This window comes from Narcine bancroftii, chromosome 3, assembly GCF_036971445.1.
Source record: "Narcine bancroftii isolate sNarBan1 chromosome 3, sNarBan1.hap1, whole genome shotgun sequence".
NCBI classification, from domain to species: Eukaryota; Metazoa; Chordata; class Chondrichthyes; order Torpediniformes; family Narcinidae; genus Narcine; species Narcine bancroftii.
In genome coordinates, this window is record NC_091471.1 from 136,182,869 (window position 1) to 136,713,477 (window position 530,609).

A 530,609-nucleotide genomic window follows, 5' to 3' on the forward strand; every position below is an offset into this window, starting at 1 on the left:
TGAGACCAAAAGGGGGACTGTTGGAATCTAGGGGTTAAAACAGTATGAAATAAATGATTAATTAATAAGTGTATATTTACTGCATGGTTCAGGGAAAAAGGAATGTGATTAAGTGGCAATCACAGCATGGAGCAAAGTTGGCTGAGCAAAATTGTCTCTCCAAAATACAGGGAGAGGAAATGCATAAAACGATTTAGGAGGAATGCTCAAACTAAAGGAGGTGGTGAGTAGCACAGGAGACACAGGCCAGATCAGAACAAAGAATGGCCTGCAAGAAACAAAGGGAATGGAAAACCAGTCTAGGAGGAAGATTAAGGCAGGAGGAGGTGTTAAAGAGAACAGCAGAAATTGGCCGGACAAGAACAGAATGGTGATTAGAAATATCTGGGGATGAACTAATTTCTGATCAACACAACAGGATAGTCTGGCCTGGAGGATTAAGATGGGAGTGCTACACCCCAGATATCTGCAAAACAGGTGATGACTTGTGATAACCCTTATGCAAAAAGATCTAGCAAAGGAAGACAACTTTTGTTCTGTATGATAAGGAAATCTAGCAAAGGAAGCCAACTTTTGTTCTGTATGATAAGGTTGACCTATATAAACTGAACCAACTGGACAATAGGGGTCAGTCTTGGGGAGTAGCTCACTGTGCAGGTGACCTATGAACTAATGAGTGAACCAGAGCTCTGTTAAGTTTTATTCTTGTGCTGTGTAATAAATTGACTGTGGAACCGAATACCTTCTCCTATCACTTCATTCAAAGAACACGCTGGACTCAGACTACACATAGACTAAATTAAGAGTAAGGTAAAGCCAGAGTCCGACAGTCACTCATTAGTTCATAGGTCACCTGCACAGTGAGCTACTCCCCAACACTGACCCCTATTGTCCAGTTGGTTCAGTTTATATAGGTCAGCATTATCATACAGAACAAAAGTTGGCTTCCTTTGCTAGATTTCATTATCATACAGAACAAAAGTTGTCTTTCTTTGCTAGATCTTTTTGCATAAGGGTTATCACAAGTCATCTCCTGTTTTGCAGATATCTGGGGTGTAGCACTCCCATCTTAATCCTCCAGGCCAGACTATCCCGTTGTGTTGATCAGAAATTAATTCATCCCCAGATATTTCTAATCACCATTCTGTTCTTGTCCGGCCAATTTCTGCTGTTCTCTTTAACACCTCCTCCTGCCTTAATCTTCCTCCTAGACTGGTTTTCCATTCCCTTTGTTTCTTGCAGGCCATTCTTTGTTCTGATCTGGCCTGTGTCTCCTGTGCTACTCACCACCTCCTTTAGTTTGAGCATTCCTCCTAAATCGTTTTATGCATTTCCTCTCCCTGTATTTTGGAGAGACAATTTTGTTCAGCCAACTTTGCTCCATGCTGTGATTGCTACTTAACCACATTCCTTTTTCCCTGAACCATGCAGTAAATATACACTTATTAATTAATCATTTATTTCATACTGTTTTAACCCCTAGATTCCAACAGTCCCCCTTTTGGTCTCATGAAAATGAGACCAACCACCTGTTACCTTATTAGACCGAGACCTCAGGAGTTATTGCAAGGGCCGGCATCTCTGACCTCTTGTTAAACTTAACCTCACGAACTTGGCCATTATGAACACACTTCAGTTCAGTGGGGGCCCCAACACAGTGTTCAGGAACATCAGTCCAAACCGCAAAGTACTGTTTAGGTTCGTTATGGGCCTCCCAGGCTGACCACAAACACTTTGTACAGTTGTTTCCTTCTCCAGATGCTTCAAGGGCTAGGAACAACATCACCCATAGTCCCCACATAGTATTCATCTCAGCTCCCTTCATTGTTTTGATGCCAATAAATTGATTATGCCGTCAACCACTGATACACAGTCACCGTAGTCCAATAGTCTCTTTAAAAAGGGACGTTAAGTGTTCTTAGTCCGTGGTTGCTTCACAGGTTCTCAGTCACCTCCATTCGAATCTGTTCCAGTGTCCGTGTCGGTGGGACCGTTGCTGCACACTGACTCCAATGATACCACGTCTCGCCTTTTCCTTGTAGTCGAACCGCGTGGGACGTCCTCTCCACCACTCTGTAGGGTCCTGTCCACCTGGGCTCCGACCACTTTCTTTTGATGACCTTTAGCAGAACCCACTCCGCGACTAAAGGTATCGGTGTTTCCCCTTCTCTGTTGGGACTTGTGACCTGTTGTGAAAAATCTGACACCAGAGCCGTTAGTTTTTCATAATAAAGCTTGCATCCCATTGCGCTTACCTCATTCTTCGTAGTCTGCATTCCAGCTCCCGGTCCTGGAAACTGGTGCCCTGTTTATAGTTCATATGGAGTAAATCCTGTCACAGAACTTACCAAACTCCTTATTGACATTAATGCCAGGGGCAACGCATCCACCCAATTTAGTTTGGTCCGTGCCTGTACTTTCCCGATCTTACCTTTTATTGTTTGGTTCATCCTCTCCACTTTCCCTTGGGATTGCGGATGGTACACCGTTCCAAAGGCATGTTTCAATCCCAACATTGCTTCTACCTCCTGTAGATCATTATTCTTAAAATGACTTCTATTATCAGACCTGATTTTTCTAGGAAATACGTGTCTCGGAATATACTGGTTGATCAGGAATTTACATACTGTCCTTGCATCTTCTCTTTTGGCAGGGATTGCCTCCGGCCACCCTGTGAACACATCTACTGCTACTAAGAGGTATCGATAGCCACTTACCCTCTCAATCATGTCCGTATAATCAAGTACGATTTCCTGCCCTGGTAACTTAGGTAGCAGGAACTGACCTTCATGTGGCTTTACAATCGCCTTTACATTGAAAGCTATACATACATCACACTCTCTAATATGGTTCTCCACCATCGCCGGCAGGAAGGGGTGCCACCAATGTAACAAGTACCTTATCATCTGCTTCTTTCCACAGTGTGTTAGCCCATGCGCCTCCTCGAGGAGTCCAGATGGTAAGACTGGCCTCCCGTCTATCGATCTCCATAGTCCTTGATCCTTGGTTGCCCCCCTTTCCTCCCATACCATCCTTCCCTGAGGTGATGCCTTTGCTTGTTCCTGTACTATTACTTCTACCCTACACGGTGGTAATAAGTCATGTGCTGTTCTGTCTGCCTGTATCACAATAAACTGAGGGCCGTATCCTGCTGCCCTTTTAGCGGCCATGTCCGCTTCCTGATTTCCCCGAGCCACCATCGTATCTGTTCTATCATGTCCTTTACATTTAAGAACTGCTAATGCCCTTGGTTTCAGGAGGGTCTCAGCCAGTTTCCTAACATCCTTCTCGCGTTTAATTGGAGTCATTGCTGCTGTTAAAAACCCACTTCTAATCCATTGACTAAGTTCAACCTGTATTGTCCCTACCACATATGCCGAGTCTGTATATATATATTGACCTCCATCCCTTCTGCCCATTCTAATGCTGCTATCATTCCCTGTAGTTCTGCGAGTTGTGCTGACTCCTTTCCTCTCACTGTCCCTGTAATGATTTCTTCAAATCCTTCTGTGGTTTTTCGTACCACCGCATAGGCAGCTTTCAATCCATCTGTGGGGTGTCTGTAACAGCACCCATCTGTAAACAAGGTTTCATCTGGTTCTCTTAAGGGTGTAGCCTGTAAGTCAGGTCTTATTTTAATATCCTTCACTACCCTCTTCTCACAACAGTGTGGTTCTCCCTCTCCCATATTGTCTGCCATGTTAATGCCTTCATGGGTAAATGTAACATTTGGAGCATTCAGGATCTTTTCTAGTCTCGTCTGCCTTAGTGAAGTCATTGTAAATGCTGTCGAGCTCACAAATGCTACAATGCTATGTGTTGTTAATACCGTCAGGCCATGTTCCATTACTATGTGTGCCACCTTTTGTAAAATCTTTGCTACTCCCGCTGCATGTCTCGTACATGGTGGGTGTCTGTCTTCCGTTGGGTCTAGTGTGATACTCACATACATGAGCACACATCTTCCACCCCCTTTTTTCTGAAAAAGAACACCATCAATTGTGTGTGCTTTTTCAGAAACATCCAAAAAGAAATGCAGTTTATAATTTGGAATCGCCAAATCTGTAGCTGTAGTAAGAGCTTGCTTCAATAGAATAAAACTCATCTCAGCCTATGCAGTCCAATCAAGTGTAGCTCCCAGATTCCTCATCCCCTGCTCATTCACCAAAGTTCGCAGTGGATGTGTCAACTCACCATACGATGGGATAAACTGCCTACTATAACCTGACAAACCCAAAAACGAAAGCATCTCTTTAACTGTCTTTGGTTTAGGATGATGTAGTATCGCTGCTCGATGTGCAGGGGAAATCCCTGTGCCTTTCGCTGAGACCATTCTCCCTAAAAAGGTGACCACCTGTCTGCAGCATTGCAGCTTTAAGCGAGAGACTTTAAAGCCTGCCCTGAACAGCTGCACTAGCAGGAGACAGGTGGCCTCCAAACAGGAAGTATGATCAGGTGCTGCTAATAGGATGTCATCTACATACTGGATCAGAACTACCCCACCTGGCAGTGCTAGCCCCCCCCAGCTGTTCTTTCAACACCTGATTGAAAATCCCTGGAGATAAGATAAAGCCCTGCGGAAGCCTAGTATTCCACAACTTTCTACCTCTATACGTGAACGAAAACACATCTCTTAATGGTGCCAGCGGCAAGCAAAACAAAGCATTCACTAAATCTATGCAAGAGAACCACTTGTGGTTAGGGGTTAAAGCAGTCATGGCAGTATATGGGTTTGGTACTGGAACTGTGGGTGTTCGCACAATACCATTGATGCGCCTTAAGTCATGGGCCATCCGATATTTGTCCGTGTCTTGTTTAGGAACAGGTAAGATGGGTGTATTCCAACTAGAACGCGAATTTTCCAACACCCCTGAATACATAAGGCCATCAATGGTCTTTGCCAAACCTTCCTCAGCTTCAGGTTTGTGGGGATACTGCATCTGCCAAATAGGGGTGTAATCTGACAGTTCGAAGGTTATGGGATCAACCTGCTGACAAAAACTCACATCTGCTGATCCCACTGACCACAGGTTCTCAGGGAGAGAATCTAGCATAGGGGCCGAGTTGGGGTGATCCATCTTCTCTCTACAATGAAAGCGTTCAATCTGTCTATGCTCAAGGAGGACTTGATCATATGTCAGAGACAAAATTTTGTATGCCTGACCAGATGAGGAGAACTGCACTGTCGGTATTTGGGTGTCAGAAGAGTCACTAAGGGACATCAAGTTCCAACACATCGGTCCCAAATCTTTTGCCTGGTGAGTAGTGCCAATTGCAAGGGTGACATGAGGAATGGCCTCACCTGCCATCTCATACCATTCCAGCTGTTCAGATGTCAATGCTACCGTAGCGGCCACTCCCTCCTTTCCTACCACTATGTAGTCCGAATTAATTTCCCATTGCCTGCCCTCTACCTCTTCATAAAAGGCATGCTGATACATTTCATCCCCATCCCTATCGTAAAAGAGGGTCATATGGGGAGGGTCCGAGGGAGGGGTATACGGGTGTAACGTCTGGATCCATGGCTTCCATTGATTATAAAGTTTTAGCAGCCCTCCCTTCTGTGGGTCCTCTGTTTGCAGCAACCCCCAGTAAATGTCAGCCCATTGTCCCTCAGACGCGGATCCTCCAGCTGCCGCCAACAACATCTGAGAACCGGAATGAAGTGTAGTTAATGAACAGTTCATAGAATATCCATTTGGAAAGGTGACCTCTATTCCACTGGGTCCACAAAGGATCGATGCTCCGCACTTGTCCAACAGGTCTCTGCCCAAGAGATTGGTAGGGCACCTGGCTGACAAAATGTATTGATGTGTAAAAGTCTGTCCCGCCACAGAAGTGACTAGTGGTGTAGAAAACGGCAGATTTTCTGGTATACCCGAGAACCCTATCAGCTGGACGCTAGAGGATGATGTTTTATCTTGAAACTCAGCGCCAGTAAGTGTTGAAATTCTGGCTCCCATATCCACTAAAAAGGATACTTCCATGTCCATTACTTTAATCTGCAGGAAAGGGTCTGCCAACCTAACCTGCTTTTGGGTGCTCGGGCCCCGTCACTGTGGGTAACATTGCTCCTCCTCCGTCAGCAATGGGAATTGTCTCGTTGGTGCTAGAGTCGCATGGGGTGCCTGATGTACCGGGGGTGGCACTGACGATCTCTGGGGCTGGACCCAAGGCTCATATTGTGGTGGTCCATATCCCCTTCCCCCAGTGTCCTGAAGACCCCATGGTAGGGGGCACTCTCTCTTCCAGTGTCCTGGTTGACCACATCCAAAACATACGGCTGGCTGCACTCGTGGAACACCCCGACCTCTCCCTCTTACTCGGAATCCCCACATTGGACCTCCCGTTCTGGCCACATAGGTGGGACCCGGTGCCCAATATGGTGCCGGGTGCCAACTCATATTATTCCCTTGTGGTGGCTGCGGTGGCTGCTGAATCATCTGGTTCGCACCCTTTGAGGAAATCTTTTTTGCCTCGTTTGCCTTATTCCTAGCCTCTTCCAATTGAAGCTTAAGGAGTTGCACTTGTGCCGACTCCGTAATTTGTTTGTCCTCCTTTTGCTTAGCCCTGTAACGTTTCATGTGATGGGTCAAATGTTTTTCCCATTGCTCACTCGAGCAGCCAGGAATATCAGGGTTATTATCTAATGCCTCCCTAACTACAGCTGGCAGTCCACTCGTTACTGCAGCCCTAAAGAGTGTAGTCTGCAAGGGATCTGTGGCTGGGTATACTCCTGCTTTATCAGTCCAACTCTCCCTACACTGACTCAAAAAAGTCGAGATCTCCTCATCCTCCTTTATGGAAAAGGTCAGGGACTGCATGATCCCGGGGGGAACGGGAAACTTATCCCGCATTGCCCCTCCTATTGCCGTAGCATGTTTGGCAAATGGCTCGGCATCGGGGCACCTAGTGATTCCTGCGACCATTTCCACCTGCTGTATCTCCCATAGCCCAAGCTGTTTCCCTAATAATGCTCTCCAATCCCCTATGGCTATCTTATGTCCCATCGTATATTGGCAGAACTTTCCCATCCACGCTCCACCTCCCTCAGTCGGAGGTGGCATTTTGTCCAAAATACAATTCATGTCAGTGAATGAGAAGGGTGAATCCCTTTCCCCAATTTGAGGATCCTTATAAATTAACGGCCTTTCTGGAAGCCGTACTTCCTCCCTGTCTCGCAACGCGTATCCCAAAGGGGAGCGAGGGTTTTCCTGACCCTGTCTTCTGTGTGTGACCATTCTTCCCCTGATCGTGACTGGCTGTTCCTCATCCTCACTCTCCACACTCACACTAGCTATCTCATTTTCCTCGTCCTGCCCTCTTTCCCGCTCCCATCTGACACTCACTAGGTCACTTCCCCTCCTATTCTCCTCTTCTTGTCCCTGTTCTCTCTCATCTGTTTTTCCCAGGCACCTACTAGTTTCCCTAACTGCACATATATCGTTCTGTATTTCGTGCACCCACTCTTTTGTTTCCTCCACTCTCTCCTGCGCAACTCTCTTCAGTCTCTCCTTCGCCTCATGTAGTTCTGGACCTGTTAACTCAGTGACATTCACTATTCCCTCACTTATCTGCATCGCTGGCATTTGGGGAATAGGATAAGGTGGTGGCAATGTCTCCGGTAACTCTGGATCTAACGGGGCTGACGGCTTCACCTCCCCCGTATTCTCCTTAGTGTTATGGGATCCCTTTTTAATATCATGTTGAAGGTTCGCTTCCACAGCCATGCAAGCCAATGTCATAATGTGTAAATCTGCCCTTCTCTGTTCCTTCACTTCTCTCTGTTGTTTAAACCTTCTTCTATTCCATATAGATCCTTGTCCTTTTGCCTCATGTTCCTGTACCTCCTTGGCTGCTTCCCTCTCTGCTTCTCCTAAGTACAGTACCAGCCGGATCTTTTCAAACCCTAGCGGTACCTTCCCCTGACTCTACAGCTCTTTCCATATCTGTTCATACCGTTTCATAGCTTGTACCTCCTCTCACCGGTAATCCTCCCAGTAATTGATTCCTTGTTTTCTCCCACTGTCGGTTTACAGATGGGGGAACCCCCCTGTCTCCCCCGAGCTCTTGCCCTACATCCCTATTTACTCCTTCCATCTTCGTTCTGATCTTTAACCCTTTAGACTTCGTGATTCACTGGGTCTCTCCCCTGGTAGGATTTTGACACCCTGCAATTTACTTCGTCCCTTCCCGCGTTATTATGAACACCAGCAGCACACTACACACGATCCTTAAACAAATACTTATTATAAACTATTATGATACACTAGAAGATTCCTAAACAGATACTTATCCACTATAGAAGCAAATAACTATAACACAATACACCTTATACAGATACTGATTATACACTACTATGGTACACGATCCGTAATCAAATACTTATTACACACTATGAAAACAAATAACCATCACAATGCACCTTATACAGATACTTATACACTACTATGGCACACGATCCTTAATCAAATACTTATTACACACTATAGAAGCAAATAACCATCACCATACATCTTATTCTAATTGGCCAAGTGTCTAAAGCTATCTCTCGAGATCGCTACGAGGGGACTCCAACCCCGTTCTACTAGGAGGACTCCAACCCCCTTTTACTACAGGGGACTCCAACCCTGTTCTACTAGGAGGACTCCAACCCCCTTCTACTACAGGGGACTCCAACCCTGTTCTACTAGGAGGACTCCAACCCCCTTCTATTACAGGGGACTCCAACCCCGTTCTACTAGGGGGACTCCAACCCCGTTCTACTAGGAGGACTCCAACCCCCTTTTGTTTTATTCTTTGGCTTTAACGAGGGCTTTTGCAGAGTAGTGACAACACACAATTTATCTTTGCTAATAGCAGAACTTCGTTAAAACAGGCGTCTGCTTACCTCCCTTTGTAGGATGGTCACTTGTTGTTATCACCACACCACAATCGACCGGTGTTTCGTATCTTTTTCTTCCGTCACTTCTCCATCTTCATCACGTCGGGGTCACCAAATTGTCGGACTCTGGCTTTACCTTACTCTTAATTTAGTCTATGTGTAGTCTGAGTCCAGCGCGTTCTTTGAATGAAGTGATAGGAGAAGGTATTCGGTTCAACAGTCAATTTATTACACAGCACAAGAATAAAACTTAACAGAGCTCTGGGTCACTCATTAGTTCATAGGTCACCTGCACAGTGAGCTACTCCCCAAGACTGACCCCTATTGTCCAGTTGGCTCAGTTTATATAGGTCAGCCTTATCATACAGAACAAAAGTTGGCTTCCTTTGCTAGATTTCATTATCATACAGAACAAAAGTTGTCTTTCTTTGCTAGATCTTTTTGCATAAGCGTTATTACAAGTCATCTCCTGTTTTGCAGATATCTGGGGTGTAGCACTCCCATCTTAATCCTCCAGGCCAGACTATCCCGTTGTGTTGATCAGAAATTAATTCATCCCCAGATATTTCTAATCACCATTCTGTTCTTGTCCGGCCAATTTCTGCTGTTCTCTTTAACACCTCCTCCTGCCTTAATCTTCCTCCTAGACTTGTTTTCCATTCCCTTTGTTTCTTACAGGCCATTCTTTGTTCTGATCTGGCCTGTGTCTCCTGTGCTACTCACCACCTCCTTTAGTTTGAGCATTCCTCCTAAATCGTTTTATGCATTTCCTCTCCCTGTATTTTGGAGAGACAATTTTGTTCAGCCAACTTTGCTCCATGCTGTGATTGCTACTTAATCACATTCCCTTTTCCCTGAACCATGCAGTAAATATACACTTATTAATTAATCATTTATTTCATACTGTTTTAACCCCTAGATTCCACGAGGGTTTGAAAAAATCCGGCTGGTACTGTACTTAGGAGAAGCAGAGAGGGAAGCAGCCAAGGAGGTACAGGAACATGAGGCAAAAGGACAAGGATCTATATGGAATAGAAGAAGGTTTAAACAACAGAGAGAAGTGAAGGAACAGAGAAGGGCAGATTTACACATTATGACATTGGCTTGCATGGCTGTGGAAGCGAACCTTCAACATGATATTAAAAAGGGATCCGATACCACTAAGGAGAATACGGGGGAGGTGAAGCCGTCAGCCCCGTTAGATCCAGAGTTACCGGAGACATTGCCACCACCTTATCCTATTCCCCAAATGCCAGCGATGCAGATAAGTGAGGGAATAGTGAATGTCACTGAGTTAACAGGTCCAGAACTACATGAGGCGAAGGAGAGACTGAAGAGAGTTATGCAGGAAAGGGTGGAGGAAATGAAGGAGTTAACGAAGGAAATACAGAATGATGTATGTAAAGTAAGGGAAACTAGTATGCGACTGGAAAAACAAATGAGAGAGAGCAAGAACAGACACTTGAGAATGCCTTCTCGGTAGGAATGTCAGAGGATCACACCACCCCCACTCCTCACAATAGACAAAAGGAGTCAGAGGATGAGGAGATCTTGACCTTTTTGAGTCAGTGTAAGGAGAGTTGGACGGATAAAGCAGGAGTACACCCAGCCACAGATCCCTTGCAGACTACACTCTTTAGGGCTGCAGTATCAAGTGGACTGCCAGCTGTAGTTAGGGAAGCATTAGAGAAAAACCCTGATATTCCTGGCTGCTCGAGTGAGCAATGGGAAAAACATTTGACCCATCACATGAAACGTTACAGGGCTAAGCAAAAGGAGGACAAACAAACTACGGAGTCGGCACAAGTGCAACTCCTTAAGCTTCAATTGGAAGAGGCTAGGAAAAAGGCAAACGAGGCAAAAAAGATTTCCTCAAAGGGTGCGAACCAGATGATTCAGCAGCCAACGCAGCCACCACAAGGGAATAATATGAGTTGGCACCCGGCCCCATATTGGGCACCGGGTCCCACCTATGTGGCCAGAATGGGAGGTCCAATGGGGGGATTCCGAGTAAGAGGGAGAGGTCGGGGTGCTCCACGAATGCAACCAGCCGTATGTTTTGTAAGCGGTCAGCCAGGACACTGGAAGAGAGACTGCCCCCTGGCTTGGGATCCTCGGGACACTGGGGGAAGGGGATATGGACCACCACAAAATGAGCATTGGGTCCAGCCCCAGAGATCGTCAGTGCCACCCCCGGTACATCAGGCACCCCATGCGGCTTTAGCTCCAAAGAGACAATTCCCTTTGCTGACAGAGGAGGAGCAATATTGCCCACAGTGACCGAGCCCGAGCACCCACGAGCAGGCTAGGTTGGCAGACCCTTTCCTGCAGATTAAAGTAATGGGCATGGAAGTATCCTTTTTAGTGGATACGAGAGCCAGATTTTCAACTCTCACTGGCGCTGAGTTTCAAGATAAAACATCATCCTCTAGCGTCCAGCTGATAGGGTTCACGGGTACACCAGAAAATCTGCCGTTTTCTACACCACTAGTCTCTTCTGTGGCGGGACAGACTTTTGCACATCAATACATTTTGTCAGCCAGGTGCCCTACCAATCTCTTGGGCAGAGACCTGTTGGTCAAGTGCGAAGCATCGATCCTTTGTGGAACCAGCGGAATAGAGGTCACCTTTCCAAATCGATATTCTATGAACTGTTCATTAACTACACTTCATTCCGGTTCTCAGATGTTGTTGGCGGCAGCTGGAGGATCCGCGTCTGAGGGACAATGGGCTGACATTTACTGGGGGCTGTTGGAACCAGAGGACCCACAGAAGGGAGGGCTGCTAAAGCTTTATAATCAATGGAAGCTGTGGATCCAGACGTTACACCCGTATACCCCTCCCTCGGACCCTCCCCATATGTCCCTCTTTTACGATAGGGATGGGGATGAAATGTATCAGCATGCCTTTTATGAAGAGGTAGAGGGCAGGCAATGGGAAATTAATTCGGACTACATAGTGGTAGGAAAGGAGGGAGTGGCCGCTACGGTGGCACTGACATCTGAACAGCTGGAATGGTATGAGATGGCAGGTGAGGCCATTCCTCATGTCACCCTTGCAATTGGCACTACTCACCAGGCAAAAGATTTGGGACCGATGTGTCGGAACTTGATGTCCCTTAGTGACTGGTCTGACACCCAAATACCGACAGTGCAGTTCTCCTCATCTGGTCAGGCATACAGAATTTTGTCTTCGACATATGATCAAGTCCTCCTGAACATAGACAGATTGAACGCTTTCATTGTAGAGAGAAGATGGATCACCCCGACTCGGTCCCTATGCTAGATTCTCTCCCTGAGAACCTGTGGTCAGTGGGATCAGCAGATGTGGGTTGTTGTCAGCAGGTTGATCCCATAACCTTCGAACTGTCAGATTACACCCCTATTTGGCAGATGCAGTATCCCCACAAACCTGAAGCTGAGGAAGGTTTGGCAGATACCATTGATGGCCTTATGTATTCAGGGGTGTTGGAACATTCGTGTTCTAGTTGGAATACACCCATCTTACCTGTTCCTAAACAAGACACGGGCAAATATCGGATGGCCCATGACTTAAGGCGCATCAATGGTATTGTGCGAACACCCACAGTTCCAGTACCAAACCCATATACTGCCATGACTGCTTTAACCCCTAACCACAAGTGGTTCTCTTGCATAGATTTAGCGAATGCTTTCTTTTGCTTGTCGCTGGCAAAACCATTAAGAGATGGGTTTTCGTTCACGTATAGAGGTAGAAAGTTGCGGTATACTAGGCTTCCGCAGGGCTTTATCTTATCTCCAGGGATTTTCAGTCAGGTGTTGAAAGAACAGCTGGGGGGGCTAGCACTGCCAGGTGGGGTAGTTCTGATCCAGTATGTAGATGACATCCTATTAGCAGCACCTGATCATACTTCCTGTTTGGAGGCCACCTGTCTCCTGCTAGTGCAGCTGTTCATGGCAGGCTTTAAAGTCTCTCGCTCAAAGCTGTAATGCTGCAGACAGGTGGTGTCCTTTTTAGGTAGAATGGTCTCAGCGAAAGGTGCAGGGATTTCCCCTGCACATTGAACAGCGATACTACATCATCCAAAACCAAAGACAGTTAAGGAAATGCTTTCGTTTTTGGGTTTGTCAGGTTATAGTAGTCAGTTTATCCCATCGTATGGTGAGTTGACACATCCACTGCGACTGAGCAGGGGATGAGGAATCTGGGAGCTACACTTGATTGGACTGCACAGGCTGAGATGAGTTTTATTCTATTGAAGCAAGCTCTTACAACAGCTACAGATTTGGCGATTCCAAATTATAAACTGCATTTCTTTTTGGATGTTTCTGAAAAAGCACACACAATTGATGGTGTTCTTTTTCAGAAAAAAGGGGGTGGAAGATGTGTGCTCATGTATGTGAGTATCACACTAGACCCGACGGAAGGCAGACACCCACCATGTACGAGACATGCAGCGGGAGTAGCAAAGATTTTACAAAAGGTGGCACACATAGTAATGGGACATGGCCTGACGGTATAACAACACACAGTATTGTAGCATTTGTGAGCTCGACACCATTTACAATGACTTTGCTAAGGCAGACGAGACTAGAAAAGATCCTGAATGCTCCAAATGTTACGTTTACCCATGAAGGCATTAACATGGCAGACAATATGGGAGAGGGAGAACCACACTGTTGTGAGAAGAGGGTAGTGAAGGATATTAAAATAAGACCTGACTTACAGGCTACACCCTTAAGAGAACCAGATGAAACCTTGTTTACAGATGGGTGTTGTTACAGACACCCCACAGATGGATTGAAAGCTGCCTATGCAGTGGTACGAAAAACTACAGGAGGATTTGAAGATATCATTACAGGGACAGTGAGAGGAAAGGAGTCAGCACAACTCGCAGAACTACAGGGAATGATAGCAGCATTAGAATGGGCAGAAGGGAAGGAGGTCAATATATATACAGACTCAGCATATGTGGTAGGGACAATACAGGTTGAGCTTAGTCAATGGATTAGAAGTGGGTTTTTAACAGCAGCAATGACCCCAATTAAACACGAGAAGGACGTTAAGAAACTGGCTGGGGCCCTCCTGAAACCAAGGGCATTAGCAGTTCTTAAATGTAAAGGACATGATAGCACAGATACGATGGTAGCTCGGGGAAATCAGGAAGTGGACATGGCCGCTAAAAGGGCAGCAGGATACGGCCCTCAGTTTATTATGATACAGGCAGACAGAACAGCACATGACTTATTACCACCGTGTAGGGTAGAAGTAATAGTACAGGAACAAGCAAAGGCATCACCTCAGGAAATGATGGTATGGGAGGACAGGGGGACAACCGAGGATCAAGGACTATGGAGATCGATAGACGGGAGGCCAGTTTTACCATCTGGATTCATGAAACCCCTCCTCGAGGAGGCGCATGGGCTAACACACTGTGGAAAGAAGCAGATGATAAGGTACTTGTTACATTGGTTGCACCCCTTCCTGCCGGCGATGGTGGAGAACCATATTAGAGAGTGTGATGTATGTATAGCTTTCAATGTAAAGGCGACTGTAAAGCCACATGAAGGTCAGTTCCTGCTACCTAAGTTACCAGGGCAGGAAATCGTACTTGATTATACGGACATGATTGAGAGGGTAAGTGGCTATCGATACCTCTTAGTAGCAGTAGATGATTTAAACAGGGTGGCCGGAGGCAATCCCTGCCAAAAGAGAAGATGCAAGGGCAGTATGTAAATTCCTGATCAACCAGTATATTCCGAGACACGGATTTCCTAGAAAAATTATGTCCGATAATGGAAGTCATTTTAAGAATAACGATCTACAGGAGGTAGAAGCAATGTTGGGATTGAAACATGCCTTTGGAACGGTGTACCATCCACAATCCCAAGGGAAAGTGGAGAGGATGAACCAAACAATAAAAGGTAAGATCAGGAAAGTACAGGCACGGAACAAAGTAAATTGGGTGGATGCGTTGCCCCTGGCGTTAATGTCAATAAGGAGTTCGGTAAGTTCCGTGACAGGATTTACTCCATATGAACTACAAACGGGGCACCAGTTTCCGGGACCGGGAGCCGGAATTCAGACTTCGAAGAATGAGGTAAGTTCAATGGGATGCAAGCTTTATTATTATAAACTAACGGCTCTGGTGTCAGATTTTTCACAACAGGTCACAAGTCCCAACAGAAAAGAGGAAACACCGATACCATCAGTCGCGGAGTGGGTTCTGCTAAAGGTCATCAAGAGAAAGTGGTCGGAGCCCAGGTGGACAGGACCCTACAGAGTGGTGGAGAGGACGTCCCACGCGGTTCGACTACAGGGAAAAGGCGAGACGTGGTATCATTGGAGTCAGTGAGCAGCAACTGACCCACCGACACGGACACTGGAACAGATTCGAACGGAGATGACTGGGACTCTGTGAAGAAACCACGGACTAAGAACACTTAACACGTCCCTTTTTAAAGAGACTATTGGACTACGGTGACTGTATTTCAGTATTCAAAGTGATATTTCTATATTGAAGTCAACAGAATTTAGGGGGCTGTGATGGACACTATGTGGGGACTATGGGTGATGTTGTTCCTAGCCCTTGAAGCATCTGGAGAAGGAAACAACTGTACAAAGGGTTTGAGGTCAGCCTGGGAGGCCCATAACAAAACAACAGGATAGTCTGGCCTGGAGGATTAAGATGGGAACGCTACACCCCAGATATCTGCAAAACAGGAGATGACTTGTGATAACCCTTATGCAAAAAGATCTAGCAAAGGATGACAACTTTTGTTCTGTATGATAATGAAATCTAGCAAAGGAAGCCAACTTTTGTTCTGTATGATAAGGTTGATCTATATAAACTGAGCCAACTGGACAATAGGGGTCAGTCTTGAGGAGTAGCTCACTGTGCAGGTGACCTATGAACTACCGATTGACCCAGAGCTCTGTTAAGTTTTATTCTTGTGCTGTGTAATAAACTGACTGTTGAACCGAATACCTTCTCCTATCACTTCATTCAAAGAACACGCTGGACTCAGACCACACATAGACTAAATTAAGAGTAAGGTAAAGCCAGAGTCTGACATTTCAAAATTAAAATATTCTGGAATATTTTGGTGTATCCTAAAATTAATATATCGAATAATGACATCACTTTTTATTAACATGATTAAGAGATAAGAGAACAGTTAATAAACCATTTTTTTTTGTCCTAGTGCACACATTCATCTTGCATTAATTATTTCTTATAGTTTAGAGAGAAGTTCTCATGCCCACCCTGAAGGTGGGGGGCTGTTAAGAGGTGGCACCTTTGTGCTACTCTGTGGAAAGTTTCCACAATTACTGGATATCAAGAAGTCTCAGAAATGGTTTCTGGTGCTCCCTCAGGAATTCTCACTCCATGCTTGCCAGAAATCTGGGAATAATGGCTCCAAACAGACAAGCCTCGCATTCACAAAATCTCCACCCTGGAAAAATGAGTGGATGTGGTTACCACAGGATATGATTAAAATCTAATTGAGGACAATGCTCTGCTTCAAAACAAAATGTGTGAACTGCTGTAATGACAAATACTGGTTGTGAAGAAGCCATATATTCAGCATGGTCTGTGTGGGGCATATGGAACACCTCAATAAAGAAACTGGCTACAGCTTTATGAATGGACCACCAACCAAAAATATTCAGAATCAAATCTGTAACCATTTGTCCCTTGGCTGTTTGAAAGCAGCTTTGCAAGAAATTGCAAATTGGATTGTAATGGAAGTTCAGTACACTGAAGTTTGGCATGATGTACAAATGGTGAATAAAATGTTTTTTAAGGTCATTTTTTTCAAGAATACTTCCAAATGAATAGAATATCACCAACAAGACCAATATTTGGGAATAGAATTTTAAAAAATGAACATTTATTTCTTAAACCATATGAGTAATTTTCTTTAGTTACATTTGTTTGAATTTGTTGAAACTTGTCAATTTATTGATGAAAGTGCATTAAGTATTGTGTTTCTATCAGCAAGGTGAGGTGCAAAGCAGGCATTTGGGAATATCCAATTTTGCATTTAATATCTTTCAGGTTCTAATTTTTTTTTACATCATTAAGAAAATGAATGACTGCACCATGCAGACACCAAGATCTCCATTTTGTGGCATGAGCTCTCTATCAGTTTCAATCAAGTTTCCATTAATAATCTTGCAGAAAATCGCAATGCTGCATTTTATCCACATAGGGCCTCCATGTACATTTGACATTTTTGACTAATCTCCGATAGAGTCAAAGACATACAACAAGCTGGCCCTTCTTCCAACTTGTCCATGAACATAAATGACTAAAAGAATTTTCTGGATGAAATTTCTTCTGCTGCCCCCAGCTTGAATCAAATGGAAAGCAGTGGAAAGATTAAGCACCCAGGTACAAATGAATTCCTATGTGTGACAGATTATGTTATATTTTATATTGTATATAAATATTTTTTTGAAGATAGATTAGGTCACACACAGATACAAACACTTCAAATCAGATCTCATTTAAAATACTGGAGCTCTGCTCAAGCCAGACAGTCCAGGCTCTGAGTCCCTTTGCAAAAACTTTGAAGAATGCCTATAAGGACTTCACAAGTAGGTGTTAATTGGATCTGCTGTTGAATAATGGATTATTGTTTTGGAAAGCAACAGATGAACAAACATAGAAGATTGGGTCTGGTGCCGCAGACTGAGTGCGGTTTGTTGTTCTAAGAGGGTCATGTAGTTTTCTGTGAGAGAGAGAGAGAGAGAGAGAGAGAGAGAGAGAGAGAATTCAGTTCTATAGTTCAGCAGCAGCATCTGGGACTGGAACAAGACAAGCTGGCAAGCTTGTGCAAAACCCACATTTTGAACACAGGTTGTGAGTTCTTAGTTCAGCCTGGTCAAAGCCCTTGTGGTCCATACAAGAGGAGATGAGGGAAACAGAAAAGGAAGTCAATGGTTACCTGAAAGAAAGAGGTTATCATCTGGGAAACCCTGAAGTGGCTGATCGGAAGGAATCAGCTTGTGTCCAATTAGCAACAAATCTCTCTCTGAATACCAACAAGAACCATTTATCTTTCAAGCACCAGAGCCTGGATAAATTCATAAATGTTAAATTTTGTGCACAGTATAAGAATTTCCTGCAACCAGTGAACTTGGAGGAGTGGAGAAGTGAAATTAGACTGTGAATTAAAGAACTTTACTAAACGTACACACACATTACATACATGTGCGCTTAGAATTAGAAGGGGGTGAAGTTTGGTTAAGTTAATTGTGATAAGTTAGAGTTTGATTCTGTTTTTATGTTTAAAGAAAATTAAAAGCAACTTTTGTTTAAGCAACCATTTGTCTTGGTGAATTTTTGTTGCTGCTGGGTTTTAGGGTCCTCTGGGCAAAAAACAATGGCAAAAATAAATATTCTCCGAAGCAACAAACAAACAAGCCCTTGGTGAAGATGGGAGCAAACAAACAAGCCCTTGGTGAAGATGGGAGCAAACATTCAGCCAACAAAACACCCAGATCATTTATTTGAATAAAGTTTGAATCAAGTTGTGTTTGAATAAAATGGCATCACCCAGGATGAAGAGCCGGCCGACGCCAATCTATACTGGGGTGACTCTCCCAAAGTGATTCCCTGGTAAGGATCTTTATCAGTATATTATTAAAAATCTCTTGGTGCCTGCCACATTGACCACCACCAGTGGGCTGATATCGCCTCAAACCGTGCATCTTGGATCCTCACAGTTCGGCGGGCAGCAACCTCCTTTCAAGAAGACCGCAGAGCCCACCTCACTGACAAAAGACAAAGGAGGAAAAACCCAACACCCAACCCCAACCAACCAATTTTCCCTTGCAACCGCTGCAACTGTGTCTGCCTGTCCCGCATCGGACTTGTCAGCCACAAACGAGCCTGCAGCTGACGTGGACATTACCCCTCCATAAATCTTCATCCCCGAAGCCAAGCCAAAGAAAAAGAAGAAAAGAAAAGAAAAGATTAAGAATATTAGTTAGACTTTATCTGTAAACTTTTGTGGAGATGAGAATTAATTATGACAATGGCACAGTTACCGTAGTTGTTACTGCAAATTTACATTTTGTAAGTTACGAGAATTATCTGATTAAAGTGAATTTTACATAATTAAGGACTACAATACGTGCCCACACCTCGTCCCTCACCATATTCCAGGGTCCCAAACAGGTCTTTCAAGTGAAGCAACATTTCATTTGTGTATCCGCAGGACTGATTAACAGCATCCGGTGCTCCCTTTGTGGTCTTCTCTACACCAAAGAGACTAGACTTTTAACTTAACTTAACCCCCTCCTAATTCTAAGTGCACGAGTATATAATGTGTGTGTGTAAGTTCATAAAAGTTCTTTGATTCACAGTCCAATCTAACTTCTCACTCCTCCAAGTTCACTAGTATTGAGCAATTCTCATACGGTGCACAAAATTTAACATTTATGAATTTCAAATTGAGCAGTGTTGGAAAATGTTTGGAAAAAGCTATTGAGTGAATCCACAAAACCTTGTGACGAAACACAAAAAAAACACGTCAGTGTGCAAATAGAACAAATAATTAGGAAGCTAATTAAATTTTGACAGAGTACAAAAATAGGCAGGGATGTGGTGAAACTACAATATGTAACATTGATCTCTATAATAAGGATTTACTTGCTTTGGATGCAGTGCAGATAAATGTAACCAGGCTGATTACAGGGGTAGAGGAGTTGCTATATAAAGAAAGGTTAGGTCAATACTCAGTCAAATGGAGAAATATTTTCAGTGATTCAGCTTGGAGGGAGAATGGAGAGCTATCCCACTCCTTACCCAACTCCATCCCACCTCCTGCTACTTCACAATAGCTAATGAAATTTGCAACTATGTAAATGTAGGGCATTAAGTAAAACAGGAAAATCTGCAGTCTCCGTGGTTGAAGTTAAAACACAAAAAGCTGGCGAAACTTAGCAGGTCAAACAGTGTCCTTTATATAGCAAACATAAAAATATATAACCAACATTTCAGGCTTGAGTCCTTCATCAATGAATGGAAAAATGTTGGCAGGTGTCTGAACAAAGGCTAGGGCAGGAGATGATAGATGGAGAAGGGAGGGAGGAGACGATAGTGAAAAAGGGAGTAGGGATGACTAGGTGAAGGGAGGGGTAAGTAAGGGAGGAGAACTGGAAAGAGGAAGGAAGGGGGAAAGGGGAAGAAAGGGGGAAAGGGGAAGAAAGGGGGAAAGGGGAAGGAAGGGGGAAAGGGGAAGTGGAGAGCCAGTTAGCAGAATGTTAATACCATCTGGCTGGAGAGTGCCCAGATTAATTTATAATCATATTTTCATATTCTAATTTTGATTTTGGAAATGCACCTAACTGAGACACTCAGCCCTGGAGGCTGAAAGAAGTCTCGTTTGCATTTTTTCTAAATCTGTGGATGAAAAACCTCCTGCATTTTGTCTGTTTTATACCTATTTTGGCTCTTCAACTTCCTTGTGACAGATTGTTACATTTTATATTGTATATAGATATGTTTTAAAGGAGATAAATTGTGGCAGGTTTTTTTTTAGTATAGGTCACATACAAATACTTCAAAGCAGACCTCAGTTAAAATTCCAGAGCTCTGCTCAAGCCGGGCAGTCCAGGATCCGATCCTTCGTACAAACTTTGAAGGATGCCTACAAGGACTTCACAAATAGGTGTTAATTGGACATATTGTGGAGTAATGGATTATTGTTTTGGAAAGCAACAGATGAACGAACTCAGAAGATTAGGTCTGGAGCCGCAGTTTGTCTAAGTTCAGTTGGCTGTTTTAAGATGGTCATGTGGTTTTCTCTGAGTGAGAGAGAGAGGGAAATCAGTTCTACAGTTCAGCAGGAGCAGCAGCTGGGACTGGAACAGGACAAGCTGGCAAGCTTGTGGAAAAAAAACATTTTGAAGACAGGTTGTGAGTTCTTAGTTCAGCCTGGTCAAAGCCTTTGTGGACCATAGAAGAGGAGTGAACTGGCTGCCTAATGTTTCACTTGAAATAAGGGAAACAAAAAGAAACTCTGTGGTGACCTGAAAGAAAGGGGTTATCATCTGGAAAACCCTGATGGGGAAAGTTTCTTCAGCAAGACACTGAAGTGGCTAATCAGAAGGTGGGTGTCCAATAAGCAACAAATCTCTCTCTGAAGACTAGAATCTTTCAGGTACCATTTACCTTTAAAGCACCACAGCATGGTGAAATTCATAAATGTTAAATTCTGTGCACAGTATAAGAATTGCCTGATACCTCTGAACTTGGAGGAGTGAGAAGTGAGATTACGCATTACATACACATGCACTTAGAATTAGAAGGGGGTTAAGTTAAATTAATAGTAATAAGTTAGAATTTAATCCTGTTTTCATGTTTAAAGATAATTAAAAGCAACTTTTGTTTCAGTAACCATTTGTCTTGATGAATTTCTATTGCTGCTGGGTTTTGAGGTCTTCTGGGCCCATAACACTGTGTCAGAGTCAATTGTTTTCCCTCCCACAAGAACACTGGAGAGTACCAGACCCATAAAGACAGACTCACCATTCAATATGATTACGACTGACCTATACTAGTCTCCACTCCTCTTCTATGCCAGTTCTCCATAACCCTCAATTCCTTCATCTTTCAAACATGTATCCATCTTCACCTTATATATATCTAATGATCTGGCCTTCACTGCCCTGGGAATGGAGAACTCCAAAGTTTCACTGTCCTTGACTAATTATTCCATACCTCAGTCTTAAATTATCAGCTCCCTTTTCTGTAGTTACATCTCATTGTTTGTGATTCCCATGAGCGAGAACATTTTGATACATGCCTTATCAAGTTTTCTTGTTTCATTATTCTTCAAGGAATACAGATGCAAGCTATTTCATCTTTTTTTGATAGCCTGGTGAATCTCCCTAGAACTGTTTCCAATACTACCAAATCCTTTCTGAGATATGAGATCCAAACCTGTCCTCAGTTTTATTATCAGAGATATATAACTTATGTTAATAAAACCTTTCTCTGCTGGTATCTCATCTTCAGAGTGATGGTCTACTGGAGGTGGGTGAAATTACTGATTGCCAGTCTTTCCTTTGATACAATTGACTACAGTCAATGCATTTCAAATGCATTGTGCAAGTGAAAAACTGGAACAAAAGACCAAATATCTGCTCATGTCTGAATGTGAGACCATTCCTCTTCAAGAAATGGATCATCTGATTCCATTTAATTGTACTACCTGTGATATTTCTTTGAAATAATAAAGAAACTTGGGTTCTTTTATATTAAAAATATTTTATTAATAATTCATAACCTCATGGTACAGCCATTTTTTGAATCTAACCCAAGGTGCAGCATTCATCTCCAACTCCTTCTGGTGGTCAGGAGTATCACTAGCACTCTATCATTACATCCCCTTTCCTCAAGATGTTCAATCTAGCAACATTACACACTAATACAGTATTAATTTCAATTTGAAGATAAACACCAACATAATATCAGCAGCACAAACTTTTTAAGTGTGCAGTTCTTTTTCTTATAAAGATTCAGCCTGCCGGATGCTTTCATAAGACCTGTGGATCTTCTCAACTCAGGTGCATGTGTCAGGTCTGCTGATCCCCTACTGTCTAGCACTGGGGGTGTTTCCTCTGTTGTTGTGTAGGCTGGATCTTCTGCACTTGTCTGTTCTTACAGTATCACTTGTGTTTTCAGCAGGCTCTTTTGATTCCTACTCACTATTTGTCCATCCTCTGTTCTGACAGTGTAGGATCTTGGATTTACTTCCTCCAGAACAGTGGCCTTCTTGTCCCACATGTTGGAATCTCTGAGTCTCACTTGTCATGTTGTCAGGGGACCTAAACTTCTTCTGACTTGTCATAATTTACCTTTTGTCTCCTTTGCAGACACTTTTGTTTTCATTGACATCTCTGTTCTTGTTTGGGTCAGCAGAGTAGGGAAGTGTGGTGCATAGTCTACATCTCGTAATGAGCTCAGCAGGTGACCTGCCATGTTCAAGAGGTGAAGCTCAGTAACTCAACAGAGCTAGATATGGATCTGAGCCACTGTTTTGGGCTTTCTTGAGCAGCTGTTTAACTATGTTAACTGCTTTCTTTGCTTTACCGTTTGACTGTGGATGCAGAAGTCTTGAAATCACATTGAAAATCATACTCTTCTGCAAAGTTCTTGAATTCTCTATTACTCTATAGTCATTGTGGTCAATTTGAGGAATTTGTTGTCTTCCATAGATCAATTTTATATATTTGATCACACAAGCTGCAGACATGTTAGGAAGCAGCACCATCTCAGAATAGTTCAACAGATAGTCAAAAACCAGCAAGTAATTATTTTCAGCCATGTGGAACAGATCAGTGTCATCTTTCTGCCATGGTTCCACTGGTAAGTCAGTTATGATCATGAGTCCCTTTGTCTGCTTTCAGACAGGTCTCACAGCTCAAAACCATCCTGTCAATGTCAGCATTTATCCCTGGCCAATAAACAGCAGTTCTGGCCCTCCTCTTGTATATTTCCATTCCAAGGTGTCCCTCATGCATCTCATATCACAGTGATTGAGAAATTATAATTCTGTTTTGTCAGAGCAGAAGCCCATTGATAACACTCAGCTCAACTCTGATGTTATAGTATGGCTGACATTAACCTCTAGGCCATCCTTCATTCAGATTCTTGATAACCTTCTGTAGAACTGTGTCCTTTTCAGCTGTGACCTGCTTGGATTTCATATCAGATATGGGAAGCGATTCAATGATCAGGTTCACGTGGAGATTCACATCTGTCTCTATGAAACTCTCAGTGTGTGCTTCACTCTGTGTTGTTGCCCTGGACAACTCATCAGCCAACACAATAAGATTCCCTGGTGTGTACACCAATTCAAAATCATAATGTTGCAGCTTCATCGTCAGTCTTTGGATTCACGGTGACATTTCACTGAGATTTTTCTTGATTATTACTATTAATGGCTTGTGGTCTGTCTCTGCCACATAACAGTGGAATTTCTTGAGTGCATAGACCAGGCCTAGACACTTTTTTTCTATCTGCGCATATTTTATTAACAGCTCACGACCTTGTATCTAACCTGAGGTATAACATTCATCTCCAACTCCCTCTAGTGTTCAGGAGTATCATTAGCACTCTAACACCACACTACCCTATTCTTTTTTTGATTCATTATTGATTTGGAAATTATCCCAAATGCTGGCCAGTAAAATAATTGTGAAATGTAAAATAACATGGGTGGACTTCATAAGCATGCCTAGAAAATAGACCTTTTACATTGAAGCCTGAAAGAGGATTTGTTATATTGAGAAACCGGAAGCAGAAGAGTACAATAAATTACACAGAACTGGCTTTCTCTATGGTGCTCTGTTGCCAGGAAATTAGAGGTAATCTGGAATGTTAGAGACTAGCATTTGACTTCTCCCCATTGTAAGATTTAAACAGAACTCATTGATGCAGTTTGTACTTCAAGGTCAGCTAAATGAATGTGAGATTTCCTGTTTATTTTCTGATCCACCTCTTTCCAAGTTTTTGTGATGACCTCATTCACTTGGAAGTGGCTGTTCCTGAATATGCAATCTTCAATGGCAGTGGTGCTTCCTGACGTTGACTCGTGCAACCAGCAAGCCAAATGGGGAGTGTCCATCTTTTCCCCCTCTCCTGAGACACATTGTTGTATCTGACAGCTTTAGTAAAGACTGCCAGAGTTTGACGGTAATGGAGAAAATGGAAAAGATATGTGATTAAAAATAACCCTGATAACTGAGAAACCATTTCTATTTCATTAGGAAGCCAGCTAGCTTGCCACAAGGAATGCCATCCGACAGTGCAATTGAATTTTTGACCTCATTAAAGATTTATTAAACTCTGCCCACACAGCTGCAAAAAAGATATGCTACATAAGTGAAGGGCCTAGAAATTCAATTGCCTTCAGCATGTTTTATTTTATATGGTTCAAAGGTTCAGTTTCCTTTCATTGTCACATATAATACATAAAAAATGTAATATACATGATATACTTCAACTTTTGTCTGCCGTAAGGCAAACACAAGCTGCCATGAGTATTGCCTGGCATGACTAGCAATAAGAGATAGAGAAGCAAAAGAGAGTCCCTTCAGAGACACTGAGTGCCCATGGATTCGCCTTCTGTGATCCACGAGTTCTGCAGCTGCACAAACTACAGTTCAAACCATCAGCAATCCGAGCTCCAGATCCAAACCTCCAATATGATCAGGAAGTCTTTAGCTCCCTTCAGCCCTTCTTGTCCTCAGCATCCTCTTGAATCCCACTTCCAATATCTGGTTCCCATGAGCCAGTCTTATCAGACTGTGTGGGTCCTTCATTCACAAGTTGCCAGCAGCTTGCTGCCTGTGTGAGTCATTTAAAATGCAAGTGCTGTTGTCACCTTTGTGTGTACGTTGCCGCCAATGTCAACCTGAACTGGACATGTTGATGGCTGGGGGCTGCTGGGCATGAAGTAGTGATGCCAAATGCCTTGTAATATCTACTTGATTTGAGCCCTTCCAAATTTGGAGCATTCATACACTGAAGAAACCATAGTGGCCTGAAAGGGAAGGTGAAGTTCTGCTCAAGGGCACTTTTATCTGAGTGTTCTTCCCCGATGGTGATATGGGAGTCAACCACATTTTATGCATGACCCTGTCCCACTCCACTGCCACACTGTTCCAAGGCTTGGGTATTAATTTGGATCTCTATCCTAGCACTTCTGATCTGGCTATCCCGGTCCAGGCCAGTTATTAAAATAGAAGCTGCATTTGAAAATCACAGCTCAAATGCTAAAGCCATAGCAGAGGATTACATGGATATGCTTATTGATTGCCTACTGGAATTACAATACTCACAGAAATTTCCCAACCTCCCTCCTCCCTCCCCCAGATAGTTATACATACAAAGAAATTGTTCCGCAGCTACTGTTATCTGGAGGATTATCCAACATTGGACATTAAACTGCTCTGAACAAAGGAATTTCCATGCACTTGTTCCTGGAAGGTCATCTGACCAGGCAGATCGAAAGTCATTTCCCCATGTGAATCAACCCACAGGTGAAGGTACCTTACTATTGGCTCTTTTGAATACATTATCTTATTTAGGTATACCTGAGCCAGCCCCTCCATCCAGCTGCAGAATAAAGCTCACCACTGGAGTAGCTTTATCTTTTTCTCCTGGGAATGAACACTAGATTCTCTCCAGGTTGTGAGCCATAGAAAACGTTGGAGAGGTGTTGTGCAGCTAAAGGGTGGGGTGGGGGGGTGGGGGGCTATTGTGGTGCATACCTGAGAAGGACTATTATGCCTTACTTATTATGATCAGTGTAATACCTGCTAGTGAACGAGGGGTGGCAGATGCTGTTTGTTTCATCCTCACGTTTAGCTGTGGGAACCACGATTAGTACTGATCTGTCAGAAGTTGCAAATATCGATTGTTTAGCTGTGTCCAATGTGCATGAATTGTGTGTAGTTTCCTTGTCTGTGTGTGTGATCCCTGTTGCGATTTCCCAGCCCCCTCCCCCCTCTCACCCACTCTGCATATAAATAAGGATCCTTGTTTGTGATTAAACTGTGTTCAGACTTGTCAATCCTTAGACCCTTTAAACTTGTTCTCCTCATCACAGCTACCCTTCGTTGTATTAGACAGTTCAATGAGCTCTACATTTTCTCGGCCAGTTTCTCTGCATGGATACTGGAGGGGTGTGTGGGTGGTAAATAAGGGGAAGAGATAGGGAAGGGGAAAGGAATTAGGTAACAGGTGGCAGGGTGAAGGATTGCAAAGGTGTGTGAGAGGGAACTGATGTGGAAGAGGAGAACAGGGAAAAGGAGACAAGTGGAAGAGGGCACCCTGATTCTGTTTCAAGTTGTCCTCCACAGTTCCGATTAGGCCAGCATCTCTCCCTCCCCAATTCCACCAATTCCCTTCCCTTTGCAGCTGCATCCATCATTATGTTCCCCTCCCCCCACCAGGCTTCATTTGTCCCTGTTCACCCTCTGACCTCTCCCCTCTACGTCCTCTCCTTTCCCAGTCCTAAAGCAGGAAGTCACTCCTGGATGCTTCCAGACTTGCTGAGTTCTTCTAACAGTTTGGTTTTTTTTCTCTTGATTCTAGCACCTGCATTCTCTTGTGTCTCAACCACAATGTGCATTTATGTATTTGCTTCAGCAAGGTAGAACTTGCCAAGGTTTTGCAGAAAAACGTCATAGGACAAAAAAAAAATCAGAGCCATATAAAACAGCAAGGAGATTTGCCAATTGTTCAAGGTAAATTGTAAGAAAAACCCCAGAGATCAGAAGTGGACAAACAGATGTTCTGATGTGGATAGACTATTTCCGTTAAGAGGAGGAAAGATTAAAACAAGAGGACATGGGTTAAGAATTAAGGGGCAGAGGTTTAGAGGTAACATGAGGGGGAACTTCTTTACTCAGAGAGTGGTAGCCGTGTGAAATGATCTTCCGGGAGAAATAGTGGCGGCGGAGTCAATTGTATTATTTAAGAAAAGGTTGGACAGGTATATGGATGAGAAGAAGATGGAGGGTTATAGGCATTGTGCAGGGAGGTGGGACTAGAAAGGGGTGTTTGGTTTGGTGCGGACTAGAAGGGCCTAATGGCCTGTTTCCGTGCTGTAATTGTTATGTTATGTTATGTTTTTAGGTTACAGAGATCGTGAGTGATGAGGAATGAGAGCAAGGGTCTGTGCACCTGGCTTCATTGGTGGGACAGAATGGAGGGGGCCAGGACCTTGAAGTTCCTTGGGAGGCACATACTGCAGGACACCTGGAACCTACACAATGGGGCGATCATGAAATAGGCACTCCCATGCCTCTACTTTGCAAGGTTTCGGGACATTCAGCATGTGATTGAATACTCTACCAAACTTTGACAAAGTTACTTTGGATACTGACTGGTTGTATCACAGTCAGATTGGTAATATGAGTGCACAGAAACACAGAAAGCTGCAGAAAGTAATAAACCAAGCCAAGTCCATCATAGGCTCACACCTCCCATCCATTTCAAAGCATCTATGTGAAACACAGCCTCAAGAAGGCAGCCAACATAAAAAAAGGATCCCTCACCCTGATTACAATTGCTTCTCACTGCTGCCTTCAGGCAGATGGTAGAGAAGCATCTCTAGATTTACAAAACCATTTTTCCAATAGCTATCGGGATCTTGAATCTCCCCAAACTAGACCAATAAAAGATTTGTCTGCACTATTGAAACATCAATTTTTGCACTTACTGCAACTGTGAATATTTATTCTTAGATGAAAAGATTGTTCGGAGAAGGGTAGTGTGCAAATTAATGAATTAAAATTAACTGCTGCTTTAAAAAATGTCAACCATTTACTGTTCAGACATATCTCTAATTTATCTAAATTCAACAACAAAATGTGAATCTTTTCTACTTCCACTTCATTGGTTTTAAAGCAATCATCAATATTGAAGTAATTGTGAGATAGTAGTCTGAAATTTGATCCTGCCTAAGAACAGACACTCGGGGGATAGGGCATATGCTGTACTTGCCAGTTCATGAGAATGAAGGGACAATGGGATATTTATGCTGGCAGCTCTTAATGAATTAGACTTGCATCCTTGGTGGTGGCAATGTTAATTGGCAGCATGCCAACTTGGAAGAATGCTGAATTGGGTGAATTTGATAGCCAGAATCTTGAAATGAGAACATGCTTTATGATGTCAAGCAACAAAGAAAATTTCGGAAGAATGCAAACTGTAAGATTACGATTTTATTGCTCTATTCTCTGAAGGAACAACAACACTGGAGAAAGTTCTCCAAGAATCACCACCATCAGAGAGAGAAGGTTGGAAGAGATCGATGTCAGGAATTTTGCTCCAGGCATGTTTGCAATTGAATGTGTGGCTGGGTATAAGAATAAAATCTTACTTGAACAGTTTGAATCCTACCTGATATTTTATTCATATGTGACCTGACCATTCTTTAAAATCAACAATCTCAAATACGATATTTATCTATTTGAAAATAAAATGCCAAATATTGATCAAGACACAGAGTAATATTTATACTGACCTGTATAAAGGCAGTGGAGGAATTACTACCACCCAGTCCCTTAGGCTGAGCTCCCCTGACCTTGCTCCCCTGCCCCAAATTAAGTAACGTTAAATACCATATTCATTAGTATGCTGGGAGCCCAAGACCCCACTTGTGCCAGGAGTCCGATGTCCCCTTTCCTGCCAGGAGCCCAACGCCCCCACTCCTGCCGGCCCCCCTCCCTTCTGGGCCCCTAAGATTAAGCCTACTCAGCCTTATGGGTAATCTGCCTCTGTATAAAAGAAATTGGCATGGTTCAAACTGATCCACCCAATGCATCTTGAATTCTGATATTTTGTTAGAATATACACTCTTGAATATACCAGTCTTGTATAATTCATTCTGTCAAGGTTGAATCAGCTAAGTAGATTCTAGTTTCAATATTAGAAGAAATTTTGTAGCATCATCAGCCACGGCAGGAATCTTCTTTCTGATCTGTGATATTCATCACTAGGAATTGCTGCCTTTCAGTTATAGTCATTGAGATCCAGTCTGGAAACAAGCCCTTCATCCCATCAAGTCTGCCCTGAATTTATGTTTAAGATAATCATAGCCTTCCTACTGTATTCTCCTCATATTCCCATCAATTTCTCCCAGATTCTACCATTCAGGTTTCATTTACCAACTAACCTATCAATCTGCACATCTTTGACATGTGGGAGGAATCTGGAGCACCAGCACCTATAAGTACACTTCTGTGCCATTCTTGGTAAACAGCACACTTCCCTTCATTCTACTATAACCATTGTACCACACTGTCCTTCTCTGCCTCACATCTTTTGCTCTCACTTTGGTTGCAACATCTCCACACCTAAGATTTATTCCACTGTGATAATGTGAGGAACAATGGAGAATTGGAATTAACAGGATTTTCCTGTGGTGATAAGTAGTGACCAGTGGGGACCCATATTATATGCAGTTGAATGAGGGAATGTATTTAAATCATAGAATGGTTGTCACATAGAAGAAGGACATTCAGTCCATCATATTTGATCAGTGCCAGATCTCTGCAGGAACTCGTTCCATCTGTAATTTCACGTCTTTCTAAATTTGCCTGTGGTACAAAACTATTTAAGATTATGAGTTGTGATGAGGACATAAAATAGCTTCAAGGTCATTGAGATCTGTTGAGTGAGCAGGCAATGAATGGCAGTGTAACATGGATAAATGTGAAGTTACCCCATGATAGGAAGAGGAGAAAAGCAGAGTATACATGAATGATGAGAAAATGGGAAATGTTGATGTGCAAAACCAGTCACTGAAACCAAACTTGCAGATACTATAAGCATTTGTTATGTTGGCCTTCACTGCAAGAGATAATGCCCTTTGACAATTGTAGGGCCTTGGTAAAAACAGACTTAGGGTTTTGTGTGCTGATTTGGTTCAATAAAGGATAGACATACCAAAGATTGAGTGGACTGGGGGTTCAGCAGACTGATTTATGGAATGACAGGTATTGTATGAAAATTGACTGCATTGATTAGGTAGGAGAAATTTCTTCATTCCAAGGCTGGCAAATCTGTGCAGTTCTCAGCAACAGAATCTATTGTTGTCCAGGTTGCTGAGTATATTGAAGAAGAAGGTTAACACAATGTGGGATACAAAAGCCAACAAGGAAGAGATCAAGAACATGACATTGAGATAAGAGTCAAATATCAGAATGCTGAAGGAAGTGCTGCATTGTTTAATTCTGCTCCTCTTTTCTATGATGCCACATTTTAATATGCTCTTAGAGAAACAGACAGGCAGCCTGTCCCGCATCGGACTTGTCAGTCACCAACGAGCCTGCAGCAGACATGGACATACCCCTCCATAAATCTTCGTCCGCGAAGCCAAGCCAAAGAAGAAGAGAAGAAGAGAAACAAAATTATGCAACAAACAAAATCTCCATGTCTAGGTTGACCAAGAATTGCCTGTACATGTTAATACCATTTACCAGCAATTGGCTCTTCATAACTATGGCTTGGCAATTCAAAGGTTCATCCAGACACTTAATTGTTGTTAAAGAACCCCCCACCCCTCCAGCCCCCACCCCCAACCCCCATTATCAATTAGGTTGTAGATTCCAACCACCTTCTGGATGAAAGCAGTTCTGTCTTAGATTCCTTCCTACTTAGCCCAAAGTTATACCTTCTTATTTTGGGCATCCCCATAATGTGGAAATGTTTATCACTACTCACCCTATCAATGCCCCTGTATATCTCGTTCTCTATCAGCCTTCTCCTCTCCAACAAAAAAACAAGAAGGCCTATCAAGTCTCTCCTCAGAACTGAAATATCCACTCCAGGCAACATCCTGGGAAATCTCCTCTTCGTCCTCTCTAGAGCAATCATAGCCTTCCCAAAGGATGGTAACCAGAGCTGCACACAATACCTCAGCTCTCACCTAACCAAAGTTTTACAGTAGGAAACCCAGTTTCCTGCTTAATGAAGGCAAGCATTTTATGGCTTTCTCATCAACTCGTCTACCCTATGCTGCCATATTTTAGGAGTGATAAAGGATGAGAGATGACTTAATAGGGGTATATAAGATTATCATGCACTCACCACTCTCTGAGAGAAACAACGTATCTCTGGAAACCATGGACAGCCAGCACATTTTTCCTGAGGCAACAATAGTAAATACCAGAGGGCATCTGTTTAACGTGAGTGGAGGAAAGTTTAGAGATGTCAGAGATATGTTTTTCACTCAGACAGTGGTGGATGCCAGGAATGCATTGTCATGGGTGGTGATGGAAGATGGTACAATAGGGGCATTCAAAAGACTTAGTTAGGGACATCGATGTAAGAAAAATTGAGGGTCGAATATGTGTGTGAGGTTGGGGAAAATTAGACTGTTGTGGAGTACGTTTACATAGGTTAGTGCAACATCATAGGCTGAAGGGCCTCTATTGTCCTGTAATATTCTATGTTCTATGATCTATGGACTTTACACTCTTTGTTTATTACTCAATACTCCCAAGGGCTCACCATTCCTGGTATATGTCCTACACTTATTAGACCTACCAAAATACATCACCTCAAACCTGTTGATTTATTGCTCTGCCAGCCTAGCAATTGATCAACATCATTCAGTTGCCAAAATGAAAGAAGGTAGAAAGCAAGTGATGATTAAAGATCAAAACAGAGAAGAAGCTTTGGAGGTGACACTAAGAACGAGCCCATTCATCAGGAACACGTGGAATCTAAGCTCAAGTGGCAGAAGAAGCATACCTAATCTCAAATATCCACCTGCTATCCAGTCAGGCACCTCTCCCCACCTGTGGAAGAGACCATAGTTACCATTTCACCTCATTAGCAACCTCAGAACCCACAAAATTGGAATAGAAGCAATATTGAATGACTGCCTAAGAAATTGAAGATGATTTTTTTTACAGTTTCATCCTCATTTTCCTTTTAATCAAGGAGACAGGAAAGAGTCTGGAATATTAAATCTGGAATCATTACCCACTAGTGGGTAATGACTGCATTTTTCCTCTCTACAGGGCATTCATGAAGTCTATATGATGGAACATATTCATGTTGTAAGGTGGAAGATATAGAAAGTACAGTGAAAAGTGGATTGAGAGTAATTATCAGACACGAGTACATCCTCATCCTCACTGATTGTGGAATCACAAGTGGCTACCAACTCAGAGATTGCTAAATCCGTTACTATCTACATCTGTGCCTGCGAGCATGGTGATGCCTTCCCTACTAAACCAAGCTCTCAGCACCACCTATTCCAAGATCTAGCAGAATTCTGCCACATTTGGATTTTTTTCTGTAAGAGGGAAATATTGTAGTGAATAGTTACAATGTGTTGATGTACAATGGGTTAGCACTTGTTGATAGCATAATGCGTAAAAGGTACTAGACATGTACATGACTATTGAAAGGAACAGAATGAGAGTATAAGGGGACTTGTTGGTAGATCTAATTGCTTGCTGCTTGCACTGAACTTGAGTATTCCTGTGAGTACTCCTATCAATTTTCTTGTTGCACCAGACTTGGTCCTTGCACTCTCATCATGGACATTCACCTTGTTTCATCTTGTATTCATATGTGTGAGTTCTTAGACAACACATGGATGAAGGAAAAGGTTATTTACTTTAAAGTTGTTGTGAACAGCACCATGAGGCATGCCATGAGGCTGCAAGCCTCCCTTACAGATCTTGCATACTACCATCTCCTGCTCTGTGTCAGCCCCTGCTGGCAGCCAAGTATAATCAAACAAGAGCTATAATCCTTAAGCCACTGTTAGTTACATTGCAACCATGATCTCTATCATTTTACACACACACACACACACACACACACACACACACACACACACACACACACACACACACACACACACACACACACACACACACAAACCCCACCATTACCTTCCAATTTTGCTTCATTTTGGGCTTTAGTGTGTTCTTGGCCCCCTAGTGTTCATCTCATTCATCAGGATCTCAGTGTCAATGTCAACAGAAAGATGCCTGTAGTGTTGCTGTTGTGACAAGCTGCACAATGAGAGTGAACAGTGGCTGGCGCCGCCCCTAGCAGTAGTTCAGACATCTTGCCAATTCAATAATTGCATAGCTCGCATGAAATAGCTGACACTTAATGTGCATTAATGAGTGACACATTGTGATTAGTACCTTGCGTGCACAGAAGTTCTTTAAAAGCTGAATTATGCACTAATGGTATCACCCTCCACACTGCAAATTTTCACATAAAATATAACGTTGAGCTCTATATAACAATAACCACTGAACAATGAACTGGAAAAGAAATAATACATATCACCTAAAAATTGTGTTTCAGCCTACAGTCAGGCTGTCATCTTATAGTGTAAATATTTAATGGTTTGATAACCATTTAAATTATGATAAACGCAGGCATTCCCAACAGAAGATTTAATATACAAGTCTAACAAGTAGGCCCATCTGTTAGGCAGTTTGCCAAAGGCTTTCTTCCCCATTTTATCAGGTTGTGAATACACTAGTTCCATGAAGAAGTTTGCTTTTCTCCACAGAGGGCTTTGTTCAGTTCAGAACAAAAAACATTGATTTGGTATTTCCCACATTTTTTATTTCACTGCCATAAAGTTTAATTGCTTAATTGTCTGGCTGTGTATATCCAGCTGTGTGGATGTATGTGGATCACCATTAAAATAACCAGTACAGAAAGGGCTTTAAAAGACTTCGTGAAGCAGGAGGAGTTGGCTCTAAACATGAATTGAAAGACTTGAGGTGCCATACACCCCTCCCCTCCCCATGCCTGCTACAAAAGAGCCAGGTGTTTCCCTGTCAACCTGCATCACTTTTCACAGTGAAATGGTGCTCATGTAAAATTCCATTTGTGGATGTTGACTGACAGAAAAAAATGTCATAGTGTTGAACACAAAGCCATGTAAATTGATATTAATGGTGCTTTAAATTAAATTTTGGGTTGATTTATGTAAGAGTGGAAGAGTGTATTACAAGCAACAGTAAATTGAAAGTCCATTTTATTTATTGATTTCTATCTCCATTGAAAGTAATGCAAATAGAGCACACTTTTCATTCCCATCATCAAGAACTTATTCATGCCTGAGAACATTGCCTCATCCTCTATATCCAGCACTCTCAGTTCCAAAGGTCTCTAAGTAACTGTTATTAATTATCAGAATCAAATGTAATTATATATTTTGTGTTGATATATATATATATATATATATATGAGAGAGAGAGAGAGAGAGAGAGAGAGAGAGAGAGACGCACGTGCGCACAGCATATCATTAAAATAATTTCACAAAAAGACTGATGCATCAGTATTAAGTTCAAAGTTCAAATTTATTGTCAGCATACATACATGACATTTCATAAAATCATAAAATTCCAGGCAGAATTGGTAGTGCAAAGAATGTATTCAGGAAAAGATATTTATTAAAAAGTAAGAAATGTAAACAAACTGACTCTGCAATACAGAAAAATTATTCAGTAATAAATAATGTGCAAAGTAAGAATCCTTAATGAGTTCCTGATTGAGTTTGTTGTTGAGGAGTCTGATTGGTGGAGGGGGAGCAGCTGCTCTTGAACCTGATGGTACTAGTCTTGTGGCTCCTATACATCTTTCCTGATGGGAGCCGTGAGAACAGAGCATCAAATTTGGTTTTGTAGCAGGTTATGTCTAGGCCCTGCCACAGTTGGCATTCTTGGTTGTTTCCACTCAAGGATCCGTACCACCCAGGTCATAATCTTGATGAGCCACTGAGCTCCTCTCATGTAGTATCCTCTCCCATTTTTCTCCTTCTCAGTGGGAGGGAGGGGTATTCTTCCTATCAAGGCAATCATTGGTGCTGCCATCTTGGGCACAGACCTCCATGGGTCTTTCAAGTTGGGAAAATAATACAACTGGGTCTAGTCTACAAGCAGTTTAAACCTATATGTCCCAAGTAGGAGAGCTAGGCAGTCAGACCTCATGGAGGAGCACTAGAAGAAGTGTCTCCATCCCCCAACTCCTGCTGTTCACCACCCCCCCCCCCCCCCCACCCACCTATCACTGCTGCCTCTCTGCTCCAATGACCTGGAAGCAATGTTTACATCTGGTATGAAACAAGGTAGACAAGTTTAAAGTGTGGTTAGAAAAAGGCAGGAGAGCATTGTGGGCATAACAAAGATATGGCAGAAGGAGGATCACACCTGGGAGCTAAACATCCAAGGATACATATCCTATCGAAGAGGCAGATTGGCAAAGGAATTGGGAAGGCTCTGTTGGTAAAATAAAATGAAATCAAATCCTTAGTAAGAAGGAACAGAGGATCAGAGGATGTAGAATACTTGTTGGTAGAGTTCAGAAATAACAAGGATAAAAAAGACCCTGATGGGAGTTACATACTCCAAAAATCAATGAGGATGTAAGGTACCAATTATAAGAGGAATTAGAGAAGGCATCTAAAAAGCAATGTTGCAGTCGTTTGGAAAATAGGGTTAGCTCTGGATCCCAAGAGGAAGAATTTGTGGAATGCCTGTGAGATAGCTTTTTAGTGCAGCTTATGCTCATGCAGGAGGGACAAAGCAATTCTGCATAGGATGCTATGAACTAAACCAGATTTGATTATAGAACTTACAGTTAAAGAGCCATAGGAGGACATGATCACAAGATGATAGAATTCATTCTGCAGTCTGAGAGAGAGGTTATCATCGGATATGTTGGTATTCTAGCTGAGTAAACGTAACTATGGAGGCATGAGAAAGGAGCTGGCCAAAGTTCACAAGATAAAGGAAAAGAAGTAGGCTATTCAGCCCATCCAGTCTGCTCTGCAACTCCACCCTGAGCTAAACAGTTCTCACATCTAGTTCCAAATTCTGGCCATTTCCCCATATCCCTTGATACCCTGACTAATTAAATACACTAATTAATTAGATACCTATCAATCTCCCTCTTAAACTCCCCCAATGATTGGGCCTCCACAGCTGTATGTAGCAATGAATTTCACAAATCCATGATCTTCTGGCTAAAGAAATTTCTCCTCAAATCTGTTTTAAATGGGTACCCTCTAATTCAAAGACTGTGCCCTCTTGTCCTGGATTCATCCATCAAGGGAAACATCTTATTCACGTCTATTCTGTCCACTCCTTTCAGCATTTGAAATATTTCTATGGGATCCCTTCTCATTCCTCTATTCTCCAATGAATACAGTCCATGAGCCAATAAAATGTTCCTCATATGTTAGCCATTGCATTCCAGGAATCATCCTGTTAAATCTTCTCTGTACCCACTCCAACATAATTACATCCCTTCTAAGATAAGGGGCCCAAAACTGCACACAGTACCCCAAATGAGGTCTCATCAGTGCCCCTTAGAGCCTCCTCAATATTTATTAACTTTTATACACTATTCCACTTGATATAAATGCCAACATAGCATTCGCTTTCTTTACTACTGTTGGAACCAAGGGGTTAAGTAATCATAGAAAATATGCCTATGTACTATTCATTATGTATTCATTAATCCAGTACTATGTCTTTCTTGTCTTCTTTGGCTTGGCTTCGCGGACGAAGATTTATGAAGGGGTAATGTCCACGTCAGCTGCAGGCTTGTTTGTGGCTGACAAGTCCGATGCGGGACAGGCAGACACGGTTGCAGCGGTTGCAGGGGAAAATTGGTTGGTTGGGGTTGGGTGTTGGGTTTTTCCTCCTTTGTCTTTTGTCAGTGAGGTGGGCTCTGCGGTCTTCTTCAAAGGAGGTTGCTGCCCACTGAACTGTAAGGTGCCAAGATACACGGTTTAAGGCGATATCAGCCCACTGGCGGTGGTCAATGTGGCAGGCACCAAGAGATTTCTTTAGTCAGTCCTTGTACCTCTTCTTTGATGCACCTCTGTCACGGTGGCCAGTGGAGAGCTCGCCATATAACACGATCTTGGGAAGGCGATGGTTCTCCATTCTGGAGACGTGACCTACCCAGCGCAGTTGGATCTTCAGCAATGTGGATTCGATGCTGTCGGTCTCTGCCATCTCGAGTACTTTGATGTTGGTGATGAAGTCGTTCCAATGAATGTTGAGGATGGAGTGGAGACAACGCTGGTGGAAGCATTCTAGGAGCCGTAGGTGATGCCGTTAGAGGACCCGTGATTCGGAGCTTTATCTACATACACAAAAGTTCATGGTCATGCAACATCCATAGGAAGTAAAAGGCAATGTTTTGTCCCTGGTAGTCATGATGGGGAGCTGGCTGATGGAGGACCTCAGTTTTCTTCAGGCTGACTTCTAGGCCAAACATTTTGGCAGTTTATGCAAAACAGGACGTCAAGCGCTGAAGAGCTGGCTCTGAATGGGCAACTAAAGCGGTATCGTCTGCAAAGAGTAGTTCACAGACAAGTTGCTCTTGTGTCTTGGTGTGAGCTTGAAGGCACCTCAGATTGAAGAGACTGCCATCCGTGCGGTACCGGATGTAAACAGCGTCTTCATTGTTGAGGTCTTTCATGGCTTGTTTCAGCATCATGCTGAAGAAGATTGAAAAGAGGGTTGGTGCGAGAACGCAGCCTTGCTTCACGCCATTGTTAATGGAGAAGGGTTCAGAGAGCTCATTGCTGTATCTGACCCGACCTTGTTGGTTTTCGTGCAGTTGGATAACCATGTTGAGGAACTTTGGGGGGCATCCTAGGCACTCTAGTATTTGCCAAAGCCCTTTCCTGCTCACGGTGTCGAAGGCTTTGGTGAGGTCAACAAAGGTGATGTAACAATTTACTATTTACTTCAATTATACTGTTTAAGGGAAATAGGAATGCAATTAAGTAACAGCCACAGTATATAGCAAAGTTGGCTGAGTATAGTACGTGCAGAATTTGATGTCTCCAAACACAAAAGAGAGAAAATGTATGAACCAATCTAGGAGGAATGCTCAGTCATGAGGAGGTGTTGAGTAGAACAGAAGACTATGGCCAGACGAGAACAAAGAGTACCATGACTGAGAATGTCAGAGACAAAGAAAATGTATAAACCAATTCAGTAGGAAGGTTAAGGCATAAGGAGGTGTTGAGTAGAACAGAAGGCTATGGCCAGATGAGTACAAAGAAATAATTAGAAATATATGGGATATGGATTGATTTCTGATCAAGACAACAGGATGTTCTGGCCTTGAGGATTAAGATGGGAGGTCTACACCCTAGATAACTGCAGAGCTGGAAATTGCTTGAGATAAATCTTATGCAAGGAATCTAGCAAAGAAAGCCAACTTTTGTTCAGTGTAATAATGTTAATCTATATAAACAGAAGAGACTGGACAGTAGGAGTCAGTCTTGGGGAATAGCTCGCTGAGCAGGTGACCTATGAACTAACGACTGAACCTGAGCTCTGTTAAGTTTTATTCTTGTGCTGTGTAATAAACTGATTGTTGAACCGAATACCTTCTATCACTTCATTCAACGAGCACACTGGACTCAGACGACACATAGACTAAATTGAGGGTAGGGTAAAGCCAGAGTCCGACACTACCGATCCAACCTGGTGGTTAACCTTTAGGTTATCATGCACGAGGACCCCCAAGTCCCTTTGCACTTCCACATTTTGAATTTTCTCCCCATCCAAATAATAATATGACTGATTATTTCCTCTTCAGTTCAACCGCATATTTCTCAACATTGTATCTCATCCAGCTGCGCTGGATGGGTCACGTCTCCAGAATGGAGGACCATCGCCTACCCAAGATCGTATTATATGGCGAGCTCTCCACTGGCCACCGTGACAGAGGTGCACCAAAGAAAAGGTACAAGGACTGCCTAAAGAAATCTCTTGGTGCCTGCCACATTGACCACCGCCAGTGGGCTGATAACGCCTCAAACCGTGCATCTTGGCGCCTCACAGTTTGGCGGGCAGCAGCCTCCTTTGAAGAAGACCGCAGAGCCCACCTCACTGACAAAAGGCAAAGGAGGAAAAACCCAACACCCAACCCCAACCAACCAATTTTCCCTTGCAACCGCTGCAATCGTGTCTGCCTGTCCCGCATCGGACTGGTCAGCCACAAACGAGCCTGCAGCTGACGTGGACTTTTTTACCCCCTCCATAAATCTTCGTCCGCGAAGCCAAGCCAAAGAAGAAAAGAAAAATCTCATCTGTCATTTCTTTCCCCTCTCCTAGCTGTCCAAGTCTCTCTGGAACCTTTCAGTTTCTTCAACACTTATCTTTGTGGCATCTGCAAACTTAGCCATGAAACCATTCAATTCATAATCTAAGTCATCAATATACATTGTAAAAAGAAGCGGCCACAACACTGACCCCTGTGGAACATCACTAGTAACCAGCAACCAACCAGAACAGGATCCCTTTATTTCCACCTTTTGCTTTTTGCCTATCAGCCAATGTTCCATCCAATCTAATATTTTTCCTGTAATTCCATGGGTTCTCATCTTATTAAGCAGCCTCTTATGCAGCACCTTATTGAAAACCTTTTGAAAATTGAGATATTCAATATCCACAGCCTTTCCCTTGTCCATCCTACCTGAGATTTGCTCAAAAAACTCCAATAGATTGGTCAGGCAGGATCCTCCCTTCATGAACCCCTGCTGGTTTGGACCTATCATGTCATGCACCTTGAGGTATTTCATAACCTCATCCTTGAGGATCGACTCCAATAACTTTCCAACTATTGATGTCAGACTAATAGGCCTATAATTTTCTTTTTCCTTCCTCCCTCCATTCTTAAATAATATTTTCAACCTTCCAATCCTCCGGATCCATGCTAGAATCCATTGATTTCTGGAAAATAATTTCCAATGCCTCCACAATCTCCAAAGCCACCTCCTTCAGAGCCCATAGATGCACTACATTCGGTCCTGGAGACTTATCTATCTTTAGACCATTCATCTTACTAAACACTACCTGTCTAGTAATCCTGACTGTACTTAATTCTATTCTCTGAGACCTCTGACTATCAGGTCTATTTCTATTGCCTTCCTCAGTGAAGAGTAATGTAAAATATGCATTTAGTTCCTCTGCCATCTCTTTGTTACCTGTAATAATTTCTCCAGCATCATTTTCAATCGATCCTATGTCTATCCATATCTCTCTCTTTTATTCTTTATATATTTAAAAAAGCTCTTCATTTCCTTTAGTATGTTATTTGCCAACTTCCTTTCATAATTCATCTTTTATTTCCCAATGATTTTCTTTGTCTCTTTCTGTAAGTTTTTAAAAGTTTCACAGTCCCCTGTTTTTACACTAATTTTGCTTTCTTGTATGCCCTCCCTTTTGCTTTCATTTTATCCTTAACCTCTCTCATTAGCCACATTTGTGCCATTTTTCCATTCATAATTTTCTTTTTTTCTTGGATTATATCTATCCTGCACTTTCTTTATTTCTTGTTGGAATATCATCCAATTCTGCTCTGCCATCCCACCATCTACCTTACTTTTCTAGTCAACTTGGGCCAGTTCCTCTCTCATACCTCTGTAATTTACTTTGTTCGACACACCTGATATCAGCTTTTCCTTTTCAAATTTGATCAGAAAGGGACCCCAGCAAGGAACATGTTAGAGCAGCAATGGCAGGAGCTTCTGGGAATCATTCAAAAGATTCAAAAACAGTTATGATTTGAAAGATGGAACAAACTCAATAGGCTGAAAGGGCTAAATCTACTCCTAAATCTTATGATCCTGTGGTCTGATATCTGTGAGGGTTTGTATGTTCTCCCTATGACAGTTTAGGTTTCCTCTTGGTGTTCTGGTTTCTCCCACATCCAAAGGATGTGCTTGTTAGTATCTACTGATCTTATGTAAATTACACCTTTTGTTTCTGGGTGGTTGGAGAATACAATGGGACCTGGTGGTCAAGCCTAAGAGAATAGATTGCATGAATTAATCAAATGCTCTGGAAGCTAGCAAAGACTTGATTGCTAAATGGCCTCTTTCTATGAAGTAAGGAAAGAAGAAAGCACAAGTATCTCATGATTCAGCAGAAGCAAAGAAGCATGTTCTCCATGGAAGGAGAAATGGAACACATAAAGAAATCATTATAGAACTTGATCAGAGATATGCCAGGAATGAACTCAATTGTAGTCACAAAGGAGACTGCAGATGCTAGAATCTGCAGCAGAAAACAATCTGCTGGAGGAACTCACCTGGTCGATCAGAATTGTAGTGATGAAGTGATCCTCTTGACCACTAGAGGGAGTCAGAGATTAGTTTGTTGCAGCTCAGGTTTTCAAGATGGATGCCTCCATATGGTCATGAGTTGAGTTCTGTAGCTAATAAAGTATAGCTGTTTTAAAAGAAACCAATTTAATTATAACAACAAAATGAACATCTAATCAGTCAATTGCAGCAAAGAAATAGAAAGTGTGAAGATTTCTGATGCTTTAAATTGGACTGGAAATGTTGACCACAAGTGGAGGCTGTTCAAACAAAGATTCATGATGTATCTGCAAGCAATTGGATTCAACAGCAACCTGACAGAAGGAAGATTGCACTGCTACTTACCATAGCAGGACCTCAAGCACTAGAGGTATTCAACACATTTGTTTTCACCAAGGCAGAAGATCAGGGCAAGTTTGACAAAGTTATTGAGAGGTTTGATGAACACTGTTCCAAATAAAAAATGAAACATTAGAGAGATACATGTTCTGCTTGCGTAGGCAGCTGCAGGGAGAAAGCTTTGATACTTTTTTTTTAACAGACTTGAAATTAAAAGTAAGAACATGAAATTTTGGAGTGTTGCAAGATTCAATGATTCATGATCAAATTGTGTTTTGGATTATTGATAAGAAAAGAGAGAGAGGTTGGTACAAGAAACAGAGCTTACCTAAGCTGGAGCTGTGAAGATATGCCACGTCAGTGATTTAGATCTGCAGCATGTGAAAAAGTTCGATGAGACTGCAAAAGCTTGTGAAAATGAAGGCAGAGTCAGAGCAACAGTGCTGGTCCACACACATTAAAAAAAAAAGGAGACATTGGTATAAAAGTTTCTTAAAGAGAACTATTGACTGTAGTGTTACCATAGTTATTATGGTTTAATATGTCATATTATCTGCCCAGACTAAAGACTTGCTCATTATTCAAGCAGATGTGAAGGAAGCATAAGCATGATAAATTTTGTTTTGAAATTTTTGTCTCTAAGTTTATTTATCTATATTTTTTGTGTATCTCCTTAATTACCATTATGCACCTCTTTAAAGCTTGAATATCTCTATATATATTTTGTATTATACAGTAAATACTTTATTATTCATCATTATGAAAGTCTTAATGCAAAGCTATGCAATATGTTTATCTGTTTTATCAACAAATGAAAGCTACATAAAATAACAGCCACAGAGTTTGATTTGTTGGATTAAAGAAATCGAAATTCAGAATATCATAGCTCACGCCTTGGAAGAAGACACCTTGAAATTAGGATATATTAGAATATCATCTATAATAGTAAATAACAAAAAGGAAAGACATTCATTTGTAAACGATGTGGCACTCAACATGAGCCAAAACAATCCCCTGCCTAAGTAAAAGTCTATAATAAGTGCAAAGGGCCGAATCATTATGCAAAGCAATGTTTTTCTAAAGGGAAAGTGTGCATATTGTACACACTATAAAAGAAACTGCCCTCAGTGATACACTCTTCAATGGCATGGTAGTGCAAGAACATTATAAACCAACAGACACTGAACAGCCAAGCGTGAACAGAATTGAGCAGGATAAATGGACTGTGCCTTTGCATACAAATGGAGTAAATATTCTTTCAAATGGACACAGAGGCAAAGTTCAATTTGATCTGTGAGCATGACATCAGGGCAATGAAGATAAATCCATATATCAAAGTGTTAGAAATTAAAGTACCTTTAAAGAAATTGCTCGAGACAAAAATTGAGAACAAAGAACATTTATTACTACAACAATGCAAAGTTGGGTGCTTCCCCTTACCCTGGGAATACACACATATACTGGGGCTCACCCAACTTTTATACAGTCAATTTCAGTATCAGAGTGCCCTCCCCCTTACATTCTTCTGCCCCCTGGATGGGTTTGGCATAGGTAATCCTTCCTGCCTACGTGCAGTTTCAGTACACTTGGAGGACCAGGGGGTATCCTGTGGGTGTCCCATCATGTCATTGTCCTTATTCACACCTTCCTGATTCTCGGGGCTACAATGCAGAGTTGACTCATTCTATCTAGGGTTGGCTAATTTCATATGTATAAATCTGTGTATGGTTAGCTAATTAGATATGTAGGACTTGGTACTTCTGTCCAGGGCTAGGAGACCTTTATCTGATCCAGACTACCTCAACTTCCTACATTCTATTGTACCTTACCATTCCTTTTCTTAGTCTTATGGTGGCTCTTGTCACACAGAAGATTCTTATGTTAATCGTGCTGACTCTGCTTTCCTGCATCCTAATCCCCAAGCTCATCCTGTTTGTACTGGTTACAGCCATTAACTGATGAATTTTAGTTTCTTCCATGTTCATAATTTTAGATCAATTTTCCCATCTCTCACAAAAGCAAATCCTGTACAGCTCAAAGCCTACAATGGACAGAGCATCAAAACAAAAGTAGCATGTAAACTCAAGGTGAAGTTAAAGATAAAGATCACCACCTTAGGTTCATAGTTCACAGATGGACATAAATCACTACTTGGTGACAAAGCATGTGAAAACAAGCTTGGTCAAGAGGGTGTATCTCATTAACAGCACTAATGCACAGAACATTGTAGAGGAAATACTGGATCAATTTCCAAATATCTTCAAAAGGTTTGGAGTTCGATCATTCACCAAAAAGATGCAATTAAAGGAGGACGCACAGCCAATAGTGCATGCCTGAATGAAGATTCCAGCGCCACTAAAAGAAAAGCTCATGCAGGCACTAGGGGTTATAACGAAAGTGGAGGAGCCCACAGAATGGCTGAATTCAGTGGTGTGTGTCAAGAAGAACAGTGACCTAGATATGTGTATGAACTCAAAAGATTTGAATGCCAATATAAAGAGGGAACGTTATCAGATTCCAACCAGGATGAAATTACAAGTGAGATGGGCAGTGCAAAGTTTTTCACTAAATTGGATGCATCCCAGGGCTTCTTGAAAATAAAACTACATGAGGATAGCACAGAATACTGCACATTTAATACACTGTTTAGCCGATACTTCTGTCTGAGGATGCCTTTTGGAATTTACTGAGCTCCAGATATGTTCCACAAGTCAATGGAACATATCATAGAAGGCATAAATGGGGTACACGTTTACATGGATGACATGGTCCTATGGGGATCTACACAAGAACAACACTACAAGAGGCTCATCAGAGTGATACAATACATTCAGAAGTATGGATTAAAGCTAAACAGAGAAAAATATCAGTTAGGTGTGAATGAAATTACCTTTCTTGGAGATAAACTGTCAGAGGCAGGTGTGGAGCCAGACAAGACCAAGGTGAAGGTAATTTTAGAGATGCCCAGATTGACAAAAAAAAAAGGCATATTGAAAGTGCTGAGAATTATCAATTTCATTGGTAAATTCATACCAAACCTGTCTTCCAAAACAATGTACCTGCTGGAGATGTACAGGACAAACGTGAATTGAAGTGGACAGTCAACCACAAGGAAGAATGGGGGCAACTGAAGACTATTCTAACTACAGAACTAGTACTTACGACATTTTTTGGCTCATCCAGAAAGATGAAAATATCTACAGATGCTTCAAAAAATGGAATAGGTGCTGTAGTATTTCAGACTGTGGGAGAAGATTGGTGGCCAGTGGCATACGCATCAAGGATGATGACCACATGCGAATGTCGATATGCACAGATCGAGAAAAAGTGTCTAGGTCTGGTCTATGGACTCAAGAAATTCCACAGTTATGTGTATGGTCTATGAATATTCATGGCAGAGATAGACCACAAGCCATTAATAGCTTTAATTAAGGAAAATCTCAATGAAATGTTGACTAGAATCCAAAGACTGATGATGAAGCTACAACATTATGACTTTGAATTGATGTACACACCAGGAGATCTTATTGTGTTTGCTGATACATTATCCAGGGTAACGACACAGAATGAAGCACACAATGAGAATTCCACAGAGACAGATGTGAATCTCCATGTGAAACGGATCACTGAATCTCTTCCCGTATCTGACATGAAATTCAAGCAGATCGCAGCTGAAACAGAAAAGGACAGAGTTCTACAAGGTCATCAAGAATCTGAATGAAGGATGGTCTAGAGGTGAATGATAGCCACACTACATCAGAGTTGAGTGGAGCGTTGTCAATAGCCTTCTACTCAGACAGAGCAGAATTGTCATTCCTCAATCACTGCGACAAAGGACGTTGAAAAGAGTGCATGAGGGGCACCTTGGAATGGAAAAATGCAAGAGGAGCACCAGAACTGCTGTTTATTGGCCAGGGATAAATGCCAACATTGACAGGATGGTTTCCAGCTGTGAGACTTGTTTGAAACATCATGCAAAGCAGACAAAGGAACTCATGATAATAACTGACTTGTCAGCAGAACCATGGCAGATAGCTGGGACTGTTCTGTTCCACATAGATGGAAAGAATTACTTGCTGGTTATTAATTATCTATTGAACTATCTGGAGATTGTGCTGCTTCCTAATATGTCTGCTGCTTGTGTGATCGGTCTTTGCAAGACATGGAATTTCTTAAATTGTCCACAGTGACAATGGACCATGCAATAGTTGTGGAGAATTCCAGAGCTTTGCAGAAGAGTATGATTTTTGACATGTGACTACATCCACAGACAAAGGGTAAAGCAGAGAAAGGAGTGCACATAGTTAAACAGTTGCTCAAGAAAGCACTAGACAGTGGCTCAGATCTGTATCTAGCACTATGGAATTACAGAGCTTCACCACTTAAACATGGCATGTCACCTGCTGAGCTTCTGATGGGATGTAGACTAAGCACAACACCACAGCATGAATGTCTCCACCTTGATAAAAGGGTTCCAACCCAAAACAATGACCAATCTTTTCTACCCTCTTTGTTTTCTGCCCTCATTGTTTGCTCAAGATCCCAGAATTTGCAGTTTTTGTTTTCCTGTGAGATGTGTAAATGTATTTGATAAATTGAAATAAAATTAGCTTCAAAACAAATAGCAAAACAAGACAAGGTGTTAACACTCTTCCCTTGAATCAAAAGATTATAGATTCATCTATTAATAATTAAAAATAATCATGAAGAATTACAGCCATATGATGCAATGTAGGACAAAAAGGAACCAACAGTAAAACTCAAAACCCATCAAAAATTAATCATCTCCAAAAAGAGAGCAGCACTGAAAATATGAAAAAGGATGTAGAACATAAAGAATTCTAATCAGCTCTCCAACGTTTAATGCAGAGTAACTTCGGAATCAATCAATCAATCAAACAAAATGATTTAGGGGGAAAGATGAATTATAATGAGGATTCCATGTTCACTTTCATCTTATAGCAATTCAGGGGCATGATTTAAATATTTATATGCATAGGACTACTTCCTTGTTGATTCTGCAGGCTAACTCATACGGGTTTCTATAAAATCTGGTACAAAGAGATGTCTAGTTCTGATTTGATTATATTGATGTGTTGAGTCAATGTCACGTTAATTATTTTTATCAGACTTTTTTCACATATCTAGATTTGAAAGGAGGAGTGAAAGTATAATTTAATTGCACAGATTCCTCCTGTCATGGAGTTTCAGGTGACATTAATTGATCATCTAACAATAGATGAAAGGAAATCAATGGGTACAAAATCAGTAAAAAACCATACAGTTCATTTTGAGCAGTTTCAATATTAGTTCAAAACTGCAGTGTTAAGATTTCTAAACACTTTAAAACGCATTACTTGTGTATTCATGGCTTGGTATCTTTGATTAAGCTGTGATACTCAAGGACTTGTTCGTTAAATTCACCATTTCCAACTGTGGAATAATCAATGTGCTGTATTTGTCCAGGGGTACAGTAGCACAGTGTTCAAAACACTACATGAGCGTCCATTGATCAAGGCTATTGAACCAAAAGCCGGAGTTTGAAACACATGATGACAGCTGAGAAAATTTAAATTAAGCAATTAAACAAATGTTGCTTAAAAGTCAAGCAGCTTTAATGGAAATTATGAAAATAACAAATCATCATAAAATTCCCTCTGGTTCTTTAATATCTTTCAGGAAAATAAATCTAACTTTATCATATTTGTGGCATAGAGTCAATTTGGATATAAAGAAATCTTAATTAGAAGTGGAGAATTAGGATTCGTCTTGTCAGTGGACATTCCGTGAACAAATAATTTTTAAAATACAGAGATGTTGTGCTAAATTATCCTCTACACCATGTTACTCTTTATTCCTGGTATTTATTGAGTAATTAACAACAGAGAAAATCTGTGTACATTAGTACCCTGATGATTAACCACATTCTCTGTGGGATAGAGGTGACTCCAAAACAATGTAATGAGGTGTAAGATTGCAATTAAATTTAACCTAGGAAGCAAATTTGTTAATTAACAGGGGTGGAATGAAATATTACATTATTATTTGATTAATTGTGGTCTTATCAATGGGTTTTGTAGAAAGAGACCTAATGCTAGTTGATTGAGATTCATTCTTCTTGTTTCAAGATAATCCTGCAAAGCAATGCTGTAATGGAAAAGAAAGTCTTAGAATTCAAACAAAGAATGGATCTAAGTCCTTGAGACCACACCATCAAATATCCATTTTAACATCAATGCAATATGAATTTAATTTTATACTCACCACTCACCAACAGTACAGTGGAGAAACAACCATGCTGACCATGATGCCAATTTAAACTGCCCATCAGCCTACATGTGGACTACATCTTTCATCCCTGCTCATTCATGTCTGTCTAAATGCATCTGAAATTAACCTGTTTTCACCACTTCTCCTTGCAGCTTGTCCCAGGAACCTGCCACTCTGTGTAAAAAAAAATACTTGGCCATCTCCTTTAAACTTTCCCCCTACACCATAAAGCTATGCCTTCTAATATTTAACATTTCCATCCTAGAAGAAAGATTTTGAGTCTCCATCCTCTATGCCTCTCATATATTTCGATCATGCTGACCCCTCAGCCTTTGACCTACAGAAAAAAAAAACAATCCAAGTTTGTCCAGCCTCTTCTTCTACTTTCTAATTCAGGCAACATCTTGGTGAATGGAGACACAAGAGACTGGAGATGCTGGTCCCTGGAACAAAAAGCAAACAGCTGGAGGAACTCAGTGGGTCCGGCAGCACCTGTTGAGGGAAATAGAAGGAAGCTGACAATTTTGGGTCTGGTCCAGATGAAATGTTGACTCTGCTTCTCTCGACAGGTGCTGCCAGACCCACTGTGTTCCTCTTGCCATTTATTTAATGTTCCACACCCTAGGGAACCTCTTTTGCTTCTTTGCGAAAGCTTCCGCATCCTTTCTGTAAAGTGGTGACCAGCAGTGCATACAATACTCTCAATGTGGCCCAAAGTTCTATTCAGCTGCAACACTATGGAAAATTCACATTGGCAAATTATCTGAATAACCTGCTATGGTGATACAGCCACTACAATGGCCGCACTCCTACTGGCCTACTGCAGGGGGCAACCACTGCACCTGCAGGTAGGCAACTTGGGAGGCTGGCCCCACCTGCCCGCTGTCAATCACCGGCCTATATAAAAATTAGAGACGGCTCCTTTGGGAGCCAGGAGTATACTGAGACCTGGTGTGTACATGTTTAAGCTAATTAAAGTCTGTTGTACAGTCTGTGGCCTTTGTATCAGAATTATTCACACAACAGCACTGACACCTGCACATTTTTAAGATGTGGGAGGAAAGCAGATCACTAAGGGAAATCCCATAAAGTTAAAGGGAGATGTTGCAAACTCCACACAGAAACCACTGGAATTAGGTCACTGGAGCTGTGAGGCAGTGTGATGATTCTGACAAGTTTGAACAAGCTGTTGAATAGTTATTAATGCTTTACACACAATGCGTGAGAAACTCAGAAGATCAAACAATGGTGAGTTTCTCCAGCATTGTATTTTTACTTTTTAATGTTTTACACTAATAAGCTGCTCAGTTATAGCTAGTTCAACTCCAAAATCTAAACATTGTTCCATGCCTCAACATATCCCTTAAGAAAGAACTGAAAGGCAAACTTTGTCTTTCGATCACTTGCTCCAACATTGCCCATGAGTCATAAGGTGCTCTGCCCAACTGTGAGGATAAAGAGAATTGCACAGCTCCTTGAAAAGATCTGTCAAATTTATCTTTGAGCATATTTTTATCATGTCTCTGAAATCCTACTCTTGGAGTGAAACATGAAAGTCTGCAGATGCTGTGATTGTAGTGAAAACACACAGAAATGCTGGAAGGTCTCAGCTGGTCTTGCAGCATCCGCAAGGAGATAAAGATATATTACCGAAGTTTTGGACCTGATCCCTTCTTCAAGGAGTAATCAAATGAACAGGAAGGTGTAAGAATAAAGAGAGTGAAGGATTAGCTGGAGGAGGAGCCTAGGCCAACAAAAGGTGTTATTTGGAGATGATAAGAGGAGAGGTGAGAATTGATTTTTGCTCTGTGAAGAAAGGAGACAGAGAAAAAAGGGAAAAGAGGGAGAGAGACAGAGCTGGGGGAAAGGTGACAGGGGGTTTAACAGAACCAGAGAAGTTTATGTTAATGCCATCCATTTGTCATTAATCTTGTCCTACTCTTGTCTTCAGATTTCAGATTTATTGTCAAGAGTACAAACATGAAATCACAAACAGCCCTGAGATTCTTTTTCTTGTGGGCGAGGCAGAATTACCCCTAATTGGTAGTGCAAAAAAAAGGTACACAGCATAAACATGTAAACAAATAAAAACTGTAAACAGATAACAAATGTAAACAAACTGACTATGCAACACAGAGAAAACAAAGAAAATCAATCAATAAAATGGACAAGTAAGAGTCCTTAAATGAGTCCCTGATTGAGTTTGTTGTTGAGGAGTCTGATGGTGGAGGGATAGCAACTGTTCCTGAACCTGGAGGTGCGAGTCTTGTGGCACCGAGACCTCTTTTCTGGTGGCAGCAGCGAAAATAGAGTGTGTGATGGGTGATGTGGGTCTTTGCTGATTGGTGCTGCTCTGCGACAGCAGCGCTCCCTGTAGATATACTCAATAGTGGGGAGATTTGCCTGTATGTCCTGGGCTGTGTCCACTACCTTAAAGAGGGCATAACACTCACGGGTATTGGTGTTCCCATACCAGACCATGATGCAGCCGGTCGGTCAGTGCACTTTCTGTAGAAATTTGCCATCGTTTCTGGTGTCATACCAAACCTTTACAAACTCCTGAGGAAGTAAAGGCGCTGATCTGCTTTCTTCATGATGCTATTTGTGTGTTGAATCTGGGAAAGATCCTTCGAGATAGTGACTCCCAAGAACCTATATTTTCTCACCCACCCCACCTCTGATCCCCCAATGATCACTGGATTGTAAACCTCTGGCTTTCCTTTCCTGACATCAATAATCAGCTCCTTAGTTTTGGTGACATTGAGTGTAAGGTTGTTAAGATTTTTTGCAGAAATTATGAAATGCCATTGTGAAGCAAAAAGGGCAGCAAAACTATGTCAATGCTGAATCATGCTGGCTTGAGATAGCATAGATTTAAAATTAATTGATAGGAGGATTAAAATGGAGATGAAGAAGACTTATTTTACCCACATGGGTGTAAGTATTAGAAACTCTCCAGTTGAAAAGTGGTGGAGGCAAAAACTCTCATCACATTTAAAAGCATTTGATTGTGTATATGTCGTTGTAGGACAATGGTTCAAGTACTGAAGAGTAGAATGAGGCTCAGTTGCTAGTTTTCAACCAGCACCAACCAAATGACGTTGTCCCACGTTGTACACAAAAGTACTGCAGAAACTAAGCAGGTCACGCAGAGTGCATGGGAAGCAAAGATGTCTAACCAACATTTTTGGCCTGAGCCCTTCCTCAAGACTGATGAAGTATCCCGATGAAGGGCTCACGCCCGAAACATTGATTAATAACTTTACTTCCTATGGACACTGCTTAACTTGTTGAGTTTCTCCAGCACTTTTGTTTATTAAACTACAATCATGGCATCTGCAGACTTTCTTGTTTAACTTGTTCCATATTGTAATCTTTTTTATGATTGTCTTGAGTTCCAACAACTATCCTTCAGTTTTTTTCATCTGTTATAATATGGTTTGTCGTGCTGTGTCAGTTATCAGTTGTATTGAAGAGAGGTTTAAATGCAATTTCATTTTTTTAACAATTAAATTTTCAGATGGAAATTTAATTTTTCGTTTTCTGCTAAACCAACCAGTCATGATTCTTTATTTCTCATACTATTGCCCTGATCAAGAAAACAGAAAGACAAATTTATTGAGATGGTGTGCATAAAAATGTTCCATTCTTCAACCAGTCCAGTTTAAAATGTCAGCCTTCTTTGTACTGTATTTCAATAAGTAACAGAAGCCTCTCTTTCTCCAAATTATTATACTGAGCCTTAACGTTTGAATCCATTGTTGCTTATTTTCTGATTTCCATGTGAGATTCCCCAAATTATTATACTGAGCCTTAACGTTTGAATCCATTGTTGCTTATTTTCTGATTTCCATGTGAGATTCCTTGGGATATTTTCTAAGTCAAAGGTGTTAAAAGCACACAAATTGCTGCTTTTGTCCCAGTGGAGTAACTATTTAAACCATATGAGCAAAGACAAGTTACTGAATGAATCTTTCCTCTTTAGCTGTTTACATACATCTATTCCTTTCAGAAGCAGCTAATTCCAATAAGTTATCCTTACCCTTCTCCACAGTGTTCAAAGTAATTATCAGGAAAACGAAGCAAGAAACAAATAAGGGGTTTGGGGGGGAGGAGGATAGCACTTAGAAGCAAAGAACATCTGCTGTTTTAATCCAATGCCTTTCATGCACTCAGGCTGTGGTAATTGGTGTCTGCGGGGGAGTGTGTTGGGCATGCCCAGAAGCTCATAACATCAGGCAGAATCAGGTATTTATTCCACCCTTCAGTAAATACATGCATATGGATAGCGACTCAGTAATTGACACCCCTGCGTCCTGCATTCTTCTTCCTATGAAAGTCGGTTTTTAAATGGTAATTTCTCCTTTCTGACTCAACCACAAATGAAAGCCTGGAATTTAGTGTAACAGTCGGTCCAGTGTGTTTATAAACAAGTGATGGATTGAAAAGATTTAAGAGCGAATAATTGCTTTGGCATCCTTTGGCTTTTTTGCAAAAGAAACTTTCTTGAGTTCGGCCATTATCTAATAATAGGACAAATAACCTAAATCCTGAAGCTATTTAACACCCATCAGGCCAATAGATGCCCTCAACGCTACATGATCTTTCTGAAACTTGGCCTTCTTTGAAAACAAGATGCTTGGATGAAAATTATTATTGAAGATGTAATAATACTACAGGCTTTTGGAACTGGATATCTTGAATGCTAACAGTGGCTACAGCATATGGAGGATTATTAAAATATCAAAACTGAAAATGATGAGTTGTAAGATTTTCGATTTATCTGATTTATAGAATGGAAGTGGGGCATGTTGAAAAAATGCTTTGTCAGCATTCATTTCCCAGAGACAGAAATTCAATGGGCATATTGTTTGAGACAATATGAGATTTTGTTTAAGTGAAAATGGGATAAATCATTGAACAAAAATGCAAGCATATGGGGCAACAAGGACAGTAGAATTATTTTAAGAAAACAGTAGGATAACTTGGTAGAGAAATGATGAGGGAAGTATACTTCAATTAACTTACGATAAACGGGTATTTATATTAGAGAATCACCTCAATTTCAAGTCTTGCAGCTGCTTTTACATTGTTTGTGTGGATCTAACCATGCTGTGGGAATACAACTACAGCTAAATGCTCCATTTTCTATTAGAGACAAGGAGCATTCAAGTATGTTTTTCTCCAGGCCGCCCAGCAATTGCCATTGTCCTGGACTCTGAAAAAGCACAATTATTTTCTGCTTGACTTCCCTACATTGGGCATTGCAGTGAAACTCGATTTGCATAGTATCCAGATCCCTTTTTTTTCAACCAGTTTTACCAAGAGAATGCCTGCTCTATGGGGAACTGTTTCATATTTCAGATATTATCTCAAAACACAGCTGGCAAAATAAAAGCAAACAATTTTATTTCTGGAGCTGAACTTAGCCACATTAATATTGTACATATTTTAACGCAGCAGTGAAGAAATGTAACTGTGGTAACATAATTCCTTTTTATATTTGAACCTAGGCAGTGAGCATTAATACATGGCTGAATCAAGAGAGCCCCACACGCCTGCTCACTTTACTGTCAAAACGCACACGCTGTTCAGAGAGACTCGATGGCTGATGGTCAGTGAGAAGGATCATTTCTCTTTAGCTGAAGGCATTGTAACCAGCTGGATCATCCTGCTTTTTTTTGCTAATAATTTACTTTATTCATAAAACTTGCAAAGATGTTACCGTCCACAATAAGAGACATATTTGTACAGTATATGACACACTCAGGTCCGCTCATTCTGCTGCTAAGTTTTACTTCACATTAAAGTCTGGAGGGCAGTTTGCTCAGGATTCCAGCATCTGCTATCTTTTCCTCTGTATATCCCAGTTTGTTTCCTTCATATGATCTTTAGTGCAAATTGGTATGGCAGAGTGGGGGGGGTGGGGGGTCATTTCATGGTTTCTAGTACATTATAGAGGAGGGGAAAGAGACCATAAAAGTACAGTGGTGAAAAGGTCTTAACCTTTGGCCTTTCCCCATAAAGCCTTCTCTACATCAAGATTCAGTGTGTACCTCTGCACACAGTCCAACCCTGAAGGATGTTTTTCTCAAGGTTATCCTTTCTTGTTGCTGTTTGCTGAGGATTGATGTTGGTCGTTATCAAATTGTTGCAGGAGCAATCAAGAGCCAAAATCAATACAGTTTGGAAATGATTAAACATGAAGAGACATGCAGGAAGAGAATTAATGAGGACTAATAGATTGAAGATTGGGCAGGCCATGCATCAGTAGCACAGAGCACTGCAAATCTAATTTCCAGGAAATACTTCTCTCAATTTGCGGCAGCATTAAATCTTAAAATTATTTACTACAAGTGTAAAGGAACTTGTGAAACTTGGATTTCATGAAATGTGTGCTCACATTTGGACCACAAATGCCAAAATGTCCCACTAACCTGGTGATAATTGCAGCCTGGCAATCAATATGGCTCATGGCTCTAAACGTTCAATAGGAGAACTGGATTAATCATGACAAACAAAAGAAAGGGATTTATGGAAGTTTCCCTTCCAGCAAAAAAAAGTTAAAGAAAGAAAAAAAACCAAAATAAATATTTTTTTAAAATATTGGAATTTTGACATTTTAACATCAGATATCTATGATTGCTCTGCGGACTGCCTCGGAAAACTGGATGACTAAATTCTGATTTATGGCATGAAAATGGACAGAAAAATGATAGAGAAGGAAAGAAAATTGATGTTGTGAAACCCAGCACATTAATCCTCAACAGAAGATGTTCCAATGGGTGCAAAGATTTGCCATTCTACCCCATCAAATTTCCATACTTCTATATTTTCTGAAGACATATAGGGCCATTTGATCCATCAAGTATATGCCAGGTCAGAGAATTACCATTTTCACAAGATCACAATATTACAAGGTATCCATCCTTCTACTCAGCCCCACTCCCCTTCTTTCTCCCCAAAACCCTTGGTGCCCTGTCTAATCAAATTCCTGTCAATCTCTCCCTTGAATACACCCAACTACCTCACTTCCACAGCTGTTTGCAGCAACGTTCCACAGACTCATGACCCTCTGAATAAAAAGATGTTTCCACATCTCAGTTTTAAATGGACACCCTTTTATCCTAAAGTTATGCCCTCTTGTCCTAGACTCCCCTACCATGGGAAACATCCTTGCCACATCTTCTCTGTCCATGCTTTTCAGCATTATAAATGCTTAAGTGAGGTCCCCCTCATCCTTCTGTACTTCAATGAGTACAGTTGAAGAGCCGACAAATGTTCCTCTTTCATTCTTGGAATCATTCCAGTAAATCTTCTCGATGCCAGCACATCTTTTCTCAAATAAAGTATGGATTTTGTCACCAATTTTCCCTGAGGCTTTTTTCTCCCCACATTCTCTACAATTCAACCACCCATCTTACACTAGGGTGAAATAACTAATCAATCTGCCCAATTTTTAGAACATGGGAGGAAACTAGAGAACTCAGGAGGAAACTAGAGAAATCAGGAGGAAACTCGTACTTCCAAGGAGAACATACAAACTCTACACAGACTGGGCTGGTGTTATGAAGCAGCAATTCCACCATGTACCTGTTTCATGCAGTTGGAGACAAAGCCTAGAATGATAGCTTATTGACATCTGATCCAGTTATGCACGTCCGATGCCCTTGGAATAAAGGAGCAATTTTCTTGTTAGAATTTCTGTTTAGCTACTATCCCTACATTCAAGACCTGGTGAATACTTCAATACTTGCCAATGTGCACAAATCAACATCCATTCACATTATCATATTACTTCTCTCTCTGAATCACTCTCCCCTTGCTCTTGGAAAATGCAGGCATTCATTCATGATGAATGTTCATGAGGTAAGTCTGACGGGTGAGATGCTTGAAATATTCCAGAATACTATGTGACACAATGTCGCCGACTATTTCAATGCACGGAAATAATAGGCAGAAAGTTCCTTGGTATTGAACGTGGGTGAGGAAATCTTCTATTGATGGCTCATCCATAATCCTCTCTCAGCTGCAGAATCAGTACTCCTCTGTGTGGAGTACTGTTTGGAAAAGTCATGGGAGATGGCAGGGCACCGAGTTCTGCATAAATGCCCTTCAATGCCTATTATAATGCGACATTTATGACCAAACTGGTTGTGACTGGTTCTGAAAGAAATTATTCAAGCAATAAACTATTTAACCTTGTGTCCTTCAATCTACCTGTGATGTTTGCATTACTACTAAGAATGATCACCACACAGCTCTGCAAGAAATGAAGCTTTACCTTCTTAAAGAGGACACTCTACCATATTGTGCAACACCACAATCATTCTAAATGGGATGAATTGAGGACACATTCAAAACTGGGATTCCATAGATTTTCTGATGTTCTGTTGAAAGGTTATTGACCGATTCTTCTCCTTCCATAGACGCTGAGGGTATTTGCAGTATTTATAGTTATTTTTGTTCCAGAGGATTTGATGTGATCTGTTGATACCTATTCAGATCATGTAGCTTCTTCCTCTGTGACATACATTGTGGGTACTGAAACCTCAACAAATCAAAGCCACCTTGTCAATCAAATTGGGCCTGTATTGTAATGATGTTATCTCATTGAGCTTGTTAGAGTAGATACAGGGATGATGTGCCTCAGGAGAGCAACAAGAAAGTTCTTCTTTCAGGGAATAAGGAGTCATTAGAATTTTCTGCCCAAGTCAGTTATATTCAAGGCAGAAATTGATAGCCTTTTAGATATTCAGGGAATCAAGGTTAATGCAAGGAAATTCAGGGTTAAATCAGGCAGCACGGTTAGCCTAGAGGTTAGCACAATGCTGTTATGGCGCTAGTGACCTGGGATCCAATTTGGCACTGTCAGTAAGGAGTTTGTATGTTCTCCTAGTGTCTTTGTGGATTTGTTCCGGATGCTCTGGTTTCCTCCCATCCTTCAAAAGCATCTAGGGAATGGAGGTTAATTGGTATATTTGGGGGGCATGGGCTATGGGCCGGAATGGCCTGTTAATGTATTGTATGTTTAAATTCAAATTTAAAATGGGAACCAAGGTAAAAGATCAGATGTGATCTTCTTGAACGTTGGATCAAATGCGAGGATCCAAATGGCCTACTGCTTCACGTGCACCACAATATTCTTTATCCTAGCACTTGTACTAATATCCTATCAGAACAAAGTTCTTGCACCAAAACATTTCTCAAAGAAAACTGAGAAAAATAATTACATATTCAAAATAGAAGACTCTGGCCTTTGAATGACCATGATATTTATTCAATCCTGCCTTTATTTCGCTCCGAATTTTCAAAACTTTATGAGAGCCATGCAGGAGATATTAATATTTAACAATTTTCAACATTTTATGTGCAGGACCAGATACAAATACTGTAGCTCTAAAATTATCTCAGGGTATGTTATGGGGACACACTGATTTGTTGACTATTCTGTGGAAAGGAGAAGCAACGGAAATATAAAAGTCAGATTGTGTAACATTTGGGCTGAGGAAGAAAGCTGTGGTGTTATAACCTTAAGAGTGGTGAATGGATGTCTGCAGTACTCACAGTAGGGAGCTGAACCAATACAGACTGAAAAGGTTTTAAAGTTAAACCCTAAATCCAATTCAAAGTGATCATTCAACAAACAGATTATTGCACTGACTCAGGGACTCCATTGTCTGTTCCTGTCAAATCGGCTCCACGTGAATGAACTAACTTGCCCTGGCAAGAGGAGGTGTAATGTTTCTGGATGAGTAAGGGAAAAGCAGATGTAGATATTAATGTATATTTAATGTATATTATTAATTTATAAGCGTCACAACCTCAGTTCAAATGTTTGAACTATGTAACAGCAAAGTAACAAAACAGACAAAAACTTAAAGCTTGGAGCTTGAGCTAAATTAATTTACTGCAGAACTTATTTAGTTTGAAGATGTTATAAGTAGCACGGTTGACATAGCAGTTAGTGCAACGCATTTACAGTGCGAGCGATCGGACCGGACCTGGGTTCGAATCTGGTGCTGTGTGTAAGGAGTTTGTATTTTCTCCCCGTGATGTCATGGGTTTTCTCCAAGGGCTCCAGTTTCCTCCCACCCTTCAAAAATGTTGGCTAATGGGGTATAAATTGGGCAGCACGGATTCATCAGGTCAAATTGGCCGGTTACAGTGCTGTATGTCTAAATTATGCTCATACTTCCCTAAACCAATAAAACCTAAAAGTCCTTATGCAAATATGTTAAGCTATTTTAATAGTAGCAAGATTCCAATTGATGTGAGCAAATTACATGCAAAGATTCTGAACATGATCTCAACATTTGCTCCAGCTCCCACATATCAATGTTGAAGCACAAAAAATGTTAAATTTAACACAAAGCAGTGAGAAATGGCATGCGTTCCATAGTTTGCAGCAAGGTTCCAGTTCAGTCACTGAGGACAATCATGGCTTCAATTGACCTGCCTGGTCGTTTGTTTCAGGCTCTTCCCCACCCCAGTATGTCATTGAACGCTTCTTTATGGTGGACTGTCAGCCGCATCTCGCAGAGCTCGAAAGCCAGGTTTTATCTGCATTTTGAGCGCTGTGTGAAAGAATCACAAGGCGGACTGGGGGGGGCGGGGGGGTGGGTCTAGACTTACCTGTCTCCGATCCACCTAGGTAGGTAGTCTCAGTGGTGGAGCGCATTTGATTCATGGAGGTGGGGGTTTTTTTTTCCGGTTCTGTGTGAACATGTAAGCTAGCTTCCTGAGACAGGTCACGTCTACGGGAATATTGCTGCTTCTGATTTCTTTCACAGTTAATTACCATCCTGCCATTTCTTCACGATATCAGTCTTATGAAGGAAATCCCATAATTCTCTCTGTAGATGGTCATTAGTCTGACGTTAACTCTTCTTTCTATTCTTTGTTCTGACGTGACTGAAAACATAATCTGGGTCTGGAGCAACAAGCAACAAGATGGGTGCAGAACTGTAAACTTGCCAGGCTTTGGAGGGACATGCACACACATCCTTAACACGATGGAGTAAATGTGTTCCCAAGCTGATAATCTCACCAACTAATTTGTGGGAGAGGGAAGCTGCATGTCTCTTATCCACCCTTTCTTAATCCCCTGAAGCCAGTCATTGTCATCTGCGAAGAAATATTCTCAACAATTAGTTCAGCTTGTAAAATCTGCTTTGTTCACTCAAGTCGAAAATGAAAAGGGAGCTTCAGACTGGATTGAAACCACTGTTGTAGGCTTGTTAAACCCTTCAGCTGACTATCATGTAGCATTTAGTTTGTGCAGCTCCTCGGCTTGATTACCTTGCGTGCTGTACCAGGCAGGTAAATCTTAACAGCTTTGTGCTGCTCAGAGATAAGAAGGTGGACATTATGCCTGATCAACTTGGACCAGAAGAAGGCCTTCAACAGAATATCGCACACATGTGATGGGCATGCTCTCCAAAATGAGCTTTGGGAAGGGAATCAGAAATTGGACTAAATTGCAGTGTAGTTCTGTAGTGCAGTTCAAATAAATGGGTGGGAAGCGGATAGCTTGCTGATCAAGTCGGAAGTTATGCAGTATCACGTGCTCTTTCCTGTCATTTGTAGGGTGCATATCAACCCTTTGCTCAATCCACCGGAAAATGCAAGAGCATAAAAAGGGACATTTTCAAGCAGAGGAGGAACCAAGGTCAAACTTTTCCTGCACATCGACATCATCACCGTGTTCACTCAAATTCGCCATTGGTCTGCAGGCTGACCAACAACTGCGGCCAGTTAAAGTTATTCAGAAGAACAAGGCAATGCTTTTTGGAAACTGACCCAACTGGTCTGCCATACCCTTCACAGTCAGATCTACCTGAAGAAGTGGATGGATGGGTTAGTAAGTTTGCAGATGATGCGAAGGTTGAAGGAGTTGTGGATGGATCTGAAGCTTGTCAAAGGTTACAAGAGGTTATAGACAGAATGCAGAGTTGGGCAGAAAAGTATCAGATGGATTTCATTCTAGATTAATGTGAAGTGCTGTATTTTGGAAGGACAACCAGAAGGCTAAGTATAAGGTTAACGGTCGGTTACTTAGGAGTGTGGATGAACAGAGGGACCTTGGGGTGCAAATCCATACATCCCTTAAGTTGATACATGCAAACACAGGTTGATAGGATAATTAAGAGGGCCTATGGGACGCTTGGATTCATTAATAGGGGGATTGAATTCAGGAGTAGAGAAGTCATGTTATGACTCTACAAATCTTCAGTAAGGCCATACTTAGAGAGTGTTCAGTTCTGGTCACCTCATTATAGGAAAGTTGTGGAATCTATGGAGAGGATGCAGAGGAGATTTACCAGGATGTTTCCTGGATTGGGAAACAAGTCTTTTGAGGCAAGGTTAGTGGAGCTGGGACTTTTCTCTTTGGTGCATAGAAGAATGAAAGGAGACAATAGAAGTCTGCAGGATTATGAGAGGCATAAATATGGTAGACAACCAGCACCTGTTTCCTTGGGCAGGATCAGCGAACACCAGAGGGCATATGTACAAAGTTAAGGGAGGGAAGTTTAGGGGAGACATCAGGGGTAAATTCTTTTACACAGAGAGTTGTGGGTGCCTGGAATGCCTTGCTGGGGATGGTGGTGGAAGCTGAAACATTGGGGGCATTTAAGAGACTCAGAGACATGGATGAAAGAAAAATAGGGGTAGGAAGGGTTTAGTACTTTTTTTTAGGAAGGGATATATGGCTTGGCACAACATCGAGGGCCAAAAGGATGTTACTGTGCTGTGTTGTTCAATGTTCTATGAAGATACTGGGAATCTGGTCTGGAGGGCTGAGGCATGTAATAAAAATTGATCAAAGCAGATGGTGACAGTCCACCAGAAATTGGGCCTGTAGAGTGGTGCTCCCCTCAATAACAATGAAAAACTTAGTCATCAAGTGTGAGGTGCTCTTGATACTATTGTACTCTACCCTGACAGTCACCCAAGTCGTCTTCCAGTTTATACTGGGATCCATAATGGAAGAATGATGGAATGGGCCTGGCAGGCAGCCATGTACAAGTCACTTGACAAGGGAAAAGGTGTACCCAATGTGGCCCTCATCCTGATGACCATCTTTGGGTATGGCTGAATCAGGCTGTGTGCGAAACCAAGAAATGAGGGCACCAAGTGCTCCTGTTGGAGTTCTACCAGTCTGAGATGTTGCAAAGGATAAGCCATGCAATGTCCCTGTCTCTTGGACATTACCACATTACTTAACCTTCATGGAAAAGTTCTTCATTTGACTACAAGTCCTTCAGGCAATGGTCAGCACAGAACACCCTGCAACAGTGAGGAAGGACTATGGATACTGTGAATGATTCCCTGATCAAACTGTCCAGATCATCTGGCAGAATGTCTCAACACCAGAACTCATTAATAAGCATGAGGATTTTGGCCTGGCTGGTGGTGAGAGGAGTCTCCCAATCAGATCTGTCCTGTATGACCAGAATATTATCCCTAACGCACATCACCCTTGAGACAACAGATCAGGAGGAGTCAGTCACCTACCTCTTTGCAGAGAGTGGATTTGCTATGAGTGTATGGAGAAGGGTTCTTGTCACAATTCATACCCAGCAGCAGAAGATTTATGGACTGTTCCTGCGGATGCACATAGGGAAAGACACCCATTGTTGCTGGAAGATAAAATTGAGGAATCCGATGAAGGTTGGTGCAGCTGAAGCAAAGGTCCTGGGGTGGGGGGGAGTGGGGAGGGGGTGGGGGAAAGGACCACAGCTTAGGGTCCTTCCGATAATGGGTCTTAGACTAGTAGGGAAGTGCCTTAAACAACTGAAAGGGGAGTAATCTCAAAAGGGGCCATAATTGGGGCATTGGTGCAATGTTGTATAATTATAATGGTTAATACTATAATATATAGCAATGAGGTACTGCATAGGCTGGGAAACACAATGCACAAAAGTGAAAGAGGAACTTACAAGGTGGAACAATAGTTTGTATTCCATCTTGGTAACCTCCAACCAAGTAGCATCAATGCAGTCTTCTCCCATTTCTGATAATCTCACTGTCCCTCCCCTTCCTCAATTTCTCTCATCCTTCTGACACTTCCTTCAGCTCCCCACTACCTTCCCTTCCTTTCTCCTATTAGAAAGCATTTACCTCAGCCATCTGCCGCCTCCCTCATCACCTCAGATTCTTTCTCTTCCCCCCCCACCCCACCACCTCTCTTCATTTACTACTTCCTGGTTGGTACTCAAGTCAACTTTATTTATCGTTCATACCATGCTCCCTTCCCCTTCCCAACCACCCGACTCCACCTTCTATTCAGGCATCTGCCTGATTTTCAGCACACATGAAGAAGGCTTGAAACCTATTACTTTCCATGGATGCTTCATGATCTAGTGGGTTCCTCGAGAATTTTTGTGCATCGTAATACACAGTATATAGAAATATGACAATGTCATGAGGCATGGGATCCATGGATCCTTGGCTGTATGGATTAAAAATTGGCCTACATGTAGAGAGCAGAGAATAGCAGTGGAAGGAAAGTATTCCACCTGAAGGTCAGTGACTAGCAGAGTTCCACTGGGCTCTCTTGTGGGACCCCTGCTCTTTTTGATTTCCATAAGTGACCTAGATGAAGAAGCAGAATGTTGGGTCAGTAGGTTTTCGGATGATATGAAAGTTGGAGGAGTTGTGGATAATGTTGAAGGTTGTCATCGATTAAAAAAGGATATAGACAGGATGCGGAGTTGGGCAGAAAAGTAGGAGATGGAGTTCAAATCGGATAAGTGTGAGATGATGCATTTCAGAAGGTCAATCCAGTAGGCTGAATACAGGATTCTTTCATTCTTTGGCTTGGCTTCGTGGACGAAGATTTATGGAGGGGTAATGGGTAATGTCCACGTCAGCTGCAGGCTCATTTGTGGCTGACAAGTCCAATGCGGGACAGGCAGACACGGTTGCAGCGGTTGCAAGAGAAAATTGGTTGGTTGGGGTTGGGTGTTGGGTTTTTCCTCCTTTGTCTTTTGTCAGTGAGGTGGGCTCTGCAGTCTGGTCTGAGGAGTTCATGTGCGATGAGGGCAGACCGACGTTCAGGTCGGTGGCTGTCAGCCTTGTCTAGCATGGTTCTGATGTTCCAGCATGCTAGCTTGAGTTTGTGAGCATCTTTTGAGGGGGAGGACGTGGAGGGGGAGGACGTGGAGGGGGAGGACATGGACATGTCCTCGAGCCTGCGCAAAGGAGCTTTTAGGTGGAGTGCAGTGTGCGCAGTACTGGCCCCACCCTTAATGATCAGATTTTTAACAGTGTGATTGAACAGAGGGACCTTGTGGTCCAAATCCATACATATCTCAAGGTTGCTGCGAAGGTTGATAGGAAAGTTATGAAGGCCTATGGGATGTTGGGCTTCATTAATGGGGGATTAAGCTCAAGAGTTCAGAGGTCATGTTTGAACTCTACACATCTCTGGTGAGACCACACTTTGAGTATTGTGTTCACTTCTGGTCATCCTGTTATTGGAAGTATGTGGAAGCTATGGAGAGGGTGCACAGGAGATTTACCAGGATTTGCCTGGATTGGGAAACAAGTCTTATGAGGCAAGGTTAGCAGAGCTGGGACTTTTTACTTTGGAGCACAGAATGATGAGAGGAGACTTAATAGAGATCTACAAGATTTTGAGGCATAAATAAGGCACCTTTTTTCCAGGGCAAGAAAAGCAAACATCAGGGGACATCTGAAGGGAGGAACGTTTGGGGGTAAGGTTTTTTTTACACAAAGAGTTGTGGGTTCCTGAAATGCCCTGCCAGGGATGGTGGTGGAGGCTGAAACATTAGAGGCTTTAAGAAACTCTTAGACAGGCACATGGAAGAAAATTAGGGGGTTTTGGGGTAGAGAGTGTTTAGTATTTTTTTTAAAACAGCAAAATGAAGTCATTTCTGTATTCAAACATTTCAACTTAAAGTGCAGGAAAGTACTTCAGTTTAAAATGAGTTAGGTCAGCAGAAGGTGAGAAAAATTAATAGCAGATCACCTGAAGTACAGGATCATGGATGAAAATGAATTCTGATCAAAAGGAGAATTAAAAGCAAAGTACAAGCACTGTAAAAAGAGCCTGAAAATAATGTACATTTTACTGCATACTGTGCTATATCCCAAATTAGTGCCAGGATATCAATAACCTTTCAGTACTTTTGAATAAAATAGTTGACTTGAACCAGATTACCTTCAGTAAAAAAATGGTGTATACATACAGGCTGGGAAAGGCATATTACAACCCTTCCCCACATCCTCCATCCCCTTCCCCCACTCCAGTGACCTTCACAGGGCAAGAGAATCAGCAGGAATTGATTTAGTGTGAAGACTAACAAGTTATGCTTCAGTTTCATTGTCATTTCCTGCTATCTGGGGATGCTGAGATACAACTTGGAAACGACACAGGAAGCCAAACAAGCCTGTGCACAGACTATATAAAAAGCAGTCTGACATTCATGAAATATTTATTTGATCAATGTGCAATGTGGGATGGGGGTTGGAGGGATCATCTGAATCTCATTACCCAACTCCCTGACAATTATCATCGTGCACCATAGGGACATTCTCACTCGATTGAAGCCATGCAATGAGTGCGTGTATGCATTTCCTATTCCATAAGCAATCACAACCAACAAATAAGAAAATACATTCATTTGAATCTTCCTGAGAGCCCTATTATATGGAATGTTCATTGCACTTGTTTATTGAAATGAACAATGCAATAATTCTGTACACGGTTCTGTAAAAAGATATTGGGATTATGTTGGTATCCCAGGGGAAATTTTGAGTCTGAGTTGCTTTTGGGGGAATCATTGGGAAATAATGTGTAGTTTGCATTCAGATTTGTGATAATGCACTGCCGACAGCTGAGATTCCTAGCTTGAAATGCAAACATCAATTTAATCCTTCTGTTTCTTATTTGGTATTGGAGGTCTTTAAATCTGATCACAGATCAGCCAGCTGGGGACAACAGTCAATTATAAATTATTCCCCAGGCTGGGGAGAAGGTGGGGGGGGGGGGGGGGGGGGGAATTGGACAGGTCGGTCACACATCCTTGATGGAGCTGGTCAGATTTTTCATCCAATTAATAGACAGCAAAGCAATTATAAAATATTACAGGAGTTCAGTCATGCTTCCACCAAGATGTTGGAGCTTTAGTTTCCAATATCTGACAGGTACAAAGAAATCAGAGGGTTTTGTCAGCGGGTATTATTCTGACTGGATGTTTGTGACCACAAAGGTGAGCTCTGGGACCACTCTTGTTTGCAATATGGATATAAATTAATACATAAACTGTCTGATGAGCAAGTTAGATGAGGGAAGAAAGTTATTCCGCCCGCCCCCCCCAACGATTGTAATATCAAATACTAAAGAGCATAGCTCTAAGGTGAGAAGGGAAGTGTTTAAAGGAGGTTCACAAGGCAAGTTTTTTTCCAGAGTCATGGGTGCCTACAACCTGCTGCTAGGAGAGGTGGCAGAGACAAATGCAAAAGCAACCATTGTTGTCATTCAGATAGGGACATGGACATACTGGAGAGATATAGACCATGCAGGCCATACTCTGTAACAGAACTTTCTCTGACTTGGTCTGCTGCATTTCTAAACATCTATTACATTATGAAAATACAGAAGCGATTAAAATCATCTGAAAAGACATTTCCTTGATTCCTGGGAATTCTTATCCTATGAGTATTCAAAGTGGAAAAGGAGCATTTGTATTGGAACTGAGAACAACCATCTGTGGTAGAGTCTGAAGGTCCCATCAGTCACCTCAGAAATCACAGAATTTGAGAATGTAGATCAATCTTGAATCCAGGGGACTGCTCAGAAGATATGAGGGTAGATAGGAAAATATGTGGCAATTTATTTGGTGAAAGTGCTGTTCACATAAAATAAAGTCAAAAGATGTTTCAAATTAAATATTGCTGCATTTCGAGCATAAACACTATTTTGAGTATTCGTGCCAATTTTGATCTGCACTGTACAACGTCAGTACTCCGAAATGTCTGGTTTGCATTATTAGAGTTTGACCTCGAATTATTCAAACATTGGAATTTTTTTTGAAAAGACAGAATTGCCAAAATTCTTTTGAGCTTCTATGACTACCAGAAGAGTCCATGAGAGAAATACAATGAGACAATTCAGGACGTCTAAAAGCTAGAATCTTCAAATTGAAAATTACCAATTGAATACTAAAGAAAGATCTTCACTCATTCACATATTGGCAAAAGCCCTGGGACATTTCACACTCAGTCCCAAACTTCTGTCCAAACTGCCAACGCCCCAAGGGTTGATGCAAACTACATCAAATCTTCAGGAGCTGGAGCCTCAGTGCTTTAACTGATAATAAATAACATGAACAGATTTAACTGAGCTGAAATGAATAAGTCCACAGACAAACAGTTTTTGTTCAAAGTAGTTTGTGATAAAAAGTTGCATACTTCATGAAAAGAGCTAATGTAATTAATTATATATCTGAGACAAGTGACAGTATTAAACGGAAAACACCAGGGAATACTGAACGAACTATGGAAAGCAGCAAAATAATGCAAAGAGCATAATGAAAGCATTAAAGAAGAAATCCTGGCAACCCATATCAAGGCTCCAACAAGAAATATTTGTGCATTGGCAAAAGATGGCACATGCTGGTCATGAGGTTCATGGATTGAGGGTTTAACCTGTCAAATCAATAATTGTCATGTTACAATAGGAATTATGGCATTGCTAATCAATGTGTAAAAGGGCAAGAGATTTTTAAAAAGACAACTGACTAGGTGGACAAAGGAATAGCACAATGGGGCAAAGAGTGGAAAAGTGATACAGCATTTAGTACTGTTGCTGTTCAGCTCCAATTACCCAGCTTCAGTCCTGATCATGGGTACTGTCCACATTGAGTTTTCATATTCTATCCATGTCAATACAAGTTTGCCTCTGGTGTTCTTGTTGTTACCAAAAGATATGGAGGTTGTGGGTATCAACCCTAAGCGGTCAGGAGAAAGGAATATTGGGGAGGGGGAGCTAAAAAACAATGTGAAACCAAAAAGTATGGGGCAAATAAATGGGGAGTGAAATTGATACCTGTAGTGATATGATTATGTGTACTGACTGGCCTGCCCTCCAGGTGTCTTCCTGCCTTGGCTCCTCCCTTAGTCCTGCCCATGTGACCCTGGGTCATAAAGGTTGAGTCCCCTCTCCTTCCCGTTCATTTCCTAGCCTTGGACCCAGGCCAGCAGTCTCTAGTACAATAAAGCCTATTGTTCCCCTTAGTCTTTGTCTATGTCATTATTGGGGCTACTGATAGCACCCAACAATTTATTGTACTAGATTTTGGAGGTCTCCGGTAATGGAGAAATTCCTGTGCCCAGAACGGCTGGAAGTTGACCCCCAAGTACCAGGTGTTTTGGTGCTCTTCGAGCACTGGATAAACTGATTCAACAACTTCCTCGATGCTGCTGCTGAGGTGGTCGACTCTGATGAAAAGAAGTTAAAGATCCTTCAGGCACGAGTCAGACAGAGGGCCTTCCTGGCCATCCAAAGCAGCGCGACCTACAACGAGGCAATGGCTGAGCTGCGGGCACTGTATAAGCCGAAAGTGAACGTGGTCTACTCCCGTTACCTGCTGCCGTCCAAAAAACAACAGCCTGGTGAGTCCACTGAAGAGTTTGTCCGGTCCCTGCTCTCCCTGGGGAAAGACTGTTTGGGGGAACCCACGGCCACTATTTCACAAACCCAGTGCATGGAAGTACTGAGTGAGACACCTGCGTGTTGGGTCTGAGGTCGGATTACATCCGGCAACAACTCCTCGAGGAGGACCCCTCCCATTCAAAAAGGCTAGTGACTTGATCAGGACTTTAGACTCGGTCCAGCGCCACGCGGTGTCGATCACGGGCAGAAGTGGGCCATCTCTGTATGTTCCTCCATGAGGGCCTTCAGCCTTGGACTCAGCGTCGGGTGTTACCGACCCGACCGCAGCTGCAATTACGCCGACGGCATCATCGAGATGCAACTTCTGCGGGCAGTCCAGGCATGCGAGATGACTCTGCCCTGCAAAGGGAGCTATGTGCCCAGGCTGCGGAAAGAATGGCCATTACCAGAAGGCCTGTAGGTCCTGACCGCAGTCCGGGAGCAGAGCGGCGTGCGTTCCAGAGGAGCTTTCAGCGCTGACCGCGTGCACGGTAAGGGGAGCACCATCTTGTTGGCTACCGCTCCCAACCTCAGCACCTTGGACTACCGCTCCGATGACGTCACTTCTGACCACCACGACTCCACTTCCGCCTTCTTCCTCAGCAAGTACCTCGTGGTCAACATGGAGGTTGCCATCTTGCGAGGGTCTCCCCACTGACGACGACGATGAAGGAATGCCTATCCTGGCACTGAACCAAGCCAGCCCTCACCCAATCTCAAATTCCATGATGCGGATCGAGGTGAATGGGCATAAAATGAACTATCTTTTCGATAGCGACAGCATGGAAAGTTTTGTGCACCCTGACATGGTCCAGAGACTCTCCCTCCCGATCTGACCCATGACCGGGACAGTATCAATGGCTGCAAAGGACCAATAGACCAGTATCCGGGGGTATTGTGTAATGTCGCTGACAGGGGCGGGGGGGGGGGGGGGGGGAAATGTTATAACAATTTTGTATTGTTAATTATGCCTCACCACTGAGCGCCTATCCTCCTGAGCCTGGACTTTCAGAGTCAGTTCAGGAGGATGACAATGGCGTTCAGGGGCCCCCAACCACCGCTGACCGTCTATAACCTCTGGTCCCCAGCACCGTCAGTGGTCCCAGCACTCAATCTCCGGCACCGTCCTGCAGCCTCACCACGCTATGAGTGCCCCCCCCCATCACTGTTCGTGAACCTCACCCCGGATTGCAAACCCATCACCTTCAAGAGTAGGCGCTATAGTTCAGAGGACATGCAGTTCATCCGGGCTGAGGTTCAGCGACTCCTGGCGGAGGGGATCATAGCCCCTAGCACCGGTCCCTGCAGAGCACAGGTCCTCGTGGACAGAGGTGCAGGCAAGCCCTGGATGGTAATTGATTATAGTCAGACCATCAACCGCTTCACCCAATTGGACACATACCCACTACCCCGGATAGCCATCAATAAGGTCGCTAAGTACAGAGATTTTTCAACCATTGATCTAAAGTTGGCTTATCATCAGCTCTCTCTCCATCTGGCCAATCGAATCTATACAGGATTCGAGGCGGACGGAAAACTTTTCCACTTCCTGCGGGTACCCTTTGGTATTACTAATGGTGTTTCTGCCTTTCAGAGAGTGATGGATCGGATGGTGGAGGAGCACAAGCTGATGGTAACGTTCCCCTACCTCGACAATGTCAGCATCTGTGGCCATGAACAGCAGGACCACGACGCAAATCTTGCAAAGTTCTTGCACACGGCCAAGACCCTCAACTTGATGTACAACAAGGACAAGTGCGTGTTCAACACCGAGCACCTGGCCCTTCTTGGATGCGTCGTGGCACATGGTGTCATTGCCCCAGACCCTGACCACATGTGACCCCTCATGGAGCTCCCTGTCCCAAACACCCTGAAGGCACTTAAGGGGTGCCTGGGGCTGTTTACCTATTACGCACAATGGGTGCCTGACTACACCAATATGGCCCACCCCCTAATTCGATCAACCACCTTCCCATTATCGGCGGAGGCCCAGGCTGCTTTAAACCAAATTTGAGGAGACATCGCTAAGGCCACGATGCGTGCCATGGATGAATCCGTCCCCTTCCAGGTGGAAAGCAATGCCTCTGACTTTGCACTGGCCACCACATTAAACCAGACAGGCAGGCTGATAGCGTTTTTTCCCCCACACCTTTCATGGTCCCAAACTCCGGCACGCCTTCATCGAGAAGGAGGCACAAGCGATTGTTGAGGCAGTGCGCCACTGGCGGCACTACCTAGCCGGTAAGAGATTTACTCTGTTGACTCACCAGAGGGTAGTGGCCTTCATGTTCATGGCCAAACAATGGGGTAAGATCAAGAATGACAAGATTCTGAGGTGGAGGATTGAATTATCCACCTACAACTATGAAATGTTGTACTGGCTGGGTAAGCTCAATGACTCCCTGGACGTCCTATCCCGAGGTACGTGCATCAGTGCGCATCTCGATCATCTCCAGATACTGCACGATAATCTGTGCCATCCCAGAGTCACGAGGTTGTATAATTTTGTCAAGACATGAAACCTACCATACTCCGTAGAGGATGTCCGGTTCACAACCAGACGCTGCCAAATCTACGCTGAGTGTAAGCCCCAGTTCGACCAGCCAGAAAAGGCACACCTCATTAAGACCACCCGTCCTTTCAAACGACTCAGCATCAATTTCAAGGGCCCCCTCCCAACCACAAATAGGAACACCTACTTTCTGACGGTGGTGGAGGAATTTTCCAGGTTCCCCTTTGCAATACCCTGGCTGGATATGACTTCAGCTACAGTCATCAAGGCCCTGAGCAGCATCTTCACGCTGTTTGGGTACCCCGACTATATTCATAGTGACCAGGGGACCTCGTTCATAAGTGAGGAGCTGTGACATTACTTTTTGGCCAGAGGCATAGCCACCAGCAGGACCACCAGCTATAACCCCAGAGGTTTGGTGGGAAGGGAGAATGGCACCGTCTGAAAGGAGGTGCTCCTGGTCCTTAGGTCCAAAAAATTTGCCAGTGTCCCGCTGGCAGAATGTCTTGCCCAAAGCTCTCCACGCTATCCGGTCGTTACTGTGCACCGCTACTAACACCATCTCGCATGAATGCCTCTTTGGTTTCCCTAGGAGGTCGGCGATTAGTTCCTCCATGGCTGACAACCCCAGGGCCAGTTCTCCTTCAGAAGCATGTCAGAGGCCATAAGACAGATCCACTGGTTGAAAAGTGCACCTCATATATGCAAACTCTCAATACGCATTTGTGATGTATCCGGACGGCCAACAGGACACTGTGCCCATACGAGACCTGGCAAGGGCCGGAGACCCTGCGACTGCCTTGCCAGCTGCTGATCTCGTTGCTGACCCGATAGTTCTGCATCAGACCATGACCCTGGAGTCCGAGCTTCCTGCCTTGCCACCAGATGTCCAGGCATCTACCCCCCATGTAGCTGCGGAGGACCCCACAGCACTGCAGGCATCCACCGCCAGCACCCCAACCCTGACAGTTCCTGCAGCGGACGCTTCCCCGTCGGCCCACTCTCTGGAGGAGCACTGTACAGACACGCTGGTTCCCCGGCAATCTGGCAGACAGAGGAGGCCACCTGTGCAGCTCAACCTTTAGCTGGTGGGGGCGTCTGTTTCTCCTGCCCCCTTTTGTAATAAGTCTTAATATGGCTGCTGTTGTTCTTATGGAAATGGTTCTTTCTTTAGCTTGGCTTCGCGGACGAAGATTTATGGAGGGGGTAAAAGTCCACGTCAGCTGCAGGCTCGTTTGTGGCTGACAAGTCCGATGCAGGACAGGCAGACATGGTTGCAGCGGCTGCAGGGGAAAATTGGTTGGTTGGGGTTGGGTGTTGGGTTTTTCCTCCTTTGCCTTTTGTCAGTGAGGTGGGCTCTGCGGTCTTCTTCAAAGGAGGTTGCTGCCCGCCAAACTGTGAGGCGCCAAGATGCACGGTTTGAGGCGTTATCAGCCCACTGGCGGTGGTTAATGTGGCAGGCACCAAGAGATTTCTTTAGGCAGTCCTTGTACCTTTTCTTTGGTGCACCTCTGTCACGGTGGCGAGTGGAGAGCTCGCCATATAACACGATCTTGGGAAGGCGATGGTCCTCCATTCTGGAGACGTGACCCACCCAGCGCAGCTGGATCTTCAGCAGCGTGGACTCGATGCTGTCGACCTCTGCCATCTCGAGTACTTCGTTGTTAGGGATGAAAGCGCTCCAATGGATGTTGAGGATGGAATGGAGACAATGCTGGTGGAAGCGTTCTAGGAGCCGTAGGTGATGCCGGTAGAGGACCCATGATTCGGAGCCGAACATTGACTCTTTTGTGTAGTCTTCCAAAGGCGCTATTTGCCTTGGCGAGTCTGTTGTCTATCTCATTGTCGATCCTTGCATCTGATGAAATGGTGCAGCCGAGATAGGTAAACTGGTTGACCGTTTTGAGTTTTGTGAGCCCGATGGAGATGTGGGGGGGCTGGTAGTCATGGTGGGGAGCTGGCTGATGGAGGACCTCAGTTTTCTTCAGGCTGACTTCCAGGCCAAACATTTTGGCAGTTTACGCAAAGCAGGACGTCAAGCGCTGAAGAGCTGGCTCTGAATGGGCAACTAAAGCGGCATCGTCTGCAAAGAGTAGTTCACGGACAAGTTTCTCTTGTGTCTTGGTGTGAGCTTGCAGGTGCCTCAGATTAAAGAGACTGCCATCCGTGCGGTACCAGATGTAAACAGCGTCTTCATTGTTGGGGTCTTTCATGGCTTGGTTCAGCATCATGCTGAAGAAGATTGAAAAGAGGGTTGCTGCGAGAACACAGCCTTGCTTCACGCCATTGTTAATGGAGAAGGGTTCAGAGAGCTCATTGCTGTATCTGACCCGAACTTGTTGGTTTTCGTGCAGTTGGATAATCATGTTGAGGAACTTTGGGGGACATCCGATGCGCTCTAGTATTTGCCAAAGCCCTTTCCTGCTCACGGTGTTGAAGGCTTTGGTTTGGTGAGGTTTCTACGAGGCTCTAAAGGCTGTGTACGGCCCCTCACCCCAAGTCCAAAGCCCGCTGCGCAGCTCAGACGGCAAAGTCCTCCTCAGCGACAAGATCTCCATCCTCAACCGATGGTCAGAATACTTCCAATCTCTTTTCAGTGCCAACCTCTCAGTCCAAGATTCCGCCCTGCTCCAGTTCCCTCAACAGCCCCTAAGGCTAGAGCTGGATGAGGTCCTCACCCTGGATGAGACATATAAGGCAATCGAACAACTGAAAAGTGGCAAAGCAGCAGGTATGGATGGAATCCCCCCAGAGGTCTGGAAGGCTGGCGGCAAAACTCTGCATGCCAAACTGCATGAGTTTTTCAAGCTTTGTTGGGACCAAGGAAAGCTGCCTCAGGATCTTCGTGATCCCACCATCATCACCCTATACAAAAACAAAGGCGAGAAATCAGACTGCTCAAACTACAGGGGAATCACGCTGCTCTCCATTGCAGGCAAAATCTTCGCTAGGATTCTACTAAATAGAATAATACCTAGTGTCGCCGAGAATATTCTCCCAGAATCACAGTGCGGCTTTCGTGCAAACAGAGGAACTACTGACATGGTCTTTGCCCTCAGACAGCTCCAAGAAAAGTGCAGAGAACAAAACAAAGGACTCTACATCACCTTTGTTGACCTCACCAAAGCCTTCGACATGGATATGGTTATTACTGTTATTAACCCCGGTTTTGCTGTCTGTTCTCCGGTGGGTTCCATTTTTTAAAAGAGGGGGTGAATGTCGTGATATGATTATGTGTACTGGCTGGCCCACTCTCCGGGTGTCTTCCTGCCTTGGCTCTTCCCTTTCTCCTGCCTATGTGACCCCGGACCATAAAGGTCGAATCCCATCTCCTTCCCGCTCAGTTCCTAGCCTTGGACTCAGGCCAGCAATCCCTAGTACAATAAAGCCTATCGTTCCCCTCAGTCTTTGTGTCATTATTGGGGCTACTGATAGCGGCCAACAATGTACATGCTTTGAAAGCCAGCATAGATTTAATCAGCTCATTAGCTAGCTTACAAGTGACAAGGAAGTGCACAAAATACAAACGGATTAATCACGAAAAGTATATACTTTTTATACTGAGTACATACTAAGTAAATGCTCTGTCACTTTCTTCAGGATAAAAGTATCACACATTGGAAGAGATTTTTAATGGTGAGGGAAAGGAAGTTAAAATAGATGTGTGTGGCTTATTTTTTTACACACCCAGGAAGTGGTTGGTGCCTGGAAAATGCAGCCATGACAAAAGATGGAAACATACTATAATATGATTTAAGGGCTTAGAGATTTCAGATTTATTGTCAGAGTTCATACATAACATCGCATACCACCCTTGATTCTTTCGATGGACACATGAATTTGAAGGAGATCGAGGGTTATCTTTCAAGTGGAAGCAGTAGAGTTTTAGTTTGATGTAGGTATTGTGTTCAGCACAGACATATGGGCCAAAGGGCCTGTTCCAGATTGTGCTGTTCTATGTCCTGTATACTATTCAGTTTATATTTGTAAAGACAAAAGGAATGTTTAATTATAACAGGAGCACTGGTTATCACAGTTTACATACCCCACTTTGGTGAATGAAGGAGAAGCAATGATGTCCCATCCTGACGGTGCCATGATTACAGCTGGCGACTTCAACCACACCAACCTGAAAGCAGTTTTACCACGGATGAAACAGCATGTCAATTTCACAACCAGAGGAGAGAACACCCTGGATCAGGTATATACACCAATGTCCCTTATGTATAAAAGGCTGCCCCTCACCTCAACTTGGATTCTCGGATCATATATCTGTCTTGCTAACCACGCTGGTAAAACATACGAAGGAAGTTTGCAGGGATCAGGTGGGTGAGTGGTTGGGGGAGGGGGGTGCCACAACAGCATTACAGGACTGTTTTTGGAGCACAGACTGCAGATGTTTCAGGGAAGCGGACACCTACAGTGGGCTGGTTAATATCGAGGAGTACAAGTGCATTGAGGATATCACTGAGATCAAATACTTCCCAACCAGGGCTAACGAGAAACCATGGTCTGTGCACTTCTCAGAACTCATGATGCAGCCTTCAGAACAAGAAACAAGATGGCACTAAAATCAGCCAGGGCTAAACTCGCCCATGCAATCTGGAAGGCAAAGCATGGGTACGTACTGAAGATCAATAGACAACAGTGACGTGAGGTGCATGTGGAAAGTGATCAAAATTATATCAGGCCACAAGACAACCCTGTGAATCAAAGACAACAATGTCACCCTTCCAGACAGACTGGACTTCTTTTATGCATGGTTTGACAAGAAAAACAGGCTGATGCCGAAGAAAGCACCATGTCCCCCTGATGAATGGGTGCCCTGCATAGCAATGGCCAAAGTAAAGAGAACCCTATCTAAGGTGAACCCACACAAGGCAGCAGGACTAGACAACATCCTTGGTTGGGTACTGAAGGACAGTGCTGACCAAATGATGGAGGACCTTGCAGACATCTTCAACTTGTCACTGCACCAGTCCATTGTCCCTCTGGGTTTCAAGATACCCACCATCATCCCTCGTACCAACGAACATGAGAGTAACAGGCCTCAATGACTACTACCCTGTGAATTTGACCTCCACCATTATTAAATGCTTTGAGTGTCTGGTGATGGAATGCATCAAAGTGCAGTTTGTAAAGATCTAAATCAGGTATTAAATAAAATCACAAGAAGCAACATACCAAAAAATCCAGAGATCTTTCTTCTAAGTAATATAAGAAGTAAAGAATGAGGCCTCAAACTGGATGAAGTGCAAAAAATATTTATTATGATAGCCTTAGCTGTAGCAAAAAAATGTATAATGTGAACTTGGAAATCAGAAGAGAACCTAAGAGTACAGCAATGGTACATAGGAATGAATAAATGTATTCCATTGGAAAAAATAACATTATTTAAGAAATAAAGTCACATTAGTTGAACAAATTTGGGAACCGTACATGGAACACAACCAGAGAGGGCTTGCCTCGGACCTCCACCCCCTAAAATGATAGAATAAGAAGAAGATGAAATGAACTGACCCAGTGTGTAAAAGTAGATGACACAATTTTCTTGTTTATTTTCATTGTGTGATGACATTGTTTAATGGGTTTATTGTATTGTATATGTTGAATGTTTAATGGGTTTGGAGGGGGGTGGAAAGGAGGGAGGGAAGGGAGGGGGGAAAGGGGAGAAAATTACACTGTGTATATTCAAGAGGGAAATGTTTGTGTGTATTTTGTTTAATATGGATCATAGTGTGAAAATGTTTTTTTAAAAATTAAAAAAATGTGCAGCTCTTAGAGATACTGGACCCATTTTAATTCACCTAGAAATAGAACCATTCCATTGATGATGCTACACCCTTCTCCCTCCACTTTGTCCTGACACATTTGGAGAATGACTCCTTATACACCTGGCTGTTGTTCATCAATTTCAGTTCAGTGTTTAATACAATCATTCCCCAAAGGCTGGTGGAGAAGCTGTTCTTGCTGCAACACCCCTCTCTATAACTGCATCCTGGACTAACTAACGGGAAGACCACAGTCTGTCCGGATTGGGGCTCTATGCTCGGCCCACTCCTATTTACATTACTGATTCACGGCTACATCGCCAGATCCAGATCCAACAGAGTCATCAAGTTTGCAGATGACACAACAGTAATTGGCCTCATCAGCAACAACAATGAGTCCCACGACAGAGAAGAGGTGGAAAATTGTGTGAAATGGTGTGAGAATAACAACCCAGGCCTCAAAGTGGACAAGACAAAGGAGAAGTTTGTGGATGTCAGGAGGATCAGGGTCCACCACGCTCCACAACACATTAGTAGCTCATTAGAGAAGAGAGTGGAATGCACCACATTCCTCTGAGTCCACTTAACAAATGACCTATTCTGGACAAATAACATCAAGAAGGCACCACAGCAAGGCAAGGCAACCAGTCACCATCCTGTCAACGGTTGCTGGAGAGCATTGGATTGGAGGTCAATCGCAGGACCATAAGAGGAGGAAAAAGGATCAATTCAAGTCAAGTCACCTTTATATATCATTTATACCATGCTCACACAGTAATGACAAGATAGCGTTTCTCCAGTACCACGGAGCATATTTACATAAATAGAAGTTAAAATAGAAGTTAAACACATAAAATATTAAATATTAAGACCAAGGTACTCTATGCACAAATGTTTTGGGAATTCAGGAGTCTGGTGGCCTGGGGGATAAAACTGCTGCCCAATCTAGATGTATGGTCCCAGTGCTACATTGCCTCCTAATAGATGGCAGAAGGGAGAACAGTTTACATGAGGGGTGTGTGGAGTATTTCACAATGCTTATTGCCTTTTACCTGCATTGAATGTTGTAGATGTCCTTCATAGTAGTAAGAGAGCACCAATGATCTTTTCCACTGACTTCAGGGTCTTGCGGTCTGAGGTGGTACAGCGTCCAAACCAGGCAGTGATGCAGTTGCACAGGATGCTCTTGATACATCCTCTGTAGAATGTAGTGGGGATGGAAGGTGGGAGATGAACTTTCCTCAGCCTTCGCAGGAAATAGAGGGGCTACTGTGGGATTCTTGCCAAGTGCACTCCAAGGAACTTGATACACTTGATGACCTCAGCAGAGGAGCCATCAATGGTCAGCGGAGTGAGGTGCCCCTGGGCCCTCCTGAAGTCGACAACCATCTCTTTTGTTTTTTTTAACATTTAGATACAGGTTGTTGGCTCTGCACCAGTCCATTAGTGACTGCACCTCATCTCTGTGACTCATCATTCTTACTGATAAGACCCACCATGGTCATGTCATCAGCAAACTTGATGATGTGGTTCGAGCTGTATATAGCTGCATAGTTGTGGATCAGCAGAGTGAACAACAGTGGGCTAAGTGCACCGCCATGGGGCTCCCATGCTCATTGTGATGGTCTTGGTGGTACTATTTCTGATTTGGACTGGCCAAGGTCTCCCCGACAGGAAGTCGAGACTCCAATTGCCAAGGGAGGAGTTTAAACCCAGCAGATTCAACTTCTGTATCATGTACTATGGTGTGATTGTGTGGAATGTCGACCCGAAGAAAATAAACAGCATTTGAACATATGAGTCCTTGTTTTTCAGGTGAGTGGTGGTGATAGCATCATCTATGGAGTGGTTGGGTCTGTATGTGAACTGCAGGGGGTCTAGTGACAGGGGCAGTAGGAGCTTGTTGTGCCTCATGATGAGCATCTCAAAACACTACATGACGATGGGCATAAATGAAGCAGGACACAGATGAGTTCTTCAGCACGGGAACAATGGTGATGGCTTTGAAGCATATTGGAACCATGAGCTTCTCAGGGAGATGTTAAAAATGTCAGTGAGAACATCTGCTAGTTGAACCACATATCCCCTTAGCACTCTTATGGGTTGTTATCTGGTCCAGCAGCTTTCTGCTGGTTGACCTTGCCTTACTCACTCCTCTCATCGAACACTTACTAATGTAGCTGGTCACTGATGCCATTTATTCCTCCAGATTGATACAGTCATCACTGGTTGCTGCTTCCTTGAAGATGTTCTAATCAATGCACTAAAAACAGTCTTGGAGTGCATGAATGGCCCCCAGTGGCCAGGTCTTAACCTGCTTCCGAACTGGTTTGGAGCATCTGACGAACAGTCTGCATGCTGGGATCAGTACTACAGAGATGTGGTCTGAGTATCTGAGATGAGAGTGGGACTCTGCCCTATATGTTCCGGAAATATTCATATACACAAGGTCCAAAGTGTTCATCCCTCTCGTAACAAAGTCCACAGACTGATGGAATTTAAGTAGCCCTGCCTTGGGCCTGGCATAGAGCACCATTCATAGTCATTACCAAGGAACAAAGAGAATTATCTGCTGCATGTGGGGGGCTTTTAAAGTGCAGTAAGCTGGGGAGTCTGGCCTAACTAGTCAGCAAGTGATTCAAAGGGGGTAATGGTCAGGCAGAATCCAACCTTGATTGGCAGGTGATGTGACTTCTAATTAGGTTCTAGATAGAGAGGTCACATGACCCTCCACAATCTACATTATGTTGTGCTACTCCTCTTTCCTTTTTTCTCTTGTCCTCCCCTTCCCCCCCCCCCCCCCCCACCCACACACACATTCTTACATTATTATTCTTATTCACCTACTCCTTTGCCACATTCCCAAGAAGGACTCAGGGACAAAACATTGCCTTTTACTTCCTATGGATGTTGCATGACCATGAACTTTTGTGTATGTAGATAAAGCTCCGAATCACGGATACTCTACCGGCATCACCTACGGCTCCTAGAACGCTTCCACCAGCGTTGTCTCCGCTCCATCCTCAACATTCATTGGAGCGACTTCATCACCAACATCGAAGTACTCAAGATGGCAGAAGCCGACAGCATCGAATCCACGATGCTGAAGATCCAACTGCACTGGGTAGGTCACGTCTCCAGAATGGAGGAACATCGCCTTCCCAAGATCATGTTATATGGCGAGCTCTCCACTGGCCACCGAGACAGAGGTGCACCATAGAAGAGGTACAAGGACTGCCTAAAGAAATCTCTTGGTGCCTGCCACATTGACCACCGCCAGTGGGCTGATATCGCCTCAAACCATACATCTTGGCGCCTCACAGTTCGGCGGGCAGCAACCTCCTTTGAAGGAGACCGCAGAGCCCACCTCACTGACAAAAGACAAAGGAGGAAAAACCCAACACCCAACCCCAACTAACCAATTTTCCCTTGCAACCGCTGCAACCGTGTCTGCCTGTCCCACATCAGACTTGTCAGCCACAAACGAGCCTGCAGCTGACGTGGACATTACCCCTCCATAAATCTTCGACCGCGAAGCCAAGCCAAAGAAAGAAAAGATATTATAGTTTATTGCTGGGGGAATTGGAATCGAAAGTAGGGTTAAATTGGCATGCATGAAACCATATTGTGAGTACAGGGTATATCTGTCTCCTGATTTAAGGAAGGAAGTAAATGTATTGGAAGCAGTTCAGTGAGGATTTACTAGAATAATACCTGGAATAGTCAGGTTGAACAGACTGAGCTCGTACCTGCTGGAGCTTCAAAGTGTGGGAGGTGATTCAGTTGAAACAGTTTGATCCTGAGGTATATTGATGGGATGGAAGTAGAGGTGTTTCCTTTGTGAGAGAATCTAGAACTAGTGGTTACTGTTTAAAACTAAAAGGTTCCAAATTTAAAACATGAAGCAAAATGCTTTCTCACAAATGTTGTGAGTCTTTGGAACTCTCTTCCTCAAAGGATTGTGGATGCAGACTATTTGAGTTTGTTAAAGATGGGGTGGGTAAGTCAAAGGTGAAAGACTCTTGATATGTGAGAATTTAGTGTTGAGGTTATTATTCAATTGGGTAAATGCTTGAGAAGCCAAGTGACCAACACCCATTTCTAATTTCACAAAGATTTTCAATTACATTTTTGCTATACTCCAGAGTGTGAAAATTGTCAGTGAATTCATGAAGGAAATTGTCACACTTGCAAGTTTCCACTCATCTATTGTCCAGATATTTTGAACTAAATTATAGCATTATTTATTCTAAGTCAGAAATCTTAAGCACTTATCCCTTTTATTTTTTTTCTATTCAACGGATTAGAAGTCAGATGTCTCCTCTGAACAGGTAGGCTATCTGTTCAGTCAGATTGCCATGTTAAGTAAAAAGTTGCTGTAGTTCTGAGGCACCAAATATATGGAATTAATAGATCATATTTACAGGTGTGAATCAAAAGCAAGGGAACTATGATAGAAATTCTATCACAGTGAAAGACAAGGAGAGATGCTTAACAGTCATTTGGAATATAGAAAAGAGTGGAGAAAGCAGAGTTAACCCCTTTGGAACATATATATAAAAGATCAGCCTGGTACACAATTTAGTACTTTGGCAGTCATCTGGGAATAGTTGTGGAACTGCTGTGAGTCTCTCCACTAATTTAATCCCATTAAATTTATGGGTTAATTGAGAGGAGATCAAGCTGGTTGTCGTGCGGGCTTACAGTCCTCATTATTTAATTTTGAATTAAAGCAATTTCCTTTGTTAACTCCAGTGGAAGGAAGACTTCATCCTTTTAAGAATATTATTGAATGTTTTGTAGACATTGACCCAATTATAAAGATTGATTTTAATAATCTGCACTATTAATATTTCTGAATGAATATTTGTGCAAGAGGCTTTGCAATAATTGTATTGCTTAGTTAATTACCAGCAAAAGAAAATATACAGATGAGCCTAAAGTGCTGAGAGAAGGATCCCATATTCATGTCAATCCTCAGATTTTGTTGTTTCAGCCTTGGTTAGCTAAGGCCAAAGATCTGCTTTCAAGTTCCAGAGTAGATCTTGGTGCTGGTTCATTATTTTTTTTTTTTTTTTTAAATTTTTTTATTTTTCACACCATAAATCACAATAGCCATGATATACACTTTTTCTTTTCCACACATTTACAGTGACTTTTTCTCCCTCCCCCCTCCCTCCTCCCAAGCCACCCCCCCATCCCCCCCCCCTCTCATCCATTTTAGGTATACAATCTAGGTTGCATTAATTCAGTTAGACAATGTTGTCATTCAACAAAAATACACCAGAAATTCTACTGAGTCCATTCTTTTCTTCTCTTCTCCTTCCATCAACTTAGGTAATGTTTGTTCCCGGTAGGTTTTCGCTATTGTATTTAGGTTCATTATTTTTTTAATAGAGTTGTTAACTTCTCAGTGATTTTACCTGGAAAGTTTTACATCGTTAACATCTTGTTCAGAAGCAGGCTAAAATCGCCATGAGGATCCTATGCTCACCAAAATCAGAGATGGAGCAGAAATTGAGTTATTCCATTTTCTTCCCATTTATTATTCCAGTTACAATTCACCTAATGATCCCTTTATAATCATCTGTAAAATGACAACATTAACCATTGAGAAAAGCTTCAACAGCACGATTTCAATCACTAATGGTAAATATGCAATAGACTGAAGGGAAAATCAGTCATGTTTCTTGTTCATGTTATCAGCTCAATGACCCTTGCTGAAAATCCACATTAGTCAAACAATGAGAGTGAGCCTATAACAATGAGAAAATTGATGGTGACAAAACAAACTCTTTCTACATTTTGCTGGAGGAAATCAGCTGGTCTCGCAGCATCCATAGGAGGTAAAGCTATATTATCAACATTTCAGGCCTGAGCCCTTCTATGGACATTACGAGACTGGTTAAGTTCCTTCAGCATTTCTGTGTTTTGACAACAATCATGTCTGCAGACTTTCATGTTTCACTCCTCTTCCTTCATTTTAGTCTGAATTGGCAGAGATGCTCAATAGTGGCTGAGCCATTAATCTCCCAACCAACATCAATTGGTACCAGTAAAGTCTCCCATTGCACTGGGAGCAAGGGATCTCCGAGCAACTGTGACAGTCAGGATCCAGGTGCTTCCAGACTGCTGAGTGGCAGTTCACATTTAGCCTCCGTTCAGGAAGAAATGGAGTCTCTGGTTCCATCAGAGACCTAGGGAAATGGAGAGGATGGCGGTCAGAGAGTGGATGGTGAAGATGAAGGAAAAGCAGTTTTTCAAAGCTTACTACAATAAATTGCATATAGGAATTTGAAAAGTAATTCCATTCATATCTTGAATAATAAATATCAAAGAAGAAGAAAACCGAGCAATTCTTTCAGCTGCTTAATTCAGCAAATATTCTATAATCCCATGTATACCATGACTGAATCTGCAGAAGTAGAGTCCCTACAGAGCATTGCCACACAATGAATCCTTCCAAAAATATATCACCTAGTGATATATTTTATCCAATAAAGCCTTTCATCAATGTTTAGGGGATAAGATGTTTTTTATGTTCAATGTCACTGCTTTGTTTGAAAGTAGAGGATCACTGAGCGATTTGATGACAAATGGAGTGCAAAAACCTTGAACGGAGATTGATATTTAGCATCACTTCATATAGATGTGATGTCAAATATCACAGCAACTCTGTGTCTTGAACTAGAATGGAAATAAGTCTTCATAGACCTGTGACTGAATGAGCATTCATATTGTTTGACCGTTTTAACCAGCTCGCTCTGATCCATTGGTATTTTGTAGGTAATTTTTCTCCATTTATGATCGATTCTGTGTCTGCCCTGCTCCTTCAAGTGCCAGAATAAACCAAAGGTTATATTTCTTCCAGCTAGCGACCTGGTTCTCACTTTGCAACATCAACCCCAATAACCTTATTCCTCTCTTGATTTCCTTTATCTCCTGCCCACATTACTCCTTGTTATCACTCTCCCTACTCTCCAGTAAAGAAAACATTGCTCTTTGTATCCGCGACAGGGAAAACACTGACAAATGTGTGGAGTAAATACAACACATTTCATTCTGCTTGATATAATGGATTTTCTAACAGGGTACATTTTATCATCTCACCTGTTATCTGTCGTTAAATGCACAGAAGTGTGGCCAAATTATCTCTCTATCTAACTTTCTCTCTACTTGTGCAACTGTGAAATAGTAAAGCTATCCATTATCAGATTGAAGCAGTAGACCAGGGGAAAACCTAATTTTCCAGCTGCCTATCTTTTCCCTTTGGTGGGGGACAATGTTCAGATACATACTCGGCCCCTTTGGTGATGTACAATAATCAGATACATGGTCGAGCCCTTTGGTGAAGTACAATGATCAGATACATACAAAGGCCCTTTGCAGCCTATTTCTTTTTTGCAAGAAATTTAGGAATTTAATTTTCAATTTAGAGCTACCATAAAAGTAATCCTCTCCTTGCCTCAAGAAATCATTGTATTATAAAACGTACCAGGACTTCTCTTTCTTTTTAAAACATGTTTAAGGTATGAATGGTGTCTAATTTTGTTACCTTTTAAATTAATATGTTTGACTTTGTTGTACAATTCCCATCACTCACCTCCACTCATAGTTGCATGTGTATTCCCTGCTCTATTTTCTTTATGCCCACGATTCCTCATCTTCCAACTTGGCACCCTCCAACCAGATGGCATTCATATTGACTTCTCTGGCTTTTGTTAAACCACTGCTCCACCCCACCCCACTTCCTCCCCCATCACCTTCCCCTGCTCCATCTCTCTCCCATTTCCCTGTCTCCTTTTGCACAAACTTATCAATTCTCACCTCTCCCCTTATCATATCCAATTAACACCTTGTGTTGGTCTGGATCCCACCCTGAGCCAGCATTTCCTGTATTCTGAGATTTCCTTCTTCATGCTCATTCTGCTTATTCTTTGACGAAGACTCAGGCCCAAAATGTTGGCAAAATATCTTTGTCTCCTATGGACTCTGAAAGGCTGGCTGAGTTCCTTCAGCATTTTGGTATGTTTTTATTTTCTTTAAAGTTGGCAAACAAGCTTTGGGCCTTTAACAGTGGGATTATTAGTGTCAGATAGGGGCAATATCAATGTTAATCTGAGTTTATTGTCCTACATGTAAAGTTATTCAAAATCTTTATTTGTTATGACCAAACAGGTACACAAGATTCACTAACTACTAAAGTAAAAATTATTATAAAATATCAAAACAGAAGAGATAATAAATACCAAAGAATAGATTGATAATAAGTATTCATAGTTGGATATTTATTGACCTAAAATGTTAACTCCTATATGCATTGAGACATACACACTGCAAAATTTGCTACAGACAGATAGCTTTATGCCATCAGGAATTGCCATGTGACATCATATGAGCCATCATTCAAATGTAAATGGTAGATTTGTCTGTTGGGCCCTTTGACAACAAACAAATAACAATACAGTGAAACCTCATTAGAAACCAATTCATTAATCCGTGGAATCGCTTATAGCGTGGGTGTCTGTGGACCCCAAACATTGATTTTAAGATGCCAGGCTAACAGTTACAAACACAAAAATGGTCTCTTATGGCTCATTTATAAGATGTGTATGTTAATATGTGGAGTTTAAAGCGTCACATCACCCTCATCAGTGTCTATGCTCCAACCCTCCAGGCGGAACCAGCAGAAAAGAACAAGTTCTACACCGACCTGCGCAACCTCATCCAACGTACCCCTACAGCCGACAAGGTTGTCATCCTGGGCGACTTCAACGCTCGTGTCGGCAAAGACTCAGAAACCTGGCCAGGAATCCTGGGCAAGCATGGCGTCGGCAAGTGCAACGACAATGGGCGCCTCCTGTTGGAGCTCTGCGCAGAACAGCGGCTTGTCATTACAAACACCCTTTTTCAGCAGAGGGACAGCCTTAAGACCACCTGGATGCATCCCCGATCCAAACACTGGCACCTCCTGGACTACATCCTGGTGCGAGAAAGTGACAAACAAGATGTGCTCCACACCAGGGTCATGCCTAGCGCGGAATGCCACACTGACCACCGGCTGGTTCGCTGCAAGTTCAACCTTCACTTCAAGCCAAAGCCCAGGAACAATAAAGCCCCCAGAAAGAGGTTCAATGTTGGAAAACTGCAGTCAGACGAAGCGAGAGGAAACTTCCAGGCAAACCTCAAAGCAAAGCTCGACGTTGCAACCCGCCTCACGGACCCGTCCCCTGAAACCCTCTGGGATCAGTTGAAGACTACCATACTGCAATCCACTGAAGAGGTACTGGGCTTCTCCTCCAGGAAAAACAAGGACTGGTTTGACGAAAACAGCCAGGAAATCCAGGAGCTGCTGGCAAAGAAGCGAGCTGCCCACCAGGCTCACCTTACAAAGGCGTCCTGTCCAGAGAAGAAACAAGCCTTCCGTCGCGCATGCAGCCATCTTCAGCGCAAACTCCGGGAGATCCAAAATGAGTGGTGGACTAGCCTCGCCAAACGAACACAGCTCAGCGAACACTTCCAATCTCTTTTCAGTACCAACCGCTCAGTCCAAGATTCCGCCCTGCTCCAGCTCCCTCAACAGCCCCTAAGGCTTGAGCTGGATGAGGTTCCCACCCTGGATGAGACATATAAGGCAATCGAACAACTGAAAAGTGGCAAAGCAGCAGGTATGGATGGAATCCCCCCAGAAGTCTGGAAGGCTGGCGGCAAAACTCTGCATGCCAAACTGCATGAGTTTTTCAAGCTTTGTTGGGACCAAGGTAAACTGCCTCAGGATCTTCGTGATGCCACCATCATCACCCTGTACAAAAACAAAGGCGAGAAATCAGACTGCTCAAACTACAGGGGAATCACGTTGCTCTCCATTGCAGGCAAAATCTTCGCTAGGATTCTACTAAATAGAATAATACCTAGTGTCGCTGAGAATATTCTCCCAGAATCACAGTGCGGCTTTCGCGCAAACAGAGGAACCACTGACATGGTCTTTGCCCTCAGACAGCTCCAAGAAAAGTGCAGAGAACAAAACAAAGGACTCTACATCACCTTTGTTGACCTCACCAAAGCCTTCGACACCGTGAGCAGGAAAGGGCTTTGGCAAATACTAGAGCGCATCGGATGTCCCCCAAAGTTCCTCAACATGATTATCCAACTGCACGAAAACCAACAAGGTCGGGTCAGATACAGCAATGAGCTCTCTGAACCCTTCTCCATTAACAATGGCGTGAAGCAAGGCTGTGTTCTCGCACCAACCCTCTTTTCAATCTTCTTCAGCATGATGCTGAACCAAGCCATGAAAGACCCCAACAATGAAGACGCTGTTTACATCCGGTACCGCACGGATGGCAGTCTCTTCAATCTGAGGCGCCTGCAAGCTCACACCAAGACACAAGAGAAACTTGTCCATGAACTACTCTTTGCAGATGATGCCGCTTTAGTTGCCCATTCAGAGCCAGCTCTTCAGCGCTTGACGTCCTGCTTTGCGGAAACTGCCAAAATGTTTGGCCTGGAAGTCAGCCTGAAGAAAACTGAGGTCCTCCATCAGCCAGCTCCCCACCATGACTACCAGCCCCCCCACATCTCCATCGGGCACACAAAACTCAAAACGGTCAACCAGTTTACCTATCTCGGCTGCACCATTTCATCAGATGCAAGGATCGACAATGAGATAGACAACAGACTCGCCAAGGCAAATAGCGCCTTTGGAAGACTACACAAAAGAGTCTGGAAAAACAACCAACTGAAAAACCTCACAAAGATAAGCGTATACAGAGCCGTTGTCATACCCACACTCCTGTTCGGTTCCGAATCATGGGTCCTCTACCGGCACCACCTACGGCTCCTAGAACGCTTCCACCAGCGTTGTCTCCGCTCCATCCTCAACATCCATTGGAGCGCTCACACCCCTAACGTCGAGGTACTCGAGATGGCAGAGGTCGACAGCATCGAGTCCACGCTGCTGAAGATCCAGCTGCGCTGGATGGGTCACGTCTCCAGAATGGAGGACCATCGCCTTCCCAAGATCGTATTATATGGCGAGCTCTCCACTGGCCACCGTGACAGAGGTGCACCAAAGAAAAGGTACAAGGACTGCCTAAAGAAATCTCTTGGTGCCTGCCACATTGACCACCGCCAGTGGGCTGATAACGCCTCAAACCGTGCATCTTGGCGCCTCACAGTTTGGCGGGCAGCAGCCTCCTTTGAAGAAGACCGCAGAGCCCACCTCTCTGACAAAAGGCAAAGGAGGAAAAACCCAACACCCAACCCCAACCAACCAATTTTCCCTTGCAACCGCTGCAATCGTGTCTGCCTGTCCCGCATCGGACTGGTCAGCCACAAACGAGCCTGCAGCTGACGTGGACTTCTTACCCCCTCCATAAATCTTCGTCCGCGAAGCCAAGCCAAAGAAAGAAAGGTCTTAAAGGTTTTATTATAGGGTTTGAGTCACAGTATTCTGTTTTCCTGCTTCCTGAATCATAACATATATGCATCTGTTCCACGACTCGGCTGTAACATGATATGAAATCTTGGACCCCAACTATTGCATTCTAATGAGGTTTTCCTGTATTTACTGCAGTAGGATGTGGAATAACTGTCTGAGGATGATCATAAACTGTGGTTTAATGCTGCAGATTTAAAGAAAAGCATTTACACATTGACAGATCTCAAAGGTTTATATATTCCTAAAGCCATCACATATCTCAACCCCTTCAGACAATGTTCAGTAATATTTTCAAATAACTAATGTTGTAAAATTATTTTCCAATGTCAAAAAGCATACATGAATGAGAGTATGACAGTATATATATACATACTGTTGTATAAGCCTTTAAATTTATATCTTTGAATTCTGCCAAATGACAGATGACTTAAAGATTGGAGGCACCGTGGACAGCAAAGAACATTTTCAAAGCTTTCAGAGGGATCTGGACCAAATGGAAAAATAGGCTGAAAAATGGCAGATGGAATTTAATGCAGACAAGAGTGAGGCGGTGCATTTTGGAGGTTCAAACAAAGAAAGGACATACATGGTAAATGGTAGAACACTGAGGAGTGCAGTAGAACAGAGTGATCTGGGAATACAGATATATAATTTCCTGAAAGTGGGATCATAGATGGATAGGGTTGTAAAGAGAGCTTTTGGGATATTGGTCTTCTTAAATCAAAGTATTGAGTATAGAGTTGGGATGTTATGATAAAGTTGTACAAGACATTGGCGAGGCCTATTTTAGAATATTGTGTGCAGTTTTGGTCACCTAACTATAAAAAAGATATCAATAAGATAGAAAGAGTACAGAGAAGATTTGCTAGAATGTTGTCTGGACTTATTGAACTGAGTTACAGGGAAAGGTTTAACATGTTAGGACTTTATTCCTTGGAGAATAGGAGAATGAGGGGAGATTTGATAGAGGTATTTAACATTATGAGGGGGTACACAGAGTAAGTGTAGATAGGCTTTTTTTCCACTGAGGGTAAATGAGATAAAAAAACAGAGGATGTGGGTTAAGAGAGAAAGGGGAAAAGTTTAGGGGAAACATGAGGAGGTATTCTTCACACAGAAAGTGGTGGGAGTGTGGAACAAGCTGCCAGCTGAAGTGGTGAATGCGGCTCAATTTTAACATTTAAGAAGAATTTGGACAGGTACATGGATAGGAGAGATATGGAGGGCTATGAACTGGCTGCAGGTCAGTGGGACTAGGCAAAAGAAAAAATGGTTCAACACAGGCTAGAGTGGCTGAAGGAGCCTGTTTCTGTGCTGTAATGTTCTATGGTTCTATGGTTCTAAAACAAACCTGCTTATTAGATGAAAACTTTGGCAGCCAGAGTAAAGATTAATTCTGTCATGTAGATATTTTCTATAATTATATTGCACATTTGAGATCGAGTACCAACTGGGTTAATGAAAACTGTAGTATCCAATAAATCAGTATCCACACTGATATAATAATCTCATGACTGTGCAATCATTCTAAGTCATTAACCTCATTGTTTTATGTCAATGATCTGTTGCATAATTAGTACCCATGAAATAGCTACTATAACCATATATGGTAAAATGTAAGCTCTGTACAGCTATGACTGAAACACCTTGGAATGTGACTTGACCACCACTTGGTCCATGTGCTACTTGAATAAACCACTTGAGTTTAAGATCTCACTTTATCAAGTCATGTGTGCCTTTGCTCTGTTCTTTTGACTGTCTATGTTAACTACTGGAACTTCAAATTATAATCATAGTTTTGCCAGTACACAAAATAAATACCTGGCACAAAGTTTCCTTTTTCTTGTACTAGCCCATGACCATTACATGAATTGCAGCCAAATCTGCTCCTACTAAATAATCATTATAGTAATTTATATTATTTGTTTGTCAGCTCAGCATCAGATCTAGTATTTTTGTTATCTGATAGATCCCATTAAAAAATTGGTACAAAGTCCCTTTTTCCACTGAATTTCTGGCAATAATGTGCAACAGGTATTTTGAGTGATTTTTTTAAGTTGAAGATTAACTCTATTTCAGAGTTGCGTGATTGAGAATGAACAATTATTCTTTTAAAACATTCAGCTACAATTTTAACTTTCCACAATCTGCTGTCTACATTTGGCATCTTTGCATATACTTTTCAATCTTTATATCAAGAATCCTCCTTACATATTTCTGCCATAGTTCTACTTTCTTGGCTTAATTTGTATAGATTGTTTTCAAGTTTACTTATGAATGTACCATACATGCCAGTGTATAGGATGACCATGTATATGACAACACCCAGAATTTCCACCTAAAATGTAGGTTTTGGGCGATACTCTTTGTAAAGATGACCCCAAAATCTGGCACTTACAGCTGACCAGTAGATACTGTTCAAAGCAAATCACAATAATTTACTAACAAATTATTATGTAAATGTTTTAATTTTTTTTGCTTAAAATTAAATGGCCTGTTACAGGGGCTGACAATTAAAATAAGACCTGACAGAAAGATGGCAGTGATATTGAGACTTTGCAAGGGTCGGATTTAAGACATGGCGTATAGGGTGACTTGGATTTGACGGTGAAACTTACATTTTGGGTGCCCTATATGATGGCATATATGGTCATTACTGTACACAAATTTTATCTGGGTTGTGTTCCTGCTGCTAAACATTTCCAGTCACATGTATTAGACTAGGATAGCCATTCAATGCTGTTCCTTCAGCAAAATCAAATCTACAGAGAGACACAGAATCAAATCCTGCAAAACTAGTCGGGAACTTCATAAGTGCAAATGTAATCCTTCTGAGTGAATTATATAAAAACTTCTTTTGCATTTGAAAAGAATGACAAAACATTGGCTGTTTGGAAGTGATTCACAAATAATTATAGCAAATATTGGGAGAAGAACCAGAATTTATTGTCACGAACGTGTTGTTTTGCAGCAGCATCTCTGTGCAAACATTACGAGAAATTACATTTCAAAATGATGTACTGGTAGGTTGATTGGTAGGTTGATTGGCCATATGGGTGTATATTGGTGACATGGGCTCATGGGCTGGAAGGGCATGCCATCATTCTGTATCTCTTAATTAAAATGAACATTTCTCACTCTTTACATGAGCTGAGTTGTGGATATGTGCAATAATTGTGTATGGTTCATGATAATTAAGTTATTTTCATACACAGAAGTAAAAAGAATGTATGCCCTGAAATTCTTACTTGCTACAGCCAAAAAGGTAATCAAGACATATGAACTGCCCCAACTTACATTAAATTACCAAAGTATGGAAAGAGATAATAAATATAAAGGATAGATCAATAAATATTGGAGTTCCAGTTAGCTATGACATCATTTAAGTTTCACCATTTACTATGAAGAAGCCATTTTTTTGGGCACTATCGGTAGCGATGGAGGCAGAAGACTGAGGTGAACGATAGGCTTTATTGAGCTAGAGACTGCTGGCCTGGGTCCAGGCTAGGAAAATGAGCCAGAAGGAGAAGTTTTGACCATTATGGTCTGGGGGTCACATGGGCAGGACTAAGGGAGGAGCTAAGGCACAAGGGTGTCATATCACCACACCATTAATCTAACATACATCAGCATTAAAAAAGACTTACATGAGGAAAATTGCATACTTAGCATTGTAAATCTGAATTAGAATAATGATAATGTGCTTATTGTCATATACGTTGTACAATGTAACTATGCAATAAAATCCTTAATTGCACTGTTGAACAAGTATTTTGTAAACAAAAAGACAAACACAATTAAAATCAATTACAATCAACAATGCTTACAATTATATGAGTATATTTCCCTTATGTTTTCGGTGTTCATTGCTTCATTCAGCAGTTTTTCTGAAGTACATGGTTTGAAAATTCTCCAAAAATGATATAACTTTCCTTCATTCCATGAGGATTTGTTGCTTACAAAAGGAGAAACAATAAACACCTTAGGAAGGCATCTGTAGCAACTATTTCTCTTCATAATCACTTGGAGCATATTAGAATGTTGTCTATGACTCATTCAAGCACATCTGTACTAAAGTTAAGATGATTTTTCCAGAGTTTATTACACATTGTTAACATTATTATAAGTTGGTATACATTGCTACAAGACATTAAACATTGTTAGATGGTGCTACAACTTTATTAAATGGTCAATAAAATTGTCAAATCATTCTAAATCCTTACTATTTCATAGAACAAAGCAAACTAAACTATATACAAGCTGAAAGGCTTTGACTGAAAAACTTTACTAGGAGACACTCAAAAGAATATGTAAAAACTATCTTGAAAGTTGCATAAAGCATTTGCTTGCAACTTGCAATTCATTTTAACCCTTACAATACCGGCCCCTAAATATTATGTCTAAAAGATAATAATTACCATTACAAAGAAAAAAAATTAAACATACTACATAGTAGCATATTGGTTAAATTTCAAAAGAAAGTGAAAATCAATTTTCAAAGCTTTCTGCTGCTTGTAAAAGACAGATTTTGGTAATTGATCTGTTCAGAAAGCTAGTTATGTCTTGATTCAAACTTGACATGCAAGTCCTCTTTTGTCCTAGATGGTATCAACAATCTTACAATCTTACCCATCATCTAGGAATCTGAATCCCCAGCTGCGAAATTGCACTTGGTTTTAAATAATTTCTGTCATTTCAGCATCAGTGCAAGATATTCTTTCACCCATCATTTCCAGAGCAAATCCAATATAAGTTGTACATGCTTCCACCTGCAGCATGCTTATATGTCTTCATTCTGAAACTGCCCCAGTGGCAAGAAGGTTTAGACTTAAGAATATGTATTCCATTTTTCATCTTTAAAAATTCAGCTGCAAATCTCTTTCTTTGGCAAAAACAGATTATCTCCATTTCACCATTAATCAATTCTTTAACTATGAGACCTTTTTCTTGAGGCTCAAGATCACCTGCTTCTTTTTGTGCTAGATCTCAGTGATTAAGTTTATCCAATTGAAAGTGAGCAAGATCATCGCTTGTTCATTTGTTCTGTCTGCTACAATTCAGAAACCATCTTTTAAATCTAAACATCCATGCTATTGACTTTCAAACAATTAACTGAATCTATTGGTTCAGACATTATTTGAACAGCATTTGCAGTCTTACTCCTTATTTCATGGACTTCTGGTAAAATTTATTTTAATTTATCAGGATTTGAGGGTACTCCTTTTGACGTTGTAGAAGACATACGGCCCAGAAACCCACATTTCTTTCTTTAAAAAAGACTTGACTTTCAAAACTCGGGAAGCCAGATTGGCAGGATTGTTAAATGTGAGAAGATATCTCCACTGTATTGGATGTGAGACTTTATCAATTTCTGTGATTCTGTTAGCGACGGAAGTTGGAAACCTTATAGTTTTATTTTCAATTTATTTGAGCACAGAGGTGCTATCAGTCCAAATATGGAGTCTGATAGTTTCATCTGCAACTGTCTTTTCAACATTGTTTTAATTCTTTTCAGCCGTTAACTCCATTCGTGGGATAGTGACTGGTTTCAATCAACCCACTCTGACCTTTCCCATTGCAAATCCACAATGTACCTGATCCTTGTCATCATGCAGTAATAGGTAACTAACAGTTCTGTAACCATCTTCACATCCATCAGCAAAATGATGCAATTTGTGGGTTTGAAGCACCTGTCAATCTTGAAGTCTTCCAGGTTACGAAGATCCGGAATCCAACACATCCATTCCTATATAATGGATTCTGGTATCTTATCATCCCAACTAATCTTCTTCTGACACAAATCTTGCAGGATCTTCTTGGCAGTCAGGATAACTGGTACCATTATTCCTAGAGGATCATACATGAAACTGACTGTTGACAGAATCCCCCTTCATGTGAGAGGTTTGTCTTTCAAAGTGATTTTGAACTTAAAAACAACACACTGAACACACCATTGTACATTTAACACCCTCTCAACAGTAAGATTGTCATGGTCTAAGTCCAGATTCTTCATTTATTTTGCCCTCTCTCCTTCAGGTATGGCAGCTAATACCTGGCGACTATTTCTTGTCCTTTGTGGCAGATCATTCTTTACTCATGATAAAGAGATATTTCTTTAACTGTAGCTGCAGAAGTGAGACAGTCATCCACATAGAAGTTATTCCTGATGGTCCTTATAGATTGGGGACTAAATTGCTCCATATTGTCCTCAGCACACTTCTTAAGGGCAAAATTTGCACAAATTGGTGATGAAGTCACTCCAAATAAATACATTGTTATTCTGTAGTTTACCCTGTTATGACCGTAGTCTCCATCAGGGCACCAAAGGAATTGTAACAAGTCATGGACTTCATTCAGTACTTTCACCTGATGGAACATTGCTTCACTGTCTGCAGTAATGACGGCAGGTTCTTAATGGAATCTAGTTAAGACTCTCATTAATGTACTGTTTGGTGATATGTAATTACACCACTAGGTCACCAGGGGTCATTCCGGTGACCTTGTATAAAAGCAGACCAGAGCTACAGTCTCACCTTCCAGGTTCGTCTTGCAGAGAGACAAGATCTCTTAGTGTACATATTAGTTTATTTATTTTTTTTTTTAATTTTTTATTTTTCACACCATAAATCACAATAGCCATGATATACACTTTTTCTTTTCCACACATTTACAGTGAATTTTTCTCCCCCCACCTCCCTCCTCCCAAGCCACCCCCCCACCCCCCCCTCTCATCCATCTCTCATCCATTTTAGGTATACAATCTAGGTTGCATTAATTCAGTCAGACAATGTTGTCATTCAACAAAAATACACCAGAAATTCTACTGAGTCCATTCTTTTCTTTTCTTCTCCTTCCATCAACTTAGGTAATGTTTGTTCCCGGTAGGTTTTCGCTATTGTATTTAATGTAAGGCTCCCATACTTGTTCGAATATTTCAATATTATTTCTTAAACTATATGTTATTTTTTCTAATGGAATACATTTATTCATTTCTATATACCATTGTTGTATTTTCAAATTATCTTCCAATTTCCAGGTTGACATAATACATTTTTTTGCTACGGCTAGGGCTATCTTGACAAATCTTTTTTGTGCATCTTCCAAGTCAATTCCAAATTCTTTATTTTTTATGTTACTTAGGAGAAAGATCTCTGGATTCTTTGGTATATTGTTTTCTGTTATTTTATTTAATATCTGATTGAGATCATCCCAAAATTTTTCTACTCTCTCACATGTCCAGATTGCATGAATTGTTGTTCCCCTTTCTTTTTTACATCGAAAACATCTATCAGATACTGTTGGGTCCCATTTATTTAACTTTTGCGGTGTAATGTATAGTCTGTGTAACCAATTATATTGTATCATACGCAGCCTCGTATTTATTGTATTTCTCATCGTTCCAGAACATAATTTCTCCCATGTTTCCTTTTTTATCTTTATATTTAAATCTTGTTCCCATTTTTGTTTAGTTTTACCATTTGTTTCCTCATTCTCCTTTTCTTGCAGTTTGATATACATATTTGTTATAAATCTTTTGATTAACATTGTATCTGTAATCACATATTCAAGGTTACTTCCCTCTGGTAAACTCAAATTGCTTCCTAATTTATCTTTTAAGTAGGATCTCAGTTGGTAATATGCCAGTGCTGTATCTCCAGTTATATTGTACTTATCTCTCATTTGTTCAAAGGATAAGAATCTACTTCCTGAAAAACAATTTTCTATTCTTTTAATCCCTTTTTTTTCCCATTTTCTAAAGGAAAGGTTGTCTATTGTAAAAGGGAGTAGCTTATTTTGCGTCAATATTAGTTTTGGTATTTGATAATTTATTTTATTTCTTTCTACATGAATCTTCTTCCATATATTGAGGAGATGGTGTAATACTGGAGAAGTTCTATGTTGTACCAATTTTTCGTCCCATTTATATAATATGTGTTCAGGTATCTTTTCCCCTATTTTATCTAATTCTAGTCTCGTCCAGTCTGGTTTTTCCCTTGTTTGATAAAAATCTGATAGGTACCTTAATTGTGCGGCTCTATAATAATTTTTGAAGTTTGGCAATTGTAAGCCTCCTTGTTTATACCATTCTGTTAATTTATCTAGTGCTATCCTCGGTTTCCCCCCTCTCCATAAAAATCTCCTTATTATTTTCTTTAACTCTTTGAAGAATTTTTCTGTCAGTTGTATTGGCAATGCCTGAAATAAGTATAGTATCCTTGGAAAAATGTTCATTTTAATACAGTTTATCCTTCCTATCAGTGTTAGTGGTAGCTCTTTCCAATGCTCTAAATCGTCCTGTAATTTTTTCATTAGTGGATTGTAATTGAGTTTATATAATTGGCCTAGATTTTTGTTTATTTGCACACCTAGGTATCTTATTGCCTGCGTTTGCCATCTGAATGGGGATTCCTCCTTAAATTTTGAGAAATCCGCATTATTCATAGGCATTGCTTCACTTTTATTTACGTTTATCTTGTATCCCGACACTTCTCCATATTCCTTCAATTTCTTATATAGTTCTTTTATTGATAGTTCTGGTTCTGTTAAGTACACTATCACATCATCCGCAAATAGACTGATTTTATATTCCCTGTCTTTTATTTTTATTCCTTTTATATTATTATCTATTCTTATCGATTCTGCTAGTGGTTCTATAGCTAGCGCAAACAATAATGGTGATAGTGGGCATCCCTGCCGCGTTGACCTGCTTAAGTTAAATTGCTTTGATACATGTCCATTTACTGTCACTTTTGCTAACGGTCCCTCATATAATGCTTTAATCCAATTAATATACTTCTCCGGTAAACTGAATTTTTGCAATACTTTGAACAAGTAATTCCATTCTACTCTGTCGAAGGCCTTCTCTGCGTCTAAAGCAACTGCTACTGCCGGTGTTTTATTTCCTTCTACTGCATGAATTAAGTTAATAAATTTACAAATATTGTCTGTTGTGCGTCTTTTTTTGATAAATCCAGTTTGGTCTAAATTTACCATTTTCGGTACCTGTTCTGCTAATCTGTTTGCTAATAGTTTAGCTATTATCTTATAATCTGTGTTTAGCAGAGATATTGGTCTATATGACGCTGGTGAGAGTGGATCTTTCCCTTGTTTTAGTATCACTGTGATTATTGCTGTTTTACATGAATCTGGTAAGTTTTGTGTCTCATCGATCTGGTTGATTACATCCAGGAGGGGCGGTATTATTAGATCTTTAAATGTTTTGTAGAATTCTATTGGGAGTCCATCCTCTCCTGGTGTCTTATTATTTGGTAAATTTTTTATTATCTCTTGTATTTCTACTGTTCCAAATGGTTCTGTTAATTTATTTTGTTCCTCTATTTGTAGTTTTGGTAGTTCAATTTTAGTCAAAAATTCATCTATTTTCCCTTCTTTCCCTTCGTTTTCAGTTCGGTATAATTGTTCATAGAATTCTCTGAAGTTTTCCTTAATTTCTTTTGGATTATATGTAATTTGTTTGTCTTTTTTCCTTGTTGCCAATACCATTTTCTTAGTTTGCTCTGTCTTAAGCTGCCATGCTAAGATTTTGTGTGTTTTTTCACCTAGTTCATAATATTTCTGTTTTGTCTTCATTATATTCTTCTCCACCTTATATGTTTGTAATGTTTCATATTTTATTTTTTTATCTGCCAATTCTATTCTTTTAGTTGTATCTTCCTTCATTGCTAATTCTTTTTCTATATTTACTATTTCCCTTTCCAACTGCTCTGTTTCCTGATTATAGTCCTTCTTCATCTTGGTTGCATAACTTATTATTTGTCCTCTAATGAATGCTTTCATTGCGTCCCATAGTATAAACTTATCTTCCACTGATTCCGTATTTACTTCAAAGTACATTTTTAATTGTTTTTCAATAAATTCTCTAAAATCCTGTCTTTTAAGTAGCATGGGGTTTAATCTCCATCTATACATTCTTGGAGGGATGTCCTCTAGCTCTATTGCCAATAACAGGGGTGAGTGGTCCGATAATAGTCTAGCTTTATATTCCGTTTTCCTAACTCTCCCTTGAATGTGGGCTGATAACAGGAATAGGTCTATCCTTGAGTATGTTTTATGTCTAGTCGAGTAGTATGAGTATTCCTTTTCTTTTGGGTTTTGTTTCTTCCATATGTCCACAAGTTTCATTTCTTGCATTGATTTAATTATAAATTTGGTTACTTTGTTCTTCCTGTTAATTTTTTTCCCCGTTTTATCCATATTTGGATCCAGATTCAGATTGAAATCCCCTCCTATTAGTATGTTCCCTTGTGTATTAGCTACCTTCAAAAAGATATCTTGCATAAACTTTTGATCTTCTTCGTTAGGTGAATATATATTAAGTAGATTCCAAAGCTCCGAATATATCTGACATTTTATCATAACATATCTCCCTGCTGGATCTATTATTTCCTCTTCTATTTTAAATGGCACATTTTTGCTAATTAATATAGCCACTCCTCTTGCTTTTGAATTATACGATGCTGCTGTTACATGTCCTACCCAATCTCTCTTTAATTTCTTGTGCTCCAATTCAGTTAAGTGTGTTTCTTGGACAAATGCTATATCTATTTTTTCCTTTTTCAGTAAATTTAGTAGTTTCTTCCTTTTAATTTGGTTATGTATTCCATTAATATTTAGAGTCATATACTTCAGCGTAGCCATTTTATATTTTGTTTATCTTCTCTTTCCGTTTTTCCATCATTACCTTTCCTCCTTTTCCATTTCTGTTTTCTTATTTTCAACTCTTTACCAGACAACATTCCTACAACATCCAACATTTTCCTTATTCTCCTATTTCTATCTTCTTTATCCCCAATCTCCCCTTCCCCTCCTGAGTTGTCCTTTATCCCTTGTCGGACAACCACATCTCCCTTCTCCATTTGGATTTGCGAATCCACTCGCAAGCGTCAACTGATTTTGCAGTGACCGCTCTTTTCCCCCACCCAGCCCCCCCAGAAAAGATTTCACTTTTTATATGTCACAAAGGTCACTCTTTTAATTCCCTCCTTATTCTCTCTATTCCCTTACCTTCCCTTATTAATTCTTATCTATACTATCTATGTTTTCCTCTAATTACAGATACTTTCACGTATGCCCATTGTCTCTATTCACTCTTATACCTCTTTACCCGCATACATATCAATTGTGGTCATTTTTACCCTCATTACCCGTCTTCATCCCTCAGTCTATTTTTGTCTTTACCCACATACATATCAATCGTGATCATTTTTGCTCTCATTACCCGTCTTCATCCCTCAGTCTATTTTTGTAATTGTTCTGCAAATTTTCGTGCTTCTTCTGGATCCGAGAACAGTCTGTTTTGTTGTCCTGGAATAAATATTTTCAATACCGCAGGATGCTTCAGTGTAAATTTATATCCTTTCTTCCATAAAATCGCTTTTGCTGTATTGAACTCTTTTCTCTTCTTTAGGAGTTCAAAGCTTATATCTGGATAAATGAAGATTTTTTGCCCTTTATACTCCAGTGGTTTGTTGCCCTCTCTTACTTTTTCCATTGTCTTCTCCAGTACCTTTTCTCTTGTAGTATATCTTAGGAATTTTACTACAATAGATCTTGGTTTTTGTTGTGGTTGTGGTTTAGGGGCCAATGCTCTATGTGCCCTTTCTATTTCCATTTCTTGCTGTAGTTCTGGACATCCTAGGGCCTTAGGGATCCATTCTTTTATAAACTCCCTCATATTCTTGCCTTCTTCATCTTCCTTAAGGCCCACTATCTTTATGTTATTTCTTCTGTTATAATTTTCCATTATATCTATTTTTTGGGCTAGTAATTCTTGTGTCTCTTTAGTTTTTTTATTAGATTCCTCCAATTTCTTTTTTAAGTCTTCTACCTCCATTTCTGCTGCTATTGCCCGTTCTTCCATCTTGTCCATTTTTTTCCCCATTTCTGTTAAGGTCATATCCATTTTATTTATTTTCTTTTCTGTGTTGTTTATTCTTTTTCTTAAATCATTGAATTCCTGTGTTTGCCATTCTTTAAATGACTCCATGTATCCTCTAACAAGAGCAAGTATATCCTTTACCTTGCCTTTCCCTTTATCTATTTCACTGTATTCTTCCTCTTCTTCTTTCTCTGGGTTGGCCATCTGTTGTTTCTTTGATGCCCTTTCCTCCTCTTCTTTCTTGTTTCCATTGTCTTCTGTGGTCTCTTCTTGCTGCAGGTGTTCTGCAGCTGTCGTTGCCGGCTGTGGAGATCGACTCCCCAGCTGGTCCCCCCTCCCGTCGGTGTGTTTTTTTTCATGCGCGGTTGCGCACTTTCACTCGGCTCTGTGAGCCATTGTAGTTCTTTTTCTACCGACCTGAGGTAGTGGGGTCCTCTCTCCACAGCGGGCCTCTTCGGACAGGTAAGGCCTTCACCTTTTTCCTCCGTTGTCTTCTCTTCCTCTCTTCTTCCCGTTGATTTTGATTTTTCTCCTTTTGTCTCCATCTTCTTTCCACCTTTATACCCACTTTTCTTTAACTTGTATTTCTGTGCCTTTGTGTTTTTCTTTGTTTTTCCCGACTTTTCTGGAGAGGGCTGGAGTTCACCGTCCGGCCACTACTCCATCACGTGACTCCCCCCTTCATATTAGTTTATTAAAGCTGTCTTATACTTGCATTGCTGGTGTGGTTATTGTCAGTACATACTGGTCAAATTAGGACCCTGTAAGAATTGAGAATTTAATGAAAGCCCCCTGAAAGTTTGCTCCACAATCAAACATCATGCAAAGATTTTTCTTCCGAGGATGCAAAATCCCATGGTGCAGTAAGTACCATTTATTTGCCAACACTACATTCTAAGATATTATCTGGGACTTTCTCTGCATAACCGTTAAATATCATATAAATATCATATCAGAAATGCAGTAGGTGTAATCTGAATGAAAGAAATAATTTTTCTTGAATCTTCTCTTTAAATTCAATATGTGTTGCTCAACAGCATTTCTATCAGGTGCACATATTTTCCTTTTCTTTAAAGGTAATCCAATGCAATAATGATCTAACCAGCTTGGCAGATTTTGTCACCAATTTCTAGAACTGCTGGTCTTCCTTTGAAGGTTCTTGGTCATCCCTGGGGCACTCAGGAAAGTCAGTCTTAAACTGTTGCTCCCACAGCTTATCAAGCTTAACAATCAATATCTTGTTGACACTTATAGCTGTCTGGTTTGTACCTCATTTCTTCCTCCTAATGGTCCATTAATCGTCCAACCAAGCATAGTTTTGACAGTGTAAGGTCCATCTCCCACACTCCTTATCATATCTAGTGATTCCAGAACCTTTGGATCATCTGAGTTGATTTTATGTAAACAAACATTTTTCAAATGCATCCAGGGTTCAATGTCGTTTTGATGTGGGATGTTTTGTGACAGAGTATTTAGAGGTGGTTTGGGAGGAATTGTTAGAGTAGCTTGCACACACATATTTTAGAACACAGAATATTTGCAGGACTTTTGCAGAATGCTTTTTGCAGGAGGCAACAAGGTATCGACAGCAGCTTGCCTGGGAGAGCATGTGTTCTTTGCAGGCAGAGGAGAACAGTTTTGATCTCAGAGAGGGAGGGTGTGAACCAGAGAGAGAGGAGACAAAAATCAGTTCCAGAAGGACAAGCTGGACTAGCAACAAGGGAAGATACAACAAAAAGAAGAGAATTGGCAGACAGGAAAATTAAATACGAAACACTACAAACATATAAGGTGGAGAAGAACAAAATGAAAATAAAGCAGAAGTATTACGAGCCAGGAGAAAAAACACACAAAATACTGGCTTGGCAGCTTAAAACAGAACAAGCTAAAGAACGGTATTGGCATCAAGGAAAAAGGACAAACAAATTACATATAACCCAACAGAGATCAATGAACACTTTAAGGAATTCTACGAGCAATTATACAGAACTGAGAATGAAGGGAAAGAAGACAAAATGGATGAGTTTCTAGCTAAAATTGAACTACTGAAATTGCAAGAAGAGGAGCAAAACAAATTGATAAAACCATTTGAAATAGAGGAAATACAAGATATATTAAAAAAGCTACTGAACAATAAAACACCTGGGGAGGATGGACTCCCAATAGAATTCTCTAAAACATTTAAAGAGTTACTAATTCCTCCTCTCCTGGAAGTAATGACCAGATTGAAGAAACACAAAACATGCCAGATTCATGTAAAACAGCAATAATTACAGTAATACCAAAGACGGGGAAAGATCCACTAACACCAGCATCATATAGACCAATATCTTTACTTAACTCAGATTATAAGATAATATCAAAACTATTACCAAACAGATTGGCCGACTGTGTACCAAAATAGTAAAACTAAATCAAACTGGATTTATTAAGAAAAGATGAACAACGGACAATGTCTGTAAGTTCATTAACTTAATCCATGCAGTACAAGGAAATAAGACGCCACAGTGGCACAGTGGCTGTTGCTTTAGACGCAGAGAAAGCCTTTGACAGGGTAGAATGGAATTATTTATTCAAAGTATTACAGAGGTTCAACCTACCAGAGAAATATATTAATTAGATTAAAGCATTGTATAAGGGTCCAATGGCAAAGGTGACAGTTAATTGATATATATGTAAAACCAATTTAAATTAAGCAGATCAACAAGGCAGGGATGTCCACTATCTCCTTCACTATTCACGTTAGCAATAGAACCATTGGCAGAACTGATAAGAATAGAAAAAAAATAAAAGGGATAAAAATAAAAGAGAAGGAATATAAAATCAGTCTATTTGCAGATGACATCATAGTATACTTAACAGAACCAGAATTAGCCTTAGCTGTAGCAAAAAAATGTATAATGTCAACTTGGAAATCAGAAGAGAACCTGAGAGTACAGCAATGGTATATGGAAATGAATAAATGCATTCCATTGGAAAAAATAACATATAATTTAAAAAATAAAGTCACATTATTTGATCAAATTTGGGAACCGTACATGGAACATGACAGAGAGGACCTACCGTGGACCTCCACCCCCTAAAATGATAGATTGAGAAGTCGACGAAATGAACTGACCCAGTGTGTAAAAGTAAATGGCACAATTTTCTTCTTTATTTTCATTGTGCGAAGACATTGTTTAATGGATTAACTGTATTGTATATGTTCAACATTTAATGGGTTTGGAGGGGGGTGGGAAGGAGGGAGGGAAGGGAGGGGGAAAAAAGGGGAGAAAATGACACTGTGTATATTCAAGAGGGAAATGTTTCTGTGTATTTTAGTTAATTTGGTTCACAGTATGAAAAAAAATTTAAAAAAGGGGAAGCTGGCAAACTTTGGAAGGCTGCCTGGTCAAAGGAGAAGACTGGCAGTGTGAAAGGTCACCTGAAAGAAAGAAGATCATCTGGAGTACACTGAAGGGGGCAAGTTTCGTTAGCAAGACTGATTGAGCATCCCTCCAAGAATGTATAAATGGAGATTAAACTCCATGTTACTCAAAAGGCAGGATTTTAGAGAATTCATTGAAAGACAAATTAAAATGTATTTTGAAATAAATACGGAATCAGTGAAAGATAAGTTTATACTATGGGATGCAATGAAAGCATTCATTAGAGGGCAAATAATAAGTTATGTAACCAAGATGAAGAAGGACTATAATCAGGAAACAGAGCAGTTGGAAAGGGAAATAGTAAATATAGAAAAAGAATTAGCAATGAAGGAAGATACAACTAAAAGAATAGAATTGGCAGATAAAAAAATAAAATATGAAACACTACAAATATATAAGGTGGAGAAGAATATAATGAAGACAAAACAGAAATATTATGAACTAGGGGAAAAAACGCACAAAATTCTAGCATGGCAGCTTAAGACAGAACAAGCTAAGAAAATGGTATTGGCATCAAGGAAAAAAGACATATAATCCAAAGGAGATCAAGGAAAACTTTAGAGAATTCTATGAACAATTATACCAAACTGAAAACGAAGGGAAAGACGGGAAAATAGATGAATTTCTAACTAAAATTGAACTACCAAAATTACAAATAGAGGAACAAAATAAATTAACAGAACCATTTGAAATAGTAGAAATACAAGAGATAATAAAAAAATTACCAAATAATAAAACACCAGGAGAGGATGGATTCCCAATAGAATTCTATAAAACATTTAAAGATTTATTAATTCCTCCCCTCCTGGAAGTAATCAACCAGATTGATAAAACACAAAGCTTACCAGATTCATGTAAAACAGCAATAATTACAGTAATACTAAAGCAAGGGAAAGATCCACTCGCACCAGCGTCATATAGACCAATATCATTACTTAACACAGATTATAAGATAATAGCTAAACTATTAGCAAACAGATTAGCAGAGTATGTACCGAAAATGGTAAATCTAGACCAAACTGGATTTATTAAAAAAACAGACAATATTTGTAAATTTATTAACTTAATTCATGAAGTAGAAGGGAGTAAAGCGCCAACAGTAGCAGTTGCTTTAGACACAGAGAAGGCCTTTGACAGAGTAGAATGGAATTATTTATTCAAAGTATTGCAAAAATTCAGTTTACCAGAGAAGTATATTAATTGGATTAAAGCATTATATAAGGGGCCATTGGCGAAAGTGACAGTAAATGGATATATATCAAAGCAATTTAACTTAAGCAGGTCAACACGGCAGGGATGCCCACTATCACCCTTATTGTTCGTGTTAGCTGTAGAACCACTAGCAGAATTGATAAGAACAGAAAATAATATAAAAGGGATAAAAATAAAAGACAAGGAATATAAAATCAGTTTATTTGCGGATGATGTGATAGTGTACTTAACAGAACCAGAACTATCAATAAAAGAATTATATAAGAAATTGAAGGAATATGGAGAAGTGTCGGGTTACAAGATTAACGTAAATAAAAGTGAAGCAATGCCAATGAATAATGCGGATTTCTCAAAATTTAAGAAGGAATCACCATTCAGATGGCAAATGCAAGCAATAAGGTACCTAGGTATACAAATAAATAAAAATCTCAGCCAACTATATAAACTCAATTATTATCCACAAATGAAAAAATTACAGGACGATTTAGAGCATTGGAAAGATTTACCACTACCACTAATAGGAAGGATAAACTGTATTAAAATGAACATTTTCCCAAGGATATTATACCTATTTCAGGCATTGCCAATACACTTGACAGAGCAATTCTTCAAGGAGTTAAAGAAAATAATAAGGAAATTTTTATGGAAATGGGGGAAACCGAGGATAGCACTAGATAAATTAACAGAATGGTATAAACAAGGAGGCTTATAACTGCCAAACTTTAAAAATTATTATAGAGCCGCACAATTAAGATACCTATCAGATTTTTATCAAACAAGGGAAAAGCCAGATTGGACTAGATTAGAATTAGATAAAATAGGGGAAAAGATACCTGAACACATTATATAAATGGGATGAAAAATTGGTACAACATAGAAGTTCTCCAGTATTACATCATCTACTCAATATTTGGAAAAAGATTCATGTAGAAAGGAATAAAACAAATTATCAATTACCAAAACTAATATTGACGCAAAATAAGTTACTCCTTTTTACAATAGATAACCTTTCCTTTAGAGAATGGGAGAAAAAAGGGATCAAAACAATAGAAAATTGTTTTTCAGGAAATAGATTATAATCCTTTGAACAAATGAAAGATAAATACAATATTACTCAAATACAGTGCTGGCATACTGCCAACTGAGATCCTACTTGAAGGACAAATTAGGAAGCAGTCTGAGTTTACCAGAGGGAAGTAACTTTGAATATGTGATTACAGATACAATGATAATCAAAAGATTTATAACAAATATGTATATTAAACTGCAAGAAAAGGAGAATGAGGAAACAAATGGTAAAACTAAACAAAAATGGGAACAAGATTTAAATATAAAGATAAAAAAGGAAACATGGGAGAAGTTATGTTCTGGAACAATGAGAAATACAATAAATACGAGGTTACGTATGAATACACAGGCTATACATTACACCTCAAAAGTTAAATAAATGGGACCCAACAGTATCTGATAGTTGTTTTCGATGTAAAAAAGAAATGGGAACAACAATTCATGCAATCTGGACATGTGAGAAAGTAGAAAAATTTTGGGAAGATCTAAACCAAATATTAAATAAAATTACAGAAAACAATATACCAAAGAATCCAGAGATCTTCCTCCCAAGTAACATAAAAAACAAAGAATTTGGAATTGATTTGGATGGTGCACAAAAAAGATTTGTTAAGATAGCTCTAGCTGTAGCAAAAAAATGTATTATGTCAACCTGGAAATTGGAAGATAATTTGAAAATACAACAATGGTATATAGAAATGAATAAATGTATTCCATTAGAAAAAATAATTGATCCAAATCCAATTTCCAACTTTGTATTGTCTTAAATTCTATATTTCATTGATTAAAAATTATAGCAATTATTTTCTTTTATAATCACTTGGAGGATATTAGAATGTTGTTTTTGTCTATGTCCCATTCAAATAAATCCCTACTAAAATTGAGCTGAGTTTTCAAGGCTTTATTAAACATTGTTAATATTATTATCAGTTGCTATACATTGTTACAAGCCATTAAATGTTGTTAGATAGTGCTAAAACTTTGTTTAATGGTCAATAAAATTATCCTTATTCCTTATCATTTTGTAGAACAAAGGAAACTAAGCTAAATGTGCAATCTCTAACAAGCCATAAGACCTTGATTTGAAGATGTTACTAGGAGATACTCAAAAAATATGTAAACAACATCTTGAAAGCTACATGGATAATTTGCTTGCAACTTGCAATTCATTTTAACCCTTACAATATGATTTAGGCAAACATCAAGCATCTTTTTGTGGTTCCTGTGCTAATACGATGTCAGTTCAGAGGTAAGGTAACAACATTACAATGTATTAAAGGTTACGGAGAGAAGGCGGGGATGGGGTCCTGAACTTTAAGATCAGCCATGATCTCGTTGAATGGCGGAGCAGGCTTGAAGGGTCGAATGACCTACTCCTGCTCCTATCTTCTATGTTTCTATGATTTTCGAGTCACACATAAGCCAAAGGACAGCAAATTTCCTTTCTTGAAAGTTAGCACAACTGGAAAAGTAGAGAAGATGTTAAACCAAGCAGTGATGGCAAATGATTAAATTAGCAAAGATGAGACTGAGATAAGACTGGAGAGAAAGGTATTAAAGCAGGAAATTATAAACGCACTGTGACACAAAAGCATTGAGAGTATAAATCCAAGAGTAAATCCATGAGTAAGTAGATAATGAAAGGAGGAAACTAAAGGGTCTGCATTCCAAACAAAACAAGTGAATGAAGAGCAAAATTGAAATATGATATAAAGACAATCAGTGAGACAGGGCTACAGGACAACAGACATGGATTGGAATATTTACAGATACATGACATTTGGGAAGAATGCAAAATGAGGAAATGTTGGAGACCAACTTTGTAAATTAAATATGGTTTAGAAGGAGATCACCAATCTGCAGGTTGTCAGGATGTAGAAACAATTTGATAGGGATGAGAAATAATAAAAGGAAGAGTTCATTTGCTGGTACGAGGTAGTGACTTATTAACAGTTATCAGGTGGTAGAATGGAATACAAAGGAAGAAATTACTGGGACTTTTCAGAAATGGACTGCAATAGTCACCTAAATTAAGATTTAATGGAGTGCTCTTGGGATAGTTTTTTGGAATAGTATATTTTGGAATCAACCAGTGAACAGGTTATATTCAACCAGGTACAATGCAATAAGATGTACCTCAAAGTGAGAATAATCATGGCACAATTTATTTTTACGTTTATTTTGAAGGAGAGAATGTATTTGCAACTTAAATGGAATGCGAGGACATGAAAGCAAAGGGTTTACTGTCTGTAGCTCATTTTACAGTTAAAGATAATATCGGACAAAGAAAAATAATATAATTGTGCATTGATGGGGATCAGTTTAGAAGGTTGGATGGAATATTGTAAAAAGCAGAAAATTATTGAAAGATTCAAGATTATTTTATTGACATTTAATAAAACAGAAATGTGATATTACACCAAATTCCTTGTAGTCTACCATGAGGCAGACAAAGATTTGCTAATAGCAAAATTTACCCAGCAGCCCTTAGAGCCAGAGAAGGAGGACAAAAGATCACTGAATGTTAATGGCTTTGCCTCTAGCAGTCCTGCAGCTTCCACAGTCACAGTCTTCAATCCAAACCATAAGCAATCCGAGCTCCAGATGTACACCGAAGCTTCCGGTGATCTCTCACATCCTGGTTCCAAGACCTAGTACCCCTTCTGCTAATCTCAAGCCAATCTCCAGCAAACAGCAACCTAGTGTAAGTCCTTTGAATGCAGTTGCCTCAAGTCATTAACAGCCCACTTCTTGTGTATTCTTAAGCCTCAGAACATCTCACTCCTCTTGCCACCAAGGTCACCGTCCCCTGGGTCATCTCCTCTGCTTTTTTGTCTCAAACTGGGAGTAGTCTCCCTGTTTTCTGGTGCCCTGCAACAGTCTGCTTCTGCTTTTGAAACAGCAACCCCTCAAGCTGATGCCAATCATAGGCGCTGCCATCTTGGGCCAGATCCTGCAGTCACGAGATTTTAAAATAAACCACTGTTGGCTCCTTTAACAGGCTGTTTAAAGCCTGTATAAATCTGACAGGCAGTTGGACCCCAGAGGGGGAGTGATGAGACTTGGTTCCCTGCTCTCTGGGTGTCTGCACCAGTGGCAGCTCTGCCGTTACATCTGCTCCAGCATCACCACCATTTCTTCATTACTAAAAAAGGTAAAATTATAGATAAAAAATCCTGGCAAGAAGTGTAAAAACAAATAGCAAAACATTCTATGGTTATTAGGAAAGAATAAAGTAGCTCAAAGTTAGCATTGTTCATAGAGGAAGAAATGTGGGAAAATAAGATAAGTTAAACAAGTATATTGCATTAGTCTGTTCAATAGACGATTCATGTAAATCAAGAATTGGAAAGGAGGGAGAAAGTCAGGAAATTACATTTTAGAGGTATCAGTCTCTGGGTTTGCCAAATCTTCATGGTCAGTGGTGATGTTCACTTGAGGGAGGCGTCTATAAACAAGTTGTGCTGAGGGTATCATCCTAGGGACTTAAAAATTATTACTAATTAGAAACTAATTATTATTAGGATAATTATTAAGTTGGCAGACTTTATTTTCCACCCCCCCCCCCCCCCACCCATCAAGTTAGTAGGAGATGGTAGGGAAAAAAATAGTGGAATATATATTAAATATAAGTCCACATATCCCAGCACACTTGAATGCTAAGTTCAAGTGTGTTCACCCTGACTGATCTCTCCCTGATTCCAGCCCAATGCCAGTTCAGGTCCAAGCTCTCAACCGATCACAAACTCCCTTTCTCACCCTGTGTGACATTGCTTAAATGACAGCCACAAACTTCATAAGGACAGGAATCTGTACATGTTTAACTGCGCAAGGCCTATTTTTTTTTACATGATGCTTAGACTTCATGCGCAATAGCTAGATGGCCTTGTAAAATTGAAGCAGAAGCCCTTGTAGGGTATGACTAACATTTATTTTCTGGCAGGATTTGACTGCCAATCTATTGACTCTAATTAGAACGAGGTGGCATATCACCCGACAGTGGAATTTCTGCATCTGTCAGAGGAATTGGGCTGGTCAGACAATGGCCAGTGAGTAGGGTAAGCAACTTGGGGTCTGATTTGTGCAAATGTCTTCACTCCTTTCATAAAGTAGAACTGAGGCCCCTTAATTGTGGCTGCAAATCATTTTGTTGAATACACCCTGAGGTAACAAGTGTACGGAGGAAACAATAGAAAATTGCTACTCTTTTTTTCAAAAGTGGCTTACAAATCTCTTGAGAGATATAAGTAAAGATTTGCCCTGGGTCAGAACAAAGCAGATATTCAGACTTCACCAAAATCCTTAGTTAATTTATTAGTGATGAACTCATATTTTAGATTCTTGAGTATTGATGTGAAACTGTTCTTGAAAAGTTTATTTTTATCTATGGCATTTAGAATCTAATGATTCCACTTTGCACTTCATTATATTGTAAATCATCACAAACAAATTCTGCAGCATTATTGACTTTACCTTGTACTTTGTTGCATTCTCCTTTTGTGTTAGCTACGAACAAAAAAAAATCATCATAACCTTTTCCCCCTGTAGAGCTCGTCGAAAGAACCAGACTTGTTGATCCAAACCAAGGCTTTTATTAGCAAAAGACAGGAGCTCTTCACAGGTGGCCGACCAGTCCGGAATGATCCGACCTGGCTAGGGACACAACCCTTTAAGGCCCAGACAGTAGGCGTGGCTAAGCTCTCAGCCAATCGCTGTAAGCACAGTCATTACACTCTAGATACTGTAACTATCTACATTGGTGATAGGTCTGTACTATCACACCCCCAAAGACTTGTAATTCTGCCGGCCTCAGAGAACGGCCTATATTTTAGAGACACTGGGCCCAGACAAGACAGCTTATGAACAGACAAGATGGATTTTCTGAACTGCCACTGGTACAGAAAGAATCAAGAAAATATGGCTTTGGACAATAATCAGAATCAGATTCAGAATTTATTTTCATGAACAAGTCATGAAATTTGATGTTTTGTGGCAGCATCGAAGTGTAAACATTCATATTATAACCATCTTACAACATTACCATAAAAAATAATAATAGCAGTGTCTTTGGTTCATTGATTATTCAGGAATCTGATGGCAGTGGGGAAGAAGCTGTCCTTGTGCCACTGAGAGCTCATCTTTAGGCTCCTGTATCATTTTCCCGATGGTAGCAGAGTGAAGAGAGCATGGCCTGGGTGGTGGGAGTCTTTGAGGATAGAGGCTGCTTTTTTTAAGACAGTACCTCATGTAGATGCCCTCGATGGAGTGGAGTCTGGTGCCTGTGATGTCACAGGTTGAGTTAACAACCCTCTGGAGCTTTTCCTTGTTCTGAGATTTGGTGCCTCTATACCAGACATTGATGCAACCGGCCAGAATACTCTCCCTGATAAATCTGTAGAAGTTTTTGAGAGTCTTCGGTAACATACTGAATCTCAAGCACCTCAGAAAGTACAGCCACTGATGGGCCTTCTTCATGATTGCATCAATGTGGAGGCTCTAGGACAGATCCTTGGAAATGTTGACACCCAGGAATTTGAAGTTCTTGACACTCTGCACTACTCAGCCCTCGATGAGAACTGGGTCATGTTCCCCTGACTTCCTCCTGAAGTCCACAATCATCTCCTTGGTTTTGCCAATGTTGGGTGCAAAGTTGCTGGTGTGACACCAGTCAAAGAGCTGCTCTATCTGCCTCCTCTACACTTCGTCATTATTACAATTATCAAATGAATAACAACTAAAAAGCTTCTCAAGCAAGTTGTAACATTTGGCTGGCACAAAAAAATCCAAAATATGGGTTCACCCTCTGATATTTCCTTTCCAGTCTCCTGTAGTGTTCTGTAATGCATACCACCAAGATTGGTAATTTTTTGCATTTTTCATCCAATTAAAAGAAAAATTTCCTTCCAACTATTTCCTTTACATCCCCAATTACAATGGCAGCCACATTCACCTTTCATGGAAAGTGAAGCAACATGCTTCCTTAACTCTCTAAATGCTTACAGGTTTTCATTTCCTTTAAATGATTCAGTGTAGTGCACAGTAAATCCTATGATGTCTGGCACCTATGGGGATTGGTAGATGATGGATAAGTGAATTTTTTGGATGCTTGAGATTGAATCTTGTGTGATTGACAAACTAACGGAGAGGCATTCAAGTTTAAAATCTGCATTTTTTTCAGCAGTTTCTTAGCAGGTTGCTTTAGGCTGCCAGTTGCTTGAATTCGGGTTAACAGGATTTTACTTTCTTGAATTGCTGACAAAGGGTCTTAGTGCCTCTTCGTCTTCTGCACCTTCATTTTGCTACATTTTAAGCTTTTTATATATTTTTTAAATTTTCTAATCAATTCATCCTTGTTTTATTTATATGCATTTTAAAACTGATTTTTGTACTCAAATTTATTATCTTGTGGCGGCATGCCACTAGGCAGGCGAACCAACCCCACTTGTTATCCACGCAGCGGGGCAGCCAGCCAAAATGGTGCCATCGGGGGTTTCCCCTTCTCAGCACCGGGCTCAGAAGCCCGTGCTGGGGGATTACGTGACGCCTGAGTGACGTCAGCGCTCCCCAGCACTGTTTTCAGCCAGGTCTGGTTTGGGAGTGTAAGTCCAGCCCGGCAGCCAGCAATAAACCAGTTTTCTGCTCACTGAGCTCAATCCGTCTGGTTGTGTGTTCTTTCAGTAGCAATGTAGCTGCTGCTACAATCTATTTGTTTTGTTTGAATATACTTCATGAGTAATGATTGGAAGTAATCTTGTCTCCAAGTTGCATGGTTAAAACTGTAGGTATCTTGTGATATCTGTTTCTGAAGTGATTCATAGCATCATTTAAGAGGGTGAACCCTCACAAGGCATCAAGCCCCGATGGCGTACCTGGAAAGGTACTGAAAATTGGTGACAACCAACTAGCCGGAGTGTTCATGGTTGTTTTCAACCTCTCATTGCTGCAGTTGGAGGTTCCAACCTTCTTCAAAAAGTCACCAATCATCCTGGTGGCCAGGAAGAGCAAAGTGAGCTGCTCCAGTAGCACACCAGTATCATCCAGTAGCACTCACATGTACTCTGGTGAAATGCTTTGAATGGTTGGTCATGGCCAGAATTCACATGTACCTAAATAAAAGACTGGGCCCCTCTGCAATTTGCCGACTGGTACAATTGCTCCACAGCAGACACAATATCTCTGGCTCCTCACTCAGCTCTGTTACACCTAGACAACAACAACTCATACCTATGGCTGCTCTTGATAAATACAGCTCAGCCTTCAACACCATTACACTTTCAGTACTAGTCCACAAACTTCAAACCCTAGTCCTCTGCACCTCCCTCTGCAACTGGATCCTTGATTTCCTCATCAGAAGACCACATTCAGAACAAATTGGAAACAACATCTCCTCTTCACTGACCACCAACACAGACACTCCTCAGGGATGCGTTATTAGCCCACTCACTCTACACCCATGACTGTGTGGCTAAGCACAATTCAACAGCTATCTACAAATTTGCCATTGACTCCATGGTTGTCAGCAGAATCACAGATGGCAATGAGGAAGCGTACAGGAGGGAGATAATTAACTCATTGAGTGGTGTCACTACAACAACCTTGCACTCAACGTCAGCAAAACCATGAAGATGATTGTGGACTTCAGGAGGAATTCAGAAGAACATGAACCAGTCCTCATTGAGGGGTCAGCAGTGGAAAGGTTCAATAACTTCAAATTCCTGGGTGCCAACATTTCTTAGGATCTGTCCTGGAGCTAACGTGCTGATGCAATCATGAAGAAGGCTCGCAAACAATTATGCTTTGTAAGGAATTTGAGTATGTCATCGAAGGCTCTCAGGAACAATTACAGGTGTACCACGGAGAGCATTCTGGCTGATTACATCACTGTCTGGAATGGAAGTGCCAACATTTAAGGCAAAAAAAAAACACCAGAGGGTTGTTAAATCTGCCTGCAACATCACAGTCATGTTTTCACTCCATCGAGGACATCTACAAGGGGCAGTGTCTTAAGAAAGCAAACTTTATCCTTAAGGACACCTACTACCCAGGCCATGCTCTCTTCACTCTGCTACCATCAGGAAAAAGGTGCAGGAGCCAGAAAATGAGCACTCAGTGGCACAAGGACAGCTTCTTCCCTGCTGCCATCAGATTCCTGAATGAACAATGAACCATAGATAGGCATTACCTTACTTCGTCTTTTCCTTTTTCTTGCACTGTTTTTATTTATTTTGTAAGGATGTTTGCACTGTGATGCTGGCGGAAAACAATGAATTTCAGTACATATTCCTGACAATACATTCTGATTCTGACTATCAGAAAAGTGCAGGCACAGGGTAAGTCAAACAGCAGAAGTTGCAGACATCTGTGACGACTGCTTTGTAAAACCCAGGGCTGCAGATATACTGCATCTTGCAGAGGAGCCTCATGAGGATATGGAGCTTCTCTAGACCATACAGAGAGAGACTTCAGTGATAATCTCTTTGATGCTTCCTCCCTCTGTGTTCCCCTCTACACCAGAGGCAAATTTGATGCCTGTGATCCTGATTCAAGCATTCACATAAAACAAAGGGAGTACACATGTCCATGATGCAAAATGCAAGTGAAGGTCAATAATGTCCTCAGTGATGATGAGGATTAGATTTTACAAGGGAAAAGCAGTCTCAACAATTTAGGATTTGCTGGTTTTGAGTATGAGTGGCCCTTTAAGTATTTAAATACCATCACTGCTTTGTCAGCTATTTGACCTGCTCTTTTCCTAACCAATTAATCTAGGTTACATTCCTTTTCATCACTAATCTCCAGTCTAGTATCATTACCTTTGATGCCCTTTTACTTTGTTGCTTTAAATTTGAACTCAATTAGCTGTGGTCACTATTTCTGAAGTGGTCTTCCACAATTTGGATATTTTTTGTTCTATTTCATTTCCTGAAGCCAGTCAAGCTCTGCATTCTTCATTCTTTCATTTCCTTAATGATGAAAGGAATACTCTACTTGCCTTCTAGGACCCTCCCCAATTCAATCAAATACATTTATCCTGTTCTTCCTAAGAAGGGGTCAAATTCCCTACTAAAACTTTTATAAACTTTTAATGTTTTTGTTGACCTTATTCTCAAATGTTTTTCTCTTTGTTCAGCAGCTTTCCCACAATTTCCTGATTGTTTCTCAATTTACCCAGGCAATAACTGATCATGAAAATTACCCTTCAGTGGTTGCAATGGCATCCTTAATAAATTAATGCTCTCTTTTCCCTTTATTTCCTTTTCTAATTTGGTTAAAATTTTGTAAAAGGGAATAATTATTCTTAATCTCACCAGAGAATTGTTGTCAAAGCTTCAACATTGCATCCTGAGCCTGGGATTCATTTCTTGATGTCTTATAAGACATGCATGCATATTGCAATCACTATGAATTATGTATTCTCTTGTATATTTCTTTCAGTATCTTACTTAGCTTTATCTTTGCCTTGACTGCTTCTATTTTCCCCTTCTCTACCTTTCCTAGACATGCTCCTTCTTGCACGAGAGAGCTGAATATACCATGATACATCAGTCATAAAAACTGGGAAAAGTCAGAGATAAAATGTTTTAATCTGCATGTTAACGCAAAATACAACTCTGTCCTTTTCTACACAGCAGCAATCCAACCAGATGAGCATTTCCCTAAAATATGCTGAGATGAATGCTGGACAGCAACAAGTGGGAAGGCTCGATGGGCCATTTTTGGCCTACTCCTGTTCCTACTTCCTATGTTCCTATGTTCCCACAGTAAAGAAACAATCAGGATCATCTCTGGCATTCTGGTGGGCCTCACATCAGGCATCAGAACAGGAAGTGGAAATGTCATTGATTGCAGAAAAGAAAGGGATGCTGTGATCAGCAAGAGAAATGTGAAGGATACTTGGAAGGGTGATGGGGCAGCACTCCTGCTCTTTCTCACCTCATCCCTCCACTTCATTACCAGATTTTTCCAATCCCCCTGAATCCCACGTAGCCACAATAAATCAGCCTCCCAATTACATCACTATAGCCAAACTTGGATATGCATACAGTACCCACCTCTCTTCAGGTGGACAATCAAATGCCACCATCCTGTTTTCTTCCCTGAAAAAAATCAAGCTGAGATCTTGGTTACCAAGTTAAATATTAAGTGGTTGAAAAGTGGATACATTACTTAAAAAACAAAGAATTTAAGTTAAAAAACCACATCAATGCAATGGGAAAAATAATCATTTTTAACAGTGCCATTGCACAAAAAAAACCCACAGAACTGACCTGAAACGATCAGTTCATGGGAGTGAACAAAAAATGAAAAAATCACAAATTAAAAATATTTGACAGAATATTAACAGTTCAGAAGTAAATAAGCTTGTTTCAAACAAGAGAGAAATCTGCATGGAATATGAACATGCCAAGTAAAGGTGTGGCAGGACTATGAATTGAAAAGGTATTGCTGATTGATTCAGCTTGCTGAAGCACGCTATTAAGAATGGCAAAATTAAATCAGTGGCTGTTTTGCAACTGGACAATAGAGTAATTTAGTGAAGTTGCTCTCAAGTACATCTTTCAGCCCTCAGGAACTAAATAGTGAATGTTGATGTTAAACAGGAAAGTCTGCATTCACTGTGATTGTTGTGCAACAGAAAAGTGCTGGAGAAACTAAGCAGGGTATGCAGCATTTTTAGAGATATTGAGGTTGGTGTGAAAGTTAGCAGCAAAGTGAATAAAGTTACAAACTCATTATGGTTGCATGAGGCAGCACCAATGGAACCATAGAATGCTACAGCACAGAAAACAAGCCATTTGGGCCTTCTAGTCTGTGCTGACAATTATTTCACTAGTCCCACTGACCTGCTCCCACTCTATAACCCTTCAGAGCTCACCCATCCTTGTACCTATCCAATCTATTTTTAAAACTCAAGATCGAGCCCACCTTCACCACATCAGATGGCAGCACATTCCACATTCCCACCATTCTGAGTGAAGAACTTTGCCCTAATGTTCCCCCTAAACCTTTCCCCTTTCAGCTTAAAGCTATGATCCCTCATATTTATCTCCCCCAATCTAAGAGGAAAAAGCCTATCTTCTTCCACTCTTGTCTATACCGGTCATAATCTTGTTAACCTCCATCAAATCTCCCCTCAAAAATTTTCCTTTGTTCCAAAGAATAAAGTCTTAACCTGTTCAATCTTTCCCTGTAACTCAACACCTGAAAACCCAGAAACATCCTAGTAAATCTTCTCTGCACTCTCTCAATCTTATTGATATCCTTCCACTAGTTAGGCAACCAGAGCTGCACACAATATTTCAAATATGGCTTCACCAATGTCTTAAACAACTTCAACATAACATCCCAACCCCTATATTCAATACTTTGATTTATAAAGGCTAAGATGCCAAAAGCTTTCTTTACAACCCTGTCCACTTGCGATCCCACCTTCAAGGAACAATGTATCTACTGTCTTGAGTAAACTTGTACCTCTCACTTTGTTCATTTTAGATTGGTCACAGTGTTCAAACTACCGAAATAAAATAGACACACACACCGAGAGCAGTTCAGTTTATACAAGTCTTTATTACTAAATCTAAAGCTGAATTCACACTACAATATGCAAGCCCTTCCCAATTATACTTATCAATCCCTGGACTGGTCCCAACTGCCAAAGCGAGGCGACGACTGCACACTTGTAGTAGGTTGTCTGGGCGCCGGTAGCAGCTTCTCCACCTCCCCGGACCGGGATGTCGGTTTAGAATCTTGAAGTTTTTCTTCTTGCTGAGAGATGTTGCCACCTCTTGGAGAGTCTCAAACTTCAGCAGTGGGACCATGGCTTATATTACCCAAAAGTTATTTACTTCAGATCTTATCTCTTTGAACAAATGATTTAATTATCTTCAAGGTCTCCTGACAGTCTGCGACCAACAAAAGACATGGTTGGAAGTTGAATAATGTCTACTGATTCATATGCATCCCTGGGCCCCATAGTGTAAATTTAGATAATGTCTTCCTATTCAACTGCATCCTGGGGAATTTAGGTGTGTCTACTAAATATGCATCCTGGGCTTCATAGTGGAATTGAGATTATTTGTCTTCTGATGCAACTGCATCCCTCTTGCATCAGCTAGTCGAAATCCTCCATTACATCTGCATTCCCAGATCTCTTTGCTCCTCCGCACTCCTCAGTTCCCTACCATTTACTGTGTATGAGCTACCTTGGTTTGTCCTTCCAAAATGCATCATCTCACACTTGTCTGCATTAAACTCCATCTGCCATCTTTGGCCCACTCTCCCAGTTGATCCAGATTCCTCTACAAGCTTTGAAAAATTTCCTTACTGTCACAACACCTCCTATCTTTGTGTCATCTGCAAATCAACAGATCCAATTCACCACATTATCATCTAGATTAAACAACAATGGTCCCAACACAAATCCCTGAGGCACACCACGAGTTGCAGGCCTCCAGTCTGAGAAGCAACCATCAACTAACTCTCTCTGTTTTCTTCCACACAGCCAATTTCAAATCAAGTTTACAACATTGATTCCTAGTGTTTTAACCTTTTGAACTAACTTCCCATGTGGGACCTTGTCAAAGGCTTTACTAGAGTCCATTTAGACAAAATCCACAGCCTTTCCTTCATCTATCTTCTTGGTAACCTCCTCGAAGAACTCTACAAGATTCATTAAACACGACCTACCATGCGTAAAGCCATACTGACATTCATTAGTCAGCCCATGGCTTTCTCAAAACTCATTCCAATAATTTACCTACTACTGGCATCAGGCTCACTTGCCCATAATTACCTGGTTTATTTTTTGGAGCTTTCAGTGACCGGGACTGGGGTTCGAAACACATGCTGTTTGTAAGGAGTTTGTACGTTCTCCCTGCTTCTGCGGAGGTTTCCTCTGGGTACTCTAGTTTCCTCCCATTGTTCAAAATATACCAGGAGTGTAGTTCATTTGGGTGTTATTTGCCGGCATGGGCTCATAGGTCGAAAGGGCATGTTATCATGCTGTATGTCTAAACAAAAGGCAGACAAGGCTGGGACCCATGTGGGTATCTATTGAAGAAAGTGGGATGGATCAAAGGAGAAATGATTAAGGGTGAGAACAAGTTTATTTGAAGTCAGGGTGAAAGTTAACAGCAAAGTGGATATTATTTGAGTTTGGAGTGTCAGCTCCTTTGCTTCCTATAAATGCTGTGTAAACTGCTGAGTTTCTCAGCATTTTTGTGTATTTCAGTGATAATTGAAGGCAATTTTCTCCAGAAGCATCAGAGATATGAAAATGCTATCTGTGAGGAGAGCCATAAAGTTGTAGATTACACCAGGGAAACAAACTCTTAGGGCCAAATTGTCCATGCTGACCAAATTGTTCACTTTGTCCCATTTGCCTTCATTTGGCCCCGATCAGTCTAAACCAGTGGTTCTCAACCTTCTTCTTCCCGCTCACATACCACCTTAAACAATCCCTTACTAATCACAGAACACCAGTGGCATAGGGATTACTTAAAGTGGCATGTAAGTGGAAAGAGAAAGGTTGAGAACCACTGGTCTAAACCTTCCCTATCCATGTACATGGCTGAACGTCTTTTAAATATCACTATTTTACTCACCTCTACCACTTCCCCTGATAGATTGTTCAACATATCTACTTCCTTCCACTTCCTCTGACAGATCATTCAACATATGTACTTTCTTCCACTTCCCCTGACAAATCGTTCAATATATCTACTTCCTTCCACTTCCTCTGACAGATCATTCAACATATGTACTTTCTTCCACTTCCCCTGACAAATCGTTCAATATATCTACTTCCTTCCACTTCCTCTGACAGATCATTCAACATATCTACTTTATTCCACTTCCCCTGACAAATCGTTCAATATATCTACTTCCTTCCACTTCCTCTGACAGATCGTTCAGCATATCTACTTCCTTCCACTTCCTCTGACAGATCGTTCAGCATATCTACTTCCTTCCACTTCCCCTGACAGATTGCTCCATGTACCTATTGCCCTCCGTATGAAAAAAGATGCCCCTTAGGTCCCTTTTAAATCTTTCCCCTCTCACCTCAATCTATGCCATCTAGGTTTAGACTCCCCTACTTTGGGAAAATGATTGTGACTATTTGCCTTATCTATGCCCTTCTTGATTTCATAGACCTCTATGACCTCCTATATTTCAGGGAAAAGTGCCAGCCTATCCAACCCCTTGCTATAATTAAAACCCGCCAGACCTGGTAACATTCTCATGAATCTTTTCTGCACCCGTTTCAGCCTTATGACATCTAACTGGGTGATCAAGACTGTGCCTAATAGTCTCACTAATGTCTTGTGCAGTTGTTATATGGTGTCCCAAATCCTGCACTCAATGCTCTAACCAATGAGGTCAAGAAACCTAAATGCCTTTGTCACCACCCTGAATGCCACTCAATTTTTATGTTATATTGTTGAATAAACACAATGAAAAAAAACTGTGGATGGAGCTCAGAATCAATTAAAAACCATGTTAAAGATTGAAAAGTATGAAAGAGAAGCTGCACACCAATCAATTTAATCATAGATTTGGAAAGTGGCAATGGAAATTTCCTTGAACATGGTTGGAGGAACTGATAAGAAAACACACACTGGAAGATGTTATTTTCAGCAGATGCCTCAGCACGTTTAAAGGGAGGGATGGACTGAAAACATAAAATATTTTGAATGAATTTTTAATGTAGTCAGTGGGAGAGAAATATGGAAGAAACCAATTAAACTTCAGACTCAGAATCAGGATTTATTGTCATGAACAAGTCACAACATTTGGTGTCTTGCGGTGGACCATAGTGTAAATGTTCATATTATAACCATCTTATGACATTACTATAAAATAAAATAAAATAATATTAACAGTAATGGTGCACGAGAAATAAGGCAGTGTCTTTGGTTCATTGATTATTCAGGAATCTGATGGCAGCAGGGAAGAAGCTGTCCTTGTGCCGTTGAGTGGTCGTCTTCAGGCTCCTGTACCTTTTTCCTGATGGTAGCAGAGTGAAGAGGGCATGGCTGGGTGGTGGGGGTCTTTGAGGATAGAGACTGCTTTTTTAAGAGATGCAAAGATTACTGTAAATTACATTTTATTAAAATAAATATTAGTGCAAAAGAAGAGAAAAACTGAGTAGTGTCCATGATTCGTTGTCCATTCAGAAATATGATGGTGGAGGGGAAAAAGCTGATTTTGTACCATTGGATGCTCACCTTCAGACTCCTAGAACCGACCACATGGACCCAGAGGGGATGCAACAGATTAAACTTAGACGCTGGGCCCCGAGGTCTCCGATCCCTACCATTTTCCTGGCTAATGTACAATCTTTAGAAAATAAACTGGATGAACTCAGAGCCAGATTACAGCAACAGAGAAGCATCGGGGATTGCTGTGTGATGTGCTTCACTAAGACATGGCTGAACGAGCACTACATCCTGAGGCCTTTACCTTCCACTGCATGGGCAAGATACTGGCATCAGGTAAAGGCAGAGGTAGTGGCGTTTGTTTCATCATCAATTCATCGTGGCAAACAAATGTGGTGGTTATGTCCCTGTCCTAATCCCCTGACCTGGAACATCTGGCGATCACGTGTCGACTATTCTATCTGCTGAGGGAGTTCTCCACCATCATTCTAGTCACTGTGTACATTCTGCCCCAGGCTAACATCAGGCTGGCACGAGAGGAGCTATGGGACAGGACATCCTGATGTCTTCCTGATCATTGTAAGGGACTTCAACCAGACCAACCTGAAGAAGTGTATGACAAGCTATTGTCAACATATTACCTGCACAACCAGAGGAGCCAACATACTGGACCATTGATACACCATCATCAAGAATGCCTATCAAGCACGCCCTTTAGCAAATCTGATCAGCTGATTATACATCTATTTCCGGCATACAAGGAGAGACTGAGGACTACAGCGTCAGCGATGAAGACAGTGAAAGTACGTTTGAGGGAGGTGGAGGAGTGCCTGCAGGATTGCTTTGAATTGGTGAAGTGGATCATATTGAAGAACTCATCAAATGACTATGCCTCGGCTGTCACTGACTTCATCAGGACTTGTCTGGATGAATACGTGCCCAGACGCACATACCATGAATACCCCAACCAAAAGAAGTGGATGAATCAAAAGATTCACAACATGTTGAGGGTGAGGTCGATGGTGATAAAGACCGGTTGTCCAGATCTCTATAGGAAGTCCAGGTATGACCGACAGAAGGCTACCTTAGCAGCAAAGAGACAATTCTGAGGGAAACTAGAAACAGTCAGATACTTCCCAGCTGTGGCAGGGCGTGCAGGCCATTGCATCCTAGAAGGCGAAACATAACATCATAAATGACTGTCATGCTTCACTACCCAATGTGCTAAACACCTTTTATGCTCACTTCGGAAAAGAATGTTCAATGGTACCAATGAGAATCCCTGTAGAAGCTGGCAACCCTGTGATATATGATCGTGAGGCTAATGTCAGAACATCCTTCAAGAGGACAAACCTTCACAAAGTGTCAGGCCCTGATGACATACCTGGAAGGGTGCTGAAAATTTGTTCCAACCAGCGAACTGGAGTGTTCACTGACCTCTTCAATCTCTTATTATTGCAGTCAGAGGTTCCAATCTATTTCAAAAGGGCGTCAATCATACCAGTGCCAAAGAAGAGTCGAATGAGTTTTGTCAATGACTATCACTCAGTAGCATGCACATCTATTGTAATGAAATGCTTTGAAAGGTTAGTCATAGCTAGAATTAACTCATAGAGAGCTGGACCCACTGCAATTTGCCTACCACCACAATCGCTCCACAGTCGATACAATCTCCCTGGCTCTCTACTCAGCTCTGGATCATCTAGACAAAAGCAACATGTACATCAGGCTGATTTTCATAGGTTATAGCTCAGCTTTCAACACTATCATCCTTCAGTACTGGTCAGCAAGCTCTAAAACTGGGCCTCTGCACCACCCTCTGCAACTGGATCCTTGAATTCCTCATTGGAAGATCACAGTCAGTGTGAATCAGCAACAACATCTCCTCTTCATTGCCAATCAACACAGGCTCACCTCAAGGATGTGTGCTTAGCCCACTCCCCTACTCTTTCTATACCAGCGGTTCTCAACCTTTTCTTTCAATTCACCTACCACCTTAAGTAATCCCTTACTAACAGCAGAGCACCTATGGCAGGGGTGGCCAAACTTGCTTAATGCAAGAGTCACATGCGATAAACTTCAGATGTTTGAGAGCCACAAGACATGAAAAAAATATTAAATGCACATCTTTATTTTGTTGCAAAAATTTTATTTAAATATTAAGAAATACAGTGTAGCGGGAGCCCCACGCACACAACAGAATCACGCACAGCCACAACAGTTAAGCAAGCGCATTACCAGAGCACCTAGCCTCCAACGACGTCCCACTCCTCTAGCTGCAGGTCAGGCACCAGCACTTAGAAAAAGCGCACGAATAAGAGCCTGCGCTTTTTATGGCACTCGCATTACTGCATCCCAGGAGGCTCAGCATGAAACAAGCAGAGGGAACTATAAAAGCTGTGGTTTAAGCACAATAAAGGTTCTGATTCCTGACTCTTCTGTCTCCAGTGTCATTTATTGCTACTTGCGTAAGGTAGTGTCATCAGATAGGCCACTACAACAGTAACATTCCCATTATCTGGCATTCAATCAATTGGAAACTCAAATAACCGGCAAAACAAAGAGGAAATTTATATATATATATCTGTCTGTCTATTTATCTATCTATTTATTGATTTATTTATCTATCTATCTATCTATTTATTTATTTGTTTGTTTTTAAAATAAATAAAATATTAAAAGTTTTAAATAATGTTCTCTGAAGCAACACACAACCCCTTGGGAGCTGATCTTAAGCTAGAGGAGCTGTTTGAATAAAGTTTGAATTAATTTCTGTTTGAATAAAATGGCGGCAACCAGGATGAAGAGCCAGTCGATGCCGCTCGCCACTGGGGCAACTCTCCCAAAGTGTCTCCCTATCCCTACCTATTAAGAGTCTTTAACTTTATTAGTATAATATTAATATTAGTGAGGCTTTATTTGTAAACTTGGGGGAGGAGGGTGTTCATTATGATGGTGGCATGATGAGTGCAGCAGTTAGCACAATGCTATTACACTGCCCGTGACCAGGGTTTGAATTTGAAAGAAGGTGCAATGAAAGCCTGATCCGGAAACTGGCATGGAGGTGAGTTGGGTGTACCGAGGGCATGACTGGGACACTAGAATGAAGAGCTGGTCGACGCTGCTTGCCTCTGGGGCAACTTTCCCAATGTCTCCCTATTCCTGCCTAGTAAGAGTCTATATTGGTTTTTAAAACGATGTATATTATAAGGCTGAAACTTGGATGGGGGTGGGGTTATTTATGACTGTGGTTAGTAAGGGAATACTTAAGGTGATATACAAGTGGAATGGAAAAAGTTGAGAACAACTGGGCTGAAGATTGATGCAATGCTTATATTTTGGAACAATAGAGATAGAAATTACAAGGGATATTCAAAGACCTGAAAAACTGGATTTTGAGAAAGCTTTTAAAAGGAGGAAGAACCTGGAAGATAACAATATTCAAAGTAAGCAACTTTACTGGAAACGATCACAGTATGGAAGAGCTAATTGGATTGTTTAAGAAACAAGAATTAATTACTATTTTCTTCACATGGTGCATTGGCACTTGTTGCAATTCTAAATTTATGTTAATTTGTGCACACTTTGAACATAGAAACATAGAAACATAGAAGATAGGAGAGGAGTAGGTCATTCGACCCTTCGAGCCTGCTCCGCCATTCAACAAGATCACGGCTGATCTTAAAGTTCAGTACCCCGTCCCCGCCTTCTCTCCGTAACCTTTAATACCCTTATACTGAAGAAATATATCTAATTCCCTCTTAAATATATTTAATGAACCTGCCTCCACTGCCCTCTGTGGCAATGAATTCCACAGATTCACCACCCTCTGGGTCAAGAAATTCCTCCTCATCTCGGTCCTAAATGGCTTGCCTATTATCCTCAAACCATGGCCCCGGGTTCTGGATTTTCCCATCATTGGAAACATCCCATCTGCATCCATTCTGTCCAGTCCTGCCAGAATTTTATAGGTCTCTATGAGATCCCCTCTCAATCTTCTAAACTCCAGCGAGTACAATCCCAATTTGCGCAATCTTTCCTCATAAGTCATTCCTGCCATTCCAGGAATCAGCCTGGTGAATCGCCTCTACACTCCCTCCATTGCAGGAACATCCTTCCTTAGATCAGGTGACCAAAACTGCACACAATACTCCAGGTGGGGTCTCACCAAGGCCCTGTACAGCTGCAGTAGGTATCCTTGTTCCTATACTCAAACCCTCTTGATATGAAGGCCAACATACCATTTGCCTTTTTAACCGCCTGCTGTACCTGCATGCTCACCTTCAGAGACTGGTGTACAAGTACCCCTAGGTCTCTCTGCACTTCCCCATCTCTTAATCTATTGCCATTCAAATAGTAATCTGTCCTCCAGTTTGTATTACCAAAGTGGATAACCTCACATTGATCCACATTGTAGTGCATTTGCCATGGATCTGCCCAGTCCCTCAATTTATCCAAATCACACTGGAGCTTCCTGACCCCCTCTTCCGTGCACACAACCCCTCCTAGCTTAGTGTCATCTGCAAATTTGGAGATATTACATCCAATCCCCTCATCCAGATCATTAATGTAAATTGTGAACAGCTGGGGTCCCAGTACAGATCCCTGTGGCACCCCACTGGTCACCGCCTGCCACTCAGTAAATGAGCCATTTATCCCAACTCTCTGTCTTCTACCTGCCAGCCAGTTCTCAATCCACATCAATACTTTGCCCCCAATCCCATGAGCCTTGATTTTGGAAGCCAGTCGTTTATGCGGGACTTTATCGAAGGCCTTTTGGAAGTCCAGGTACACCACATCCACTGGGTCTCCCCCATCTATTTTACCTGTCACCATCTCAAAGAATTCCAATAGATTTGTCAAGCACGTCAACATCGTCACTTCAAGCATACTAAATGAATTCACTTCATTAAATTTAGTAAAATGGCCAATTGCCATTTCAGTTTCACATCTTTCTGCCTTTAAGATGGTTTTAAGTTAATTCTGGATTGTATCCACAGCATTGCAAGACTCCATTTTACAATTTACTAATATTGAAATGAATGCTTGCCCTTACAGTGATCTTTAATGTTGACATGCATTTTTCATGACATTTGTTATGTAGTTAAAAGTCACTGATTCATTTGAATATCATTCAGGCCCAAGATTGCATCTTCAGTTCCCGCATGGCCTTTGGCTCTAACTATAGGCCATTTCATGTCAGGTCTTCACCTTGAGAACGGCTACAGGAGCTGGTGGAAAACTAAGAACTTAGCAGGCCTAAAAGGCTGCTCCAGTGTCCATATCCAGAGGTGCCTCATAGCGCCTTCTGGAGCCGATGGAGGCGGGGTGACTGGTGCTGTAGTGCCACCCATCATAAGTACATGGCAGAGCAATGGCCGTCTTCCCTACCCATAATCCCCCAGGCAGCTGAAACCACTCTGTGGTCCCCAGAATAGTTCCAGCTGTGTGGGGGATTATGGGTAGGAAAGATGGCCATTGCTCTGCCTTGTTTTGAGCAGCAGAGATGGCCCCGTCAGCTGCCCCCGATGGCTCCCACTGGCTCCTGCTGCACTGCCGGCCCCTGCTGCCCCGCTGACAGCTCCTGCTGCCCTGATGGTCCCCAGTGCCCTGCCGGTCCTAGGTGTCCCAACGGACACCCGTTACCCTGATTGCACCTGCTGTCCCACTGGCCCCCGCTGACAGCTCCAACTTCCCTGCCAGCTACCACTGCCCCACCGGTCCCCACTGCCCAAGGGCTTCTGTTGCCCCGATGGTCCCCACTGCCGTGCTGTTCCCTGCTACCTCGATTGCCCCCGCTGGCCGACCGGCCCATGCTGACAACTCCTGCTACCCTATTGGCCCCCACAGAGAGCTTCCGCTGCTCCGTTGGCTCCCACTGCCCCACCAGTTCCCGCTGCCCCAAGGGCTTCTGCTACTCTGACAGTCCCCGCTGCCCCGAAGGCTCTTGCTGCCTCGCCACCCCTGTCTTGGAGGGAGAGGGGTGAGTGGGGAGATGGCTCACAGGCTCGGCATCATTAGGCCGCCCCTAACCAGCCTCTTGCAGCATCTGTGCATTCAGGTCGAGCTGCAGAGCGTAGTGCTCCACCGATTATCCTTCCTTGAGAAGGGTTGGAATTAGCGCCTTGGAGCTGGCCGTGGCGCATTCAGGAAGATACATCTTTAGCTGTAAGGGTGAAGAATCTCCACCTTTACAAACAAGTGTTTGGTCTACCTGAAAGTGCCTGATGTCTGACTCCTGATTCTCTTCCACCAGTGCTCCTTCTTCCACTGATGCCTGCATTCACCCAACTCCAGTTCAATCTTCTCAAACGATGCTATGATACCTGAGCAGATTTGTTTCAACCCCATTTAGGAGTCAGTGTTAATGTTTATTGTCCTTCCCTAGTTATTTCTGAGAGGATTTACTCCTTGATTCTCATTGACGTCAATGTTAGCAGGGCTTCTTTGTGAATTTGACCAAATTCCACCTTGATGCCAAGACATGTCCCTTACATTCACCTCAATAAAGGAGTTTGAGGCACTCATGCTTAAGACATTATGTTTTTCCCTACTTTCTGGATGCTTAAGTAAATCTTTCCATCCCAAATTAAGCACTAGCTGTACATTAAATCAGGAAATAGGCTGTGTGATGCAATTATAAGCTAAGCATTTAGCAGAGCTGGCGGCTACTTCGCTAAGTATATTTTTTTGGAATCACAAGGAACTATAAGTGGCAAAAGAGCCTGTCAGTGCATGCTGGAATGTTAGAAAATGATTGTGACCTTAATAGTAAAAGTTTATCACAAGTAATGTGCAGTTACTTAATGATGAATTCCTCATGGGATCCATTTTCTTAAATGAGCAGGGTGTCATCCACAACACCAGCAATAAGAGATGCACAATCTGTCTCAGCCCATTTCTAAGGTGTTAAATGTAAACAGCAAAGTCTGAAATCTGCTGCTCGCCAAGCAGAGTGAACTGTGAATAATCAGTGGGCTGCTGAATCCTGAAAATGGGGTAACATTTGTAACTGGCTTGTATATTTGTATTGAGAACAGCAGCAAGGACTAGCTCTCTACAAAAGGCATGAGATATGCTTTCCCAGTACCATAACTTTAAAATAGCCTTCAAAACAGTCCCATTCCTGAAAACCCAGAAAATATCTTTATGCGCTACAGAAATGTTCAGCAAATGTGTATTATGACGTTTAATTAAAATGAACGGCGTGCAAGCTCTTGCAGCAAGTGAATTCCTTTTTTTTTTGTCTGTTGAGTTGACAAATTATTTTAGAGAGAATAATATTTGAATTCCCTGCTGGAGTGCGGTGCTCCTTCACTTCCATAGACACAGCTAACACCACAGATGGATTCACATCAACATCAGATGACAGTGACCCAATGCACTTGTTGTCTTTAATCTGGCTCGACATTCTACTAAGCAATAACCAAAGAGATGAGAGCAGGGGTCAATGAAAATGGTTCTGAGCCAAATTTTAGTGAAAGGTTACAGTCATTGTGTTATACAGCAATGAGTCCACAGCGGCTATTAAGTAACCATTTACAATAATCCTCGTTTAGTCTCCTCACATTCCCATCAACTCTTCCCAATTTCTACCACTCCCCTACATCCAAGGAATAATTTACAGTGGACAATTAACCTTCTGACTCACATGTCTTTGGGTTGAGGGTGTAAACTGAAGCACCCTGGGGAGACCCACATCATCTCAGGCAGAAGTTGGAAATTCCACACGGACAGCAATGGAGATCAGAAGCGAAGCTGGGTCACTGGAGATGTGAGGCAGCATCGCAACTAACTGAGTTAGTTTCAGCCTAGTTAAAAACCTGAGACTTTTTTGTGTATTGTCGGACTCTGGCTTTACCTTACTCTTAATTTAGTCTATGTGTGGTCTGAGTCCAGCGTGTTCTTTGATTGAAGGGATAGGAGAAGGTATTCGGTTCAACAGTCAATTTATTACATAGCACAAGAATAAAACTTAACAAAGCTCTGGGTCAGTCATTAGTTCATAGGTCACCTGCACAGTGAGCTATTCCCCAAGACTGACCCCTATTGACCAGTCTGCTCAGTTTATATAGATCCAAATTACCATACAGAACAAAAGTTGGCTTCCTTTGCTAGATTTTTTACATAAAGTATGTCACCAGCAATTTCCTATTCTACAGTTTATCTCGGGTGTAGACCTATCTTAAATCCTCAAGATCAGACCATCCTATTATTTTGAACAGAAATCAATTCCTACCCCAGATATTTCCAATCATCGTTCTGTTCCTGTCTGGCCAATTTCTTCTGTTCTCCTTAACACCTCCTCATGCCTTAATCTTCTTCCTAGACTGGCTTTCCATTCCCTTTGTTTCTTACAGGATACTCTTTGTTCTGGTCTGACCTGTGTCTCCTGTGCTACTCACCACCTCCTTCAGTTTGAGCTTCCTCCTAAATCGTTTCATCCATTTCCTCTCCCTGTATTTTGGGAGTAGACAATTCTACCCCTACTGGACTCAGCCAACTTTGCTCCCGCTGTCATTGCCACTTAATCACATTCCCTGAACCATGCAGTAAATATAAAATTATTAAATAATCATTTCTTTCATAATGTTTTAACCCCTAGATTCCAACAGTATGAGCCAAATTTAATAATCACAGTGCCTCAAAGTCAATTGCATGGAGCTTGGAGCTTATTTCTGATTATAATGAATTGTTGATTGCTATAAATTAAATATTGGAAAAGCTAAACACTTCCATTCTTGGGATTCAACTGCTGATTATGAGCTACATTTGTGAAATAATGTGTTCAGCCTCAACACTTTTGGTGTTGAATGTGCTCCTTGACTGATGAGCTCAAGGCCAGCGGTGGGGGAATTCAGACTCTCAGAGATAGCACTGAAATTCTGGTGAAGCGTTACAATGGAGGAGGCCTCTCCTCTAGTTGCTGGGGAAAGGAGGCCACTGAAGTAACTTCTTCTTTGGCTTGGCTTCGCGGTGAAGATTTATGGAGGGGTAAAGACCACGTCAGCTGCAGGCTCGTTTGTGGCTGACAAGTCCGATGCGGGACAGGCTAATGCAGGAGGAAATTGCCAAGACACCCAGGGGCAAGAGCCTTGTCCTCACTGGTCATGGGTCAGACTGCAGAAATATCTTAATGTGACACAGATGGGCTTGGTAAAATTCTCTCTCCAAAAACAACGTCTGCTTCATATCCTTAGACACCAGCAGTGAATTTCTGGTCAATTTCATCTTTTTTTTTCCTGTTCTGATGAAAATTCATTGATTACATTTACTTCCCTTTCCACACTTACTGCCTGAACTGTTGTGTGCTTTCTATATTCTCTATAGTAATTTGCACCCTATCTTCATTTCTGCAAGTGAACTCTACATCTCTCTCATCTATCTTAAAACACTGGTAAGGATATCTGATTACCCTTGGCCTGGGCAGTTACAGCAAGTTCTCTGATAGCCAATGGCCTGTAACCTGCTGGATGTTGTTAATTTGACTTGTTCTTGAAATGTACATTGTGGGAGTTCAAGAAAGTATTTATTTTTAAAATACTTTTTATTGAGTTTAATAAGTCCTACATACAAAATCTTCTAATATAACAAACAACAAGTAGTGTCATATACACATCACAAATTAAACATATAACATAAATCAAAAAACCTATCCATAATTGTCTATCTATTTATTTATTTAAGCCATCAAATTCTATCAATATGGTTTATTAACAGTTTATCCCTCTCTAATAATATATCGCAATATAGTTCTGGATAGAAAATAGATAAGACTAAATTAGACAATCTCTTTGTATAAACAAAAGGGTACATTTTATCCTAATTAATGATAGGATTCATAACTGCCATATTTAACTTATTGATGTAAAACAAAGAAAAGAACAAAGAAAAAAAGAAAAGAAAACAAGAATCCTGTCAAATCTGACCCCTCCTTCTAAACAAAGTTAACTTTCAAGATTGTAAAGATATGGATCAAATAGCGACCTTCAGACACAGATAGAGAGTCTCTGTCCAGAGCATCCAGACTTCTTAAATCTTACAATTACGATAGTAACCTGGAAAGTATTAATCTCACAATGTGGTGTTGGGCTATTCTGGTGAAGGTTCTTCAAGTTGAAATGTTAACCTACATTCCTTCTCCCATAGATGTTGTCTGACCTGCAGAAATGGACACATGAATATGCAGGAAATGGAGGGGGATGGATTATGTTCAGGCAGAAGAGTTATAATTTAATTTGGCATCATATTTGACATGGCCTGAGGAGTCTGCTCCTTTTTCGTGTTCTCTGTTCTATGAGGTTTTGCAGCACTTTCTGATTTTATTTTAGATTTTGAAAATTTGTAGACTTTTGTTATTAAGCGATAAATGTTGGCCTCATCCGTGACAGCCCCACCTAAGAATTAATTAAAAATACTCGACTGATGATTATGGAGTCATGGGAGTGCTCTCCTTGCCGACTTAGCATGACATGCTCCCAACATCTTTGATGAAACAAAAGCCCCTCAGATTTTACAGCTCTGAAGTCCAGAGAGGTGAATACCATCAGTGAACATTCTTTTATATGCCATCCAATTAGCAAAGATGTTGCCTCTTTCTCCATGTTCATGCAGCAATAGCAAAGTGTTTACAAAGAAAACCACAGTGAGCAGGTCAAAAATTCCAAGAAGAAACTTGCTGCCATTCCACATCATTTCAAATAAATCACCTAGCTGAAATCCAGAGTAATTGACATTTTTCTTGATATTGTCAACATGTTTTTGAATCACAAGGTTCACAACATAATTTCTGGCAGAAAGATTTCCCTTATTATATGTATCCATGAATATTTGTAAATTATTAATACCAAGCTCCAGGGAAAACAGACATGAATGGTGAGATGAAGATTCTCTCATAATCCAAGAGAATCAGTATTATACAGGTAAATCAGTATTGTATAGGTAAATCAGGTTAAAAATATTAGTTTATGTTTAGAACAGATATTAGCTCTATTATAAACATCCCAAAATCCTTTAAAAAGTATATTTTCCAATAATAAATCTTGTGGTTTTGCTTTTTTGAAAATCTTTTGAAGCCATTCTAGAATCTATAAACACTCAGTAAAGCACAACCTTATCTCAAGCACTTTGTCCTTGGAAACGGAATAGTGGTCAAAATAAGAGAGACTTCTGTTTACATGCTATATTACGGAAGCATTAAGTATTGATAAAACACAAAGCTTTTGACATTGCCTAGGTCCCAAGAAGTGTAATTAGAGGATAATTAGAGTGACCAATTTGATTCTTGCAAAACAGACAGTTCAATGGCAACATGCAGAAGTCACATCTGTGCCAGGGCCTGCTAATAGCCCTCATTCTACACAAGGTAGCCCCAGGGACCTGGCTAGTGTTGGTGATTATGTACTGCATGGCTGAAAATATCACTGAAGGATCAGAATGAATTAATATGTCCTGGTGTGTTGAGCTGTGCCATAGAGAGAACTTATAAATCCATTTAATTGTCGATCACCTAAAATAGCTTCTATACATTAATAATGTTTTGTGTGTGTCCATGTATGTGTGTGTATATCTGTGTATGAGTCTGTGTGTGTGTGAGTCTGTGAGTGTGTGTCCATGTGTGAGAGTGTGTGTGTGTGTGTGTGTGTGTGTGTGTGTGTGTGTGTGTGTGTGTGTGTGTGTGTGTGTGTGTGTGTGTGAAGGAGAGAGATTTCACTCTGTAGTCAACAAGAAAACAACAGATGGTAAGCAATAATGTACACGGCTGCAGTGTCAGATGGTGTATCTCTAGAAAGAGACAGTCCATCTGTATTAATGAGAATTTAACAGGCTTAATGCTTCAAGTGTGGCTCCATTATTGGAGAAAACCATGATTCACATCTTAACCAAGGAACAGGTAATTCTTCACTATTGTTGTGGAGGAGTTGCGATTAATTGTTTTGCAAATAAATTTCACAAATTTAGCAAATATTGAAACAGAAATATTCAAGAAATAAATTTAAAAGCCAAGAACAAATTAGAATGATTTGCTTCATATAATCAGAATCAGAATTTATTGTCCTGAACATGTTACCAAATTTGTTGTTTTGTGCAGAATCACAGTGTTAACATTTATATAAAACACATTTCAAAATAAATAAAATAGTGCACTATAAAAAAGAAAAAGACAAAGTGAGGTAGTAGTTGTGGTTCATTGATTTTTCAGGAATCTGATGGTAGAGGGGAAGAAGTTTTCCTTGTGCCACTGAGTACTTGTCTTCAGACTCCTGTACCTTTCTTTATCCAGTGTTACGAACCACGCTAACAAGCAGCAACAGAAAATGAACCAGACAGTGTTTAATTTTAAAAGACTAATTTTATTTCTTACTCTTAAACTAGTGTGTGTGTGTGTATGTGTGTGTGTGTGTGTGTGTGTGTGTGTGTGTGTGTGTGTGTGTGTGTGTGTGTGTGTGTGTGTGTGTGTGTGTGTGTGTGTGTGTGTGTGTGTGGGTTATACCCAAGCTATGACAGTCCAAAATCTAGAAAGTTTCTTCCAAGTTCACTATATCAAATTCAGTGTTGAAGTGTAGACCTTTGAAATTTGATGCACAGAATTAATAATGAACTGATGGGAAGACTGGAGTTGTGGCTCACAAATTCTCCTTGCGTTGCCTTTGAAGAAATATCCATCCACACGAGCTGTGGTCATAACACTCCTGGTCTTTTTGTAGGCAAGACTCCAACTGGGCGGCCTCCAAGTAGCTTCCAAGACCATGGCACCGATCTCTCCATATGACCTTCGCTGTTAGTCACAATCGAGATGAAACACTTTGCTGCCCAAAAAACCCTCCTGCCACAGGTCAAACGACCCAAAAGATCCAGTAATTTACAGAGCATGCTGTGTTCTGAATTCCACAAAATGGCTGGTCACAAGAGCTGCTTCAAAAAGCTGTTTTCCCTTCAGCCGTCAGAATAGTTCCCCCTCGAAAAATCAACAATGTCTTTGCAAATGTATCAAATCTGGAACAGACTGTGACAAACCTTCCCTCATTTCTTCCAATGTATCAAATTGATGCCAGAAAGTGGTGGTGGATGATTGCCTATTTTTCTGGAGGCCTATGATTCATGGTGTGCCTCAACTATCAGTGCTGGGTCCACTGAGATTTCTTATATATATCACTCTTTCTTTTCTTTGGCTTGGCTTCGCGGACGAAGATTTATGGAGGGGGTAAAAAGTCCACGTCAGCTGCAGGCTCGTTTGTGGCTGACCAGTCCGATGCGGGACAGGCAGACACGATTGCAGCGGTTGCAAGGGAAAATTGGTTGGTTGGGGTTGGGTGTTGGGTTTTTCCTCCTTTGCCTTTTGTCAGTGAGGTGGGCTCTGCGGTCTTCTTCAAAGGAGGCTGCTGCCCGCCAAACTGTGAGGCGCCAAGATGCACGGTTTGAGGCGTTATCAGCCCACTGGCGGTGGTCAATGTGGCAAGCACCAAGAGATTTCTTTAGGCAGTCCTTGTACCTTTTCTTTGGTGCACCTCTGTCACGGTGGCCAGTGGAGAGCACGCCATATAATACGATCTTGGGAAGGCGATGGTCCTCCATTCTGGAGACGTGACCCATCCAGCGCAGCTGGATCTTCAGCAGCGTGGACTCGATGCTGTCGACCTCTGCCATCTCGAGTACCTCGACGTTAGGGGTGTGAGCGCTCCAATGGATGTTGAGGATGGAGCGGAGACAACGCTGGTTGAAGCGTTCTAGGAGCCGTAGGTGGTGCCGGTAGAGGACCCATGATTCGGAGCCGAACAGGAGTGTGGGTATGACAACGGCTCTGTATACGCTTATCTTTGTGAGGTTTTTCAGTTGGTTGTTTTTCCAGACTCTTTTGTGTAGTCTTCCAAAGGCGCTATTTGCCTTGGCGAGTCTGTTGTCTATCTCATTGTCGATCCTTGCATCTGATGAAATGGTGCAGCCGAGATAGGTAAACTGGTTGACCGTTTTGAGTTTTGTGTGCCCGATGGAGATGTGGGGGGGCTGGTAGTCAAGGTGGGGAGCTGGCTGATGGAGGACCTCAGTTTTCTTCAGGCTGACTTCCAGGCCAAACATTTTGGCAGTTTCTGCAAAACAGGATGTCAAGCGCTGAAGAGCTGGCTCTGAATGGGCAACTAAAGCGGCATCGTCTGCAAAGAGTAGTTCACGGACAAGTTTCTCTTGTGTCTTGGTGTGAGCTTGCAGGCGCCTCAGATTGAAGAGACTGCCATCCGTGCGGTACCGGATGTAAACAGCGTCTGGATGATAATGTGCTAGATTAGATAAGAAAGTTTGCAGATGGCACAAGATTAGAGATGTAGTGGCCAGTGAGGAAGGCTTTAAAAGCTTGCAGAGGGATCTGGACCAGTTGGAAAAATGGGCTGGAAAACGGCAGATGAAATTTAATGCTGATAAATGTGAGATGCTACACTTTGGAAGGATAAAACAAGGAAGGATGTACATTGTAAATGGTAGGCCACCAAGGAGTATTGTAGAACACAGGTAACTGGGAATACAGATACACAATTCCCTGAAAGAGGTGTCACAGAGAGTTTTTGGCATATTGGCCTTCATAAATCAAAGCAGTGAGCATAGGAGTTGGAATGTTATGGTAAAATTGTTTAAGACATTGGTGAGACCAAATTTGGAGAAATCAATAAGGTTGAAACAGTGCAGAGGAAGATTTGTAAGGATGTTGCCAAGACTTGAAGAAATGAGTTACAAGGAAATATCGTGTTTGACCAATCTTGAATTTTTGAAGAGGTGACGAGGAATGTTGATGAGGGTAGAGCAGTGGATGTTGTCTATATGCGCTTCAGTAAGGCCTTCGATAAGGTTCTACATGGGAAGTTAGTTAGGAAGGCTAAGTCCTTGGGTTTTAATTTGGAGATAGTCAAATGGATTCAACAGTGGAAGGAAGGTACCAGAGAGTAGTAGTAGATAATAGTTTGTCAGGATGGAGGCCAGTGACATGCGGTGTACCTCAGGATTCAGTATTGGGATCGTTGCTGTTTGTCATATATATTAATGATCTGGAGGATGGGGCGGTAAATTGGATTAGTAAATATGCAGATGATACTAAAATAGGTGGAATTGTGGATGATGAAGAGGGTTTTCAAAGATTGCAGATGGATTTAAACTGCTTAGAGGAGTGGGCAGAAAGAAGGCAGATGGAGTTTAATGCTGATAAGTGTGAGGTGCTTCATTTTGGAAAGAATGATCAAAGCAAGACATATGTGGTAAATGGGAGGGCATTGGAGAATGCAGTGGAGCAGAAAGATCTAGGAATAATGGTGGATTGTTCTCTGAAGGTAGGAGCACATGTGGAAAGGGTGGTGAAGAAGGCCTTTAGTATGCTTGCCTATATAAATCAGTGCATAGAAAATAGGAGTTGGGAAGTAATGATGAAACTGAACAAGGCATTGGTGAGGCCAAATTTAGAGTACTGTGTGCAGTTCTGGTCACCGATTTATAGGAAGAATATTAACAAGGTAGAGAAAGTGCAGAGGAGATTTACAAAAATGTTGCCTGGGTTTCATCATCAGGAATACAAGGAAAGATTGAGTGAATTAGGTCTTTATTCCTTGGAACATAGAAGGCTGAGAGGGGATTTAATAGAGGTGTTTAAGATAATGAGAGGGATAGATAGAGTTGATGTGGAAAGCCTTTTCCCATTGAGAGTAGGAGAGATGGATACAAGAGGTCATGGGCTTAGAGATGATGGGCAAAGGTTTAGGAGTAACATCTTTACTCAGAGAGTGGCTACTGTGTGGAATGGGCTTCCAGGAAAGGTGGTGGAGGCAGGGTCAATTTTGTCATTTAAGAAAGAGTTGGATGAGTATATGGATGGGAGGGGGATGGAGGGATATGGGCATGGTGCTGGTAGGTGGGATTAGAGGAGGGTACTTGGATCAGTGCGGACGAGAAGGGACAAATTGGCCTTTTTCCATGCTGTAATTGTTATATGGTTTATATGGTTTATTCCTTGGTGTGCAAAAGAATGAGAGGAGATTTAATAAAGATATACAAAATTATTATGGGTAGAGATAGCATAATTCAAGCAGAGTTTTTCTGTTGAGGTTAGGTGAGGTAAAACTGGAGGACATGGCTTAAGGGTGAATGGGGAAAAGTTTAGAGGGAACATTAGGGGGAACTTCATGCAGAGAGTGGTGGGAGTGTGGAGTTGGCTACCAGCTGAACTGGTAAATGCAAGCTCAATTTTGACATTTAATACAAATTTGGACAGCTACATGGATGGGGAAGGTTTGGAGGGATATGGTTCGGGTACAATTTAGCGGGATTAGGCAGATAAATAATTCGACACAGACTAGAAAGGCCGAACAGGCCTGTTTGCGTGTTCTTTGTTCTATTTTCCTTGAGTTTGACAGGTATGTGACAAAATTTAATTTCCATACTGGAGGAAGATAAAAAAAAAAGTAGCAAACTTCAGAATGACAATGAACTTTATATAGAAATATAGAAATGCAAGAAAGAATAGAACAGAGTTTTCCAGCGTCAATTACGAAGGGACTGCTGTCATGGAGCATTGAACAGCGCAGGACAAGTACAGTCCCTTCATCCATAATGCCTCTGCTGACGATAATGCCAATTTAAATTGCATATCTCCTTGCACATGGTCTATATTACTCCATTTCCTGCCTGGTCATGTGCCTATCAAATGCTGCCTAGGCTGCTTTCACCCCTTGTCCTTGCAGTGATTTCCAGGCACCTGCCACTCTTTGTGTAAAAAATTGTCTCGTATATCTTCTTCAAGTTATTTCCCTCTCACCTTAAAAATGATGCCTTCTTGTACTTGACATTTCCATCCTGGGAAAAAGACTTGGACAGTCCAGCATCTAGGTCTCTCACAGTTTGGCATGTTACTATTAGGTGGTCCCTCAGCATCTGACATCCCAGAGAAAACAATTTTTATAGCTAATACTCTCTAACTGAGGCAACATCCTGGTGAATCTTCTGCACCCTCTTCAAAACCTCCACATTCTTCCAGTAATCAGAACTATATGCAATACTCCAACTGACCTAACAAAAGTTTCACACGGTAGCCACATAACTTCCCGACTTTTATTATCATTACCTTGGTGGTGTAGGTAACAATGCCTACCCCTGTGACCACAGGAAGTGCTAAATTTGCTCCAATACCTGCTCCATCACAATCATTCGGGGCCACAAACAGTTCTTCCAAGAGAAGTAACATGTCAATTGTCAATCTGCAAGGGTTATCTCCTACATCCAGCATTCCCATTGTGGTCTCCTCTACTTCAGAGAGGCTGCACATGGACTGGGAGATCACTTCATTGAGAATCTTCACTCTGTCCACTGTAATTCTGAGCCACTGTAATTCTGAGCGTCTCCACAGTGCCAACCAATTTCAATTTCCTGCCCCAATCCCATGCTGAAAAGTCTATCCATGGTCTTATGCACTGCCCAACTGAGACCACCCACACACTGGAGGAACAACATCTCAGCACCCTCCAACCAGATGGCGTTAATCTCCAATTTCTGTTAGCCTCCCCATCTCTTTCTTTTCCTATCCTCATGTCTCCTTTCCTTCATCTTCCCACCTCTCTCTCTCTCTCCCCTTCTCTCTCCCTTTATCTCTCAGCCACCTTTCCTCCAGCTCTGCATTCATAGAGCTAACTCCTTTCCTGATCAAATCTCATTATTTCTCTCCTGCTCTCCTATCCATGTCCACCTATGGCCTCTTGGCATTTGGCCTAAACTCCTTTCCCTGCCCCTTCTTCCCTCTTCCCTCTATCTTTTTATTCAGATGTCTGCCTGAATTTTGCTTATACCTGAAACATTGGTGCTATATCTTTGCCTTCTCTGGACACTGTGGGACCTGCTGAGTTCCTCCAAAGCATTTGTGTATTAACTAACATCACAGCATCCGCAAACTTTCACCGCAAGTATGCCATCTGACTTCATTACCACACTTTCTAGATCTATTGCCACTTTTTAGGGAGCTATGGTCATGCACCCCACAATCCCTCTATAGACCAATGTTCTTAATGGTCCTTCCAATAACCATATACTTTACCTTTACATTTAACCTCCCAAAGTGAACACAGCTCTAAGTTTAACACCAGCTCCAATTCGAGATGTTCACTGTTTACAGACCCACAGACAGTATAAAACCCCACCAACATCCTTTTTGGCCAAACTAATTTTGAACCCTATCTATCTTGTTGCATTGGATCCCATGTGGATTAATCTTCTGGCTCTCAAACTAGGATGGACCTTGCCAAAAACTTTACAAAAAATATTTACTCTAACATCAGTTTTACTTTTTTGCATTATCTCCATATTCCTTAATTACCAAAATACCTCTAAAAATTATCAATCTATCTAGAATATATTTCAAGTATTTCCAGAATCGAGTTGTGTCAAGAAACATCTAAGTCAAAGAAAATCTCACCTTGATCCTGAATGGCTGATCCCTTATTTTTGAGATGCAAAGCTAGACACTCCAGCCTGTGTCTATTTAACTAGTCACCACTGTAAGAATTTTGTATGTTTCATATAATCATCTGTCATTCTTCTAATCTTCAGAGAACATGCTTAATCTCTCTGCATAAAAGAAAGCTGCTTTCCCTTGAATGAATCCAGGATTCAACACATACTGACCACTAAAACTAATCAAATCTCTATTATTTAAGAAAGGGGAGAAAGAAACCAAGCATTGTGAGATCTTCTAGAATTTGTATAGAAATAATTTGAGCACATAGAAACAATTTGATTCTTCAGAGAGAGCCAGTTGGGATTTGTAAAAGATAGACCATATCTAGCAAACCTTTTTGTATTTATTCAGGACCTTTAATTTTTCAAAAAAAATCCAAGATGCATGAATGATTACTAACAATAAATACACTTTTCACTCATTACCATGGAATTGAGGGAATGATGTGCATGAAGCTGGGAAGTTGTAAAGAAATCCATCAATGACCTCTCTAAATAAGTACCTTTGTCAATGAAAGCTTTATTTTTTTTTAAATTAACAATTTCACATGTATTCCTGGATATTTCAATGAGAGATTGACAAACAAAGCACTCTGCAAAATGCTCAACTCCTTGAGATTAATGTAATTATCCAATTTAATAGTTAAAAAACTCAATCTCTCTTTGTTAAGAGATCTCAACTGCAATTTTAATTAAATCAGAATTAATACATGATGGTGATTGTAGGGAAGTGGGTCTTTTTAAAATAACACTCACTATGAATATCTTGGGACTAGTTATATTGTTTGAAAGATAAAATGATAGATCTAGGAGGGTTTCTCAGCCACGGAAGCATTCAGAGCAGTGATAGGAATGTTGCAGAATAGTACAAGAGATTTGAGTTAGCTCATTAGAATTATTCAGAGGCCATTGAACCTAGGACAGAAGAAGAAGTCCAAATAGCAGCATTTCTTCTTGTGATGGAATAGGTGACATTCTATTTGGATAGACTGGAACAAAGATGGAGATAACAAAAAAAGAAGAATTACTTCAAGGAATTAAAAAGAAAATACAATGGAACTCAAAACTCATAAGTTCAGATCCAAAATTTATTCATTTCTATAATGTGGAAAAAGAACACAAAGATGTGTAATTTGAGTTCTGACAGATCCTGAAGTTGTGAAGACTTGTGTGAAGAAGGAGACATGTTCATTGGAGATATAAGACTTCATTTCTAAAGTAGATCGACCTTGCCCAGCTCCCAAGAAAAATTTGCCGAGAAATTAGATCATCTAGCTTCTTTTTCTCAAGTGAAAATTGCATATAAAAAGAATTGAATGTGTCAGAATGTACTACTAATCATTTCCAGATGAAACCTCATGCACTGGAAAATTGACCTGGAAATGTCAGTGCATAATTTATTTGAATATGTATGACAGTTTTCCAATATCACCATTTTAAAATACTTTTTAAGGCCTGACCTCCTCCCAACTGAAACCCAGAATTATAATCTGAGATTTTCCAATCGTAATGCTAACATCAATACCATTTTACTTAGTTACTTTATGTCACAGACTGAGATCATTTGGTCCATTGGCCCATGCTTGCGTCCAGCAGAGCCATTTCATCAGTTCAAATGACCTTCCTTATAATTTTGCTTTCCATCCCCATTCAAATCTATCTCTTTGTGGCCCGTTATGCAGTTACAATGAGATCCAAACCAAGCTTGAGAAGCAACACCCAATCTCTGCAGCCTTCAGTCTCAATATCGACTTCCCAACTTTCAGTAATTCACTCTTCCTTTCTGACAGTGGCAGAACCATCCATTTTTGCCAGTCATTCATTTGTGCTTTTACCTGAGATTTTCTCTCTCTATTGGTCTATCCTGACCTGTTAGGTCTGCCCCACACCATTGTATTTTCTGTTTTTTTTTCATTACCCTCTTCCCTTTACTCCTGCAACACTTAACCATTCTTACTTCAAATCCCATCAAATACCCTTTATTTTTTATTGCCATTTACCTTCACTGAAGGGTAATTCTTTAACAGTTATTGGTCTGAAGAGGGATTGTGGGGTGCAAGACCATAGCTCCCTAAAAAGTGGCAATAGATCTAGAAAGTGTGGTAATGAAGTCAGATGGAATACTTGCAGTGAAAAAAGAAAGTTTGCGGATTCTGTGATGTTAGTTAATACACAAATGCTTTGGAGGAACTCAGCATGTCCCGCAGTGTCCAGAGAAGGCAAAGATATAGCATCAATGTTTCAGGTATAAGCAAAATTCAGGCAGACATCTGAATAAAAAGATAGAGGGAAGAGGGAAGAAGGGGCAGGGAGAGGAGTTTAGGCCAAATGCCAAGAAGCCATAGATGGACATGGATAGGAGAGCAGGAGAGAAATGATGAGATTTGATCAGGAAAGGAGGTAGCTCTATGAATGCAGAGCTGGAGGAAAGGTGGCAGAGAGATAGAGGGAACTATTTAACAGACCAGTAGCATCACTGGGATACGGGAAGAAACCGGAGTAGCCAATCGAAACCTACTCAGTCAATCAGAGAATGTGCAAACTACACATGAACTGCCCCAGAGCTCACAATCCCTCTGGTAATTAAGATATTGCAGGTATTCCAAACTAAAAAAAAATGTCTACACTTACAGGAAAAAAAATCCTCCAAAACTGCAAGAAGAAACCCAGAGGCAGGAAAATGAGTATCTGAAATGATATTTTTTAAATATTTCCTGCATTACAAAACTTCAAAACTAATTAGTAATGCAGCAGACTCTTTGTTATATCACACTTTCAGGAAATTCCAAGCATTTTTTTTCATAGTTACTTGACTACTTTTAGGTTAGTTCTTGAGGCATGTTCCCAGTTGCATTAAAGGATCATGTGCAAAGGAATTTTTCTTCTCATCTTTCATTGCTGGTGAGCTTGTAAATTTCTCATTTTAAAACTAAAATAGGAGGTTCAAATTTATGCTAATGCTAATGGGAATCTTGTAATGTAGTTGCAGTCCTTACCCACCAGTTTTGAATCAAACATCCTTTTGGAATATTTGGATTTGTGCCTCCAAGATAATTACAGTCAAACACATTATCAATTTATGAAAGTGCTCATATGTGGTTTATTAATATGGATTTCTGTCCAATGTGTTTTTTAAAACATTTTTAATAAAGCTTATTTCCATGTACAGTAAAATCCCTGTTATCTGGAATTCATGCAACTGGGACCCTCAAGCAACTGCCAAAAAATCATGGAAAATAAAGAGGTAAAAAATACAAAATGTTAAAAATTGCTGTCCCCTAGCGGTGAGTTCGCCAATCCATGTATCAAGCAATCTCAAGCAACCTGCAAACTCACTTATCTGGCATCCACCAATCCCCATTGGTGCCCGACACTGGGGGTTTTAAGAATACCGTTCTTAAAAATGATAACAGAGTACTCAACTTTGTCATTGTGTTGGATACATCTAATGGCATAAGTCAGTGTTTTACCAATGATCCAATTGATTATTAATGAGCTGGATTGTGCAGTCCCTCATGGTTACTTTCCTCTCTCTTAGCGTGAAGTTCTCAACATTGAACCCTCTGATTGTCACTCCAGAATATCCCTGGATTCAGTCTGGAGGCAAGGATAGAGTGGGAGGCCAAATGCATGGTGCAGTTTGTGGCTTAGAGGTGAGGGGATGCTGACACATCCACTGGAGCTATCCAGTAATTCGACATGTGATCGACACATTGCCTCGCCCCACAGACAAGCTAGCTAAAACCTCAAATGTTGTTATAAATTTTTCAAAATCATTTTCTCTTCTTCACAGAGAGAATTTGAAAATGACCAGCTGCCAAATTACATGGATGTTTATTTTAATCAAGGCTGTTTGATGGCAATTTTTTGATCCATTAAAACGTGTAGATTATTTATGTTTGTCTGCAAATGGGACAACTATATATAAACATTCCAATCACTACAATGTGTAGGAACCAATCATCTTAAAACAACCTAGTGCTGGAGACATGTTCTGTAAATAACTCTGCCTCCAGCCAGTACAGAACATTTCTAAACTGGAATCCACGTGACAATGTGGAAAATTTTCCCATATTTATCCTGCCCATAAAAAGCAAGACAATGACAGAGTTCATCAACAAAGGATGTTAAATGTCATCAACAGTGCATTTAAGCACCACTTAATTCATCAATACCTGATCACTGACACTGAGTTTTTCCCACTTAAGAGCCCTTAGCTCATTAAACCTTTATTTGAAATATAGAAAGAAGAGTTGTATTCTAGAGAAGAGGTGAATGTGACTGGTCTTCACAGGAAGACAAAATTTCAGCAGGAGTGGTTTGTTCTTGCAGCATGGCTGAGTGGTGCACTCAAGAATCTTCGACTACCCTCCCCCATAACACCTTGAGGCAGAGTGGGGATATTCACCTGTGATTGTGTCATTGGCATTTCCTGTCTCTGCCAAACCTGAGTTTTGGATTTGTAATGGTATAGATTGTATATGCTAATTGGCTCGGGCTGGCCCGTCCCCTGATGACACTCTTACCTGGACTCCTCCCCTGGGACCCAGGACATAAAGGCCAGGCCACCTTTCCCTTCCCTGCACTTCCCTAGTTTAGATCCAGGCCAGCTCAAGTCTTTTGTGCAATAAAGCCTATCATTCCCCTCAAGTCTTTGAGCCCAACAGGACTACAAAAATGGCAGATAACATTAGCCACTTTCACACTGGCACCTGAACCCAATAATTAACTGCTAATTTACCGGTTCACCTGCTAGTGTGAATGCTTGTGTACCAGTGGGGGAGGGAGGTCCATATCACCCCAGAAATGAACAGCCTAGTGAGGTGATATCATTGCTGATCTGTTTTGAATCAGTATACTAGGTCACCCAATGTGAAGAGGACACCCAGTATGCCGGGTCCGATTAGTGACGTGTTGATGACATTGTTGCTTGCATATGTTCGCGTGATGAAGAGTCCAGATGCAGGCAGGAGGTAGAAGTCATCTCTAGTGATCTCTTGTGAGAAATTTTCATGAGTAAAATAGTTAAAATGGTCTCAACTTGGGGAGATCAGGTGGTGCAGGAGCTCCTCTCACGAGAGGCTGAAGAGGCAAACTTGCATCATGTATCGGGACAATTAAAGATGGCCTGTTATATGAGAGGATCACCTCCAGGCTCAGGGACATGGGATTTGCCTGGAACAAGCCCCAGGTTATCAGCAAACTGAAGAGTCTTCAGAGGAAGTTTCTTCAGGTTATTGATCACAATGGTAGGAGTGGGAGGGACCCACCTCTCCTACCAGATCTGGGGTACCAGCCAGTCAGAAAACCCTTTGTCCCTGATATCAAACATTCAGCCCAGTGAGAGGACTCCCGTAAACCCACCGGTGCCTTTCAATAAAAGATTGGAGACCAATCACCTCAGTACCTCATTTGCCCCCAATACCTTATCAGCCCCCTGTAACTCATCTGTTCCCAGTACCTCAACTAGCCCCAGCACCTCAACTGCTGTTGCAACACAGCCAGGTAAGAAGTTTTCATATCTGTCCAAATTTTCTAATATGTTTTGTGAGTGCCTTCACTTTAAATGCCATCTTTCTAATCTCCGATGTGTTCCATTGCTCTTCAGGAGCCAAGGGGAGGAAGAAGAGGAGGAAGCCCACCCGGATGCAGGAGGTCACCACTGAGTTCCAGGGATTTATCTGAGAGATTGACCACAAACACCTTAAACGTGACCACCTGCATCAGGAGAGGCAGGAGGAGAGGATGGTGTGAAACCACCATGAGGCAGATATGGAAGACTGACTGACAGGAGTGCCAGAAAAAAGCAGCAAATTTTGCTCGGATGATAGGGATCATCCATCAGGAGATCCAGGCCCAGACAGGCCTTACGAGGGACCTCATTTCTGCACGGTGCTCCAGTCTTTGCCCTCCTCCCTGCACCATCAGCCCTCCTCCTTGCAGCTTCCTCCCTGCAGCCTCCTTCCAGCCTCTTTGGAATTCCTTTATTTTATCATAATTGTACATAGTTTTTCATAACATTAAGATTAACAAATGTTTTAAATCTTTATTTGTTACTGCAAATTTATTTTCCAACCGCATTTACATATTTATAATGAACTACTTTGTTAAATGTGCAATAAACTTTTACTTTCAATTTCATTTAAAAGACTAAGCTTGATCCATTCACAAAATGGACATAATAGTCTCGCATTTAGCCTGATGACCCCATGCTATTGCACCCTGATAAGGAACTCTATCTGGCGGAGGGAGATCCGCTACCTCAGTCATCCACTGTTCCAAGAAATGCTCCTTGTTAATCTCACAGGACACAACAGGCAATAACAACATCAGACACAAAAGCAGTATTAATATCAAGTCATTTAGCCAGGCAACCCCAGCGGCCTTTGAGATGTCCAGAAGCATTCTCCACAACTATTCGTGCGGAGCTCAGTTCATAGTTGAATTTTCACTTCTGTTCATCAAGTGCATGATGGTGTGTGAACCCCTTCACCAGCCAATTCTGAGTAGGTATGCGGGATCCCTGATCAAATATGCAGGGATTTCCACTTCATTAACAATCTTGGATACCTGTGGGCAGAGCAATATAGAAGTGTAGATCATTCATACAACCTCTGACAGCACAACCAGCCAGTGCATCCATTTCATCCTATGGCCGTTGAACCATGCAAGGGTTGCACCTGACCCCAGTCATCCCATCCTTTTGGCTATATACATATACACATATATAAACTACTTCAGGCCTTTTCACATGCTTGAGTCCTTTATGTGTACATGTTGCAAGCATCACTATAGAGCAGGGCATATTGACTTACTTCACGTGTGAAGTGATACCCACCTGTGTTCTCAGCCTTTGTCAAGCATCATGGGTGCAACCAATCCAACCCACATACACACCTGTGAAGCTGGAACTGCAAAAGGTCAATGAATCGTTTCATGAGGGTCTCTCTCAATGCAACAGTAACTTGGCGCACCACTGTGTACACATTGGAGACACCCACACCAAAGATACAACTGATGGATCGATACTCACAAGGGGTGGCATACCACCACAAAGTGATGGCAAATCTGAACCGAAACGCCACAGGCTTTCGGCACCTCAGTCCTGTGCCTCAGTTCTGGCTCAAGGAGCTCGATTATAAATTCAAAAGTCCTATGAGACATTCTAAAATGATTCTGCCACTGTTCATCATCAAAATATTCGAGGACATTAGACCAGAACATGGCCCCCTGTGGTCTCTCCCTCTCTCTCCTTCACATTCTTCTACTTTTATATTGCCATTCAAAATGCCTCAGATCAACCAGACGTTTTCATCTACACCTTCTCAGCTCAGTTTGAGTTTTCTTCTCAAACACCTCCCTGCTTCTTCTCAATTTCTCCATGAAATTTTCCCCCTGAGAGTACGTAAATGGTCTTGATCAGGTTCCAACAGTGTTTGGGTCATCTTGTAGATAACGATGTTGATAAGGCCTGCCTGCATGGTGAGAGAGGCACACATACTCAAGACAATCATACAAACCACATTGAAGGGGGAGACCTCACTTTCTGCCAGTAGTAATATGTCACTCAGGATTTCACCACTGGAGGATAGCCACCTCTTTGTTCTGAGATGCCGGGTAGGCAGTGTGAAATGGTGCACAGAACCATTTTTCCTTTGTCCAGTATGAACAGCGCTAACGGTTTTTCTAAAGGTTCATTCACCAGAACCCCCACCCCTCCCTATTTAGCAGTTTTCCAATGTGAAAGAGGTTATAGACAATACACATGTACCAGACAGTGGCACCAAATCAGAGTTTAAGAATTTCCTATTGACAGTATTTTCAAAATCATATTCCTCATCATCCAATTTTGAAGAAGTTGTCACTGGACAACTGACATGATTGCTCTAGCTACAAGACACAGTGAGAATATGGTACTCTCAACAAAGGCTTTCCCCATCAACAAAACAATCAGATGTACTCCACAGATGACTGGAAGAGTACGTGTGCAGTAACACCTCAAGTTCATTGGCATCGAGCTCAAGACACTTATAGATGGTGTAGTCCTTCCACCATGGGCCGAGTAAAGATATAGAGTGCACTCTCTATTTTGTGCAAAGTTATTGTGTACCAAACCATTTATGATTTAAACTTCATGACTTATCCTCCTTAAGCCAAAGACATCTTCATATTCATTTCTTATTTGAGTAATAAAATGGCTCCATCTCATCTTCCTGAGAAGTGACAATGCTAGATTATGCGTGACTGACTGTAAATTCAATATTACATCGAATGCGGCCAATCAGACTTTCACGCCAGTATCTTTTATTGAAGGGAATAAAATAGCTCAGAATAGATTTCACTGTTGTGTTTTGCCATAACAATTTTTGCCGGTGTGAAATATGGCATTGAACAATTCCTGCTCATTGTGGATCACTCTGGAAATTCAACAGTGCATCTCCTGGCACAGATCATTCTTCCAAACTTGCATTCAACTTCAGGTGATTTCCACATTCAGGGGAGCAAAGAGATTCTTCTTTCCAATAGTAACAAACCGTATAAATCAGGAGGTTGATGTTGAGGTTAGGCTTTTGAAACATGTAGATCATGGGTGGGCAATCGTTTTTTAAAAACTCACATTCTAATTGAAGTAATCCCTATGCCATAAGTGCTCTGTGATTAGTAAGGGATTGCTTAAGGTGGTATATGAGTGGGGAGGGAAGGTTGAGAACACAGCTTTAGACCCAATTGTTACTGAAATATTTTGCTTGAGAAAAATTGTAATTTGCCCATTTCCTTTGGAGTTCTGAAACCGTGCACATCACAAGTCAATGAAGTACGATTAAAACAGTGGTTTTCAAACTTTTTCTTTTCATTCACTGCAAAATCCAATTAATCTAATTGATTCTTTTAGATCTCACTACTGACCTTCAGCTGATCTGTTGTATACTCACAGCTTCTATTAGCTACCATATAACCATATAACCACTTACAGCACAGAACAGGCCAGTTCGGCCCTACTAGTCCATGCCGTAGCAAATCCCCACCCTCCTAGTCCCACTGACCAGCACCCGATCCATACCCCTCTAGTCCCCTCCTATCCATGTAGCGATCCGGTCTTTCCTTAAATGTAACCAATGATCCCGCCTCGACCACGTCTGCCGGAAGCTCATTCCACATCCCTACCACCCTCTGCGTAAAAAAATTTCCCCTCATGTTCCCCTTATAATTTTCCCCCATCAATCTTAAACCATGTCCTCTAGTTTGAATCTCCCCCTTTCTTAATTGAAAAAGCCTATCCACATTTACTCTGTCCCTTTTAAAATCTTAAACACCTCTATCAAGTCCCCTCTCAATCTTCTACGCTCCAGAGAAAAAAGCCCCAGTCTGCACAATCTTTCCCTGTAACTCAGACCCTGAAATCCTGTCAACATTCTCGTGAACCTTCTCTGCACTCTCTCTATTTTGTTTATATCTTTCCTATAATTTGGTGACCAAAACTGTACACAGTACTCCAAATTTGGCCTCACCAATGCCTTGTACAATGTCATCATAACCTCCCTACTCTTGAATTCAATACTCCGATTTATCAAGGCCAACATTCCAAATGCCTTCTTCACGACACCATCTTCCTGAGAATCAGCCTTGAGGGTATTATTTACCATAACTCCTAAATCCCTTTGTTGCTCTGCACTCCTCAATTGTCTACCATTCAATGTATATGACCTATTTAAATTTGCCTTTCCAAAATGCAGCACCTCACATTTATCTGTATTAAATTCCATCAGCCATTTCTCAGCCCACACATCCAGACTTCCTAAATCACCTTTTAATCTACGGTAATCTACCTCAATGTCCACAACACCACCAATCTTTGTGTCATCTGCAAACTTGCTTATCCAATTTTCTACCCCTACATCCAGATCGTTAATATATATAACAAATAATATACATTATAGATAATCCCTGAAACTGTGTGATTTAATGTTTCTTATCAAATCCCATCATGATATGAAATTTTAACTGTCATCTTAAAGCAATGACTGTCAACAGGTGAACTCGTGATTGCTGCCAAGCAATGTTCAGTGCGAGGCTCATAAAAGCAAAAGCATTTAAGCTGAAATGATGGCCCCAAATTAAATGGCAAATACAATTTTTGTGCACTGGAGAAACTATGAATATAGTTTGAAGGTCCTGTAGTTAACATACACTGTCAAAAATACAAAGACAAGACACCCATGACTTGATAGAGTGAGATCTAAAACTCAAGGGCTTTATTCAAGAAGCACATGGACCAAGCAATCGTCAAATCACATTCCAAAGTGGTTCATTCATAGCTGTACAGAACTTACATTTTACATTTTACCATATATAGTTACAGTGAACATTCTTTGGGTACTAATTATGCGTTTGCTACTTTATGTTGGATCGGTAGCTTCTTGTCAGATTTTTCAAGCATGCCTTTCAGCTAAACCATTTCTGGCTGGGTGGTATGGTGGACAAACATGTGCTTCATACCATTATCCTTGAGGAATGATGCAAATTCCTCAGATGTAAACTGTGGGTCATTATCACTTACTACTTGTAAGGGGAATTAAAAAAGGCAAATAGGGATCACAGCGCAGTGATGGTGGCATTTGATGTAGTGCTACTCATTGAAAATGCTTCCAGCCACTTTGAATTGATGTCTACTACAAGTAGAAATTGCTGAGCTTTGACTTTGGCAAGGTCAATGTGAATTCTCTGCCATGGATCTGAGACCCAAGGCCAGAGTGCCAATGAAGCTTGTTTAGGTGTGTTATGAGCTTCAACGCACGTAGAACAAGTGCGCACTATGCCTTCAATATCTTAGTCGAATCCAGGCCACCAAATGATCATGTGTGAGCCTTCATTCAGCTTGTGCCAGGATGATATTCAAAGTATGTGCTGGCATTGCACATATGGGATTACAACTCGTTTACCCCATAGAGTGCACCCATCTTCCAAGGAGAGCTCGTGTCGACGTGCGAAATATGGTTACAACGATACATCCTCGCTATGATCTGCCCATCCGACAGGATACACCTTTGTAAGCACCCAATCTTTTCTCGTTCAATCTGCAATTTGCTGCGCAGTTACTGGTACCTGATCTACCGTAGTTTGGTGTGCATACACCTCATCTGGATGAGGAGTAGCAGTAGTTAGGGGTAACCTACTTTAATAGATCTGCATTTGCGTTGTGAGACGAAGGTCAATATTCAATCTGATATCGATTGCCAGAGAGAAGCAAAGTCCATATTTGCATGCGAGTAGCGGCCAGGATGGGGGGGATTCCCCGATGTTTGTAAGAGGCTGAGTCTGCAATGAGAGTGAAATTTCTACCATAAAGATAGAGGTGAAACCTCCGCATGCTGAACACAAATGCCAAGCCTTCCTTGGCTAAATGCGCGTAGTCTTTTATAGCAGCACTCAGCATTGCCGACGCATATGTCATTGGTTTTTCTGAGCCATCATTCAGTTTGTGACTTAGGACAGCCCCTAGTCCATCGGGACTTGCATCCACACTCAAAACTAGTGGTTTCAATGGATTGTAATAGACTAGAGCATGATTTTTGCATACTCAAAGGCTTCTTCACATTTTGTGCACCATTTGCATTCTGTGGAGTGTTGCAGCAGTGCATAGAGCAGGAGTAGTTTTGAGCTCCGAATTGGAATGAATTTCCCATAGTAATTCATCTTCCCAAAGAAATATTTCAGTTCAGAGACATTCTCTGATCTTCGCGGTTTTTCGATCGCCTCTACTTTGTGCTGTAATGGCTTAATGCTGTCAGCAGTGAGAATGCATCAAAGGTAACTGATAGTCAGGTTCAGAAATTGGCACTTCTCATGATTGAGCCACACACTGTGTTTGTCCAGCCAGGTAAACACCTCTGCTAGCATCTTCATGTGCTGGTCGTAGGTATCACTCACGATCAAAATGTCATCAATGTATCAAAATACATGCTCCATGCCTGACAAAATCTTGTCCTTAGTTGCTTGGAACAAGACTAGCGTGATTTTCACTCCTAAGCACAAGCATTTGGATGTTGGCTAGCTTTTGTGTGTATTGAGCACGAGGAGTTCATCCGACTCCTCATCGAGAAAGAGCTGGTTAAACGCACCAGCTTGGTCAATGACTGAATACACTTTTGGCATAGTACCATCTTGTGCAAGTTTTGCGAACAAATCTTGAACATTGGGCAGCTTGTAGCCATTATCCTCGATGACCTCATTCATGCGCTTGTAGTTGCCGCACACGTGAATATTCCCTTGGGACATGGGAATGTGAACTGTGGCAAGGCCCACTCACTATGTGCAACAGGGGTTAGTCTGTCATCATTTACAAGCTGCTCATATTCTTTATTTACAGTTTCCACCAGGGCACAGGGCACGGGTCGCACTCTCTGAAATGCCGGTTTTGCATCTGGCTTATGTTTAATTGAAGCAGTAAACCCTTTTATGCCCAATCCTTCATTTCTGAACCATTTGTCATGCCTTCTTAAAACTGAATCTAACTGACTGGGCAGAAGATTTGGCAACTCATTTATGGGGTGATTTAGGGGTTGGCTTGGATTGAGATTTGGTCTCCTTACCCCGATTCCTAACCACCAAAATGTTATCCCAATTCAATCTGATTTTGGTAAGCCAGTCTCTCCCAAAGAGAGCTGGATGATTACCTTTCACAATCAACAATTCTAGTATGAATGTTTCACAATTTTCATACTGTACTGGGACACTTATCTTACCAAGGAGTGGCACTATCTCCCCACAGTAGCTCCTAAAGATGCTATTTGTTTTCACTAATGGAAACTCTAAGAATTTTGCATAGAACACAAAGTCAGACGGGGTTGACCGGGAAGCTCCTGTATCTACCTCCATCTCAGTACTTGTATTATTTACATTAACCTTATAAGGTAAAAATGTATGGTAGCACTTACCCTCAAGCTGAAACAAATCAAATGCCTTATCCATTTTGTACATTCTCAGTCTTAGAATATTAAAGAAATGGGAGGAGTTTTTAGATTGCGTAGAGAAGCATCGACTGGCATGTATCTCCAAATTCTTCATAACCGATCAAAGGAGAATCTCGCAGGCCTAGATGCATAGGAAGGATATCATTACAAATTTAATCCTATTATTTGGGCGTATGGGTATCAAATTTGCACGAACATCAAATACTTATTTCTCAAATTGTATGTATTTTTTTCCAAAGGAATACAATTTTGAATCTTTGCATGCCACCTTAACATACCCAAAGATGTATCAGATTTCCAAGTAATTGCAATACATTTCCTCGCTACAGTGATGCTGAGTTTTTTGACATGAAACTGGAGGTCCATTCTTTCTTCCAAAGGGTAGAAGAGAAAAAAAGCTGGAAGGTGATGAGAGAGGGGGTAGCTCTCTGAATGGAGAGGGATAGGGCTGTGATAGAAAAAAGAAGACAGAGATATAGGAAAAAAGAGACAGGAGAGTGCCTAATGGAAACTGGAGGTTGATGTTAATGCCATCTGGTTGGAGACCATACGTCCAAAAGTCTATAAGGTTTTGTTGCAGAAGCAGTCATTCGACCCATCAAGTGTGCTTCACCATTCCATCATGAGCTGATCCATTCTCTCACTCAACCCCATATGCCTGTCTCCTCCCCATAACCTTCATACCCTGACTATTTAGATACAAAGTAATCTCTGCCTTAAATACACTGAATCACGGTTGACACCAAGGGGGGGGGGGCATTTGCAGGCAAAACCACACCTTGCGAGGTGCTGTGGCCCCATATGCTCGCAACCATCTCTCACTTTCAGACCTGACCCCGTCAGCATCACTAAGCATGTATCAAGCATCATCACTGCTGCGTCAGACAAACGGAAGAGTTTATGTCCACTCAGTAGGTAGGCCACCACCATCAACCCCCCGCACTGACCGAATCTTATGACTGTCTGACCGTGCCCCATTTTTCTGAACTCCAACAAGAGCAGTCAAAGAGCTGTAAAAGATTCCTCATATGCTAATCCTTTCATTCCAGGAATCATTCTTGTGACTCATCTCTGAACTTCTCCAATTCCAGCATAACATTTTTTTCAATAAGGAGTTCAAATCTGTACCCCACACTATGTGAGGCCTCACCAATGCCTTTTAAAACCTCAACATCACATCCCTGCTCCTATATCCTATTCCTCTAGATATGAATACCAACACTACGATTGCCTTCTTCACCACCGACACAACCTGGAGGTTAACCTTTAAGGTATCCTGCATGAGGATTCTCAAGTCCCTTTGCATCTCCAAATTTTGACATTTTTCTCCATCCAAATAATAGTCTGCCCTTTTATTCCTTCTACCAAAGTGCAGAACCATGCACTTTCCAACATTGTATTTCATTTGCCACTTCTGTACTCATATTTCTAATCTGTTGAAGTCTCTTTGCTGCTTCTCCATTTCATCATTACTACCTGCCTCTCCATCTTTCTTCCTATTATCTGCAAACTTAGCCACAAGACCATTTATTTCACTATCCAAATCATTAACATACAAGGTCAAAAGAAGTGGCCCCAAAACCAATCCCTGTGGAACACCACTGGTAACCAACCAGTAGCCAACTAGAATAGGATCCTTTTATTCCTGCTCTTTGTTTCCTGCCAATCAGCTAATGCTCTACCCATGCTAGTATCTTTCCTATAATTCCATGGACTCTCATCTTGTGAAGCAGCCTCATGTACAGCACCTCATCAAAGGCCTTTTCAAAATCCAAATATAACATCCACCACATCTCCTTTTGACCAGTTTGCTTGTGGTTTCCTCAACAAATTGCAGTAGGTTTGTCAGGCAAGATTTTCCCTTCCAGAATCCATGCTGATTTTGGCTTATCTTGTCTTGCACCTCCAGGTACTCCATAACCTCATCTTAGACAATTGAAACAACAACTTCCCAACCTCTGATGGCAGGCTAAGAGGTTTATAATTTCCTTTCTGCTGCTTTCCTCCTTTTTTTTTAATAGTGGTGGTGACCTTTGCAATTTTCTAGTCCTCCAGAAGCATGTCAGAATCAGTTGATTCTTGAAAGATCATTACTACTGCCTCCACTATCTCTATAGCTATTTCTTTCAGAACCCAAAGGTGCATTCTTGCTGATCCAGGGGACTTATCTACCTGTAGACCATTCAACTACCTAAGCACCTTCTCTTGAGTGATCATGACTGCATTCACCTCTCTTGTCTGATACTCTTGTCAATCAGATATACTGCTAATGTCTTCCACAGTGAAGAGTGATGCAAATTACTCATTCAGTTTCTCTGCTGTCACCTTGGCTCCCATTATAATCTCTCCAGCATTATTTTCTATCAGTCTTATATCTTCTCTCACCTCTTTTTTTTATTCTTAATATACTTTACCAAGCTTTTAGTATCATTTCTGATATTATTTCCTTGTATCATTTCAAATTTCATCTTTTCCTTTCTAATGTCCTTCTTAGTTGCCTTCTGTAGTCTTCTAAAAGCTTCCCAATCCTGCCCCTCTCCACTAATTTTTGGTTCCTTGTTTGCCCTTTCTTTTGCTTTTACTTCATCTTTGACTCCTCTTGTCAGCTACAGGTGTGTCATCTTTCTATTCAAATATTTCTTCTTTTTTGGAATATACCTGTCCTCTTCATCCTTATTTCTTGCAGAAACTCCAGCCATTACTGGTCTGCCATGCTCTTTGCTTGTGTGCCTTTCCAATGAACTTTGGCCAATTCCCTTCTCATGCCTCTGTGGACCCCTTTCTTCCATTGGTAAAATGACACCTCTAGATTTTAGTTTGACCCTCTCAAACTGGAAGGTGAATTCTATCATATCATGATCATTGAGGGTTCCCTTACCTTAATCTTCCTTTTCAACACTGCTTCCTTACAAAATACCTAATCCATAATTGCCATTTCTCTGGTCAGCTCAGCCACAGGCTGTTCCTAGAAACCATCCTGCCACATTTGATAATTTCCTTCTGGTGGGATCCAGTGCCAATTTGGTTTTCCCAATCAATCTGCATATTGAAATCCCCCCAGACAATTGTACCATTGCTCTTTTTGCATTCCCTCTCTATCTCCCTCGGTAGTTTGCAGGCCGCATCCTGGCTATTGTATAGAAGCCTCTATACACTTCCATTAGTGTCTTTTTATCTTTACAGTTCTTAATTTTATCCAAAAGGATTCTATATCTTCTCTCTCCAAAGATTTAATTCAATTTTTAACCAGCAGAACCACCGCACCCCCTCTGCCTACCTTCCTGTCCTTCCAATACACTGTGTATCCATGGATATTTAATTCCCAGCTGTGGCCTTCTTTCAGCCACAACTAAGTGATGGCCATAATATCACACCTGCCAACTTCCAGCTGTGCTACTAGATCATCCACCTTATTTCTTATTCTGCAGGCATTGAAATGCAAGACCTTCAATGTTGTATGTATCACCCTTTTCAATTTTGTTTCCAAAATACACCGTTAGATCCTTACTCTTACGCTTGCAATTTTGCCCTGTTGCCTGCCTATCCTTGCTCAAAATCTCTCTATGTGGTATCTTTATTGAATTTTTCCTGTCTTTTCATTCCACTCTCCTTCTGTTTCCCATTCCCTTCCAAACTAGTTTAAACCCTCTCCAACAGCCATAGCAAATTTGCCCACCAGGATATTAGTCTCCCTCCTGTTCAGATGCAACCCATCCTTTTTGTGCAGGTCTTACCTTCCCCAGAAGAGATTCCAGTGATCCATAAATCTGAACCCCTGCCCCCGCACCACTCATTCATTCCTATTCCTGCCCTCGCTGGCAAGTGGCACAGGTAACAATCCAGAGATTACCACCCTTGAAGTCCTGCTCCTTAACTTCCTTCCTAACTCCCGATATTCCCTCTTCAGGACCTCATCCTTTTTCCTATCGATAGCATTGGTACCAACGTAGACCATGGCATCTGGCTACTCACCCTCCTACTTAAAAATGCTATGGACTCAATCTGAGACTTTCCTGAACTTGACACCTGGAGGCAACATACCTTCCAGGAGCCTTGATTTTTTTTCACAGAATCTCCTGTCTGTTCTCCTAACTACCAAGTCTCCGATCACTATTGTTCTCTGCTTCTCCCCACTTCCCTTCTGAGATGATGGGCAAGAATCAATGCCAGAGACATGGCCACCGTGACATCCCTAATCGCCCCCCCCCCCACCCCAACAATATCCAAAATAGTAAACTTATTGCTGAGGGGAATGGTCACAGGGGTGCTCTGTGCTGACTGCCTATTCCCCTTGCCTCTCCTAGCAGTCACCCAGTTACCTATCCCTTGTCTCTTGGATGTGACTGTCTCCTTATAGTTTCTGTTTATCAAGCCCTCTGCCTCGCAAATGATGTGGAGCTCATCCAGCTCCAGTTCCAGTTCCCTAACACGGTCTGTAAGGACCTGCTGCTGGATGCACCTCTTGCAGGTGTAGTCATCAGTGACACTCGTGCTGTCCCAGATTTCCCACATCCTGCAACTGAAGTATATCAAAGCACTAGCTGCCATCTCCACTACCTACTCTGAGCTACTATTGTACCTGACCTTTCTTGTACTTGTGACATGTCCTCAGCATCTGCTCATTGAATCTTTTCGAGCCAAAGCCTCTAACTCTCCAGTCCTCCACTGGCAGCTCCAGCAATTGCTACTCCACTTATGCCTGCTTTACTTTTATTTGTTCCTGCTAATGAATCATTATTTGATTGATCCCTTAAACTGCAAAGACCTGTGAGCGCTCCTTTTTAAACGATTCTCCCTCACCGATGCATATTTCTCTCTCCTTGTGATTTGATTGGTCCACTAAAGCTAAAAGAACTAATGTCCTTAAAGAGTGCTCAGATGGAAGTCACATGATGGAGTAGTGGCTTGTCATGTGGAAACAGCCCTCTCCAGAGAAAAGAAAAAAAAGTGTGAAAAAGCAGAGCTCAATAAACATAAAATACAGGAAGAGAAAAATAAAGTTACAGAGAAGAGACAGAAGATGGCCCCCAAAAGAGAAAAAGTAAGAATAACAGAGAAAAGGGAAGAAGGAAAATCACTGGAGAAGAAAGAAGGCCTTACCTGCACGTTGGAGCAGAGAGCCACTGTGGAGAGGAGAGGCCGATCTCTAGTGTTGGTGAGTCCCCAGAGGAGCAGTGTCCTCCCGACCGGCAGACTCCAAAAATCGCTCTCAGAGCCAAGAAGAGGTGCACAACTGTGCATGCGTGAAGAGTTGTGCATGTGCAGTGCGCAAGTAAATGAAAAGGTTAAAGCCAACAGGAGGGGGACTCAGCTGAGAAACGCCCAGTATCGGGGGGTTCGGCTAGGGGAAGTAAAGAAGAAAGAAGAAAAGAAGAGTGGTGAGAAAGAGAATGAAGGGCTGGAAGAGGGTGAGTGGCAACAGGGCAACCAACAGGGGGATGACTTGTGGCAGGAGACCCAGCAGCGGGTCAGCCTGCAGCAGGGGGCCCAGCAGCAGGTCGACCTGCAGCGGGAGGTCCAAAAACAGGTTGACTTGCAGCAGGAGACCCAACTGCAGGAGACACAGCAGCTGGAAGCCTAGCAAGGATACAGAAGCAGCTCACCAGAGAAGGATGAAGATACAAAGATACAAAGAGAAGAAGATGACACAGACATAGATACAGACACAGAAGAAGAGGAAGAAGAAGACCAAGAATTTCAAAGGAAAGAAGAAGGTAAAATAGAAGTACAAAGTTTAGATAAAGCCTTTTTCAAAGAACAAATTAGGTCATTAAAATAATGGCTATCATTAGAATTTAGTTAAAGCAAATGAAAAATTAAAAGAGCTGAAGACAGAATACAAAGCTTAGAGTTGGTCATGACTGAAATAGGGAAAAGAGTAGAAAATGTGGAGGAATGAGAAGCTGCTGTAGAAATGGAGATAAAAGATTTAAGAGGGAACTTGGAAGAGAGCAGAAAAAAAATTAAAGAGACACAAGATTTATTGTCACAAAAAATTGACGTATTGGAAAACTAGAGTAGGCAAAACAATATAAAGTAGTGAGCCTGAAAGAAGGCAAAGAAGGGTCAAATATGAAGGAATTTATAAAAGGATGGACCCCAAAGGTACTGGGAACAACAGATTCACATGAAGAAATAGAAATCGAAAGGGCGCATAGAGTGCTAGTACCGAAACCGCCACCACATCAAAAACCGAGATCCATATTGGTAAAATTTCTAAGATATACAACAAGAGAAAACATACTGGAGCAGGCAAGAAAGAAGGTTAGAGAACACAATAAGCCATTGGAATATAAGGGACTAAAAATATTTTTTTACCCGGACATAAGCTTTGAACTTTTAAAGAAGAGGAAGGAATACAACAAGGCGAAAACAATCTTATGGAAGAAAGGGTATAACTTTATATTAAGACATCCAGCGGTACTCAAAGTATTCATTCCTGGGAAACAGAATAGACTGTTCTCGGACCCAAAGAAAGCCCAAGAATTTGTTGAACATTTACAGGACAGGAGAAGAGAGGAGGAGGAGTGACAAGAAGGATGACCGGCAAGAAAATATACAAAAATATGTAATAAATATAAAGTAAAGATAATGTCAACATAAAGATTTAAAGATGAATAAGAGAAGGGGAAGAAGGAAAAAAAAGAGAGAGGGCTTTGTTATAAGTATAGGAAAATAATGTTCTTTGGGGGGTGCTGGGGGTGGGATAATAAGGGTCACTGCAAAATCGGTTGACGCTTGTGATTAAGTTTGCAAACCAAATGGAAAGGAGAGTTGTGGTTGCCGTCAAGGGACAGGAAGCAATCCAAGGAGGGGAGGTTCATTTGGGGTTAAAGGGTTATTGTGTGTGGGGATTGTTGGGGTATTTCATGTCTTAAATGCGTTGTCATATATTGAGATTAAAAAGGAAAATAAAAAACAGTAATGGAAAAAAGGGATGGAGGTGGTGAAGAGGCAGAAAAGAAGTGAAAATAAAGATATAAGAGGCCACAATGGACTAAATGACTATAAACATTAATGGAATATATAACCAAGTTTAAGCATATCCCATTGGGAAAAACAAAATCACATAAAATTTAAAAGACAAAGTTATAATGATTGGGGAAACCTGGGAACCATGTATGGAACATAACAGAAAGAGCAGGCCTAGGACCACCACCTAAAATGATAAGAAGATAAACACGATCAAATTTAATGTGAATAAGTAGATGATGCGTCTTTTTTGTTTGTATTCCTTTTGTATAAAGATATTGTTTTATTGTATTTTATATGTCCAATATTTACTGTTTTTGGAGGGGGGTGGGAAGGGGAAAGGGAGGGATGGAGGGAAAAAAAGAAAAGGTCACTGTGAATATTTAAAGAGATGCATTTGTAAATATATTGGTTGATATGGTTCATAGTGCGATAAATAAAGAACTACAAAAAAGAGTGCTCAGACGGAATATAAGGTGTTATTCCTCCAGGTTGCAGGTAGCCTCAATTTGGCAGTGCATGAAGCCACAGACTTCACTGTGATGTGATACATGTTGCATTATCTAGCATGCAGAGAAAATGAGCCAATGCGAGAGGAAGAGAAACAAAGAGACCTCGAGCCTTAGGGAAAGAACTTGAAGACTAGCAGGAGTTAGAGCAACAGAAAGAAGATTAAAGCCACCAGGGGATTCCTTCACCCAACATCAACAGTTTCATCTCTCCTCTGCATAGCAGAGACAGGCACACGGGCTATAAAGAATTCCTCCACAGGGAGATACTAAAGACTCTTGAAGAGCCTGCAGCCTCCTTTCAAGTGCAAACTAAGTGACCTGCTTCATTTTCCAGTTGTTACCACCAACAATTGCATACACTAATAATACTGGACAACAAAAAAATTGTTTCCTGAACACTTTTGGGTGTTCTTTATGGATTTTGGGCTGCTGATCATGAAAACCACCTTAAAAATTTCCTATAACATACCATTTGTTTTAGATTTTTGTGACTTCCTGTCATATTTTTAACATGCTTCCAGCATACAAAACCATGAAGTGCAATATGTTATTGAAAATTCATTTTCTGTATTCACCCTTGGACTTCCCTGCTGCAGTCAGTGATGAACATGGTGAAAAATTTCACCAGGACATTACAACCATGGAAAAGCAGTGTCAGGACAAGTGGAATCCATCAATGCTGGCTAACTATTGTTGAACACTGACACAAGAGACATCAGATGCTGAGTACAAATGAAAATCAGTGGCATGAATTTTTTAGGCCAGTTGAACTAATGCATCATTATGCGATTAAACATGCTAGGTGCAATAAAGTTAATTTACTGTTTATCCAACTTCCTATGTGATACTGAAAATCTGAAATTAACTTTGTATTAAGATTGAAGTTGTCTATTATAATTCCTATTTTTTTTAGGAAGCAAAACTTTTGAAAAAATATTGTTGTCCATTGTAATTAGTATGAGAGTCCAAAATATACACAAACTAAGCTCATGTCCACGTTCACTTGCATTGGTAACAAGATCTCAGCAAATAATTGCATGGTCGAATTGTTAAATAACTTGTTACATCTCTCTATTTTCTACTTAAAGGATGGCAATTCCAAAAGAGAATAAATTTTGCTCACAGGAATTCCATTCTGCAGGTGCAAACAGCAATTGAAAGTTATTGATTTATTGTTGAACATCAACAAATATTGATCATTGCAGCAAATGCAGCTGACAGTAATGTCCTGAATAGGTTAATTGGATTCCCTGCAATGCACAGAAATTAGTAGATTTTTCAATATTAGAAGGAATCGGGGGATATGAGATTAGTCATTATCTAAATGAATACAGGTTCCAAGGGCTGAATGGCCAACATGTTTTATTATCTAAGACCTTTATTTCTGTGAAGCTACAGAAATCAAGGTCTATATTTAGTTTACACACAGTCAAAAGTCAATCCAAAATACTTCAACAATATTTTGTTGATGTAGCAATGACTGAATATGTTGAAAGGGATACACAAATGAAAGAAACCCTGTCTTGAAACTAGATCATTCTGAATTTAGGAGTGTTAATCCAGCACAGTATGGTTAACATGTAAAATTACCTCCCTAATCATAACACCTTATGTATCTGAACACAAGTGATATTATTTGCTCATTTAGGTCATCAAGCTGTTCTCTGGTGCCATACCATTGATGCCTGAAGGATTCATGTTGTTCCCAAGCAGTAGAGGTGAAATCTTCAGCTGAAACTGCTTTGAAAGCATTATACTCTCTGCTTATGCTTTCAAACCAGCTACTCTCTCCACCAGTGCGTGCTCTGTGAAGAGACGAGTGAAGTGTGGTTGGTTCCAAGAGTGAATCTCCAGCTAGAACATGGGCATATACTCCTTTGTATAGGGAGATTTGATGATTAAATAACATTTCATTGTGGATTCACATTTGACTTACCATGAAAGCATCCCATTTGTGCCCAGCAGCTGATTTCATTGATCCATCAAGCCAACAGATTTCTATGCCATATGCCAAATCACCACCTGCTATTTTCTAGTATATCTCACCTGTGGTTTGGAGTTATGTTGCATGAATATTGTATCTTGTGAAATATCTTTTACATTTATGGTGAGATATTGCAAAAGAGCCCACCATTGCTTATCATTCATGATAAATATTTGCATAATGTATTTATTCCAATTAAATATTTTCATGGATAAATCCTATTTATGATGATTGATATTCTGATCTCATCAATTTATTGAAACAATATGAAAGATTAAATATTTCTAACTACATTATTTTATCAGTTAAAATTATTAAATAAAACAAAGTGAAATTCCTCTAAAAATGCCTGATGGCACCATTTGATCTGTAGCATTGTTTGACAGTGCTGTTTTCCCCCTGGGCTGCCTTTGTCCTTGCTTTGCTCACCTCTGAAGAACTCTAGACAGGAAATATTAATTGATAATGTATGTTGATTACAAGTGTGCAAAACACCATCAACTCCTATAATATGTAGACAATATTGATTTTGATAATATCTTCTGAAATATCTATAACCAATCAATTATATTTTAGCTGAGACTTGGAACTGCATTCATCACATTTTCAGTTTTTTCAATATTGCTAGATTTTTGTAGCATGAGTTTTGCTATAAATTGTTTAAAATGCTAGCCCCACAATTTTCAGTATTTCCCTTCTAAACGAAGGCAAGACAACAAAGTAAAAATGTATCATTAAACGCATGGAAGAAAAAAAAGGGTCAAAAATAGTGGTGGCCAAACCATGTGGTTCTTGGATATTTAATATGGGCCTTGCGGAAATATGTTGGCTGAGGCAGGAATCATATAAGCCAGAGCAATATTTGGTATGTATATGTGTACTTTTCATTACTGAAACTAATACAAGTTAGCACTTTAAAAACTACATAAATGAATAAATATTATTATTCATACATTCATAATATTTGTAATATTATTATGTATATGTATTTCTTAATATTTACACAAACTTTTGTAACAAAATGTTCATGTCAGAGTAAAAATGTGTATGTAATTTCTTTTTCATGTCTTGCAGCTCTCAAACATCTGAAGTTTATTGTATGTGGCTCTTACATTAAGCAAGTTTGGCCACCCTTGGTCTAAAATAATGGTTTGTTTGGAATTTCAACCTGTGTACTGTGAAGCCTTTGGTTATCTTCCTCTGGTATCTCTGCAATACAGAATTCATCACTTCTCACAACTTTAATCTTGAGAGTTTGGCATTTGGAAAAACAGCCATAAACTTTGATGATATCAGATTGAAACAAGAAATTTAGCATGGTGTATTTAATCCTATTGGGGACAATTAGATTTAAACAGTCTTCATTCCAGGTGATCCTAAACACTACATTGACCGATTCTTCCATTGATGTCAGCATACATGAAATGTTATACAATATTTCAGTGCATATGAAGAATACATATAAAAAGAGATAAAATGCAAAGAGATTAGTGATCTTTGCTTGTGGATCTCATGAATAAGAGATGAGGAGCATTAATTTTATGCGTTAATAGCATGAAACTGGACCTGGTAGAGGCCACCTGAGCTTGAGGCAAAGAAATATTTTATTTCAGAAGATGATAATCAAAAAGGTGAGCTGGTTAATTTTGTAATAGAACAGCTATCAGTCAAGTCCTAAAAAAATGCATAAACAAATAGTTTGGGCTATTAAAATTATTAAGTCGTCCAGATTAGCTGGAAAATGGTAATGACTGTGTTTTACATGTAGGGAAAGTGAGAGAATCTCAGCTGGTCACATGGCATCCATAGAAAGTAAATGGCAGTTGTAGCTTCGGGCCTGAGCCATTCTTCAGGAGTAATTTCTGTGGATGCTGTGTAACATGTTGAGTTTTCCCACCCCTTTTGTGTCCTGCTTTGCACCCCAGCATCTGCCAATTTTCTTATTTACCTGTCGAGAAAGCTATGTAGTTTTGAACAGAGGAATACATCTTTGGATCATTATAGATTCCATATTTAGCCAGTATATTTCAACATCAGGGAATTGTGTTGATTGAGTATAATGCAGCCCAGCCAAAATGGCACGTGCATGATTAATGAATGTCTATCAGAAGGACACGACCATCAGGGTTCTGACTTCATGAGATAAGTAATTCCTAATGCTCGGAAATCAAAGGAAATATTTTAAATGTGAAGTCGTTTTAGATGTAAAAGAAAACAAGATATCCTTCAGGCAAATTTAAAAGAAAGTTTTATCAGAATGTAAAAAGATAAATCTACTAATGCTCTTCTTGATAGAGCAATTAAATTTGAATGCCTAGAAATTGAATTGCACTTATATTCTGTGAGGTAAGAAATTGGGCTGGATTATTCGGAGACCTCTGGCCATCACTTCCTGACAAGTAATGATCGTCTTACATGCACCTCAGTAATGGTCAATGTTCCTGCTGAACTGATAAGTGAATTCATGAAGCTTAGCCTGTGCTGAGACCACACCCTCTCCAATTCATGCGGGATGGGTGATCATGTGACTAGCCTTCACACCAATGATGATATCAGCTGAGTGCTGCTATAAAAATTTCCATTAGGTTCACCTTTCTAAGTGTTCTATTCTAGTTTTCACCTTCCTTTCTATACACCCAGCGTATCTTCACTTATCATCATATACCACTCTAAAATAACTTCACCACCCTAAGTATATCACACGATAGAATTTTCATCTTAGAAAGACACTTTATAAGCTCTTCCCCTTTCTAAATTTATTACTTTACTGGATGTTAATCTTTCTAAATACACTACTTCTCAGGATATTCACATCCTCTAAATGTCATGCATTAGCTCTTCACTTTTTAAAAAGCTATTACTCTGCACAATTATAATCACTGTACAGGATTTATACCTTCTTGAAAAATATGCCAACATGGAGAACTTTTATTTCACTAAAGATACCACTTTAATTTCTTCAGCTATTGATAGCATAGTACAGATTCATTATCTCCAAACGTATCACTCCTCAGAATCATCCACTTCCTAAATAAATGGACATTCTATATTTTCTTTGGTACTGTAAATCATCTCTGTGCTGAAATCAAGGCTCATCTAATTGACTCTGAATGAAATGCACTCATTCCATACTTGATAAATGTACTTACCTTGTCTTCCCTTCCATTTGGGATTTTTAGCTCTTTTGAATTGTTCCCTATTATTTCTTCTTATTTCACCTTATCACCACATTTTCCTTTTTTTAAAATCTCTTTCATGCTGCTACTATCCATCCACACATATTATTTTAAAAGATGATATAGTATAAAATTAAAGCCATTCTGTGGATAGAAAAACAAATGATCTTCCTCCTTTCTTCAACCTGCTGCTAAATGCTCCTGGATTCAATGAATGTGAGGATTTGGGCAATGGACATTGAAGATATTAAATCTCCGATTGTGCCACAACTGCACGTCAAAACATTGTAGAGCAAGTTGCCAGCAAAATGACACAAGTCACATAAATTGCTTAGCCAAATTTCAATGTCATTACATCATATATAAGCATCGAGAATGCAAAAGGCAAATGGCATCCATTTTAGAGGGAACTTAGTTCATTCCTTAGGTAAAGTCTCAGTAGAGTACCTCAACAGATTTCAATTCCACCAAACTGTAGGCCAAATAAGATGCTTTGTGAAGAAGATTTTGATGAAGGTCATTGCCCTAAAGCATTCACTTTAGTTCTTTATCCACAGCTGCTGCTTATCTTGCAAAGTGTTATTATCATTTTCCATTTTCATATCTGCGGACTTTTCTTTTGAAACATATTTATACATAATTTTTTGACTTATTATAGAAGCAATAAATAATCAAAAGAAGGAAATAAGAAATGTGAAAGGAGGATGAATAATTATTGAAAATACATATTTTGGACAAGAGAAATCAATGGCATTTGTCATCAGAAGGAGTTTTATTCAGAGACACCGGAAATTGAACAATGAAGTGCCCAACCATATATTTTTGTGCCATTCTGGTAATCAGCAATCTTGTTATTTTTGATGAAAGGCCAGCATCTAACTCAAATAAAGCCACACCAGAAACAAATCTACACTGTTGTTGCATTTCTCTAAATTTTCATAATGTAAGACTCCTCAAGAGAATTTGAGGGCTGGGCTGTTCTTTAACCTTTATTGAATTTTGAAAGTGCATTCATTACCTAATGTAGGGTACATTTCATCCCGCAGGTGCTGGTCACATGGTCATTGGAGTAAACTTCAGAATTGTTCCCGGTCAAATTCTGTTGAATTTGCACTTCTCCAAAAGTAATCCTGGAAATTATACGCTGGTGAGCCTGACATCAGTAGTAGGTAAATTATTGGAAGGTGTTCTAAGAAAATGGATGTCATATTACCAGTATTTTGAACTGATTAGGGATTGTCAACATTGCTTTGTGCGTGGTTATGTTTAAGAAATCTTGTAAAGTTTTTTTGAGGAGGTTACCAGGAAAGTTGGCAAAAGAAAGGTTGTGGATGTTGTCTACATAAACTTTAATAAATCCTTTGACAAGGTCCCACATAGGAGGTTAATCAGGAAGGTGCGGACGCTATGTATTCATGGTGAAGTAGTAAACTGGATTTGACAATGGATGGATGGGAGAAGCCAGAGGGTAGTGGTGGATGATTGTTTCTCAGACTGGATACCGTTGATTAGTGATGTGCCTCAGGGATTGGTGCTGGGACCATTGCTGTTTGTCATCTATATCAATGATCTGGATGATAATGTAGTAAATTGGATCAGCAAGTTTTCAGATGACACGAAGTTTGGAAGTGTTGTGGACAGCAAAGCAGGTTTTGAAAGCTTGAAGAGGGATCTGGACCAGTTGGAAAAATTGACAGAAAAATGGCAGATGGAATTTAATGCAGACAAGTGTGAGGTGTCACATTTTCGAAGGACTAACCAAGAAAGGGCATACACGGTGAATGGTAGGACAGCAAGAAGTGTGATAGAACAGTGAGATCTGGGAATATAGATAGGGATAGTGTTGCTAAGAGGGCTTGTGGCATATTGACCTTCATAAATCAAAATACTGAGTATAGGAATTGGGATGTTATTGCAAAGTTGTACAATACATTGGTGAGCCCTATTTTGGAAAATAGTGTGCAGTTTTGGTGTCTTAATTACAGGAAAGATATCAATAAGATAGAAAGAGTGCAGAGAAGATTCACTAGGATGTTGCCTGGACTTTCATGAACTGAGTTACAGGGAAAGATTAAGCAGGTTACGACTTTATTCCCTGGAGCGTAGAAGAACGAGTGAGATTTGATAGAGGTATTTAAGTTATGAGGGTGTTAGACAGTGTAAATGTAGATAGGCTTTTTCTACTGAGGGTTGGTGAAATACAAACCAGAGGACATGGGTTAAGGGTGAAAGAGGAAAAGTTTTGTGGTAACATGAGGAGCAACTTCTTCACACAGAGAGTGGTGAGAGTTTATTTGGTTTGATTTATAACACACTATTTACTTCAGAGAAAATTATACCATTCTCAATGATGTAACAATGCTATTAAAACATTACAGAGAGAACTGTTATATCATCTCAAATTTAACATTAAAGCTAATGTAATGTAACATTGCTCATGAGTATTAGTAGGTTTGTTGCTGCATTTCTTAGAGAATAGCTGTTGTAATTTGCTTGTAACAAAAAGCAAATATGTTCTCAAAGAAGCTGGAATGATGTTTAATGATGGTTGGCAACAGTGAATCTGTGCTCCTAAAATACTGAATAAACATGCTATTGTTACTTCAAATTGTTTGAAATTATTTCTTCACCTTTCCATGTTGAATTTTTGGCATAAACTCTTCTGTTCTCTTGGCTCAATAAATCAATTCACAAAAGATGGTGAGATAGAAATAGCAATGATTTTTATCCTAATAATTATCAATAAATTTGCCAAAATGCAAGAAAGTCTCATTTCAAAGCACTCTTTCAAAATATAATTTCTAATGTCCTCGTTCTTCATGTTTTCTCCATTGAAGAACACTAATGCTAAAGCAGGCCTCGATTGATGAAAGGTGATGGCTGTAGGCTTTACTCTGGCTAACTCTTCACAACTACATTTACAGCTTCAGTTTCCTCTTCGGGTCCAGTGATCATAATGCCATCAGCTTCAATGTCATTATGGAAAGAGAGAAATCAGGGCCAAGGATTGAGGTTTTTGATTGGGGAAAAGCTAGATTTGAGGAGATGCGAAAGGACTTGCAGGGTGTGCATTGGGACAATTTGTTTTATGGGCAGGATGTAGTAGAGAGATGGAAGTCTTTTAAAGATCAGATTTTGAGAGTGCAAAAGCTTTATGTTCCTGTTAGGTTAAAAGGAGGGGCAAAAGGTTTGAGAGAGCCGTGGTTTTCAAGGAATATTGGAAACTTGGTTCGAAGAAAAAGGGAGGCGTACATTAGATATAAGAAGCATGGAGTTAAGGAGATGTTTGAAAGATACATTGAATGTAAGAGGAATCTTAAGAGAGGAATTAGGAAAGATAAAAGAAGGTACGAGAAAACTATGGCAAGCAGGGTGAAAACTAATCCAAAAGAGTTCTACAAATATGTTAATGGTAAGAGGAAAGCTAGAGACAAAATTGGTCCCTTAGAAAATCAGAGTGGAAAACTGTGTGTGGAACCTAGAGAAATGGGGGAGATATTGAACAGTTTCTTTTCTTCGGTATTCACTAAGGAGAAGGATATTGGGAGATGTGGGATAAAAAAAGCAAATTGGGTAAATATGGGGAATATAGAGATTACAAAAGGTGTAGTTTTAAGGCTTTTGAAGAATATAAAGGTGGATAAGTCTCCGGGACCAGACGGGATCTTCCCCAGGACATTGAGAGAAGTGAAGGAGAAATAGCAGAGGCTCTGGCGGTAATTTTTCAAATGTCATTAGATATGGGGATAGTGCCGGAGGATTGGCGCATTGCGCATGTGGTTCCGTTATTTAAAAAGGGTTCAAGGAGGAAGCCTGGCAACTATCGGCCTGTAAGTTTGACGTCTGTGGTAGGTAAATTAATGGAGAAAATTCTTAGAGATAGTACTTATAAACATCTGGATAGACAGGGTCTGATCAGGAGCACTCAACATGGATTTGTGGGAGGAAGGTCATGTTTGACCAATCTGATTGAATTTTTTGAAGAGGTGACTAGGAATGTGGATGAGGGTAGCGCAGTGGATGTTGTCTATATGGACTTCAGTAAGGCCTTCGATAAGGTACCACATGGAAGGTTAGTTAGGAAGGTGCAGTCTTTAGGTATAAATTTTGAGATAGTCAAATGGATTGAACATTGGCTGAAAGGGAGAGGCCAGAGAGTGGTAGTGGATAGTTGTCTGTCAGGTTGGAGGCCGGTGACCAGTGGTGTGCCTCAAGGATCTGTATTGGGCCCATTGTTGTTCGTTATATACATTAATGATCTAGATGATGGGGTGGTGAATTGGATTAGTAAATATGCAGACGATACTAAGATAGGTGGAATAGTGGATAATGAAGAAGGTTTTCAAGGATTGCAGAGGGATTTGGGCTGCTTAGAAAAGTGGGCTGAAAAATGGCAGATGGAATTTAATGCTGATAAGTGTGAGGTGCTTCATTTTGGTAAGAAGAATCAGAATAGGACATATGTGGTAAATGGGAGAGCATTGAGAAATACAGAAGAGCAGAAAGATTTAGGAGTGACGGTACATCGTTCCCTGAAGGTAGAAACTCACGTGAATAGGGTGGTGAAGAAGGCTTTTAGTATGCTGGCCTTTATCAATCATTGCATGGAATATAGGAGTTGGGAGGTGATGTTGAGATTGTATAAGACGTTGGTGCGGCCTAATTTGGAGTTCTGTGTGCAGTTCTGGTCGCCTAATTATAGGAAGGATATAAACAGAGTGGAGAGAGTGCAGAGAAGGTTTACCAGAATGTTGCCTGGGTTTAAGCATCTGGAGTATGGGGAGAGATTGGACAGATTGGGTCTTTATTCTTTGGAGCGTAGAAGGTTGAGAGGGGATTTGATAGAAGTATTTAAGATTATGAAAGGGATAGACAGAATGGATGTGGATAGACTATTTCCGTTAAGAGGAGGAAAGTTTAAAACAAGAGGACATGAGTTAAGAATTAAGGGGCAGAGGTTTAGAGGTAACATGAGGGGGAACTTCTTTACTCAGAGAGTGGTAGCTGTGTGGAATGATCTTCCGGGAGAAATAGTGGCGGCGGAGTCAATTGTATTATTTAAGAAAAGGTTGGACAGGTATATGGATGAGAAGAAGATGGAGGGTTATGGGCATTGTGCAGGGAGGTGGGATTAGAAAGGGGTGTTTGGTTTGGTGCGGACTAGAAGGGCCTAATGGCCTGTTTCCGTGCTGTAATTGTTATGTTATTATGTTATGTTATGTTATGTTATGTTATGTTATGCTCAGCGCGGACATTGGCGACTTCAGGGGTTTCTACGAGGCCCTAAAGGCTGTGTACGGCCCCTCACCCCAAGTCCAAAGCCCGCTGCGCAGCTCAGACGGCAAAGTCCTCCTCAGCGACAAGATCTCCATCCTCAACCGATGGTCAGAACACTTCCAATCTCTTTTCAGTGCCAACCGCTCAGTCCAAGATTCCGCCCTGATCCAGCTCCCTCAACAGCCCCTAAGGCTAGAGCTGGATGAGGTTCCCACCCTGGATGAGACATATGAGGCAATCGAACAACTGAAAAGTGGCAAAGCAGCAGGTATGGATGGAATCCCCCCAGAAGTCTGGAAGGCTGGCGGCAAAACTCTGCATGCCAAACTGCATGAGTTTTTTAAGCTTTGTTGGGACCAAGGTAAACTGCCTCAGGATCTTCGTGATGCCACCATCATCACCCTGTACAAAAACAAAGGCGAGAAATCAGACTGCTCAAACTACAGGGGAATCACGTTGCTCTCCATTGCAGGCAAAATCTTCGCTAGGATTCTACTAAATAGAATAATACCTAGTGTCGCCGAGAATATTCTCCCAGAATCACAGTGCGGCTTTCGCGCAAACAGAGGAACCACTGACATGGTCTTTGCCCTCAGACAGCTCCAAGAAAAGTGCAGAGAACAAAACAAAGGACTCTACATCACCTTTGTTGACCTCACCAAAGCCTTCGACACCGTGAGCAGGAAAGGGCTTTGGCAAATACTAGAGCGCATCGGATGTCCCCCAAAGTTCCTCAACATGATTATCCAACTGCACGAAAACCAACAAGGTTGGGTCAGATACAGCAATGAGCTCTCTGAACCCTTCTCCATTAACAATGGCGTGAAGCAAGGCTGTGTTCTCGCACCAACCCTCTTTTCAATCTTCTTCAGCATGATGCTGAACCAAGCCATGAAAGACCCCAACAATGAAGACGCTGCTTTACATCCGGTACCGCACGGATGGCAGTCTCTTCAATCTGAGGCGCCTGCAAGCTCACACCAAGACACAAGAGAAACTTGTCCGTGAACTACTCTTTGCAGATGATGCCGCTTTAGTTGCCCATTCAGAGCCAGCTCTTCAGCGCTTGACGTCCTGCTTTGCGGAAACTGCCAAAATGTTTGGCCTGGAAGTCAGCCTGAAGAAAACTGAGGTCCTCCATCAGCCAGCTCCCCACCATGACTACCAGCCCCCCCACATCTCCATCGGGCACACAAAACTCAAAACGGTCAACCAGTTTACCTATCTCGGCTGCACCATTTCATCAGATGCAAGGATCGACAATGAGATAGACAACAGACTCGCCAAGGCAAATAGCGCCTTTGGAAGACTACACAAAAGAGTCTGGAAAAACAACCAACTGAAAAACCTCACAAAGATAAGCGTATACAGAGCCGTTGTCATACCCACACTCCTGTTCGGCTCCGAATCATGGGTCCTCTACCGGCACCACCTACGGCTCCTAGAACGTTTCCACCAGCGTTGTCTCCGCTCCATCCTCAACATCCATTGGAGCGCTTACACCCCTAACGTCGAAGTACTCGAGATGGCAGAGGTCGACAGCATCGAGTCCACGCTGCTGAAGATCCAGCTGCGCTGGATGGGTCACGTCTCCAGAATGGAGGACCATCGCCTTCCCAAGATCGTGTTATATGGCGAGCTCTCCACTGGCCACCGTGACAGAGGTGCACCAAAGAAAAGGTACAAGGACTGCCTAAAGAAATCTCTTGGTGCCTGCCACATTGACCACCGCCAGTGGGCTGATAACGCCTCAAACCGTGCATCTTGGCGCCTCACAGTTTGGCGGGCAGCAACCTCCTTTGAAGAAGACCGCAGAGCCCACCTCACTGACAAAAGGCAAAGGAGGAAAAACCCAACACCCAACCCCAACCAACCAATTTTCCCTTGCAACCGCTGCAATCGTGTCTGCCTGTCCCGCATCGGACTTGTCAGCCACAAACGAGCCTGCAGCTGACGTGGACTTTTTACCCCCTCCATAAATCTTCGTCCGCGAAGCCAAGCCAAAGAAGAAGAAAAAGAAAGAAGAATTATGTTATGTTATGTTATTAATATTACTTGTGTCAAATGTGAACACCATACTTTTGAACCAAAATCAATAATTAAGAATAGGATAGAACACAATGTAGAATACTTGAAATGACTTGTACACTTTCATGAGGTACACTATTATTTACTCATTTTACTTATATTTTGAGAAAATATCAATTTATGTTGGTAGAATGTCATTCAGAGTTTGTACTTTAGCCACCGTGTCTTCAGGAAATGGAAGCTAAAAGCACAGGGCACCAGATGATAGTGAATTATTAAATATATGGTGTGGCGGCCCTTCGCAGCTCCCCTATGGGGCCTCACAAAATGAAGGACGAACATGACGATCCAGCAGGCTGAACGAGGCCCGCAGCGCTGCCCTCCAATTGGCCACAACCAAAAGAGCTTAACCGGCCAATCAGGGAAAGCGGATCACAAGCACACCAATCTGTGCTGAGAGGGTTTTGACCACGCTCCTCAGCTTGAGAATAAAAGCAGGGCTGTCAGCCCAATAAAGCTGGCAGTGTTAATTACACTCAGCTGGGGTTCGTGTCATTCTTTCTGGGAACAGAATGTTCTTTCTGAGTTAAACTGCATGCAGCTATAACTTCTCCTGTGCTATAGGCTCCGTAGCAACTTGTAGCAGCCAGCTGTAAACTGGTTACTGTTAATACTTTTAAGTTGTCTCCGAATCTTCCTTATCAGTTCAAATATCTGTTTACAAAATCTAAGCCCTGAAAGTTTTATTTGGGCTGGCATTGCCTGGCCATTAACAAATTGAAATAGATTTGCAGATTTGTAATAGATAGTAAGTATATTAGTTACATCTAATTCATGATTATGGTTTTCAAATTGTTTACAACTTCTTATCTAGCTCAATATATCATTTATTTTTCTGCGCTATTAGTAATTATGATTCCCTTTCGTGGCTCTTGTGTTCCTAATTTTAATTGCTGGATTTTGAGATCAAGGGAAAGGTGATGTTATATCTTTGAAGGAGCATTAAAAGACGGTCAAGTCCTCTGGGCCAGTTGGAATATCTCTTTGGTTATTGAAAGAGGCAAGTAAAGAGAATGCTCAGAATCAGAACCAGGATTTATTGTTGTGAACAAGTCATGAAATTCGTTGTTTTGCAGCAACATCATAATGCAAACATCTTACAAGATTACCATAAAAAAATAAAATAAAATAAAATATTAATAGCAATAATAGTGAACGAAAAGTCAGGCAGTGTCTTTGGTTCATTGATTATTCAGGAATCTGGTGGCAGCGGGGAAGAAGCTGTCCTTGTGCCGCTGAGTGCTCATCTTTAGGCTCCTGTACCTTTTCCCTGATGGTAGCAGAGTGAAGAGGGCATGGCCTGGCTGGTGGGCGGTCTTTGAGGATAGAGGCTGCTTTGTTAAGACACCGCCTCATGTAGATGTCCTCGATGGAATTAAGTCTGGTGCCTGAGATGTTGCAGGCCAAGTTAACAACCCGATGGAGTATTTTTCTTGTTGAGTTGGCACCTCCATAACCCACAGTAATGCTACCAGGCAGAATCTTCTCCACAGAATACCTGTAGAAGTTTTCAAGAGTCTTCAGTGACATACCAAATCTCCTCAAACACCTCACAAAGTATAGCCACTGACAAGCCTTCTTCATGATTGCATCAACATAGAGGCTCCAGGACAGATCCTCAGAGATGTTGACACCCAGGAATTTGAGGATCTTGACCATCTACACTATTGAGCCCTCTATGAGGACCTGGTCATGTTCCCCTGACTTCCTCCTGAAGTCCACAATAATCTCCATGGCTTTGCTGATGCTGAGCACAAGTTTGTTGTCATTACACCATTCAACAAGTTGATCTATCTCCCTCCAGTATGTTTCCTCATTCCCATTGGTGATTCTGCCGACAAAGATCATTGAATCCTCACTGTGAAAGGAGAGGTCCCAGAATACCAGAAAATGCCTAATGTTGTACTTTTGATCCAGAAAGGAAAATAAAAGCATAATCCAGGAAATTATAGACCAGTAAGCCTCACAACAGAGGAAGGAAAACTATTGGAAAGGATTCTTAAGGTACATTCGTGTGTATTTGGAAAGTCATGGTCAGATTCGGGACATTAAACATAGCTTTTTGAGGGGCTGGTCACACCATATAAACTTGATTTTTAGGAGGTGACAAAGGTAGTTGATGAGGATAAGGATTGGATAATGTTTACATGGACTTTAGTGAAGTATTTAGATATACAGCACAGTAACAGGCCCATTAGCCCGTGCCACCCAACTATATTCAATTGACCAACAACACCTGTGCATTTTGAAGATCCCTCATGAAAGACTGATTCAGACACTGCAGATATAAGTACAGAACATTGCTCCATTGATAGCTTGAATACAAAATTGCCTGGGTCATAAAATACAGAGTGTAGTGATGAAAGATGTTATTCAGGTTTGAGCCCTATGATCAAATCTGTTCCAGAGGGATCAGTGTTGGGACACATGCTGCTTGTGATATACATAAATGACTTGGATGATAAAGTAAATGGGGAAGTTAGTAATTTTGCAGTTGATACAAAGATTGGCGGAGTTGTGGACAGTGTAGAGAGTTATCAAAAATACAAAGGAAATAGATCCATTACAGTTAAGGCCAGAGAAGTGGCCGATGGAGTTTAATCTGCACAAGTGTGGGGTGTTTGAAGGTCAAATGTAAGGGGCATGTATACAGTAAATGACAGGGCTCTTAAAAGCATTGATGTTCAGGTCTATAGCTCATTGAAAGTGCCCATGCAAGTAGATCGGGTGGGTAAGAAAGCATAAAGTATGTTTGGCTTCATTGGGTAGAGCATTTAATATAAAAGTAAGGAGGACGTGTTGCAATTATATAAAACTTTGGCTAGGCTGTACTTCGAATACTGTTTGAAGTTCTGACAGCAAGAATATGGAGGCATTAGAAAGAGAACAGAAGAGGTTTCCCAGAATGTTGCCTAGTTTAGAGGGTATGAGTTCTTAAGAGAGAATGAACAGACTTGGGCTGTTTTCTCTGTAGTGTAAGAGGCTGAGGGGAGACATAATAAGGATTGTATAAAATAATAACACATATTGATAGGGTATACAGTCAGAATCTTTTCCGTAGAGCAAAAGTGGCTTCTAGATGGACACATCAATAGGAAGAGGATAGACAGTGCAAGCCGCAGGATTTTAGTTTGGTTTTGGACATCATGTTCAACACAGACAAATGGGCATAAGGGCCTATTCCAATGCTGTTCTGCTCTATGTTCTATGATGTTGTATCTTATTCCAAGGATGGTTATCTAAGCAGTGGAATGACAACACAAAGCCAGTGAAGGCATTAAATACGTCATTGGAGAGTAGAGCATGCAACTGTCATGTTACAGGTAAATCCATACCTAATTTATGCTAATACTACAGAGGTATATGATTCAGAAAAAGAATCAGAATTTATTGTCAAGTGCAAGTTACAAAATGTGTTATTCTGAACAGCATCACAGTGACAACATACATATAAACTACCTTACATAAATAAATAAAATAAGTGCACGATAAGTCAAAGTGAGGCAGTGTCTTTGTTTTATTGATCATTTAGAAATCTGATGGCAGCAGGGAAGAAGCTTCCTTGTGCCATTGAGTACTCATCTTTAAGCTCCTGTACCTTTTTCCTGATGGTAGCAGAGTGAAGAGGTCATGGCCTGGGTGGTGGGAGTCCTTGAGGATATAATCTGCTTTCTTAAGACATCACCTCTTGTAGTTGTCTTCAATGGAGTGAAGTCTGGCACCTATGATGTCACAGGCCAAGTTAACAACCCTCTGGAGTCTTTTCTCTTCCTGAGAGTTGGCACCTCCATACTAGACAGTGATGCTACCAGACAGAATGTTCTTCACGGTATACCTGTAAAAGCTTGGGAGAATCTTCGGTGACATGTTGAATCTCCTCAAACACCTTACAAGTATAGCCGCTGAAGATCCTTATTTATAATTGCATCAACATAGAAGGAAGCTTCAGAACAGATCCTCATAGATGTTGACACCCAGGAATTGAAAGTTCTTGACCCTCTGCACTACTGAGACCTCGATGTGGACTGGTTCATGTTCTCCTGATTTCCTCCTGAAGTCCACAATCATCTCCTTTCTTTTGCTAACATTGAGTGCAAAGTTGTTTGTGTGATACCACTCAATTCACTGATCTGTCTCCCTTCTGTACACTTCTTCATTGCCGTTTGTCATTCTGCCGTCAACCGTGATGTCATCAGTAAATTTGTAGATAGCACTGGAAATGTGCACGGCCACACAATCATGAGTGCATAGTGCATGGAGCAGTGGGCTAAGCACACATTCTTGAGGTCTGTCTGTTTTGTTAGTCAGTGAGAAAGAATCATTATTTCCAATTCGTACTGACTGTGGTCTTCTGATGAGGAAGTCAAGGATCCAGTTGCAGAGGAGGGTGCAGAGGCCTAGGGTTTGGAACTTGTTGACCAGCACTGAGGGAATAATAGTGTTGAAAGCTGAACTGTAGTCGATGTAAAGTAGCCAATGTATGATTTGCTGTTTATGAGGTGATCCAGAGCTGAGTAAAGAGCCAGCGATATTGCACCTATTGTGGAGCAATTGTGACGGTAGACAAATTGCAGTGGGGCCATTCTTTTGCTTAGATGCATGTTAATTCTAGTCATCACTGACCTCTCAATGCATTTCATCACAGTAGAAGTTAGTACTACTGGACGATAGTCATTGAAGCAGCTCACACTCCTCTTTTTGGGTACCGGTTGATTGATGCCCTTTTGAAGAAGGTAGGAACCTCTGACTATGGCAAAAAGAGGTTGAAAATATCTTTGGTACACTCAACACTTAACAATGTAGAAGGAGAAGACAAGGAATTGGAGCAGGTTCTCTGGCTTGATTTGAGAGGTAAGTTTGCAACCAATGGAAGTTGCTTTCAATTGAAAGGACAGTTTACTGGAGGAAGATAAAGTGGTCAACTGTGGTGAAGTGTGCAGAGGAAAAAGAGGCTCTTTATAGGCAGTCTCTATTTTAATGGCAAAAAAACAGTGAATACCAACCCCTTTGTTATTGGAGGAGAGGATAGAGAAAGCAGAACAAAGTGATTTTAAGGGAATGGGTGGTCATGAGTAAAAAAAAAATTAATGGGTACCTGAAGAGCGTGTCAAAAGAACCAAAGACGTTGATCCAAACCAAGGCTTTGGTTCTTTCGAAGCGCTCTACAATTTTATTAACTAAATGACTGGAGCATATCATAAGTGTCTATCTTCAGGCTCCTGTACTTCTTTCCTGGTGGCAGCAGTGAGAAGTGAGCATGGCCTAGGTGGTGATGTTCCTTGATGATAGAGACTTCTTTCTTGAGGGTGATGCCCATGATTGTGCTGGCCGAGATCACATCTCTCTGTAGCCTTTTCCTGCCCTGTGCATTGGCACCTCCATACCTGACAGTAAAAAATTGCATGGATCTTTGGTGACATACCAAATCGCAACAAACTCCTAAGGAAGTATAGCCACTTTTCATGATTTCATCAATATGAAAGCCCAGGATAGATCTTCAGAAATATTGATTAATACCCAGGAATTTGAAGTTCTTGATCCTCTCCACTACTGACCCCTCAATGAGGACTGGTTTGTGTTCTCATAGTTTCCCGTTCCTGAAGTCCACAATCAGTTTCTAGTTTTGCTAATGTTGAGTGCAAAGTTGTTGTTGGAACACCACTCAACGAGCTGATCTTTCTCACTCCTGTACGTTTCCTCGATGCATCTGTGATTCTGCTGACAACCGTGGTGTCATCGGCAAATTTGTAGATGGAATTTTTGAACTGAGCCTGGCCACACAGTCATGGGTATATAGCGAGTAGAGTAGTGGGTTAAGAATGCATTCTTGAGGTGGGCCTGTGTCTTTGTCAGTGAGAGAGAGATTATAGTTACTGATTCACATTGACTGTGGTCTTCCAATGAGAAAGTCAAGAATCCAGTTGCAGAGAGTGGTTGCAGAGGCCCAGGTTTTGGACCATGCTGACCAGTACTTGTGGTGGTATACCCCTGGCCTACTGCAGGGGGAAACTTCTGTACATGCAGGAGTGTAAGGGGACAGGACAACACCTGGCCGGCTGTCAATCAGTCGGCCTGAATGTATCAAGCCCCACCCGGTCAGGTGTCAATCACCCTACAGGATATAAGCCTGTGCCAATCTCCCAAGGCCTCACTCAGAGCTGCTGCAGCTGCAGCCAGCCTGGCTCTGTGGAAGTCTTTGTGGATTAAAGCCTGTGTACAGTCTTTATCTTTGTGTGTGTCTGATTCTGGCTAACAGTGCACCATAGTATTAAGGGGATGATGATACTGAAAGCTGAGATATAATTGATGAAAAGCAAACTGATGTATATGTTGCTGTTGTCTAGATGATCCAGGGCTGAGTGATCAGCCAGTGAGATTGCATCTGCTGTGGAGCAGTTGTGGCAGTAGGCAAATTGCAATGGGTCCAGGTCTTTACTTAGCTATGAGTTACTTCTAGATATAATCAACCTCTCAAAGCATTTCATTACAGTAGATGTGAGTGCTATTGTGCAATAGCCATTGACGCAACTTTCTCTACTCTTCTTGGGCACCGGGATGATTGATGCCTTTTCGAAACAGGTGCAAACCTCTGACTGCAGCATTGATTTTCTGTACCCTGCCATGTAAGCCATCAGGGCCTGACACGTCTTGAAAGATGTTCTGATGTTTGCCTCAGAGACAGATATCACAGGGTCACCAGCTTCTGCAGGGACTCTCATTGGTACCATTGAATTTTCCTTCTCAAAGCGAGCATAAAAAGTGTTGAGCGCATTGGGGAGCGCAGCCACAAACAAGAGGACAAAGACCAAATGAAATGAAAAGACTCATAGGCATTGAGCAGAGACTTTCAATGAAAGGAGGACACAAGGCTTGTGAAATGTAAGGTCAACAGTTGCTCAATGCAGACTTTGAGAATGTGTGAAGAATTTTAGCATGTAACTGGTGGATTTCAAAGAAGAGATAAAAAGGGTAGAGTAACAAATTTAAAGGATGAATCATGTAAGAGAAATAGATCAAAACAGGGATTACCCAACAACACCAGCGAAGTTTCAGCCACGGAACAGAAGTGACTACCAGGCAAGATTCAGTCTCTGTCTCCTTGTTATACATTTAATTGTCCTCAAAGCCAGTTTCAAGCTGCACAGGACTGGCTTTCTGCACACACCAAAATCTCAGTTGTGGAGTGACAAAACTCATGATAGCAATAATTATGTTTTCTTTTGTAAAGAATGCAACAGTTAAAGAGCAGTAAGGAAATATTCTACAACTGCTGTGATTTGGAGTTGATTTCCCAGGAGTCATTTGCCACATCCACTGTGGAGGAAGTACTGCAGAATCCCCCCCTGAACAATGTAAACAAAGTGTGTCGCTTTCCTGTGCATTCCATTGTACTGCTAATGAAGCAACAGGGAAAGAATGCACATACAATTTTACTCCCAGTGTTCAGAAGAAGACTTGTACAAAGAGAAATTTTTAATCTAATTGTACAGAATATGCTGAGGGAATTCTTAGACTTGGCACTGGCTGCAAAATGACACTGGTGCATTTACCATTCACCAATATTAACAGATCAAACCTGAGCATGAACATAAATAAAAGTCTCCAAAAACACAAAATGGATTTTTTTAACTGATTGAAATTTAATAAATGTTATTTGAAATTTTATATGAGTTGCCTGAAAATATGTCACGTGATCAGATTTTTTTTTTCTTTTATAAAGCTTGTGACAAAATGCATTTCTCCATATAAGAAGTTAGTTGAACGGTAAGGACTGTGTGATGTATTTAATACTCCTAGATATTTAATGTAATGGATCAAGGAAAATAAAAAAAAAAAATTAGTTTACAGAACGCCTCATTGCACTCCTAAGAATTCCCAAAACATTTTACATAAAAATTAATGACCCCAGTATTGTCATTGTTGATTTGTGGGCCAAAGCCAAATGTAAAAAACACACATTTGACTAATACAAAGATATTTTTACATCTAGAGACTCACCTAATTCTATTCAATTCATAAATAATTCTTACCTCAGGACTGACTGTTCAATTATCAGAACCTAAGTAATCCTGCATTCTCTCATCTATATTATCATTCTTCTCAAGTTTTGATTAACACGGTAAAATTCAACATTGCTCAGGGTGTCTGAATGTTTTTCAATTGACTGTCCTCCTATATGAAGGGCTGATTATTTTTGAGGGAAACTCATTCTACTTTAACCTTCTGCACTAATAAACATATGGTAAAGGCTACTTTGTAAATCTTACTCTGCATTTTATTCATATACCTTTTCTTCATCCAAACTCAAAGTTATGATGCCAGTAAATATCAAAACTACATTTTTGGGGCAGACTTTACTGACCATTCTGTGCTGCCACAATTATTGCCTGGTTTGACCTATGCGAATGTGGAGAGCCTATCTTACTGAACTAGCAATGAGGATTCAGGGATGACTGGGTCTCTAATTTGTTCTGAAGAAGTCTGACCCCAAACATTCAAAAAGCTTTGAGCTGGCAAAGCCTAACTACAGCTTTGTCAAAACTGTAACGATGTTTGAATTAAATTGTTCTGCAGTTGAGAATATTTAAAAACAGAAAATGCAATAAAGATAATTTTGTAAAGTCTATATTGGGCATTTTAAACTGAATTAATCAAATGTATGGAGTTAGGTCAATTGGTCACAATTGGTCAATTGGATGGCTGAAAGGGCTAGTTACTGCGTAGTATCTCAAATTTTCCCAAGGAATGAAAGCAAGCTCCAGCCCAGGTCTTGGCCAAGGTTGACGATGGAGAATTGATACCAAGGTGTGTGCCAGAAATAGGGGCAGAGCTTTGTGGTGAACACTGATTAATTGTCATCATACCTTGCTTCTTTTTTCCGTATTTAATTTGGTTGCCACACCTTCACTAGGATGAGGGTGGTGGATACTGTTCGCATTTTCCTCTACTATCAATCTATATCTAGTGTGTTTCATAGATATTATGTGTTTAGTTTGCATCCAATCCAATTTTTTGTGTACTCTAGGTGAGTGTGTGAGTGATTGTTATCGCCACATTGACCACTGCCAGTGGGCTGATATCGCCTCAAACCGTGCATCTTGGTGCCTCACAGTTCAGCGGGCAGCAACCTCCTTTGAAGAAGACCGCAGAGCCCACCTCACTGACAAAAGACAAAAGAGGAAAAACCCAAAACCCAACCCCAACCAACCAATTTTCCCTTGCAACCGCTGCAACCGTGTCTGCCTGTCCTGCATCGGACTTGTCAGCCACAAACGAGCCTGCAGCTGACGTGGACATTACCCCTCCATAAATCTTCATCCGCAAAGCCAAGCCAAAGAAGAAAAGAAATGTGTTTAGTTTGCATCCAATCCAATTTTTTGTGTACACTAGGTGAGTGTGTGAGTGATTGTTATCGCCTGTGATAAAATTTCCTCTAGATTTGTTGCTTCTCGGACTTGTCAAACTTGTTCCTCACACAACAATTGGCATACAACAATAGATCAGCTAGATGAGTGGTGTAACAACAAGAACCTTGCACTCAATGTTAGCAAAACAAAGGAGGTGATTGTGGACTACAGGAGGAAGTCAGGAGACCACAGACCAGTCCTCATCGAAGGGTCAACTGTGGAGAGGGTCAAGAATTTCAAATTCCTGGGTGTCAACATTTCTGAAGATTTATCCTGGAACCTCCATGCTGATGCAATCATGAAGAAGGCTTGGCAGTGGCTATAATTTGTGAGGAGTTTGAGGAGATTCGGTACGTCACCAAAGACTCTCGAAAACTTCTACAGTTGTATTGAAGAGAGCATTCTCACTGGTTGCATCACTGACTGATATGGAGGTGCCAACGCTCAGGACAATAACACTCTTCAGAGGTTTGTGAACTCGGCCTGCGACTTCAAGGGCACCAGTCTTCACTCCATCAAGGTCATCTACAAGAGGCAGTGTCACAGAAAGCAAACTTTATCCTCAAGGACCCCCACCACCCAGGCCATGCTCTCTTCACTCTGATACCATCAGGGAAAATGTACAGGAGCCTGAAGATAGCATTCAGCCTCTCAAAGACAGTTTCTTCCCCGCAGCCACCAGATTTCTGAATAAGCAATGAATCACAGACACTAGCACACTTTGTCTTTTTCTTTCTCTTCCACTATTTTTATTTATTTTGATGCTGCCCCAAAACAACAAATTTTGCAACATGTTCGCGACAAAAAAATTCTGATTCTCATTCTGAAATAATAAAAAAATGATGAAAAATATTTTTAAAAAATAAGTAACGATTAAAGGAGCATATCCTCTCTTCTGCTCCCCATTAAAATGAACAGGGTGTTGCTTCTCATGTGAGATCAAGGTTAACCCTCAGCTTTTACACTGGGAAATATCAACAGGTCTATTTTTATCCATTTGGAGTCCAGCAAGAAAATATCTTGGCAAATGCTGTATCCAGCTTTCTTCAGTATTTTTGGACTGCTACATTTACTTATGTCTGTGGAAGTCTTAGACTTATTTTATTTAATTGGGGAAATGCTAATATTTTCATATGGGACAGCAAGGATTTGCCAGAGTAAATTGGCCACACTTGCAAGCATATAAACAATTTTTCCCCCTACAACTGACTACCTCCTGCAAAGCCCATCAATTTTACTGAATGCCAAGTTTATCGACGCAACAGATGTCCATATGCTTTAGATTTATACCTGATAAAAACTCTTTGGACTATGAAAATGAGCATGAAATAAACAATCATTCCTGCTCCATGCAGATAATTATAAAACCTAATACATCACTCACCCAATCTTGAACTAATCATTCTCTGAGGAAGAGGATAAAAACCTAGTCAATGCAAGAAAATCCCAGGGAAATTGATTTTCTCAGTCAATTAAGAAAAGTTCTGTGTTGTCCCTTCCATCTTCACTTTCGCCAGGCTTGCCCTTTATAACAGGACATGACTTTATCCAAAAGAAAGATAGGTTCTCTGTATTTGAGAAAATTTTGCCATGGTCATGCACTTACCTTCATCGGGAGTGGCGCCAGTCGCCACTGATCACATAAATGAAGTGATGCACGGGGAGTTGTGGATCTGTGGAATGCATTGCCACAGAGGGTGGTGGGGGCAGATTCGCTGGATAGAGGAGTTTAGCTGGGTGGTGTTTGGGGAGTTGAAGAATGCAATGTTGTGTCTAGAGAATAATAAAGAAAGTTGACTTCACGGTGTGCTGAAAGAAATGAGTGAGTGTATTCTTTATTTGTTTGTAAGCTGTGGTAAATCAGTGCCGTTACAATCCCCAATTCCTCACTGTGCAAACAGATCATAGATATATTACTTAATTTATTTCATTGTCAATTTCAATTGGGAACTTCAGTCTGGCGAATAGCTAACAATAACTTCACCACTTCCACGTGACCACACTTACACTGAAATTGTGGTCGATATTGATGGCAAATATTATCAGTTTTGCCACTGTCAAAAATTCAGTCCACTCTCCTTTCCTATTACTAAGGTATAGGCTACCAAAGCAATCTTATTGAATGTATCTTTTCAAACTTAGCTGCCTCATATTAAATCAGCTCAATGTATAATCATTTATTAAACAATATTCATTTATTTTTATGTGTATATACAATAAAACCCCTGGTATCCAGCACCGTTGGGGATTGGTAGATGCTGGACAAGTAAATTTTCTGGTTGCTTGAGATTTACTCTCACAATGACTAACTAATACACCTCCATTAAAAATAAACAGTTTAAAAGACAAAAATACTATACTGTACTTGCGCTGAACAAACCTCACTTATATAAACCTTAAAGCATTTTATTTTATTTTCAGTGACATTCTTTGAAAACATTTAAACCATCAGTGCATCTGCAGGTTTCTCCCCCTCCATGGAGCTACCTGAAAGACAATTAACTCCCTCCTCATCTCTCCCAAGTTTACAGATAAAGCCTTTGACAGGGTGACTCTTAATAAGCAGGGATAAGGAGACACTTTAAAAGAGTCAACCCAATGGCGAACGGCATCAACCAGCTCATTATCCTGGGTGACACCGTTGTTGTTTCATACTGCTTTATTCAAACACCTGCTTGGAGGAATACACAACCAAGGCCCTCCACTGGCTGAATATTTCTTTTCATCATCACCGAAGGTTTACGCGTTACTTCAGAGAACATTTACTTTTACAATGTTAAACTTAAGTGGTAGCGGGCCGAATCGCCACCCATGGAGCTGGCCGAACAGCCATGCAATACCGTTGGCCTGATGGCCACTTGCACAGCTGGCTGAATGGCCGCACAACACCATGGGCCAAATCGCAGCACACAGAGTGTTTAGAGACTTACCCATAAGATGGCGTGGGCTCACGTCGTCTCAACTTAAAGCTCCATGCTCTTCATGTGCGTCGCACGGACATAATGATGCCACTTCCAGTCTAGGGTGTCTGGGCCAGAAGTGACTTAAAGAGAGAAGCAAGCTTGAATAAATGTTCTTCCTGACTAACTACTGCGTCTGGTGCATTGACTTAGTGGCACTGCTGCAGCAGACACCACAATGTATTTTTTACCTATTATAGACAATAGACAATAGGTACTGGAATAGGCCAATTGGCCCTTTGAGCCAGCACCACCATTTATCGGATCATGGCTGATCTTTTCCTTTCATTAACCAATCCCAGACTTATCCCCATAACCCTCTGCCCACAAGAGCCTTATCCAACTCTCTCTTAAATCTATCCAATGAATCCGCCCCCATTACCCTCTGTGGCAATGCATTCCACAGACCCACAACTCTCCGGGTAAAAAAAAAATTCTCCTCATTTCTGTGTTAAATGGTCTTCCCTGTATTCTTAAACTATGCCCTCTAGTCCTAGTCTCACCCATCATTGAGAACAAGTGCTCTGATTTCACCCTGTCAAGCCCTTTGATAATCCTAAATACCCCAATCATGTCTTCCCTCATCCTTCTAAACTCCATTGTATGTAATCCAAGTCTTTCTAACCTATCTGCATATGACAATCCTACCATCCTGGGAACTAACCTTGTAAATCTGCGCTGCACTCCCTCTATAGCAAGTATGTCCTTTCTTAAATATGGGGACCAGAAATGGACGCAATACTCCAGGTGAGATCTGACCAGGGCCCTGTACAACTGCAGGAGGGCTTCTCTACTCCAATAACTCCAATCCCCTCTTTATGAAAGCCAACATACCATTCACCTTCTTCACCGCTTACTGAACCTGCATGCTAGTTTTCAATGACTGGTGAACAAGTATGCCCAGATCCCTTTGCATTACCCCACTCGCTAGCTTAACACCATTTAAATAATAGTCTGCTCTCTTGTTTCTGCCTCCAAAATGGACAACCTCGCATTTATTCACATTAAACTTCATCTGCCATCTTTCCGCCCACTCCCCTAAACTGTCCAAGTCCCCTTGCAATTTCTTGACATCCTCCTCACTCTTTACACTACCACCCAGTTTAGTGTCATCTTATTTATTTTAATTTTTAAAAAATTATTTTCCTTGTTTTTTTTTGTCAGTTGCTTTAGGCTGCTGGTTGCTTGAATTCTGGATACCATGGGTTTTTACTGTATGTACTGTATATGTATGTACTGTATAGTATGTGTGTTATGTCTGGTTGTGTGCTTGCATGTTTTTGCACTGAGGACTGGAGAATGCTGTTTTGTCAAGTTGTACTTAAATAATATTATGTTAATAAACTTGAACTTGATTAATATCAGATCTGCTATTGATCAAAAAGTTCTCTACTTGTTCCAAAGTCTAAAGTCTCCATCAATCCTTTTAATGGAAAAGGTTAACTATGAAGGCAGCTGTCCAACAACTTGATGGATGAAATAATAACCAATCAAGTCAATCAGGCAGTGATATGGGAGAAGAGGCTGATGTGCAAGCTACAAACTTTTCAAAAGTATTTACAGATCACTCGGCAGGTTGCGGATGAAATGTCCTCTACTTTTGAATCTCCAGCCTGATATCTCTGGTGCCTCTTTGCAACACCTACACTAGCCTTGAACCAGCTTCTCCAGCAAGCGATTGGAAGTAGGATATCCCCAGTTTCCAAGGGAATGCTGAATTTCTTGAGAATAGTAGTTATGGAGTTACTGAAGCACAGAGATGGGACCTTTGGGCTTCTGTTGACTCTGACAATCAACTGTTAATTTACACTAATCTTACATTAATCCCAATTTTATTCTGCCTTTATTCTTATCAACTGGATTCTACTGTTCACCTCCACATTAAAAGCATTTTACAGTGGATCAATTAATATACCAACCTACATGTCTTTTCATGCCCTTCATACAGCCTTAAGAAGCCTCCTTTATGTCAGAGGTACCTTACATTAATGATTGGTATAGGCATCAGAACAATTACTCATCATGATCTGCATTTTACCAGATAAATTAAACAATGCAGGTTTATCTGCATTATGTCCATCTGGAATAATGAGTTAATTAATATATTATTTCACCAAAACCATCAGTTGTCTTCAGTTTTATTAGATTTCCAGATCAATTGTTTTGAGGACAACAGAGCGGATGCCAGAAAGCATTAGAACATAAGAAAAAGGAACACAACGAGGCTTTCCCTCTCAAGTCTACCTTATCATTCATGGCCATTCTGCCCCAGGTATTATCTTTTGTTCTGTGCCTGTTACCCATAGCTTGGAATACTGTGATCTTTTAAAAAAAATCTTTCATAAAGGGTTAATATCTATAATTTACAAGAAGGTATTACAATTAAATTACTTAAAATTAAAAATGCTTGGGAATGGGACCTAAATGTAATTATATCAGATGAAGATTGGGATGTTATTTTTAAACTGGTTAATAGCTCTTTGCTATGTGTTCATCCTTGTTTATTGCAATTGTACATCGAGCACACATGTCTAAGGCTAAATAGTCTTGATTATATTCTGATATAAGTTCTGGTTGTGAAAGGTGAAAGAGAGGAGAAGCTTCTTCAGTTCATATGTTCTAGACTTGTCCTAGTCTGGAAAAGTACTGGAGAGAGATCTTCCGCACCCTATCTTTAAATTTTTTTTAATATAATATTAGCACCAAACCCTTTGTTTGCTCTGTTTGGAACAAATGGAAAAAAATGGCATTCTTTTGTCTTCAGTTAAGAGTTGAACTCTTTCCTTTGCTTCTCTTTTGGCGTGACGTGCGATTTTACTTAAATGAAAAGATGATGCCCCTCCCACTCATGGTCAATAGCTGGGGGACATCATGTCCTGTCTGAGTATGGAAAACATTCAATATTCAGGAATAAGATTTCAGATGACATTTTCCCAGTTTACAATTTTTCAACATAATTTGATTGTCTGACCTATATCTCTTCTTTAATTCCTTGTTTTTCTCTCCCTCTGCTTTTATTTTAGTACTAAGTGTCTTCTTTGGCTTGGCTTCGTGGATGAAGATTTATGGAGGGGGGTAAATGTCCACGTCAGCTGCAGGCTCGATTGTGGCTGACAAGTCCGATGCGGGAGAGGCAGACACGGTTGCAGTGGTTGCAGGGGAAAATTGGTTGGTTGGGGTTGGGTGTTTGGTTTTTCCTCCTTTGTCTTCTTTGGCTTGGCTTTGCGGACGAAGATTTATGGAGGGGGGTAAATGTCCACGTCAGCTGCAGGCTCGATTGTGGCTGACAAGTCCGATGCGGGACAGGCAGACACGGTTGCAGCGGTTGCAGGGGAAAATTGGTTGGTTGGGGTTGGGTGTTGGGTTTTTCCTCCTTTGTCTTTTGTCAGTGAGGTGGGCTCTGCGGTCTTCTTCAAAGGAGGTTGCTGCCCGCTGAACTGTGAGGCGTCAAGATGCACGGTTTGAGGCGACATCAGCCCACTGGCGGTGGACAATGTGGCAGGCACCAATAGATTTCTTTACGCAGTCCTTGTACCTCTTCTTTGGTGCACCTCTGTCACGGTGGCCAATGGAGAGCTCGCCATATAACACGATCTTGGGAAGGCGATGGACCTCCATTCTGGAGATGTGACCCACCCAGCGCAGCTGGATCTTCAGCAGCCTGGACTCAATGCTGTCGGCCTCTGACATCTCGAGTACTTCGATGTTAGGGATGAAGTCGCTCCAATGAATGTTGAGGATGGAGCGGAGACAACGCTGGTGGAAGCGTTCTAGGAGCCGTAGGTGATGCCGGAAGAGGACCCATGATTCGGAGCCGAACAGGAGTGTGGGTATGACAACGGCTCTGTATACGCTTATCTTTTTGAGGTTTTTCAGTTGGTTGTTTTTCCAGACTCTTTTGTGTAGTCTTCCAAAGGCGCTATTTGCCTTGGTGAGTCTGTTGTCTATCTCGTTGTCGATCCTTGCATCTGATGAAATGGTGCAGCCGAGATAGGTAAACTGGTTGACCGTTTTGAGTTTTGTGTGCCCGATGGAGATGTGGGGGGGCTGGTAGTCATGATGGGGAGCTGGCTGATGGAGGACTTCCATTTTCTTCAGGCTGACTTCCAGGCCAAACATTTTGGCAGTTTCCGCAAAACAGGACGTCAAGCGCTGAAGAGCTGGCTCTGAATGGGCAACTAAAGCGGCATCGTCTGCAAAGAGTAGTTCACGGACAAGTTTCTCTTGTGTCTTGGTGTGAGCTTGCAGGCGCCTCAGATTGAAGAGACTGCCATCCGTGCGGTCCCGGATGTAAACAGCGTCTTCATGGCTTGGTTCAGCATCATGCTGAAGAAGATTGAAAAGAGGGTTGGTGCGAGAACACAGCCTTGCTTCACGCCATTGTTAATGGAGAAGGGTTCAGAGAGCTCATTGCTGTATCTGACCCGACCTTGTTGGTTTTCGTGCAGTTGGATAACCATGTTGAGGAACTTTGGGGGACATCCGATGCGCTCTAGTATTTGCCAAAGCCCTTTCCTGCACACGGTGTCGAAGGCTTTGGTGAGGTCAACAAAGGTGATGTAGAGTCCTTTGTTTTGTTCTCTGCACTTTTCTTGGAGCTGTCTGAGGGCAAAGACCATGTCAGTAGTTCCTCTGTTTGCGCGAAAGCCGCACTGTGATTCTGGGAGAATATTCTCGGCGAGACTAGGTATTATTCTATTTTGGAGAATCCTAGAGAAGATTTTGCCTGCAATGGAGAGCAGCGTGATTCCCCTGTAGTTTGAGCAGTCTGATTTCTCGCCTTTGTTTTTGTACAGGGTGATGATGATGGCATCACGAAGGTCCTGAGGCAGTTTTCCTTGGTCCCAACAAAGCTTGAAAAACTCATGCAGTTTGACATGCAGAGTTTTGCCGCCAGCCTTCCAGACCTCTGGGGGGATTCCATCCATACCTGCTGCCTTGCCACTTTTCAGTTGTTCAATTGCCTTATATGTCTCATCCTGGGTGAAGACCTATTCCAGCTCTAGCCTTAGGGGCTGTTGAGGGAGCTGGAGCAGGGTGGAATCTTGGACTGAGCGGTTGGCACTGAAAAGAGATTGGAAGTGTTCTGACCATCGGTTGAGGATAAAGATCTTGTCGCTGAGGAGTACTTTGCCATCTGAGCTGCGCAGCGGGCTTTGGACTTGGGGTAAGGGGCCGTACACAGCCTTTAGAGCCTCGTAGAAACCCCTGAAGTCGCCAATGTCCGCGTTGAGCTGGGTTCGCTTGGCGAGGCTAATCCACCACTCATTTTGGATCTCGCGGAGTTTGCACTGAAGATGGCTGCATGCGCGACGGAAGGCTTGTTTCTTCTCTGGACAGGAAGGCTTTGTAAGGTGAGCCTTGTGGGCAGCTCACTTCTTTGCCAGCAGCTCCTGGATTTCCTGGCTGTTATCGTCGAACCATTCCTTGTTTTTCCTGGAGGAGAAGCCCAGTACCTCTTCAGTGGATTGCAGTATGGTAGTCTTCAGCTGATCCCAGAGGGTTTCAGGGGACGAGTCCGTGAGGTGGATTGCATTGTCGAGCTTTGCTTTGAGGTTTGCCTGGAAGTTTCCTCTCACTTCATCTGACTGCAGGTTTCCAACATTGAACCTCTTTCTGGGGGCTTTACTGTTCCTGGGCTTTGGCTTGAAGTGAAGGTTGAGCTTGCAGCGAACCTGCCGGTGGTCAGTGTTACATTCCACGCTGGGCATGACCCTGGTGTGGAGCACATCTCGTTTGTCTCTTTCTCGCACCAGGAGGTGCCAGTGTTTGGATCGGGGATGCATCCAGGTAGTCTTCAGGCTGTCCCTCTGCTGAAAAAGGGTGTTTGTAATGACAAGCTGCTGTTCTGCGCAGAGCTCCAACAGGAGGCACCCATTGTCATTGCACTTGCCGACACCATGCTTGCCCAGGATTCCTGGCCAGGTTTCTGAGTCTTTGCCGACGCGAGCGTTGAAGTCTCCAAGGATGACAACCTTGTCGGCTGTAGGGGTGCGTTGAATGAGGTTGCGCAGGTCAGTGTAGAACTTGTCCTTTTCTGCTGGTTCTGCCTGGAGGGTTGGAGCATAGACACTGATGAGGGTGATATGACACTTGTTTTGAAGGGGGAGTCGCATGGACATGATCCGGTCCGAGTGGCCTGTCGGGAGGTTTTCGAGTTTGGAGGCAATGGAGTTCTTGGCCATGAAGCCTACACCAGATAGGCGTCGTTCATCCAAAGGATGAACAATTCCTTGTTTTTCTCTCCCTCTGCTTTTATTTTAGTACTAAGTGTAGAGCTCGTCGAAAGAACCAAAAATTTGTTGATCCAAACCAAGGCTTTTATTAGCAAAAGACAGGAGCTCTTCACAGGTGGCCGACCAGTCCGGAATGATCCGACCTGGCTAGGGACAACCCTTTAGCGCACACTGAACAGGCTCGGGTCATGGAGCGAATCTCCTCGACTGTGTAGGGTAGGTTGCGCGCCTTCACAAAGTGGGCAAACCTAGTGACCCCTGGATGACAGAGCGCCTCATGGAGTTTCTGTAGTATGTCCATCTGTATGCTGGCGCACATCCCCCTGGAGAGCGCGTCAGGCGGGTCGTTGAGCTTACCAGGCCGGTACAGGATGTCATAGTTAAAGGTGGAGAGTTCGATTCTCCATCTGGCAATTTTGTCATTTTTTTATCTTACCACGCTGGGTGTTGCTGAACATGAAGGAAACCGCGCGTTGATCAGTCAACAGTGTAAAGCGCCTCCCAGCGAGGTTATGTCTCCAACGACGCACCACTTCAACTATGGCCTGGGCCTCCTTCTCGACAGAGGAGTGTCTACTCTCTTGACCCTGGAGGGTTCTGGAGAAGAAGGCTACAGGCCGACCGGCCTGGTTCAAGGTGGCTGCCAGGGCGAAGTCGGATGCATCGCTCTCGACTTGAAACGGGACAGACTCATCGATCGCATGCAGCGTTGCAGTGGCGATGTCGGATTTGATTCAATCGAAAGCCGCTCTGGCTTCGTTCGAGAGGGGAAAGGAGGTGGTCTTGATAAGAGGACGCGCCTTGTCGGCGTAGTGTGGAACCCATTGGGCGTAATATGAGAAAAAGCCCAGGCAGCGTTTGAGTGCTTTCTGGGTATGGGGGGGGGGGGGGGGCTAAATCCATTAGGGGATGCATGCAGTCAGGATCTGGCATCGCTACCCCGTTCTCCACCACACACCCTAGAATCGCGAGTCGTGTGGTCCGGAAGACACACTTGTCAAAATTGTAGGTCAGGTTCAGCCGACCGGCAGCTTGAAGAAATTTGTCTAGGTTGTCGTCGTGGTCCTGCGTGTCGTGGCCGCAGATGGTGATATTGTCCAGATACAGGAAAGTAGCGGTTAGCCTGTTCTGGTCCACCATCAGGTCCATTTCCCGCTGGAAGACCGCGACACCATTCGTGACTCAGAATGGTACCCTGAGAAATTGATACAGCCACCCATTCACTTCGAAGGCCGTGAATGGTCGGTCCTCACAGCGGATCGGGAGCTGGTGGTAGGCCAAACATAGGTCAATGGTGGCGAATATGCGGTATTGGGTGATCTGGTTCACCACATCCGTGATGCGTGGCAGGGGGTACGCATCCAGGAGCATTAAGTGGTTAATGGTCTGGCTATAGTCGACCACCATCCGTAGCTTTTCCCCATTTTTGACAACCACCACCTGGGCTCTCCAGGGACTTGAACTAAGTTCGATGATGCCCTCATCCAGCAATCTACGCACCTCACTCCTAAAGAATTGCCTGTTTCGTAACTATATTGCCGACTTTTGGTGGCCACAGGCTTCCAGCCAGGGGTGAGGTTTGCGAAGAGAGCTGGCGGGACAATCCGGAGTGCGGAAAGGCCGCAGGAGTGGCCCCGCGGCACAGGGGCGAGTTGTTCTGGTGCTTCAGGGGTGGGGCGATGGCAGACCGAGAGGGGGGCATGGGGTCCCCCAAAGTGTAGGGACACCATTCGAAACTGACACTGAAAGTCTAATCCCAGCAACGATGGGGCGCACAATTGGGGAAGGATGAATAATTTGAAGTGGGTGACCGTTACGACCTGTACTTCCAGCGTGGTGATGCAATACCCCTTTATCCCGGTCGAGTGCGACCTCGTGGCTAATGAGATCCTCTGGGTAGTGGGGATAATGTCAAGTCCGCAACGGAAGGCCAGATCTGGCCGCATAAAACTGTCAGCTGACCCAGAGTCAAATAAGCAATTGGTGTAGTGTCCATGCACTTTAATCAATTCCATTGCTTTAGTGAGGGGATGAGAGCATTGCTGATTTAGTGTTATAGAAGCAGCCACTGATCCTGTCGACAGGGGAGTTCCGCGTGTTGACGTCACGCAATGGGATGACGTCATAGACGCAGTCAGTGCTGGAGGAGGAGGTTGGAGGTACTCCCAGAGGTGCTGTTGTGGCGGCGTCGGCGGATGAACGGTAAGTAGTTGGGGTTGTTGCTCGCGGTTGGCGGTGGGTAGGTCGTTGGTCATGGCGGTCGGGCCCCAGCGGTCGTCAGCGATGGACGCTAGGGCGAGTACCTGGTTGGCCGCAGCGGGTCCCCAGTCGGTCGCGGTGGCCGCACCGGCGGCAGCGTGGGCAGTGGCAGCAGGGGAGCGGGCAACGGTAGTGGTAACATCAGCCCTGGGGGTGGTTGTGGCCGTGGCAATAGCGAGGTCTACAGTCGGTTCCGAGGCCGGGTCGAGTGTTCTGCACGGGGACGAGAGGCGGGCCAACATCATGGTTGCAAAGGTGGGCTGTCCCTTCCGGGTTTGGCGTCTCCATGACATCAGGTGTTGCTGTGCAGGGGAGCCCTCGCTCTCATTGGACGAGAGCTCTGGGGAAGAAGAGTTTGAATGGGAAAGTGGCGGTTGGGCTTCACACGAGGGATTGTGATTGCCGGCGGCCATTTTAGACCTACAGACTGCAGCAAAATGCACTTCTTGCACCTGGCTTTTTTTGCTGGGCACTTGGACTTGCTGTGCTGTGCCTGTCCCTCCTGCAGAAATAACATTTTGGGTTCTCAGGGGGCAGTGAAGCAGCAGCCGACAGGCCGTCAGTATATCAGGGGGTGGTAAGGTAGAAGGGCACTCTACTCACATCAGAACGTGGGGTCCAGTCCCTAGAGAACTCGTTTGACTTTAAGGCTGCATCCTCCATTGTGATTGCAATCCGGGCCACGTCCTCTAGTTTTTCTACCCCTTGTTCGAGCAAGCGCAGCCTCACTTCGTTCGATCGGAGCCCGGCCACATAGGTATCCCGGACGAGATCGTTTGTGATCTCGGCAGCAGTTTTGTCCACACAGTTACAGTCCTTGCCCAACGCCTTTACTACTTGTAAATATGCCCTGCTGGACTCGCTGGGCTGTTGCTTCCTCGACGCAAGCACGAGCCGGGCATGAACTCTGTTCATTGGTTGATCGTACAGTTCTTTCAGTACCTTTATGGCTGCGGTGTAAGTGGTCTCATCCTGGATGTTCTCGTAGACTCTCAAGGACACCATAGACAGCAATGCTGTTAGACGCTGGTTATCCTCCTCCACCTCAATGAGCCTTAGGAAGTTTTCAAAGTTCAACAGCCAGAACTTAAAGGCTTTGAAGGCTGTAGCTGACTGTGGGTCGATGTCAAGGTTTTCTGGCAGAGTCAGACGCTCCATCCCTTTTTAAAAAATTCTTTTTGCTAATAAAATTGTAGAGCTCGTCGAAAGAACCAAAGACTTGTTGATCCAAACCAAGGCTTTTATTAGCAAAAGACAGGAGCTCTTCACAGGTGGCCTACCAGTCCGGAATGATCCGACCTGGCTAGGGACACAACCCTTTAAGGCCCAGACAGTAGGTGTGGCTAAGCTCTCAGCCAATCGCTGTAAGCACAGTCATTACACTCTAGATACTGTAACTATATACATTGGTGATAGGTCTGTACTATCACACTAAGTAACATCATACAACAGTGGTAAGGGAAAGGGTTGTGATTTTTTTTCATTTTTCTTTTCCCCTTTTTTCTCTTTTTTTATTTGTTTGAATATACTACCCAGACTATGACTTATGGATGTGTTTTCCAATTTATACACTTGTCTTGATGTAGCGATTGTTTAATATCCAGGTATAACAATTCACAATGGATTTTCACTGTATTTTTTAATTTGTTTTGTTTAAAATGAATAAAAAATAATTTAAAAAGAAAATGTTATCTAGATCCTCTCATAGGTTCCCAATAATCAGATCTCTATAACACTTTCAGGCATAAAATTCCAAAGTTACACCATCTTATGCAAGAAAAAGTTCTTTAACATCTCAATTTTAACCAATTATTTTCTCATCTTCTAATCATCTCTCCCATTATTGGAACATCTTGTCATCCACCTTGTCTTGACCACCCACAAACTTATATGTTTCAATAAGATCACCCCTCACTCATCTAAACTCGAAAGAGTTTGGAACTAATACAGTATAGTCTTTAGCTACTAGTGGCAGGACAAACTTCTTATCTCAGAAATTAACCTAATTAAAATCACGAGAGATTGCAAATGCTGGAATCTGAAGCCAAACACAATCTGCTGGAGGAAATCAGTGGGTCAAGTGGCATCAGTGGTAGAAAATGAATGGTCGGTGTTTCAAGCCAAACCTCTACATCAGGATTGAGGTAAGTTAGTAAGGAAAATTAACCTAATTAATCTCTTTTGGACTGCCTCCAATGCCCATATATTATTTCTTAAATAAGGGAAGTAGAAGCTCCATATGTACTTGGAGTTCTCTCTGAGGAGTTTGAGAAGATTCAGTATGCCATTGAAGACTCTTGTAAACTTCAACAGGTGTTCTGTGGAGAGTATTTTGGTTGGCTACATCATTGTCAATACTCAGGACAAGAATAAACTCCAGTGGGTTGTTAACTCAGCCTGCAACATCACAAACACTAGACTTCACTCCATTGAGGACATCTACAAGAGGAGGTGTCTTAAGAAAGCAGCCTCTACCCTCAATGACCCCCACCACCCAGGCCATGCCCTCTTCAGTCTGCTACCATCAGGGAAAAAGTTCAAGAGCCTAAAGACGACCATACAGCAGCACAAGGACAGCTTCTTCCCCATTGCCATCAGATTGCTGAATAATCAGTGAACCATAGACATTGCCTTACTTTGACTTTCTCTTGCTCTATTTTTTATTTAATTTGCAAAGTTGTTTATATAAATGTTTGCATTGTGATTGCTGCTGCAAAAACAAGAAATTTTGGGACAAGTTTATGATAATAAATTATTATTCTAATTCTAAGTATAGCAAAATCCCCAAAATCTGGCACCTACAGGGATCGTAGATGCCAGAAATGCAAATTTTCTGGATGACTCACTCTTACAATGTCTAACTAATATACCCACATTAACAATACACCATTTAAAAGACAAAAGACAGTGCAAAATGTAATATAATATGAAAAAAGTCAGTATTGATTTCTTTATGTAAAGTTCACTTCAATCATAATTCCCATAACATACAAAATTTAAATTTAAATTCGAACCTCAGTTGATGGCACTGTAACGGCATTATAATGGCCACTACGCTAACCATACCACTGTAATAATTACCCAAGTTTACTGATAAAACCTTACTAATATACTTTATAATAAAGAAAATGGCAGTGCTGCTGGAGCCGCTGTGACAGCAGCACTCTGCTGGTGCAGACCCATGGGGAGCAAGGAGCAGAGATGTAGTGCTCCCACGAAGTCCAACCACCCAGTCAACTGCCATCAGCTCTGCACAGGCTTTGAATGGCCCGTTAAAGAAGCCGATTGCAGTTTTATTTAAAATCTGCGACTATAGGGTGTGCACCCAAGGTGCCGGTGCCTCTGATCGGCAGCATCCACAAGGGGAGAGGAGGAGGAATGGAGCAGGGCACCAGAAAATGGGGAGATCATCCCCCGTCTGAGAAGGAGAAGCAGAGGAGAGGACCCATGGGATGGTGAGCATGGCAGCAGCTTTGCGGCTGAAATGACTCTGGGGGGACTCTCTTTTACTTCTCTTTCTCTGACTATAAGAGACACTTAAGACAATTTCTGCTGATGGTGAATCTATCTGTCTTATAGCAGACAAAAGCAATTTAATGTAATATGACACCATTTTATTACAATAACAATAAATTGAATCTTGAATCTTAACATACTAACAAAGATAAATATTCTTACCAGGCAGAGATAGCGAGACACTTTGGGAGAATCGCCCCAGTGGCAAACGGCACAAGCCAGTTCTTCATCCTTTTATTCAACACAACTTTATTGAAACTTTATTCAAACAGCTGTTGCGGGCAAGGCACGATCGGGTCACTCTGCTGGCTGAATGTTTGCTCCCAAGGGTTTGTGTGGTGCTTCTGAGAACATTTATTTTTACAATTTTAAACTTTTATTTAAAACGTTATTTATTTTTAAATGCATTTATTTATTTCCTCAATTTATTTTTGCCGGTTATTTGGGTTTCTGGTTGGTTAAATGCTGGATAATGGGGATTTTATTGTACTTCTCTTTTTCTAAACGTCAACGTTCTTGCAATAGGGGAAGTCATGTGATGGAGTAGTGACCGGTAAGAAAATATCAGCCCTCTCCAGAAAAGTTAAAAAAAGTAAAGAAAAAGCAAAGCTACAAACACAGAAACCATAACAAATTAAAAATAAAAGTGTAGAGAAAATGGTAGCAAAGAAAGAAAAACCAAAAACAACGGGAAGAAAAGAAGAAAGAAAGATGTCGGAAGAGAAAGATGAAGGCCTTACCTGTATGAGGAGACCCACCGTGGAGAGAGAAGCCTGCTCCCTGAGGTCAGTGGAAACCCCGAACTCAGGACTACAAAAATGGCTCACGAAGCCAAACAAAAGTGCGCAACCGTACATGCGCGAGGATGCACGCATGCGCGATGCACAAGACAAAAACAACACCGATGGGAGGGGGGACCAGCTGAGGAGCAAATCTCCACAGCTGAAACAGACAAGTATAACACGACAGCAAGACTCCCAACAGGAAAACATAGAAAATAACGGGAACAAGAAGGAAGAGAATAAAAAAAGGAAATCAGAGAAACAACAGATGACCAACCCAGAGGAAGAAGACCAACACCCAGACACTTTTAATAAAAATAATAAAAACAAAAATACCCAACAAAATAAAATAAACAACCCAACAAGAAGATCAGAAGAGACAGAGGTAAAGGACACAGATCCTGGAGTGGACTCAGAAGAAGAGGAGGGAGAACATCAAACTCTACACAGAGAAATGGAAGATGAAGGGAAGGGACAATACAAGGATAAAAAATGTTTTAAAGAGTATATGGACACAGTAAAAGAATGGCTGACACAAGAATTCAGTGAAATAAAAAGAAGAATAAAAGGTACAGAAGAAAAAAGTGAATAGATTAAAGATGGTCATGACAGAAATAGGAAAAAGAGTCGACAAGGTGGAAGAACGAGAAACAGCCATAGAAATGGAGGTAGATGACTTAAAAAAGAAATTGGAAGAATCTGATAAAAAAAAGTTAAAGAAACACAGGAGCTGTTAGCTCAGAAGATAGATATAATGGAAAATTATAATAGAAGAAACAATATAAAGATAGTGGGCCTTAAGGAAGATGAAGAAGGCAAAAATATGAAAGAATTTATAAAATAATGGATCCCCAGGGTCCTAGGAATGCCAGAATTACAGGAAGGAATGGAAATAGAAAGGGCACACAGAACATTAGCCCCTAAATTACAACCACATTCTTGTAAAATTCTTAAGATATACGACAAGAGAAAATATATTGGAGAAGGCAATGAAAAAAATAAGAGAAGACAAAAAATCCACTGGAATACAAAGGTCAAAAATTTTTTTTCTATCCAGACATAAGTTTTGAACTCCTGAAGAAGAGGAAGGAGTTTAACGCAGCAAAATCGGTCCTATTGAAAAAAGGTTATAAATTTATGTTAAAATATCCAGCAGTGGTTAAAATAGTTATCCCGGAGCAGCAAAGCAAACTGTTCTTGGATCTGGAAAAAGCACGAAAATTTGCAGAACACCTACAAAACAGACAGAGAGATAAAGAGATGTAAAAAGAACAAAAATGACAACAAACTATATATAAAAAAGAAGAATAAAGTATAAGTAAGAACTGAAAAAAAGGAAAGAAAGGAAGTAAGGAGTGGATTAAGAGAGTGAGTTTTGTTATATATGAAGATTAAAATCTTTTCGGGGGGCTGGGTAGAGAAGAATAACAGTCACTGAGAAATCAGTTGACGCTTGCGAGCGGATTCGCAAATCCAAATGGAGAGGGGAGATGTGGTTGCCCGACAAGGGACAAAGGGCAATTCAGAAAAAGGAGGAACCATTGGGGTTAAAGGAACTTTAGATATGGAAATAGTGGAAATATTTTATGTTTTAGAAATGTTGTCTTACAATGTGTTCAAAAAAAGAAAACAGAAATGGATAAGAAGAGAAGGTGGTGATGAGAAAATGGAAAGGAAAGATAAACAAAGTATGAAATGGCCATGTTGAACTATATGACTTTAAATATTAACAGAATACATAACCAAATCAAAAGGAAGAAACTGTTAAATTTACTGAAGAAAGAAAAAATTGATATAGCATTCGTGCAAGAAACACATCTAACTGAAGTGGAACACAAGAAATTAAAGAGAGATTGGATAGGACATGTAACAGCAGCATCATATAATTCAAAAGCCAGAGGAGTAGCTATATTAATCAATAAAAATGTACCAATCAAAATATAAGAGGAAATAATAGATCCAGCAGGGAGGTATGTAATGATAAAATGCCAGCTATATTTAGAATTTTGGAATTTACTCAATGTATATGCACCTAATGAAGAAGATCAAAAATTTATGCAAGATATATTTTTGAAGATCGCAGATACACAAGGGAATATACTAATAGGAGGGGATTTTAACCTTAATTTGGACTCAAACATGGATAAAACTGGAAAAAAGACTAACAGAAAGAACAAAGTAACCAAATTTATAATTAAATCGATGCAGGAAATGCAACTTTTGGATATATGGAGGAAACAACACCCAAAGGAAAAGGAATATTCATATTATTCAGGTAGACATAAAACATACTCAAGGATAGACCTATTCCTGTTATCAGCCCACATTCAAGGAAGAGTTAAGAAAACAAAATATAAAGCTAGATTGTTATCGGATCACTCACCCCTGTTATTGGCAATAAAGCTAGAGGACATCCCATCAAGAATGTATCGATGGAGATTAAACTCCATGCTACTTAAAAGACAGGATTTTAGAGAATTAATTGAGTGACAAATTAAAATGTACTTTGAAATAAATACGGAATCAGTGAAAAATAAATTTATACTATGGGACGCAATGAAGGCCTTCATCAGAGGACAGATAATAAGTTATGTAACTAAGATGAAGAAGAACTATAATCGAGAAATAGAACAGTTGGAAAGGGAAATAACAAATACAGAAAAAGAATTAGCAATAAAGGAAGATACAACTAAAAGATTAGAATTGACAGACAAGAAAATAAAATATGAAACACTACAAACATATAAGGTGGAGAAGAACATAATGAAGAGAAAACAGAAATATTATGAGCTAGGAGAAAAACTGCACAAAATACTAGCATGGCAGCTTAAGACAGAACAAACTAAATGAACAGTATTGGCATCAAGGAAAAAGGACAAACAAATTACATATAACCCAACGGAGATCAACGAAAACTTCAGGGAATTCTACGAACAACTATATCAAACTGAAAACCAAGGGAAAGAAGAAAAAATAGAAGAATTTCTAAATAAAATTGAACTACCAAAATTACAAACAGAGGAGCAAAATAAATTAATAAAACCATTTGAAATAGAAGAAATACAGGAGAAATTAAAAAAACTACCGAACAATAAAACACCTGGAGAGGATGGACTCCCAATAGAATTCTATAAAACATTCAAAGACTTATTAATTCCTCCTCTCCTGGAAGTAATGAACCAGATTGAAAAAACACAAAACATACCAGATTCATGCAAACAGCAATAATGACAGTAATACCAAAGACGGGGAAAGATCCACTAACACCAGCATCGTATAGACCAATATTTCTACTTAACACAGATTATAAGATAATAGCTAAACTATTAGCAAACAGATTGGCCGACTGTATACCAAAAATAGTAAAACTAGACCAAACTGGATTTATTAAAAAAAGACAAACAACGGACAATATCTGTAAATTCTTTAACTTAATCCATGCAGTACAAGGAAAAAAACTCCAACAGTAGCGGTTGCTTTAGATGCAGAGAAAGCCTTTGACAGAGTAGAATGTAATTATTTATTCAAAGTAATACAAAAATTCAACCTACCAGAGAAATATATTAATTGGATTAAAGCATTATATAAGGGACCAATGGCGAAAGTGACAGTAAATGGATATATATCAAAACAATTTAACTTAAGCAGATCAACAAGGCAGGGATATCCACTATCTCCCTCACTATTCGCGTTAGCTATAGAACCACTAGCAGAACTGATAAGAACAGAAAATAAAATAAGAGGGATAAAAATAAAAGAGAAGGAATATAAAATCAGTCTATTTGCAGATGATGTTATAATATACTTAACAGAACCAGAAATATCAATAAAAGAATTACATAAGAAATTGAAGGAATATGGAGAAGTATCAGGGTACAAGATCAGCGCAAATAAAAGTGAAGTAATGCCAATGAATAATGCAGATTTCACAAAGTTTAAGAAAGAATCACCATTTAGATGGCAAACACAAGCAATTCGATACCTAGGTATACAACTAAATAATAATCTCGGCCATCTATATAAACTAAATTATCAGCTATTAATGAAAAATTTACAAGATGACTTAGAGCACTGGAAAGACTTACCACTAACACTGATAGGAAGGATAAACTGCTTTAAAATGAACATCTTCCCAAGGATACAGTACCTATTTTAATCATTACCAATTCACCTAACAGAGAAATTCTTCAAGGAGCTAAAGAAAATAATAAGGAAATTCTGATGGAAAGGGGGGAAACCGAGGATAGCACTAGATAAATTAACAGAATGGTACAAACAAGGAGGTTTACAACTACCAAACTTTAAGAATTATTATAGAGCAGCACAATTAAGATACCTATCAGATTTTTATCAAACAAGGGAAAAACCAGATTGGACCAGATTAGAACTAGATAAAATAGGGGAGAAGATACCTGAACATATATTATACAAGTGGGATGATAAATTGGTGCAACGTAGGAATTCACCAGTATTGCACCATCTGCTCAACATTTGGAAGGAGATTCACGTAGAAAGGAATAAAATAAATTATCAACTACCAAAATTAATATTGACACAAAATCAACTAATCCCTTTCACAATAAATCACCTTTCTTTCAGAGAATAGGAAAGAAAGGGGATCAAAAGAATATAAAATTGTTTTTCGGGAAATAAATTATTATATTTTGAACAAATGAAGGACAAATATAATATAACTCACGATACAATGGCATACCACCAACTGAAAACCTACTTGAAGGACAAATTGGGAAACAGTCTGAGGTTACCAGAAGGAAGCAATTTTGAATATGTGATTACAGACACAATGATAATTTAAAAATTTATAACAAACATGTACATAAAACTGCAAGAAAAGGAGAACGAGGAAACTAACTGTAAACCTAAACAAAAATGGGAACAAGATCTAAACATAAAGATAAAGAATGAAACATGGGAAAAACTATGCTCCGGAACTATGAGAAATACAATAAACACGAGGTTACGCATGATACAATATAATTGGTTACACACCCCAAAAGTTAAATAAATGGGACCCAACAGTATCAGACAGATATTTTCACTGTAAGAAGGAAACGGGAACAACAATACATGCAATTTGGACATGTGAGAAAGTGAAAACATTTTGGGAAGATCTAAACCAGATATTAAATAAAATCACAAAAAGCAATATACCAAAAAACCCAGAGATCTTCCTTCTAAGTAATATAAGAAATAAAGAATTTGGACGATTTAGATGGAGCACAAAAAAAATTTATTATGATAGCCTTAGCTGTAGCAAAAAAATGTATTAATGTCAACCTGGAAATTAAAAGACAACTTTGGAATACATCAATGGTACATCGAAATAAATAAATGTATTCCATTAGAAAAAATAACATACAATTTAAGAAATAATATCACAATATTCGAACAAATATGGGAACCATACATGAAATACAATAGAGAAATCCTACCACGGACCTCCACCACCTAAAATGACAGAAGGAGAAGACAACGAAATGAGCTGACTCAGTATATAAAAGTAAAAGACACAAATTTCTGTTTATTTTTATTAAGTGACGACATTGTTTAACGGGATTAATGTATCTTATAGATTGAACTTTAAATAAATGGGAAGGGGGGTGAGGGAGGGGGGAAAAGGGGAGAAAATGACACTGTATATATTCAAGAGAAAAAATGTTTGTATGTATTTTGGTCAGTATGGTTTATAGTGTGAAAAATTTTTAAAAATTCAAAAAAAACATTCTTGCAATAAAGGATTACCTTCCTCAATAGTCGCATCCAATTTTTTTGCGATTCATGCATAAGGACATCTCGATCATTTTCTTGCAATAAAGGATTACCTTCCTCAATAGTCGCATCCAATTTTTTTGCGATTCATGCATAAGGACATCTCGATCATTCATTATTTTGCTTATTCCCAATCTCTCTCCATTTGATAATAGTTTGCATGAACTCATACTATCATTCATTATACTCCATTTACTAAGTTTTCTCCCTCTCTCTCAACCTGTCTACATCAGATATCCTCATCTCAACATTACCTTCCACCTAATTTTGTGTCACGAGCAGACTTGAATAGCTTACATTCTGCCACCTCAGCCAGGTTACTCCCATAAACAGAAAACCAATGACGACCAGCTGTGGATTGATCCTTGGGTAAGAATATCAGGTTGAAAATAGCTAATTTTTTTCCAATGAATCATCTTTTATGTGATAAATAATTTTCAATCCATGTGAATACATTTCCCCTGATATTATTGTTTCCTACCTTGTGCAAGATTTTTTTAATGTGAAACCTTGTCAAACGTTTTCTGAAAATCCAAAAACACAGCAATTAAAGAAGCTGTCCTTGTGTTGCTGTATGGTCGTCTTTAGGCTCTTGAACTTTTTCCTTGATGGTAGCAGACTGAATTACCCCTCAATTAAACCTGATTTTGCATCCATCAAGGGTTCTACCCAATTTGTCATTTATGAAAGCACGTTGATTTAGTTTGATTGCATTAATTTCCTTTAAATGTAGCTATTTCTTTGTTGATTATAGCCTCCAGTAACTTTCCAAATGACAGATGTTAATCTAACACAGTGGTTTTCCAACTGCCTCCCTGTAACTCACATTCCACCTTAAGTAATCCCTAATACCATAAGTGCTCTGTGATTAATAAGGGATTGCTTATGGTGGTATGTGAATGGGAAGGGAAGGTTGACAATCACTGCTCTAGACCCAATAGTTACTGAAATATTTTGCTTGAGAAAAATTGTCATTGGCCCATATCCTTTAGAGTTATGAAACTGTGCACATAACAGGTCAATTAGATATAATTAAAACAGTGATTTTCAAGTTTTTTATTTCCACTCACATGCCACCTTAAGCAATCCCTTATTAATCACAGAGCACCTATGGAATAGGGATTGTTTAAGGTGGAATGTGGGTTGTGGGGGAGGGGGGGGAACAGTTTGAAAATCGCTGATCTAATAGTTGCCAACTTTTAGTTTTCCTCCTTTTTTGGAGAATGGATTCTTATTTGTGGTTTACTAATCCACTGACTCCTTCCTTGAACTTAGAGCGTTTTGAAAAATCTCAAACATTGGCTCTATTATTTCTTCAGCTGCATTCTTTAAAAGCACCAGGAGCAGGTCTGTCCATCTTTAGTCCTATTAGCTTTGTCACTACCTTTTCACTTGGAAAAGTGATTGTCACAAGTTCTTCCTACTGTTTGAAACTAATCCATCAGAAATCTTTGGGATATTTGTGTGAAGACTGACACAAAGTCTTGGTTTAAATTATCAGCATTTCCATGATTCCCTTAATTCCCCAGACTTGCTTTCATTGGATCCCATAGATACCCTAACCCACTTTCTTTTTATATATTCATAGAAAACTTTGCTGTTTGTTTCAACATTACTTAACAGTTTTCTTTCATAATCAATTTTTTTTCCTTGCTTTATTGACTTTTTAATTTCTTGCTGTAAAATTCCAATTTTTCTAGTCTACACTAGCCATGCCAAATGGTACAGCTAATTTTTGGTTAAGTATATCAAGGAGGTTTCTTGAAGCAGTGTGAAGATAAACCAATTAGAGAAGAACCCATACTTGACCTGGTATTTGAAAATGAGCCTGGCCAGGTGATTGGACCTCGAATGGAAGAGCATTCTGGAAACAATAATCATAATTCCTCTGTGGTGATATGTCATTACACCACCAGGTCACCAGGGGTCATCCCAGTGACCTTGTATATAAAGGAGTCCAGAGCTACAGTTTGGCCTTCCAGGTTCGTCTTGCAGAGAGACAAGACCTCTTCGTGTACATATTAGTTTATTAAAGCTGTCTTATACTCGCACTGCTGGTGTGGTTATTGTCAGTACATCCTCAAGCTTCAAGACAGTTATAAACAAGGATGAGTCTGGATCCTGAGTTAAAATATTAAATTAGAATAGGGTAAATTATGGCATTACTAGGGGAAGTTAATTGGGAGCAGCTGTTTTCACCCAAGTCTATAACTGACATCGGTGTTGATTATGGACCAATCTCAAGTTTATTATCTTCTGATTACAGATACTCCCCGACTTGGGTCCTATGCAACTTATACCTGCACATATGACTGAAAATTTATTAAACATAAATAAAGAAAAATATAAAGTTTACAAAGTTTATGTTGTATTTGACAAACTATAGTAGGGATACAGGGCATGTAAGACCCAAAATGTGCATACTTACCTTGATAGTCGGCATCCCAGGGTTCTTAGGATGGGCGTGGCTATCTTGATTCCTGTGTGCATGTGCGAGTCTTCAGTTGGTGAATGAGCGGAGGGTTCACGTATTGGAGTTCGGTTGGTCCATGCGCAGGAGTTAAAGGCACAAATTCAATATTGTTAGGGCGCTTAAATCTTGCGCATGCGCCAACCGAACTCCAATACATGAATCCTCTGCACAGGTGACAACCGAAGACTTGCGCATGTGCACAGGAATTAAAATGGCCACGACCAGCCTACAGATGCCGGGATACCAACTAACAAGTCAATGATGAAAACTTTGATTAAAGTTCAGATGATGAAAATTTTGATTAAAAATTTTGCAATTCGACTTATTCACTTTACACATGCAGGGAAAATTCCAACTTTTGTCTATTTTGAGATATGACTGATCCTTCTGTCCCAATTATGGTCCTAAGTTGGGGAGTACCAGTATACATAAACAACCTGATGAAACAGTACTCTCCAGATCATAGTGCACACACCAGCATGTGCCAATCAGGAGAAAGGGCAGGGATAGCAAGGTAAGGATGTTGAGAGAGGTCATGAGTTCAGTCAAAAAGAAAGGAAAACATAAGTAAGGTAAAGGAAGATACAATCAGAAAGGGTCCTGGACTGCCAGAAAAACCTAAATTAGGACATAAGGAAGGTTAAAGGGACCATGAAATGTCTTTTCTGGGACATTAAGAGAATCCCAAGGCATTTTATACTCGCATTAAAAACAAGAAAATAATTAGGGAAAGGATAGAATCATTCAAGGATAAAAGAAGAAATTTATGCTTGCAGTCAGAAGAGAGTGAAGTACTAAATGAGTATGTTACATTGGTATTTACCAAGGAGAAGAACATGGAAGATAGTGATAAGGTACAATTGGGTAGCAGAGTTAGCGTAGCAGTTAGTTCGGCATTATTGCAGCACCAATGACCTGGGTTTGAATCCGGTGCTGTCCGTAAAAGTTTGTATAATCTCTCCATGTCTGCTGTTACGAGCCCAAAGGACCCCAAAACCCAGCAGCAATAGATATTCACTATGACAAATGGTTACTTAAACAAAAATTGTTTTTAATTATCTTTAAACATGAAAACAGAATCAAACATTAACTTATCTCTATACTTAACTAACCCAAATGAACCCCCTTCTAATTCTAAGTGCATGTGTATAATGTGTGTGTAAATTTAAGAAAAGTTCTTTGGTTCACATTTCAATCTCACTTCTCCTTCTTCCAAGTTCTCTGGTTGCAGGCAATTCTTATAATGTGCACAGAATTTAACATGTATAAAGTTCACCAGGCTTTGGTGCTTGAAAGGTAAATGTTTACTGCTCAGGAAGGTTCTTGTAGGGTTTGCAGAGAAAGATTTGTTGTCTCAGGATTTCCACAACTGAGGTACCACCATTAGTCACCTCAATGTCTTGCTGATGAAACTTTCCCCATCAGGGTTCTCCAGATGATAACCTCTTTCTTTCAGAGTTCCACTTATTCCAAGAGAAACATCAGACATGTAGCACTGCCAACCATCTGCCACTTTCTGTTTCCCACCAGCTTTTCCTGGCTTGTTTCAGCCGTGACTGTTCAGTTTCTTTCAGTGTCATACACACACTGGCTGAGAGAGCTTGTCCTCTCTCTCTCTCTCTCTCTCTCTCTCTCTCTCTCTCTCTTCCAACTGCCAACTGCCATAAAGCCCATGTGACTCTCTCACTTGGATAACCCCCCACCTTCTTCAGCAAACAATAGGAGTTATCCTTCTTGTTCAAGCTGTTGTCATAGGTAAACAAAACCCAGGAGTGACCCTTCTGTGAGCACTTTGCAGAAAGGTCAGAAGCTGAAGAATTCTTGCAGGACTGCCTCATGAACTCAGTTGAAGATCTGAATGATGGAGGGCGTGGAGTGATGGTGTAAGTGGGAGACGTAGGAAGACACCACTCCTGGCAGAACTAATTAAAACCCAGGCCTACCATTCTTTCCTGAGACCACACTTTGCCAAGTCTGATCACCTGGCTTTGCTCCTTCTGCCTTCATACAGACAAAGCCCAAAAAGAGAGGCTCCAGAGCTCAGGACAGCTAGAAAGTGGTTGCAGGAGGCTGCAGAATTGTTACAGGAATTCCTCGAGTCAGCAGATTGGATGGTGTTCAAGAACTCTGCTGAGAAGCTGAATGAGTACACTGAGGCTCTCACACACTTTATCAAAACAACTGTGGATGAGTGTGTCCTCATCAAATTATTTAGGGTTTTCCCCAACTAGAAGCCCTGGATGAGAACCAGATCACAGGCATTTAAGTCTGGAGATCCAGATCAGTAGATCAGGAGCAGGTATGACCTACAGAAAGCTATCTCCTGGGTGAAGTGGAGATTCCAGATGAAAATGGAAACCACAAGGGTCACCTAACAGCTGTGGGAGGGCCTAAATGTCATAACCTGTTACAAAACCAAATCTGGTAAAGCAGCAGATGGCAAAGCTTCTCGTCCAGAGGAACTCAACACCTTCTACACCTGATTTGACGACAGTAGCAGCAAAGAACCACCTCTCCGCACCCCCCACATCCCCTGACGAACCCATCCTGTCCATATCTGAGGATGAAGTGCATGTTGCCTTCAGGAGAGTGAATCTGAGAAAAGCATTTGGCCCAGATGGAGTTCCTGGCAAAGTACTAAAAATCTGTGCTGATCAACTTACGGAGGTATTCATGGATATCCTCAAAATCTCATTCTTGCAGGGTGTGTTACCCACCTGTTTCAAACAGGGATCAATCATACTGGTGCCCAAGAAGAGTGCAGTAACTACCCGTCTTAACAACTATCAATCAGTCGCACTTGCATCATCAGTGATGAAGTGTTTTGAAAGGCTGGTGATGAAGCTTATCAGCTCCTGTCTGAGTGGTGACAAAAATCCATTCCAGTTCACAGGTTCCAGTGGATACCATCTCACTGGTCCTAGACAAAGCCCTGGTACATCTGAACAGCAAAGATGCATACATCAGGATGTTCTTTATCGACTACAGTTCAACATTTAACATCATCCCTTCAAAACTGATCAGCAAATTCCAAGACTTGGGATTTAACACTCCACTGCATAATTAGATCATGGATTTCCTCATCTCCAGACCACAATCAGTGAGAAATTCATAAGAAATTCTCCTCCACAATCTCATTCTGGAGCACTATAGGGCTGTGTTCTTAGCCCCCTGCTCTACTCACTTTACACCTATGACTGTGTAATTCAGTATGACAAAAACACCATCTACAAATTTGTTGACAATACCATGGTAGTGGGTTGTATAAAGGATAGGGATGAGTCAGAATACATGATGGAGATTGAAAACTTGGCTCAATGGTGCACCAATAACAACATTGCATTCAATGTCACCAAAACTAAGGAGCTAATTGTTGACTTCAGGAAAGGAAAGCCAGAGGTATACAATCCAGTGTTATTGGGGGATCAGAGGTGGAGATGGTAACAAATTTAGGTTCTTGGGAGTCATTATATCGGAAGATCTTTCCTGGACCCAAATAGCTAATGGCATCATGAAGAAAGCACAACAGCGCTGCTAGTTTCTCAGGAGTTTGTGGAGGTTTAGTATAACATCAGAAACCCTGGCAAATTTCTAAAGATGTGTGATGGAAAGTGTGCTGACCGGCTGCATCATGGTCTAGTATGGGAACACCAATACCACTGAGTATTAAGTCCACCACAAGATAGTGGACATGGCCCAGAACATTACAGGCATAACCCTCCCCACTATTGAGAACATCTACAGGGAATGCTATCATTGCAGAGCCACAGCAGTCATCAAAGACCCTCACCACCCAGCACATGTTCTGTTCTCGCTGTGGACACCAGGAAAGAGGTCTAGGTGCCACAAGATTCACACCATCAGGTTCAGGAACAGCTGCTACCATCAGACTCCTCAATGAGAAACTCAATCAGAGACTCATTTAAGGACTCTTACTTGAGCACTTCATTGATTTTCTTTGTTCTCTCTGTATTGCACAGTCAGTTTGTTTACATTTGTTATCTGTTTACCATTTTTTGATTATTACATGTATGCACTTTGTACAGTTAATTTTTTGCACTACCAATTAGTGGTAATTCTACAGTGCCCACAGGAAAAAGGATCTCAGAGTTTTATGTGATGTCATGTATGTACTCTGGCTATAAATCTGAAATCTGACAATCTGAAATCTGAGATCTTGGCATTGAATTTAACAACTTCAGATTACCAACCTTTCTCATTTATGCCACAATTGGCCAATTTTTATGTTTCTTAACTCAGTTTTTCTCTCTCATGCACTATCTGGCCCCTTGTAAAAACTGGAAGCAACTCTATCACCTGGACAACTTTTCTCTTCATCGTGCGACAGTTGTTTCCTTTGATCTCTTCATCTGCAACTTCAAACACGACTTGTTATTTGTTCTGTTCTGCCCCAATGAAATGTTTACTATTCCATGTAGAATGGACAACTTTTCCCCACAAAGTTCAATGTGCATGGTGTTAAAGTTTTAGACTAATAGGTTCTCCATTCACTTGTGAAGAAATTTTTACATACAGAGGGTGATTTTCCACTCACCCACAATGCTGAATGAGTGAATGATAGTTGAAGATCCAAGGGTTATTCCTAACACAGTATTCAAGGAGTTTTCCAGGTCTCACTGGCACTATTTCTTTCTCAACGACCATTGAAATAAAAAGAAATCTTCATTAATTTGTTTGTGAATCTTATTTTATTTGTACTATGTGCACACCACATGCCTTCACAAAAACCAAAGCAATTTTAATGTAGGTAAAATGCAACACTGAATATACAGATAAACCATATATGTTTTATGTGCATGGAAATTGCATGCTACTCTATACGCATTTCACCAAATTTACAAATGATGGAATCTGCTTCTTTTCATTTGTATGGATCAAGACAATTCTTTGACAATCATTACCTGATAGCAGTTTATTGTTGCCTCAGCAACAGAAGCTTATTAAACAGATTTTGTGCCCTACTTCTCCAATCATTATCTGCAAGCAGTGGGAAGTAGCATATAAATGTAGATCTCATTATCTTCCCAAGATAGCTTATCATTTTTTAAGCAGGAACAAAATTAGTTTGAGAACCACATCTTGGACTTGGAGATGAATGGTAGAAGTTCCACATGGCATTATCGCACACTATGCATCTTCAAAGTTGAGATTTCTATGTATAAGTGTGCAAATCCAATTATCCAAACTTAGTGCCCGCACTTAACGGCATTCTTGTGGCCGTGGATCCTTTATGAAGTCCAGACCAGAGAACAATATTATTAAAATGTACCGTAGAGAATTCACTTTAAAAAATCCTTTCTAGATTATATCATTTTCCTTCTTTTCAACTGGGAGTAGAAACTGCAAAAGACCTAGCATGAGGTCATTCACTTTTTTTTTAATGGAACAGTTGAATTGTATAACTACTGTTAAATAATAAGTTAAAATTCAACAATATTTATTTTTCTAATTGCACAATTAAAACAAAAGCTTTTATGTTTCATGAATTTCGCCAACTTATTCAAGGTTTTGATGATATCCATATGGATAGTTATCCATACAAGTACAGAAACTTGCAAGGCTGGTCACAATCCTATCAATAGATTTGGTAATAAATTGCTGTCAGTGGGATGTGATTGCAGTGGCATCAATTGAATAGGCAATTCAGTAATAAAATGTTGGACAAAGCACTGTTAGCGATTGTCCATGGATTTTGAAAGGTATTTTGAGCAGTCTGCAGTCAGCTCCAAATCTGCCCAGTCAGGACTCCTAATGTAAGCAGAATGTCTTCTAAATGTAAGAAAAGCAAGAAATGAGTGCAATGATCTTCTTATGCTGTCATGTAGATTGCATCTGGAAGTTGAAATGTATGTTGATAAGAACAGAAATGAATATGTGCAAATAATGAGATTGTTGCTGCTTGAGTATTGCACACATCTAAGGGAATATCAGGAAAACAGTAATAACAGATTAGAAAAGCCTCCACAATTTGGGTAGAACAAATTGACAATCCAAATCAATTGAAGACATTCAATTGACATCAAGTATCATCACTCTCCAGAAAAGTCCTTGTCACCATTATTCCAAGTTCTCTCTAATGATCGACTCCTAGCATTGAATTGTCAGCTTCCAACGCCTGCAGAAGCATTTTCAAAGATCTCAAGGTCTATTGATATCTTTGGCAGTCAGAGAGCCTGGGGCATGGCTGTCAGAGCACTTTTACATTGGTAAACTCTCCATTTATGGAAGGAAATATATGCTTTCCACAGTGACTTGGAAATCATATGCCAGATTTAAGTCTTCATTGTAGGTCAGGCACACATGTAAGTGTGCATGACTTGCACCAAGGCAGAATGGGAATGACATCTTTCTCCTAGTACCTTCCACAGCTTGGTATCAATTTCTACCTGATAACACCTTAGCAAGTATTTAGTTTTCTTTCATTTAAAAAAACATAAATTATGTTGTTTTTCAGATTGAGAATTGTTATTCCAATCTGCTAATGCTGCAGTCATAATCTGTTGTTTCTCTATCCTGCTTGATCACGCAACAATTAAAAACATCCAATAAACCTGTATGTAATTTACTTTCCATTGGTGTAGTTTAAAGAAATGGGATGCCAGTGAACGTTTTCTTTCCAGGCACAAGAAAAGGAAATCCATGATTGATAGGATTAAAAACAATTTTAAGGTGTGCCAGGGAGGGAGAAAGAAAGCACATTTACAAGAGACATAAATAAGCTTGAAAACAATGGAATTTCATTGGGTAAATAAACTATTCCTGTAGAAAGTGTACATTTAAAAAAAATCTAAATACTTAAATGGAAAAATCCCATCTGGATGTAGCATAGTTGTGACAAAGTAGAAGCAATTGGTTGCAATATTCTCATTTAATTTTAACCATTTTCCAAATAAACACTATATGTTATTAAAAATTATTTTAAATTCAAGTTTAAACAAATATTTGCATAAAATGTATCTCAGATATTATACATATATATAATTTGCCATGATTTTCCACATAATATTTATCTGACTTATACACATAGAGAGAAGAGGAAAGACAGAACAAGAAAAAGAAGAAAACTATATACAAGTAGGGAGTGATTTTTAAAAAAATCATTGATTTGAAAGAATAATGTCAGGCGTATGAGATATTATGTAGGTAAACAAACCATTTTTTACAGTATAAATCAAATTGTTCCAATTTATCATTAACAGTTGCTGTTATCTTCACCATTTTATCAATGTCCTTTATAATTTTCTTCCATGCTTTTAAAGTTGGGCTTTTTTGTGATAACCATTTCCTGATCAGTATCAGTCTTTTTTACCAGCCACCAGCACTATATTCATTAAATATTTATCTTTTATCAACCATTCTTGAAATGTATGCCCAAAATATATGGCCTTACTTTCTAAGGATATTTCACATTTTAAAATGTCTTGTAGGGCATTGTGTTTCCCACTCCAATAATCTTTTATAACAGTGCAGCTCCAAAAAGTATGGGAATGGTTTGCATTTTGATTTCCACAATTTTTCCAGCAAACAGGGATGTTATTATCATAATGGGATTTCTGAGAAGGTGTAATAAAATGTCATATCAGGGTTTCCACCCAAACTCCCCCCATTTCTCTGAACTGGTACACTTCCATTGATACCTCCATATTATTTTCCATTCTTCCTCAGATATATTTATCCCTCCTTTCTTTTCTCATTTGGTTTTAATGCTTGAAGTTGAGTTTATTTTAAGAGTTGACAGACCCTTATATACATTTGAAACAATTTTACTACCATTATCTGAATTATATGCTTTTCTAAACAGTTCTATCAAACGTACTTGTTTTGGTTACATTTTTAACTCACTATTAACATAATGTTGCATCTGCAAATACTGATAAAAGTCTTGTTTTTCTAGTAAGTGTTTCTCTTTAGGCATTTCAAAGCTGAGCAGTTTACCTTCTTTCATTATATTACAAAGAACTGTTATTCCTTTAGCTATCCAGTCCTTAAATCTAGCATTCAAATTTTTTGGCGTAAAATCTGAGTCATATGTACACCATTTAAGAATTGTAACATCTCCCTATAGTTTATATCCTTTTATAGAAGTTTCCCATATTTTAAGATCCACTTCACCCATGGTTTTTTGATGCTATTTAAGTATCTTTGAAGGTTGTTACCAACTAGAATTGCCTGTATGGGGATGGAAAGTATCTTTTCCTCAATAAATTTCCATTGAGCATCATATGATGGGTTGCACCAGTATATCACATCTCTCAACTGTCCTGAAAAATAATAATCTTTAAGAGAAGATGGGCCCTATTCTCCCTTTTCCTTGGCTAATTGAAAAGTTTTGAGACAAACTCTAGGCCTTTTACCTTGCCATATATATCTAGATAACATTTTAACCCGTTCATTGAATCAATTTTGGTTAATCTCTATTGGTAGGATCTGAAAAAGATATAATAGGCTGGGGAATATGTTCATTTTAATGGATTCAATCCTTGAACTGAGATTAAAAAAAAAGGAATTAGATTCCATCTTATATCTTCCTTAATTTTTATTATATAAAGGCAAATAATTGCATTCTAATAATTTTGCCAAACCTTTTGACATCACAATGCCCAAATAGCATATTTTTATGCATATAATGCGAACATTACATGTACATTTTACAAACCAGGCACCACTCCCAGTGTTATATGTTTGTACGTGCTATACAAGAATATTTTTGTTTTAAAAAAAAATTATAAATTTAGAACCACATGAAAGAATACACATGATTAAAAATAATACAAATCAATACAAATACATGTGGCATATAAAAAGAAAAAAAAAGATTAAAAAAAAACCCTATATAGCACCCTCCCCGCTCTTATCTCTCTAATAAAAAAGAAAAAAATATGAAGAAAAAGAAAGGGACAAGGACTTTCAAAAGAAGTACCTATTATGTTAAATTTTCTTATAGTATGCTGAGACCTTAAGGAGAAAGGGAATGTCAGAGCTTCATTTAAATATTTACACCCATATTTAGTAAATAGGGGCTTCATATCTTGAAAAATATATAGTGTTTGTCTCTTAAATTATAAGTAATTTTCTCAAGTGGTATACAACTCTAAAGTTTAGCATGTCATTGTTCTATACTCAAATCCATGACCGACTTCCAAGTTATGGCAATATATTTTCTTGCTATTACTCAAGCAATTTGAACAAACTTATTTCGATACATTTTCAATTTCAACTTAGGTTCAACACCTTTAACATCATTCAGTAACAATAACATTGGATCCTATGGAAATTTTATACCTGTTAGTTGTTCTAATCAGTTACCTATTTCTAACCAAAAAGGTTTAACTTTAGGGCTCTTCCAAGTAGAATGCAATAATGTACCAATTTCCTGTCCACATCTACGACATATATCCGAGAGAGTCTGGTTCAATTTTAAAAAATTTAGATGGTGTTAATTATAACTGATGAATAAAGTTATATTGAACCATTCTATATCTCACATTTATTGTACTTTTCATATTTTCTGTATATATCCCAATCCAATCTCGTTCATCTAATTGTTTACTCAAATCTACTTCCAATGTTTGTCCAGATTTATGAAATCCTATTTTTTTGGTCTTTCTTTTGTATTAACCTATACATCACTGAAATAAATGTCTTTATATTTCCATTACATCATGACGTCTGCTGCAGTAGCACATACAGTAGTTAGTCAGCAAAACTGTTTATTCAAACTTGGTTCTCTTTTTAACTCACTTCCGGCCCAGCCACTCCGGACCAGAAGTTACACCATCATATCCTTGTGATACACATGAAGAGCACAGGGCTTAAAGTGAAGACGATGGGAACCCCATGCCATCTTATGGGTAAGTACCTAATTGCCCTGTGCATTGCGATTTGACCCTCAGCGTGGCACATCCATTCAGCCGGCTGCCTCAGCAGTGGTTCGGCCCACTATGTTACGTGGCCATTCAGCCCACTACATCCCCCCCCCCAGAATTGTTGATCAAAGGAGATGCATTGGCCGTGGGTACCTTCAGTGGATGCCCTTGTCTCCTGAGCTGTGGGCAGTAAATAGGGTGGACTAGTCCAAATATTCCGGTTTGAATCTGTCCATGGTAAACAGTTCAGAATGTCCCCCAATGTCTAAAGTGTACACAATCCCATCCCTTTTGATCACATGGAAAGGGCCATCATACAGTGATTGCAATGGAGTTCCCGGGGCTTTTCTGTGTACAAAGACACAGTCAGTGTTGAGGAGGGCTAGAGGCACAAGCTATTTGGAGGGTCCATGCCACTTGGTTGGAATCGGCTATCTTGTTGCGACTTGGTGTTGTAGCTGCTGAAGCACATCCAAATTAGAAGGGCATTAGTCAGAGGAGAAGTGAACATCATCTGGAACCAAGTGAACCGAAATGTAAACCATCCCTGTGGACGATGCTGGCATCTCTTCCTTCGGGGTGATGTGCACTCCCAGCAGAAACCATGACAACTCATTTAACCAGTTGGGCCCTGTGAGTCAGGCTTTGAGTGCAGCCTTGAGATCCCGGTGAAAATATTCCATAAGACCATTGGACTGCAGATGGTACACTGTGGTGTGGTGCAGTTGTGTGCCACAAAAGCACTCAAGGGCAGTCCATGGCACAGAGGTGAATGGCGTTCCGTGGTCTGATGTGAAGTGTGTGAGAACTCTGAATCTTGAGATCCAGTTGGCAATAAGCGCTCTGGTGCATGTCTCAGCATTGCTGGATGGCAATGGGATGGCTTCAAGCCATTGCGCGAATCAGTCTATGACTGTGAGGATGTAACTCATGTTTTGAGACACTGACAACAGATTGACCAGGTGTACACGCACATGCACAAAACGTCGGTGCACTGCTGGGAAAGACTGGAGATGCGCCTTGATGTGCCGCTGAATTTTGGAAGTTTGGCACTGTTCCCCAAGAAATCAATAGTGGCTCTACCAATCAGACATTTGGTAGGGTTGATGGTCTCAAAATTCATCTCACCACTGGAACAAGCATTGGTGTTCTTGATCATCTTGACTGGTGATCAGGATGTCATCTAAGTAATGTCATGTGAATACTAAATTGCTGACGAGCTGCTGGAATGTTTGAGTGGTACTTTTCAAACCAAATGGCATCCTGAGGAATTCAAAAAGTCCAAAAGGAGTGATAATCGGGGTTTTGGGAATGTCCTGCGGATGGACTGGGATTTGATGCTATCCCTTGACAAGGTCAGCCTTGGAGAAGACATGGCAATTGTAGAGCCAGGCAGTGAAATTTTGGATGTGCAGAATAGGGCATAGTTGCGTCATTGAGCCTGCAGTAGTTGTCGCAGGGTCTCCACCTACCGGTGTTCTTGGGCACCATGTGTAATGGTGATTCCCACGGGCTGTTGGAATTGCGAATGATACCAAATTCCGCCTTGGCCTGCTGCAGTTCATCTGACAGGAGCCGATGAGAATTGACGTAAATCAGTGGGCCCATTATGTCAATGTAATGGGCCATGCCATGGACTGTTTTCAAGGCATTAAATTTAGTAGTGAGCATGCCAAGAAAATCGTTGAGCAGGGGAGAATTGTTGTTAGTGCTTAGGGCGTGCAGCCCGAGTATGGAGATTCATCGTTTGCTGCTTGTCAGAGGGTACATTTGGAAAGTAGTGGCATTAACTAGCTTCCTTCGCTTAACATTAACGAGCAGGTCAAAGGCCCGGAAGAAATCTGCACCCAAGATTGGTTGTGCAACGGAATCCAAAATGAAATCCTAATGGAACACTGCCTCCTCTATCTTAATCGTGGTATGCCGCTTGCCAAAGATGGTGATGGATGTTCCATTTACACAGCTTGAAGGACGGGTCCCTGCCACTTATGCGTCTTTGCGAAGTATGTGGGTGGGACCAAACTGACTTCAGCGCCTGTGTCTACAAGAAATTTGCGCTCATGAGCTTCATCGTGGAGATAGAGGAGGCCAGTGCTCATGCCAGCTGCCATTTCCCGATGAAATTTCAGGCTTGGCACCATAGCCATGATAGGTACATGGGGGCATGCATCTGCAGGTATTTTTCCCCCACTGTTGGTGGTAAAAACACCACTCTTGGTACCTGTCAATTCGCTTGTCCCTCCTTGTTTCGACCACAAATACAGATGGTGTGCAGGGCATAGGAACTTTCTCTGACAAGATCATGGGCTATATACTGGCGGACTCTTGCCTTGGTGTGTGGTAGAGTCTATCAGCCTCCTGGGCTATGTCATGGGGATGGCTGAAATCCATGTTCATTATCAATTTGGAGATGTGACCCGGGAGCTTCGCCAGGAGTAGGGTCTCAAAGAGAAAGAAATTGGAATGGCTGTCTGCTAGTGTGAGCATTCCGTTCATTAAATCGGCTGGATTTCTATCACCTAGTCCTTCCATATTCAAGAGCCACATGCCACGTTCGTGCCTGGTTAATTCCAGGGTGTCTAGGAGAAACTGCCAGAACCTGGTCTTTTCCTTGTATTCTGCTGTGGTTTGACAATAAATGTGCTCACCTTAGCTGCTGTAGCAGCATCCAATGCTCCAACAGCATGCCAAAACTTTGTGTCTTCAGCAGTTATGCCACAGAGGCGGAACTGGGTCTCAGCCTGATTGAGCCATACATGAGGCTGGTGAGCCCAAAAAGTGACCCAACTGCTTTAACTGCAGCTGTTGCTTCCATGTTAACTGTGGATTCAAGCTTTGGCTGAATCTTAAAGTCGGGGTCACCAATTGTGGTGTCTGCTGCAGAAGCACCACTAGATCAATGCATCAGGCCCAGTAGTTAGTCAGAAAAAACATTTATTCAAGTTTATTTCTCCTTTTAAGTCAATTCCAGCCGGACACTCAGGACCAGAAGTGATATTGTCACATCCCTATGATGCACACAAAGAGCATGGAGCATAAAGTGGAGACAACGGGAACCCACACCATCTTATGGGTAAGTACCTAACTGCCCAGTGCTCTGCGATTTAGCCTGCAGCATTGCATGGCAGTTTGGCTGGCTGAACCAGCAGCGATCAGGAACATGGCATTGATTGTGTGGCCATTAGGTCAGCTGCAAGGGCAGTGATCAGGCCTGAGGTGTTGTGCAACTGTTTGGCCAGTTGTACAAGTAGCGGTTTGGCCCACTATGCTGCGTGGCCACTCTGCCCTCTACAACATAACAATAATTCTAATTCCATCTCAACTGGTAATAATGGCTCCTGTCCAAATTTTTCATGTAGAAATTTGTTCACCAAATTGTAACAAAATCATCTTCTATTTTCTTAATTCTTTGGTACTGCCAAATCTTAAAAAAATATTTCCCATGGAAAACGGAATCAATTTATTCTGGAATAATAGTTTTTTTTTCAGACAATAGTTTTTTTCCCCCCAATCTCTTAATCAACCTTATTCCAAAGCTCCATTAAATGCTTCAATATGGGGGTTTCTCTATTCATTGTTAACAACTTTGAATTCCATTAATAAATAAATTCTTGTGGATTTGATTCCTCTATTTCGATATGCACCCAAACTGGAATTTTATTTAGATCATATATTACATTAACAAAATGCAACTGGGCTGCTTTAGAATAACTAATAAAATTAGGGAGCTGCAAACCTCCTAAATAGAAATTCCATGTTAATTTATCCAAATAAACTCTTGCCATCTTTCCTTTCCATCAGAATTTCCTAACACATGCATTTAATTCTTTGAAGAATTGTTGAAGAATTTCTATAGTAATCGATTGAAAAAGATATTGTATTCTAAGAAAAACATTCATTTTAACACAATTTCCTCTACCTATTAAATAGGTAAAATATTCCAGCTTTCCAAATCTTCTTTTATTCTTTTTAATAATGAAGAATAATTTCATTTAAATATTCTTTTAAAATTCTGATTCCACACAAATACATAAATATTTTATTCCCACATCTGGCCATTTAAAAATCAATTATTTTCTTACAATTTACATAATCCCCTCTACTAAAGACATAATTTCACTTTTTTCCCCAATTAATTTTATAACCAGATACATCTCCATATTTTTAAATCTAAATTTAAATTGTCTCAATGAATTTAATGGATCTGTTAAATAAGTCTCTAAGTATTTGGAGACAAAAGACTTGGCCTGACTACACGGAAGAGGCTGTGGTCAATGAGGCCTTGGGGTCCTCTGGGTCCTTGGCAGCAACCAAAAGCTCCCCAGTATTACCAACAGTACTCCATACACTTTCTCAGCTGCTGAGGCGCTGAAGTCCTCTTTCGGCATAGGAGGACCGAGGGTAACTTGTCTGTCCAGTTGGACCTTTGAGCCAAGTCATCAATGCCGCCATTAGGTGCCTGTGGAACTGCTCCACCATCCCATTGGTGTGAGGGTGGTAAGCTGTGGTATGATGGAGCTGGGTTCCCAGAAACTTGGCCAACACCACCCAGATCCTGAAGTGTACTACATACCTCTATCGGAGGTCACATGCTCCAGGACTCTGAACCTCAACACTTAAGTGTTAAACAGTGTCCTGGCACAGGTCTCGATGGTTGTGTCAGACCGTGGGACTAGCTTCAGCCAATTTGTGGAGAGGTCAATCATGGTGAGGAGCTATCTAGACCCACAAGAGACCAGCAGTGGTCCTACAATGTCAATATGGACATAGCTGAACTAACATCATTCTGGCTCAAAGATCTGAGATGGGGGTGGGGGATGGGGGGTACCTTGATGTGCCTCTGCACTTTTGATGTCTGGCAGAGTATGCAGGTCATGGCCCATTAACTGTCCTGCTTCCAAAGGCCATGCCAGATGAACCTACTGGCTACCATTTTAACACAATTCCAGATGGCTGGATTTGCCAGGTTGTGCCCTGCATCAAAGACCTTCCACCTCCACACTGCCAGCACAATGGGGCGAGGTTTGCAGGTGGAGACATTGCAGAGAAGCATCTGGTTGTGAGGACAAATGGCGACATCCTCCAGCCTGAGGCCGGACACTGCTGTTCTGTATGCTGGGATCTCCTGGTCCTCCTGCTGTGGCCCTGGCTAGGATGGAATAGTCTATTCCCTGGAACAGGGCCAGGATGGACTCACTCACGGGGCAGGACAGTGTGTTGGCTACCACATTGGACATACCTGTGATGTGCTCGATGACCGTGGTGAATTCAGACATGCATGAGAGGTGTTCCTGTTGCCTGGCCAACCACAGGTCAGACACTTTGTGGAAGGCAAAGGTTAATGGTTTATGGTCCGTGAAGACCCTGAACTGCCTTCCTTCCAAAAAATACCTGAAGTTCATGACTGCCAGGTTCAACGCCAATAGCTCCCAGTCAAAGACAATGTATTTGAATTCAGGTGTCTGCTAAAGAAGGCCAGGGGCTTCGATTGCCCTTCGATGAATTGCTCCAGTATGCCCACTACTGCTGTGCTAGAGGCATCTACTGTGAGAGTGGTTGGTGCCTCTGGACTGGGGTGCATCAGAAGGGTGGGGTTAGCCAGTGTGTCCTTGGGCTTCTGGATACCCTACAAGGCCTCATTGTTGCAGGTAATGTCTTTACCCTTCCCCGCCATGAACGTGAAAAGGGGACACATGTTGTGAGCTACTGCTGATATGAATCGGTGATAAAAGTTTCTTGCAATCTCTTTATTGTGCAGGGCTTGGTAAAATGATGAACGGCCTCTACCTTTACGGACAGGGGTTTTGCTCTGTTCCTGTTGATTTGGTGCCGCAGGAAGCCGATCGTTCCCAACCCAAACTGGCACTTAGCAGGGTTTATAGTTAGTGTGAATGCCTGCAGCCAGACACACAGTTGCTTTAGGTGGGCTACATGCTCTGTGTTGTGGCTGGCGATAAGAATATCATCCGAATAGATGAAAGTGAATGGGAGATCCTGGATCAGCATATCCATCAACTTCTAGAAGGTCTAGACTGTGTTCTTAACTCCAATGAGTATTCTTAGGAATTAAAGAATCCAAAAGGGGGTAATGATGGCAATTTTAGGGATGTTAGCAGGATGGTAAAGTCTTGGATGTGGCACAGGGTATGTGTTGGGTGTAGTGGCTTCGTTGAGATGGCAATAATCACCACATGGCCTCCATCCTCTTGCTGCCTTCAGTACCATGCGCAGGGGAAGGCCCAGGGTTTGTCAGAATGCTGAATGATCCACAGCTCTTCCATCATTTAAAACTCTCCCTTGGTGAGGGTGAGCTTCTGGAGGGGGGGGGGGGGGGAAGGTGGCATGCCCTGGCATGAATCAGGGGACTCTTGGTGAGGATGTGGTGCCTTACCCCTATATGATGAAGTTTCTTTGTCAGGCATTGTACATACCATTAAAAGTGGTGAAGGATCTGATAATATTCTAGATTTATATTCAACAAAATTAATTTTACCCTGTAACTGTGCTGAAATTAGAAAAAAATCTATTCTCGAATAAGAATAATGACTATTGGAATAAAAAGAATAATCTTCCTCCTTAGGATTCCACCTACGTCAAATATCTATTCAATTTAGTTCCTTCATTAAACTCAATGTAGCTTTAGGCATTTTAGTTTTTGTTATCAATTTTGTTGTTTTATCCAACATAGGGTCAAACCAACAATTGAAATCACCTCCACATATTTTTTTCATGTGACACTGAGAAATGTAAAAAAAGTATCCCATATAAAATCTTCATCATTTAGATTTTGTGTATAAATACTAATAAGTGCTCCCATTTCAGAATAAATTTGAAAATGAACCAGGCTATATTTTCCCACCAGTAATGTTTTCTTTGTTAATATCACTACTCCTCTTGCTTTAGAAATAAAGAATGAAGATTCCACTTGACCAACCCATTCCCTTTTTAATTTCAAATTCTTGTAAAAATGCCATATCAACTTTCATCTTTTTGTGGAAGCAAATTTTCTTTTTCTTTTAATTGGACTATGGAGCGCAATAACATTAAAACTAAGAAAATTTAGTGCTTTACTCGCATCCAGTTTTACATGTTGAAAGAATGCACACAATAGTGGGCATGGGAAAGTTGAATCGCAACTTATAGCAGGCATGGAAGTTATAGTGAGCATGGAATATAATAGCAGCATTGAAAGAACATGCACAATTTATAGCAGCTATGGGAAAGACACAATTTATAACAAGCAGGTCAATGTAATAGCAGCAGTGAAAGAACACGCACAATTTATAACAAGTGTGGGAATATTATAGCAAGTATGGGAATGTAATAGCAACAATAAAAGAACATGCACAATTTATAGCATGTGTGGGAAATTTCTCTTTATACTGAATGCCATGATATTCCTATAAACAGGACATTCTGGCAAGGGCACTGCACCTTATCAATAGGCCCTCAGAAACTGTCATATAAAATAGGGTTAACTGGGCAATTTGCCCAATTAGCACCCTAGTTATGCAGCAGTTAGATAAGGTCTAACCTGGTCAACCCCATTGGAATCCAACCAAATTCCTGACCTACCTCAGAAGTAGTCAGGAAGCCCAATTAAACTTACCTAGGTCTCATCCACAGGTGATTTGAACAGGAAAATGGCTAACCTACTTATTCCCGTGATGTTAGTGCTTGTGTGCCTGCATCAGCAGGCAGCTAGCATCTGAACACCTGGCAGTACTTCCGGTGGTGATTTAATGGGTCAATCCCCCTGCAATTTAAAATGGGCTACTACTAATTGCCCAGACTCGTCCATAAGGGCAAAGATTGACATACCACATGCCTCTGATTTGAGACATTAGAATTAAAATGCTGTTCAACTCTGAAGCCTGTATTCAAGCTATTTGATTTGTTAATGTGTTGCAGCAGGCTATCACCAATATAATGAGCGATTGACACCTCTGGGGAAGTTTATTGGGTGTTAACTCGCCAAGGCAAATAGCACCTTTGGAAGACTACACAAAAGAGTCTGGAAAAACAACCAACTGAAAAACCTCACAAAGATAAGCGTATACAGAGCCGTTGTCATACCCACACTCCTGTTCGGCTCCGAATCATGGGTCCTCTACTGGCACCACCTACGGCTCCTAGAACGCTTCCACCAGCGTTGTCTCCGCTCCATCCTCAACATCCATTGGAGCGCTTTCATCCCTAACGTCTAAGTACTCGAGATGGCAGAGGTCGACAGCATCGAGTCCACGCTGCTGAAGATCCAGCTGCGCTGGATGGGTCACGTCTCCAGAATGGAGGACCATCGCCTTCCCAAGATCGTGTTATATGGCGAGCTCTCCACTGGCCACCGTGACAGAGGTGTACCAAAGAAAAGGTACAAGGACTGCCTAAAGAAATCTCTTGGTGCCTGCCACATTGACCACTGCCAGTGGGCTGATAACGCCTCAAACCGTGCATCTTGGCGCCTCACAGTTTGGCGGGCAGCAACCTCCTTTGAAGAAGACCGCAGAGCCCACCTCACTGACAAAAGGCAAAGGAGGAAAAACCCAACACCCAACCCCAACCAACCAATTTTCCCCTGCAACCGCTGCAACCGTGTCTGCCTGTCCCGCATCGGACTTGTCAGCCACAAACGAGCCTGCAGCTGACGTGGACTTTTTACCCCCTCCATAAATCTTCGTCCGCGAAGCCAAACCAAAGAAAGAAGAATTGCGGGAGATTAATTAGGGGTTTACAAATTGGTTTGTAACATGAATTTAACCTGCCAAATTTGGCAGGTTTACAGGTTTACAGGTCAATTGGTGGGTAGAATTTTAAAAAACCTGCATGGGTAGGCAAACCACAGCAGAGGTGTATTGTCTACCCATGTACATGCAGTGTAGCTGATGTTGGTCAATTTGTAAGCATTCTGCCTGATATATTGACTTAATGTTTTCAAATATAATGCGAAGAGCAATGGTGACCACGCACAACCATCACTCGTACCCCTTTCTAGTATAAAGCTATTTAATAAACATCAATTGATTTTCATCCTAGAAGTAGGGTTGTTATATAGTGCCTGCATAGTTTTAATAATTGTATCATATAAGCCAAATCTATATAAAACTCTGTAAAGTCCAATTAACTGAATCAAAAGCCTTCTCAGTATTCATGCTAGTAACTATTGCTTTAATTTTTTTTGTATATGATCCATAATGTGAAGTGTCCTTTGTATATTCTCTTGTGTTTGACTGCTAAACACTATCTTCTTAACATCTACTGCTGCTTAAATTACCAACTTCCTTTTGATCGTCCAATACCAGATGTCTGGTATTTGAAGATAAAATAAGTCAAACCAAGTGGACTGGAGCAGTATAAATTTATTCTTTATTGCCTTGCTTTATAAAAGTATCTTTATTTAAGTCCCCTATCAGTCAACTCGTGCATTTGTGAGTGATGATATCATATTTATCTCAATGTTTGACATGTTGTTTCAATTTAGGATTGGATAATTTAATTAAGCTGAGAGAAAACTTTAAAGAAATTGGTCAACCATGAATAGTAGACAATAATTTTGCTCAAAGTTTCATATCTGACATCAACACTAACAATGAAGAACTAATCCTTGGAAGAAATTACAGCCTAATTATCCATCCTAATTCCTCTGTAATTTTGTGTGTGGGATTGAAGGATTTTAGCAGGATTCCAATTAAAAACAGAGTTCTAAATACAAAAGGATATAGAATTTTGCTGAAACTTTAATTGAAGATACATTTATAGACAATCTGACAAAATAGATCTAATTGATGACTGAAACTTCAAAATAATGCTTGCTTGATTTGCAACTTGCCTAATTGAGCAATGCATGGGTTATAAATGCATACATACTGAAGAAAATTTGACTTCAGTATGCTAAACGCAAATAATTTACAGTCTCAGAGAGATTACTCAAGTTTAGTTGACCAATTGAAGTTGGTTTTTCTTGCACTAACTGTAACTATTGAATATTTATCTATCCTTTATATTTTTATTCTCTTTCCATATTGGTGCACATTCTAGCTCGTGTAATCTTACCTAGTTGTTTCCTAGATTCTTCGATTGCATTTGTTGATCAAAATGTTTTTGAGAAAAGTAAATAATGCAGTTTCATTAACATTTAAGTTAACTTTATTATCAGCTGATTGCATAAGTACAACCTGATAAAACAGCGTTCTCCAGTGCAGAACATGCAGACACACCAGACAGAACACACATGAAGACAAATAATACATATGTAGGACAAGTGTTCATATATTCAATAAATATAGTTTAGTAATGTGAGAGTGTTGAATGGTTAGTGTGAGCAGTTCCTTGGGTTGTTCAGCCTTCTCACTGGCCATGGAAAGAAGCCGTTTCTTAGCCTGGTGTGGTGGTCCTGACTCTGATACTCCTGTATGTCTTTCCTTCCTGATGGGAGTAGCTGAAAGATGCTGTGTGTGGGGTGGTGGGTCTCCTCAATGATTTTGTGTGCCTTTAGACAACAATCTTGGTACATCACGTCAATTGCAGGGGGGGTTGGGAGGGGGGCAGGACACTCGATAGAGCTCCTGCAGAAGGTTGACATGATGGTGGCCGGTAGTCTTGCCTGCTTCAATCTTCTCAGAAAGTAGTCACTGTTGAGCTTGACATTCTGCTATCAATCTGGACAAACTGTGGTCTTTCCATTACAAAGTGCAAAATCCAGTTGGCAGAGAAGGGTTTTCAGTCCTAGTGAGGACAGCTTCTCCACCAGCTTCAGGGTAATGATCATATTAAATGCCAAGCTGGTCAATGAACAGCAGCCTGGTGAAGATCATTCTCCAGGTGGATCAGGTCAGAGTGCAGAGACAAGGGTATAGCATTGTCTGCAGAATGTTTTTTTCTATAGGTGAATTGAAATGTCTCCAGTGTCTCTGGGAGATGTACTTTGATGTGTTCCATTATAGTGGAGGTCAATGCCACAGGCAGGAAGTAATTGAGGCCTTTTTTTTGTCACCCTCTTTGGTACCGGGATGATGGCGGCTGCTTGAAACCTGTAGGGATGGGGGGCGTGGCAAGATGGCGTAAGGATTAGACATGCCTTCCAGTCCTCTCCTGACTCTATCTTATTGTTTTGTCTATAAATGCCCGTTAAAATTCTTTAAAAGTTCAGATAATTTCAGTGCTGTTAATTTAACTTATGATGGTACAATTGGTGAAAAAGAGCAAAAAAAAAATGACAACAGATCATCAAAAAACAACATTTTCCAAAAGTTCAAGTTTTGGAGCCTACCTGCAGGAAAGACACCAGGACTCAGCGTGAAATGGATCCCAGGAGAGAGGTACAGTGTTCGGATGTAGAGCTCTATGTTACATCGGTAGAGCCCCCTAAAGAGGGCACCAAACAGCCTTTAGAACAAAGAGTTACTCAAAGGCATTTGTCAACTGTAGAGGTGGCGCTGTAAACTGCACCTCTTGAGATAGAAGAACCTATACAACTTGATGTACTGGGAGAACTTAATACATTATGGACTGGGGAAAACCCCGGCCAGCGTCCTCCAGTCACTGCTGGAGAGGCTGTGGCTGGGGTTTCCACACGCAGTCATACTACAAGGAAGGCAACCAGAATGAAGGAAGGAATAGAAGATCCTTTGGAGAAGAAGCAGGAATCTGTTGAGCCAAAATCTCTTCCAATTGAAAAGATTTTTGTGAATCTTGAATCTAAATTATCTTATACAATGCAGGGATTATCCAAGATTATGACTGAACTTGGTACTAGGTTCAATATTCTGGTGAAAATACATTCTCAACAGATGGCTGAGTTTGGAGCTTTTAAGCTTGAAGTGAGAGATAAATTTAATTCGTGTGAAGAAGATATAGACGAAATACGGGATCAAGTTTTTGATGTGACCAAAATGGTCGAAGACTTACAAACTCAAAATAAAAATTTGGTGAAAAGGATTGATTATTTGGAAAACCAATCCAGACGGAACAATATAAAGATTATTGGTTTGCCGGAAGGTATGGAGGGACCAGACCCAAGAAAATTTTTTACTGAATGGATTCCGCAGGTGCTGGGTCAAGAACATTTCCCGGAAGGTATAATATTGGAACGTGCTCACAGAGCCTTGCATAGAAGACCTATTTCAGGTCAAAGTCCAAGACCTGTTTTGGTTCGTTGCTTGAATTATTACAACAGAGAAATAATTTTATGAGTGGCTATTAGAAATGCACAACAGAGAAAATCACCCTTGATGATTCAAAATAATCGAGTTTTCTTCTATGCGGATTTGAGTCAAGAAGTTATGTTCCAACGACAGGAATTCAATCCTGCTAAAGAGTTGTTGTGGAAGAAAGGTTACAAGGCAACCTTTAGATATCCAGCTGTTTTGAAGGTTTTTCAAGATGGTTACCAACCAAAGTTCTTTGATTCTCCAAAGGAAGCTATAGTATTTGCTCAAGAGCTGCCAATTACTCAGTTTCAACAGAGACATAGTCCGCCGGGATCTCTAAGGAGACAAGAGATGGAAGAAAAGAGCCGTGCTCCAAGAAGGAATGGTTGTAATGGTGACTCGGCAGTTGGAGCTGATTAAAAGAAGAGTTGTCCTTTTTTTTTCTAATTTTTTTAAAAAAAAAAGGATATTAAATAATGATGATGTTAGTTTAAGATGAAGTGAGAGTTGGGGGAGAGAACTGGATAGGCACTATTTCCTGAAAGTCATCTGCTACATGTGAGTTATCTCACACCCATTTTTTGTTTGGGAGTTACCGCATTGCGCGGTTTAGACGGGAGGGGGTATTTTTAACCTCCTACCTGTTTTTTTTCCTTTTTTTTTGTATTATTAGATTATAGAATGAAGGGAATAATGGTGAAAGTTATAAATTGAATTGTACAATCTTTAATGAGGCTTGAATTTTGTTTGTGGTTTATGCTCCATTTGTTGAAGATATAGATTTTGTTGTAGATGTGTTTTTATTATTTGGATATCTGAATTTTAACGTAATGATTGGGGATATTTAAATGTGGTATTGGAGCTTTTATTGGATAACTATTCAAGAGTAAAAGGGAAAAATGGTGGAATACTAAAATTGAATTGTACAATGCTTAATGAGGTTTGAATTTTGTTTTAAGATGGTGGTTTATGTGACTAATATGATGATAGATGTGAAGTTAGTTGATATTTGGTGAAGGTTTATCTCTATAGAGAAAGTTTTTTTTCATGCTACAATTTTTTTTAAAGAATTGATTATTGTTTAAGAATTTTTGATAATGTTACTAACTTTACTAATTTTTTATATTAAGTTTGAGTTAAATATGTTTCATCTTAACTCCGTTTGTTAAATATATGCATTTAAGTTTGATTTAAATATGTTTTTTAAGTCTGATATCTTAGTATTAATTACTTTTCTTTTTGTTAGTATTTTAATCGATTATATTTTTTTTGTAAGTGGGTTTTTTTTCTCACATATATTATTAACTTTATTAATTCCTCACTCTTTATTTTGGGGGGGTAGGGGGGGTTGGACTAATTTGAGTTGGGTTATTAATGTGTAATAATTATTGGGGAGGGTATAGTTTATTTAGATTACTGATACTGTATTGTAATTTTATTATTTTATTCTTAATTTTTAAAAATGTAATCCTATATGTTATTCATGTTATAAAATCTTAAATAAAGTTTAAAAAAAAAACCTGTAGGGATGATGGATTGCTGCAATGAGGTGAAGATGTCTGTAAGGACATCCTTCAATTAGTTTGTGAAGTCCTTCAGTACCTGACCAGGTATGTTGTCTGCTTCCCTCTGTCTTGTGTGGGTTTACCTTGGATAGGATTCTCCTCACCTTGGCTGCAGTTATGTAGGGGGTCCCATTCATCAGCTTTCTTCGGCGAAGGAATTAATTTAGAAATTCATTTCAAAAGCATATGTATTCAAGAATATATTTTGAAATAAAATACATACTTAAGCATAGACAAATTGCAGATGAGTAAGAGAATAAAATTAATTAAATATTTTTAAAAATCAAGGCAGATTTCTTCAAATGGATTCAGTCAGGTACCTGACTAGTGGGCATAGCTATTTCCAATTTGCCAATTAATTACTGCATTTTTAAATAAATGTGTTATTTGATGTTAATTAAACAAATACTAATCTGAAAAAAAAACTTTCAAATCCTTTTATGTGATACACATCTCTTGTTCTCCAAAGGCTTAAAATAATAAATGAAATATGGATTTCAGTGCTGGTGAAAGAGACATGAACTGGAATGAAAGTGACATCATTTGAATATGGAGAGAAAAAGAATGGAGATCAGGAAAAATAAATATAGTAAGAAGAGACAAAGCAAGAGAGAGAGAAGAAATAGTATAATGTTTGCAAAGAGAAATAGAGTTATAAAAAGATAGATGATAAAAAGGCCTTGCAAAACTACCAATTATTTGACTAGGGACACAAACCTCAAGGTCATGGCAATATAATTCAAAGGATACAAACAATAATTATTTTCAGCATATGTGGTCTTTTTCAATTTATTGCTATTACTAAATAAATTTAGCAGCTGAATTTGAATTAGTATTGTTTATTTGAGATTTCCACTGAACCTAAAGCAACAGACTACCATTTGCCCATATTGCCAAGTAACAAACTTGTCATGAGTAGCATTATAGCTGTACTATCACTTTATTTTGAGCAGTTCCAAATGATTACTCAAATTTAAAGACATTTGCCTCTTAATGTTTGCAAGTTGTTTCTGTTAAAACCTATTGGCAGAGAGTGAATGGTTCTTAGTGAGCTGAAGTAACATGAATAGAAATTATCAATATTGGACCTACTCAACTAAAGGCATGTAAATGATACCTTGTATTGATGGTTCCATTCACTTTTCTTCAATGTGCTATTATCCCTTTATTAATCACAAGGAAAATACTGACAAATTATATTTTGTTGAAATAATTTGATAATCTTTTGTCAAATTTTAAGAGATTCTTCAATTATGCAATAAAATAATTTAACGGTTTCTGTCCCCACACAACCTGGTTTAAATTTAATTAGACTTGAAATAAATTCTCACAATCACATGTAAACTATTGTTGCCATTAAATTAAAGTCAACCTGCTGAAAAGCAAATATATTTATTAAGCACTTTACTATACACAAGAATTTTTTGCTCAATATAATACAAGAAATAAAATAAAATCTTACAATGCAAAATTCAATGTACATTTAAGCTATTTACAACCAAATACAAAACCAAAGGATTTAAGTGTAAATCTAACTAACTGAAATACTGTTAAGTGATTATTTGAATAAACAGATTTCCATATCAAACAAAACTGAATAAAATAGTAACATACAGAATTCAAATACTGCCTGGAGATAAAGATTGAAGAATAAATTGAAGGCTCCATCTGTCTCTCCTCAGTTGTTTTTGTCAAATGACTAAATGAATAACCTTGAGCATTTTTCATTGAAAATAAAACTACTAAATGAAAGATTCAGAATCTGGTTCCAGTCACAAGGCCCATTACAAGAGAACAGATTAAATTTTTTTGCGTCCATATGCTTTTAGGCTTCAAAATGTAATCACCAACTCTAATCCAACTGATTAAATTGACTGGAACTTTAAAATATGGACTTGTAAAGTAACACAGATGTGGACATGTTCATATTATAGTATTTACATAGTATCATTAAAAATAATTTCTAATGAGTTCAAACCAAAATATGAATTCACAAAACTCCAAATAAAAACATTCTCAGAAAATCTTAGCACCTTATGTATCAAGCTGTAGCTATTGCCTCATCAGAATGGTTCTTAAGAAAGGCATTTGTTTACCGAAAAGGTAATAAAGGCCGCAGGAATTATCTTAACTTATATGCACAATCCTTGTTTAGTAAAACAAGAAAAGATCAAAATGAAGCTTTGCTTATTACTGCTTCATTCTATCGATTCTTTTTTAAAAAAATTCTGGGATGAAATGGCACATGATAAAGCCTGAACAGCCAAAGTCAACACTTTCAAAATCTGAAACTGCAGTCTTTTATCCTAATATGTTGATCAAAGAGAATAGTCCCACAGGGACAAAAATACTGTGTTAGAATATAAATGTCTAACTTTTCTCCCAAGAGGCTACATCTAGTTCTAATCTACAGGACACAAATTGATTTGCCTTGGAATCACCTTTTTGCCTAAGTATCGACATGCAATACACCACAGTAGTCCTGCTATCTATACCTTCAACACCTTACAGTGACACACCTTTATTCCCCACACAAAATAACCACAAACAAATAGCAAGCAATTTTCTTTTCTGTAACATGTTATACAGCTATGAACTGGATATCCTTTTTCAAAATGGGAAAGAAAACTGCATATTAAAATCACATGATATTCTTGAACACCATACATTTATACATCCATCTTACATTCATCGTAAAGAAAAAGTACTTCCTTCTAATATTATGGTTGCCATTTTGTTTTGCATTTGATCAGAAATACATCAATGCATAACAAGAAACAAACAAAAATGTGAGGCTAACTTATTCCAGTAAAATTTTGAATTTTATGTGGATGGCATGACTGTGAAATCATCTTATAAATAATTTTAGGTGAGATAGGGCAAAGCCCTTTTATGTAATCATTGTACAAATTAAAATATGAGTGCATAGCAATGGGTTGAATATATGTTGCTACAATTTACAGCCGTATCAGGAATGCTTTGTTTTCTTACAGCCTCTTATCAAGCTTGACTTAATTTCAATTTTGCATTCTGTATTCCCATCTCGCACCAATGCGTTAAAGGTAACTATAATTGTTCAAGTGTTACATAATGGTTTGTATTAAAGTAAATATAGACAAATATATAAAGCATATATATATTATATGGTTACACTTAAAGATAGGTTCAAGGATGGGTGCAAATAGAATTTTGTTTTAATGAAGTGAAGTAAAACTTCACTTACGCTGCTTTCTTTTCATGAAGTAAAGGTGCTTTCAAGATGGAGGTGCCTATGATCAGCAGCAGGCCTTGAGGGATGGAAGACTCTAGGGAAGCGAAGAACTGGAGCAGGGCAGTTGAAAACAGGGAGAACCCCCCCCCCCCCCCACCTCCCAACTGGGAAGAAGCAGAGGAGACGGCCCACGGGACGGTGACCACTGCAGCGGAGCAGTCAGGGGTTTTGCAGCGGAAGGAACCACACATTGGTGACTTGAGGAGAGGAACCCATACAGGCTGTGGGCTGCGGTCAAGGGACTCACTCTAGGCTGTGGACTGCTGGAGATTAGCTCAAAACTGGCTGAAGGGGTACCAGGTATCAGGTCCAGGATGTGAGAGGGTTCTGAGGGCGCAGAAGAGTTCCTAATCGTATTGGAGGTTTGAATCTGGAGCTCGGGTTGGCGATGGTTTGGACTGGACTCTGTGTGGCTGCTGAGGCCACTGGAACAGAGTGGGCCAATCCACAGACACTCAGTGACTCTGGGGGTAGCTCTCTTTTACTTCTCTTTCTCTGACTGTAAGAGGCGCTTCATGAAATTTCAGCTGATGGCAAATCTATCTGCCTTACAGGAGACAAAAGGCAATTTTGTGTAATATGACACTGTTTTTATTACATGACAATAAATTGAATCTTGAATCTTGAAAACTGACACCGAGTGACTCCTCATAACCATGCCAATTCCACCAAGGCTGCAGTTGGTTCAGTGCCTTCAGGTTACTGGCAGCAAAATACGATGGGAATTAAACACTGCTCTTCAATGTAATCCATTGTGCTTGATCTGGAAAAAAATGAATAATATTTATACTAAAGCCTATTTACATGCATAATTGACAAGGATTTTCTTGAATTTTCATCCAAGTTAGTATTTAATTCTTGCTTTTTCAAATATCTAATAGTAATTAATGGCTTGCTTAATTGCAATTTTGTATATGTTGTAATGTATCATTGGTATTCTTGCCAATAAACCTCTCTTCAAGGCCATGTAGGTTGCAAAACAGTGAACTTTTTGACATGGAATCATCAAAATGAAATCTAATCCCAATATTAACAAACACTCACGTACTTCAAACTTTTGTTCATTTGAAAGCAGCCAATTTTCTTTTTAGCCAAATTTCACCGGAGTTATACATGGCATGCCAATCTGAGAACAGTTAAGATGAGCGAATATTTAGGCTCAGGTTTCAGATTTGAGATCTATTTGATTGTTAGGCCTAATAGCAAAGTAGTAGTAAATTAATTAATCCATGCAAAAGAAACTAAATATTTATGAATATAACATTTGATGAAAGAATGTTAGCCATGCAGCAGATAGAAATTGTCAATATTCTGACCTGATGAAGGATTAGATGAATAAACTAACCACTTGAACAACTGTCAAATCCAGTATTTGATTTTCTGAATCACAATGAAATTAAACCTAACTCAAAAGATGGAACATGGACATTGGATTTTGTGATGAAATGGCCTTCAAAAAAAGCTGCATCAGTAAATGTAAATGAAAAACAAAATAAAGAGATGCTGGAAATCTGAAATAGACTCAGAAAATTCTAGAAATACTTAGCTAGCAAGAGAGAATATTTCAGACTGTTGATCTTTCATAAGAATGGGAAAATTAGGTAAAACATGAATTAATTTGCAGGGAAAAAAAGGCTTGTGGTTGAGAGATAAAAGGGAATGTCTGTGATCGGGCGAAGAACAAGTAAAACTGGAATATAAATCCCCTCAGAGGTGGAGAGGGTGAGCAAATTCAAGTTCTTGTGAGTCACTATCTCGGAAGATATTTCCTGGACTCAACACATTAATGGCATCATGAAGCAAGCACAGCAGCACCTCCAGTTTCTCAGGAATTTGTGGAGGTTTGGTATGATATCGGAAACCCTGGCAAATTTCTGCAGATGTATGGTGGAAAGTGTGCTGACCAGCTGCATCACGGTCTGGTATGGGGACACCAATGCCCCTGAGCATAAAGCCCTGCAAAAGGCAGTGGACACAGCCCAGGACATCACTGGCAAACGCCCCCCGACCACCATTGAAAACATCTACAGGGACATGTCTGATGATGAGCAGCAGCTATCATCAAAGATCCATCCTAACCAGCACACACTCTGTTCTCACTGATACCATCAAGAAAGAGGTTTAGGTGCCATAAGACTCGCACCACCAAGTTCAGGAACAGCTGTTACCCCTCCAGTGTCAGATTCCTCCTCAACAAACTCAATTAGGGACTCCTTTAAGGACTCTTATTTTTGCACTGTAAGTGCTTGGCAATGAATCTGAAAGCTCGTCCTGTTGGCTGAGAAAGGTGAAAGTCTGCTAATTATTAGTAATCTTTCTTCAGGGAGATGTAAATATGGGAGGAATGAAGATTGGAGCAAGATATAAAAAATAATACTGTAACTCTGAGATATACAACATTGAATTCTCACTGGAGATGGTAATTGAAAAAAAAAGCCAAAATATCTAGCAGGATTGGCAGTATCTGCAAAGAATGAAACAACATTAACCGTAAAAAATTATGACCTTTCACTAGAGCTGGCCAGTAGTGATCCAAACTAGAAAGAATGACAATATAAAGCTATTAAATTCAATTGCACCTTGCAATATGCCAGGTCAGAAGGTGCAATTAATAGGCTTATACTGGGCTTGGTAGGAATAGAGGTAAAGGACAGAAATGTAAGAGCAGTGGGATGAAGAAGTGACATGCAACTAGAAGATCAAGATGATCATTGCAGACTGATCAAAGGTGTTTGAAGCATGGTTAGTGCAGTGGTGAGCACAATACTATTACAACTCCAGCGACCTGGGTTCTAATCGCCAGTCTGCAAGGAGTTTGTATGATCTGCTCATTACTGTGTGGATTTCCTCCGGGTCATCCGGTTTCCTCCCACATTTCAAAGAGGAACTGTTTAACTCATGTTACCTTCATTCCATTTCTATGAGTTTTATAGCTGCGGTATGCAGATGACGCTACTGTAAGGACCTACTAACAGGCCAATCTCTGAGTCTTCATTGACTTGTTGAGTGAAACATTCAAAAGAATGGTCCTTCAGGTTTAAGATTTGCAAGAGAATAGTTCCCTACTAACCTATTTACCTTTTGTAGTTCAAAAATAAATGATATTCATAAATACACAAGAAATAGAAAACAGTACATGGGATTCTTTACATTCAGAGTATTGTAGGCTCCTCAGGTTCATACATTCTATATACTAAGCCTCTTGCGGCCTCTGAACGGTATATATTTCCAGTGCTTGCGGAGCTGTGGTACAGCCCCTCAGTGCCAAGTGGCAACAGAAATTTAATTACAGTCCTTCTCCATTAAGTTTTTGTGTTGGTTGCATCAAGCTTCAACTGTCCCTCAGCGCATCCTCCTTCAGCATGGAATGTTCTAGGCAGCAGCATTCACTTATGACAGTATTGGAAAATGAACATATTTCAGGCAAAACAAAGTGTGTCTTTCACCGGGTGATGATCTTCCAGTAGCATTCAAAGTATATGCCTTAGTAACCTTCCTCGTGAAGAGCCTATAGATCAGAATCCTGTTGCACAGCTGCTCGACAAGTGACATGCAGAAGATTGTATTTTTCTTTAGATTGCTGTATCTAAAACTTGTAGGAATTCAGCAGGTCAAGCAACATCAGTGAGAGAAAAAGAATAGGTGGGTTAAAACGTCAACTTCTTTAAAACTTCTTTAAATCTCAACAAGGATCCTTTACCAGACTGTTCTTGCAAATCCAAGTTTACAAATGGGAAATTTCTTTATCCTCATTGTAATTGCCTCATCAAATTCAACTGTGCAGGAAATATCTGATAGGTTGGGTCTCTCTCACTGCCAATAAGGTGAGTTCTTGGTGCTTGTTGGTGAGTTCTGACAATTAAGACATTCTACCAAAAGGTTTTGATGATCTGCTTAGGAAGTCATCTGACAGCATCCACTGTTTCCTGTTGGGTCTGTGAGATGTTGGGCTGAACACCGCTGATGGACTTAGTGTCAATAAGTGTATTTTCTGATGGAACTTTCCCATGAAGGAAAAGTAGTGTGGCAAATTTCAACTTAATGGAACACTAGGCATCAATGAAGTCAAGCCCATTCGTTGCAACACAGAAAACAGGTAGAAACTTGGCACAAAGTGACACTTAGCTTTTGCTTACTTGGATTCTAAGTAGACACACATGAAGATATCCATCAGGAGGAGAGCAATGTTGGCCTCACATCTTTTCCCCACTCTTTAGGGAGTTGTGCATTGTGACCTGTTGGGTGCACTCTCTCTTGGGTCACCAGATAAAATGGAAGTGGCTTGTGTGACTGCCAAAGAGGAGAAATAGGGTACTGGCCACACCTGAATCCCTTATAATGATATTGAGAGCAGCTCACAACTGATGACTAGGTTTTTGCCTGCCATGGAAAGAAAGGAGTGCTCCCACATTCCCAATTTTTACCTTGCATTTCTGCTCTAGTCATGTCTTGCCATATGCCCTTATCTACCCTAGCCTAGCACCTTCAGGTAGTTACACTTTGTAATGAATGAAATGGAAGAGTAGCAGGCCAGTTGGTGAAAAACATGATGTCACTATTCCTGTGGTTGACTCTGGCCCCAAGGCAAGCCTGCCTATTGCACAACACTACCCTTTGATATTAAACCCCTATGATGACACCTTGGAAAATTTGGACCACTACCCATTTCTCAGTGAAGATTGACATCAAAGATTAAATTCCTCATGATCTTAAGTACAACTTTGATCTCATATGCAAAATGTACCTGACGGTCAAGACCACAAACCCAGTCCAAAAACCTTGGTCTGCTGAGTATCAGTGAGTTTAACCTCTATGTGTTTCTGAGATAGCAAGCATAATAGTCTGCAATTCCCCAAATTCTCTGATACGCTAAGCAAACCAAGTTCAACATTCTCTCCCAGTCCAACATTTCCAGCATTAAGGCCCTTATTGCATTCTTTATTATATAACTAGCATGCCTGAAATTCTTGCATAAAGCAGTTCTATTCACTTCACCTATCGACATACAAGACCTGAAGTTTAATAGGAGTGATCACTTCTTGGTTCCTGCCAAACCCCAACCTGCCAGATACTACCTTCTGCCATGTGAAAGGAAGATGACCAGTCAAAGGAAATAATTCAAAGATCTCAAAACCTACATGAAAAAAATATAACTGGATTCCTGGTCACTGATGGGTCAAAGAAGAAGCAATATACTGTATAACACTGAGAACCTCAGCTCCATGCAAACCAATGCCCAGCATAAACAATGGAAGGAGGGTTCCTAATTCCAGTGGCCTACTCCATCACGCACCTTATCCCTATCTGTGGGTCCCACATTGGTCTTATAAGTCACCTAATCACAGATCCCAAGTGAAAGCACACCATCTTTTTTATCAAAGGGCTGTCTATTTCTGATAGGACGTTTCATTTTGGGGCAGCAGGATTAGTGTAGTGGTTAGCGCAATACTATTACAGCATCAGTGACCCCCGTTTGAATCCAGCAATGTATGTAAGGAAGGATTTGTACATTTCCCCCTTGTCTTTGTGGGTTTTCCCTGGGTGTTTCAGTTTCCTCTCACCCTTCAAAACCTATGTGATTGTAGGTTAATTGGGTGAAATTGTGCAGCATGGGCTCATGGGCTGGAATTTAACTCAAGAATTAGCTTCCTGGACTATTAGTATATCCTTTATTAAATAAGAGGAACTAAACATAGTACTCCAATGCACCTTCATCAACACTCCATATAAATGTAACCTCACTTCTCGATTTATAAATTTCAATCTTTTATCAATAAGGACCAATATATCATTGCCTATATTTGGCACTTGCATGCCAAAGCAGTAAAATCCCCATTATCTGGCACCAACAGGGATCATGGATGGTGAGACTTATTCTTCCAATGCCTAACTAATACACCTGCATTAAGAATACACCATATAAAAGACAAAAGACTAAGTAATTTGAAAGAAATATCAGTATTGTAGTTCTTAATTATGTAAAGTTCACTTTAATCAAGTAATTCCCGTAACTTACAAAATTTAAATTTGAACCCCGGCGCTGTAACAGGGTTGCGCTGGCCACTACGCTAACTGTGCTGCCGTCATAATTAACTCCCCCTCTCCCAAGTTTACAGATACATTCTTACTAATATACCTAATACTAATAAAGATATAGACTCTTCCCAGACAGGGATAGGGAGACACTTTGGGAGAGTAGCCCCAGCAATGAGCGGAATTGACTGGCCCTTCATCCTGGTGTCCCGGTCAGACTCTCGGAGCAACTTGACTCATCTCCTCACCAGTGTCCTGGTCAGGCTCTAGCCTCATCTTCCTTGCACTGACATCCCAACTCACTTCCATGTCAGTGTCCCGTTCAGGCCCTCAGCGCAACCTGACTGGCCTCCATACCAGTGTCCCGTTCAGGCCCTCAGCGCAACCCGACTGGCCTCCATGCCAGTGTCCCGTTCAGGCCCTCAGCACACCTTCCTTTAAATTCAAACCCCATTCACGAGCACTATAATAACGTTGTGTTAATTGTGCTGCTGTCATAATTACCACCTCCTACCCAAAATTTATAGATAAAGGGTTACTAATGTACTTAACAATATACTCATAAAAATACTCTCACGAGGCAGGGATAGGGAGACACTTTGGGAAAGTCGCTCCAGCAGCGAGTGGCTGGCTCTTCATCCTGGGTGGCACCATTTTATTCAAATGCAACTTCAATGAAACTTTATTCAGACAACTGCTATGGGCAGGGCACAACTGGGGCGCTCTGCTAGCTGATGTTTGCTCCCAATGGGTTGTGTTGCTTCAGAGAACATTGACTTTTACAATTTTAAATTTTTATTTAAAACTATTTATTTTATCATCTATTTCTTTCTTTCTTTCTTTCTTTCTTTCTTTCTTTTTTTTGCTGATTTTCTTGAATTTCTGTTTGATTGGATACCTGATAATGGGAATTTTACTGATTTTTTTGTTTTGTGCACAAAAGCACCCAAATTGCTCAGTACTGTACTCAATTAGAGGTAGATTTTTCAGTTGTAACATCGTCATTTCCATGAAATGTCAGCAACTTTGGGATTTCCATAAGCGTGCAATTTGGCACAGAAGTACAAACAATGCGGTGAACAATCCAGCTCACCTCAAAGTTTGCTCTGTTTGCCACAATTCCATTGCAATCAAGGGAAATTATGTGTAGTCATTACAATTAGAATGTTATACTTTATGCATCAGGTCGAAGTGTTTGTAAATTACATACTATGCAATAATTGCACTTTAAAAATGATCTAGGCTTTGTAATCTTGTAAAAAGTTTTAAGATAAAAAGATTAAAAAGATTTCTGGATTATTATCATTGTTTTAATCATTATCTATGCTCAATCTTAATTAAGAAATCAATAAATATCTAAAAACGTTCCTAGAATGTTGTGTGAAAATTATTGATTCCATCCAGGATCTCATTGAACTGTTTTCCAAAGGTGGCAAAAATTGGAAAGGAGAGATTTGTTAATGCAGTTACTTGATCTTTCTTTGTAACTGAATAGTGTTCTAACCATTGTTCCTAGCCCAATCTTCATTGTATTTTCTGTGCATCTATTAAATCTATTTTTTGGATTGCATTTTGGGTTTCTCAGTGAATTTCAAGAGCCTTGCTCTCTATTTTTTTTTACACTGCTTACAGAAATAACAAAATATAACATGTTGAAGGCATTTTCTGCTGAAAGGCTAGCAAGAGATTTTAAGATTTAATTATAGACGCAGCATGCTAACAGGACCCTCCGGTCCATTTGGGTGTACCCAAATACACCCACGTGATGCCAATTAATCTACTCACCATGTAGATCTTTGGAGGGTAGGAGGAAATCCACATAGGTCATGGAGAGAACATATAAACTCCTTACAGACAGCAGTGAATTTGAATCTTATGCTGCCCATTTTGCAGCAAGGAGCAAATACAGTGCCCTCCATAATGTTTGGGGCAAAGACACTTTTTTTCCTTTATTTGCCATGGAATCCATAGTTTTAAATTTGTTATCCAACAATTCACGTGTAATTAAGGTGCACTTTCCAGATTTTATTCAAGGTTTTTCGTATATATTTTGGTTTTACCAAATTATAGCACTTTTTGTACATAGTTCATTCATTTCAGGCACCATAATGTTTGGGACATTAGGTTTCACAGGTGTTTGTGAGTACTCCGATATGTTTAATTGCTTCATTGGTGCAGGTATAAGAGAGCTAGGTTTGCTTTTAAGTTGTGTCAGAGTACCAGAGTTGTGTCAATGAAAGTCAAAGAAACTATAATGAGGCTAAAAAAAGCAAGAATGAAAGAGTAAGACGCATAACTCAAATCTTAGGATTACCAAAATCAGCTGTTTTTAGAACATCGTTGGAAGAAAGACCGTACTGATGAACTCAGTAATCACAAAGGGACTTGTCGACCAAGGAAGATCTCCACTGCCTGATGACAGAAAAATTCTCATCGTAATGAAGGAAAATTCTCAAACTTATCTCTGACAGATCAGAAACACTCTTCAGAAAGGAAGTATAGATATGTCATTTACTACTGACCGCAGAAGACTTCATGGATAGAAATACAGAGACTACACTACAGATGCAAACCATGGCAAAGGTGGTATGCTTTGGATCTTGCACAGTTCCTTTATGCTTCTACACTTTGCTATTTTCATCACTCTGATACAGGTTAATCTTGGTCTCATCTGTCCACAAGACCTTTTTCCAAAATTCTACAGGCTCTTTAAATACATCTTGGCAAACTGTAATCTGGCCACCCTTTCTGTGGCTAACTGGTGGTTTGCATCTTGCAGTGCAGCCCCTGTATTTCTGTTAATGAACTCGACTTCTGACACCTGCCTCCTGAAAAGTGTTTCTGATACGTCGGACATACAGTACATTTGGGGGTTTTTCTTCATTATGAGAATTCTTCTGTCATCATCAGTGAAAGTCTTCCTTGGAGCCTAAACAGCACAAAGACAGCTTTTTCCCTGCTGCCATCAGATTCCTGAATAATCAATAAACCAAAGACACAAGATCTTAAAGGAGCAGAAGCAGGCCACTAGGCCCATTGAGTCTGTTCTGTGACTCTACACTAAACTAAATTATGCTCACAACTAGTTCCAATTTCGAGCCTTTTCCCCTTTACTAATGAGATACTTATCCATTTCCTGTTTAAATACTCCCAGTGATCTGGCCTCCACTGCTTTGTGCGGCAGTGAGTTCCACAGATCCACAACCCTCTGATTAAAGAAGTTCTTCCTCCTCTCTGTTTTAATTGGACAACTTCTAATTTTAAGACTATGACACCTTGTCCTTGATTCACCCATCAAGAGAAACATCTTATCTGCATTCACTGTGTCAAAACCTTTCAATATTTGAAATGTCTCTATGAGATTCCCCCTGCATTCTCCTATACTCCATTGAATACAACCCAAGAGCTGTCAAACGCTTCCCATATGCCAGCCCCTGCATTCCAGGAATCATCCTAGTAAATCTCCTCTGCACCCTCTCCAACATCATACCTTTTATAAGATAGGGGGCCCAAAACTGAACACAGTACTCGAAATGGGGTCTCACCAGTGCCCCATAGAATCTCATTAACACCTCTCTACTCTTACACACTATTCCTCTTGAAATGAATGCTAGCATAGCATTTGCCTTCTTCACTACCAATCTCATCTGGGCGTTAACTTTTAGATTACTCTGCACAAGGACGCCCAGGTCTCTTTGCACCTCCGAGGGACCTACTGGTCCCTTCCTTTTACCTCCCCTGACAGTCACTCATCTATCTGCATCCTGACTATTTGGGGTGACTGCTTTACTTTTCATACATTACTATTTTTATTTATAGCAAAACCACACATTTCATGACCTGTTCATGACCCTAAATTCTGAATCTGAATTATTGAGTCACCAGTATGGTCTTTCTTCTTCATAATGATGCAAACTGTTCATTTTGGTAATCCTAAGGGTTTGGTGATGTCTCTTACTCTTTTATTCTTGTTTTTCCAGCCTCATAATGACTTCTTTGACTTTCATTGGCATTCAAAATGTACCGGGGATATATGTTACTTAGGTGTAAATTGGGTGGCAAAGACTTCATGGGCTGAAATGACATGTTACCGTGCTGCATTTGTCTAAATCTAAATCAAACTCTGGTCCTTATGTTGAAAAATGGCAACTGCAGACTCCAAAGATGAGAAAAAAGCTAAGTCTAACTCTCTTATATCTGCATCAATGAAGCAATTAAACATACTTGAGCACTTACAAGCCCTTGTGAAGCCAAATATCCCAAACTTTAGGGTGCCCTGAAATGGGAACTATGTATAAAAAGTGCTGTAATTCCTACATGGTTAAACCAAAATGTTTACAAATAACCTTGAATAAAATCTGGAATGTGCCCTTTTATTACACGTGAATTGTTTGATTACAAATTTAAAACTGTGGAGCACCAGAGCAAATAAAGGAAAAAAAAATGTGTATTTGTCCCAAACATTTTGGAGGGCATTGAATATGAATTATTGATTGTTACTTGAGGTCTAATATTAGAATCTTGGTCATTAGTCAATGTAGAAACAAACTATTTCTACTCCTAAATTTGATAGTATTATGACTATTCATGTCTTGTTGTCTAAATTGCCAGTTTTGGTCTAGGAAGAGATCATGTTGGACCAATACCAATGTAGATAATGTTTGGCTAGCTATGTTTTTGAAACAGGGAAAGAGACATAGATTTTACAGGATGCAAGGTATATTGTACCTGGTTAGTCTCAATGCATGGGCATAAATGTCAACTAACTAAGTCAACAAACAATTTACTTTGTGTTGAAGTTACATCTGAATTTACCACACTTTCCCAAAAGCAACTCTGCAAAACCTTGGATTCAATTTTTATGGAAATTAATTCTTTTAATTCATCAATTGTGAAATAAATACAATACTGATATGTAATGGCAAACATTTAACTTATGTTATCAGAGAAAGATCCAACACCTCTTTCTTTTCCCTCCAACAGATGAGAGAAACATTTTGAGGTATGCTGGTCATGAATGTAATGGAGCTGATGCTTGATACCTGTACCTTTTGCTGAACGTGGCACTACTTCAAGAACCAGAAGATTTCTGCTCACCAGCAGAAGTAGTAAAAAAAATGATTAGGTTCTATAAAGAGGATTGATCTGGTCTCTGGGTTATAAGACCATAAGATGTAGTGGCTGAGTCAGGACATTCGACCCAATGAGTCTGCTCCATGATTTAAATCATGCCAGATTTATTTTTTATCTCAACACCATTCTTCTGCCTTCTCTCCATAACTTTTGATACCCTACTAATCATGAAACTATCAACCTCCTCTTTAAATATATGCAATGACTTGGCCTCCACAACTGACTGTGACAAAGAATTCAACAGGTTCACCATACTTAGGTTGAAGACAATTTTCTTCATTGCTGTTTTAAGGGGATATCATATTATTCTGACTGTGCCCCTCTGATCCCAATACCTCAGGTAATTAAAATAAGAATCTAAAAATGATTTATATGCATAACGTTCAAGCAGCAATACAGCTATTGTTTGATCTTTCATCAGAACTGGAACATCTTACAGAAACTTGACAAGTATTGACCAGAAAGAGAGCAGCAAAATGAGGAAGCCAAGGAAAAAGCAAAGAGTGAAAGGTGAGTTTTATTAAACAAAAAAAAGAATGATGCAAAGCAAATGAAGATCGTAAACAACCATTGTCATTTAATTTCTCTTGTTCTCCAACCTATTACAGATCTTTCCCATTGTTGTACTTTACCCACTCTTTCCTTTCACTGTATTTGTATGTTTAAAACCTGTTTTTGGAATTACTAGGTTCCATATTTTTCTTCTGATCAAGACAGCTTTTTAACATGAGTTTCAATTACAGTAATAGCAGATAAACAATACTTAAATCCAGTAAAATCTCTGTTATCCAGAATTCAAGCAACCAGCAATCTTCAGTAACTAGCAAAAAAAAAATGCGGATAATAAATGGGTAAAAACTACGGAAGTTTAAAATTGACATGCCTCGCCGTTAATCCTCAATTCAACAACACGCAGTCTTAAGCACCCAAAAAAATTCAATTATATAGCGTCTACCAATCCCTATAGGTGCTGGATATCAGGGAGTTTCCTGTAAAAAGAATCTGTCAATCATTGTGATGTTACTTTCAATTGAAGTTTTCAAGATTTTTAGCATTACAGGTAAGTGTAGAAGAAACTACATTTGTGGAGTTGTCAAATATCAGCTATGATCTAACCATATCATGGACATTTCTAAAGCCGAAAAGGCCTACACCTGTTTGCTATTCATTCTTATTGCACAGATAGACTTCTGTTATAGAGAAAATTACATGAAAAAATACTGAAGCTATCATAGGAAATTTGGATATACAGCACTCTAAAGATATATCATCAATAAATAAATGTGTTAACAGAAGCAAATAAAAATGCTTGTGGGTACCTGCTACAATGGTGTCTCTTTCTTGTAATTAAAACTTGGGTCTGTCCCTTCAATCTGTAATTTTAGGGCTTGCTTTAGACTTAGTTCAGTCTCTGCTAACGGATAACCTTCCAAACATTCATTTTGTCCTCTTTCCTGTGCACTTTTTGGAAGAGCAACTCGGCTAAGGAAAACAGGATTCCCCTGTAAATAGTTTGGATTTGTCATTATTCCATTTCGTTTCTTCTGCTCCCCATGCTGTTGAATTAAGAACTGTTGCTGAGTCCTTGTGTTTTCCTGTGGATTCTGTGGAATCAGGATTTTACACTGTGATTCATGTGGTGTCGGTTTTAGCAGCATTGCGTTGTGCACCATTTTATTTATGGCTGTTCGTTTGTCAAGTTGTGTCATTTCATATTCTAAAACTTTTGGCTGAGGGGAGCTGTTTTGCTTGCTCTGTGACGTTCTTTTTCCAGATGAAGCAGTTTTGGAACCTTCACTGGACACACTGTGTCCAGTTTTACTGCTCTTACTTGATCTTACATTAGACTTCATTTGTCCCCATTCATATTCACTGGTTGGCGAGCTGGCATGCTGTCCAATGGAACGTGTAGTAGATGATGGAGATACAATAGACTGTCTACTTCGACTGCGTGGCAAAGAATGCTGCTGTATCTGTTCTGTAAAGGACATACCATGGAAACTGTCCATGGGTACAGTTTGGGCTGTTGCTGTCGATGAAGTTGTGCGGAGAGAGGAGTTTTTGGAACTCTTCAACGAATTATTGGACAGAGAAGACTTCTGCCTATCCACTGTTGAATCTGGAGATTCAGAGGGTGAACTAAATGGATGTTGAGGGCCATTGGAGAAACCCCGTATTGCAGACTGTAGATCTCCTCCACCAGTGCTGCCTGAGCTATTAGACTTAATGGTTAGAGATTGCATTTTCACAGTGACAGACTGAGGGGCAGCCTGTTCCATTGTGTGAACTGGAGATGGGCTACATCCATTTAAACTAGAGGCTCCATACTTTTCCAATAATTTTATAATGTGTGTATGGCTACCTTTTGCTGCAACTCTCATTGCAGTACGTCCAAATTGGTCTGCGTGGTTGGGATCAGCACCATGTTCCAGCAATATCTGGACAACATCGACATGTCCTTCCTGGGCTGCAATGCAAAGAGCAGTGGCACCCTGGTTGCACGCGTGATCTACTGATGCTCCTTGGTCAATGAGCAGCTGTACAATTTTCATGTGTCCCTGCCATGCAGAAGACTGTAAAGCTGACCGCTTCTCATTATCAGCAGAATTAACATCTGCATGATAGTTTATCAAAAGTTGAGCCATTTCCATGTGTCCCTGCCAGCAGGAAACATGTAGAGCAGTTCTACCCTCCGCATCTGTGCTTTCTACATTTGCTCCATTTTCCAGCAAATATTCAGCCATTGCTAGCTGATTTTCAAGGGCTAGGATATATAGAGTTGGGCGACTGTCAGCATCCTTGCAATTAACATCAGCCTCATGGCTCAAGAGAAGTTCAACTACATCTCTGTGGCCTTCTAACGATGCAACACGTAAGGCATTCCTCCCATCGTAGCCTCTCTGATCCACGTTTGATTTGTTTTCCAGCATGACCTGTACACAGTCATAATGGCCCTCCTGACCTGCCAGTATTAAAGGGATTCGACCATCATTGTCTACCTCATTCGTTCGAGCACCTTGTTCAATAAGTGCTTCACATACGACTCGGTGACCTTCAAATGCTGACATATGCAATGGAGTCCAACCAGCGTCATCCCTATGGTTTTCATCGAGTCCTCTGTCCAGCAGAGTACGCACTACTTCTACATTTCCTTGTGCTGAGGCTATACTCAACACTGTTCTTCCCTCACTATCAATGGTATCCACTGCTGCACCCCAAAACAGCAAGGTGTTTACAACAGATGCATGGCCCATGGAAGCAGCAGCCAGAAGAGGAGTACGACCATTGTTATCGGTGTGATCCACATCTGCTCCTCCTTCAAGAAGCAAATCAACAACATCCACATGACCTTCATAGGCTGCTACTAATAGTGGAGTCATACCGTCTTTGTCACAATGGTCGACTTCTGCTCCTCGGTCGATCAGTAAGCTAACCACTGATGCATGTCCTTTGCTGGCAGGAACACACAATGCAGCAACTGACAGAGCTGTCCTTCCATCCACGTCTTCATGATTGATCACAGCGCCATGATCGACCAGGTGTTCAACGATTTCTCTATGCCCCATGTATGCTGCTGCAATAAGTGCTGTCCTTCCTTCATTATCTGCTTTATTGACCTCAGCTCCATGTTGAAGCAGATTTAAAACAATATCTTCATGTCCACCCCACGCTGCTGCCCTAAGAGCAGTTCGGCTGTCTGCATCTGCACAATCCACTTTGGCTCCAGCATAAAGAAGTGCAGAAACCACTTCTGTGTGTCCTCCCCAAGCTGCTGACCTCAATGCTGTCCATCCATCTTGGTCAGTATGATTTATGTTAGCACAATGTCCAATGAGGCAATTAACAACCTTGGTGTGACCCTGCCTGGCAGCAAGTGTAAGCGCAGTCTGCCCATGATTATCTTCAATTTCAAGGTCAGCTTCCCTTGATACCAGTAGATTAACAACATCTAAATTGCCACTGTAGGCTGCATTACCCAATAGTGTTCTTCCATTTGAGTCAATCTGATTAACAGAGGCACCATTATCTAGTAGAGTTCGAATAGAGTCCTCTCTCTCCAATGCCTGCCGAACAATGCATGACGTGTGGTCATCATCACTGTTCACATGAGCTCCTGCCTTCACTAAAAGCTGTAGTATTTCCTGTTCTTTCGGAATAATTGTCGACAAAGCTCCTTTCATAGGTGTACTGTTCCAAATCATCCACAAAGCCAAATGATGTGGCTCCAGCTGCAAGTTAGAGTTAAGTAGGTGCAGTGCCAACTCTTGTACCTCCAAAGGGGAAAGTTCTTTTGCACGACATGTATAACTCATAGCTAACATTCTGTGACCCTCTGCTGCATTACATAAATATTTCTGGGTACAGTGCTTCACATCAAGCAACCACTCTGCAAAACTGTAATGAAACAGAATTTTAGTGCTTTCCAAGCCATCGACAAGAACCTTTGATAATATATCTAGTTTCCGTTGAAATTCTTCTATTGTCATGGTCATATTTTTTGTCCAAACTGCATGATATAATTCCAAAGTCGTCAATGGCCTACAAGCAGCCAAAATTACATTTAGAATAGGTTGTACTTTTGCAAATTGTTTTCGCACAAAAAGCCTCTGACAAAGCCAGAGATAGAGTCCATTCAATGTTCCTGGAATATCCCTAATTTCTCGCAGCATAATAAAACTTTCCACAACTCCATCAAGGACACGTTCAAGATAAAGGAAACAGCCGCTGCTTTTAATATGAAGTTGGTTCAACATTTCAGCTGTTTCTTTTGTCAGATGCTGCCTCAGTGCTTCCTCCTGGTCTAGCCGATGTAGGATATACTGCTGTACATCTTTCACTATGTAGGCTTTGCGTAGATCATCCAAGCTAATTTTTCGGAAGCCTACAAGAAAAAAAAATGCAAATAGATAACATTATTAAAGTAGAAGTTTACTGAATCTCTGGCTGTTAACCGTTCTACACTTCTCAATGCACCTTATAAATTCAGCACTATTTGAATGATCCTAACCTCTTTCTTGTTCTTCAAAAATTTGAACAATGATTTTTTTGGAATATGTATCTATCTTTCCAGATTGCAACAGAAATTATCAGACCATCTCTCAAAAGTTTGAGAGAGCCATGGTTCTCAAGAGATATTGGAAACTTGGTTCGAAAAATGAGGGAGTACTACAATAAATATAAGAAACAGGGAAAAAAGGAGATGTTTGGATACTATATTGAATGTAAAAAGAATCTTAAGAAAGAAATTAGAAAAGCTAAAAGAAACTATGAGGTGGCTATAGCAAGCAGGGTGAAAATAAATCCAAAGGGTTTTTACAAATATGTAAATAGCAAAAGAAAAGTGAGAGACAAAATGGTCCAATAGAGAATCAGAAAGGACAAATGTGTGTGGAGCCAAAAGAAATGGGGGAGGTCTTGAACAATTTATTTTCCTCAGTATTTACTGAGGAGAAAGACATTGAACTGTGCAGGGTAAAGGAAGCAAAGTGGGTATATATGGAGACTATAGTAATTAAGAAAGAGGTAGTACTGGAGCTTTTGAAACATATAAAGGTGGATAAGTCTCCAGGTCCTGACAGGATTTTTCCCAGGACCTTGAGAGAAGTTAGTGAGGAAATAGCGGAGGCTCTGGCAGTGATTTTTCAAATGTCATTAGAGACGGGTAGAGTGCCGGAGGACTGGCGTGTTGCGCATGTGGTTCCTTTGTTTAAAAAGGGTTCGAGGAGCAAGCCTAGCAATTATCGGCCTGTAAGTTTGAAGTCTGTGGTAGGTAAATTGATAGAAAGCGTTCTTAGAGATAGTATATATAAGTATATGGCGGGACAGGGTCTGATCAGGGACACTCAACATGGATTTGTGGATGGAAGGTTGTGTTTGACCAATCTTGTTGAATTTTTTGAAGAGGTGACTAGGAATGTTGATGAGGGTAGAGCAGTGGATGTTGTCTATATGGGCTTCAGTAAGGCCTTTGATAAGGTTCTCATGGGAGGTTAGGTAAGAAGGCTAAGTCCTTGGGTATTAATTTGGAGATAGTCAAATGGATTGAACAGTGGCTTGAAGGAAGGTGCCAGAGAGTAGTAGTAGATAATTGTTTGTCAAGATGGAGGCCGGTGACAAGTGGTGTACCTCAGGGTTCGGTATTGGGACCGTTTCTGTTTGTCATATATATTAATGATCTGGAGGATGGGGCAGTAAATTGGATTAGTAAATATGCAGATGAAACTAAAATAGGTGGAATTGTGGATGATGAAGAGGGTTTTCAAAGATTGCAGATGGAGTTTAATGCTGATAAGCGTGATGTGCTTCATTTTGGAAAGAATAATCAAAGCAAGACATATGTGGTAAATGGGAGGGCATTGAAGAATGCAGTGGAGCAGAAAGATCTAGGAATAATGGTGCATTGTTCCCTGAAGGTAGGAGCGCATGTGGATAGGGTGGTGAAGAAGGTCTTTAGTATGCTTGCCTATATAAATCAGTGCATCGAATATAGAAGTTGGGAAGTAATGATGAATCTATACAAGGCATTGGTGAGGACAAATTTAGAGTTCTGGTCACCCATTTATAGGAAGGATATTAACAAGATCGAGAGAGTGGAGAGAAGATTTACAAAAATGTTGCCTGGGTTTCATCATCAGGAATACAAGGAGAGATTGAGCAAATTAGGTCTTTATTCCTTGGAACGTAGAATGCTGAGATAGAGGTGTTTAAGATAACGAGAGGGATAGATATAGTTAATGTGGAAAGGCTTTTCCCATTGAGAGTAGGAGAGATGGATACAAGAGTTCATGGGTTGAGAGTTGACGGGCAAAGGCTTAGGAGTAACATGAGGGTGAACTTCTTTACTCAGAGAGTGGTTACTGTGTGGAATGGGCTTCTGGGAAAGGTGGTGGAGGCAGGGTCAATTTTGTAACTTAAGAAAGAGTTGGATAAGTATATGTAAGGGAGGGGGATGGATGGATATGGGCGGAGTGCTGGTAAGTGGGATTAGAGGAGGGTACTTGGATCAGTGCGGACTAGAAGGGCCAAATTGGCCTCTTTCCGTGCTGTAATTGTTATATGGTTATATCTCATCCTTGATGCACATAGTTAAAACATTTCTGCTTAATATGGTTTCACTCTTGTCTCTCCAGTCAAGCTGATAGTTAACTGCGATTGCTTTACTTCTTATCTGAACAGTCCTACCTTTGAAGCTTTTCTTACCTGTCATGTAGTTTAAAGTTCAGATTTATTGTCAAGAGTACACTCATGACATCACATACAACCGAGATTCTTTTTCCTGTGGGCCAGGCAGAATTTTGACTTACCGTAATGCAATAAAACTACTCAAGAAAATATGTGTATATGAAATGTAAAAAAAACAAAGTCCAAACAAAGTGTGCAGTTAGGAAAATAAATATTCTATAATAAATAATATGCAAAGTAAGTCCTTAAATGAGTCTCTGAATGAGTTTTTTTGTTATAGAATCTGATGGTGGAGGGGTAGCAACTGTTTTTAAATCTGGTGGTAAGAGTCTTGTGGTGCCTCTACCTCTTTTCTGATAGCAATAGCGAGAAAAGAGCATGTCCTGGGTGGCGTGGATCCTTGGTGATTGCTGTTGCTCTCTGACAGCAGTGTTTCATGTATATTTCTCAAAGGTGGGGAGAGTTTTGCCTGTATGTAGTCGCTGTATCCACTACTTTTTGCAGGCTTTCCACTGAGGTATTGGTGCCCACATAGCAGGCCGTGATGCAGCTGGTCAGCACAATTTCCACTACACATCTGTAGAAGTTTGCCAAGATTTTCGATGTCATACCAAACCTCTGGAAACTCCTGAGAAAGTAGAGACTCTAACATGCTTTTTTCAAGATGAGATTTATGAGCTGGGCCAGGAAAGGCTCTCTGAAATAATGACTCTCAAGAACTTAAATCACCCTCTCCACCTCTGAAATGCTGATGACCACTGGATAATACAGCTCTGGTTTTCCTCTCCTTAAGTCTACAAGCAGCTCCTTAGTTTTTATGCTATTGAGTGCGAAGCTGTTATGCCTCATGTAAATATCACAAAGACAGATTAGATATCAGACTTATTCCGATGATAGTTCATCATCAACTTTCTAAATCCCTTCACTGCCTTGGTATTGTTAATGTGTTCTTTTAATACTTATTCCTGAATAAGCTGCAGTTTCATCCATATAAGCGTGGAGATCACTGTAGTCATTGACCTAACTGTAGTCATTGACCTAGCTGTAGTCATTGACCTAGTTGTAGTCATTGACCTAACTGTAGTCATTGTCCTAGCTGTAGTCATTGACCTAGCTGTAGTCATTGTCCTAGCTGTAGTCATTGACCTAGCTGTTGTCATTGTCCTAGCTGTAGTCATCGACCTAGCTGTAGTCATCGACCTAGCTGTAGTCATCGACCTAGCTGTAGTCATCGACCTAGCTGTAGTCATCGACTTAGCTGTAGTCATCGACCAAGCAGTAGTCATCGACCTAGCTGCAGTCATCGACCTAGCTGCAGTCATCGACCTAGCTGCAGTCATCGACCTAGCTGCAGTCATCGACCTAGCTGCAGTCATCGACCTAGCTGCAGTCATCGACCTAGCTGCAGTCATCGTCCTAGCTGCAGTCATCGACCTAGCTGCAGTCATCGACCTAGCTGTAGTCATCGACCTAGCTGTAGTCATCGACCTAGCTGTAGTCATCGACCTAGCTGTAGTCATCGACCTAGCTGTAGTCATCGACCTAGCTGTAGTCATCGACCTAGCCGTTATAGTCGTATACCCTTGAATCCACAATTGAAGACTGAACCAGAATGTTCACATTTTTTACATAAATTTCAGTTCATCAAAAATTCTTAACCATCCATTTCTTTATAGCATTATTTTATTCTTCCTTCTCATGATCTAGGATCTACTTTGTCCACTAGTTTGCCAATAGTTCAAGTTTAAGTATCACATTCAAGAAAGCTTTAATATGTTACTTCCCTCTCTCTGATTTATTAATCTTTTGTGGGCCTGTTTTTCTTAAAAAACTGTCTAACTCAAAAATCCTATGCATTAAGAACTACAACATGCAATATTATTGGACTTGTCTTTAGCCATCTACATTGTAATCTCTGGATTTCAGCCGTACATCCCTCCACTTCACCTTCTCAGGACTTTATTTAAAAGATATCTCTCCCAATGTTTTAATTACATGTTCCATTATGTCTTCATACCTGTATCAGTATTTTGTTGCATACTAATCCCATGAAACAGCTTGAGAAATTTCTCTACTTTAAAAACACTGCATAAAAGCTGTTCTGTTTCATAGATCAGAGAAGCCTGAGATTCCACTTTAGATTGTTAGTCCCTTAACTTTGCTGAAAAATTTGTCTCAATTGATCAAGTTGAATTGGACTTAATTAACAAGTCTCCACAGACCTGACCTATACATTTCAGAATTCAAACCAATGTCACCCCAGAAAATATCCAATACTCATAAAACCAGATTATAGAATAAGGTATCTGCATTATGACAGCAGGATATAAAACAAGAGAGTTGAAGCTGAAAGATATAAATAAAAAAAACTCTTTCTCCACCTTAAGCTCAATGATGACAAAAAAAAACTCAAATAGCAATATTTAAAAAATGTGGATGGTCCACTAATTCTGTGAAACTTCCATTGCTTAAAAAAAAATAATGATTTCTTCATCTTTCAAACATTTTGAATTTCCCTTCAGGCCTGCTTTTCACATTTGCTTCAATATTCACCTGTGAAAATATTTGAGGACTTCTTTTGTTCAAATTGCCAAAGAATGATTGGCTACAAAATGGATCAAGGGAAACTCAAGTGATTTTTTTTCTGATATTGCATTGCAACCATGTATTTTGCCACTGCCTGCGTACTTGCCATTTACAAAACAAATTCACAAAATCACACCTGAATTTTTCAATAAGGGAACACTAATCACACATTCAGTAGTCATAGAAACTCATTTCCGTTATGATGACTTCACTACAGAGTAGTGCCAGTTGTGAAATTTATTATTAGGTGTACACATACCCATAAACCCATTATAAAGGATGTTTGTCACTTATCTAAATTGAATGTTATTCAGGTCTTGCTGGATGATAGTAAAGTACCCTTTGCTATTGAATAAAATTCAACTATTTTGCTATATATTTTATGCACAGAATAAAGTAGGCAACAAGTTAGTTTCTGGGTTGCTAGCAATGTTATTGTCTAACTAGACCTGTGGACTGTTAGTTGAAAATACTGCAACTGTGTCTTTTATATTTTCTGCTATGATTTACCATGGAAATGTTGCCTGTAATCTAAACCTCTCTCCCTAACCAAAAACCTGCAATTTGAAAAGATGTACTTGCAGCACTCTATTGGTTAAATTTATTCCCATTCAGGTGCCCCACAGAGTATGAAGTTACCATATTTGATGGCTTATAGGACCCCCCTTTTCCCCCCAAATAAATCACCTCAAAAACCACCCCAGGTCATGTATGTGTAGGTGAAATACAAACTGCTCAAACTATTCACCCAGCAGAGGTGCTGCAGATGACCAGGAAGCAGGCCTGCATCTTCGCAGACCACCTTCCCTTGGGTGGCCCTTGATTTCCGGAGCCGCTGCCACCGCTCACTTCCTTGTGAGAAAGCCAACCATAGCGGCCCCTGCCAGCAGCACAATAGCTGTGTTTGTAGTATACACCAATGGTACGATCGTTTGCTTGTTTAGAGGGGAACATTGGGCCTCGATGATCAAGCCCCATGCTGAGCCTTTGTTCAACAATCACGGCCCCTCAACTGGCCACTTGCTCATTGCCACCACCCTCCCCTCACCCTTCATTCAATTTGCGCAAGGAGCCTGATCGTCAAGGCCAGCGCTCCCCTCAAACCAAGTGATCAATAGTCAGGTCCTTGTGATGGTGGGCCCAGCCCATTACCCTGGTGACCGGCTTCTCTCCCTCCTGCCTTTGCGTTCCCGTGGATCCCCGCATGTGTCAATTAATTGCCGCTTGCATATGGGGGTGGGGGGGGGGTGGGAATGGGGGTGGGGGGGGTGGGAGAGGAAGCTGGCTGAGCCGAGGTGGGTGCGAGCAGGAGGATGTATTGCTCCTGTTCCTTGTGTGCACGGAGGCTTTGCTGTTTCAGCTAGGCAAGGCTGTAGAGTTTTCATCAAGGTGAGTGAAGACGAAAAATTGGTACAACATAGAACTTCTCCAGTATTACATCATCTCCTCAATATTTGGAAGAAGATCCATGTAGAAAGAAATAAAACAAATTATCAATTACCAAAACTAATATTGACGCAAAATAAGCTACTCCCTTTTATAATAGACAACCTTTCCTTTAGAGAATGGGAAAAAAAAGGGATTAAAAGAATAGAAAATTGTTTTTCAGGAAGTAGATTCTTATCCTTTGAACAAATGAGAGATAAGTACAATATAACTGGAGATACAGCGCTGGCATATTACCAACTGAGATCCTACTTGAAGGATAAATTAGGAAGCAATCTGAGTTTACCAGAGGGAAGTAACCTTGAATATGTGATTACAGATACAATGTTAATCAAAAGATTTATAACAAATATGTATATTAAACTGCAAGAAAAGGAGAATGAGGAAACAAATGGTCAAACTAAACAAAAATGGGAACAAGATTTAAATATAAAGATAAAAAAGGAAACATGGGAGAAATTATGTTCTGGAACGATGAGAAATACAATAAATACGAGGCTACGTATGATACAATATAATTGGTTACACAGACTATATATTACACCGCAAAAGTTAAATAAATGGGACCCAACAGTATCTGATAGATGTTTTCGATGTAAAAAAGAAATGGGAACAACAATTCATGCAATCTGGACATGTGAGAGAGTAGAAAAATTTTGGGATGATCTCAATCAGATATTAAATAAAATAACAGAAAACAATATACCAAAGAACCCAGAGATCTTTCTCCTAAGTAACATAAAAAACAAAGAATTTGGAATTGATTTGGAGGATGCACAAAAAAGATTTGTTAAGATAGCCCTAGCCGTAGCAAAAAAATGTATTATGTCAACCTGGAAATTGGAAGATAATTTGAAAATACAACAATGGTATATAGAAATGAATAAATGTATTCCATTAGAAAAAATAAAATATAGTTTAAGAAATAATATTGAAATATTCGAACAAGTATGGGAGCCTTACATTAAATACAATAGCGAAAACCTACCGGGGACAAACATTACCTAAGTTGATGGAAGGAGAAGGAAAGAAAAGAATGGACTCTGTAGAATTTCTGGTGTATTTTTGTTGAATGACAACATTGTCTGACTGAATTAATGCAACCTAGATTGTATACCTAAAATGGATGAGGGGGGGGGGGGTGGGGGGGTGGCTTGGGAGGAGGGAGGGGGGGGGAGAAAAAGTCACTGTAAATGTGTGAAAAAGAAAAAGTGTATATCATGGCTATTGTGATTTATGGTGTGAAAAAAAAATTAAAAAAAAAAAAGGTGAGTGAAGGCACACACACACTCTACAAGGGGTATTGCAGGAGGAACCTGTTTGCCAACTTACCAGGTACCCATAAATACACTAAAACAATTTTTTTCCTAAAATTTCATGCTAAAAATGGGGGTTGGTCTTATCGGTTAGTGTGCCCTATATGCTGTCAAATACTCATTCTCAATCAAATGCAAAAGAAGGGAGCAGGAAATAATAAGAGAGAATAGAATCAGGTGGATTACAGAAACAATATATTTTCCTGTGAGCAGTACCATTATCAATCAACTTTAAAAATTGTATTAATTCTATTTAAATAACCAGTACTTTAAAAATCTAATCAAACGCATTATAGCTAATGAGATTATTAACATTTACTAATACGTGAACTGTTGCTTAAAATACACCTACTGATGATTTTTTTTTTCAGAAATAGTATAAAGTTAATATTTATTTTGTTCTTGGTACAAACTGGTAAAAGCTGATTTTTTTTTACTACAAGAATAAATTTGTTCACTTACAAACTATCCAAATGGTGCATTGAGTTAAAAGCATGATTTTAACCTCAAAATTTGATTTCAGTATATTTCTAACTAGTGGGGTGGAACCCACTACGGTCATATTCTGCTGCATAACATGATGTTCAGAATGAAGGTTAAGCCATTTCTTATGAAAATTTATTTGGAAATACTGCACTTTAACTTTGAAATGGCATAAGGCAAACAAGCACCAAGATAGATTTAGTTTGCCTACTTTTAATTGACTTACATGAAAATTGCACGTCTGATAAAATCTTATATACAGTAAAATCTCCAGTACCCCAGCACCTACGGGGATCATGGATGCCAGAAATGTGAATTTTCCCATTGTCTGAGATTCACTCTTCCAATGCCTAATTAATAAATTTGCATTAAGAATACAGTTTAAAAGAGAAGACAGAGCAAAATTTTAAATAATTTGGAAAAAAAAATCAGCTTTTACCAGTTTGTACCAAGAACAAAATAAATATTAACTTTATACTATTTTTGAAAAAAAAAATCTTTAATTATGTAAATTTCACTTAAATCAAGTAATTCTCATAACTTACAAAATTAAAATTTATATTTAATCCCTGGTCACTGGTATCATAACTGTGTTGTGCTAACTGCTATGTCACCGTCATAATTAACCACCTCCTCCAAGTTTACAGATGTAGTCTTACTAATATAGCTGGTACTAATAAAAATAAAGACTCTTACTAAGCAGAGATAGGGAGACCCATTAGAAAAGTCACCCCAGTGGTGAGTGGCATGGACCAACTCTTCATCCTGGTGTCCCAGTCAGCCCCTCAGCGCAACCTGACTCATCTCCATGCAAGTGTCCTGGTCAGGCCCTCAGTGCACCATATTCACACTTACAACCTAACTCATCTCCATGCCAGTGTCCCATTCAGGCCCTCGGCGTGCCTGCACACAGTGGTGACAATGAAATGAATGCATGTGCATTGAGGAGCATTGCTAATTCAGCAGGGCAAACCTGTGCATGTTCAACCAAGTCTCAGCGCTCCCCTGCAGGGACCATTGGCCCAGTCTTATTTATTTATTTCCTTGAGTTTCTTTTGCTGGTTGTTTGAGTTTCTGGTTCATTAAAATTCCAGAAAATGGAGAGTTAACTGTATGTCCTATAATTTACAGTCATTCATTCTGACCTATACTCTGTCAACGTTGACCTAGTCCGCATAACTGTTATGATCTAACATAGTTTTTGAAAACCATATACCAGAATTTAGTGTTAATGATGAGCCATATGATAGCATTTATTTTCTGTGAGTCCACCTCTGCTAAAAGACAGCTTGATTCTCATAAATAATCTCAAATATTTTTGATTCTCAAAAAAAACTGTGAAAGTTTGTAATGCCTTGGCCCCTATCTTAGAAGGCTCACAAATATATCAAGTACTGGGAATATTCCTGAAAATTCTAATGTTCAGAAGCATTCAAAACTTATAACAAATCAAAATAAAAAATTGTAAGGTACAAAACCCTAACTTTGTCTCTCACAGCCAATTCTTTTGGAATAAAGTCCAACAAGATCAGAGGCTAGATTCCCCAGAATGTGTGCTTGCTAACTTCTGCAAGTTTGCATTCTTCAACCTAATCGTTGAGAACACCATGCATTTGGCAAACTGTCAAAGTTTGGCTAGCAAGTTTAGGAACTCCATATTCACATGGAGAATTGATGGCAATGCTGTGCCATGATGGCAATGATGGCATTCCAGTCTAGTAATGCACATTGCATCAAGGGTTGCTTGACAGTCATAAACTGCATGGTGAAGTGGAGACCATCAAATTCTAATCACTACTTAATAACAATACACTGTATTGTAAATCAGTGCACACAATTATTTAGTTAATATCAGATATTGTCTTTATTAACTAAAATAACGGCATAGATTCCAGCTGCATGATGGGAAATCATCCTAGACTAGCTTTAAAAATAAATCATTTAGCTCGATAGTGTTCTGATGCGACATTAACATGAATTTAAGTAACATGAAGAAAAATAAAGGGAATTCCCATTTATTTTTAAATGGAGTTGTTAACTCCATTCAGGAGTTATGTAAGAAAATGTTATTGAAATGCTTTTATTGAAAAAAGGAGAAAATTTGTAACATTTGTTACAGAGAGAAGCAGTTAAGTATTAGGTCAACAATTATTTGTCAGAACTCAAAACCAGCATGCTTTAAGTTGCACTAAAGTGGGTAGGGGTGGGGACAATAAGTAATACAGGAATCGTGAGATGGAGAACGCAGCAGTGACTGTAAATCCGAAATGAAAAACAATGTTGGAAAAGCCAAATAAGTTAGGCATTATGTGCGAATAAAGCCAGACTAAACTATATCTGAATAGGCCAGTGACTGAAGAGAGAAAAAGAATTGGTACTTGATATTTGTCACCCTTTAACATGAAAGGCCACTGGTCCAAAATTAGCCTTGCTCTCTTCAAAGCTGCCCAACTCAAGAGCCACCTTTACTATTTTCTACTCATACATTAGAAGTTAGGGGTGGCATGATTGGTGTATTGGTTAACGCAACGCCTTTACTGTGCCAGCAATTGGGACTGGGGTTTGAATCCTGTATTGTCTGTAAGGAGTTTGTATGTTCTCCACATGTCTGCATGGGTTTTTCCCAGGGGTTCTGATTTCCTCCCACTGTTCAAAACGTACTGGGGGAGTTAATTGGGTGTGGACCAATGGCCTGTTACCATGCTGTATGTCTAAATTTAAAAGATCAGGGCAGTTATTGTGGGCTGGTATGGTTAGTGCAGTGGTTAGTTCAATCCTATTACAGCACCAGTGACCAGTGTTTGAATCTTGCACTGTAAAGAGTTTGTACATTCACCCCGTATCAATGTGGGTTTCCTCTGGGTGCTCCAGTATCCTCCCACCCTCCAAAACATACCGAAGCTGTAGGTCATTTGGGTCTAATTGGGCGTCACAGACTCGTGGGCAGAAAGGGCCTGTTATCATGCTGTATGTTAAAATTAAAAGAAAGTCTGGTGATTTAAACTATGCGGGCTGCCTAACTTTCTGGACATTTCCAGTATTATAAATTTCCACTAATTGCTGTGCTCTTATCTGCCAATGTTTGTATATTGTGTTTCTCTCTTCTTTGGTCTCCCATTATTTATCCCTCCTCTATATTAGCTGCAATTAACAGATCTTCACCAACTTCTGAGTGGCGATACCAATTTGTGTTTTCCCATCTTAGTTCAGACTTCATTTCATCACAGACATTCCCCTTGTTCTTCCTAACTACCAAATATTTTGGTGTATAAGATGAGTCGTGAAACCCCCCCACCCCCCCCCCCCCAATTCTCTTAAAAATGGAGTTGACTTATATACTGGATATACATTTGAGACCTTAAATTCAGTTCAAAATCCAATCCTTGCTGATCTGGCCTACGTCGACCAATGAAAAACCAATTCGGTGTATAAGTTGACTCATGAAAAGCAGGTTCAGCATATAAGTCAACCCTTGAAAAACCAAAAAAAAACCTAACTGCAACAGATTTTCATTGAGATTTTTATTGAAAACAACAGCACATTTAGAACCCTTCAAAATCACTCTCGCTATCTCCGTCTGAGGCGAAGATGGTGGCAAGCACATCCATGCTTTTGCTGTTTGAACAGTCATCATATGAGTTCCCAGCCTTTATCTGATGAGGCAGTTTCAGCTTTATCATCAGTGTCTCACAATAAATCATCTTCTGTGCCATCAATTGCACATGAGATACTGCACTTTTTAAACAATTTTATCACAGTCTCTACTTTAACGTCGTCCCATGCCTTGAGCACGAAGTTACACAGCATACCAAGCAATGCAGCACGCATTATAAATGACTTTTTTGCATTTGACATCAATGGCTTTGGAATGGCTTGTTCAAACAGACATCGAGAGGGTGCAATATAGCCATCAAACCACCCTGGATAACTGCCATGTAAGTATTATGTAGTGCTGATCTACTTTTAGTGTTCTCAGGTAAGTACATTTCCCAGGCAAGCAAACTGCGTTCTTTGCGTAAGTCATCTGGTGTCTGTTCCACATATTGTCTATCCATAATTTTACACCATTTTCATCCATCCATCCTTTATCATGAAAATGTATAAAAATACTTACAGGTAATTTTATTTTAGGCTAATTTTGCATTTGAAGATTACCATGGGTCTTAACTTTGTCCCATCGGCCATGTATGATAATGCCATGGTAAGTCTGGTCCTTTCATAACCTGTAATTCTTGTTTGCACAGTGTTAATAGCTTTTTATTCCACTGTTCTATTGCCTCCCCAAAATTCATGGGGACTTCATCCATGTTTCTGATATTTGCCAATGCAAACTTGTGTTTCTGCCAGTTACGTCAACATGGAGGTTGACGTATATGAGGTTAGCGGCCCATCTCAGGCATTACAAACTTTGGGATTGACATTGGTTGGTCAATGGGCCAACTCAGGCATACAAGAAATTGGGGCCGACTTACACGCCTGATATATCATAACATTCTTAAAATTAGACTGAAAAATGGGGTTCCACTTATACACCAAAATATACGGTACCCCCTTCTCTGCAACTTAAAACATGCCTGTTTTCTCAATGTTCCCACTTCTGCAAATGATTCGTTAAAGGTCTCAATCCAAAGTTTTGACTAAACATTTCGATCTCATGGACCTGATGAATCCCTTCAGCTTTGTATTGTTTACTACTACATCTGTTCACTGGATGGCCACACTTGAAAGATGACCATGGTCATCACAACTTTAGAATACAGTTCAGGTGCACTGTGACTTAGCTAGTGCAGTGAGTGCCTCACATATCCAGAAATCCAGATTTAATCCTGATCTTTGATTCTGTCTACGTGGAGTTATTTCTTTTCCCATGGGTTAATTGCAAAGCATTCCTGTTGTGGAGCTGAGAGGCTGGATCAGCAGGGGAAATAGGAATGTGAGAAAAATGAAATGGTCTGAGTGTACGATTTGTGCTGTGACAGAGTATATAGATACGTTTTTGGAGATAAATTGGGAAAGGTTTATTAGAGTAGGTTACGTACAAACACTTTAAAACAGATCTTATTTGAAATACTGGAGCTCTGCTAATGTTAGACATATCGACTCCACAGCTTTTGCAAGAACTTTGGAGAGTGCTCAAGAGACTTCATTACTGAATTGTTGTTTACAAAAGGCATCAGATGAAAGATCTTGTTGGAGCGGCAGATTGTTTGGAAGAGAACTTGCTGTTCTAAGAGAATCATGTGGTTTTCAAACAGAGAGAGTCAAAAAGGCTTTTTCTCTAAGAGAGAGAGAGAGAGAGAGAGAGAGAGAGAGAGAGAGAGAGAGAGAGAGAGAAGAGAGAGAGAGAGGGAGAGAGAGAGAGAGAGAGAGACTTTTACAGTGTTACAGCCAACAGAAGCAGGTGGGTGTGGAACACAAGCCGCCAAGCTTGTGGAAAGCCCCATTTGGAAGACAGCCTGGTCAAAACCCTTGTGGTTCATGCAAGAAGAGAGGACTGGCTGTCTAATGCTTCACTTGAAATAAGGGAAACAAAAAGGAACTCTGTGTTGACCTGAAAGAAAGAGGTTATCGTCTGGAGAACCCTGAAGGGGCAAGTTTCGTCAGCAAGACACTGATGGAAGTATATCAGTTTTGCATGTCCTGGAACAACAAATCTCTCTCTGAAAACCGACAAGAAACTTCCTGAGCGGTAATCATTTTCCTTTCAAGCACCAAAGCCTGGTGAATTCTTTGCAGAGTATAAGAATTTCCTGCAACCAGTGAACTTGGAGGAATGAGATGTGAGATTTGACTGTGAACCAAATAACTTTTCTGAACTTACACACACAATGCACTTAGAATTAGAAGAGGGGTTAAGTTAGGTTAGTTAAGTTAAATTAAAATGTGATTTTGTTTTCATGTTTAAAGATAATTAAAAGCCACTTTTGTTTAAGGAACCATTTGTCTTGGTGAATATCTATTGCTGCTGTGTTTATGGGCCCTCTGGGCTCATAAGAGTGTGAATGGATGCTTGATATTTAGAACAGTTCTGGTAGGCTGAAAGGCCTGTTTCTATGCTGCATCAATATATGGCAGCCTCCACTGTTCAGAAATACAGATTTAGTTTAAAGAGAGGCTCCAGAACCTCTACAAACCTACATGTAAATCACAATGCCAGCTTTTACAGTACAAAACTTCATATTGAGATTATGTTTCACCTGAAGAAACACACAAAGATCAGCGTGTACAGAGCCGTTGTCATACCCACGCTCCTGTTCGGCTCCGAATCATGGGTCCTCTACAGGCATCGCCTACGGCTCCTAGAACGCTTCCATCAGCGCTGTCTCCGCTCCTCAACATTCATTGGAATGACTTGATCACCAACATCGAAGTACTCGTGCTGGCAGAGTCCACAAGCATTGAATCCATGCTGGTGAAGACCCAACTGCGCTGGGTGGGTCACGTCTCCAGAATGGAGGACCATCGCCTTCCCAAGATCGTCTTCTATGGCGAGCTCTCCACTGGCCACCGAGACAGAGGTGCACCAAAGAAGAGGTACAAGGACTATTTAAAGAAATCTCTTGGTGCTTGCCCCATTGACCACCGCCAGTGGCTGATCTCACCTCCAACCGTGCATCTTGGCGCCTCACAGTTCGGTGGGCAGCAACCTCCTTCGAAGAAAACCGCAGAGCCCACCTCACTGTTAAAAGATAAAGGAGGAAAAACCCAACACCCAACCCACCAATTTTCCCTTGCAACCACTTCAACCGTGCCTGCCTGTCCCGCATCGGACTTGTCGGTCACCAACGAGCTTGCAGCAGACGTGGACATACCCCTCCATAAATCTTCGTCCACGAAGCCAAGCCAAAGAAAAGAAAGAATTTAACAACAATGTGACTAAAGGCTTTTGGTAAATTTCTAAAATCAGTGATTATTATTCTCAAAAAATATAGAAATTATATTGTTTTGGATGCATATTGTTGCTTACCCAAACTATAAAATGACCAATACGCATCATTAGGTAAAACACAGGATTCTGTTGACACCGTGGTTAAGTGCTGAAGGGCTCCAGCCCAAAACGTTGGTGATGTATCTTCACCTTCATTATATAAAGGCACTGTTTGACCTGCTGAGTTTCTCCAGCATTTGTGTGTTTTTCAATATGCATATTTATTTCAGTCACACCTAGGATTTGTATGTATGCTGAATATTGTCTGTGGATTTTTATCTCACTTCAGACATGAGCCTGAAGAAAAAATGAAATTCTTCCAATGAATTCAAAAACATTTCTTTCATTAGTTAAAAGTCACTTGACTATTGGAATAATGACACTTTTGTTTAACTACTTATCTCTTGCAGTGTGCCTGAAGGCAAATGAGTACTTTATTTTGATAAACATCTATTCATTTCAGTCAAGTTCCCATGGTTTTGTGCAACTCACCAGACGATGGCATACCACAATAACAATTTAAGAGTTTTATGACCCTTCAACTCTGCCTCCGACATCATAGTTTGAATTTTTTACTGAGAATGTCATTTTCTATATTTAATCTGAGCTTCTGTGCTAGCTTCCTTGATTTATTAATTTTCAATGGTTTTCCATAAACAATCTCTACTCGAATGCATTTCCTTTTTACCCTTTGAGGCCCCTGGTTATCAAAGGAATGTCTCCAGTCACATTATGCCCCAGGGCAAGGGAACATCCCACTTGGGACTCAGTCTCCTAAATCGTCTAAAAAACAAATCTAATACAATCACTATCCTACAGATTCCATATTTTCTCTTCCACAATCTGCTTTCTTGAATTTTTTGATGAAAAAAAATCATTCAAGACTAAAGCTTCTTTTTGCATTAAATTAGAAAGATGAAAATAAAGCAAGAAACTGAGTGTGGGACTGAGAAGCAGGGACTAAACAGAACTATTAACTCCTGAGAGTTTTGATGCAGGGACTCAATCCAAAATATTAACTATCCCTTTGCGTCCACAGATAGGCCTGCAAACAAGAAAGTATGCAGATGCTTCTTCTTTGGCTTGGCTTCGCGGACGAAGATTTATGGAGGGGGTAAAAAGTCCACGTCAGCTGCAGACTCGTTTGTGGCTGACAAGTCCGATGCGGGACAGGCAGACACGATTGCAGCGGTTGCAGGGGAAAATTGGTTGGTTGGGGATGGGTGTTGGGTTTTTCCTCCTTTGCCTTTTGTCAGTGAGGTAGGCTCTGCGGTCTTCTTCAAAGGAGGTTGCTGCCCGCCAAACTGTGAGGCGCCAAGATGCACGGTTTGAGGCGATATCAGCCCACTGGCGGTGGTCAATGTGGCAGGCACCAAGAGATTTCTTTAGGCAGTCCTTGTACCTTTTCTTTGGTGCACCTCTGTCACGGTGGCCAGTGGAGAGCTCGCCATATAACACGATCTTGGGAAGGCGATGGTCCTCCATTCTGGAGACGTGACCCATCCAGCGCAGCTGGATCTTCAGCAGCGTGGACTCGATGCTGTCGACCTCTGCCATCTCGAGTACTTCGACGTTAGGGATGTAAGCGCTCCAATGGATGTTGAGGATGGAGCGGAGACAACGCTGGTGGAAGCGTTCTAGGAGCCGTAGGTGGTGCCGGTAGAGGACCCATGATTCGGAGCCGAACAGGAGTGTGGGTATGACAACGGCTCTGTATACGCTTATCTTTGTGAGATTTTTCAGTTGGTTGTTTTTCCAGACTCTTTTGTGTAGTCTTCCAAAGGCGCTATTTGCCTTGGCGAGTCTGTTGTCTATCTCATTGTCGATCCTTGCATCTGATGAAATGGTGCAGCCGAGATAGGTAAACTGGTTGACCGTTTTGAGTTTTGTGTGCCCGATGGAGATGTGGGGGGGCTGGTAATCATGGTGGGGAGCTGGCTGATGGAGGACCTCAGTTTTCTTCAGGCTGACTTCCAGGCCAAACATTTTGGCAGTTTCCGCAGATGCTATGACTGTACTAAATACACAAAAGTGCTGGAGAGACTTATTAAGTCTTGCAGCATCCGTTGGAAGCAAAGATATATAACCAATGTTTCAAGCCTGAGCCCTTCGTCAATGTATGAGCAAAAAGCAGGCAGGTGCCTGAATAAAAAGATAGAGGGAGAAGGGAAGAAAAGGCAGGGGAGGAGCATACACCAAACCCGAGAGGCCATAGGTCAACAAAGATAGGAGTTCTTCCAGCAGTTTATTTTTTTTAATTTATAACTCTTGACAAACTAAGAGGTTTTGTTGGATCAAAGGGCAAAATATAACTTTCAATTGAAGTGAACGATGCAAGAATATTGAACAACCATACTCTACATCATCCATACATCTCCATGGATTGTCACCTTGTTATGGCGGAGAAGCTTGTGTGATCCTGTGATCCTAAGAGTGATGCTGTCTGGAACTATGTTCCTGGTAGGGTCACCCATGGTGGTAAGGTCGAGGTTAAGGTCCCTAACAAAGAACAATCCAACCAACTCCTCAATGGTGGAACTGGTGGATGAAGTTACTCTGAACCCAACGGCAGTGAAGACGGACGAAGGCTACAACAAAATCCATCAGCTCCAACTGTTGTGGTTATCATGCCATTGGAATTAGTTGGTTGATTTGTGAAGCATCAAGGGCTTCTTGGAGTGCAACATCAAGTACACGTTAAATAAATCATGTACAGGTGTCTTCGCTCTGTGGATTAATGGAACGAAGGCCATCATCCTCAACTATGAGGGATAGCCACGATGATGACGACACCATCCATGTTAATTTTAATGGGATTACATTCTTCCTTACCATATTCATTATTAAAGTAGCCTCACATGCTGCAAACAAGTTAATTTAAAGTGGAAGCTTTTGCATGGGTCTCATTTGCTGCAGTGATAAAGAATCAAGAGGTGTGAGTTCAAAGCAATGTTGTGGAATTTTAATCTGAAATATTTAAAAAATAGTCTCAGTACTGATGACTATTAAACTACCAGGTTATGGTTAAAAAAAAGGATTAAATCTGTCATCCTTATCTTGCCTAGTTTATTTATGACTCCAGACTTCTTTCTTTGGCTTGGCTTCGCGGACGAAGATTTATGGAGGGGTAATGTCCACGTCAGCTGCAGGCTCATTTGTGGCTGACAAGTCCGATGTGGGACAGGCAGACACAGTTGCAGCGGTTGCAAGGGAAAATTGGTTGGTTGGGGTTGGGTGTTGGGTTTTTCCTCCTTTGCCTTTTGTCAGTGAGGTGGACTCTGCAGTCTTCTTCAAAGGAGGTTGCTGCCCGCCGAACTGTGAGGCACCAAGATGCGCGGTTTGAAGCGAGATCAGCCCACTGGCAGTGGTCAATGGGGCAGGCACCAATAGATTTCTTTAGGCAGTCCTTGTACCTCTTCTTTGGTGCACCTCTGTCTCGGTGGCCAGTGGAGAGCTCGCCATATAACACGATCTTGGGAAGGCGATGGTCCTCCATTCTGGAGACGTGACCTACCCAGCGCAGTTGGATCTTCAGCAGCGTGGATTCGATGCTGTTGGCCTCTGCCATCTCGAGTACTTCGATGTTGGTGATGAAGTCACTCCAATGAATGTTGAGGATGGAGAGGAGACAATGCTGGGAAGCATTCTATTAGCCGTAGGTGATGCCAGTAGAGGACCCATGATTCGGAGCCGAACAGGAGCGTGGGTATGACAACGGCTCTGTATATGCTTATCTTTGTGAGGTTTTTCAGTTGGTTGTTTTTCCAGACTCTTTTGTGTAGTCTTCCAAAGGCGCTATTTGCCTTGGCGAGTCTGATGTCTATCTCGTTGTCGATCCTTGCATCCGATGAAATGGTGCAGCCGAGATAGGTAAACTGGTTGACCGTTTTGAGTTTTGTGTGCCCGATGGAGATGTGGGGGGGCTGGTAGTCATGGTGGGGAGCTGGCTGATGGAGGACCTCAGTTTTCTTCAGGCTGACTTCCAGGCCAAACATTTTTGCAGTTTCCGCAAAATAAATACTGATTACTCACAATTGCACACTAAATTCAGTGGGTGATTGCCTACCCAATAGTGTTCTGGCCTCAATCATCGCTCTGCACAGGTTTCTTCTGATATCCCCAAAACATCTGGGTTGGCATGTTAATTGGCCACTGAGAATTGACTTTTCTGAGTAGTGAGTGGTAAAAATATGGGGTGGGGAGTAGATTTTGAAGAGAATGTGGGGAAAATAAATATTGGGATTAATGTAGGATGAGTATAAAACAGATGATAGACGATCAGTGTGGATTTGATTGGCTGAAGCGTTTGTTTCTGTGCTGCATATCACTAGAGCTGTAAAGTATTTCAGCATGCAGTCCAATAGTATCAAAAACTATGTTTAAATGGAAGGAGGATAAAACCAGATAGACCACCCTATATTGTCCACTTCTCAGAGCTCAGCCAAAAACAGTTTAACACAATTGTACTCACAGAAAGTTATATTATATGTTTCTCCATGATTGTCCTTAGTGTGAAAGCTTCCACGTGTAGGGTAGCAATCAGTGGTGGTGGTACAGAGGCGAGCAAGCAGAAGTAATCAATGCCAAATTCCCAAACCCATGAGATCTCATGGCATTGAACCAAACACAGGATTGGAAACTGCCTCTTGATTATCATTTAATAAGTTTCCTCAATGGTAAAATATTGTCCCTTTTATGTTGAACAGTGCTTGGAAGAAATGTTGAAAGTAGGAAGAGCACATAATGTTCCTTGAATGGGTTACAACATCCCTGACCGAGCTCACCAAATCCTGAAAGGCATTATTGTCAGTTTGGGTCTGTAGCAGAATATAAGTGGACCAACATTGGAGATAACCTATTTTGGTCTTATCCTCACCAGTCCACATTTTAGATGTACCTGTCCATGACCATTATTAGTAAGAGGTAACTGTATCATAAATACGAAGAGAAAATCTGATCTTCAAAATAAGGATACCCTCTGTCTTGCGTGACACTGCCATCATAATAAATGGAAAAGACTTGGAACTGATATGGGCAGCATCAGCATCAAAATACATGTAACTCACTTTACCAAGAGATAGAGGAGACGGCAGCTGCTGGAATCTGGAGCAAAAAAAAAGATTGTTACAGGAACTCAGTGGGTTAAACAGCATCTGTAGAGGCAAAGGGATGGTTGACATTTCAGGTTGATACTCTGCATCAATACTATTCACTTTACAAAGCTGTGAGACCAAACAGGATGTTATCTATGAAACAAGTCTGCAGAAGCTGTGATGGTAGTTATTACACAAATGTGTGCTGGAGAAACTCAGCAGATCCTTCAGTGTCAATACCTTGATGAAGGGCTGAGGCAAGACTGTTAGTTATATATCTTTGCCTCCTAATGATACGGTGAGACCTGCAGCTTTCTCCAGCACTTTTGTTGTGTGCTGGAGAAACTCAGCAGATCCTTCAGTGTCAATACCTTGATGAAGGGCTGAGGCAAGACTGTTAGTTATATATCTTTGCCTCCTAATGATACGGTGAGAACAGCAGCTTTCTCCAGCACTTTTGTGCATTGAAAGATATCTGTACTACTACAGACATGTGCTCCAGAATTAGTCATACCTCTAGTTCTAGTACAGCTATTTAATAATGTGTGGAAGAATTCATAAATATGTCCAATTCAGCTAATTACTATCCAATTGGTATAGTTTCAGTAAAGTGATGGAAAGTATCTTTGATGTGTGCCCAGGCTGGGATTTGCCTCAGTCATATGGCTTCAAACTTCAAAATAGCTTTGTTTAAAACATGGTTGAGAACTGAAATCCCAAGGTCTTGACATCATCAGGTCCTGATAATAAATGGGCTTCTATGGGAACATACTCCAGCCTATATATTGCAAAAGGGCAAATAGCTGTGGTTGTTGGAGGTCAAGCATTACACAGTGGCACTGTTAGAAGAGCTGCTGCCTCACAGTCCCAGAGACCAAGATACTGCGCTCGTGGAGGTTGCATGTTCTTCCAATGACTGCATGGATTTCTTTGGGTCTGGTTTACATCCATAACCCAAAGACATACTGGTTAATAGGCAAAATTACTCACTGTAAATTGCTCCTAGAATGTAGGTGTATAGTAGAAATTGAGTGAGAATAAAAGTGAGATCAATGTGAAAATATATTTTGTTATATATCGGTGTTAAAATAAGAATTTCCTTTCATGATAAACATGAAATGAAATTTGAGACCTTTTTTGGACTACATTTTTTTTAGCTTCATGGCTAAAAGCTTTGAAAAATATACACAAATTGATCATGAATTAAACAGATCTAATGTGCTGTTTCTATGGCTTAATTGAATGATATCGGTTCACCACTACCTGTTTCCCAGTTCCCATTTACCTCTTTACTCTTATACATTTTCCACTCTTTTTCTTTCAACCCCCCCTCTTAATGGATTCTCCCTTTACTTGTCTCTTCACCTTTCACACCTTCAGCTCTATATCACTTTTGGGCTCTTTCCCCAGGCTTTTTCCCTTTTATATATGTAATTTCAAATACTCTATCTTAATCTTGATAGGGATCACTTTGAAAGCATTGAAGCAGAATCTAATGCCATGAACAAGTCACAAAATTCATTGACTTGCAGCAGCATCACAGTGGAAACGTTCATATAAACCACCTTACCAAAAATAAATAGTGCACAAAAAATCAAAGTAAGGCAGTGTCTTTGGTTCAATGATCATTCAGGAATCTAATGGAAGCAGGGATGAAGATGTCCTTATGCTGCTCAGTGCTGGTTTTTAGGCTCCTGTATCTTTTTCCCAACAATAGCAAAGTGAACAGGGTGGGTAGTGGGGGTCCTTAAGGATAGAGGCTGCTTTCTTAAGACACCACCTCTTGTAAATGTTCTCTATAGAGTAAAGTCTGATGCCTGTGATGTCACAGGCTGAGTTAACAACCCTCTGGATTTTTTTCATGTCCTGAGTGTGGGAATCCCATTCTCATCTCCTGTTGTGATGGAACCAACCAGAACACTCTCCACAGTACACCTGTAGAAGTTTTCGAGTCTTCGGTGACATTGATTCTCCTCAAACATCTCACAAAGTATAGCTGCTGGCTAGTCTTCTTCATGATTGCATCAATATGGATGATCCAAGACACATCCTTGGTGATGTTGACACCAAGAATTTGAAATTCCTGACCCTCTCCATTACTCTGCCCTTGATGATGACTGGATCGTGTTATCCTGACTTCCTCCTGAAGTCCACAATCATCTCCTTGGTTTGGCTAACGTTAAGTGCAAGGTTGTGGGTGTGACACCACTCAATGAGCTGATCTATCTCCTTCCTGTACGCTTCATCATTGCCATTTGTCATTCTGCCGATAACCATTGTGCCATCGGCAAATTTGTAGATGCCATTGAAATTGTGCCTGGCCACACAGTTATGGCTGAATAATGAGCAGAGCATTGGGCTAAGAATGCATCCTTAAGGCGCACATGTGTTGATAGTCAGTGAGGAGGGAATATTGTTTCCAATTTGTACTGACTAGTCAGTATGATGAGGAAGTCAAAGATCCAATTGCAGAGGGGGGTGCAGACGGCCCCCATTTCTATCCATTGATGCTGTCTGATCTGCTTAGTGTCTCCAACAATTCTTTGTGTGCTCAAGATTCGAGCACCTGCTTTTGTTCTTCACTACTACCTATGTTGAAGTAACTAAAAATTACTGAAAATAATAGATATATTAGGAACACTCAATTCAAGGAAAGTGCTCCTGAAGAAAAATAGAAGAAACATTGTAAGTCAAGCCAAATGCAGATTGTCTAACATTATAACAAATGTAACTGATAAAAATGTGGCAGTTCTTAAATACAATTGGAGATTTATCAGGATGTTCCTCGGATTAGAGTGTATGAGTTTATAAAGAGAGATTTGACAAATTTAGATTATTCTCTCTGGGGTGCAGAGGCTGAAGGGAAGACCTGACAGAAATTTACAAAATTATGAAAGGCCTAAATAGGGTAGCCAATTCAAATCTTTTTCACAGGATAAAAATGTCAATTACCAGAGGACTTGCATTTAAGGTGAGAGTAGGAAAGTTTAAGGATGTGCAGGGCAAGTTTTCTTTTTATACAGGGTGTGTATAATCGCTGAAACATGGGTAGTGGTGGTAGCAGACACAATGGCATTCAACAGAGTTCTAAATAGACACATGGAAATGCAAAGAATGGAGCAAAATGGTTCATGCGCAGGCCAAAATGATTTAGTTTAATCTGTGGGCTAAAGGAACTATTCCTGTGCAGTATTGTTCTATGTATATAGAGCTTAAATCCCAGCGACTACAATTGAATCTGCTATTCAGTTGTAAATAAGTAATGGATTCAAAGAAATATAAATATCTATGAGGCCATTGTCAACAGAATTATTGCAAGTTTTAACTAAAAAGTCTAAACACCAAAATGTTAAAAATAACATTGGAGCAATAGAGAGGCCATTTTGAAAAGAAAATGAATTTCATTCTATTAGCATTTGTATTTTATCCCTCACAGTGACCTCTGAATTCAGCAATGCTGCAAACTATAATTTGATTTTAATACAGAATACTGCAGATCAAGATAACCTGGATGCTTTTTTACATAAATCATGAGGTTTGTTCTTCAAGTTTGTGTTGGTAATGGCTAGTTCTAACACTAGCATATAAGCAGCACTTTAAATTCATATTTTTTAATTTAATCAATTTTTTTCTGGTTCTCAATTTGTTGAGGGTTCATGTGAATGAAAACTAATGTATTAAGAGGCTCAGATTTTAAGTTTCATATACAAAATCAAGAAAGCATTCAAGAATATAAAGCATTAAAAAGCTTATCTCTTCACTTATGATGCTGCACCATAAAAACCTATTGATGGTTAACAGATACCCCTATACCTACTTACTGGATGTACAACAAATGACTTCCACATTTGCACATTTATCCAGCAAGATGATCTTATCATTGGCGTATATTTTTTTATTGGACTCATTAGATTAGGACTTCCAAATATATCCATTCCTAACCAGGTCAACTGAAGAAACCCAGACCTGACCTCGCTGAGAAAACTCAGCACAGATATTGACTGAATGGCTCAGTTACAGGGACACTGAATGGATGAATTCAATCTGTTAGATAGGTGACAGGCCCAGAGGACCCCAAAACCCAGCAGCAATAGAAATTCACCGACAAATGGTTGCTTAAACAAAAGTCACTTTTAATTTTATTTAAACATAAAAACAGGTTCAAACTTTGACTTATTACCATTAACTTAACCCAACTTAACACCCTTCTAATTCTAAGTACACGTGTATGTAATGTGTGTGTAAGTTCAGAAAAGTTATTTGATTCACAGTCCAATCTCACTTCTCATTCCTCCAAGTTCGCTGGTATCAGGCAATTCTTACACTGTGCACAGCATTTAACATTTATGAACAAGCACCAGACTTTGGTGCTTGAAAGGCAAATGGTTACTGCTCAGTAAGTTTCTTGATGGTTTTCAGTGAGAGATTTGTTGCTCATTGGACACACACAAACTGATTCCTTCCGATCAGCCACTACAGTGTCTTGCCGAAGAAACTTGCCCAATCAGGGTTTTCCAGATGATAACCTCTTTCTTTCAGGTTACCACAGAGTTCCTTTTCTGTTTCCCTCATCTCAGGCGAAACATTATACAACAAGCCATCTCTCTTGTATGGACCACAAGGGCTCTGAACAGGTTGACCTTAGAACTCACAACCGGTCTTTAAAATGAGGGTTCAAAACCAGCTTCCAAAAACCATGGCAGAAAACCAGCAATCTCTCTTTCTCTTTGTGTCACACTCAGAGAAAAAACCTCTTTGACTCTCTCTGCTTCCAAAACCACATGACCTTATTAGAACAGCAAGCTGCATTCAGACAGCTTGTGGCACTGGACCCAATGTTCTGAGCCCGTTAATCTGTTGCTTTCCAAAACAATAATCCATTACTCCATAGCATGTCCAATTAACACTTACTTCTGAAGTCATGTCCAATTAACACTTACTTCTGAAGTCTCTATGGGCATTCTTCAAAGTTTTTGCAAAGGCACTCGGCCCCTGGACTGTCTGGCTTGAGTTAAGCTCTTGAATTTTAATGAGATCTGTTTTGAAGTGTTTGTATCTGTGTGTGACCTAACTAAAAACCCCATAATCTATCTCCTCCAAAAACAACCTATATACAATATAAAATATCACATAATCTATCACAGATAGCTTTAGAAAAAAAAGCATATTGATGATCATCCCTCAAATGATTCAATAATTCACTGCCTTTGTAAGTTCCTGGAATTCCTTTTTAATTTTTGACTCCCATAATTAACTTATAATTTTCCTCGATTACTTTTAACGCAAAATTATGCAAGTTGACTTATTTGCAATAGAGAAGATGATCATTCAGCTCAGTGAGCCACTTCTGATTCCCATCAGTCCCATTCTACCATGCTCACTTCTCCCTCTCTGCTTCTCTTTGATCTTTCATCACATCCACAATAAAAGTCAAAGATAAGTTACAATATAAAACAGGGGTGGCCAAACTATGGCCCTTTTCCCATTTTTAAATGGCCCAACAGAATGTAGTCTCCAACAATAAATTGCCCTACATGTATATTGCACTTTTTAGTTTCAGCACTAAATGTCGTTGCCATTTTGAACAACTACTAGACCAACTGTTGCAATGTTACTAATTGATGAAAACATTTATCTCAGTTAAATTTTTTTTAACCTCAGTTGATTAAACATGGCAGGACTGAAAAGGTGGAAAATGGCAAGGGAGTACCGAAAATTTTGGACAAGGGAAAATAAATACTTTTTTTGCAGAAGTCAAGGGGAAGTGTGCTTGTTTGATTTGCAAGGAATCTGTTAACTTTAATAGCCTTTCTAGATTTATACATTACATCATAATCATTAAGGTGGACACTTGGCCACAAACTATATTCACTGACAGTTGCGGAGGAATGTTGGAGACTGTCTTGTCTCTTTCTTAATCTTTTCTCCTTTTCTTATTTTGCACCCAGCTTTTTATTTTGTATTGCTTTTTGAATGAGAGTTTTAAAGACTTTTATTGTACTTGTTTAAATTAAATTTAAAAGCATCAGATACAGAAATGCCTACTATAATATGTGATCAAATAAACTACTGTATTATCAACAGTTAAGCTGTTCAGTAATATCGTAGTTATTGATAGAAAATAATTGACATAATAGGGGTTTACTGGTCTAAAATAATTGTTTATCTAATTAAAAACTGCCAGGCTTAATATTGTTTTGTCCCATGTCTCCTTATAGTTTCCTGTATGTGGCCCATAACCTAAAATGTTGGCCACCCCTGATACAAACTTTGAAGTAAGAGAGGAAACTGGATTATCAGGAGGAAATCCATGGAAAGGATGTGTAACCTCAACAGAGACACCAACAGAGATCAGCATTGAATCTGGGTCGTTGCTGCTATGAAGCAGCAGTGCCATGTGCTGCACAACCATGATGTCCAGTGTTTCCATCCCATCCAATGCTCCAACTCTTCTTTACCATTCAATTCTTTAACACAACATTTTGGAAGTAAAATCTGTCTCATCCATTCCAGGTTGAGAATTTCATACACTTCAATTTATTTATTCCAGGTGCAAGAAGGCAATGAATCTTTCATTTATATTCTACTCAGTATCAGTTAAATTCACACAATGCTTAAAATGCCACAGACAAACAGTTTCTGAGTTTGATCATCTCTGTCCTTGGATTCCAAAAGAAATTATCTCAGAAATATAAGGATTGATTGTGAATTTCCTAATATTTCTCCAGATGTTGAAACGACCCATGGACTGGAGATCAATAAATGTATAAGAGTGTATAGGATGCTATAGGTGCTCTGTGATTAGTAAGAGATTACTCAAGGTGGCTTGTGTATGAAAAGAAAAGGTTTGAGAAACACTAGAGTATCAAGACAAGCTATCTCAACACAATCAGTAAAACTCTGGAATCCATTGTTAAAAAAGCACTTGTAGAGCAAAATAAAATTAGATAGAGCTAAAATTGTTCAATGAAAGGTAAAGAGTTTCATAAATTAAAAAAAAAAAAATCTTTGAGCAGATTCGGAGATCAAGTATATTTTCAAACGTCAGAAAAGCTGCTACATAAAAGGTTATTCCATAAGGTAAGAACTCTTTGCATTGAGGGTAATCTTTAATTATGGCTATGGCTAAGTGGTTGTGTCAGAAAAAGAGTTGGGATAAATAAGCCATATCTTAACTTACAATGGGGTTTGGTTTGGGAACTGGCATTATAATGTTACAAGCCCAGAGGACCCCAAAACCCAGCAGCAATAGAAATTCACCAAGACAAATGGTTAGTTAAACAAAAGCTGTTTTTAATTTTCTTTAAACATAAACACAGGATCAAACTTTAACTTATTTCTATTAACTTAACCCCCTTTTAATTCTAAGCGCATGTGTATGTAATGTATGTATGTTCACGAAAGTTCCCTTTTTTAAAATAAATATTTATTAATCATGATAAACTATACAATAAAAAAATACAGCTTAAGAAAAAAAGAAGGAAAGTTCCTTGATTCACAGTCCAATCTAACTTCTCACTCCTCCAAGTTGACTGGTATCAGGCAATTCTTAGACTGTGCACAGAATTTAACAATTATGAATTTTCACCAGGCTCTGGTGCTTAAAGCTAAATGGATACCCCTCAGGAAGGTTCAGAGAGAGATTTGTTGCTTGTTGTGCACACACAAACTGATTCCCTCTGATCAGTCACTTCAGTGTCTTTCTGAAGAAGCCAAATGATAACCTCTTCTTCTAGGTCACCACAAAGTTCTTCTTGTTTCCCTTATTTCAGGAGAAACACTCTAGCCAACCATTTCCTCTTGTAAGGACTACAAGGATTTTCAATAGGCTGAACTCAGAACTCACAACTCATCTTCAAAATAGATTTTTCAACAAGCCTGCCTGCTTGCCATGTTGCAGCCCCCAAAAGCTACTGCAGAACTGATTTTTCTCTCTCTCTCTAAAAGAGAAATCCTGTTTCGTCTTTCCTCTCTGCTTGCAAAACCTTTTAGAACAGCAAACTGCAACCAGACAGAATGCTGGCACCGGAATTATTTCTGAGCCTGGACATCTGTTGCTTTAAAGACAATAGTTCATTTATTCCACAACATCAGTCCAATTAACACCTACTTATTCTCCATAAGCATTCTTCAAAGTTTCTGTAAAGTCACGGTGGACATGAAGTCTCTGCTTTTGCATAGCTCTTGCATTTCAAATGAAATGTCTTTTGTGAAATGTTAATGTCACTAAATCCCCACAATCTATCTCTTTAAAAGATCTATTTATATAAAATATAAAATAAATATTTAAACTAAATTTAAATTATTGTAACTTGAAATTGGGAAAAAAAACGTAAGATTTGCAGGAAAAAAAGTGAGATATTGCCAAAATATCGTGAGATTTGCCGGAAAAAACACTAGATTTCACTGAAAACAACGTGAGATTTGCCAAAAAACACGAGATTTCACCAAGAAAACATGAGAACAGAATCTTTGTAACTTTGAAATATCTTATGTTGGGATATCATATGTAGGTGGTCTATATGTAGTCACTCTTGCTTTTCAGCAAATTAAAGATGTTTTAATCTCATGGTTAAATAACAGATTGACAATTTACACTCTTTGGATTCATTAAATATTTAAGCATTTTATGTGCTTGTTAAAATATTTTCATATATATTTTGGACAGCTTCATTTCAATGAGCTTTCTTTCAGAAATTTTTAGGGCCTTTGGAATGCTTTACTATGTGACCACTATACAAGTTTGAGGTGTGGCTTAACAAATTTGTCATTTTTTCCTAGCAATTTAATTAGGTTTGTTCCAGCTCAATCCATGTTACCTGCACCCTCACGTCCCCATTCCAAACAATCAGAATAATGCTCTTGGGGCTTTAAGAAGGGCTTAGCAAATGAAGTTCTCATTGTGAGAATCCAAACAAATATACATGGGCCAGGGCTGAGCAAGGGCATTTGCTGTGACCAGAAAATCTACATCATCTTTTTTTCTTTAATTTGCCCTTATTATAACCAAGTATTGAGTTTTCTGTTGTTTTCACTTTGTTGTGTGCCTTGTATAAATCAATTTAAAGAAAGAGAAATATTATTCAATTCAAACTTTCTTGATACTTTATTTTCCGAAGGAGAAAATGACAATATTCTTCCATTGTTAGCATCCTGATATAATGATCCTTTCCAGCAGGCATAACGGGGTTCATAATGGTAAATTGAACAGAAAGTAAAAATGAAGAAAGTAGAACATTTTTCATTTAAAAGCAACATAAAAAAACTTAAGGTAGCCTTTTTATGCTTGCATTTCCAACCTTCAATGCATTTTAAAATAAAGCCAATTCAATTTCTTCTGTAAAGCATCCATAAGTATGAAAAAAAAGTCAACAAGATTTTTTATAATGCATTTATTTTCACTCCTCAAACAATGCAATCTTTTATTTAAAAGATTATTTTAGGGTGATACAATTTGCATAGTGATTAGTGCAGTGCTCTTACAGCACCAATAATCCAGTTTGAATCCAGTGATGTCTGTAAGGAGTTGTATGCTCTCCCCGTATTTGCATGGGTTTCCTCTGGGTACTCCGGTTTCTTCCCACCCTTCAAAACGTATTTGGCAATAAGGGCTCATGGGCCAGAATGGCCAGTTACCATGTTGTATGTTCAAATTCAAACTTAAAGAGCATTAGTAATAAATATTTCCTTTTACTCAGCTAAAGCAAAATATGTGGCCCTTAAAACTGAATTTTTCTAATGTATCTAGGACTTCTAAAACCATAAAATAACAATTTTAGTATTCTTTAATAATATAACAGGTAAAAATAATAGTGAAATACTCAAAGGTAAAGGCTACTAAAATCAACAAAGAACTTTGCAACTTAATACAAAAGTGCAACTGACTGATGTATTCTTCTCCTATTACAAACCTGTATATCTATCACAATCTACCTTGAGGATCAGTAATACATGTAGTTGTTTATATTTTTACAGAATGGGTTAATAAAATTATGATAAAATATATTATAAAAAAGGTATAGATTTTGGGGGGTTTAATTTAGGTCATACTTCACAAACAAACATTTCAATTACATTTCACAAACTGATATCTCATTTGGAATCCAAAAACCTGTGCAGGTGGAGCCTTCATGTCTGCCATTGACTTTACAGAAACCATGAAGAGTGCCAGTGAAGAATTCACAAGTAGGTGTTAATTGTACTGATGTTGTAGAATTGAAATGGACTATTGCCTTTAAAGGATAGCATGTTTGAACAGATGTCCAGGCTCAGAAACTGATATTTTTTTTATTGCTAAACTGGTGCCAGCAATCCAAATTTCTGGTTAAAGTCTGCTGTTCTAGGAGGGGTCATGCGGTTTTGCAAACAGAGAGGAAAAAAACATGCCATTCCTTGGCTGGGGGGGAGGAGAGAGAGAGAGAGAGAGAGAGAGAGAGAGAGAGAGAGAGAGAGAGAGAGAGAGAGAGAGAGAGAAGAGAGAAGCAGTTTATTGCAGCAGTGGGTGTTGAAGATTGCAAGTTTTGCAAACCTACTGCAAGACGCCATTTCAAGATGGCTTTGAGTTCTGAGTTCAGCCTATTCTAAACCCTTGTAATCAATTACAAGAGGCTTTGGTTGGTTATTGTGTTTCTCCTGAAATGGGGTGGGGGGAAAAGAACTCTTCATGAGAACCCGAAAGAAGAGGTTATCTTATAGAAAAACACAAGAGGGTGAACGTTTCTTCGGCAAGGCACTGAAGTGGCTGATTGAAGGAGATCAGCTTGTGTGTGTCCAACTGTAAAAAATATCTCTCCTTAAAACCAACAAGAACCTTCCTGAGTGGTAACAATTTAAGTTAAACTACCAGAGCCTGGTGAAGATCATGAATGTCAAACTCTGTGCACAGGATAAAAAATTGCCTGATACCAGTGAACTTGGAGAAGTGAAAAGTGAATAATTGAACAGTGAAACAAATAACTTTCCAGAAAGCATACTCATTATATACATGTGTGCTTAGAATTAGAAGGGGATTAAGTTAGGTTAAGTTAATAGTATTATGTTAAATATTGATATATTTAATTTAGACATATAGCATGCCCACCTCACTGACAAAAGACAAAGGAGGAAAAACCCAACACCCAACCCCAACCAACCAATTTTCCCCTGCAACCGCTGCAACCGTGTCTGCCTGTCCCGCATCGGACTTGTCAGCCACAAACGAGCCTGCAGCTGACGTGGACATTTACCCCCTCCATAAATCTTCATCCGCGAAGCCAAGCCAAAGAAAGAAGAGACCTTTACAGCTTATGAACACATGCCCCCACCCCCCAAAAATACACCAATTAACCCACAATCCCCATACATTTCTGAAGGATGGAAGGAAATTTTCACAGATACAGGGAGAACGTACAAACTCCTTACAGACAGCGCCAGATTTGAACCAAGATCGCTGGCACTTTAATAGCATTGCACTAACTGTGAAGTTCTTCATTTTTCATGTGGTTTGAAAACTCAGAAATAAGCTTCCAAGCCAGTACACCAGGACCTAGCTGCTGAGCATCATTCCAGAGACAGCTGCTTAACTAACTGGGTCAAAATGTGTTGAGATACATTAAGATCTTATGAAGTAAATTCCACATAAGGTCAACTGATTCATCTTTCATTGTTAAGATGCATGTGGTTTAATGTTTGGTGCTTTCCATTCAGTCCCACCATCTGCAATATGATCCAGACATATCCAACTGATTTTAATGCAAGTAATTATATAACCAAAAGTGCTGGGTGAATGAAGTCATTGCTAACAAATCCAGACACTAACAGAGAACAAGAAAAGAGCTGAATTATGAATTTATAAAGTGTTGTATTCTTAAACCCTGCTGCAAGAATTAAGTCCAATTAGTAGCTTCACATCCCGAAAATCTAACTTGACATTAACTACAATTCTGACAAAGTTTCAATGAAAAGACAAGGACAACCCAAGGAATGTTTTGCAAGAACTCTTCCACTTTTGCATAAAGACATCATATTCATCAAAAGGAAATAGTAAAGACTCTTTTATTTTCTTGGTTCTGCTGGAAATCAATATTATATACCATTAATTAAATTATTAAAAGCTCTCATTGGAACAAATTTAATCTTGGATAATCATGATTTCCAATAGTTGTGTTGAGAGTCAGAACTTGAAACTACCAAAGGAGGAGTGGGACAAATGCGGAAACTTACTGTATTAAATTTCATCCTAAAATTTTGAAAAGTAGTTTTGACGTTATCAGTGAAAAATTTCAAGCTCAGCTGACTGTAAACTCAATGGAGAATGGACCACAATAAAGTTTCAACTGTATACAGATTCTAGATGTCAAACAACATGCCCATCTACATATCAGTCTGGGACAATACAATAAAACTTATATGGTTTTAGACTTTTCCTGGTGGAAAGTTTATTAAAATGGACATGGCCTGTTAGTATTGAATAACATTTTTTTTTGGGGGGGGGGGGTTGACTATGAAGGGAATCTAATTATAGCCACTTTTATCACAACCTGATGTGTTTGTAAAGTCCCATAGGCCTGCTACAAAACAAATTAATCTTCTGTGGTTCTATTATAAGTCACCAATTCTCCCTATTAACCTATTTGATGGAGGACCACTGCAGTCATACCTATGTTGGCATCACCCTATCACAAATATTCCCTTTGTTGATCCATCCCACCCCCTAGCGATTTGGCAATTTAAAATTTGTTTTCTCTCTTCCCCAAATTTGGCAAATGATCTTTGATCTGAAGCATTCAACTCCTCAGATGTTGCCTGACTTGAATGCTTCCAATATTTTCTGTTTATACAGTAAAACTCCTGGTACCTGGAATTCAACCAACCGGCAGCCTTAAGCAACTGGCAAATAAATTGAGGAAAAAAAGGTTAAAAATAGCAAGTTTAAAATTGTTAATGATCTCTGAAGTAACACATAAACATTTGGTGAAGATGGGAGCAAATATTCAGCCAGCAGAATGCCTTGGTCTTGTTTTGGTCACAGCAGTTGTTTGAATAAAATTATGAGAAACAGCAATGGCGTCCCCAGGATGACGAGCTGGTTGATGCTCGCCGTTGGTGTGACCCTTATCACTGCTTAGTAAGAGTCACCCCAGAGGCTTTATCTATAAATTTGGGGTTAATTATGTATGATGCTATTGTTTGTCTTTTAGGCGGCTCCATAGAGAGGGAGAAACCTTCAGATGCAGCGATAGTTAAATGTTTTCAAAGAATGTCACTGAAAATAAAGTAAAATGCTTTATGGTTTATATATTCGTGTGAGTAAAGTTTGTTTTTGTCTTTTAATTGTTTATTTTTACTGCAGATGCATTAGTTGGGCATTTAAGAGTAAGTCTTAAGCAACCGGAAAATACTTATCTAGCACCTACAAGGGGTGAATACAAGGGTTTTACTGTACTCTTGATTCAACCTTCCACTCTTGCTGCTATCATGATGAGAGTTCATTGCAAGATGAATCTTCTTAAGGGGGTGTTCCTTCTATGATTTCCTAGCTTGCTTATCCATCTTCTCTAATCACTTAAAACACAATATTGTGTTTAAAATTTCCATGTAGATATTGCCCCTCCTCCCTCAATGGATATTTTAGTTTTCATGTGTTCCAATATCTCTTACCTTTTCGCAAGAAAATCTCAAGTTTTCATGGATGAGGTACTTGGGTTGCAATAACCACACCATTTTTCTCAGTGCCAGTAAAGCCTCCAGGCAACCTGATGTCCATTGATGTCAATTATATTAAGATTTTTGTGATGCCACATGCAAGCCAGGTGCTACTTTGACGTCAAGGACTTGTCTCTGAATTCAGTTTAGATTGCAATAATGTGCTTTAAGTTTTTGGTATTTAACAAATTCCTTTTTAAAACTTTGCCTTGCCCAGTCATAATTGAGGCTCCATATTGAGAATTCCTGTCTTTTTGTAAGAGACAAGGTAAATGATCTTGCCTAGCTTTCAGATAGTTTTAGGTTAGAGCAATGAGAGACACGCCTTGAATGTTTCTATATGCTCTAGCATACAATTATTTGCAGGCTACTTTAGTCAAATTATTTGTAAACTACTATTCAGATTGTCCCAAGTCTGCCCTTCCAGGTGAAGCAGCTTGCAGTTCTATTAATTTAGTGCATTGCATTTGATGCTCATGATGTGGTCTTTGCTACAAATAAACCAAGTGCAAAATTGAGTGATGGCTTCACAAAACACCACTTTTCAGTTTGCAAGTGTGACCATGAGCTGCAGTTTCATGTGGCACTATATTCTTATGCTGACTATTCTGCCTTTGACTGACTGGACCATTTCAATAAAACCCAACATAAGCTCTAAAAACAGCACTTGATTTTCTGTCTAAACATAGTGCACCCCTTGGGACTCAATGATTAATTCAACTTCAAGTAACCAGGCGTTTCTGTTGGTGTCATAAGTGGCCAGTTCTGATGAATGGTCATTTAATGAAAACATTATCAGTTATTTCCTCTTCACAGATGCTATCTGAGCATTTCTAGCATCTTTCTTGTATTTCAGATTTCTAGCAACTACTTAGATTTTTGCAGTTTCAGGAATTTTTTCTGGCATTTATTGCCACTTTAAGATTGCAACAAATTGTTCCACCAGAATAATTTTATCTTCATAATTTTACAGACCAATTTCTCTCCACCAATCCTCTTCTCAGCAAATTCTATACAGCCTGTTTTCTCACATTTCCAGTTCTGATGAAAAGTAATTGACCTGATATGTTGAAATAACCTTTTCAAAATAGAAATCTTTTACAGTTAATCAGGAAAGTCTGCAGACACTGTGATTGAGTACAATACCTAAAAGTGCTGGAGAACCTCAGCAGACCATGAAGCAAAGGGATGGTTGCATCCATCTATTTCTGCTGCAGAGGCATTAAAGTCCATTTCGGGCCTGAGCCTTTTGTCAAATTATGAGCAGAGAGCAGGCACGAACCTGAATAAAAAGGTGGGGGTAGAAGGGAAGAGGAAGGGGAAGAAGTACAGTACAACAGGCAAGAAGTCATTGATGGATAAGAGTGAAAAATAGCTGAGGTGATAAGGGAATGGGGAAGTTCTCTCTAAATAGAGAGGGAAAGGGTTAAGGAGCTGGATGAAGGAGGGTGGGGGTGGGGGGAAGGGGAAGAGATAGAGAGAGAAGGCGCCTAATGGAAACCAGAGTAGTTGATGTTAATGCAATCTGGTTGGAGAGTTACCAGACAGAATATTTGGTGTTTCTCTAATTTTCAGGTGGCCTCAGTTTGACAGTGCATAAGGCCATGGACAGACCTATTGATGTGTGAATGGGATATGGAATTGAAATTGTTGCCATTGGGGAGTTCCTGTTATTGCAGAGGGAAAAGCAAAGATGCTCAATGAAACAATCTCCGATTCTGAGTCCAATTGGTCTGTTGTAGAGGAAGCCCCAACGGGAGCGCTGGATGAAGAAGATGACTCTTTCAGATTCATAAGTGAATTGTTGCATCACTTGCAAGGACTGTTTGTGGCCCCAAATAGTGGTCAGGGAGGAGGTGTGGGTGAAAGTGTAGCATTTCCTGAGTTGACATGGTTAGGTATCAAGGGGGGAAATTAGTGTGAAGGAATGAGTTAATGAGAGAGTCACAGGGGAGCGGTGCCTGTGAAAACCAGTGAGGAAGGAGAGCAGTAGATGTGTCAAGTGGTGGGATCACATTGTAGGTGGCAGAAATTGCGGTGGATAATATGTTGGATGCCGAGGCTGGTGGAGTGGTAGGAATCCTTGCATCTTGGCCAGAGGGGACAAGGGCAGATGTGTGGGAAATAGAGGAGATGCAGGTAAGAGGGGAAGCCATGGTTTTTGAAGGAGGAGGACATCACAGAGGTAATATTTCAGAGGTTAAAAAAAAAATGAAATACCTGTTGGTAAAGGCTACTAAAATCAACAAAGAATTTTGCAACAGCAATACGCAAAAGCAATTGACTGATACACATTTCTCCAATTACAAACAACCAAAAAATTAAAGGGCTTTGGCAAATACTAGAGCGCATCGGATGTCCCCCAAAGTTCCTCAACATGATTATCCAACTGCTCGAAAACCAACAAGGTCGGGTCAGATACAGCAATGAGCTCTCTGAACCCTTCTCCATTAACAATGGCATGAAGCAAGGCTGTGTTCTCGCACCAACCCTCTTTTCAATCTTCTTCAGCATGATGCTGAACCAAGCCATGAAAGACCCCAACAATGAAGACGCTGTTTACATCCGGTACCGCACGGATGGCAGTCTCTTCAATCTGAGGCGCCTGCAAGCTCACACCAAGACACAAGAGAAACTTGTCCGTGAACTACTCTTTGTAGACGATGCCGCTTTAGTTGCCCATTCAGAGCCAGCTCTTCAGCGCTTGACGTCCTGCTTTGCGGAAACTGCCAAAATGTTTGGCCTGGAAGTCAGCCTGAAGAAAACTGAGGTCCTCCATCAGCCAGCTCCCCACCATGACTACCAGCACCCCCACATCTCCATCGGGCACACAAAACTCAAAACGGTCAACCAGTTTACCTATCTCGGCTGCACCATTTCATCAGATGCAAGGATCGACAATGAGATAGACAACAGACTCGCCAAGGCAAATAGCGCCTTTGGAAGACTACACAAAAGAGTCTGGAAAAACAACCAACTGAAAAACCTCACAAAGATAAGCGTATACAGAGCCGTTGTCATACCCACACTCCTGTTCGGCTCCGAATCATGGGTCCTCTACCGGCATCACCTACGGCTCCTAGAACGCTTCCACCAGCGTTGTCTCCGCTCCATCCTCAACATCCATTGGAGCGCTTTCATCCCTAACGTCGAAGTACTCGAGATGGCAGAGGTCGACAGCATCGAGTCCACGCTGCTGAAGATCCAGCTGCGCTGGGTGGGTCACGTCTCCAGAATGGAGGACCATCGCCTTCCCAAGATCGTGTTATATGGCGAGCTCTCCACTGGCCACCGTGACAGAGGTGCACCAAAGAAGAGGTACAAGGACTGCCTAAAGAAATGTCTTGGTGCCTGCCACATTGACCACCGCCAGTGGGCTGATATCGCCTCAAACCGTGCATCTTGGCGCCTCACAGTTTGGCGGGCAGCAACCTCCTTTGAAGAAGACCGCAGAGCCCACCTCACTGACAAAAGGCAAAGGAGGAAAAACCCAACACCCAACCCCAACCAACCAATTTTCCCCTGCAACCGCTGCAACCATGTCTGCCTGTCCCGCATCGGACTTGTCAGCCACAAACGAGCCTGCAGCTGACGTGGACTTTTACCCCCTCCATAAATCTTCGTCCGCGAAGCCAAGCCAAAGAAAGAAAACCTAGAGGACTGATAATAATATAATTATATCAACCTTATTTTTTTAAATTGTAGACAGGAGCACAGTAAAACAGGCCCTCCTGTCCAACAAGTCCATGCACCCCAAATACTCAAATTAACCCATATTCTCCATATGTTTTTGAAGAATGGGAAGAAATGTTGGATGACAGGGTTAATGCAACATTATTAAAGAGCTAGCAGCCCAGGTTTGAATTTGGCGTGGGTTTCCCCTAGGTACTCTAGTTTCCTCTCAGTCTCCAAAATGTAAAGGGTTGTAGTGTAGCATGTGTACCACGCGAAGAGTAAGAATGACACACACACATTTGAGTTGAATTCAAAAACTGATTTATTGCTGTCCCAGTTCTGTTTATATGAGGCACTTTCAAACAAGGAAAACACCTGTCTGTAAAGGCGAAGGTTCTTCGCCCTTAGGGCTAAAGATGTACCTTTCTGAATGCGCCGTGGCCGGCTCTGAGGCATCGATTCCAACTCTTCTCGGGAAAGGATAATCGGCAGAGCCTCTCAATATGAATAGGACGTTGGAGAAGCCCTTTAGGGCTGCTGTCTGAAAGGTAAATTTTAAGTTTTAGATCCGCTCTTGTAGCCGGCCTTCAGGCAGAGGCCTCTGACAACAGGAGTGATGTCATTGCAGCGCTGGCCTCAGACTGGCCGGCGTTCCCGCTGTTGCCCACTGTTTCCCGCCAGGCGAGAGGCCATGCAGGACAATGGCTGTTGGTCTCTGCAGGACTCTCGCAATTGCAGAGTTGGCTGGCCATTTTGTGAGACAGGTTGCGACATGGTTCGCAGACTGCTACAGCGCACCCCCCCCCCCCCCCCCACCAGAACCAGCAATCAGAGTGTCTGTTGCTGCTTTAGGTGGCCTAATGCCGCATCACAGGGTCTGAGTCATGACAGGCTAGCTAATGTCTATGAGCTGGTTTCAGACAGTCGATGGTGAAGGTCGCTCTGCCAGCAATATAAATGCACATATCGACCCATTATGCCTGATGACTCTGTATAGCCCCTTGTATGTCTGTTAGAGGGGTGCATGGTGCACTCTCCTTCGCACAAAAACATACTCATATGTATGCAAGACTTTGGGGACGAAAGATCTGGTCTGGCCATGCGGCGGGGGCTGTGGAGGGGCTAGGGTACCCAATCTTTCCCTCAGTTGTTTTGGTACTACTGTACGGGTTTCCGGATTCTTGGCAGCAGCCAAGAATGCCTCAGAATTACCAAGTTGCACCATAGACTATTTCTGCTGCAGAGGCATTAAAGTCCACTTTTGGGGTAGTGTGTATCCCCAGAAGGACCCAAGGCGGTTCATCTGCCCAGTTGGGCCCCTTGAGCTGGGCCATCAGGGCTACATTTAAATGTCTGTGGAACTGCTCCACCAACCCGTTGGCCTGCGGGTGATATGCCGTGGTATGGTGGAGTTGTGTTCCCAATAGTTTGGCTAGCGCCGTCCAGAGTCTCGACGTAAACTGCACTCCTCTGCTGGAAGTGAGATGTTCTTGGACTCTGAACCTGGACACCCAGGTGTTGATTAGTAACCTGGCGCAGGTGTCCGTGGTTGTGTCGGCCATCAGGACCGCCTCTGGCCATCTCATGGAGCAGTTAACCATGGTGAGGAGGTATCTCACCCCATGGAAAACCAGTAGCAGCCCCACGATGTCAACATGGACGTGGCTGAACCTAAGCTGCGCTGGCACAAAAGTCTGGGGAGGTGGTTTAGTGTGAGTTTGCACCTTGGACGCCTGACAGAGTGTGCAGGTCTTGGCCCACTGACTGATCTGCTGGCCACCATTCACCATGGACGGACACACCAAGTTGTGCACCGTGTTGAAGATCTGTCATCTCCCTGCTGCATGGTTTGCTGGTGGAGACATCACAGAGGAGCGTCTGGCTGCCAGAGGAAGGTCCGTCCTATATGTCAGGATCTCAGTGTCGTCGTGTTGTGCCTGGCTAGGGGTGAATAGTCTAGGCCTTGGGATAGGGCATGGAGAGATTCAATGGTGTGATCGGCCACCACATTGCTCTTGCCACCAATATGCTGGATGTCCGTGGTGAATTTAGACACATAGGAAAGGTGCCTCTGCTGCCTGGCCGACCACAGGTCAGACACTTTGTGGAAGGCGAAAATCAGTGGTTTGTAGTCTGTGAAGACCTTGAATTGTCTGCCTTCCAGAAAGTATCAGAAGTACCTGACCACCAGGTACAGCGCCAATAGCTCTTGGTCAAAGGCACTCTATTTAATTTCAGGTGGCCAGAGGTGCCTGCTAAAAAAAAAGAGCAGGGGCTGCCATTGCCCATTGATCAGCTGTTTGAGGACCCCTCTGACTGCTGTGCTGAAGGCATCCACCATGAGGGCGGTCAGTGTCCCACCCAAACTGACACGCCAGGGTTGATGATCAGCCTGAACCCCTGAAGGTGGGTAAATAGTTGTTCAAGGTGAGCGGTGTGCTTGAGTGGTTGCAGCTGGCAATAAGAATATTACCCACGTAGATGAACGCGAATGGGAGGTTCCGGCCCACCGCGTCCATCAGCCGCTGAAAAGTCTGAACAGCATTCTTAAGGCCGAAGGGCATCCTCATGAATTCAAACAAATCAAATAGCTTTTTATTGTCATTGTACAAGTTATACAACGAGATTTATGACAGCAGTACAAGGTTATCAATGCAGCGACGCAACCACAGGCAGCACCACAGAAGTTAAATAAAAAATTTAATTTACAGGCCGAAGGGGTGATTATGGGGACTTTGGGTATGTCCTTGGGGTGCACTGGGATTTGATGATAACCCCTGATTAAATCGACCTTTGAAAACACCCATGCCTCTTGTAAGTTGAGAGTAAAGTCTTGGATATGGGGCATGGGCTATCTGTCTGGCGTGGTAGTCTTGTTAAGGTGTCGGTAATCACCACACGACCTCCACCCTCCTGCGGGGGGAGGCCCAGAGGCTGTCTGACCGCTGCAGTATCCTCAACTCCTCCATTTTCTTAAATTCCTTTGGTGAGGGCAAGTTTTTCTGGGGGGGGTGAGGAGACACGCCCTGGCATGGAGCAGGGACCCTCAGTGAGGATGTGGTGCCTTACCCTGTGCTTTGCTCCACAGAAGAGAATTGTGCTGCCACAATTGCAGGAACTCTGCCAGGATGCGTGTGTAGATGTCGTCAGACAGCATTATGGAGTCGAGGATGGGGGCCGGTAGTTTGGGTTCCAGCAGGGGCATCGTTTGAAAAGTTCTGGCCTGCACCAAATGCTGCTCTTTCAAGTCTACCAGCAGGCAGTGGTCACACAGAAAATCAGTTCCCAGAAGTGGTTGCGCCACTGCTTCGACAGTAAAAGTCCATTTAAATCAGTGGCCAGCAAATCGTAGGGGGATGGTACAGGTGCCGTAAGTTTGTATAGTGGTGCTGCCCTCAGTGCAAGGCTGGCTTGGCAGTTTGGGTGCCATAGGTCTTGGTGGTGGGGGTGGGGGGGGGATGGTGGAGAAGGACACTTATTTTGGCATTGGTGTCAATGAGGAACCAGCTTTCCAACAGACAATCCCACACGTGGAAGAGGCTGTCACATTGCCCAACTGCCGTAACCAGTAACGAGAGCTGGCCATGACATTTCCCAGAAACGTGCAGGGTGGGCAGCCCGTTCGGGTCACACATGTGGCTGCGACGCCCAGAGCGTTGGGAGCTTGAGCGAGACTGAGTGGAGAGCTGTTTGGTCCATCATCTTCAGGCCCAACTGCCAGTTGGACCTGTCAGGGTCACCAATGTAACATGCGCGCTATTCCAAGTGTGGAGTAAGAATAACACATACACACAGTCAAGTTGAGGTCAAAGACTGACTTATTGCTCTGCCAGCTCGGTTTATATTCACTCTCTGCCTCTGGCGACAGGAGTGAGATCATCACAATACTGGCCTCCAAGTGGATGGAGTTACTGCCATTACCTGCTGTTTTCCGTCATACTGGATGGAGGTCACGTGGGACAATGGCCATTGGTTCCTGCAAGCCCCTCGTGATTGCCACATTCGCTGGCAATTTTGAGCTGGGTTGTGACTCGGTTAACCGGCCACTAAAGTAGGTTAATTTACATTTAATTGGGCAGCACGGGTTTAAATGGCTGGAATCTACTTTTACAGTATTGTAAATAAAACAAAAATAAATAAATCTCAGACATTTTGGAATGGACGCCTTTATCCTGGGAGCAGATGTGATGGAAACAGAGGAAGTGAGAAATCTTTGGTCTTGGACTACTGTTAAATCCAACTGAATTATGATGTAAAAAGGCATTCCAACTGCATGGCTATATTTTCTAAAATTTCAGTCCAGAATTATTTCTTGATTGGTTTGGTAAAATAATAATAATCTGGAGGTATTTTTGAATGATTTTGCATTCTGTCACAGATATTGTGGGTAACCGAAATCCCCAGTTACTTTTGCATTAAGTTATATGACATATCTTTGCATTTTTCTGATGGATAAGAGGCCGATGATATTTCCAGTAGAGCTTGTCTCTTTTCTATTCATTTCAAACTATTTGGTCTCATTTATAATCCTTCAGCAATATAATCCCTCCTCACAGCTATAAATTGTTAGTTTAACAAATCTATACATACTCAACAGATCATTTGCCCATGTCACCCATTAAGACTGGAGGCAAAATGCTGAAAACTGCAGGCTGACAATATAGTTTATCACACATTACAACAGGAATGGTTATTCCTGTTCTAAGGTGCTTTATAGTTGAAGCATAGAATTAGGCCTTAAATAGGAGATGCGTCACCATTTAGACATTGTTTTCGCAAGTTGTGATTGTGAGCTGATAGTAAATGATCTGCCATCAAGCACTATTGGAACCACCTAACATTTTCAGTGGATGCTCTTTCCGAACAACCTCCTTCAGAAGATCACTCCATACTGCGCATGTGCTGCTATTTTCCTTAACATCTTGAGGCCCAAGTGAAATCGCCAATTTAATGTCAAAGTCAGGGCCATGTGTATTGAAGATGTTACTAAATTTATCATTCCCATGATTTATTCCATGAAGTTATTGTAATTGGTGTAAATTGAATTCAATTCTTATAGTTAGCATTCAGTCTCTAACATGGTTTTGATTCCAGATTTTAGTGGGTTTATATTTAGAATCCATTATTCTATCTTATTAAAATAACTAAATGATTTACTCAATTAGAAACACAACATTTCCCCCAAGCAATTGCAAAAGTTCTGTTGTCTGTCCCTCAGCCTAGAAGTTTTAAATGTCACAAAATTAAGACATTTCAAGATTTCAAAAGGAAAATATAATGAATATCTTGGGATATACTTAAAACTAGTAATTATCAGGACACATTTTGTGCACATGCAAACTGCTCTTAAATAAAGTGAGAATAACCAGCTGCAGGTTTTGTTCAAATTGCAGCAATTATGTTAACTTTTAGGTTGAGAGAAAACAGAATATGAAATTCATTATCCAGAATTTCTGCTGCTCAGCCCTACAGAGTTAATGAGAAAAAGGAAAGACTCAAAGCATCGATATATGCTACTTTACCAAAAACACTGAAAGTTCTGTTGACATGCAATCTAAAAGGCTTCAGTAAAATTTTAAGTGAAATATTAGGCCTTTTTCACATTGGCAACTTGCTAAATTGGCATGTGAACGACCCATTCTGAAATATCTGGAGGGCTGTACACATTGGACCATGAAATCCTGGGTCCAAATGCCCTTTAACATTAAATACCCAGTATCAGGGGCTAAGGGGGATCCAACCTTCAGTGGTGATGTCCTGATGTATTATGTATGTGCAGGGCAGTGGAATAAAGCACATAGACTTGGGAAAAAACACGCACACTTTAATAAGACATAAGTGCACAATGTATAAAAGAACGTAGGAAAAAATGTGCACAATTTCATAAAACATATGCATACAATTTATAAAAGACTGCGGAAAATATACTGCAGTGGGCTTCAGACTGTTCAAACTGAGGACAAATCCACAGACCAGCTCCCTTACAATCTGCAGACCTAGTGTCAAATTTAGGTCCCTGAGCCTACAGACAACACTCTCATATAATGGGTCGTCCTTCACAGTGCCAGTTATATGTTTGGAGATTTCCTCCTCAGCACTTATCGAGAGGAGCTCCCACCCAGTCGCCCCAGTTGACCACCATTATCACAACACTAACACTAATATGACCCACTAATATTTACACTAAAAACCTTTGAAATATAACTACAATAATACTAAAACTACACTAATACTACATGTCATGACAATACTACACTAACAACCTTCAAAAACCAAACACTAGCCTTAACTTCACTGAAACCCTGACCTTCCCTCCAAACAAACTGTTTCCCACCAGGATGACACACGCACGCAGGCAATGATGTCAGTAGTGCTACACGGCATAGTGGGTTGCCAGTTCACACTGGAGCCAAGTTGAAAAGGCTCAGCACTGATACAACCTCCTTGGTAACCCCACCACCATCCCCATTGGTTTAGAGCAATCACACTGACAGGTGAATACTAAATTCCTGGTAAATTCCCAAGTTCAACCCACCTTCAACTGCCAGTGTGAAATGGGCAATAATTGTACATTATGACATTGATTTACTTTCCCTTTATTAACATTTCTTTAACCTGGAGATAATCTGGAATAATCTAGAAATTCTTCACTAATTTTGTGAAATGACATAATGATGTCATTGATAGCTTTACTATCAACGTGAAACCTTTCATTGGTTGGTGTGTTCAATGCTTCCATGTAGTGTTTGTATATCAGGAGTACTGCTACGTATTTTTACTACCCTCTGTAAGTAAAATTTCAAACTTAGATCACCTAGGTGACCATAAGGTATGTCCAAAATTATCCAATAATAAAGCTTTAATTTCATAATAAGAAAAAAAGAGTATTTGAAGGAATATCATATTTCTCTTTCATTCTTTTAAAAGAAATAAAATAACCCACTTCATAACAATCTTGTACAAATTTAATAGCCTTTTGACCACATAACTTCAAAAGTTGATTATTAAGCGTAAAGGGAAAAAAAGCTTATTTTGATACAAAGGAGTTTTGCCTGAAATCTTCCCTTGAGTACCTATAATTTCATTTAGAATTCCATCTATAAATAAACTCTTCTTCCCAATTGGAGATAATTCAATATTAGCCCATGACTTTTCCAAATCAAACATACTATTAATAAATTTCAATTGTACCACATCACAATAATTTTGAAAATTCGGAAGTTGTAAACCACCTAATTCATATTTCGAAATTAAGTTTTGTAAAGATATTCTTGCCATTTTGTCCTTCCATAAAAATTTTCTCACCATGGAATTTAAATCCTTAAAAAAAGTTAGGAATCTTACAAGGTATAGATTGAAATAAATACTGAATCCTAGGAAAAATATTCATTTTAATACAATTAAAATGCATAAATCTTGATTGAAATGGGAAAAGGATTTAGGAATTCTTTATTCATCAAGATGATTAGATGAATTTATGTAAGGATAGTATGACTAAAATTATAAATGTTAGATATCAGTTAGTTCATTATAAATTTATTCATCAATTATATTTAACTCCAGAAAAATTAAGGAGATATAATTTAATTTCTTCAGATTTATGTTTTCGATGTCAGAAGGAAGTTGGCTCTTTTTTACATTCTACTTGGTTATGTGAAACAGTAAAAATCTTTTTGGAATAGACTTTTTAGAAGTTATTTTGAAAGTGAAACTTTCATTGGATCCTTTAGTATTTTTGTTGGGTAATATTAAGCGGTTAAGTTTAGAATTAAGATTTCAATAATAATAATGGATTTCAAATTGTATTTTTGAGGCTAGCTTTAGTTGTATTTAATGAAACTTGTTATTATGGTTAATCTCTTTTATTTCTTCTCTTTGCGGGTTAGTGGGGGGTGGGGTTGGGTGGGTTGGTTAGGGGTTGGGGGGGTTGTAGGGGGTTAGTCCGTATAATATATCATGTATGGTTTTTTAAAGTTTTATCTATTATTGTATGTGATTTTTGAATGTATGTATTTTGATGTCAATAAATAAAATATTAAAAAAAACGAGTACTGCCATGTCATTGGTTTATCAGAGAAATTTAAAACCAGACCAAGGTAGCCTTCTTAATCAGGTAATTATGAGAGGAATGGACACTAAAGATGGTCAATTTCTAACAGAACAAAATTCAAAAACTGAACTGCAAAGAAAGAAAAAAATATAAAAACAGAGAACAGAAAGCAAGAAAAACGCAAAGGCAAATTAAAAGTTAAGTCACTTGGTTGGCAACGATACAATAAAAATATGTTCTCAAAAAAGTCAATTGATAAAATTTGACTAAACGTGTCCTACCAGCACAAAGCCACATTGACTATCCCTAATCAGTTTCTGGCTATCCAAATAATTGCATATCCAATCTCTTTGAACACCTTCCAATAATGTACCTACTCATCAGCCTATCATTTCCAGGGTTACTTTTGGAGCCTTTTTTAAAAAATGGAACGTGAACTACCTACCAACCCTCTGGCACCACATCTGTGGCTAAGGACATCTGAAATATTTCTGCCAGAGTTCCTGCAATTTCTTCATTTTAGCCTTCCTTAAAGTCTGATGGAATATCTTGTTAAACTCTGGGGATTTATCCACCCCTATTTGCTTTAACACAGCAAGCACTTCCTCCTCTTTAATCTGTTTAGATTCCACGACCTCACTGCTTGTTTTCCTTTCTTCTCACGACTCTGTGCCTGTTTCCTGAGCGAATACTGATTTAAAAAAATTATTTAAGATCTCCCCCATCTCTTTTGGCTCCCATACAAAGCCAACCACTCTGATCTTTCAGGGGACGAATTTTGTAACTTACTATCATTTTGCTCTTAATATACCTGTAGAAACCCCCCAGGATTTTCCTTTACATTGTCTGGCAAAGCAACCTCATGTCTTCTTTTAGCCTTCCTGATTTCTTCCTTGAGGTTTTTCTTGGATTATTTATACACCTCAAGTACTTCATTTGCTTCATGTTCCCTATACCTCCTATACCTCTCTTCTTCTGAACCAGATCCCCAATATCCCTAAAAAACCAAGGTTTTCTGTGCTCCATCCAAATCGAGTCCAAGTTCTTTACTTCTTATATTACTTAGAAGAAAGATCTCTGGATTTTTTGGTATGTTGCTTTTTGTGATTTTATTTAATACCTGGTTTAGATCTTCCCAAAACGTTTCCACTTTCTCACATGCCCAAATTGCATGTACTGTTGTTCCCGTTTCCTTCTTACAACGAAAACATCTCTCTGATACTGTTGGGTCCCATTTATTTAACTTTTGGGGCGTGGTGTATAGCCTGTGTAACCAATTATATTGTATCATGCGTAACCTCGTGTTTATTGTATTTCTCATAGTTTCGGAGCATAGCTTTTCCCATGTTTCATTCTTTATCTTTATGTTTAGATCTTGTTTATGATAGCCTTAGCTGTAGCAAAAAAATGTATTATGTCAACCTGGAAATTAGAAGATAGCCTGAGAATACAGCAATGGTACATAGAAATTAATAAATGTATTCCATTGGAAAAAATAACATATAATTTAAGAAATAACATCACAGTATTCAAACAAATTTGGGAATCATACATGGAAGACAACAGAGAAGTCCTACAGTGGACCTCCACCGCCTAAAATGACAGAAGGAGAAGAAGACGTAATGAACTGACCCAGTATGTTAAAGTAGAAGACACAAATTTCTTGTTTATTTTCATTGTGTGATGACATTGTTTAATGGGTTTAAGGTATCATATTGGTTGAACGTTGAGTAGGTGGGGGGGGGGGGGGGGGTGAAGGAGGGAGGGAAGGGAGGGGGGAAAAGAGGAGAAAATGACACTGTGTATATTCAAGAGGGAAATGTTTGTGTGTATTTTGGTTAGTATGGTTCATAGTGTGAAAAATAAAAAATAAAAAAAAACACCAAGGTTTTCACTTTTGAATGTCATCCACTTTACCTGATACATCCTTGCCTACAACAACTTACCATAATCCACACATTTTAGATCCTTTCTCATTTCCTTAAAATGAGCCTTTCCCCAATTTAGAATCTCAACACAAGGCCCACACCTATCCTTGTCCATAACTAACTTCAATCTAATGGCATTATGATCACTGAATCCAAAAATTCCCCTACACATATTTCTGTCACCTGTCCTGCCTCATTCCCTTATTCGAGGTCCAGTACTGAATTCTCTCTAGTTGGTACCTCTATATATTGATTTAGAAAACATTCCTGAACAAATTTGACAAACTCCAAGCCATCTAGCCATTTTAGAGTATGGAAGTCCTAGTCAATATGTGGAAAATTAAAATCTCCTACGATCATAAGCTTATGTTTCCTGCAGCTGTCTTCTATTGACTATTGGGCAGTATATAATACAACTACATAAGTGTGGTCATACCTTTCCTGTTCCTCAGCTCCACCCATATAGCCTTAGTAGATGAGCCCTCTGGTCTGTCCTGCCTGAGCATAGCTGTGATATTTTCCCTGGCAAGCAATGCCACTCTTCCCCCTTTCATCTCCCCCAACCCCACACAGTTCATTGAGCTGCCAGTCCAGTCCTGCCCACCTCCTGTAATGAAGTTTCATTCATGGCCACAATGTCATAATTCCATATGGCAATCCACGCTCTAAGTTCGCCTGCCTTTCCTACAATACATCTCGCAATGAAATAGATGCACCTTAGAAAATTTCCATCACATACGGCCTGTTGACTTCAACAGTGCCTGCAATTTTCACATCACCTTTTTCTTTCTCCACTCCACTATCTGCTCTGGCACTCTGGTTTCCATTCCCCTAAAAATGTAGTTCAAATCAACTGGATCAACATTAGCAAACCTTCCCATAAGGATATAGGTTCCCCTCCAGAACAGGTCTCACCTGTCCTGGAAGAGAGGCCCAATGATCCAAACATCTGAAGCCCTCTCTCCTGCACCATGTTTTTAGCCATGCGTTAAACTGTATTATCCTACTAGTTCTAAACTGACTAGCACATGGAACGGGAAGCAATCCTGAGATCACAACACTGGAGGTTATGTCCTTCAACCTAGTGTCCAGTTTACTTTCAGGACCTCCTCACCCTTCCTACCCATGTTATTGGTCCCTACTTGGACCACGATGTCTAGCAGCTTACCCCACCTCGAACTTGATCTGAGATATAACCATATAACCACTTACAGCACAGAACAGGCCCGTTCGGCCCTACTAGTCCATGCCGTAGCAAATCCTCACCCTCCTAGTCCCACTGACCAGCACCTGGTCCATACCCCTCTAGTCCCCTCCTATCCATGTAACGATCCAGTCTTTCCTTAAATGTAACCAATTATCCCACCTCGACCACGTCTGCCGGAAGCTCATTCCACATCCCCACCACCCTCAGCCTAAAGAAATTTCCCCTCATGTTTCCCTTATAATTTTCCCCCTTCAATCTTAAATCATGTCCTCTAGTTTGAATCTCCCCCTTTCTTAATTGAAAAAGCCTATCCACATTTACTCTGTCTGTCCCTTTTAAAATCTTAAACACCTCTATCAAGTCCCCTCTCAATCTTCTACGCTCCAGAGAAAAAAGCCCCAGTCTGTACAACCTTTCCCTGTAACTCAGACCCTGAAATCCTGACAACATTCTCGTGAACCTTCTCTGCACTCTCTCTATTTTGTTTATATCTTTCCTATAATTTGGTGACCAAAACTTGGCGCCTCACAGTTTGGCGGGCAGCAACCTCCTTTGAAGAAGACCGCAGAGCCCACCTCACTGACAAAAGGCAAAGGAGGAAAAACCCAACTCCCAACCGCAACCAACCAATTTTCCCCTGCAACCGCTGCAACCGTGTCTGCCTGTCCCGCATCGGACTTGTCAGCCACAAACGAGCCTGCAGCTGACGTGGACATTTACCCCCTCCTTAAATCTTCGTCCGCGAAGCCAAGCCAAAGAAAAGAAAGAATTTGGTGACCAAAACTGTACATAGTACTCCAAATTTGGCCTCACCAATGCCTTGTACAATTTCATCATAACCTCCCTACTCTTGAATTCAATACTCCGATTTATGAAGGCCAACATTCCAAATGCCTTCTTCACCACACCATCTACCTGAGTATCAGCCTTGAGGGTACTATTTACCATAACTCCTAAATCCCTTTGTTTCTCTGCACTCCTCAATTGTCTACCATTCAATGTATATGACCTATTTAAATTTGCCTTTCCAAAATGTAGCACCTCACATTTATCTGTATTAAATTCCAACAGCCATTTCTCAGCCCACACCTCCAGCCTTCCTAAATCACCTTTTAATCTACAATAATCTACCTCACTGTCCACAACATCACCAATCTTTGTGTCATCCGCAAACTTGCTTATCCAATTCTCCATCCCTACATCCAGATCGTTAATATATATAACGATATATATCTCAGGCCCTGGCGCCAGGGAGGCAACATACCAACGGTGATACTTGATCTCTTCCACATAACCTCTCATCTTTCCCCTAACTGTGGAATCCCCATCACTACAGCTTACCTCTTCTCCTCCTTTTCCTTCTTAGCCACAGGAACAGACATCATGCCAGAGACCTGATTGCTGTGGCTTGTCCCTGGCATGTTCACCACCCCCCCCTCGAAGAGTATCCAAATGGTATACATTATTGAGTGAACGGCTACAGGGGTACCCTGCACTGCCTGGCTTTCCCTTTCCCTCTCCTGATTGTCACTCATCTACCCTCCTCCTGCCTCCTAGGTGTGATAGCATCCCTGTAACTCCTGTCTATCACCCCCCCTGCCTCCCAAATTATCCTGAGTTTATGCAACTCCAGCTCCAATTCCTTAACTCAGTTTGTCAGGAGCTGCAGTTGGGTGCCCTTCTTGCAAATGAAGTCATCAGGGATACTGCTGGCTTCCCTGACGACCCACAATCTTCAAGTTGAACATTCCCTTGCCTTGGCTGACATTCCCACTGTTTATGACTAGAGAAACAAAATATAAATCTTGAACCTCCCCTTACCTGTACCTACTTGCTTAATCCTTTTTGTTCCCTGAATAGGATGGCCCTTTCTTACTTCAACTCCTACTCCCTCGCCTCTTACCTGATCTTGCTGAAGCCAGCTGAGTTAACACCTTACCACTTTGATTCAGACCACTCTGACGATGACCATTCCCTTTATGACTGCTCCGCTACACAGTCCCTCACTTTAACAGTGATACTTGGCTTCTTCCAAGAAGGTAATAAATATAACAGTATTCACTGATATTCAAGAAAATATCTCTTTCAATTTATTATAGTATTTGTATCTGTTAATACTTGCCAAATATTTTTGAGATAAATAGCTTTAGGAGATTCACTTCCTTGTCTTCAATGGGGATTCAGAGGAAGGACTGAAAACCCTCTCAAAGTAAATTTTCTCAAAACATACAAAAATATTTTATTGCAGAAGTCACAAGCTAGCTCAGGTCAGACCCTTATAAATTCACAAACGAAATCAACTGACAACTTAAAATACTATATAACAAAATTACTCTAATAAGAATTCATTCAACAAGTATGAAAAATAGGTAAGTGAAAAACTGATAGTTTCAGTTATGGTGCTACAGTTGAGTGGGACTATTCTGTCCCTTGGGGGCTGTTCAAAATGCTATGGCAGAGACCACAAAAAAAACTAGAAAACTGTAAGTCAATTTTGCTGCAAGGACATTACGATGATACAAGTTTGAACTTAGCTGATTGCACAATGTCTGAGACAGTCACAGTAAATAACATATTCAAGTTTTATTCTAAATTCTTTCTATTTTTGCATCAAATTTGGAAGGAATGAAAGCAGTGAGTGGATACTAAGGATACTAAGGCTATATACCATCAAGTATTAAATTTCCTTAAATTCTTGTTAATGTTGATCATGCAAAAGGACAGGGAGAAAAGAATGTAAACCAGTTTTAAAAGTTACTGCAATAAACATTTATTGTGGTTGAAGGATTTTTAGTTTAACTCTTGAAAATGGTATTTTAAGTAAACAGATCTACAGGTGGTAGATTAATCAAGCAGTAATAACAATTTGAAGATATGAGATGCATTAAAGGCTGGCTTTGTATTTATAATACACCACAAATAATCTGGAGGAATAGGTTCAAGAGGTAAATAATTGGTGAACAAAAACAAATCTGCATATATGAAATAAATCTAAGCAAAAATTGCATCAACTATTTGAAATGCAGATAAGTTTGTATTCACCAATATTCTACGCTTCCTGCTTTCTGTTTGGGCAAAAAAGATGTCACAGAATGGAAAATGTTTTCCTTCTTTTGTCCAATTAATTCCGCTTCAACACATTCTTTACTTGTTGAAGTTAAAACTTCATTTACATGTAGGTAGCAAAACATCAGTTGTTTGTACATTTGTGCAGAAAGAACAAAGTAAGTGTCCCTTCTGTTTCATTATTCAATAGAATGATGTCCTTGAAGATCCTAATTCAATACACTTCCTTTAAACCATATTCCTTTTCACTGGATGGCACAAATCTCAGAATTAAACATTAATGAAGCTAAAATTTGTTCTTTCAGAGGTCTTTCCAGGCGACCCTCGCATGTGGGATGTATTCCAATAAAATAAGGTATATCCTGATTTTCCATTATGCACAGCTGCATTATCTGTACTGATCAACGAATGTAAACTGAAAAATGTTATTTTCTCCCCCACATACATTGTGCAAGAGTGAATTTTTGGGAAGTGATATGTAAATTCTGTAAATTCCTTCCTACATCAGGATTTGTATGAAGAATTGTTTCCTACCTTTCCTTCTCTCCAATTTTACCATTCTATCTTGTTATGGCAAAGTATTGGAAAACTTCTGTGTTTTGCAACCTCTTAAGAATCATAAATTAGTCTTATAAAGGACTTTTATCTTTAACTCTGCATTTTGTACTATTTTTATGGCTATGTTACGTATGGACCGAATAGCTGGAGTGCACGCAAAACAAATTTTATTGTGACAATAAATTTAAACTGGAAATTTATTCTAAGAAACACAATCTAGTTTATACAATAAAAATTGAAAAAAATGTTATTAAAAACTCAACAGGTTAAGCAGAATCAGTAGGAGAGAGAGAGAGAGAGAGAGAGAGAGAGAGAGTTAATATTTCATATCAATGACCTTATATCAATCTTTCCTCATACTACGACTATACTTATGGCTCTGGGAATATTCTGGTAAATTTCCACTAGATCCTAGATCCTTCATAGGGCAATTAATAAGGCCAATGCTGTGGCCTTGTCATTTCACTACAACCTGGCCCACATGGAGAATGATGCCTCATATGCAGGTTTCTGTTCATTGACTTCAGCTTGGTGATTAATACGATTACTCCACAGAGGCTGATGGAGAAGTTGTCCTCACTGGAACTCAACACCCCTCTCTGTAACTGGATCCTGGACTTCCGAACAGAAAGACCAGACTGTCTGGGATGGTATCAGATTATCAAGCACTGTCACGCTGCACTTCAAGGCTGTGTGCTCAGCCCACTCCTGTCCATGCTACTGACCCACATCGCCAGATCCAGTCCCAACAATGTCGTCAGGTTTTCAGGTGACACAACAGTAGGTGGCCTCAACAGCAATAATGATGAGTCAGAGAAGAGGGGGAAAATCAAATGATGTGATAGTAATAAACTGAGTCTCAATGTGGACAAGTTGAAGGAGATGATCGTGGACTTCAGCAGGACTAGGAATGATCACTCATCACTACATATCAACAACTCTGTAGAAGAGAGTAGAAATCACCAAGTTCCTTGGAGTTCACTTAATTATTGACCTATCGTGAACTCTAAACATCTTCTCAATTGTCAGGAGGGTGCAACAGCAACTGCACTTCCCGAGAAGACTGAAGTGGGCAAGGCTACCGGCCACCATTATGTAAGCCTTCTATAGGAGCTCTACCAAGAGCATTCGGGCCTGCTGCGTCACAGTGTGGTGCGGTTGCTACAGAGAGATGGATTGGAGGTCAATCCACAGGACCATAAGAGTGGCAGAAACTATCACTAGAGTCTCCCCCTCCCCCCCCCCCCCACCCATTAATGAGATCTGCTGGGGTTGTTGTCTGAAGAGGGCATGCAAAATCATTGATGACCCCTTCCACCCTGCATACAGCATCTTTCAGCTGCTCCCGTCGGGGAAGAGATACAAGAATATCAGAGCCAGCACCACCAGGCTGAGGAACAGCTTCTTTCCACGGGCAATGAGAATACTGAAAGATCAAAGAAACTGCTCACACTAACCACCTGAGACTCTCATTTGTACAATAATTGTATTTATTTATTTATCTTTATAGATAAAATACTTGTCCTGCATATGTATTATTTCTCTGTATGTGTGTTATGCCTGGTTGTGTGTCTGACGCTTCGGCGGGTTATACTTGTACAATCAGATGCAAATAAACTTGAATTTATTGTGAGATTCAGTATTACAACTGTGTCTAGTATTACACATTCAGGATAACCCAGGACTTAATATAAATTGCAACAAAATTACTTACTATTTAGAATCTAGCATCCACCTATAAAGGCTAAATTTGCACACAATGAACTTTTAACAGTTTCTTTTCATGTTCCTAAATTTATAGCATGGATGCTTCTCATTTCTTTGAGTCATGCAATCAAGCTGATTCATTGACCCTGTATTTCCTTACTAGATAAAAGACAAAGGAGGAAAAACCCAACACCCAACCCCAACCAACCAATTATCCCCTGCAACCGCTGCAACCGTGTCTGCCTGTCCCGCATCGGACTTGTCAGCCACAAACAAGCCTGCAGCTGACGTGGACATTACCCCTCGCATAAATCTTCGTCCGCGAAGCCAAGCCAAAGAAGAATACATTAAATTAGTGCCCATTCCACTTCACTTAAAAATATATTTAGTTTACACTATTCTTGCCTTGCAATGCATCTGCCAAACTTATCCTGCTTTATTCAATCTATATAATGTTCCTTTATAATTTTCTGTGCCTGTCCCACTGTACTTGCAAAATTTACAACACTGGGAAAATTACATCTGCTAGAAATAATACAACCATTACTAGAAAAACAGATTACTTACTCTTTTATTTGTGATGAATATTTACAGCAAAACTTGGTTATTATAAGTAAAATTTCACTATTATTTTAATGTTATTGCAGTGAAACTGACCTTCAGCTATGTACTTACACAACTTAACATCAATTTGAAAACAATTTCAGAAATCTCCTTTAGTATTACCTGCAAGCAGATTTAGGTGGTGCATGATTTAGGTGGTTACCAATAATTTGCTTTTCCCCTCTGTGGGAAGTTGACCTGAATAAACATGCTATTTAAAGGATAATTGCACAATTCATTTAATTTTGTTACAGTAAATCAAATCCCTATGTTGAATTTAGTGTTAAGATGAAGATCTTTTCTTTGGCTTGGCTTCGCGGACGAAGATTTATGGAGGGGGTAAAAAGTCCACGTCAGCTGCAGGCTCGTTTGTGGCTGACCAGTCCGATGCGGGACAGGCAGACACGATTGCAGCGGTTGCAAGGGAAAATTGGTTGGTTGGGGTTGGGTGTTGGGTTTTTCCTCCTTTGCCTTTTGTCAGTGAGATGAAGATAAATGTTGCTCAAATCACAGGGAAAACACTCATGTTCTTCATCAACTTTGTCTGAGGTCAAGGAGCAACTCAGTTCCATCTCTCATCCAAAAGATGGCACAGCCATCACTACTGCAGTGAAGTGATTGCTTAAGACATACAAAGCTTTATCCACATATAGCAGTGGCAGAAGATTCAAAGATCTCTGAGAAGTTCTGCTCATGTTAAGCAACAAGAAACTGCTGGCAAAGACACTTACATTTGGCTCATTTGATGATAATAATTTAGCCAGATATTGGAGATTATCGAGTTCTCACCTGTCAATCAAGCTTAATGCTCATAATGCTTTAAATGTCTGAGGTTGATTTTATCTATAAAATTTACTTACAAGTATCCTCCAATTAGTACATTTTCCTAGATAAATGATCCTGGTTTTGCAGTTTTCTTCTTCAGTTCCTTAGTTAGAGTCAAGTTGATTGTTATGTAGTAGGACATATTTTCCTCTACTTGTGCTCTAAATTCACATTAATTATGTTCCAAGGCTGTCAGTGATTAAAATGACCATCAAGACCATGAATAGAGGGATTTTTACACAATAAACTTAAAACTCCATTTATAATTAAACACTAAATAATAGTTCTTGCAAATGTTTACTTCCATTTGAATCCCTTTACATGGAGCAAGATTCTTCTGAAAATGCAGAACCTAAACTTCAAACATTTTTGCCCAACTTCCCATGCTCAGATCAATCTCTATGATAAGTGCAATGCTGGAGCGCAATTGGCTGTTTGAGTCAAAACACTGACTGTATTTTTGGGATTTTTCACCTTAACATGCTAAAAAGTGGATTTCACATGTGCTGATGTTGGTGAGTACAAACAGATACATTGACAATCTCTCAGAAAATCCAGGTCACAGTAAATTGCAACAGGTACTATTTAGCATAGTTTGGTTAGTGTAGGGGCCACATGGTTAGCGTAGCAGTTTGCTCAACACTATTACAGTCCCAGTGACCCAGGTTCGAATCTGAGACTGCCAGAATGAGTTTATACATTCTCCCCGTGACCTGTATGGGTTTCCTCCAGGTGCTTCAGTTTCTTCTCAGCCTCCAAAACATATATGGTTGATAGGTTAATTGGGTGTAATTTGGTGGCACGAGTTTCATGGGCTGAAAGGGCCTTTTACCATGCAGTATCTTTAAAATTAAATTAAAAATATACATTTATACTTCCAGATGCTTAATTATTTTTACATTTATTATGAGTAAAAATAAACTAGTGCATTTTTGTCATTCTTTATTATTTCTTAGTGTGTAGAAATGCATCAAAGCTAAACTACATGCCTCATTCCTTCATCTTGAAAATGGACAATGCTACAGGGCAACAAAATTATTTCTCTATTGTTAATGAATGCTTTAACTATAAAATGTGTGAATAATGATAAAAAGTTATTAACAATTCGGGGTCAAATTTAAAATTGTACATTTTTGGACAATTTGCTTAATAATTGGCATGTCCACCATCATCTCAAATGCCAGATACAGGTAGATTGTAATCTTTCTGGGACATTCCAAAGACTTCAAATTGCATTTACCCACACAGTGTGTACTACTTTAATATAGATACGAAAAGTATCAAGGTTTCAGATTTGTAACTGTTTATTCAGTTATAAGGAAGAATATTAAATGTACCAGCTTTTGAAGTACAGTATCTGAATTCAGACAGCATGCACCTATTGTAAATACTTTGATCGATTTAGTTGTGGATTATTGTTTGGATCTCCAAATTGTTCAGAAAACATCCATGTCAACTAATGTATACACTGAGATGGAAAAATGAGAATATAATTGTGAAAGAAGTAGAAAAAAAAGTTGGAAACCAAAGTGAATTTAAAGGAAATTTTAACTGAGAAATAAAATCATGAACCAATATAAAAATGTACATTGCATTATACAATACAGTTGCTGTCTCTTTTACAACTAGAAATTGGTAACAAAAATCACTCACCTGTGAACATCTTTGTCACTGTTTTACTTTGTCGCCTGGCAGAGCAAATAAGCATCAGCCACGGTGGGAAAAACTCATGATGAGATGCCAGTAGCTCTGCAATAGTCTGTGTCAAGCCCATTGGTCTTTGCTCTCCTTCACCATAACAACAGCCTTCATCCACAGAGTCTACCACAATCAAGAGATTCTGCTGAGGTGGTTTTATTCCCAAAAGTGGCAAGAGTATACACCTTAAATAGAGAGACAAAAGATGTGTTACTAGAATCTCACACTACTTGGAAAGTACGCCTTCTTTGCTAACAAAACAAAGATTGATGGATTAACAAATTGTGAGAAAGATATAAGGAACCTGGATAAGTTAAGTACCAGACAAGAAGTTGACTGTGGAGTATATATTGGGAACATTTGACTCCCCTCTTTGGAAGGAATAATTATATAAAAAAATATTTAAATAGAATAAGACTGCAAAATATTGGGTACAAAAGGATCTGAAAGTCTTAGTGCATTGAATTTCCAGAAGGTAGAGAAATGTTAGAAAGACTCAGTTCTTACCAGTAGCTTTACTCTGTATCTGGTAATGCAGAATTGAAAATTTAGATGCAGGGTGCAAAAATACTTCATGTATTGCATTCCCCATTGGAGATGTCTCGTGTCATAAGTTCAAATTCAAAACATTTGAAAAAATGTCGTCACTAGTGCATCACAAGCATCAAAAGATACCTTAGTTCAGTGGTTCTCAACCTTTTTCTTTCCACTCACATACCACTTTAAGTATTCCTTATGCCATAGGTGGTCTGAGATTAATAAGGGATTGGTTAAGGTAGTATGTGGGTGGAAAGAAAAAGTTTGAAAACTACTCTTTTAATCATACCTCATTGACTTGTTACGCACACGGTTTCATAACTCGAAAAGAAATAGGCCAATGACAATTTTTCTCCAGCAAAATACTTCAGTAACAATTGGGTCTAGAGCAGTGACTCTCAACCTTCCCTTCCCACTCACATACCACCTTAAGAAAATACATGTAAGTAATGATATTTCTTCATGTATGTAGTTTTAAAACTGCTAATTTGTATTAATTTAGAAAATCAAAAAGTACACATATATGGGTACATATTTTCAGACTGATTTTCTGTGGAAATCTCTGCCCAAGGTATCTGTAGAAGCTGCCTCATTAATATATATTTAAAATACAGTAAGATAGAGTTTTGTTGGGGAGTTATGGGGTATGGGGAAATGTAAAGCTGTGTCATCTGTGATCTCACTGAATGTGGGAGTAGGCTTGATGGGCTCCTGCTCCTTTTTCTAATGTGTTCACTTTGGGAAAGCTGCTGCACTGGTCTCTGCAGATATCTGCACCATCCACAGCTGAGCATGATACAGGAAGGACCCGATGCAAAGCTGCCTCCTACGGTAGAGTGAGGCCAGGGGGCCCACAGTTCCGCACCTCCCTACCCCTCCCCACCATCCGCCCCCCTCTTCCCAGTTGCCGGTAGGATGGGAGAAGTAGCTGCTGGAAGCGAAGGCTAGGGTATGGAGCAGTCTAACCTCTGCTTGCCTGCCCCACTAATAGGATTTTCACAGCTGCTTTTCCAGCTCTGTCCTGATGTGGTGCCTGGATGAGGTCCTCATTAAGGGCCCTCACCAGCATCTCTTCCCCAGTCCATCAACTTGCTTCCCCCCAGCAGTGTGTCTGGACAGACACACTGAGGCAGGCCATAGCTCATGGGAGCTCTCCTGGCCCAGCCCAGGATTCACGACCTCTACAGCCACTCCCTGCAGAGGACTCTCAGCTTTGTTCGACCCTCCTACCTCAACCCCATGTACACCACGCTCTGCTGTGGGGTGGCCCAGCCCCAGTGAGGAGAACACAACTCTGCCATGTACTGCTTGCTCCAGCTCTCTGCAAGGGCCATTCCTCCAGTACCCACTCCCTCTTTCCTCTTCTTGTCACAAAGCCTGGGCTGTGACCTTCCTGGTATTCCCTAGTCTAGATGCAGGGATTCAGATTGTCCTGGGGTAGCTTCAGATGCGCGCTGGTATCTCCTCCAGCCAACATATTTCTGTGATCGAAACATACATGTCAAAGAGCTGCATGTGGCATATAAGCCACTGTTTGGTCACCACTGACATGCTGGGTTCTCAAAGAAACATTATGCTTGGAGGAAAGTCTGAGAAGTGATCATCCATTACTACTCTCTGGACGGCAGAAGCTAGAGAGCAGCGGTGAATGATTGCTTCTCAGACTGGAGGCCTGTGACTAATGGTGTGCCCCATGGATCATTGCTAGGACCATTGTTGATTGTCATCTATATCAATAATCGACAAGAGATGTCTTCTACACTGATGAACTCAGGACATCCGCACTCATTTCCAGGGTAGGAATGAAAGGGTATACAGTCATCAGGGACTGCACTATATATGATGCTACCATCGAGGCTTTGAAAGCTTAGTACCTGAAGTCACAAAACAAGGTTGTACCAAGGCACCGACTAACAGCCAGGAGAGACCATCGATGATTACCTGCTGGATCTATGGACGCTTGCCAAGAAGTGCAGGTATGAATCAGCTACAGGCCATGTTTGTGAGGAAGAACAGATCCAGGACACTCAAGTTGCGGGGGCCCGCTCGAGGTAGATGAGGCAGCAACTGTTTGTCAGGAAAGAAGGACCTGGCTAGCCACGTTGAAATGACCAAGTCAATGGAACAGGCCAAGCTCGAGAACAACGACCTCGAAGCTAGCGAGCTCGCTCACCAAGGTGACCCCTTCCAAGGACAGGCTGCTCCCACTACTCCAGGCCTAATGGCTGCAGCTTCCCATGCTGGGGAGCACTCCCATGATAGGGAGTAGTTTCTCTGCAGCAAGAGCCAGTACCCCTGAACTCATTGCCCAGCTAAAGACTCAGTTTTCTCCAGCTGTATGGCAAGAAAGGACATGGGGCAAGGGTTTGGAGCACAAGTGGAAGACTGGGTAAGTCCACGGCCTGCACTGCTCCCGGATCCGATTCCAGCCCCAAGCCGTCTGTCCCAAATTCGCCTGAACCCACTTGCTGCGCTACACACTGAAGGAGGGTGGCTGCAAGAAACCAGAGCGAAAAGGCTCGGAAGCCATCTTGCCACAACTCAAATTCAAACTTTGCACCTTCATTGTCAGGGGAAGGAAGGCGGCCTTCTTGCTGTGCCACGAGGTCGACGCCATCTTATCCACGGGCAAAACAGGATGGTGGGGACCACTCGTGAAGAGAACTGAGTCTCTGGAGTCCTAGCCTCAATGGTTCTAGATCACGACAGACCTCACCAGCTTAGCAACTCCATAGTAACTGTTAAAGTAAACAGATACGCCACTAAAAGCCTAATCAACACTGAAAGCTTCATAGACTCATAAACTGTACAAGAATACAACCAAAAGATGTATCCTTTCAACTATCGTTTATTCCTTGTGTCTCATTCGCCCTCTACTCGTATTCAAGAACATTGTATAGTACATTTTTCGTGGTCGGGGGGGGGGGTATTTTGTAAAATATACCTGTATGTACTTAATGAATAGCGTGCTCTGGTGCTGTTAGGTCTGGACTTCCTGTGTCACCTTAAAAGAGTGATCTTGGAGTATTTTGGTCCCCTCCCCCCATATCATTTCAGAACAGAGGGCCCCTAAAATCAGAACCCATATGAAGCCTCTCCACACTGAATATCGACCCCCCCCCCCCACCTCTTTTCCTGAATCTGTCCCCAGGCTGCAAACCTATTGCTACCAAGAGCTGGAAGTACAGCACAGCAGATCGAGACTTCATAAAGTCTGAGATACAATGTTTACTCAATGAAGGTATCATCGAACCTAGCACCACCCCATGGAGAGTGCAAGTGATCGTGGTAAAAGGGAAAAACGAGTCTAGGTTAGTAATTAATCGATTAAACTATTAATTAAACTATTAATCGATAGACTTGCCCCATACCCTCAAGTTGTGGACATGGTGAATGATATTGTGCAGTATTCGACCATCGACCTGAAAGCTACTTATCACCAGCTGCCAATCCGTTTCGTGGAATGGCCATATATGGCATTTGAGGCTAACGGTCATCTCTATCAATTCCGGAGGGTCCCATTACTAATTGGGTTTCTATCTTGCAGAGGCAGATGGACAAAATGGTCGATGAGTATGGGTTGAAGGCTTCCTTCACCTACCTCAATAATGTCACCATCTGAGGCCATTCCCTGGAGGAACATGACACCAACCTTCAGAGTTTTCTCCATGCAGTGAAAGTTCTGAACCTCACATCTAACTCTAGCAAGTGTGTGTTCAGGACTAAACATCTGGCGGTGGAGAACGACATCATTGGCCTCAACACCGATAGGATGCACCTCCTGTAAGAGATCCCCATTCATTCCCAGGGCCATGAAGGCTTTGAGAAAATGCCTGGGGTTTTTCTCATATTACACCCAGTGGATCTCTCAATATGCTGATAATCAACCTCTCTTAAAAGCCACCTCTTTTTCGCGTCATGATTCATTTTCAAGGATTGATGTATTTTTGGCATCAGCACATTTGCAATCATGTTTTACTCAAGCTGAATATAAGAGTAGAATAGTTTTCTGACCACTAATTGTTACTTACTTCTTGTGTTGGGCCAGAAGTTACTCATTTAACTTTTCGTTGGAGGTTTAAAGCAAAGTTATTGAAAAAGCCGGAATTTGTAAAATTTATTAAGGATCAAATGGCTTCTTTCTTAGATTTGAACAGGAATTCAGTTTGGAGTAATTTTACTTTATGGGATGCTTTAAAGGCCTTTTTACGTGGTCAAATTATTAGTTTTGCATCAAAAGAAACGAAGAAATTTTTGGCGGAGGGTCAGATGTTAGAAAAACAGAAGCTGGCTTGGAAAAATAATTTCAGAGGAATTGTACGGAGGATAATAAAACATCTTTAACTAAATTGAAGTTACGACATAATACATTACAAACATATCAGTATGAAAGTTTAATTCAAAGATCCAAGCAACGTTTTTACGAGTTAGGGGATAGAACTCATAAAGTTTTAGCGTGGCAATTGAAAACAGAACAAGCATCGAGAATTATTAATGCTGTGAGAAAAGATAATTCAGTTACTTATAAACCTCAGGAAATTAATGACCAATTGTTAACATTTTACCAGAAATTCCATACTTCTGAGGGAGTTCAAGACGATGGTTCTATTGAATCTTTTTTGTCTGATTTAAATTTACCAATATTAGGGGAAGATGATGTGAGGAAATTGGACTCTCCTTTTACTGATTTAGAGATAAAAGATGTTATTCAACAAATGCCTAATGGCAAGTCTTCAGGAGAGGATCGATTTACTGTTGAATTTTATAAAGCTTTTTTTGATGATTTGTCTCCTCTATTTATGGATGTTCTTCAGCAAGTGACGCAGGAACAAGCTTTACCAGATTTGTGTTTGAGTGCAATAACGGTTATACCAAAAAAAGATAGAGACCCTTTGAATGTAGTTTCATATCGGCCAATTTCTTTATTGAATGTAGATTATAAAATAATAGTGAAATTATTGGCAAATAGACTTGCTAAGTATTTACCTCAATTGGTACATATAGATCAGGCTGGTTTTATTAAAAATAGGTATGCCTTTGATAATATTCTTAGAGTGATTTCGTTGATCAATGCATCACGTCAGCAGCCCAACCTACCAAACGTAGTCGTTCTTGATGCTGAAAAAGCTTTTGATCGGATCAAATGGAATTTTTTAATTAAAGTCTTGGAGAAATTTAAATTTGGACCCTTTTTTTATTGGTTGGGTAAAGGCACTATATAATAATCCAGATGCTAGTGTGGCGACAAATGGTCAAACCTCTTCGTATTTAAATTATCGCGTTCAACTTGTCAAGGGTTCTTTGTTGCCAGCTCTATTTGCGTTGGTCATCAAACCATTAGCTCAAGCTATAAGGCAGAATGAGAATATTAGAGGTATAAGAATAACAGATGATTAATATACAAGATTAATTTATTTGCTGATGATGTCTTGATATATTTAACTAATTCCGAACGATCTTTAATTTATTTGCAAGAATGTTTCGAACAATATGGTGTATTGTCAGGATATAAGGTGAATTGGGACAAAAGTGAAATATTACCAATTTCTGATGCAAATTATGATCAGTGTAGACAAATTGCTATATTTCATTGGACTGATAAAGTTAAGCATTGATGTAAATATTCAATCATTGTATAACTTAAATTATGTACCATTAATGAGAAAGATTAAGGCTGATTTGATTGTGGAAGGATTTACCTTTGTCATTAGTAGGTTGAGTAAATTGTATTAAGATGAATATTTTTTCTGCGAATTCAGTATCTTTTTCAGTCGATTCCTTGTCGACTTTCAAAATCTTTTCTTCAGTATTTAAATAAAGTAGTACGAGAATTTTTATGGAAGGGGAAGTTAGCTAGAGTAGCGATACATAAATTGACTTGGAAATATGCCTTGGGAGGTTTACAATTGCCTCATTTTCAAAATTATTATGCAGCAGGTCAATTAAGATTTATTAATCGCATATTGGATGTTTTGTATCCTCCTATTTGGGCTAGGGTAGAATTGGCTAGTATTTTAGAACCTTACTCACATCATTTCATATATAAGTGGAATTCTGTTTTATTACAGAGATATAATGTACCGATTTTAAAACATTTGTGAGAGATTTGGACTAAAATGAATTTATTGATAGGAACAGAAGGTAAAATATCGGTTCAGGCTCCAATATATCAAAATAAATTGATCCCTTTCTCGCTGAATAATAGATTTTTAAGAGAATGGCAGATTAAAGTCAAAGTTGTTGCAGGATTGTTTTGAAGAAGGTAAATTTCTATCTTTTAATCAACTTAGAGAGAAATTTGGAATTTCAGTGAATTCTTTATTTGTGCATTATCAAATTAGAGCATTAGTGAAAGATAATTTTGGAAGAGAAATCAAAATTCCTAAATTAACGAAATTTGTGTTTTTGATTTCTCACTCATTAAATACGGGTTTTATTTCTGAGATGTATGCATTGTTGCAAGACATTATGGATAAAATAAATTTAGATAAATATAGGATTAAATGGGAAAATTACTTAATTTGCGATATTAATCAGGCCGATTGGGAGATTAAGTGTTTTGATGGAGTGACTAAATTGCTTAATGTAAGATATAGTATGGTTCATTATAATTTTTTGCATCAGTTGTATCTGACCCCTGAGAAATTGTAAAAAAAATGGATTTAGTAATTCAGAAGTGTGTTTTAGATGTGGATTATGTGTAGGAACATTTTTACACTCAGTTTAGCTTTGTGATAAGATTCAACCATTTTGGCAAAAAATTAGGGAATTTTTTTCAAAAATTGTTTAAGATTAAATTTTTATTAGATCCAAAAATTTTTTTGTTGGGTTGTACTGTCCTATTTAGTGATTTGGGGATGGACAAGTTTTAGACAGCTTTTCTTCGTCCAGCTTTGGCTTTAGCACGTAAATGTATGGTGATTTCAGTGAAAGATGAGGCTGAAGTAAATGTAACTCGCTGGCATAAGGAGTTGAGGTCTTGTATTTATATGGAGAAAATAACATACAATCTGTATGATAATTATGATTTCTTTATTAAGATGTGGTCGCCATATTTGAAATGTATCGGTTTAGTAATATCTTAAACTGTTGTATATGTTTCTTTTATGATGTTTATTTGTATGCTTCCCTTGCGGGGTTTGCTGAGGGTGGGTGGGGGGGGGGTGGGGGCGGGTGGGTTAGTTGTAGTTTTTTTATTTTTATACTATGGACTTTGTGTAAGTTTTTTCTTGAAAATTTGAAATAAAGTTTGGAAAAAAAATTTTTTAAAGCCTCTTTGTCAAAGCCCAAATGGCTTTTAATTACCTCTGAAACCACATTGCGAAAGCGGCCATGCATGCAGTGGATGAGAATGTACCTTTCCATGTGGAAAGCAACGCTTTGGACGTGGCCCTGGCCGTTACTATCACACAGGCGGGCAGGCCAGTTGCCTTTTTTCTTGGACATCGCAAGGCCACGAGTACCAGAACCCCTCTGTGGACAAGGAGGGTTAAGCCATTGTAGAAGCCATGAGACACTACCTGGCTGGTAGGAAATTTACGCTCCTCACTGACCAGCGCTCTGTCGCATTTATGTTTAATAACGTCAAAAGGGGAAAAATCAAAAATAGCAAAATTGCTAGGTGGAGGATCAAGCTCTCCACCTACAATTATGACATCGCCAATTGGCCAGGAACCCTTAATGGCCCTCCAGATGCCTTATTCAGAGGAAGTTGTGCCTCTGCATATGCTGGTCAACTGTGGTCCCTACATAATAAGCTCTGCCATCCAGGGATTACCCACATGGCTCATTTTGTCAAGGAGCACCATCTAGCCTACTCCAAGGAAGATGTCAGGGAAATGACCAGGTCTTGCCCGGTCTGTGCGGAGTCCAAGCCACACTTCTACCGCCCCACAAAGGCGCATCTGATTAAGTCAAACAGGCCCTTCAGATGACTCAGTGTGAATTTTAAGGGACCAATCCCCTCCACAAACAAAAACGTTCTTCCTTTCTATCATTGATGAGTACTCCCGCTTCTCGTTCACCATCCCATGTCCAGACACGTCAACTTCATCAGTCATAAAGGCTCTAAATTCCATTTTCTCCTGTTTGGGTATCCTGGCTATATTCATAGTTATTGGTGCTCAACTTTTATGAGTGAAGAGCTACGTCAATACCTGCTGGGAATGAGTATCACAACCCCTGGAGGAACGGGCAGGTTGAAAATGAAAACGCCATATTCTAGAAGGTACTCAAACAGGCCTTCAAGTCAAGAGGACTTCCAAACTCACCCTGGCAGGAAGTTCTTCCTTTGGCCCTCCATTCCATCTGGTCACAACAGTACACCTCACAAGCTCCTATTCAATTTTGACAGCAGGTCAGCATCGGGAACTGCACTTCCAACCTGGCTCACCGCTCCTCGTCCGGTCCTTCTCAGGAAGCACACAAAGAGGAGCAAGACTGATGCCTATATGGAGTACTTGGATGGCAGGGAGGACACTGTCTCCATCAGAGACCTGGCATCCGCTGGAACAGAGGGTTCGTTGCTTCAAGTGCCCTATCACCCACAGATCTCATTCTCGCCACTGCCAGTCAGGGCCTCAGGGAATACAGTTCAGGAGGAAAGTGCATCCCCCCTCCACCATAAGAGCTGGAGACCCCACCCACCACTCCTCCCTCACTAGGGGACCAGGAGACCCAAGGAACCCAAGGACCTCCTGTGCTTAGGTGCTCCACCAGGATCTCCAGACCCTCAGATTGCTAAATTTGTAAATTACTATATATTTTTCAATTTTTTTTTCTGAATCAATGTTCTCTGTCTTTATCGACAGAACCCTAAATTCAGCAGACAGTGGTGAATGCAATGAACTGAGATTCAATGGTAGTGTGCTATAATGATGTTTAAAGAAAATTAAAAGCAACTTTTGTTTAATTAACCATTTGTCTTGGTGAATTTCTCTTGCTGCTGTTTTGGGGTCCTCTGAACTCGTAACAGCCATATTGGCCTTCATAAATTAAAATATTGAGCATAAGAGTTGGGTTGTTATGGTAAAGTTGTATAAGACATTTGTGAGTTCAAATTTGAAGTATTGTGAACAGTTCTGGTCACAGGAAAGAGTGTGGAGAAGATTTACTAGGATACTGCCGGGACGTCAGGAACTGAGTTACAGGAAAGGTTTAACAGGTTAGGAATTTATTCCCTGGAATGAAGAAGAATGAGTGCAGATTTGATGGAGGTATTTAAAATTTTATAGGTAGGCTTTTTTCCACTGAGGGTAGGTAAGATACAAACCAGAGAATAGGGGTTAAGAGTGAAAGTGGAAAAGTTTAGAAGCATGAGGGAGGCAGAACTTATTCACACAGAGAGTGGTGGGAGTGTGCATCAAGCTGCCAGCTGAAGTGATGAATACAGGCTCAGTTTTAAAATTTATTAAGAATTTGGACAAGTACATGGATGGGAGAAGTATGGAAGACTATGGACTGGGTCCAAGTCAGTGGGACTAGGCATAAAAATGGTTTAGCACAGACTTGAAGGCCTGAAGGAAACTGTTTCTGTAATGTAATGTTATATGGTTCCATGGAACAAATTTCATTGCACTGAAGCATACAATGATCTTGCAGCAAATAAAGGTTTGCTCCAATAACTAATGAGATTATATTTTAAAATGTTAATAGATTGGCTTTTTAAATGTCCTACGACACAAATAAAATGAATGCTGAAACATAAAATGTTTCAATTTTTTTCTCTCGCAAACACTATGTTAGATTTGAAGACGAGCACATTTCATTACAGCTTATGGCAATTGGTATGACAATAACACCATCTACAAATTTGCCAACAATACCGTAGTTGTGTGTTGTATAAAAAAAGGTGAGGGGTCAAGATACACGAGGGAGATTGAAAACTTGGCTGAATGGTGCACCAAAAATCACCTTGCACATTATGTCACCAAAGCTGATAAATGACTTCATTGGGGGAATCAAAGGTGAGCAAATTTAAGTTCTTGCGAGTCACTATCTCAGAGGATCTTTCCTGGACACAACACACGAATGGCATTGTGAAGAAAGTACATCATCGCCTCTACATCCTCCGGAGTTTGCAGAGGTTTGGTATGATATAGGAAACACTGGTAAATTTTACAGATGTATGGCAGAAAGTGTGCTGACCAGCTGCATCACAGTCTGGTATGGGGACACCAATATCTCTCAATGTAGTAGACAAAGCCCAGGACATCACAGGCAAACCCCACTCACCCTCACCCCCCCATACCATCAAGAGCATCTACAGGGAACACTGTCATTGAGGGCAGCATCAAGGATCCACACTACCCAGCATCGCTATAATCAGGAAAGAAGTATAGAGCCACAAGACTTGCTCTACCAGGTAGGTTCATGAAGAGCTGCTACCCCTCAACCATCAGACTCCTCAGCAACAAACTCAATTAGGGATTATTTAAGGACACTTCCTTTTGCATTTTATTAATTTTTAAAAAATTCTCTCTGTATTGCAGTTTGTTTACATTTCTTTATCTGTTTACAATTCTGTAGCTGTTTTTTTTTGCACTACCAATAAGTGGTAATTCTGCCTTGCCCACATGAAAAAAGAATGTTAGAGTTGTCCATAACAGTTAGCCACTTGGGCAATCAAGTCTATTCTAGCACTCATGGCAGTCCCATCAATCTTAATTCTCCATTTATTTTCCTGTAACTTAGCACCTGAAGTAATAGTAGACTTACACAATGAATTTACCATCAATAAAACGTTGGCTGATCCTTAACCTTCGTGTTAATAGTTATTAAGCATTGATTCCTTTAAAATCAAAGTATCTATTGATCTCGGCGTTGAACATGGCAGCAATGAGTTTCCACAGCTCTCTTAGGTTCACATTACCATAAATGCAATATCCTTAAGGTGAAGAAATATTTTTTTCTCAACTCAGGATTAAAACGATAACTTTAAATTAGAGATACAGATGGTAACAAGCACATCCTTTTGAGACTTTGACCTCTGAGGAAAAATCCATGTTTTTTCTTTACCATATGATGTCCTATTGAATCATAAAGCAGAGAAACAAGGTCCACCCAGTCCACTCTGCCCATCAAACATCCAATTATACCAATTCCATTTCATTTTTCCCACATTTCCATCAACTTCTCTCTGATTCTTTCTCTCACCTTTACTGTAGAGGCAATTAACTTACCAAACCATACACTTTGGGAATGTTGAAAGAAACCAGAGCATACAGAGGAAATCCCACAGTTACAGGGAGAAGGTACAAATTCCACATGACTCCAATAACTCCAGGATTGACCCTCGATCATTAGAACAGTAAGGAAGCAAACTTGCTAGCTCTGTCACGTGTTTTCTTCCATGAATATATGATATAACTGTACAGCATTGTTAGTGTAGGGGTTCGCGAACTCAATTACAGTGTCAGCAAACTGGGTTCAAACCCAGTTCTGTCTGTAAGGAGTTAGTATGCTCTCTCCACATCTGTGAGGGTTTCTTTCGGGTGCTTCGGTTTCTTTCCACCCTTTGAAAAAGTTAATTGGTGTATTGGGGGGGGGGGGGGGGGAACATAGCTTGTGAGCTGGAAGGGCCTGAAGTCATGCTGCATGTCTAAATTTAAAGACAGAAAAAAACATTTTTATTTTTTTATTCATTTAGACATACGGCTCCGTAACAAGCCAATTCAGCCTTACGAGTCCGTGCTGCCAATTTTATGCTCCATTAACCTACACCCCAGTACGTTTTTGAAGGGTGGGAGGAAACTGGAGTCCCCGAGAAAACCCACGCAGACGTGGAGAGAATGTACAAACTTACAGACAGCACGGGATTTGAACACAGGCCTGTTCCCAATCACTGGCACTGTAAAGGCACTGTGCTAACCGCTACACCAACTGTGCTCCCATTTTTTATTCCCAAATATAATTCCTCATGTTCCAGTAAGAGGGACTGATTTTAACTTCTATTGATGTTCAAATTCTTGCATCAATAGGATTTACTGACTAATGTTGGCTGCTTGCAAAATCCACCAGAAATATTTTGTACAATTATTCAGAATCAAAATGAAAAACAATTGATTTTATAGAATGCAGTTGAGAAAAATAAACTGCTCTATTCAATTATAAAAGCACAGTGGTATGCTAAATATAAATTACATAATTATAGTTAAGCTTTGGAATGAGATGTTTTAAACAAATTATATTGTAACAAATAATCATTATTTTCATAAATGCTATTAACTTAACTTGGTTTCATTTGAATTTCAATTTACAGTTTAAATGAAATTCATTCAGCATGCTTGCAATTATTTGCACTGTTCCTATTTTAAATCAATGCAGAATTTCACCCATAACCCTCTCTAATATGGTTTGATTAATATATTTAAAATTTCATTTACTCAAGTAATATTCTCAAGCACTTTACAATCTCAAGCAGCTGCACTTTAATATGTACTAATGAAAAGGGTAAATTGCAATTTTGCAAATAAAATTAAACCTGCTCACAATGCAGTTTTAAATTTTGTTGCACATGGTGCATATCTGTACAACTCTCATTTAACACATTTTTTACGGAAGTAATCCTCTTTCGTATAACTGCTACAAATTTGAGGAACGATCACGCTCTGTCTTGTCATTCAAGTAATCAGTTTTGAGCATCTGCTCCCTCTATCAAATTGTAATGGTTAAAATGTTTAAATAACAAACACAGCAATATTGTAATCAACCAAATTGGTTGATTTAGAATAAAATTAAAAATGGAATGGAATGTTACATAAAAATGGGGGGATGAGATTACTCGATATACATTGCTATACATAAATGATCGGGGACTGAGTGTAGTGTATCTAAGTTTTCCGATGACACTAAATTGAGCAGAAAAGCAAATTGTGCAGAGGATACAGAGAGTTTATAGTTAAGTGAGTGAGCAAGAGTCTGGAAGATGGAGTGGAAAATTCTTTAAAAGGATCAATAGAAGATCAGAGAATTATTTAAATGGCACGCAATTGCAGCATGCTACTGTGCAGAAGGTTGGTTTGCAGATGCAGCAGGCTATCAAGAAGGGAAATGAAATGTTGGCCTTCATTGTTAGAGGGACTAAGTTTAGGAGCAGGAAACATGCTGCAACTGTACAAGGTACTGTTTAGACTGCATCGAGTGTACTGCGTACAGTTATGGTCTCCTTACTTTAGGAAGGATATACTAATGGGTTTGGAGGTGATGCAGAGTAGTTCACCAGGATGATTCCAGAGATTTGGGGTTTAGCCTGAGGAGAGATTGAGTCATCTGAGACTGTATTTGCTGGAATTTAGAAGAATGAGAGGGGATCTTAGAGAAATATATAAAATTATGAAAGGCATGGAGAAGATAGAGATAGGTAAGTTGTTTACATTTGTGGGGGAGACCATATCTAAGGAACACAGTAAGATTTAGGGTAGTAGATTTAGGATGGAGGTAAGGAAGAACTGCTTTTCCCAGAGGGTGGTGAATCTGTGGAATTCATTGTCCATATTCAGCTTTTTTTAATGTTTTTTGCTTTAGAATTATTCCAAAGTGATCCATAAAATGTCATTAAAAGAAGCATTGATTGGAAATCTGATGCATGACAAATCCATGCCTCAAGATCTCAATTTAATAATGTTGCAAGAAGCAACCTTTAGTGCTTATTACCCGTGTAAATGCAGCATATTTGATTTTGTGAACTCTAACACTAGATGAAGCAAGTCATCTTGATCGTTAGTTGTAGCTGCAACGGTCACACCTAAAATCAGAAATGAAGCGCCAAGAACAGTGCCATTAACAGTTTTGTGACCACCGTTGTCTGATATCAATCACTGTCTATTAATTTTAAAACCAAGACTCACGCACTACAGAATCAGATTTATTGTCATGAAGATGTTACAAATTTCATTGTTTTGTGGCAGTATCACAGCACAAACATTTATATTAACCACATTACAAAATAAACAGAAAAAGAAAAAAGACAAAATAAGGTAGTGCCTATGATTCATTGTTCATTCAGAAATCTGATGGCAGATCCAGCCATTCTGAACAAGGATCATATGCATCTCTCCATTCCCGCTCCCCCCAACCCCATCTTCCCCGGGGGCCACAGCACATTTAAGAGGGGCTACAGACTGAAATCATATTTTTTTTAATGTAGTCGTTAGGAGAGTACAAAAGAAAACAACTGAACAACTCCATGGGTCCATTAACTTAGAGCAGAGTCCTCAGGGGGCTATAGCCAAGGAAGGGTTGAGAATCCATGCATACCTTCCATTCTCAAAAGAATGTTCAGAACTCCTCAGAAACACTCATTTGCCCCACTGCTCACTCCTGTTTCTACTACAACTGAGTTATTTAACCATGACTGGCACAATGCAAAATGAAAAAAATGCATGAGATTGAAAATAATCAACAGATCAGTTACCATCTCCAGGGCAAAAAACAGTTAACATTTCAGGTCAAAGATATTTAATAACAACCTTCTGACAAAAGGCCATCAATCTGAAATGTTATCTACACTTCTCTGTTAACAGATGCATCCTGAACTGTTGAATTTTTTTTACCCAAGCTCTATGATTTTACCCCTCTCATACATTTCCCTTTTCATATAGGAGCAGGTAGCATACTGGAGGCACCAGCAACAGACTTTGGGGGTGCAGGCACAGTGGCACAGAGATCACCGAAGATAAGGACATTATGGAATGTTTATATCTAATCTATAGATTAGATTCAATTTGCAATTAGTGTAAATGGGTGCAACAGACAGTCCAGATGTGATGGACCAAATGGCTTTTTGTTTCCTTGTACAATTCTACAGCTTGACCATCTTCCTACGATCTTTACACCATAAAGATGTCTTTCGCCTTTCTGACAATTAAGAGCAAGCAGTTAATTGGTAAGCAGTTGAGCAACAACCAAAGATGTTCCAAAATATAATCTGATTACCCAAGGCTCTAAGTCAAATATTGGCATTTTGTTCTCAGTGGAATCAATTCAAAATCATTAAAACACATCAGTCCATTTAATGTGCTGTCCAAGTCAGTCAAAATTGAACTAGTTGGACTAAACATACTTAAGTTATGACATTTTAAGTGCTTGTTCAGGTACCAGCTGTTCCATGAATTTATGTTTATTGTCTTCTACTTTTGCCCTCTTTTCCCATGAAGTCTACAGAATAAAAGAATGAAGGACAGAATAAAAGTGGGATGGAACATCAAAATAGCAGGCAACAATCTCTGAACAGTTGTGTTCTATAAAGCAATTCAAATGTATGCGTATGAATTTAGTGTACAGCCTTAAATTTCTACATTGCTTTGTAGAACACAGCCATTCAGTTCACAAGTATGCCCTTGAGCTTCCAGCTGCTTGACACTTGAATTTAATATACAAATCCATTTTGTATGATCCAGCAAAACCTAACTTAAGCTCAATGAACAGCATCTCATCTTCCAACTAGGCACAGCACACAAGAGTTTTCATATTGTTTTCAATATTTAGGTAGTTAGCTTCTCCAGTTTGCATTTACAGATTCCTAGTGAAATGTTATCATATCTGTATTACTTTCTTGCAACTTTTCCTATTTTCATTAATTTCCTTCTATTTACAACTAGACCAGAAAGTTCAATTGCTACGAGCAACTTTTCAATGGGGTAATTCATTCTCCTATGGAATCCACCCTCTCAGACACCTACCTCCTTTGTTCTCACCACCGATCCCTCTTCTCTACAAGTTAAAAAATGTTAACTTCCAATTACTTTTAGATCTGATGAAAGGTCATCAAACACTTGTTAACTCTAGCCCTTCCTTCAAAAGATACTGCTGGATCTGCTGTACATTTACAGTATATATTTTTTGCTTTTATTCCAAAATGTATATGTTGCGGATTCTATAGGATAATAACACAAAATGTTAAGGGTATGAGGTTAGGCATTTTTCTGTTGTAGATGCTCACTAACTGACATTTTGTGGCATGAATCTTGTTTGACACATCGTCCTGAGACTGGATGGTATTACATCCTACTCTGGCCTTACAAAAATTCCTTCTTCACCAAACATTAGGTGATACTCTTTAGGCTCCTCACTAGAATCAAACAGTTATCAATTGACAGAATGGCTTTTCATTGATTTCTCTTTCTTTTTTTGCTGCTGCTTTTGCTCTGTGCGGGAAAAAGTTGTATCTAATATAATCAGCAAGTTGTGCAAGACATATCAAATCTCTAAAGCAAGAATCCAACTCAAGATCACAGCATGACTGAATTTCTCATACAAATGGAGAGTGCAAAAGTTTGACCAAAACCCAGTGTATTTTGGTTAAACAAGGGAGACTACAACACAATGACAGAAGAGCTGGTTAGTGTCAACTGAGAACATGTGGTGGGACAGTTGGAGAACAGTCCAATACCTTTAAAGAGATTCTTCAGTGCTCAAATATATATTCTATTTAAATGAATAATAAGTAAGGGTAGAGACAGCAAGCCTTTGATAGACAAGGAAATAAAGAAAGGCATCAAACAAAAGCATTATATGTACAAAATTACCAAGAGTAGTGGGAAGTTCGAAGACTGTGAAAACTTTAAGAACATGAGAAATAGGAGCAGGAGTAGGTCATCCACTCCATCGAGCCTGCTCCGCCATTCAATCTGATCATGGCTGATCAGATGAGAGGCTCATCTCCACTGACCTGCCTTTTCCCCATATCCCTTAATTCCCTTACTATGTAGAAATCGATCCAATCTTGTCTTGTTTTATATTTTTTTATTTAATACTTCACTGCGAACCACATTAGTAACAATATGTACAAATACTCAGCATTAAAATATAGTGACATTTTCATTCATCCTCCCTTCCCCCACCCCCTATAACTTAAAGCAAGAAATGAAAGAAAAAAGAAAGAAGAAATAAATAAATAATAGAACAGAAACAAGAGAAAAGAAATCATGTCATCCAATAATTCATATTAATTATTTTCATAATTGTAACTTTTCACGCCAAGAGATAGAGGTCTGAAATTGGCAGTTTATAATATATGTATCATTCCCAAATTTGTTCAAATAAAGTATATTTGTCTTTTAGATTGTAGGTAATTTTTTTGAATGGAATACACTTGTTCATTTCCATGTACCATTGTTGTATTTTTAAGTTTGCTTCCATTTTCCAAATTATCATTATGCACTTTTTTGCTGCTGGAAGAGCAATCATAATAAATCTTTTTTGAACCCTGTCTAATTTTAGGCCTAATTCTTTGTCATTTATGTTGTTTAACAGGAAGATTTTTGGGTCTTTTGGTATCCTATTTTTTAAATTTTATTTAATATGAGGTTTAAATGTTTCCAAAATTTTTTCACTTTTGTACATGTCCAAATTGCGTGTATTGTTGTTCCAATTTCTCATTTACAGTGGATACATTTGTCCGATAGTGTTGGATTCCATTTTTTTAAACTTTTGGGGTGTAACATATAGTCTATGTAGCCAATTGTATTGTATTATACGAAACCGAGTATTTATTGTATCAATCATGGTCCCTGCACATAATTCCTTCCGTGTTTCATTCTTTATTCATATATTTAAATCTTTTTTCCCAACCTTGATTAGGTTTATATATTGCTTCATCATTTTCCTTGAACAGGTACACAATCTGAATTTTGGAAAGCCAGACTTAAGCCCACCCGAATTGTGCTGCCGTATTCACCCCCACCCCCTTCCAGTCACCCTGTCGTCTCCCCCCACCCCCCCTCGCCCGTCCGATTTGCGCTGCCGGCCTCTCGCTTGCCTGACTCGTGCTGCTGATCTCCTCCCCTTGCCCGCCCGACTCACGCTGCTGGTCTCCCCCCTCCTCGCCCACCCAACTCATGCTGCTGGTCTCTCGCCCACCCAACTCACGCTGCTGCCTCTCTCCCCACTTGCCAGAGTTTGAAGCTTTCCAGATTTTAGATGTCCAGATAAAGGATTGTGTACCTGTATTGCAATTTGCTATACATGTTTGTAATAATTAATTTTAAGATCACAGTGCCTGTAATTAAGTCTTCATAGCAGCTACTCTCAAGTAATCTTCGACTAGTTCACAACTTTTCTTTTAAATAAGTTTTCAACTGATAGTATGACAATATTGTACCATGTGATATTCCATATTTATTTTTTAACTGTTCAAATGTCAATAAATTATTTCCAATAAAGCAATCTTTTATTCTTTTAATTCCCTTTCTTGCCCATTCCTTAAAAAATAAATTATCTATTGTAAAAGGAATTAATGAGTTTTGCATTAGTAACATTTTTGGTATTTGATAATTTTATCATCTTTTGCTCCAGATGTATTCTCTTCCATATTTTTAGTATATGATGTAGTATTGGTAGATTGCTGTGTTGCACCAGTCTCTCATTCCATTATAGAGTAAATGTTCAGGGACCTTTTCTCCTAATTTATATAATTTTATCTTGAGCCAATCTGGTTTTTCTTCCATCTGAAAAAAATCTGATAGATATCTTAACTGTGCTGCCCTGTAATAGTTTTTGAAATTTGGTAGCTGCAATCCTCCTTGATTATACACCCATGTTAATTTTTCAAAGCCATTCTTGACTTTTTACCCTTCCAAAGAAACTTTCTTCTTAATTTATTTAATTTCATAAAAAAAATCCCCTGTCAAGGGAATTGGTAGCATTTGGATCAGATATTGTAGCCATGGAAATACATTCATCTTGATGCAGTTTATTCTCCCTATTAAAGTTAATGGTGTGGAGCCAATCTCGTTTTTCTCTTCCTCGCACCAGAACATAGTCCAGGAAGTGCCAGTGTTTGGATCGGGGATGCATCCAGGTAGTCTTCAGACTGTCTCTCTGCTGGAAAAAGGTATTAGTAATGACAAGCCGCTGTTCTGCGCAGAGCTCCAACAGAAGGCGCCCGTTGTCATTGCATTTGCCGACACCATGCTTGCCAAGGATTCCTGGCCAGGTTTCTGAGTCTTTGCCGACACGAGCGGTGAAGTCGCCAAGGTTGACAACTTTGTCGGCTGTAGGGGTGCGTTGGATGAGGTTGCGCAGATCAGTGTAGAAATTGTCCTTTTCTGCTGGTTCCGCCTGAAGGGTTGGAGCATAGAGACTGATGAGAGTGATGCGTCGCTTGTTTTGAAGGGGGAGTTGCATGGACATGATCCGGTCAGAGAGGCCTGTCGGGAGGTTTTCAAGTTTGGAGGCAATGGAGTTCTTGACCATGAAGCCAACACCAGATAGGCTTCGTTCAGCCTCAGGCTTGCCAGACCAGTAGAGTGTGTAGCCCGCGCCGTGTTCTTTCAGCATGCTAGCTTGAGTTTGTGTGCATCTTTTGAAGTGGAGGACGTGGACATGTCCTCGGGCCTGCGCAAAGGAGCTTTTAGGTGGAGTGCAGTGTGCGCAGTACTGGCCCCACCCTTTACACCCATGGTTTGTGTGCCATGGCCAAGCAAGCTGGGACGTGGCAATGAGGTCCTTGAGTCGTAGGTTTTATATTGGAGTGTCCTTCTCCTATGCAGGTTGCTTAACCAGGCTGAAGAGGCCTTCCTCCCCTTTTAGGTCGAACCATATCTGGAGATCTACGACCGCTGTCCACAGTTATGGAGTGGTGCGCCCTGGAATCGGACTGCGTGCGTTTACTCCTGCCATGGCCGAGTGCTGGCGGTGCAGGCGAGCTTTCTTCTGCCCCTCCTGCTGGGCCCTGGAGCCCCCGGACAGGCGACTCGATTACTTCCACGCCTGGCGCTCCCTGCGCCGTATAGAGTCCGCTGCCCAGGGTCATGCCCAGCGCGGAATGCCACAATGACCACCAGCTTGTTCGCTGCAAGCTCAACCTTCACTTCAAGCCAAAGTTCAAGAACAGTGGAGCCCCCAGAAAGAGGTTCAATGTTGGAAACTTGCAGTCAGACGAAGTGAGAGGAAACTTCCAGGCAAACCTCCAAGCAAAGCTCGAGGATGCAAACTGCCTCATGGACACGTCTCCTGAAACCCTCTGGGATCAGCTGAAAACGGCCATACTGCAAACCATTGAAGAGGTACTGGGCTTCTCCTCCAGGAAAAACAAGGACTGGTTTGACAAAAACAACCAGGAAATTCCAGGAGCTGCTGGCAAAGAAACGATCTGCCCACCAGGCTCACCTTGCAAAGCCTTCCTGGCCAGAGAAAAAACGAGCCTTCCGTCTCACATGCAGCCATCTTCAGCGCAAACTCCGGGAGATCTAAAATGAGTGGTGGACTAGCCTCGCCAAACGAACCCAGCTCAGCGCCGACATTGGTGACTTCAGGGGTATTTATGAGACACTAAAGGCTGTGTACGGCCCCTCACCCCAAGTCCAAAGCCCTCTGCGCAGCTCAGATGGCGAAGTCCTCCTCAGCGACAAGATCTCCATCCTCAATCGATGGTCAGAACACTTCCAAACTCTTTTCAGTGCCAACCGCTCAGTCCAAGATTCAGCCCTGCTCCAGCTCCCTCAACAGCCCTTGAGTCTAGAGCTGGATGAGGTCCTTACACGGGAAGAGACATATAAGGCAATTGAACAACTGAAAAGTGGCAAAGCAGCAGGTATGGATGGAATCCCCCCAGAGGTCTGGAATGCTGGCGGCAAAACTCTGCATGCCAAACTGCATGAGTTTTAATGCTCTGCTGGGACCAGGGAAAGCTGCCTCAGGACCTTCGTGATGCCATCATCATCACCCTGTACAAAAACAAAGGTGAAAAATCAGACTGCTCAAACTACAGGGGAATCACGCTGCTCTCCATTGCAGGCAAAATCTTCGCTAGGATTCTCCTTAATAGACTAATACCTAGTGTTGCCGAAAATGTCCTCCCAGAATCACAGTGTGACTTTCGCGCAAACAGAGGAACTACTGACATGGTCTTTGCCCTCAGACAGCTCCAAGAAAAGTGCAGAGAACAAAACAAAGGACTCTACATCACCTTTGTTGACCTCAACAAAGCCTTCAACACTGTGAGCATGAAAGGGCTTTGGCAAATACTAGAGTGCCTCGGATGCCCCCCACCCAAAGTTCCTCAACATGGTTATCCAAATGCACGAAAACCAACAAGGTTGGGTCAGATACAGCAATGAGTTCTCCGAACCCTTCTCCATTGACAACAGCGTGAAGCAAGGCTGCGTCCTCGCACCAACCCTCTTTACTATCTTCTTCAGCATGATGCTGAAACAAGCCATGAAAGACCTCAACAATGAAGACGCTGTTTACATCCGGCATCACACGGATAGCAGTCTCTTTAATCTGAGGCGCCTGCAAGCTCACACCAAGACACAAGAGCAACTTGTCCGTGAACTACTCTTTGCAGACGATGCCACTTTAGTTGCCCATTCAGAGCCAGCACTATAGCGCATGACATCCTGTTTTGCGAAAACTGCCAAAATGTTTGGCCTGGAAGTCAGCCTGAAGAAAACTGAGGTCCTCCATCAGCCAGCTCCCCACCATGACCACCAGGCCCCCCACATCTCCATCGGGCACACAGAACTCAAAACGGTCAACTAGTTTACCTACCTCGGCTGCACCATTTCATCTGATGCAAGGATCGACAATGAGATAGACAACAGATAGCACCTTTGGAAAACTATACAAAAGAGTCTGGAAAAACAACCACCTGAAGAAACACACAAAGATCAGCGTGTACAGAGCCATTGTCATACCCACGCTCCTGTTTGGCTTTGAATCATGGGTCCTCTACCGGCATCACCTACGGCTCCTAGAACACTTCCATCAGCACTGTCTCCGCTCCATCCTCAACATTCATTGGAGTGACTTCATCACCAACATCGAAATACTCGAGCTGACAGAGTCTGCAAACATCAAATCCACACTGCTGAAGACCCAACTCTGCTGGGTGGGTCACGTCTCCAGAATGGAGGTCCATCGCCTTCCCAAGATCATGTTATATGGCAAGCTCTCCACTGACCATTGAGACAGAGGTGCACCAAAGAAGAGGTACAAGGACTGCTTAAATAAACCTCTTGGTGCCTGCCATATTGACCACCGCCAGTGGGCTGATCTCTCCTCCAACTGTGCATCTTGGCGCCTCACAGTTCGGCGAGCAGCAACCTCCTTTGAAGAAGACCACAGAGCCCACCTCACTGACAAAAGACAAAGGAGGAAAAAACCCAACACTCAACCCCAACCAACCAATTTTCCCTTGCAACCGCTGCAACGTGCCTGCCTGTCCCGCATCGGACTTGTCAATCACCAACGAGCCTGCAGCAGACGTGGACATTACCCCTCCATAAATCTTCATCGGCGAAGCCAAGCCAAAGAAAGAAAAGAAAGAAAAGTTAATGGTAAATCTTTCAAATTCCCTAAATCTTCCTATTTTTTTTAATTAACGGTTGGTAATTTAATTTATACAAATGATTTAAATTATTATCTCTCCTGGTACCTAGGTAATATATGGCCTGTGATTGCCATTTAAAAGGGGATTCCCTTTTACATTTTGAATAATCGACTTTGTTCATTGGCATCAATGCACTTTTATCAATATTAACCTTGTATCCTGATATCGCCCCATATTCTTTCAATTTTCAATATAACCTTTTTATTGATTTAGCTGGGTCCGTTAAATATACTATATCATCCGCAATAAGTTAATTTAAAATTCTTCCTCTTTTACTTTTATTCCCTTTATCATAGATTCTTTTCTTATTAGCTCTGCCAACGATTCTATAGACAAAGCAAACAGGGAGGGTGATAATGACCCTCCCTGTCTTGCTGACCTACTCAATTTAAAGTGGTCTGAAACATATCCATTTGTTACCACTTTTCCCACCTCTTCAACCATTATACAGTGCTCTAATGCAATTAATAGATTTTTCCAGTAATTTGAATTTCTCTAGTAATTTAAACAGATACTTCTATTCCACCCTCTCAAAAGCTTTCTCTGCATCTACAGTTACTGCCACAGTTGGTGTTTTATTTATTTGTGCTGTATAGATTAAATTAATAAATTTACAGACATTATCTGCCGCTCTTCTATTTTTAAGAAGTCCTGTCTGATCTAGCGTCACTAATTTCGGTACACAGTCTGTTAATCTATTCGCTAGTAATTTTGCTATTAATTTATTAAGATATTGGTCTATATGAAGCCGGTGACAATGAGTCTTTTCCTGTTTTTGGAATTACTGTAATTACTGCCACTTTACATGAGTCAGGCTAATTTTGGGTCTCTTCCACCTGATTCATTACCTCAAAGAAGGGCGTAATTAATAGATTATTGAATACCTTATACCTCTGTAGGGAATCCATCTTCGTCTGGTGCTTTATTATTTGGTAATGTCATTAGTGTGTCCTGTATTTCTGGAATTGTCAGGGGCTTGAGTGATTTATTTTGATCTTCCACTTGTAATTGGAGTAATTTAATGTTTGACAAAAATTCATCTATTTTGTCATTCTCCTTTGGGTTTTCAGTTTGATGTAATTGCTTATATATTTTTTTAAAAATTTCATTAATCTCTAATGGGTTATATGAGATCTATTTATCCTCCTTCCTTGTTGCTATGATCGTTCCTTTTGCTTGCTGATTTAGTTGCCAATCCAAAGTTTTGTGGGTTTTCTCTCCTAATTCATAATATCTTTGCTTTGTTTTCATAATGTTTTTCTCCACTTTGTATGTTTGCAATGCATCATATTTTATTTTTTTCTCTGTCAATTCTTTCTTTTTCTATATATCTTCCCTTCTCATTAAATCTTTCTCTATAGTTACGATCACTTTTTCCAACTGTTCATATTCTTTTTAAATCTTGGTCATGAAACTAATTATTTGTCCCCGAATAAAGACCTTCATTGTGTCCCATAATATAAATTTGTCTGTAACTGTATTTGCATTTGTCTTGAAATATATTTTAATTCGTTGTTCTACGTATTCCCAAAAGTATTGCCTTTTTAACATTATGGAGTTGAGCCTCCATCTATATGTTCTCAGTGGAATATCCTCTAAAGTAATTGTCAATAACAAGGGTGAGTTGTCTGATAAAAGTTTTGCCTTATATTCAGTCTTTTGAACTCTCCCTTGAATCTGAGCCAACAACATATGTCTGTTTGAATAATATGAATAATCTCTCTCTTTTTGACGTTGCTTTCTCCATTTATTATCTTCATATCATGCACTGAGTTCAATGTAAATTTAGCTGCATTATTTTTTATAATAGTCTTCCCGGTTTTATCTACTGATGGGCCAAAATTAAAATTAAAATCTTCCCCTAGTAAAATGTGTCCCTGTGTATCTGCTATGTTTAAAAAAGTGTCCTGCATAAATTCCTGGTCATCTTCATTAGGTGCATAAATGTTCAACAAGTTCCAAGATTCTGAATAAATCTGGCACATTATCATTACGTATTTACCCGCTGGGTCTGTTATTACTTTTTTTATCTTAATTGGCAGATTCTTATTAACTAATATAGCAACTCCCCTGGCTTTTGAATTGTACGATGATGCCACTATATGATCTACCCAGTGTCTCTTCAGTTTGCAATGTTCGAACTTTTTAAGTGTGTTTCTTGTATAAATGCTATATCTATTTTCTCTTTTTTAAGTAGTATCAATAACTTCTTTCTCTTAATTTAATTGTGAATTCCATTAATATTAACAGACATATAGTTCAATGTACTCATCTTACCCATCCATATTCACCTCTCTCCCACCTCTTTAACCCCTCCATCTCCCTTCTTCTATAAGCACTCTTTAGATTGTTCTTACTCTTTACTATACACAACAACACAACTAGTAGGAAAATAACAAAAACCATAAGAAAATGAAAGAATGCTATTAAAGAAAACATTAAATCTTCCTTTACTGAGTTGCCCTTGCCACCTTGCAAGACAACCACAACTCCCTTTTCTACTTGGGTTGCGGTGTATACCACAAATGTCAACAGATTTTGCAGAGGGCAGATTTTCTCCCCTTCCCAGCTCTCCACCAGAAAAATCACTATACATTATTATTCTTAAGAATATAACAGACTTTTTTAACCTTTTTTTTCTTAAACGTTGTACTCAAACTATTAACATTCCAACATATTATCTTTACAGTCTTTTTAGTATTTCCTTTATTCCTCATCTTGTTGCTTATTTGGTAATTGATCTGCAAAGCGAGAGGTTCTTCTGGATCTGAAAACAGTCTATTTTGCCCACCAGGGATGAATATCTTCAACACTGCTGGATGCCACAACACAAAGTTATAACCTTTTTTCCATAGTACAGTTCTTGTTAAATTAAACTCCTTTAGCTTCTTTAAAAGTTTGAAGCTTATATCTGGATAAAAAAATATTTTTTTCTCATTGTACTCCAATGGTTCCTTATTTTCTTTCACTCTTTTCATTACCAGTTCCAATATTTTCTCTCGTGTTGTATATCGTAGTAGTTTTATTGATGTGGAACACAGTTTCTGATGTGGCTGTAGCTTTGGCGCCAATGCTCTGTGGGCTCTTTCAATTTCTATTTCTTCTTGGAGTTCTACTTCTAAGATCTGTGGAATCCATCTTTTTATAAAGTCCTTTTATATCTGCCCCTTCTTCACCTTCTCTCAGGCCCACTATTTTTAATATTTATTATGTCTGTTGAAATTCTCTAAAATGTCAATTTTTTGGGCTAATAAGTCATGTGTCTTCTTAATCTTCTTATCTCTATCTTCCAATTTTTCTTCTAACTCATTCATCTCCATTTCCACACCTATCACTGTCTTCCACTTGAACACTTTGTATTCTCATTTCTGCCATAGCATTCTCTATTCTTTGTATCTTTACATCTGTCTCTTGCATGGTTTTTTTTAATATAGTACTGAACTCAACCATTATTGTTTCCATTTGAATCTTTGACTGTCAAAGTATTCCTTATCTACCATCTGCATCTGTTTTTTACCTTGTATTTTTTCTTGTATGACTTTATCTTCCTCTTGATCTTCTTTCTCTTGACCCATTTCTTGGCTCAGTGTTGATCTGGCTTCTATCATTGCCTTCTCCCATTACAGAGTCAGTATCTTGCAGTCGGTGTCCGTTCCCTTTGGCGTCGTCTTTAGAATGCGTACTGCGCATGCGCGACTCTTCGCACATATGCGCTGGCATTTCGTTTTCAGTCTCCGCAAGCCAACGCTTCAACGCTGTCGAGCTGCCCACTTATCAGCTTCGCAGCTCTTTGGGAGAGCTTCCTGTTCACAGACTCCGGTCAGGGCTTCCTCTTTTGTTTCCGGCGATTTATTCATCTCTTCTTTGGTTGCTGTTGTAGTCTTTTCTTTCTTTGGAGCCATCCTAAGGTTCTTCTTATACACTTTATCTTACAGATTTTTTATATTTTATTTCTCTGCCTTGTTTTTCTACCTTTTATTTTCCAACTTTCTCTTTGGAGGGCTGGTTTTCCATAACAAGCCACTACTCCACCACATGACCACCTCCTCATCAAACCTTGTCTTAAAGATATTTACTGAAGTTGTCTACACAACATCAATGGGCAGTGAATTTCACAGATTCATCATCCTCTAAGAAAAGCAATTTCTCTTCATGTCTGTCATAAATTTATTATCCTGAATCTTGAGGCGATGTCTACTAGTTCTAGTCTCCCCCACTAATGGAAACAACTTACCAACCTCTATCTTATCTATGCCTTTCATAATTTTATATACCTCTATAAGATCCCCTTTCATTCCTCTAAATTCCAATAAGTACAGTCCAAGACAACAATCTCTCCTCATAGGTTATCTCTGGAATTAACCTGGTGAACCTCCTCTGCACTGCCTCCAAAGATAATACATCCTTGCTCAGGCAATTAAAAAAAAAGGCATTTGTATGCAGTACTCCAGGTGCGGCCTCAATACCTTGTATAGTTGTACCATAACATCTCGGCTAAATTCAATCCCTCTGGCAATGAAGGCCAACATTCTATTTGCCTTCTTGATAGCCTACTGCACCTGAAAACCAACCTTTTGTGATTAAAATGCAACTAAGAAGGCAATTAAAAAAAAAAGGTAATATTGATGATGACAGCAAACTAGTGCTGTGTGAGAGTGGAAGAACAGACTGGAGATGCAGGCTGTTAGCTCGAATGTCACAGCAGAGTGTTTATTCAAACTTTGAGTGCTTGCTTATCAGGCCAGCAGTCGGACTGCGTGTATGCCCTGATGCTTGCGTCAACTTCCTTTCTGGAGTGGAAGCCAGGTACACATTGCCATCTTTGTTGCGATTGCCCCGCTGACTATGTATAATAAGCAGGGCTGGTTCATCACAACAGACTTGCACGCCACTACATAACGCCACCCAGCCCCACCCCGAACCGGCACCAGTGTCACCCTGGCGCTTTGGAGGCCAGCTTCTGTGTGCCAGCTTGTGTTCTTGGACCAGTTTCAGGTGGTCCATTGTGAAACATATCTCCCTGCCCCTGATATCTAAGGTGAAAGTGGAGATTGTTCTGCAGAGCACTCTGTAGGGTCCCTCATAGGGACGCTGGAAAGGTGCTCTGTGTCCACGCCTGCACATGGAGACATAAGCACAAGGCATTACATCACGGGGAACATGAGTGGGGGACTGACCATGCTGTGAGTGTGGTGGGCAAAGGGATATTTGTGAGTAACTTCCATTGAAGTCACTGGAAAGCAAAGTTGTTTTGATACTGACAACAAATTTGGGCCATTATTTATCTAAATAGATATATGTCAGGTAAAATGCATAAACTATGCAAGGCTGGAAAGCTACAATATTACATGATAACTCTGATGGAGGCCTACATGGACACTAAGCCTCTTCACCATTCCATGGATTTCTATCTTCTTCCAATGCAGATATTTGTAATACACACTCACATGCATACACTGAGATAGACTGTATGGGGCACTTTAAGGGGAAAAGATATCATACTTTTATATATCTGTAGCGGTCCATGCATGGAGACACGGACTGGACCACAAAATGGCCGACGAATGCAGTGACCACATAGTCCTGAGGGTGACACCGGTTGTCGTCCTCGATGACCTCCCACACAGCAGGAAGACAATGAACTGTGGCAGGAACGCCAGCTAATCTCAGACCGGCACTCCAATGACGTGGTGCCCTGATGTGAGGACCTGGGGCCCATATAAATGCAACAGTCAGTGCAATAAAATCAAGACTTTGGTGTACATGTCATTATTCTCCATGCCTGCATAGCGCAAACGCTACATTTTGAAAATATTTTTCCATTGTATTAAACTATAAACTGGTGTACTAACAACAACATCGCACTAAACGTCACCAAGACCAAGGAGCAGATTGTAGACTTTAGGAATGGAAAACCAGATGATCCAGTGATCATTGAGGGAAATCAAAAGTAGAGAAGGTGAGGAAATTTAAATTCCTTGGAGTTATTGGATGACCTTTCCTGGACCCATCATACTAATGCCATTGTGAAGAAAGCAAGTCAGCACTTTCACTTTCTAAGGTGCTTGCGGTTTGTCATCAGAAAACTTGGCAAACTTCTACAGATGTGTAGTGGATAGTATGTTGTCTGAAGAGGGTGCAAAAATAATTGAGGACCCCTTCCTCCGTGCACCTAGCAGCTTTCCGCTTCTCCTGTTGGAGAAGAGCTACAGGAGTATGAGGGCCAGGACCACCAGGCTGAAGAACAGCTTCTTCCCACAGGCAGAGAGAATGCTGCATGATCAAATGAACTGCTCACACTAACCATTCAAGACTCTCATTTGTACAAAACAACATTTATTTATATAGTTGTACATATAAAATACTTGTTGTGCAGATGTATTGTTTGTCTGTATGTGTGTTAGGTCTGGTTGTGTGTCTGCATTTTTTGCATAGAGGACGAGAAAATGCGATTTAATTGGGATGTACCTGTCCAATCAGATGACAATAAATTCGACTTATCTCAACTTGAAATTGTGACATTTCCTATTTGCCCCACTGGTAGTTCTTGATCCGCTAAGCTCCTCTGCAGTTTTTTTTGCTCCAGATTCTAGCATCTGCAACCTCTCATCTCTCACATGAAAGATTCATTTGGGTTTAAAGCATTTCTGTCAGACCACTTAAATTTCCAAGATGTAAAATAGCAGTGAGCCTTCTGCACTAATACCACAGCTAGTTCCAGGATATATCTGCATATCCTTACAGAGATCCAAGTTTTTAGCACAGCTGTCAGTGAGTTGAGAATGGCATCTTCTCCGCGAATCTGTTTTTAAATGGATTCCTCAGGGCTTCCAAAGAAGTGACATGAGCTTTCACAACTCTCAAGCTGGTAAACTAACATGAAGCCTATGGAAACCTGCCTGGTAATCCCATTCAAAATAAATAAAAACAGTAACAGCGTGATTAAGTTCCCCTGATAAGCTCCAAAATAAGTGTTATACAGAGAATGTTATTATCCCACATGCTTCCTAATGTAATAAAAACCTCAAGCCACATTGATGGCTGTTGGGAAATGTTAATATGCTGCATTTCATAAAAAAATCTATGTTCTATAACTATATACTGAGTTATACTTTTTGATTTATTCATGCATCATATATTTCCTTTAACCTTTCTTCTCTTATATCTTCATGTGTCAGTCACCATTGTTCTTCAATTAGCATTTAAACATTTCTATTTTTTATGTGCAAGCATAAATAGTGAACATCAAAAACAAACTTCATCCCCAGACCCACCCCTTCACGTCCATATGAACATGCAATCTTGTTTTATTGGAAAGTGATGAAATGGAGAAACTGCTTTATATTCCTTTCCTGCTCTTCCGCCCACCTACCACCCCAGAAATCTGGGTTCATCACAAGGAGAAAGCTATATATACTCTGTGACACCATCGAAATGATGCTTATTTCAGTATGGGGTTACATAGCTAAAGAGAGCATTCTGGCCAAGGGCAGATGCAACTTCATTCTACGTTGTGTATCTGTATTTTTTCAGTAGTAGCCATGAGAAACAATTCTGCATTTAGCTTTCCTTGCTGTCATCAGATTCTTAAATAGACCTGTCGTTGGTAAAAGATGTGCTCTTGCACAGTTTTAACTGTATTTTCCTCTATACCCTGCACATTGGCTTTGTAGCACTATGCCAGCCGGCACTCCTTGACTTACTGTAACATCATGCTCTCCTTCTAAAGGACAATCTCCTCTTCCCCTAATGAATGATGCCAAATAAGAATGGGATCCTTCCCATGTAAAACTGAACAATTGTACTCTGAATGTAGATAGGTTGATCAATATAGAATTTCATTTTCCTCATCTTAGCAGCAAAGCTATATGTCTAGACAGTATACACCTCATTATAAGTACGACCCACTAGGTATGAGTTTGTAGTTCTGTACTTGAAAATATTAAAAATAAAATTTTTTTGGAAACCAACCTCCAAAAGATAAAGAATGCATTATAATTAATCAAAAATATGAATAAATAATGTTACACTTATATTATGTATATTATTAATGGTGCTCACTGCAGAGCTCAAGAAACACAGCTTACCAGAGAAGTCAACTACCAACTGTTTTTATTTTAAACAAATAAAACCTCATAAAGGGGAGTGATGTCAGCACACTTCACAAAGGGGAGTGAAGTTACCGCACTGCAGGGTCATTGTCTCTGGCCACATGCTAGCAGTGAAGCAACGCACTTTTGTCAACCCACGCGGGTCTGCAAACATGGGCTTCTCCTGGGCAAAGAAGGGGAGCCTGCACCATTCTATGCCAGCCGCTCGGTGTGGCGATTCTGCCTGTCCAGCTGTATGGCCGCTTGGTCCGCCACATCACACCCCCCCCCCACCAGAATCACTGGACGAATGCAATGTCACAACTTTGGGTATTTTAGGAGGGCATTCCCAGTGCTTGGGAGGTGGGACATGCACAGGTTCAGCAATGTACATGTGTGCAGGCTTTAGTTTGTCTTGAGTAAAATGTTCTGGTCCTCTTGTTGGGCTATTGAGAGTCCAGAGATCCAGCCCTCCTGTAATCGTATTGACATCTGTCCAAGTCAAGGTGTCAGGTACAACATTGTCTTTACCAGACAAATGCTACGCATCAGAGGTAAATTCATAAATATAGGCTAGATGCCTTTGTTGACATGCCAAGCAGGGATCCGTAACCTTGACAAGGGCAAACTTTAGAGGCTTATGGTCAGTAAACGCAGTAAAATGCCTGCCCTCGATAAAATATCTGAAATATTTGATGGCCAGATCAACCACGTAACTGCACAGTGGCACACAGTGACACGCATTCCTGCCCCACTTTCTATTGTAGAAACACCACTCACTGTTCTCCAATGGATTTTTCTTCCTTGGTAGCTTGTGGAACTGGCAGCTGCATTGGCTTGACAGTCCAAGGTGACCCATTGAAACTTTGCCACAGGAGGTTGTGGTAACCTGTACAGTCTGTGTGCCTTCCCTTGGTTTGGAGACCTCAGAAGAAGAGAACAACAAGGCGATGCCACGAAGTAGCCATTCGAAGGTTGCGTTGAACATTAAGGAGTTGAAATCGCTGTCTGCTAACGCAAGCATTTCATTCATCAGTTCTGACAGCCTTCTGACCCCCAAATTGTCAAGGTGGACTAAGTGCGTGCCTCTTTCCAGGTCAGACATGCCAAAAGTCATGAGAAGTGCCTTAAAAGCACTGTATTGATTGTCCTCTGGCGGGTTGTTGATAAAATCATCTACCTTGGCAGCAGAATCTTCATCTAATGAGGCAATTACATGCCAGGATTCGGTGGCTCCATTTGTTATGTTCCTAATGTGGAACTGAGCCTCAGTATGCTGGAACCATGGACATGATCTGTGAGGCCAGAAGGTGGGCAGTTTCACAGCCACCACGTGCAGCGCGGTAATGTTTCACTGTTGGGGCTCAAAAGACATTGACCAACCGTCAGCGTCACCAATTTAGTGGTTCTAACCGCAGAGCTAAAAAAAATAGCTACCAGAGAAGAGTCTACTACCAACTTTTTATTTTATTTTAAACAATTCCTTGGCTCACAAAAGGGAATGATATTAGAGCACCTCACAAAGGGGAGTGATGTCAGAGCGCCTCACAAAGGGGAGCGATGTCAGAGCGCCTCATAAAGGGGAGCGATGTCAGAGCGCCTCATAAAGGGGAGTGATGTCAGAGCGCCTCATAAAGGGGAGTGATGTCAGAGCGCCTCATAAAGGGGAGTGAAGTTACCATGCTGCAGAGTCATTGTCTCTCTGACAACATGCCAGCATGGAAGGAACGCACTTCATCAACCCACGCAGGGCTGCAAACGTGAGCTTCTCCTGGTCAAAGAAAGGTAGCCCGCACCATTCTGTGCCGGCCACTTGTCGCGGAAATTCTGCCTGTCCAGCTGTGCGTCCGTTCGGTCCACCACAATTATAAAAATGTTTTTAAAATAGATAGATTGTGATGGGTTTAGTGTAGGAAACTTTACAAACAGACAGTTAAAATTCACATTTCATTTAAAATCTAAGAGCTTTGTTGAAGACAGACACAATGGAACTGCTTTGGAAGGAACTTCAGAAATAGGTGGAAATGGAACAAAGTCCAAGATCAGGTGATGATCACAAAATTTAACGGATAGGAAACTTGTTTTTAGAAGCTATCAGAGCCAGAGCGAGAGCGAGATTGAGAGCGAGAGAAGGAGAAAGAGAGAAGGAGAAAGAGAGAAGGAGAAAGAGAGAAGGAGAAAGAGAGAAGGAGAAAGAGAGAAGGAGAAAGAGAGAAGGAGAAAGAGAGAAGGAGAAAGAGAGAAGGAGAAAGAGAGAAGGAGAAAGAGAGAAGGAGAAAGAGAGAAGGAGAAAGAGAGAAGGAGAAAGAGAGAAGGAGAAAGAGAGAAGGAGAAAGAGAGAAGGAGAAAGAGAGAAGGAGAAAGAGAGAAGGAGAAAGAGAGAAGGAGAAAGAGAGAAGGAGAAAGAGAGAAGGAGAAAGAGAGAAGGAGAAAGAGAGAAGGAGAAAGAGAGAAGGAGAAAGAGGAGAGATTGGATTCAACTGAGAGAGAGAGATTGGATTCATCTGAGAGAAAGAGAGAGAGAAAGAGAGATTGGATTCATGAGAGAGAGATTGGATTTATCTGAGAGAGAGAGAGGTTGGATTCATCTGAGAGAGAGAGAGGTTGGATTCATCTGAGAGAGAGAGAGAGAGAGATTGGATTCATCTGAGAGAGAAAGAGAGATTGGATTCATCAGAGAGAGAGAGAGATTGGATTCATCAGAGAGAGAGAGAGATTGGATTCATCAGAGAGAGAGAGAGATTGGATTCATCAGAGAGAGAGAGAGATTGGATTCATCAGAGAGAGAGAGAGATTGGATTCATCAGAGAGAGAGAGAGATTGGATTCATCAGAGAGAGAGAGAGAGATTGGATTCATCAGAGAGAGAGAGAGATTGGATTCATCAGAGAGAGAGAGAGATTGGATTCATCAGAGAGAGAGAGAGATTGGATTCATCAGAGAGAGAGAGAGATTGGATTCATCAGAGAGAGAGAGATTGGATTCATCAGAGAGAGAGAGATTGGATTCATCAGAGAGAGAGAGAGAGAGAGAGAGAGAGAGAGAGAGAGATTGGATACATGAGAAAAAGAGAGAGATTGGATTCATCTGAGAGAGAGAGAGAGAGAGAGAGAGAGAGAGAGAGAGAGAGAGAGAGAGAGAGAGAGAGAGAGAGAGAGAGAGAGAGAGGTCAGTTCCGCAGTAGCTTTTGGAGGCTGCAACATAGAAAGCTGGCAGGCTTGTTGAAAACCCCATTTTGAAAACGGGTTGTGAGTTCTGAGTTCACCCTGTTGAAAACCTTTGTAGTTCTTACAAGAGGAAATGGCTAGGTAGAGTGTTTCTCCTGAAATAAGGGAAACAATAGGAACTCTGTGATGACCTGGCCTGGAAGAAGAGGTTATCATTTGGAAAACCCACAATGGGGCAAGTTTCTTCGGCAAGACACTGAAGTGAATGATCAGAGGAAATCAGTTTGTGTGTGTCCAACAAGCAACAAATATCTCTCTGAAACCAATAAGAACCTTACTGAGCAGAAACCAGTTATCTTTAAGCACCAGAGCCTGATGAAAATTTATATATGTTAAATTCTGTGCACGGTATAAGAATTGCCTGAACTTGGAGAAGTGAGAAGTGAATGATTGGCCTATTAAAGCAAATAACTTTCCTGAACACATACACATTACATACACATGCACTTAGAATTAGAAGGGGATTAAGTTAATAGTAATAAGTTAAAGTTTGATCTTGTTTTTATGATTAGCAAAAATTAAAAGCAACTTTTCTTTAAGTAATCATTTGTCTTGGTGAATTTCTATTATTACTGGGTTTTGGGGTCCTCTGGGCTTGTAACAATAAATTTCAAAATGAACATGCTGGAAACATTTGTTTTGTTTAATGAAGTGATACAACATTTACTTTAGCTCAGAAATGTTAGGCTGTGAAATCTATAATTTCAACTTCATACCTCTTTTTGCTATTAGTTTGGGATTTTTTGTGTTTTCAAACATATTACCATTAATTTGAACTTCATATTGAATTGTCTTTTAACTGACACAGTTTTTGCAATTAATCTCTGCCATTCCTATTTTAACTCAACTTACTTACCATCCAAACTGCCTTTGTGGGTTTTAACCTTGCTCTTTCACTTTAGGTAAATAAACCTTTCTTCACTTGGACTCTGATCCCCAGTTTTGTTTCAGTTGAAAGCCATATCAGTTGAACACTAATTGATGGAGGTTTTCATGGATACCTTCAACACCTCACTTCAACAGTCCACCATTTTCACAGCCTCAAGACAGCCTCCATTATCCTAGTATCCATGAGGACGACAATAACAGGCCTCAGTGACTACTGCCCTGTGCCACTGACCTCCACCATTATGAAATGCTTTGAGCATCTGGTGATGGAACGTGCCAGAGATGCTGGACCATTTCAGTTCACCTACAGAAGAGACTGTTCCACAGATGAGGCTATAGTCTTTTCCCTTCACTCCATCCTGACCCACCTGCATGCAAAATCAGTGAGGATTCTTTCCACCCTGAACACAGCATCTTTCAGCTGCTTCCATTGTGAAAGAGATAAAAGAGAATCAGAGTAACACCAGGCTGAGGAAATGCTTTTTCCCACAGGCAGTGAAAATCTTGAACAAGCAAAGGAGCCACTCACATTAACTATCTGATACTCTGATATTCATGAAACAGTATTTATTTGTGTATGTACATATGATAGATATACATGTATGAATTCTTGTCCTACATATGTATTGTTTGTCTACAGGTGTGTTATGTCTGGTTGTGTATCTGCATGTTTTGCACTGAAGATCAGAGAATATTGTTTCATTGGTACAATCAGATGACAATAAACTTGACCATCTTTCAGATTCTACTTCATCCCAACACAGCCAAAGTGGAGAATATCTCAACAAAATTGTTCTACTCTCTCGGCAGGAGTGCTGATGGTCCACAAATAGCAGCATGTTCTTTCTATATCTGTACTGACCCATTCATTTAACTTACTGATCCACTCAATTTCTACAGATGTGTGGTGGAAAGTGTGCTGACCAGCTGCACAATGATCTGGTATGGGAACACCAATAGTGGACAGACAAAACTCTCTCCACCATCAAGAAATCTATAGGGAACACTGCCATTGGAGAGCACCAGCAATCATAAAGGATCCACACTACCATGTACCCACTCTGTTCTCGGTGCTAGCATCAGAAGAGTGGCATAGGTTCTTTTTTATTTTGAAAATTTTATTTATTAAATCATGATGCATTATTTTGATACAATTAATGAATACAACTTAGAAGCAATTCAAAAACAATACATACATTTTAAAATTAACCCCCTACGATCCCTCTCACCCTTCTCTAACCCACCCACCCTTTCTAACCTACCCCAAAAGGAAGAAAAAAGAAAGAGGTCATCCATAAGAACAAAATTCATCAGTTAATTACCATGGTTTGGAGTAACACCACTACTGTGCAGTAAGGGGATTAAAAAAATTCAACCCCATGTAATCCAAATATGGGCACCAAGTTTTATGATAAATAAATTATTATGATGCAAATTATATGTTATCCTCTCCAATGGAGTACAAGACCTCAACTCCATAAGCCATCTCTGAATACTCAAATCAGTCTAATTTTTCCAAGCAATTGCCAGACATTTTCTAACCATAGCGAATGCCAATCTCAAAAATGCAATTTGAAATCTATTTAATTTTAATTCTAAACTCAACCTCTTAATATTACCCGACAAAAATACATAAGGATCTAATGAAAATTTCACTTTCAGAATAACTTCCAAAAATTCCTTAAATCTATTCCAAAAATATTTTACTGTTTCACCTGACCAAGTAGAAGGTAAATAAGAACCTACATCCTTATGACATTTAAAACATAAATCTGAAGAAATAAAATTATATCTCCTTAATTTTTCCAAAGTTAAATATAATTGATGAATAAAATTATAATGAACTAATCAAGACCTTACATTTACAATTTTAGTCATACTATCCCTACATAAATTTATCCAGTCATCCTGAGAAATAAATACCTAAATCTTTCTCCCATTTCAATCTATATTTATGTAAATCCAACTTAGGCATTTTATTCTGTAATAAAGCATACACTTCAGATATCTGAAGTGTATGCTTCTTACCACCCTCAGAAAGTAAAATTTCAAACTTAAACCGTCTAACCGCAAAGTATGCCGAAAATTATCCAACAATAAAGTTTTAATTTGATAATATGAAAAAAGTATTTGAACATATCATATTTCTATTTAATTCTCTAAAAAGAAATAAAATATCCTGCTTCATAACAATCTTGCACCAATTTAATACCCTTTTAATCCCATAACTTCAAAAGTTGATTATTAAGTGTGAAGTGGAAAAGCTTATTTTGATACAACTGAGTTTTACCTGAAATCTTATCTGAGTATCTATAACTTCATTTTTTTAATACTATAAATCCATTAAATGTTTCAAAACAGGTAAATTCTAACTACTCAATAATTTAGGATTCCATTGTGGCGGCGCACATCTCAGGTCTCCAGCTCGAGGATATCCAGCTTCCTGACTCCACCTAACCGCTGCTCTGCAACAACTCCACCGGCTCACTGCGCCCGGTATTCCCACAGGAGTGGAGGGCAAGGGTCATCAGCTCTATCCACGATCTCGCCCACCCCTCAGTAAAGACTACTGTACGTATGGTGGCGCAGCGATTCGTCTGGCATGGCCTCAAGAAGGAGGTGGCAGCACTAACCCGCAAATGCATCAGGTGCCAGCGTCTAAAGTCCACAGGCACCCGTAGGCCACTGTTCAACATTTCGACTCGGCAATGCAGAGGTTCCAGCATATTCACGTGGATGCCGTGAGCCCCTTGCCGGTGTCCGGGGAGTCGCGGTACCTGTTTACCATAGTGGACAGAGCAACTAGGAGGGTGGGGATTTGCTACGGCATGGACTAGTAGGGCCGAACTGGCCTGTTCTGTGCTGTAATATGGTTATATGGATTCAAATCATATTTACTTAGACAATAATGGAAAATAATTTAATTCATATAAATGACTGTAATTACAATCTATCTTCACACCTAAATACTTAATCTGATCTGACCATTTAAATTTTATAATATGCTTACAAGAATAATAATCCATTTTAACTAATGACATAATCTCACTCTTTTCCAAATTAATTTTATAACCCGATTTCTCACCATATTGTTCCGATCTGTCATGTAAACACCTCAAAGAATTCCGAGGTTCTGTTAAATATATCAAAACATCATCTGCAAACAAATTAACCTTAAATTTATCAAATTTTACCTTAATTCCTTTCATATTACTACTTTGTCTAATCATCTGAGCCAAAGGTTCAATAACTAATGCAAATAGAGCTGGTGACAAAGGATAGCCTTGTCTAGTCGATCTGGTCAACATAAAAGGTAAAGATAACTGTCCATTTGTCACAACTCTAGCAGTGAGACTTCTATATAAAGCCTTAATCCAACCAACAAAAAAGAGGGCCAAATTTAAATTTCTCTAAAACTTTAAATAAAAACTCCACTCTATTCTATGAAAGTCCTTTTCTGCATCCAATGAAATAAACATTGGCAGGTTGGATCCCTCTTGAGAAGTGTTAATTAATGAAATCAACTTTAACATATTATCTGCCGAATAATGATTTTTAATAAAATTGGCCTGATCTAAATGAATTAAATCTAGTAAATATTTAGCCAACCTATTTGCTAGAACCTTCGCTACAATTTTATAATCAACATTTAATAACAAAATTGGTCTATAAAACCCAGCTTTCAATGGGTCCCTATCTTTCTTAAGAATAACTGTAATAATTGCTTGAGAAAAAGAATCTGGAAAAGAATAAACCTCTGTCGTCTTCAATAATAGAATCAATAAATCCTGAATTTTTTAATAAAATTCAGAAGTAAAGACATCATCCCTTGGAGACTTCCCATTTGGTATGGATCGAAGAGCATCTATTACTTCTTTAGCAGTAAAAGAAGCATCAAAATCTTTAAATCCTTACTGAGAATGGTATAGGTTCCACAAGACTCACACCACCAGGTTCAGGAACAGCTGCTTCTGCTCCACCATCAAACTCCTCAACAATAATGTCAATCAGGAACTCATTTAAGGACTTTTACTTTTGCACTTTGCTTTTGTTTTCTCTCTGGGTTGCACAATTTGTTTACATTTCTTGACTTGTTTACATGTATATGTTGTGTACATTTTTTTCCACAACCTGAAATGGTAATTCTGCCTCACCCACATGAAAAAGAATCTCATGGTTGTACGCGACGTCATGTATGTAATCTAAAAATCAATCTGAGATCTGAAACCCATGTCTATATACTCCCAGGTCAGTTCACAGTCCCAAGATTATTACTGTCAATATGCCATTTTTAATTTTGTCCTTAGCTTCTCAAAGTTTCTCCACAGATTGTCTTTCCTCGTTCCATGTGCATCTCTAATTCCTGTGTAGGCCACTAGAACTGGATCCTCACTCTCAGGTTCTTCGCTACCTTCAAGACTCGAGTCATGGCTGAAGGGAAGAACATAAATTAGCTGAACTATTCAGACCCTTCTCATCAATATGTTCTTTTTCATTCACCTCCCTGTGTCATGGTACAGGGTCAGATTTTTTATCCATGCTTTCTTTGTCATTTTCATATAGATAGCAATTACCTCATTCTTGTTGGACCTGATGAAAGGCAGAGTCTCTTACATCACTAAATCCTGAGTCCCATATCTGCCTGATATTCAGTCAATCCTTCTATACATGATCTCTGCCCTAATCCAGGCTACTAGCTACTTTGAGTATCGTTCCATAGTTGGCTTAGCAGTTAGTGCAATGTTTTTACAGCACCAGCAATTGGGACCAGTCCAGAGTTCGAGTCCCAAGCTGGGTTTTCTCCAGGGGCTCCGGTTTCCTCCCACCATTCAAAACATAGCAGAGGTGTACCTTAACGGGGTGTAAAGTGGGCAGCACAAACTCATGGGCTGAAATGGCCTGTTACTATGCTGTATGTCTAAATTAAAATTTTAAAAATTGCCCTCATCCCTAAACATCCAACCTGCAACCTCAGATTCCAGCTCAACAGGATATACTGGGAGTCTCAATAGTCTCTAATACCTTCACATACTGCAGTTACGGCACATCACTGAGTTTGCCATCCCTATCAAATTGCTGTTAGCAAACTCAATTAGTTATGGTTTATAGTCATAAATATTTAATTAGATTACTTTATCTATTACAAGTTAATTGCTCACTTTTAGCTATTTTTTGGGAAGGTGAAAGCCTTTCAAAAAGTGCCACACTAATCTGAACTATCAGAGATAAAACATTAATTTGAAACTCTCTCGAACTATGAATCATATGCAGAAAACAGCCCTCTCTCCTCATGGTTGGAGCCCATTTTTAAGTTCATTCCATGCAATAGCAAAACCTACTTATTGACAAATGTCTTTTCGCTTTCCAAGTTAATCAAGTATGAAAACAGCACCTGCTGACAATAATTATAATGTATTCAGGTACCCATTTAAAGAGAGTCACATTATTAATTGTTAACCGCCACTTTCAGGCAGTTGGTTTATAAACAATATTGTAAATGCAAATCAAAATTATATATTAACTTCCAAATACTAACCAATTTTAGGATAATCATTTCCTGATTGTCCAAATAACCCATTTCTTTATTTTTGGACTCTGTTAAAGTTCCATTTTTTAAAAAGTTTCTCTGCATAACGGCTTATGTTTTATTTAGTGTATGGACTTCGCAGAATTTTCTGTGAGGGAGACTCCCAGAGCCATGACACGTGATATTTCTCTGCCAGATAGTACTTTTTGTAAAGACACAAAGGGGCAATCAGTAATTGACAATGAATGCTTGCTGAAAAACTGGAAAAGCAGTTCCGTAATACAACAATCTTTGTAAAATCAAAGATGGCAATCAATGAACAACAAAGTTTGAGCATGAATTACTAGCAGAAATGATATTGAGATCCTGAACATCAGCAATAAAGGAATGTTAGTTACTTTCATTTGCAAAACACAAAAGAATAGATCTGAATTTTCCACATGAACAATGTTCCCCAAAAAATATATTATCCTTCATGACTCCAGTTTCAAAATAATAACTAGAGATACAACACTACTAATTAAGATGTGAAACTGCTGGAAACTTTGGGGAAGCAAATCAGATTAATACAATTTATGTACCATGGTCTTTCAATTACAGATGTTGGGAATAAAAGACCCCCTACACATCATCACCCCATCATGATTCCAATCTTCTCAGCTATAACACCAAAGACTGTTTCATTCTGTTAGACTCAAGAACTCAATGAAGAAATAGTAAACATCTAATCTAATAAGCTGCAAGCAGTTTGTTAATGAAATGCCAAAATCATTCCAGAAGACACAGCCTATCTGGACTCAATCCAAATCATGCCACCATTTACACATGTATCTGAATGAAGATAATGACAATTGCTGCAGGAAACCTATAATTGTATTGGAAGAAAAAAAATCAAATAATAGTACGATTGATCAAAACCATAGATTCTAGCCACAATAGTGAGAAAGCAGGGTCCACAATCAAGAAACTGAGCAATGACCAATTGAAAGCAGAGCAACATTGCTGCACAATGAACAAGTCTGCAATCTAACTTCTTGAAAACAGCAAACCAAACAGCTAACAATGTAATGACAAGATCATCAAGAACAAATATTTATGAAAAATTTAGAAAAGATACATTGAAAAATCCACCAAGAATTTTTGTCCCTTGTGTAGGACTCTCAGTGACACATGATGCTGTCAATCGTCAAATATTGCTTTGGAACATTTTTGATGTGAAGGAAGTCTCCCAGCTAATCCATACAATTTAAGGACTATCAAAAAGATCTTAGTTCTACATGGAACTAGGAGGGAACTTCAGCCACTGGCATTTGCAATGCAACACCCTAAATGAATTGAATTGAATTTGATGATACTTATTAATGTCACCTAACAATTTGCAACTCCAGGTAAAATAAGGAACTTCCAAACTGAACATACTCTGACAACTGCCTTTGCTAGATTAAGCATGACACCATCAATAATTCTCAATCAAATTCAACAATGACATAGAAATGATTATACTGCACATACCTTCAAGACCCACAAGAGAAGTTACGTTTGCAGCCAAAACATTATCAAACGTCAAGCTCGAAAACTCAAAAATAAGGGTTGCAGCCAACATGATCAGGAATTCCATATTCACACTGAGTGCTTGTCTAGAATAGGAAGGCTTGAACCAGTGGAATCACCAAAACTGAACCAAATCACCAAAGCTACCCGAAACTAACTAATATCACTGCTTCAAAAGGTCACAGGAATAGCTAAAGAATCATGGCTAGCCAATGTGAGGATGGTACATAGAGAGGACCACCTTCTGCATTGCGACAGCTAATTGATGGAGGTTGTGTTGAAGATACTTTATGTCTATCAAGTTTACACAATGACCACTGATGAGATTATATCGGGTACAAATTGGGTAGTTTGCTGTTTTGCTCTACATGGGATGAGAACGACGTCACAGCTTTCTTTGGTGTGATGTGAAGCAGGGTGGAAAATTTGGCAAACCTCAACCTGTTTTGCTCTACATGGGATGAGAACGACGTCACAGCTTTCTTTGGTGTGATGTGAAGCAGGGTGGAAAATTTGGCAAACCTCAACCTTCCTCTATATCCAAGGTAACTGGTCAAGGTTTCATGATGCAATGGGCATATGGGCATGGTCTACATAAACCACAGATCCATAACTGTGGCAAGAAACAGGTCATGTCAAACCTCTGTCTGCTCAATGCTCAAGGATGAATCTGGAGGCTGGAAGAACTTTCCAATGCAAGCATTAAATGTGCTCACAATAGAAAAGGAAAAAAACAATCATGTTGCATGAGCAATAAAGTTGAAAGCAGCAAAAACAACCTCCTCAGCCATTGGTAAATTCACTTTTGTCCAACTAGAGTTATATCTGTGACTGTAACAGTTGTGAGATATTTCATAAAAATCCTTATCAAAATCCAATCATCTGAAATATTGTTAACCACTGAATAGGATTGGTTCCTTAACATCCTAGAACAATATATATTTCCATTGAAACATATATACTTCCAAGGCTCCTCCTAACCCTTCCAGCAACTTGTCCTGCCCTGCATGACTCTATTCCCTCTCTTACTCATGATCAAAGCAGCTGAAATGTTCAGATTTTCTTGTAATACTGTACTGATAATCAGACCAAAAGGATGTCTTTCCCAAATGCTGTATATTACAATACACATGGAGACATGGTTCCCGATCTCCTTTCAAAAAATCAACTTTTGTTCTATACAAATTAAAACTTTTAATTCTCTTTAATGGTATCTGAACAGCACAGTATAAAGTGATAGGGTTGATTCAAGAATCTGTATATGACACACTTGGTGAGGTTATGAAAAGTATACATCCATATTTTGTATTAGATAAAAAGCTCAAAGTTAGAGAAAGCACATTGATTAGTCAATATAAGACTGAACAACTACTTAATACACATTAGTTTACTGAGAAAGAGAATTTTAAAATTAAAAAAAATTATATCACATAATAATTTAGTTCAACATTTGTCTTGTATTCTGTGTTTCCATCTGTTAAAAGATAAATAAAACACAAAGCAATTCAATAGCAATAAATTCAGTAAGAGAGATAACAAAACCTTTCCAGCAAATGATCATTTGGAGTGTGCAAACATAATTGAAATCACAATTTGTCAAGACAGCATAAGCTTTGTTAAAATGTTTTGATGACTTATTTTCCTTAGAAAACATCCAATACAGTATGTTTCCCTTTATCCAAAGTTCTGTTAACCAAAATGATCCCTTAACCAAACTTTTTTTCAGCACCGACATGGAGTCAGAAATTGAAAAATATTATCACCCGACTTGCCCATGTGGAGTTTTGACACTCTGTTGGTGCCATTTTGATAACAACAGAGCTCTCTTGTACCGTAAAAAGATATAGTTGCATATGACAAAAAGGTCTGCAGATAGCACTATAGATGCCAATGAAAAGATAATTAGGAAGCATTTATGTTCATCTATAGAACAGAAAATCGAGCTGTTTTTGGTACGTATTATTTCATGCTCGAAAAGCCTGCTGTTGTGTTTTGTTGTGGTTTAACTTCTGATACAAGTATTCTTCTGATCCTACTGAGCTATTTAAAGCCATTGTTCAGTTAACCAAAAACACCCAATAACTGTCTGGTCTCAAGCTTTTTGGATATGGGAAACCTATTGTATAACACTTGATTAGCTTGCAAGGGTAGAAATTACAAGAATAATTTTCCTTTGCCTGAAAACAACAGATTTTCTATTAATCAGCCAGAAACCTCACAGGTATCCTTTCAATTTGATACAAGCATGGATCAAAAAGCCAAATTACATACTATCCTTGACATCAAGGCAGCAGTTGACCAAATGTGGCTTCAAGGAACCATGGTAGAGATTAAGTCAATGGGCATCAAGGGAAAATCACGGCAATGGTTGAATCACATCTTGCACAATGGTAGTGCTTATTGGAAGTGGGTGGATCAACCCAGCTCAAGGACATTCATGGCAGGGGTCTAAAAGGATGGTGTCCTGGACCCATCATCTTTAGCTGCTTCATCAAAGAGCTCCTTTCCATCTTAATCAGGATATTAGCTGATAGCTGCATAATGTTCAATCCAATTTGCAACTCTGTGGGAAGAAAACCAGGAAGTATACCTGCATGTTGCCAGATGTGAAAGAAATCCAGGCATGGACTGATAAACTCAATTAAAATTGTCTTGTGGTGCTAATAACCATACCCCAACAAGAAGGGATCTAACCTTCCTCCATTAACATTTAGTAGAATTATAATCACTGACACCCACAACATAAACATCCTGAGGCTGAAACTCAATTGCACCAGCCAGATAAGTGCCATACCTAGTATAGCAGGTCAGAGACAGAACATTACTCAGAAAGTGACTCATCTCCTGACATCTAAAGCCTTACTCACATCCAGATGTCATACGTCAGAATAATTGAATACTCTCCACTTGCCATGATGAACGTAGCACCAACAACTCACTTGAAACTCAACATTATCCTGAACAAAGCATCTTATTTGATAGCTATCCTATCCACTCCCTACATAATTGGCACATCATAGGTGTAGTGTATGCCATTTCCATTGTGTATAGTGGTGCCATATAGTTACTTAGCTACTCTACTACGATAGAACTTCCTAAATCAACAACTTAGACACTAAATACCAGAGCAACACTTGCAATGGATATCACTACCATGACTTAATAATGGATTGGCAGTACTTCATCATCACTTGATCCAAATCTTGGAGCTTCCTCTCCGCAGCACATGAAAACAAGGCAGTTGGCAATAAATCAAGCAGATAGTTCTTCACCAAATTCTAAAGAGAAATTACCAATTTCTTACAAATGCTGGCCTTGGCAGTGGCACCCAAGAGCTCTCAACCAAATAAATTAAAACAATATACAAATTAACCAGAATCTCGAGTTACTTTTCTTCCCCAAACATGTCATGACGTGAGTTTGTTTCATATTTCAAATTCAGGATAGATCTACTCATAGGCTAAGTGAATATTTAAGTATTGTTTTGTTCAGAATTCCTATTTTTGTGGTAAATAGAAGTGAGAGATCACATTGCCCTTCCATTAAACTGAGCAAAACACAAATTAAATACTGAAGGCATGTGCCTCCATGAGTTTTCAAACTAGATTAGACAGAGTTATTTTGAGCATACACTTCATATTTTTGCCATTGGACCATTAGAAAAAAAATCTCAAATGCAACATATGTTAAAATACATTGGAGAAATGACAAATTTGTTCTTGTTTTAAATTGGTGTTTGCCATGTTTTTTTAATGGATGTTAAAATGTTTAAGATTGCTTGAAAGGAGCAGTCTATGACTGTAGTCTTTGTGAAACATTTTTCTTTATGGTTGGAATCTGTTCTCCTTTTAAGATAAGGAAGATATCTAAATATGGACTTCACTTCCAAAAGTCCAACTGGCTCTCTCCTACGTTCTTGTCAGATGGCTTTAATTTCTTGATTTTATCCTGCCAATCATTGTACAAGTTTACATGTACTACAGATTACAGATTGTGCATCTATTGATATAACTTTCTCGGAATTTACAGCGATATTGATAACAGATTCTTAACAACACTGTTTGCAAAACAGAATTGGTTCTTGTTGATTTTAAATTTCACTATTTGCATACTTTATGCCATTGCACATTGATTTATTTTCTAAATCTATGTATTTAATTAATAATTCAACCAAAATGTATAATACATCTTTAAATGTCCCTGGGAATATGCTTGTGAACCACATTCTTGGAACTGTTGCAATCCACTGGATTAAGGTACTTCCACTCTTTTGTTCTGAAGAGTATACTGGATTTTACACCTGCTGAGTTGAAGAAATGGTGAGTGTTTTTTTTCAAATAAAGATTGTATCTGATTTGATGACTATCCCTTCATACCAATGTTCCCAATCATCAACTCTGTTTTCTAATTGGAATATTGTGGGTTTGTATGATGCTTGAAAAGACTTCACAAGTTGCATGTAGGTTGGGAAATAGATCAGGCTTGCACATAGATTGGATGAATCAAGTTGGGTTGAGGCAGCTATCCATGATAGCTTTCCTGAACTGCAATCTCCCTGCCATCTCCCATACTGAAGGCCTCAAAACCCTTCATTCCTTTTTTGACAATAGACCCAACCAGTCTCCCTTCACCACCACACTCCTCTGACTGGCAGAACTTCTACTCACCTTCAAACACTTCTCTTTCCACTCATCCCACTTTCTCCAAATCCAAAGGGTAGCCACAGGTACCCACATTTGCCTAAGCTATGCTTGCCTTTTTGTTGGTTATGTGGAGTAATCCATGCTACAAACCTGCACAGGCAAAGATTTCAACTCTTCCCAATTACATCTATGACTATTTTGGTGCTGCCTCATGCACTCATGATAAGCTCGTTGACTTAATACACTTTACTGTCAACTTACACCCTTCACTTGGTCCATCTCGAACAACACTCCCCTCCTTTCTCAATCTCTCTATCTCCATCTCAGGAGACAAACTGATGACAGACATCTTCTACAAACCCACCAATTCCCACAGCTACCTCGAAGACACAGCCTGTCTCCTATAAGAATTCCATTCCCTTCTCTCAATTCCTCCGTTTCTGTCACATCTGCTCCCAGGACAAGGTCTTCCATGCCAGATCATCCAAGATGTCCAATGTCTTCACAAAAATGTGGCTTCCCCTCCCACACCATCAACTCTGCCCTCACCCGCATATTCTCCACTGACCCTCTCTGACCTCAGGCGCAACAAGGACAGGATTCCCCTTGTCGTCCTCCAACATATCACTATCCACCATTTCTGCCACCACCAGACGATCTTCCCTTTTCCTCCCCTCTCCGTCTTCTGCAGGGACTACTCCTTCCGTGACTTCCTTGTTTATTCTTCTCATCTCACTAATCACCCCCTTAGCACCTCTCCTTGTGACTGCAAAAGGATCTCTACTTGTGCCCATACCTCCTTCCTACTCACCATTCAGGGCCCAAAACAGTTTTTCCAAGTGAGGCAGTGCATGATATTCAGAGGTTATCTACTGCATCTGATACTCCTATTGTGGTCTCCTCTACAACATTGAGACTGGGCACAGACTGGTAGATTGTTTCGTTGAGCACCTCGGCTCTGTCCACTGCAATAGTGAGGATCTCTCAGTGGCCACCCATTTCAATTCCCTGCCCCATTACCTTGCCAATATGTCTGCTCGTGGTCTAATGGACTGCCAGACTATGCCACACACAAATTGGAGGAACAAGACCTCATATTCTGTCTGGGTACCCTCCAACCGGATGGCATTACATCAACTTCTCAGGTTTCTATTAGAACTCTCCCTCCTCCCCTCCCTCTCCATATATCCCTAAATCTCCTTTCCTCTACATCTGTCTCCCTCTGCATTCTCCCTGTCTCCTTTCCCCCAGCTCTGCATTCACAGAACCAACCCCGCACCCCCCCAATCAATCCTCACCTTTCCTCTCTCCCAATTAATACTTTTTTCTGTTGGTCTGTACTCATCCCCGTGCCTTTTATTTCCTTCTTTCTAGCCTTTTAATTCATGTGGCTGCCTGCTTTTTACTTATACCTCAAAGGTGAAACATCACCTTTATCTCCTATGGATGCTGCAAGACCTGCTGAGTTACTCCAGTATTTCTGTGTTTTCTAATAGCCTGAATACACCTGAGATTGTATGATCTCGGAAGCTAAGTAGGCTCAAGACTGGTCAGTACTTGGAGGGGAGACCACCTAGGAACACCAGGTGCTGTAGGTGAAGACTCTCTGTCTGCTTTACAGTAGACAAAAGTTAAAGAATTTCATGCATGTTACATTCTAAATATAGTATTACATGACAATAATAGAACCTTTACCTTTACCACAGCGTCTGCAGACTTCTGTGTTTCACTGAAATCTACAAGGGCATATCCTATTTAGATCTTAGATCTGGTCCTGTGCAATGAGACAGATACAATTAGTGATTTAGTTGTTAGGGGTCTTCTAAGAGCGATCACAATATGATTGAATTTCTCATACTAATGGAAGGTACAATAGTTTGATCTAAAAGCAGAGTATTATGCTGAAACAAAGGAGACCATGGGATGATGGAGGTGTTGGCTCGCATAGACTGGAAACACAAGCTATATGGTAGGTAGGACAGTTGAGAACCAGTGGTATACTTTCAGAGATTGGATATAAGATGTCCTTAAGAGTTAGGGGTAATGTATTACGATAGATGGAGGATTGGTTAGCCAATAGAAAGCAAAGATTTGGGATAAGTGGATTCTCTAGTTGGCAATCAGTGGTGAGCGGAATGCTGAAGGTGTTGGTGCTGGACTACAGCAATTCAAGGTATACATTATTGATTTGGAAGAGGGACAATAAATTGAGTACAAAAGTAAATTGTGCAGAGCATATGGAAAGTATGTAGAGTAATATTGACAGGTTAATTGAGTTGGCAAGGGTCATGCATTTTGGATGAAAAATTATTATTTAAATGGTGACAGATTGCAGTGCACTTTTGTGCAGAGGAATGAAAGTGCATGAACAGTAAAAAGTTGGTTTGCAGGTGCAGCACGTTATCAGGAAGGTGAATGGAATGTTGGTCTTCATTGCTAAAGGTTTTGAATTCAAGAGCAGGGTGATTCTACTTCAACTCTTCAGGGTATTTGTGAGGCCACACCTGGAGTACTACCTGTAGCTCTGGTTTCTTTACCTGAGAAGATATTCATGTACTGAATTTGGAAGCAGTGCAGAGGATATACACTAGGTTGATACTAGAGATGAGAGGGTTAGCCTATGAGGAGAAATCAAATAATCTGGGACTAAACTTACTGGAATTTAGAAGATCTTATGGAAACATAAAATTATGAAAGGGATAGTTAGAGACTGTAAAGTTTTTTTTCTGGTAGGTAAGACTATTATTGACTTCAGTCCTGCCATATCAGAGTTTAGATCTTATCCCTTAGTTTTGGGTGGCTTTTCTCTAAAGTATGCTTATGCTGCTCCTTTGTTACTACGATTTAGCATTAAAAGTTTGGCACTTCATTTCTAAGTGCATCTATGGGAAGCATTTATAATTCTGATTGAGTAAAGGTTAATTCCACAATTGGATGCAAATACATGAACAAACAGGTAGAAAGAAGTATACTAACTTGTTACTCTGACCACAACCTTTCACAGCGGTGAAGCAAATGTTTACTCATACTGTACCAGCAATATGTAATCTGCAGTATAGTCTACCTAGCTAGAAGCCAAGTTCAAAACAGCAAACCAGGCAATAAATGCTGTTGGCAGCAGCTACTTGGTTGCTGCCCATTGAATTTTTCTTTTAAAAGATTTGCAATGTCTGTCTGCTAAATGCATAAACCATTATTTAGGCCACAGCTACAGTACTGGGTAGTCTGGTCATCATTTTAGAGGAAGGAACAATAACACTTGGGTGGGGGATCTCAGAGCAGATTGAAAAACATGTTGCTATGGCTGCAGTAGTTCAGTTATGAGGAAAGATGGGGTTGATTGGGGTCACTTTCTTTGTAAGAGAGAAGGCTGAGTGGAATCAATAGGGTGAATAAGGAAGACACAATTGGGGTCAGTAAATTTGGAGCAAAGATATACAAGTTCAGAGGGGAGTTGTACATTTCTATGTTTGTTACCCATCGTCCAGAGAGTCTGGAATATACATCCTAAAAGGGAGGTAGAGGAACATTTTTAAAACAATTCATAAACAAATATGCTTACATCTTAACAGCTGGAAAGCAGAATTGGCCAAATGGCCTTCTGTGTTGTAAATTGTTAAGATAATAGTGGTACTTTCTGGCACCGTATTAAAATGTTCCCATTGAAACTGGAGCTTCATACCAAATTTATCCTTGTTAGTAAAACACGTAGCCAGAGCTTTATCATTATTCACAACACACTAGTAGAGTTTCATCCACTGGAGAAAAATATGCAGTTTATTAATCCTTTTGACTCTCAGAATGTTTGCAATATTTGCACGAAGAAGCAAGATGCTACATAAACAAGTCTTTCACTTTATATGTTATACAATTGTCCAGGAGAGGCTATAAACTTGAAGTCTATATAAACTGAAATAGTACATTTTCATCTGCAATAGTCATAAGAATTGGGACTGAAAAAGTAGTGAATTATTAAAAGAATCCGTTCAGATAGTTACTTCAGCAGGCAGTTTGATCACAAGCAACTTCAGATTCTAAAAATTGCAATTTGAAAGTAAGCAGGTTTCAAAAAAAAAAAAATCAGAAGCCACAAAGGCCCAAAGATGATAGAGAAGGAAATAGAAATGGAGAGAATGGCCAGTAAATAACTTTTATTAGAAGCCCCAAAGTTTCTGACTGATTTCTATTATTATAGTTTGCTCGATACCATTTCTGGCTGCAAAGGGTTTGAAACCTGCCATTCCTGACTGAATCATGACTTGATACTTCAGAGATTTGTAAACTAGGGGGGGGGGGGGGGCAGGGGGGGGGGAAGAACTTTAAATTGGAGCTAACATAGATAAGCAAATATAAGAATGATGGATGAATAATACATGTTAGAACACCAGTAACAGAACATTGGCAAAAGTTATCTTTACAATAACTCAAATTATGTGGGACAATCCCATATTGTTGCCATACATCTGGAGAAAACTCAAAAAGATATTACCATGACATTTGGTTTGCAGCATAAAAACATATTAAAAAAACATTTGAAATGTCATCAGCCGATCACTGTTTTTTTTTTAATTCTTAATTCAGTCAGAATTTATTGTCATGAACAAGTCATGAAATTTGTTATAAATTGCATTTATAATATAATCATCTTATGACCATTTTATGGTACTAATTATATTCATACCTGTTCATTTAAAAAATAATGCTTGTGAACTGGTAAGAGAATCCAGCGTGTGGGTGAATTGGATGCAGTGTAAATCAATTATGATCTAATTGAAAGACAGGAGAGGTGTGAAGGGCTAAATATCTAAGCACCGTGCAGAACAAGGACTACAATTTGAGACTCCCACCCATTCATTAGCAGTAAATACCTTTTGACATGATTGTTTCTACATTTAAACGGTGGGAAATTTGAAATCCAGGTTTGTAAAAAATAAAATCCCAACGTTGTCTTTGGAATAAACACACTCTCCAAGAATTTATATAACTCATGGGTGTTATTTGCAAAACAATCATTTATACTTATGTCCTATGTCATTTATTTTATTAAAACACCTTCGTCAGAAGCATTCGGTTCACTTACTACACTGTACCTTTTAAAAGCTTCCCCGGGATTCCTCTCACATTCACCAGCCTTCAGCACAGTGTGGACGGCCGGATCTCGCATTTTCTCTTCATATCCCTGGACCAGGCTGCTGTTGCAAAGCTGAGAAACCAGGCTTCGTATGAAGGTGCAAACGCAGAGCGTGTCTGCATCCTGGGCTTGACAGAAGTGAAAGGCGAGTATCTGACGATGCAAGCCCCGCTGAACCAGCTGAGGACAGGTGGGCCAAACCAATTCGGTGCACAGTGCTGTCTTTCCACTCCCAGGTCCCCCAACGACCAAAATACCCCCGATTCCTCCAGGGTTTTTCCCGAAAGGTCCACTAGGATTAGAGGTCCCAAGTGTTTTTCCATTGTTCTTTTCTTGAAGACAATGCTGGAGTTTATGGAAAACCCACTCTCTGCAGAAAAACCGCTTTCCTTGTAATAAACTCTGAGACATTTTTGTGTGCAGTTCCGTGCGACGTTACAGTATTGCAGATTTAATATACAAAACAGACACAAGATCAAACTCAGAAAAGCAGAATTGCCTGCAGATTAATACTCACGAATATTTCCTGCAAAACACCTGCAGCCAAAGTTGAGCCATTTTCGTCTTTCTCTGGTCACTCTTTGTTGGTTAAACAGTGAAATATCCAGCAAGTGCGTTCACCGTGTTATACATTAGCTACATAATAACGAGCGAACCTGGGATACAATATCCATCCATTTACATCTCCTTCTCGATCTGCCTGAGCATTTTTAGTTTCATTCTTCCACAAATCTCAGACTGATCAACGATCTCGACCCTCTCTTCATCGTTGGCTTCACCGTAGTTCCATACGGATTATTTTCATTTGCAATCGTTCGCGATTGTTTTTGGATCAAAACCCCAGCACCATGATGTTTCGTGGGAGGAAGATGAGGAGTTTCCAGGGGTCCAAGTCTCTTGTCTCTCGCTCAGCGAGAGCGACGAACTCCACACCGTTCTTCCCCCCGTTCCGTAGGCGATCCTACCGAGACCCTGGCATTGGGATGAGGATTATTTCGCTGCAGCCACTTCGGGGAGAACCGGCCAACGTCTCAAAACGTTGCTGGAGAGACATGCCATGAGTTAACTTTAAACCCTGCTCTCACTTAGAGAAACCCTGGCCCGGACCCAGATTGATCCCAATCTCCTGCCCCTGCACCCCCCCCCCCCCCCACCCCCCACCTCTCCCAGCGCCCGATATGATCCCGGTCCTCTGCCCCTGTGCACGGCCGATTCCGTGCTCCGCTCTGGCTGATCCCGATCCCCTGCCCAACTCCACGCTCAGGACTGATCCCGATCCTCTTCCCCGCTCCCTGGTCCCAGCGCCGGGCTGATCCCGATCTCCTGCCCCGCTCCCTGGCACCAGCGCCGGGTTGATGCCGACTCCCCTGCTCTGGTCCCTGCCTCCGGCGCTGGGCTGATCCCGATCCCTTGTTTCACTCGCAGTGCTTTCCCCCTTCTAACCTCGGTCTCCCTCGTCCACGGCTCCTCCTCGCTGGAGCCTAATTGGAGGCAATCCCTGCTCGAGCGTTCCGCCCTCTCCCTACAGGGAGCTCGAGCTGGAGCGGCTCGCTGCGTCAGGCCGTGACCAGCCGCGCCTCTCCCGGCTGCCGGGGAGCAACGGCGACGACTCGCGCTCGCTGGCCCCGCCCTCGAGCTCGAGCTCGCGGGGCAGCTGGGGATAAACGCCCCGCCCCCTCTGGGATTTGTCGTTCGGCCCTGCCGACGCCAACGCTTCAAGAAAACGGCCCTTATAAATACAACGCGGGACGTTTTCAGGATGTTGTCTTTGAGAAATCTCTCCTAATAAGGTGAGGAACCGAGCTGAGACTACAGGTCCCAGGATGCATGACGGTACCCCATTGCGCCTGCGCAGAGTTTGGATAGTTAAGGTGAAACTTTTGTTCACAGTTGGAGGTTTTTTTTAGCTCAGGGCAAGTGAAGATAAAATGAGTTGATTTGACTTTCTCTCTCTATGGATGTTGCCTAACCGGCTGAGTCTCTCCACCTTCTCTTTGTTCGTTCAATATTCCAGCATTTCCAATATGTCTGTTTCTCCAAACTGGCTTTACTCTCAGTGGGATGCTGCAGTGATTTCTGTAGGCGTTAACAAATTATGAGGGGCAGAGATGGGAAAGATACAATAAGTTTCCCAAGGCAGGCCGTCCTGAGCTAGAGGACAGAGTTCAAGTGAGAACGAGCAGGTTTTTTTTTACACAAAGAATGGTGGACATTGAGAAAGACCTTTGGAGTTGATGGAGATAGATACAATTAAAAGGCATTTGGACAGGCACTTGGAAAGCAAAGAAGCAGAATGATACAGGCCTATGGTGGATAAATGAGATTAGCTTAGCTTGGTATTATGGTTGGGATAGATGAGGTCGGCCATTATGTGTTTCTGCAGTTCTACGAAAGTGACCAAAGACGTTGAATATTTGAGATGGGTGCGTCAAGGAGAAATGGAAGTAAAAAGCTAAAGATCCAAGATTCAGAAAGAGGATGCTTGTCTCATCCTTGCATCTAGTCATTTTTTTTAAAAAAAAGAGGACCCCAATGAGTCCCATTTTCTGACAAATGGCTCAGGCCTGAAACATTGACTGCCTTTTACTTCCTACAGGTTTGGTGTGGTCTGCTGAGTTTCTCCATCATTTATGTGTACTACACTTGACCCCAACTGCAGATTTTTTTTTTGTTTCTCTCGAATGTGTCCCATTTTATCATTTGAGTTTTAACAATGACTCAGTACAGTGTTGAGGTTGTGCTTCATGTTCTGATTTCTGATTTTTTAAATTCAGATCTCAGTAATGTTTAAGTGTAGTGAAGGAACTTGCGAAAGAGTCTTTGGCAGAAAATCTCTGGTTGCAGACAGCTTCCTAATCATTGTTTCACTAATATTAAGTGGGTGGAATAATTATTAAACAACCAGTGTACTTGTATTTATCATACAAGTATGATAAATAAAATATTGATACCTGGTAATCCATCAATATTATCAAATTAAGGCTCATAAACTAAATTTGACAGATTAGTGGCTAAGAAAAATAAAATAAATTACATGACACAGCAGTTGATGCTTCATTACTCTGAAGATCTAGATTTGCTCTTGTTTTGTTTGTGTGTAATTTGCATTTACTCTCTGTTACTGCATGTTTATGCTGGGTGCTGTTGTTTACTCCCAAAGATTGGCTATTGTAACTTAACCCTTTATATCGCTAAAGTAGCAAAAAAATGTTTTTAATGAGCATGGGAGATATAGACAATAGAGAAAGCAAGGAGACATGGTACTGATGTGCTGTGTCAAAAGTAAGTAAAACTCTTTACCAAAGGATGATGTGGCAGTAGCTTTCATTTTCCTAGTTAATGACTGAAGTAGAGATTGTATATTTACCTTAAATGGGTGATTAGAGGATCTGGAATTTGAGAAATAAGATAAACAGTTAAATGTGACCAGTGCCACACAAGTGGTTGAATCCTTTTGGCCCCTTTGAAATGTTTTTATTATTTCAAAGTCTGACAAAATTGAAAATTAGAATAAAAACCACAACAATTTTGATGTAAGGGAAATCATTAACATTTAACTTTGATAAAATGTTCAACATGGAGTTTATAAAGAGGAACTCATAATATGGTACACTTAATAAATTAAAATATAATCGGGTACTTCACAGGGGCATGATAGTGTGGAAATTAATGCAGTCCAAAAAAAAGATAGTGAGGTGATGACCAAATGTTCTGGAGAGGAGGGCAAGTTTTGAGAAATAAGTCCATGGTTTAAAGCCGACATGTGAAAAGATGGCCTTCCGTAAGAAGCAATACAGTAATGCACAGATTTGTTGGAATAGTGTAGTTTTCGAAAGGAGATTGCAATGATGAAGGTTGGAGATCAAGTTTATTATCATCTGAATGTACAACCTGGAAACATTGTTCTCCGGACCTCGCTGCAAAAATGTGAACATACACAGAGAAAAGATACATGTATACATAATTAAAAATGAATATTGTTAAACAGTTGTCTCAGAGGGTTTGTATGAGTAGTTGAAGACACGGAAGCTTAATATCAGTTGTGATTAGTAGCCAAAATAGGTAAATGAGCAGTGAATGATGGTAAATGCAAGATAAGTTTCCAAACAGGATAATCTGAATCAGAAGGTTCCATCTTTTTCTTATGATGTGCTATGAAAATTATCAATTATCAATCTCTGTCAGTATGTACTGTTTATATGTCAGCAGATTTGTTTTACATGATTGTTCAAAAACAACCAGTAAATTTCAATGCATAACAATACCACAAAGATACATTTAAACAAATATTTTGACATAATTTGACCACAGTTGTTCTATTCATGACCCATGTATAAGGCAAAACCCAATTGAATTACATTACCGACACAAGAAAGTATCATCATTTGCAGTTATGGTCCAATTAATGTAAAAAGCACCACAAAATACTTAATGGATAAGAAATAAAAGAACTGAGAGATTGTATGCAAAGGATAGGGAAAACAGGAGAAAAAAATGCAAACAACACATAGTAAAGTACCAAGGTTTAAAATCTGAAGGTTGCTGAAGGGGGTAAAAATAAGCAACTAATTTACCACAATTTTTGCTTAGCCTGGCACAATGACTGACTGTATGATGTAATTCAAATGTATCCAGCAGATGGGGTGAGTCAAAGAAATAGTCCTACTGTATTTTGAAAAAGTAGTGGCTGAGATTGATGTGGAAGCAAGGGAGTGAGACCATGTGGTTCATTAGACAAACCAATTTCTTCAGTATTACTCAGAATTCTAAATATTAGTAATATTTAAAACAATTGTTAATATAACAGATAAAAATTGTATGTTTTGATTGCCTATCCCACTGGCACAAGTTTGATTTAAGTTCAACGTATCCAACTGGAATTCATTATTTCAGAGGTCTGGTGGCAATGATTTGAGATCATATTGTATTTGACAACCAAATACTTGAAAATGACTGAGTTTGTTGACATAAACATTGTGCAATATACTGAGACACTGAAATGCTTGCTTGCTGAAATTGAACAGGTATTTGTTTTATTAAAAAAAAATGATAATAAAATACTTAATTGAATTGATTAAAGACAATAAATATTCAGTGTTCGTAGGGGTTGGTGCAGTCCCAGATTAATGTAACTTGGGAAGGTTCAAGATCCTGATAGCTGTTGGAAATAAACTGTTCTTGAACTGAGAGGTGCTGTTCTTCACCTTCTGCCTGATGTTAACATCACTGTTCATTTGCCTATTTTGACTAGGCTCACGAGGGGTCCTTCATCATATTAGCTACATAGATGTCCTTAATGGATGGTAGGATAAAGCCTGTGATGGACTTGGCAATGTTTGCCTCCATTCACAACCTTCTGCATTTCTGGGCACTTGAATTACTTAACCAGGCTGTGATACAGCCAGTCACTATAATTTCCACAGTTCACCTGTAGAAATTTGAGTATTTGATGACATGCTAAATCTTCTAAGACTCTTTAGAAAGTAGAGCAATGATGGGTCTTCTTCACGGTTGCCTCAATGTGCTGGCTTCAGGAGAAGGGTTCTGAAACATGGACACCTAGAAACTTGACGGTTCCAATGCTGTCCACCTCTGGCCCCATTTATGTTGACAAGTGCATAGTCCCTTGCCCTCTCTTAAAATCAACAATAGTCTTGGTGATGTTAGAAGCAAGATTGATGTTCTGGCACCACCCAAGCAGATTCTTGATTTCCATTTTGTATTCTATTATTTCCATTTATTTGGCCAACAATGGTGGTGCTGTCAGTGAAAATGTAGATCAAGTCGGAGCTGAACTTGGCTATATTGTCATGAACTCTGCACCCAGCCCTTGATTGTCCCTGTGTTGATGGTCAGCATGGAGGAAGTCATGTTGCTGATGACAAAGTTGTGGATCCAGTTGTAGAGGGACAAAGAGAGTCCCAGATCCTTCAATTTGGTCATGTTTTGCTGGTAAGATCGTGTTGAATGCTAAGTTTTAATAGCATAGGTGTTCATGTAATCTTGGAGGTGACTTAATGCAGAGTCTTTGGATTGGACTACAGAGGTGTTGTAGAATATTTTGGAATGCAATGAGGAAAGTGGTAATGCCAAAACAGCATTTTTTTTTTCCCCACAAACACTATATTTTTTCTTAATTAATTAATTCTTAAAACAAATTTTTCTAATTCAGACAAACACACTATAAAATAAAATGGGTTTAAGTGATGTGGTTGTTCTGGGGATTCTGGGGGCTGTCATTCGATTCATATTTACAATATATGCAGATAAACTTGTTTAGAGGGAGGGGGTAGACTATTAGGGATTTTTTTTCCCCCTTTTTTCTTCAGACAAATCGGTAAAGGGGAGTTTAACTATAAAATATGGATCATATCACAGAACAACATGATCACATCAAAGAAGAATAAAATATCTTGTATGAGGAAATTTTATGTGTATTTGTATAATTATTGTATTCAATATTTTTTGGATATAGTACAAGTTATTATTTAATTGTTTAATTATTATAATTATATAATTTAATGTCTTGAATGAAATAAGTTATGTAATAATTATGATAATACCTTGAATTTACAATTGATGTGATATGTATGTGATATGATTTGTTATCATTAATTTACTTTGTGTAAAGGGTTTTTGTTGAACTCAATAAATATGTTAAAATAAGAAAATGAGTTGCATTCTTCAGATGGAATACATTATTTGTAAATGAGCATTTCAGAGTAAAAAGTCAATTTGTAATTATCAATTCTTGCATCTTTATTGAAAAAAATGTTTAATTTAAGTACAAATGGTGATTTATTGAAGTCAATCATGTAACCAAGCATAAAATCTAAAAACTATTACAAGTTTAGTGTCTAGAAGTGTTTTCTATGTTACAAACCGTGCGTAATGAGCAGCGATAGACAATGAACCCGACAGTGTTTAATTTTAAAACACTAATTTTATTTCTAAATCTTAAACTATAGTCTTAACTTTTAAGCTATCTTTAACACTAAATCTATCTCCAACTATGTGCAGGTGTGCGTCTACGTGAGTGAGTGATACACCCAAACCATTACGATCCAGATCAAAATCTTATAAAGTTGCTTCAAAGTTCAGTCTTTTAAATTCAATGTTGAAGGCTTTGAAATTTGATGCCCAGAATTATTGATGGGAAGACTGGAGTTGTGGCTGCTCCAGACTCTCAAGTTCTCCTCGTGTTGCCTTTGAAGAAATGTCCATCCACACGAGCTGTGGTCATAACGCTCCTGGTCCTTTTGTAGGTAAGACTCGAACTGGGCAGACTTCACAGTTTCCAAAACCATGGCACCAGTCTCTCCAAGTGGCCTTCACTGTTGGTCACACTCAAAATGAAGGGGGTTTCTCCAAGTGACCTTCACTGTTAGTCACAATCAAAATAAAGCATTTTACTTTCCAAAAGACCCTCCTGGCACAGGACAATACATTGAAAAGGCCCAGTCATTCACAGAGCATGCTTTTCTATAAATTCCACAAAATTGGCTGGCCACAAGAGCTGCTTCAAAAAGCTATGTTCTCTTCAGCAGTCAGAATGGTTCTCGCCTGCAAAATACAATGCCTTTGCAAATGTATCGAATCTGGAACAGACTGTGACAAGCCTTCCCTCAGTTCTTACAATGTATCAAATTGTTGCTGGGCTATGTCTTGTAATGGTGCTTATGTGAAATGTTAACTGTGACCATTCATTTCCTCCTCTCTTCTATCTCTTACAGTGATAATCCCATTTTACTAAAACAGGAGGTCGTAATATCTATGTTACAACTGTACCTACCTCTACCTGGTAGTACATACTATCATTTTCTATGTGGTCATGTTTTCTATCATTTGCTTCATTTAAATTTCTCCCCTCTTTTTTTAATCAAAACTTTTGAGTTTTAGGCGCCTCTTACCTGAGGGGGGAAAAGTGACCTCATTTATTCACTTTATCTATGCCGCTCATGATATTTTTACATCTCTAAGGTCAACACCCTGCCTCCTACATTCCAGGGATCCAGGTTTCTGACATCCTCCTTTTTGCTAGCCATACACAATAGCACACCATATGCCAAGTGTGGTCTCACCAACTTCTTGTACAGTTGTAGCATAATATTTCCATCTTGATTTCATGTCTAACAGACCATAATCAGTGAAGATGGGAAGCAACACCACCTCTGCAATCATACTGAGCATCAGCACCGCACAAGGATGTGTTCTTACTATGCTCCCTTTACAGCCACAACTCCAACACTATCTTTATGTTTGCTGGTGACATCACAGTTGTACGCTTGATATCAAATATTGATGAGGCAGAGTTGGTCTATTGGCCTGGTGCAAAGATATTAACCTCTTTTTTAATGTCAGTAAGGCAAAAAAAGCTGCTAATAAACCTCAGGAGGGAGGGGTAGAACCCACTCTCCATCCATATCAATGGTGCTGAAATGGAAACACTAGATCACTTCAGATTCTAAGGAGTAAATATTTCTAGTGACCTGACCTGGAGAATTCACGTCTAAGGAAGTACTTCTACTTCCTGAGAAGGCTAAGAAAGTTCAACATGCTCTCTATGTTATCAATTGGTGCATGGGAATTTAGCTGTGTGGATTCTAAATTGGCTTAACTATGCAAGGCAGAGGATGGTTGTCAATGGAGCCTATTCTGCCTGGAGGCCAGTGATTAGTGGTGTTTTATAGCGATCTGTTCTGCAAACTCTGCTCTTGATGATTGTTATTAAATGACTTGGAAGAAGTTGTAGGGTAGGCCAGATGGCAAAGAAGTGTTGTGGATAGTGTAGAAGGTCATTGCACATTACAATAGGATACGGATAGGACGCAGATTTGGTGGAGGAGTAATGAGGAATTTCATTCTGGAAAAGTGTTAAATGATACACTTTGGAAGGTCAATTTGAATGCTGAGCACACGGTCCATAGATCCCACAAGGTTGCTACACAATTTAACAGGGAGGATATGTGGTGGTACACCACTGGCCTACTGCAGGGGGAAACCTTTGTACCTGCAGGAGTGTAAGGGGACAGGACAACTGGCCGGCTGCCAATCAGTCGGCCTGAATGGATCAAGCCCCTCCAGGATATAAACCTGAGCAGGCCTCACACAGTTGCTGCAGCCACAGCCAGCCTGGCTCTGTGGAAGTCTTTGTGGATTAAACCCTGTTGTACAGTCTTTACCTTGTGTGTGTCTGATTCTGTCTAACAGCGCACCATAATTTAATCAACAAAATTTTCCCACGGCTGCCATAGAAAAACTCCTGAGCACAGGGACCCTTGAGGTCAACCCACGCCACCCGGAAGCCCAGACACGCTTTGCGATCTGGCAGCACGCGGTCGAGGCAATCATCGAGGCACACAAGGGCAACATCCTGGACTCTGACCGGATGAGGTTAGTCCTACTCCGGTCAAAGCTAGGTCCCCGCGCCTTCCAGGTAACCAAAGGTTGCTCTACGTACAAGAGCACAATGGACACTCTCGAGAACTTTTACGAGCCCTGCATGAATGCGGTCTGTGCAAGGTACCTCCTCAAAACCTGAGGCCATCCACCCGGGGAGATGGCTGAGTCTTACCTGGGACATTTGCGAGAGTTGGCCCGACCGTGTCTGGCTGAACCCGGGGTAGGTGTAGAGGAGGTCGAGATGCTGATCCGGGATGTCTTCATTCGAGGGCCATCCGGCAGAAGCTGCTAGGAGACAACATCTGTGCCCTAACCAAGACAGTGGAAGTGGTCCAAAACCTGGAAGCAGAAGCCCTGCACGTCGAAGCCTTCAATTCCAGGTTACCCCAGGCTCCCTCATGCCCTTCTTCACTATAGCTGCAGCCCCAGGCCGAGCTGGGGAGGAGAATAATGCTGCGGCATGCGCCTGGCGCCCCTAAAAATACTGTGGTTCCTGGTGTGGGTCAGATCTACGATCGCGCCAAAACTGCCCAGCTAGGACCAGTATTGTTCCCAATGTGGCAAGAAAGGCCACTTTGCAAAAGTGTGCCTCTAAACTTGCCGGCAGCTCAGCGGCCTGCTATGACCTCCCTACCTCCCCCGTAGACCGCCCCACGTGCACGTGCCGGGAGGCACCATTGTCTCCGTGACAACTTCCGACTTCGACCGGGCAACATCCGGCCCCGCCAGCAACCATCGCAGCGTGTGCCCAAGCATCTGCACCAGCCCTCACCCCGCTGCTCGCTGAGAACTACAGTGATGTCACTTCCGGCTCACAGTGCGGTGTGACTTCCAGCTGACGTAACGATGTCACTTCCCCCAGTGCAGTGGACACAGCTGAGGAAGGAGGCCAGCCACGCAGCGGCACCCAACATGGACCAGGCAGCGCCAGAAACTGATGGCCCCTAAGGACATTGAGAACAATGTGGTCAACACGGGCGATGACCAGGCCACCCTACTGATGCTCGCCACGCCTCCGGAGGCCATCAGCTACCGCATGCTGCACCTCACGACCGATGTCAATGTGATCATTACGGGCAATGACCAGGCTGCCCTATTGACGCCCCCATCCCTCTGGATAGTGATGACTCCGAGATGGTCCTGGCTGCCACCATGATGACCAGGGACATTCCCCACGTTCTTGGGCACTCGATGATGGATGTGCGAGTCAACGGGCAGGTAACAAAGTGCCTGTTGGAAAGTGGCAGCACCGAAAGCTTCGTTCACCCAAGCGTGGCCCACTCCCTAAGGTTAATGGTCCACCCCACCAACTGCTCGATCGCCCTCGCCACCAAAGATAAGACTGTTGGTACCGGGCGCTGCTCGGTTGATATAATGGTGGGAGGGGAGACTACCACAGGATTCAGGCTCTTGGTTATGCCCAAACTCTGTGCACCACTCCTTCTGGGCCTGGATTTCCAGTGCCACCTGCAGAGTGTCACCCTTGCTTTCGGGGGGCCCCAACCTCCATTCACATTGCACAGCACGCCAACCTACCAGCCCTGGCCAACCTGTGTCCTCTCCACACTGCGCATCACCCCACCGGCGCTCTTTCCACATCTTCCGCTAGGCTGCAAGCTGATCGCCGCCAGAAGTAGATGCTATTGCACTGCAGATAGGGACTTCATCAAGGCAGAGGTGCGGCGACTCCTGGCCGAAGACGTTATAGAGCCCAGTAACAGCCCTTGGAGAGCCCAAGTCCTGGTGGACAAAGGGGGAAGTAAGCCAAGGATGGTCGTGGATTACAGCCAGACCATTAATTGGCACACACAGCTGGATGCCTACCCCCTGCCAAGATCGCCGACATGGTCATGAGATAGCCCGCTACCGGGTTTTCTCCATGATTGACCTAAAGTCGGTGTATCACCAAATCCCTATCCACCCGAAGGACAAGCCCTAAACCGCCTTTGAGGCGGACGGGCACCTGTACCAGTTCCACCGGGTTCCTTTTGGGGTCATGAACGCGGTCTCCGTCTTCCAGCAGGAGATGGATCGCATGGTTGACCGGCACAAGCTGAAGGCGATGTTCCCATATCTGGATAATGTCATTATCTACAGTCGTGACCAGCAGGACCATGATGCTAACCTGGAAAAATTCCTCCAGATGGCCGCTGAGCTAAACCTCATTCCAACAAGAAGTTTGTGTTCAGCACCACCTGCCTTGCCATCCTGGGGTACATCATGGCCCATGGAGTCGTCGGCCCAGATCCGGAAAGGATACGCCCATTAATGGAGTTACCCCTCCCCCCCATGCTAAAGGCCCTCCGCAGGTGCCTGGGCCTGTTCTCTTATTACTCGCAGTGGGTCCCTCGCATCTCGGACAAGGTCCACCCACTGGCCCAAGCCACAACTTTTCCCCTCCCACCTGAGGTGCAGGTAGCCTTCACCCACATCAGGCAAGACATCACGGATGCCATAATGCAGGCTGTGGTTGAGGACTCCCCCTTCCAAGTGGAGAGTGATGCCTCTGAAGTGGCCCTTACTGCTACCCTCAACCAAGGGGGATGCCCCATCGCCTTCTTCTCCAGGACCCTCGGGCACTCCACCATTGAAAAGGAGGCCCAGGTGATTGTGGAAGCGGACCACCACTGGTGCCACTATCTGGCTGGCAGGAGATTCACGGACCAGCGGGCCATAGCATTCGTGTTTAACACTACCCACAAGAGCAAGATAAAGAACGACAAGATCCTGTGTTGGAGAGTCAAGCTGGCAACCTACAGCTACGACATCCAGTACTGCCTCAGGAAGTTTAACGACTCCCTTGACGCCCTCTCTCGCACCTGCACTTCTATGCATGATGACAGATTGCAGGCATTGCAAGAGTCCCTCGGCCATCCGGGCGTCACCCGGTTTTACCATTTCATTAAGTCCCGAAATCTGCCATACACCATCAGGGACGTCAGGGACATGATCGAGGCCTGTCGGGTCTGTGCAGAGTGTAAACCCCATTTCTCCTTTCGAGCATCTCGGCGTGGACTTCAAAGGGCCCCTGCCTTTCACGAACCGGAACATCAACTTCCTCATGGTAGTGGATAAGTACTCACGCTCCCTTTTGCCATCCCTTGTCCAGGCACCTCTATAGCCACTGTCATCGGGGCCTTGGGGCAGATTTTCACCATGTTTGGCTACCCCGCCTTCATTCACAGCGACTGGAGGTCTAGTTTCATGAGCGACGAGCTGCACCAGTACTTGTCAGTGAGGGGCATCGCGACCAGTCGTATGACAAGCTCTAACCCAAGAGGCAACGGGCAAGTGGAATGCAAGAATGGGCTAGTCTGGAAGGTAATCCTCCTGGCTCTCAGGTCCAAAGGGTGGGCCTATGAGTTCTGGCAGGATGCCCTGCTCGAGGCGCTCCATGCCATTCGGTCACTGCTGTGCACGGCTACCAATGAGACCCCTCACAAATGTCTGTTCTCATTCCCCAGGAAGTTGGTGACTGGAATGTCACTCCCAGCATGGCTCACATCCCTGGGACCGGTGCTTCTGCGTAAGCATGTACGGACACACAAGGCTGAAGCCCTGGTGGAGCAGGTTTTCCTCCTTCATGCAAACCATAATTACGCTTATGTTAGGATCGGCAGTGGCAGGGAGGACACCATCTCAACCAGGGACCTGGCACCAGCAGGAGTACCCATGACACCATGCCACCCTCCAACCCAGGACGACGCTGACCGGGCATACATCCCCGTCCCCAGGCAGCTATGGGGCACACAGGGCTTCCTTGACCACCAGGGGCCTGCTTCAGCCTTAGGAGACAAACCCGTCCCCCCCCACCCATTCAATACGACCCGCATACGTCAACCCCGGCCCCCTTGTGACTAGGAGTCAGTCCTACGACGGTCACAGAGACTCCAGCGGCCGCCAAATCGTCTCAACCTGTAAATATTGTATGTACATAGTGAGTGCAATTTCTTGTTACTGCCCCCCTCCCCCTGGGACAATTTTAAAGAAGGGGGTGAATGTGGTGGTACACCACTGGCCTACTGCAGGGGACAACCTCTGACCCTGCAGATGTGTATGGGGACAGGACAACACCTGGCCGGCTGCCAATCAGTTGGCCTGGATGGATCAAACCCCACCCAGTCGGGTGTCAATCACCCTCCAGGATATAAGCCTGCACCGGTCTCCCGAGACCTCACACAGAGTTGCTGCAGCCATAGCCAGCCTGGCTCTGTGGAAGTCTTTGTGGATTAAAGCCTGTTGTACAGTCTTTACCTTGTGTGTGTGTTTGATTCTGTCTAACAGCACACTATGTTATCAACTGGTGCATGGGAATTTGGCTGCATGGCTTAACTATGGAAGGCAGAGGATGGTTGTCGATGGAGCCTATTCTGCCTGGAGGCCAGTGATTAGTGGTGTTTTATAGTGATCTGTTCTGCAAACTCTGCTCTTGATGATTGTTATTAAATGACTTGGAAGAAGTTGTGGGGTAGGCCAGATGGCAAAGAAGTGTTGTGGATAGTGTAGAAGGTTATTGCACATTACAATAGGATATGGACAGGATGCAGATTTGGTGGAGGAGTAATGAGGAAATTCATTCTGGAAAAGTGTTAAGTGATACACTTTGGAAGGTCAATTTGAATACTGAGTACATGGTCCATAGATCCCACAAGGTTGCTACACAATTTGACAGGGAGGATAAGAAGGCATATGGTGTGTTAGCCTTCATTAGTAGGGGAATTGATATCAAAAGCCACAAAGTAATGTTGCAGCTCCATAAAACTCTGATTAGACCACCCTTTGAGTATTCAATTCTGGTATCTCATTATGAAAAGAATGTGGAAGCTTCAGTGAGGGTGCAAAAGAGTGTTACCAGGATGTTGACTGGATTGGAGAATATGTCTTATGAAGAAATGAGGACCGAGCTCATATTTTTCCCTTTAGAATGGTGGTGGATGAGAAGTGACTTTATAGAGGTGTGTAAGATTATGAGAGACATAGATAGGGTGGGAAGCCTGCACCTTTTTCACAGGGCGGCTGTGGCCAATACCAGAGGAAAGTGTGGAGGAAAGTTTCAGGGGTATGTCTTTTTTTTTAAAGACACCGTGGTAGATGCCTGGAATGCAGTATTGGAGGTGATGGCAGGTACAATAGGGACACTTAAATGGCTATTATGTAAGCACGTGGATGCAAGAAAAATAAATGTGGGAATGAGGTGTGAGGTTCATATTTATGGTGGAATAGGTTAAAATGGATTGGCGCAACATTGTGTGCTGAAGGACCTGTACTATGCTGTATTTGATGTTCCTTAACGTTCACAGATACACTATAAGCATCCAAATTGGATGCATCACAGTATAGTCTGTGAAATACTCTGCCTAAAATAGGAAGAAGGTGGTCATACAAACCTCTTCTTCCTGCCATCCCCCCGACCTCCATCAATCCCATCTAAATTTTCTGCTGTCTCAGAAGAACAATCAACTTACAGTACTGAGAGGTCCACCCTATACCAGCTACACTCTTCTCCCTCCTCCTTTCAGAGAGAAGGTTAAAGAGTGTGAAAGTCTCTACACCACAGGATCAAATACATTTTATTCCTCACAGCATTCAGGCTCCTGAATGAATCTCACATTAGTAATCTCATGCTACACTTGCTATGTACAAATTGATCTTTCACTGTAACACCATACACTGTAATGTGCTCTTGCTCTTTGACTTTGTATTGGTATGTGAAGTCTAGAGTTGACTTGCTGAACTGTGGGGAAAACAAATCCAGGTTAAAGGTAATAAACTTGAACTGGATTGTTATTGGAAAATAAATGTGCATCTTCTTTTCCAGTGAATGGGAGTTGGAGTGAGAGTGTGCAAGAATAGGACTGTTTAAATAGGTGAGTACTGTGTTGATAAGCCGAGGTTCTGGTATTCGCTAATTCTTTGCCAGATAATAAACAGCAAAAATGACAAGATATTCTTCTCATCACTCACAACCAGCCCAAAAAGGGAAGAAGAATGGAATGCAAAAAGTGGAATGGTGTAAATCAGCTGAAATTTATATCGATGATGACCAAGTCAATAGAGATTTGGAAGAAGCTTGCTATACTTGAATTGTTTTAATTACTGTCTTTTAAGTTCTTTTTGGGAAGCGTGGTATTTTTTTGCTTCTCCTTCCAAAGTTGTTGGCCAATTAGTGCCGTTCATCACTTCTCATGCAGTAGAGGGAGGTAATACTGTGGTACAGTATTTTTTTTTGTTTGTTGGCAGGAGGGGATTGAGTCCTTTTTCTTTTAGGGTTTCTTTTTATTAAGGGGTTGAGCATTGTATTTCAGTTAATTGTTGATTGGGGCTTCACTACACTGGGTAAAGAGGTTTTAAGATACAAATAAATAAGATATTTAATTTTAAATTTGCAACATGTAATGGGCTCAACATCCCAATTAAAAGGAAACAAGTATTGTCTTATATTAAAAAATTGAAAATAGATATTGCTTATTTACAAGAAACTCATTTAACTGTAAAAGAACATCAGAAATTGAAATGAGATTGGTCAAGTTGTTGCTTTGTCTTTTAATTCTAAAGCAAGAGGTGTTGCCATTTTGATAAGTAAGAAGCTGTTATTTAAAATGGTATCTGTTATTGAATCAGTTGGTAGAATTTTAATGTAAATTGTAAAATTTATTTGAATCTTGGACTCTTATGAATATTTATGTGCCTAATGTGAACGATGAAAAATTTATATTAGATTCCTTTCTTAATTTGCCACAGGCATATGAAAAAGTTATGATTGGATCCATTGTTAGATAAATCTCCAAAAACAGTAACTAGAACCAAAATGGCAAAAAAGTATTAACTTTAAAAAAAGAAATGAATTTGATTGATATATGGAGCAAATGAAATCCTAAAGAAAAAGACTTCTTTTTATACATTTTGATATGGTTCTTATTCTAGGATAGATTTTTTGTTATTGGCACAGTTACAAGGTCAGGTAATGTCTGCTGAGTATAAAACTAGAATTTTATCAGATCATTCTCTTTTATTAATAACAGATGTTCAGAAAAAGCTGACATTGGATATCGGTAGAGATTTAATTCATTATTATTAAAAAATGTTGAGTTTTGTAATTTTATGAGGGATAAAGTACAACAGTTTTTGAAAATAAATATAAATTCTGTCAAAAATAAGTTTATATTATGGGATGCTTTAAAAGCATATTTAAGAGGACAAATTATTAGTTATACCTCTAAAATTAAGAAACAATATTTAGCTGAAGTAAATATTAGAAAGAGAAATAGAATTCTTCATAAAAAGATTTACAACAGAATTCAGAGGTCAAAAAGATACAATTTAATAAAAAAATTACAGTATAATTCATTGCAAATGTAAATTTGAAAAATTATTGCAACAAACTAAACAGAAGTATTACGAATTAGGGGAAAGGCCTCAAAGTTTTAGCTTGGCAATTAAAATCAGAGCAAGTCTCAAGAATTATAAATGCTATTAGAAAATATTCAGATATTATGTATAAACCTCGAGGAAAATGTATTTAAGGAATTTTATAAAAATTCATATTCCTGAGGATGTGATGTATTTAAGGAACTTTATAAGCATGTTCTAATAGATCTATATCTCCGTTAAATGTTCATAATAAATTTGTAACAAAGGTTCTAGCTAATAGATGGGCAAGGTATTTACCTTCTTTGTTTCATATCGATCAAGCTGGATTTATTAAAGATCATTATTCTGTGGATAATACAAGTACACAATCCTTTATCCAGAACCTTTGGGGGACAGTGTGTTCCGAATTTTGGATTTTTCCTGATTTCATAACAAAAGCCAGCTACCCCAGATTTAAGCCCGCCCGAGACGTGCTGCCATCTCTCTCTGCTGTACTAGCAACAGGAAAAAATGCTGGTTTTTGGAGCGTTCCGGATTTTAGGTGTCTGGATAAAGGATTGTGTACCTGTATTACAAAGTTAATTAGTCGAATAAATATTTTGCAGGAGAAATCCATCTTATCATTAGATGCTGTAAAAGAATTTGATAGAATTAAATTATTGGAAAATTTTAAATTGGCCCAGTATTTATTAGTTGGATTAAGGCAATATATAAACATCCAATGGCTCCTGTAGTGACAAATGGGCAGATATCATCATCTTTTATAATGGAGAGATCTACTAGACAGGGTTGTACTTTGTCACCGGCATTGTTTGCATTGACTATTGAACCTTTGGCTCAATTAATGACAAGATAATAATATTAAAGTGAAATTTGATTAATTCAAAATTAATCTATTTGCAGAAGATGTTTTGATTTATTTGACAAACTCAAAAGTATCTGAGATTTTTATATGACAGATTGGAACAATATGGAAAAATATCTGGTTATAAAATTAATTGGGGAATATTGTGAAATTAAGCCATTGATTGAGGATGATTATACTTTGTGTAAGAACATTGTTAAATTTAAATGGTCAGAATAAATTAAATATTTAGGTATTAAGGTTGATTAAAAAAAATTTAATCATTTATATAATTTAAATTTATCTTTATTTCATAAAATTAACAATGATTTAAATTGATGGAAAGATTTACCGATAACATTAATAGGTAGAGTTAATTGTATAAAAATGAATATTTTCCCCAGATTACAATATATTTTTTAGACTATTCCCTATAAATTTCCTCAGAAATGTTTTAAAGATTTGAATTTTATAGTTAGGAAATTTTTATGGAAAGAAAAAATGGAAAGAGTGTCTTCACAAAAATTAATGTGGAAATATGAATTAGGAGGCTTGCAAATTCTGAATTTTCAAAATTATTATAATAAGGCACAATTAAAGTTTATTAATAGAATGTTTGATTTGGAAAGTCAGTTAATATGGGAAGATATTGAATTAATGAGAATAAGAGGGATCAATTTATATATAAATGGAATTTGAAGTTTTTACACAAGTATAATTTACCAATTTTGATACATTTGATGGAAATATGGAATATGATAAAAGAATAAATAGGTTCATGTGGTAAAGTTTCTACGAAGACACCTCTGTATCAGAACAAACCTTTTCCCTTTAGGGTTAATGATCTCTTTTTGAAAATATGGGATCAAAAAGGAATTAAACTTGTACAATATTGCTATGAAGCAGGTTATTTTATTTCTTTTCAAAGAATGAAGAAAAAATATGAAATATAATCAAATACTCTTTGTTATTATCAAATTAGAGCTTTTTTATTGAATCAAATTTTATTGGATCAACTGAGGTTGCCCAGCCAGACTAATTTGCAAATTTTAATTATGGAGAGTAGAAAAAAAAAGATTTATATCTGAAATGTATGCACTATTGCAGAATAAAATGCTTAAACCAGATTTACAAAATTCTAGGTTAAAATGGGGGAAAAAAAGATTTAGGAATGAAAATTACTCAGGATTGGAGAAATTTGAGTGAAGATAGTATGACAAACATTGTGAATGTAAGATACAGATTCGTTTATTATAATTTTATACATCAATTATATTCAACTCCTGAGAAATTAAAGGGATATAATTTACTTTCTACAGATTTATGTTTTAAATGTCAGAAAGAAGTAGGAATGTTTTTACATTCTACATGGCTTTGAGTAAAGGTCAAACACTTTTGAATGCAGTTTAAGGAACTTATACAAAATATTCTTAAAGTTAAACTTACCATGGATCCATCAATATTTTCGCTAAGTAATATTAAAATGATTTGATTGGAATTAAGATTAAATAAATTTCAAATGGCATTTTTGAGATTAGCATTAACAGTAGCAAGAAAATGTATTGCGATTACTTGGAAGATTGATATGGAGTTGAATTTATATAGATGGCATACAGAATTGAGATCTCATAATTTATGTGATAATTTTCTTTTTTTAATCGGAAAGTTTGGAGCCCTTATTTGGATTATATGGGTTTAAAATTTTGAATACTTCTGCCTCGGTGTGGTGGAAGTACCTCAGTCCATGATAATTATCTATGTTATTGTAGTTTACATTTTTTTTTCCTTTTCCAAGGGGATAGATAGGTGGTAGTTTAGGGGTGGTTTTAGGTAAGGGGTATAAAAAGGAGGAAGGTTTATTGATTAAGGGATGGGATAGAGTGGTTTTTGTTATACACCATAAATAACTTATTAATGTGTACTAATTGTTTATTAATTGTATGTACATTGGTTTTAAAATTTAAAAAAAAGTATTTTAAAAAAATCAACAAAGAATAGCTTCCGATGGAGTTTGACGTGGGAGCATATCTGTCTCTAATGCCAATAAATTTGAAAACATAACTATTACCCCATTTTACCATTGGACACTCTGACATGGTGTTGAAAACCGTCACAGGAGAGAAACTCAAGGTGCTTGGAAAATGTAAAGTAGATGTGAAATACAAGGGACAGACATTGTGAGCACAAAGGGGCTGGTGTTTTTTGGAAGAAATTGGTTATCGTACGTCCAACTTGATTGGATGGAAATTGGGTCAATAATGAAGGTGTATACACAGTATGAGCCCAAATTGAAGCTGCAGCAAGTGCTTAAAAAGTATCAAAGGATATTTGGAAAAGGCCTGGGAAAAATCAAAGGAATCTTGGTGAAATTACAGATGAAACCTGGTGTTGAACCCATGTTCTATAAGTTGAGGATGGTACCTTTTGCAATAAAATAAAAAATTGAGTCAGAAGTTAACAGATGGAAAATGAAGGAATCAGTGAACGACTTCAATATAGTGATTAAGCAGCTCCCATCATGCCAGTTCAAAAACCCAATGGAGAAATCTGAATTTGTGGTGATTACAAAGTCACCATTAATCCAAGGTCTGCAAATACCTGCACATCCCATGCCCAGAGCAGAGGAATTGTTTCAAGCCCTGAATGGGGGAGAAAAAAGTTCATGAAATTGGATTTATCACAGGCATATCAGCAAATTGAATTGGACAAGGCATCAAAAAAATATGTGGCAATTAATATTCACTTGGGATTATTCACTTACACGAGAATGCCATTTGGAATATTAGTGGCTCCTGCAATATTTCTAGTGGTTATGGACAAATTATTATACAGAATAAATGTTGGATGCTACCTCGATGTTACAGATTGTTACAGATTGGGATAATGCAGAGCATCTATCTAACTTCGTAAAGGTCCTAACCGGCTACAACAAGCAAATGTCCACTTACACCAAGACAAATATGTACTTATGGTACCCTCCGTAACATATCTGAGTTTTACAATTAATAGTGAAGAAATCCGCATGGATACCGCTGGTACCAAGGCTGTCCATAGAGCACCCTTCCCATCGAAAAGAGCAGAATTGCAATTGTTCTTGTGGTTGGATAACCATTATTGAAAGCAAATTCTGAACATGTCAATGGTGTGCAATCTGCTGAACCAATTGTTAAAAGATCAGAAATGGTGCTGGAATAAAGAAACAAGTAATGCATTCAATTGTTTAAAAGAACAGCTGACCTCAACTGATAATGTTTTCATCCACTACGACCCAGAGAAAGATGTGGCTCTGAATGCAGATGTTTCGGCAGTAGGTTTAGGTGCAGTGTTGTCGTGGTAAAGGAGAACGGCCAGTGGCTTACGCCTCCTGCTTGTTGATCCCATGGCTCATGATTTTCTGAACAAGTCTCTTATGGGGAACCTTGTCAAATGTTCTACTAAAATCCATGTATACCAGATCTACTGCCTTAACTTCATCAATTTCTTTTGTTACCTCCTCAAAAAACTGAATTAGGCTCATGAACCATTGGCCTTTCCCTCACATAGCCATGCTGACTATGCCTGAGAAGACTGAACTTCTCCAAATGTTCATAAATCCTGTCCTTAAGAAACATCTCCAATAGTTTCCACACCACCGATGCAAGACTCACTAGTCTATAATTTTCCCTATTACAGTTTTTTTTTAAAAGTTGTGCTATTTTCAGTAACTATACTGTGATTAATGAGTGTTTATTTATGATGAATTGCCTCCGTGTTAAGGAAACAGCTAATCAGAATACTGCAATGACTTTTATTTGCATACTGCACTCTTAAAACATTAAAACAAAATTGTTGACCAGTGCAACTTAGAATTACATTAACATTCCTCAGTTGTTATTTCTGGATTGGATACTATCCTATGTAGTGAAAGCCAATTCAAAGAATCTTTTTATTAAAAAAAGGAACTAGATTTGGAATTAGCTGCCATCTCGGTATGAGCACTCCAAATTAAATTGATGCCAACTGATCATTTTTGCTAGAGGTGAATGATTTATATAAAAATATAAACAACCTGAACTTGTGGGAAATTGATAATGATACAGATTATAATTCTGAACAAATTGTGACTTTAAGATATCACGGAGAGAAAATAGCACTGCAAGTGCTGATATACTGAAACTCAATCAGACTGTAAGAGATCACAGCAGAAACTTTACTCTTTGTACAGATGAAAGAAATGTCATTATGTTGCTAACAACTAAAAATAGTTTAATTTCCACATTCTTAGGCTCATTAAATTATTATTGACGCTAATATGCAAAATTGTGCTTGAAGTTTTGCAAAACAAGTTCTGGACACAACTATTGCCTCAATTTTGAAGAAAAAAAATACATAGAAGAAGTGATATTGCCATTTTTGATAGTCTGAGTTGTTCCGGGCTGTAATTTTTAAAATATAACAATTGGTTGTCGTGGTAACCCATAAAGCTGCTGTGGATCTCATAGAGAACTAAATTCAGCCTAAGTGGAATCTATTCTGAGATTTTTTTCACTTCTATATGCAGTACAACAAAGGACGGTGTCAGACAGCAATCTGATACAGTGCCTCAACCTTCTACTTCAGGGACATGCCGCTTTATAAACAGTCTGCAAGATCAGATTTAGTTTGGTACACAAATTCATTTATGGATGGGTTACTGTGAGGTCCAGTGTCATAAATCTAGTTTCTGAGAGGTTAACAAAAAGTCTTTCATGACTGGACAAACATTTTTAAAAAAAAATATGTATATATAAATGCAGCTCTTCCAGTCGTTTGGTGTTTAACTACATTTTAAGTGAGTAATAAATCATGGAAGACCAGGAATATCTTAACACTGACCCAATAAATAGTTGAGCAAGGCGCAGGGCAAGTTCTAGTTTGGGAAATGTGATAGAATAGAGCCTGCTGATTTAGATGGAGATCTATTTGTATACATGAGCACATTTTGGTAAGTCACACATCAATGGTTTTACTGTAAAAAACAATATGTACCTTATGGGCATTCACAGATGATTTTTCAAAATGGCACCTTATAGCGGTGACTCTTTGCAAGCAGCTCTGATGGGAATAATCAAACATTTCTGTTCAGAATCCTAAAAATCAAGCAAGAAACATAAAATCAAACTTACCCGACAGCATGGAGGTCCTAAGATCACTTGGAATCAGTAGAATCGACAATCTCCATCAGGCTGATGGATTTTTAAACAGCTCAACCAGGTACAACCACAACTCTGAAGTGTATAACAGCAACTCTAGAGTTTTAAACAGCTCCATCAGGTACAACAACAATGGACCTACAAGCCACTTAAAGAAGACCCAAACATGTGGATGCAGAGGGGGCTACAGGTCAAGCTGTGATCTGAGGCTTCCACTCCCTACCATCCTCTGAGAACAAACGATGAACTCCAAGCCAGGCTTCAACATCAGAGAGACATCAGGAAGTGCTGTGTGATGTGCTTTACGGAAATGAGGCTAAATGCAGTCATTTCAGACACCGTACTGCAGCCCAAGGGCTACACCCTCCAAAATGCTGATCGAACGCTAGTGTCTGGAAAAACCAGGGGAAGCAGCATTTGTGTCATCAATTCATCTTGGTGCACAAATGTGATGTCCCAGTCCTGCTCCCCTGACCTGGCACATCTGGCAATCAAGTGTTGCCCATTCTACCTGCCAAGAGAGTTCACCACCATCATCCTGGTTGCAGTGTACATTCCGCTCCAGGCTAACATCCGGCTGGAACTGGAGGGACTGAGCACTGTAATTAAACAGCCATGAGACAGCACATCCATATTCCTTCCCAATCATTGTGGGAAACTTCCATCAGGCCAACCTGAAGAAGACTCTGACAAACTACCATCAACATGTCACATGCGAGACCAGGGAGCCACCACACTCAACCACTGCTACACCACAAAGAAGAATGTCTACCAAGACATACCATGACTGAAGTTCGGCAAGTCTGATCACCTGGCTGTACTTCTACTCCCAACGTACAAGCAGAGATTAAAGGTTACAATAGCAGTGGTGAAGTCGGTGAAGGTGTGGTTAAAGGAGGTGGAGCAGCGTCGGCAGACAGCTTTGAAATGGTGGACTGGAACATATTCAAAAACTTATCCGTAGAATTGAATGAATATGCAACAGGTGACACTGACTTCAGCAAGACCTGCGTGGATAAGTGTGTGCCCATGCTCAAATACCGGGTGTTCCCCAGTCAGAGAATCCGCAACCTGCTAAGGATGGTGTTTAAGGCTGGGAATGAGATCTTTACAAGAAGTCCAGGTATGACCTGCGGAAGGCCATCTCCGAAGCAACGTGGCAATTCTGGAGGAAACTAGAGACAGCGATGGCAGGGAGTGCAGGCCATTAGAGCCAACAAAGCAAAGGTGAACACTATAGATGGCTGCGATGTTTCACTACCCAGTGAGCTGAACACCCATGCCCACTTTGAGAAGAAGAACCAAATAATGCCTAGTAGATTAAAAGGCTGAGGGCCCTGTGATATCTGTCTTTGAGGGTGATGTTAGAACATCATTCAAGAGGGTGAACCCTTGTAAGGCCTCAAGCCCTGACGGTGTATCTGGTAAGGTACTAAAAATCTGCAACAACCAACTAGCTGGAGTGATCACTGACATTTTCAGCCTCTCATTATTGCGGCAGGCAGAGGTTCCCACCAGCTTTAAAAGGGCATCAATTATCCCAGTACCCAAGCAGTGTAAGGCTGTCTCAACGACTACCACCCAGTAGCATTAACTTCTACTGTGGTGAAATACTTCGAGAGGCTAGTCATGGCCAGAATTAACACGTACCTAAATAAAGATCTGGACCAACTGCAATTCACCTATCGTCACGATTATTCCACAGCAGATGCTATATCGCTGGCTCTCCATTCAGTTCTGGATCATCTCAAAAACAGCAATAGATACGACTGCTCTTCACAAATGACAGCATGGTCTTCCTTCAGTGCTGGTCAAGAAGCTACAAACTCAGGAGTCTCATGATGGCCAATTTTGGTATGCTTTTTTCCCCTCATTCTTTGGAAATTTACACTCAGACTCAGAATTTATAAATTTAAAAAATTTAAATTTACACATCCAGCACAGTAACAGGCCATTTTTACCCATGAGCCCATGCTGCCCAAATTACACCCCATTAACCTATACCCTGGAATGTTTTTGAAGTGTGGGAGGAAACTGGAGCCCCTGTGGAAAAACCAAGTGGACACAGGGAGAATGCACGTCACAAAATTCTTTGTTTTACTGCAGCATTGCAGTACAAACGTTTATATAAACAACTTACAAAATAAATAAAATTACTGCAAGAAAAAGTCAAAATAAGGCAATATCTGTAGTTCATTGTTCATTCAGGAATCTGATGGCAGTGGGGAAGAAACTGTCCTTGTACTGCTGAGGGCTCGTCTTCAGGCTCCTGTACCTTTTTCCTAAAGAGGCAGAGTGAAGAGGACATGGCCTGGTGGTGCGGGTCCTTGAGGATAGAGGCTGCTTTCTTTAGACGCTCCGTCTTGTAGTTGTCCTCAATGGAGTGAAGTCTGCTCCCTGTGATGTTGCAGGCCAAGTTAAGGCCAACTCAACCCTTGAGTTTTTTCTTTTCCTGAGCATTGGCATGCAACCAGCCAGAATGCTCTCCACAGTACACCTGTAGAAGTCTTTGAGAGTCTTTGGTGACATACCAAACTCCTCAACCCTCTCACAAAGTATACCCACTGATAAGCCTTCTTCACAATTTCATCAACATGCAGGCTCCAGCACAGATCCTCGGAGATGTTGGCACCAAGGAATTTAATGTTATTGATCCTCTCCACTGCTGACCCTTCAATGAAAACTGATTCGTGTTCTTCTGATTTCCTCCTGAAGTCAACAGTCATCTCCTTGATTTTGCTAATATTGATTACAATGTTTTTGGTGTAACACCACTCAACTCTCTAATCTATCTCTCTCATGTATACTTCCTTATTGCCGCCTGTGATTCTGCCAATAATCGTACTGTCATCAGCAAATTTGTGGACCGCATTGGAATTGTGCCTGGCCTCACGGTCATGGTGTAGAGTGAACAGAGCAGTGGGCTAAGCACGGATCCTTGAAGTTCATCGTTGGTTAGGAGGAGACATTGTTTCAAATTTGTACTGTGTGGTTTTCCAATGAAATAGTCAAAGATCACATTGTAGTTGGGGGTGCAGAGGCCCAGGGTTTGGAGCAAATTGACCAGCACTGAGGGAATAATGTTGAAAACTGAGTTATAGTCGATGAAGAGTTGCTGTTTTCTAGGTGATCCAGAGATGAGTGGAAAGCCAGTGTTATATTGCATCTGTTGTGAAGCAATTGTGACAGTAGGCAAATTGCAGTGGGTCCAGCTCTGTACTTAGGTACATGTTAATTCTGGCCATGACCGACCTCTCAAAGCATTTCATCACAGTAGATGTTAGTGCTACTGGGTGATAGTCGTTGAGGCAGCTCTTCTTGGGTACAGGGATCTTCCATCTTGGATTGCCAGATAAAAGATGTCTTTGTGACTGTACAGCCTGTTGATAAAAACCATTGACTGCATCATGAAGAAGCTTTGCTCCCACAGCTTCAAGATTTTGTTTTACCCAGGCAATCTGCTTCAGCCATTTTTTGCCACTTGCCTCAGCTCTCATGAACATTATTTATTATTGAATATTTGCTTTTTTCTTTACTCCCAGTCAGCTTGTTTACATTTCTCTCTTTTGTATATGTATCGTTCTCTGGAGTACAGATTATATTACCAAAAAATGGAAATTCTGCCTGGTCCAGAGGAAAAAGAATCTCAGGATTGTATCTACTCTGATAATACATCAGAACTTGAACAAATTTCCAGCATCTTCAAGTATTCAGACTTGATGAGGAAGGAAACAGAAGATCAGTCAGGCCATTTGCCAAGGAACATATTCTCATTCTTCCTGCTGGTCCAGCACAGACTGATCACAGATGCTGTCCTTGTTCCAGACCAACCATAAACCGAAGGTGGTGAATTTTTCCATGTACAATGAGATTGATCTGAGTGCATACTGCCTGTTTCCACTCTCCTCCACCCCCTTTAAGTCATTGCCATTCCTGATGGATTTGGCAAAACATTCTATACAACTCACAAACAAGGTAGAGTAGGAAACCTTACCTAACTTCAGATTTGGTGAGGAAACTTCCTGTTTCCCACCATTTCATTTGGTGATTATGTATGGTAGTTGTATGTAGTTCCTAATTCCCTCCCAAAACCCATTTTAGAGAGCACACTAACACTCTATGTGTCTTTTCCTGTTTCAAATTGTCAGACATATGTCCATTTCCATTGTTATGCACGTGGGGGAATTGTATCTCCAAGCAGCACCAAGCTGTCAGATTTCCGAACTGTGTGTAGTGAAGGTTTGGACCAGGTGAGTCATCCCAGAAATTACAACGCAGTTGGTGAAGACGATGGATAGGATCTTGTAAACCATAGTCGACAGTGATGTTAGTTGCCAGTTTCTCTGATTCCCTTCGTCTCCCACTTCTGCTTGTAGTTTAGAGTGATTATCTCATTCCGCATGGTCTCTGACATGATTTAGGTTAGAAGCAGAGTGTTGTTCATTGCCAACTGGTCTCAGCTTACCCAGTCTCACAGAGCCAGGTACAACTCGGCTGGAAAGCACAAGGCAGCATTCCTTACATGGACATGAGAAATACTGGCTTCCCTACAGTAATATTGACTGTATGAACATTATTTTGAAGGTATATAATTTGAATTATTTTATTTTGCAGTAACAAGGCTTTTCTTTCTTGAATATGCATCTGGCCTGCACATACCATAAGAAGCCTGATATTCTCCGTGCATTTTGTGTGTTGTATTCATTTGAGTCAGTTCACAGTGTCATCCATCTTTGAGTCACTAGAGCAGGCCAAAATGTTATTATCAGGAGATGAAGATTCTGGCTCATCGGCATTTTATTTTGTTGAAAATTTTATTTAAGAATTTTATAAAATATTACAAAAGAAGATACAAAAATACAGATATATAAAAAGAAAAAAACACAAAATATGGAAAATAATGGTAATATCCCCCCACCCTCCTCCCTCTCTCTACTAGCTACACTATCTTAACCCTATCTGCCAACCCTTGCAGCCTTACAAAAAAATATACATTTAAAATTAATTAATCAATGTGCCAACTCTTTACACAACTTTTACTTAAGATTAATAGCCATACAATCCAAATATAAATTCCACATTTTAACAAAAAAAGAATAATTATTTCACAAATTATAAGAAAACAGAATTAATTTATTCTGATACAACAGTGATTTAATCGAAATTTTCCCTTAAGAGCCTATACGTTCATCCAGCTTATACCAAATATCCAATATATGTCTTAATACTGGTAATTTATATTTTTGTAACAATAAAGGATTCCATTTATAAATAAATTGACTCATTTCTTTTTCAGAAATTTGATCCAATTCAACTTTAGCCCAGACAGGTGGCTGTTGAACATCAAACAAACTATTAAATGAATTTCAACTGTGCCGCTTCGTAATAGTTTTGAAAATGTGGTAATTGAAGTCCTCCCCATTTGTTTTTCTTCTTTGGCTTGGCTTCGCAGACGAAGATTTATGGAGGGGTATGTCCACGTCTGCTGCAGGCTTGTTGGTGACTGACAAGTCCGATGCGGGACAGGCAGGCAGCGGTTGCAAGGGAAAATTGGTTGGTTGGGGTTGAGTGTTGGGTTTTTCCTCCTTTGTCTTTTGTCAGTTAGGTGGCCTCTGCGGTCTTCTTCAAAGGAGGTTTCTGCCCGCCGAACTGTGAGGCACCAAGATGCACGATTGAAGGCGATATCAGCCCACTGGCGGTGGTCAATGTGGCAGGCACCAAGAGATTTCTTTAAGCAGTCCTTGTACCTTTTCTTTGGTGCACCTCTGTCTCAGTGGCCAGTGGAGAGCTCACCATATAACACGATCTTGGGAAGGCGATGGTCCTCCATTCTGGAGACGTGACCCACCCAGCGCAGCTGGATCTTCAGCAGCGTGGACTCGATGCTGTCGACCTCTGCCATCTCGAGTACTTCGACGTTAGGGATGAAAGCGCTCCAATGGATGTTGAGGATGGAGCGGAGACAACGCTGGTGGAAGCATTCTAGGAGCCGTAGGTGATGCCAGTAGAGGACCCATGATTCGGAGCCGAACAGGAGTGTGGGTATGACAACGGCTCTGTATACGCTTATCTTTGTGAGGTTTTTCAGTTGGTTGTTTTTCCAGACTCTTTTGTGTAGTCTTCCAAAGGCGCTATTTGCCTTGGCGAGTCTGTTGTCTATCTCATTGTCGATCCTTGCATCTGATGAAATGGTGCAGCCGAGATAGTTAAACTGGTTGACCATTTTGAGTTTTGTGTGCCCGATGGAGATGTGGGGGGGGCTGGTAGTCATGGTGGGGAGCTGGCTGATGGAGGACCTCAGTTTTCTTCAGGCTGACTTCCAGGCCAAACATTTTGGCAGTTTCCGCAAAGCAGGACGTCAAGCGCTGAAGAGCTGGCTCTGAATGGGCAACTAAAGCGGCATCGTCTGCAAAGAGTAGTTCACGGACAAGTTTCTCTTGTGTCTTGGTGTGAGCTTGCAGGCGCCACAGATTGAAGAGACTGCCATCCGTGCGGTACCGGATGTAAACAGCGTCTTCATTGTCGGGGTCTTTCATGGCTTGGTTCAGCATCATGCTGAAGAAGATTGAAAAGAGGGTTGGTGCGAGAACACAGCCTTGCTTCATGCCATTGTTAATGGAGAAGGGTTCAGAGAGCTCATTGCTGTATCTGACCCGACCTTGTTGGTTTTCGTGCAGTTGGATAATCATGTTGATTATCGTTTAGTGTCTCATTAAAACCCCTGAAGTCGCCAATGTCAGCGCTACGCTGGGTTAGTTTGGTGAGGCTAGTCCACCACTCATTTTAGATCTCCCGGAGTTTGCGCTGAAGATGACTGCATCCGAGATGGAAGGCTCGTTTTTTCTCTGGCCAAGAAGGCTTTGCAAAATGAGCCTGGTGGGCAGATCACTTCTTTGCCAGCAGCTCCTGGATTTCCTGTTTGTTTTCGTCAAACCAGTCCTTGTTTTTCCTGGAGGAGAAGCCCAGTACCCCTTCAGTGGGTTGCAGTATGGCTGTTTTCAGCTGATCCCAGAGGGTTTCAGGAGACGTGTCCGTGAGGCAGTTTGCATCCTCTAGCTTTGCTTGGAGGTTTGCCTGGAAGTTTCCTCTCACTACGTCTGTCTGCAAGTTTCCAACATTGAACCTCTTTCTGGGGTCTCCACTGTTCTTCAACTTTGGCTTGAAGTGAAGGTTGAGCTAGCAGCAAACAAGCCGGTGGTCAGTGTGGCATTCCGTGCTGGGCATGACCCTGGTGTGGAGCACATCTCACTTGTCTCTTCCTCGCACCAGATGGTAGTCCAGGAGGTGCCAGTGTTTGGATCGGGGATGCATCCAGGTAGTCTTCAGGCTGTCTCTCTGCTGGAAATGGGTGTTAGTAATGACAAGCTGCTGTTCTGCACAGAGTTCCAACAGGAGGAGCCTGTTGTCATTCCCCATTTGTATCACCAAGTTAATTTATACATTGAAACCCTAAACAATTTACCCTTCCATAAAAATAACCGAATTGCTTTATTTAATTCTTTAATAAATTTCTTCTGTATCACACATGGAATAGATTGAAAAAGATATTGTATATGAGGATAAATATTCATTTTTATACAATTAAAGTTAATGGCAAATCTTTCTATTTCTGTAAATCAATTTTAATCTTATTCAACAAAGACATATAATTCAAAATATATGTCATAATATTCTTTATTAATTATAACTCCTAAATATTTAATCTTATTGGACCATTTAAATTTAGTAATCTGTCTACAATCTAAATAATCCTCAACTGATATTGGCAATATTTCACTCTTCTCCCAGTTAACTTTATAACCTGACAATATACCATACTAACATAATAAATTTTGCAGCACCTGTCACGATAATGAATATGTATGAGATGTACTGGAAGTCACGTGGTATGAGGGAGAGATAAGAACACAAGCAAGAGAACAAAGGAAACTGGAGAATAAAGCCAGTGAGAAGTTTACCTGATAAAACTTGTGTTTAATGTTTTATTAACTTCACATTTCGGGCCACAAATATGACATTGGCGACGAGGATGGGATAAGCTTGAAGAAAGTTAAAGACTAAACAAGATTACAGAGGATTACAGACCACTTCAAGGTGATAAGCATTTTCTCTGTGACTCAGTACTTTTGGGGCTGGAATATTTCCTCATGGCTGGGGCAGATAGTGACTTTCTAACACATAGTGGAATTGCTCATTTTGACCCAACAGGTGATGCAAGCACTGTAAGTGTGAAGTGGAAGGCATGGCTGGAAGAATTTGAATCCTACGCCGACAGTCGTGGCCTATTTCTAGATACCGGTACAGTTGAACAAAAAGCGCAGAGAAGGGCGTTAATTCTTTTCACCGCAGGACCTGCAGTTCGGGAAACATTTAAAACACTGTTGAATACTGGAAGAAAGGATGAGTACCGGAAAGCGGTAGATGCATTAAATGCACACTATGTAGTGACACCGAATGCTACATTTCAACGCCATTTGTTTCGGAGAACGAAACAAGAAGATGGCCAGACAATTGCTCAGTACGTGACGAGACTACGCCAGCTAGCTGTTGGATGCAATTACATGCCAGCTGATTTGGACAACCAATTATTGGATCAAGTCGTACAGCACTGCAGATCAGATAAACTCAGAAGACGTCTACTGGAAAGAGGGAGTGAGTTGGAACTCACCGATGCTTTAACCATTGCTGCTGCTTTTAGAGGCTGTTGAAGGGCAATTTCATACCATGACCCTGAAAGACAACTCAAGACAGCAAATTAAGAGGCTCTCACATCGCCATAATCAGCCAAGATATGCGTCGACACAGGACGTGGAGTTTTATCGATGTGGAAACCGAGGTCACTTTGGAAAAAACCCAAATTGCCCGGCCAAAGGCAAAGTTTGCAGAAAGTGTGGAGGCAAGGACCACTTTGCAAAGAAGTGCAAAAGCAAGTCCAATGCAGACCAGAAGAGGAAGAGTACAACTTCCAAAGGCAAAGCCTGGGGGAAAGGAAAGTATCCTGGAAAGAAAGATACCATTCGCCAGATAGACGGTGACGATGATGATACCCAGGAGGAACAGAGTTGTTACCAATTCACGTTGAATGAAGTACATCATGAGAAGGTCCCAGTGATCATTGGTGGAGTGACAGTTGAGGTCATTGTAGACTCAGGCAGTGACAGTAATGTGATTGATTGACATTTATGGGAGAAGTTGAAAAGGAAAAAGATCATCTGTACCTCAAAGAAGTGTTCCAAGAAACTGTATCCATACACAGCACCCAAGCCATTGCAGACCATTGGATGTTTTACTGCAACTGTTGAAGCTGGAGATAAGTACACCGAAGCAGAGTTTATGGTCATAGAAGAGAGGGGAGAACCATTGCTGCACAGCACAAGACCTGGCAATACTTCATATTGGAGCTTGTGTCAATTCAATTCAGTCATACGAAGATATGAAGCAAGAATTCCCCGCAGTCTTCCAAGGAGTAGGAAAGCTGAAAGGTCGACAATTGAAGCTAGCGGTAGATGAAACGGTCAAACCCAAGGCACAACCAATGCGCCGAACTCCGTTTGGACTTCGTGGGAAAGTCGAAGCCAAGATTAAAGAATTGATCGAACAAGACATTATTGAACCAGTGGAACATTCGACACAATGGGTCAGCCCAGTAGTGATTGTGCCCAAACCAAAGGGTGACATAAGACTATGTGTTGACATGAGAATGGCCAATGAAGCTATAATTAGAGAACGACACCCTATACCAACAGTGGAGGAAATACTTCAAGAACTAACTACCAGCAAGGTATTCTCAAAAATTGATCTGAAATGGGGCTATCATCAATTAGAGCTGGATCCAGGTTCCCGAGATGTAACAACATTTGTGACTCACTGTGGATTGTATCGTTACAAGAGGCTATCATTTGGAATTAATGCAACTTCGGAGATCTACCAGTATGAAATCCATCGAGTGATTCAAGGCATTCCTGGAGTTGCCAACATTTCTGACGACATCATAGTCCATGCACCAACGAAGGAAGAGCATGACAAACGGTTGAGGCGTGTACTATCTAGACTACAGGAGGCAGGCCTTACCGTGAATGGAAACAAGTGCCAGTTCGGTGTGTCAGAAATGGACTTCATGGGACACAGACTTACACGGGAAGGACTTAACCCTGCAGAGGCCAAGGTGAAAGCTATTGAAGAGGCACGTGCACCTCAGATCGCAACAGAGGTGAGGAGTTTCCTGGGATTGGTCAATTTTTATGCAAAGTTCATTCCTAATTTCGCTACAGTGGCAGAACCACTAAGGAAACTAACCAGGAAAGGTGTACCATTTCATTTTGGATCTGAGCAGAAGAAAGCGTTCACAGCGCTGAAGCAAAGCCTGACAGATGCAAAAACTCTTGGATATTACGATCCGGCGGCATCAACCAAAGTCATAGCGGATGCCAGCCCGGTTGGTTTAGGAGCCGTGTTGGTCCAGATGCATGATGGAGGACCAAGAATCATTGCCTATGCCAGCAGATCGTTATTAGATGTGGAAAGAAGATACTCTCAGACTGAGAAAGAAGCACTCAGACTTGTATGGGCCTGTGAGAGGTTCCATGCATATTTATATGGCATTGAATTTGAACTCATCACAGATCATAAGCCATTAGAGGTGATCTATGCACCTAGATCCAAACCATGTGCCAGAATAGAGAGATGGGTACTCAGACTACAACCCTACAAATATAAAGTAATCCACATTGCAGGGAAAACAAACATTGCTGATCCGCTGTCCAGATTGGTGAAGGATGGATGTCCACAATCCAAGTCAGAATTGGGAACAGAAACAGAGAGCTTTGTACGCTTCATAGCTATTCAGGCGACACCGAAAGCTGTGACTACGAAGGAGGTCGAGAGAGAATCCAAACGTGATCCAGAACTCAGGGAAGTAAGAGAATGCATACAGAGTGGACAATGGGACAAGTGTACTCACAAGGCTTACATTCCCATTAGAGACGAACTTTGTTGCATCGGACAGTGTGTATTAAGAGGTTGCAGATTGGTGATACCGCAAAGATTGAGACCGAAGATCGTATCCTTAGCGCATGAAGGACACCTAGGTATTGTTGGTACCAAGCAAAACCTCAGGACCAAGGTATGGTGGCCAAGTTGTGATAAAGACGCAGAGAAATTTGTTAAAACTTGTCACGGATGTCAAATCACAATTAGGAGTAATCCGCCAGAACCGATCCGGAGTACGCAACTCCCGACATGACCATGGATCGACGTAGCTGTTGATTTTCTTGGACTTTTACCGACGGGTGAATCAATTATGGTAGTGATAGATTACTACAGCAGATACTATGAGTACGTGGTGTTGAAGTCCACAACCACTGAAAAAACAATACAAGCGTTAGCAGAGATATTCGCAAGATATTGATTACCTGTTACATTATACTCTGACAATGGTCCACAATTCATTTCAGAGACATTTGCGGAATACATGAGGACCACAGGTATCCACCATCATAAAGTAACTCCGAAATGGCCGCAAGCCAACGGAGAAGTAGAGAGACAAAATCAGTCCATTGAAAAACGATTGAGGATTGCACACGCAGAAGGACAAAATTGGCGAGAAGCATTGCTATCTTATGTGGCTGTCTATCGAGCAACGCCTCATGCAACCACTGGAAAAAGTCCTGCAGAAGCATTTTTTGGGAGAAAAATCCGCACAAAAATGCCAGAAATAAAGGAAATCCGAGATGACCAGGAGATGAGGGACCACGATGCTGAAAAGAAAGGTGCAGCAAAGCTGTACACAGATTCGAAACGTGGAGCCAAGTACTCAGACATCATGCCAGGATATAATGTTCTAGTGAGGCATCAAACTGGTGGTAAGCTAGACACACCTTATTACCATCAACCCTATATTGTCGTATCCAGAAGTGGCAGTATGGTGACAGTCAAGTCTCCGACTGGAGTCCTGTATAAGAGAAATGTATCAAGTGTAAAAAGGTACCAGTCCAGAGATACATCGAGCGAAGAGGTTGAAAGGCCAATACGAGATGCTGAAACTGAGAGATCTGATGATGTTCCAGAGGCAGTTACCAGCACTTCTGATGAAGTGACTAGAGCGCCAGAAACACCCGAAGCCGTGGCGAGCAGTATTTCCGACGCCGAGAGTGAACAACCGAGAAGCGACGACAATATCGCAGGCAGGCCGAAACGAAACCGGAAAGTGCCCAAACGATACGAAGACTTTGTGCCATTGTTTTAATAAGAACTTTGGGACAATATTTTAATCTTTTATCATAAAGTGCATGTATGAGTGCTGTAGGAAGTAAATTTTATGTAGTTGAGTTATAGTATTACCATTAGTTACGATGTTTGTATGTTTCCGAGGGATATTGATAAGTGAAGGTAAAGTTTATTTCTGATTAAAGGAGGGATGTCATGATAATGAATATGTATGAGATGTACCAGAAGTCACGTGGTATGAGGGAGAGATAAGAACACAAGCAAGAGAACAAAGGAAACCGGAGAATAAAGCCACTGAGAAGTTTACCTGATAAAACTTGTGTTTAATGTTTTATTAACTTCACATTTCGGGCCACAAATGTGACAGCACCCTCAAAGATTCTTTAGGATATGTTAAATATATTAAAACATCATCAGCAAACAAATTAATCTTATACTCTTATTCACCTACTTTGAAACCTTTAATATCCAAATTTTGCCTAATAGCTTGAGCTGAAGGTTCTATCATCAAAGCAAACAATGCTGGTGAAAGAGGACAACCTTGTCTAGTTGATCGAGATAATGTAAAAGCCAATGAAATCAAACCATTCATCATTATTTGTGCTGTAGGATTAGTATATAAAGCTTTAATCCAAGTAGTAAAGAACAGTCCAAATTGAAATTTTTCTAAAACCTTAAATAAAAATTTCCGCTCAACCCTATCAAAAGCCTTTTCCACATCCAACGCCACTATCATTGGTTTATTAGCTTGTTGTCTAGCAGCATTAATTATAGAAATCAATTTAGTGACATTATCAACTGAATATCAACCTTTTATAAATCCAGCTTGGTCAACATGTACTAATTTTGGCAAATAATTAGCCAATCTCTTAGCTAATACTTTTGCAACAATTTTATAATCTACATATAATGATATTGGTCGGTAAGAAGACATTTTTAATGGATCTCTGTTTTACTTTGGAATGACAGTAATCAACACCCTCGAAAACAATTCTGGAAATGAACCCAGTTGCCTGTTTCAAAACTTCCATATAAACCGGAAACAACGTCATTAAATTCTTTATAAAATTCTGCTATAAACCATCTTCCCCCAGGGAACTATTTACATTATTCCTTCGACTTTGATTTTCCAAAGAATCAATTTTTTCCATGAACATATTCTTCTCCATATCCCATCCAGATAATGATTCTTCCACTTGATCCTACTTTGAAACCTTTAATATCCAAATTGATCGAGATAATGTAAAAGCAGATTTAAAAGGAGAAGCCATTTTTGCAGTTCTGGGCCTACCTTCCATTGCTTCATCTTCTTCATCCAAATCTTCAATTTGTTCTTCATCATCTTAAGAATCCAGAATATCCTCTCTAGTCGCCATTGCTGCGCGTTTGAACCCTATCCAACTTCGGGCCGACATTGTCAGCTCAATGTGGAGCAGGTCCCCCCGCAGCATGGAATCGATCCAGGACCTCATGGAAACGCGACGCCAGGTGCATGTTCATTGGGCCCGTTGTGTAATAGTGGGTGCTCACAGGCACATTGGCATGCTCTGAAGTACCGTTCCCCTGCACGACCCCGCTCGGGCTCACCTCCCGGCCTCGCTGACGGCACTGCTTACATGGCCATCCTGGCTGACATCGGCACCATCTTTAATCAGTCGGATCCCTAGGGACATCGATCTTCTTTCAAGTTGATCCAGAGACATCCTCTGTGGCTTGGATTCCATGCTTAATTGATCCTGGTGCTTCTTCTGCTCAGTAGGCCCAGATTTTTCACTTTTTCCAACAACTTTAATAACTAATTTCTTCTGCTTCTGACCTTTTCCTTTCTTATCTTGTAGCCACAGCATTTAATAATGCATCTCATAAACTTTTTAAACTTTTAAACATTTTATATAACTCAAGTATTAACTAGTCCTTCCAGGGAGAGACAGAATCCACGTCTTGGTTCTATGCCATCATGCCACGCACCCCCCCACCCCCCCACCACCCCTCACCAGCTCATCAGCATTTGATTTCACTCTGAAATCTGTCCAGAAGAGCAGATCACTTCTTCAGCAAAAGTCTAAAACCCAATCAAGGAGAAGACTAATGTTTTGAGATCAGAATATCAGTGTTCAGAATCACAGACAGTATTGCTGACAATGGCAACAGTGTTATTTTTGATTGACTTGAACTGATTCTAGACATCATCAGCTTTGGCCCTTGTGGTTGTCCTTTTTTACCTACCAAAGGTATGGTAAGGCTGGCTGGTTTAATAAATCACTGTAATTGTATTGCACCATGAAGTTTTGGTGTGTTTCTGATCGAATGGGGTTTGCTTGGCAATGCAATCCCCATTGTCTTTATCTGGAGTTAAATGGAGTTCCTCCAGTTTGTGATCAAGAGGCATAATTTTAAAAAAAACTAAAGGAAAGGTCAGCTGTCCTGTAAATGACATAAGTAATCAATCAAGTAGTTGAAAATAATCTCAATTTCAGTTTTTGATGAATAATACTTAAACTTCACTGTTATTTCTTACGGAACACAGAGTACTACAGCTATACCAGCACAGCATAGTACAAGCTCTTCAGCTCTCAATATTGTGCCAGTGTTATGTTGACTGATCCCCAAGTGTTAATCAAAAAACTGTAATAAAGATCTGAAATAAAAACAGGACATTTTATAAGCACTCAACAGGTCAGGTAGCACCTGCAGAAAGAGGAACTGTTAACTATTCAGGTCAGAAGTGAAAATATCACTGCAGTGGTGTTGAGCTGTACAAGATTACTATTAATATTCTTACATGAACAAGGCTCAAATCATCCTGTGCAATAGAACAGATCTTACACATTTCACATGCCCTTCTCTTCCTTATTCATAAATGAGATTTATGAAGAAACTAGTTGAGCTATAGATCATTGTAAGTTGGAGGGTAGAGTCAAGTTTAGAGTCAAGCAGTCAAAATTAGGCCATGGTCAATCAGAGAAAGGATCAGACCTAGTTTGAAAAGTGAGGCTTTTGGACAAAGCATTGGTGCAATTTTGGGTGATCAAGTCTGTTTGAGGACCAGGTCCAATGTTAGGAGACATCTCTAATGTTTTGCGATTCTCATTCTTCTTAAATCCACATGCAAGGTTCAGTATACAGAAGACCGATTTATTTTAAAAAAAAATACAATTCGTACAATTCATGAAGTATCAGGTGAAAAACTATTATTTTGAAACATGCTTTGTAGTTTGTATGGTTGATTATTACAAGTTATTAAACCATTGAGAGACTTGATGAATAACCTCTGTAAATATTGTTGGGAGGAGGTGGGGGTGGTGGATGAAATATTTGTAATAGTGCGCAGCAACTACTCCGGTCGAGCTACTAAGTCAACACACATACATAGGGTTAGTCAACCAAAGACTATTTATTTGATTTTGCCATGCTTCTTTTATATCGCTCCTGTTCCGGGCTCCACATAACAGGTTGGGGTTGACATCACTATGTGTTTGCAGCCAATCCGCGGGGCTGGTGGGTTTAAAGTAAACATGGTGGGAGCCCAACGCCCTCTAGAAAGAGGCATAGCAATCCAGCATGCCATTACTTAACATGCAGTACCACGCATACGTGTTCCACTGCCCAAGTGAGAGCATAGCAGCCCAACCTGCAGCTCCATGCATTTACTGGTGAGCCACGCCAGCAACAGTTCGCGATACCGTGCTATGCGCCTGCTCGGCTCGCTACACAGCTGCTACACCACATCCCCCCCCCCCCAGAATCATCATCCAAAACAAATGAACTAACGGCACGCAACTTTGGCGGTCTCGCTTGTTGCATGGGCTGGGGGCAAAGAGTGGGGGATGTAGGAACCACATATGCAGACTTGAGTCAGTCAACACTAAATGGTTGTGAATGCTCCTCAATTTCCAAAGTATACACAGCCCTGTCCCTCTTAACCATACGGAAAGTGTCCTTGTGTGGCCATTGCAATGGTTCTCCTGGGGCCTGTCTGCACACAAACACAAAGTCAGCATCGAGGAGATGTGGAGGCACATGCTGTTGAAGGGATGCCAGTTGTTTGCAATAGGTTTGCTAACTGCGACGCCGCGTCAAAGTTGCTGAAGCATGTCCAGGTCAGAGTTGGACGAGAAGTGAATGTCTCCTGGAACTGAGAGAACCGAACCATAAAACCATCTCCACAGATGATGCAGGCATGTCTTCCTTGGGAGCGCTGCGCACTCCCAGTAGAATCCACGGTAATTCATTGATCCAATCGGGCCTGGTGAGTCGGGCTTTGAGTGTGGACTTGAGTTGTTGGTGGAAACATTCCACAAGATCGTTGGACTGTGGGTGGTACGCTGTAGTGGGATGCAGTTGTGTGTCACAAAGGCACGCAAGGGCAGTCCATAATGCAGAGGTGAATTGCACTCCGCGGTCTGAAGTGATATGTGTCAGGACACCAAATCTTGAGATCCAATTGACAATGAATGTTCTGGCGCATGTCTCAGTGTCGCTGGATGGCAACGTGATGGCCTCTGGCCAGCACGTGAATCGGTCTATGACCATCAGGATATATCTCATGTTCTGAGATACTGGCATTGGTCTGACCAGGTCTAATATGCACATGTTCAAAATGCCAGTGTATCACCAGGAAAGGTTGGAGAGGTGCCTTGGTGTGCCACTGAATTTTTGAAGTTTGGCTGGAGGTTCACATCCGGCCCCATTGTGCAACATCTTTCTTTAGTCCATCCCATACGTACTTAATTGTCATGAGCTTGACGGTTGCTCTGATGGATGGATGAGACAAGTTGTGAACTTGATCAAAAAGATGCCGCCTCCAAGATGCTGGAATCATCGGTCTAGGGTAGCCCAAAGACATGTCACAAAGTAGAGTTGGGCCGCCTAGTTGTGGTGCCACCAGCTGTATGTCCAGGTTCGTAATGGCGGTATTGTACACCTGAACATCGTGGTTCATGGCCTGTGCACTGGCCAAGTCAGGGATATCAATGCCTGATATGATGCACTGTCGGTCTGGATAGCACGTCAGCAACGAGATTGTTTTTCTCTGAGACATGAGGCATAACTGTTGTGAATTCGGAAATATATGACAAGTGACGTTGCTGCCTGGCCACCCATGGGTCTGATATTTTGCTGAAGGCAAAAGTGAGCGGTGTATGGTCCGTAAAATGCAGTGAAATGGTGACCCTCCAAAACATATCGGAAGTGTCAGGTGGCTAGATACAATGCTAACAGGTCTTGATCAAATGTGCTGTATTTTATTTCTGATGGCCACAGGTGTCAGCTAAAGAAATTGCAGGGTTGTCAATGGCCATTGACAGACTGTTCAAGAACTACGCCCACTGCCGTATCTGAGGCATCAATGGTGAGTGCCAGGGCAGCGCTGGGATTATGATGTGCGAGCATTGCTGCATTGGCCAGAGCATCTTTGGCAGTTGTGAATGCAAGCTCAGCCTCTATGATCCAATTAACAGCCTTGCGCTTCATGATAAAGGAGCTGAAACAGTGGTCAAAGAATATCAGTGGCTGCTGGAATGAACCAGTGATAGAAATTTATCATCCCCAAGAATTTCTGCAATCCCTTAACCATGGTAGTCTTCAGAAAGGCAATGGACTGTGACAACTTTTATGGATAAGGGAAAGACACCTTCGGCCGTGATCTTGTGCCCCAGGAAATCAATCGTTGACTTGCCAAATTGGTATTTTCTAGGGTATGTCTGAATTCATCCAGCCATTGGAACAGGTGGCCTAAGTGTAGGTGGAGATCTTGCTCATTCTGACTGGCGATGAGGATATCATCTAAATAGGTGTAAGCAAACTCTAAATTCCTGCCCAAAGTGTCCATAAGCCGCTGGAACGTTTGAGCAGTGTTCTTCAACCAAATTCAAACAGTCCGAAAGGAGTAATAATTGCAGTTTTGGGAATGTCATCCACATGGACTTGGATTTGATATCCCTTGACAAGATCAATTTTGGAGAAAACACGGCATTTGTACAGATGGGTAGTGAAATCTTGTATATGAAGAATGGGGTATCTGTCAAGTGTAGTTATATTATTAAGCTGTGGTAATCGCCGTTGATTCTCCATCCACTGGTGTTCTTGGGTATCATGTGTAATGGCGATGTCCAAAGACTTTTGGAATTCTGAATGATACCTAATTCTTCCATGGCAGTAAATTCTGTCTTCAACTGCTGCAGTTTATCCAGCGAAGACAATGAACCCTGATGTAAATCGGTGGGCCTGAGGTGTCGATGTAATGGGACACACCATAGGCCATTTTGGAGGTATTGTAATTAAGAGAGAGCACACCAGGAAATTTGCTGAGCAGGGCAGCATAGGCATCTTGGTGTAGGGTATGCACACAAGCTGGGAAATTTGCCCTTTGCTGCATACCAACGGGAATGTTTGGAAAGTGGTGGCATTAACTAATTTCCTTCACTTCATGTCGACCAGCAAAGTCATGGGATTGTAAGAAAACTGCACCCAAAATGGGCTGCGTGACAGAAGCCAGAACACAATCCCAATGGAATGTCACTCCTCCTATTCTAATCGTGATGCATCGTGTGCCAAAGCTGGAAATAGAAGTCCCATTTGCAGCTTGAAGAGCAAGGTGTTGTCGCTTGTGTCCTCTCAAAATAGGAAGGAGGGAGCAAGCTGACCTCAGCGCTTATGTCTACGAGAAACTTGTGTTTACCAACGGCATCTTGGAGATGCCACTACTGGCAGCTGGCTCTGTCGTTCCCCAACTTTTTGTTGTGGTAGCATCTACAGGCATTTTATTCCCTACCAGCGATGGTAAAAATACCATTGTTGGCACCCGTTGGTATGTTCCTCCTTCTTTGTTTGAACCACAGAGACAGATGGTGCCCTGGGCATGGGAGATGTATCTGCTGTGAATATGGGCTGTATGTGAGCAGACTCTTGGATTGGCATATGATGGGATCTGTCAGCTTCCCGGGTCACATCATGGGGACGGCAGAAATCCATGTTAGCTATTGGTATTGAGACATGACCTGGAAGTTTTGACACGAATAGAGTCTCAAAAAGCAAGCAATGAGAATGACTGTCCGCTAACGCAAGCATCTCATTCATCAGATACGATGGATTCCTGTTGCCTAGCCCCTCCATATTCAAAGGCCACATGCCGCGCTCGTGCCTGGTCATTTCTAGTATGTTCAGGAGAAAATGGCAGAACCTGGTGTGTTGGTTGTCTGCCCGGGGTGGGTGTGCAATAAATTCACTCATTTTACCTGCTGTAGCAGCGCCCAATGCCCCAACGATGTGTCAAAATTTCATGTCCTCAGCCATTATGCCACGAAGTCGAAACTGGGTTTCAGCCTGATTAACCCATACCTGAGGTTGGTGGGTCCAAAAAGGAAGCAAGTGAACTCCCACCCCGTTAACTGCAGCCGTGGTGGCAGCCGCCGCTGCTGCTGTTGTTGTGTCCATGATAACTGTAGATTCAAGCTTCGGCTGAATCTTGCAGTTGGGGTCACCAATCGTAGCGACTACTCTGGTAGAGCTTCTAAATCAACAGACATGCACAGGGTTAGTAAACTAAAGATTATTTATTTGAGTTGGCCATGCTTCTTTTATATCCCTCCCATCCCGGGCTCCACAGGATGGGATGGGGTTGACATCACTGTGCTTACCGCCAATCCGCAGGGCTGTCAGGTTCAAAGTAAATACGATAGGAGCTCAGTGCCTTCTAGACAGAGGCATAGCAATCCAGTGTGCCGTTACTCAGCATGCAGTACCGTGTGTACCAGATCCACGCATTCGCTGGTGAGTCGCACCAATGACGGTTCACAATACCATGCTATGCACCCACCCGGCCCGCTACACAGCCACTACAAGTGGCTTTAATTTTTGTCTATGCTTATGTATAATTTCCTGGTCATTATTGAAGATGCAGCAAATTGCATTAGTGTAGGAAGATAACTTTCACAATATCAAGGGGAAAAGGCAATACAACGCTGTCTTTCGAAGAACATTTCAAAATTGTAGTTTCATCTATCAGATGACAAGTTAGAGAGAATAAAACTGTGGCACTAAAGCAGCGATGTTCAAGTCTTCTTTATAATATGGGGACGCTTGGGAACTGAGAGGACATTGGGCTGAGCACTAATGCTAGTTCTGTGATCATACTAGATAACAATCTTTCCTGGAGTGGTCAAGATAATTTATAATGTCTCATTTGTCTTCTCAGCCAGTTCACAGGAATGGTATACCTTTGGTATTCACCCTTATTTTAGCCAAATATTACAATTGTTATGGTCCTTTATTAGTTACTGCAAACCATGTACTGAACGTATACAGACTACTTTTTCTTGTCATTATTCCTGAAATAATAGAGTGCAACAACTATTTACATAGCATTTACGTTGTATTAGGTATTATAAGTAATCCTGAGATGATTCAAAGTACAGATACGCAATAACAGCCCTGTCGGCTGCCCTGTGACAGCTTCACCAGCTGTGTGCTGACAGATCCTCCAGCTGCGCTGTGACAGCCCTGCCATCCGTCTGTAGTGGTTTCCCTCTGAAAAATCAAATGACTGCATATCTGACAGATTTTTAAAAATTAATTCTGTAGTTCACCTCTCCATTTGTGATAGGACATAAATGTGATTTTGCATATTAAGAATGGAGCCACCTCGAAATGTTGAGTGCTGCTGGAGTGATGAGCTGGTTCTTTAAAGCGAGTTTAAATGCTTACTTGTAAAAACACTAAAAAGAATAGACACTCTTTTTTGGACAAGGCAAGCCAGTTTCACTGTTCACATAGACAGCGCTTTGCTTCTGATACTATGAGGCTTGAGGGATTAAAGGATGATCAAAAATGATCCCCTAACCCGGCTCTGGAGCATGGTGAAGTGTACGATAAACACCTTGTACCGGCTATGTGAATGTACCTATAGATATGTCTTTATATATGTGCACACACACACACACACACACACACACACACACACACACACACACACACACACACACACGTGTGTGTGTGAGAGACAGAGGGAAGGGAGAGATAGGGAGAGAAAAAGGATGGGGAGGGGAGAAAAAGGCAGACAGACTGCAAGCAACTAGCCGCCTTTTCATCTAAAGCCCGTGGGTCCCCGTATGCCTTGCATAAAGAAAGGGTTGTATGCATGGAGCACTCATGGAGGAGTTTCTCTGCCTCATGGAATTCTGGAAGGGCAGATCAGCCATTGCTCAATGTGCCACCAAGTGCTGGAGATCTCTCCTCAACTATTTCTAACTCAGGGATCGTTTCTTAGCATCAGTTTTGACATAGTACGGAGGCAGAGGGATCCTTCCCTGCTGAAGACAATAAATTATTTGACTCCTGTGTGGGGTGGGGGAGGGAGGGGGAGGAGTAGGATCAGTGAGGCAGTCGGCCATCGGGTGTTAGATGGTGGGGGAAGGGGGGATGGCCGGCGGGGGCTAGGATCAGCGAGGCGAATGGGCTCAGGAGCCAGATGTTGGGCTTACTTGGGCAGCACCACAGCGGGGGCATGATCAGCTGTCAGGTCAGTGGGCCATGAGCATGAGGTGAAAGGAGAGGTTCAGCGTTGGTCTTAAGTGTTCGATATTTGGCGGAGAGGTGAAAACCATGGTGTCCCTCTCCCCTTCAAGTGGCGCCTAGTGTATGTGTCTTAGCTGTCATACCTTAGATACACCTATGCATGCAAACCTCCCACCATTCCTCCAACTTTATCTGCATGTCCCACAGTCCAGGAAAGACAACCAAAACACTGAAGGACCCATCACACACCAGAAACAATCACTTCTCCCTTTTCCCATCAGGAAACCTTCAAAAGTCAGAAATCGCACACCATCAGGTTTAAAGATAGTTTCTTCCATGCAGGCATCATTCTCCTGAATGAACATCACAACAGGGGTGGCACGGTTGGCATAGCGGTTAACACAACACCTTTACAGCACCAACAATTGGGACTGTACTGGGATCCGAGTCCCACGCTGTCTGTAAGGAGTTTGTACGTTCTCCCAGTGTCTGCATGGGTTTTTTCCAGGGGCTCTGGTTTCCTCCCATGGTTCAAAAATGTACTGGGGTTGTAGGTTAATTAAATTCAGCAGCATGGACTCATGGGCCAAAATGATCCGTTATTCTACTGTATGTCTAAATTTAAAAAAAATTAAAACCGCGCTCCCATGCTGCCCTTGTTATGTACTAATTGATATTTTTGTTGCAACACAATAATCTGTAACTCTGTGCTCTTGCTCTATGTTGTGCATGAAAGGGCTGACTTGCTAGACTGTTGGCAGAGGAACCATTCTCAGTGTACTATGAATAGCACACATGTCAAACTCTGGCCCGTGGGCCAAATTTGGCCCGCGATATAATTATATTTGGCCCGCAAGATCATTTCAAAAATGTATTAGAGGTGGCTCGCCCTGCAGCGAGAGCCGATGCTGTTTTTTGGTAATGTCACCCCCACCATCCTCCCCCTTCATTGCACATCCTTCCCCATTTCTATTCTGTTTCTATTTCAAAAGCTATTTGTCTTGAACAAATTTCTCAACTTAACTTGATGGTTCAGTTTTGAAAAAATGAATAACATGTTGGCAGGCTCTTTTACATCTTAACTTCGATTGCATCAGTCAGTTTATTACGCAATGTCAAGTCCTACTCTTATCATGAGGTTATACAGGAAATATCTGAGCATGCAAACCAAAAAGATCTGATTAAAATGGTGGCATTTGCTCAGTTAGCTGACATCAATTGTTGTGGGAATAATTGCACAATATAGTTCCAATGTCCTGAGCTAAATAATGCAAGATTGCAGGGTTCCAGGTCATAATTGCTTTCCTGTGTTATTTTCTCATGGCTTGAATCATTTGACAGTGGAAATCGTCCACTTATTAAAGGGGTCAGTGGAAGAAAATGTCCAAATATTATTAATTTAAGAAGATTTAGATGAAAATATATGGTGGGAGCTTAAATGACAGTATGGACTGATGGGTTCAAATGGCTTATCTCTGTGCCATAGACACCTATAATATATTGTGGCGGTGAACTGGAATTCACAGTCATGTATAGATAAGACAGCGAACCCCACCTCTTGGCTCTGCTCTATTGGTCCCGATATAAACCTTATTTTCCCGCCTTACCTCAGATTTATCTGAAAACTACTGTAAATACCAACCGTTAGTTGTAAGCTGATAAAAGCGCGTTTGTGCTCCTCTCAAGTCTCTCAATACTGTCGATCACGTTACAATTAGTTTACTTTTGGAGATGGGATGGAAGCCCTGTTGAAGCCAGGCATTCTTCAGGTCCACTCTCTGTCCCCAGAGGCCCTGGACGAATTTGCCTACTGGTTGGAGTGCTTCCAGTCCTACTTAACACCCACCAAAGAAGTCTTCCACTCTGACAGCCTCTGGAGATTGGACCTCCTCTCTCGGGTCGGCCTCAATGGATATGCAGCATACAAGATGGCCATTGAAGGCCTGAAGGCCCACTACATGAGGCCCCAGAATGATATGCTGGAGAGACACCGACTCTCACAATGTCGGCAATGATCGGATGAATCGCTGGGCAACTACGTTTTGGAACTATGGCCATTGAGAAGAAAGTGCCACTACAAGGCGGTCTCAGTGGAGAGAAAAGCCCAGGCTAGTGATTGACTATAGCCAAACTATTAATCGCTTCACATGCCTGGATTCATACTCCCTCCACTGAATCTCAGACACGGTAAATGAAATTGCACAATACCGGGTGTATTTGACCATCGACCTGAAAGCTGCATATCATCAGTTACCAATCCGTTCCAAGGACTGTCCTTACACCACTTTCGAGGAAGATGGGCAGCTTTATCAGTTCCTGAGGGTCCCTTACGGTATTATGAATGGGGTCTTGGTCTTCCAGAGGTAGAGGGATGAAGTGGTAGACAAGTATGGTCAAAGGGCTACATTCCCCTATCTCAGCAATGTCACCATTTGTGTTCACAACCTGGAGGACCATGATGCTAATCTCCAGAAGTTTCTCCCCACAGCCAAATCCCTGATCCTCACGTACAATGCCAGTAAGTGCGTGTTCAGGACCAAGTGTCTAACAATCCTGGGTTATGTGGTGGAGAACAGCTTCATTGGCCCAGACCCTGAGCGTATGCACCCTCTCTTAGACCTCCCTATCCTGAGGACCATGAAAGCACAAAGGAGGTGCCTGGGCTTCTTTTCATACTACACCCAGTGGGTACCTCATTATGCTGACAAGGTTCACCCCCTCTTAAAATCCACCTTCTTCCCATTGTCAGCCAAGCCCCAGATTGCTTTTAACTATGTCAGGAGCTATACTGTGAAAGCCACACCATTCCAGGTGGAGAGCAATGCCTCCAATATAGCTCTAATTGGTAGCTTTCTTTTCCTGCGCCCTTCAAAGCCATGAGCTCCGAAACCCATCTGTGGAGAAGGAGGCTCAAGCCATTGTGGAGGCCATAAGGCATTAGAGGCACTACCTGGCCAGTAGGAAATTCACTCTGCTCACTGATCAGCGATCTGTAGCATTCATGTTCAATAATACGATAGGGGTAAGATAAAGAATGACTATATTGCGAGATGGGGGATCGAACTCTCCACCTATAACTATGAGATAGTGTATAGGCCAGGTACACTCAATGAACCTCCAGATGCCCTATCCTGAGGAAGCTGTGCTTCTGTACACACCAGCCATTTGTGGTCACTTTACGATGAGCTGTCCCACCCGGGCATCACCTGCATGGCCCATTTCGTCAAGGTATGCAATCTGCCCTTCTCTATTGAAGGCATCAGGGTCATGCCAGGTCTGTGCAGGGTGCAAACTGCACTTCTACTGCCCCGAAAAAGCGCAACTGATAAAAGGTACCCGCCCCTTTGAAAGACTCAGCATCGATTTCATTGGGCCCTTCCCTTTCACCAACACAAACGTGTACTTTCTTAACATTATTGATGAGTACTAGCATTTTCCATTCACCATCCCTTGTCCAGACACCTCCACTGCCTTAGTCATCAGAGCTCTGCACTCCATTTTTAGCATGCTCGGGTATCCCAGATATGTTCACAGCAACCCGGGCTCATCATTTAATCATTTATAAGTGAAGAGCTATACCAGTTCCTGCTCGCAAGAGGCATTGCCTCAAGCAGGAAGACTTGCTGCAACCCCCGGGGGGATGGACAAGTTGAAAAGGAGTACGCAACGGTTTGGAAGGCTGTAAAATTGGCCCTCTGGTCTAAAGGCCCTCCAGACTCACACTGGCAAGAGGTTCTGCCCAGCATGTTCCACTCCATAAATCTGCTTGGACTGGAATTCTTTGTCTATGTATAGATTAGACGGCCAACCCCTCTTCTTGGTTCCACCCCCGTTGGTCCTGATATAAACCCTGTTTTCCAGCCTTACCACAGATTTACCTGAAGACTATTGTAAATACCAGCCATTAGTTGTAAGCCAATAAAAGCGTTTTTGTGTTCCTCACAAGTCTGCGAGTACTATCGATCATATTACAATTATATTGGCAGTTTCGTGTTCTCAAATTACACAAATTGCTCTACATGGATTGTCACCTTGTCATGGTGAAGAAGCTTGTGTGGTCCTGAGATCCCGAGAGTGATGCCATCAGGAGTTATGCTCCTGGTAGGGTTTCCCATGGCGATAAAGTCGAGGGTGAGGTCCCTGAACAGGCGGACAAAGTTGCTCTGAACTCAATGGCTGTGAAGGTGGACAAAGGTGCAAGAAATCCATCAGCTCCAATCATTGTGGTTTCCATGCCATTAGAATTTGTTAGAATTTGTTAGTTCATTTGTGAAGTATTGTGTGCTTCTTACATGTTACACATGTAAGACAGGCATAGGTGTCTTAGCTCTGTGAATGAAACGAAGGCCATTATCCTTCACCTCAAGGGATAGCCACGGTGATGAACTAATATAGATTTCAATTTCACTTATGTACTATACTATAAATTAGGTGTATACTGTGTATCATTTATATTGCTGGCAGCACAATTGCTTTGTTTTGGCTTTTGAGCCCATGTGCCAATTGCGTGTTGCATTATTTAGCATCCACTATGCCCGCCAACTTCGGTCCTAACGTAAATTTAAAAATTTTTGTTAAGATCTTATGATGAACTCGGATGTATCTGCAATTGGATGCTACTCGATTGGGCATATGTCGAGGTATGGCTGTAGTAGGGATGGCACATTACCATCACGTATTCCAGGTTTAGGATAAGGTGTTGATGATAAAATTGATATTTTGTTTTTATGAGGATATCCAGTTAAGAAGCCCCAACTATACTGTTAGTCAAAAGTGGAGTATATAAATCATTTCTAAATGAAGTTGAACACATACCTATATCTCTACTTTCCTTGAAAGGGAAGTCTAGATTTAAGTTCATCCAAGTGTATATTTTTCTCTTTGGAGCTTTTTCTATTCTCGATTAAAGCAACCTTTTCTTCTTCTCTTTCTAATTTGTCTCTCATCACTATTTTCTCCTGAACCTTAACCTTTTAACTCATTTGAATAAAGATGGAGAACATTAGTCCTATCATTGACTAAAATTCCAATCTCTTGCCTTTTCAGCTTGCACTTTCAGTAATTGACTAGTTAAACATTTTAACTTGAAGTAAGCAGAAAAATGTCCAATAACGTATGCCAACAAAAGCAAAACGAGGCATTACTTGACAAAATATTTGGTTTGAAAGTGCATTTGCTCCTGAAGACAGGGACTTTAAAAGTCAGTTCTCTTACGAGTTTCAGTATAATTATAGAATCATAGCTTCTGCAGTTGTAAATGTATCTGCATAAGAAAACTTGCTCTTACAAACATAGATGTTATCTTCTGTGGTCAGATTTACAGATGTCTCTCTCAGATTAACTCAGTGAGACATCTTCACAACAGAAACAGACCATGCATACCACAAATGATTAAAAATGATAAATTATTACATAGAAAATGATTCTATCGCAATGAAAATGCCAGTTGAATCCTATATGTTGGAGGTGTAATGATTCTATGAGTTAAGTGAAGAATATTTGATTGGAGAATAGATGGATGAAGGAGGGGGATGACTACAAAGTCACCTAATGCATTCAGAAAAATGTGGCTTGCTGATCATAATATTAACTATATTCTGGATATTGTTGAGAAAGCAACAGCTGATGATAAAGATGAGTCCATGATAACCCTACCCACCTGAGTGATAAAGAAACAGTGATAGGAACCAATCCTTAGGCTGATGGACACTCAAGTACAGATACACTAAAGGCTGGAGTTTTTATTTTACAACCTAACTCCCCTCCCCCCACACCCCAGCCATGCAACTGGATCCAAATTAATATGTTTGCTCCTGGGCAAGTTGCAACAATACTTTACTGTTTGTCAGATGGTCAGACATCCCTTACGAGTATAATTGTTGCTTTTGATTATACTTCCTATTGACATTCCAAAGTGTCAAACTTTTATTTGCATTTTTTTCACTAAAATTAAGCAAGCAACAATTTTGCTACAAAAAATTCAAAAAGGATGATCTAGCTTTTGATCATAGATATTGACCAGATAATACCCTCAGCTGATCTTGTCATGAGCACAAGACAGAAACTTTAAAGAAACTGTTGATCTCTGGATCTCTCTGGATGTTTGCACTGAAAATTGCATATGTGAGGGAATGGAATTAAAATCATTTAATCCTGCAATACAGGAAAATTAATTAAAATTTACAATTGAAACAGAAGCTTCTGGTTGTTGACTTTACAGTAACTGAGGTTAATTAATCTTAAACATATTTCTTTCTAGACTGAATTCCAAAGTGTAGGACGAACTACCAATTGTTAAACTTGAATAATAATCTAGTGTAATTTACAAAATGTTATTAGTGAGCCTTTACATTGCCAGAACTCATAAAAATTCATAATGACCTTATAAATGCAATAACACAATGTACTTTGTGTATTATTTGAATAATATGGATGCTTTAGTATCTCATTATTGTCATTAATTAAGATGCTCTACAGTCTTCAGCTGTAAGAAAGCATTCAAGTTGTGCTTATAATTTGCAATTTTTATAGAAATGAATTGTTACATGTCTCTCTCCCTTGATCAAGTTAAATCGTTATATCAAATAATTAATTGAATTACCCTAGGTAATACTAAAGCCCAATTTAAATACAAAGAACAAGATTGTCTTGAATGATAAGAAATACTTGGTTCAGGGCAGAACTGTAAACTTTGATATTGCTCCTCTGAAACGAAAACATAAGAAGCAGGAAAATCATACATTTATCGATTTAATGTAAAACTACTTTTCAGGAGATTGCTGATCTGAGACTGATACAATATACTTTTAAAATCCCATGTTAAAATTAATTTAAATTCCAGAGTTATTCTGTCACCTGATGAAAGTTACTAATTCTGAGGGACATCTGCACAGGGAGCACATTTTTTTACCTGCGTTCATGCATTCTCTTTACTAGGCACATGTGGTTCTATTTCTGATCTTTGCCTGCTTCAAACAGCAGGAATATAAAAAGGTTGCTTTCAATATTGTATGAGAGGGCCAGTTATTTTTTTAGATGCCTCCATGTATTACATGATCATTTTTTAGGTGGAACCAAGTAATTCCAATCTCTTTCGATGTTTTGGCTTCCAGTATTATCCTGTGCCAAGGACGCAAGTGAGCCCCTGAAGTGAATTCAGTTCCTCACTCATAAGTTTTGTGGAAGATCTGCCTTTTGTAAGACAGTTGGTCAGACATTTTCCAATGTGCTGCACAATTTTTCCAGGAGAGTGTGTTGCCTCCCTGCTGTCAGGGTCAAGGCCGTCTCTCTGTGGGAACAAGATATTCTAAAAGACAAGGAGGCAAAGCCAGAAGTCACTGCCCATATTTAAACTAATGATATAACGGGAAGAGAAAATTCAGGGAGATAGATAAAAAAATTAAATAACAGCAGGACTTCAAGAGTCATAATCTCAGGTATACACGATGTGCCATATACTAGTGAGACCAGATAGTAAGGTAGTATCATTTTTTAAAATTATTTTCATTTGTAGCAATATGTACATATTCATCATAAAAGAATACAATGTAATAAAAATGATACAAAATGATATATACATTTTTTCTTTTTATCCCCACCCCTCTTCCAAAAAGAGAGAAAAAAGAAAAAAACCTGAATTTATTTATCATTCACTATTCATATATTCCTAACATATTATTCTATCCTATACATATTAATTGGGAGGAGCAGGTGTTGTGAACGATGTGGATGAACTCTTATTGATGAAATCCATATAAGGTATCCAAATAATATAAAAATTCTCAGGTTGATTCCTTAAATTATAAGTAATCTTTTCCAATGGTATACAGTTTTGAATTTTTGTATGCCATCTATGCAACCTTATAAAATTATCTGACTTCCATGTTACTGCCATACATATCCATGCCACTGCTATTACTACACTCAAAATTTTCATTGATGTCTGTCTAACATCAATTTAGTATCAGTGTTATATAAATCACCAAGCAAAAATATTCTGGGATCTTTTGGTATCTGTATCTTCATAATTTGTCCCAATAATATATTCAAGTCTTCCCAAAATTTTCCCACTTTTTCACAAGACTAAACTGCATGTAATAAGATTCCTATTTCTTTGTTACATTTGAAACATTTGTCAGAACAATTTGAATTAAGTCCATGTAATTTATACAGAGTGTGGTATATTTGGTGTAAAAATTTATATTGTACTATTTGATATCTAATATTAATTGTATTGGTTATGCTCTCCTTGGACAATCTTGACCAGGCCTCATCATGAATTTGTTTATTTAAATCTTTTTCCACTTTTTGACTTATATAGTTCCTTTTTCTGCATTGTGTCTTGTAATTATATATACATATTAGTAATAAATTTCTCAATAAATGCATAAATTATCAAATATTCAAATGGACTCTGTTCTGGAAGTCTAAACTTCATGCCTAATTTATTTTTTAAGTATGATTTAAGCTGACAATATGAAAAAAAAATAGTATTATTTGGTTTATTGTATTTCTCTTTCATTTGTTCAAAAATCAAAGAAAAGAACCTAAGAAACAATCTTTTATCCTCTTTATCCTATTATTGTGCCAGATATCAAAGGATTATTTAAAGTAAAAGGAATAAGTGGATTTTGCTTTAACATCATCTTAGTTATTTGTTAGTTCTTTCTATATGAATTTCATTCCATATCTTGAATTTTTTTTTAAATTGGTACTCTTTTCAAAAGTTCCTTGTTCCATTTATACAAAAAATGTTCTGGATTAGTCTCTCCTATGTGATTCATTTCAATATGTCTTTTCCCCAATTTGAAAACAGGAGAATAGAAATCTTAATTGAGCTGCTTTATAATAATTTTTAAAATTCAGCAATCACAATCCTCCCTAATCAAATTTCCAAGTTAGTTTTTCAAAGCTATCCTTGACATTTTATCACAGCAAATGGATTTTCTTACACTTTTATTTAATTCTTGAAAAAAACTTTATTGATATAGGAATGGGTAATGACTGAAATAAATATTGCAACCTTGAAAAAAAATATTGATTTTTATACAATTTACCCTTCCTATTAAAGTTATTGATAAATCTATCCATTACTTCAAATCTTTATTATTTTTTCTATCAATATTAATTCCTAAATATTTAATTGCTTCCTTTAACCACTTTAACTTCATTACCTGCTTACTTAATGTATAGTCCCCATCATTCATAGGCATCACTTCATTCTTTCCTGCATTAACTTTATCATCTGATATCAAACCATATTCTGCTAATTGTACATTTATTTTCTTCAATTATATTTCTGATTCTGTAAGATATAATATAACATCATCTTCAAAAAACTAATTTTATCTTCTCTATCTTCTATCGTAAAGCCCTTAATCTCATTTTCTCTTATCACTTCTGCCAATGGTTCTAGAAAAAAAAATCTGTCTTATAAATACTCAAAAATCCTTCCTTTTTAAAAGTATTCTATTAAATATCCATCTATAACCTACATTCTTGCTTGATATTCAATCTTCTGAACTCCAGCTTGTCTTATGTCTAAAAGAATAGTACCTATCATTAGGATGAATTTTCTTCCAAATATCAACAAGTCTCATCTCATTCATTAAAGCTGTCACAATTTTAACTACTTTATTTTTAAAAATATTTCCACTTGATCTATCTAGTTTTGAAACAAAAGTAAAATTAAAATCTACACGCATTATTATTTCCCCCTGTGCACTTCATAATTTCATTAAAAATATCTTGTATAAATTTACCATCATCTGCATTTGGTGCATATATATTTATTAATGTCAATTTATCATTACATATATCCCTGCTTTATCTATAGTTATATCCAATATTTTAATTGGTATTTTTTAATTTATTAATATAGCTACTCCTCTGGCCTTGGAATTAAATGAAGAAGCCAATACTGATCCAACCCAATCTTTTTTTTTAACTTTACATGTTCTATTTCAGTCAAATAAGTGTCCTGCAAAAAAGTTTTAATCTTTTTCATATGATTTAACAATTTTTAAAAATTCTATTTGAATTCCATTAATATTAATACTAATAAAATTCAATTTTCCTTCCATTAAGTACCAATATTAAATCTCTGTCCATCAATCATCTCTTTTCCACTCCTGTCACTCCCACTAAAATAACAACATGTTACGATAATCTTAGTCAATCCAAGCGTAAAAATAAGAAAAGATAGAAAAAAGAACTAAAGAAGAACAGGTAATCTATTCAGGATGTGATCCAAATCAAGTTCATGCGTATGACTTCGCAGTGGTTAGGTTCATGGTCCCCACTAACTCAACTCACTCGATGTACCAAACAATCCCTTATTTTATTAGATGCTAATTATCTCATAGATCTTTTAAAATATATGTAGATCATTTAAAGGTTAAACCCTACTCTCCATTTAAACTCTCTCAAAATATTTTGTTTCCCAGTAACAGCAAAACTTTTTCCATCTGATAATACATTCAAGTATCAGCATCCATCTGTCTTGCTTTTCAGGCAATGAATTGTCATGCACCTTTTCCTCATTAGGTTACGTGAAAAACCTATTTATCCCTCTGGAACAAAGACCTTCAAAATTGCTGGATACCTTAAGGCAAAGTCATAACCTTTCTTCCATAACACATTCTGCATTGAATTCTTTCCTCTTTTTCAACAACTCAAAACTTATATCAGGATTAAAAAAAACTTATTCCCATTATAAATCGTGGGTGACTGTCATTATTTTGCTTGCTTCGCTGCCAGCTCTAAAATCTTCTCTCGTACTTCATATTGAAGAAATCTGACTAGTATCAGACGTGGCTTCTGGTCCAGCTGTGGCTTGGGTCTCAATGCTCTATGTGCTCTCTCAATTTCAATATCTCCTTGAAATTCAGTCACTCCCAAATATTGTGGAACCCAAAGCTGTAAATACTTTTTAATTTCTTGTCCTTCATTACCTTCTTTAAGTCCAATAATCTTTATGTTGTTTCTGCTGCTAAAGTTCTCTAAAATGTCCATTTTCTGCATGAACTGATCTTTTGTTGCAACTGCTTCTGCTTGTGCCACTTTCATCTGTTCCTTACTGCATGAATTTCAAATTAATTTCCTTTAATTTTCTCATCCATAACTTCAAATTTTTTATCCATCTGCTGCATCATTTTCTCCATAAAATTCTTGTCTGCAGCTACAATCTCTCTGTATGTTTTTATTTCTTCCATTATAAACTTCTCATCTTGTTGGGAAGATTCCATGTTTTTTTTCATTTCTACTGCAGAAATAAATGATTCTTTCATTTTCTTCAGCTGTTTGGCCTTGGAACTTTGAGTAAACAAAGTTTCCTGTTCTTTCTGTTCCTCTTCTGGAGGTCTGTAAAGTCTTTTCTAAAGTTGCCTCTGTTTGTTTTTGTGTTCTGCGTATGTGTGACTCCTCACGCACGCGTAGAGTCACATCTTCAATCGAGTCGGGTGGCTATTGTCTGGAAAGACCCTGTACTGCAGATTCCAAGGTCTCCCTGACTCCTGGCTTATCTCTCCTGGGCAGTGTAGAGCACGTCAAAAGAATCAAAGAATCAAAGGCTTGTTGATCCAAACCAAGGCTTTTGATTCTTTCGATGCACTCTACAATTTTATTAACTAGAAGACTGGAGCGTATCACATGTAGGTCGACCAGTTCAGAATGACCTGGTCTGGCTAGGAGCAACCCTTTAAGACCTGCTAGTAGGCATAGCTACGCTCTCAGCCAATCACAGTCATCCTACACTACAATCATATATACATCTTCATATACATATTGGTGATAGAATCTGTACTATCACATGCAGCTCCTTACAAACAGCTCCTGGATCCTTCCCTAAGGTAGGCCTTTCTTCCTTATCTCGATCTTTTCCTTGCTCATTTTCTTGTACCATCATGGCTGGCTTTTTCTTCGGTGCCATTTTAAAAAGTTCCGCAGGTCTTCCAATACACTTTTCTTCTATTTTTCTTAAGTTTTGCTAACTTTTTTGACCTTTTCTTCAACTTCTTTGAGAAGAGTAGGGATTTGCAGTTTAACCCCACATCATCACATGGCCCGCCCTGTAATATCGCAAAGTTGAACGTGTGGTTAAAGAGCTAGTATTGGAAGGAGGGCTTCACATAGCTGTATCATTAAGTGGTGGATGCAGGTATGTAAGCTTCATTTTAATTTTAATTTAATTTAATTTAGAGATACAACACAGTCACAGGCCCTTCTGGCCCATGAGCTTGTACTACCCAAATACACCCATGTAACCAATTAACTATCTAACCATGTACTTCTTTGGAATCTGGGAAACAAAACCAGAGAGCACCTGGGAAAACCCATGGAAGTCACAGGGACAACATACTGAGAGTGATGGATTCAACCGGTCGCTAGCACTACACTCACTATTTCTAAACTAAAAAGTTTATTTATGCTGTTTTAATTTATATGTCTCAAACTTCATTTCAGTACTCTGTCTAATTATTTAATTAAACATGCTGGTCCTGTTAGAATTCTTTGCTCAAACTACTTGATGGTGGAACAAGTGCTGGATTCCAGGGTGCAGGCATCAATATGAGGAAAGAGATTGCTCAATTTCTGTGCTCTGAAAGTCTGAAAGTGATTGTCTTTTTCTCCCTCACAAATACTGATGAGAACTATTAACTTAATTTCCTGCTGTATCCCCTGCTCCATGCACAGATATTCCCTCTGGTTCCTGAGGCAGTCTATTCCTTCTTTAACTATCCTCTTGCTTCTAATACAAATCTATCTTGGGTAATGATCAGATTTCTTTTTTTTTACAGATGTCCATAAGTCAATTTTGTCCACAAGTCAGTAAATATGCAAAATCACTTGGTATGGCAATCATTACTCCATGGTATTGTAATGAATGGGATTAAAAGTACATGACTAATAAAAAAAATTGGTGAAAGTGGTGAAAGAGAGGAAACTAGTCTTGCGATTTGTAGGAATGAACATTGTACAAATGTTGGATTTCAAGTTTAATATTATAAGAACTTGATTGTCTGTAAGGATGTTCATAAGTCAGGCATTTAAACCTGGGGACATCCTCTATACCTGAAGATTTTAAGATTCTCCTTAATCCTAGTTGCCAAGGTCATTTCATGATCCCCTATGCCCTCATAATCGATTTATTTATTTTTCAGCTCTCGCCCCTATAAACTTCAAGTGATTAATTCAACATCAATTTCCTACAGCTAACATATACTTCCATCTTTCCCCTGATCATACTTTCAATATCCTTCATTGACTGGATTTCCCTACACTTATACCTTTGTCTCTTACTCTTTTAAGGGTATGGTGTCTCTAAACACTCATAATCTTGCTTTTCAAAGGAACCAAGGAAAGCTCATGCTTATTTTCACTTGTCACCTATCTTAGTTGATAAATCATATTGTCTTCTCTGGATTAGATGAAGGTCTGAAGTTCGCAATTGGTGAGTGACTGGATTGTTCAAATACTTATAGACATATTTGGTTTCCTGGACTTCTGAGCTTAGAGAGTCAACTTGAGGGAATTATTTACTGGATCTTATCTTTGTTTATCTTCCTACCATGACCATGATGGCCAGAATAGATCACTGTTTGGTGCATCTTTCAAACATTGTCTTTTGTCTGTGGACATCCTTCATTTGTTGTATGGTACCATTGCCTTGCTGGGTAGATTAAAAACAAATCAAATAATGCTAAATGTGTTACTGAGGCAGAGTATGTCAAACTGGGGTGGAACACACAAGGCTTAGGTTTATTTTGTCTGTGTTCGCAATGTGTTAGTGCCTAGGTATGCCCAATGAAAGAAGGCACCTACCTATATTTAATGAATTCACTTGGGGATCCATGTTTAAATTATGAATGAGCTCCAAAAAGTTAACAAAAATGTTCAATGGGTTGAGGGAGGACTAGGGGCAAAAGTTCAAGTTAAGGCAACAGTTGATACACCACTAAATATACAGCTTGTGCCTCATTTTGATTTTCACCCTTATTGACAACTGAGGTGTGAGTTTCCAGCTTTGTGATTAAAATAAGAGAATCTTCTTCTAATCATACTCATGGCTTTATAGAACCATTGTAATTCTTTCATCTGGTACGTCTCTGTCACTCTCCAGATGTCACACTTTGTTACCAATGTAAAACAATCATAAAAAGCGAGAAAGAATTCCAGTGATTTCATGATGGGCTTTTTTGACCTGGAGCCTGAAATTTACAAGCAATTTACTGACCTCTAATTCCAGTCAAGAATTTACAGCTGCAATTGTATTGATTCTAAAAGTGAATACCAGAGCATAATCCTTAAAAGGTCAGGTTTTGTTAGTACAGTATCTAAAAATCAGAATACATCAGACACAGACTATCCATGATCAATTGCTTGCATTCTGAAATGTATAGAATTTATTCTATAATAAATGTTAATACAGATCTTAAAATATTGCTCAATAGCAATAAACAGCTTTTGAAAAAGATGTATTATTTCCTCTTCAAGTATTCAGTGCTGTCATTTCTGAATAAATTGATAAAATTGTGAGAATGTAAATATAGGGGTTTTATCAGTTTCAAACTTAGTTTCCAAGTTTCTCAATATCCATGACATTTATTCCTTAATGATTGCAATGCAAACAGTTCAAGTCTTATCTATTTCAGGCAGAGGAACAAAGAAAATAAAAACAAACTTTTCCTAACCAAGCAGAAGCACATAGAATGGATATGATAAACATTTTGTGGCTCTGAATGAGATGAACTCTTCTTGATCTGGTCTTAGCCCTAGGTTTAACACAATGTCCAATGTTTGTGTTAACTAAATTGGATCCAGGTGCATTCCAGTTTTGAACCTAAATCTCATCAAGCAGCCCATCAAACAAACACTGATGATGGAGACTCTAAACAATGCAGCTAGTCCTTTTGAGTCAGAGTACTGGTGACTAGTGAACTAAGAGCTATTCTGAATCTCATGAGCTTACAAAATGCAGAGACCCGAGGCAACATATTTAATTTTTTTCCCTTCAGACCTGAACTCTTCAAATGCTGACAGCATAGTTGTAGTATCTGTGGAGTGTTCACAAATCTTCTAATCATTTGTCAAAACTTCTGTCTTTAATGGGCTTACATTGTTTTAAAAATAAGAAGCATGGATATTATGCAACAACTCACCATTGCTGGGTGTTGATGGTGAAATCCAGCAAATGAAAGTACCACAATGGAGGCCTTGTTGTTTGTCAATCATTCTGAGATTTGGGGAAATTACCCCAATTGTAATATTTGAGGAGGAGCTTTCTCTAATTTTGGCCAAAAGCAGAGATGAGGAATAGATTTTGGCCAGAACCTTTACCTAACTAAATTCAGGTAATTTCCCTCAATGGAAATGTAACAAGGCATTTTAGAACATGTGATCATCAAATACACACACACACACACACACACACACACACACACACACACACACACACACAAAGATGGATGGATAAATGTACATGTACATTCATCAGTATGGGAAATTAGCATCATCCTATCATTCAGTGTAAAACATGCTAAAGCAATGCAAGATATACTATACTGTACCTTCTATAATGTTTGGGACAAAGACAAATTTTTCCTTTATTTGCCCCTGTACTCCACAGATTTCAATTTGTAATCAACGAATTCACATGTAATTAAAGTGCACATCCCAGCTTTTATTCAAGGTTATTTGTATACATTTTGATTTGACCACGTAGAAATTATACATAGTCCCCTCATTTCAGGCACTATAATGTTTGGGACATTTCGTTTCACAGGTGTTTGTGAGTACTCAGGTATGCTTAATTGCTTCGCTAGTGCAGGTGTAAGAGAGCTAGGCTTGCTTCTAAGATTTTGATCACATTTGGAGTCTATAGTTGCCAGTTTTCAATGTGAGGAACAGAGTTGTGCCAATGAAAATCAAAGAAGCTAAATAATGAGGCTGAAAAACAAGAATAAAACAGTAAGTGTCAATGCCAAAGCCTTAGGATTACCAAAATCAACAGTTTGGAACGTCATTAAGCTTACTGGTGAATTCAGTAATTGTAAAGAGACTGGTATTCCAAGGAAGACAGACATTATCATCATAATTAAGAAAAATCCCCAAACGTATATATGAAACACTCTTCATGAGGCAGGTGTGGATAGGTCAATAACTGTTGTCCACAGAAGACTTCATGAAAAGAACTAGACACTACACTGCAAGATGCAAACCACTAGTTTGCCACAGAAAGGATCACCAGATTACAATTTGTCAAGAGGTATTTCAAAGAGCCTGCAGAAATCTGGAAAAAGGTCTTGTGGACAGATAAGTGCAAGATGAACTATCAGTGTGATGGCAAGAGCAAAGTGTGGAGGTGTAAAGGAACTGCCCAAGATCCAAAGCATATCACCTTTGCCATGGTTACTGGAATTACTTGATTAAAGTGAACTTTACATAATTAAAGACTACAATATATATATTTTTTTCAAATTACATTTTGCACAGTTTTTTGCCTTTTGAATGCTATATTGTAATGCAGGTGCATTGGTTAGGAATTGTAAGAGTGAGCCTCACTCAACCAGAAATTTTGCATTTCCAGCACCCACAATCCCCGTAGGTGCCGGATAATGGGGATTTTACTATATTAGTTTTAAGAACAATAGCAGCTAAACATTGTTATGAGAAAAAATATGATAAATTATGGAACTAAGTTAGCAAGAATATATATTAAAAATACTCTGGTACTTTTTATCTTTAATTGCCCTTTTGAAATCACATTGTCTCCAATAGCAAGCTAATCACACTTGACAATTGTAACATGATTGATAGTGTTTGGAGACTTGTGTGGAGAACAAACACGCTTTTATTAGTTTACAATTAATAGCCGATATCTACAATGGTCTTCAGAGTAAATTGGAGGTAAGGCGGGAAAACAGGTTTCTATTGGGACCGATGGGGGCAGAGCCAAGAGGAGGGGCTGGTCATCTAATTTACCCATAGACAGTGAATTCTTGTTCACTGCATTCACCTCTTCCTTCAGAAGAGAACCTGCAGGTGAAAACTTAGACCACGTTCAGCAATGCAAGCTTTTTACAATTATCTACAAATTGAATCAGTCTGGGAGCTTTGTTATTCTGGTTGAGCACATTAGAACTGGTGGACTTTGCTCTTCCAGAACTTCCTGTGCCTCCTGTGGGCCTTGGATACTGGGACTCAAAGGAGAACTCAGGGGTTCAGGATCCGATGGTTGCATGGTTGGAACCATGTCATCTGGAACCCTGCGAGGAATATTTGGAGGTTCCAGGCCTATTGTAGGTGTTGGGACCTCAGTTCCTGAAGGTGCCAGATCTCTGATCGAGACCATGTCCTCTCTGCCATCTGGGTATGCCATTTAGGCATATATCGGGTTTGCATGCAGTAGGTGCACTCTCTCAATCAGAGAGTCTGTTTTGTTTCTCCTCACATGCTTTTTCAGCAGAATTGGTCCTAATGTCATTAGCCATGTTGGAAAGTGATCCTTGATGTGCATTTCCTCGGGAATGCAAGCATTAGCTCGTAAGAAGTCACACTGATTGCAGTGAAGAGAAGTGAGCCGATGGAGTGGAGCGTGGTAGGCAGAACCTCTTGCCAGCATGAGTCTGGAAGGCCTTTAGACCAGAGAGCTAATTTCACAGCTTTCCAAATCATTGCGTTCTGTTTTTCAACTTGTCCGTTCCCCTGGGGGTTGTAGCTTGTCATCCTGCTTGAAGCGATGCCTCTTACAAGCAGGTATCAGTGTAGCTCTTCGCTCATAAATGATGAGCCCTGGTCGCTATGAATATAGCTTGGATAACCAAATATGGTGAAAATGGAGTGCAGAGCTCTGATGACTATGGTGGTGGTGGTGTCTGAGCATGGGATGATGAACGTAAAATGCGAGTACTCATCAATAACGTTGATGGAAGGAAGTCGAAATTGATGTTGAGTCATTTGAAGGGGCAGGAAGCTTTTATCAGATGTGCTTTGTCAGGGCAGAAGTGCGGTTTGGACTCAGCACAGACCTGGCATGACCTGGTCATTTCCCTGATGTCTTTAATAGAGAAAGGCAGGTTCCATGTGACTTCACATGCCTTGCAGGTGATTCCAGTTCACTGCAACAAGAAAGATTTTGCTTCTTGAACATATGGGTGTATTTTATAGAATTTGAGCTGCTGACCACACAAATTGTCTTGACATTTTCCTATCATGTTCTGTAATTTCCTGTCATATTTTGTCTACTATTATATTACCCACAATGCAAGCTGTTTTGGTCAGTCCAAGCATGCCTGGGCAAGTACTCAGTGCAGGTGCTATGCAAATGTTATCTTAGGCCTGGGCATACTTAGGCAGGATAGATGCAGACAGGCTACAAAAGTAGATCATAATATATATTGATGCTCTTCATAACTTTGATATTGATTGAAGCATGTTGATGCACATGTTCTTCAGGCAATAGCATAGTGAGTGAACTTAACAATAGTATTTATTGTCTTCAGGAAGATTCAATACAACAGAAATGTCTCGTCAATGTTGCAACAGCACGATAATTTCTGTTACATTTTTGGCAAGTATATGGTTAATGCTAAATTAAATCACACAAGATCACAAAATTTAAGAGCAGAATTAGGCCAAATGGCCCATTGGGACTGATCTGCCATTTAATCATGATCTAATCCTTATCACTTAACCCCACTCCCCTCCCTGATGTCCTGACTAATCCAAAACCTGTAAATTTCTGTCTTAAATATACTCCACTACCTCGCTTCCACTGCCACCAGTGGCAAATTATTCCACAGACTCATGACCTTCTGGATAAAGAAATTTCTCCACCTTTCTGTTTTAAATTGACATACTTTTATCCTGAAATTGTGGTCACTTTTCTGAGACTCCCCTACCATGGCAAACAACTTTGTCAAATCTACTTTATCCAGGCCTTTCAGCATTCGAAATGTCTCTTATAGGTCCCATCTCATCCTTTTGTACTCCAAAGAGTACAGTCCAAGAGCCAACAAATGTTCCTCATATGCTAGCCCTTTCATTCCTGACATAATTCTAGTAAATCTTGTCTGAACCTTCCCCAATGCCAGCAAATCCTTTCTCAAATATGGCAGTCAAAACTACACAATACTCCAAGTGAGGTCTCACCCTACAGAGTCTCATCATTACATCCCTGCTCTTGTATGCCTTTCCTCTAAAAATGAATGTCAAAATTGCATTTGCTTTCTTCTATGCCGACTCAGCCTGGAGGTTAACTTTTAGGGTATCCTGCACGAGGACTCCCAAGTCACTTTGCTCCTCTGAATTTTGAATTTTCTCCCCTTTTAAATAATAATCTGCCTGTCTATTTCTTGTACCAAAGTGTATGGCCGTGCACTTCCCAACATTGTATTTCATCTGCCATCTCTTTGTCCATTGTCCTCATCTATCTAAGTCTCTCTTCAGCTTTTCCATGACCTCAGCACCACCAACTCTACCATCTATTTTCATGCCATCTACAAATGTAGCTGCAGCTATCTATTCAATTTTCTAAATAATTTATATCCAATGTAAAAAGAAGCAGCCCCAACACTGACGCCTGCAGAACCCTCACTAGTGAGAGGCAACAATCCCAAAAAAGATCCTCTTATTCCCACTCTCTGTTTTCTGCCTATTAACCAATGCTCTACCCATGCTAGTATCCTTCCTGTAATTCCATGAGCTCTCATCTTATTAAGCAGCATCTTATTAAGATAGATGAAAGTGTTTGGAGAGAAATTTGTGTAAAGATGATATGACTAAGGTTATAAATGTACGATATAGATTGGTACAATATAATTTTTTACATCAATTGTATTTATCTCCTCAAAATTTAAAGAAATTTGAATTAAGTTCTTCAAATTTTTGTTTTAGGTGTGGACAAGAAATAAGAACTTTTTTCATTCGACTTGGACTTGTTTTAAGGTTAAGAATTTTTGGTTGTATGTTAAATTGTTTTTGGAGTGAATATTAAAAGTAAGTTTACCATTTGATCCAATGTTATTCTTTATTAGGGGATATTAAGTCAATTGTTTTAGGATTAAGATTGACTATATACCAAATTGAATTTTTACGTTTGGCTTTGGCTGTTTCTAAAAAAATGTTTGGCTATTACATGGAAATCTGAGTTGGTTTTAGGAATGGCATATTCAAATGAAATCTTGTATTCCTTCAGAAAAGATAACGTATAATTTGGGGGTTACTGTCATTTTTTTTGTACGTATGGAGTCCAAATTTAAAAACTCTTGATATTAAAATTTAATCTCCCAATTTGCTCCAGTGGGTGTCTCAGTTTCCACAGCTAAAAAGTTGATTATGATCCTTTTTAATGAGGATCTCTGTTGGGCGCTATCGGTAGCCCCAATAATGACGCAGACAGAAGACTGAGGGGAACGATAGGTTTTATTGAGCAAGAGACTGCTGGCCCAGAGTCACATGGGTAGAATCAAGGGAGGAGCTATAAGGCAGGGAGACACCCGGAGGGTGGGCCAGCTTGTGCATACAGCCATACCACCATATTCACCCCCCCCTTTTTTTAAAAAAGAACCCACTGAAAACAACAAAACTCAGAGGCAATACAGAAAAATTTAACAATTAACAAACAAACAGGTTGAAAAAGCAGATGCCCCCCCCCCCCACCGGCTAGAGGATGAGTTGCACAAGCAGCCTCCTCTGTCTGCCGGACCTCCAGGGAACCGATGTGTCAGTACAGTGCTTCTCCGGAGAGGGGGCCGTTGGGGGAGTGCCTGCTGCAGGAACTGTGGGGGTTGGGGTGGAGGTGGTGGACTCCTGGAGTACTGGGGGGTCCTCCACAGCTGCAGGAGTGGTAGGAGCTTGGACGACCGGCTGCCGGGTAGGCGGCTCGGACTCTAAGGCTGCACTTAGATGTGGCACCATCGGGTCCGCAGTGTGGTCAGCAGCCGGCAAGGCAGTCTCGGGGTGTCTGGCCCTTGTGACCATCCAGGTACCTCACAAATGCATACTGGAGGTTTGCATGAATGAGGTGTACCGCTTCAACCAGTGGATCCGTCTTACAGCTTCTGACGTGCCTCCGAAGGAGAAGCGGCCCTGGGAATGTCAGCAAGGGAGGGATGGAAGAACCATTTGCTGACCTCCGAGGGAAACCAAAGAGGCGTTCATGCGGGCTGGTGTTAATAGCGGTGAAGAGTAATGACCAGATAACATGGAGGGCTTCAGGCAAAATGTCCCCAGCGGGACACTGGCAAGCTTTTGGACCTCAGGGCCAGGAGTACCGCCCTCAAGATGGTGCCATTCTCCCTTTCCACCTGCCCTTTACCTCTGGGGTTATAGCTGATGGTCCTGCTGGTGGCTATGCCTCTGGTCAGAAAGTACTGACGCAGTTCCTCACTCATGAACGAGGTCCCCCAGTCACTATCAATGTAATTGGGGTACCTGAACAGAGTGAAGATACTGCTCAGGGCCTTGATGACCGTAGCTGAGGTCATATCTGGGCAGGGAATTGCAAAAGGGAACCTGGAAAATTCATCCACCACCATCAGGAAGTAGGCATTCCTATTTGTGGTCGGGAGGGGGCCCTTGAAATCGACACTGAGTCATTCGAAAGGGTGAATGGCCTTGATGAGATATGCCTTTTCTGGCCGGTAGAACTGAGGCTTACACTCAGCGCAGATTTGGCAGTGTCTGGCATGCATCGTGGCCTTAGCGATGTCCTCACAGATCTGATTAAAAGTAGCTTGGGCCTCTGCCGATAGTACTGGAAAAGTGTTTGACCAAATTAGGGGATGGGCCTTATCGGTATAGTTGGGCACCCACTGCTCATAATATGAGAACAGCCCTAGGCATCTTTTCAGCGCCTTCAGGGTGTTCGGGACAGGGAGTTCCAGAAGTGGTCGCTTGCGGTCAGGGTCTGGAGCAATGAAACCATGTGCCATGACACATCCAAAAAGGGCCAGGTGCTCTGTGTTGAACACGCACTTGTCCTTATTGTACGTCAAGTTAAGTAACTTGGCTGTACGTAAGAACTTGGCAAGGTTTGCGTCGTGGTCGCAGATGGTAATTATTATCGAGGTAGGGGAAGGTTGCCGTCAGTCCGTGTTCCTCCACCATCCGGTCCATTACTCTCTGGAAAGCAGAAACACAGTTAGTAACACTGAAAGACACCCGCAGAAAATGGAAGAGTTTCCCGTCGGCTTCGAATCTGTTATAGATTCGATCGCTCGGACGGGGAGAGAGTTGGTAGTAAGCTAACTTGAGGTCAATAGTCGAAAATAATTCTGTATTTGGCGACCTTATTGACCAAATTGGCTATACTGGTGAGCAGGTATTCATCCAGCTGGATGAAGCGGTTGATGGTTTGACTATAGTCAATTGCCATCTGGGGCTTGCCCGTTCCTCTGAACATGAGGACCTGTACTCTCCAGGGACTGCTGCTAGGGGCTATGATCCCCTCTGCCAGGAGTCGCTGAACCTCAGCCTGGATAAGTTGCATATCCTCCAAACTATAGCGCTGACTTTTGGTGGCGATGGGTTTACCAAGCAGGGTGAGGTTCGCAAACAGCGATGGAGGGGGCACCCTTAAGGTGGTGAGACCACCGGTCAGTGCTGGGGGCAGAGTGCCAGGACAGCTGGACGGTGCCGGGGACTGGGTGCCAATACCGCTGGATGGTGGCGGAGATTGGGTGCTAGGGCCACAGGATGGTAACGGGCACTGACTATCTGGTCAGGGATGGTCACCCAAAAGCTGACGGGTGCGAATGGTCAACGGTGGTTAGGGGCCCTCCAAACGCCATTGTCACGCTCCTAAACTGACTCTGAAAGTCAAGGTCTAGGAGGATCGGTGCGCAGAGGTAGGGCATGATTAATAACACAAAGTCGTTATAACATACCCCCCCCCCCTCCCACCATCAGTGACGCTACCCCTGGATACTCTTCTGTTGGTCCCTAGCCACCATTGAAACCACCCCGGTCATGGGTCAGACTGGGAGGGAGAATCTCGGGACCACATCGGGGTGTATGAAGCTTTCCATACTGCTGCTATCAAAAAGACAGTTAGTTTTATGTCCATTCACCTCAATCTGCATCATTGAGTTCGAGATCAGGTGAGGACTGGCTTGATTCAATGTCACTGAAGCGAAGAGTGGAATTTCTTCATTGTCATTGTTGGTGGGGAGTCCCGCCCAAGATGGCAACTTCCATGTTGACCACGCAGCATTGGATGAAGAAGAAGCCGGAAGTGGAGTCGTGGCAGTTGGAAGTGACATCACTAGAGCGGTAGGCCAAGGTGCCGAGGTTGGGAGCGGTGGTCGGTAAGATGGCAACCCCCTCACTGCTCATGCAGTCAGCGCCGGAAGCTCTTCAGGGACACACGTCACACTGCTCACTGGCTGCGATCGGGACCTGCAGACCCTTTAATAGTGGCCCCTCTTTCCACAGCCTGAGCACGTTGCTCCTTTTGCAGGTCAGAGGCACCTCGCATGCTTGGCCTGCCTGCAGAAGTTGCATCTCGACGATGCGGTCGGCATGATTGCAGTCGCTGTCGGGTCGCTGATGCCCGACGTGGAGTCCCAGGACGATGGCCCTCATGGTGGAACGTACACAGTTGGCCCACTTCTGCCTGTGATCGACACCGCTTGGTGCTGGGCCTAGACCAGAGTTCTGACCAGTTCGATAGCCTTTTTGAGAGGGAGCAGGTCCTCCTCGAGGAGTCTTAGCCGGATGTAGTCCGACCACAACCCCGACACACAGGCTTCTCTGATCAGCTCTTCCACGCACTGGTTCAGCGATATCGTGCCTGGGTCCATGAGATCCCCCAGTCTTTTCCCAGTGTGACCAGGGACCAGATGAACTTTTCAGCTTACTCACCAGGCTGATGCAGATTGAGGTGAATGGACATAAAACTAACTGTCTTTTTGATAGCGCCAGCATTAAATGGGAGTAAACCGAGTTCACCTTTGGTTTATAGAGTGCCTGCAGCTCAGCCATTGCCTCAGTGTAGTTTGTGCAGCTTAGGGTGGTCAGGTAGGCCTTTTCTGAGACATACTCCCACTTTTTCTACTCCCACAATTCAATTTTTTAAACCGTATTTTTTTTCTAAATTCTTCTTATTGAAGTGAATAATTTTACATTTCCCTGTATTCTCCACAAGGTTAACTTGCCTATATCCCTTTGTAGATTATTTACATGCTCCTCACATCTCAGGACCTTGAGCTTCTTCTCCAAGTTGACCACCTCCACAGCATCGTTGAGGAAATTATTAAAACAGCTCAAAACAGAAAATCATACCTGACAAACTTACCACAATATTTTGAGGAGATAACAAAGAGAAGCAATGTTTGCTATGCACTTGGACTTTCAAAAGGCCTTTGACAAGGCACTACACATGAGGCTGTTTTTTTTTATATTTTATTTTCAATTTAAAATAATATGACATTAGTTATAATATATCGATACAAACATTAAATAATTAAAATGAAACCCCCCCAACCTCCCTCACTCCCCCCACTAACATCTTCCCTCCTCCCCTACCCACCTACAAAGAAAGAAAAAAGGAGATTGTGGTGATATGGCTGTATGCACTGGCTGGCCTGCTCTCTGGTTATCTCCCTGCCTTAGCTCCTCCCTTGATCCTACCCATGTGACCCCGGGCCATAAAGGTCGAGTCCCCTCTCTTTCCTGCTCATTTTCCTAGCCTAGACCTGGGCCAGCAGTCTCTTGGTCAAGATTTTGGAACTCTCCGGTTATGGAGAAATTGCTGCACCCTGAACGCCTGGAAGTAGACCCCCAAGTCCTGGGTGCATCGATACTCTTCGGGGCGGGGGGGGTGAGGGGTTTCATTTTAATTATATAATGCTTGTATCTCCTCAAAAGATTGTGGTAAGTTTGTCAGGCATGATTTTCCTTTATGGAAACCATGCTGACTTGGACCTATCTTGTGATGCTCTTCTAGGTACTCTGTAACTTCATCTTTAACAATTGATTCTAGCAATTTCCCAACCTCAGACGTCAGACTAATAGGTTTATCATTTCCTTTCTGCTGCCTCCTTCTCTTAAACAGCGGAGTGACATTTGTAATTCTCTAGTCCTCTGGAACCATGCCAGAATCCATTGATTTCTGGAAGATCATTACCAATGCCTCCACAATCTCTGCCACAACTTCCTTCAGAAGCTGAAAGTACATTCCATCCGGTCTGGGAGACTTAACTAATCTTAGATCATTTAGCTTCCCAAGTACCTTCTCTCTCGTGATCTTGACAGTACTCACTTCACTTCTCAGAGATCCTTGAGGTTCCAATAAGCTACTAATGTCTTCTACCGTAAAGACTGATATTCATTCACTTCCTCTGCCATCTCCTTGTCTCCCATTACAATCTCTCCAGTGTTATTTTCTAATGGTCTTATATCTACTCTTGTCTCTCTTTATGCTCTTTATATTCTTAAAAAATCTTTTATAATCCTCTTTCAAATTATTTGCTAACCACTTTTCATAATTTCTCTTTTCCTTCCTAATCATATTCTTAGTTGCCTGATCTGCTGTATTTCCTAATAGTGTGCTTTTCCAATCAATAAATGTTAATTTAATATTTATCCATCTTCCTATGTGATACAGCAAATGTGAAATTAACTTTCTCTTGAAGTTGTCTATCATAATCACCTTTAGAAAAAAATGTTGTCCAGTGTAATGGCATATCAAAGTAGCTGTGCATTAAAAGGAAGAGAATTCTGCAATTAAAGACAAAATTAGGGGAAATTATAATGGAAGAAGCATTAAGCAAATATTTATTTTCTCCTTTCACTCTAGAACATAATGTGTAGAATATTGTCACAGTGTAATATTTAAGTATTACAAAAGAAGAAAATATTGGAATAATTAAAAGGACTAACAGATCTTATCCCAGTGTATCCCAGTGCCTGCAGATATAGAAAGATAAGTGATGTATTATTGATGAACCTCAAAATTATGTTAATTGTGGAAATATCCTTTCACACTGCAAGATAGCATGTGAAATGTTACTCCTAAATAGGGAAAGAGAGGAAAATTAGGGAAATTTGGATTCACTTCCTCACAAAATAGATTATTAAAGACATCAGAACACAAACTCTGAAAATCATAATACACTTAGGAAGATGACGTTGCAATATGAAAGAAAATTCCTGTTTGACAAATCTAATGTAGCTTTTGAGAATATAACCTATTGGTGAGGTTCAAGTGGTCAACTAACAGATGAGAGCAAAGAGAGTACTGGCTCCAGAACAGGAAATAAGATTTGGAAAAAAAATAATCTTTTCAAATTGTCACATCTCAACTAATAGGTTAGGACATGGGTCATTGTTAGGCCCTCATCTATTCTCAATTTGTTTTATTTACTATTAAAAGAAAGATTATTTCACATGCAAGCCACTGGGACAGGAACTGAGATGTGAGGAGCATGCAAATAATCTACAAGTTAACCTTGTGGAGAATACAGGGAAATGTAAAATTATTCACTTCAATAAGAAGAATTTATAACAAAATATGGTTTAAAAAATTGAATTGTGGGAGTAGAAAAAGTGGGAGTATGTCTCAGAAAAAAGTGTAAAATAAATATTCATGTGCAGAAAGAATTTAGAAACCCTAATGGTCTATTTTGTTTTATTGCAAAGAGATTGGAGCATAAACACAAGGAAATCTTGCTACATTTTATGCGGAGCATTTGTGATTCCACACCTCGAATACTATATGCTTTATTTTACTTTAGATTTGCAAATTTTATTTTCTTATTTTAAATTTGTAACTGTTGCTACGCATACTGATTGTTCCCTAGATGGCAATCAACACATTTAATACTTGCAATGTCCAAACTTGAATACTTTACCTTTTTTTAATTACTTGTACCCAGACATCTTAATAATATGTCTATCAGCACAAGTTTGTCTTCAGTGATGTCGTCCAATAATGCACTCAATCCACTCAAGGTTTAGTGTTGATGCTAAGCTTTCTTGTCCTTGAACTACTCTTTGCAGATGATGCCGCTTTAGTTGGCCATTCAGAGCCAGCTCTTCAGCGCTTGACGTCCTGTTTTGCAGAAACTGCCAAAATGTTTGGCCTGGAAGTCAGCCTGAAGAAAACTGAGGTCCTCCATCAGCTAGCTCCCCACCACGATTTCCAGCTCCCCCACATCTCCATCGGGCACACAAAACTCAAAACGGTCAACTGGTTTACCTATCTCGGCTGCAACATTTCATCAGATGCAAGGATCGACAACGAGATAGACAACAGACTCGCCAAGGCAAATAGCGCCTTTGGAAGACTACACAAAAGAGTCTGGAAAAACAACCAACTGAAAAACCTCACAAAGATTAGCATATACAGAGCCGTTGTCATACCCACACTCGGATCCAAATCATAGGTCCTCTACCGGCATCACCTACGGCTCCTAGAATGCTTCCACCAGCATTGTCTCCTCTCCATCCTCAACATTCATTGGAGTGACTTCATCCCTAACATCGAAGTACTCGAGATGGCAGAGGCCGACAGCATCGAATCCACGCTGCTGAAGATCCAACTGCGCTGGGTAGGTCACGTCTCCAGAATGGAGGTCCATCGCCTTCCCAAGATCGTGTTATATGGCGAGCTCTCCACTGGCCACCGTGACAGGTGCACCAAAGAAGAGGTACAAGGACTGCCTAAAGAAATCTCTTGGTGCCTGCCACATTGACCACTGCCAGTGGGCCTCAAACCGTGCATCTTGGCGCCTCACAGTTCGGCGGGCAGCAACCTCCTTTGAAGAAGACTGCAGAGCCCACCTCACTGACAAAAGACAAAGGAGGAAAAACCCAACACCCAACCCCAACCAACCAATTTTCCCCTGCAACCGCTGCAACTGTGTCTGCCTGTCCCGCATTGGACTTGTCAGCCACAAACGAGCCTGCAGCTGACGTGGACATTACTGTTAGGTCTGCTTTGTTCATGAATGAGTGAGACAAACACCAGGCTGAGTCGAAATCAGGGTTCTTTGTTCTTTATTACCGGATTGTAACACTTGCGACTAAACATGTTAGTCGGAGAATGCATTCTGCCGTTATCAGCAAAATGGTGATTTTTTATACCCTTGGATATGTGCTTAGAACATCATCATATCATTACTTGTCCAATGACTAAAACTGTTGCTATCCTTTCCCTGCTAGCTTCCTGCCTCTCAATCCATCAATGTCTCTCTTATCTTGTAAGTACAAGGATGCATTCACATCTTGTTACAGCCCTGTACATTCCCATCTCATGATGTTTTACCTAACAGGAGTACAAGGACACCTCCCCTTCTTGTTACTGCCCTGTACAGGGTAACTCCCTACACATTCCCATCTCATGATGTTTTACCTTACATTACCCCTCCATAAATCTTCGTCCGCGAAGCCAAGCCAAAGAAAGAAGAAGCTTTCTATGTAGAAAATAAGTCCCTGCTTTGAGTTTTCAATATTCTTTCACTGCCCTAATTCATGTGCTATTGGGTTAGATGAAGCCCATCAGTGACCACTGCAAATTTCAGTATCGTGTCCCAGGCCTAGGCATAATTGAATAGCTATTGCATACTCTCTTTTGTACATGGTTTCTTGAACCTACAAAGCTATATCTTGTATTTATCTTCTTTATTTAATGTATAGCATTGTAGTTGTTTTTTAAATGAAATACCTATTATGTTGCAAGAAGAAATGTTGGTGCATATATACATTGTATATTGTACCACCTCACTGACAAAAGGCAAAGGAGGAAAAACCCAACACCCAACCCCAACCAACCAATTTTCCCCTGCAGCCGCTGCAACCGTGTCTGCCTGTCCCGCATCGGACTTGTCAGCCACAAACGAGCCTGCAGCTGACGTGGACTTTTACCCCCTCCATAAATCTTCGTCCGCGAAGCCAAGCCAAAGAAGATGACAATAAACCCATTATCATTAGGTGGAAAGGGTATAAGTTAGGAAAGTGCAAGGGGTATCAAAAGAGAGGTAGTCTAGTCAATAAAATTAGTCAGGAGGTGGCAGATAGGTTATGTAATATAGAGAATGGAAAATTATTCACTTTGATGGAAGGAATAGAAAATAAGGTGTCAATGAGGAGAAGACAGCCCTGGGTGGAGGGGTGATGGCTGGTTGAACAAATAGTTTCTAATTTTCATAAATTAGATCAGCCATGATCGTATTGAATGGCGGAGCAGGCTCGATGGGCCATTTTTGGCCTACTCCTGTTCCTACTTCCTATGTTCCTATGTTCCTATACTGGTTTATATTTGTCATTCTTTAATAGTGGCAGGACTACAACCTGTTCTTTTGATAGGTATTTGATAACTGCTTTTTCCTCCATTTGTTTCCAATAAAACAATTAAGTTTCAATGACATAAAATCTTATTTGTGTTGTTAATGACAGAAAAGATTGAGCTGAAAGAGTGCACTGGCTTGAATTAGATCTCCGGTGTAAATGTGGAAAAGTATTTGGAATTGAATAGAGTTTGGTTTGTCACTCTTGGCATTTGAATAAATGGGCAGCAATAGGTCGATTATTAAAATGGTGAATGATCCAGCAATGTTAATTACTACTGCGAGGACCGTTTTTAAAATCAAATTGTGAACAAAACAATTCACCAAAATATTTTTTGCAAGCAGTTCAGGGTGCAGAGTAAACAGTTGCAAAGCATCTTCAGTCTGAAATGTTACCTCTGCTTCTATTATCAGAAATCTGGTTTGACCTGCTGAGGATTTCTAGCAATTTTTGTTTTTATTTGCAAGCAAAATGGCCAACTGAGTGTGTATTTATGACAAGAATCTAATCAAAATGTTCAGCTCATTCTATATACTAAAAGAAAAAATATAAATGATTGATGGCATACTCTTACAGCAGGAGAATAGATTGAGATTATTGCTAAGGAATCTGATGGTGGAAGGGTAGCAGCTGTTATTGAACCTGGTAGTGCGAGTCGTGGCACCTGTATCTCCTTCCTGATGGCAGCAGAAAGAACAGACCATGTCCTGGGTAATGTGGGTCTTTGATGATTGCTGCTGCTCTCCGATGGCAGCGTTCCCTTGAGATGTATTCAATAGTGGGGAGGGTTTTACCTTTGATGTCCTGGGCCGTGTCCACTACCTTTGGAGGGCTTTATACCCAGGGGTGTCCCTATAACAGATTGTAATGACCTGGTCAGCACACATTCTACCACACATCTATATAAATTTGACAGGGTTTATAGCGTCACACCAAACCTCTGCTTGACAGTTTGAGGAGTGCAGTGTGCCAATATCCCTTCACCCCCTGCCTGTTTGTGTGCATGTCTAAATGAGTTTTACTTTCTCAAGAGCATAATTATCTTCTTTGTCTACCTGGGAGTATGGTGTTTGGGGTTTTGGCACCAAAGCCTGCCCATTGGGGCTTATTGAGTGTACTTAAAGCCTTGATCTTGAAGGTGAAGGCCTGAATTGAATTAAATTGTTTGTCAGATGTACCAAGTTAAAAATCTATTTAGGCAAGTCGACTTATACAGGAGATAGTACAATAATAAACAGGTTAACAAATAAACAAAAGTGCTGGAGTAGATTTTCAGTAAGTCAAATAGTGCAGGATATAATGTAACCAAAACAAAGTGCAGGTTACAGAGAAGTGTTAAAAACAGTGCAAGGAAATCATCTTTTACCAGTGAGTGATTAATATAGAGTTTGGGTTACAGCAGGAAAGAAATTGTCCTTGAATCTGAAGGTTCATGTTTTCAAGGACATTGATCTCTCTGGTTTTAAGAGAGTGCTCTCCAGACTAAAGCTGTCATGTATCTGGATAGGATACTTTCTAAGTTGCATCTTTAAAGGTTGGTAAAAAAACCTCAGTGATACTAAAACTCTGCTGCTTGCAAAAAAAAATATATTTCTTGCATAATGAGTCCATCTAGAAGCTTCTTAAATGCTATTATTGTATCTGCTTCGACCACTACACCTGGCAGCCTATTACAGGCGCCTACCATTCTAGGTTAAAAAAAATTACCACACTCATTTCTGTAATATTCCCTCTCATTTTTAATGCCAGATTCTAGGCAGTTTTATCTTGGAAGTGGAGTGGTTAGCACAATGCTATTACAGCAGTAGTAACCTGGGCTTAAATCCAGCACTGTCTGTAGAGTTCTCTCCATGTCAGCATTGGTTTCCTCCAAATGCTCCAATTTCCTCCCACATTCAAAGACAGGGATTAGTAGGTATATTTGCACAGTGCAGAGCCTGTTAATGTGCTGTATGAATAAATTAAAATATTAAATTTAAAGTATTCTGACTCTAGCTATACCTCTCATAATTTTATAAACATATCAGATCTCCCCTCAGCCTCTGACACTCTAGAAAAATCAACTCAAATTTGTCCATCCTCTCCCCATAGCTCATTCCGTCTAATATAGACAGCATCCTGGTAAACACATCTGAACCTTTAAATGCCTTCACATCCTTCATGTAATGGGGCAACCAGAACTGCACACAATACTCCAAATGTTGTGTAACTAAAGATTTATATAGCTGCAACATGACTTCCTTACTGTTAATCCCATTGGCTTTATTTACCACCCTATCTATTTGTGCAGTTATTGGTAAGGAGCTATGGATCTGGACACCTAGATCTTTCTGTACATCAATGCTTTTAAGAGACTTGTATTAACTGTATATATTTCCCTTAGAGTTGACCTTCCAAAATCCAAATATCACACTGGTCAGACTAAATTCCATCTGTCATTTCTCTGCCCATATCTGCAACTGATCTGTATCCAGTTGCATTCTTTGATAGTCCTCCATTTTGTCCACAATTCCATTACAGTAATCTTTGTGTCATTTTCAAACTTCCTCATCTATCCACATACTTTATTGGTACATTATACAGCTGGAAGAGGGCCAAACTCAGGCATGTGGAATAAGTTAGGATAGACAACTTAATTGGCAGTTGTGGGGCTGTAGGGCCACTTGCCATGCTGTAAACTGTGAATTTATGACATGCATTGTCCACTCTTTTCACACTGACACTGAATAAATTTGGGTAAACTTGCAGAGATATCTTATTGTGGTTGCATGTGATTGATGAAGTGACTTACAAATTCCCTGCATGATTGGGGTGGGGGGGGGTGGGATGGGTGGGGTGTTAGTCTGTGACTGACATGATTGGAAAGCAGTCAGTCTCTGGTAACATACGGCAAAGTTTCTGCCAATGTCTCCCATCACCTCAAGTTGAGCTTCCTGACAAACTGACACATGTGCTAGTCTTATTGCTACTATCTGAACTCTTAATTATGGCAACTGAAGCTCCACTTGTTTTGATATAATTTAGACAACCTCCCAAGCATGTAAGCAAACTTTCAGTACAAGTACTATGAACAATCTAGTCACAAAGAAAGTAGATGTGAATTCTGAACATTTTACTACATATACATTAAATTGAATGACTACCCTAAAATGTCACTATTCAAATATCACTCCAAATCACAACCTATCTTTCTTGTGTTTGTCTCAGGAAAGAAGGAGGGAGAGGGGGGAGGGTGGTGGGGTGATGCTGGGGGTGGGGAATGGTGCAGGAGAGTGGGTGGCATCAGGATGGGGGTGGGGGATCACTTAACATGATACAATTCGGTTTTAATTTCAACAGTGCACTATTTTGGAGGGCTTGAACCATCATCTACATCCAAATTCATGTGCAGGTTTGAATGACTAATTGTTCCTGAATGGCTCATGGAATAACCTCTCAAACTATTCTCTCCCATTTTCAGAAAGGTGGAATTATTTTGCAGTAGAGGCCGAGTACCCCTTATCCGAAATGCATGGGACCAGAAGTGCTTCTGATTTTAGATTTTTTTGGATTTTGGAATAATATGTTTAATAATGTGAATAATGTTTTGTACTTACCAAAAAAAAAACTTGATCTCTTCTTACAAAAGAAGATAAATACAGCACCAAATCTATAAATTCTGCTGGATGGCAAAAATCACAGTGAGTAATGCACGTAGGTCTGGCGGTGACAATGGTTGGTAACAAACTAGCACCCACTTGTGGTATCATGTTGGCGCGCAAAACGTTTTGGATTTTGGAGCATTCGGATTTCAGAACCTCGGATAAGGGTTACTCAACCTGTAACTATTCTGTTTGCAATTGTGTAACACCAGAGAATGCTCTGTTTTAAGTTCTGTGTTCTGTTTTGACTCACTTTAAAATTGCATTGTTATCATCTCAGTGCTTTTCAGAATTTCTCAATTTTTTGAAAACAAAACTTCTTAGCACTTATTAACTAAACGTGAAGATTTTGCAACTCCTGAACTTATTTAAAAGTGCCTTTCCTCAGATTTTAATTTGTGAATTACTTGTTAGGAGTCTCATTCAGCAAAGCACATGGTTTCTATTATTTCTCTACCAGAGTCTTTGTTTGTCTGGCTTTCTCTCTGCTGTAAATTAATGATGTTAATATTAAAGCAATAAATTAACTTGTGCATTGTTCAAACATTGACACTGTTATGAGCCCAGAGGACCCCAAAACCCAGCAGCAATAGAAATTCACCAAGACAAATGGTTACTTAAACAAAAGTTGCTTTTAATTTTCTTTAAACATGAAAATAGGATCAAACCTTAACTTAACTCCCTTCTAATTCTAAGTGCACATGTATGTTATGTGTATATAAGTTAAAAAAAAATTCTTTAATTCACAGTCCAATCTTTCTCACTCCTCCAAGTTCACTGGTATCAGGCAATTCTTAACTGTGCACAGAATTTAACATTTATGAATTTCACCAGGCTTTGGTGCTTGAAAGGTAAATGGTTACTGCTCAGGAAGGTTCTTGTCAGTTTTCAAAGTGAGATTTGTAGCTCATTGGACACCCACAACTGATCCCTTTTGATCAGCCACTTAAGTGTCTTGCTGAAGAAACTATCTCCATCAGGGTTTTCCAGATGATAACCTCTTTCTTTCAGTTCACCACAGAGTTCACCACAGAGTTCCATTTTGTTTCCCTTATTTCAAGTGAAATATTATACAGCCAGCCCACAAGGGCTCTGACCAGACTGAACTAAGAACTCACAACCCATCTTCAAAATGGGGTTTTTCCACAAGCTTGCCAGCTTGTCCTGTTCCAGCTGCTGCTGCTGAACTGTAGAACTGAATCTCTCTCTCACTCAGAGAAAACCACATGACCCTCTTAGAACAGCCAACTGCACTCAGATAGACTGCACCTCCGGACCTAATCCTCTGAGCCTGTTCATTCGCTGCCCTCCAAAACAACAATCCATTACTTCATTGCATGTCCAATTAACACCTACTTGTGAAGTTCCTAACGGCATCCCTTAAGGTCCTTGCAAAGGCACCCAGAGCCTTTGCTGGAGCTTGAGCAGAGCTCCGGCACCTCAAACGAGGCCTGCTCCAAAGTACCCACATGCAACCCACACATAAAAAAAAACCCCACCACAATCCATCTCCTCCAAAACACATCTATACACAACACAAAATGCAACACAATCTGTCACAATGCTCTCAAGTGCACTCCTTTTCTGAGTTTCAGGTTTTATCATCTCCCATTTTCTTTGTTTGCAGTTAGCAATTGATACACCTGAATGTCAATTTTCAAAGCATTGGATGAAAAGTTCCACATGGATCTTCCTTGCCTCATGTTCTTTCCCTTTGACAGTTGCAGGAACAAAATGCTTCAAACAGAAAGATCTGTGGTATATATCCAACTCTCAAAACTTTATTTAAAACAATGTTATCTTGCTCCATCTCTTGCCCCTGGAAAAACAGATTTTTACATCTTTAATATTAATCTGTTTTTCTCTTCTTTAAAGAGCAAGCATCAGTATATTCATATTCAGTTTCTCACTTTGGATTTCTTCATCTTTTTTTTTACAAATTCATTTTATTTTAATTAAAATGGAAATCAGATGTTTACAATACTTGAGAGTTAATATTTTGATTTTCTCTCTATTTTCTTTTTTATAACTTTGTATCCTCCTAAAAGTAGGCCACATTAATTTTGAAAAAGAGAATTTGTTTGTATTTATACATAATAAAGTAGCATTCTTTGGTTCCTACTGCCATTTCATCATATTCAAAATATACCATGCAGCAATTACGGTTCAGAGTTGTTGACTTGGAAATTTGAGACTTGATATTCTGCTGCCTGATAAGCAACCCACAGTCATTAATCAACCAACTTCAGAACCTCCCTCTGCTGTCTTCTCCTGAGTCCAATGCATCTGAGTGTAACTTGGTAGCTTTGCCTGAAGTATTGACCTAAAAGGCTAGTGAAGCTCCCCAGGTTTCCCAGATGTCAACACTGTAATTGATATTGAATGTTTTTGAAAGAATATAAATGGAAAAGTCATTTATAACAAATGCACAAAAAAATTGCCTTTGTGAAGTGGCATCTTCACCCTGAGGACACCAGACATCATGTTGTGTGACACCACAGACGTGTTAAACAGAAAAACTTTGAACAGATTTGGCAGTTCAAAACTAGCTGCCTGTGAGACACTGTGGATCATCTACAGCAGCAGAAATGTGCATCACCACATACTATAGATTGGTGTATTCTTTGTGCTACCATCGGTATCAAACCAGCACCTTAAAAATAAAGTATCAATCTCGTAAAGCTGCAATAATTCTGGACTATTTGCATGCTAAACAGCAAAAAAATTGTGCAATAGTTAAGAGTTAAATTTTTCACAACCAACACATGAGATACAAGCTCTGGAGTTCTACCAAATCAGTGATTGTCAATTAAATTGCTATCAGAACTAGCAGGCTCAAGGATCATCTGTCGGTTTACAATAGATGTCAGTAGATACTCTGCATCTCGAGATCCAGAAAGGGGAGAGATTTACCAGAGATGGACAATGTAGATTTTAAAGCAGGGCCAGAATCAGAATTTATTGTCATAACCAAGTCATGAAATTCATTGTTTCACAGCAGCATCATAGAGAAAACATTCATATGAACCACCTTAAAACAATGAATAAAAAGAATAGTGCATATATATATAGTAAGGCAATATTTTTGGTTCATTGATTATTCAGGAATCTGATGGCAATAGAGAAGAATTTGTCCTTGTGCAGCTGAGTGCTTGTCTTTAGGCTCCTGTACCTTTTTTCCCGATGGTGGCAGAGTGAAGAGGGCATGGCTGGGTGGTGGGGGTCTTTAAGGATAGAGGCTGGTTTTTTAAGACACTGTCTCTTGTAGATGTCGTCAATGGAGTTAAGTCTGGTACCTGTGATGTCGGAGGCCAAGTTAACAACTCTTCTGGAGTTGTTTCTTGTCCTGAGAGTTGATGCCTTCATACCAGTCAGTGATGCAACCAGCCAGAATACCCTCCATAGTACACCTGTAAAAGTTTTCAAGATTCTACAGTGATATACCAAATCTCCTTAAGCACCTCAGAAAATATCATCCCTAGCAAGCCTTTTTCACAATTGTATCAACGTGGAAGCTCTAAGACAGATCCCTCGGAGATGTTGACACCCTGGAATTTGAAGTTCTTGACCCTCTCTATAACTGAACCCTTGATGAGGACTGGTTTGTGTTCCCCTGACTCCCTCCTGAAGTCCACAATCATCTCCTTGGTTTTGCTGACATTGAGCGCAAGGTTGTTGTCATTACACCATTCAATGAGCTGATCATTCTCCCTCCTGAACACTTCCTCATTGCCATTTGTGATTCTGCTGACAAATGTGGTGCCATTGGCAAACTTATAGAGGGCATTGGAACTGTGCCTCAGCACACAGTCATGGGTGTATTCTTTTTCTTCTTTGGCTTGGCTTCGCGGATGAAGATTTATGGAGGGGTAAATGTATAACGAGTAGAGAAATGGGCTAAGCACGCATCCTTGGGGTGCACCTGTGTTGATAATCAGTGAGGAGGAGAGTTGTTTCCAATTTATACTGACTGTGGTCTTCCGATGAGGAAGTCAAGAATCCAGTTGCAGAGGGGGGTGCAGAGACCCAAAGTTTGTAGGTTCTTGGCCAGCACTGAGGGAATAATGGTATTGAAGGCTGAGTTGTAGTCACTGAAGAGCAGCTGAATGTACAAGTTGCTGTTTTTGAGGTGATCTAGAACTAAGTAATGATATTGTGTCTGTGATGAAGCGATTGTGACGATAGGCGAATTGCAGTGGGTCCAGTCCTTTACCTTAGGTACATGTTAATTCTGGCCATGACCAACCTCTCAAAGCATTTCATCAAAGTAGAAGTTAATGCTACTGGGTGATAGTCGTTGAGGTAGCTCACTCTGCTCTTCTTGTGTACTGGGATAACTGTTGCCCTTTAGAAGCTGGTGGGAACTTTTGATGCAGCATTGAGAGGTTGGAAATGTCAATGAACCACTCCAGCTAGTTGGTTGCTGCAAATTTTCAGTACCCTGCCTAGTATGCCATCAGGGCCTGATGCCTTGTGAGGGTTCACCCTCTTGAATGATGTTCTGACGTTGTCCTCAGAGACAGATATCACAGGGTCTTCTGCTTTTGCAGGGATTCTAGTTGACACTGTTTGGTTTGTACAGGCAGTGAATTTCATAAATATTTCATAAACTAGATGAGCTATTCAAGCATTGTCTAATATCTGACATATTTTATAAATCCTCTGACTCCCACAGTTACTAGACTTTTTTTCACCCAGTCACCTGTCAGGATGTCATTCCATTCTCTCTGTTCACCCATCTCTGCTGCATCTGCTCCCAAGATGAGGCTTTCCATTTCAGCACATCTGAGATGTCCTCCTTCTTCATTAAATATAGCTTCTCCTCTACTGCTATCAACATAGCCCTCACCTTCATCTCCTCCATTTTTCACATTTGCCCTTGGTACATTACCTCCCCTCCCCCCCCCCCGATATAACAATAGTGTTCCCTTTTTCCTCACCTACCACCCACTAGCATCTACATCCAGCATCTTATTCTTCATAATATCCATCCCCTGCATAGGAATCCCACCACCAGACACATCTTCCCCTTCCCTCCCCTTTCTGCAGGGATCACTCTCTGTGACACGCATGCCTACTTATTGGTTCAAGGTAATCTCCCTCCAGCACTTTTCCCTGTGGCCACAAGAAATGCAACATCATCACCTTACTGTCCCCCCTCACCGCCATTTGGACTCCAAATAGTCCCCCCAAGTGAAGGAACACCATTTGTGAACTGTCGGGGTCATTTTCCACAGGTTCACAGGCGTTTCACATGTTGCCTTCTCTACGTCGGGAAGAACAGACACAGATTGGGGGATCAATTCATTGAGCATCTCTACTCTGTCTGATGCAACAGCAAGAAACTCTCAATGGCCAGTCACTTCAGTTCTACATGCTATTGCCACACCTATATGTCTGTCCATGGCCCCATGTACTTCCAAATTGAGGTCACATGTAAAATGGAGGAACAACACCTTTATGTTCTGTCTTGGCAGTCTCCAATCAGATGGTATCAATATCTGTTAATATTAATTTCTGGTAACCCTCTTTCCCCTTTCTTTATTTTCTCCCCCCTTGCTTTCCCTCATTCCTTTGACTCCTTTCATTTCTTTCTCTTCTTTTGCCCATCCCTACACTTGCCTTCAGCTTCCTACCCCTTCTCCCTTCTTTCCTTCTATCTAAGAATATGTCTCAGCCCTGCCCCCTCCCCTATCACCTCCGAGCTCCTTTTTGCTTCTCCCTCCCACCACTATTCAGCTTTTGCCTGTGAGCCTTTCCCTCTCCCTCTCTTCTCTCACCACCACCCCCCCAACCTTTTTACATTATTTTCAGAACATCTGAAGAAGAGCCTTGGCCCAAAAAATTCAACAGCCTATTGCTTTCCACGGATGCTACATGACCTGCTGTATCTCCAGCACTTTTGTATATTGTGCCAGTACACCAGCTTAAGAACATCACTGTTGTCCTTTTCAACCATTTCTAAGCCCAAACAGGTGTTTCATCAATGACTTTCCTTCCATCATAAAATCCAAAGGGAGCAAATTACTGACTGTGTGTAAAAAGTAAACTTACGTTGCTGCATTTCCAGTTATGCCAACTGCAGATGTTCGTGAACCACCACTCTTTAAGATTTGTATTGTCCAGAACACATTATCACACTTTCCATTGCTCAAACAACGGTCACATGTCCATTATCTCACACATTTTTAGTTATTGAACCCTAGCAGGCACTTCAGATAATAACATGTTCACAAACATGCACCTCTCGGAGAGACAGCAGACAATTCAAACTGCAGCAGTGGATTGAGAGCTTGCAGAACACCTCTGTTTATTTTGCAATCTTCTTGTCACTTTCATGAGGAATAGAATTGTTTATTGGTTCATAAAGGATTGACAAATACCTAAAAATTAGTGTAAAAAGAGCTAAATTAGCCATCTAACCAATAACAGATGGAACTGGATGACCAGCAAGCTGTAAGGCAGTTCAGTCTAGGCAGCTTGCAGTACTGGTTTTCTTTTGCTTCATTGTCACATCAGACGTGATGCAATTTATACTATTGTTGCTGGTGTGTCTTACATACGCGCCCCATGGCAGCAAGAACTAATTTTGGAGTATCTGTGCATTGTACTTATGCATAATCACAATAAACTCTCAGAGTAAGCCTGTCATATGTTTAGCCAAGAAAAGCCAAGCTCAGAAATATCAGCTTCAAAACTCTTTCTGTCTATTCCCCTCTTCTCTCTCTCACTCTCTTCCTCCCCTCTCCTATCTCTTCTCTCTCTCTCCTCTCATTTCTATCAGATTCTGTTCTATGCTGCTTGATGTAATGGATTGATCTCAGGGCAGGAAAGACCAACAATTCAAGTGATTTCCTTTCTAATTGTAAGAAGTCAGATAAAGAGATAGACTTCTTATAGCCTGAAGCTCTGTTGCAGAATTTTCAGATTCTGAGGTTATGCTGAGAGAGTGTGAAAATGTATGAAAGAAAATCAATCTTCTCATAAAACAAGAACTCTTAACAGGATTTGAATGCCTTAGCAAGTTTCATTGATTAAAAGCCTATTGTGCTTTGTTTGATATAATGCTGGGATGGGGTGGGTGTGGTGGGAGGAGAAAGAAAGTTTCTGACATGCAGACAGACATTTCTAAATTTTTGCCATCTAATGACTAGAGGGGAGCAAATATTCAAGAGGCATAGCAGGGAAAAGTCAGTTTATTACAAACCTGTTAGTACAATGTCAATGATAGAAGAAATAATGAAAAAAAAAATTGAGGTACAAAGTTAATCTACATTCGGAAAGGCAGAGATTAATTAAAGGTAGTCATGATAATTTTAGCAGAGGTTGTGGGTCAGTAATTTAGCTGCATTCTTCAAAGGTAATTAAATCTATTGATTAGGAAAGTGCCGTCGATTTCATCTACATGGACCATAATAAGGTCTTTGATAAGATCACACACGGGAAATTGGTCCAAAATGTTGGAATCCATGCAATCCTGGGAAAATTGGAATCAAAATTGGCTTACTGAAGAGAGAGAGGTAATGATGAGGTTTGTTTTTGTGATTGTGTGCCTGTGATCAGAGGTGTGCCAAAGAGATTATTAGATACACTTGGAAATTTGTCACAATCAGTTGAGACGTCAGCCATCCCAGCTATTCTGTGATGGAAGGCATAATTGCATGAATAGAATCTCTTTCCCACAATAATTTTTTTTACATGTTACAAATCTACCTCCATCCTTCATAAATTTCAGTTAATTAAAACACTTGTACAATCATACTAACTTTATCAAATCCAATCCACAAATGCCTCTGTGCTCCCTGGGCTTCACTGGATCCTGTCTGACAATATAATTGATTTTAAATTTTCATTCTTCTGTGTCCTCACCATCTCTTTCTCTGCAACCTCCACCAAACCTCCAAGATTTCTGTGTTGTTCTAATGCACATCCTAGGTTTCATTGTTTCATCATGGGTAGAAATGCTTTAGACCTATGCTTTAAGCCTGCTTCAGACCTAACCTCTAGAATTTATTCCCTTAACATTTTATTGTGAGTCATCGTTTTAAATCACATCCCAAAACTGCAGCTTACAAAGTTTTTGGTTTTATGTTCTATGATTGAGCAACTGGAGCATGTTAAGTGCACTGTATAAATGCAAGCTGTTATTGTTTATCTTTTTGTCAATGCACAACTTAAGTCCTGATTTTTCCAATTTGGCAGCCCCAGCTCTTGATCATTTCCTGGCTTCCTTTTACTTCCTCTGTGATAGGTTTTGTCTTGAAATGACAACTGCTTTGTTCTGCTCCCTTTCCAATATTCTCAGATGAGGTGATTAGAAAAAAAAATGCCTACCAGATCATTTATTACATACTCCTGTATTCTGAGTTTTTTTTTCTCTGCAATGAAGCTCTTTTAAAACATTAAAGTATTTGCAAAACTGAGTTAGCCAATAATCTGCAGCCATATTGCTATAATTTCTCTGCGAAACGATTGACTATTTGTAATATTTGACTTCCTTCAATATAATAGTGGAGTTACTTAACGTTTTAGTTTTAATGAACTAAAATTCAAGTAGTACAAATCAAATTATTGAAAATTCCAAATCATACAGCTCTAAACTGCTGAATTTGAAAAAATTCTAATACAGGACATTTAAGGTGTCCTGATAAAGTCAATACAGGACACAGGACGTATCCTGTATATACGGGATGTCTGGCAACCCTAAATATAAGAGTATTCCATGATCGAATTTCAGTGATTTAATTTTCTTCTTTTGGTTGATCACACCCACAACCATATAGCCAACTACCATTCCAACTCCTCTTTCAAGTTTGCCCATGATGCCACAGGAGTAGGTGAGGTATCAAATAAGGACAAGATAGAATTTAGAAAAGAGAAAGTGTAGTTGAATGGTGTCAAGGTAACAAGATCTTTCTGCATGTCATTAAGATGAAGGAAGTGATCCTTAACTTCAGGAGAAGGGGCAGCATCAAACCCATCCTCATCAATAGCAATGAAGTGGAAAGAGTAAATCATTTCAAGTTTTTTGGAATAAATATTGTCAATAACCTGACCTGGAATAGGCAGGTTGATGCAATAGTTAAGAAGGTCCACAAAAGCCTAAACTTTCTCAAAAATTAAGGAAGTTTGTCATATCCCCTTATCTTTCAACATATCTACACCTCCACCTTTGAAAGCATGCTTGCGGGATCCATGACAGCTTGGTGTGGGTGCTGCTCTCCTCAAGATTGAAAGAAGCTACAGAAGGTAGTGAAAGTTGCTCAGAACATCACACAAACTTTCTTCCTCTCTATGGCCTCCACCTACATCTTCCACTGCCTAGGAAAGGCAACCAACATACCTAAGCATTCATCATACCCCAACACACTCTTCTCTCTTGGCCTTTCCAAGATAGTGGTGGACAAGGTTTCAGCACCCACTTTGGCTCCTCACAACTGTGAAATCCCCAACCCACTATGTCATATCTACGATTGGGAAACAAAATACAAAACGCGAACTGGTCTTTCAAATTAGTGGATCAGATTGGTAAGATTCTGTGCAGTTTAAACCAACTGAAGCAGAAAATACAGGCTGCTGACAACTGTGGAGAAGATCACAGGAGATGCATGGGAGGCCTTCAGAAGCACGGATGGAGAAGGCAAAAGTGTTGAAAACAGGTCGGCATCAGGGTTAGACTTCAGACCTGCACCCTCAATGATCTTACTCTCAAATGTAAGATAGCTGGAGAAGAAAGTGGATTACCTGAGGCTGCATCTGAACGAGAGGGAACTACAGGGCTACTGATTAGAGAAACATAGCTTCAGGACATAATTCCAGACTCAGCAATCCAACTGGATGTCCTTATCTCTTTCAGGGCAGACAGAGACACTGCTGCTTTTGGCAAGACTCAAGGAGGGGTCTGTGTATTTACATCAAAGAGAGATGGTGCACCAATGTCTCTGTTGTGAAGACCTTCTGCTCAGCAGAGATAGAGTACCTCTTGTTGATATGCAGTCCCTTCTCCCTTGCCAGGGAATTCACAGCCACGCTGATTGCCGCAGTCTACGTTCCACCTTCTGGCATGAGGGTGAAGCAACGAAGGAGTTTTATGGTGCCATCTGTGAAGCTCAGACTTCCCACCCTGACGGTGCCATGATTGTTGCTGGTAACTTCAATTATGCCAACCTGAAAATGCTCTTACCATGGTTTCAACAGTGAATGATCTTTGCCAACAGAGGAGAGAACACCCTGGATTGGGAGTACACCAACTTCCCTGATGCAAACAAGGCTGCACCTTGCCTCCACCTTGGTTGGTCGGATCACATATCTGTCCTGCTAACCCTGTCATACAGACCACTGGCAAATCAAACTAAGTCAGTTCTCAAGGAGATCAGGATGTGGCCAGAGGGTGATCATGGGCTCACTGCAAGACTGCTTTGAGACCATGGACAGGAGCTGTCTCAGAGAAGTGGCCACCTACACTTGTCCTGCATATGCATTATTTGTCTGTATGTGCATTATGTCTGGTTGTATGAGAACTGGAGAAGGATGTTTTGTCGGGTTGTACTTGTACAATCAGATGACAATAAACTTGAATGGATTACCTCCTCATATTGGGGAGAAGCTAAAAGAGTGCAGCAACTGACTTAAAGAAGGTTTCTTCTGTTCTTCTTCAGCTTCAGACTGATAAAAGTGTCGGGATTGTTGTGGAGAGTGGAGGAGCAAAGGATTTAGAGACCAGTGAGTGTCAGGACTAGGCTTTGCTTGAAGAATTTGAGCTCAAAATAGATGACCTGGAATCTGAGCTTCAAACACTGTGACACGTCAGGGAGGGGTAGAGGTACCTGGACACTTTGTTTCAGGAGGCAGTCACATCCATTAGAACAGCTGCCTCAAATTCAGCCTGTGGTCAGGAACAAGAGGATGTCAATTGTGAGTGAGACAGGTAGTGGGATCCAATATACAGAGCTGGAGAAGCCTCAGCTCTTGATCTTATCTCACAATTCTGTGATTCTTCCTCCTTGCATGGATAAGAGTGAGGGCTATAGGAAGGATTAGCAACCCAACTGTGGCACCATGGTTCAGAAAACTCAAGGAGGGGAGAAAAGAGAAATGTAGCGATAATAGACAATCTTATTAGTAAAAAACATTACTAAGGATTCTGTGTAGTCTGGTATGGGAGGAGATCTGTTGGGGCGGGGGGGTGGGGGGTTGTGACATGATGAGTTACCACACTGCGTGACACCAATCCTAGTGATGCCACTGTATGTGGGCTCCAAAAATGTAGGTATAATGAGGTAAGTGGTTTTGCTAAGGGAATTTAAGGAGATAAGAACCAAATTAAAAAGCAGAACTAACAAAGTTTTCATCTCTGGATTACTACCTGAGCTGTGTGCAAATTGGCACAGGATTCAGAAGATTAGAAAGTTAAATGCATGGATCAAGGATTAACATTGGAGAGGTGGGTTCCAATTCATTGGAAATTAGCACCAGTATTGGGTAAGTAAAGAACTATTCAAGGGAATGGGCTCCATATGAACCATGATGGGAGTTAGATCCTAGTGAATCACATTGGAAGGTGGGTTCAACAGATTGGAGAGGAATGGATGCAGTAACAGAGAAGTGCGGAAAAAGTAGAAGGAACAGTTAGAAAAAAATAAAATGAAGAGTAGAGAGGATAGAAGTCAAGTGATGAAGAGACAAAGTTGACCAGATTTTAATAGCACAATGGATATAAGGGCACTTTATTTGAATGCCAGTAATGTTCTAAACAAGGTCAGTGAACTTATGGCACAAATCAGTACAAAGGGATGGAGAGGATTGGGAATTAAATATCCAAGGATATAAGGTAATAAGGAAAGAAAGGAAGGTAAGGGAGGTGGGGTATCAATCTTAGTTAAGGATGAGGTCAAAGAAATAGTGAGAGATAATGTAACATCTAATGAGCAAAATGTTGAATCCATTAGGGTAGAGATTAGGAATAGTAAAGGGAAATAAAAATCACTGATGGGAGTTTTCTATAGGGCACACAATAATAACATTATAGTGGACAGGCAATAAACAAAGAAATATGGAGATAAGGAAGGACGGAACAGCAGTTATTGTGGAGGACTTTAACATCTACATAGATTGGGTGAATCAGGTTGGTCTAGGCAACCTTGAGGGGAACTTCTTAGAAGGCATATGTGATGGCTTTCTTGAATAGCAAGTTACTAAACCTACAAGGAAATGTGCTGTCTCGAATCTGGTCCTGTGCCATGAGACATGTAAAATTATTCATCTTGTAGTTAGGAATCATCTTGGAAAGAGTGATCACAATATGAGTGAGCTTATCATACAAATAGAGGGTACACGAGTTCAGTCTAAAACAAGTGTGTTATGCCTAAACAACGGAAACTACAAGGAGATGAGAAAGGTGTTGGCTAGGATAAATTGGGTATGCAGGCTATATGGAGTGACAGTCTAGTGGAGGACATTCAGAGATTTTCCATAGTGCTCAACAAAAGTATTTTTTTCTTCTTTGGCTTGGCTTCGCGGACGAAGATTTATGGAGGGGGTAAAAAGTCCACGTCAGCTGCAGGCTCGTTTGTGGCTGACAAGTCCGATGCGGGACAGGCAGACACAATTGCAGCGGTTGCAGGGGAAAATTGGTTGGTTGGGGTTGGGTGTTGGGTTTTTCCTCCTTTGCCTTTTGCCAGTGAGGTGGGCTCTGCGGTCTTCTTCAAAGGAGGTTGCTGCCCGCCAAACTGTGAGGCGCCAAGATGCACGGTTTGAGGCGTTATCAGCCCACTGGCGGTGGTCAATGTGGCAGGCACCAAGAGATTTCTTTAGGCAGTCCTTGTACCTTTTCTTTGGTGCACCTCTGTCACGGTGGCCAGTGGAGAGCTCGCCATATAACACGATCTTGGGAAGGCGATGGTCCTCCATTCTGGAGACGTGACCCATCCAGCGCAGCTGGATCTTCAGCAGCGTGGTCTCGATGCTGTCGACCTCTGCCATCTCAAGTACTTCGACGTTAGGGATGTAAGCGCTCCAATGGATGTTGAGGATGGAGCGGAGACAACGCTGGTGGAAGCGTTCTAGGTGGTGCTGGTAGAGGACCCATGATTCGGAGCCGAACAGGAGTGTGGGTATGACAACGGCTCTGTATACGCTTATCTTTGTGAGGTTTTTCAGTTGGTTGTTTTTCCAGACTCTTTTGTGTAGTCTTCCAAAGGCGCTATTTGCCTTGGCGAGTCTGTTGTCTATCTCATTGTCGATCCTTGCATCTGATGAAATGGTGCAGCTGAGATAGGTAAACTGGTTGACCGTTTTGAGTTTTGTGTGCCCGATGGAGATGTGGGGGGGCTGGTAGTCATGGTGGGGAGCTGGCTGATGGAGGACCTCAGTTTTCTTCAGGCTGACTTCCAGGCCAAACATATTCCAGTTAAAAGCAAGGACAGTAAGGGGGGTGGGGGACCAGCCTTGCATAACTAAGGAGATCAAGGAAGGCATCAATAAAAGCTTGTGTGTTCACAAGTCACTAAGAGCAGTGGGAATCTAGAAGTTTGGGAAACCTTTAAGAAGCAACAAAGATCCATGAAGTAATAAAAAAGGGAATGTAGACTATGAGAAAAGAATGCCATAAAATATAAAAAAGACCGTATTTTATTTTAGAACTTTATAAAATGCAAAAGGGTGGCTAAAGTGAAGGTTGGACCCTTGGAAGATCAGAAGGGAGAATTTATATTGGATAATGAGGAAATGGGTGAGACTTTGAATAACTGCAGTATTTTGTGTTGGTATTCACGGTGGAGGACATGTTAAACATGCCAAAGACATGGATGGGATGGAATTTTAAAACCTGGATATAATGGCTATCACTAAAGAGTTTGTACTCAGAAAACTTGAGGGTCTAAATATAGATAAATCCACTGGTTCTGATGGAATGTATCCCAGGGCACTGAATAAAATGGCAGGTTATGGTTGAGGCTTTGGTGATAATTTACCAAAATTCTTTGGACTCTGAGCAGGTCCTGGTGGATTGGAAGACAACAAATGTCACAATACTATTCAGAAAATGATGTTGGCAAAAGAAAAGGAACAAGAGGCCAGTTTAACATCTGTAGTTGGGAAAATGTTTGAAGCTATCATTAAAGAAGAAATAATGAGGTATCTGGAACAAAATGGATCTAACAGGCAAACAGAGCATGGATTCAGAAAATGCAGGTCGTGTTTGACAGGTTTACTGGAGTTCTTTGAGGATAAAAGAAGCATGATACATAGAGGGGAGCAGGTGGACATTGTTTACCTAGAGTTCCAGAAGGTGTTCAATAAGATGCCGCATAAAAAGGCTTGTTGAGAAAATAAGGATGCATGAAAATGGGGTTGATGTATTAGCATGGATAAAGGATTGGTTAACCAATTGAAAGCAGAGATTTGGGGAACAGAGCTGTTTTTGGCAATCAGTTGTGAGCAGTGATTGGTGCTGAGCTCGCAACTGTTCAACATATACGTAATTGATCTGGAAGAGGGGAAAGAGTGTATTCTATCTAAGTTTGCTGATATTAATTTGAGTGGAAAACCAAATTGTGCAGAGGAAACGGAAAGTCTGCAGAGAGATGTAAATTGGTTAAGTGAGTAGTCAAGGATCTGGCAAATGGAATATAATGTTGGCATATCTGAGGTTATCCACTTTGGAAGGAAAAATGGAAGATCAGAATATTATTTAAATGGCAAGTGATTGCTGCATGCTGCCATGCAGAAGGACTTAGGAGTGCTTATGCATGAATCACAAAAGGTTGGTTTGAAGGTGCAGGGGGCTAAGAAGAAGGCAAATGGAATGTTGACCTTTATTGCTAGAGGGATGGAATTTAAGAGCAGGGAGATTCTGCTGCAACCATTCAAGGTACTGGTGAGACCGCTTCTGGAGTTTTGCCTGCAATTCTGGTCTCCTTACTTGAGGAAGGATGTACTGGCTTTGGAGATGGTGCAGAAGAGGTTCACCAGGTTGACTCTAGGGATGAAGGGTTTGGCGTATGAGGACAGATTGAGTTATCTGGGACTGTACTCACTGGAATTGAGAAGAATGAGAGGGGATATTATTGAAACATATAAGATTATAAAAGGCATAGATAAGATTGAGTTAGGTAAACTGTTTACATTGATAGGGGAGTCCAGAACTAGGGGATTTAGCATCAAGATTCAGGGTATTAATTTGAGGACAGAGATGAGGAGGTACTGCTTTTTTCCCCAGAGGGTGTGAGTCTGTGGAATTCGCTGCCCATTGAAACAGTAGAAGTAACATCAGTAAATTTATTTAAGACAAGGTTGGATAAATTTCTGGATAGTAAGGGAATTAAAGGATATGTGGAAAATGCAGGTAGGTGGAGATGAGCCTATCATAAGATCAGCCATGATCATATTGAATGGTGGAGCAGACTCAATGACCTACTCTTGCTATTTCTTATGTTCCCTGTTGCCACCTGAATTAACCCCACCACATTGCTATTGGGCAAATCTTGCTTTGAACTAATTGATGTTTTCATTTTATCTCTATGCTCTGTAAATTAATTGTGCACTTTACATGGCTGTATGAATATTAGAGATAACCTGTTAGACTGCTTGCAGAAGAACTCTTCTCATGTTATAATGTGACAAATAAACTTAAACTTGACTTGCCCCTCCAGAACTCAGAGTAAGAGGTAACATTAGATTATAAAATGTTGATAAGTATCACACTTCAATGTATAGCTTAATTTAAAAAAAAATTCTGGCTATCTACCAACAACCCTCTACATATATCATCAGATCTGTACTGCCAACATAGCTGAAGAAATGTTATTATGGTTAAGTGCCTTTTAACATGACCACCACTATTTAGGGCTTTGTGGCCCCTGGGTCACAGGATCAAAGTCAAGATGTGGAGCACTGCTGAATAGGGGCACACAGACACCTGGAATAGTTCACAGTCATATAAGCATGATGTGTGGGATAAGGGTACAAAAGATGAGACAGCTGCATCAAGTGCAGACACAATGATTCACAGTAAATGGCAGGAATGCATCTTCTTAAATAGGCACAGGAGTGTGTCCTGAACAAATAGTGCTCAGTACTGGACTGATCACAATTATCTGGAGAATGATAATAATCGGAGACTAGATAGCCCTTCTGTAGAGTTCAAAGCTGTGGCAATTTACAAAGGTAGATGAGAAGAAAGTGTGCCCATGATAATACCTATGAAAACTATGATTGAATAGAATGAAGGATGTATTGTATGATAATGTATTGTATGATATGTATAATTTTTATGCTTTTAAAAATGCAGACTGTAGAGCTCGTTGAAAGAATCAAAGACTTGTTGATCCAAACCAAGGCTTTTATTAGCAAAAGACAGGAGCTCTTCACAGATGGCCGACCAGTCCGGAATGATCTGACCTGGCTAGGGACACAACCCTTTAAAGGCCCAGACAATAGGCATGGCTTAGCTCTCAGCCAATCACTGTAAGCACAGTCTAGATACAGTAACTATATACACCATGTACATTGGTGATAGATCTGTACTATCACATTCACCCCTTCTTGGAGAACTGACCCTGGAAAAAAAACAAAAAACAAGGGAGAGAATGAAAGGAAGGGGAAGGTCAAGGACTGTAGTGGTCAGGGGGTCTGACCATCCGGCGTGACCACCGTGGTGCTGGGATTGGGGTCACTGGGGTGGTATCGCCAACGGGCTCGTCGGGTGCGACTGCTCCGTCGCTCAATTCCCCAGTCGTGTTGTCGGCAGGGTGGCCCGGGTCGTTGGAGTGCTGTTGGTCCTTTTGTTGCGGCACGGGGCCTGGGGAATAAAGAGTTGGGGAAGGTTGGGTTGGGGGTTTTGCTGGGTCTACCGCGTCCTGAGCTAGGTCCTGCACCGAAACAGTGTCCTCCCGCCCGACTGGGAACTCAACGTAGGCGTAATGAGGGTTCGCGTGGAGTAGAGTCACTCGGTCAACCAAGGGGTCGTTCTTTCAGTGCCGGACGTGGCGTCGCAAAAGGACGGGGCCAGGGACGGTGAGCCATGCCGGTACAGTGGTTCCTGATTCGGATTTCCTCGGGAAAAGGAACATCCTTTCGTGGGGGGTGGCATTTGTTGCAGTACATAGGAGGGAGCGGATGGAGTGTAAGGCACTAGTGAGAACCTCCTGCCAGTGAGAGGTGTGGAGACCTTTAGACCGGAGAGCCAGTGTAACCGCTCTCCATATGGTGGCATTCTCCCTGTCGACCTGGCCGTTACCGTGTGGGTTATAGCTTTGTGGGATTTTATCAATACATTGGTGAAGGTCCTGTTCACTTTACCAAAGTGCATTAGTCTCTTTTACCATCCTTATTAACAGAAAAAAGTTGGAACAAATCCATAGTGACTTTCTTTGATTAACCTGTGTCTTTCTAAATGATGATCACAGTATCTTTTCCAATAATTTGCACATCACCTCTGTTGCACATACCATCTTGCTTCAGTAATGCACAACATTCTGGAGGATCTCAGCAGGTCAAGAAGCATCCACGGAAGGCAATAAACAGTCAATATTATAGGCCCAAAGCATTGACTGCCTTTCATGAATGCTGCCTGACCCATTGAGTTCCTCCACATTTTGTGCATTACTCCAGTTTTCCAGTATCTGTTGTCTTTCTTAATTGATCCATTGCTTTCTTTCTTTTTAATCAGCAGAATTGTACAAACATTTCCCCAGTCCTCCTACTGCTAATTTGCAGTACTGAGGACTGGTAAATAATGGTCAGGGCCTCTTCTCGTGCCTCCAATGCTTCAATTAACAGTTTGAGATACGATTTATCTGAGTTGAGCAATTATTAATGTACATTTGCAGTGATGGAGCCATTTATTTTTCCTTGCTTTCTATATTTATACTCTAAAATATTTCACATTATTTCTTCTTAAATTCACTGTAAAGATTGACTCACCCTATTCAGAAGATAGACACAAAGTGTTCATTTTGAACTATGCGTTCATAGCCAGGTTAACTTGTTCATCACTAATTGACTCCACTCTTTTACTGCACTATCTGCCTACCCTTTGCATACTTATGAAACGTCCAAGGGGTTCCTTCCATTTTATCTTTCAACAATTTCTCATTGTTGTCTGTTGCATCATTTCTAACTCTAGTAGTTATCATAGGTAACCTGTCAAGGAGTCCGTTATTTTGTAAAAATGGATTATGATTGATCCTTATTCAGCATACACAAGAACAATAAAACACTAATGCTCTGAGATTTAACTCAGGAAACACACCTGTCGGAAATGTTAGTTGTGCCCAAGGTCTTGGATGATATTGAAAGAGTGCTGCATGTTCTTGTGAGTGAAAATGGCAAGGAATGGGGATAACATTTGTGGCATTTGTCATTGAGTGAAATTAAGGATAGAAAATCAGAGGCCATGATAGAGGAGAGGAAGTTGAGTATGTGACAGGGAAAGAGGGATACTTGGAAATGTTAACCAGCCGTCAGGGTAATGTTATTGCAGGGAGAAGGGTGAGGAATATGGTTGCAATGGGTAGCAATTATCAGATCAGGTAAAAGGGAAATTGTAGTAGAGGACCGGACCTCCATAGTAGACCATGACTGATCTGACATTGTGTGGTTTGAGTGAATGGGAGCTAGTGGATTTCCAATCATTTATTAAAGTGTGAAGTTCTAATCATCTTGGAAATGTTAACCAGCCGTCAGGGTAATGTTATTGCAGGGAGAGGGGTGAGGAATATGGTTGCAATGGGTAGCAATGATCAGATCAGGTAAAAGGGAAATTGTAGTAGAGGACCGGACCTTCATAGTAGACCATGACTGATCTGACATTGTGTGGTTTGAGTGAATGGGAGCTAGTGGATTTCCAATCATTTATTAAAGTGTGAAGTTCTAATCATCTTGGAAATGTTAACCAGCCGTCAGGGTAATGTTATTGCAGGGAGAGGGGTGAGGAATATGGTTGCAATGGGTAGCAATTATCAGATCAGGTAAAAGGGAAATTGTAGTAGAGGACCGGACCTCCATAGTAGACCATGACTGATCTGACATTGTGTGGTTTGAGTGAATGGGAGCTAGTGGATTTCCAATCATTTATTAAAGTGTGAAGTTCTAATCATCTTGGAAATGTTAACCAGCCGTCAGGGTAATGTTATTGCAGGGAGAGGGGTGAGGAATATGGTTGCAATGGGTAGCAATGATCAGATCAGGTAAAAGGGAAATTGTAGTAGAGGACCGGACCTTCATAGTAGACCATGACTGATCTGACATTGTGTGGTTTGAGTAAATGGGAGCTAGTGGATTTCCAATCATTTATTAAAGTGTGAAGTTCTAATCATCTTGGAAATGTTAACCAGCCGTCAGGGTAATGTTATTGCAGGGAGAGGGGTGAGGAATATGGTTGCAATGGGTAGCAATGATCAGATCAGGTAAAAGGGAAATTGTAGTAGAGGACCGGACCTTCATAGTAGACCATGACTGATCTGACATTGTGTGGTTTGAGTGAATGGGAGCTAGTGGATTTCCAATCATTTATTAAAGTGTGAAGTTCTAATCATCTTGGAAATGTTAAGTAATGGTCGTTCTTGGTATAACTGAGTCTATTTTTTTTTCTACAGAAGGAACATTATGTCGGGAATGCTATCATCCAAAGTAAAACTGATATGGAAATTGGATCAAAGATGCAAAGGTTTGTCATAGCCGAAGGGTGGTAATGTGGGCGAGCTCCAAATGTTCTTCATGGTGTGTAATTCAAACAGCCTCTGAGAACCAAGTCCAATTCCTGGCCTTCACATGTGGCATAGTTCTTAAGCCCAGGGGAGCTGTTCTCATTGATAGGAAAAGGCTCATTAACCAAGGATGATAACTCATCTAGGAGAGGGAAGACTCTGATTTCAAAGCTTCGCTGCCTTGTGGCTATACTTGCTCATCGGAAAGTCTTTGGGAGTAAACCCTGAGGAAAAATCAGAGTACCGAAGGCAACTGAGAACTGTGCTCAGCAACTCCTTCTATGCTGCTGGCACCAAACTGTATCAACCTTCATTGTTCATTTTGACCTGTCATTAACATGGAGAGAAAGACCTATTGCATGGGCAAGAGACGGATCTCCATATCAACTCTGCTTTGGCTTGCGCCCTGGAGAGGTCACTCCACAGTGACTACCAGAGGCGCACTACCCATGGTCGACCACGACCGATGGAGCCAAAAAAGAAGATGCAAAGGTGTGAGCAGAAAAACCCAGGTTATGTATGTGGAGTGGTACAATGGTGTACACTCTGGGAAAAAAATAATCCCAGAAGCACAGTACTGATAAAACATCAACATTTTGGCCCTTTAAAATTCCCTAAGTGATATTGGAGATCTGCAAAACAGTTTCCATTGGCGAGAGAGTGTTGGGATGATGGGTGGAGTCAAGATCTCAGAAACAGGTGTTATCTATTAAAAACTAAGATGAGAAGATATTTCATTATTCATGAATCATTGAAAATATCTAAGACAGAGAGGTGTGAATACTCCATTCAAGACCAAGATCAATTGTATTGTGTATGTGCTAAAGAATTAAAGAGATTGTGTTCATCTGGAATTCTACTTGAGGTAGATCAATCATGATCTTACCAAAGAATGCAATAACTTTGACCATCTGTATGGTTTACTCCTGCTTCTATTTTTATGTTCTGATGGGTTTTTTTTAATTTTTGAGAACCGGGATTGCTTTACAAAATACAGTTCAAATTGTTGTAAAATGTTTGCAAAATCTTTTTAAGCGACTGGCTGAACATTTTGGAGTGTGGTGTCACAACAGGAAATACCATAACTAAATAGCAAATATTAATGTTAATAAGAAACGATGTAACTCTTTATAAGTGCCTACATCTGGTTCATATCTATAACATCTGTGTTAACAAATCACTTTTTTTTCTTTCAACAGTCTCTGTTAAGAGGTGAAAGAAGTCTATATGTAATGCTGATAAAAATGTTTTGAATGATATTAGTTAAATAAAGCTTTCTGCAAGTGCACTTAAATGACCTTTATTCTCACCATTACTGTTATCTGAAGCTTAAGTGTGCAATAATGAATCTTTGAAAGAAACAAATTATTCCTCTGATAGCAACAAGTAGCAAATGCCCCTGGGTCGGGGAAGGAAGTTGGCAAATGCAGAGGACTTAAGAATTGGTTGCAGGAAAATAATAAGATAATAAGATAATGTTATTTTGTTTTATTCCATTCATGAAAGGAGGGGGAAATGGCTGATGCAAAGTGAGTTAAGACATTTTTCCAGATGACCAGAATTGGATACACAAACTGTAAAGAGCTTGAGGATAGACATGTGATTAAATCTGTGTTTAAAGTGGAAATTCAAATGGAAAGTATGCACTGCGTTCAGTGAAAAGTTTTGCTAAAAGTTAAATAAAATCATTACAGTTCCTGTTTTCTCAATGAGTCAAAGCTCTATCAAAAAGGATTTGCATGGATTAAAAAGCATAAATACACAAGGCACAAAGCCTTTTTTAAAAACATATCTGAAAACAGATTCTGATAATAAAAGTTCAAACTTAATTTATTTTTATTGTGAAATCAAAAAATAATTAGTGATGGTAAATTTGGATTAACAAAAAAGCTTTTGGAAATAATGGAAAGCTGAGAAAAGCAAGGTAATCCAAGGGAAGTAACAGACTGACTAAGATAAAGTATGATAAATTTTCAGTTCAAACACCTGGATCACACATGGACATATTGAATATGAAAATGAGTGACTTCCAAGATGCTCCTCTCTTGTTATGTTTTGGAGACAATCAATAAAATATTTCTGGGGCTGGGATAAGGTGACAACTAAGAAATTAGCACTGATTATGTTGTTACACATATGTAGGAAACCTCTCAGCTTCATCGCTGATTACACTAGACAATAAAGATTTTTCTTCCTAAACACTTTTGGGAGTATTTTATGGACTTTGGGCTGCTGAGCATGAAAACCACCTTAATATTTTCCTGTCACATACTATTATTTTAGATAAATTTTAGATTTCTTGTTATATTTTAAATCTACTAGTATATTTCCTACAAATCAAGCAATGGCGACATGGTTAGTGTAATGGTTATTGCAATGCTGTTACAGCGCCAGCGATCAGGACCTGGGTTTGAATCTCATACTATCTGTAAGGAGTTTATATGTTCTCCCCGTGTCTGTGTGAGTTTTCCACGGGGGCTCCAGTTTTCTCCCACCATTCAAATAAAAATCATACTGGGGTGTAAGTAATTCGGGTGTAATTGGGCAGCTTGGTCTTGTGGGCCAAAAGAGCCTGTTACCGTGCTATAAAAGTAAACTTAATATATTTAAAGCTGTTTTGTTCAATCCAAGCATGTGTGGGCATGCACTCAGTGCAGATGCAGTGCAAATGATGCCTGGGCTTGGGCATGCTTAGTCCGGATAGATGCAGACAGGCTATGAAAGCAGCTCATGTAGATTTGAACACATATTCATCCGCATATTCTTCAGGCAAAAGCATAGTGAGTGTACTTAACAATAGCATTTATTGTCTTCAGGAAGATTAAATACAGAAGAAATGTTTCATCAATGTCGCAACAGCTGAGATGTATTCTGTTACATTTGTGGTGAATATATGCTTAATGCTCAAAGACACAGCATGACTGCACTTATTAAGAAAGCCCATGAACTTTACTTTGGTTGTAAAATTATCAGATGCTGAGTACAAAGGAAAGGAAGTAGCAAAACATTTTTAGGTCAGTTGAACTAACACAATGTGCCAGCATCATTATGTGATTGAACATATTAAATTCAATAAAAGTTAATTTAATGTTTATTCAACTTCCTACGTGATACAGCAAATCTGAAATTATCTTTGAGTTCATCTTGAAGTTGTCTATCATAATCCCCAATTTTTTTCCCCCAGGAAATAAACCTTTTGAAAAAATTCAGTGAATTATCAGAATGCATATCTTCAGCCAAATGAATTCCATTCCATCAACTAATATTTATTACCCATTCTCAGAGATGAAATGATATTATTTATTTTTAAAAATGGAACAATTGGACATGGAAGAAGAAATTGTAAATCATCTATGAATCAAATGTGCTGACTTTTGTTGCTGAGTAGTAAAGGTATCATATTATTTTACACTGAGCTACATGGTCTGATGTGATTCCAGCTTTCGATCTGGCCAAAGTGGTGTGCTGTTACCTGCCTTCATGTTTCAGACAGCTATCTCATGTCCTGACACTAATTAGAAACTAATATTGGAACTATGAACAGACATTAAAATTAGAACACCATGCCAAACTTCCATTTGGGCCATTTTCTCCAAGATTGAATTATCTTGAAGAGAAGAAGAGGATAATATTTCAGTACAAAGGATTACTAAAACCTGTTATGGTGGTAACTATTTTTCATTTCAAACTTCACTCTTTCTGTAATGGCATTTTCTTTGTGACATGTAGAAAAGTGTTCGTAATTTGTCATCACAGAGTTATTAAGCTACTATTTATATTCCCAAAGTTTTTTGTATAAAATGGACAAAAATGACTCATTCTTATCATAACAGGATTTTTTTTGACCAAACATGTGGTATAAAGAGAAGTAAGTTGGGTGGGATGAGAATGTGATAAATATTTCCACAAATAGTGGTGCTTGATAATTCCTGAGAGATAATGTCACAAATGTTTTATCAGCCTGGCCTACTTATGGAAACGTTTATCATTGTCCATTCATGAAAATACAGTATAATTTATCTCTGCTGCTATTTCAGTCCTAAATGATACATTCATAGAGCTGTAATCATACTGACATGTCACTATATTTCTGTTGTGAACTCAAAATAAGACAGACTGAGTTTTTCATGTCCACCTTCGGAAAAAAAGTGACTAAACTTAGCTCTGATACTTCTAGTATATGATTCTTCATTTCATACTTGAGTTAGAATTTACTTAAAAATGAAAATAATTGTACTTTTAAGCTATTTAATCCAGAATCCAATCTTTATATTTCACAAAAATAACATAGTAAATTGAAGCAGAATATAAATTGTACACAACATACTGCCTTAAAATTCAATCGTTAAAAATGTTTGATAGGATGGTACTAAGTATCTATGAGAATGTACCCCAGGGCTATCTCATTATTTTCATGAATGTAAGAACTTGAGCACTTGGAGGACTTCATTTGTGATATTTTACCCAGTCAAGACTGTAAATCACAAATAACTTTTAGAGGCCTTGCTGAAATTAGCCTGGGCTCATGATTTAAAAGGGAAATTAGCACTGAATTCAACTGTTGTTGGAAGTAATAATGCAGCACTAACAATAACAGTGGCAACATGGGCATGGGAGGAGACACACTTCTTCACTGATGCCTTGAAATCTGGATAGAGGGATGTCTGGATAATGGTCCAGGAAGACTTCAAGGGCAGAAGTGGTGGAAGTGGGAAGGACTGCTTTGATCTGGGGCTATAGAAAAGCATCAAAATCATCTACCAAAGGCTGCACTCTTGGATTCACAAATATACTTTAACATGGTTGCTCATACACACCTCACACCTTGAACACACTTCTCAGTATTCAGGATTGACAGGCATATTAAGCACACATAGTTAAATCCCTGTTATCTGGAATTCAAGCAACCAGCAACCTCAAGAGCTGGCAAAATAAAAGGAAAATAAATAAATAAATACATTTAAATTAAATAAACAAACTTTTATTTGAATTTTTATTTATTCTTAAAATTATAAAATAAATGTTCTCTAAAGTAACACAAAAATCTTTGATGAAGATACGAGCAAATATTCAGCCAGCAGAGTGTCTTGGATGTGCTTTGCTCATACCAGATGTTTGAATAAAGTTGTGTTTGAATAAAATGGTGTCACCCAGGATGAAGAGCTGGGTGATGCCACTTGCCTTTGTTATGACTCTCTTAAAGTGTTTCCTTATCCCTGCTTAGTAAGTGTCTTTGGTTTATTATTAAGTATTTTATTTAGGCTTTATTTAGGCTTTAAGTATTTTATTTAGACTATACGCGTAGTTGAGGAATCTAACTCAACACTGAGTTCACTCAGAGAATTAACGACAGAGTTTCACCAAAGCCAAACCCGAACTCTCTTTACATCTTTTCCCAAAAAACAAAGTGAGAAATTTACACAAGACAGCCTCATGAGCCATTCAGTTGATTGATAGCTTCAGTGGTATCACCCACTCCTGATTAGGGTGTCCTAGCCCCTCCCCATTTTGAGGTGTTTTACTCATACGAGTGGAGACTTGGTCCACATGGAAGGGCTTTACTTGTTTGCAAACTGTTTGTACAGGTTCCTGTGGTGCAGCGGGTAAAATCTTATTTTCTTGTGATGGTTGTGCTTGGTTGGTCATTGGTTTCTGCAATTCAAAAGTCTCCAACAGAGCATCCAAGCTGAGTTGCTCAAGAGTCTCAGCGAGGTTACATTTGGTTGGTCGCAACTGGTTGGCATGTCTAGTCCATCTATCCGGTCCAACCTGCACATGTGGAAAACCTCCCTAATCTTCCTCAGGATTCTCCCCAGCTGCCACTCATCTGACTTGATCTTGTAGATTTGCACCAGCATATATTGTCCATCCCAAAACATTCTTTGTCTTGATCCATGCCGGTGATTGAACTGTCTTTCCATTTCCAAATCTCTGCATCTAAGTTCTGACTTTTGTGGGAAAATAATGTCAAATGGTGCTCAGGTTTCGCTACCAAAGATGTTTTCAGCAGGCAAAGTGTCACCAGGGGCTGGTGGGTTGGAGTGCTCCTGTAATTTAACAAGAACATCTGCAGGACCTCCTCCATTGGACCCTCCCCCTTGACTTTGTTTAGAGCCCATTCGAATGCATCCACAAACTGTTCTGCCTGACCATTGGACCGTGGATGATATAGAGGCAAGTGAATATGATTGATGCCATATTGTTTGCAGAATAAGTCGAAGTTGGCTGCCGTGAATTGTGTCCTATTGTCTAAAACTAATGTTGCAGCAGCATCAAAATGATTGGACATGGACTTGTAGCCGATGCAGTTGGTCGGGTTACCATGATGATCTCCAGCCATTTGGAGTATTCATCCACTACGATTAGATAGTACTCCTCATTAATTGGTCCTGCATAGTCTACATGAAGACGATTCCATGGCCTGTTTGGTTGTGGCCAGGAATATAAATTCGTCTTGATAGGGAATTTCACAGCCAGGGCACATCGGATAGATGACCATGTTAGTTGTTCAATCTGGTCATTCATCAGAGGCCGATAAACATAGCTTCATGCAAGTGTTTTTCCTTGATTTGTTGCAGGATGTCCCCTGTTTTAGGATTGCTGATTGCAGAGTTTTTGGTATCACAATAATTTCTGCAAATGAATGACAGCCATTAGAGATTTTCTAATGATTCCCGTCTTTTAAAAAACAGATGAATTTCTGTTCTTGGGCAAGCTTTTGGGCATCTTGTATGATGGTAACGCATATTCTCTTGGAGAATGTCATCTTCACTCATTGCTTGTCTGACTATTTCTGCTGTAGCAGGCAGTGAGTTAATAACATCTTTGAGTACCTGGTTGACCTCTGACTCTATCGAGAGTTCCGCGACAAGAATGTCTTTTGGATCTGTTTTCCGTTCACTAATGAGTCATGGCTTGTCCGATACTTGTAGACAGCTGGTATTTAATTTTGAAATCATACCCAAGAAGCATAGTTGCCCATCATTGCAGTTGGTTTGCCGTGTAAATTGGAATTCACTTCTTTGAACCAAATACTGCTAATCGTGGCTTTTGATCTGTCAGAAGAGTGAATTACCATCCATAGACCATTTTATAGAATTTCTTCATTCCAAAAACAATTGCTAGAAACTCCTTTTCAATTTGTCTTCAGCAATTAAAGAGTGTGCTGCGTGTACTATTAGCCTTTTGCTTTCCATCTGGGCATATGTCTGAAATGACTCCAGCCACCACAGACTGTGATGCATCTGAAGCTACGACCATCTCCCAGTTTGGGTCATAGTGTGTCAAAAGAAAGTTCAAATTGAGCATTGTCTTAACTCGATTAAATGACTCTTGACATTTTGAAGTCCAATTCCATTTGCTACCCTGTGTAAGGAGTTTGTTGAGTGGATCACGGAGTTTATGCATCTCCAGCGGAAATGAACTATAATGTCTAATAAGATCCAAGAATGAACGTAGCGTGATCACATCTCTCAGTGCAGGCATGCGCCTGATAGCATCAGGATCTGGCCGCCGTCCATGTTCATGAAAAATGTGCATTTTTCTGGACACACTTGAAAACCATAGTCTCTGATGTGGGACAAAACACAATCAAGTTGATCAAAAAATTCTCGAGCATGTGCTCCCATGACCAGAATATCATCTAGGTGCACTGCAACTCCCGGAACACCATTCAACACTGTGTCTATGATCTGTTGAGAGATAGCTGGAGCAGTCTTCACTCTGAATGGTAGACGGGTGTACTTGAACAGTTCACAGTGTGTGTTGATGGTTAGCAATTATCTGGATTCGGCATCAACCTCCACCAGTAGATATGCTTCTGCTAAGTCAATCTTCACACAGCATTTCCCACCATTCAGTTTCATGACATGGTCATCAGGCAATGGCAGTGGGTATTGATGGGCGTCCAATGCCGCATTCAAACCAGTTGAAAAATCAGCACATAGACGTATGGATCTATTCGAATTCTTCACCACCATGATAGGTGTAGCCCATGATGAGTAGTTGACCTGTTCAATTACTCCTTCATATTGCAGCCGTTCCAATTCTTTCAGTGCTGCAGATGGCACAGGTCGTTTTGGCTTGAAAGTTCGTTTCACATTTGGCAGAAGACAGAATTTCACCTTTATTTTAGTGCATGATCTGAGGTCTTCAGAAAATACCATTGCATTACGCTGCTTTAACTCTACCAGCAACTCTTGTGCTGTATTTGCCGCTGTTGGGGTATGTGCCACTTCCAACTTATGACAAATATCATTAAGTGGACAGTCCAGTAGATTCAACCTTTCAATCTAATCAAGGTTAGGACATCTTACCAGTAACATGATCCATTTCCTTCTGCGCCGTTTAAGCTGAAGGAACAGTTAACTTTGCCTAGTAAGTCCAGGATCCCCCCCAGAAGTGTTCCGTGTCGTGTTTTCGATTGGAGACACTTCTGGTTGGCCAATCTGTTTCCATATTTTCTTTGAAATTAGGGTAATGTCATCCTGTATCGATTTGAAGCCTCATTGAGATGCCATTAATGTGCACTTTCACATATTTCCTGCATTTGGCATTTTCCACCTTGAAAGTTGCTTTAATTGCTAAATTATCAGGTGTTTTCCATCTGCCACTTCTACAGTATTCTGCTTTCTGTCCCCGACGCTTGCATTTACTACAGCGCTGCAGTCTGTATGGGTAGTCATGCGAATAGTGCCACTTGTTGTAGTTCCAATAGGCGCTGGGCGGGTCACACTTATTTGGTCTAGCAAGGTTTGCTAACTTGACTGTCTGGTCACCACTTGAGGATGGGTGTGCTGTTTCCACCATTTTGCTGCCTCCACCATTTTGCTGCCATGTTTGAAATTAATTAAGCGTTGGCATTCAGTGGTTAATTTTCAAAGGGTCATGTCAGGCCAGCAAGTGTGTTCTGAGGTTGGCATCTTGGTGCAACTGCATTTCTGCTACAAAGACTAGACACTTGAACTGGTCTTCAGTCAGCGTAGAGAGTTTAAAATGCTCGCATTGTAGATTTACCATACTCATGTAGGCCACAAAATCTTTAGTATCTCTCTTGGTCAGTTTTAATCACTGATACTGAATGTTGAACAGTGATGTTTGTTCACCAAATATTTCTGTCATTACATCAAGTGTTTCCCTGAAACTGAGCTCCCACAGAAGTTTTGGTAGAATAATGTTTATGAAGTGCTCATGTTTTCGAGAGCCTAACTTCCTCAACAACCACCTAATCTTCCATGCCTCAGTGAACTTGGAAAAGTCTATTGAAAACAAGTCTTCATACTTTCTATACCACGTTTCCAAAGGCAATGACTCTGAGTCATAATTAACCTCAGTGATAGAGTTCATTAATGCATCTGCATCTTCCTCAATAATTGAAGCTCCAATAGACATTTTTGCTGCCAACTGATCCATTAGCTTCACTTATATCAGTTCAAAGCTCTCATGCTGTTGATTGAGGTCAGCCTTGAGCTGTTCCATTGTTACTGACATTTTTCTTCATCCTCATTGCCAAAATAGGGAGGAACCTGCAGATGCAGCAATGGTGCAATGTTTTCAAGGACAGTGACTTCAAATAGAGAAAAATATATTTATGCAAGTTTGTTCTGTGTGAGTATAGTATTGTATTTTTGTCTTTTAAACTGTTTATTCAATGCAGGTGTATTAGTTAGACATTGTAAGAGAGTCTTATATAACCAGTAAACTCACTAATCCAGCTTCTCCAATCCCTGTAGGTGCTGGATACCAGGGGTTTTTACTTTACTTCAGGAAAAGGATGCAAGCAGCCAGAGACTCTCATCAAAGATTTGACTTGACTTTACAGGACCTTTAGGTTCATTTGCTTTGAGATGAGGGTGTTGGTGAAAAGTATTGTGACAAATTATATTATATTTTATATAGATATGTTTTTGAAGGAGATAGTGTGGGCTGCAAGCAAACACAAACATTTCACCAAACAGACCTCATTTAAAATGCCAGAGCTCTGCTCAAGCCAGACAGTCCAGGATCCGAGTGCCTTTGCAAAAACTATGAAGAATGCCCATAGAGACTTCACAAATAGGTGTTAATTGGACATGCTGTGGAGTAATGGATTATTGTTTTGGAAAGCAACAGATGAACAAACTCAGAAGATTGGATCCGGTGCCACAATCTGACTGGTTGCAGTTTGCTGTTCTAAGAAGGTCATGTGGTTTTGCAAGTAGAGAGAAAGGAGACGAAAGTCTTTCTCTAAGAGAGAGAGAGAGAGAGAGAGAGAGAGAGAGAGAGAACTGGTTTATGCAGTCATGGCAAGCTGGCAGCTTGTTGAAACTGCATTTTGAAGATGGGTTGTGAGTTCTGAGTTCAGCCTGTTGAAAACCCTTGTAGTGCATACAAGAGGAAATGACTGGCGAGAGTGTTTCATCTGAAATAAGGGAAACAAAAGGAACTCTGTGCTGACCTGCAGAAGAAGAGGTTATCATTTGGAAAACCCTAATGGGGAAAGTTTCTTCGGCAAGACAGTGAAGTGGGTGATCAGAGGGAATCAGTTTGTGTGTCCAATGATCAACAAATCTCTCTCTGTAACCAATAAGAACCTTCTTGAGCATTAACCATTTGAGCACCAGAGCTTGGTGAAAATTCATAAATGTTAAATTCTGTGCACATTATAAGACTTGCCTGATACCAGTGAACAGAGGAGTGAGAAGTGAGATTGGATTGAATCAAATAACTTTTCTGAACTTATACACATGCTTAGAATTAGAAGAGGGTTAATTAATAGTAATAAGTTAAAGTTTGATCCTGTTTTTATGTTAAAAGAAAATTAAAAATGACTTTTGTTTAAGTAATTATTTGTCTTGGAAAATTTCTATTGTTGCTGGGTTTTGGGGTTCTCTGGGCCCATAACAGTTTTGATATCCCATGGAGCTAGTAGACGGCATGGGATCAAAATGGTGGCATGCTCATACTTAACCCTTTTTTAGATCACACTTTTCCCTTCTTTGCTTTGTAACATGCTGTCAGTTTAAATGTGTACCTCATACTTGCAACCCAAACATCCTTTAATTTACACTGACAATGCCCCATACCTTACTTATTTTAGATTCCAACAGCTCAGATCCTGGCATATTATGGACATTAGAAAAGAACAAGTCTGAATCTCCAATCAGTGACTGACTTGGTACACCAACTACTGCCAGGTGAGATGGAGAGGTTGACTTGTGCATTAAATCCCCAGAAGACCTTGTGAAAATTGATGTGGGCTGCCTTTATGTTAAGACTAATTCAAATAGAGATGTTTGGGATATTAAGCAAATAGCCTTAAAGCTTTAGTGAGATGCCAATATGCAACTAATGATGGAAGGATTTCTGTTGTCTCTCATAATCCATCACTGCCACTAGTGCGGTGCAGAAAATACCACAGAATGGATGTTTAATTTTCCATACCTTTTATCTGTTCCAGGCATATCTTAGTTAAAGATACCTTTATTTTCCACAATTACATGTGATATTCTCATGGGCTGGAAGAGCCTTTTACCATGTGGTAATTTAAAAATATTTGTATATGTTCTCCCATGAATTAACTCTAGATTTTTGGAGTGAACTACCAGAGCTGTTTGCTGAAGCAGAGACTGTTAAGTATCTAAGAATGTACAATCATTATTTTTCAGCCATGTCTTGAAATTTAAAACCAAATTGTGGCCATGTTCCAGTTCTCAAAATATCTTTCAAGACATAAAGTAGTTATAAAGGGGAAAGTAAATTACAAAGATTATAGGAAATGAAAAATGATTCTGGAGATAGGAAATGGAAGATAGCTGATGGATATACTGAGATAATGGGGTAATCCCAGGATCAGTGGGAAAACAAGATTGTTGTTCGGATAATGCATGGAGCGAGAAAGGGAAAATAACTTCTTATCCCATCATTTTCAAAATTGCTTTGGAATGATGTTTTTCTAAGTTCTTCAGAAAGGTAAATATAACATCAGATAGGGTTCTATGAAAATATTTAATATACATATCATGAAAGCATTTTCATCTGCTGTATGTGCTTGACATAGGATTGCATGCATCTGTACATATAGCTAATAGTCAAAGCTTCATAATAAATTTAACACTTCATTTTTTCATAAACTTTTTTCTCAAAATATACCTTTTTCATAGTTATCTATAGTAAATATACAGTGAGGATAATCAGGATATCTCCCTCTCCCTCTTCCCCTCATGCTCCCCCTTTCCATCCCTCCTCTTTAAATAACACTATTTCCATGAAGTTTTAGAAAGGCCTTTTCACTGATCTGAGCACTTCGATTCCAGAGGTAGCAGGAATGCATACCTTAAAAATAATTTCAAACATTTTGTGAGAAGCTTTTCAAATGTAGATACTGGGGTAATATCAAAAATAAATCAGGCATTTGGTGCACAACAATCACCCAGAAATATTCATATGATTAAGTTCAAGTTATTTGGTTACATGGCACTATATCATTGCAATAATAACAAGTATATTGTCATGTACATTGTACAACATACATTACACATGCACTGACATTTTTACTTGCTGCACCCGAATGGGTATTTCATAAGAAAAGACTACAATGGTATACACAATTTGTATTAAAAAGAGACAATAAATACAAATGATAGATAGATAATCAACATTCACAGTTATCCTAGTGCAAGAAAAAAAGTGACTGCAATAGTGAAGACTGGGTTCAAGAACAGTCTGATAGCTGTTCTTGAACCTGGAGGTGCATGCCTTTTCTATACCTTTACCCTGAAGGTAGCAACAAGAAGAGGTTGTGACCAGGGTGAAGGGTGTCCTTTACAATGATGGCTACCCTCCTGAGGCAACTTCTTGCAGAGATGTCTTCAATTGATGGTAGGTCAGAGCCTGATGGACCTGGGTATGTTTGTAATGTCTGCGGTATACTACAAGTCCAATAGAAAAAGAAACAAAATTGAAAAGTCTGTGATATTTGTTGAGGCCACGAAGGATCTATCATGCAAATACTGGCATACACGCCTGTAATTTCCAATGTTATACACAAGATTCCTGCCATTTACAAGCCAGTGAAGGTGAAGCAAACTGTTACCAAGAAATGCAAGTCTGCTTTCATCTTGACTTAGAGGTTCTGAAAAGAATCCCCATTGCATCTGCTCCGAAGATGAAGTCTTCAATTCCATCTAATCCAAGATGTCCTCCTTCTTCAAAAAATATGCCTTCATCTCTACCAATATCGACAAGAATACCATTTTGGATACTATTGGGGAGGGGGTGGAACCAACCACGGACAAGCCACAAGAGTCAGGTCTCTAGCACAGTCTGGTGTTGTGGCTAAGAAGGAAAGGGAGGAGAAAAGGTGAGCTGTAGTGATGGGGGACAGAGAAGAGGCTCTGTGGAAGAGATTGTGTCCTGGATGGTATATGGCTTCCCTGGAGCCAGGGTCTGAGATATCTCAGAAATATCTCAGAATGATTTCATGGCATTCTCTGGAGGGAGGGAGAGCAAACAGATATTGTGGTCTGTGTAGGGACTAATGACATAGTAGGAAGGGTGAGGAGGTCCTGCTAGGAGATTTCAGTGATTTAGGTGCTAAGTTGAAGGGCAGGACCTCCAGGGTTGTGATAACAGGATTGCTACCCATGCCTCATACTAGTGAGGTCAGAAATAGGAGATGAATAGCAGCTGCAGGCAACAAAGTTTAGTAGATTTTAACTATACACATAAATCTGGGTCTCCCATACTGTAATAGGGTTGGATGGCTTGGAGTTTATCAACTATGTCCAGGAAAGTTTTCTAAATCAATATATAGAGGTACCAAGTAGAGAGAGTGTAATACTGGATCTCCTAATAAGGAAACACTCAAGACAGGTAACAGAAGAATGAGTAAAGGAACATTTTGCATCCAGCGATCATAAAGCCATTAGTTTCAAATAAATTGTGGAAAAGGATAGATCTGAGTCTCCAGTTGAGATTCTAAACTGGAGAAAGACTAATTTTGAGGAAATGAGAAAGGATCAAGAAAGCATGGATTGGGATAAGTTGTTTTCTGCCTCGGATGTGTTCAATAAGTGAAAGGCTTCAAAGGCAAAAATTTGAGAGTACAACGCTTTTATGTTCCTGTCAAGATTAAAGGCAAGATTAACAGGCATAGGGAACCTTGGTGTGTGAGAGATAATGGGGATCTTGCTAAGAGAGAGGTTTATAGCAGCAATAGGCAACAATGAGCAAATGAGTTTCTTGTGGAGTATAGAAAATGCAAGAAAAAAACAAAAAGGAAATCAGAAGGGCTAAAAAAAAATGATACAAGGTTGCTTTGGCAGACAATGTGAAGGAAAATCCAAAGGATTTCTATAGGTATATTAAGAGCAAAATTGGTCCCCTTGATGATCAGAGTGGTCAGCTTTGTATTGGAGCAGAAGAGATGGGAGAGATCTTAAATAGGTTTGGACATCCCTCTACAGGAAAGAGATTAATAAGATTGAAAGAGTGCATAGAAGATTTACCAGGAGATTGCTAGGACTTCAGGAATTGAGTTACAGGGAAAGGATAAACTGGTTAGGACAATTCCCTGGAACATAGAAGAATGAGGGGAAGTTTGATAAAAATATACAAAATTATGAGGGGTATAAATAGAGTAAATTCAAGTAGGCTTTTTCCACTGAGGTTAGGTGAGATAAAAAACCAGAGGACATGGGTTAAGGGTGAAAGGGGAAAAGTTTAGGGTGGATATGAGGGAAAACAAGAGAGTAGTGGGAGTATGGAATGAGCTGCCAGCTGAAGTGGTGAATGCAGGATCAATTTTAACATTTAAGAAAAATTTGGTCAGGGACATGGATGGGAGGAATATGGAGGGCTAAGGACTGGGTGCAGGCCTGTGGCACTAGGCAGAATAATAGTTCCGAACAGACTAGGAGGGCCAAAGGGCCTGTTTCCTTGTGCTGTAATGTTCTATGGTTCTACAGTTATTTCCAGCATCTCCTCTTTTCCCCACACATCTGCCTTGGCTCCCTCTACCCTGAGACGCAACAAGGACAGGATTCCACTTTTCCTTAACTACTCCCCACCAGCCTCCACATCCAGCATATTGTTCTCTGCAATTTCCACCATGTAAAATGTGATCTCACCACCAGGTACATCTTCCTCTCTCTGCTTTCAGCAGGGAGCGCTCCCTAGTCATCTCTTCCCACTAATAACCCACTTGATATCTACCCCTTGTGACCACAGGAAATGCGACGCTTGCACCTATACATCCTCCCTCACCATTATTCATGGCCCCAAACTGTCCATTCAAGTGAAGCAACACTTCACTTGTGAATCTGCAGGAGTCATCTACTGCAGCCAGTGCTCCAGTTGTGGCATCCTCTACATCAGAGAGACTGGATGCAGACTGGGAGATTGTTCATGGCGCACCTTCACTCTGTCCCCTTGTAGTGAAACCACTATTGTACATATTCATTATATGTAAATTACATGACCTTTCCTGCTCTCACTGGTCGGCACATGACTCCTCCCCTTTCTCCCCCATAAAGGCTGTCATGCCACAACCCTGCCCCCAGTTTGAGTCCAGGCCAGTGTGAGTGAGCAATACAGGGATGCTGTCCATCTCTTGCAAATAAAAGCCTTCAGTTTTGATTACTTTTGATCAGTCCTTGTGAAATTGATTGTGCATCAAGTTTATTTGTAAGATTTCATTTTTTAGGAACATGGACAAATACATGAAGTTGGATTACCTGGAAATAGATCTGAGGGAACCTGAGGCAACTGACAAATTCATGCTCTGGTGCCACTGTTTTGAAAAGTTCCTTACGGCCCAGCAGCTGCTATCCAGGACGACGAGGACAAGCTCCACCTGCTATTCTCATACATCAGGCACAGAATATACCAGATGGTCTGGGACTGCCAGACAAATAGAGCCACAATTGACACCCTGAAAGACCAGTATAAAGTCCAGGTGAACAAAGTCTTTGCGCAGCATGTACTCCACTCACACAGGCAGCGACCGGGGGAAACCTTCATTGACTTTGTCAGGGCCCTACAGAAGCTCACAAGGGACTGCAACTGCCAGGCTGTGAGGGCAGAACACCACACACAGCTGATGATCTGAGACACCTGCATTACAAGCATCCTCTTGAACTGATAAACACTTTCGACTTAACCATCCACAATACCGAATTGTTCTCCAGCGAGCACATGACCTTATGGTGGACACAGGGGCTGCCATCTTGGGAGGCAAGATCGCAAGCTTTCTCCCATCCTGAGCTAACAAGCGTTGCCCTTAGTGACCACCTGACGTGTTAGTTCTGCAGGAAGAATAAGAAACACCCAAGAAAACGTTGCCCTGCCAGGGACACCATTTGGTCCAAATACAGGAAGAAAGGACACTTTGTGAAAGACTAAGTCCAAACAAACCCTGAAGTTCATTAGCGCTCTGTGAAATTGGGGGCAGCCATCTTTGATGCTATCACTTCCGCTGTCACTTCAGGAGATCTGAGACGGCCGCACACGTGCACAACTGAGATTCCTGACTGTGATGACATCGCTTTTGCCTTCTCCCTTTTCTCTTCCAGCAAATGATGATGGGGCCGTGTGCACACTATGGTGGCTGCCATATTACTGAACCGCCAGCAGCCAACGGAACTCCTCAGAAAACGAGCTGACACTGGCATCAGTAACCCTGGATCAGGACAGATGTCATCAACTCTCCAGGTCCATGATGAACATTCAGGTAAACGGCCGCCCCACCACTTGTCCATTTGACAGTGGAAGCCCTGAAAGCTTCTTTCACCCAGACACTGCACAACACCACTCCCTTGAGGTGAAGCCTGCACACCATAGTGTCTCTTTAGCATCCAAATCTCACTCAGCAAAAGTTTGTGGCAGTTACATAGTAACACTGACTGTCCAGGGGATGGTAATATCATAACTTTACACTCCTTGTACTGCCACAGCTCTGTGTACCCATTCTACTGGGATTAGACTTCCAGTGCAACATAAACAGCATCACCATGGAGTACAATGGGCCCTACCCCCTCTCATGGTCTGTAATGAGCAATTTTTAAACCGCCCACTCCCACCCCCCACCATGTGGCCGACCAGCAGCACCGAACCCAATCATCGCATCCAACATGTGGCCTCTCCATGCTCCGGATCTCTCCCCTGCCCCTGTTCGCCAATATCACCCCTGACTATAAGCCTGTTGCCGCTAAAAGTCAGCAATATAATGCCTGGGACAGGGCATTTATTAAGTCAGAGGTGAGATGCCTCCTCATTGAGGGGTGTTAGAACAGAGAATGAGCCCCTGAAGAGTCCAGGTACTGGTCGTCGATAATTCCCAGACCATCAGTAGGTTCACCCAGCTGGATGTCTAACCCTTACCCTGCATCGTCAACATTGTGAACCAGATTGCACAATACCATAGACCTCAAATCCACATACCACCAGCTCCCCATTCGCCCTGAAGACTGCCAGTACCCTGCCTTCGAGGTGGATGGCTGGCTTTACCATTTCCTGAGGGTCTCCCATGGAGTCATGAATGGAGTGTCAGTTTTCCAGAGAGAGATGGATCGATGGTGGACAAACACTGGCTGCAGGCCACTTTCCCATTCCTTGACAATGTCACCATCTGAGGTCATGATCAGCAGGGCCAGGATAGGAACCTCCAGAAATTCCTCCATACCATGGAACGCCTCATATACCACAGGGAAGTGGGTCTTCAGCACACACCGCCTAGCTATCATAGGCTGCAATGAGGAAAATTAAGTCATCAGCCCCAACCCTAATTGCATGCATCCCCTTTAGAACTTCTACTTCCCCATTGCCTCAAGGCTCTGAAAAGGTGCCTGGGGTTCTTCTCTTATTATGGTCAGTGGGTCTCCGGCTACTCTGAGAAGGCCTGACTCCTCATCAGGGCCACCAACTTTCAGCAGAAGCCTGTGAGACATTTGACTGTATTAAAGCTGACATTGCAAAGGCCACGAAGCATGCAGTGGACAAATCCATCCTTCAGGTGGAGAGCGATTCGTCAGACTTTGCCCTGCTGCCACATTTAACCAGGTGAGCAGGCCTATGGTGTTTTTCTCGTGCACCCTCCAGGACCCCAAGATCCGGCACTCCTCCAGGCTATTGTTGAAGTGGTACGGCACTGGAGACGTTATCTCACCAGTAAGAATTTTACCCTGCTGACTGACCAATGTTTAACAATCAGCTGTGGGGTAAAATCAAAAAATGATAAAATTCTGGAGGTGGATAATTGAGCTCTCCACCTATAATTATGACATACTGTACCAGCCCAGAAAGCTCAACGAGCCCTCAGATGCCCTAACTTGGGGAACTTGTGCCAGTGTGCAGATGGTCCGATTGCAGGCAATGCATGACAATCTCTGCCACCCAGGGATCATCAGTTTCTTTCACTTCATCAAGACCCATAATCTCCCCTACTCCATCGAGGACATCAGGACGCTGACCAAAAATTGCCAGGTCATTGCGGAGTGGAAACCGCACTTCTACCAGTCCGACCGGTCACATCTGATCAAGGCCATTCACTTCTTTGAAAATCTAAGTATGGACTTCAAAGGACCCCTACCATCCATGAACCACAAAGTGCACTTCATCATCATCGATGAGTACTCGCATTTCCCCTTTGCCATCCCCTGCCTGGACATGACTGCAGTTACCGTAATAGAGTCTGAACAATCTGTTCACCATTTTAGGATAACCCTGTTACATCCACAGAGATAGGAGTTCGTCCTTCATGAGCGACGAGCTGCATCAATATCTGCTGTCCACTGCGCCAGGTGGCGCAGCAAAATGGCACAGTCTGGAAGGCAGTACTACTGGCCTTAAAGTACAAGGGCCCAACTGTCCCCCACTGGCAAGAGGTCCTCCCAGAGACACTCCATGCTATCCAGTCCCTCCTGTGTATGTCCACCAAAAAACATCTCATGAGAGACTATTTACATTCCCCAATGCCCAACCATTTAAATTCCACACCCCACTCCCATGTTTGTCCATGAACTCATGCACTGCCAAACCAAAGCCACCCATAAATTGGAGAAACAGCACACTGGACACTCTCCAGATGGCATTCACATCGACCTCCAATTTCAATTAGTCTCTCTCTCTCTCTCTCTCCCTCCTTTGCTACAGCTCCCTTCTTTGCTCTTCATTCAAAGCTATCCTCTCCTCCATCACTTACCAGCTTTTTATCTCTTCCACCCTCCTACCTAAATTATCTCTTACCTGTGCTCTTCCCCTGCTCCTCCTTCCACTGTTTTAGTTAGAACCCTGCGTGCTTTTTGCTCATACCTTCACAAAAAGCTCAGAATTTTTGTGTATTAATCTGAAAAGAAAACTGGCTGGCATTGCAAACCTAATGTGGCTTGGTCCATTTTGGGGAAGATAACTACATAAATCACCTAAGTTTATCAAATCATATTCCTCACCTTGCAGAGAAAAATAATTGTTTTGACCCAATGAGTCCGGACTATGAGGTTCTCAGAATCACCACATAAATCCCAGAATCCCAAACATTAGCTTCTGTCCCACTCCCCATCAATAACCAATCTCAACCATGTCCATAAAGTTTTCTCCTTCTAACTACTCTCTACCCTTTCATGATCCTTTACATAAGATCCTCATGTGAACACTAAAATCATCAGCTTCCTTCTCACTCCCAGATCTTTCCAGTCTGGGCCTTGTCTCAATCACAGAACCATAGAAATATTGCAGCCCAGAAACAGGTCCCTTTGGCCTTTCTAGTCTGTGCTAAACCATTTTATTTTACTTCATCCCACTGACCTGCATCCAGTCCATAGCCCTCCATATCTTTCCCATCCAGGTACCTGTCCAAATTTTTTTTGAATGTTAAAATTAAGCCCACTTACACCAATTCAGCTGGTAGCTCATTCCACACTCCCACCACTCAATGTGTGAAGTACCTCCTCATGTTCTCCCTAAACTTTTCCCCTTTCACTCTTAACCCATGTCCTCTAGTTTGTATCTCACCTATCCAGGTGGAAAAAGCCTGTCTACATTTACTCTATCTATACCCTCATAATTTTAAATACCTCTATCAAATCTCCCCTCATTCTTCTACGCTCCAGGAAATAAAGTCCTAACCTGGTAACTCAGTTTCTGAAGTTCAGGCAACATCCTAGTAAATCTTTTCTGCACCCTCTCTACCTTATTGATCTTTCCTGTAGTTAGGTAACCAAAACTGAACACTGCACAGGTGCTCCCCTTCACACAATGGTCTCAATTATGATTTTTAAAAGTTAAGATGATTCAAATCCATACTTTCAATTTCAAATTCCGATCTGTTACCCCACTTGCAATATGCAGCACGCTACTCTCTTGCAATGTTGGGCAATGGCAGCATTATGTGAGAGTATCGTACAGCATGCTCTCTCGTGATGCTGACTCAACCCTGCTCGCAGTCTCTGTAGCGATTACACGAATGAGTGAAATTGATGACCCTGTCACTTTAGCATCCCCACCATCCAACAATTAATTTTAATTCAAAGCTTCAAACATTCTTCATGCCCAGTATTCTTGCAGCTGTGTACATAGAACATAGAACAAAACAGCATTCAGCTCTCAATGTTGTGCCAATCAATATATTCCTTCCTTTAAAAAAAACCTTCCCTACCCTATAATCATCTATTTTTCTTTCATCCATGTATCTAAGATACTCCTAAATGCCCTAACTGGGTGATCTTATCCAACATGTCAGCTATGTGGGGGAGGGGGTAGGCATCCAATAAGGTGAACCTATTGATGGTTTGGCTATGATCAATGACCATCCGGTGCTTCTCCCTACTTTTAGCCCCTCCAGGGGCTGTTACTGGGTTCCATAATGCCCTCTGTTAGTAGCCACTCCACTTTGGATTTTATGAGCTCCCTGTCCCCATGGCTGTATTGCTTGTTTTTCATGGCGACAGGTTTGCAGTTGGGGATAAAATTCTGGAACATGGTGGGGTGGAGGGACCCAGAGGTTGGCCATCCTGCAGATTGGCTGCCCTGGATGGTATTCCTGTGTGTGTGATTGGCCACATTCGGACGGGAGGGCAGGCCCTCCAGGAACTGGTTATTTCTGATCGTGAGTGGGGGGTGGGGCCTGTCAAGCTGCATCAGCACGCTCTCAAGCTGACACTGGATATCTACCCTAGTATGACTGGTGTGCAGAGTTGAGGCATTACTCGTAATTTGAAGTTTTTTTATATTTCGTGCCCCTATGGTTAGGGTCACAGTGCAGCACCTATGAATTTCCATGGAGTGGGACTTGGATGCTATCACTACCTACACTTGGCAGGGGACACTGTAAGGGAATAACATTAGACTGTCCCCGAGTGTATAAAGCTCTCAGTATGCCCTGTGTCAAATAGGCAGCCCGTGGTATGACCATTTACCTTGATGTCCATAATCGATCACACCAGTTGGTGTGGCCTGTCCTGGTCCAGTGTGATGGAGGCCAGTGTCAACTCATTGTCAGAGTCATTGCTGCTGTAACCTGGGACAGCTGCCACCAAGAATGGATGCCCTGGGGATCTTTAAGATGGCCACCCCAATGAATTGCATGTAGTATGGTCCAGAAGAGAGGCAGGATGTCATCCTATGTTGTCGGCTCCATGTTGTTTGATTCTCGACTATTTGAAGTGATGTCGGAAGAGGATTGACCCAAGATGGTGATGCAGGTTGCAGCCCGCACGCAGCACTGCTGGAAGGTGGTTTAGAGTGCATACCTTAGTGCAGAGCCCTTTCCTCTAGCAGTTCATAAAGATCAAACTACAGGCCGGGCAGTACTTTCTCTGGTGTTTGGTTTGTCTGCAGTAATTGTACTTCATGTGCTCAGCAGCTGCAATGACAATCAAGGTCCCTGTCCCAAGATGGCGGCATCTGTGCTCCCAATCTGGCATCCACATGATTTGCTGAATAGGCCTCAGCATTCCTTTTGGCTGTTTCTTGTGATTGTGCTATCTGTATGACTTCCTGGAAGGTCTGGTCACCCTTCTCCAGGAGTCACTCACAGATGTGGTTGGAACGGAAACCGGCAACTAACCCATCACGGATGAGTTCTTCTTGGTAGGCTGTTGCCATTACATCTTTGCATCCACAGACTCGACCCGGCTCCCCTATGGCCCTCACAAACTAATTGACAGACTCACTAGGTCCCTGGGGTTGGGTGCCCAGTAAATAATGGGCATACATTGAGTTCACGAGAGCCCCATATTGCTGTCACAGGAGGCCCATCACATCTTCGTATTTCTCACAGTCTTGCATTATTTGGTAGGCTCGGTGGCTCATTGATGAAAAAGGCAGAACATACTTATTGCTGTCGGCTGACATCTCAAGGTGCCTCATGAAGACCTTCAGACAGTGTAGTCACATATCAAATTTTATGAAAGCTTCTGGTTCCCTGGGATAGGTCTCCAGCTTCTCCACAGCAAAGTAATCAAGATATTAAATTGTAGGATGATTAATAACCACAAGCAGACGTGAAGCACTTGGTCAAAGGCTTTAATATCATGAAATATCCAGCATATAACTCGATGCATCTGGCCCGGATCCCAGGTTGGAATTGAAGGAAGAGACTAGGGCTCTCAGTCTTTATTAGGAAGCTATGGGGAGGAGTTACGAGGTCGAAGGGAGGCCAGCCTGAGCTGTCCAGTGAGGTCTCCATCTGCATTACAGTGTTCCACCACACATACAAACTAAAAGTTGTAACGTATGCTAATGAGCACGGTAATAGTGCAGCAGCTAAAGTTTTTGGAGCGCCGCCTACAGCAAAAATGGTACATGCATGGTGAAAGCAAGAAAAACGGCTCATCTTGAGGAGTTAACAAAACTGGTTGGTAAATGAAAAAGAATCAGGGAAATGCATTTCTACCAAGATGATAATGCACGAGGCCAGGAAATTAGTAGAACAAAAGTATAAGGATTATTACTGGAACAGAAGGTTGATGTTACCGGCTCATGAAACAGCACAGTACATAGAGAAACATCCATTGCACAGAAAATGCCAGCAGATTATGAAGACAAAGTATTAGAATTCCATATGTTTGTAATAAATGCATGAAAATGAACTTGTTTTGAACTGAGCCAAAAAGGGAACATAGATAAAGTTTCATTAACATTCGATGTACCATCCAACAAAACTGTGACTGCTAAAGGAGCTAAAACTGTAGTAGTAAAAACCTCTGGTCATGAAAAGACACACTATACAGTAGTTCCTGCCTTTTGTGTTGATGGCACAAAACTGCCGCCATTTGTTATATTTAAAAGAGATAACTCACCCCAAAGAAAAAATACCATGTGGTAGTGTATAATTATCCTAAATAGAATAATACCTAGTGTCGCCGAGAATGTTCTCCCAGAATCTCAGTGCGGCTTTCGCGCAAACAGAGGAACTACTGACATGGTCTTTGCCCTCAGACAGCTCCAAGAAAAGTGCAGAGAACAAAACAAAGGACTCTACATCACCTTTGTTGACCATTTATCTTGATGTCCATAATCGATCACACCAGTTGGTGTGGCCTGTCCTGGTCCAGTGTGATGGAGGCCAGTGTCAACTCATTGTCAGAGTCATTGCTGCTGTAACCTGGGACAGCTGCCACCAAGAATGGATGCCCTGGGGATCTTTAAGATGGCCACCCCAATGAATTGCATGTAGTATGGTCCAGAAGAGAGGCAGGATGTCATCCTATGTTGTCGGCTCCATGTTGTTTGGTTCTTGACTATTGGAAGTGATGTCGGAAGATGGGTCAAAGTTCCCCCCAAAGTTCCTCAACATGGTTATCCAACTGCACGAAAACCAACAAGGTCGGGTCAGATACAGCAATGAGCTCTCTGAACACTTCTCCATTAACAATGGTGTGAAGCAAGGCTGCGTTCTCGCACCAACCCTCTTTTCAATCTTCTTCAGCATGATGCTGAACCAAGCCATGAAAGACCTCAACAATGAAGACGCTGTTTACATCCGGTACCGCACGGATGGCAGTCTCTTCAATCTGAGGCGCCTGCAAGCTCACACCAAGACACAAGAGCAACTTGTCCGTGAACTACTCTTTGCAGACGATGCCTGAAATAAATATACTTCTTAAAGGGCTGAAAGACAGGTGCTTGACACATATGTACAGTATGTCCCTTAAAAGTCTGGATCCCAAAATTGCAGCCCCAAGGTTGAGTATTGGTAGCTCCAAGATCTTGCAACAGATCAATAGAATAATGCCCTGCACATAAAGTGTTAAACATGGAAATCCATCAAACAGTGATGTTTACCACAATGTGATCTTTCTGGGATTTCTGAAAACAGTTCTGGTTGACTCAAAATATAGTTTTAAATACATCAGAAAGTAGGAAAGAAGTTTGTAAACTGAGAAGTTCCCAAAGAATGTCAGTGGACAGAGGTTTGAATGCCTTATTGGAAAGACAGAAGTTCCATGAATGCTGCACCATTACACTATTGTGTCAGCTTTGCTTTTTATGCATAGGACTTCATAATCTGCTCTTTAACCCATCATGTTTTGACTCAAAGGGAGGAGTACTTCAACAGAGTCATGGCTAATATTCATTGACAATATCTGGTGCTGTCTGTCAGGAGTTTGTACATTCTCCCTGTGTTTGCATGGGTTTCCTCTCACCATTTAAAACATATGGGGGGGAAGGGTTATAGGTAAATTGAGGTACTTTGGTGGCGCATGCTCATGGGCATGAAGGGCTTGTTATCATGCTGTATGTCTAAATGTAATAGAATTCTGTAAATTCGATAACCTTCAATGTTAAATGGTTTATTTGAGATGCCAACTTCTCCAGAGACTAACTCTCAACCTGGCTTTAGTTTGAATTAATGATTGTACTTTTTAAAAAAGTTATTCAAATAGGTAGAGTGTCAATTAATAAATTAAGCTCCTCATCAGCACATTGCTTTTGTTAGAAAGAAAACTTCCTTTGGTTCACAATATTTTTAATGATTATTTTCTTCTTTATGAATGTATTGATGACTTCAAAAGGCAATCTATTAATTATGATAGTATTTTCAACAAAAGTTTCAAATTATATTTCAAATAAACTGGAAAAGACTAATTTTATTTGATCATCATTAAAGTTCAATGTTCAGATTTGTTGTCAGAGTACATACATGATATCACGTACAATCCTGAGATACTTTTTCCTACAAGCCAGATGGAATTACCACTTATTGGATTTCAGATTTATTGACAAATATCCGTAGTACAATAAACTGTACTCAAGAAAAGATATGTATTAAAAATAGAGAAACGTGAACAAGAAGGAAGTGAAAATAAATGGTGCTTTACAGAAAATAAATATTCAATAATAAATCATGTGCAAAGTAAAGGTCCTTAAATGAGTCTCTGACTCCAGCATTGTGCTTTTACTTCAATCAAGGCATCTGCAGACTTTCGTGTTTCACTCTGATCGAGTTTGTTGTTTAAGAATCTGATGGTGAAGGGGGAGCAACTGTTCCTGATTTATGGATAACAATTAAACAATATTTTAAAATGCATTTTTAGCCCTGTTGACTTCACTGGATACTATTATTTTGTATGCAGCATTTCTCAGCACTTCCCTTATGTTTGTGTATATTTTTTTAAAAGTACATCAGCATTGCTGGAATGGCCAACCTTATTGTTCATTCTGAATTGGTCTTCAGAACATGGTGGTACACCACTAATGTGAACTGCTCCTGTCCATCTGGTGAAGGCACTTCCATGGCGTTATGTATTAGGGTGTTTCGAGATCTGAACCCAGTATAAATGACAGAACAGCCATGTATTTGATGGTATGTGACTTGGAGGGGAACCTTCATGGAGTGGTATTCCAATCTGCCACCTATCCATTTCATTCACGGAGGTAACAATTTAATGCTTGTGAGACACTATCAGAATAATCTAAGTGAGTAACTGCACTGCATTTTGTAGATGGCTGGAAATTGTACTGGAAATGGTGGGGGCGGGGGTGGGGAATGAATCTTTTGGTTGGGGTTGAGGCACCAAAGGGGGGAAACACTCACTTGTTCCTTTTCTTTTGGTTCTCTTTTTGAACTATATTGTCACTATAATATTTTGTTTTACTATTTTGGAGTAGGGTCTTTGACCAACGATGTCTGTGTTGACCATGATGCCAAATGAAGCTAATCTAATCTGTCTCACATAATCTATAACCCACAATTTATAGTCAGTTCATGCACTTGTCTGAATTAAAAATTATTACTGTATTTTCTCATAAATCTCCTTTAAACTTTCTCCCTCTCTCCTTAAACCTATTGGCATACGATGTTTGCACTCTGGAGATAAAGGTTCTATCTGCTTAAAATCTTATATACTTCTATCATGTTGTCCCTTCGCATCTGATGCTCCAGAGAAAACAATACAAGTTATCCAACCTCTCCTTAGAGCTAATACCTCTAATCCAGGTAAAATTCTGGTGAACCAGTACTTATAATTCTTTAAATGTGACCAAACTAAATTTTGATACAACTGCAATATGATTTCTTGACTTTTATAAACACTTCCTCAAGCTATGGAGGCAAGAATGCCGAACCCTTTCTTTACCCTATCTGCCCTTGTGGACACATTCAGGGAGCTATGGATTTCCACCCAAAAATCCCTCTATTTATCAATGTTCTGAAGATTCCCAGCATTTACAGTACATTTTGCTCTGAGATTTGACCTCCCAAAGTGCCACACCTCACACTCAACTATTTTAAATTCCATCGGCTATTTCTCTGCTCATGTTTACATCCTGCTGAATCCTTTGTCAAGATTCCTCACTATCGACAACTTCACCAATTTTTGTGTTGTCTGCAAACAATAATCAGCCCATCTATATTTTTGTCTATAAATATATGGGGGGGGTGGAAATGAGGTCTGGGCCTGATGTCCCCCACCTGCAGGGAAAGTGCACACATAATACATTGCATTTCCTTTCTCGGTGTAGTGATTCCCCACGTTGCCACTGTCTGGCTTGCCAGGCAGGTCACTGCAAATAGCCTCTCCTACATTACTGTGTCCTTACCAACACCTTCTCATCCCCCATTTTCACTGAACTTGCTACATCATGACACAACCGAGGGTCCCGCAGTATAACTGGATGGGTAGGCTGGGCTCATTAGCCTTGGTTGGCAGCCAGCCTAAGAGAAGGAAAACTCTGATTTCAAACCCAGGCAGATGGGGCTCATTAGTCTTGACTGACCATTCATCTAGGAGAAGCGGTGTTACACCTATGACCCAAAGGCCTGGCTGTCACTTTCCTAACTTATTAGGCCATGGCAGATAAACCCCAAGTTTAAAGGGTAGGGCCAGTTCTGTGTACACTGCACTCCACCTAAAAATCCATTGCGCATGCTCAAAAGACATGCCCATGTCTACGATCCTTCCTTAATCTTCATTCACAAAGCCAAGCCACAAGTTTTATTTATATATTTATAAGGATTTGTCTTATAAGCTGGGGTTATAAGTTAATTCCTCACTAGGGCATCATTTCTGTGAGGGGAGCTTGACAAAGTGGTGACTCTCGTCTTCCTTATGGTAGTCAAAGTTAAAAGAATTCTATGTATGTTACATTCTAAATGTAGCATTACATGATATATATTGGAATATATATTGTAATGGAGTATACATATTTGGAGAATTTGGTAAGATTGGAGTAGGTTACATGCATACACACATTTTGAAATGCATCTTATTTGAAAGACTGAAAAGTTTATATTCAGTAACATTGCAGAGGCTATGGAAAATGTTATGCACATTTCACAAGTAAGTGCTGATTGAAATGATGGCATGAAATGAATAGACCATTGTCTTGGAGGAGATAAACTGGCTGTTTGCAAGTACCTACAGAGTGCTCACAGAAAGGTCACTCCTGGGTTTTGTTTATCTAAGACAACAGATGGGAGCAGAAGGATAACTCGTGTTGTTTGATGAAGAAGGTGGGTTTTTTTCCCACAAGTGAGAGTGTCACATGGCAGTGAGAGAGAGAGAGAGAGAGAGAGAGAGAGCGAGAGAGAGAGAGAGAGAGAGAGAGAGAGCGAGAGAGAGAGAGAGAGAGAGAGAGAGAGAGAGAGAGAGAGAACGAGAACAAGCTTTCTCAGCCAGTGTGTGTGTGTGACACTGAAAGCAGCTGAACAGTGCAAGCCAGGAGAAGCTGGTTGGAAACAAAAAAGTTCCAGAGTGGTGGATGGCTAAAAGTGCTATCTGTCTGATGTTTCTCTTGGAATAAGTGCAACAAAAAGGAACTCTGTCGTAGCATGCAAGAAAGAGGTCATCATCTGGAGAACTCTGATGGGGCAAGTTTCATCAACGAGTCATTGAGAGGATAACTCAGTTGTGGAAATCCTGGAACAATAAATCTCTCTCTGCAAGCCCTACAAGAACCTTCCTGAGTGGTAAACATTTACCTTTTGAGCACCAAAGCCTGGTGAACTTTATACATGTTAAATTCTGTGCACAGTATAACAATTGCCTACAACCAGTGAACTTGGAAGAATGAGAAGTGAGATTGAACTGTGAACCAAATAACTTTAATTTACAGTTGCGTTCAAGAGATAAGTTAAAGTTTGATTCTGTTTTCATGTTTAAAGATAATTCAAAACAAATGTTGTTTAAGTAACTACTTGTCTTGGTGAATGTCTATTGCTGCTGGATTTTGGAGTCCTTTGGCCTCGTAACAATATATATTGATGAGATATATGGAGAGGAGATCTCTCTCTCTCTCTCTCTCTCTCTCCACACACACAGATTATATATAGATATATCTATATATTATATAGATATATATATAAAATATATGGATATATCTATATATGGATATATCTATATAATATATGGATCTCTCTCTCTCTCTCTTTCTCTCCCTCTCTCTCTCTCTGTCAATATCTATATATATATATATATATATATATATATTGTTTAAGGAATCAGTGCACTTTTTCCATTCTCCTCTATAATTATTCGTAACCCTTATATAAATGACCATCTGACTAGTTCCAGCTTTATTCAGTTTTACCCCTTTATCATCATTCTACAGCTTTGCCCTTTGCTCACTTCTTTCCAAGTTCATCCTGCTTCTCTTCTTTAATGCTTTCCTTAACTGCTCAGCATGCAAACATATTATTTTATCTTTTTTTCCACAGAAATCACCACCATTCCTTTTAACAGTTTTTCTATGCTTCTGCAAAAGATCATCTGCCATTTCCAATGAATGCTTCATTCTTGACCTTTCTTTTTTGTGACAAATCCTGACTGAATCAATAGCATTCATCTCCATTTTCAGTTCTACTGAAATGCACAAGTTGAATTATCACTAGCTAATTTCCAGAGCTCTGAGACAACACTACAACTGCCAACAGAAAATCAATCCCTTCTGTTCTCTGTTAGGGCATTGTTCCATCTCCTCCGTGCTGCATTATTGTTAGTCTCCATGTATGCATATTATATTAAATGAGGCCATCAACCTTTCTCCCATTCTGGCTTTCCTTCTAATTCAATGATTCATCGGAGTTTTATCCCTCTCCCTCATCTTTTACCTTAATTACACATTTCTTGTCAACATTATATGGGAGCTTGGTATATATCCTAATAATCAACCGATAGGATCTATTCTGTCTCTTGATCACAATCACTGGCTTTATAATAATCTATTTGTAATATTTCAATCAAGCAATGATGAACTTGAAACTTACTGCAATTTTAAATGAGAGACCACAGTGATCTAATGTGATTCCAATTCACTTCACTACATCTTCCTGCTCTTCATTCAGACAGAATCAGAAGGCACATGCATTTGGTCAACCTGAAGAATGTGAGGCAAGTTCTTTTCATTAGCATTATACACATTTTCTTCTTGGGAATATATCCCCCCTTTCCTGGTGATGCCAAATCTCTAACTTTACTTCATTATTTCCAGCCTTATCTTCAATGTCATCCCACCTGAACATTGGAGCTGCACCTCCAATCTTCAGTTCTAAATTTTCCACTTCCTGCACCTTGTTGCCACAGAAAATTATAGGCATTAGAAGGAAACTAAAGTTGTGAAGAATGATATGTAGGTTAAAAATTGTAAGGCATATTGGAAACTTGCTTTATAATTGCTAATGCACAGAATGCCTTGATGGTCTCATCCAAATTCCAATAGGGGATGAAGTACACCATGCAATGGAAGAGGGCTTGCATACTGTGCATTTGAAAGGCCTTCCCTATGTGTAGTCATGGCCTAAGCTTGTAGCAGAAATCAGGATGGGTGGGTGTAAGGGGATGTTGATCTAAATTACCCAGATGCAGATGACATGGGCTGCACTGGTCCAGTAGTGTGAGGTAGACAGTCGTGAAGGATCAGAACATGAAATGCAGGTAAAGCGATGGTGCTCAATTGAATTATGAGACTGGTAATCCAGAGACACAAGGTAAAATCAGACCAGAGCAAGTGTGGACCTTAAATTCAGTTAAATACCTATTTTTTAATTGAAGAATATAAAATAATGCCCTCAACAGAGACAATAAAACTGTTACAAATACCCATCTAGTTCAATAATGACTTAGGTGAGGAAACCTACTGTACTTCCTTATGTATGTCATATGTCACAGCAGATTATGTACCAGATATACTGTATGTCACAGCCGACTTCCATCAATGTGGTCAAGCATTAATTGCCATTTGAAATGGCTTGGCAATCCAATAAAAAAATTGAGAATGTAAATGATTCCCAGTTATTGCAGTAATAGAAATTTATATGTCAGAAGACTGTAAAAGCTTGTGCAGAGCACCTAAAAAGACAAATTCACACCACTTGCAATATTACACCAGAGTTCCAAAATGATATATCACATCAGCTCATGTCCTCAGTGATTAAATGTGTTGAAGTAACATAATGTCATCCTGAAAGAACAGTAAAGCTTAAATTAGATAGCTCTCCAGCTTAATGATGGTGCAAGAAGTGTTGAAGAGCAATAGAAATTATCCTTTGAAGGCCAGAGTTAAAGTGGAGGAGCAACATATCATTTTTGTCCTGGATATTCTAAAGACAGATCCTTCCCTGCAGTCATCAGGACCCTGAATGAACCACATAACAGTGGCCTTGCTTGGTGCCAATTTATCTTCCTTTTCACTGTAATCCTATACTCTGCAATTGTGTTATTTACACAACTACATAAATGTTATAGATGTTGTTCTTCTACTCACAGAAGAATCCTTACTGTACAAGGTACCGTGTAACATATAAACTTGAACCCTAATGCTGATTTTTTTTTCAAATCTCATTTCTAATCTCCTGTTCCTCTGTTTCCATCTGTCCTTTACCTGATTCCATTCTCACTTTTCTTTCAAACATATCTTCCCTTCCCTGCTAATGCTCTCCTCCACTATCTGAATCTCCACTACTTGAATAATTGCAGACATCTGTTCTAATAGGGTTACATTTAATCACTGAGGACATGAGCTGATGTGATATATCATTTTGGAACTCTGGTGTAATATTGCAAGTGGTGTGAATTTGTCTTTTTAGGTGCTCTGCACAAGCTTTTACAGTCTTCTGACATATAAATTTCTATTACTGCAATAACTGGGAATCATTTACATTCTCAATTTTTTTTAGCTACTGTGGAAACCACTGTTAAGCCATGATAGGCTGGTGCCAGCTGGACACACCTCCCAAGACTGATCCGACCGATAGCTCCTTGCATGCTCCCCCTTTCTCTTTGCTTCGATCAGTCAATGGTTGTTCCAGTCTTTAGTTAATAAAAGGCTGATAGTTTCACAACTCCAGCCTTTTGTGATTATTGATGGTACATTAGCAACTCTAATAGATACATTTGCCTTCAGTGTGGCATTTGTTTCACGATTAATACATTCTTTATGTTTCTAGAATGAATATCATTAGATGATTTTTAGGGATAGGGAGTGAAGGGGGATGAGAACAGAGATCACGAGTTATTACTATCATTAGAAAAGACAATTTATAAAAATCTATATTCGCTGGTTAGACTATGTTGCAATTTCATTGCTATTTTTCTTTTACTATTTACACAGGTCTTCTTCCATTCAATAGGTGTTTAATTCCAGAATATGTTGAAATGCACATTGAAATGGCACTGTGAAACCTGCACCAGGCAACCATTTTTGAATTTGGACCCTTTCCCACCCTGCCCCCCAAACCCATTCTCATCCTCTTTACTCTCTACTTCCCCATCTCTGCACTGGTGTTAATTTAAGAGATGCATCAAGAAAACAGACCCTTCTGGCTCATTAGCCTGTGCTGTGCAAATATACCTATGTGACCAATTAATTTACTAATCCCGTAGGTTTTTGGAACATGGGAGGAAACCCTTACAGCCAGAGGAAATGGGGATAGTGTACAAACTCCTTACAAAGTATAGCAGATTCAAACCTGACAGGGTCGGTGCCAAGGGGGGCATCTGTGGGCATTGCCCCTCCCAAGCGAGGTGCTATGCCTCCTCACATGCTTGCGGCCATTGTTTGCCATTAGATCCACCCCCGCCCGTGTCACTAACATCCAGCTTAACGCAAGCTTGTGACTCTCCCAGCAATAAAAGCAACGCTTTTGTCTGCTGCATCGAGGGGATGGAAGACTATAATGTTCATTGTCAGGTAGTTACCAGCATCCACCTGCACACACACACACCGCCCCCCCCTTCCCCAGCTGAGTGAGTTAAGAAGCATTGAACTGTGCCTACTCTGGTCATGCTAATGCCCCCCTCTATCACTCATTCTGGTGCCAACCCTGAAACCCAAGTTACTGGAGCTCTAACCATGCCACCCAAGTTCTTACAGTTGCTCTCCTCTCTCCGTATCTCTTCGTTTCCATCTGGTCTATCTTTGTACCGCCATTCTCAACTTCTCTTCCTTTCAGATTCCAAATTTGCCAACCTTTGTCTTCTAAACACCTACATCATTCTGTGCGACTTATCTTCCTTCATCTGACCTCTTGACTCTCTTTCCCTTTGACTGGCATCTGCCAATCCTCTGCTTCTCATGTTTCATCTCTGCACCTGGTTTACCAATCCCAATGTAGCTCTGTCTTATGCCTCCCACCCTCACCTCTTCACACTTCCTTCTCTACTACAATTAACTAATCTGATCAATGACATTGGCTCAAATTATCGACATTTCTTTCTCCAACTCATTGAGTTCCTCCAGCAGAAGGTGTTGAACTATTTTTTGCAAAGTCCCCTCTTCTCACCAACAGCAATATTTCAAAGCCCTGTTAACTTCAATGAGCACAGGATATGGAAGAGTTAGGTTGAAAGATTGATCAGTCGATGAAAGATTGGAGGAGAATAGATGAATGAATGATCAACTGTGGGGATCAGGAACAATTAGAGAGGGATTTAAGGGAAGGACCAAAAGACAACAGCAATAAAAAGGTGGACTGAGAATGATCACTCAGAAAACTACTCACCTATGAGGAAAACTCGTTGGCAGTAGCTAAGACACAATTGTTCCTGTATATTGAAGCTGAGCTCAACCATCCAGTTCAAGCCTGCTTCAGCGAACAGCAGGACATTTGCCAAAAAGACAGGAAAACTATTAATCTTTGCCACTTGCACTATTGCACATGCAGAGAATTTTTTTCTAATTTTTTTTTATTTTTTTAAGTTGAATCACAAATGTGGAGGTGCTCCAATTGTGTACCAGGTACCTGATTCATCAAGCACCCACAACTTTCTCCAATGACATAACCTACTACAAAACCAAATCTGGTGCAGTAGGTGATATGTGGATTTTGGAGAAACACATGGCCTCCCTGTCTGTCTGAAATATTGTGGATGGTCACGAGTTCTCCCTGTCTGGAATTCATTTGGAAATCACATAACCAGTTAATCAAGGTTGGACTTTGGCCACCTATTAGTGGACAGTTTGCCAATGGCTCATTTAAATTACCTCGGGTCATTATTGGCTAGGTCTCCAGATCAGAAATGTATATGCATCATTAATGCATAGCACATTTTTTCTCTCTGCTTTGTGGTCCCAAGCTCCGGACATTGCTCCACGCCAGGTCGCTACTGTGAACATCACTGGAAGTGTCGCAGGTAAGGTGGGCACTATATACTGAAGATGAGCCATTGTACTGCAATAGATCAGTGCTTGCAGAGAGTCCCACCCTCATTGCTGCAAAGAACCAGAAATATATATATATGTGTGAGTGCATAGAGTATAAGCGACCATTGATAGCAAAGTTCAAGCTGGGTTCGATGTGAATATCTATGTAGTTGTTTAGCAATATAGTAATTGAGTAACATTTGATATTCTCCCTGGTTTGTTTCCTGTGTGTTCATAAAGTCACCCTGTGATTGTTAGACTCATGTCCAGACTCGTTTCCCTGCGAACCCACTGAACCTGCTGCTCTTGCAAACACAACAGTAAGAGACAGCAAAGCTTCATTCCCAAATGAACTCAATGCCTTTTACACCCAATTCAACCACAAGAATAAGCAGGAACCACCACTGTACACTCCCATGTCCTCTATTGACCCTCTTCTGTCTGTATCCGAGGGTGACGTGTGGGCTGCATTGAGGAGAGTGAATCTGAGGAAGGCATTCAGTCCAGATGGAGTATTCATCTGAATAATTGAAATCTATACTGACCAACTTACCAATGTATTCATGGTTATCATCAAAACACCTCACTCTGAAAAAGCGTGGTACCCATCTGTTTCAAACAGGCATCAATCATGAAGAGTGTGGGAGCTTGCCTAGATGGCTATTGATCAGTGGCACTCACATCAACAGTGATGAAGTGTTTTGAAAGACTGGTATTGAATCATATCTGAGTGGCAACATGGATCTGTTCCAATTTGCGCCTAATGTAGCAACAGGTCTATGGTGGATCCCACCCCACTGGCTCTATACAAAGCCCTGGAACACCAGGACAGCAAAGATGCATACACCAGGATGTTCTTGATTGATTGCAGTTCAGCATTTAACTCCATCATCACCACAAAATTGATCTGCAAACTCCAAGATCTGGGACTCAACAATCCACTGTGTATTTAGATCATGGATTTCCTCACTTCCAGACCACAAACAGTGAGAATTGGTTAGAACATCTCCTCCACAATCTTTATCAGTACAGAAGCATCACAGAGCTGCATTCTTAACCCCCTGCTCTACTCATTTTACACCTCTGTCAGTGTGGCTTGCTATTACAACAACATCTGAAAAATTCACTGACGATACCAGCAGTGGGTTGTATAAAAAGGGGAAATGAGTCAGCATACAGGAAGGAGATTGTAAACTTGTATAAATGATGCACCAACAACAACCTCACAGTCAATGTCACCAAAACCAACCAGGTCATTGTTGACTTCAAGAAGTGAAAATCAGAGTGTATGTTGCAGTGATCATTGGGGGAAATCAGAGCTAGAGAAGATGAGAACATTCAAGTTCTTGTGAGCCACTATCTTGGAGGAGCTTTCCTAGATCCAACACGCTAATGGCCTTGTGATAGAGCACGTCGCCACTTCTACTTTCTCAGCAGTTTGCAGAGGTTATGTATGACATTGGAACCCTGGCACATTTCTACATCTGTGTGGTGGAAAGTGTGCTGACCGGCTGCATCATGGTCTGGTATGGGCACACAATACCCCTGAATGAAAAGGTCTGCAAAATGTAGTAGACAAGCCCAGGGAATCAAAGGCAAAACCCTCCCCACCATCAAGAACATCTACAGGGAAAATTGCCATTGGAGAACAGCAGCAATCACCACTCAGCACACACTCTGTCCTCACTGCTACCATCAGGAAAGAGGTACAAGGACCACAAGACTCACACCACCATGTTCAGGAACAGCTGCTACCCCTCCACCATCAAACTCCTCAACAATAAACTCAACAAGGACTTAATTTTCGATGTTATTAATTTTTTTCCTCCTCTCTTTATTGCATAGTCAGTCTGTTTACATTTTTTTATTTGTTTATATATGTGCATTGTGTACCATTTTTTGTAAGACGTAATTCTGCCTTGCCCGTAGGGAAAAAACTCAGGGTTGTATGTGATGTCACGTATATACTTTCAATAAATCTGAAATCTGAATCTGACTTAATTTCCAGCTTGAATGTTTGAAAAACATTCTGCTTAAAGAGTGTTCTCCTCATTTCTTTCTTAATTTGATTTTGATTATTCTCAATTCTGTTTCCTGTAAAGGCAGCAGAAGAGAATGAATGGCATTTGTCTTTGACAATTCAAAGCAACGCAGCTTTACAAGAAGTAATTCTAATGAACTAAAGAGCAGTGGAATGGGGTGTAAAAAATGGCATTTTTCTAAAAACCAACAGAAAGCAGCAACTACTAGAGGTTAGGATATAAAGTTGATACAAATTAAGAGGCTCACACAATCCCATTATTGAACCTTTTCCTTTTAGAAAAACTACTTAGGCTACTTGAAGCTGTTGTAATTCTTCACACACATCCATTGCTAAGAAGTGCAATGAACTGCATACCTTTCCCATACTAAAGCATGTATGAATTCTCAATGAAATTCTGTAAACAATCTGCATAAATATATCTTATGATTTCTTGGGTAGAGACTGGAAACCGGTACACAATAGGCTCAACAAAACGTGCAAAGTTTGCTGCTCTTATGCATCTCATAATCATGTTTCTTGTTTGTGGCAGGGAATTAAGCAGATGACGTTGGTGGGGTAAATTTTTCCAGAAATCATGAGTCTTGAAGAATGCACGCTATTTATATGGAAATATATTTTATTTTTAATTTTAATGACAACACCGTAGAAGCCAATTCAGGGCATTTAAAGCCATGCTGCCCAATTACACTCAAATTAGCCTACAACCCTGTAGATTGTTGAGAGTGTGAAGAAACCGGAGCACCCAGAAAAAAACCCATGAAGACACGGGGAAAAGGTACAAACTCTTTACAGACTGCGATAGATTTGAATCTGGGTCGCTGGCGCTGCAATAGCGTTGCGCTAATCCCTACGCTAACCGTGCCACTTGTCCTTCTTTAAATTAACACGCTGCGAACATTCCTTCACTTCTTCGTGAAAAGGCCAGGTTGCTGAGTTTTGCATAAAAGCAAAAGAATCCACACTGGACAACAAGTTTCCCCCCCTCCCAAAAGATCTGAGGATTATGATAGACAACTTCAAGCTGAACACAAAGATAATCTCAGATTTACTCTATCACATAGGAAGTGGAGAAACATTAAATTAAATTTCATTGAATTTAGCATATTTCATTGCATTATGATGCTGACACATTGCGTTAATTCAAATGACATAAAACATGTTTTCCCACTGATTTTCATTTGTACTCAGCATCTGATGCCTCTCATGTCAGTGTCCAACAATATTCACCATGTTCATCATTGATTGCACCAAGATCAGCAGCAGTCTTCCAAATGCAAATGCAGAAAATTAATTTTCAATGTCATGATGATCTTCATGGTTTTGCATCCTTGACGTATGTTGTCAATCAGCTGGGTGTAGTTTGGTGCTCTGTAGTTGCCAAGAAAATGTACATCATCATCTTTAAATGCCATCCACGTCATTCCAAGTCTAAGACATTTTCAGAGGACCTGCACTGAGTGCATGCTTGGACTGATCAAAATAGCTAGCTTTGTTAGACTTAAAATGAGTGGAAATCACAAAAACAGGTTATATCTAAACAATGTTAGTGATAGGAACCTTTTAACATGATATTCATGATCAACAGCCTGAAGTTCATAAAATGCACCCAAAAATGTTGAGGAAGCAAGACTGGCATTATCCAGTATTATTGGTAACAGCAAGGATATCAAAAGGAAGGGTGCAGTGGAGTATGAGGAATATTATCTCTTAATTTTGAAATACAATGTTGCCCATGGGTTGTGGAGGACAGAGAGATCATTTGATTGCTGGTGTGGGGATGGGATTGTTGGGGGAGGATGTTTTAATAGTTGAGAAGGTTAACAACTTCACTTGGAAGAGAAGACACTGTAACTCATCCTGAGGGACACACACATCATTCCATCTTTCTGTACTATTTTCCTTCATTTGAAAACATAACCTTATTTACCTCTTATAATGAGAGACCATGGATTGACTTCTGAATTGATCTCCAATTCACCAGTAATGCACGTGTTAAAATTGGAAATGTACTGGTTCATAATATATTAATTTTGGCTAAAATATTTGAATTTCTTACTTGATTTTAATATGTTTAAAAGGATTATCCTTTGCATTGAAATAACATGAGGCTTTTTAAAAAAGACATACAGCACTGTAACAGCCCATTTCAGCCCAAGAATCCATGCCACCCAATTTGCACCTCATTAAACTCGACCCCAGTATGTTTTGAACAGTGGGAGGAAACCAGAGCCCCTGGAGAAAACCCATGCAGACACAGGGAGAACATACAAATTTCTTACAGACAGCACAGGATCTAACCCCAGTCAGATCCCGATCACTGGTTCTGTAAATGCGTTGCGCTAACCGTTATGCCAACGGTGCCACCTTAATATGTATCCAAATATAAAACATTCAAATCCCAATAGCATAAACAACAATTTACAGATGGTATTTCTTGAGTAAAATCTTACGGTTTAAATCTAAATAAAATCTTTGGCTCTGTGAATGTTGTAACATTTTTATTTGGAATGGAAATGCAATTTGTTAAACAGTTCAGATAATTACTACAGGAATGTAGATTTTAATAGCTAAAGATAGATAATAAAACTGCATTCTGCTATTTCTTCAAGAGGAATGCACTAACCTTGAATGCATTAAACTTTTAGTATTCCCCATGCGCTGAATCTAGCAGACTGGTTAAAGACTCTCGTCTGCAGTACTTACATTTCTTGGCAACGAGAGAGAGAGAAAAAAACATTTTTTACACACAGCAGGCATGCATTCACCAAAGAAGGGCATATCATAATATTTCCTCATTTACTTCAATTACCCTTTTGTACATTGCAGATCTGCATTTTTTGGAATGGTTCTTTTCCATTATTATAAATAACATCAGGAATCACAGGTATTCATATCTCAGACTGAAGTTGCTTGTCTGCTGACTACTAACAGAATCAAATTGCTTTATTAGTAGATGGAAGTTTATAGAGAAATAGCAGAATATCAAGCTGAAGAAAACAACATGAAGAGTTGTTTTCCAGCCCAAGTCCCCAAGTCATTGATAAAATTCTTCACAGAAGTTATGTTCTTTCTTCCAGGGATATTCTTAGTTCACTGAGATAGTTGGCTAGCACATAAAGATAGTCATATGTACCCAATATGTAAAGAAATACTGGTTTCATCATAAATCATGATCTTTATTGGGTACCAGTACCCTTGCAAGGATTATTGAATACAAACACTGCTGCTCTTATTTCCTGTAATTTTATTCCTTACAAGGGATTCCTCATCCCTTTCCTGCAGCTACACAACAGGAAAAGCAGGAGGAAGAGCAGAAGGTGATGAACATTTGACTTCACAGGATATGCAGTAAGCAGACAATTATTTGCCCATAAAGGAGGCTCCTGGAATGAGCCAAACTGTATCTCTGAGCAGAAACATTCAGACTTGGGAAGGATGATAAATGTTGTCTACATGAACATGAGCTAGGCTTCTGACATGGGATCCAGGGCAAGCTAAAATTGCCTTGGTGGTAGGAGTAAGAGGGTGGTAGTGGTAATAGGATGGTAGTGAAAGGTTGTTTCTCAGACTGGAAGCCTGCAACCAGTGGTGCACCACAGAGATCAATGACAGGTCGCCCGTGGCTTGTCATATATTTTAATGATTTGGATGAGAATGTTGGTGGTATGGTTAATGTTTGCAGGTGGTAATTTTGAACAATGAAGAAGGTTATCTGAGATGACCAATGAATCTAGACTAACTAGAAACATGGGCTAAGGAATGGTTTATGAACTTTAACACAGACGAATGTGAAGTGTTGCATTTTGTTTTGGAAGATAAACTAAGGAATGGCCTAGAAAGTATATTGGAAGGCCAAGGAGAGTGTTCTAAAACCAAGAGACCAAGGAGTACAAATAGATAATCCCTGAAAACTGGTGACACAGATAGACAGGCTGGTGAAGAAGATGATTGATATACACCAGACTGTGGTTTATTAACTTCAGTTCAGCATTCCCCAAAGGCTAGTGGAGAAGTTGTCCTTGCTGGGACTCAACATCCCTTTCTCCAAGGGGATTCTGGATTCCAAATGGAAAGACAAGCCTGTCTGAGTCAATAGAAGTACTTCAAGAACCATCACACTGAGTACTGACAGACCTCAGAGCTGTGTGCTCATTCTGCTCCTGTTCACCCATGGCTGCATTACCAGATCCAGCTCCAACAGCATTACCAAGTTTGCAGGTGACACAATAGTAGTTTCCCTCATCAGCAACAATGACAAGTTGCACTACAGAGAAGAGGTGGAAAATCTTATGATATGGTGAGAGAGTAACAACCTGGGTCTCAACATGGATAAAATGAAGGAGAGGATGGTGGACTTCAGGAGGACCAGGTACAACCACCCTCCACTTCACATCAATAACTCTGTAATGGAGAGAAGAGAGCACCAAGTTCTTTGGAGTTCATTCAATTAGTGATCTATCATGGACACTCAACATCTCCTCGCTTTACAGGAAGGCGCAACAGCGATTGCGCTTCCTGAGAAAACTGAAACAGGCAAGATTACCAGCCCCCATTATGTCAACTTTTTATAGGAGCTCTATCGAGAACATCCTAGCTAGTTGCATAGAAATGGATCAGAGGTCAATTCATAGGGCCATAATATTGGCAGAGATGATCACTGGAGTCTCCCTCTCCCCATCGATGTAACCTATTGGGGTCATTGTCAGAAGAGACCATGCAAGATAATTGAAGACCCCTTCCACCCTGCACACAGCATCTTTCAGCTCTTCCTGTCAGGGAAGAGACACAGGAGTATCAGAGCCAGCACCACCAGGCTGAGGAACAGCTTCTTCTCATGGGGAGTGAGAATGCTGAATGACCAAAGGAACTGCTCACACTATCCATCTGTGATTCTCGTATTATGAAATAATATTTTTTATTTATTTGTATATGAATACTGTGACAGATTATATTGTGTTTGTATTGTATATAGATATGTTTTTGGGAGATAAATTGGGGCAGGATTTTTAGAGTAGGTCACATACAAACACTTTAAAACAGATCTTATTTAATATACTGGAGCTCTACTCATTCTAGACACGCTGGCACCAACAGCCTTTGCAAAAGCTTTGGAGAGTGCCCCAGTGATGTCACTAATGGATTGTTGTTTAGAAAAAGACAATAGATGAAATGACTCTCGGAGCCAGTCTGTCTGGAGTGAAACTTGCTGTTCTAAGAGGGTCATGTGGTTTTGCAAGCAGAGAGAGTCAAACAGGCTTTTTCTTTCTCTGAGAGGGAGAGGATTGAATTCTACAGTGCTACAGTCAGCAGCAGCAGCTGGGACTGGAACAGGACAAACTGGCAAGCTTGTGGAAAAACCCCTGGTTAAAGCTCCTGTGGTTCATACAAGAGGAGAGGACTGGCTGCCTAATGTTTTACTTGAAATAAAAGAAACAAAAGGAACTCTGTGGTGACCTGAAAGAAAGAAGTCATCATCAAGAGAACCCTGATGGGGCAAGTTTCTTCAGCAAGACCCTGAAGTGGCTGATTAAAAGGAATCAGTTGTGGGTGTCCAGCGAACAACAAATCTCTCTCTGAAAACCAACAAGAACTTTCCTGAGCGGTAACCATTTACTTTTCAAACACCAAAGCCTGGTGAACTTCATAAAAGTTAAATTCTGTACACGGTATAAAAATTGCGTGCAAACAATAAACTTGGAGGAATGAGAAGTGAGAATGGACTGTGAATCAAAGAACTTTTCTGAACTTATACACACATTACATACACGTGTGCTTAGAATTAGAAGGTGGTTGTTAGGTTAGTCAAGTGTTAAGATAAAGTTTGATCCTGTTTCTATGTTTAAAGATAATTAAAAGCAACCTTTAAGTAACCATTTGTGTTGGTGAATATCTATTGCTGCTGGGTTTTAGGGTCCTCTGGGATCATAACAATACTTATCCTGCATATGAATTTTTTGCCTGTATGTGTGTTATGTCTGGTTGTGTATTTTCACATTTAGCACTGAGATCCAAAAACTCTGTTTCATTGGGTTGTTCCTGTTCAATCAGTTGACAATAAACTTGATTTGACTTTACTGTCGTTGATCAGGGCACTGAGTACAAGAGTTGGAATGTCATGTGACAATGGACATTGGTGAGACTATGGGTATTGTGGTAAACTACTATTATGCTATGATTGGCTGCTGCCGGCTGGACATGCCTTCCAAGGCTGATCCTACCCATAGCCCTTTTCATGCTCTCTATTCCACTCTGCCTTGATCAGTCTATGAGGTTGACAGGCTTTTATTAACTATGGACTGGAACAGCTATCAGTTTCACAACTTCAGTCTTTTCTAATCATTGTTAGAACATCAGGTATTGTGTACATTTCTGATTGCTTACTTGTCATAAGAATGTTATTAAGCTGGAAAGGGTAGAAAAAACATTCACAAGGATGTTGCCAGGACTGTACTGCTTGAGTTATAAGCAGAGGCTGGTTAGTTCTTCCTGGAGCACAGGAGAATGATCTTATAGTGGTACATAAAATCAGGAGGGGCATAGATAACTGGAAAGTCATAGTTATTTTTTCTAAAGGTCTGAAAATGTATACATGTTCAAATCATTCAGAGAAAGGTTAAGGTAGTATGGAATAGATAGGTTTTCTTTCTTGGAAATAAGTCTGATCACTTAATTTGTTGTCAAAGCAATGCATCTTTGGAGTACAGAAGACCAGATAAGGATGATCTGCGGAGAAACTCAGATCCCATGCATGAATAACAATGGAGAATCCCCTCTCATCTCGCCTGTCCATTGTGGATTCCCTGAACATTTTGCTTGCTCGTGGCACAAGAGTATAAAGAACAAATTCCAACAAGTGTCTGTTTAAGTGGGCGGCATGGTTAGCATAGCTGTTAGCAACCCAGGTTTGAATCTGGTGCTGTTTGTAAAGAGTTTGTACATTCTTCCTACATCTACATGGGTCTCCTCCTGGTGCTCCAGTTTCCTCCCACTCTTCAAAATATTCCCGGATTGTAGGTAGATTGGGTGTAATTAGGCAGCACTGGCTCATGAGTCTAAATTAAATAATAATTAGCAAGACTTTTTTTTTTAAAAAAACACCCCAAAATAACCTCAAGTACTGCTTTTTGTGATTTTTATAAATGACCTGGATGAAGAGGTGGAAGGATGGGTCAGTAAGTTTGCAGATGATATGAAGGTTGGAAGAGTTGTGGAATGAGGTGAAGGTTGTTGAAGGTAACAAGAGGATACAGACAGAATGCAGAGTTGGGCAGAAAAGTTGGGCAGATGGATTTTAGTGCAGATAAGTGGGAGGTGATGCATTTTGGAAAGACAAACCAAAAGGCTGAATACAGGTTACTTAAGAGTGTGAATGGTCAGAGGGAATTTGGGGACCAAATCCCTGAAGGTCATTGCACAAGTTGATACCATAGTTAAGAAAGCTGATGGGACTGCAGGTTTCAAAAACGTTTCTATGACTGATTTCACCTGCATTGAATTCGCCCATCGTTATTGAATGAAGATCTACCGGGACCAATGCCTGAAGAGGGCGCACAAAATCAGTGAACCGGTGCGGACTCGAAAGGCCAACATGGCCTGTTTCCGCTCCGTAAATGGTTATATGGTTATTAATAGGGGGATTGAATTCAGGTGTATAGAGGTCATGTTACAACTTAACAAATCTTGGTTAATGCCACACTTAGAGTATTTTATTCATTTCTAGTCTTCTCATTATAGGAAGGATGTGGAAGCTATGGAGTGAGCGCAGAGGAGATTTACCAGGATGATGTCTGGATTGGGAAACAAGTCTTATAAGGCAAAGTTAGCAGAGCTGGGACTTCTCTTTGGAGCATGGAAGGATGAGAGGAGACTTGATAGAGGTCTACAAGATTATGAGAGGTATGGATAGGGTGGACAGCCAGCACCTGTTTGCCAGTGCAGGATCAGCAAACACCAGAGGACACAAGTACAAAGTTAAAGGAGGGAAGTTTAGGGGAGACATCAGAGGTATGATTTAAAAAATTTATATATACACATAGAGTTGTGAGTGCCTGGAATGCCTTGTTGGGGATGGTGGTGGAAGCTGAAATATTGGAGCATTTAAGTGTCTTGTAGACAGACAAGAATGAAAGAAAAAGAGAGTTACAGGGTAGGGAGGGTTTAGTATAATTTTTAGGAAGGGATATATGGGTGGGCACAACATGGAGGGCCAAAGGGCCTGTACTGTGCTGTATTGTTCTATTTACTCACCCTTTTGCATTCATAGCACTTACTTTCCAGAAGCCTTTGTCCACTTCGTTGCTTCTGCACAATACTCCCCCTGTCTCTGCAACCCAGCTGATGGAAAACTGTTCACTTGTTGCAGAGCAGGTTGTCTTTGACTGCAAAGAACAAGCTCATGCAGCTCTGAGTTTGATGGGCTTGGTTTTGAACTAAATTGCCTCACCATGAGTTCCAGAAATCTGGGTTAACTACTGACAGTAGCAAAGGCACTGCTTAAGTGATAGGATTACATCTGCTGTAATCCTAAAAGAGGATCAATGATTTGTACTTCACTGAATCACAGCCTTGTCATCTGTTGGATAATATGGACGATGGGCAATTAAAGAGATGTGTGACATGCTAATTCCCATTGAATTCTGGTGTGCAGTGTGCATTTGGTGTGTTGTCACAGAAAAAAAATCTCAGCATATTCTCCCTTGGTTTAGTAGGAATCTATTTCAATGGCACTGCTTCTTTTCCACCAACCTGTGGCTGTAACACCACGAATTAAAATCTGTGTTTTCAATCTATTCTTTGAATTGCATATCGAACTATCAGATTTATTCGATGATCCAAAAGGCATTAGGTCCCATGATCTGGGTTTTAATTTTGAATCTGATCCCTCATGTTTATCTATAAAACTTCATTGCTGGTTCTGACAATGTGCTTAGGTTCTACATGGACACTGACAAATTGTTCATCCATTTCTGCATCCACTTTTTTCTTCCAACTCTTAGGAGATAGTCTTAACCCTGACCTTTCTTGCATCATCCCACAAAGGTTCAGTTCAAATTTATTGTCAGAGTACAAACTTCACATTCTTTTTCCTGTGGCGAGACCAAATCACCACTTACTGGTAGTGCAAAAAAAACTACACAAAAAGGTACATATAAACAAATAAAGTGCAAACAAACTGACTGTGCAATAGAGAGAGGAAAAAAAATAAGAACCCCTAAATGAATGTCCACTTGAGTTTATTGTTGAGGAGTCTGATAGTGGAGGGGGAAACAGCTGTTTCTGAACCTGGTGGTGTGAGTCTTGTGGCACCTAAATATATTTCCTGATGGTAGCAGAGTGGATGTTGTGGATCCTTGATGGTGGTACCTAAACAGTTAAAAATTTAAGCATGCCTGCTTTTAGATAAAATGTATCAAAGCTGAACCTGCACCAACCATAGGAGTAAGGGGTGTTGTTTATTGTAGTTGGTTTGGCTGCAGATGTCGGCACTGCCCCAGGTTCCGAAGGCCGAGCGCGTTCTGTTTCTTCTGGGAGTGCATGCTCTATTCACTTCGGTTGTTGGCGCATGGGCAAGGGGCTTTGTGGACGGTTGGGGAGTGGTTAGCCTGCATTGAGTGGTTTGGCAGGATAGAGATAAGGAGGGTGAGTAGGGGTCCGATATTTTCTGTGGACCGTTACCATGGATGCTACCACAGTCATTATCACCTTTCATACAACAACCACGTCACATTATGAGCCCTTTTGTTTTAATTAATAAACAGTTTAAAACACATCTGGACTTCGCTATGAACTGCTTCCAAAGCATCACAGTTAAGAGCCTACTTAGCCTTTGAGCGGCCTTTTCATGTATTCACTTCACTAACCATTGTGACAATAAAATTATTACCCAGTTTGTACTAAATTTTAAACTAGTTGCTACCTAATTTAAGACTTGCACTGTGCTTTTATTCTGAACTTTTAAATCACTGCCAACTTTATCCATGCACCTTGTTAATGATAATTTAAGTAATTACATTTTGGAGTCTTGCTGAGTTTGAACTTAATGTAGTAATAAATGCCAATAAATAAGTAGAAGAAATAAGGTGAATCGTGGCATGCATTTCTGACCACTGTTCAGTTAACATTTTTGATTTAGTTTTAAATGTGTGGTAAGGATTACACAGGAGCTGCTGTAACACCAGTATTACCACTGGTGCAGACCTGTGGAGAACAGGGAGTGGGGAGACAGTGCTTCCATGGGATCTAACCACCCAATTAGACTTCCATTAGCTCTGCACAGGCTTCAAATGGCCTGTTGATGTAGCTGACAGTGGATTTATTTAAAAATTCCACAACTGTGAGTTCTGCACCCAAGATGGAGGCACCTATGATTGGCAGCAGCAATGAGGGGTTGCAGTCTTTGAGGAAGCAGAGGACAGGTGCAGGGCACCAGAAAATGGGAGAACACCAGTCTTTGAGAAGCAGAAGCAGCGGAGATGACTCACAGGACAGTGTCCATGACGGCAGACCAGTGAGAGGTTCTGTGCTGATGACTCGAGGAAAAGAGCCCGCACAGGCTGCAGGCAACTGCGGTCAAGAGATTCACACCAGGCAGTGATCAGCTGGACACTGGCTTGAGTCTGGTTGAAGGGGTACCAGGTATTGCATCTGGGATGGGAGAGGGTGCTAAGGGTATTGAAAGTTTCATGATCTCGTCAGAGGTTCAGATCTGGAGCTCAGACTGCTAATGGTTTGGACTAGATTCTGTGCGGCCATGGGGACTGCAGCAGCACTGGAGGAGAATTGACGGACACTTGGGGACTCTCCTTTGCCTCCCTTTCTCTGACTGCAAGAGGCATTTCAGACAATTCTGATGATGGCAAATCTGTCAATCTTGAGGCAGACAAAATCAAGTTCCATGTAATATTGCACTGTCTTGATCAAGGAATCTTGACAATCTAGGTATGGTAAACCATTGTTATGCCATGATTGGCTGCAGCCAGCAGGACATGCCTTCTGAGACCAATCCTACCCATAGCTCCTTACACTTTGCTTTGATCAGTCAATGAGGTAGATGGTTGTTCCAGTCTTTAGTTAATAAAGGCCTAATCATTTCACATCTCCAGTCTTTTGTGATTATTGTTGGTGCATCACCAAGATTAATTATGGGATCCTACAGATATTTACAATCTGTGTTTGTGTGCAGCTAAAATGCACATCATAGGTGTTTCTTTTATTAATGTATACTCTTTTCAGTTAACTTAAGAGCAAAATTCAAGAGTATGAACTTATCACTCATGGTTTTGTATTCTGAGTGATAAAAGCAAATTTTATAATTTGAAATTCACTGTTTGAATCAAACTGATACAGCTATGAAACAGAATACCAAACTATTTATTTGAAACACTTTCGTAGCCCATAATTATCTGTCTTAAGCCTTGATCCAAATGCTAGCGTCCCCAATTTCCTAATACATTGAAATATTTAACACTTAACTACACTAATATTCCCATTTTAAAACAATAGTTGTTCAATAATATCAAACTTAAATATAGTCGCTGGTACAAATAATCAAAGGTGCTTCACTGATTCCTCTTTCCTAGAGGCACTATAGACTTTTCCAGATCTTCTTTCATACTTCCACTTTGCCCTCCAGTATCATCTCCTTCACTGGTCTTGAAGAAATTCTTTGAAAATTTGACGTACTCTGGTGTCCTTTCACATATCTCCTCTTAGGCTTCTCGCATCTACTTTCAAGCAGAGGATGTTAGGTGAGCTGGAGAACGCCTGATAAATTTAACTAGCATCTATCGTGAATCTTTGGAGTATCACTTCAAACAAATTGCTGTTCTAGATTCCTGCAATTAGAATGTTACCATTGTGCTTTGTGGAGAATGTGTGGGACAATGAGAGTTTCATGTGAGATTTTAGATCATTATAAGACTCAGGATAACATGACTTTATCATAAATTTTCCTCTGACCTGGTATTGACCAATTCCCATCAAGGTGCAAGAAGCTAAAGGAAAGCAGAATACTATTTTTCACTTTTATCCTGCTCCCACGTTTTGTGAAAAGTTAGAAGTATTTTTCCCATTGAATATCAACCACCTGAAAGGAATAAGGCTGTTGTTAATTGTGATCCATCTGTTTTAATGTCTTCTCCCCCATTAGTGTAAGAAATGATCTTGGACAACCAACTTTATGCAGGGAATGTCATTTATCTTGATGACATTACATGGGTGGATGGCAGCTGAAATGACAGAGGTCTACAATAGCTGCATTGGGATAATCCATTTACAAGGCTAATGATTGGAGTTCAGGGTCATTGGTTTCGAGGCAGGATTTGAAATCCCCATCATGATAGGTGGAGAATTTAAATTATGGAAAAAATAAATAACTATCATTAATAGTCACTATTGACACATCTGGATATTTATGAAAACTCATTCAGTTCACTAATGTCTTTCAGAGAAGGAAAGCAGTTGGTCTCTAATTCAGTCTATAGATGACTCCATTCACTAATAAAATTGACTCTTAAGTGTTTCCCCATTTCAGAGGAAATTAAAAATGGACAAAGAATGCGGTCATTGTCAGTGATTTTAACATCCTATTAATAAACAAAAAGGTTGTCTGTGTCATTTCTGTAAGACAGATGTGATTAAAGCTGTAGCAAAGAATTTAAGGGGCATTTAACTGACCTTGAGAGGATATGATGGGTCATTTATTTAAACCACTGCAGTAAAGCAATGATGACAGCCTGGGGATTTAAAAAAATAATTTTAATAAAATGTGGAGTTCCAAGATTTTGATCCAATAATAATGAATCAGGATGTCAGGATGATGTGTTATTTGAAGATAAAATTTAGAACTTACACAATGAATGGTAGGTTTCTGGGGAAAGTTGCAAAACAAAGACTTGGGGGTGGAGGTACACCAAATTCCATGAAAGTGGTGTCACAAGTAGACAGGGTAGCGAAGAAGATGTTGGTGGAACTCACCAAGTCAGGCAGAATCCCTGGGTACAAATGGTCAATCAACATTTTGGGTCAGGGCCCTTATCAACACTGAATGAGGAGGGGGTGATATCAAGGGAAAGAAGCTGGGGAGGGGAAGAGGTGATAGGGTATTGGACAGAGGGTGGGAGGACAAATTGAGGGAGAGACCACTGGGAAGGGGGGAGGGAAAAGCTAGCGAGAATGGTAAGAATAGGAGAAGGTAAAAGAATAAGGAAAACAAGGAATGTCAAGATAGAAAAAAATCTATGTTCATGCCATTGGGGTTAAGGCGGTCCAGGAGTAATAAAATATGTTGTTCCTCAAGTTTACATTTGGCCTCACCCTGGCAATGGATGATGCAGAGAACAGGCATATCTGTGTGGAATTGTGAAGGGAATTGAAATGGTTAACTGTGAGAAGATCAAGCTCAGATCCACAGTGAGGTAGCCACCCAGTCTCACCATTCGTGTTTGGTCTCACCAATGAAGCAGAAGCCACACTAAGTTCAGAAAAATCAGTCACCCATTCAGTGTTTGGTTTCAGCAATACAGAAGAGGTCAACCACTCTTCTGATCTTGAATTCCATCATTTATTTGACTCAACCCCCACACTAATCAAACTACTGAAGCTCACCCCGAATTATCATTTTATTCCATCACTGACTGCCAATTGCAGCCATTGGATTCACCAGCAACAAATCTTCACCCACATCTAACTCATCATCTCCCTTCCCTACAGATGACTGCAATTCCCCTGACCATCGCACTCTGCCATCCTGAGCTTGCAGGTCTAGATGATTCCTTTTAGATCCAGCTTTGACCTCCAGACTCATCCCATTTCCTTGCACACTGCATGAAGGAGAGGCCTTCCCTTGTTTGACACATTGAACCATGGCCATTATGTATTTGTGTGTGGTTGACCCAGACTTCAAACTGGTCCACAATACAGACTTCAGTTATATGCTTTTCTGGACTGTGAAAATTGAAAGGCTGTTGACAAACTGGTTAAGTGGTGAATATTATCTCAAATAGACTTGAAATTAACAGCAAAGCTCTGATTGATTTCCTGACTTCCATTAAGAGGGACTTAGAGAGAAAGTAATAGTAATCAATATGGCATGTCGTTCCTTGGGCTAGTAATATTATACATTTATATGTTAATCAAGTATGAACAAGCAGTTATAGCCATTCTTAATATAGTAAAACCCCTATTATCTGGAGTTCAAGCAACCAGCAAAAACAAAATTGCAGAAAATAAAAAGGTAAAAAGTAAAGAAGTTTAAAATTGGCACGCCTTGCCGCTAGTTTACCAATCATGCAACACACAACTCAAGCAAATGGAAAATTCACTTATCCAGCATCTACCGATCCCCATATATGCTGAAAACCAAAGGCTTTACTATACTTGTTTAAAATCCTTTCCCAAAATAGCATCCTGCACTAAATAAAGCTTCTTTATCTCATGAAGCTTTCCACAAAATGTGTTGTTTTCAACTTTCCAATAAATATGACTTTTTGATTTTGTTTTACAAAATAAATATTTGAAGGATTACTTTAAAAATGAAATGACATTGGTCTGGATTTGTGTCAGAGGTGAGCTACTTGTGTTCACCTCCAACTCTTGAAAGTCTGCACCCAGCTTCTGTGCATCTCCTAAAGCTAATTTTACATGAAATTGTTCAAGCTGGGTCGACGGCCGTTTGAAAATTTGACATCCAATTAAGCCATGCTTCCTGGCCTGGATTGTGATCCGAGACTAATGAACTCTGCATATTTTGAACATTTTCCCCCATTCAGAACAATTTTGCAATATTTTGAACATTTTCCCCCCATTCAGAACAATTTAGCAACATTCCAAAACTTTAGAAACAATGTTACTCAACTCTTTTTTTTAAAACATTGAAATAAATTAAAACATTCACAATCAAGTAAATTGGCTAAAATTTCCCTTCATCACTTGCAGCCAATTATCTCCATTCATATCGGATAGTTTCCTGAATGGAAGTGCTTGAGAAGTGCTTCAACTTAATGTTCAGCCAATGAACTCCATGAGGAGTCCAACTGGAGCCTATTTTAAAAAAAATGGAGAAGAGTGAACAGCAAATTTGGAAGTTCAGCATCCACACAGACTCAAACTGGGGAATTCAGATCATGGTGGAGCTTGGGAGTGAACATTCAATATTCTGTCCAGAGCCTTAAGTATTTCCTTTAAAAATTCAGGTAAATTATATCGATCGTTCTGATGCTAAAAAAAATTCACTGGATTGAAAATACAAATTAGAAACATTAATATAATCATTTTGGTGAACTATTGAATTTGTTTTGAGTGAAACTAAGGCTTAACATATGGACAGCATCAAAACTGACATTGACTTTGAGAGGCCAGTTGTTGTGTAGGCCCCCAAGTGTTAGGTTTGTGCCAAGAAATCTTTATGCCAAGATTTTGTTCTCACAGAGGGACAGCAATCATGTTGCAGATGGGAATGCAAATGTTTTCATCTCAGACTGGATAAAAGTGAACAAAGGAAGTTATAGAGGCATAGCACATAAGGAAATTAGCTTAATCATCCAAGTTTCAATAACTTGGACCATAAAGTTCAATCAGCTTGCTCATGAGTGGGAGAAATGGACAGATGGAGCTCACATTGAGGAGATTACAAGTTCATCCTGTTTGCTTTAAATCAACCACTCTCCCAGTCATTTTTATTTCCTTTGGTTATAGTTTTAAGGAGAAAAGAAGAAATTGAATAGACTTGAATGTAAATATGTGCTAGAACCTTGATGGACATTATCCTATGTTAACTGCACCATTTCCACCTATACACAGGAGTGGCTTTCATGAATTCAAGCCTGAGTCACTTAAAGGGAATTTTCTTATTGCCTGCAGATGATATTCCAAAGGCCTAGGAAAATTGCTGGAAGCATCTATTCCATCTTAAGGAAATTAGCACTTTCATTTTAGATGTGGCTCTGAATATCATGGTGGTGAAGTCTCAAAGAGACTTTAGAGGGCCACAAAACCAACTGATCCATACAGCAGCAATGGTAGGAGGGGATTGCACTCAAAGTTATTTCAGAATGAATGAAATGGGGGGAGGGTGGTGGATACAATGCTAAAATAAGTTTAATCACCTCAATCTCATTGTCCTGATGGCATCATCAAATCTCAGCCTCAGATACCTATTCCATGAGCTGCGCACATTTTTCCATGCAAACGAACATTATCAGACTATAACGGATCATGTCAATCTTGCAAGTTAAGGACAATGACACTTCCCTTCTGGACATTCTGAACATCATCTACACAGTTTGATCAGAAAAACATGATGACATTGAAGAAAGCATTGTGTCCCCTTGATGAATGGGCCCCCTGCATAGCTGCAACCAAGGTGAGGAGAATCCTGTCCAAGGTGAGCCCAAGCAAGGCAGTGGAATCAGACAATATACCTGGTCAGGTACTGAAGGACTGCACACAGACCAGTTGTCAGAGGTCTTCATGGACATCTTCAACTCTCACTGTAGCTGCTTATCGTTCCCATAGGGTTCAAACCACCATCATGCAAGTACCCAAAAAGGCAACAACAGGTCTCAATGAGTACCACCCTGTGGCATTGACCTCAGATGCTGGTGATGGAACACATCTGAGCACACCTCCCAGAGATGCTGGACTCATTTCAATTCTCTGACGGAAGAAACCATTCCACAGTCAGAGCTATAGCCTTGTCCCTTCATGCCATCCTGATCCACCTGGAGAATGAAGCCTCTTATGTCAGGCTGCTTTTCATTGACTTCAGCTCACTATTTAATGTGATCATTCCCCAGAGGTTGGTGGAGAAGCAGTTCTCATTGGGACTCAACAACCCTCTCTATAACTGAATCCTGCATTTCCTGATAGAAGTGAAATAGTCTGTTCAGGAAGTAGCAGAACATCACGCACAGTCACACTGAGCACTGGTGCACCTCATACCACTAACCAATATCTGCATTGTTAGATACAGGTCCAACTGTGTCATCAAGATTACAGGTGACAAAACAGTAGTTGGCCTCATCAACAACAGTGATGAGTTTGGATTAGAGAGAAGAGGTGGAAAATCTCATGATATGATGCAAGAGTAACAACCCAAGTCGCAATATAGACAAAAGAGATGATCATAGACTTCAGGAGGACCAGGAACAACCTCTCTCCATTATACACATCAACAACTCTAGTGGAGAGAACCAAATTCCTTGAAGTTCACTTAACTAGTAACCTATCGTGGACACACAACATCTCCTTACTTGTCAGGAAGGCTCACCAGCGACTGAACTTCCTGAGTAGACTGAAGCGGGCAAGGCTGCCGGTCACCATTATCTCAACTGCCCTGCAGCATTGACCTCTTTAAAGGATTTTGAGTATCTGGCGATGGAACACACACCTTCCATCGAGAGCATCCTGGCTGGCTGCATCACAGTGTGGTATGGTTACTGCAGGAAAATGGTTCGGAGATCAATTCACAGGACCATAAGTGTGGCAGAGATGATCAGTGGAGTCTCCCTCCCCCCATTGACACAATATACCAGGATTGTTGTCTGAAAAGCACACACAAAATCAGCAAGGACCCCTTCTACCCTGCATACAGCATCTTTCAGCTGCTCCAGTTGGGGAAGAGATACAGGAATATCAGAGCCAGAACCACCAAGCTGAGGAAGAGCTTGTTCCCATAGCAGTGAGAATGCTGAATGACCAAAGGAACTACTCACACTGATATCAGAGACTCACATTCATGATAAAATATTCATGTTGATCGTTCAACATTCTCACTGTCCCTGGAAAGAAGCTGTTCCTCAGCCTGGTGGTGCTGGCTCTGATACTCCTAGATTTCCTCCCTGACAGGAGCAATGGAAAGAGGTTGTGTGCAGGCTCCTTAATGATTTTGCACACCCTCTTCAGACATTGATTCCAGTAGATCATGTTAATAGAGGGGAGGGGGAGGGATACACCAGTGATCAACTCTGTCACTCTTATGATCCTGTGGATTGAACTCTGATCCGTTTCACTGCAGAAATCATACCACACTGTGATGCCACCGGCCAGGATGATCCCAATAGAACTCCTATAGAAGGTTGACGTAATGGTGGCCGGTAACTTTAGGTACTTCATTCTTCTCATGAAGTATAGCTGCTGTTGAGCCTTCCTGACAAGTGAGGAGATGTTGTGTCCATGATAGGTCATTAGTTAAGTGAACGCCAAGGAACTTGGTGCTCTCCCCTTTATTTACTATAGAGTTGAAGTTGGATCTGGTGATGCAGTTATGGGTTAGTATGAACAGCCCTGAGGTGCACCACTGCTCAGTGTGAAAGTGCTCGACATTCTGCTATGGACCCCGACAGATTGTGGTCTTTCTGTATGGAAAGACAGGATCCGATTATAGAGAAGGGTGTTGAGTCCCAGAGAGGACAACTTCCTTATCTACATTAATAGTAAGAACATTGATCTTTGCTCTGTAACAAACTTTTTCTATTACAATTTCCTCTCTGGTTAATCCTGAACATGATAGCCTCATGGGTGATAAACACCAGTTTAACAATGAGCAGATAACAGTAAGGAAAAAAGTAGGGCAGGGATGTAAAACACACAAACATACAAAAATGTTTTAAGTAGTTTAAAAATAGAGTAGACGGAAGCTGTGATGCGACATGGTCTTCATTTCCTAAAGCTAGTTTGATAAAACATAATGAGCTCATTATGATACCCCAGTGAGTTAATCAGAGGGAATAAAAGACAGTCAAAACATTGCATTCTGCACAAATTATTGAAATATTGGCTCCTGTGTGTTAAGATGGATGATAGTCCAGTTAAATTAATTACTTATATCAAATCGGTTCTCCCTAGGGGCCAGTGATAAGTTAGCTGTTGTGTGTGCCAAATGGAAGCAGGTCTCCAGCTAAACAGGATGGGTGCGGTATCGTTTTCACGAGCTTGGAACAATAGTTGATGTGCTACTGCATTACGCACTGAATGAGCCAAACTATCAGGCTTCCAAAATCAGGCATGAGCACTTTTCCCTATCCTCAATGGAGAAAGTGGGAGTAAGGGAGTTTCTGTACATAGAGTTCAAACTAACATGATAAACTATGCAGTATTATGGTTATTGCACCCACAACTACTAAATATAATTTTAACAATGTGTTGCAGACATGTAAAGCAAGAACCCCAGGATTTATTACCAGTGTACTCTTCGCCCAGGCACTTTACATGCAGCTGCACCAAACTGATCTTGATAGGAACAATGAACATCAGCAGAAATAGAGTTCATTTGTAAAGATGGAAGTTTTCCTTTCATATCATTTTCTGATTGTGAACCAAGATAAAGTGTGCTGTTTGTTTTCAGCGGCTTAGATATCAAAGCTAGGAAGGAAAATTTGAAGTTAAGAGTACAAATCTTGGGGAAACATGCCACAGGCAGCACAACCACATTCCCTTTGCACCGTGGAGAGCCATTTGGCTCAGATTTGTGTTTTCCTTTCAGCTGACTACAAGGGCTGGCCTCCCAGAAATATGAGAATCTCACCGTTCCTATCAGCTGTAGCCTTGAAAGAGCATGCAAAAAGCATTAACCCAAGAACATTCATGTTTGAAAATATCTGATGCTGCTCCAGTCACAACAAAAGCTGACTTCAGACCTGCTTAAAACAAGGTTGTTTTTTGTATCATGTGTCTCACATGTAACCACTGTGGATGCAAATTTTCAAATTTCAGCTGATCTGCACAAATTCCATTTCTTCCATGTGCTTATCTCTCCCCCTTTTCTCTGAAATATTTTGAGCTCAAATTTATCCTCAGGCACTTGCACTAAATTTGCAATATGGTGCTGTGTTCCTCTTCCAATTGAACAGGATGACACTCATTTCAGAAGTCAAATAAAACCTAGTAGCTACCACACTGCTTATTTAATGCAAGTGAATGAGGACAAAACTGGGACAAGTGTGAAAATGAGAACTCACAAGAAAAACTAAGGCAGATGTTGAAAACCCAAATTTAAAAAAGTAAAGCATTGGAAATGCACAGCATGTCAGAGACTGTTTATACAAGAATGATAGGATAGTAAATCACCATGCTCCTCAAGGCAGCCTCACCATTCAATAGAATCATGTTCTCTTCTGTGCTAGTTCCCCATGACCCTCAATTCCTCCTTCCTTAAAACCTGTGGAGTTAATTGTTCACAGTTGATTTAATAAAGGAGTTAACAAGCATAGTTAATGATTCAGGCCAACAGTAACATTGAGAACTAGGAAGAAGAGATTTTAATATTTTATGGAAAAAAATCAGGTCAACATCTACCAGAGGGTGAAATGTAGCAGTGATTAACTGATGAAGTGAATGCTAACACAAGTTTATAAAAGCCAATAGGCAGCAAAATTGCAATGCAATTATTTGAAACTACCAAAGGAATTTTGGAAGTTGGAAATGAGGAACAGCTGACTGGGCAATCAAGTTCAGGTGATCCAAACATCTCTATAAAAGTGAGGGACCCTGTTATTAGGTGAGTGGTCTAAGTGACATGGTTTTTATTTCAAGAGGTTTCGCGGGGGCAAAGAAAAGTGGCTGAAGTAGTGGTGTAGGAGTTAAAGAAAGAAAGTGCTACTCTTTTTGTGGAACAAAAGTGATTCAGCCCAGGTAAAGGCAAGTTTCATATATTGTCTATTTTCCACCCCTTTCCCCCCCCCCCCTCCTTAGTTATAGATAGTGAGACTGCTCCTCTTGCAGAATATGGATCATTAGGGAAGCAAGTAGTATCAACTTTATCTCCACGAAGTGCATTCAGTTGCAGTTCCTGACAAATTAAGTTAAACTATTGGAGCTGGATGAAGTCTGGATCATTCAGGAGGCGGAGATGCACAGGAGATGTAGGGACACTCTCACATCTAGGAGGCAGGAGACTGGTATCTGGGTGATGGGAGAGGGAAAGGGTAAAGGCAGGTAGTGTAGAGCAACCACTCAATAACAAGTATACTATTTTAGATATGGTTATGGAGGGGATGGGAACCTACCAGGGACAAGCCATGGTGAGCAGGTGTCTGGTCCTGTAGCTAAGATGGGAAGGGAGGAGAAATGGTAAGCTTTAATAATGGGGGAACTGATAAGAGGCTCTGGAAGAGGTTTATGTATCCTGGGTGGTATAGTAAGGGACAAAATTGTCCCCTTGAGGATGAGTGGTTGGCTAGGTACCAAGAGATGTGGTAGATCTTAAATGATTTTATTCAACAGTATTCACTTAGAAAACTGGCATAGAGTTGTGGGAAGTAAGGAAATCAAGCAATGAGGTCATGAAACCTTTACAGTTTAAAGAGGAGGAGGTGTTTGCTATCTTAAAGCCAATAAGGTTGGATATCTCCTCCAGGACTGACAAGATGTTCCCTTGGGCCTTGACGGAGGCCAGTGTAGAAATTGGAGGGGCTCTGGCAGAAATATTTAAAATGTTTTTAGGCACAGGTGAGGTGCTGGAGGATTGGAGGGGAGCTCATATTGTTCTGCTTTTTAAAAAAAATCTCCAAGTAACCCTGAAAATGATGGGGCAGTGAACCTGACCTCCATTATTGGAAGGAGGTCTGACAGTGGATGTAGAATTATTTGGATAGCCAGGGGTTGATTAGGGTTGGTCAATGTGTGGTAAGTCATGTTTAACCAATCTTGTTTTTTTGAGGCAGTTACCATGAAAGTTGATGAAGGAAAGGATGTGGATGTTGTCTATATGGCTTTAGTGAGGCATTTGACAAGGTCCCACATGGAAGGTTAATGAAGAAGGTTCAGATGATTGGCTTTCATGGTGAAGTAGTAAACTGGATTTGACAATGGCTGTATGAGAGAAGCCAGAGAGTAGTGGTGGATGATTGCTTTTCAGACTGGAGGCCTGTAACTAGTGGTGTGCCTCAGGGATTGGTGCTGGGTCCATAATTGTTTGTCATCTATATCAATGATCTGGATAATAATGTGGTAAATTGTATCAGCAGGTTTGTAGCTGACACTAAGGTTGAAGGTGTTGTGGACAGCAAAGGAGGTTTTCAAAGCTTGCAGAGGGATCTGGATCAGCTGGAAAAATAAATGAAAAATAAGAGATGGAATTTATTGCAGACAAATGAGGTGTTGCATTTTGGAAGGACAAACCAAGAAAGGACAGATACCGTAGGGGACTGAGGTGTGCATTAGAACAGAGGGATCTAGGAATGGAGATACACTATTCCCTGAAAGTGGTGTCACACATGGATAGGGTTGTAAAGAGAGCTTTTGGCATATTGGCCTTCATAAATCAAGGTGTTAAATGTAGGAGCTTGGATATTGTGATAAGGCTGTATAAAACACTGGTGAGGCTAAATTTGGAGTATTATGTGCAGTTTTGGTCGTCTAACTACAGGAAAGATGTCAATAAGATAGTCCAGAGAAGATTCTTAGGATGTTGCCTGGATTTCAGGAAATGAGTTACAGGGTCCAGTGAACTGGAATTCACTGTCTTTGTGTAGACAGCTGACCCCCTCCTCTTAACTGTGGCCCTTTTGGTCCTGATATGACCCTGTTTTCCTGCCTTACCCCAGATGTACCTGAAGACCTCTGTAAATACTGGTTGTTAGTTGTACTTTAATAAAAGTGTGTTTGTACTCCAAAAGTCTGAGTACTATTGATCATGTTACACAGGGAAAGGTTAAAGAGGTTAGGACTTTATTCGCTGGTGTGTAGAAGAAGGAATAGAGATTTGATAGAGGTATTTAAAATCGAGGGGTGTAGGCAGTAAATATAAAGTGGCTTTTTTTCCTCTGAGGGTAAGTGAGATACAAACCAGAGGACATAAGTTTAGGGTGAAAGTGGAAACATTTAGGAGATAACAGGGGAAGCTTCCCACATAGTGGGAGTGTGGAAAGAGTGGCCAGCTGAAGTGGTGAATACAGGGTCAATTTTAATTAAGATTAATTTGGACAGGTACATGGATGGGAGAGGTATGGGGGGGTGGGGGCTATGGCTGCAGGTCAGTGGAATTGGGCAACAAAATGGTTTGTCACAGGCAAGAAGGGCCAAAGGGGCCTGTTTCTGTGCTGTAATGTTCTATGGTGATTATCTGTTGAGCTGATTCTGAGCCCAGAAGCCTGGAAGATGCTTTTTAAAAAGAATTAGAATGAATTGTGGGTTAATACAGGAATACCTGTATGACTAGACATGCCTTCATTGGCTTGGTGTTCAGGCTAGTGTTTGTGGAAGGGGGTTTTAACCCCATCAAATTAACTGTGATTAAAAATTGGCAAACAGCATGTTTTAGATCAAGATATCAACAATTTTTTTTCTCCCTCTGATTTTCCTTGACCTGCTGATTTTTGTCCACAAATTGGGTTGTGCCTGTATGTTGGCTTTGAAGGAAAGGTGTCACTCCAGAATCAAGATGACCCAAGCCTCAGTAGTTGAGTTGTAGCATGCAAATAGTACCTGTGTTTATGCACCTGCGGAGAGAGTAGTCATTCACTGGGGATGCACTCTGCAAGAAAAGCAACACTCTACCCACCTGCCCCATTACTCTGCAGTCCTAAGCATTTACATCAAGACCCTGAAACACAGGAAACCTCGGCATTATCAGAGAGGCATGACTGGATGAAATTTGACTATGATGAAATGCAGCACTGCTTTCAATGAACCTGCGGAGCCTTTGGATGATAGAGAGAAAAGGTGTTTGAAGATCAAGATCTCTGAACTAGCACAACATTCATGATCTACCACATTAATGATTATCACCCTTATTTTTTTAATAAAACCTTTGAACTGAGATGCCTGTAGCAATAATCTCAAAGCATTGGAAAACTTTTATGCCATCTTTGAAAATCATTCAAATCTGGGAGAAAGAGTGACCAATTTAATGTAACTTCTCAGACCAAATTACCTGTATTAATATCCTATTGAATTGTGTTGTTTATTGTCAGGTGTACCAAGGTGCAGTGGGAAGTAAGACAAATTTCAGGCAATGGAGAAAAGCATAATTAATGTGAGGGTATCCTTCTTTACAAATGACAGATCTGTTGAATAGTCTGATAATAGGAAAGAAACTAGAATCTTGAATCTGGAGGTCCATGTTTTCAAGCTTGCAAGCGGATCTTCGGCCCAATGCAAGGGGCAGTGAAGAGAGAGTGATTGGAGTGGTCCTTTAAAATGATAGTAGCTTTCCTGTAGCAGAGATGTATATATAGACAGAGCTGGAGGCAGGTTACTTTGTGAGATGACCTGAGCTTTCCTGAGATAGAAGAAGGAATAGATAAGTTACACTTGGTCACCTTCAGTGGACAGACCATGACAGAAGCATGCCTGACACCAGGATCCTTCAACTTAAACTTGATTTTGAGCTTGGTTATGCCAAGCTATTACCAGGTAAATAGCATAAACAATTCAAGGGTGTGCTCAAAGGCGCAATGAAGAAATAACAGTTCCATTGACTCTGGGAATATCTGTCCCATGATCACTCAAATTGGAAGAGAAGTATGTGGGATAATATTAAACACTTTGGATACACTTAGAACCTGCATAAACTGCAGAAGGAGTGAACTACTTCACAGTATACACTGAAATCCACTTCCACATCGTTAATTATAGAATCCAACAGGGTCAATGCATGTTTCCTTCTATTTCTGATGTGCCTTTGGCATTCCAAAGGAAATTAATCAGGCTAATTCTAAGGCTAAGAGGAAATATTTGAAAGTGCAAAGAATAGTGAACTTGCACAGAAGAGGCAAGTCTATGACTATAGTGAGTGGTCGAGTAAGCATTAAGAGCATACTCTTATTTTGGTGTTCTTGGTCCCTCCAGTCTGATTATTCCCATTCTCTAAGGCTAATTACCAAGTACAAACTCCTTTACCTTTTATTGGGACTGATCCTTCAGGAAATTAGGCTTGAATTTCTCCCAATAAATGCACCAACCCTATCTTCCACTCTCACTTTGCCTAACTATAATTAAGATGCTCTTCTCCTTTGCATCTTAAGCTGCAGTTGATCTATCATTAGCTGATTTACCTTCAGGTGTCTGTTTTAAACAATGGAATGCCCTGAATAACCTCTCCTGTTCTTGATTGCAATCATCCACTTTAAGACAAATATCTTTTTGACAAATGCTATTTCTAATAAGTATCTTGGCCTCAAATATTGTTGTTTTATGCTTGCATAAAACAACTTGGCATGTTTACTTTGTGAAAAGCATTATATAAATGCATCATGTTGTTGATTAATCCTCCATCAATTCAAGAGCCTTTGGCGGTCAGACCACACTTGAAAAATTGTGAGCAGTTTTGGGCCCATATGTGTTGCTGTTGGACATAGTGCAGAGGAGGTTTGTGAAAATTATCCCAGGAATGAGAAGGTTAATGTGTTGGCTCTGGGCCTGTGCTCAATGGAGTTTGGATGAGGGGGGATTTCATTAAAACTTACTGAATATTGAAAGGGCTAGATGGAGTAGATGTGGGGAAGATGTTTCCAGTAGTGGGAGAGTCTAGGACTAGAAGACATAACCTCCAAACAAAAGAATGCCCCTTTAGAAATCTCTTCAGCCAGAGTGTGGTGAATCTGTGGAATTTGTTGCCACAGATGCCTGTGGAAGGGCAAATCATGGAGTATGTTTAAAGCTGAGGTTGATAGGTCCTTGTTAAGTTAGGATGTCAACGATTAAGTGAAGAAGGCAGAGAGTGGGGTCGAAAGGAAAAACACATTACCCATAAATCAAATAGTGGAGCAGTCTTGATGGGCCAAATGGCTTATTTCTATTGGTCCATCTTATGATCTTGTTATAGACACAAAGTGCAAATATAATAAGCCCTCAGCTTCCATTCTTCTCTTGAATGTGAATTCCAAAAAGATTTTGCTTCCATTTCAGGGGAGACTAAGGGATTCCATGAGTCTTGTCATTAAATACAGATCGAGGATATTCAGGCATTTAAGGCATTTTGTATGCATTAATGACAGCTCCTGGAAGCTGCTACTTCTAATAATCCACTGCATGACCTCAGAGTGGAGGCAATATGAGCTTGCATCTTCTGAAGAATTCAGGCGTTCTCAATTTGTTCATTGCTGAGCCCCTGAGGTTTGAGCTTCTGGATGCAGGAATAGAGAACATTTTAATCTGACCAGGTACCCATCCAAAATATTAACTTTCTTGCCAATGAAATTTGCAGTATTAAAAAAAAACTTTCTCAGAATCTGGGTGGTAAATATGCCATCTTACTCCTCTTTCAGTGTTAAAAGCTAAGCTTTGGATTTTACAGGTAGCAGCTGGTTTCTCGACAGGCAGCTGCCATATCATTCATGGGCTGAACTGCAGGAAGTAGGTCAGCACTCTTAAAGAGATTTCCATGGAGGGTCCTCCTCGATGGAGGCTTATAGTGTGGGTGGCATTCAGCTGTGGTATTGGATCCAGAGATTAACATGTCACTGAGCTGCCAGTTCACAGAACCCTCAAACTTGTGGAGGATAATTTGTCCTGTCTTTAAAAAAAAAAAAATACTGTGCTGGGACAATCATTTCAGTTGGATCACTATTTACATTATGAAGGACTCGATGTTTTATTGTGACATATTTGGGAAAGTAATAAATTTTGATCTTTTGATTCAATTACTGTTAAGGTATTATGCACATTGATGACATCATCACACACATAAAATACAAGGTAAGAGTAAGGTTGTATCATAAACTAAAATGCTCCATCCATTTTTCTGATGAATGGGATTTTGTAGCTTTATTTTGCCTAACTTGTTACTTGCTCATTTGATCAAGTGTCTTTAGTTTTAATTAAACATGAACATCTGCAAATCCTAAAATTGTAGCTTTAATTCTTCAACACGAAATAGATGCAAATTCTTCAAAACAAAAGAAATGTGCTTTTTAACTAAATCCTATATATTAAAATTTTAAATTTCTGAGCAAATGTGCCTTTTATTGCATGTTTCTCTATCATCAATTGGAATTACTGGGTGATGCTAGAAATCTCAAAGTATTGTAAACACTCACCAAACCCAGCAAGGAAAGAAAATCCTTTGTTTTGGGGTTTCAGCAGAATTAAACCCGGGTGATACTTGTAAGAAGGAATAAATATTCTGTTGATCTCCACAGTGCGTTTCATCATTATGGCAGCAGTCCCATGGTGAACCCTTGCAAAATTAAGTAGCAGTTGAGATTAGTACATGATTAGATTTGTATTGCCATGGACTTGAGCCACATGGAACTGCAGATTGGTTGGGATTTTAGTGTGCAAAAGGACGTTTAGCATTGAACTTGATTAGTTTCAAAGCAGGATGTAAGCAGGTTTATGGTGGTGATGAATAGAAGAGCTGAGAAATTGGGTAAGTGACAGGGAGAGAGAGGAAGGGTGGAATGTGGCAATCAGATAATTGACTTCAGTGTGATAATTGTCTAGTGAGGTGGAAGTGTCTCTGAGTGGGTGGGGTGCAAAGACGTGTTGGGGAAGAACATTGTCCATATTGGTGAAGGCCTAGTGAATTGTAAAGTGCTAGTTATTCAGAAAGGGGTTAGAGTGAAATTGATAAATGTGCTTTTTGCATATAACTGATTTTTTTTCTGTCGCCAGTTATCACACCTACCTTCCGGAGTGGCCGTTCACTCTGGAATGACCAGAATGACAAAAATTTGTATTTCACAGCATGTTTACACTAAATACCTGAGGTGCAGTATTTTCAGGATGCCACTGTGTCAACGGTGACACATAACCTGGATGTGACGTACAGCATCATGCGTCATCAATAAAGTTCCATTGTTGTTGCCGAACACCTGCAGGCATTCCGTGAAATTCTCTAGGGGTCCAGGAGATGAAATATCTCAACCTTTTTATTTTCACTCACATACCACTTTAAGCGTCCCTGTGCCATCGGTGCTCTGTGATTAGTAGGGATTGTTTAAGGTGGGATGTGAGTGGGAAGGAAAGGTTGAGAATCACTGCTAAAGATCCAATTGTTACTGAAATATTTTGCTTGAGAAAAATTGTGAGTGGCCCATTTCCTTTGGAGTTATGAAACCATGCACATAGTCAATGAGGTACGATTAAAACTGGTTTTTAATTTTTTTTCCATTCACATACCACCTTAAGCAATCCCTTACTAATCACAGAGCACCAATAGCTTAGGGAATACCTAAAGTGGTATGTGAGTGGAAAGAAAAAGACTGTGTTTCAGTATTTTGGGAACAATTTTTTAGAATGCAGTGGCTGTTATTTAAAAAAAAACAGTTCTCAGACAACACTTTTCACTAATGTGGACCCATTGTTTAATGGTTGTTGTAAACTGATTCTTTTGAAATAAATCAATTTTCAATTTTAACAAATATAAGTTGACTCGTAACTTTATTGTCCATTTGACTAAGTAACCATGATAGTCATTTAAAGTGTGTTTAAAAGAAGGCTCTGCAACAAAACAACAATCCTGCTCTGATGCATTGGTGCATCAATCTATATTCTGCCCATGTGGCCTGGCAGGAATTCAAAACTTCTTGCTGGCATACAATATGGGTTGGTAATTAAACCAAGCTGACACAAGAGAATTAACAGGAGCCACATTGTTGCCAAGAAAACTAAAGTAGATTTAAACAAATTTAATGTTGTACTTAATATGGAACCCACATGGTTCATTGAGTTAAACCAATGATTTTCAAACTGCCCTCCAAATTCACATTCCACCATAAGCAATCCCCATCTGTGTGCTCTGTGATTAATAAGGTTAGAAACCGGGGCGGCAACAACTACAATTTGGAGGATCAGAGACCGTGATGGTTGGAGAGACATAATCGCCCATGTCAAATAGCATGCACCTGAATGAATGAACGATAAGTAAGGGATTGCTTAAGGTAGTATGTGAGTGGGAAGGGAAGGTTGAGAATCATTGCTCATGACCCAATTGTTGTTGAATTATTTTGCTGGAGAAAAATTGTCATTGGCCCATTACTGTGCCCATAACAAATCAATGAGGTATGATTAAAACGGTGGTTTTCAAACTTTTTCTTTCCACCCACATACCACCTTAAGCAATCCCTTATTAATTACAGCACCTATGGCATAGGGATTGCTTTGGGTGGAATGTGAGTTTAGGGGGACAGTTCAAAAACCACCAAGTTAAACCAATAACTTTTTGCTGCAAAAACTTTGGTTCAAATGATATTTAAACTGGTGAAAATCAAAATTTGAATATTCTAGTCTTGGAGATGAGAAACATCAGCAAAATAAGGTGAGGTACGGCAAAAGGACTTGGATTGTAACTGCATCTGGAGAAATGTTTAATTGGATTTCAAAAGCTGTCTCTTTCAAATACTGCTCTGAATTCCAGCAGCCCTCAAAGGAGATTTCAGAATAAACCAGGTTATTTCTCAAAAACCCAGTGCATGTCTGACAATGGCAGAAGATGCATTTTGACCTCTCAAAGTTTTCCAATGACTTGATGGACTAAGGGTCATTCATTTATTTTCAGATTGTACATCTTTTCAATGGTTATTAAACATTTTATTCTTTGCTTTGCTTGGACCAGAACAAGGTCACTGAGGTTGAGGTAACTCAAATTCTTTCATCATGCTGTTAATAATTTGGATTATGGAATCCATGCTTTCCATGTGCCTAAATGTGAAGATGATACAAAAGTAGGTGCTAGAACAGGTAATGTCGAGGAAACCGAGGTTGCAGGCAGACTTGGTCAATTTAGGAGAATATGCCCCTGCTCAATGATTTAAGATCTCACATGGGATCTACAAAGCAGCAGTTGAAGGTAGCAGCTGCACTATAAATTTGACTGCAGGATTTCAACTATTTGTGGTTTTAAAAAAACCTATTCATATACATCTGAGTTGCATTAACATAACCGAATGATGCTGTGAAACAACAATGTGCCTGAAATGAGAAGGTATTTCCTTTAACTTCACAAGAAATAGGGATGTGGTCCACTCTAGATGACGAGAAAGAAACTTATGTTTCAGTATGCTGTACCTGAAAACAAAGTGCCAGTTAATAACCACCTCAACCTAACATTCACAGGCACTGCCGTTGAGAAACACTTCACCTTTGTCATTGACCATAAAGTCAGTTAGATAAGATGTCATGGCTTCAAGTACAGGTTAAAAGGAGGGTTTCCATTAGTGATTCACTCCCTGACAAATCAAAAAAATTCTTCCAAAATGGGCAAAAGTCCTAAATATTCTCCATTTGCTAGCCTGCCAGTAGTTCCAGCTTCTCTCAAAGTTCAACACTGTGCAGGACAAAGCAACCCATTTTAATAGTATCCATCCACCATTCTAAACATTTGCACCCCCCCCATCAGTGGGCCAAGGATACAGCATGTGACATCTACAAAATGAACTGTTGTCATTGAATCACTGAGTATTTCTACCCAACACACACATGTATCTATTGGGAGAAGAACAGCAGGCACTTAACAACAACACCACTGCCTACAAATTCTTTACAACTTGGAAATAGATTGCTGGCCTTTCATTGTACTCTTGGAGTTTATTATCTGGCAGCGCCATGGGAACCAAAAGGATTGCAGGTGATCATGAAGGAGGCTCTCCAGCACTTCCCAGGATCAATTTGAGTTGGTCATTGCAAGCTGACCTTGCTCCTCATACCCACATCCTGAAACTCAATAAGGAAAGGTTTCATTCAAATACACTTGAAAAGCAAAGATGTTAATATTCAACTTATTTGCAGTGGGGCTACATTACATTCTTATGGATTTGAAAAAAAAAATCCACTGCACATGAAATGGAGAAGTTACACAGTTTCTGTAAAATGAGAACGGATGACTTCCCAGTGCTGATTTTATAGTTATGCTTGTAATTAGAAAGGGAAAGTCATTTTAACTTCTAACATCAATTATGATTTAAATTTATAAAAAGAAAACAATAAAAAAGTACCCAGCTGATGGCTGTGAAAACAATCAGTTCATATTCTGACATTTTAAAATAAATCATAATTGTAACTTTGCCTTTAATAATTGACATATTTAGCCTGGAGTTTCACAAGACATCTATTGTAAGAGAATATCCTAAACCCACTCACTGTGGAGACCTGGGGCAATATTCCATAACTAATTAAATCATCAGGGATCATTTGTTTAATATTGCATGAATTTTTTCATAAATGGACCTTTATATAAGTAATGAAAGGGCTTATTGATCATGACTATTCTTGGCTACCAGTTATTATGCTGAGATTAATTTTACCTGTAATATCAAAGAGAAACGATTTTACCTTTCAATTTTATGTTATCTCTCTGTGGTTGTATTTGCTAAGATTAATGCTCCATGTCTGACTTTCTCATACTTCTATATTCCATAAATATCAACTTGTGTTACTTGGAGTATTTTTTTAAATTTATGATTTACTCTCTGCATTTGACCACTTCCTAATTTATGTGGTCTCTATGGAGTGATGCTTAAAGGTTCAAAGGATTCAAAAGTTCCTTTTATTGTCACCTAATAATACATTAAAAATGTAACATGCATGATATACTTCAACTTTTGTCTGCCATAAGGCAAGCAAAGAGTCAACATGAGCATCACCCTAACAGGAGAAAGAGACACCACAAGAGAGTCCCTTCAGAGACACTGAGTGTCACATCCAGTGCTCCCACAGCCTCTACAGCTCCCACAGACTCCAATTCAAACTATCTGCAGCCTGAGCTCCAGATCAAAACCTTCGATATAATCAGGAAGCCTTCAGAACCTGAGGCTTTTCAGAAGCTCTTGCCCCCAACACCCTCTCAAATCTGGTTCCAATTCATAGTATGCATGAGTCAGTCTCCAGCAGCCCACAGTCTATGTGGGTCCTTGGACCAGAAGATACCAGTAGTCTGCAGCTTGTGGGAGCCCTTCAGCTGCTGAGCCCCTCACTTGTCTGGTACTGTGATCACTGTTCTGTAGTGTTCCATTCTTTTCCATCTTCACCAGTGGGGTGGGGGAAGGGTTGCTCTCTTGTTTCTGATGCCCTGAACTCATCCACTGCTCCCTCAGAGTCTCAAACCCCTTGTGATGTGCTGCCTAGCACAGACTTTGCCATCTTTAATATGGGCTGTTTAAAGTCTATATGGGACTGTTAATATAGCATCGGGGTAGTAGGACCCATAAGAGTAGTGCTGTTTATCTGCTCCCTACACTTCTGGGTAAGGCAACAGGACAACAATTGCTTTTGTCAACTTATAAAGACACTTTAATAAAAAAGGTGTAATGATAGATCACATTTGCATTAGCAAGGCCTTGATTATAGTTACTGCTAGGGGGCTGACACACAGCATGCAGATCTGTAATGGAGGCTTGCAGCCTCATTGCATGCCTCACGATGCTGTTTACAATATCTTTAAAGAACCTTTTCCTCCATCCATGTCTTGTCTAAGAACTCGCACATACAAATACAAGATAAAACATGGTGTCAGAAGTGGGATGAAGGTAATTAAAAGGAAATACTTTAAAAGATAAAAATCTAAACTCAGCGATTAATCAGTGAAGAGAAGTTGACAAAGAGAAACATGGAAGGATTTCATCCACCAGTGAAAATTCAGCTGACAGGAATGTGGCTGAAAATTGGAACAGATTTAAACAATGTTTTGAATTGTATTTAGTGGCAGCTGGAGCTGATGAGAAAATTGATAAAGTGAAAGCATCAATTTTTTTAAATATCGTTGGTGATGGAGCTCTGGAGGTGTATAATAACTTCACATTTGCTGCTGAAGGAGACAAAATGAAATTGGAAAAAATAATGGAACAATTTGAGGCATACTGCATGCCTAAGTGTAACATGACATCTGAGAGGAACAGATTTTTCATGTGTACAGAAAATGGAAGGAAGTATTGATCAGTATGTGACTGAATTGAGAAACAGAAGCAAAATGTGTGAATTTGGTGGACTGACTGACTCGCTGATAAAAGACAGACATGTGTGTGGTTTTCCAAATAATAGTCTAAAGGAAAGACTGCTAAGAGGGCAAAATCTAAACCTGGAAAAAGCCATAGCACTCTGTAGGGCTTCAGAAACTAAAAAACACCAGCAAAAGAGCTGTTCAGTGACACCAGCTGCAACGTGAATGCAGTGAACAAGAACGAACATGAACCGCTTAACAAAAAGTGCCCAAAAGTGGAAAGAGGCATGGCCAGTGAACAAAAATGAAAGGGACAATCGAAAGCCATGCCATCGATGTGGTGTACAATACCTACCATAAAAATGTTCAGCATATGGAAAAACATGCAGTATATGCAACAAAAGCACATTATGCCAGTTGCTGTAGGAACCAAATACGACAAAGCAAAGTTCATGCAGTAGATAAAAGGGAGATAGAGGAATTCTATGTAGATGTTGTGACTGAAAACAACAAAAGAATACAGACTGGATGTTGAGATTAAAAATGAATGACATATGCATTTCAGTTAAATTGGATATTGGAGCACACATTAATGTAATATCAAAGATTGATTTTAAGAAGATTAGATCCAGACCAAAGATGTATGGAACAAAAGTGAAGGTGACAGGATATTCAGGTACCAATATACCAGTACAAGGAGAATGCATGGTCAAAATGAAACACAAGAACAAAGAGCACATGCTAGCATTCATTGTGGTACCAAAGGATGTACAGGCTATATTAGGTTTAACAGCCTGTGAGAAACTGAATCTGGTAAAACGAGTCCTTGCTGTGGAAAGTGAAGGAGCGACAGGTAATTGAACTCTTTCATGAATTCATCATTGACTATTTCAGGGTCTAGGCCACCTTCCAGGAGAACACACGATCAGAGAGGATAAACGTGTGCCAACGATAATACATCCATGCAGAAAAGTTCCATTTGTGCTTCAAAAGCAACTAAAAGCAGAGTTGGACAGAATGGAAAGCCTGAACGTGATTCAGAAGATAGATGAGCTAATGGAGTGGATGAGTTCACTTGTCATTGTGTACAAAAAGAATGGAAAGCTTAGAATTTGCTTGAATCCAAGAGATCTAAACAGAACAATAAAGAGAGAACACGTTAAGCTTCCAACGGTGAAGAAATCATGTCACAGTTTGCAATCACAAAGTTTTTCAGCAAGTTAGAAGCATCATCAGGATATTGGCAGTTAAAATTGGATGAAGCAAGTTGAAGACTGTGCACGTTCAATAGTCCATTTGGCAGATTCAGATTCCTAAGGTGTTACCATTCGGAATTGTCTCAGCTCCTGAAGTATATCCTGAACTATCCATATGGTCCATGAGCATCTGGATGGATGACATCATAGTATGGGGAACCATGAGAATGGAGCATGATGAGAGACTAAGGAAAGTCTTGGAAGCAACAAGGAAAGCAAACCTGAAGCTGAATAGAGAAATGCCAGCTCGGGGTGACAGAACTAACATTTGTAGGAGATACTATTGACAGTGAGGGCATCAGACCAGATCCCAGAAGGTGTCTGCCATTGGGAACATGCCAAGGCCACAGTGCAAAAAGGATGTACAGAGGTTTAATGGAATGGTCAACTATATGGGTTAATTCATATCCAACCTCTCAGAAAAGATGGCTCTATTGAGAAGACTAACAGAAAATAACATTTAATGGGTGTGGAATCATGAGCATGAAAAGTCATGGAGGGAACTAGAGAAACTGCTCACAGAGGAACCAGTTCTGAGGATTTATGACCCAGCGAGACCCATCAAGATATCATCAGATGCATCACAGTTGGCTCGGTGGAGTTCTTCTGCAAAAATATGATTACAGGCAACCCATTGCGTATGCATCACGCTCAATGACAGACGCGGAGACGCGATACACTCAAATTGAAAAGGAGCTGCTCAGCATCACATACGCCTGTGAAAGATTTCATCAGTTTGTGTTAGGACAAGCAATTAGTGTAGAGACTGACCATAACCCCTTGATTGCATTGTTACAAAAGCCATTAAATGCTTGTCCATTGAGAATACAAAGAATGATGATTAGGCTGCAACACTATATAGGGAAAGCTAATGTACACAGCAGACATGTTTTGTAGAGGTGTTGATATGAGTGAGCCCGCAAACACCAAAATGGATGAAGGTGTGAATGCCTTGGTGGACATGATCACAAGTGCACTGCAGATGCAAAAATGGAGCTCATAAAGTTAGAGACAAACAAAGATGAAACACTGAGACAACTGAGAAAAAACATCTTGGATGAATGGCCCAACATGAAGCAGGACTGCTCACCTGATGTTGCAGAGTTCTGGAACTGCAAGGCGGAACTATCAGTGGCTGAAGACATCATCTACAAAGGAAGCAAAATCTTAGCTCAAAGTGTCTGAGAAAAGAGATGATGAAAAAGATCCATGGAGGACATCTCAGAATCAAAAAGCGTAAGAAAAGAGCACGAGAGGTGATGTACTGGCCAAGAATCAACAATGATATAACAAATGAAGTGTTAAACTCTACAACATGCCAGAAATATCAAACAAGCAATCCTGCAGAACCACGAGAGCCACACCCAGCACCTACCTTACCAGAAGGTAGGTGCTGATCTATTTGAAAGTCAAGGGAAGAATTATCTTGTAGTCACAGACTATTACTTCATGTATCCAGAGGTGTGTAAACTGAACACCACCACTGCAGATGCTGTAATAACAGATATGAAATCCATATTCTCCAGACATGGCATGGCAAGCGAGGTCTTCACAGACAATAGACCCCAGTTTTGCAGTTTAAAGTTCCGACAGTTTGCCAAAGGCTGGGACTTTGTACACACCACGTCAAGTCCTCATTTTCCACAGTCCAATGGTCTAGTGGAAAAATCAGTACAGACAGTGAAAAGACTGATGTACAAGGCAAAAGACAGTGGAACAGACTTCTACCAGAGCATGCTAGTATTCTGCACAATGCCACTCTAGTGTGGTTTGTCACCAGCACAACTCCTTATGGGACGTAGGCTAAGATCAAACCTACCCATTCAGGAGAACCTCCTAAAAAAAAAAAAAAGAAGGGGAAAAAGTGAGGAAGTTCAAAGAACTACAGAAAGAAAAGCAAAAGTATTACTTTGACAGAGGAACAAAAAAAACCTACTGGAACACTACACTGGTGACCAAGTAAGGCTAAAAGACAAAACAAACTTATGGACTCAGAAGAGAACTCAGAAGAATCCTTAGTGAAGTCCAGCCAAGATCAAACGCCATTTAGGCAGATGAAGGTCCTGTTCTGAGAAGAAATCATTAAGATCTTTAAATGGAACCAGCCACAGTAGATTGAAAGATGGATACTGTTGAACAACCTGAATGCACATCTGAGAAGACATCGTCTGAGACAACAACTCAGATTCAAGGTCAATCAATCAGGAGATCGTCAAGATCTGTGAATCCTCCTAAGAGACTTACTGAGCAAATTTAAAGACTCCTTTTATAGAATGAAGTAGTGCTATCTTATTCACTATTCAATTTTAGTGTATGTAAATGTGAACACACAAAACAAGTTGAAAAAATGTTAGCAATGTTGATAATAATGAAAATATAAGTTCCTGATGTTACAGTTAAAATTGCAGAGTTATACAAAGAAAACATGTTAGTTAAAAGTAAGTTACTTTTGTTTTAAGAAAGGGAGATGCAATGATAGTGGTCATGTTTGCAGGGCCTTGATTATAGTTACTGTTTCATTAGACTTGGCTGCCAGCAGGGGGCTGACACACAGTATGTTGGATCTGTAATGGAGGCTTGCAGCCTCATGGCATGCCTCATGGTCTGTTTACTTCAACTTTAAAGTAAAGAATATTTTCCTTCATCCATGTGTTGTCTAAAAACTCACACATATGAATAAAAAAATTAAGTAAAAAGCTCTTGCTTCAAGAGATTTCATACACCTGGTTATTTTTCTTTAATATAAGGTCAATGAAGAAAGTGTGAATGGATGGTGCCTCTTCAGTCTTAATGCTTTGGAAATAAAAGCAGAGGTTTTTCATCATTTATGTTCAATTTCAATGGATAGAACATGGCAATATTTCTGAGCCTGTTTGGAAGGACTGAGGAACATGCTTTTTTGATCTGAACACTGTTGTTCTATACTAGGGACGGGCAACCTTTTTACCACGCTGGACCACATGGTGTGCCAGTGGTTGAATGGTGGGCCATACTGATGCTACCAGTAATTTTAAAAAAAGTTATTTCAATTATTTCTTGCCTGGGGTCTCTTGGATAATGACCTAACCAAAGTGTCTTTAAATTCAAGATGGCAGTGTACCACTAATCCTCCACAACAATAAAAGGTTAAAAAATAATACTGCTGGTTTTCTTCCGCATGAAATATGTTTTTAAACTTTACCTTAGCAATCGATTCCCTGTGAGGTAAGGATTAAGCCAAGGTGTACCGGGGGTTGTTTCTTTTCAACTTTCCCTCCCTCCCTCCTGTTTTCTTGCAGCTCAGCTTTTTCTGATTCCCATTGCACTTTCTCCGTCTTGAAATTTTCCTACTTGTGCTGAATGAAGGGCAAAATCCCTGACATGGTGCACGCATCAGGCTCGCCGTAGTTCTCTGAGGCAATTTTTATTCTGTGCCCCCGGATTCAGGCTCAGACAGCCTGTATTGCCATCCACCGAAGCCATGGTGGCTGCTTGCTCATCTATTCTACTGGTCATCCCCCTCCCAAATAGTAGGAGCCCTGTTGCTTGGCTGTGATGCGCATGCACACTGATGGGTGGTGACGTAGGAAAATACTTTTGCATTGGGCTGTGGGCCATATAAATTTGGATTGTGGGCTGGGTCTGGCCCATAGGTTGTTCACCCCTGATCTATATGATAGACCAAGGATCCTGGAGTTCAATCTAAGCTACTGGCTGTTAGCATTATTATTGTTAGTGTAAGGTCCCATATAACTAATGGCACCAAAGAACAAAAAAAAAAAATGCCAGCACAGTAAGTCAAGATTTGAGGGAATTTAGAAACATAGAAGATAAGAGCAGGAATAGGTCATTCGGCCCTTCGAGCCTGCTCCGCCATTCAACGAGATCATGGCTGATCTTAAAGTTCAGTACCCCGTCCCCGCCTATCTCCGTAACCTTTAATACCCTCAATAGAGCAAAGAATTTATAATGAAGGTTACCCATGATGACAAGTTGTCATTGCCAATAAATTTGCTATTGAAGTAAAATAGCTCTTCAGATATAAAAATGGAATGTGGATAATGTGGCAGCAGGTTTTTACGCCATTCAGTCACAAGGAAAATTATGAACTCCCAATGTTTTTGACAATTTGTATTCCAGTTTTTCCTTGCTCTAATTAGAGTCTGATGCATGGGCGAATCCTGCGTATGAGCTGTGACATCCATCCCATTTCTGTGACTTCAGAATGTGTGGTCCACCAGTGGCATTTATTACTCATGAAAGACATGCCTTCATTTTGCCTTTGAAGACTGTTCACTTTCAGATCTCCACAATCATCCTAGATAGTCCTGTGTTGGGAAAATGCAACAAGAGGCATGTTTATTTTGGGTAAATTACTTGACCGTTTGTCATTCAGACTTCATACCACTCCATCTCTACCCATTCCCTGCTCTCAACCCTAGGCACAGTAGTGTCACTATGCAGCTGCTGTACGTTCATGTGAGGCGGTGGAGCGCAGATCCTTCCCCGAAAGGGATTACAGTCTGTGCCTTGGAGCCGGCCACGGTGCATTCATAGATGCAAGTCTGCCAACGTAAGGGTGGAGTATCTCTGGCTTTACAGTTGGGCTTTTTCATTGCATTAAAGCACCTAATGACAGGAGATGCGTGGTATGGCACCAAGGAGAGCAGTAGAGCAGAAATATCTTGAAATACAGAAACAAAATTCCTTGAAAGTGGCAGATAGAGTCAAAATAAGAGCTTTAGGCATGTTTGCCTTAATAAATCAGAGTACAGGAGTTGGGATGTTATGGTGAAGTTGAATAAAACATTGGTGAGGCCACATTTCTCAAATTGTGTGCAGTTCTGGTAAATGCAGGAAAGTGTACAGAGAGGATTTACTCAGATGTTGCCAGGACTGGAGGAACTGAGTTCCAGGGAAAGGTTAAACAGATTAGAACTTTATTCCCTGGAGCATAAAATAATGAGGGGAGGATTGCTGGAGGCATATAAAATTGAGGGGTAGAGACAGAGTAAATGTGAGTTCACTGCTGGAAGTCCATGGAGTGACAAGCTTGTTTAACCTGCTCTTAAATTTTCCTAGTTTTACAGCTCACATGTTTTTATTTTTTTATTTTTTTATTTTTTTTCTCTTCATGATACCTTCTTTTCACGTATGTTCAAGATGACTACTTGTGGAAGGAAAAAAGGAAGAAGCTATTACCTCTGAAGAGTTGGCCCTTAAATGATGGAATATAGTAAGGACCTGAGGAAAGACATCAAAGGATGTAAATATGATGGAAAATAGATTAAAAATTCTCTTCCTCTGGTCGCCAAGAATTTTGACGAGTTACACTCGACTATTGAATCTCATGATACGAAAATTAAAGAACTAGAAAAGTCGGTTGTATTTCAGGAAGCCCAACATCAAGATTTACAACAAATGAATATGCTGCTAAACAGATTCATTAACATTTTATTGAAGAATGTCACAGATCTTGAGGCAGGGAGCAGAAGAAATATTTAAGAATTATCAGTTTTAAAGAAGGAACTGAATCTGGCCATTTTCTCAAATTCTTTGAGTTTTTGAGAGGTGTTTGATCAAGAATAGCTTCCTATAATACCTTAGTTTGAAGGACCACATAGATCACTCGTGTCTAAACCTGCTCTTGGTGGCGAGCCTCACTATTATTCTCTGTCTACGTCAATTCCAGATTGAAGATCTACTTTTCAGAGAATCTTTTTGAAGTATGCAACAATATCATGGACAGAATATTCAGATTATGAATGATTACCCTGCTGAAGTTATGAAGGAACAATCTCAATGTAAAGAAGCTATGTCTCAAATGTATAAACAAATAAATTTTATTGTTAAATATACATTGAGAATTTGGTTTCAATTTAGAAAACACTTGGGTTACCATGGATTCTTTCTCATCTGTCTCCTTTTAACTAATTTTTAAAAATCTTCAGTACAAGATTTTGTTTTTTGTGAATGGTCTGAATTAGGTATCCAATCTCTTCAGGATCTTTTTATCAACCAAAATATTGGCTTCTTTTGAACAATTATCTTCTAAGTTTAAGTTAATGAAACATAATTTCTTTAGATATTTACTGATTATGAGCTTCTTCAACTCCTTAGTATT

General features: G+C 40.6%; 1 protein-coding gene and 3 long non-coding RNA genes across 11 annotated transcripts; 3 read left to right on the forward strand and 1 right to left on the reverse strand.

Annotated features, from left to right (window-relative positions):
* The first annotated feature begins 123,295 nt into the window (after positions 1–123,295).
* LOC138756242 (uncharacterized) lies at positions 123,296–130,982 on the forward strand. The gene is made up of 3 exons (XR_011352896.1): positions 123,296–123,368; positions 123,655–123,750; positions 130,454–130,982. It is a non-coding gene; the product is annotated as an uncharacterized lncRNA (long non-coding RNA).
* A 99,232-nt stretch (positions 130,983–230,214) lies between these two features.
* Positions 230,215–358,859, reverse strand: ankrd50 (ankyrin repeat domain 50). Of its 6 annotated transcripts, none has more exons than XM_069925232.1 (5): positions 358,623–358,859; positions 357,139–358,221; positions 305,209–305,438; positions 244,539–248,101; positions 230,215–232,816 (listed from the first exon to the last, which is right to left on the reverse strand). In XM_069925232.1, exons 2-4 carry the CDS (start codon positions 357,588–357,590, stop codon positions 244,542–244,544), a joined length of 4,242 nt encoding a protein of 1,413 aa, XP_069781333.1. In that variant the 5' UTR covers positions 357,591–358,221; positions 358,623–358,859; the 3' UTR covers positions 230,215–232,816; positions 244,539–244,541. The 6 variants fall into 6 exon arrangements, with proteins under 6 accessions (XP_069781333.1, XP_069781334.1, XP_069781336.1 ...); XM_069925233.1 differs by having other exon boundaries at positions 357,697–358,221; positions 358,623–358,857; XM_069925235.1 differs by lacking the exons at positions 357,139–358,221; positions 358,623–358,859 and adding an exon at positions 327,949–328,016.
* Positions 337,788–348,183, forward strand: LOC138757605 (uncharacterized). The gene is made up of 2 exons (XR_011353734.1): positions 337,788–337,998; positions 346,455–348,183. It is a non-coding gene; the product is annotated as an uncharacterized lncRNA (long non-coding RNA).
* Positions 358,696–456,044, forward strand: LOC138757604 (uncharacterized). 3 transcript variants are annotated; one of them, XR_011353733.1, is made up of 4 exons: positions 358,696–358,969; positions 364,200–364,444; positions 372,400–372,448; positions 454,231–456,044. It is a non-coding gene; the product is annotated as an uncharacterized lncRNA (long non-coding RNA). The 3 variants fall into 3 exon arrangements; XR_011353732.1 differs by lacking the exon at positions 364,200–364,444; XR_011353731.1 differs by lacking the exons at positions 364,200–364,444; positions 372,400–372,448.
* Positions 456,045–530,609: the final 74,565 nt, after the last annotated feature.

Excerpts from the sequence above, each read along its gene's own strand:
- ankrd50 (XM_069925232.1), bottom strand. The coding sequence starts at position 357,590 with ATGTCTCAGAGTTTATTACAAGGAAAGCGGTTTTTCTGCAGAGAGTGG. Across the intron at positions 305,439-357,138 it reads CCCGGGGAAGCTTTTAAAAG|GTGTATACTCTTGCCACTTT; the intron begins GTACAGTGTAGT and ends TCTCTATTTAAG. Across the intron at positions 248,102-305,208 it reads AGTGACAAAGATGTTCACAG|GCTTCCGAAAAATTAGCTTG; the intron begins GTGAGTGATTTT and ends TTTTTCTTGTAG.